The sequence below is a fragment of the Pan troglodytes genome, chromosome 14 (assembly GCF_028858775.2).
Source record: "Pan troglodytes isolate AG18354 chromosome 14, NHGRI_mPanTro3-v2.0_pri, whole genome shotgun sequence".
In the NCBI taxonomy this organism is placed as follows: Eukaryota; Metazoa; Chordata; class Mammalia; order Primates; family Hominidae; genus Pan; species Pan troglodytes.
Window position 1 is genome coordinate 78314929 of NC_072412.2, and position 576716 is coordinate 78891644.

Here is a 576716-nt window from a genome sequence, read left to right on the forward strand (position 1 = left end):
CGGCCAAATTCAAGATCTTTTTTAAATGAAAAATCATCTATAAACATTCTGATCTAAACTAAGTATTTTCATATTTTAAATTTCCTTTCCATACTTAATTTGTGTCATTATGACCATTGTGAACATAAAGCTTGCTTTCTACTTTTTTCTACTTATTATACCATAAACATATTTCTGTGTTCATAATTGTCACTTTAAATGCTGTCATCTGCAAGGCTTTAAGCTAGAAACTAGGGTTTATTCTGAATACTCAGCTGAACAATTGAAAGCTTTTTTTTTTCTTTTTTTAAATCTCTGAATCCCAGTAAAGAGATCTGTTGTTTTTGCCTGCTCAGCATTCATTTGCCCTTCTGCAAGGACCATGTTACAAGAACAATCTCCTTTTGGAACACCAACCTACTCCTACCTAAGCCCATTTGGTTGAGGTAGGGTTGACCCCAGCCCAGGAGTTGGGTAGTGACTGGATTGGACGAACTGACTGCATGGGGAAAAAAAGCATGTGACCCTAGTCAGTCCAGTGAGAAATAATCTTTTGCAAGAAAAGTTCTCTATCTGCTGGATTTGAAGCTAGTGGAGTGTAGGCCTGAATTTACTAAGGGTTGCCACAGGCAAGTTTTTGTCTGGAATTCCAGTTAACATAGAAGAGTAGATTTGGACAAGGGATATGGAAAAGGAGAAGAAAAAAAGGCCAAGCTCTATCTGACCTTTTTTGAGTCACTGAATGTAGCTGTGCCTGATTTTTCAAATATTTGAGCCAATAAATTCCCTTTAAGGTTTAAGCTAATTTGAGTTAGACTTCTATAACTTGGAACCAAAATAGTCTTGAATGATACTATATCTAAGAAACCAGACATGAAAACAATAATGAAGAGGCTATCTAAGCTTAGAGCCTTTGATGTAGGGAATATATAACAACTTTCTCTGTTCACGTATTTATTTCACCTTTCACCAAGGACTATAGTTTGGATATTCGTCCCCTCCAAAACTCATGTTGAAATTTGATCCCCAATGTTGGAGATAGGGCCTAATGGGAGGTGTTTGGGTAATGGGGGCAGATCTCTTGTTAATAGATGAATGCCCTCCCTGAGGTGGGAGAGAGTGAGTGAGTTCTCTGTTAGTTACCATGAGAACTGGTTGTTGAAAAGAGCCTGGCACCACCTCCTTCTCTCTCTTGCTTCCCTTGTGATCCCTGCACATGCTGGCTCCCATTCACCTTCCACCATGAGTAGAGGCAGCCTGAGGCCCTCACCAAAGGCAAATGCTGATGCCATACTTCTTCTACAGTCTGCAGAACTGTGAGCCAAGTAAACTTTTCTTTATAAACTGCGCAGCCTCAGGTATTCTTTTATAGCAACACTAAATGGAATAAGACACCCGGATATAAATTAAATATGATAAATGTGGTCTAAAACTTGAAATTTATCAAATGCAGAGTTGTGTTATTATGAGGTTCATCAAGTGACTGAGTGAGCCTGCAGAGCTAGCTGCGTTGTTCCAGGGTTTGGCTGTAGAATCCAAATCCAACCTTTTTCTAGCTGCTGCTTGCTGCTCCCTGATAATCAGAGTTGTCCACTCTGCCTTACATAATGGGGGGACAGGATAAGTGGCAGTGATTTGAGGGTTCTGCTGCTTAGTTGGAAACTTTTGTTGATCTGATCCAAGATGAATGGGTTAGAAGAATACTGGGGACTCAGGGACCTGCCTAAGGACTTTCTTCCCTGACCCAGGCCTCTCCTCCCCTCCCTCACTTTCTCCTTTACTAGAAAAGAATTTTAGTTGTGAACAGGACTGGACAGAGGAATATACCCAATTAGCTCTATCTCAGGGTTTTTCTGCTGTTGAGTTCGTTATCTCTTATCCTGTTGCAGACATGTTAAAAATATATATAGTATGTGTGTACATATATATGTATGTATGCATGTATATGTGTGTCTGTGTATATGATTTAATTTAGTCCTAAGTTGATATAAGGCAAGTCCTATTCATTTGGCCATTTTATAGATGAGAAAATTATTGAATATCAATAGAAATGACCCCGGATGCTCCACTTTGAGCCCCTCATTTTACACATGAGGAATGGGAGCCATGAGTGGTCACAGCTGGTCCAAAAATATCCAGCAAGGTGGTAACAAGCTCAGGGATTGAGCTCAGTCCCGGGACTCAGTTCTTCTTTCCTTCCCTTATGCTCACTGTGTTCTTTGTTTTTCTGGCTCATAGCACTTAAGAACAGATACAGAAATTGGGGGAAATTAATATTTGACAATGAAAAATAGAGATAGAATGCCAACCTTCAAAAACAGTGACGAGGGAATAAGAAATTGGGGGAACAGGCCATTTTGGAGTTCGGTAAAAACAGGAGAGAGAAGATCCAGACAGAGCCTCCCTTAGAAAAGAGAAGAAACAGAGCTCATGTTCTTACTTTTAACTGCCATATTTATGATCTCCCCTTCCAGGTTCAAAAAGAACCTTGATGGAGAAAATAAACATGAAAAAAAACCTCAAAAATGGTTAAGAAATGAAATTTTTACCATTGAAAGGAATGAGAATACATGTCAAAAGAGATAGTATTTTCCTAATTATTAAATAACTTCTAGCAAGACAGTCGGGAATAGGTAAGTGCAAGCAGTGGACTTACGATTGGGTAGAAATCAGGGATTGTGAGATGAAGTTGATTTCGAAAATCAAAATAACAGAGATAGTGGGTAATTTGCTCACCTAATTAAGGCTCAAGCTAAGCTCAAGTCAGTGAAGCTAGTACTTGAATGATGCCTATGGTGAGTGACTGGGGTCAATCTGTGTGCTCTCCTACTCCATCCCATCGTAAGGAAACACATTAACAGAAAGAAATGGCCAGTTTCTCATCTTTCTTAATGCATCACACGGATCAGATCCAAGCACAAATCTCTCTTAAAGAGCTTGGATAAGCACCACAGGGTGCCGAGTAAAACAGACACAAAGAACCCCAAGGTGGCTTATTTAACTCACTAATTGTTAACTGGTGGGAGGTGGGTGATGGCAGAGAGCAGGAATGGGCCCGCCTTCTGCATGAATGAATTCAGCACATGGAATTCATGTTCATATTTACATTTATAGCTTACAGAATTTCTATGTCATTGACCCCAAGCTGATAAACATAATTACAAAGTTCATTTTAATTTCACAGACTTGGCCAATCTCATCAGTCTCCCCATTAGGTTTTCATATTAAAAGAAAGAGGAGAAAAATGAGAAAGCATATGTTTATAGCCAAGAATAAATATAACACTAATAAAGGAAATAAAAAAGGAAAACGAATCTTGGCACAGTTACTTAAATTTTTCCACCTTTCTCATATGGATGGTTTCCAAGTTCTACCATTTCAAAGAAAACACCTCATCGAAGAACATGTAATTGCATGTTGTTTCCATTCTTTAAATGGGGGAAATGAAGGCTTTTCACATACACATCATCAGCTGTGCCCCAGGAAACCTTCCATTCTTTCCGAATTAGTTTTTGTATCATTAAACCAATCAGCATTAGGTGCTTAGGATTAGTTTCTGGAATAAACCCTGAATCATTACTTGTATCATGTATGTAATAAAATCAAATAATGACATCATTATTAGCACATGAGCACTGACCCTAAGTGACCAGGACCAAAAGAAATCAGGGCAGTCCTAATACGAATCAGGCAGGATGCCTAATGAAAATCAAACAGCAAGCCTAATAAGAAACAATGTATTTTGCCTCTCTTTCAAATTCACTTTTGATTTGCTTTTCATGAGAATCCCTGTTTGAAGTGGAGCTCCCGCAGGCTAGAATTCTCAGGGCTAACTTTGAGATGAGTAACTCCCAGGTGGTTCTCTGGGCCATTTGATCTAGGACAAGAACCACTCACTCATGCAGCAAGTATTTCTTGGGCATTTACCATAACCATAGGTTTCATCGTGGCTGTTTTTCATCCAACAAACTTTTATTGAGTGCCTAGTACAAGCAGGGGAGGGTGGTAGGCTCAGAAGCAGGAAGAATAAGAGATGTCATAGACGTTACTTACAGCGTATTCATTGTATGCCAGGCACAAATACATATTCATTACTGATTAATAATTTAATAATCCCAGCAGCTCCATGAGGAAGTGTATGCTTTATCCCATTTTACAAGTATAGAAAATAAGGTTCATACGGATTAACAGGCTTACCTGAGGTCATACTGCTAGGGAGGGGAGAGTGTGGTGGGAAAAATTCAATCTGTCACCATCTCAAGCAGTACCTTAGATTCAGTTTGAATCATTTGTGATTGCGGATATTCCACCTTTTTTTGACCTACAGATGACAATTATATTCCCTCTCACCCAGAACAACTCAGGGTATGGTAAGGAAGATAGAAACATAAACAAAGCACCACAATAAAGGATGGCTTGCAGTCTGATGATCATCCATATCACCATATGCATGCACCCAGCCCCCTCCACTATCCTGCGGCCTTATCTGCAAGCCCAAATCTCTTCACTTTCTGTCCCCACCTAAAATCCAGCCATGATAAGAGAGCACATAATGTGCTCATCTGTGCCTGTCTTTATCTTATTCTAAGACTTCAACCACCCTCGTCATAACTCTCATAGGCTAGGTACAGGAAAGGTGCAGGTTTGCCCTGCCCAGGAAGGAGATGCAAATATCCCAGACAGAAAGGACATGGTGTGTGTCAAAGGAGACCAAGGCTAAGCACATGGAGGATACCAAATAGAATTTTTGCAATATTATTTTATACAGAATGTTAAAAGTTTGATCATATGATCAACCTCGAGGTTCATGCCATTAAAAGTAATGGCAAAAACCGCAATTACTTTTGCACCAACCTAACTAAAAACGCATGAACCCTGAGGGAAAATCAGAAACTTATTTCTCTCTGAGGATGATTCCCTATATACGTTGCATATGTAAAAATCGATAGGATTGGTTGATTAACATAATTATTGCAGGGACTTCATTTTTTGCTTCCAAGACTATCAGCCCCTTGAAAGCAAGGGCCACACCTTTTAATTCTGAATTTTTCACACATTAATTGCACATACTGAAAGTTGTTTGCTTGGTTTATTTGAGTCTCTAATAGTATTTGTAACTACTGGAGAGGTAAACCAGGTAAGAAATTGTGTCTGTAGCCTTGATGTTTACAATCACAGAAGGGCTGAGTTGCAGGAAACAATGTTTTATCAGTCAACCATTAAAAATATTCCACACGGTATTAGACCTATGCAGAGGCACAACTGACCAACATGAAATACTTCATCTCTTTGGACAACATATCCCGTAAATTATGAAAAGGAAATGGTATTTTATGAGAGCCAGGCAACCTCATTTTCTAGGCAGCACATTTCATTCGTATTACAGTTATTAATAGGTCACTTACAGGATTCATAACTGGTGCCACTGAGTGAAGGTACCCACACATGAACAATCACCGTGGCAAAGAGTAGTATATCTCAGTTCTTTCCAGAGCAGTAACTTTATCAAAACTATCACAGATGTCCTTTGAACTCCACTCTGACATTTGCTAATTGGATTTTAGGTTGTGCTCACCAGAGTTCCTATAAGACTTTTTTTAACTTTAAAACTTTCAAAATCTCCTTTTCAACTAATGAATTTCGCCTACCGACATTAGCATTTCCTCCATGGACTATTGCATGTAAAAGTGCCTGGTGGTGCTTTTGTAACTCTCACATCAGCTAGTCTCTTGCATGAGCAAACATATTCAATATTTTTAAAATTAGAAGTTGAAGAATACACAGGATGAGATGTCACTATAAAGTGAGCTAGGACAGATAATTAAGGATTAAAATCTAAACCATTACCTCTCATGCAAGGTAGAGCAAGAAGCATGGATGTCTCATCTCCTTAGAGAAATGCAGATACAATGTATCAGATAAGGTATTCTGTAGTTTTCATTACAAAGTTAATATTTATTTTACAGCATTGAGTTTATCTTACCAACATATCTCATTCAGAAATAGAAGAATTTCTTGATTTACCACATTAAAGTAAATATTGCTGTGAGATACGTGTTAAATTTTTAATAAAAACCACCCTATCTTTGTTGGATCAAAGAAAGCTCCTTCAGCTGAGATACAAACAAAACCAAATAAAAATACATAATTTCAAATACTGAGCATCACTACGCATGTTGACCAGCCTGCCCATGACAATTGCAGTTTTATGTGGCTGAGCATTTTAGAGCTTCAACTAAGTTTATTATAAGTCATAATCTCAGAGCTAAAATTTCCAATTACCTGTACCTGTAATGCTGACCCACGGGACAGCATTTCAGAACTGCATGTTCCTCGTGCCTGAACCATGCTCCCAAAAAGGTACAAAAGTGAAATTCAATGTAATTAGATTTACAAACATCATCCTTTGCCTGTGTGGGTATATTTGTAATATAGAAGATTTATTAGCATGGTGTGTTTTCTCTCTACAGGATAGAGTTAGATGTAAAAACTTAGTTTGTTTTCACTGATTCCATATTGCTTAAGTTAGCAATAAAAATTCTATTACTGAAAAGCAAAAATAACTGATACAGTGATCCTGATTCTTCTCCTTGTATTAAGAAGAATGAGAAGTCAGCAAACCCAGGAAAGACAGTTCTCCCCCTCTCCACCCCTTCATGAAGTGGTTCCCCACCAGCCTGTAGTTAAGTCTCATGGAATCTCTTTCTCATCCTGAAATATGGATAGGGGGTACAGCACATGAAAAAAATGATCACAGAAAAGAAGATTGCTTCAAATCTTCAGGTTTAGAAGAATAAAGTCAAATCTTAAAAATTATAACATATAAATCAAATAAGTACATTTGGGACAATATAACACCTTGGCGTGGCCTCCTCTGTACTGTTCCCTGCAATAGAAAAGCACCATGACCTAAAACTACACACTTTGCCTCCAGACTTCCATGCATTTGCACCTCAGCTCTGTCATTTATTAGCTGTGTGACCTTGAGGAAGTTTTATAACCTCTCTGTGCCAGGGTTTGCTCATCTATAAAATGGAGATAATAATCATCTCTATCTCCAAGGGTTGATATAATAATTAAGTTAATATTTGGTAAGCTCCTAGAAAGAGTCTGGCACATAATAAATGACACTGTATAAGTTTTATTAAATACAGTAAAATATTGGTTCTGCTGGCTCTCTTTATTTATATGGTCAGAGAAATTCAAATATTGCCTCTTCCTCTAACTCCATGATTTTTCTCTCCCCCTTTGACCAACTCATTTGCCTTTTAATCACAAGCAGAGATATTTTTTCTCTTAAAGAAAAGCTAACATTTTGTAAACATTCTGTATGTGCCAGGCAATTATCTGTTATCTCATTCAGTCCTCATAAAATCCAGTGAAGTGAATGCTGTTATTATCCCCATTTGATAAATGAAGAAATGAAGGCATTGAAAAATTAGATAAATTGTATATGATAACATACTTATGGAGCAGAACCAGGATTTGAACCCAGGAAGTGTTGGAATTTATTTCATAGAAAGAATATATGCCACAGTACAAAAATATTCCCTAATGAATTTATGTTTTAAAGAATTATCAAAAATGTTTTAAAAATATCCCTTCTGGCCGGGCACGGTGGCTCACGCCTGTAATCCCAGCACTTTGGGCGGTTGAGGTGGGCAGATTATGAGGTCAGGAGATCGAGACCATCCTGGCTAACACGGTGAAACCCTGTCTCTACTAAAAATACAAAAAGTTAGCGGGGCGTAGTGGCGGGCGCCTGTAGTCCCAGCTACTCAGGAGGCTGAGGTAGGAGAATGGCGTGAACCCAGGAGGTGGAGCTTGCAGTGAGCCGAGATTGTGCCACTGACTCCAGCCTGGGCGACAGAGCGAGACTCCGTCTCAAAAAAAAAAAAAAAAAACAAAAAAAAAAAAAAAAAAAAAAAAAATTCCCTTCTACACCAGTCAAGCTCACTGTATATCAGCTAACACCCAGACAACCTGCAAATCCATGAGAATAAATGATTGTTGTGTTAAAACCACTGAATTTGGGGATGGCTTCTTTTACAGTATGCTTATAGCAACAGTTCACAAATACAGGATATATATATTTTTTGAGTCGGAGTCTCGCTCTGTTGCCCAGGCTGGAGTGCAGTGGCGTGATCTCGGCTCACTGCAAGTTCCGCCTCCCAGGTTCAAGTAATTCTCCTGCCTCAGCCTCCTAAGTAGCTGGGATTACAGGCGCACGCCGCCACGCCTGGCTAATTTCTTGTATTTTAGTAGAGACGGGGTTTCACAGTGTTGCCCAAACTGGTCTCAAACTCCTGAGCTCAAGTAATCCACCCTCCTCGGCCTCCCGAAGTGCTAGGATTACAGGCATGTAATACTTTTGTACACTTCTGATAAATGAAACCAAAACCAAATTTGAAAATGTCTTTAAACAAAGAAACAAAGAAATATTGAATGCCTACATAATTTTGTTAGTAAGAGAGAGAGATTTTAGGCTGACTGAATGCAACATAAAGATTTTCCTTTAAAAAAAAAATCCTTTCCTCTTTAAAGTCAAGTTCCATATTTCAGTTAACACACTTTTGTAATCAACAACAAAGTAAAACTGCATATCTTACATAAGATCCAGGATTCCATGAAGTCAAAGAAAGTGCTTTGATAAAACTGTTCATACTGTATGCAAAGACAGTAACCAAAACAAAGTTAAACAAGTCAACAATTGGAGAGGAGAAACATCAATAAGTATGATGACACAAGTGTTCCCAAAGAGATGCATTCAAATGTCAAAGGCTTAAGGGATACTCTTGCAAAAACTAATAAAACTCTTGAGTAATTTTACAAAGATTACTTTTATGATTGCACTATGCAAATAAACCAAGATAGCAACTCCTCCTCCAGGGGGCAGAGCGGAGCTAGCAAAGCACAAGCTGAATTCTGTGCAAAACAGGGAAAAAATTTGATTCATCTTTCGATATTTAGTTGAAAATAAAATTTAAATTTGGCTAAATGTAAGAACAATTGTGTATATTTTTATAATTCTTAATTTTCTTTTTTAAGATAAAGCCTCACTCAAGCCATTTTTTCCTAATCTGACTTTTGCCAGGATGTTTTTTTTTTTCAGGCTGGAGTGTGATGGTGTGATCTCAGCTCACTGTAGCCTCAAAATCCTGGTCTCAAGTGATCCTCCCACCTCAGCCTTTCTAGTAGCTAGGACTTTAGGTGCACGCCATGACACTTGGCTATTTTTTTTTTTTTTTTTGGTAGAGATGGGGGTCTTGCTATGTTGCCCAGGCTGGTCTCGAACTCCTGGGCTCAAGCAATCTGCCCACCTCGGCCTTCCAAAGTGTTGCCCTTAGAGATGTGAGCCACTGTGCTTGGCTAACCAGCATTTTTAAGTGGATTAACTTTCAGAAGACTTTTTCTCTCCGGTATCAATCATCCTCAGATAATGAGGTAAGGAGAACTTCCTCTCCTATATTTCTTTGAGAGCTTTCAATAAGTAAGCCCATCTAAGTCATAAAAAGATTATAACCAGAGTAATTCTGCTATCTGGTGGCAAAACAGATAAACAACAAGACCAACAAGGGATTGGGTACCAAAGAAGGGGTCTAAATCTTTATTACATTTCTTTCAAATGACACGGTTTCTGATCTCAGCTAAAAAGAACTTAAATTTTGTCAAAGAATTATTAACACGAGGGATAAAGGAAAGAAACTGAAAGGGTAGAATATTATTAAATACTGTGTGCTATGCACTCTGGAAACCTTGCATTCCATTTAAGAATAAATTTGAACCATTAAGACCTTCCTTCACCAATCAAGAACTCTCCAAACCAATTCAATTGCCACAAAGATAAACTGGTCAATTTTCCATTGTTATGTAAATATTTCCTCTGACTTAGAATCATACAAAATGAATTTAAGAGCAGGAAGAGATCCTAAACATCATCTAGCCTGACATTCTCATTTTACAGATGACAAGACAGAATCCAGAGTTAAGTGACTTGTCTAAGACCATACAACTTGTCAGAGTCAATGTAGGGTCTAGAATCTACATCTCTCAACCAAAGGCCAACAGTATTCTTCCCTTTCTCTATGCTGAAAAATAGTACTATCGTTACCAAAGAGAATTTCAACCAAAGCCCATTTCACCTCACCTGTTCTCCTCAATGAGCCTATTTCTTCCATTTGAAAAGGAGTGGAACAGATATGTCAATGGTAAGTTTCATATTGTTTTCCATACTTAAACAGATGAGTGCCTTAAACCCACAAAGCAGGGCTGCAGGGAAAGCAGCCTGTGGATTTCATCCTCCTCTCGCTGCCACAGCCAGCACTCTGGTGCTGAACACAGCCTACACAATGGTTCTCAAAGTGTGATCCCTGGACCAGCATCATTAACATCACTGAGAATGTGTTAGAAATGTACATTCTTGGGTCCTATCTCTAAACTGCTGGATGAGAAACTCTGAGAGTGGGACCCCTAACAATGTGTGTTTTAACAAGCCCTTTGGGTAATTCTGATGCATTAAAACTTGAGAAGTACTAGTGTATACAACCAATATAGTGGCTACCTAAATAGAGTCTGATGGTGGTCCACCTGAGAGGTGGTGGCTGTGATACAGAAGTGCCAGCTTGCTTGGCAAGTGTGTTTTGTTATCTAAATTTTGAAGCACTCGCACAAAACTTTCCTGACAGCAGTTGTTTTGATTTGCTAGTGGGAGCCCATTCCTGCCTTTATTCAAGATTTGGGGGATTTTTTGTTTTGTTTTGCTTTATTCTCCACAGATAATATGTCTTCCTATCAATGCAGAAATAGATGATCAGAAGAGAGGAGAAATGTCCTAGGAGCGCAGAGACCAGTACAAAAGACATCTCTATTGCCTTCTCTTTCTCTCCTTTCTCTACGTCCTCCACCTGTAGTTCCACCTCCGCCTGCTGAGCCACGACCATCTCTTCAACCACAATTGACTCTTTTGTCTCCACTAAATGCTGCTTATGTGGCCCCTGTCCCTTCAGCTCCCATGACTGCCACCTCTGCCCCTTTTCACTTCACTTTTTCACTGCCGTAACATACACATTTTGGCTGCCAATTTGACTACACGGTCACTTAGCTTCAGAAGATGGAGTAATCTCATTACCTACAAGAGACTTAAGCCTAGTCAGGTGCATCTATTACAGATTAGAAGACACCCAGGTTTGGGAAAGTTAAACAAATTATTTAGTATTATTCAGCTCTTCCAATTAGATATATAGGATTGTACTTTTTTCTCTTATGTAGATGTTTTACTTGAATCCAGCACTTTAGCCCATCAGTAGCATGTTAAAGCTTGGTTTTGTCCTTATATAGGTATTCTTCCTAGCTTAGATTCATCGGAAAATTTTTCTAAGCCTGCCTTTTATATTTTCAACCAGGATTTGTTAAGAGTAATCAGAAGCCTAAAGTACTTAATCCACCTGAGACCTTTTTTGAGGCCGAGGTGGGCGGATCACCTGAGGCCAGGAGTTTGAGAACAACCTGACCAACATGGTGAAATCCGGTCTCTACTAAAAACACAAAAATTAGCTGGGCGTGGTGGCAAGCACCTGTAATCCCAGCTACTCGGGGGACTGAAGCAGGAGAATCGCTTGAACCCGGGACATGGAGGTTGCAGTGAGCCCAGATCTCTCCTCTGTCTGCACTCCAGCCTGGGTAACAGAGTGAGACTCGGTCTCAAAAAAAAAAAAAAAGAAGGAAGGAAGGAAAAAAATAAAACGTCAGATACCAGTAAGCACTAAGGAGAAAATGAAGCAGGGAAGGAGAATACAGAGTGCTAGGGAAGATTACAGTTTTAAATAGGCTGGTCAAGAAAGGTCATTAAGAGGGGTCATTAAGATATTTTAATATCTTTGGAGGCTCTCATGTGTTTTGCTAAAACGTCAAGCATTTGTTTGACAGCACTAACCTCTTAGGTAGTTTTTGTTGAGGATTACTAAAAACCATTTGTTTAACCATACATTCTGGAATTTTCTAGAATTTAATATCAAACTTATCGGCTTGTACTTTCCTGAATTTACCCTTTATTTTCTCAGCATCATTGGTAATATCAGAGATTCCAGTAAGAAAACACAACTACTGGCATATAAAAATAGATAGAAAATATAGTGTCACTTCAGAACTATTTGTTCCCTAATGCAGAAAAATACCATGAAGTTACCATTTGGAAAACATGTTTTGCCCTTCTATGCCCTTATCTACTGAAAGAAAAAATATCAGTGTTTATTATTATTATTATAGCCAGCTTCACAATCTACTAAAAACTCAGCAATAAACTGAAATGGCCACATGGATAGGAGAGAAAAATTGTGGGAGGAAAACAGGCTGAACCTTTATAACATCCTTTACAGAGAGCTGTATTCACCTTTTTGTCCCAGCCTCAACTAGTAAAGGCATAATTTATTTATCTGGAGCACCTCAAGTCAGATATAGTGTCTGCATTGTCCGGGAGATATCTTTTTATGCCGTTTTATGGCTTGGTTCACACAGGAACAATGAGTTCAAGTAATCTGGCCAAGGTCATATGCTGAGAGTTTCTGGTTTTGTCTACTTTAAAACAGGAGAACTTAATGGTTTCTTCTTTTTATTGTACTCACCAGAATCCATCGTCTTTCTCTTTACTTCTCTGCCCAATTTTACAGAAAAAAAAAAAAAAAGTCTTGAAATCTTTAACTGCTTTAACTGTTTTGGTCATTTTAGTTCTTCCAAATTTGTCAGTAACACAAATTGCTTGACATCTAATATCATTTAGTCACTATAAAATGTTTACAAAAATGAAGCATCATTGTTTCCAAAAAAATAAGGGGGGTGGGAAATGCTGTGGGGATGCTTGGTAAAACCAAAAAAAATTAAAAAAAAATGTCCTGCACAATAAACAGTATCTTTGAGTCAGATTTCCCAGGGATTTAAGCAAAATTTGATGACGTAGCTTTTTTTGAAGAAGATTTCTAGTGATGAGCCAAAAAACTTCAAACTGTACTGGCTTCTGTGCAATAGAAAATCTTATTTTTTGCTTTCTTTCTATTTAACAGTTTTTCAAAATGATTGCTTCTGACTCCTAATTGTCTCATTGTCTTACTACACCAAATTAGAACCTGACTTCTAGAGTTCTTTCTCCAGTCCAAAATTCTGTCCTTTATTTTTTCCTGGTTTTTTAGAACTAGTCCTGGATTCAAACCCTGTCTTCTTTAGTTATGTGCTGGGTGCTGTGTGTTATTTGAGCCAGTTATTTACCTCTCTGAAACTTACTTTCTGCTAAAATAGCCACAAACAGTACAAAAACTCTTTGGATGGTTATTTTGAGAATCAGATAATAAATATGATATTACTGACAGTAATTGTTAAATCAATGTTAGTTTCTTTCTCACCAAAAATTTGCCTCGTTTGCTTAAAACAATGTTTCTTGTTACAAAAGTATTATAATTGTCAGAAATCTAGAAAATAAAAATAAGTAAAATGAATAAAATTTAAATTATTCATATTCCTAATAACCAAAGATAATCAGGTTAACAGATTGGGTATATCTTTCCAATCTTTTCTTCTACAGGTACATATAGTACTTACTTTTTTATTATCACTACCTTAAGTCATTATTAAAGTAATACATACGAAAAGTGAATAAAGCAATGACTTTTCACAGTGAACACACCCAATATCACTAGTTTTTGATGTGCTTTTGGACTTAACGCATGGGGACCATGACGGTGTAGTAGAGGGTTGGAGCCAGGCTCTGAAGCCATACTGCCTGAGGTTGAATACCGCCCAGCAATTTCCTAGTGATGTGACCTAGGACACATTATTTAACTGTTTTAGGTCTCTGTTACCTCATCTGTTGAATAATCATCGTTTAGCCCATTATGAAGATTAAATGAGTTAATGTAAATAATTTCCTTAAAATAATGTGAGACATATAGCACACATCCAATAAGGAGAGTAATTATTAATATTGTGCAATATCTGGAGAACTTTTTCTCACAATAATTAAACTTTCCCTCATGTGCGTGAGAGTCATTTTTTTCTTGAGGAATTTGGTTAGCTCCCTAAATATCTTCTCTGCTTTCCTCATCTGCAATTAGCTAAATGGAAAGCAATCGTGATCTCAGGATAAGGCTCATGTTTACATTTGAGTTCAGACGCCCTCACCCGGTACCAAGACTGCAAAGCAGCCCCAAATACACCCTAACCCATCTTTCCAAGCATAAATCCTTTTGCTCCCTTCTATAAGCACTCCTAAATCAAGCTGCTCACTTACCTTTAAATACGTCTTGCTCTTTTCCATCTCTGGCTTTTGGGACTTCTATCTCCCTGCTTCCCGGAAATGCCTTTTCCTATCATGCTTTCCAAACTCCCCGCATCCCTTTAGGTAGAGCTTCCTCTCGCCTCTGAATTTAGTATTGCCCCCAGTTGGCAATCACCATGCACTGCCGTATTAATATCGTAGCAGTTCACATGTGTATTTGGCACTTATAAAACACCTTCACATACAGTGTCTCTTTTGATCTGCCCAACAATCTGATGGGATAAATAAAGCTGTGATTATTATCCTCATTTAGCATCAAGGAAATTGACTCTTGGTCATGAAAACACCTCCAGTCCCCACCTAGAATGAAAGTTCCTCCAGACTGAAGACATTATGTTTCTCTTCGTTTTCTTGACCACAAGACATATTTACTCAGGAATTGATGATCTACTACTCAAGTAATTGTTATCAATACAAATAGCAAATTTTTCGTGCCTCCTACGTATCTCTGGGCTAAACAGAGATGGTTATCATTTATTTATTTAACAAGATGTTAAATGTCTACTATGTGCCAAGCACTGCATTCCATCTGTGTGTGCTAGCGGCTTGTTTGTGTGCCTATCTTCAGGTTATGTGAAAGAGTACTGGATTACATGCTAAAAGAACCAAATTCAACTACTGCCTCTCTGACATACATGCAGACTTCCCTTGTTCATTTCTGGACCTCAATTTCCTCATCTACAATATGAAGATGATAATCTCTGATCTGACTACATTGCAAGATTATTATGAAGATTAAATAAGGTATGCAAGTGCTTTATACACTTTATAAAATATAATAGTATCAATGTTATGCATTTGTTGTGACATGGTTCTTCCTCTGTGACCCAAAAATCCAGTTGAGATGACAAGACATGTACCTAAGAAGACAAGTTACAACATAAAATGGCCTGTGCAAATGTTTAATAACTTAGAGTGGTGGAAGGTGTAAATATATAACAACTTAGAAAATAAGGTAACACTGTGCCTTTAAATTCGGAAGATTAAAACATTTTTCCAAATCTTAGTTTGTCCTCCATTTTATTAATGTTTAAATCATGAAAATATTAATTCTTCTTGTGGGAATTAACTGTCAACCAGAAATAAGATTATCTATTTGGATTTTTTAAATGTTTCTAATACCCTGTATTACTGTGGCAGTACTTCACCCAGGCTCATTTCATTCTTCTACACCTATTCCAATGGAATTGCAAGAGTTATTGCCCCCCTGGACTTCCGAAGTGGAAAGAATAGGAGAAAATGTAAGGAAGCTGCTCTTTGATCTCCGTGTACATCAATTACAGGTAATAAATCCCCCAGCAGTTGAAGCTAAGACAGAATCTCAAAAGCATATGGACTTTTCCTATTAGAAAATATAAACCAAATAGTGACTATTTGTTGTTTAGATTTATTTTGTGAGTAATGTAACTGAAAAAACAACCCAGCATTGAAGGATGTATCATTTTTAATCTCAGCACTTTTAGCTACTGCCAACACCAGATAGAGTATCTTATTGCAATAATTCAAGGATTTCTCTATGAGTTTCTCCAAGCCCTTAAAGCAAATGAAGCTCTTATGATATAAAACACCTTCTTTCTCTATTTTTTTTTCTCAGCTCTCAAGCCTAAATGCATTTCAGGGTAGAATATTAAATGAACTAGATAAATGAAATTCTATCTAACTGTATTAATTTTTGACACTCTTTTTATGATTCTTTTAAAAAGAACATAGAAACGAATTGCAGCTCGGGCTGCTGTACAGTCATGATGAATAGCATGCTACAAATAATATTTTTTTCAAACTTTTGAAAGAACAACTTAGATTTTTAATCTCTTAGGTGGGTTTACAAGCACCCTATGTCGATAACCAACCAAGGAGCTATGAATGAGGTTTCTTAAACAAAGAAAAGCATTCGTCTATTAAAGGAAGCATTTTCATACTTTTTCTCCCTATTGTTTAACCTTTTGTTCCCATCACAAATATCTACACGTAGTTTTATCTCTGACCTTGAGGGACTGTGTAGTTTTATCGAGGCTTCCTTTTAGATCATAGATGACCTTCAGCTGGTATCATTGAGCTCTGACCTGCCTCAGTGATCTGCTCACACAAAATACATATGCTGAGCAGTGCTGGTGTGTGCAGTAGGGGTAAGTGAATTATTTACAAAAATTTGAGTTGACACCTTTTATCAAATGTGGAAAGATGAAGACAAAACAGCTGCTATTGCTGTCGTAAGCAATCTGCTGGTGATTGAATAAAAGTGTCAAGAAAATGGCTGCTTGATGGCCTTTTGTTCTCCCTCATCCAGCTTGATGTTAGTTTGAGCTGTCAGTTAGGAATCACGGCAGTGTGATTTATCAATAGACTGAGTGACCTTCTATTTTAGCTTGTGATAGAACTAGAAGACAGCACCCTCTACTGCGAATACACAGCACTTCCTCTTAGTGTGCCATTAGTCCGAGTGATTGGTTTGCATTTGCTAGAAGCAACTTATCCTTACGATAATTATGGCTTTTAAATTTTTGTCCTGTTTCAATTGCCTCCACACATTTATTAAAAATTAGTAAAATCCAAAAAAACTTCAAGCATATTTCTATACCTTCCAGCAAACTAATTTAGAAAATCAGTATTTGAGATAAAATGCTTCCTCCTTGCTAATTAAACTGCAGAATAAGGAAACATTATCTTTGATAGCAAACTGAATCTTTAAACAGTGTTTGGATTATATTGATATTAATAACCCATTTGCATTAACTCAAATTGTTTTATAGTCTCTATATAAAGAAAGATTTAGACTTATTTTTCTGCCATAATATTGTGGACTCCTCAGGGAAGGATATTATTACCAATCAGAGCTTTGTGGATCCTTGAGTGATATGAAATCATAGTGGACCAAAACCTTGCAAATGGACATTTCTTCTGCCATCACGTAGAATATCATTATGCATTTTTAAAGTAGGCTTTTTTGTTTAATAGATATTTATTTGATCCCAACCTCAATTAAGGTGAAAGTAAATTATGAGAAAAAGAATATTATAGCAGCTATTGAAAAGGAAGTATTGAACATATTTAAATGAATTAAAATAGCCTTGTCTGATTTCCAATAGCACATAATCTTTTAACTTTCAGATCTAATTTGCTACAGTGTGTAGCAAATTTTAGTTCTTTTAAAAACTGTTTATATATTTATATATATGCTATCTCAAATGCAGTTTTTTTAGCATTTCATGGTAACTTTTTATTTTAACTTCTCATCTTATATTTTTAAATTAAATGTGAAAATCGCTGTTAGTATTATTTTGTTGGCTGTATAACACACTTAACTACTTAAAGATACAATATGGGACCATGTCTTTCTCCAGTCTGTCTGAGATGTAGTTTACATTGCACTACAGATTAAAGCACACCAGGTTAGGTGTATATAAAAATACATACTTAACTAGTTCACAAAATTTTCACTTTGTATTCATTGCCTTTCCTTCCCCTGATTCAATTCAGACCATTAGGTATTTACCTGATTCTCACTTAAATCCACAGAAGCACCACAAACAGATCCAAACTTAGGGTTCAGACCTCAATTCCTTGCCTGAGCTTTGACTTTTTCTTTTCCACCCTGATATACATACACACCGTGACTTGTTCATAAAAGCTCTGCAGCAAAGTTGAATAATATGTAAATTTTATGTTGTAATGAATTAGGTCCTAAGATCTTTAAAGGTCAGACACCTGGTATAATATATCACATTCTTTAATATCAACTACAAAATAACTGTAATAAATTTTTCCAACACCACATCCTCACACACTGTTACCCACAAGGAAGCACCAAAGGAAATGTGTCATTTGTCAAAACATGCAGAAAAACTGGCATGTGTACAAGTCACTTTAAAAGTAATGCTCAGGTTAGAAATAGCTTTCCAAATGACTGTTTTGTGGTTAAACAAAGAAAAACACATTAATACTTAACTAAAATTATCTCCTGATATGCGAAAAGAAAAATAAATAAATAACAATCTGAGATAGTTGATAAAATGGTTTTAATTACTTACAGAATAACGTATAATTCAGAGGCAAAGAGCCTTATTTGATTATCCTTAAGGAAAAATTTAACAGGCATGGAAATTTAAGCATGGATGGGTGAGTGAGCTATTATAAAAATGATATAGCTATCTGAGTTATAGAAATTTGATAGTTGCTATTAAAATAAAAATATTTATTTCTTTTATAACGCTATTTGCAAGCTTTAATTACAAGTCTCTATTATAAGAACGTGTCTATTATCAAGAGAAGGAAAAAAGATTTACCTGCAAATAAAGCAGACTTTGGGGATTAAAACAATACAAACTCATGTCACTTCATGTACTCATTCCCATCCACACCGTGTCTGTATTCTCCAGTAGTGTATTTTGTTAACAAGATACAAGTGAAATGGGTGTGTATGCAGAAATGTCCCACTAGGCTTTCTAGAGTGGATCCAGAGAGGTCTCTGATATGTTATTTTTAATGTTATTGAAGGTATGTCCTTAAAATATACATTGGAAGTGGTTATTTTACATATACCCTCTGGTTTGGCAATAAGTTTTTAGATAGGGATTAAAACTGTATTCGAGAGACCACTGAATATATTTATCAATTTAAATAATATGTGTGCTTTAAACTTAAATACGCTTAGGGAAAGACCGTGACCACTTTAACAACCAGTTTCATTTTTTCCATTATATTCGATAATGGTTTTGTTAGCATGTACACATGGTATCAGTCAATAGTCACAAAATGAAGTGGAAATGTTGTCAAGATCATTAACAAGCACCCCATAAGTAAAAAAAAAAAAAAAAATTGAAACCAGCATAGTTTTAGTATTTGAAAGTTCTGGAAAATTGCCAAAATCCCACCCTTTTTAGTGCATATACATAAAGTTAGCCAAAATATTCATAATCTTTATTGCCAAATCTAAAATGGACTTTCTGAGCTGGGGCAAATGTGTTGGCATGAACTCCCCCAACAGACAGCTGAACACCTGTTTTCTTGCTCCAAACAAACCCAGCGTAAAGCTCATTAGACAAACTGAAGGAAGTAAAGAGATCAAGAGTGAACCTTTCAGTGTTTTAATTAATTTGTTCAAAATGGGCAAAGAACAAAGGAGCAATTTAAGGAAAAGAAATATATAGTAATCACAGGAAGGCAATTTAAAGTACGTTGACCCCCCCAAAAATGTTTTAGACCATAACACATAATGCTCATGAAGCTGTAGTAAGAGGGACATGCTCATACTCTGCTGGTAGAAGTGTACATTTCTTTGCCTTTCTGGAAAATGATTTAGTAGTAGCTATCTGCTAGGCAATTTGTCAGTAAGACCCATTCATTCTTTCATTCAACAAAGGATTATTGAGTGCTTGATTTGTGCCTGACAGTGAAGAAAACAGGCAAAAACTCCTGCCCTCGTAGAGCTGATATTCTGATGAGGAGACGCAGACAATTAACAAGCAAATAATTGAATAGCCAGCATGCCAGATGTTGGTAAGAGGTATGGAGAAATTATTTGTATTTGCAGGGGAGGTGGCATAGGTGTCTGGCTACTTCAAATAGAATGATTAAGGGTAGAGTCAACCGAAAAGGTGTAATCTGAGCAAAGACTAGAAAGAAGTGAAGGTTATTGAGGGGAGGAGCCCCAGCTATGGTTGATCTCAGAACCCTACCTAGACCATACTCCACGCGATCAGCTGGACTTATTGCTAGTCAGTATTGTCACGGGGACCCCCTAGCAGCATGCTTTCTGCTCTGATGACCATATGGCAGATCTGCTACCTTAAATGTCCCTCTACTAGGGAACCCAATCCCACCTCAGTGGGGCAGGCATCCTGCCCCCGGGATGTCCAACCCTTGATGAGCAATCCTCAGTGCTGACAGGTAGCCAGGCCACAGTGCTGGGGCAGACAGCAAGACATGGCTAGCCATTTGTAAGCCTCTGGGCAGAGGGAGCCCTGCCCACAATGACATCCCCATGAGACTGCAACCTGTCCTCCCTCTTCCTATCATGGCTGCAAGTGCTCTCAGAGAAAACTCACATTAGTGCTCTTCATCTATCCTAGGGAATTAAGCAGGAATCAAAACCAAATATGTTTGAAGTTATTAATCAGTTATTTATACTGTAATGGAAATATTCAGTGAAAAGGCAGGATTGTAATTTGTATTTACAATTTTTACATATATGGATGTGCATGGAAAAAAGATACAAGAGAATGACACTAATGTGTGAGCAATAGTTATGAAGCGAGGGTCAGCAAACTATGGCCCAAGGCACCAAATCTGACCCAATGTCTGTTTTTGTGCATAAAGTTTTATTGAAAGACAGCCCATTCATGTAACTGCTTTCACACAACCACAGAGCCGAATCGTTGCAGCCGAGACCATATGGCCTACCAAGTCTAAAATACTATCTGGCCTCAAAAAACTTGGAGGTCCCTGGTCTGTAGATTTGGATTACAGACATTTTGATTTCCTCCCTATGTCTCTGTCTTTTCTGTCTTCTCTGCAGATAAAAATATATGATGGTTATAGTCAGAAACAAAAGGTATATAAATAATTTTGTTCATTTCCATTGTTCTGGGAATATGCTATTAAAGAATGAATGGTTACTATCAAATCCAGTCTGGTCATCAGCCATAGTTAAATAGCTCATAATGGGAGCTATAAAATTACCATTTACGTCACAAACATTTGTTGTTAGCGTTACTACCTTTCAGGCACTGCTCTAAGTGCCTTACAACTGTAAACTCATCCAATCCTCATAACAATTCTGTGAGATAGAAATTATTATTATCCTCGCTCACAGATGAGGAAACTGAAAAACAGGGGAGTTCAATAATTCACCCCTGGACACAGAACACACACTCATTCATTAGAGCCAGTGTTCAAATCCAAGCCATCTGGAGCCAAGTCTACACTATTCCTTGTGACTGTTTAATTCTTGCATCACTTTCTTACAAGGAAGATGTTTTTTGTTTAGGGTAAAAATTAGTTTTCTCGAGTTAATAGCTAAAGTACAAAAACTTTTGCCGAGGCTGAAAGGGGGAAGAGGTAGGTGGGACAGAGAACAGAAGAAAGAATGTAGGGGATTAAATTTTCATAGTTCAGACATTTTTTTTTTTTTTTTTTTTGAGATGGAGTTTTGCTCTTGTTGCCCAGGCTGGAGTGCAACGGCATGATCTCGGCTCACAGTAACCTCCACCTCCCGGATTCAGGAGTTTTGCTCTTGTTGCCCAGGCTGGAGTGCAATGGCATGATCTCGGCTCACAGTAACCTCCACCTCCCGGATTCAAGAGATTCTCCTGCCTCAGTCTCCCAAGTAGCTGGGATTACAGGCATGCGCCACCACACCTGGCTAATTTTGTATTTTAGTAGAGATGGGGTTTCTCCATGTTGGTCAGGCTGGTCTCAAACTCCCGACCTCAGCTGATCCACCTGCCTCAGCCTCCCAAAGTGCTGGGATTACAGGCGTGAGCCACCACACCTGGCCAGTTCAGACTATTTTTAAAAGGCCACGAAAAGGAGTCTGCTATATTAGTAAGGGTTCTCTAAAGAAAAAGAACCAATAGGATATGTGTGGAGAGACAGAGAAAGAGAGAGATACAGAGAGAGAGAGAAAAATGAAGGAATTAACTCATACGATTATGGAGACTGTCAGGTCTGAATTCTACAGGGTAGGCCAGCAGACCGGAAACCCGGGGAAAAGCTGATGCAGCCTGAATCCAAAGGCAATCTGGAGGCAGAATTGCTTCTTTCTCCAGTGACCTCAGGCTTTTTTTCTTAGGGCCTTCAACTGATTGGACAAGGCCCACCACATGATGCAGGGTAGTCTGCTTTAGTAAAGTCTATTGATTTATGTGTTAATTTCATGTAAAAAAAAATACCTTCACAGTAACACCTAGACTGATGTTCGATCAAATATCTGCCTGCCATGACCTAGCTAAGCTTATACAAAAGTAACCATCACATCTGGGTAAAGAAACCAGAAGAAGGGAAAGAAAAGAAAGAGGACAAAGGCAGACAGCTGCAGTGCAATGTGGGATTCAGAAAAGAAACGCATACTCCTCTTCCCTCAAGGAGTCTACAGTCTTTTAGGAGGAACAGACAAGCTGGCAGAAAACGTACAGCTGTAGGTGGGGTCATGCGGTGACTCTGAACTGGGATGTGGACACATCTGAGTATAGGTAGTCAGTGGGTGGACAGGCAGCCTGGGGAATTGGCTTGAGGGTTTAGCTTAGAGGTGAGGGGAGATGGTGGGTGGGGGAGAAGTTGGGAAGAGCAACAAGGAGGCCATAATCTAATCCCTGATCTTGTGCTGCAGGCAAAAGCAGAAAGCCCCGTCTCCAGAAGGCATTCCATGACCCGCCACAGCACCAGCCACGCCGCTTTGGTGAACAGAGGTCCATGTCATGCAGAAGGGGAACCTGGGGGGGCCTTGCTTCAGCTCCCATGGTGAAGGTTCCAAAGACCTAAACCACTTTTAGGTCTTAAGGGCTTACAGCTTAGGGAGGTTTAGGAAACAATACTCACTGCATTCTCACAATAGTACCAGTGGGGCCTCAAATGAGTGTCAAATAGGGGTTTGAGCAACAGACATGGCTGAGATCAGATGGGAGGTTACTGAACATGAGCATATGTCAGACTTACCTGGAAAATCTCCACAACTGTTGAGCCTGTATGGAGGTTATTAGGGATTTGGGGTTGGTTTAATGCTCCTATCACCCCATTAGTACACATAGGCTTAGAAAACTTTGGTGATAGAGCACTCTATGATACCTGTTTTTGTTTTGTCTTATTTTGTTTTGTCATGGGGGTTTCGTTTGTTTGGTTGGTTTCGGTTTTCTTGAGTCAAGGTCTTGCTCTGTCACCCAGGCTAGATTGCAGTGGCATAATCATGGCTCACTGCAGCCTCGACCTCTTGGGCTCAAGTAATCTTCCCACTTCAGCCTCCTGAGTAGCCAGGACTACAGATGTGTGCCACCACTCTCAGCTAATTATTTTATTTTTTGCAGAGACAGGGTCTTGCTGTATTGTCCAGGCTGGTCTCAAACTCTTGGCCACAAGTAGTCCTCCAATCTCAGCTTCCCAAAGCCTTGCAATTACAGGCATGAGCTACCACACTTGACCTGTGATGCCTGTTTTGATGGACTCATGCACAGTGTGGAGCAAAGGCAAGGTGTCCTGAGAGGCCTTTGGAGTTTGGACAACTGCATGTAATTCTGGGGAACTTGAGCAGGGAACATGCAGGGGAGTGAAGGTTGAGTGACAATCATTGCTTTTCTGGGTTTGTAGACCTTTTCAGATTGAGTTTTTGTATTAGTCCATTTTCATGCTGCTGATAAAAACATACCTGAGACTGGACAATTTACAAAAGAAAGAGGTTTACTGGACTTACATTTCCATGTGGCTGGGGAAGCCTCACAATCATGGCAGAAGGCAAGGAGAAGCAAGTCATGTCTTACGTGGATGACAGCAGGCAAAGAGAGAGAGAGCTTGTGCAGGGGAACTCCTCTTTTTAAAATCAACAGATGTCATGAGACTTACTCACTATCACGAGTACGGCATGGGAAAGACTTGCTGCCATAATTCAATTACCTCCCACCAGGCCCCTCCCACAACACATAGGAATTCAAGATGAGATCTAGGTGAGGACACAGCCAAACCATATCCATCTTTTTCAGATTGAATCAATGAACTACATTGATTCTTCCTTCCCTCTCCTTCCACCCACCACTCTCCCTATCCCTTCACTGCAAATTTGTATTCCTTAATTTCATCCTCCTCCCAGAGAAAATTTCTGTATTCATTTGCAGACCAGTAATTACCAAATGTGTTTGATTGGAAACAAAAGTAGAATGTAAGCACCATGTTGGTCAGGTTGGTCTCGAACTCCCGACCTCAGGTGATCTGCCCACCTTGGCCTCCCAAAGTGCTGGGATTAAAGGTGTGGGCATCAGGGCAGGGATTTTGTTTTCTGCTGCTCACTATTTTACCCCTGGTTCTTGACAGAGAGTAGGCAGACAAGAAATATTGCGAAGACAAAAGAAAATAAAAGTGAGCTCAGTCTCCTTTTATGTTGGATATCAATAACTACTTATCACACATAGGGAAGCCCAGAAGATGTAAAATTGCTTAACAGAGTGCCTGGCACATGGTAAGGTATCAGCAAATGCCAGCTGTTTTTACTTATGTAAAGAAAAATAGAATCTGGAAAACAAAATATTAAGTTGCTAGGAATATAGTAGGGGCCAGATTATGAGGGGTCTCTGTATAAGATGTTTAAATTTTATCCAAAGGCAAGGTGTAACTTTCAGAGAACTTTAAGCGAAGGAATACATGGTATGAATTACATTTTAAGGCGACTTTTCTTGTAGCAATATGAAGACCAAACCGAAGTGGAATTTTGAAAAGTCAGAACAATAGAAGACAGCAGATTGGAGAGGTATTGAGGAGGTAAAATCAGCAGGAGTTGTTAAGCATTTCAAAGAAAAGATGAAAAAAGGCTCAGTGAGAGAAAATGCAGCATGAGTACTTCAGGCTTAAAAGAGAATTTCCGGGAGGCTGAGACAGGAGAATCGCTTGAATCCAGGAGGTGGAGGTTGCAGTGAATCGAGATTGCACCACTGCACTCCAGTCTGGACGACAGAGTGAGACTCCATCTCCAGAACAAAAAGAGAAAGAGAATTTCCTACAAATATATAAATGGTTTACCAAGAAAGCTCATGCAATCTTCTTTCCTGAAGTTCTTTGAAAATAAGATGAAGCCATCTTTCTTTGGTACCTGAAGGCTTGAACTTGATCCAAAATTGATCCACTCTTTTGATGCTATGATTTCAACAAAAAAATCAAAAAGCAGTTATAACAGTGTATAAAAATAATGTGTAGTATTTGTAAAGTTTTAATGATACACACATTTTGTCTTTACATCTCCATATATTGTTTGTATTTACTTACAGAACTTTTCCCATTCACCTTTAAACATGCTATCATTCTCTGCCTGTGATTTCTTTCCAATCATGTTCTCATTATATCTCATCACTTTATGACAATGACATTGCTACACAGTGACTTCATTACTGTAAAGAAACAATATGAGTTTACAGCTCAAAAAATATATAATTAAAAGCATAAATTATGGCTGCTGTCAAGACAACAGACATTAACACTGAAACTTAGAACATAATGCAGAAATAGGTTAGGTTCATGCTACCTGAAATCATTGTGAACCTTGAATGTTTTGTCTACAAATAACTCACCCAAAAGTTATTTCATCTTTTTAAACAATGAAACTGGGTGAATCACCCTATATTGCCTCTTTTTCAGGTCTTTTCTCCTCCTAATACATGCCACACTGATATTAAAAGATGTTATGAGAATTATTGAAGGCCACTGAAAGAGATTTTAGTACAAACTAGATTGCATAAAAAACCAAAGCAATTATAAATATATACACTAATAGAAATCTTTAACCTTGTAAAAAGACCAAGAAAACTTATCCAACATCTAAGAAATATGATGTTTTAACTGCCATCTGCTAGGTAAAATTATAACTGTATCAACTTTTTAATTGGGTACAATTTTAGTCCTGAGAATCTCTAACAGACATGTTTTTGCCTGGAATGATGGGCCTCAGAGACGGAGATCCAGGAGAGAGTTGTGTACAAATAGAGGGTGCTTGGCCATTTTACTGGGGATATTGGAGTGGAAATCTATAATTAATTCAAGGGGCTAGAATAGATGAGCTCAAAGATTACCTACCACTAGAGGTTTCCAAATCTATAGAAAACACACACACATACACACCCTGAAAACATCGACACTCCAAAATAACTTTCCTTCCCAAAACTTCAATGTTTTCTTGTGTGTGTATGTGTGTGTTTGTATCTATATCTACATATCTATATTTAGGTAGATACATGTATGGACATATATATTTATATGACTTCTAGATTTTTGAGTACTTTATACATCTATATGTATAAACAGATACCTAGATATATAAAATAAAATTATGCACACTGACTCATCAATGTTTCAGAGCTTTTATCTACATACAATCCTATAGAAAAATAAAATTATACAAAGAAAATGTATCTAAGAGCATGCATTCCTAAATATATTAGCAAGACCAAGTCTCCTCTGCTCTCTGAGAACTGCAATAGGACAATCACTCTGGTGTGGTTCCAGTATAAGAAAACACTAGGCTATATATTATATATTTTCAGAAACATTTTCCAGTGTTTTCTTTTTATTTGTATATAGTAATATACTACATATTTCCTAATTATTGACGATTTTTGCAGACAGAAAACTAAGAGGATCATGCCTATCAGATATGAAGAAATATTTTCCTAATGTCAGATAGCAGACTATTATTCCTATATTTCATTATTTCACTGCTAAAGGATCTGCATATGTGATAAACAAGCAGACTCTTTGAAGAGTGATTTGTCATGTTTACCAAAACGTGAGGTCTAATTTCTGTTAAAATATTTTTCAATATTTTTAATGAATTTTAATAAAGGTTTATCAGGCGCTTGTTATGGTGCAGAACTTTTATTAAATTCTGTGATCCATAAAACGTTTTTTTGAATGACACATAGTTTAGTTTTTCATTTAGAGGCTATAAAAGTGTTCACAAAAGTTATGTTGAAAAAAAGTGATTGAAAGTGCTAAAACACTGTACAGAATATAAAATCCTTTCATAGACTTTTTATGACACATGAAACACGAGTCTTAAAGGTTTAATGTTACTGACTTTTATACAAGGCTTTTTAATTCTTGATTCCAGTTATGGTTCTGCAAATGAACTGTGACATTAAAAGGAATCAGGCTGGAACTGCCTGGGCTCGCTTTCTAGATGAGCTCTGACTGGCCATGAGGGGTTTGCTCTAGGACCCACCGCCCCCAACTGATTAACACCCACCTGCTTTTGTAGAACAGAGGAGTGAGCCTGCTTAACAGATTCCCTCCTACCTAAATTTAGTATTAATTTTGGGGAGGGCACGTAGATTACTATTAGCAAATACGAAGTGTGAAGGATGACCATGCCTTGATCCTTGTTTCTTTAATTCTGTACACTATTTACTGCTATCATCGTAATGTTGTCTTGATGAAATACAGAACCAATATTGCTGTCTGTCCCATTAGAATAATGAATAGAAATTCAGTTTGGCTCTACCTTTGGGAGTTTCAAGTCAAGGTACTGACTGGTCCAGTACAGAAGACAAATTTACCATGTTCTGTTCATTTAAAGCATTGTATTTAACCAAATGAAGTTGCCATTTTCCAGTTAAAACAATTAAAACCTTCAATTTCTTATGACTCACCTTAATTTTCCAAGACTGATTGAAAAATTACTGTTTCAAAAGCCACAGTGGTGGTTTGTGTTAAGAGAAGAATAGAACAATATGGATGAATCAAATCACTATAAGAAGTTGATTTTGATCATTTAGATTAGACTTCAGAGTAATATGCTTGGCTTAAATTATCTGGAGTAGGACTCAACATAACCCATCATTTTGTACATATAGACACCATCCTTGTTGGTTAATTTCCTAAAGGAATCACAGAAACCCCCAGGTTCTATCTGTTGATATTGTACTGTAAAGGTCACTTAGGCAAGAGCTTGAATATATAGAAAAGAATGAAAAAAGTATGGTGTTGAATAAGTCCGTACCATAGAAACTCTAGACAGCAATAGTAGTTCCACAGTTCACCAAAACAAGATTGCAATGATAGAAGTAAACAGTGTCGAACACGAAAGAAACAAGGATCAAGGCATGGTAATCCTTCACACTTCATATTTGCTAATAGTAATCTATGTGTCCTCCCCAACATCAGTCATCAATGGTCTACACTAAAAGACTGACATAAAATATCTGTGCCATATCCGCTATTCATAATTCATCTGTTTGTTTTGATTTTAAAATCCCTTTCTTATTTCAGAATTATTTTAATATGAAAAGGACTAGACATTGGATTTCTCAAAATGAATCATAATTTAATATCCTGAATGTAACCAAAAGAATGACCAAATATAATAAAAATGTCTACTTCTTTGTAATCTGTGATGTTTCTAATATGAAGCATGTGATTCTAATTTAGCAAAATTTATAAAATAATTTCTTTCTCTCTATATCTTAGCAATAGATATTTAAAACCAAAGGCTCACAAATTTTACAATACTTTTAGTGTACTTCAAAAATTATTGAAAGACATATTTTTGATACATTACTATATAGTGCATTAAAGACCTATTTTTTCATTAACTTACATGATTTTATGTATTATCCATTTGTAGCCTAGTTTATTATATGTACTGTGTCTGTAAGATATTAAAACTGCATTTCAGCTAGAATATTCTGCATTAAGACTATACATTAAGACAGATTTGCTGTTCTTTCATTTATTCTAAATTAATAAACGTTTACTAAATTGCCAGATGATTTCTATACTGTACGATCTCTGAATATTCCTTTCTGTCTATTGCCCTAGAGATGCACAATATAAAATTCAAAATACTTAGTCCACTAAAGCCAAGAGCTAACAAGCAAAAATCCTTCCTGACACTCAAGAAACCATGAGAAAGCTGTCCAGAGGGAGAGAACCTTCTGAGGTACGTGGATAGAACTTTAAGCAAGTCAAAGGGGGCAGGGGGGAGACATTACAAGTTTCAGACATATTAAAGACATTTTTAGAGCCATCAAACATTGCTAATTTAGAAATGAAAAAGAATAAGCTAAATAAATTAAAAAGCTAACTTTTTGAAAAACAATTTCCAAACAGATGATATTTTCTCAAAATCATATCTTAATGATTCAGTAGCTACTATATATATATTTCTTCTTTTAGGATATTTTTATATGGCTACTGCTTGCTGCCACTGGATTTTAAAATTATGAGTAGGGTGGCTCCAAGAGACCTGTGTTAATTTCAGCTGGAGGCAGCAGGAGCAGATATGTGATCCTATGTGGCCATTCCCCATCAGCAGTTGTTTAGAAGCCACAGTTGATATGGTAGAGTCAACCAATGGAAGAACTCTGGTTCCTTGGGGAAGAGCTGCTCAGAAGAGTAACCTGACCTGCTTTGCAATTTGCATGAGGAAGAAATAAACCCTGTTATATTAAATCACTAGTAGTTCAGGATTTGTTTCTGCTACAAAGCCTAGTTTATCTTGACAATACTCTCTTACAAGCTAGATAACACCATCTTCAATTTCTCCCTCTTATTCACTCACTACATCACATCAGTCCACACATTTATTTAGCTTCTCTAACTACTGAGCTAAGTTCAACTATTGCTATTATAAACCTGGATAACATAGCAAGACCCCATTGCTACAAATAATTAAAAATTAGCCAGGCATGGAGGTACGTGCCTGTAGTCCTAGTTACTTGGGAGGCTGAGGTGGGAGGATCACTTGAGCTAAGGAGTTTAAGCCTGCAGTGAGCTATGATCTTGCCACTGACCTCCAAGAGAAAGACCCTGTCTCAAAAAATATGCTTTATTTTTAATTTTTAAGAGATTTTCTTTATTTCTAAGTTGCTATTATAATACTAAGATCTGTTATAATAGCCTCCTAATTGGTTTCTCTGCTTGCAGACATTTCTTGCCCTCCATTACCCTCCATATCAATCCCTTTAAGTGTCACCTAGGTTACCCTTCTAAAGTTCAAAACTAATTGAGCCATTCACCTGCTTAAAAACATTCCAGAGTTTACCTTTCTACCTCATTTCCTACAATATTGCCATTTGTGCTTACCATGGAAAACTCCTCATCTTCCATGAACACCCCAAACTTTTCACACTTCTTTGCTTAGTGTCTACTCCCTCTAACCTGATGGCCCACCTCGCTCTCCCTTTCTCAGCTTGGCAGCCTCCCATGATAAAGCACTTGCTGGCACAAATCGGTGGAATGAATCACACCTTCTGCGTGTACTCTGCAAATCGCTCTGCTATAACAATAGTAATAACTAATATTTATTGAAGACTTACTTTTTATCAGGCACTTAAACACTTTCTACATAGATTGTTCCGTTTAATTCTCACAAAAAGTCTATGAGGTGGCTATTACTATTATGCCCATTTTACAAATGAGGAAACTAAGGATTGGGTTGAGTAGCCAACCCATGTTTTTACACAGCTGGTAGGTGATAGAACCGGCATAAGAACTTATCTCAGTTGGACACATGAATATCAGATTTATGCACGTAACCACTATGCTTCTTGGTCTCCATTCAAGACCTAAATGTCTTGGCCCAGTACACTGCCTCTAATCTCTTTTCCTACCTTTCCTCCCGTATACTCAGCAACTTAGCTGTATTAGGCAGACATGTGCTTAGCATGTTATTTCCTCATCCCCTTTTCTTAATTCCCCATGTTGAATGAATGCCTCCCTCACTGCTTCCTACACACATCTGTTGTAGCCTGGACTACCCTGTGCCCTAACCACTGGTGCAATTTTCTCTTTTGCTCTGAAACCAAAGAGCTATTTGAGGGCTGACATTATGCTTAGTCTCTAACCCCAGCACCTGCCTGTCTGGCTTGCACCAAGCTCTCAATAAGTGTGTCTGAGTGAGTGAATGAGTGAATGAATGAATGATGTAGATTTTAATATTCACATTTTATCATTATTAAAAACTTGGTCTTCCAAGTTGTTAACTTTTTATTTTTGAATAAAGGACTTTTTTTGTCCCTTTTAAACAACTTCCTGATGAAAGATTCCATTTGTGAGTTATATTACAATTCCATTTTATATTGTATTTCTTGATTCATTATTTATTTCACTCATATATGAATGAGCAGATATATATTACAGATAATTAAAGCCCTATAGTGAGAATTAAACTGAAATTTTCTCCTAAACTTTTTATTAGAAAAACTTAAATTTCAAAACTTAATCTTAAAATGTAACATTTTCAATTTTATCATTTCTCTTGTAGTTTCCCGAAGGATCTAATAGTCACCTGAGAAAACAATAATAATCATGGTCTAAAAGTATTGAGCTTATTTTATGTGACAATCTCCGTTTTCATGTTTTACATTAAGTAGTTCATATATTCCCCATAGCAACTCTACAAGATTGATATTATTATTATCTCCATTTTACAGATGAAGAAACTGAGAAACTTTGAGATTAAGTAACTAATTTAATGTCACACAGCTAGTGAAAACAGAATGTGAAGGCTATTTTCAAACTCAAAGTCATCTTATATGAGTATTTCAAGGGAAGATGAAGTTTTTCATGTTAATACCTATACTTCCAAACTAGTAAGAATGATAAAATGTAAGTAGCCCATATTTAAGCTATGAGAAAATTATAGGGGAGATAGATAAAAGATTCTCACATATTGCATTTGATCCTGATTGCATATCCTATGATGTCTTGGTGTAGTATACTCCATGAACTCCCCTCTCCTACAGTACACATATGAGAAGATAGACTTGTAAAGAGATTTCTTTCTTGTTCCGGCCTCAATATTCACATTACTGAAGCTTTTGACTATTTGGCTGAGTTGATAGAGCTCGTATATAGAGGTTCAGGAGGACTAAAACCTTACGATTAATTTTATTATTTTGTGGATCACTTAAAATTATGGTGACTTGCTGATCGTGCATTGTATACAAATACTGCCTCTGATCCTGTCTTCGAAGATCTTATGATCTAGCATGAAAAATAAATAACTGGAATGCAAGACACTAAAAGGTATTATGGTACAAATAGAATTTGAGTTAGCACTTCAAGTAGAAGAAAAATTTCAACAAGTGATCATAAGGAATATAAATCTGGCCAAGGGCAATAAGGTGGAAGCTAGACACTTCAGGCACAGCCAGAGAACAGATGGGCTGATAAATGGAGTATGTGAAGGGAAAGATTGGAAAGCAAGAAGGGAAGATCTTTGAAACCCATTATACAGGGCCTTGAATAAGAAGCTAAGAAGTTAATGGAACTCTTTAGGAATTGGAAAGTTGACGGAGGTTTCAGAAAGATATTTTCTGGCAAAACTATCTAATAGAAGAGAAAAGAGAGAAGCCAGAGACTAGAAATTATGAGGCTATTGCAATACATCAAATTGTTCGATAATAAGGACTTAAAGGAGATGGGGAGAATAATCAAATTTACAAGATGGTGTAAAAATAGAAGCTATAGGCCTTGTAACAAATCGTGTGTGAGAGAGAACACTCAAAGTTTCAAGTCTTGTTGATCATGGGACTATTGAGGGCTTTATTCAGAATAGAAAACACAACAGCAGAAAAAAGCTCCAAGTGAAGGATGACTTTCATATCCGGACATGTTATATTCTGTGGGACTGTCCAGTGGAGATGCCTAAGTGGCAGGACCAGACTTCAGAAGAGAGTCTGTGCTGAAAATATATGTTTCTAGGAAGTGACTTGAACCCACAAGATTCTAACAGATGCCCAATAAGGAAAAGGCGGCTGATAGAATGTAAACGTTAAGGAAGTGACGAAGAAGCCTCCAGAAAAAGAGCAGGCAGCAGGGAGAAGACTAAAATGAAAGGAACAGAGTCACAGAAAACAAGGAAGTAGAAAGTTTACATAAGAGCAACCAGGGCACCGTGGCTAACACCTGTAATCCTAGCACTTTGGGAGGCTGAGGTGGGCAGAGCACTTGAGTCCAGGAGTTTGAGAAAGTTTACATAAGAGAGTTAAATTTTGCAAAAACACCTGGGGAGAATTATAAGGAAGATGACAGTGAAATGAAGTGCTGATCAGATGGAACATGAGGACAACACATAATCTGGGCCTGCCCTGGGCAAACCAAGACAGAGAGAGGGTCAGCCTTATTATAATTGAACAAGTAATTGGTGAATTTCAAGAAATTTTCAACTTGACAAAATCAACCTAAGTGCAATGTCTCATGGCAGCGCTGCGCATCCAGACTCTCTTGCAGAGCTCTCCCATTTCATGTCCCTCAAAGAAGATGAAGATCTGGAAACCGAAAAATAAGATAAAGACTAAGAAATTGATATGAAGTACTTTTTAAAAGAAAAAGAAAATAAGAAATATATCCCTTCAACAGGAATTTATTGAGTGGTTGTCCTACATAAGATGGTAGATGATACAAATTAGAATAAAAAGTGGTCTCTGCCCTTGGAGAACTCATTACCTATTTAGGGAAAGAATGTGCTTATAGTTAGAAATATAAGAGTCCTTTAAATAAGATTCAGAAAACTAAAATCAATATAGAAAATGAATTAAAGAAAAAAGAGAGTTTTTAGTTTTTTTTTTTTTTTTTTGAGGCAGAGTTTCGCTCTTGTTGCCCAGGCTAGAGTGCAATGGCATGATCTCAGCTCACCACAACCTCCGCCTCCCGGGTTCAAGCAATTCTCCTGCCTCAGCCTCTGGAGTAGCTGGGATTACAGGCATGCGCCACCATGCCTGGCTAATTTTGTATTTTTAGTAGAGACAGGGTTTCTCTATGTTGGTCAGGCTGGTCTCGAACTCCCAACCTCAGGTGATCTGTCCACCTGGGCCTCCCAAAGTGCTGGGATTACAGGTGTGAGCCACCGCACACGGCTTAAAAATTTTTTAAGAATTTCAAAATCATCCAAGCAGAATTAAAGAACATATTTCAGAGAAAAATGAGCAGGCCCCCCAGGGCATGGTGGCTCACGCCTGTAATTCCAGCACTTTGGGAGGCCGAGGCAGGCAGATCAGGAGGTTGGGAGATCAAGACCATCCTGGCTAACACAGTGAAACCCCATCTCTACTAAAAATACAAAAACTTAGCCAGGCATGGAGGCACGCACCTGTAGTCCCAGCTACTCAGGAGGGTGAGGCAGGAGAATGGCTTGAACCTGGGAGGCAGAAGTTGCAGTGAGCCGAGATCACACCACCGCACTCCAGCCTGGGCGACAAAGCGAGACTCCGTCTCAAAAAAAAAAAAAAAAAAAAAAAGTAACTTGAGCCGGATAGATAACATGCATAAAGGAATTTTAAAAGATAGATATGCAATATTATCTTGAGTTACCATGTTATCATATTGTCTTCATTAACAGCAAAAACAATAGCATGAGCACCTACCACTACTGTCACAAGGGCACTTGGTATGTGACATAATTAACTAACTGAACATTAAATGGCATAAAACCTAAAATATGATTTTGGAATGTTAGGCTCTTTATATTTAAAGTACAATCCTCTGCAAATGATTTAGTCTATAAGCTAGTTGTGACTGCTCATATTACACAATTGACTAGGTTTTAGACTGTGTCAATGAAGCTCGCATATCCACTGGAGGTAAAAAGTAATAATTCCTCAATTACTAGGGATCCCTAATGAAAAAAAAATTGGTGGTATTAAAATAAATCAAGTCAGAAAAATGCTTCCAACTTTCTAGACTTATTTTGGCAAAGGGTGAACAAATAAATTAAGTGGTTAGTTAATACATCTGGGATGCAAAGCAGTAATGCAAATAACAATCCATTTTTTATAATTAAAGCTTAGCTAAACTATCATTTGGTCACAATGATAATTTTTTATAGAACTGTAAATACCAACAGGGAATTTGTAGAGAAAAATTGCCTTGCAGCATTTTTGAAAAAAATTAATGCATATTCAATATTGATCTTGAATTGTGCATGTTAAACTGTGCCTCTCAAGTAAAATATTCTTGAAGAAGTCAATAATATGCCATAATTTTCTATGACACTAATAAAATAACAAAAATGACAATTCATTTTTGTTTACTTGTCTATGACTTAATGGATGGATAAATTTTGTTAAAAGAGGAAGCACAAACTTGGTGCATAGTAGGCATATTTATAAAACAATTGTGATTGATTTTTTGGGTCACTTTCCTAAGACAGAACGTGAAATAATCAATCTCTTGGAACTCCTTCCTGAAAAGTGTTTTTATAGCCGTTGATATATGCGATGAATTTCAGAGGACCAAAGCCACATATATTAAGTAGTTTGTTTGTTCCCTAAGATATAATAGAGTAATGGTGTTGCAAATAAAGTCCAAGGAAGCTAAAAATATGCAAAACAGTGCCATTATAATAACTTTATATGTAACACTACTAATTCTATTAACTCAAAATTGCTGAAATTAGTAACACTAAAGCTGTTTTCTTGTACTCAAGGGACGCTTGTAAGGAAAAAAATAACTGAGCAGTCAGATAGCCAAGTGAAGTCTTAGATTAAAAAAAAATACAGAGCAAATAAGAACTATTTTCCATCTAATCCAATTTTGCTGTTCATCCATTATGAGAATGCAATGAATCAAGGACTTAGGTTTACTCAATACGCCAACGAGATTTGCAGTAACTAGTTTGCACAAGAAAATACAAACAACGTATCTTAAGAAAATAATTCTGAACCTGATTCTCCCTGGTGCCTGTTATTTTCTAGTCATCATTCAAATTCTTAGAAAGGCATGTTAACCCTTTCAAGACACAGATAATCCACTTAGGCTATAGTAGAAACATTAAAGTAACAGTTAAGTTGCCTCTTAAACCCACAAACTTGCAGCCCAGGAGTTCCTTAGATGATGAGAATTCCTCTGAGGCACACATTTTCTGGAGAAAATACTGTTTGTCCACAGGGTGAGATTAACTATGATGTATAGAGAGCTGGAATGTTAAGCAGAATAGTAACTTAGGTAAAAAAACTAATTGTAAAAAATTAGAGTTGGCTCATCTATGGAACAATAGGACTTAAAAGAAAAAGGAAGATCTAGCCCCTTCTTGATTTATTGGAGTCTTCCAAAAAAAGGGAAAATCCAAGTTAGTAAATCTTTTCCATCACCATGTTAAAAAAAAATTTTAACTCAAAATGGAGCATAGAACTAAAATGTAAAAACTAAAACTATAAAATATCCAAAAGAAAATTTAGGGGGAAAAATCTCTGTCACCCTAGCTTAAGGAAAGATTTTTTAGATATGACACAAAAAGCAGGATCTGTAAAAGAAAAATAAAAATGATAAATCAGACTTTATTAATATGAAAATCTTCTGCTCTTTGAAAGATGCTGTAAAGAGAAGGAAAAGACAGATCAACATTGATCTGGAGAAAATATTTGCAAAACATAATTTGATAAAGAAGAACTCATTTCTAGATATATAAAAACTCTTAAAAATGGAAAACAATGTAATTTTTAAATGGGCAAAAGATTTGGACAGACATCCGCCAGAGAAGATACACTTACTGCAAATAAGCACATAAAAAGATGGTAATTATTATTAGTCTCTAGAGAACTCCAAACTAAAACCACAATGAGATACCACTAGATACCTATTAGGATGTCTAAAATTTTAAATACTGACCATACCAAGTGTCAACAAAAATGTGGAGTAACTGGAACTTTCATACACTGCCAACAGGAGTGGAAAATGGTACAACCACTTCAGATACAGTTTGGCAGTCTGTTAAGATGTTAAATAGACACCTGCCATATGATCCAGCCATTGTATCCTTCTATTTACCAAAGAGAAATTAAAACTTATGTCTATACAAAAACTTGTACATGAGTGTTCATAGTTTCATTTGTAATTGCAAATATGTCATTATTATCATTTCTATTTTACCATAGAGGAAACTTGAATTCATATGGATTAAGTAAAGTGCTCAGAATTCAAAACAACCCAAATGTCCCCCAACAGGGTAATATATTCATACAATACAAACGTGCCACAAAGGGATATACTGCTGATGCACAGAATGACATGGATAAATCTCAAAATGATTAAGTTGTGTCAAAGAACCCAGATTAAAAAAAGAGCACATGCTGTGTGATTCCATTTATATAAAACTCTAGAAAATGCAAGCTAATCTACAGTGACAGAAGGTAGATCAGCAGTTTCTGGGACAGGGCTAAAGACGGTAGGAGAGATTGGGAGAAAAGGTATGAGGAGGAAGTACAAAAGGGGATAAGGAAATATTTGGGTGTGATTGACATGATCATCATCTTGATTGTGATGATGACTCCACAGGTCAAAACTTTTCCAGCAGTAAACTTTAAATATATGTAGTGTATTGTATACTAATTATATCTCAATAAAGCCTTTTTTTTTTTTTTTTTTTTTTTTTGACAGTCTTGCTCTGTCGCCCAGGCTGGACGTAGTGGTGCAGTCTCGGCTCACTGCAAGCTGCGCCTCCCGGGTTCACGCCCTTCTCTTGCCTCAGCCTCCCGAGTAGCTGGGACTACAGGCACGAGCCACCATGCCTGGCTAATTTTATTTTATTTTATTTTTATATTTTTAGTAGAGACAAGATTTCACCATGTTAGCCAGGATGGTCTCGATCTCCTGATCTCGTGATCCACCTGCCTCAGCCTTCCAAAGTGCTGGGATTACAGGCGTAAGCCACTGCACCTGGCCAATAAAGCCATTTTTTAATGAAGCTCTAATTCCTTTTTTGCTTTACTGGAATCTTTCAGACCAAGGAAAATACAAATAAGTAGAAAATATTTTCATCATAAACTACTGAGTTTAGTCTGTTTAATGGAGTCCGAATTCACAGCATCTTACTTTCAAACTTCTTGGTGCATGTGGCACTCCCATTACTGATCTCACATTCTCAAGTGAATTTTACAGTTCTTGTTTGTGCACCTAGGAATCTTAACTGGCTTTTAAAAGCTAATCTTTAAAGCTAATTTAAATGTTTGATATGCACTATTTCATTTAAGTCTCATGATAATGCCATGAGGTAGACATCATCATTATTATTTCTATTTTACAATACAGGAAATTGGGGCTCATAAGTTAATTGCTTAAGGTCACATAGCCAGTAATTCCTAGAGCCAGGATTTGAATTCAAGCCATCAGAAACTAGGGGGCATGTGCCTAAACACAATGCTATGTTGCTTCTATGTAGTACAAGACTGTGTGGTCATGTGATCATTGATTTGCCACTAGGAAGAAATAGAGAAAAGGAATATTAATTTCCTAGATCTGCCATAATAAAATGAGAAAAACTAGTTACCTTAAAACAATAGAAATTTATTTTCTCACAGTTCTGGAGGCTAGAAGTCTGAAACGAAGGTGTTAGCCCAGCACGCTCTGTTTCTGATGGGTCTAGGGAAGACCTTTCCTTGCCTCCTCTACTTTCTGGAGTTTGCTGGCAATCCTTAACATTCTTTGGCATGTAAACTCATTATTCCAGTCACATAGGCATCTTCTCCTTGTGCCTCTTCACATCGTCTTCTCTCTAGGCAATATCTCTTTCCGAGTCCAAATTTCCCCCTTTTTAAGGACCTTAGTCGTAGAGGATTAGGACCCACCCTAATAACCTCATTTTGATTACCTCTGCAAAGACCCTGTTTCTGAATAAGGTCATATTCTGAGCTACTGAGTATTAGGACTTCAACATTTCTATCTGGGAGAACATACTTCAACCTATAACAAGAGGTAACAGGAAATAGAGCTAAAGGATGTGAGAAAACTGTAAGATTTGCTTTATAATGATGAACCAATTCCTGATCTTAAACATTGGTAGAACCTATTGTGGATCCATAAAACTGTAAGAATGAGTTTGCGATCAATCAGCTACCTGGAAATTTGTAGGAAAAGAATGCATCATAGGCGGCTTTCTTACTTAAAGCCCTAGTTTTCTGTACAATGTTCTGATTTTTACAAATTATAATATCACTAGTTGGGCATATAATGGCTTCACTCTTTTATTAATTCTGTAAATAGTAATTGAGCCCTCTATTATATGCCAGGAATAGTGCTGGCTACTGGGGATAGAGTTGAAACATCAGAGTCTAGCAGAAAGGCAGATAAGTTTATCAAGTGCAATAGTGTGAAAAAGGCCTTCATAGAGGTTTACATAGTATGCTATTGGGTCCAAAAGAAAACAAATTACTCTACTTGAAAAGGAGGTAATTAATGATCAAGGAAAACCTGTGACAATTTTTAAAAGACTCGGAGCAGCCTGGCAGGCAGCAAAAGTTGGAAGGGGCATTTCAGAATGCATAAAGTTAACATGGCCCAAACAACCCCTGTTGTTCCCCCAAACCCTCCCCACATCAGTCAACAGCAACTCCATCTTTCCAATTGCTCAGAACAGAAGACTTGGACTCCTTTTTGCCTCCTCTCCTTTTCTCATACCTTTATCCAAACTGTCCAGAAAGACGGTTGTTTCTGCCTTCAAAATTTATCCACAATCTGACGACTTTTCACCACCACTGCTGTTCAAAGCTACCATCATCTTGCATGTGGAATTGAAGCCTTCCTAGCCTTGCTGCTTCTAGTTTTGCCACCCTCTATAGTCCTTTCTCAACATAGCATCCAGCATTATCACTTCAAAATGTAAGTCAGATCATGGTGGTCCTCTGCAATGACTCTCCATTTCACTGAAACTAAAAGCCAAAGCCCTTACAATGGTCTAGAAGACTTTCAAGATTAAGCCCTTCAACTTCCCTGTCTCCCTTCCCTGCCACCATTATCTCTTAGACTCCTTCATCCTACTCATTGCTATCCAGTCACACTGGTCTCCTTGCTATTCCTAAGACAGGACAAGCATATTCCCATACAAGGGTGTGTGCACTGGCTGTTTCTCTGCTGGAATATTTTTCTTCCAGATACCCACGTGGCTAATTCCCTCTCCTTCAAGTCTTACTCAAATGTCACCTACCCCAAATACCCTATATGAAATTGCATCTCACCTTTACCACCAAACTACCACCTCACATTCTCAATTCCTGCTTTAACCTCATCATAGTGCTTATTATCTTTTTTTTTTTCTTAAGACTGAGTCTCACTCTGTCACCCAGGCTGGAGTGTAGTGGCGTGATCTCAGCTCACTGTAACTTCCTATCCTCAAGTTCAAGCGATTCTCCCACCTCAGCCTCCTAAGTAGCTGGGATTACAGGCACATGCCACCACTCCCAGCTAATTTTTGTATGCCACCACTAATTTTGTATGCCACCACTCCCAGCTAATTTAGCAGAGACGGGGTTTCTCCATGTTGGCCAGGCTGCTCTCAAACTCCTGACTTCAGATGACCTGCCCACCTCGGCCTCCCAAAGTGCTGAGATTACAGGCATGAGCCACCGCACCCAGCCTCCTTCTAACATGCTGTAATTTACTTATCAATGATGCTCATTTCTAGTCAATCTTCCTTCAGCAGAATATAAGCCCCATAAGGGTAGAGGTCTTTGTTCTCTTCATAGATCTCTTCTAGATACAGAGGCTGTTACATAATATTCACCTTTTTTAAAATAAATGAAAAGCTCATTGAAGTGAGAAAAAAAGGAATTCCATTGACTGCAAATAATTGTTGTCGCCAGAGCATTAGGAGCATGCAGGATAAGTGCAGAAGGGAAAATTGGATTTGCAGAGGATCCTTCCATGCTCTGTTAACAAGAACCATTGATTAGATTTATACAGAGAATGAACATGCTCATATTTGCATATTATATCACTCTGACAATCATGTAAATTAACCATCCCCCACTTTCAATGTTCACCAAAATCAAATTTCTAAAATGGTTTTTATGGTATCATAAACCTGACCCTTTCTGAGTGCAATAGAAGCATAATTCTTCAGAGTACACACCCTGGAACAGACCGCCTGAGTTTAAATCCATTTCCACCAATAGCTATAGGACCTGCAGCAAATTACTCAGCTTCTTTTTGCCTCATCTGTAAATAAAATGGGCTGTTTTAAGGCTTAAAGAGTCTAAATAAGTAAAACACTTAGAACAGTAACCTGGACAGAGTAAGAACTGTATAATTATTTTTTAACATAGTATTACTGTTCAGTGGCTATAAGCAAGATTTTTGTTCTCTCAATAGTCTCTACAAGAAGTAATATTTAAGTTAATCAGGCCAGCAATCCTCTCATAGATAATATTTTTTAATACTAAAACCAAAACAGCGTGGTACTGGTACCAAAATGGAGATATAGACCAATGGAACAGAACAGAGCCCTCAGAAATAATGCCGCATGTCTACAACTATCTGATCTTTGACAAACCTGACAAAAACAAGAAATGGGGAAAGGATTCCCTATTTAATAAATGGTGCCGGGAAAACTGACTAGCCATATGTGGAAAGCTAAACTGGATCCCTTCCTTACACCTTATACAAAAATTAATTCAAGATGGATTAAAGACTTAAACGTTAGACCTAAAACCATAAAAACCCTAGAAGAAAACCTAGGCAATACCATTCAGGACATAGGTATGGGCAAGGACTTCATGTCTAAAACACCAAAAGCAATGGCAACAAAAGCCAAAATTGACAAATGGGATCTAATTAAACTAAACAGCTTCTGCACAGCAAAGGAAACTACCATACAGTGAACAGGCAACCTACAGAATGGGAGAAAATTTTTGCAATCTACTCATCTGACAAAGGGCTAATATCCAGAATCTACAATGAACCCAAACAAATTTACAAGAAAAAAACAAACAACCCCATCAAAAAGTGGGCAAAGGACATGAACAGACACTTCTCAAAAGAAGCCATTCATGCAGCCAAAAAACACATGAAAAAATGCTCATCATCACTGGCCATCAGAGAAATGCAAATCAAAACCACAATGAGATAACATCTCACACCAGTTAGAATGGCAGCCATTAAAAAGTCAGGAAACAACAGGTGCTGGAGAGGATGTGGAGAAATGGGAACACTTTTACACTGTTGGTGGGACTGTAAACTAGTTCAACCATTGTGGAAGTCAGTGTGGCGATTCCTCAAGGATCTAGAACTAGAAATCCCATTTGACCCAGTCATCATTACTGGGTATATACCCAAAGGATTATAAATCATGCTGCTATAAAGACACATGCACACGTATGTTTATTGCAGCACTATTCACAATAGCAAAGACTTGGAACCAACCCAAATGTCCAACAACGATAGACTGGATTAAGAAAATGTGGCACATATACACCATGGAATACTATGCAGCCATAAAAAATGATGAGTTGATGTCCTTTGTAGGGACATGGATGAAACTGGAAACCATCATTCTCAGCAAACGATCGCAAGGACAAAAAAACCAAACACAGCATGTTCTCACTCATAGGTGGGAATTGAACAATGAGAACACATGGACACAGGAAGGGGAACAACACACACCAGGGACTGTTGTGGGGTGGGGGGAGGGATAGCATTAGGAGATATACCTAATGCTAAATGATGAGTTAATGGGTGCAGCACACCAACATGACACATGTATACATATGTAACAAACCTGCATGTTGTGCACATGTACCCTAAAACTTAAAGTATAATAATAATAAAATTTAAAAATAATAATAATAAAAAAAGAAAAAAATGTTGGCAGAGTTAAAGTTTAAAAAAAGAAAAAAAATTCATAGATCTTTTTTAAAAGATTTTTTTATAAAAATATAATTGCATCTTTCCTCCAATAGTTTTGAATTTTCTAAATTGAGTCAGCATTTTATGCTGAAGTATTTGTGGTATTTTCATATCTTTTAAATTAGCAAAACTTAAAGACACTATTATTGAAACTAACACTTCAAAGAATAAGTATTCTGTTGTGTTTTGACTTTACTTTTGTCTCAGATTTCCACAAATTCCAATCTCGATTAGCAATATTCATTAAAGTACCCACTGCTTGTTTTATTATTTATAATTTAGTGTCTTTCCGTTCAAACAAAGAGGCAGATTGTCCTCTAGCTGAGACACCTGGAAGGTGGATGAAGTACAAAGGCCATGATTCAAAAGTCTGCAGTGCAGTCAACAGGCAATTACTTTTGCATGTGATAGGAGACTGTCAGCTTCAAACACAGGACATTCTTTGGGAAGATTAGTCCAAATTACATTTTATTACCTTGGCCCACTTGAATGGCCTAAACTTCATCTATTTCTTATTCTAATGGAATTCCAACTGGGGCATTAATATATTGTTTATGACATGTTTGGAGTTCTTGTGTTATCAGCATGCATTCATGAGAGAAGCTTCAAACAGTATCAGATAACAGTGAGCTGGATGTTGGATGTTGTACAGCACAGAGGATTTTATCATCTTGTTGAACCAGTGGCAGTGATTAAATTAAACTGTCTGAACAAAGCTTTTGCATGTCAGACTGTTGAATGGCAAAATGAAAGAGTGACACACTTCAAAGATCAGAAGAAGGAAGAGAGGGCTAGAAAAACACAGTTATGCAACCCCTTATTGAGGAACATTCAGAAACAACATCAACAATTAAGAAGTTTCCATTTTACTTCATCTTTAAATTTTTCAGTGTCATTTCATTCATCTTCCAAGTACTTTTCCCCACCTTCTTTCTCACATTGCATATTTAATTTAATTTGGAACATTGGCTGAATAATGAGATAGTTTCAGGGTTTTCACTTGTTCTGTTTCTTTGTGAAAGGAGGGTTTTTAATTTGTTTTAGTTTCTAATTTTTCTCTAAATATTTCCAAATGAGATATTATCAGAAGAAAATATCAAGGAGATTATGATGTTTCCATAATTTACAAGCACAATTTTTATTTGGAGCTAAAAGTACACAGGTGATTTTTTCCCCCACTGCAAAAACAAAATTAATATTTTGAAATAAATTAATGGATGGAACTAAGATTATTTTTATAAACTGAAATATTGTGATGTATAAACTCTCTGAAGAAGTTCATGAACAGAAAAGTTTTCATGTATCTGGGGTACAAAGTAACCTTATAAAAATCCACATGTTTCCCATCCACGAGATTTTTAAATCAACAAACAGTTCTGACATTTATTTATTATTGTCTTTGTTAGTTAAAAAAAATGGTTTCTTAGTATTAAGAAAAATGTCATTTCCTCTCAAACAAAATAAAACTGGGAAAAAATCCAGGAAAAGCAAATTAAGTTTCAGTGCTGTTTCCATTACAAAGTCTACATAGCTTCATTTCTGAATTACTGGCTAGATTAGTGGTTTCCTCTTTATTTAAGTCTCTAAGTCAACCACTCAGAAATATTTAACTAACTTCAGTGTGCCATAGTACTTATAAAAGATAGGTTTTCAGATGCTATTACCCCTTGTAAATGTATCCACTTCTACTTTTACTTCAGTTGTGATTTATACAATTCTCAGAACTGTAAAACAATGTCCATTTTGAAATAAACGCTGGTTCTTAGTAATGTATCTTCACAATTTAGTTTATTCATTTATTTATTTATTTATTTATGACAGAGTCTCCCTCTGTCGCCCAGGCTGGAGTGCAGTGGCACGATCTCAGCTCACTGCAACCTCCGCCTCCCAGGTTCAAGCGATTCTCCTACCTCAGCCTTGAGTAGCTCGGACTTCAGTAGTTGCGCCACCATGCCCAGCTAATTTATTTGTATTTTTAGTAGAGACGGGGTTTCACCATGTTAGCCAGGCTGGTCTTGAACTCCTGACATCAAATGATCCATCTGCCTCGGCCTCCTAAACTGCTGGGATTACAGGTGTGAGCCACCGCACCCAGCCAAAAACGCATAAGTACAATATTATTCAGCATAAAAAGGAATGAAGTTCTGACACATGCTACAATACAGGTGAACCTGGAAAAGCTTATGCTAAGTAAAATAAGCCAGACACAAAAAGATACACATTGTATGATTCCACTTATATGAAATATCTATTCCACTTATATGAAATATTCATAGAGCAAAAAAATAGATTAGAAGTTATCAAGGACTACACAGGAGGGGAGAATAGTTATCAGAGACTATTGATTGGAATAGGCAATAATGGGGAGTTATTGTTTAATGGCTACAGAATTTCTGTTTGGAAAGATGGAAACATCTGGAAATAATTAGTGATAATGACTGCACAAAGTTGTGAATGTAATTAATGCCAGGGAATTGTACACTTAAAAGTGATTCAAGTGGAATATTTTGTTGTATCTATTTTACCACAATAAAAATTTAAAGTCGAGGCGCAGTGGCTCACGCCTGTAATCCCAGCACTTTAGGAGGTCGAGGCGGGCAGATCACCTGAAGTCAGGAGTTCGAGACCAACCTGACCAACATGGAGAAACCTCATCTCTACTAAAAATACAAAATTAGCCAGATGTGGTGGCGCGCACCTGTAATCCCAGCTACTTGGGAGGCTGAGGCAAGAGAGTCGCTTGAACCTGGGAGGCAGAGGTTGTGGTGAGCCAAGGTCACGCCATTACATGCCAGCCTGAGAAAAAAAAATTAAAAACAAGTGCAGTCCACAATTACTTATCCACAATTCTAAAATCTAAAAAGTTCTGAAATCACAGACTTGTTTTTTGGAACTTTTTTGATGGCAGAATTGGACTTGGTCTGAATTCATTTGGCTGAAAAACATGACCTACGTTGAAGTGAGTCTATTTAGTGTCATTTTATTGTACTTGGTGCTAATATCCATTTGTTTTGCTCCATAAATATTAACACATTTGATCACAGGATGCTATCCTGGATCCCACTGGGATGTTTTATAATATATGGCATATATTCCTTTTTACCTTTCTACAATTTAAAATGTTCAGAATTCCAAAGCACAAAAGATTTTGAACCTGTAGAAGTTTTGTGCTCTCCACTGGTTAAAATCACCATTTATCATGGCAAAAATATTTTTCCCCCAAACTGTAATACCATCCTGGAGGGATCATTTTCCCTAAAGGTTTTAAAAATTCAACTTGGCAAGGAAATGACAGTTACTAAATATTTCACTGACTGTCTCAGGAAAGTTATTAGAGATGATGGAGGAGAAGGTGCGTATGTTTCTACAGGGGTAGCAAGAGGAAGGTCCTTGTGGTGATGGAAGAGTTCTTTACCTTCCTTTTGGTGGTGGTTACAAGAACCTACACATGTGATAAAATGGCTATAAAACTATCTATAGATGAAATAGAACTACACACACACATAGTACCAATGTCAGTTTCCTGGTTTTGATATTGAACTATAGATATGTAAGATGTAAACATTGGGGGAAACTGGATGAAGGATGCATAGGAACACTCTTGTCTTAGTCCATTTGGGCTTCTATAACAAAATATCATAAACTGGGAGGCTTATAAACAAAAGTTATTTATTTCTCACCATTCTGGAGGCTGGCAAATCCAAAATCAAGGCACAGTAGATGTGGCATCTAGTGAGGGTCTACTTTCTGGTCTGTAGATGGTACGTTTTACTGTGTTCTCATGTGGCAGAAGGGGTGAACAAGCTTTCTGGGGACTCTTTTTTTTTTTTTTTTTTGAGACGGAGTCTCGCTCTGTCGCCTAGGCTGGAGTGCAATGGTGCAATCTCGGCTCACGGCAACGTCCACCTCCCGGGTTCAAGCAATTCTCCTGCCTCAGCTTCCTGAGTAGCTGGGATTACAGGCACCCGCCACCACACCCAGCTAATTTTTGTGTTTTTAGTAGAGACGGGGATTCACCATGTTGGTCAGGGTGGTCCCGAACCCCTGACCTCATGATCCACCTGCCTCAGCCTCCCAAAGTGCTGGGATTACAGGTGTGAGCCACTGCGCCCAGCCTCTGGGGACTCTTTTAAAAGGGCATTAATCCTATTCATGAAGGCTCTGCCCCCATGACCTAATCACCTCCCAAAGGCCCCACCCCCTAATGCCATCATCTTGGGGGTTAAGATTTCAACATATGAATTCGGAGAACACAAACTTTCAGACTATAGCAACTCTGTACTATCTTTGCAACTTCTTGTGAATCTGTAATTTTTTCACAATGAAAGGTAAGAAAAAAAATTCCACAAGTCAAGGAAATGACAGCTCACTTTTTAATGAGTCTAAATGCTTTGCTTACTGTCTCAAAATGCTTTGCTTACTGTCTTCATTTTCTCAGCTCCTCCAGGCATCCTGAGGGGAAGATGTAAAGAATCAGAGCCAGAGGATAAATGGTGACTCTGTGGGTCCCGGAAACCCTTCAAGATCTTTGAAAATAAGGCCTGCTATATCATTCACTATGTGTATCCCCATTCCTATGCTACAGGTAACCTATAGGCTAGCCCTTTGGACAATTTCAGTATTAAGGTCTTAAAGGTCTCAACTGTGCAGTACAGGGACTTCCTGTAACAAAATTAATTATGCTGAGACAACTTGTTGTCTGTGATTTACCCTTGGCTCTACCCTCCATATTTCACTTAAGTCTAAACCATGTGAAGACTTCCATCCAAGAAATTAGGTATTTTTAATACTTGCATAGCTACCAAACTCGTCTTTTTTCCTCTGAAATACCACTTTCCTATGAAAAGGTATGCTTTATTTTTTTAATCACATTAGTTATACCAAAATCTTCTGTACCATCTACTTAGTAATATTTACTTTCTTTATTAAATTTCTCTAATTACTCTTCTTTCAAAAAGCTAATAATCCCTTAAAAATTCTAAATTATATAATTGTATGAGAACTTTTAAGATAATTTAATATTAAAAATAAGAAGGAAAATCTAACACAGCATAAAGAATGAGGAAGGAGTGGCACAATGAAAAAGAATGAAACTCTCAAAGAACTCTAAGAGGATTTTGCAATATAAAAGATTAGCAAATTCATCTAAAGACTTCCTAGTCTCCACATGAGAGTGCCTATAAGATACTACAGCCAAAAGAATCACCCCAAACACAACTAGAAAACTAATTCACAGATAGTAGTATCATTGGCAGTGAATTAAATAAGTAATACAGTGCAGTTCATTTTTTAATTCTTTAAACTCTAAATTTTTTTGTTTATATTTTCTTTGGGAAAAAAAATCAGTGAAGGACTAATTATCAGTTTCCATAAGAAAAAGAACAAAGTCCAATGATGTGCAAACTAGAACCAAAAATTGCAAACCATATTATTACCACAATATTTAATGCACCATTATTTGCAATGTAGAAAAATTATAATCAACCTAAATGTCCATCAAAGTGGATAGAATATTGTTTAGCAGTTTAGAAATAAAAAGTTCCACATACACTTATTAACATGGAGAGATGTCCATGGCTTGTTACAGGACTAAACACAATTTGTTCAATAATATGTATCATATAATCTTATTCTTGCAAGAAAAATTAGGATTTTATGATATGTGTGTATTTGTATACATATACATATAATTATGGCATATGAGTAGAAAAAAGGGCAGAATGACAAGCACCCTGTTGTTAACATTGATTACCTCTGTGCATTGAAATTGGAGAGTACATTAGTTATTGATTGCTGTAAAAAAATTATCCCAAAACACTGTAGCTAAAAACAACAAACATTTATTATCTCACAGTTTCTGTGGATCAGAAACCAGGGAGCAGCTTAGCTGGGTAGTTCTAGACAGAGTTGCTCACAGAATGCATACAAGGTGTTGCCTGGGTCACTTCAAAGCTCCCCCTCCCAGGGGAGACCCCACTGTTGGTCAGCTTCAGAAGATCTGCTTCCAAGCTCATTCCCCAGGGCTACCTCAGTTCTCCACGTGGCCCCTCATCTCCCAGGATCTCTCTTCTCCATGTGGACTCTTCAGAGCATAGTGAGAGTCAGGTGTGGTGGCTCACATCTGTAATCCCAACACTTTGGGATGCCAAGGCGGGCAGGTAACTTGAGGCCAGGAGTTCGAGACCAGCCTGGGAAACATGACAAAACCCCGTCTCTACTGAAAACACAAAAATTAGCCCTACACGTGTAGTCCCAGCTACTCAGGAGGCTGAGGCAGGAGAATCCACTTTAACATCCCCCACCAAAGTGATACATTTGATATAACTGATGAACCTATATTGACACAACGTCATCACCCCAAATCCATAGTTTATATTATACTTCACCCTTGGGGCTGTACATTTTATGGATTTGGACAAATGTACCACATGTATCCAGCAGTACAGTATCATACAGAATAGTTTCAGTGTCCTAAAAATCCCCTTCCCTTCTTCCTAATTTCTTTGTTTTTTTGTTTTGTTTTGAGGCAGATTCTCACTCTGTCACCCAGGATGGAGTGCAGTGGCATGATCGCAGCTCACTGCAACCTCTGCCTCTCAAGTTCAAGCGATTCTCCTGCCTCAGCCTCCCTAATAGCTGGAACCACAGGTGCACACCACCACGCCCGGCTAATTTTTGTATTTTTAGTAGACACGGGTTTTCACCATGTTTGGCAGGCTGGTCTCAAACTCGTGACCTCTGGTGATCTGCCTGCCTCAGCCTCCCAAAGTGCTGGGATTACAGGCGTGAGCCACTGCATCCAGCCCCTTCTTCCTAATTTCCGACAGTCACTGATCTTTTCTACTGGCTCCATAGTTTTGCCTTTTCCAGAATGCCGTATAGTTGGAATCCTAAGTATGTAGACTTTTCAGATCAGAGCCAGACTTTTACTTTTACTTAGTAATAGGCATTTAAGTTTCCTCCATCTTTCATGGCTTGATAGCTCATTCCTTTTCAGCACTGAACTACATTCCACTATTTGTCCATTCACCTCCTGAAGGTCATCTCAGTTGTTTCCAAGTTTTGGGAATTATGAATAAAGCTGCTATAAACATCTGTGTGTAGTTTTTTTGTGTATACATACATTTTCAATGTTGTAGGGTAAATAAAAAGGAGGAAGATTGCTGGATTGTATATATGGTATACATATGTTTAGTTTTGTAAGAAACTTCCTTCCAAAGTGTCTGTAACACTTTGCATTTATATGGCCAACTAGCCTTATATATTTATACAGGGTTTTTAAAAAATTCAACACCAGTCGAAAGGAATCTGATGCAAATATTTTGTGTAATTCGCAAATAGTTCAATTGATAATATTTTTAGTTAGCAGTTTTCATTACTCCAGGGCAAATTGAGATGAATGAACATCTACTAAGTAATGAGTGATGTATATGCATAAATCAATTCAGGAGAGACTTTTTAATCATTTTAACTATTGCAAGAAATTTATGTCATTATTAGTGATCATTATTAGGGATATAACAACACACAAACAGAAGTTTTCATCTTTCTGGGAACTTAGAAACATTTAATATCCAATCCTCCCTGTGTCTACTAGAGTTTACTCTTTATACTTGGTGTTTTCATCAATATAATATTTTGTCACAGTACTATTCTTTAGTCAGCAATGGCTTTCCTGGAGGGGCAGTTCAAAGTGGTGCTTAAAAGCATAGACTCTGGAGCCAGATTGCTTGAGTTTAAATCCCAGCCTGGTCATTTCCCTTAGGCAAGTTACTTAACCTGCCTATGTCAGTTTTCTCATTCATAAACATGGGGGAATTATAGTAATAATATATACTCTCGTAAGATTTTTTAAAGGACTAAATGATTTAATATACCCAAAACTCTTACAATAATACCTTGCATATAGTTGTAACTCAATAGTTGTCAGACATTATAATTATAATTATTACTTATATCTAACTTACAAGAAGGGTTAACATAAGCAGATTTAACATGAAAACACTTTGTTACAAATTAGAAGCATGTCCCCTGGTATGGTTTACTATGTGTCCTCACCCAAATCTCATCTCGAATTGTAATCTCCACATGTCAAGGGAGGGTCCTGGTGGGAGGTGATTGGATCATGGGGGTGGTTGCATGATAGTGAGGGAGTTCTCACGAGATCTGATGGTTTAAAAGTGGCAGTTTCCCCTACGCTCTCTCTCTCTCCTGCTGCTGTGTACGAAGTGCCTTGCTTCCTCTTCGCTTTCTGCCATGATTCTAAGTTTCCTGAGGCCTTTCCAGTCATGCAAAACTGTGAGTCAATTAAACCTCTTTTGACAACAGATGTCTTGAAACAGTGTTATGAATCGAAGTAAAAGGAGGGAGAGTCCAACCAGCTTTTAGGTTTGGCACTCCGCCTCTTTTGATTACAAGTTGATGTGCCCTGGACATTGTACCTATTGTCTTCTCCATTTTTCTCCAACATTTTGAGGAAGGACGTTTCACAGACCAAAAGGAAATACAATGCAGTTTAGAGATGAAAAGGCATATGGGCCTTTACACATGTTGTTTCCTCTGTTTGGACTCTTTTCTTTTTTTAACCAAACCTCTATGTATATGGCAAACTTGATTTTCAGGTCTTATTTAAAATTCACTGACTCCAGAAAACAACTTTCCAGATCCCTCCAAAATAGATATGTGTTCCCTTCCCTTAGGCAGTTACACACTGTCTTAGTCCATTTTATGTTGCTATAAAGAATGCCTGAGGTGGGGTAATTTATTTAAAAAAAAAAAAAAGAGGCTTATTTGACTCATGGTTCTGCAGACTATGCAAGAAGCATGGTGCTAGCATGTGCTTCTGATGAGGGCTTCAGCTGCTTTCACTCACAGAAGACGGTGAAGGGGAGCCAGCATGTACAGAGATCACATTACGAGAAAGGAAGTGAGAGAGATGAGGAGATGCCAAGCTCTTTTTAACAACCAGTTCTCACAGGAACTAATAGAGTGAGAACTTAACTCATTGCTATGAGGATGGCACAAAGACATTCATGAAAGATCTGCCTCCATGTCACCATCACCTCCCAACAGGCCCCACCTCCAATATTGGAGATCGAATTTCAACATGAGGTTTCGGGGGACAGACATCCAAACTATAGCACACACTGAATTGGGATAGCTTATTTTTAGTCTTTACTAGTTTGTGAGTTCCTCCAGAATAAAAGTTTCTACTCCTCTTTGTATCTGCACTGACATCTTTCGTGCCTTGTACACTGGAGGTACTCAATAAATACTGGTCAAATGAATGAATGAACAAAAGCAAGGACTTCAAGGAGGCAAAAAGATGATTCTTCAGTCCTTTCTTGTTCTCTTTGTTTTGCTTTGACTTGGAACTGAGCACACCCTGATCCTTTGTCCCTTAGAAATAGAGCTAATGTTAAGTCCAGAGAAAAAGATGGTACGAAGCAGGCTGCAAAGAGCCCTTCTGGTCCAGGCAACCTGGAAGAGAGTTCTCAGCAGAACCCAACCATGCTGGCACCCTGATCTCAGATTTCCAGCCTCTAGAGCTGTGAGAAATACATTTCTGTTGTGTATAAGTCACCAAGTCTATGGTATTCTGTTGTAGCATCCCAAACAGACTAAGACAGCAGGCGAACAGATATAGATCAAATAGAGGAATGAAAACCCCAAACATGCACACTCAAAGTTCACTTTTACAGAGAGAAGATCTGTCCTCTACAGCCACAGTGGATAAGGGCAAATTAGGAATAAGAAAGAAGCAATCTTAAGAGCAGAAAGAAAGTTGGGCTGTCCACTGGGTAAGTTCTCTTCCTGCCTGCCAAGCAGGCCATCTGTGAGACCAGTCTGAAAATACACAAGCGAAATGGTAGAGAAGCTGTCCATCCCTTGTTATCATTGTTATTGCTGTTAAAAATAGCTTTCAGTCATTCAGCATATTTATGGAAGGAGTTGGTTTCCGAATTAGAGATAAGCAAATACCACTATATTCCATTTATGGAAATCAGAGCTGAGTAGTTAAATGCACTGAAAGAGAGCATTTTCTAGCTCAATAGATCTAAGGAATTCTTAGCTTTTAAACTCGGTTTTATCAGATGGAAGGAAGTAATATTGGAGAATAGAGGAGATTAAATGTCAGGACTAAGGCCATATCTACATACAGCAATCAAGTTAGCCGAAGTGGAGTGAACTCAACATGCTTTGTTGTTTCCACGATGAAGCTGTGCAGTCATCAACCATGTCAACTGTTCATTGATCCAACTTAGTCTCTTAGAAACAATCCAGTCAGCTCTGTAGTAATCCAGTGACTTTGGTTATAATCCTAAATTTGTTGTCTTTGGTCTTCCTTTAAAACTTCATAAGGAAACACAATTCAGTTAAAATGACCAAATCTCTTGAAGACTGAAAACTAACTTCAAATACAGGATTTCTGCAAACTACAGATGCTTTCCAGAAATGACTGCTTACTTAAACATACTCATTAAGGTTCACATTTTTGTTTTAATTACTGAACTTTTCTTATGCATTTTTCTTTGAGTATATAGTTTCATCATGTTTGTCAAATTGCCTAATAAGCAAAATGGGTTGTGGCAACATTTGCCTACCTTTTTATATAGCGTGATGAACATACAGTTCTCACACATAGCACAACAGTAGAAACAAATGTCCAACAACTAATAACATGTCCATAGTTATGAATTGACCACATAAATAAACAGACTGTCCATTTTCCTGTTCCCATTTTATGAATGTATAATTCAATTTTACTTCCTTTGATGTCAACCCTTAATTTCTCCTCTAGTCTTCTCTAGTCCACATCATCTTGCTTTTCCCATTTTCTCACTTGCCTACATGCATGCAAAAGAAATTCATAATAAGAGCCAGCATTTATGCACTTTATGCTACAGGAACTGTTACTTTCTTTATAGACCATATCTTTTTTCCCAGTAGCCCTAAAGAGAGCTACTATTATTATCATATCTATATAAGACTTGAGGACACGAGGGCTGACTAAGATTTAGCTATTTATTCAAGTTCACACAGGCAGGGTGTTTAGATTATTGTTCAGCAAATACTCTCTTCCCTTCCCACTGTTGCAGAGTAGACATCTCTGCATTATTGATGTTGTACTTGACCATAGGATTTGCTTGGGTCCATCCAATATTAGCAGACATGATGTGAGCAGAGGCCTTAAATATGCGTCATGAATTTGGCTTGTCTCTTTCATTCTGGTGATCTGTCATGAGAGGAGCATGTTTCATGTGAATGCTCCTTCTTCACTGTAAGCCACATAATGAACTATAGACAGCAGAACTCCTTCCCTAGGAAGTCAATGGTCCCAGGAGTATCAAGACTCATGGTATAAACCTGAGTTGAACCTGTAGCCTAGAAACCAGAGCCTAGCTGAGCCAGTTGCCACTGACTTGCAGTCCCATGAGCAAGGGAATCAGTGTCAGTTGTTTGATGTCACTAAAATTAGGGTCATTTTGTTGCTAGGAACTGAATGTTTGTCTACCCATGAAATTCATATGTTCATATGTGAAAGTCTTAATCTCCAATGTGATGGTATTTGGAAGTGGGGGCTTTTGGAGATGACTCGGTGATGAGGGGGGAGCCCTCATGAATGGGATTTGTGCATTTATAACAACACAAGTAAAGCGATCTCTCTCTCTCCACCATGTGAGGTATATAGCAAGAAGGCCGCTATCTGCAAACCAGGAAGAGAGCCCTCACCAGGAACCACATTGGTCCACACCTTGATCTTGGACTTCCCAGCCTTCAGGACCATGAGAAATAAATCTCTGTTGCTTAAGCTGCAGTCTATGGTATTTTGTTATAACAGCCCAAACTGACTAAAACACTAGTGGTGCAGCATTATTGAGGAGATATTAGATAGTAAGTTGTAGAGCAGGGATGTAAACCTATATCTATCAGATGCCAAAATGGAAGCACTCACATCTTACTTGATACTGCCTATGTGTGAATTGATAGAATAAGGGATTGAACACAAGATGTATAGCTTCAAAGTCTGAGGATTATAGGTTAAGTGATTTTTAATAGTAAAAAGGAACGTAACCCAAGACAATGAATAGGGAAGATCAGGGCCTTAAAAGAATCTGGGGAAAGGAGATAATATCTATGACAAAGGGCCTCCCATGTTCAGACTTCACACCCACACCTCTTCTTCCACACTTCTGACCCATCCTGCACCTGTGGATACCACAGAGAGGACAGAACCAATATATATTGGTTCTGGCCCAAGGAAAGCACACTACTCTAGAAAAATCCTGGAGTTACTATTTTGCATATTTTTTTCATCTTTCACTATAAAGGATTAAAGAATACTTCTTCACATATTTCCACTGGTTGCAAGGATCCAGAAAACCACTTATGAGTCAGTATTTTACAAATGTTCAAATGTAAGTGGATTCTTTTTGATAGCAGCATCACTTTCTGATGGGATAGGAACCCAGAAATTCACAATAGTGGTTTCCATTAAAGAGCATTCTTGGCACTTTTTATGGCAAAAATTATTAGCACTTGTCTTTTGGCAAAATTCCAAGCTAAGAAATGATATCATACCTGTTTATGCTCCTCCCATGATTTCAATGTCATTCTTCTTGCTTTCTTCCTTGAAACAATGTGACATTACTATGAATGCCTAATTCACTTCCAAAGTCAGTGAGCCATGATTTCTCTTTTCTTAATACCAAGGCTTTTAGAGTTTTAATTAACTAATCATTATAAAGCAATCGTATGAAAGGAAATATAGTATTTATAACATTGATATCAACTGATTTTATAATACTTAAAGTCAGTAAGATCAGTAAAAGAGGCAAATTAGGAAACCTCCTAGTACTACTGCAATTCCATCACTTATGATATTTTAAATAGTTTTTGCCAGCATTGAGGCTTCTCTAAACAAGACTTACTGCTTAATCTAGATTTCAGGTTCACTTGATTAAAGATAGAAACACTTTAGAGCAAGAATGAGTGATCCTAGATTTTATTTTACTTTGGGTTGCTAAATTTATTAATATCACGCATGAACCTGGGATTTATTATAATGCCTGAAATCATGCCTTCCCAGAGGTTGAAAGTGCTCCCTAACTCATATTAGTCATTGTGTGTGTGTGTGTATGTGTGTGTGTGTCTGCCTGCATGTGTAGACAGTGAGACAGAGACAGAGATAGAGAAGCAGAGAGAGAGAAGGACAGAGATTTTAAGAAATTAGCTCAAGAAATTGTGGAGGCTGGGAAGCCAGAAGTCCTCAAATCAGGCTGGCTGGCTGCAGATTCTAGTAGGAGTTGAAGTCTTCAGTCTGAAAGCAGTCTAGAGGTTATGGAGGCTGAGAAGTTCTATGATCTGCCATCTGCAAGCTGGAGACCCAGGAAAGCCAGTGGTATAATTCAGTCTGAGTCCCAAGGCTTGAGAACCAGGGTAGTTGATGGTAGAAATCCCAGTCTGAGAGCAGGAGAAGTTGAAATGAGATGTCCTATCTCAAGTGTTTAGGCAGAAAAAAGGGGCAGATTTGTTGATCTTCCATCTTTTGTTTTTTTCAGGCCCTCAATAGAGTGGATGATGACACCCGCATTGAGGAGGACAATCTACCTTACCCAGTCCGCCAATTCAAATGTCAACCTTATTTGGAAACACTTTCATGGAAACACTTTCATAGGAACACCCAGAAATAATATTCAATCTGGGCACCCCATGGCCCAGTTAAGTTGGTACATAAAATTAACTATCACACATGGCAAAATGAATTTTGGAGATATGATTGAGTTAAATTTTTTGAAATGGGGAGATTTTCCTGCATTATTTGGATAAGCCCAATGTAATCACAATTCATTGTAAAAAGGGTGCAGGAGGATACAGAATCAGGAAAGAACGGTGACAGTGGAAGTGGAAATTGGAGTGATATCCTTTAAAGACAGAAGAAGAAGCCACAAGCCAAGAAATACAGGTGGTCTCTAGAAGCTGTAAAAGGCAGGGAAACACAGTCTCTCCTAGACCTTCTAGAAAAGCTGCAGCTCTGTTAGCACCTTGATTTTAGCCCAGTTTGATCCATGTTTGCAAAAGCAGTGTATTAATAATAGAAAAGGTAGATATTTCTAGCAAAATTTTAGTACAACCTCTACATCATTTTTTATTGGGATTTAAAAACACATACCATTATTTTAAATAAGCACTACACATCTGCAATTACCAGCTAGTATCTTTGTGAGTGATTTCAGTTATGACAGCCATTAAACATGTATCAAAAAAACTTCAGGCTCTTGCCCTCTCATCATGTGATGCCCTCTGACACGTTATGATGCAACATGAAGGTCCTCACCAGATGCTGGTGCCATGGTATTGGACTTCCAGAATTGTGAGCTAAATTATGAGCTCTTTTCTTTAAAAAACAAAAATCAAAAACTTTAGAATCATTTCTTCAAATTATTTAATTACAAATGCGTAGGTCAAATTTCAAAAATAATATTACATGTCCGTTTGCATTGAGAGCCTATCTTAGTCTATTTGTGCTGCTATAAAGAAATACCTGAGGCTGCATAATTTATAAAGAAAAGAGGTTTATTTGGCTCACTGTTCTGCAGGCTATACAAGAAGCACAGCAATGGCATCTGCTCAGCCTCTGGTGAGGGCTTCAGGCTGCATCCACTCACAGCAGAAGGGAGCCAGTGTTTGCAGAGATCATGTAGAGAGAGAGAGGTGGGAGGTAACAGGCTCTTATTAACAACCAGTTCTTGAGTGAACTAATAGAGTAAGAACTCAATTTTTACCATGAGGACTGCACCAGCCATTTATGAGAAATCTGCCCCCATGATTGAAACACCTCCCAATAGGTCCCCACCTCCAACATTGGGATCAAATTTCAACATGAGGTTTGGCAGGGTCAAACAAACCAAACTGTAGCAGAGCCTAACTCTATTAGTCCATTCTCACTCTTCTGTGAAGAAATAACTGAGACTGGGTAATTTTAAGGGAAAGAGGTTTAGTTGACTTACAGTTCCTCATGCCTGGGGAGTCCTCAGGAAACTTATAATTATGGCAGAGGCACCTCTTCACAGGGCAGCAGTAGAGAGAATGGGTGCTGAGTGAAGGGGGAAGCCCTTTATAAAAACATCAGATCTTGTGAGAACTCACTCACTATAATGAGAACAGTATGGGGAAAACCAGCCCTATGATTCAATTATCTCCACCTGGTCTTGCCCTTGACATGTGGGAATTATTACAATTCAAGGTAAAATTTGGGTGGGGACACAGAGCCAAACCGTATAACTAACACACCACAAAACCATTGCTAAGAATACTGGTTGATATAGTTTGTATATTTGTCCCTGCCCAAATCTCATGTTGAATTGTAATCCCCAGTATTGTAGGTGGGGTCTTCTGGGAGTGATTGAACCATGGCTGTGGATTTCTCATGAATGGTTTAGTACCATCTCCTTGGTGCTGTCCTCATGATAGTGAGTGAGTTCTTGAGAGATCTTGTTGTTTAAAAGTGTGTGGCACTTCCTTCCACCTCTCTTGCTCCTGCTTTGGCCATGTGATGTGCCTGCCTCCCTTTTACCTTCTTCTATAATTGTAAGCTTCCTGAGGCCTCTGCAGAAGCTGAGGAACTTGTTGGGAACTAGAACAAAGGTCACCCTTGTTATGCCTTAGCAAAGAACCTGGCTGTGTTGTGTTCATGCCCCAGGGATCTGTGGAAGTTTGAACTAAAGAGTGATGATTTATAGCATCTGGCAGAAGAAATTCCCAAGCAGCAAAATATTTAACATGAGGCCCGGCTCCTTCTAATAACCTACACTCATATGTGGGAGCAAAGAAATGACTTAAAGTTGGAATTTATAGTTAAACAGAAAGCAGAGCATAAAAGCTTAGAAAATTTGCAGCCTGGTCACATGGCAGAGAAAGAAAAAGCTTTTTGGGGAGAGGAATTCAAGCTGGCTGTGAAGCAAGCACTTGCTAGAGAAATCTGCATAACTAAAAGAGAGCCAACTACTAATAGCCAAGAGAATGGGGAAAATGTCTGGAAGGCATTTTGGAGATTTACATGGAAGCCCCTCCCATCACTGGCCCTGAGGTCTAGGAGGAAAGAAAGGTTTTGTAGGCCAGACCCAGGGCCTCACTGCCCTGCGCAGCCTTGGGAAATTGCTCCCTGCATCCTGACCCCTTGGCTCGATTTGTGGCTCAAAGTTCCCAGATACAGCTCAGGCTGCTGCTTCAGAGGGTGTGAGCTCTTCACCTTGATGGCTTCCATGTGATGTTAAGTCTGTAGGCATATGGTGCAAGACTGAATGAGGCTTGGCAGCCTCCATGTACATTTCAGAAGATGTATGAAAAAGGCTAGGTTCCCAGGCAGAAGCCTGCTGCATGGGCACAGCCCTCATGGAGAACCTCCACTAGGGCACTGTGGAGGGGAAATGGAGACCCCACACAGAATGTTATCTTGTTTTATATTATTCTTGTTCGCGTCCTGTCTTAGACCTTAGATGATACCTTTCTTTTTTTTCCTTTTCTTTTTATTTTCCTTTTTTTTTTTTGGAAACAGTGTCTTCCTCTGTCACCCAGGCTGGAGTGCTGTGGGGTTATCTCAGCTCACTGCAACCTCCACCTCCTGGGTTCAAGCAATTCTCATGCCTCAGCCTCCCAAGTAGCTGGGGTTACAGGCACGTGCCACCACAGTTGGCTAATTTTTGTATTTTTAGTAAAGACAGGGTTTCACCATGTTGGCCAGGCTGGTCTCGAATTCCTGGCCTCAAGTGATCTGCCTGCCTCAGCCTCCCAAAGTGCTAAGATTACAGGCGTGAGCCACTGTGTCTGGCCTAAATTTCTTGATGGTAATAATGTTCTTATTTACAGATGTAGTGAACGTATTAATGAACACCTACTGTGAGCCATTATTATTTTTATTCATATTAACATCACACAACAAAATCACACAACTAGTCATCCTGGTGGAGCCAGGGCTATTATCTAGGCAGTTTGACTCCAGAAACCTGGCTCCAAACCACTACCTTATGCTGCCCTCTCACGTGTGGGCGCTCAACAAGTACTTGTTGAATAAGTGAAATTTAACCCAGGCAAGCTGCGTTAGTATTTCTGAGCTAAACACAGTTTCTCAGAAGACCACACAAGTGTTTAAGAGGTCACGAGAAATGACTGGCTAACCATAAAAAAAACAAAAACAAAAACAAAAACAAAAAAACACGACAGAACCCCAAACTGAGACTCCAAGTTAGAAGGCTTGTCTAGCGCACCAGTTTTCATGCACCTGGTTGGCTAAGAGGGAAATCTTAGATGATGAATGGAGGGGAACACACAAAAAAAGTGGGATCCAAAGCAATGGGCAGTTTTCCACATCATTATAGCAGTATTTTGTAACAATTTCTTTGGCAACTGACAGCAGGCATTTAAATCAGCTATTTCCTCCTCAGAATTCCTCTCCAAAGAATAATAATGGCCTCTGCAGCTCTGAAGGAAATGTAGCCCCTACTCGGATACAATCTTATCTGGGAAATTGCCATGGTATTCGTCACAGCTGTCACTGCTCTGAGCCCATTAAAGATGTGCTGAGTGTAGATCCACAGGGTCCTGTGCTTGGAGGAGCCCTGCTACACATTCTTCCCAGGTTTCAGCAGAAAGACAAAAACCACTCAGTGTGCTGGGGGCAGAGTCTCCTCAGAGCTGGGTCAGCACGAGAGAGCCATTCGTACAGTCCTAAAGAAGTTACTCTATGGCTCGGGTTATAGATATAGAAAGACACTTGCAGTGACACCATTGAGATGGGCAGAACACAAGAAAGAATTTATGCAAAAAGCCCAGATTTTTATTTCTTTATTTGGAGAGCAAAAGGAGAGCTGAAGACCTAAAACATTGGGGTGAGGGCGTCGGCCTTGAGACTTTGCACCAGAGTTCTTCTCAGTTTGTTTTAGTTGAATAGTGACCTGCTGCAACCTCTATTCTTTACAGTAAAAAGCTGAAAGTCTAATCCTTGATGATATGTCATTTAAGAAACTGGAGCACAGACTGACTGGGGTCCCACATTTAGCATCCAGTAGGACCTGAGGTGCCAGAAGTAAGACCAATAGGACTTTCTAAAATTTGGTTCTGCAAGGACATAGTGCTTCTGCAAATCCAATGTAATGTTTCTTCATACAAAGTACCCCAGATCAGATTCTCTTTCATTCTAACATTTATATTTGTTTTTAACCCACAGTGGCCTTTACAAAGAAACAGGCATGAAAAATAGCCTTCCACTCAATATGCCAAGGAAGATAATTTACTCAGAAATTACATTGTCCTGGAAACTAATTTACTGTGCAGCTTAAATGTGAGCAGCTTATTCCCAGAAAGTTATTGACTCACCTTGACTCAAAATAAGATCAAGTATCTTTGCCATCCACAGCACAGAGTTTTCTAAGCCAGAGACCCCAGGACTGTGTATAACTTACTCTCGAAGATAGCAAGCCACTTGGAAGTCACCACGGATGTGCTTTACATCCACCCTTCTCAGAACACAAGACCCTCCCTAGATCCCTGAGGATTGTGGGCATTCCTAGCACACTCCAGAGTTTTACTTTTTTGTTTTGTTGGTGAGGAGGCAGTTAGGCAAAGGTGGGAGAGAAGTGAGCTCAGGTAACACCACCACCATGATAACTGTCATGAAATGTCATCAATTCTTTCGCTGCTTTCTGTTTGCTCACCCCTCCCCGACTCTCTCTGTTGTACTTTCATTGTAAGAGAAGAAGCCATGTCTCTGTTCCCACCACCATTCCTGACCTGGAGCGAACATTCAACAAACGTTTGTGGACTGAATGAATGATGGGACTTTACTCCATTTCATCACTTCCCATTTTCCATTCTCTATTTTTCCTCCTTTTTTGCTGATGGTTCACTCTTTATTTTTTTTGAAAGCCAGTTCTAAGATAAACAGTAGCAAAAGCAATAGCTGAAATAAAGACAAAAGACTTAGTTTCTTTGAACTGTTTTTATTTTACAATTTGATATTACATTATTAAATTATGTTACTGTTTCCTAACACATCTTCCTTTGTGTAACTCACTTATCACCATTTTGCTCCTTGTAGGTACATAAAATAATTTTCTCTTTGATTGTAATGAACTAGAGTAAGGGTACGACTGTCTATGCAGCTCTACTCAAGTGCCTAGTAAAGTAGTGTAATCACAAATGTCTCTGAAGAATGACTGTAGATAAATGACAATGGCACACAAATACAATGGAAAAAAGCACATTAGAATTACTGGCATGCTAAGAGAAGCTATATACTGTATTTTACTTTTGTGCTATATTTACCTAGTCCTCACAGCTTTTATCTTTTTTTTTTAAGAGAACATTTTGAGTTTACAGCCGTGATTTTATCACTTTTTAAACTTACATTATTATCCCTACCTGCACTATATCATAATTAAGTATACTTCATTTGTACCCCCAATTAAATCCATGTGTAACATAAAAAAAATTCTGTATTAATTTTAAGTATATTGAATACTGCCTTTTATGTAAAGGTCTGCATTAAAAGAGAGTATAGTAGTATTCTAAAGCCAATGAAACTCCATCATTTATATCTTAATTGAGATGTTTGGACATAGATGTACTTATATAAACACAAACTAATTTAAAGTTTTCTTTTTAATTTTAAGCTTAATATGATTAAATTAGTTATGGAATAATCAGTTGTACTATAATCATATTGTACTGTTCAAACTGAAATGAAATATACCTCCCTTTATTTAAAAAAGTCTGCAGAATTGATTAAATAGATGACAATGTAATTTCCATTACAAGTGCTTTTTCTGCCATCTAGTGGAAAAATGAAATCTATGAGGATTCATAATTTATATGTTTTAATTCTATTGTCTTTTAAACTATTTAGGAAAGGCTTATTGGAAATCTCAAGAAAAGAAAACAAAACGTTGCATTCCCTCCCTATTTCTGATTTGGTCTGCAGGTAGACCAGCTGTGGATCACCTTGAGCATTCCTCATGTTGCCAAAGAAACTAAATGCAGAAAAAGGTAGAGGGAACTCTCTTTTAATTAATTAGTTGGGGGGAGGTGAGTTGTTTATTTTTAAAGACTATCCATTTGCCCAAGCTTTTTCAAGGGCTGCCTTACTCTCTGTTTTTTGCCTGTGGAAGTATTTTTTTTAACCATTTAAATACCAGCTCAAAGGCAATTCCCTTGCAAAAAACTTGCTTGGTTCCTGGTGGAATGAACTCCCATGGCTTGCTAACTATAACTCCAGTTCCTGTTCAATGATTACACCATCCTGCCAAGTTCTATGTTGTAATTCGGTGAGTCTGTCTCACTTGGTTGTGAACATCTTGAGGACAGGGAACATGTGCTGTTCATCTGTCTAGTCTGTGGTACTATTCCAGACAATGAATATATGAACACACTTGCTGCATATATCATTTTAAATATGTAGAACTGGAGCCTACTAAAAGCCATTTCTAATATAGGGCAGCCAGGTCTTACATGGGCTATTCTGGGGTATATACATAGATTTCAGAGCTGGGATTCGACTAAACTTCCTAGCTCGGATTATTGATTCATTTTATCAACCCTTTTTTTTCCCCAGTATGTACTAGGTAAAATATGCTGCTGACAATTCCGAGAAGTGGAAAAGGTAGCTGCCATCCTTATGTATGAAGGCCCTGTTGGGTGCCTTTCTCTCTGTGTTCCTGGAATGATCTGTACTTTCTTCTATCATAGTGCTTATTCCTGTACTGCATGTATTGTCTCCATGAACTCCTTGAGGATGAGAAGACTGTCTTATCCATTTGTATTTTCAGCAACTAATATACTGTCTGCATATAGCAGAGGCTGAGTAAATATTTGTTGAATAAAGAATCATGAAAGATACAAAGAATTGCAAAGGATAAAAAAGAAGTATTAGTGTGTTGTCTTAAAGGAGCTTAGGCATCATTTAGGGAAATAATTACTTATATATTCTGACCAGAATGTTCTATAGTTAATAGATATTAAATATATTTTTGTTAAATTAATGAAATGAGAGTCAACTTCTATTTCCAGGAAAAATGCTAAACACTTATGCTCTATCCTCTGGAAGAGCATAATCAAGTGTGAAGCAATAAAAATGTTCACCACTACTTACATTATTAAGCACATTGTGTTTCCTGCCAAAGTATTAGACATCCCACCATAAACTGGTGTAGTTAGAAATGGCTTCCCAAAGGAGGAAGATCTTTGTCAAGAACAAAGATCTGAAAAGTGTGGAAAAGTCTGAGATTTTACCCGAGTTGTAAGCTGAAAGGTTAGATTGCCACATTTTCATAGATGCTGGCAAAGAAGGAGAGATTCCTGGGTCAGAAACAAAAGACTTTATTACTCACAGCACAGCAAGCACCATGAGCTTCATGTTTGCATTTTTTTCTCCTTGTCCTCCAAGTCCCACAGGGGTGATAAAAAGCAGCCTCTAAGATGTTGCACACGCTGTGAGCTTGTATCAGAGCAGAGGAACCCCAAGCCAAGGAAACCCCAATTCTCTAAAGGGGGCTTTTAGCAAACCTGTCCAATCTTTGTCCTGGAGGGAGCCATTATACTCATTATCCTGGTCAGAAAACAAATCTGCCCGATGCCCTGGTGAAAGACACTATCTCTGTGTTTCAAGGTTGTTTGCTACACAAACATCCTTGAAAAGACAGCCCAGGACAAAAGCTATCAACATCTTCTCAGAAGATGGATAGAAATACAAGAGCTCCATGGAGAACTTTCTCTTGACAGCTTTAATTTGGTTCTCGAAGGCTGAGTTTGATTTGGTCAAGTAATAGGAAAAGAACAGATGTTCCAAGAGGAAGATTTTTTTTTTTTTTTTTTTTTGAGAAGGAGTTTCACTCTGTTGCCTAGTTTGGAGTCTAGTGGCGCGCTCTCAGCTCACTGCAACCTCTGTCTCCTGGGTTCAAGCTATTCTTCTGCCTCAGCCTACAGGCATGCACCACCACACCCAGGTAATTTTTTTGTATTTTTAGTATAGACGGAGTTTCACCATGTTGGCCAGGCTGGTCTCGAACTTTTGACCTCAAATGATCCATCTGCCTCAGCCTCCCAAAGTGCTAGGATTACAGGTGTGAGCCACTGCACCCAGCTGGAAGAATTTTATGTGCGCATATTTATTTCATGACAGATCTCTTTGGACCTCAATTTCTTCATCTGTAAAACTAGAATATTAATACCTACTTTATAAGGTTGCTATGAAAACTATATGAGGTAATGTGTGTAACGTCCATATGGCATCCAGCCCCATGTCTGGCATGTAGCAGGTTTAGTTCTTTTCCATTTTTCCCTGAACATATGGAATGTGACTCTGCAGACTTCCCTGATATTAATAAAAAGGGGGAAATGAGAGACATTTAACTAGACCTTTCACAAATGTTTTAACTGAGCATCTACTATGTGCCAAGCACCAGGCTAGACACCATGACTGTCCTCTTGAAGCTTATAGTATGCTTCATGGGAGAAATAGAGGAGAGTAGATTTGTCTTGCTTCTATCACATAAACTTGTAGAGGGCACGCCTCCAAAGTTTTATGGCAATCCACGTGATAGAAAGCTAGGGAATTATGAAGACATAGGCAGAGCATTAACCTAAAATAATAACAGTCAACAATATGCTCTCCCAGATCACACTGAGAAAAAGGATACTAGTAATTGCAGCAGGAAATGTTCATGTGAGCATTATTGCTACCAATATATGATTTTTTAGCCATCCATTTGATAAATATTTATTATTACGACATGTTGTACTTTGTTGTAGTGAATACTCAATATGTCTTTTTTAAGGATGTTGTGCATAGTGATAGGTGCTGGAATTCCCTTGAGGGTGAGCTGGTTCCAGGGAAAAGGACTTGATTTTGCAAAAGTTGGTGTCAATGTTCATCTTTATATGGATGAAGAGAGGTGTGAGAATCTGGGAGATACTGTGAATAAGATGTGTGATTTCAAGATGATTAGAATATTGATTTATGGGATGATCCTAAATTAGACCGTGAATAAGGAAAGTTGTTACAATTTTTTATTTGTGAAGAAGGTACACAATTATTTGTTTTATTATAGACTATGTTTACGCTTCAAATATTTTATGGAAATAAAATAGCAATTTGTTTTGTTTTGGAGACAGGTTCTTGCTCTGTTGCCCAGGCTGGAGTGCAGTGGCATGATCATAGCTCACTGCACCCTCCAACTCCTAGGCTCAAGCAATCCTTATGCTTCAGTCTCTCAAGTAGCTGGGACTACAGACACACACCACTGTGCCCAGCTAATTTTTTTGTACTTTTTGTAGAGATGGATTCTTACTTTGTTGTGCAGGCTGGTTTGAACTGGCTTCAAGCAATCCTCCCATCTTGGCCTCCCAAGTGTTGGGATTACAGGCGTGAGCCACCCCATTCAGCCTGTAATTTTTCTGAGAGAAAATAGTTATAAAGATTATACCTGCTTTGAGGGTGAGACTTGATCACATGACTGCTGTGTTAAATTAGATGCATTAGAATAGTATATGAAAAGTCAATTCTAGTTGGGTTTTCTGGAAGAACTATGGTAATAGCACCCTTTTCCTACCTTGTTTCCAGCATAGTGCAGACTGAATTCATTATTTGTCTGGAATCTACCTGGGCTAGATTGTGAAAAATGCACAGGCTGCCTGACAGCTGAGTGATGGAGGCTAACCAGGAGGGGAAGTGAATAACCTTTGAAATGGGAAGCTGAAGACAAGCTGCAAGCAAAACCAAAGACAGGAGTGCTTCCTCTATAGTTCCTATTATTCAGGGATCATGAGATGGGCTTTAGTCAATGCTAAGATCTGGCATCTTGTTCGGTGGCTTAGAGGAGTGATAGGACCAGCAAACAATTCAAAGGACCTCACCCCCCACCCCGCACCCCCACCCCACTACCATTGCTCTCACTGCCTCCCCTACCGCCCTGTGCTGTCTAGTGGGCTGCATTCCTTCAAGTTAAATGATACCTCTGGGACTTGCACCTCTCCAGAGTGATGGGGGCTAACCAGAAGGGGAAGTAACGTCTCAGTATGTCTGATCTGCATTTATGAGAAACAAAGCTTGGCACATAGTGCTGAAAGTGGGAGAAGACCTGAGAAATCCCAAGTGAGAAAGCATCTTCTGGCTGAGCATGGTGGCTCATGCCTGTAATCCCAGCACTTGGGAGGCCAAGGCAGGCGGATCACCTGTGGTCAGGAGTTCAAGACCACACTGGCCAACATGCTAAAACTCCATCTCTACTAAAAATACAAAAATTAGCCAGGTGTGGTGGCTCACACCTGTAATCCCAGCTACTTGGGAGGCTAAGCCAGGAGAATCACTTGAACCCAGGAGGCAGAGTTTGCAGTGAGCCAAGATCGTGCCATTGCACTCCAGCCTGGGCGACAGAGTGAGACACTGTCTCAAAAAAAAAAAAAAAAAAGAAAAAACATCGCTTGAACCTGGGAGGCAGAGGTTGCAGTGAGCCAAGATTGCGCCACTGCACTCTAGCCTGGGCGACAGAGCAAGACTCCTCTCAAAAAAAAAAAAAAAAGCTTTTTCTCTCTCCCATGTTAGTTCCCCTAGGGGTTCCCTAGTTAACCACATTTACTGCTAAATCTTAACATAGATTCTCAAACCTTTCCAAAACTGATGAAAGTGACAATGCAGGGATCATCATAATTTATCACAATTATTTGTATCTAAGTCATGCTAATGTCTGGTACATTGAAAGGTCAGGTTAATACCAGTTTTTCCTAAAATCCTAGGGCTCCCAGTGTCTTGCATTTTAACATGAGTGGTATTTTTGTGAAATTAAAACACTTTTGTCTTTGTTCCATGCAAAACGCCTCCCTCCCTCCCTCTCGCTCATTGTCTCTGAACTTGGCCTTGATTGACAAAATCCATTTCTATTAGGTAAAGCTGGTGAAAGCAGGAATGGTGTTTATCCAGGGCTTAAATTAAATCTTACAGAGCTTTTTCTCTGACTGCCCCTAGCTCCCTACAGTTTTCCATCAGTAGACTTCCAAGGAAGCTTTCATTTAGCCAGCTGTTTGCTCCTATTTTACATGATGGTTCTCGGTGTTCAGCAGGAACAAAGATCACAGATATTCCCATTTGGGTTTATCAGAAGCAACTGAGAACAACGAGCTCTTTTTATGTTGAAAATAGAGATTTAAAATTTATTCATAATCTTTACTTCTTCTCCCAACACATTCTCATCCCCATGGGCTCCTTTCTCTAATTAGCTATGCAAGTCTTGACACTAAAATTTAGCTACATGTTAATCTTTCATTTTTATTAGTATGGTGTCTTTATCTTCCTTCCTATATAAGCACAGTATATGCTTATATTTAAATACATTATATGTGTCCAAAAATGAGTACATTAAAATGACAACTTATAAAAACATTCAGTCTAATTCTATTGGTGAGAAAAAAAAATACATCTTAAATATGTCACTTCACAACCACTGAGCCACTCCTGAAATGAAGTTACTAGGTAGGTCTAATTTATACAAAAGAAAATGGAGTTGAACATTTATGAAGCTCCTACTATGTGCCAAGTGTAATGCTATGGATTTTATATCCATCATCTCCATTTAATCCTCATAGTGCTGTGAGCTGTTGTGTTGTTATTGTCAGACTTGGAGAGGGCACAACGAGTCCAAGCCTCCTGTCTGACACCAAAGCCTGAGCTGCCTACTAAATTATATTAGAGCCAACAGGAATCTTGGGGATTATCTAAGATAGCGGTTTTCCAAAGTATGGGATGAAATGAGGTGGTACACAGGGACATTGCATTTAAAATGCATTAAATACCACAGTGAAGAAGTTGATTTCAATACTCTTCTAATCCTTCTGGCGACATCTAGAGGAAATGCAGTTCCGTGTTCTGACACTTGCTCATCTGCTTTACTTTTTTATTTTTATTTTTATTTTTTTTGAGACGGAGTCTTGCTCTGTCACCCAGGCTGGAGTGCAGCGGTATGATCTCAGATCACTGCAACCTCCACTTCCCAGGTTCAAGTGATTCTCCTGCCTCAGCCTCCCGAGTAGCTAGGATTACAGCTGCGCACCACGATGCCTGGCTAATTTTTGTATTTTTAGTAGATGGGGTTTCACCATGTTGGTCAGGCTGGTCTCGAACTCCTGACCTCAGGTGATCCGCCCGCCTCAGCCTCCCAAAGTGATGGGATTACAGGCATGAACCACCGCGCCCGGTGCTCATCTGCTTTTCTACAGAAGGAAAAGTAGGTGTTAGAATCATAGTTTTAAAAGACAATACCTAGCAAAGATATTCCAGATTTAATTTAATTATTTTTATAGCTATGGGAAAATAATGCTGGTTTTTCCACTTAAGAAGTCATGGATATTTTAATTCTCAAAGTACATGCAAAATAAAGGTATTGCTGTTACAATAAAAAGGCGATTTGCTGGTAGGAGAGTAGGTAGATTCACCTCTAAAAAAACAGGTGAAATAGTTTTCCCACATATGTGAAAGTAAAATTATCTGAACGACCTCTTTAAAGGCTTTTGATATAATTCTCCAAGTGTACATCTGGCGATTTACTGCTTTAGGTAATCAGAGGTCATAGTGTGGACCGCTTCTGATATAACATGCATGCATGTTCACTCAGCTTCTGGGGAGCCATAAGATACCTCAATATTCTGGCCTTTTGGCCGGAACCGCCATCTTCCAATAATTCGCCAAAATGACAAACACAAAGGGAAAGAAGAGAGGCACCTGATATATGTTCTCCAGGCCTTTTAGGAAACATGGAGTTGTCCCTTTGGCCACGTATATGCGAAATCTACAAGAAAGGTGATATTGTAGACATCAAGGGAATGGTTACTCTTCAGGTGTTACCATGGCAAAACTGGAAGAGTCTACAACGTTATCCAGCAGGCTGCTGGCAGTGTTGTCAACAAACAAGTTAAGGGCAAGATTCTTGCCAAGAGAACTAAGAACACATTAAGTACTCTAAGAGTTGAGGCAGCTTCTTGAAACATGTGAAGGAAAATTATCAGAAAAAGAAGCCAAAGAGAAAGGTACCTGGGGTGCAACTGAAGTGCCAGCCTGCTCCACCCAGAGAAGCACACTTTGTGAGAACCAATGGGAAGGAGTCTGAGCTGCTGGAGCCTATTCCCTATAAGTTCATGGCACAATAGGTGTTAAAATAAAAGACCTCTGGACTGCTAAAAAAAAAAAAAAAATTCTGCCCTATTCTAATGGACAGTGTCACTTGTTAATAGATTTCCTGAGACTGATATTTAGGGCTGTCACATGCACCATCTTTTTTTTTTTTTTTTTAATTAAAGTTCTAGGGTACATGTGCACAACATGCAGGTTTGTTACATATGTATACATGTGCCATGTTGGTGTGCTGCACCCATTAACTCGTCATTTACGTTAGGTATATCTCCTAATGCTTTTCCCGACCCCCTCCCCCCACCCCAGGACAGGCCCCAGTGTGTGATGTTCCCCTTCCAGTGTCCAAGTGTTCTCATTGTTCAGTTCCCACCTATGAGTGAGAACATGCGGTGTTTGGTTTTCTGTCCTTGAGATAGTTTGCTGAGAATGATGGTTTCCAGCTTCATCCATGTCCCTACAAAGGACATGAACTCATCATTTTTAATGGCTGCATAATATTCCATGGTGTGTATGTGCCACATTTTCTTAATCCAGTCTATCATTGATGGACATTTGGGTTGGTTCCAAGTCTTTGCTATTGTGAATAGTGCCACAATAAACATATGTGTGCATGCATCTTTATAGCAGCATGATTTAAAATCCTTTGGGTATATACCCAGTAATGATGACTGGGTCAAACGGGATTTCTAGTTCTAGATCCTTGAGGAATCGCCACACTGTCTTCCACAATGGTTGAACTAGTTTACAGTCCCACCAACAGTGTAAAAGTGTTCCCATTTCTCCACATCCTCTCCAGCACCTGTTGTTTCCTGACTTTTTAATGATCGCCATTCTAACTGGTGTGAGATGGTATCTCATTGTGGTTTTGATTCGCATTTCTTTGATGGCCAGTGATGATGAGCATTTTTTCATGTGGCTGTTGGCTGCATAAATGTCTTCTTTTGAGAAGTGTCTGTTCATATCCTTTGCCCACTTTTTGATGGGGTTGTTTTTTCTTGTAAATTTGTTTGAGTTTTTTGTAGATTCTGGATATTAGCCCTTTGTCAGATGAGTAGATTGCAAAAATTTTCTCTCATTCTGTAGGTTGCCTGTTCACTGTATGGTAGTTTCTTTTACTGTGCAGAAGTTCTTTAGTTTAATTAGATCCCATTTGTCAATTTTGGCTTTTGCTGCCATTGCTTTTGGTGTTTTAGACATGAAGTCCTTGCCCATGCCTATGTCCTGAATGGTATTGCCTAGGTTTTCTTCTAGGGTTTTTATGGTTTTAGGTCTAACATTTAAGTCTTTAATCCATCTTGAATTAATTTTTGTATAAGGTGTAAGGAAGGGATCCAGTTTAGCTTTCTACATATGGCTAGCCAGTTTTCCCAGCACCATTTATTAAACAGGGAATCCTTTCCCCATTTCTTGTTTTTGTCAGGTTTGTCAAAGATCAGATGGTTGTAGACGCGTGGTATTATTTCTGAGGGCTCTGTTCTGTTCCATTGGTCTATATCTCTGTTTTGGTACCAGTACCATGCTGTTTTGGTTACTGTAGCCTTGTAGTGTAGTTTGAAGTCAGGTAGCGTGATGCCTCCAGCTTTTTTCCTTTGGCTGAGGATTGTCTTGGCAATGTGTGCTCTTTTTTGGTTCCATATGAACTTTAAGGTAGTTTTTTCCAATTCTGTGAAGAAAGTCATTGGTAGCTTGATGGGGATGGCATTGAATCTATAAATTACCTTGGGCAGTATGGCCATTTTCATGATATTGATTCTTCCTATCCATGAGCACGGAATGTCTTTCCATTTGTTTGTGTCCTCTTTTATTTCGTTGAGCAGTGGTTTGTAGTTCTCCTTGAAGAGGTCCTTCACATCCCTTCTAAGTTGGATTCCTAGGTATTTTATTCTCTTTGAAGCAATTAAAAATATGGAACACTTCACCAATTTGCGTGTCATCCTTGTGCAGGGGCCATGCTAATCTTCGCTGTATCGTTCCAATTTTAGTGTATGTGCTGCCAAAGTGAGTACCACATGCACCATCTTTTTTACAACATTTACAATACTCCAGTCTGGTATATATGAGCCCAACAGTGAACTTCATAAAAGAGAGATCTTTTTGTTGTTAGAACTGGGTTTCTCAAGTATAGCACCTCTGGAAAGGGAATGACTTTAACCTGTTATTTATTTACATTGTTGTAATTAAAAAGCAGTAATATAGATCTGCTGAGATGCTACAAAACTTCACCAGCCTACCATCATCAATGGTATATTCCCTAAGAATGGGACAATCCTGGGAAAGAGAAGCATCTGTCACTAGTCTTCTATTAAATTCTCAGCATCTACATCCAGAGCTTCGACTACCACTTTGGCCATCTGATTTTCAATCTCCTTCATCTTCCTCTCCAGTTGTGCCTCTTCATCCCATGAGATGATGTATAGTAACAGGCACTAAGGTGTGTGGGCTCCAGACTCAATTTACCAGGGTTCAAATCCTGGCTCTACCACTTCTGAGATTTAAGTTGTATACCACTTTGTGCCTCAGCTTCCTGACCTATAATAGGATGATGCTATCTATCTCTCGTGGTTGCTGTAAGCCTAAAGGTTAAACAATTTGATCTATTAAAAGCACCAAAACCAGTGCCTTGCATGCAGCAAGTTCTTAATGTTAGTTATTTTCAACCGCGTGGTACATGTTGTTTCCTGGATGCCCAGTCTATCCATTCATTCAGCCAACATGTATTTATTGAGCATTTATTATGTGCTATGCACTGTTCAAGATACTTAAGATACACCAGTGGCAACACAGAAATATCCCCGCCCCTGTGGGACTTTCAGGTAGAGGTATATTTGTTTATATTAATAGATAAAACTAAGTAAATTGTATACTATGTCAGAGTGGTAATGCTATAGGACAAAAAAAAAATGGAGATGGGCAATGGTCTTTGGAAGATTGGCAAGGTTTAAGATTTAATATATATGTTAAACACAATATTCTTTAAATAAAAATCATTTTTTTTTCCGGGAAAATTATATTCCCTTCTTGATTTCCATTTGCTGATAATATCTTTGTTACCCAGGCTTAGAAACTCAGTCACCTTATTTTCTTTTCTATTTTCCCCATAACCTGCCATTAAATCCTATGTTTATTTTTTGTAATGTCTCTTGAACCTACCCAGATGTGAGCATTGAGGCCTGGGTTACTCAGTAGTGTTCTAACTAGTCTCTGCTTCTAACCTCTCCCTGCTCAAATCAAGCCTACATGTCACTAGCAAAGCAACTCCCCCAAAAAGCTTGACCATGTCCCCTTCTTTCTCTAATGCCTATGGAATTAAAGTCAAACTTTTAAAAAAATATTTAAAAGCTGGCAATTCCACTGCTGGGTATACACTCCAAAGAACTGACAAGGACCTGAACAGTTATTTGTATACCAATGCCCATAACATTGTGGCTATTGTGAATAGCCTTTTCAGAATAGACAAAAGGTAGAAACAACCCAAATGTCCACCATATATATAAAAGAATACCTGTCTCCCACATATATGAGACATATTCATCCTTAAAGAGGAAATCTGGATACATGTTATAACACGGATAGATCTTGGAGACGTGCTGTGTAAAATAAGACGAACACAAAAGGACAAATATGATTCCACTTATATGAGGTATCCAGAATAGTCAAATTCATTGACAAAAAAGTAGGAAACTGTTTACCAGGGGCTGGGAGGAGGAAGCAATGGGGAGTTACTGCTAAACAGGTACAGAGTTTCAGTTTGGGATAAGAAAGTTCAAGAGATGGACAATAGTGATAGTTACAATACAGTAAGAATATTCTGAATGTCACTGAACTATGAAACTTAAAAATGGTTAAAAAGGGCAGGGCATTGTAGCTCATGCCTATAATCCCAGCACTTTGGGAGGTTGAGGCAGGCAGATCACCTGAGGTCAGGAGTTTGAGACCAGCCTGGCCAACATGGTGAAGCCCCGCCTCTACTAAAAATACAAAAAATTAGCCAGGTATGGTGGCAGGTGCCTGTAATCCCAGCTACTCGGGAGGCTGAGGCAGGAGAATCATTTGAACCCAGGAGGCAGAGGCTGCATTGAGCCAAGATCATGCCAATGCACTCCAGCCTGGGTGACAGAGTGAGACTCCATCTCAAAAAAAAAAAAAAAAAAAGGTTAAAATGGTAAATTTTATGTTCTGTATCTTTTGCCCTATAGAAACACAAGTTGAATTAACAAAAGCATATATTAAAACAGAAGTACAGGCCAATACCACCAAAATGGTTTTATTTTTGTCATTGACAACAAGCACAACACTGCAATTGTATCATTATTTTGTTTAGTTTCTTAAATATTACTTAAGTATGCATTAAAAATATGTTTACATTTTAAAAATGTGACACTTTAAAGAAGTCCTCTGTAAACACAATCCCTTCTCAATATATTTTCCTGCTTTGTTTCATACATAAATAACTTAATCTACAAAGTCATAAATAATACTATCAACTCTCATGGCCTGGAAGTATATACAAATTTTGGAGTTTGACAAAAGTGTTCTTTATGATTTTATAAATAACACATAGTATTTGTAGTGTTGATTATCAATCAAATGACTTTTTACAAATTCCTACTGTCTCCTCAACCTGTTCTACCAGTAACAGATCTTCCAGTTTACTTGGTTGGTAAAGATGCCAGGCATTTAAAAAGTCAAAATGGTCAAAATTCTATATTAAAAAAAAAAAAAAGGCAGAGAAGGTTGCTATTTAAATATTACTAAATCTTAATAAAACCACTTCAGCTTGTCTGAAAAACAAAAAATGCTACTAAAGAGTGAATGCTTGTACAATCATATAAATGGTACCCAATAAAATCTAAAATTTAAGAAATAATAAAATCAGATGAAATCCATATTAGTTTTGCAAAAAAACTCCACTGAGATTCTATTACAGGAACAGCATCAATACTATTCTACATTTTCTAAAATTTATTTCTAATCTTCACTTTGATGAGTTAAAATTTTAAAGGCAAAAATAATGACAAACAAAACAATTCTGAAAAGCCATACTTATAATCCTTGACATCAAGATGTTAAGAAGGTTTTTTAAAAAAAGCGATACTTAAGATTCCTAATATAGAACATTTGATTGTTTAGTTTTGTTTAATGACTGGAAATCCTTATTTCTTCAAAAAATAGCAAGTATCTTTTGAAACACATCACCCATCTAATAAGATTGTTTAGTTTTGTTTAATGACTGGAAATCCTTATTTCTTCAAAAAATAGCAAGTATCTTTTGAAACGCATCACCCATCTAATAATTTATTAAATAACCATTCAAGATTTATTAGGTAAGCACTAAAATTACTTTTATGTAATAAAAGTAAATAGGAATTTTGCATGTTTGCTGTTTCATTTTACAAATTTTTTTATTCCTTTATAGGATATAAAACTTTAAGAAAACATTCTCAACTAACATTCTCATTAGATGTAAATGATTCAAATTACAAATAATACTAACCTAAGCATTGTCATTACTTTTAAAATCCAAGTTTCTCAAAGTTTGATTTTTTACTCAATACAAAAATGACCTGGTTCACACTATTAGCTGCCCAACAAACTGTTTAAAAAACTAAATATTCTTTGTTCAAGAGTAGATTACAAGAAATGTTTTCCATGCTCTTATTTCAAAAAACAAGATTCTGATATACATAATGAATCTAAATAAAAATTCACAAATGGTGGCTGAAATCCTGTCAACTTTCAGCCCAATACAATATAAATCCAGTTATAATGCATAAACAATTCAAAATTAAAGTTTATAATGGAAATGTCAACAAGTCATAACTACTACACATTACTACTGATGGGTTCCACTATACTTCAACCTGGCACAGCAGATGTGCACATCTGATAGACAGACTGCTTAGAAAATTAAAGCTATCAGAGCTATAAATAAGGAATACATAAATATGAACATAGCAATGCCAAAGCATTAGAGCTGTTAAAAAAAGTGAATAAGATGTGATGTAAACACATCTGATAGTTCTCTCTGTAAGCCACTTTCCACTGATTTATAAAGCTATGGTTTTATAATTCTTTTAAAAAGTAAAATTTTTCTACACTGCTGCATGCAGTAATTTCATTGTACATTCTCAACTACAATGCAATCTTCAAACCCTCTTGCAGAGCTTGACATATCTCATCAGAATTTCTCCAGAAAGTCAGCTTGTCATATTTTCAGCAGCCTAGAACAAGAAAGTAAGATTCATTACAATAAAACCATGGAAAAAGAGGCATCATGAAGATAAATTTGTCAATACTGCACTGTCATTAACAAACAACTATTCCCCATAAAACAGAACCACTTTTATCACAGTAATGCAGTGCTTTTCATGTTTTGCTATACATCAGGACTACCTTTTGAATGTACAGTTAACAGTCCACAGGCTAACAGTGGAAAATAGTTATATCACCTAAAATAATAGTTAAGAGCACAAAAAACATACTGCTACTTGAAACATTAACCTATGGCAGACCTGTTCCCACAGATTTCATTAGTTTGTCTGTTTCTGTGTGTTTTATTCTAGTAATAGGGATTAAAAATGAAAAAGACCTTTCATGCTACAAGGCAGAGAGAACAAGAGCAAAAGATGAATAATGAACATCTTATCTAATCCTGTCTCATCTACATCCCTAACTACTACTCTTTCCCAGGTGATTCTGAAGAAATTCCAAGATACCATATCATCAATAAATACTTTGATACATTATTTCTAGAGACTTAAACAAATCACCATACTATTATCCTACCTAAAAAATTTCTTAACATCAACATAAAAAGATACAATTTTAAATAAGTTTAATTTTAGAAATATGTATTAGTATTTTAATTCATTTACCTTTCTAACTCCTTTTTATAAGACCTACCTACACAGGGACACATCGCAGATTTACACTAAAGTATTAGTAACAGTACAGGACATCTGTAAGAGAAAGGGCAAGCCTTAGTCCACAGGACTCCACCATAATGGTATAACTTAAGACACTGGGGTACTAAAATAGAAGATACAGGAAAGTAGGTTTTGCTCAGAACTTCTCAAATTACAATATGTAGATGACTGCTTACACATAAATCCTAGAAATAAGGAGATAATATAAAAATTCAATGTCAATAAAGAATCACTAATCAAATGCACTTAATTAACAATCCTATTTATGCTGTGGGAGATATGTATAAAGTGGCCTATTTATGGCTGTTGAGTAACTTATGTAATTAGGGAGATATATAGCTAGCTACTTTTACTATAAATGACTTAGACCACATCAATATACAAATCTGTGAAAGTAAAAAGCAAAAAAATTCACAAAAAATAGTTACTGTTTTCTAAATAGTCAACCAAAGAGCAAAAGAAAAAAGTAATGTCTCAGACCAACAGTTTTTTGCAACATTTCAAGATACCCTTGATTTGTTATCCTACATATTCCAAAAAAAGAGACAATAAATACCATACAGTTAAATTCTAAATACCAGGAATTCTAGATAAAGATAGAACACAGCAGGAACAATTTCTCTTTACCTTAATTTTAAAACTGAAAGAAATTAACAAAAAAAAAAAAAAAAAAAGAGAAAAAAATTCATGAGCAGCAACCACACAAGGCAAGGAGAAGAACCTTATGCTTGTAAAGCCAATAAAAGGGTGGTCAAGGAAAGGCAGGTGTGGCTCAGTGTATCTCTAAACCCACCAGCTCCCCAACTCTGTCCCAAATGGCAATAAGAGAGAACAAGACTTTAATCCAGGGAGAAGCAAACCGATGAGTTATTCTTTTTCAATTCACTGAAATCAAGTATAACACTTTTATTTTTAAAATAGCATGATACTATCTGGAATGATGTTCACCAAACATTATTGCAGGCAATCTCTTTGGTAATCTTGAGTGATTTTTTAAAAAATTTTTTGTATTTTCTGAATTAAATATCTTAAAAGTATAAGGATGCATTACTTTCATAAAAATTATAGAGGGTATGTCAATTACTTCAAAAAAACAAGTTGTAATAAATACTTGTTTGCTAGAAACTCCCTACTTGTTGCTGTTGTTGTTTTCACTCTGTTGCCCAGGCTGGAGTGCAGTGGCACAATCACAGCTTACTGCAGCCTCAAATGCCTGAGCTCAGGCCATCCTCCTGAATAACCAGAACTACAGGTGTGTACCACCATACCCAGCTAATTAAAATAAATATTTTGTAGAGATGGGGTCTCACTATGTTGCCCAAGGCAGTCTTAAACTCCTGGCCTGAAGTGATCCTTCTGCTTTGGCCTCCCAAAGTGCTGGTATTACAGGCGTGAGCCAGCACGCCTAGCTGAAACACCCTAGTTTTAATGTGATGCTAGTATACTGTTTCTAGATCATAGGAGAAATGCATTTTAAGAGGCTTTGTGTATGTGAGAGACAGATTTTCCATTCAAATAGTCAACACTTTCTGATTCAGTGTATCTTAATTACTGATTTTACCTCCCACATCTCACTATGGCCCACTGGATGCAGAATAACTAGTATGCTAAAAGCTGAAAAAGCTATGTTAAATTGGCATTTCTGAACTGCCTATCCTAATATCGTAGCTTATATTTTGCCTAAGAAAATGCTATGCCAAAGCACTTGTCAGTCACCTGCCTCAGCTAGGTTTATTTGACTCTGGTTCTCTTACATGCACTCAAACTGTAGTACAAAACAAAAATATCTTCCTATTATGTTAATTCCCTTTCAAATTCAAGCACAGTAAAACAAAAACTCTTGCAGTTGTGGCAGATGTGTACTAAATAAATCTTTCCCTCAAAAATTTCAGAAATACACTGATAAAATACTATAATACTCATTTTTATTTTTATTAAAAGAGTTATTAGATAATATTAAGTCAGGGAATGTGCCCATGCTAAAGCCCAAGGACTCTTGTTTCTAATAACGACTTCATCTTTTCCTAAACTGCTGGCTCAGGAATTCTTGAGATTTTACTGGAGGAGAAAACTTAGTAGTTAAGTAAACAACTCTGAAGTCAGAGAGCCCAAGTTCAAATCTCAGGTCAATCACTAACTGTAAAGTTCTTAAGGTAAGTAAATTAGTCACCATAAGCTTCAGTTTCCTTAGCAGTAAACTACTAATAGTAGCATAGGATAAGTATCCCTTGTCGGAAATGCTTGGGACCAGAACTGTTTCTGATTTCAGATGTCCTAAAATTTTGGAAAATTTGCATTGAAGTTGTCCCTTGGTATCCATGGTGAATTGTTAGTTCCAGGACTCCCCATCTTCCCCACCTCACAGATATGAAGGTCTACAGATGCTCAAATGCCTTATATAAAAGGGTATAGTATTTGCATATAACCTACATGTATCCTCCCACATACTTTACATCATCTCTGGATTCATTGTGATACCTAACACGATGTAAACGCTATGTAAATAGTTGTTATCGTGTATTGTTTAGGGAATCATGAGAAGAAAAAAAGTCTGTACATTCTTAGTACAGACACAACCATCCTTCCCCCTGTTCCCCAAATATTTTTGATCCACAGCTGGTTGAATCCATGGATGCAGAACCCACAAATACAGAGGACTGACTGTACTTGCTGACTGAGCATCCCTAATTAGAAAATCTGAAATGTTCCAGTGAGGATTTCCTTTGAGTGTCATGTTGGTACTCAAAGTATTTCAGATTTTGGAGCATGTTGGATTTTCAGATTTGGAATGCTCAAACTGTAGTAGTTATCACTGTTATAATGATAGAGGAAATAATGCCAGTAAAGCCTGTAGAACATACGGTCTGGCATGAGAAAAGTATTCATATAAATATTAGCTATTCTTGTTATTCAGTTATTTTTCTTTCTGCCATATGAAAGCCAAAGGTTTGAGGTAAAAAAGAAACTTCCATATCTAAATAGGAGACAAGTGCTGATAGCCAAGATAATGGGTAAAAGGCCTAGACAGCATTTCAGAGATCTAAGACACGGCCCTTCCCATGACAGGCTCCGAGGCCCAGGATCAGGACCTGGAGCAAAGGTCATGCATGTTATGCTTTAGCAAAAAACTTGGCTGCATTGTGCCCATGTCCTAGGGATCTGTGGAAGTTTGGACTTGAGAGTGATTTAGGGTATCTGGTGGAAGAAATTTCTAAGCAGCAAAGTGTTCAACATGTTGCATGGCTCCTTCTAACAGCATATGCTCAGATGCATGAGCAAAGAAATAACCTAAGGCTGGAACTTATACTTAAAGGGGAGGCAGAGCATAAAAGTTTAGAAAATGTGCAACCTGTCCATGTGGTAGAAAAGAAAAGCCCATTTTCAGGAGAATTCAAGGGGGCTGCAAAGCAACCACTTGCTAGAGAAATTTCCAAATCTAAATAGAAGGCAAGTGCTGATAGCCAAGATAATGGGTAAAAGGCCTAGACAACATTTCAGAGATCTAAGAGGCAGCCCTTCCCATTACAGGCCCTGAGGACTAGGATAGAATGGTTTTATGGGCCAGGCTCAGGGCCCCGCAGCCCTCCACAGCCTTGGGACATTGCTCCTTGCATCCCAGCCACTCTGGCTCCAGCCATGACTCAAAGTGGCCCAGGTATAGCTTGGGACACTGCTTCAGAGGATCCAAGACATAAGCCTTGGTGACTTTCATGTGGTGTCAGGCCTGTGGGTGCACAGAGTACAATGGCTGAGGCTTGGCAGCCTCCATCTAGATTTCAGAGGATATATGGAAAAGCCTGGGTATCTAGGCAGAAGCCTGCTTCAGGGGTGGAGCCCTCATGGAGAATCTCTACTAGAGTAGTGCAGAGGGGAAATATGGGGTTGGAGCCCCTACACAAAGTCCTCACTGGGGAACTGCCGAATGGAGCTGTGAGAAGAGGGCCACCGTTCTCCAACCCCAGAATGGTAGATCCACTGACAGCTTGTACCCTGAGCCTTGAAAAGCTGCAGACACTCAACAATGCCAGCCCACGAAAGCAGCCATGGGGGCTTAAGCCTGTAAAGCCACAGGGGCAGAGTTGCTCAAGGCCTTGGGAGCATACCCCTCCCACCAGTGTGTCCTGCATGTGGGACACAGAGTCAAAGGAGATTTTTTTGGAGCTTTAAGATTTAATGACTACCCTGCTGGGTTTGGAACTTGTATGGGGCCTGTAGCCTCTTTCATTTGGCTGATTTACCCATTTTGGGATGGGAATGTTTACCCAATGTCTATAATCCCATTGTGTCTTGGAAGTAAATAACTTGTTTTAGATTTTACAGGCTCATAGGTGGAAGGGACTTGCCTTGTCTCAGAACTTTGGACTTTTGAGTTATTGCTGGAATGAGTTAAGACTTTCGGGGACTGTTGGGAAGGCATGATTGTATGTTGCAATGTGAGAAGAACACATGAGATCTGGGAAGGGCCAGTGAGGGAATGATAGTTTGGATGTGCATCCCCACCCAAATTTCACCTTGAAATGTAATTTCCAATGTTATAATCTCCATTGTAATCTCCAATGTTGGAGGTGGGGCCTGGTGGGAGTTGACTGAATTCATCCCTCATGAATGGTTTAGCACCATCCTCTTGGTGCTGTACTCGCTAAAGTGAGTGAATTCTTAAGAGTTATGGTTACATAAAACTGTGGCACCTCACTCTCTCCCTCTCCTGCTCCTGTTTTTGCCATGTGACATGCCTTCTCCCCCTTTGTTTCCATAATGATTGTAACCTTCCTAAGGCCTCTCCAGAAGCAGATGCCACTATGCTTTCTATACAGCCTGCAGAACTATGAGCCAATTAAACCTCTTTTCTTTACAAATTATCTGGTCTCTGGTTTTTTTGTTTTTGTTTTTTTTTTAAGAGGAAGTCTTCCTCTGTTGCCCAGGCTAGAGTACAGTGGTGTGAATCTTGGCTCACTGCCACCTCCGCCTCTTCGGTTCAAGTGATTCTCTTGCCTCAGCCTCCAGAGCAGCTGGGATTACAGTGCCTGCCATAATGCCTGGCTAATTTTTTTATTTTTAGTAGAGATGGGTTTCACTATGTTGGCCAGGCTGGTCTTGAACTCCTGACTTCAAGTGCTCTGCCCACCTCAGCCTCCCAAAGTACTGGGATTACTGGCTTAAGCTACCATGCCCGGCAGGTATTTCTTTATATCAATTCAAGAATGGACTAATACAGAGTCTACCATAAAAGTGAGGATAGTAGTTACTGGAGAGGAGAGCAAGAGAGAGGGGTTAGTGACTGGGGAGGGGGCAGAAGGGGGATTATCTCGTGCTGGCAGTGATGGTTGCATGGATATTCTCTTTATGATACATTTTAGCTCTACAAATGTGGTTTACCCTTTTTAGTTAGATTTAATAATCAAGAGATTTTAAAAAGCACAAAAACAAACCTAAAGAATAAGAACTCATTGGAAAATAATCTGAAAGATATGTAAATTGCATGTTTTAAATAGTTGTTTTCTTAAAGGTAAGAAAAAAGAGAAGTCACTTTGTATCAGGTATCAGAAGGTTTTATTTGTTTGTTTGTTTTTCCCCCCATTGACCGTCTCTATGAGCCCATGTTTTGGACAAGTTTTAAGATGAACTAACTTAAAGTTTCAGTATTCAAAGTGAGTTAGTGCTATATAAAAAGGGAAATAAAATCACAAGCTTTTAAATCAGAAAGTCTGTGGAAGAGAGAATAGGACATGTTTTTAGTTGCCAATCTGAGCAATTAAAACGTGGTTAATTTGAATTTGAAAAAAGGTGGCCCTCTGGGAACCTGGTGGCAGCAGCAGTCCCCTGGTCTCTGAGGCGCTCTTGGAGTCACTTTTTCCTTTTCTTGAAGGATAACACATGGGCCCTCAGCTGAGCAGCTCTATCAGCCAGTTTCCTGTCTAAACAATCCCACTAATCTGACAGCCTTCTTTCACTTCATCCTGTCCAAGCTGGCAGTGTTTGTGTTGAGATGGTTGACTGGCTCTATCACATACCTAATGTCTTCACAAAAGTGTAGCCACACTCTTAGCCCTGTCTCCAGAACATGTTATTCAGACAGGCTGAGAATTTTCTAAATTCTCAGATGCTAGTTCCTTTTCTCTTAGCAGGTCCTTACTCGATTGCTCATTTGTGTCACATTATTAAGCAGCAAAAAGAAATCAGGCTACACCTTCCACAATTTGCTTGGAAATTTCCTCAATGAAATATCCAAGTTCATTGCTTACATATTCTATTTTCCTTCCAACAATACAACATAATTCAGCCACAATCTGTCACTTTCTTTCTTTCTTTTTTTTTTTAGATGGAGTTTCGCTCCTGTTGCCCAGGCTGGAGTGCAATATCGCAATCTTGGCTCACTGCAACCTCTGCCTCCTGGGTTCAAGCGATTCTCCTGCCTCAGCCACCCAAGTAGCTGGGATTACAGGCATGTGCCACCACGCCTGGCTAATTTTGTATTTTTAGTAGAGATGGAGTTTCATTATGTTGGTCAGGCTGGTTTTGAACTCCTGACATCAGGTGATCCACCCACCTTGGCGTCCCATAGTGTTGGGATTACAGGCATTAAGCCACTGTGCCTGGCCCATTCTGTCACTTTCTAACAAAGACCACCTTTCTTTTAGTGTCCAATAAATGTTCCCATTTCCATCTGGGTCTTCACTAAAAGTGCTTTTAACATTTACATTTCTAGCAACATTCTGATCCTAATGTTAGTCTCGAAAAAACTCTGAAGCTTTCTCTACAGTTCTTTTCTCTTCTTTCTGAGCCCTCACCAGAATTGCCTCAACATTCACAGTTCTACTAACAGTTCCTCTTCAAGGAAATCTAGTCTTTTTCTATCAAGCACCTTAAAACTTTCCAGTCTCTATCCAATACCCAATTCCAAAGCCACATCCTCACTTTTAAGTACTTGTTACAGCAACACCCCACTTCCCAGTACCAAAATCTGTATCAGATTTCTGGGACTGCCATAATAAAGTAACCACATATTAGGTGGGTTAAAACAACAAAAATCTATTTACAGTTTGAAGGCCAGAAATCCATACCTATTATACATATTTAACCAAGGCGTTAGCTGGGTCATGCTCTCTGACAGCTCTAGGGGAATATCCTTCCTTGCCTCTTTCTAGCTTCTTGTGGCCACAGAAAACCCTTAACTTTCCTTGGCTATTTGTGTCCAAATTTCTCTTCTAAGGCCACCAATTATTGGGTTAGGATCTACCCTAATCCAGGATGACCTCATCTTAATTTGATTATATCTGCAAAGGCATTATTTCTAAATAAGGTCATATTCATTGGGACCAGGGGTTAGGACCTCAACATGCCTCTTCTGGAGCAGGCACAATTTTACTCACCAAATAGCACAATTCTAAAAACAGACTTCTGGGAAAACATAACATGGTCCATGGTAGTAGTAATTTTTCTTTTTTTTTTTTGAGACGGAGTCTCACTCTGTCACCCAGTCTGGAGTGCAGTGTCGCCAACTTGGCTCACTGCAAGCTCCGCGCCTCCTGGGTTCACGCCATTCTCCTGCCTCAGCCTCCCAAGTAGCTGGGACTACAGGTGCCCACCACCACGCCTGGCTAATTTTTTTGTATTTTTAGTAGAGAATGGGGCTTTACTGTGTTAGCCAGGATGGTTTCGATCTCCTGACCTCATGATCCGCCCAACTCAGCCTCCCAAAGTGCTGGGATTACAGGTGTGAGCCACTGCGCCCGGCCTGGTAGTAGTAATTTTTATGATATGAACATACACTATTGAGCTCCTGGTCTTCTAGTGGTGTTGCATGTTAGTTTAACCTTGTTTAACCAGGATGTTTCCCATAACTTCATCATTAATCATTTTTCTAAATAAAAGCATCTTTATTTAGAATGAACTAATAGGAATCTCCAACCTTCAGTGCTTCAGTAGCCTTGCGAAGCTCCTTAATAACCGATGATAAAGCTTCTGGGTTAATTCCTTGTTCACAAAGCCGTACACAAATAGACAGAGTTTCCATATCTAAGCCAGTATTCAAAATTCTTGAAATCTCAAGCAGAACTGAAAAAAGACACACACAAAAAAAACACTTAAGGCTTACAGCATTTAAAAATATGCATATAGTACTTTCATTAATTTATATATCACTGCACAATACCAAGGAATTAGCATAGCATCCCGGGTTTTGGAAATCTGCATGTAATACTTTCTTGCCTTTACTTAGTTTTAGAAACTTAAATATAAATATAAACTTACACCTTCCCTTCACATAACTGCCTTTTACATCTTGCTATATATTCTAGCACTTGTTTAATATCTAACATGTATCCACCATACTTAGGATAATTCTGAACGCTTGCTTATTTTTTAGTATTCTTTTAAAATGCAGTTTAACTAGTCGCATATTATTCCATTTTATGGAAACACTATACTTAACTACTCTGTTACTTTAAAAGTTAGGCTGCTCTCATGTTTCTCTCATTAAAATAATATTGGTAAGAATCTGTACATACTAAATTTTATTTCATTAGGATAAATTTCTAGAAGTAGAACTGCTCAGTCAGTAATATACATATTTAATTTGCTGAATTGACATACAATAGTCAAAAAAAGGTAATGTACATATTTAAGGCTTTAAAAGTGTTTAGAAACTTTTATAACAATTTGACAGCGTAATCATGTCTGTTGAATCTAATAATAAAAATGAAACCTTATATTTTTTAAACTTCATTTGTATAGTACTGCATTTTATTGTAGTTGATAGAACTCTTTGTCTTTAACATGAGAAGCACAAACAGAGAAACTTGGTCCAAAGTGATTTTCAGAATCCCTTCCATTACAGGTTGTAAGTACACCGGTTCCACTGAATTTTGTTTTATGATTGCTTCCCAGAGAGTATTTAGAATATTTTAAGTCAACTGTCAACATATTATCTATTGTTTCCTATATCATTTCCCCTTGGCATTATGCTTAGAAAGTTATTCCCCATGAAAAGATTATATCCACCAGTATTCTCTTCCAGCACTTTGAAGTTTATTTCCCAAAACCCCCCATAAGTATTTATCTCCCTAGAGTTTGGGTGGAAAATAGGATCTAACTTTTCCTCCCAGAAATGAGCCAGTTGCCCCAGTAAAATTTATTGAATGACCTAAGTTTTCCCCACCCAGTTGAGATGCCACCTTTATTCATAGTAAATTCCCATATACTTACAAATTTGTTACATGTCTATCTTTTGTAAGGGCAACCATTTAATTTCTAACTTTATATTGCATGTAGTAGGGTAAACATTCCGTTGTCATCTTTCATTTATATAAGCCCTTTTATTCTTTGGATGAACTGAACATTTTTCATCAATTCTAAAAACAAATTCCAACTGGATTCTGATTAACTGTATAAAAACTACATTATTATTTTGGGAAGAATGGACAAGTTATCAATATTTAGTCACCCATTAATTTAAGTCTAAGTCTTTCTGAAAATTCTTATAGTATTTATCATGTTCATGAGATAGGTCCCTCCCATTTTTTCCATATCAGATATTCACTTTCATCCCTAGAAGTTCAATTTGAGCCGGGCGCAGTGGCTCACGCCTGTAATCCCAACACTTTGGGAGAGCAAGGTGGACAGATCACCTGAGGTCGGGAGTTCGAGATCAGCCTGACCAACATGGAGAAACCCCGTCTCTACTAAAAATACAAAATTAGCCGGGCAAGGTGGCGCATGCCTGTAATCCCAGCTACTTGGAAGACTGAGGCAGGAGAATCGCTTGAACCCGGGAAGTAAAGGTTGCGGTGAGCCGAGATTGCGCCATTGCACTCCAGCCTGGGCAACAAGAGCAAAACTCTGTCTCAAAACAAAAAACAAACAAACAAAAATAGCAGTTCAATTTGAGTCTTAAAAAAAAAAAATGTCTTCCATGCCTCTACTAAACTTTTTGGAGATATGGAGTATAGTTCTGATGCCCTTGTCTGCTAATTCTAACATCTGTGTGATCGGGGGGGGGGGTGTTCGTTACAATTGACTGAATTTTTCACATCATGGGTCATACTGTTCTGCCTTGCATACCTGGTAATCTTTGATTGGATGCCATGTACTTAGAATTTTACTTAGGTACCGGATAGTTTTGTATTTCTAATTCTTGAGCTTTATAATGAGATACCGTTATCTGGAAATGGTTTGATCCTTTCGGATATTACTTCTTAGATCTGTTAGGCAGGACCAGAGCCCTGTTTAGGATAGGGCTAATTATTCCCCTTATGATTGAGGTAAGAATTCTGAGTACTGTATCCAATGTCTCATGAATTACAAAGATTTCCATTCTGGCTGGTAGTTACAGGCACTATCCTCAGCCCTGTGTAAGCACGGTGCACGGTTCACTCTAATCCTTCTAGATGGTTCCCTCCCAGCTTTCTGAGTACTTTCCTCACACATCTGCTAATCAATGCTCTGAATACTTAAGGGGGACACTTCTACAGATCTCCAGCATTCTTTCTGTGCAGTTCTCCCCTCTCAGGTACTGTTATTCAAACTCTACCTGCCTTGGTCTCCCAGGTCTTCTAAACTCCTCCTACTCACTTCAGTGTGTCCACTGGGTTCCACCTGGGTTCTCCCTGAGGCCTGGAACTCTCTGAAGGCAGTGAGCTGGGGCAACCCAAGAAATCACTTTGCTTGTTTCCTGTCTCTAAGGGATCACTGTACTCTGATGCCTGATGTCCAGTGTCTTGAAAACCATTGTTCTGTATGCTTTACCTGAGTTTTCTTGGTTGTTTCAAGTAGAAGCATAAATCTAATCTCTGTTACTCCATCTTGGCTGGAAGATGACAGCTCTTCCCATTTTCATTTCTTCAGTTTTGATATTCCAATTTACTGATACTTTGCTCTTCAGCTGTATCCAGCCTGTTATTCATATTATCTGCTGAATTTATTTCAAATTTATTTCAGTAGCTTTCAAGATTTCTAATTTCTAATTTCTCACCATAAACACTTGTTTTATAACTAAATGCTTATTTATAGTGACAAATTTCACAGCTGTTGTTCCTGCCTTCATCTATTTAAGGCTATATTCTTAAACTGTATTTGAGATTGCTCTATTATCTCTATTTCTTGGAGTATAAGCAAGCAGCAAAAGACAGTGGTTAGGAGTGTGATCTCTAGAGCCAGACTACCTGTGTTCAAATTCTAGCTGTAGTATTTAGTAGGCAAGTTACTCTCTCTGTGCCTTATTTCACCATTCTCGAAAGTGAGGATAATAAGAGTACCTATTTTAAAGGATTAGTGTGAGAATTAAAGGATACACTTAGAATGGTATCCATTTGTTTTGCTGACACTGCCTTGCAGTCCTTTGGAATGGTGCTTGGCATACGGTAGGGCTCAATAAAAAAGAGTTCCCTGTTACTACCACTTTCCCTCTTTTTCCTTTTCCATGTTAGTTGCTCATGTTTTTCATCTACCTTAGGTGCTTTGTCATTCTTGGTGGAAAACTCATCTTCCATAGATTTATTTTAGGTGTCCTGGACTGGTGGCCCATTCTAAGATAGGAAGCCGTACCCTAGCTTTAGGCCTCTAGATCAGGCCTTGTAGTATTTTTGGTCCAGATCCAAAAAACACATGGATGGTGCTTCTCAATCTCTGGCTGTGACAAATGGCACATTTCTGACTCCCAACTTCAGTGAGGCAGGGTAGCATGCTTTGTCAGGTTCTATTCCCGACAATCCCCTGCTGTGGTTCCCATCTGCTCCTTTCTTTTGGGGGGAAACCTCTCTCTTCCTAATGAATGGAGACTTCCCTTCTTGCTTTTGAACAGGTCTATCCTGATAATTATATTTTCTTACTATTTCCTATTTTTTTATATGCTTAGAGTTTCAGCAAGTGCTCAATCTACCATATTGAATCTTCACTTTATTTTTGACTGTCTTCACAAATGGATTCTACTTAGCCCTTGTACATTCTAAGTGGTTACCATCAGTATACTGGAACACTACATATTAAACTTTTTAATCACCAGTCACCTTGATGAATTCTATGATGCTTCTAACAGTTTTTCAGTTGATTCTCTCCCTTCTCTCTCCAGTTTCCAGTTTGTTCTCTTCATGGTAGACCCCCCACGTATAAAGGCTATGCTTATTCCTGACTTCATGCCTTTGTTCTTGCTTTTCTCCTCTGCCTTTTATCCTCCCTTCATATAACTCAATGCTGTTTTCTTAGTCCATCTCATTTGTGGTTTCTTCTTTAAGCCTTCTTTTCAAATGGACACCTATTTTTACTTTCTATTTTCACAAATCACCTGTAATCAAAAACTATTTCTTTAGTGCCTACCATATGATCAGTACAGGTTGAACACTCCTAATTCCAAAATCTGAAATGTGAAATGCCCCAAAATCCAAAACTTATTAAGTACTGACATAACACCATAGTGGAAAATTCCACACCTCATATAATGGATCAAAGTTAAAATGCAGGTGCACAATACACAGTTCATTCAGCATCCCTGAGGGAAAAAAACAAAATTACCTTCAGGCTATGTGTATAAGGTATATATAAAACATACAAGAATTCTGTGTTTGGACTTGGGTCCCATCCCCAAGATATCTCATCATGTATGTGAAAATATTACAAAAAAAAAAAAAAAATCTGAAATCCAAAACATGGTCCCAAGGTTTTTGGATGAGAGATAATCAACCTGTAACTATATGTATTTTGTGCCTATTATGCTACTGCTGCAAATACAGTTATGAACAAGGTATATATGGTCCCACTCCTCACAGATATTAGTCCAGGAGGAGAGATAGATATTAAAGTAATAACTGATTCTAGATATAAGTAAAATAAATAAAGAGTGGAATACTTCTGAAACAAATTACAAGGGCATCTTACCAAGTTTGGAAGGACACAGTGTTTAGCAAAGACTTGTCTGAAGAAGTGACAATTACACTTAGACATCAAAAGTGAGTAGAAATCAACCAGACTAATACAGAGGCAGGAGGAAGGGTGATGGGTGAGAGCAAAGAAAACAGCTTGTGTGATGGTCCCTACACTAGAGGGAATTTGGTAAATTCAGACCTGAACTGCTATTGTGAAGGCAATGTAATTAACGGGGTGAATGGGTATAAAATATGAGGTAAGTCCTAGTGAAGATCTTAGAACTGTGGAAAGCTACTGGATGATATAAAATAGGAACATAAAAAAATCAAATTTGCATTTTAAGGACTTTTTGGCTGAGTATCAAATGAATCTTTAAAAAGTCCAGTTATATCACAATTTTGATAAAAGACTGGTGGGTAGTATGAACAGAAGATATTTAGCCAACCTGAAATGAGTCAAGAATTGAAAGGGCTTAGTGAAGAACAGGAGGCAGAGGAGGTGAGAAAGCAAGACTGACTTCTAGATTTCTTTCTCAAATGTGCAACTGGATTGATGGTGGTAGCATGGACTGTTTCGCTGGTACTGCCTTGCAGTGCTAGTCAAATGGAATCTATATACCATAGATTCTCTTAATTCCTTTCTCTATAACATGTTCCTTTTTTTTTTTTTTTTGAGATGGAGTCTAGCTCTGTCACCCAGTCTGCAGTGCAGTGGCGCAATCTCAGCTCAAGACAACCTTCGCCTCCCAGGTTCAAGTGATTCTCCTGCCTCAGCCTCCCAAGTAGCTGGGGATTACAGGCACCCGTACTTACTACTAAATATATATATATATATATATGTAAAGTGGTGCTACAGGCCGGGCACAGTGGCTCACGCCTATAATCCCAGCACTTTGGGAGGCTGAGGCGGGTGGATCACCTGAGGTCAGGAGTTCCAGACCAGACTGGCCAACATGGTGAAACCCTGTCTCTACTAAAAATACAAAAATTAGCTGGGCGTGGTGGCGGGCGCCTATAATCCTAGTTACTCCAGAGGCCGAGGCAGGAGAATTGGTTCCCATCCCCAGCTTCAACCTGGGAGGCGGAGGTTGCAGTGAGCCAAGGTCGCGCCACTGCACTCCAGCCAGACTCAGTCTCAAAAAAAAAAAAAAAAAATAGTGCTATGATAAAGCCTCTCATAAGGAATAATTATCAAAATTAAAATTCAGATGCACAGGACGATTTTAGAGGAAAATAAAAATTAAGGTATAAAAAGCAATCAATAGAGAGTACCTAACATACCAAAACGTTAAAAAGCAAAAGAGGCAACCATACACAGTGGGTTGGGGGGTGGTGTTGTTGAAAAGGCACGACTATTTTAAGCGTGTAGAATTTTAGGGATATAAGGATGAAAGCAGAGATCTCATGCAGACCTTATTCTAAATAGGCAGAGATAGTTCTTTTCAGAGTGAGGTGCACAGATAATTTATTAATAGAAAGTCAGCCTGCTTCCTCCCATGTCTTTAACAAAATCCTTTCATTTCATGATCAAAATGAAAATGTAGCCAAGAGTTCTGCAATTCACATGACTTAAAGGGAGGTTCACAAATGCTGCCATTGAGGGGAGAAATGGTATTCAAAAAGTTTTGAAAACTTTATTTTTGATCTCACGGGTTGATTTAAATACTGTGTAACACCACATCCCCTCTCCTTCATTTTTTGTTTTACTTCACTTTTTTGTGTTCTTACTCTCTCTATAATCTTCATTTCACACCAAGTTTTCTCAGAAGAGATCTTGATGATGCAGCCAACACAAACCATCAGTTCTCAATTGTACATCAGTGATTCCACCAGAGAAAATGTGAGTTTTCTGTTCAAATGGGATCCTGTGGCCATATACATAAGGAACCTAAGTACAGCTAACCTAAGAAAATAGGCTAGAAGTGAGGTCTTATACTCTACCTTTTTCCAAGGAAATATACAAGACAGTAAATTTATATATATATATACACACACATATATATATTCATACATAAATCCACTTACAAAATAAAACTATTAAGTGTTGATACATCGAAAAGGATAGAAAAATAAGCTGAATATTAAGAGTAACATTCTCAGAAAAACAGCAAGGTAGATACTGAACAAGTGAAAAATTAGATGCAAAGGCTCTAAAAGTGTAATTCTTTGAAAAGAAAACCAGAACCAGTGCAGAAAAAACCAGCAGCCCCTCTGCAAGTGCTACATAAGAAAATGAGGCCGGGCATGGTGGCTCACGCCTATAATCCTAGCATTTTGGGAGGCCGAGGCATGTGGATCACCTGAAGTCAGGAGTTCGAGACCAACCTGGCCAACATGGGGAAACTCCGTCTCTACTAAAAATACAAAAAATTAGCCGGGTGTGGTGGCGGGCACCTGTAATCCCAGCTACTCCAGAGGCTGAGGCAGGAGAATCACCTGAACCCGGGAGGCGGAGGTTGCAGTGAGCCGAGGTTGCGCCATTGCATTCCACCCTGGGCAACCACAGCAAGACTGTGTCTCAAAAAAGAAAAAAAGAGCCTACGGTGAAGGAGAGAGAGATACAGCAGTGAGAATTTCATAGGGTTATCTTTTAACAGAGACGGAAGCTGACGTAAGTAGACCCTGGAAAACGTCTAGGCCCACTGCAAATAACAACATCGATCAAACACTCATAATACAGGTGGATGTGAGTAAAAAGGAGACAAAGAAAGAAGACTACAAGAGAGAGGCCATCTGAAATACTATAAAAATAATTGATCATCTTTGATATGTTTTTACATGGTTGTCTTATTTAAATATTCACAACTCCTGGAGGTAGGGTTTTATTTTACAGAAAAAAAAAAAAAAAAAAAAAAAACTAAACAGGCTCAATGATGTTTAAGTATCTAGTCCAAGCTCACCACAGGGGCATAAAGTGGCAAAACCGACATTAGAGGGTAGACAGAGGGTAACCGCAAGACACAAATTTCGTGTTCTGCAACGCTTGTGTAGGCTTCACACACACGTGCCTCCGGGGTCGAAAACAGGCGACACCATAGCACTTGGGCACTGGTGTCACCCGCTTCAAGAGGAAACTAGGATAATTATGACCAAAGGGGAACTTGTTCATTCGCCGGATATTAAAGGTGCCTACTTAAGTGCGAAGAACAGGAGGCATAGCGGTGACCAAACACCTAGCCCCTGTCCCCGCCGGGATCCCAACCTTGGGGACCCCCGAAGCGCCCCGGGCGGGAATCGGGTGGGACGCGGCACGCAGGAGGGAACGGGTGTGCTGGGTGGGGTGGGCGTGGCGCTGTCACCGCAGGAGATCGGGCGGGTAGGGCGGACCTGGGATGCGGGATAGAGGGGGCGCGGCATTCGCGCCAGAGGGACGCGGTGCGCAACCGGCTGACTAGGGGCCGCAACGCCTAGCGCGCGCGACAAACTACGCAGCGGCGGAGACAACTCTCAAGGGATAGGGCCATCAGCCCTGCGGCCCTGGCAGGTCCCTACCAAAGATCTTGGAAGATGCCGTTTGGGGCACTAAGGGGACCTGAAGTCCTCCCCAGGCTCATTCCCGCCTGGGGGCCTTGGCTCTGGGAAGGCAGGCAAGGTAAAGGGAGCGCAACGGACACTCACCGTCCATGGTCTCCCGCACCGCATTCAGATTCGCCGCCGCGGCCGCCGCCGCCGCCCCAGCACCGCTGCTACTCGCCATGGCTAAGGCCGAGGGAGGCGGGAGAAGGGCCTGACCCGGAACTGGAGCGCCTTCCTCTCTCCGAGGCAATCACACAGCGCGTCTCGGCTCACGCCGGGCAGGCTCCGCCCCTCGCGCTCGCCGCCGGCGTGAGGCTGCGTTGATTTGAATTTGGAGCCACGTTCCTCTGCGCGGAACGGGGAGCGAGGAGTTGCCATTCGAATTTCCTACGCGGCCTCCGTGCGATTGGCTGGTTCGCGGATGGCGGGACGACACGATTGGCTAGTCGCTCACAAGCCCCGTGCCCTGGTTGGCCCAAGACAGCGCGGAAGCGGGGAGTTAAAGAGTCTATGCCTGTCGTGGAAGCTGGCCTGGCCCCCGGAGCTCCCTGGAGTCGGTACTGGGGGCTTCGTTTTGTACGCACCGGTAGGTACGCTCTTTGTGGTCCCTGGCCTTTCCTCCTGTCTGAATGGAGAGGTTTCTTTTCCCAGCTCCTGACTTGCCTGCCCGCTCGCCCCTGGTGAATGGGAGCAGTCAGGGAGTAGGTGTGGAAGAGAGGGGCACCAGAAAGAGTGGCCACGTAGGGTTGGGGGCGACGCCTCCTTCGCACTCCATCCAGGGAAGCCGGCTGCATCTCAACCTTCCAGAAGTAGACTCTTCTCCACCCCACCCCGCCAAGGTGTAGCCTCTGTAGCCTCCTTTGATTGCAAGTAATGCAGTCTCCCTTTCTATCCCGGGAGGGGTGGAGGAGAGGTCTTGGCGAAAGGAGGATTTTTGGAGGAAAGGGGACCCCAGGCAGTTAATTTCCTAGCCCCTGTCAATCATACTTCTCTGGCTAGGACTCATGTGCAAGAAAGGCACAAGCTTCCTCATCTCTTACCTGCTTGCTACAAAGAATTGTTTAATAGCAACTGTAGTTGGATAGGGTATCCGAAGAATGTTCATAGTGTTGAGACATGAGATGATGAATTTAAAAAAAATTGTAGCTATAAGTCCTTTAGTTGAGAAGAGATCTGGGCCTGTTGTAACCTTTAGTTTCCTCAGAGGCAGATCTGAATTCATTCATATTTGATTGCTGCGTATAAGCCACTTCACTTCTCTGAGCTTAATACTTTCGCAAAATAATATCACTAATAAGTTACTGCTATAGCTTTCAAGGTTGTTTCGAGGATCAGTTGAGAACATTTATATGTGATACTTTTTTTGTAAGCTGTATCATAGCCCCAAGAGTGTGAGGTTTTGAGTTGTTTTTTGTGACACATTTGTCGAGTACATTTTAATAGTTAAAATTAATATCTATGGGACTTTGTAATTTTAACATGCATACTCTTGATTTCTTTTTAGTTTTCTCTCTGTGCTATGGGAGATGTCAAGGAATCAAAGATGCAAATAACACCAGAAACTCCAGGAAGGATCCCTGTTTTAAATCCTTTTGAAAGTCCTAGTGATTATTCTAATCTCCATGAACAAACTCTCGCCAGTCCTTCTGTTTTTAAATCAACAAAATTACCAGTAAGTTATTCCTGACTAGTGTTTACAACTAATTTTAAATGTAAGTAATTACAAATAATTTTAAGTGTAAACATCTGTCTTTACAAGGTAAGGAGGAAATACATTATGGAGCATATATAGCTGCAATATACTTTTTAAAATTGTAGTGTTCATTATAATCTAGTGGTTAGGTTAATAAGTTAGCTAGAAGATTTTTTTTTTTTAAGTTCAAGAACATATGTTAGCTTCCTGCAGTTGTGGGTGTAGCTACATTCTGTGGTTGACGATATAGCTACTAATGCATTAAAGAAGAAGCTGCATCATCTAATATTCTGTTCTCACTTATTTGGCAAACATTATTTGAGTGTTGCTATGTGTCAGATACAGTGCTAAGCAGGGATTACACTGTGAACAAGTTAGGATCATTAGGCACAAATCCTTAAGGAGGTTATACTCCGATGTAGGGGTCACAAACTTTCTGTTAGGGGCCAGACAGTAAATATTTAAGCTTTACAGGTCATTTGGTCTCTGTCACAACTACTCACTTCTGTCTTGTATCACAAAAGCAGCCATAGCCAATGTGTAAAGAGATAAATGTTACTCTGTTCCAATACAGCTTTATTTATGGACACATTTGAATTTCATATAATTTTCACATGTCACAAGATTTTTTTTGTTTGTTTTCCCAACCATTTGAAACCGTCAAAATAATTCTTAGCTTGCAATCTATTATAAAAAGAAACTAACCCCTATTTTAATGTGTTAAACAGAACTAGATGAGTAATATCAAGGCAGTGTGATAGGTGATATGATTAGTGCTTAGGACAATAGTAATATGAAGGAAAAGTGTTCTTCAGGATATTAGAAAAGGCTTCATCACTTTATCTTTTTTTTTTTTTTTGGTAGAGATGGGATTTCACCATGTTGGCCAGGCCGATCTCGAATTCCTGACCTCATGTGATGCACCCACTTCAGCCTCCCAAAGTGCTGGGATTACAGGCATGAGCCACCGTGCCCGGGCCACTTTATCTTATTTTACTGTTATTTGCTACACTGGATAAGTTCTTTTGACCTTGGATCTTTCAACCTACCAAGTTACTTAGAAAAACTGCAAATAGGGTGGCTGTTTCTGCTACACTTTCATACAGGTTTTACAATGAGCAAGTATGTACTAGTGGAAGGTCGAGCAGTTTATATTGAGTCATTTCATCAATCTGACCTCATGATTTTTAATTGAATCATTAAAATTTATCTCTTGGTCTTACTAAAAATAAATAATAGATTGACGGCAGCTTAATCCTCAAAGTTGGAATGTATGGCATCTTGTGTTTTTAGGACTGAATTTGCCTAGAATATATTTCTAATTACAGATTAGGATTTGGATAAACCTTTAATTCAGTTGCATGGTTGAGTACAGAAAGGCAGCACTGGTTGCCATTCGTAATTATTTTAAGGATCAACTATGTTATGAGCTTTTGCAGCCATCTCCAAAGTGACTAAGGACTTTAATTTCAGTTCCTTCTTAGTGAAAGTAAAGACGTTTGTTAACTGTGAGAGATTTTTACTTTTACATGGGCTTAGTTTATCACACTGATGAGTGTTAATTGTGAAAGTTTTATATCTTTATTACTCTGTTGTGATTTTTCTCGTATTACGTAATTCCAACCCAGGTGAAAGATTCTGATATTTTAAAAGAGATACAGGCTGGGCGCTGTGGCTCATGCCTGTAATCCCAGCACTGCCAAGGTGGGCTGATGACTTGAAGTCAGGAGTTTGAGACCAGCCTGGCCAACATGGTGAAACCCTGTCTCTACTAAAAAAAAAAAAAAAAAAAAAAAAAATACAAAAATTAGCTGGGTGTGGTGGCGGGTGCCTGTAATCCCAGCTACTCAGGAGGCTGAGGCAGGAGAATCGCTTGAACCGGGGAGGTGGAGGTTGCAGTGAGCTGAGATTACACCATTGCACTCCAGCCTCGGTGACAGAACGAGACTCTGTCTTAAACAAAGAGAGAGAGAGATACAATTAGGTCAGTTGATCGAATGTGATATGATTACCCTTTGCCATTTAATTTCATGGTAAAGTCAAATTTTAAAATATAAGCTTTAAAATATTTTCATATTATAACCATTCATATTATTTCTCACATAGGTTAGCATTTTGATGAACTATTTTAGTTTGCCTTTACTCATAAGCTCACTTTCTTTTGTTAAGACTCCAGGGAAATTTAGATGGTCTATTGATCAACTAGCTGTAATAAATCCTGTAGAAATAGACCCAGAAGATATTCATCGTCAAGCTTTATACTTAAGTCATTCTCGGTAAGTTTTCCTTTCTTGCTAAGTCTAATAACACTCTCAAGTGAAGAGAGGTAGGAAATTCTAAATGTTGAGTATTTTTCTATGTAAAGGTATCAGGGAGAAAAAATTTTGATGCAGATTTTTCCTATCTAAATGAATGAGTTCAAAGAACTACATTCAGAAAGATTTTCTTGCCAACAGTTCCAGACCTGAGTAGATACCTTTTTCTTTTACAAGTAACCTTTTCCCTCTGCTACTGAGGTGACAGCTCTGTACCCCTAGCACTCAGTTAAGAGAAGAACATTTTGAAATTGGCACTTTTCTACATGGTTGTGGCTTCTGCCATTAACTTGTTTCAGTTTGTCTTTTTGATGGTTTGGGGTAAAGCAAAATGCTGTTTCATTGTTATCTATGTTTGGGGAAACCTAAAACCCCCTTAAAGAGTTACGTAGGCATTGAATGGAAGGGTATCCATTAAGCAACAGAGCGGTTTTTTAGACATCATCCAACTGTAACAATTCACTTGGAATCTGAATTACATTTTCTAGAATTCTACATATCACCCAGTGCAGTCTTATTTGTTGATGTGTTGTTTAGGTTTCAAGGCACTAATGTACTGCAGATTTAGTTTTTTAATACAAAGTGTAAGGTCATATTATTCGTTTGTAGTTTTAGGGACTCTTGTTTATATGTTTTATAGTCTGATTTTTTAATATTTGAAAAAAATCAAATACATGGTATGACCAGATTTTAATTTGCTGTCCTAAGGTAGACATGTTGTTAGTCCAAAACAAAGGATAATCCTTTTCCCTTTGACTTAAGAATTCAGTCACACAACGTTGCACACATATTGAGATATTCTGGTAAATACTTACTGGCTTTTCTCCTCCATCTTCTCTTTGCTTGGTAACATGATGACCATTCACTCATAAAATTAATGTCCACCCAGACAGAGTGTTAATAGGAAGGGAATAGAAGGAGGATAAAGCATGAAAGGATTTTAACTTAAATTTAAATAATACCTTTGAGGCCAGGTGTGGTGGCTCACACCTGTAATCCCAGCATTTTGGGAGGCTGAGGCGGGCAGATCACTTGAGGTCATGAGTTCAAGACCAGCCTGGCCAACATAGTGAAACCCCATCTCTACTAAATATACAAAAACATTAGCCGGGCATGGTGGTGCACACCTGTAATCCCAGCTACTCGGGAGGCCGAGACAGGAGAATCGCTTGAACCCAGGAGGCAAAGGTTGCAGTGAGCTGAGATCATGCCATTGCACTCTAGCCTGGGGGACAGAGCGAGACTCCATCTCAAAAAAATAAAATAAATAAGTAAATAAATAATACCTTTGAAAGAGAAGGTGAGATGAATGTCTAAAAGCAAATGAGTCACAGTGACTAATTTTTTGTTTCACACGAACTTAATTATGCTTAATTATTTTGTCTCATTTCTTCAATATATTGAATGATGGACAATTATTATATTGATCAGTCAAGAAATACTTATTGAGTACTGTGAGGGACTGTAAGAAACACTGAAGAAGTACAAGATACTAAGAGTCAAGAGTCAAAAATATAATTAGACCAAAGTTGTAACAGAGTGCTTCTGTTCTTACTACTAAATGATATATTGTCTGCAAAGGTTTATAAAGATAATCTTGGTGTCTCTTAGTACATAGATTTATCATATAGAAGAATGGAAAAGAGTGGGAAAATATTATAATTTAATTTAATAATATAATTCAATGAATGGTTATGGCTTCTACCAAGGATAGTCAATATATTCTTCACAGAGCATCTCGTTTCATCCTTAGAAACAAGCAGTGTCTTTCAGTATCTCTTCTTACATATTAGCCTTCTACTTCAATTCTTCCCATCCTTTTCATGCCACCATCCACACAGAAAATTGTAACTGTAAAGCATACCAGTGTAAGCAGGTGAGTCTTGGCCATGTAGGTGACCAGTCCTGAGGTCCCCTCTCCTTTGCCACCCTGCAAAGGCTCAACATTCAGGCCACACCTATACCTATATGCATCATACTGGTGTTCAGTGGTATGCTGGTCAGGATGCTCTCCCCTGTATGACTTCTTAGAATCTTGTTTGATCTGACTCTAGAGTATTTGGCCACAGTGATTTTTACTGTTTCCAGCAATCACCTGAGTATTTCATGTTCTTGAAGTCCCTCTGATGAAGTAGCAAAAGGTTTCTGAATGCAGTAATCCTAGTTCAGAGCTTACTTGCTATTTGCTAAGCTTGTTATGTGCTGCCATTTTGACCATGATAAGATGAAGAGAACCATTGATAAGATGAAGGCCATTTTGTTATCCTCAAAATGGCTACTGTTCAAGCTGGGATATGTGGGTTGACACTGTAGTTTATTTTCTCATACTTCTCCCACTTGAAAAATCTACTTAATTTCTGAAATGTATACATTCTCATATAAGCTTTATTAAGCCATGAGCAAGTCTATATGTGAAAAAAAATTCACACCATGGAATACTATGCAGCCACAAAAAGCATGAGATTGCATCCTTTGCATGGACATGGATGCAGCTGGAGGCCATTATTCTTAGCAAACTAATACAGGAACAGAAAACCAAACCCCTCATGTTCTCACTTATAAGTGGGAGCTAAATGATGAGAGCATGTGGACATATAGAGGGGAACAGCACACACTGGGGCCTGGTGGAGGGTGAGAGGAGGGAGATCAGGAAAAATAACTGATGGATTCTAGGCTTAATACCTGGATGATTAAATAATCTGTACAACAAACCCCAATGACACAAGTTACCTGTGTAACCTGCATTTGTACCCCTGAACTTAAAATAAAAGTTAAAGAAAAAATTCTGAGACAAAATAATTTTAAATTGTAAAAAAAAAATATGTCTTACCAATTTACTGATGGAAGGCAAGGATTCTTTCCTGTAATGGAATAAAGAAGTGGTCCTAGAAAGCTAACTGCTGAGTCCTTGGCAAGTATATGCTTTGTGCTTGGACCCAAAATTTTATATTAAATCTTGTAGCTGAGAAGTTTATATTGCAGTAATTGCAGATTGTATCAAAGTGAAAAAAAAATTCATTTGGAAAAAATGTTATATTGTCAGTGTTTTATTTCAGATTTAATATTTTTGACTGTTTAGAACTGTGAACTATCCTCATCTATTTTACAGTAAAAGTTGATTCTAAAATTACTGCCACGATAAACGTGTTATAATTGAAGAGAAAAACTTTGGACAATTTTTAGATGTATGTTGAATTAAATACTTCTTAATTTGTATTAAGGGACAAAGTTTATCAAATTTATATTGTTAAAAGCAATTTAATATCAATGTAAGTCTTTTGAAATAAAGTATCATTGCATTCAAACTTTGAATGGAAAAGAGGGAGGTAAGCCTAATAGCTAACTGCTGAATTTCAGAATACTGCCATTTACTAAATGTTACAAGATACCACTAGTATTAATTATAAAGTGAGCTTAACATTTGCCAGTTTTCAATGAAGGGAGATTATTTATTTGAAAGGTTATTTTTTAAAATGTTCAATAAGCTTAAGTAATAGCATGGTTATTTTTCTTCTTTATCTTTGTATAGAATAGATAAAGATGTGGAAGACAAAAGACAAAAAGCCATTGAAGAGGTAACTTAAACTGTTACTGATCATTAAATCAGTTAAGGATCAATTCTGCATGTACATCACTTCTTTTAAAGACTTTCTTCAAATCCTTCACTGTCCTATCTCCCCTCCAAGCCCTTCGCAGTCCCATCTATATAAAGCACCCTTCTGTACTGTCCTAAGACCAATAATTTCCAGCTATCCCAGTACCTTGCATAGCACTTGTATACTATTGTAATGATCAGTTTAGTGTTTCTGTCCCCTAGACGCAATCTTTTTTGGCCAATACTGTACTTCATCCTTTCATTCTCAGGACCTAGCACAATTTGTCTTCCTTGTGCCTTCAAAATGTTGATTAGCACAAACTTTGTTTCAAGTTGGAGTTTATGTAGAGGAAGTCGAATATTCTCAGGCCTTCAGAATCTAGATTGGCATTGGGAATGGCTTTGTCTTTTTTTGTTAATACTTTGGATTTTTAAGATATTCATGAAATAAAATCTCTTACTGTTAAACAGCAAAGGTATATCATAATGTAGGCTTTTTAAAAAATAAAAATAATTAAGTTTTTTGCTTTTTTATGTCTGTTGAATTGCCTTTCTTAGCATCTAAATAAGGTTATTATTATTATTATTTTTTGTTTTTTGAGACGGCGTTTCGTTCTTGTTGCCCAGGCTGGAGTGCAATGGCGTGATCTCAGCCCACTGCAGTCTCCGCCTCCCAGGTTCAAGTGATTCTCCTGCCTCAGTCTCCCGAGTAGCTGGGATTACAGGCATGCGCCACCACACGCAGCTAATTTTGTATTTTTAGTAGAGACGGGATTTCTCCATCTTGGTCAAGCTGGTCTCGAACTCCCGACCTCAGATGATCCGCCTACCTTGGCCTCCCAAAGTGCTGGGATTACAGGCGTGAGCCACTGCGCCTGGCCCAGCATCTAAGTAAGGGTTACTTACCTTGTTCTTTCCTCAGAAAGTCTTTATGTGATGGCAGCATTTCTGATTTTTACTTTTCTGCCCCTCTAGCCCCCTCAACCCTCCTCTGTTCCTTAGCCGTACTTGGCTCTTCCGTACCACAAAAGACTGTGTTTACTCCTGCTAAACATTACCTACTTCTTCTTCTGTCTAGTAACTGCACAGTTTTCATTCTGACTCAATCACTTGGTTCTTCCCCACCTGAATATTCTCAGACTCTCAAAATTTCCAACATTTTGAAAAAATACTTTCTTTAAGAATCCTTAATTTTAAAGAGAAACCCAGCAGGTAAACTTAAGAAAATTTGTTTCTTTTCAATATATATTTTTGAAAATAGAAGAAACATATACATATAGTAAAAACAAAAAGAAAAAATATAAAGTAAAAAGCCTCCTGTTTCCCCATCCCACTTCATGAAGGTTATGACTATAACATTTCTTATGTGTACTTTCAGATTAATTTTACTTATTTAATAGCATATGTCCTTAAAATATTTTCGACAGATAGGATTATCATTCTCATACTATTATCGTTCTCATACTGCATCCTCCTTTTTTTGCTTCATGATTTTTCTTAGAAATTTTTGATAACCAGCATATACAGATTTTTACATTCTCTTAGCAACAGCATAGTTACCTAGCCCCTGTTGACAGATGTTTAAATTGTGTTTATTATTTTTCTGTCACAAATAATGCTGCAGTGATTTGTATATATATCTTTATATTCTTGAAATGGACTTAGTAAGTCAGAGGCTTTGTGAATTTTCAGTTTTGGTAGATTTTACCATATTGCCCTCCTAAAAGGTTATACCAGTTTATACTCCTGATTACAGTGTGACACTGCTTGATTTTCCATATCTCCAATATTGATTATTATCAGAATTCTTAATTTGTTCTACTCCTATTACTTTAAAAATGACCTTTTTTTTGTATTTCTTTACTTTTGAGTGAACTTATACATCACTTTGTAAGTTTATAGGTCCTTTAATTTTTTTTCTGGTAATTGTCTATATCTGCCCCAGTCCACCTTTAAAAAAAAAAAAAGAATCTTTTCCTCATAGATTCATGGGTAATTTAGTTAAGAAAATTAGCTCTTTGTCATATGTATAGCAAAATATGAAGAAAATATGTTTGGTTACTTGCAAAACCTAGGGAAGGGAAAATACTGTGTTAGAAATGAAAGAGGAAAGAAAAGTATCCAAATGCTCTATCTCATTTGAATATACTGGCCAGTAGTGTGCTGGTGAATGTTTAACAACTTGCTCTCTGGTCGTGGAAGGAGCACGATTTATAGCGATTCCTGCTATCCATAGTGTAAGTACTCCAACCATGGCCAATTTCAAGCTACTGATGTGACATCACTGAATGGGAAAGGAAGAATAGTGGCACACCATTATATGTAGGAATTCCACCATACAGATACAAAATACATTATTAACCTCAAGAGCATAGACATTGATAAATATATAAAATAATTAGCAAGTGGTGAGTTTTGAATATTTGTTACCTTTATTTTTAATATATTTAATTGTAAGTTTACATAATTTTATTTTTAATATTGGTTTTAACAACTGGTGCACAGAATTCTTGAAAATTTAATAATCAGATCTTGAGAGCCAGAACAAACAAGCCAGCTTCAGTGCCATCATTCATACTGGCCTACTTGCATGTCTCTGTCTTAATATATTCCTTCCCTTTTCATCCTTTTTTTTGTAACCCCATCAAAAAAACCTGGGAAAGAAATTTAAAATACTTTGTCTATGATTAATCCTCTTAGTTTAGTTTGCAAGTTTCAAATTTAACTGGTTGATTTGAAGTATTAAGATTCCTCTTTATATATACTTTAAATTTCTTCCATTTTTCCTTTGGTCATTTGTATTAAAATTTTTGCCTACAGTTATAAAGTTAGTATATGACATGTTTAATAATTACTTGGAAAAACACAGGTACCGTCTCACATTTTGGGTGGAATTTATGCCTAATTGTATGACTTTAATTTTCCTAGTTTTTCACTAAAGATGTCATCGTACCCTCTCCTTGGACTGATCATGAAGGGAAACAGCTTTCACAATATCATTCCAGTAAATGTGAGTGTACTAAAAATGATATGAATAGAAATCAAAAAAGTCGGTGAATATAAAGCAACATATCATGAAGTGCCAGTATATCTGCTTTGTAAGGAGCTTGCTTTAAAATTCTGGATAACATAGAATTTAACTCCTTTTAGGGTTAGAATTAAAAATTTGACTAAAATTTATTGAATTTTTTTTAGCTGTTATACTCTGAATTTAACTTTTTCTTCATGACTATTGTGAATGTCAGTTATAATGATGGTTATAGAGGATCCATAGATGAAGAAATAGTTGGCATTGAATATAGAGATGAGTTGTTAATGACTTTAGCAGTATTTTGAAGGTTAATATTTTAGATAAAACTGTAAATTGTGTTGCCTTTTGCTAATTTGCTGATTTCTTATAAAGGTAAAGAAAGGATGAAGACTTAATATGACCTCTGGGACAGTGTATTATTGCTGAGTATCTGCAAAATTAATAAGGAAATTAAAGGGCAAGCCAGTAAGCTAACAATTATCTTTCTACCTCCAGGCAATGGTTGTCATATATTTGTTCTCACTGCTCTTTGGGTTGTGAGGCAGTATTCAGGAATCACTTGTATATATGCATCCCTCATCACAGTGGAATTACACTGTCTATTGTAGTATACCTTAATTATGCTGTCAGTATAAGAGGGAATGTTTGTTCCTTTCTTTATCAAAAAACACAACATAATAATACAACAATAATAGGTAAGCTGGGTTAGTACTTTCTCTATGCCAGGACAGTGCTAAGTGCTTTCAGTAATTTCTTATAACTCATATGAAGTAGGTGTAATTATTGGCCCCATTTTATAGGTAAGAAAACCTAGTTTTAGAAAGATGAGAGCATTTGTCCAGGGTTACAGAGATGATAAAAGTGGGAAAACCTGAATTCAAAATTCTCAAATCAGATGCTGTATTCTTAGCCATTATGAATTAGTGGTAGCACGCAATAGTAGATGGAAATCTGGATTGTAAAACCTCCTACTTTTATAAACCAGAGAGGTGACCTTGATCAAATTATTCTATCTCTTTGTACCTCAGTCTTTTATTTGTGAAATAAAAGGATTGAACTAGAGTTGTCCATTTACATCCCCCCTAGCTCTAAAATTGTGTGTCCAAGGTGGCATTCTCATAGATACTAGTTTTTCACCCCCAGATTCTTTACTGTTGGATTTTTTCAACAGATGAATCAACCTTCTTAAGTGATTTTTTAAATAACATTTTTGTATTCCAAGTATCCTGTTTTAGTTCAAGTGATGCAGGATCAAGAAGATGCTTAAAAACACTTTAGACTCTTTGAAACCTAATCAAGCCCACGATAACAGTGCAGTGGTTAATAGGATAGACTCCAGAGCTGTGCTGTTTACTGTGTTGTTGGGAGACAATTCTCCATAGGCCTCACATTTCTGCACACCTTTCATGAAGTGGCATGGACAAGTTCTGTTCCAAACTATCTTTTCTAGGGTGTTTGTCTTGGAAGGTAGAGATAGTGTGTCCCACCAGAGCAGAGGGTAAGTTTGTTTTGCTGTCCAGTATAGTAAAGATGATGTCTCCCTCTGGAGCAGATTTGTTTGCAGTCTCTCTTAAAAGAATGGGATTTCCTAAGCTTGGGGTTCCTTAGCTATGGTGAAAACCCATTGTGTGTCCACCAGCCACCTGGGTATTTTAATTTAGAATCTTTTAAGATAGAGAGCACTCCTCCCATGATTAGGAGAGACACAAGATGGAAATAAAAATTTTATTACTTACAAGTCCTAGGGGTACACAGCATACCTGAACACCACACAGGGAGGTCAGGAAGAGAGAGAAAGGAACCCATGGGCCAACGCCTTTATTGGGTCCAGGGCATTATCCAAACAGAGTTTTAGTTGGTGGGTTTAAAGCAAGCAGGCATGCATTGAGGAGGTCACACAGTGACTGAGAGATAGTCACTGTGGCATGTCTGTGTAGTCCATGTGCGGTATGAGGGTTGGGGGGTCAGTCAGGTAGGCCATATGTAGATGGCCCATAGGGAGGTGGTTACCAGGAGGAATTTATATAAGGCAGATATCTGGATCAACCACATTGAGGTATAGAACTGGAAACTGTCGGGTGAATGAGCCCTGCTTTTTGTATGAGAAAGTCCAACTTGTATGCAGAATTATAAGAATTCACTGCACTGGACTGTTTCATGTCATCTTCTTGGCACTTGGGAGCAAAGGGAATTAATAGGAATGTTAAGTTCATGCTGCCTGCTGTGCTGAAAATAATAAAGTCCTTTATCTTTGCCCCCAGAAGCCTCATGTCTTTAGCCAGCACCAATGGAACTTTGACATGTTCACCTGTTAGTTGCCAAGTTGGGTAGAATCTTAGACCCTTTATAGTTCTTGACAGTTGTGGCCACGTGTGACTATTTAAATTTAAAGTTAAATTTAAAAATGGAGTTCCCCATTCACAATATTCACATTTCAGGTGCTCAATAGCCATGTGGATATCGAGTAGTATAGATAGAGAACATTTCCATCATCACAGAAAATGTTCTATTGGATGCTACTTTAGGGCCAAGGTTGGCAGCCCTTAAGTGTAAAGGATTCAATAATAAATACTTAAGCCTTTACTGACCACACAACCTCTGTTGGAACCACTCCACTCTACTGCCGTACCACAAAAGCAGCCGCTGACAATATGTAAATGAATGTGAGTGTGTACCAGTAAAACTGTATTTAAAAAAATAGGTGAAAGGCCAGATTTGCACCATGAACAATAGTTCGCTGACCCTTACTCTAGTGTAATATTATCTAGGTTTGAATTGTACCCAGTAAAGCTCACTAGCTGTGTGACTTTAGATGAGTTACTTAGCTTTTCTGTGCCTCAGTTTCCTTATCTATAAAATGATGGTTATTGTGGTACCTCTAAGATAATGTACCTAGCACATGGTGTTTGGTTATCTACCTAAAGATTAACAAATAAAATGGTGAATGAGGGGAAAAGTGGTTTTGTTTATACATGTTAGCTTGTGCTGGTAGCATTTACTATTATTAATATTTATGCAGCAAGGTGCTTCAGTGCATATCCTCATGTGTTTTTATTTATGGACTTGAGTGAGAATTTCCCTGGGATACATACGCAGGTAGAGGATTTCTGAGTTATAGAGTATATCTTTACCTAATCTGACTACACAGTATTAGAGTGCTCTCTAGAATATCTGCACAGTCTGCACAGCCCCAGCAGTCCCTAGGGTTCCTGTGTCCCAGCATCCCTGCCTGACCTTGGCATTATCCAGCTTTTACATCTTTGCCTTTCCTATAGGTTATTTGACATTCTAAATGATTGTTTCAGTTTTCTTTTTGTCTTCATAGACTAATGACCTTTTACATTTCATAGAAAATGTCTATTTGTAATTCATTGATATGTTTCAATTGGAGTTGCTAACCTTTTTTTTTCCTGTTAATTTCTAAGATACCTTACATATTGTGGTTATATTGGTCTTAAACATTTCAAATGTTATCTCCCATTCTGTCATATGTATGCTACTCTTTGTTCTTGATATCCTGGGTTGCATAGAAATTTTTATTTTGGTGCAGTCAAATCCATCGATTTTTTTTTTTTTCCTCATTTGATTGTGGTCTTAAACTTGTCTAAGCCCTTCTAGGGGAAGCAACCAAAACACTTGGAATAGAGTTGAAAAGTGATGTGATAATGTTGCTGTAGGTGTCTTTCTGGTCTGAGGAAGGCAAGAAAGGCATGCTGGCAGAAGATAAAATTTAAGCTGAGATTTGAGTTAGACTCTTGGAATGCAGGGGAGAAAAGGCAGGGAGGAGAGAGCATAAGATAATACCTAGAGATGAGAGAGATACCTGTTTCTTGTTTGTTTGTTTTAGGTACTCAAATAATATTTAATTAGATGGCAACCATGCTAGAGAAAGAGACATGGTTTTGAAAGGCTTTGTAAGCCATTGAGGTGTTTGGATTTTATCCTAAAGACTATTGCAGGGTTTTAGGCAGAGAGAGTATTGATTACATCTGCCTTATAGAAGGTCACTCTGCATGCAGTGACAAAGTCATCTGCATCCAAAATTTTCTTTATTTACCCGTTTTGATAGTATTTCACAGGGAAATTTAATTTATTCAGCAACCCACTTACCCATTTTAAAATTTAGAATTGTTAGGTTACTACACTCTATTTTGTCATTTTATTTTAGAATTCCTGAGTTGTTTCTGGTTTTGGGGGGAGGGGGGGTTTGTTTGGTCCCCTTGCTTTTTCTTCCTTTTATCTTACTTATATTAGTCTTTTTGAAATGGTTTTGGTTTTTGAGTTTTTTTAATCTGGTGATTTTTCAATTTATAAAACTTTAGAGTTAAAATAATTTGCACCCATATTTTTAACTCTTCTTGTGAAAGAAACTATATGGTTTTATTGATCAAATTTCAGGTTTTGTCAAAATAATCTGGCATTTTAATCTGTTGAGGACATTGAGGGTAGCTAAAAGGTATCCCTAACCTTTTAAGGTTGACGTCATGAAGAGTAATCATCATTTCCTTAAAAAAAAAACATTACTTTGGGATTCATCAGTCCTACTACTGGGTATATATCCAAAGGAACCAAAATTACTATTTCAAAGAGATACCTGCACTCTCATATTTATTGCTGCATCGTTAATCACAACAGCCAAGATATGGAGTCAACCTAAGTGTCCATCAACAGATGAATGGACTTTTTAAAATGTGATATATACACACACACACACACACACAATGGAATACTATTCAGGCTTAAAAAAGAGGAAATTTTGCCATTTGTGACAACATGTATGAATCTAGAGGACATCATGCTAAGTGAAAAAAGCCAGCCACAGAAAGACAAATACTGAATGATTTCACTTATATGTAGAATCTAAAAAAGTCAGACTCTTAGAAGTAGAGAATAGAGTGGTGGTTACCAGACGGTAGGGAGGAGGGGTGGTGGGGGAGATGTTGGTCAAAGGGTACAAAGTTTCAGTTAGACAGGAGGAATAAGTTCTGGTGATCTGTTGCACAGCCAGGTAACTATAGCTGATAATGAGGTATCATATAGTTCAAAATTGCTGAAAGTGGATTTTAAATGTTCCCACCACAAAGAAAAGTATTTGAGGCAATGGATATGTTAATTAGCTTGATTTGCTCTTGTCATAGTGTATACATGTATTGAAACATCACATTGTACCCCATAAATGTATACAATTATTTAAAGAAAAATGTAAAAAAAAATATTGCTTGGTGACTCCTTATTTGCTGTGGTAATCCTTTAGTTTTATCCTTGTATTCCCTCAAAGGTAAAAAAATAATAGAAACATACCAAAATATATACTTATATATGCAGATTTTTTTTAATGTTGCAAAATAAGTTTCCACTTTCTTAATTTTTTACTTTGGAAAAAGTAATGCTAAAGCAAATGAAGAGTATACAACATAGGATTTTTCACTTAAAATGTCTTACAGGCACTAACATAAATAGTGACTCTCCAGTTGGAAAAAAGCTGACCATACATTCTGAGAAAAGCGATGGTGAGTATGAACACAATTTGAAAAGAAGTATGTTCCATATTAAGCTACATTGGATTCTAAACCCAGTTCAGGTAGTAACACTTTACTCTGGAATTGAAATTGTTTCCTTTTTTTTTTTTTTAATTTATTTTTATTTTTTTGAGACAGGGTCACACTCTGTCACCCAGGCTGGAGTGCAGTGGCACAATCAAGAGCTCATTGCAACCTTGACTTCCCGTTGACTTCCCGAGCTCCAGTGATCCTCCCACCGCAGCCTCCTCAGTAGCTAGGACTACAGGCACCCGCCACCACACCTGGCTAATTTTTGTATTTTTTTGTAGAGACAGCATTTCGCCATGTTGCCCAGGCTGGTCTCGAACTCCTGGGCTCAAGCGATCCGCCCACTTTGGCCCCCCAAAGTGCTAGGATTACAGGCATGAGCCACCAAGCCTGGCCTGTTTGGATTTTTTCAATGAGCTACATAATAACCATATGAGAGCTGACCTTTAAAAACAAGTATAGTAGAACAGATGCATCCAGCCATGTTTTAGAAATAGCACTAGTGTTTTGTTTTCTTGTTCAAAGCATGTGAATTGATTTCTGGTCTTGGAAAGCATTCTTTTGGAAATTGGTTAATGTGAGAAATCTCCCCCCAGATATAGGCTGGCTTCCTTTTCAAGTGCCAGTACCAGAGCCAGGAGTTAACTTTTACTATTAACACGTTTACACCAGTTGCGGAGAGTGTGGGAAACCACTTCTAGAAAGGTGGCAGGGTATGTAATAGAATGCAGAAATGAATAATTCCATTTGGCTGGAACATCACGGGGAGATGATTGACTGGGCAGCACATGCTGAATTGTATAGTGTATACTTTCATTGATTTATCCCATGTTTGAATTTGTTTATTTATTTGCTTGTTTCCAGCTGCTTGTCAGACATTGCTGTCTCTTCCTGTGGATTTTAATTTAGAAAATATATTAGGTAAATACTGTATTTGTTTAAACTTTTAAAAACTTGAACCAAAGGTTTTGTTTGGCTGGCTTTTTGTAAATGGTAACATGGGAAATATGTGGCAGTGCCTCTTTCTAAAGAAGTGGGGAAACTGCCCTGAAATTTCTCTTTTTCTTGAACATGGTTTGAACTAGCCTTATTATCATAGTGAACTTTATTACTATAGACAGAAACTATAAACATTTTATTGATATTATACTAACAATGTAGCACTTAAAAACTAAGGAATAATTTAAGATGTAAAACATCACATATGCAATTAAACTTTGCCCTCTTTTTGGGAAAAAATTCAAACATAGTGCATGCTGGCTTCTTAAAAGTTGAGTAACAGAAGTATAATTGCCCTTTAAAATGACTAGCTTTGCCTTTTCTCCTATTATTAAATATAGGTGACTATTTTAGAGCTGATGAATTTGCAGATCAATCTCCTGGAAACCTCAGTTCTTCATCCCTCAGAAGAAAGCTGTTTTTAGATGGGAACGGAAGCATCTCCGACTCCTTACCTTCGGCTTCTCCCGGAAGTCCTCACAGTGGTGTTCAAACATCACTAGAGATGTTTTATTCAATAGATTTGTCTCCTGTAAAGTGTAGGAGCCCCTTGCAGACACCAAGTTCGGTGAGAAGTATACTAAAAAGCAGTTGGCTAATATGCTGTCAAGCTTGAACCCACATTTTGTTGTTGTTCTATCTTAGGCTTTCAGTAGCCTGAAGCCATGGTTTTTGGTTTCTGTCTCTAGTAAATAAGTGGAAAAGAGGGATGAGGAAGGGCCTTTACTGGCCTAACCAGAAACAGAAACTAAGAACTCATGACTGTATTCTCTCCTTTGGACACCCCTGTGAGCTGCCCAGATTGCTTTCAGAAGGAGGGATGGTTGTCTTTTGAGTATTATGCTTCACAGAAACTAACTCTAGTTCATATGTTATCATTAGTCATAGGGATGTTTTAGGTCAGACTCTTCAATTTTGTATTTAGATATGTACAGGATGACCAGATTTATCATGAGTCTCAAGGAAATTCAGCATAGGTTATTTACTAAAGTGTGTGAGATTTACAGTATAATACAACTGGCTTGGCATTAATAAATTATTTAAAAATTTTTCACAGATGGTTGCTTAGTGTGAAACTTAATGGTTTGTTCAAATACAATGTGTTTATATTTTGACTAACATATTTGATACTATTTCAGAATTTTTGTAGCAATCTTCTTAGTTGTCTTTGTTGCAAGGTGTCTTTTGGTGGTTCTTGTGAACTATTACTAGTTTATAAGTGTGTTTTGAAGACCATGATAAATAGCATGCAGCATAAGAGTTAAGGAAGAGAACCATATACATTTATTTACTATTTAATTTTATTACAGGGGCAGTTTTCTTCTAGCCCTATTCAGGCTAGTGCAAAAAAATACAGCTTGGGAAGCATAGCTAGTCCTTCGCCTATTTCTTCACCCACTTTCTCACCAATTGAATTTCAGATAGGAGAGACTCCACTCTCAGGTATGTCTCATAATAAAATACCTAGTTAAAAGTTTTATACTATCAATATTTGCTATTAGAGATGTTCTTTTAATTTGTCTTAATGATAGAGCTCAAAATGATCACTAACCTTCTAACATTTAGGAACTTTGATTTTTAAATAAAAGAACAGTTTACCTTCAAAGGCTGGAATTCTCACCAGTTTGTACTGTAGTGTTAAATATAGTTACTTTAATTAGCAATATTTACATCAAACACTATCAAAGGAAATTTAGCAATTTCCATTTGTGCTATTGTTTTTGACATCACAATTTCACTTTGGTAAACAACACAACTGTTACAGAAATGCAGTTTTTCCTGGCATGAAACATGATTACCATTTAGTAGTGACTTTTCCATTTTCATGTTTTTATGATGTGATTTTTTTTCCCTTCCCACCTTTCAGAACAAAGGAAGTTTACTGTTCATTCTCCTGATGCTTCATCTGGAACAAATTCTAATGGGATAACTAATCCGTGTATCAGAAGTCCTTATATAGATGGCTGCTCGCCAATTAAAAATTGGTCTCCTATGAGACTTCAGATGTATAGTGGTGGTACTCAGTATCGGACCTCAGTGATTCAGATACCTTTTACTCTTGAGACTCAAGGTGAAGATGAGGAAGATAAAGAGAATATTCCTTCCACAGATGTCTCATCACCAGCCATGGATGCTGCTGGAATACACCTGCGGCAGTTTAGTAATGAGGCTTCTACCCGTGGTACACATTTGGTTGTGACTGCCATGTCTGTTACACAAAATCAGTCAAGTGCTTCTGAGAAAGAATTAGCACTGTTGCAGGATGTTGAAAGGGAGAAAGACAATAACACTGTGGATATGGTTGATCCTATAGAGATAGCAGATGAGACCACTTGGATTAAGGAGCCGGTTGATAATGGCAGTTTACCCATGACTGATTTTGTAAGTGGCATTGCCTTCAGTATTGAAAACTCTCATATGTGCATGTCACCTCTTGCTGAAAGCAGTGTCATTCCTTGTGAAAGCAGTAACATTCAGGTAAGGTATTTAATATTCTATAGCCCCTTCCTCACTGCCTTGGTGTTCTTTATCCTTTCTAAGATTATAGTATAAGAAAGATAATGGATTAAACATGAGGACTATAGTATTATATAATATTTTTTAAAAATATTAATACCAAGTGATATGAGAAGAGTAAATTTATTTTAATTATGACAGATAAGGCATATTTTATATTCACATTAACTGATATTTGTGTGGAGTAGGAAAAGGTAAGAGCAGAAAAGAAATTAGCCTGCTCTAGAGAAATCAATCCTGCTAGAGTCAGGCAGGATTCATCACTGTTTCATGTGGATCCAGTCCCCCAAAACATGCAAGGTCTGGTATAGTATTTGCATTCTAAAAATAAAATCATTTTTGTTTTTCCTTTATGTGATTTAGGGGGGATAAACAGAGTTTAGAGCACTTGTTTTTTTTTTTGAGATGGGGTCTCACTCTCACCCAGGCTGGAGTGCAGTGGTGTGATCTTGGCTCAGTGCAACCTCCACCTTCTGGGTTCAGGCAATTCTCCTGCCTCAGCCTCCTGAGTAGCTGGGACTACAGGCGTGCGTCACCACACCTGGCTAATTTTTGTATTTTTGTAGAGATAGGATTTAGCTATGTTGGCCAGGCTGGTCTCGAACTCATGACCTCAGTTGATCCGCCCACCTCAGCCTCCCAAAGTGCTGGGATTACAGGCATGAGCCACCGCGCCTGGCCTTAGAGTTCTTTTATGTATGCATTTTTGTGCTTTTCTTTTAGAAACATGATTTATAGCAACATTTTTCATGAAATTATACATTTCCAATTTTGCAATGTCTCTGACAACAGGAAAACCTGATTCATTTAACAGATACGTATACTTCATAATTAGCACTTTGGAAAGGCATTTGTTCCATTCATTGTTGTGTTCTTTGAGCTGAGAATTTTGAAGGAACTTCTAAAGTCAGAAGGGGATAGCAATAACATCTAACACTAACGTAGCATTACTATGTGCCAAGTCCTATTCTGAGACCTTTACATGTTTTACTTTGTTGAATCTTTACAGCAATCCTGTGAGGTATGTGTACTATTATCCCTGTTTTACAGATGAGGAAACTGAGGGTCAGAGAGGTTAAGTAAATTACCTAAAGTTTCTATACAACTAGTAAGTGGAAGAGCTGAGATTTGATCCCAGCAGTCTGGCTTTAGAGTCCATGTTCTTTAATCCAAAAGTTAATACTGACTTATAATAATAGCTAATATGCACATAGTGTTTTGATATACCAGGCACTCTTCTAACCACTTTATTAATTCATTTAATTCTCACACCAACTCTATAAGGCTTTAGTGTTGTCAGTTTTGGCATGCTGAAGTTAAAACTCAGGGAAGGATTCTAAATGACCCAAAATTAAATATAGTATTTTGCTCATATTTTTATGCTTCTGTTGCCTATCCTGACTTACAGCTTCATTGCTCAAAAAAAATTATACTAGAATCACTTTTACATATTTTAGCTTCTCTAAAGTTGGTTTCATAAATAGAAAAAAGCACATATAGGCTTAAAAGTATATGCCTTAAAGGCATTGTTTGCTGCTTTTACTCTCTGCCTTTTTTCACTTTCTCTCTCTCTCTCTTTTTTTATATAGAGGAATTACAAAATACTTTTGTTGAAATACACCTTAATCATCATCTAATCCAACTAACCTTTGGAAGCCGTGGGTAGCATATTCTCCCATAATTGTAGTCACTACTAACTTGTCAAACTATCTATGCTTAATTACACTTGCAGGGCTATTCCATTCATTTTTTAACTTCTCTTACTATTACAACCTCTTCCTTCTATTGGGTAAAAATATGTTATGTGATACCCCCCAAGCAGTCTGTTTTACTCTCTGGGCCATAACATCATAATGTCTACTAAACATGTTTCATACATTACATTTCTGCCACATGGTTAGCTTTCTGCTAGCTTTCTGAGGAAGAGTACATTTCTAAAGACATTGCATGTCTGATCATGTGTCCGTCTCTCACATTTGAGAGTTCAGAAATGTCCTTCAGAGTTTGAAGGCATTGCTTCCATTTCAGTGAGAGATCTGAAGCTATTTCAGTGCTTAATCTTTTGTTTATGATCTCTTTTTATCCCCAACTCCCTGGACATGGATAGGCATTTTTCTTTGTCTACAGGGTTCTGAAATTTCAGTGATGTCCTTTAGCGCGGGTTTCTTTCCATCCATTATACTCTTCACTCAGAATGCCCTTACAGTCTGTAAACGTATTCCCCTCACTTCTTGGATCTTTTCTTGAATAATATCTTAGATTTCTCCTCTGCTGCTTCTAGTGTTCTCTCTGGAGCAACTTTTGATTCTCCAATTTCTAAAAATCTTTTTTTTTTTTAAATCTCCTTTTTGTTTGAATTTTTGGGCAATTTCCTCCAGTTTATATAATAACCTTTCTATTGAGTTTTTTATTTTCTACACTTTTGAAATGCGTTCGGTACTAATTTTAAAAGTCTGCAATGTGGCTGGCAAGGCTGGTCTTTCTACTCTCCAGCTTGTTTCCTTCATTCTCTGTTTAGGTCCCACTAGCTTTCCAAAGTTTTAAAAAGCCACGTTTTCTCTTGTTACAGGGCCTTTTTGCACATGCTATGTAGCATTTCTATCCCATTTTACTTAGTTAACTCCTATTTATTTTTTTCATTGACAACTTATTGATTACATCCTCAAGCCTTCCCAGATCACATTAGCCAGGCCAGACCTCATTATATGCTTTCATGATTCCATGCACATTTTGCATTCTTTCCAATCAGACCACTAATGCAGCAGTCATGCATGTTTTTATCCCCAGTGCTTATTAAAAAGAACCCGTCACGTAATAGCCGCTCATTAAATATTTGTGTAACAAAAACAGAACGAATGCGTAGGTTAAGTTCAACCAGAGGGATGGTATTTACTGAGAGTAACAGGGAGCCAGGATTTGGAACTCTGAGGAAGAATTGAGAGGGATCAGGTAAAGGAAGTACAGCCCCTGAAGGAGACTGAAAAGAACCAGCCAAAGAGGAGAAAGGGACACTTAGAAAGCACAGTGTTATGAAGCATTTTAAGCAGGAAAGAATGGTTAGCATTGCCAAAATTGGAGCAAGCAACACTGGGCTTGAAAAGGGGCTAATGGACTAATAAGAAAAGTAATTAATAACTGAACAGCCTCAAGGTGAATGGAAGGAAGGTTAAAGAAGAAGTAATGAAATAACGTGTGTAGATAACTCTGGAGTTTAGTTGTGAAGGGAAAGAAAATGATACCTAGAGAAGAGCATCAAAGTCAGATCTTTTTGTAGTTTGCTTTTTTACTTTGTTTTTACTTAACCCATTTATGCCTAAGGTTGCAATTTTTTGAAGTTTCGCAATCAGACCTTGGCGATGACCTTGAACAACAGGATATAAGTAACTCCCACATGCTTAGTGTTCCAGTAATGGAACACAGAAGAAACAGCATACAGCATTTAAATGAAGACAAGAGGGAGAAGATTTTTAAAAACTAGGAGTTGGGCAGCATAATTATTAATATAATTATTAATAGGTATCAGTCACATGTCCTTTTCAAGTACCAGAGACCATGCCAAGCATTTTACAGTCAGAAGCTAATCCCTGTAATACCTTACAGATATAATAGATATCGTCATCTGTCAAATGGTGATCTGTTTTATAAATGAGGGAACTGAGGCATGCAAGAGGGGGTAGAATCTAGAACCCTGATAGGAGTAGCCGCAGTAACTCCTCCATGTTTAAAGGAGGGCAGGGTGCCAGGATGGGTGTGGGTGCAAATGCATTTAGTTGAGGCGCGAGCATGGCATTAAAGAACATGGGCTTGGGAAACCGTAATGGCAGATTGGCAGATTTCAGTTTATAGCCCAGCTCTGTTAGCTTTATAAATCCCAGAAAGTGACAGTTTCTTTCAGCTTGTTTCCTCTTCTTTAAATGGGGATAATAATAGGATTACAGGATATTAGCATGATCATTGTGATTAATATAAGTAAACAGTGCCTGAACACTGTTGGTGGGAATATGAATTAGTACAGCTATTATGGAAGTTCCTCAAAAAACTAAAAATAGAACTACCATGTGATCCAGCAATCCCACTAGTAGGTATATATCCAAAGGAAAGGAAATCAGTATGTCAAAGAGATACCTGTACTCCAGTGTTTATTGCTGCACTATTCATAATAGCCAGAATATGGAATCACCCTAAGTGTCCACTAATAGATGAATGGATAAAGAAAATGTGGTATATATACACAATGGAATACTATTCAGCCATAAAAAATAATGAAGTCCTTACATTTGCAGCAACATGGATGAACTGGAGGACATTAAGTGAAATAAGCCAGGCACAGAAAGATAAATACCACATGTACTCCCTCATGTGGAAGCTAAAAAGGTTGATTTCATAGAAGAGTATAGAATAGTGGTAGGTAGTAGAGGATGGGAAGGGTAGGGGGAGCAGGGATAGGGAGAGGTTGGTTAATGGATACAAAAGTACAGCTTGATAGGAGGAGTAATTCTAGTGTTCTATAGCTCTATATGGTGAGTGTAATTAACAATTTATCGTATATTTTCAAATAGCTTGAAGAGCAGATTTTGAAAGTTCCCAACGCAATGATAAATGTTTGAGTTAATGGATATGCTAATTACCCCAATTTGATCATTACATATTGTAAACATATCAAAATGTCATGTACATCATAAATATGTGTAATTGTGTGTCAGTTTAAAATAATAATAAAAGCGAAAACATAAGTAGTAATGGAAGGCAAGGTCCTTTGAATGGTAACAAACAAGGGGGACTGAGAATGATGAGGGAAGGGCTAAAGTGCTGGGCCCAGATGTCAAGGAATGTTATCACAGGGCACAACTGTTGCCAATTGAAAGTTTTAAAAGACAATGACATCTGATTTATGCAGTAGAAAAATAAATTTAGTAACAAAGTGCATGTTAAATGACTGACATAGAGACACCATTTAAAGGCAGCATGACCCAACTGGAATATAAAGTTTGCAATTAGAACCAAGTTTGAATTAGAGTTCTTTTATTTCCAGGCTGTGGGATCTTAAGGCAAGATTTACATAGCAGTGAATAGAACATGACTTTTTAATTTTTGTCCCCTCATCCTTCTTAGCTATAAAGTGAGATTGATGCCTGCCTTGATGCCTGTGGGGGATAACAAGGTATCTGTTGCCTGGTTGGTACATATTAGGCATTGACATTAGCAGAAGTCTAGATGAGAGACAGTGAAGTCAGCCACCATCTCAACTTGGCTCTCATCGATCCTGCTCTTCCCATAGTGTGGGACAAACTCCCCGCATGCCTTACTTCCTGCTGTACTAATGAGTAACTCTTCCCTCCATATATATCCAGTTACATATTAGTATTGCATTATAAGCCAGCTATTTGGCAGTGATGAATATTAGAAGGAAGAGCTATTGGCAGAATCTCTGGGAGCAATCTGACATTTATATTTTTGATCAAGTAGCTATTGAATGATAGCAGAACAAGGCTTTTCCCCAAAAATGTTACACATCACAAGGCTTTTGTTCTAATGGAACATGACCTCTAGTAGTAAGCAGATATGTATCCAGCCCTGAAAACTGGGAACATTTTTTCAGGATTATTAAGTGATAGAGTGCCGTTTCTAGGCTAGTCTGTACCTTTGTGAGGGAAACAAAATGACAGTCAGCTTTTTCCTTCCCTCTGATCCTAACTTGCAGGGAGGGCTTAAATGCAAAATGATTCCCTTGTGGATTGCTTTCTTTGGTGCTCAGCATTATACAGGTAAATGGAGCGTTGTGCAGTGAACAGAACCTGGACTTAGGTCTCACATCTTCATCACCTCATCACTGGATGACATTGTGAAAGTTAAGCTTTTTAAGCCTTAATTTCCTTCTCTAGTAAAGTATTAGGGTTGTTGAAAGGAGAAAAAAATATTAAATATATAGAGATAGTGCCTGGCCTTTTTAGACACTCAATAAATGTTTCCAAGCTGGAAGTTTGCTAGAATCTTTCTTTTTTGCTCTTTTGCACTGAAACAGTGTATCTTAGGATGCTACAATTTTTATTAACATGAAAAGCTGAACTAACATCTAGAGCCATTATATATGTGGCATTATTGTGAACAACTAGGTGTAAATATAATATAATCCACTTTTTTAAAGGCAGCATGCCTCAAGCCATTTAGAGACAAGCCTGGAAAATGCATTGGAAGGTGAAGTTAGTTGTAATACTCATTTTTGTCTACTAGGTACGATCACAAAATAACAGGAAAGCATTTTGTCACTAGGCTGTTCACTGATTCTTAAGGAAGTTACAAGATATATTTCATTGGAAGGAATTGTAAAATGACTACAATAATCAGTACTATGCAGAACTACCTTTTATATTTGTGCATTACTTTTGAATTTTGTTCAACATGATCAATATTACATGTTAGGATCATTCAGATGTAGTGAATGAGAGTTTATAGTGGTTTACTTATTTAAATATTTGACTTTTAAGTTCCTCACAATATATTTTTTTCTTTTTTCTCCTGTCAGATGGATAGTGGCTATAATACGCAGAATTGTGGAAGCAATATTATGGATACAGTTGGGGCAGAAAGTTACTGCAAAGAAAGTGATGCACAAACATGTGAAGTTGAGAGTAAATCTCAAGCATTTAATATGAAGGTACAGAGAAAATATAGTGAAAGCTTAATATTGTTTAGATTAGAAATATAAAATAATTTTGATTATTAGACAATAGTACTATTGAGAAACTATATGAAATTTAAAACACTAAAAGGTAAGCCTGTTTTCTTAACATCCAATAACCTTTAAATATTTTGGTTACTCTGAATACACGAGTATCTTACATACTACAAAGTGTGCAAAGGTAGCGTATATTTGATGAGGGCATTTACTGAACCTTCCAGGTGGTGGTTATATATTCATACTTGAAGAAACTCATCATAATTTCAGGCACTAGTCAGGACAGTCTTTAATTTTATATGCCAATTTTTTTTGCATTTTATTTTTTTGTAGAGACAGGGCCTGCTGTGTTGCCCAGGCTGGTCTCAAACTCCTGGTGTCAAGCAGTCTTTCTGCCTCAGCCTCGCAAAGTGCTGCGATTACAGGCATGAGCCAACATGCCCAGCCTTGTATGCCGTTTCTGCCCTTTCTTTTTTTCCTTTTTTTTTTTTTTTTTTGAGACAGGGTCTTACTCTGTCACCCGGGCTGGAGTGCAGTCGTAGAATCATAGATCACTACAGCCTTGAACTGCTGGGCTCAAGCAATCCTCCTGCCTCACCCTCCTGAGTAGCTAGAACTACAGGTGTGAACCACCTTGCCCTGCTGTTATATGCCAGTTTCTTATAAAATACTATAAATATCAGCAAATGTGCAACAAACGTTTAATAGGGAGGCCACCTTAGTTTTCCTTTCTGTTGTATGTAGTAGGAGCAAACTGCCTTTCTGTTGTATGTAGTATCAGAGCAGGTCTCTTCTAATATTAACCTGAACAAAATCCATCCTATTTCAGGATGCAGTTGTCTATCTAAACATAAGTAGAGATAAATGAAGGATTTTTTTAAATTTTATTATTTTATTTTTTTTGAGACAAGGTCTCATTCTGTCACCCAGGCTAGAGTGTAGTGGCACGACCACAGCTCACTGTAGCCTTCACCTCCCAGACTCAAGCAGTCTTACCACCTCAGCCTCCTGAGTAGCTAGGGCTACAGGCATGTGCCACCACTGCCAGCTTTTTAAAATTTTTTGTAGAGACAGGGTCTCACTATGTTGCCAGGGCTAGTCCCAAACTCCTGGGCTCATGCGATCCTCCCACCTTGGCCTCTCAAAGTGTTGGGATACTTTTTGATGCAGAATATTGATTTATAAAATACTGTATCTTTACTGTCCCTTCAGAGTTCAGCTAAAGAAACGTGCTTTTAGGTTTTAAAAACAGTCCCGATAATTGCATCCTCCAGTGGTCCTACTTAAACTGAAAACAAGGTATTGTCTTCTTTTTCACAGCAAGACCACACAACACAGAGGTGTTGGATGAAAACAGCAAGCCCTTTTCAATGCAGCAGTCCATAGAATACCTCTGTCAGAATCAAAGACTAAGCTTAAGAGTTCCTCGCATATATCGTTGTGCACAGGATCAACATGATGGTGACTGGGAAAAAATTACTTCAAGTAACATGCTTAGCTTTCCCTCCTTAATGTGAAAAATCAAGGGCTTACTGACATAGGAACAACAGAAATGCTCCTGGAACTTCAAGTTGCTGAATTATAAGTTTATTTTTTATCAATAAATATTTTTATACTTACATTGAGTGATGTGTTTAACAACAAATTGTGACAGAGCTGAGTGCTCCTATCTTACAGGGTCAATGAACTACTTATTAAGCCTTACTGATAGCACTGAATTTAGCAGTTCTGAGAACATGTGAAACTATGTTAAAACTGAAGGCACTATATATTTTTACATAAAAGCTTGAACATACAGATGAATTATAACCTATGTGAAGAAATCTTAGATATAAAACTAACTTATCAAAGATATAAAAGAAATTAACCAGGTTTCCTGAAATTTTAGTTCTTGAACTGTCTGTTCACCTCTGTGGGGAAAATTCTTAGTTCCAGTGATAACTGTTCTAGTTACTACTTTTAAGTATGTAAATACTAGAAAGGTAGTACTAGTGACATCATCACGTGTATTGTTATCTATGGGGCAAATGTGTGGTGCCCAGAATAAAATATACCTCATGCCTAGGGTAGGGACATCCTTTCCAGCTCAAACGTGGGTAGGGATGTGGGAGAATAAGAATGTGGGAGAACCAAGAGAAAAAGTGGGGCTGGGAGAGTGGAGTTCCCGTAGGGCGTAGGCCTGTGAAGTAACACTGGGGCAGATATGTATGTTATATACAACTATTTTTTTAAAAAACTTATATCCATGTTGGGAGTAGATGGGTATATAACAGTTTGGAAATACTATCTTTGGAGAATGTATTTTTGTATTTATAAATCAACTTTTAAAAACTGTCTCATTCAAAAGGGAATAATTCATATGTACCCTTAGGAAATAAAGACCTGTGTTATCAATGTGTCATTTTCTTCTTTCCTCCATAACTGTACCTTGAAACCTTACTGCTGACCTGCAGAAAATGTGCCGCGTTATGTACCTGGCTCATCTTCTTCAACACACTAACTATGAACACTAATAGCCATTAGGGGCCATGGCTACAGATACTACATTGGAAAGTTGTCTTTAATCACACAGGTGTTAAACTCAATATAAATTTACCTAAAAACAATTGCTATACATAAAAGGAGTTCTGGGTACTAAGGGTAGAAGCCTCACTGGCTACAGTTTTTTAATAGTACAAGTCAAGAAATAACAAAATAGTGACTATAACCTGTATTCAAATCCCTACTCTGTCACTACTTGATCTGGGCTGATATGGTATGGCTCTGTGTCCTCACCCAAATCTAACCTTGAATTGTAGCAATCCCCACGTGTCAAGGGTGGGACCAGGTGGAGGTAACTGGATCATGGGGGCGGTTTCCTCCATGCTGTTCCCGTGATAGTGAGCCGGTCTCATGAGATCTGAAGGTTTTATAAGCGTCTGGCATTTCCACTGCTGGCAGTCATTTTCATCCTGCCGCCCTGTGAAAAAGGTGCCTGCTTCTCCTTTGCCTTCTGCCATGATTGTGTAAGTGTCCTGAGGCCTCACCAGCAATGCGGAACTGAGTCCATTAAACCTCTTTCCTTTATAATAATTACCCAGTTTGGGGTATTTCTTCGTAGCAGTGGGAGAACAGACCATAAACACCTCCATTTTCTCATCTGTTAAATGGAGATAACAGTCCTGGCTTAACAGGGCTTTTTGAGTTAAGTGATATATTCCACGTAACCTGCTTAGCATAAGAACTGGCACTAGAAACAGAACATTTTAGATTATGGAATAGAACTTAGGGGAAAATAGCAAAGTCTCTGATCATCTTGAACTACTCAATTGGGACTTATCCCTGAATTAAACCTTTCTAGTAGCTGAAGCACAAGAAAATAAACTTGGAGAGAAAAAACCTAAGGCCAGTCATGCACTGCCCTACTTCCCTTTCTTCTCTATTGCAGGTTAACTATGGCCTGTAGGCAGTTTTTCTTCTTTTTTTTTTTTTTTTTTTTGAGACAGTCTTGTTCTGTCACCCAGGCTGGAGTGCAGTGGCGCGATCTTGGCTCACTGCAACCTCTGCCTCGTAGGTTCAAGCGATTCTCCTGCCTCAGCCTCCTGAGGTGGGATTAAAGGCACTTGCCACCACACCTGGCTAATTTTCTTTCTTTTTTTTTTTTTTTTTTTTTTTTTTTGCGATGGAGTCTCACTCTCATCACCCAGGCTGAACTGCAGTGGTGCAATCTCGGCTCACTGCAACTTCCGCCTCCCAGGTTCAAGCAATTCTCCTGCCTCAGCCTCCCAAGTAGCTGGGATTACAGGCGTCCGCCGTTACACCCAGCTAAGTTTTTGTATTTTTAGTAGAGATGGCGTTTTACCATGTTGGCCAGGCTGGTCTCAAACTCCTGACATCGAGTGATCCACCCACCTCGTCCTCCCAAAATGCTAGGATTACAGGCATGAGCCACCGCACCTAGCCGGCAAACTTTTTTAAATGGTTGGCGGGGGTGGGGGAAATCAAATGAGTAATGTTTTGTGACACATCAAAATTATAATGACGTGCTGCATAACTTTTGGTCAACAATGGCCAAATATATGATAATGATCCCGTAAGATTACAATGGAGCTGAAAAATTCCTATTGCCTGGGGACACAGCCATGGTAACATCATAGTGAAATTACTTTATGTAGCCTAAGTGTATAGTGTTTATAAAAGTCTACAGTAGTGCACAGTAATATCATGGCCTTCACATTCACTAACCATTTACTGACTCACCCAGAGCCAGCTTCCAGTCCTGCCAACTTGTTCATGGTAAATGTCCTAAATAGGTGTACCATTTTATATCTTATATATATCTATATATATATTTTTACTGTACCTTTTCTATGTTTAGATATGTTTAGATACACAAATACTTAGCACTGTGTTACAACTGCCTACAGTAATCAGTACAGTAATATGCCATACAGGTTTGTAGGTTAGGAGCAATAGGCTATCCCATATAGGATACCATAGGGTATACCATCTAGGTTTGTGTAACTACATCATGATTTTCACACAATGATGAAATTGCCAAGTGACATGTCTCAGAACATATCCCTGTCATTAAGTGACACATGACTATATATGAAACTTAACAAATCAGGCCTTGTTGAAACACAGTCGTGTTGATTTGTTTACATATTGTATATGGCTCCTTACACACTATCAACAGCAGAGTTGTGTACTATAGTTGCAATACAGACCATAGCCAACAAAGTCTAAAATGTTCTAGCACTTCACAGAAAAGGTTTTTTGACTGCTACTCTACTGTTTCAGTGTCACTGACCCATTTTACCTGGACCAAAGACTACTCAAGTCTATTTTCCTCCAACTGACACAAGTTTCTGCCTCAATGTATGGAGGTTTTCCTCAGTAATAGGAAACTGGAAAAATTAGTCAACATTTATTGAGTGCCTAAATGACTACCTATTTAGTATACCTGCTGATTTACTTGGCAGGCTTTTCTCACTATACTGCAAGCTCCTTGAAGGCAGAGATAGTTTACTTGAGTGGAACCTGGCACAACGTAAGTGCTTTAGAAATTGAATAAGCCAAGTAAAATGTTTTAAGGCAACCCTATCCCAAAATATTCCTGAAGATATTAATTTAATCATTACTAATCTCTGTGATTAGCAAGGGAAGTAGTCAGTCTGGCACACCAAATTTTATTAATAATACTTATTTTAATCTGTTCCCTTTAGTATGTCTTTATACAGTTCCCCTCGTGTATATACACTGATATAACTACAATTTAAAAGCCACTAATTATCTGTTTTTTATTTTGTAAGTAACAAGATATAGACATTTGAATGCCAATGTCTTATTCTGGAGAGACACTGGAGCTGAAGTTCAACAATGATCACACTTATTACCTGGCAATAAAAACACAACCATCTTTCCAGTCAGGTCAAAATATCCTACTTTTTGCCTTTCTACCAATTCCCAAACATTCACAGTTTTTCAAGGACCACTAATAAAATACAGGAAGCTTTTAAAGATAGTAAGAGAACACCTAGTGTAAGTTAGGTGAATTAAAGATGGCAAAGGAGATTACATCCTCAACACTGACAGCTTCCAAGACTTAGAAAAGAGATTGTTTCTTGCTTCTAAAATTGTTCTATTTTCCTCTGTAGGAAAATGAAAGTTTTTTCTTACAAATATTAAATAATCAAAGTACTTACGCAAAATTAATCTGCTCCTCAATGAGATGAGCACTCCATTTAAATGATCTTTACAGATCCCTGAAGTTGCTGTCCTGTCACTGTATTTAAGTGATGGATATTCAATTGAATTATTCTGCATAAATAATTCTGTTCAACCCAGAAGTATAGTAGTATGATGGGTCAGATACAGTCAACTGTTCAATAAAAATGCAAATGTCTGAAATTATTAAAATGTACTTAAAAGTAACAAACTGTATCACACACTTAGGCTTAGAAGTGTTCTTTCAAGTTTTTTCTTTTAAAAAAGAAACCAGTCTTTGAAGATTTTTGTTGAATATAGCTATTTTCCAAGCTTCATCTTCTTTTTCTTTGGTCCATTAAGGTCCATGTTTGAAGTGTCAGTAGGAATGCTTATTCCTGGTATCTAAAGTAATGCAAATGGGGGGAAATAAGGTGATTTAAAGGATAGAATACATCTCACCCTCATCCTCCCCTTCCCCACTGCCAGCTTCAAATTTAAAAGGATGTAGTGGTAGGGAGGGGAAAGGGGGCTAATTAAAGGTTTTATACACAGAAGGTATTTTACAAAGTAGCAGTGGTTCAAAAATGTAAAAGCTAGACATGGTCTCAACAGGTGAGAAGCATGTCATTTAGGAAGTGTTCTTTTTAACTATAAAACAGCCTTCCCAATGGGGAGCCACTGTGAATGACAGAATCAGAGTCGATTTCAAGTGTGTTGGGGAAGGACAAAAGTTAAGAACCAGTATCTTAGGTGAAACACCTACACTTCATCTTCAAAATGCAGAGTTCAAAACTTCTAGATAGAAAAGACTAGGCAGGAGAATGGAAGACCTTTTTATTTTAGCACCAAAGACCTGAACAGAATCTCAGATGTCTAGAATCCCGTGGCCTAAAGAAACCAGTGAGAAAACAGGATTTGCTATGCAAATATTTAGTTTCTACACTACTTACAGGGTTCCCTCTAACATTAAACAGAAATAACTACGTCCCTTCTTTGACAAAATATGTACTGTTTGTTCCATCACAACAAGGAAATTTTAAGTTTGGCCTTACCTGTGGTTCTACCAGGGACATTCGGATTTTCTGATGTTGAAGATTAGATGAGTCTAACATGATTTTCACTTTAACTTTATCAAATACATGGAACACTGTATCTTCTATTTTAAGTGAGGGTATCTAAACAAAACACATTTTATCATTCTTAATTGCTTCCTTACATTTGAGGCTTTGTTCTAATCCTTTACAATTTATCTTACATAGAAGTTTAAATATAAAAATTAGTAAGCATCTACGTGTTCAACATAACAAAGGCCACAAACCTAGTAGTCTCACATAAATATGACCTACTTATGTGCTTACTTTCTCCTTCATTAAGGTAGTTCTAATATATATGTTCATTAAATTCTTGGTGATTAATTAATCACCCCACTAATAAATAGGAAATTTTTAGTCTAGTAGAGGAACACAAAGGTACTTTGGCCAGTTTATTGTTCAAATATTCTCTCAGGGCTGTGGTTCTCCTAAGGAGAATAGGGAGTATGTGTGTCAAATAAGAAACACTAGAAGTAAGTTTAAAAAAAAAGTTCCTTCCCCGAGTTATAGTCATTTATTGTTCCATGTAGGGCAAAACTTTACATGGTATAAAAGAAAGAAATCAAAGACAACAATTTCATATGAGAAGACATATAGTGGTGAGAAATTGTGAGTAAAACCATGGTTTAGTTGGCAAAATTAAATGTAGATTTTCTGGCATGTATTTGGAGATCAGGATAAATTCTTCAGGGTACAAAAAATAATTTTATGCTTTATAGGTACCATTTATGAACTCTCAAAGAAAAAGTGCCCCCCAGAAAAGAAAACAAACGAGAAATACCGTACCTCATCATCATAAATAAGCTGTGGGTTTGGTTTGTCCTTTTCTTCAAAAAAGACTGTCCCTTCTAAGCCATACTTTGGAATTAATACCACAATGGCATTCTTTCTTACAAATAAAATATAGGCTTCTTCACTTACTATTCCTTTGCTTTTGAAAAATAACTGTAAAATAACATACAACTTATTTAAATTGTCTTAAAAATTTTTAAATAAAAAATTGAAATTAAATTAAAAATGAACAAAACTTCATTTTTTCTAGCAGTATCGACAAAAGGCAAATACCTGGGTATGAAAAGCCACTGATGCACGTTGGGCATATTGAGCCATTTTGTGCCGGAAATTTAGATTTTTACATATATCTGCAAGCTTGTGTTTGTCTGTCAACTCTGGATAAGTACAATCAGCCCCAATAGCCACAGCCAAAAGCCGATGAACAATGACATCTGCGTATCTAGATAGATGGAAAAATAAGAACCATGGTATGTCAGTACTAATATGTGCTTTTAAAATTCAAAATTAACCATTTTCTATCTCCTTTAATTTCATAAGGAAAAAATACCTTCTAATGGGTGAAGTAAAATGTGTGTATATTGGAGACGCTAAGCCATAGTGATGAAAATCATTATCCATTCCAGAACAGAAGTACACAGCTTGCATCATACAGCGAGTGGCTAATATTCTCAACAGAGTGTTTAGATATGGAAAAGTAGGAGATTCGGCCCGATCCAAAGACTCAGCCAAAGACTTGGCTGTATCAGTCTTAATTTCCAAATTCTGTAAACAAAAAGGAGGGAAGAGCACCATATTAAACATTTCTAAGTCAGTACCATTATGTCTTCAAAATATAACTGATCTGACTGAACAAACATCATGTTTTTGTTATTTTCCTTCCCTTCAAAGTAGAAGTGATAGCCAGAAACAAAACTGTACTGGTCACTACAGTTCTGTCAGAACAATGTTCGGATTCATCAAATTTAGCTGCTTTGTTCTACCCTAGGGAGATGAGTCAAATATAGATCTCTTCTCTTAGGTCTTTGGAAGAAATAAGATAATGAAGGAAAAAATCCCTATTTACAGATTAAGGCTTGGAGCAGAGGAGTGAGAAGCTGATTCAATTCCTATGAATCTGGAGAAGCTGGGCATGCATGCCGTAAAGGTCTGATCCAAAATCAGAAACCAATGCCATCGTGATCGAATAATGCCCTGCAGTCCAACATTACTGCTCCCAGCTCTCTTCTAGATGGGAAGGATAGGGCCTAACCAGGTAATCCAAGGAAAAGCAATGTAGGCCATAGTCACCCAACGGGTAAGCACCCCTAAATGAAAATCTACTAACAAGAAGTAGTGGGTATACAGGGCTGAAAAAATGTGCCCTTTCTATAGTTTCCTCTTTTCCATGTATGCAATAAATATGCTTTTCTTACGAACAAGAAATGGAAAGGATTTAACTGAGTTGAATAAAAAAAAAAAAAAAAAAAACATTATTTATAAAGTCAGGCAGTTGACAGGAGCCATGAAGCAACACAGACATATGAAACATGCATAAAGACAAGGAAACATGGAAGAGTTTTATATGACCAGGATGCTGCACAGATCTTAGTCTAAACATCCGGCTTTAGCATAGGGTGCTCTTTAAAAACATTAGGCTGGGTGCGGTGGCTCACACCTGTAATCCCAGCACAGCACTTTGGGAGGCCGAGATGAGATAATTACTTGAGTCCAGGAGTTTGAGACCAGCCTGGGCAACATAGTGAAAATCTACCTCTACCAAAAAAATACAAAAAATTAGCCACTCATGGTGGTGTGCGCCTGCAGTCCCAGCTCCTCAGGAGGCTGAGGCGGGAGGATGGCTTGAGACTGGGTGGGAGGTGGAGGGTGCAGTGAGCCGAGATCGTGCCACTGCACTCCAGTCTGGGTGACAGTGAGACCCTGTCTCAAAAAAAAAAACCAAAAGAAAAAAGAACTATTGGCATATTCTTGTTATTAACAAACAATAAAACCTTTATGGAAATATGAATATAAATTATTTAGAACAACAGGTAGATCAAAACACAAATAGATGATTTTTCAAACTATAGGACCTTACCCTTGACCTGGCTGCCTTAACAAGAATTTCATAATTTGATGGAGGTGGAGCAGGATGTTTTCGAAGCAGAGCATGTTCAGAAAATTCCTCATGAATTTTTTTTGCAACAGAAATATTGGCAAGTAACATAAATTCTTCAACCATGGAATTTGTTTCCCTGCCAATGGAAAAAGCATTAAACAAACAAAAAAGAGAATCTGAGACTTCTATATATCATATTTTTTCACAGGTTACCTTTGTTACCAAGAAGATAATAAGAGCATTTCCTATGTAAACATTCATATGTGTGTGTACATTTGTATTTTAAATAACTTATGATTCTTTCATCTCTCAGTTACTCCGCTAACAATCTCTTATTATGCAACTACTGCATGAGTAAATCTTACATGCTAGAGGAGACTTTACAAATTGCACTTAGCCAGTTGCAGTGGCTCACACCTGTAATCCCAGCACTTTGGGAGGCCGAGGCAGGCAAATCATTTGAGCCCAGGAGTTCGAGGACCAGTCTGGCCAACATGACGAAACCCCGACTCTACTAAAAATATTAAAAAAATTAGCCAGGTCTGGTGGCACACTCCTGTAGTCCCAGCTACTTGAGAGGCTGAGGCATGAGAATCACTTGAACCCGGGAGGTGGAGGTTGCAGTGAGCCGAGATCGCATCACTGCACTCCAGGCTGGGTGACAGAGCAAGACTCTGTGTCAAAAAACAACAACAAAATTGCACTCAAAAACAGAAGCTTTACTACTCTATTTATAAATGAAATGAAAACAAGCATTTTTACTTGATTTTACTAGGTCCAAAAATATTTTTATTTAATTGTAAATCAATAAAGTTTACAAGAACTAAAAGCTATTTAGATCATACAAATTTTGGCTTAAAAACCAAAATTTTTAACAATAAATTACTCAAATGAAGAGACCATATTTATAATAGCTAATTTGGATACTTACAATGGGTCAGTCATTGTGCTATAAATACATCCTGCCCTCAACACACACACCCACAAACTCTGTTTTACAGATGAGAAAATTGAGGATATATTTATTATTCTTTTGCTCAAGGTGAGAGTTACTAGCAGTACGAGAATTTGAGTCCACACAATCTGACTTCAAAACTCTTAACCAATCTGATACTGCTGTGATTCTCTATATAGTTATTCACATACATTTTTCGGTTAGTTTAGTAAATGATCTACCTTCTGTTGATACAGTGCTTTCTGTCTTGCAAGTCAATGAACACATATTATTAACCTTCCATTCAAGTTTCATCTTGTAACTTCTTGACAATATTTCTAAAGTATATTCATTTTAAAAATATTAGAAAGACCTCCAATCACATGGGGACATCTCAGAAATGTGTTCTTTCTTCTTCTTGGTAAGAAGAAATGGCTGATGTTTTACTTTGGCAAAGCTAGTGTCAACCTGTTGCTCATAAAAGCTCTTAGTACTGGGCTCATTATTAGCATTAATATTAAACATACTTACACAGAAGTTCTACTATAAGGGATTGTTAGATATTATAATAGCACACAAGCACATATTTATTCTAAGTAAAAAATTTGAGTATATTCCCATTTTTAACCCTTGGTCATCTATTAGAAAAGTGCATATGCATGTTGAATTCCAAAATTACCTTAATGTAAATAAGAGGCAGGGAAAGAGGCCTAAACCCTGATTTAACAAAAAAATTCTTGTTTCCTACATCTTAACTAAATCAATAACAATAGCTAATAACACCCTCACAGCACCCTATGAGGTAGGTGCCATTATCAATCATAGGCAATTTACAGACAAATAAATTGAGGCATGGAGAAGTCAAATAACTACTTTAGTGGGAAATATAATAGTAATAACAGCAGAGGGATCCAAACCTAGGGAGTCTGGCTTCATAACCCATGATCTTCACCATTATTCTACCCTACTATCTATCCTACTATCTATTATTCTATCCTACCCCCATCTTTCTGGCACCAGGGACGGGTTTCATGGAAAACAACTCTTCTATGCGACGAGGGGAGGGAGGGATGGTTTCATCAGGCATTAGATTCTCATAAGAAGTGCGCAACTTAGATCCCTCCTACACACAGTTCACAATAGGACTGGCGCTCCAATGGGAATCTAATGCTGCCACCGATCTGACAGAAGGCAGAGCTCAGGTAGTAAAGCTCACAGCCCAGGGGCTGGGAACCCCTGCACTACAGTATATTCTACTTTAGAAATTAATTGGGGTAATTTTTTTTTATCTTACTCTAACTATTACTAGTCAAGTTCTAATACATCACACATCAAAGCAAACAAATTCAAATGAAAGTTCTTCTATTATGCGACTAAACGCAGTTTTATAGAAGAAAAACTGAGCTTAAATTTACTTTTCTGTCCTTTGCAAGCCAAATAAAGTAGAAATCATGACCCTAATCATTATTTTGTATATAAATGTTTTCATTATTTGTACTTATAGTAGGCGTGACAATTAAAATAAAAAAATCTTATCTAATGCCCATCAAAAAAATTACAAACCTAAGTTCCTTGGTCTGCAGATCTATAGGATCGTGAGTTTCACTGTCCATGTGGAATCGAACTTCAGGAGAGGATAGAGTCAAAGCCCTACATAAAAATTAAAGAGAAAAATTATAGTCAAGCAAGACAATAAAAGACAAAATTATAGAAATTATTCTTTTAAAAAAGACAATGACTACAGCAAGTGTGTAATAGTTGCTCTTCTGAAGGCTTTATGACCATCTGCTGTTTCATGTTCTATTTTCATAAACAGCTCAGTAGAGCTTTCATGAACAGCTCAGTAGATTTAAAATGCATTTAACAAGAGAGGACGATAGCAACACAAGGAAATCTGAATCCCTGTGCTTCTGAGGGTTCTATCTTCTGTACCCAAACGATGAGTTTTTATTGAGCTACACAGGTTTTTCATCACTTTTACAAATAAAGAAGGGAATTGACTGTATTTAATTTACTACAGAAAACAGTTATTGGGGCAGGGGACAATAAAGAGGGGCAAAAGGGGAAGCTACTGTGGGTAGCTTAGTAACACCAGAAGATCCACAGTTCAGAAGTATCTTCCACAAAGACTGAACCAACAGAGAAGCAACTGATAACCTAGTATCACTAATAGGTTACAAGTAGTGATGGCTATTAATATTTGATTGCTAAGTGTCAGATAAACAATCCATGCTCAGGACTTTACACACATGGTTCATTTAATGAGCTGGCAAGTTCTCCTTTGGAAAGTAAATTCCCACAAGGCAAGGCAAGTCTAATGTTTCTTACACCTTGACATAACTTTCATGAGGTCAGCTCCAAATCAACCTAAAACTAAAAATTTTAATGAGACTGGGCAACCTTGAACAATCATGGAGAAGGAAAAGAAGGGGAAGAGAAAAATTAAAATAAGATGGAGCAAGTTAAAAGAAACATTAAGTCTAAGTCCTTGTCTTCTTCAATTCCTCACCTTTATTAAAAGAACTATAGTAGGAACACATACTAAAAAGAGAATCTCAAAAATATTCCTTTCTTGCCTTGCAGTGTGCACTTAAAACAAGGCTCTACTTCAGGTCTGATATGTATTTATTAATGGATTTTGACATAAAAAGCAAGGTATACTTATCACATTTTGATCATTTTTCCTCACAGAACACCTAAAATGTTATGTCTACCCATGAGTATTAATACTTTAGAAGGCAAAAGACGGTTTTTTTTTTTTCTGATTGCTTTTTCAATTCTCCCTAAGACTAAAATGATTCAATGATGTTTTCCCAGTAGGCAACCATCTACTTACCAAATTAAAAATACAGACTGCTGAAATTAAAAAATATCCTCAGTTTTAAAAAGCTATGTTACAAATGCGAATTCTTACTTTAAAATGATTAAAATAAATACAGCTTCAATTTGCATTTTATTTACATTGCTTAAAAAAAAAAACTTTGTGGTGTTTTGTGTCACACAAAAAAATTCAATTATCTTCTTCTTATATCCAAGTGACAAGCTTGAGCGAAAGTTTTGCTCAAGTTTAATAGCGTCCACTGGGTTTTAGCATGCCCAAATGATCCTTTCTTTTTCAAGTTTCATATTTAAGATCACATAAAAAATTCCCTGAAAACTGAGGTGTTAGTAGACATAGGTACATAACTACCTCAAACACTGTCCTACGGAACGTTCTGCAGTGATGGAAATGTTCTATGTGTGCCCTGTCCAATGTGATAGTCATTAGTCACATGTGGCTATTGAGCACTTGAAATATGGCTAGTAAGGCTAAGGAACTAAGTTGTTAATTTTATTAATTTTAATGAATTTAAATAGGCGCATCTTATGAAATGACACAAATGTACAATCCGCACTCACCACACCTTTAGTAACTGCTTGTGACCCTATCCTAGAGGGGCTTAGGAACTCTGAGACCAACATCTGGAAGGTTCATGTACTTGGTTTCCTCTGATAGTCAACAACGTCTTTTAAGAGTCGAATTTCTCTTAACTGGTTTCCTTCAACATGCCTGAGTTAATACTCTATACCTTACGCCTTTTGTAGTTAGGCAAAAGCCATGACATAACAGCTAAAAGACTCAGATCTGTTACTAGTCAGATCTTTGGGAAGACTCCTTTTATGCAACTTTTAATTGCCTAAAAAATGAGGAGGTTGAATTAAATAATCTCCAAAATTTAAAGTGCAAGGAGGACCTAATCTACGTTTATTTAAACCTCTGAAACCTAATGTCCAATCTGGAAACTCATTTCTAATTAAAATTAGAAACAATTTCTAGAAATCTTAGGGTGTTCTTGCCTTCCTGGAATTTCTTCACGATCTTTAACTCAAACACAATTTTTTAACACAACAAATTACAAGGATGGAACTCCTGAACAAACATCAGTCCAGAATCAAGTTGCTAACATTTAAAAGGAAGCTAGAGGCTGGGCATGGTGGCTCACACCTGTAATCCCAACACTTTGGGAGGCCGAGGCGGCTGGATCACCTGAGGTCAGGAGTTCAAGACCAGCCTGGCCAACAAGGTGAAACTCCATATCTACTAAAAATACAAAAATTAGCTGGGCGTGGTGGTGGGCACCTGTAATCCCAGCTACTTGAACGACAGGAGAATTGTTCGAATTCGGGAGGCAGAGGTTACAGTCACCCGAGATTGTGCCATTGCACTCCAGCGTGGGTGACAGAGTAAAACTCCGTTTCAAATACATACATACATACATAAATGGAAGCTAGAAGAAACAGGAGTCTCTATTCACCCTTTTAAATAATTCATCATTGCCTATGATCAAACAATGTAAAGAGTATAAAAATTATCTTAATACTATGAAAAACAAAATATACCCTTTTTCAATCCTTCTTTTCTTCAGAATTTTGGCTAGTTTATTCAGTCCACGGAGACTAGTGGTAATATCATCATTCATGTTTGCTGAATCAATTCTCAACTGAGCTTCAGCATATGTCAGAGATGCCTAAAAAAGAAAATGTATGTTATATAATTCTTATAAATGATAGAAAAATGGTTTTCAATATGTCCTCCTACTTTCACTACATAAAATCCATGATTTCAGAAAACCTAAAATCAGTAACAAAATAGAAATTCTTAGCTATGATATTATACTTCACATCTATGATTTCTGGTTCATTAATTCTTATCTGAGGCATTATACAACATAAACAAACATATTTTAAAAGGTAAAATGGCAATGTTGTTAGCAAATAAACTTTAAACTTTACTTGTATATTCCAATTACTATATAAATACCCAGATAATGCTAAAATAAAACACAAAGGTAGGTTAGATCGATTCCTTCTCTGATAACAAATATGAAATCCTTTCCAGATGATCATTATTCCCCTGCAAATAATTAAGACTGCAGGAGTCGAGACACCATGTTTTGCAGGAAATCCAATAAATACCCAAAATTAAGCATGTAAAAACCAGACAAATGATAGTAGAAAAGAGTTAAAAGTAATCCCCAATGAAAAATAACCAAAATATACAAATAACTACTTCTGTTCCTATTTCTCTCAGAGAAATCCACCATTTTTTTTCCTTTTTTTTTTTTTTTTTTTTTTGTTTGTCTAAGGAGTAGCTTCACAAGTGAAAATAAGAAAGAGCATAACAGAGTTAGATAACGCAGGTCAGCTCGGATTCCTGGGAGAGCCAACTCATCTACTAAAGGCTAAGAGTTTCCCCTCTGAAAAAGGTTTTATGTTATATGTTCACTAGGTTTGTTTTCATATAATTTTGTTATACTGACCAAGTCTTAAAGAATTAAAAGTCATTCTTATTTTAAAGTACAAACTGTGATGGCTTAAATAATTCACACATCATTATTTACCAGTCTAACACAGTTTTCTTTGCAACCACTGATTAGCAGAACAGCAAGAAGGATGCCAAAGGGCCAGAAAAAACAGGTTAAGCTTGGAAAACAGATCATTAGAAGATAAGGGGTTTGGCAAATCTTGAAGAAAGATGTACGGCAAAATAAGAGAGAACATAAGGGATTTTTGGGAGAAGTACAAAGAAACAGGAAAAGGACAAGAAAGATAACCTGGCTCCATTATGAATAAACATGATCTCAGGCTAGTTCTACTAAAATCCAATGGTGACTTAAACATCATTTCTGTGAGAAAATGTGAAGAAAGAAGTGCTGTACCTGCTGACTTTTAAAACACTAACCATTTATAAGTAGGAACAGCTTCAATTACTAGGGTTCTTGAGTTAGGGCATAAAACCACTAGTTGGTCTTTTCAAGTATATATTCTTTGTAAGTTTCTGAATACAGGACAACTGCAACATGAACTAATTTCTGAATCACATCAAAAATTATCTGCTTATAACTGGAAAAAAAAAACCCTCAAAATTTTGCTGTAACACAGACCTAGCCCTTGTTTTTCTGCCTAGAAAGACTCTTCCCCTCCCACCCAAACTGAAATACATTTGTCTGTATCCACTTTACATGTTCAAAAGAGCATCTAGCTTGATTGAAAAATTCTCAAGAAGTGGGCAGGAATCTCAAATTTAGGTGATGGCAGTAGGGCTGGGGCTGGTTACTTTGGCTTGGTACTAGCTGGGTCCAGAAAGCTGGCAATAAGACTCTGGTGGCCTGTTCTGCATTCTTCTCTGAGAGTAGGTAGCAAAAGGGCCAAATGAGTTTTCGTGTAAATTTAAGTGCATCTGTACATGTGTAAGCATGTGCCCGCAGCTGGGGACTTTTTTAGACTATGTTTATATCTCAGGTACTTATATGTATATGTTTTTTCTATTTTAGGTTAAGTAAATATACATATAAATAATTATACATAACATCTCTTTTCAAATATATAAATATTTTTATATATGTGTATATATACGTATACGTGAATCTTTAAAAAATTTATTTAGCTTTTTTCAAAAAAGTACCAGAAAGTTTAAAAATTAGAGATTAATAGCCATGAAACGAACCTTTGAATTAATAACACTTTTGGTAAACTTCGTTTTTAAGATTTCAGCATTGTGATTCATTTCCCAAATACATGAAAATGCCAGCCTGTGAAGGAAAATACAGAGTATCTGTTAATGGGAATCAGGTTAAAGTAGTAAATACAATGTCTTCAAGGAAAAAAAAACCATGCAGAAATACCTGTCCACGTCACATTTTAAGGAACACAAGTTAGAGCTAAGCAACTCTGGAACCATGTCAATCCTCTGCAAAAGATAAAAATAGAACCACAGATTACTTAGCCATAACCATACATTTATTTGAGGTTCTGTTCTCAAATAACATTAATTAAACAAGGAAAGAAAAGAGTGTTCTGCTTTTTGTAAATAGGAGAATTGAGAAAAGGTCAAATAAAAGGTTTGTTTCTATAAAAGCACTTATACAAAATTGTTAAAGAAGGAAAGCTATGAAGGAAAACTGGACTTCATGCCAATTAATCTAAGTTTAAGCCCTCTACACTAACGACCTAGCTGTCCTCTGAAAGTTTTAAATCTCTGGTCTGTATAAGTTTATACTTGATACCTGACACACTCTATGACTGGACCTTTCTCCAATGCTTAATATAAACTACAAGGTGTTTTTAAAATACTAAAAAAAGAAAAGAGAAACTAAATTTTTATGGAAAAAAGTATACAGAAGAACTCTGACAATAAATCACTAATAGACTAAGTTTAATCTTCCCCTTGACTTTCACAATACTTTACTTGTTATTTGAACCACTCGATAACAAAAATTTGCAATATATTTAGTAATTTAAAGCCACGTTATTCCATGTATTTTTCTTAGCTAATTCATGGCCGTTTAAGAATCCTTAAATGTCCACGACTGTTAAATTTTTAAATTCAATACATTTACCTTTTCACAAAGATACACAGTTGTTCCTCTTCTGGCTGATTCTTGATCCAAGGCATTTCCTGGCCTAATAAAATGGCTCACATCAGCAATATGAACACCAACCTTAAAAAGATAAAAATAAAAGGATGTCAATATGCTTGACTGGGTAAATGTACCTAATGGAGTTTTAATAAGATAAAGTTTAGCTAAATTTAAAAAAGACTCAGTCACCTCTACCATTTCAACTTCTGACATATGGCCAATAGCGTGCAGCTACAATTATACTTCACAAGAGTAATTAACAAGCAAATTCTATTCTAGTTCAAAAGAAAATGAACTCAGAACAGAACTATATTTAGGTAAGAACACTATTACACATGAATACCTCCAAATTTCCATTTTCGAGTTCTCGACAATGTAGAGCATCGTCTATATCAGTACATCCTGGTGGGTCTACACTACAAATACACAGATGCCTCAGGTCTTCTCGGTTTTTCATGTCCTAGAAGACATGAAATGATAAACAAATTATTTCCAAAGCACAACTACAACATATTAATAGCTCTTGTGAAATCAGTAATATGTATACAAAAACAATTTAGCTGTATTTTCTTGATGACAACCACATTTCTTTTTCCTGCACTGGAGCAGAGAGACACCACGTATGATTTGTAACTAATGGTTTCCTTCCCTTTGAAACATTTAACATATGAAAGTGTCTGCCACATAGAAAAACTTACCCTTCAATGAAGAAGCAAATGACTTCTTCTGTAATTCCTAAGAATGCTATACCCAACAAAATGCAGGAAAAGAGGGCCCGTGGTGTCTACATATTTAAAAACACATATAGAAATTAAACAAAACTAGGCAGGATATAATAATTTATAAAGTCACTACAAATTACTTTCAACTTACCTTTTCAGTAATGCTCCAGGGCATCTTTGGCAGAAAACTAAGAACAGCCTGTGAAAAAGGCTGATGGGGAACATCGTGTTCAAGTAACAAAACTTCTGTTTCAGTCTCTTTCTCTCCAACATCACCTAAATTTCTCACAAAGTGTCCCTGAAACCAAGAGGCATTATTAGAAACGCCTATTTTATAGCAAATTTACATCTTATCATATTAAATTCTTCAGCATTTACATATCTTCTCAGTATTCCTAAATATTCCCATAACGATTTCTGAAAAATGACCCTTTAGTAAATTAGACAAGACTTCTCAACTGATTTATGATGGAAACTTTGTAAGGGTCCAGCTCTTACATTCTAAAGCATCTATTTCTTATTAATGTTCAAGTTTAAAATGTGCTTCCAATATAATCTTTTCAAAATTTGTTGATTAGAATCTATATAGAACTCACTTTTCATAGTCATGATCAATAAAACTTTTGGTTTAAAAACTTACATAAAAGAGGCCAGGCACAGTGGCTCATGCCTGTAATCTCAGCATTTTGGGAGGCTGAGGTGGGTGGATCACTTGAGGCCAGTTCAAGACCAGCCTGGCCAACACAGCGAAACCCTATCTCTACTAAAAATTAGCTGGGCGCGGTAGTGCACGCCTGTAGTCCCAGCTAATCGGGAGGCTGAGACACAAGAATCGCTTGAACCTGGGAGGCTGAGGGTGCAGTGGGCCGAAATCACAAAACTGCACTCTAGCCGGGGCAACAGGGTGAGACTCTCTCTCAAAAAGAAGAAATTTACATAAAAGTAACCAAATGATTTACACTGGAATTTCATAAAATTAATTTTCAAAGTAGACATGCTACTTACCAGGTCACTTTGTGAAATATCTCTAAATTTCAGTACAAATTCTACATAAAAGTAGATTGTTTTTATTAAAAGCAGAAATACTATTCACAAAATTTTAATTAAACATCCCCACATAAAATTAATACTTTAAGCTTACATTTGGATATCTGGAATTTCTGGGCCAACCATCAATAGCAACAATAATTCTCCGTCCTTCTAATGTGGAAGCCTGTCTGGTTTCTATGCGAATTCGAGGGATTCTCTTATCAGCAGGTGTAAAGAGATGTCTTCTTGACTAGCAAAAATTAGGAATAAAGATTTTACACAAAAAAAATCTGAGGATGGAGGCAAAAGAAAGGCTATAAGTTCTATTAAATGTTTATCATTTTTTTATTACATAGTAAATGCTCTTTACTCACCTCCTTAATGTCAGACTTGGAAAGCATGCCACAATATGGTCTCCAATTCCTTTTTATTATTCCTACAACTCTACCTGTAGGCTTCAACATTTTCTCGCTTACAGCAGTCTTAAGCTGAGATATAAAAATTAAAATGTTCAGTTATATTCCTCTAAGTATTATCAGGCAATTTCCTTTCAAAATCAAAATGCATACATGGATACTAATCCATTCAGGCAGTAAATTATGACATAAGACTACAGAATGTTGATGTTTCAAAATTCTAGACAAGAACATGCATGCCAAACCAAACCACAGACATTCTCTCTTGATAATAAAGTACTACAAAACAATCAAAAAGCAAAAACAAATAAATAAATATAACTGAATACGTATGTTAGAACTCAACACTTTTCAGGATTAACATGAGGATTTACTGACTAAAATACACACACAGGTCTGGGAATTAGATTAGGGTTTTAGTACTAGTTTGTACAAATTAGCTATGTGGTATGGTGACTAGTTCCCTTTGGACCTTTATTTATTAATTCTAAAGGTTCTTCCTTATAAAAAATAAAAACCCAAATAAAGAGGGTCTGCTATTAGAAATAACAAAAGTTCCTATGGTATTTCACCTCTTAACACTATCCAAAGGCCTGGACTCTCCATGGATAATTTTATAGTGAGACTCCAGAGCAATGAATATAAATGATGGAAAAAGAAGAATAAAAAACTGTTACATGCATTCCAACTATTTATAATATTGTAATTATAAAATACAGAAATAGGCCATATCAAGTAGACTTAGCTCATATCATAAGAAATAACTGAAAGTATTCTCTTCATAATAAATATGGTATCAGATAAGTTGCCCAAATATAATGGCCCAGAAGTACGTCTATTATGTTAAGGGAATTTTACCTAAAGCATTTTCTAAAACATTTCCTAAAACATTACTTAAAGCATTTCAGAAAATGTTAAATACGTATTTACTTAAATCTCACTAAGTCTAATAATATACTTGACTGCCACAGATTTTCAGTTTCATAGTTGTATTAACTCATACTAACAGTCTGTTTGCATTTAAACCCATTTATCTGAGCAAATTAAGACAATAAAAGAAAACTACATAGAAGAGAAAAAAACCATGTGTATGACATGCGTTAAATATACAGAACTATGATTTTATGCAATAAATCTGAAAGCAATGAAACTTGCTTTCCAAAGCTGACATATTAATAATACAAAGCTACACAGACAAAAAAAATCCTGCTTAGATTCATACCATTCGTTCTCTCTCTTCTTCTTTCTCCACATCTTCTTCATTTTGACCTTCATCATGTAAAACCACAGAAGACGGTGCTACCCACTGACTCTTGGGGAGAAGCTCCACAGCCACAATATCTTCGTGAATAGCTCTGTTTAAATGTTTAAGTCCCTGTAAGATTATCTGTTTAAAACAACAGAGGGCACGTGCCCAAATTATTTTTAATGGCAATATAATAAAGGGAAGATCATCTAACAGATATTTACATACACTCTGAATATCTCTATGGAATCTCTATTTCTTCTTTATAGATTTTCTTTCTCTATTGTGTCCCTAATTCCACAACCTTAATTTCTCAATACCAGGTAGAAAAAATGTAAGTCAGAAAATACAGGCTGTGTTCATGGCTCCATCATAACTTACACTGGTAACAAGAGACTTTGGAAAAATTATTTATGCTCTCTAAATCTCAAGTCCTGATTGGTCAAATAAGAGTACACTACCTAGTTTTTATAGGTTGGGTTGAATATTAAATGAAATGCCATGCGCAAAGATTTAAAAAACTACCTGACAAATTGTGAGCACCGCAAAAAAAAAAAAGAAAAAAGTTACTATTTGCTTTAAAGTATGTGAAGCCTCATATGTTACGCAAATAGTATTTACCATTAAGTGTTCATAATATATAAAATATCATCTTATTTTAGAGTATAAGGAATTTATTTATATACTTGCCTCTTTATTTTCTTCATTGTCGCCATGAATCCATACTGTAGCTTCCAAGTAATTTTCCCTGCTAGCTCTAAATGTTCCTTGAAGGTATGTACCAGATTTTATGCCTTGCTGTAGCTTACTTAAGGGAAGATGCTCTGAAAATATTATTTTTCCACTTTCTATTTCATTCTATGAAAGAAGCAAACCAAAAGATGCTGCTAATAAGTCTTCTGTTCACTCAATACACAACTATTATTAATATCAGAGAATTTTTGAAATCTACATGATGATATACACAACTCTGAATAGGAGAGAAGATAGCAGTGTTTCTTATAGGCCAGTGCTAACAAAAACAGCTTTCTATGATGAAGGAAGTATTCATTTTGTGATCTCTAATATGGTAGCCACTAGACACAAGTTTCTCTTGGGCACTTGAAAGACAGATAGTACCACCAAGAAACTGAATTTTTAATACATATTAAATTTAAATAGTCATATATAACTAAGTGGCTACATATTAGGGCAATACTAAATCTGTATTTCAAAAATCAAACCCAACTTTTATCTTCTCATTTCCTTTTGGTTTGATAAAGTATCATAAAGGTAAGAAGGGATGACAGAAGTGTAAAGACTGGATTTATGTATAATGTCCTATCACTTAAAACCTATTTCTATAACAAGGGCTACCATTTATATTTACCATACCTATGTGCCAGGCACTAGGATGAAAATTGTATTAATGCTACAGTTATCATCTTATTTGATCCTTATAACAACACTATGAAGTTATTATTGCTAAACATTATATATTTATATATAAGAAAATGAATGCTCAGAATTTAATTATTCCCTTAGCACTCCTTCTCACATCAGCTATTGTAATGACTCCTTTACTCACCTCTCTGCCTCTAATCTTTCCTGGATAAAATGCTTAATGTTACACACTGACATGAGAGTGGTCTTACAAACAAATACCATTTCCAATCATTCTCTCCTGCTCCACCAATCCACATTCATATACCATTACTTTTTCTTAGCCTGACATATAAGGAAGGGATCTCAGAATCCTTTCCTCTTCATAGCAGCCCTTCAGGGAGATCTTTATAAATCAATTGAAAAATTACTAACCTACAGAATAAGTTCTAGGTCTTTACTATCTGGACACTCCCCTCCCTCTTCTTTCCTCTGTCTGCAGTGCCTGCCACTTCATTTGTCAGCAGCTACTCTTTATTCACAAATCAGCCATGGACTCCGTTCATTTTTTCCTCAACCAAAGAGTGCTACCAGGTACCAGGCCCTACTCAGGTTAATGGGAATATATCTATTTTAGAAAGTTAACTCCTTTAGGAATGGCATTTCAATAAGCCTATGACATCCACTCCTGTTTATAACACAACTATTCCAAATCCAGCTTACCCACCGACATTCCAATTTTTAAATTTGGTAACTATATGCCTAATATTCCAAAGTGGCTATTTTAATATTTTTACTTTTCAAAAACAAAACAAAAACATACCCCTTCTTCAGACAAACAAGCAAGATGATCTATGAGTTCGGGGTTAGCAGTTAGGCTCTTTACATATTCTTCACCTGAAAAAATAAGTTTATGTTGTTTTTGATAAGTGTTTTTTCCTTAGATATGAAAAAAATGGATAGTCTTGTTTGCGACAGTATACACGTCATTCTTTCATTCATTGAGACACACTGAGAGTCTCACTCTGTCTCTCAGGCTGGAGTGCAGCGGCGCAATTACACTTCACTACAGCCTAGAATCCCTGGGCTCAAGCTACCTTCCTGCCTTAGCCTCCCGAGTAGCTGGGACTATAGTTACATACTACCATGCACGACTTTTTTTTTTTTTCCTGTAGAGCTATAGTCTCCCTATGTTGCCCAGGCTGGTCCTGAACTCCTGGTCTCAAGCAAGCCTCTTGCCCTGACCTCCCAAAGTGCTGGGATTACAGCACCTGGCCTCAATTTATTTAAAAAACAAAACCCAAAAATCTGTTGATGTGATCATACCTAAGCAGAAGCAGGGGTTCCAGTATATTTATGAGATTTCATTGCTAAACCAGTTGCAAATAGTGAGGGGAAAATTAACAGCCACTGGGCACAACATATTTAGGTTAAAAACTATGTGAAATTTAAAAATACAAAAATATCACATGAAGTTATATAGGACTACGAAAATACTAAATAGTAAAGTGAACATCTGACTATAGGCCTGATGATTATTTTTACACGCATTTGCAAACATGCACTAAGTACTTCTACATTTAGACTTACAAGTGAAAGCTGGTATTCCTTCTTCTATGGCTTTCTCTTTGTTTCTCCTGTCATTTGTTATGAAGATAACTTGCAGCTGGTTGTCTGCTGACATTTTTTTCAAATGTTCATTGTACCATTTTGCTGCTACTCGAATCGCTCTATCATTCCTGTCATTAGCATTTTCTCCCTGTTCTTGTTCTACATAGGTTTCTCTAAATGGAAAGGAAAAACGAAATAAAAGGAAATCAGTAGAAACAAGGATATGTGAAAACTCTTAGCACATAAATGCTTAACCACTAAACTAGAAAAAGTCAATGGTATATCTTTTCTCTTGAATGTATTCAGATGTACACCTCAGAGAAGAAATCAAGATTCTTATAATTAAGTTTTTAAGAAACAATTTGCTTGGAAAAGAAGAAAATTATGTTATTAAGGGGACAAGAAAAAGGCTAATACAATTTTATTTCCTAAAAAGAAAAATTCAAGATCAGAATTTATACTTTAGGTTGAGACACTAAATAATAGTTTGTTGACAAATTATAATACAATTTCACAGGTATGATAATCAGATTTCATTCAAACTGTAGGTTAATAGCAATTCCTAAAAGCTACAAATAGTATAATTAGATCATTTATAATCAGAATTCTATAGTCATTAATAAATAATGCATATAAATTATCCATGGTAAACACTAATAGCTGAAGCTATGTAGAGACTGAAAAGTCAGGTATATTAATAGATATTATGTATTTCTTCTATCTAAACTCCCAAGTATGTCAACACATTCATCTATTTCTTTAAATCTGTTCATCAAAGCCAGGTTTAAGTACAACAGCAAAGTTCACTACAATAGCTTCCAGTACTTAATGGTAATAGATTCAATTTAATAATTTGATTTATATTAATAGTTTTAGAATTATTTTATTCCTCATCGTTGAATGCACTTGCTAATGCTTTTTTTTTTTTTTTTTTGAAACAGTCTTGCTCTGTAGCTCAGGCTGGAATGCAGTGGCATGATCTCAGCTTACTGCAACCTCTACCTCCGGGTTCAAGTGATCCTCCCAACTCAGCCTCACAAGTAGCTGGGACTAGAGGCATGTACCACCATAACCAGCTAATTTTTGTATTTTTAAGAGACAGGGATTTTCCAGGTTGGCTAAGCTGGTCTGGAACTCCTGGCCTCAAGTGATCTGCCCACCTCAACCTCCCAAAGTGCCAGGATTACAGACATAAGCCACCACGCCCAGCTGCTAATGTTTTAAGCTCATCAGTGAAAGACACAGTCATAAATTTTTGAATTGGTTTTAAACTTGGGTCTTTCTGCACTGAAAAACAAGTGATGTTGCTATTTCTGGATTTCAAGGAGGTACTAACAATAAGAAGCCTACAAGGGCTTTACTGGTATTCTTTACAAGAACATTGAAGTTTGAGATATAAGAATCAAGAAAGTTGAGAAATTAAGGTTTTTAAAAATGTGCATAATCTGATGGAATTTCATTACCAGAAGTCTACACTCTAATCCAGTGGTTCTCAATTGAGTGAATTCGCCCCTCAGGGCATTTTGCATCATTACAACTGAGTGGTGGTGGTGGTGGTGGTGGTGGGGGTAAGGGGTGGTGATCCTGCCAAAGAGGCTAGGAACACTGTTAAACATACTACAATGTATAAAACAGCCTTTCCACCACAAAAAAATTATTCAGTTCAAAATATCTATAATGCCAAGATTGAGAAGCCCTGATCTAATCCAATAAAAGTACCATACTCATCATAGATTATTTATGTAATATAACGTAATAGGCAATATCATATTTTTGAGACCACACACTGAGTTCAAAGGTCTTGAATCTAAAAGCACAACAAAGAATTATATTCCTGGCCAGGCGCGGTAGCTCATGCCTGTAATCCCAGCACTTTGAGAGGCTGAGGCAGGTGGATCACGAGGTCAGGAATTCAAGACCAGCCTGACCAACATGGTGAAACCCTGTCTCTACTAAAAATACAAAAATTAGCCGGGCATAGTGGTGCGTGACTGTAATCCCAGCTACTCAGGAGGCTGAGGCAGTAGAATCGCTTGAACTTGGGAGGTGGAGGTTGCAGTGAGCCGAGATCACACCACTGCACTCCAGCCTGGGTGACAGAGTGAGACTCCATCTCAAAAAAAAAAAAAAAAAAAAAAAAGAATTCTATTCCTTAACCTAATCTTGATCAATGTAATCAGCTGCAAAGTATTAAACTTTTAAAAAGACCATTAAGAATAAATCTACTTTCTATTTTTAAACAAAATAGAAACTTCACAAACTCATATATTTTATTACCCTCTGTTAGTTGTTCACATAATATGGTATTCCAGGAACTTAAGCAAATCTCATCTTCCAAGATTCTATGGTCCAACTCATGCTAAAACCAATTCAAAATGAAAACATTTTGGAAATAAAAGTACCTATTGTAGTCTAGGAGTCAGCAGACCTTGGTTTTAGGCTTGAGCCCATCAATGCCTGTGTGACCTTAGAGAGATCCACTTAGCATTATCTTCTGCACAGCCATGTAAGAATTAAACAAGGTATGAAATCTATCACTTATCTTCTGACAATGTCATAAATTACTCACAGGAACCCTCTCCCGAATTTTGCTAATCCTGTGGTTTTCTGATATTTAACGTAATATTCCTCCTACCTATGGTGCTCATTAGTGAAAGTATAGAAATGCTTCTCTTGGTTATTAGTCACATCTCGGATGCGTTTATATACGGGGGCACTGCGATTTCTCACTTCTTGAAGAACTGTTTGTAGCACAATTACATTCCTGATGGCAGGGTCCTCAAGAACATCAATCTTAAAGAAAGATAAAGTTAATTTTTCCTATATTCATTTGTAAATAGCTCTGTCAAACATAAAATCCTGTTTTATGTTGGGCATAAATACTTTATGTTTTAAAAACACTGAATAAGTTAAGCCAAGAAGCTATTTGGCTATAGAAAACGAGACAATAGTCACTAAACCCTTCAGATCTATTAAAAAAGCACACTTAAACAGACCAATCACAAGACTTCGTAGAATTAAGGGTATTAATAAAGAAATACGTTGGCCCACATAGTTTTTTGTTCCTAGGCACTTACAAGCTGCCTGGGAGTCGCAGGCTGGAGGCCACAGAAGCCCAGGTCCCCGGCCTCCAGGCACTTACAATCTAAGGCAGAAGAGACACCAGGAGTTAGAAAAATAACGTGTCTAAACTACGACTCCAAAAACTAAATTTTTTAAAGCACAAAGAAAAGAACCTCGGCCTGGGGAACAGGAAGCTTCGGTCCCGAGGGGGTTTCCCTTTCGCTAGGTATGTGACACTGCCAAAGACCCGCCTCCCTGGGCCTCAGTTTCCCTGTCATACCCCCTTGTCCCCGTGGGGCCGCGCTGTCCGCGGTTCGCCCGCCCACGCACCTGGTGCAGTAACACATTAGTGTCGGGCAGCAAGTAGTGCGGTTGCGGGCAGAGGCTGCTCGCCGGGTCCTGGGGCTGCGGCTCCAGGCCCGGCCCCTCGTGCGCCCCTCCACACGCTGCGCACCCGGGCGCACCGCAGCCGATGTCGTCTCGCAGGTAGTGCTCGCGCACGATCTTCATCACGCCGCCCGCCCGGGTCTTTTTTAAGAACGTCTTGGACTTGAGCATCTTGCCTCGCCGCGCAGAATCCTAACCCCAGCAGTGCTCTTCCAGCAAAAGGCGTCAATCTAGAATACAACTATGCCTCACCCCGGAGGTTCTTCCCCTTCCATTCCCGGATATTAGTAACACTTCTCGCGGGAAAATGCCGAGACAAACATTGGTTGGCTCTCTGACGGCCGCGGGGATTGGGCGAGAGTGAGGAGGGGCGGCAAAGCAAGGCGAGGAGCCATTTCCGCCCGTGGCCTAGGCGGGGCTTGCTTCTGGACGCCACCTCACAGCGTGTGTTGCTTTCCGCTCCTCGGAACATCCGGGAGAGTTGACTTCCGGCGGCTTGTGGGAGTGCTGATTCTGTCCTCCTTGCGGGTGCGGAGATGGTTGTCTTGGTTACGGGTCCTAACGGTCCCCTGCCTTGAAATCCCTTGTTGAGGGCCTGCAACCTTGTGCTTCCGACTGGAGACGCCTTTGGTCCCTCGGTGTCTGCACTGGCTGCTGGCCAAGCCTTCAGTGTGGAGTAATTGACACTTTCGAGGTAACTTGCGACTATCATCGCTTTCTTTCCCGCGTGGGGCAAGGAATCCCCCGAGCTGCCAAGTTTGGGGCTTAATTTTCACGCCGAGTGTATAGGCAGTCCCCGTCTCGGGCCCTTTGTAATCGAGGAGAGAATTTGTCTTTGAATTCACTTTTTCTTACCTATTTCCCTTCAAAAAGAAGGAGGGAGGCCGATCTTAGTATAGTTCTCGCTGTTTCCCCTCCACACACCTTTCCTTATCATTCAGTTTAGAAAAACTGAAATATTTAATAGCATAATTTGTTAAATCATGAGGTATTAAAACAAGGTAGTTGCTAACATTCTTATGAGAGAATTAGAAGTAAGTTCTATTTAGAATTTCTTGAATTTTTCTTATACCCTGTTATTTTCATTCTGCTATCTATAAAAAATGTTTTTGTCCCCGTTTTCCCTATGTAAAACATCTTCAACGATGCCTCATTGCCTGTAGAATAAAATCCAACCCTATTTTGACATTTAAGGCCCTCCAGTCTTGATCGTTAAGGGCGTGTGTGTGTGTGTGTGTGTGTTTGTGTTTGTGTTGGGAGGGGGGGGCGGTGAAAGGAGTAACTATTCCAAGACTTGGCTTTGTTTTTTTACTTCCACTTACGTATCATTAATAACTGCATGATTTCTCCTTTTTACCATGCCTGTCCAAATCTTTCAAGATTCTAAGTGCTACCTCTGTGTAACGTTTCCCTGACCAACTCAGACGTGATTTCTGTTATCTTTGAGCATGTGTTGGTTTTAGTGGTGCCATTCTTGATTATAATGGGCTTTTTTCTTCATCTTGTACATTTCTTTGTTTCCTCCAAGTAAGATTCCTCCCCGCAGGAACTGTTTTTTTAAGTTCCTCGAAGGCTGACTTCATAGTAGGAATTAATGTGTTTGATTTGAGCATTAACTTAACTGCAATAATCTGTTCTAGATTTGGGATGCACTAAATTGCCTAATATTTATTTAAGGAATCCTTAGTCTCTCTTTAATACAGTCCATGATTTGTGTAGTTAATTTTATAGTACATTTGAATTCATGTTTTTTAACCTACAGAATATTAAAATCGAATTAGAGAAGAAAACTGATCCATAATAATAAAAATGTCTCGAAAAATTTCAAAGGAGTCAAAAAAAGTGAACATCTCTAGTTCTCTGGAATCTGAAGATATTAGTTTAGAAACAACAGTTCCTACGGATGATATTTCCTCATCAGAAGAGCGAGAGGGTAAAGTCAAAATCACCAGGCAGCTAATTGAACGAAAAGAACTACTTCATAATATTCAGTTACTAAAAATTGAGCTATCCCAGAAAACTATGATGATCGACAATTTGAAAGTGGATTATCTTACAAAGGTAAGATCAGGTTTAAGTTTTGTGTTCTATATGCTTTATTGTCTTCAAATGGCAGGTAAATAAGAATTAAATACACACATTATCTGAACTTGAAATGATACATTTATATTTCTTGACAAGTACAGCCTTTAAATAATTTTGGTGTTCATAGAAGTAGAGAATAGAATGGTGGTTACCAAGGGCTGGCGTGGTTAGGGGTGAAGGAGGGTTGGGGAGATGTTGGTCAAAGGATACATAATTACAGTTGAATAGGAGGAATACATTCAAGAGATCTGTTGGACAGCATGGTGACTATAGTTAATGACATTGTAATCTTGGAAAACATTGTGTTTTCGAAAAACACAGCAGATGTTAAGTGTTCTCATTACTAAAATAACTATGTGAGGTAAAACATTTGTTAATTAGCTAGAGTTAACCATTTCACAATGTACGTATACTTCAAAACATTATGTTGTACATGACATATACACACAGTTTTATCTGTCAGTTGGGATCACCTGAGGTCAGGAGTTTGAGACCAACCTGGCCAACATTGTGAAACCCCAGCTCTACTTAAAAAAAAAAAAAAAAAAAAATTAGCCAGCCATGTTGGTGGGTGCCTGTAATCCCAGCTGCTCGGGAGGCTGAGGCAGGAGAATTGCTTGAACCCAGGAGGCAGAGTTTGCAGTGAGCCACAATCGTGCCACTGCACTCCAGCCTGGGCAACACAGCAAGACTCTCAAAAACTAATAATAATAATAATAATAATAGGAGGCCAAGTGCGGTGGCTCACACCTGTAATTCCAGCACTTTGGATGCTGAGGCCAGTGGATTGCTCCAAGCTCAGGAGTTCGAGACTACCCTGGGCAACATGGTGAGACCACCCTTGCTACTAAAAAAATAAAATAGCCCTGCGTAGTGTTGCTGCGCCTGCAGGCCCAGCTACTTCCGAGGCTGAGGCGGGAGAATCACTTGAATCCGGGGGCAGACATTGCAGTGAGCTGAGATCGTGCCACTGCACTCCAGCCTGGGTAACAGAGTGAGACCCTATCTCAAAAAAATAATAATAATAATTTAAGTATTGAAATATGGAGTGATTTAAACGTAGATATGGATAAATTACTTTTGTAGGCTCAATTTAAAAAATCTAACATATGAGGTATTTTGTTGTTTTTTTTTTGTTGTTGTTGGAGACAGTCTTGCTCTGTCACCCAGGCTGGAGTTCAGTGGCACAATCTTGGCTCACTGCAACCTCCACCTCTTGGATTCAAGCAATTCTCCTGCCTCAGTCTCCCACGTAGCTGGGATTACAAGTGCTCCCCACCATGCCCAGCTAGCTCTCTGGGATCACTTTTATAAGGGCACCAATCCCAACAGTGAGGGTTCTACCCTTATAACCTAATCACCCCAAAGGCCCCAACTTCCTGCTACTCACATTGGTGATTAGGTTTCAGTATACAAATTTTGAGGGGAGAAAAAAAAATAAGCACACAAGAAGTATTAGCCGTTGTTGTTATCAACTAACATAGCATCCTTATCTGTTTCATCCCTTTCATTTTCTGTGCCTTTTATGGCCATCGGACTGAATTTGTTTGTTATTTGTCTGTGAATAGACTATGAGGTCCATGAGGACGGGGATGTTTTTGTATTCATGGTTGTATTTCCAGCACTTAGAACGGTGCCTGACACAAATTAAGTGCCCAGCTATTTCTTAAATGAATGACTGAACCCCATTTTGCTCTGATTAAACAAAGCCACTAGGTGGTTAATAGCATACCCAAGGCCATTCAGATGAAAGTGATAGAGCCAGATAGGATTCAAACCTAGGAAGTCTAAAGCCTATACTCTACACAAGTGAAGCTCCAAACACTTTCTTTTAGGTACCCTATACAGTCACCTACCTAGTCTAGGTCACTTGGTAGTTTATCCATGCATCCAGTGGTTTCCCATCCCTATTCCCTTACTCTTTTTGCATTTCACATGAACTCCATCTACCTTCACCTCTCCAGACCTTAGTGCAACTCATTGAAGAAACCTGAGGTTATCTCCCATTCATTAATTCACCCACTCAGTCAACAAGTATTTTTTTAAGTGCCGCCTGTATACCATATCCAGACTTACATTTTGTTCAGCCACCTCTTGTATTATTTGTTTTCAACTTGCATTGTGCTTGGTTGTCAATGGCTTTGCTTCTTTTTAGGTGTGAGCTTTATATTATAGAAATGTTGGTTGATTCATGACAGGCTCTCTAGTGTAACAAATCCAAATTACAGTTCTAGATGCACACAGTTTGGGTTTTGAATTCCAGCCTTACTAAATTCCTTAATGTTTTTATTCCGTGATTTCCTATAAAATGATAATAGTATTTATTCCGTGGAATTATTGGGAGGATTAATCAATGTATGTAAGCTCATAGATGCTTGGTGTATACTAATAATAAACTTATTATTTACATATTATTTTATTTGTAGCTATACTTACTCAGCACAACATTATTATTTTTCTACTTCCATGGTGCTTAGTGTAGTTTTTGTTGTGGTTTTCTAGTTTGACTGAAAATGTAGAAGATTGCAATAGTCGTGTTCCTGAGTTTGACACATAATCATCATTGATCCCTGAAAGGCTGCTGTTTTTCTAATGTATTTACTCTTTTCATTCCTATAGCTCATTCCGTTTCTTAATGCAAACATTTTAATGTTTTGTTTACATGTATTCTTGAGAATGTGTATCTTTTAACTTTACAGAAATGTAAATTATATGCTTTGTTTTAGTTCTCATCTCTTTTTTCCTACTCAGCACTGTTTTTGAAGTTATCTATTACTTTGTGTACATCTAGTCCTTTGCTTCCAACTCTTATATAATTCTTTGTGTGCGTCTACCAGTCTTTCTACTCCTACATTGCTAGGCATCCAGATTGCCTCCAGCTCCTTGCAACACATGCAGCATTAGACATTTCTCTTCTGGACCTCTGTGAGCATGTCTTTGACATATATAAATGTCTCCTTCATTTAACTAAGTGTACTGCCAGGTTATCTCCAAAATAGCTGCCCTGCTGTATATTAGTAGAGTTTTTTCTCTATCATACGAGCACTCAGGATTTTCTGCTTGAAGACTCTTTAGGAATAAGATGTTTGCTCTCAAATATATGAAGAAATACCTATTGTAGAGTTAGCCTTCCATAATTTATTGAACCTAAAGCACCTCTGTTGTAAGATGCATCATTACATACATTGCTAAGGTTAAAAACTTCCAGTTGAATTGTTAAGTGCCTTAGATTGTAAAATGCATTCCGATTTTAGAGATGTTAAAATGTGAGAAAGTGTGAGTCTGGAGTTGATGAAAGAATATTTAAAAAATATTTTTATTAAAGAATATGTATATGTATGTTAATGTGTGTATGTGTGTATATATATGTTTACTTCTTACATGCCCTGGGAATAACACCTTAGACAGGCAAACAGCACTACACACATGATATATATTTTTTCACTAATTTGTTTATATATAAATTGGTATGTGACATATTTCTTTATATGTTTTAAAATAACACCTTTATTTGTATGTGTTATTATATGTTTAGTTATGTCTTTATTTTTGTCTTTATGTGTGAAGCACTCCAGATGAACAAAGTGCTACACTGTTTCTTGTGAGCAGTGATTCTAAAGCTAGTACACCCCACTGAATTTTGTCCCTCTGGTCGATTGTGAGGACTCAGAAGTATATTGGACTCCTGGTATTAGAGCTGTTTGTTTTCTTGGTGTTTCAATGAGGTCCAGCTCTAGAAGAAAGCAAAGAAGGTTCATGGGGTATTTTGAAATGAACAGGGTCCCAAAAACCTGATGGATCTGGTAACACCATGCGGTATTTGATTCAAATCTATCTGGTAGCATCCTCTCTGAATTTTTAAGTGAAGAAGAAAGGGGCTCAATTTGGTAGTGCTGCCATATACTTTTTTTTCTGTTAATTTTTTTGAGACAGAGTCTCACTCTGTTGCCCAGGCTGGAGTGCAGTGGCATGATCTCAGCTCACTACAACCTTCACTTCCTGTGTTCAAGCGATTCTTGTGCCTCAGCCTCCCGAGTAGCTGGGACTGTAGGCCCGTGCCACAACGCCCAGCTAAGTTTTGTATTTTTGGTAGAGATGGGGGTTTCACTATGTTGGCCAGGCTGGTCTCGAACTCCTGGCCTCGAACTCCTGGCCTCAAGCAATCCACCCATTTCAGCCTCCCAAAGTGCAGGTGTGAAGCCACTGCACCCAGCCATGCCATACACTTTTTAGCCTGGGCAGGAAACCTAAAGCCTAGGTCTTGAAAGAAAGGTATTTTTAATTGGTCATTCATTCTCCAAAGCTTATTGAGCATCGTATGCTAACGTTATGAAAAATAAATTTTCCTCACTAGACTATAGCTCCATGATAATGGTTGGAAGTCACAGGAAAGGTAGATTTCTGCTCAATGTAAGCCTGTTATTGCTATTAACATTGAAATGGCCTGATCTTAAGTTTCTGAGCTTCCTGTCATTGGAAGCATTTAAGTAGTCCTGAATAGTCAACTGTTAATAAATATTATAGGTATTTCTATTTTGGAAAGAGATTGAACCAACTGCCCAGGGTTTCAAGGATTAAGTTCAGCAGTTAATACCAGAGACTTGAAAAATGATGGTTGCTGGTAACAGAGACCTGGAAACCATGGCTTAAGCAAGAGAAGGATTTTGTTTCTTTGGTATAACAAAAATCCAAAAATAGGTATTTTAGTAGACCTCAAATGATTACTCCTTGATCGCATTAGGAACCCAGGCTCCTTTTAACCTTAGCTATTTTCAACATATGCTTTTCACCTGAAATCATAAGAGAGCTTATCTGCCTCCAGTATTGTGTACATGTAAAAGGTGGTAATAAGGAGAAGGATAGTGGAAAAGGGGGCATGTGCCAAATGAGTCAGTCCTCTTTAAAGAGTTCTTCCAGAAGTTCAAGCCAGTGGCCTCAATTGACTAACATTGTATAGCATGACCACCCCTACCTACAAGGGATGGGAAGCTAACTGGACATGTTGTTACTAATAAAAACCAGAGTATGTCAGAAAGAAGGGAAGGTTTGATGTTGGGAGGCAAGGAAGTTTTTTCTTCTACCCATCAAAATCTTTTTTTAGTTAGAAAAATATTTGAATTTGAACATGTCCCACTCCATTGTGGCACCAATACAAATGGTTATGGATACATGGCTTTATTATAGTTTGTTACTAGGAATAGTCTTGGCCGTATTGATTTGAATTTTCCATGTCTAAAAACAGGAACAAGCAGGTCCAAGAACACTTTAAAAGCACTTCCCACTCAGCTGCTTGTTAACTGAAAGAATGTAGAAAAGCTACTCAGAAGAGTAGCTATTCAGGCCAAACTTCCTGATAGTAGAGCATTGTTAGCTTTACACTTTTATTTCCATCTATTGTTGCCTAGATTCCCTTCCTTCCTGTACTTCTTTATTCCTTTCCTCTTCTCTGTTCTTGCCTTTCAAATTTTTAGACAGGGTCTCACTCTCTTGCCCAGGCTGGAGTGCAGTGGCTTGATCACAGCTCTCTGCAGCCTCAAATTCCTGGGCTCAAGCAATCCTCTCATCTCAGCCTCTTTTTTTTTTTTTTTTTTTTTGAGACGGAGTCTCGCTCTGTCGCCCAGGCTGGAGTGCAATGGCGCGATCTCGGCTCACTGCAAGCTCCGCCTCCTGGGTTCACGCCATTCTCCTGCCTCAGCCTCCTGAGTAGCTGGGACTACAGGCGCCCGCCACCACGCCCGGCTAATTTTTTGTATTTTTAGTAGAGACGGGGTTTCACCGTGTTAGCCAGGATGGTCTCGATCTCCTGACCTCGTGATCCGCCCGCCTCGGCCTCCCAAAGTGCTGGGATTACAGGCGTGAGCCACCGCGCCCGGCCTCAGCCTCTTGAGCAGCTGAGACTACAGGCGTGTACCACCACACCCAGCTAATTTTTTAAATTTTTTTGTAGAAACAGGGTCTCACTATGTTGTCCAGGCTAGTCTCAAACTCCTGGCTTCAAGCAATCCTCCCACCTTGGCCCCCCAAAGTGCTGGGTTTACAGCTTGAGCCACAGAATTGAACTCTTTAAAATTTTTAAATGCCCCAAACTCTTTTTATTTATCTCTCATTAGAGATCTGTGGGTTCCTTATTACCTGAGAAATGAATACATTTCCCAGCTTGTCCCTGAGTTAAGGGACTCAATTTAGAAGTTAATTGAAATTATAAACATTGAAACCCTGAAAAAAATGTGTTTTTTTTTTCCTCGTGATACAGGTTGTTTCTTATCTAAAATGCTTGGGACCAGAAATATTTCAGATTTTTGATTTTTTTTTTAATTTGGGAATATTTGTGTTAGACCAGTTGAGCATCCCAGATCTGAAAGTCTGAAATCCAAAAGGGCCAACTGAGCATTTCCTTTGAGTGTCATAGTGACTCTCAAAAAGTTTCAGACTTTGGAGCATTTTGAATTTCAGATTTTAGGGTTTGGGATGCTCAACATATAACAGTATTCTTGATTTGGGAAACAGTAATTGTAAGGAATGTGTTTATTTTACATTTTATATTGATTTAAGTTATTTATTGAGATGTTGCTGGATATATGCCAATGAATATGACAGAGGTCCCCCTTCTTATGGCCAAGACAGAAAATATTTTATGCCTTGTAGGCCACCTATGCTCTATCAGATTTTTCTTATGGGCTGGATTTAGCCCATCACCATTTTTTAATTCTTGCTTTAGACTATGTAGTCAGAAAAGCTATTGGCAAAGTTTAGCAGTTAAGAGTTACATGTCTTGATTTCTGTATTCAAAATGGCACTAAAATAATAGACTAAGGGCAGACAAGACAGAAGCAGAAGAGTTACATTCCTAAGTTTTTGGCTTATTTAACTGGGGCCATTTATAAGAATGGAAGGCTGGGAGAAAACTGATCTGGGAGGTAAAATATATTAATAAGTTCAGTTTTGAAGATGTAACTTATAGATTCCTAAATGTAATTGTCAGAGTTTAGGAGGAGTCCATCACACACACACACACACACACACACTCTTATAGATAGATCACACACACACTTATAGATAGATCACACACACAGATAGATAGATAGATAGATAGATAGATAGATAGATAAATCAGCATATAGGTGGCACCTAAAGCCATGGGATTGTATGGTATTTCCTAGGGAGAACAGAGGGCTATAAAGTAAGTCAAAGGGGTAGTCCAGCTGAGGAGCCTAGAAAGCTTAAGAGTATTTAGTGAGTTAAGAAAACTAGAGAAGAGTATCATGGAAGCTAAAAGAGAATGAAGTGGTTAGCTGTATTAAGTCATGCTGTCAAATAAGATAAATAGGCAGAAAAAAACAATGCACAGGACATTGTGGACTTTAACAAGAATAGTTTCACTGGAATAGTATGGGGCAAAAACTATATTGAAGTTTTGCTCTGAAGACCAGCAGAGAAATGGTGCTATAGCAAAGAGAATGATGTGATCAAGGGACCATTTGCTTGATGATAGAATGATTCAGTAGAGAAGAGGGACTTGACGATGCAAGAGGAGGGATTTACTTGCATATGTTATGGATTGGCTGTGAAATTCATGTATTTTTGTTTGTTTGTTTGTTTGTTTGTTTTAGATGGAGTCTCACTCTGTCGCCCAGGCTGGAGTGCAGTGGCATGATCTCAGCTCACTGCAACCTCCGCCTCCCGGGTTCACGCAATTCTCCTGCCTCAGCCTCCCGAGTAGCTGGGACTACAGGCACATGCCACCACACCCGGCTAATTTTTTGTATTTTTAGTAGAGACAGAGTTTTACTATGTTAGCCAGTATGGTCTCCATCTCCTGACCTTGTGATACACCCGCCTCGTCCTCCCAAAGTGCTGGGATTACAGGTGTGAATCACCACGCCCTGCCTGAAATTCATGTATTTTAAGGGGCAAACAGGAATCGTCTTGGTTAAAGCAAAGGGAATAAAGAATTTTCTAAATAGACTAAGAGCAAAATCCAAGTGCTTGAGAAAGCACAGCATACTTGGGGGATGGCAAGCACTTAATATTGGCTGAATTGGAGTTTCCTTTTAAGCTAATGACAAAAGTAGTTGGCTAGATCAAGAAATACCACTGTATTATGCCACAGTGTTTAGAATTTATTCTGAGGACAGTGAGGATCCTCTGAAGAATGTAAAACTAGGAAAATAATTTTTTTTTTTTTTGAGACAGAGTCTCGCTCTGTCTCCCAGGCTGGAGTACAGTGGTGCAATCTTGGCTTACTGCAGCCTCCGCCTTCCAGGTTCAAGTGATTCTCCTGCCTCAGCCTCCTGAGTAGCTGTGACTACAGGCGCCCGCCACCATGCCTGGCTAATTTTTGTATTTTTTAGTAAAGATGGAGTTTCACCATGCTGGCCAGGCTTATCTTGAACTCCCGACCTCAAGTTGTCTGCCCGCCTCGGCCTCCCAAAGTGCTGGGATTACAGGCATGCGCCACCGCACCCAGCTGAAAATAAATTTTTGATAGCATTTTTTAAAGGTAAGATAGAGGAATATAAATTTGGAGGTTGGCAAAACTGGAGGCAAGAGGTTAGGCGCGGTGGCTCATGCCTGTAATCCCAGCATTTTGGGAGGGCAAGGTGGACTGATCACTTGAGGTCAGGAGTTCAAGAACACCCTGACCAACATGGTGAAACCCTGTCTCTACTAAAAATACAAAAATTAACCGGGTGTGGTGGCACTTGGCTGTAATCCCAGCTATTCAGGAGGCTGGGGCAGTAGAATCACTTGAACCTGGCAGGAGGAGGTGGCAGTGAGCCAAGTTTGCGCCACTGCACTCTAGCCTGGGCAACAGCACTTGGCCTTCCAAAGTGCTGGAATTATAGGCGTGAGCCCCTGTGCCTGGTCCCTCTATTCATTTTTAGCCTGTTTCTTTCAAGTGTTTTTAAAATATGTTTATTATGAAACTGAAAGTTTTTCTTTATGACAAATCATATAATTTATCTTTTTCTCTTTACGAAGATTGAAGAATTGGAGGAGAAACTTAATGATGCACTTCACCAGAAGCAGCTACTAACATTGAGATTAGACAACCAATTGGCTTTTCAACAGAAAGATGCCAGGTAAGAAAAGTTTTTTTTAAAAAAAAACAACATCTATTTAGCAATTAAAAGTAATTTTATTGCCTGTTCATGTTTGTGATTGTAAGCTAAAATAGAGAAATTTTAAGTCAGAGATAGCAATAATTTTTACACCTAGACCACAAAAAAAGTAGGATACTTGATATGGTACATAAAATACAGAAAGTCAAAATTCAACATTCATTCAACAAACATTGGTCAGTATAAACCATATATGATAAAGGAAGCTCTCTAAACTGACCACCGTTAACCTTTCTTCTTTTACGCAACATATTGATTGATTCTCATTACTCATTGGACTTGCCTGGCCTGAAGTACTTTCTATTATTCCTGCGTACTTTCTCTAGCTCAGTTGTGGGCTTATCATGCTTAAATATGCCTATGGCAATTATACTTATGTAACTTAATTAAAAATAATACAAACAATGAAATAAATTCTTTGGAACGATTCAATAAAAGGAACTAAAAAAATTATGAAATTAAATATAAGCAACACAAGTTTAAAGATTGAGGGCAAACATGAAATCCATGTAAGATACCTTCATTGGTTTCTTCCTAAATGTCTTTTAGGATCTCATGCCATTGTAAAGAAATTGAACTTGGAAATCATACATGATGATTTACACAAAATCAAATCATACCTCTGTATTCAAAATATCTGGATCCTATATAAAAATGTGAATGTTTAGTTCTATGTTTTAATTACAGGTAAAAGTGTAAAACAGGTATATTTTCCCTTTTTAAGATTTTACTACTTAACTGATATTGTAAAAAATTATCGGACCTTTTTATCAGCCACTATCACACTAGATTAGTCGACCTCAAACTTTAGCATGTATCAGGAACAGTTGAAGGGCTTGTTAAAGAAGCCTACTGGATCCCACCCTCAGAGTTTCTGACTTGTGGGGGTGGGGTCCTGAAAATGTGCATTTTTACTGGGTTCCCAGGTGATGCAGATGCTGCTGGTCCAGAAACAATACTTTGAGAACCACTGCATTTGATAATAGGTCTTCTATGCTAATTCTGTAAGGCATATATCAGATTGAATGATGCTGCTGAGAGGGCAGTCACGAGTCTATTGTAATAAAACTCTTGATAGCTGATGGTCATAAAAAATGGTTGGATTCTGAATATTTTTTGGAGGGCTGATGGATTCAATGTGGGGCTTAAGAGAAAAAGGGGAGTCAAGGATTACATCAAAAGTTTTGGCCTGAACAAATGAAAAAATGGAATTTCTGTCAGCTAAGAAGAAAGAAATCATGGTAGCAAAGGTTTTGTGAGTAAAAAGCCCGAGTTCAATTTGGGACATGTTAAGTTAGAGTTTTCTAGTTAGAAATCCATGTGGAGGTATACGAAAAGTCTCGTGTAGAGGTACAAATCTGGGGATCATTAGGCTATAGACGGTATTCAAGTCATGAGACTAGATGAATTCCCCAAGGAGTGCGTACAGACAGAAGAGGACCAAGTACTCCAACATTAAGACAAAGCAGAAAAGGAGACTGAGAAGGAACCACAGTAAAATAGAAGAAAAATGAACAGTATGATGTCTTGGAAGCCAGGTGATGAAAATGTATCAAGGAAAGAAAGTGACTTGTGTCAAGCTCTATCATTAGATCATGGAGGAAAAGAACTAAGAATTGATCATTTGCAATTTAGATGTCATTGAGATTTCATTGGAGACAGTAAAAATATGATCGCCATGGGTTTAAGAGGAAAGGATTTGGAGACAATAATTATAGACAACTTTTGAGCAAGTTTGCTCCAAGGGGTGGCTAACAAAGGGGGAAGTGCAGTGAGGTACAGAGTTGTGGTTTTGTTTGTTCATTTGTTGTAAGATTGAAATAACAGCATGTGTGTCTGTTAATGGGATTGATATAGTAGGGAAGGGGAAAATCAGTAATATGATTTGGCTGTGTCCCCACCCTAATCTCATCTTGAATTATAGCTCCCATAATTCCTACATGTTATGGGAGGGACCTGATGGGAGGTAATTGAATCATGGAGGTGGTCTTTCCCATGCTGTTCTCATGATAGTGAATAAGTCTCACAAGATCTGATGGTTTTATAAATGGGAGTTCCCCTGCACAAGCACTCTTGTCTGCCACCATGTAAGACATGCCTTTGCTTCTCTTTTGCCTTCCGCCATGATTGTGAGGCCTCCCCTGCCATGTGGAAGTCTGAGTCCAGTAAACCTCTTTCCTTTATAAATTACCCAGTCTTGGGTATGTCTTTATTAGTAGCATGAGAACAGACTAATAACATCAGATTGTCCCTTCCTGATCAGAATCTTTCAGTAGGCAACTAACAATAATGTCTGCTACATGTATTGTTTGAGAATGATGAGTATGTGCAGATTACTGTTTTCATTACCTCATTGGTTGAGTGAATACCTTACGGTGGTTCAGTGTTACCATCTTAAAGAGATATCCTTGAAGTATCAGCATAAAAAGGAAATGAAAATTACTTTAATAAGTAGAGTCCTTGATGTTTAACATTAAACCTTAAGCAGAAGAAATATATAATTTTATAATTTGAATTTCTAAAATTATTCTTTAAGAATATCAATTCTCTGTTTAATAATTTATATGGTTACACATTTAATAATTAGTATGGAATTGTCATTTCATATTTAACTGATTAATATGAGTAAATAAGTATTTAGCTGGAGTAAGTAAATAATACTGTCAGGCTTCTCATTTCCTAACTTTATGTTGATATAAACAGGAAACTGTGAGAAAATTAGATCTCAAATACTTTTTTAAAGCCTGCCATAAATTCTCTTCTAATGTAGCAAATATCAAGAATTAATGAAACAGGAAATGGAAACCATTTTGTTGAGACAGAAACAACTAGAAGAGACAAATCTTCAGCTAAGAGAAAAAGCTGGAGATGTTCGTCGAAACCTGCGTGACTTTGAGTTGACAGAAGAGCAATATATTAAATTAAAAGCTTTTCCTGAAGATCAGCTTTCTATTCCTGAATATGTATCTGTAAGTATCTTATATCCATTTTTAACTATGACATATATTTTCAGACTAAAATTTACCATTTATATAGTAGCAATTACTTTTGAAGTACCCAAATGATACATTATTTTATGGCTATGGATGGTGAATGGTGTTGAGATCCAAATTTTAAAGGATCATGACCATTGATCTCCAAAGTCAAGCAATAAATAGGTTTCTGAAGTTAATGACTGCATAGTCCATAGAAATGAATTATTGTAAACTGGTGGTTTCTTACATTCTCAAAATGAAAAATTATAAACAACAGAGTAGTTGTTGCCAGGGGTTGGTTGGGGATAGTGGGAGAGAGGAGTCAGCGTGGTTATAAAGGGATAGGATGAGAAATAACTTTGTGGTGAGAGATTGGCGCAAGATCTTGATTGCAGTGCTGGTTACACAAATCTAGAACACCTAGGATTAATCTATGGCAGTGGTCTCAAATATTTTGGTGTCAGCATTCATTTACATTCTAAAAGTTATTGAGGACCCCAATGAGTGTTTGTTTATATGGGCTGTATCTATTAATATTTACCATACTAGAATTTTAAACTAAGAACTTTTTTAAACACAAGAATAAGCACACAATTCCATTGGCCTTAAGAGTGATAATGTCATATGTCATGTAGCCACTGGCAAACTCCACTGAACAGTCATGAGAGAATGAGAATGAAACGGGGAAAAAAAATCTTAATAATTACTAGGAAAGTCGTTTTGATCTTGTGAATTCCCTGAAAGGATCTCAGAGTGGCGAGTGGGGCAGAGTCCAGGAGTCCCAAAACCATATGTTGAGAACTGCTGCTTTTTAATATGTAGATGTCATTTTACCCTGAGAGGCTTGAATTTTTTAATCCGTAAAAAGTGTTAATAGTAACGGTGCGTTTCTATTGGGGATAATTGTAAAGACTATAACTATGTATGTAAAATGCTTGTGAGCATAGTGCTTAGAAGATAGTAAACACATAAAAATGTTGTCTATTGTTTTTGCTGGAGTGGTGGTTGCTATTCTTGGTTCTCATTGGGAAAAGATTTGCAGATTAGTGATGTCTGATAAAATGAAGTTACTTTTTTGTTCAGCTGTTTTTTTTTTTTTTTAAAAAAAAAGGCTCAAATACAGCTTTTCTGTCCAAAGTATACTGTCCAAAACAAATTAAATATCTCAAATTCTGTTTTTGAGGCTTCATTTACAGTAGATATAAAGTATCACACTGGTGGCAGTTACACATATTTTTGCTGTTTGTTTTCTTAATATTCCTTCTTACATCTTTTGTTTTCACAGACAATATTATCCTTAACTAATTAATTATATGCAGATTCTTTTTGTTGAGGGCTAGTATTAAGATTTGCCTCTTACCAAATAATGGTATTCTTGTAATACCGTCATATGTTAAGGAGTTTCAGATTGCATGCCTATATGATAGCCCCTAATTACTCTCTCCTAATTTGCTGTGATGATTTCTTAGTTTTATGGGACCTTGTCAGATGGAACACTTTACTGAGCTAGGGTAGGAAAATTTCTCTGAGACAAGTATGAGTGGAAAGAGAGACCTGAACTAAATGGAAGTAATGACGTGAAAGATACCTCTTGATTCATTCTGATGAGACTTCCACTGTAGGGACAGCAGTAAATAAAGCTTTGCCAAGAGCCTGGGATGAAAATAAAGAATACACTTTACCTCTTCATCAAGTATTTATTGAGTGCTTATCATATATTTAGGCATTGGAAATACAGCAGTGTATAAACCAGACAAAAATCCCTGCCCTCAGGTTGTGAAAGTGGAGCAACACAGGCAATAACTTAAAAATTAAATATGTAGAATATCTGTTTGTCAAAGGTGCTACAGAGAAAAGAGCAGGGGTGAAAAATAGGGAGTGCTACTTAAAATTAGGTAAAGAAATCAGGGAGGGCTTTACTAACAAGGTAATATTTGGTCAGAGACCTATAGGGAGACAAGGCATGAGCCATGCATTTATATGGGGGAAGAACTTCTCTAGCAGAAGAAACAGCAAGAGCAAGACTCCTGAACATTTGTGATATGTTCCAGAAGTTTACAAGCAGCTAGTGTGGAGTGAGCAGTAGTAGATGAGTAGTAATGGAGTGTCAGTAGAAGGGAGGAAATACTGTCAAAGGTAAGAAGTTATAAATCATCTGGCCCTTGAGGGAAGTTAATTGAACATTAAGGCTTGATGGAAAGTATTAGTGGCTAGGGTCCATTAATGAGTGTCTTGTTGTAGTTTTGTAAATATTTATCTTTATTACTGATAAGTGAGAGCACTACAAATTACAAATTTTAATTGTAATTTGGATTTAAGACTGCTTATTAATTTAATTTTTTTCAAGGTTCGCTTCTATGAGCTAGTGAATCCATTAAGAAAGGAAATCTGTGAACTACAAGTGAAAAAGAATATCCTAGCAGAAGAATTAAGTACAAACAAAAACCAACTGAAGCAGCTGACAGAGGTTTGTATGGTTTTGGTTGCTGGTGGGAAGAAGCTTCAGCTTTTTCTATAGAGTCCCTCAGGATTTGTGATAAGGCATATAAAAGTCAGTGATTGAAAAATGGGACTATGGGATGGTGACTGCTACAGTTCAATAATGGGAAGGAGGTTAAATTGGAAGTAGTCATCTTAAACATTGACAAGACAAGTCTGTGATATTGACGTATCCTATAGTTGAGCTTTTATTGTTGCAAGTCAATTTTATAATCAACTGCTTTTGAAATCCTAATATGGGCTATATCTGAAAATTGCTGTGTATCCTTAGATGACGCATATGCATGTATTTATTTAGTCATTTGTCTCTATTTTTAACATCACTTTGTCAGGAAATTTAGGCAAGAAACAAGAAATGTAGGCCAAGCTATGCAGGGGATCTCTTGCAGGTGCCATAAGAAAGAAGAAAAGGAGAATATTTTTACTTTGAACTAAGTTGACTCGTAGGTTCTGGTTTGCCTAAGACTGTTGCCATTATTCCTGTGAATAAATATTAATAGCACCCCTTTATTTTCAAAATTATCTCAGCCTAGACGATGAATATAGTAATCATAAATCAACATTTATATAGAAGGGTGGACTAATCATTAACTTGGTTGTATTATTGACCAGATATCCTAGAATACTATCTTGTAGTTATAGTCTACTAACAAAAAAATAATGGTAGATTGATTCATTCTACCATGTAACAGTTGTAAATGGGTGGCTGTTTTTCTTCAAATATTTCATTATTCTAAAAGGAAAACACTTCTAGTTTACAAATGGGGGCTGCTGCAGTTCTTCATTACAAGTTAGCCTTGTTCGTGATATGAGATGGAGCTACTGTCCATTTATTACTTACGTGGCTTCTTTGTGAAGTGCAGTTAACTCTCATAATATTTATTCTGAGCATGTGTACTGATACTAGCATTAACCCCAGTGGTGTGCATGGTGCTGTGCTAGGTGCTGGCAGTGAACCCAAGAGAGGCAATGCCTGCCCTTCTAGAGTTTACTTTCTAGCAGGTTAGGATTAGAACATTAGGTGATATTTTGACACTCTCATTTACTGTGTGACCATGACCAGGTCATTTAATGTTTCCTGTTCTATCAAATGGAGAAAATAATACTGTTTGTTCATTTATTTAATTGCATTGCCTATATTTCTGTTTCAGAGTAATAACATGATTTTAGCAAAGTTGCATACAAACATTTATGTCCTATTTTAAGGGCAGTTTTTGTCAATGATATTATCCAGAAATAAATAATTATAATTTAATTTGTATTTTTAATGCTCTACTTTGCTGTACTATTAGTCTTAGAGATAATTTACTTAAGTCTTGCCATAGAACCAATATTTCAGACAAAATAAGAAGGCTTAGCTTCCTCTCCTCTGAGGAGCAGTGACATCAGCAGGAGCAATTAGAGGGGCAGATGTGCCCCCACTCCAAACTTCAGTTGTTTTCTTTTCTTCTCCTAGCATGTCATATTGTGCAGGTAAACTGTTTTGCACATTTAGAAAGATAGTTCAATTAAAAAAAAAATTCAACTGTAGTCAAAATAGTAGAGAACAGAGAAGGCCACTGTTTGGCCACTTTCTAATTTTGCAGCCTTGAGCAAATCATTTATACTCTATTGTTTCTGTAAAATGCCCAGGATGGTTTTGGTGATACAGGGGTTATTGGGGAAGAGGCAGTTAGACAAGGTCTTAGCGTTGGTTCTATACACCTTATGGTACCTCAGCATCCCTCAAGGACTTCTTACTGTGTAGTAGGAGGGCTGGAGGAGCTCCCTATCCTTGTTTTTATCAAGCCACCCTTTTTAAAATAACCTTAATATTTGGGACTTCTCAGCATGATTTCTCTTGAACACAGATTCCTCAGGCCATTCTTAGAGTTTGTGGTTTTTCTGCCCTGTCAAGGACCTGGTACAGGTCAACTTGCCAAACACTAGGAAAAAAGTAAATATTTTTAAATAAAAAGCAAAACCAATATCATTAAACAGCTTTATTTATTTATTTAAACAGAGTCTTGCTCTGTCGCCCCAGCTGGAGTGCAGTGGTGCCATGTCTGCTCATTGCAACCTCCACCTCATGCGTTCAAGTGATTCTCGTGCTTTAGCCTCCCCAGTAGCTGGGCTTACAGGCATGCGCTACCACACCTGGCTAATTTATGTATTTTTAGTAGAGATAGAATTTCGCCATTTTGGCCAGACTTGTCTGGAACTCCTGGCCTCAAGAGATCCACCTGCCTTGGCCTCCCAAAGTGCTGGGATTACAGGCGTGAGCCACTGCACCTGGCCAAACAGGATGTAGTAAACAATAAATAGTACTACTCAATATTCAAATAAATGTCGCATATTCTGGAGTTTATTTTTTGAAATGGTTCATTAAATTATTTACTGCTATTTATTTGAGGAATTAAAAGACATAGTTTCTCATCTCTGCGACTTGATAACAATGTGATGATCTTGGATAAAAAACAGTCTGTCTCCTATCTTAACAGCTTCTCCGTCCGTAAAATAGGGACGATAACATGTAACACGTACCACACGTGGTCACTATTATAAAGAATGAAATTCATTCAATAAATGTGTATCCTGCATTTACTATATACGGCATGCATTATTCTTGGTACTTGGGATACCTTGTTAAACAAAACAGTAATCCCTGCCATCATGGAGTTTATATTTTTAAAGGATATCTGTGAGATGTATATTGTATTTTAAAAGAGAAAACAATAGCAAATCATGTAGTGTGACAAAAGTTGATAATTGTAATAGAAAAAAGAAAAAAATAGTTCAAGATAAGGTGAATTGAGTGCTATATGGAGAGCAGGGAAGAGAGCATTGTCAGAATTCTGTAAGGTTGGCCAGTAGGTCTCATTAAACAGCTTAGAAGTTTACAAAGCCTTGAGGAAGTGAGAGAGAGAACAAGGCTGTCTTCCTTGAGACAGCTCAGGGAAGAGCTTCTAGGTAGCAAGAACAGCCAATGCAAAGGCAGGGGGGTACTTTGGTATTTGTGGAACAGTGAGGAGGGCAATATGACTGGTATGCTTGAAGGGTGGAGGAGGATAGTTGTAGTTAAGATCAGAGAGGTAATGAGTCTGTTGAGGTCATCATACAGACTTTGATTTTAACCTTAAGTGAAATGAAAAGTTGCAGGATTTTGGAAAGAGGTCTGACATGATCTGACATGTACAGTTGACTGTTGAACAACATGGGTTTGAACTGTGTAGGTTTATTTACACATAGATTTTTTTTTTCGGTAGATATACTGGAAAATTTTTTGGAGGTTTGTGACACTCGCAGATGAACTATGTAGCCTAGAAATATAGAAAAAATCAAGAAAAAGTTATGTAATGAATGCATAAAATATATGTAGGTACTATATTTTATCATTTACTACAATAAAATGTACACAAATCTATTATCAAAAGTTAAAATTTATCAAAGCATGCATACACAGACCTTACATGGTGCTATTTTCAGTAGAGAGAAATGTAAACAAACATAAAGATGCAGTATTAAATCATAACTGCATAAAATTAGCTGTAGTACATACTTTACTACTGTAATAATTTCTTAGCATCCTCCTGGCTATTCTGGTAAACTCAAGTGTTTGGGATATCTGCTTAAAACGCTGTATGATGCTAATCATCCCCACATGAGCAGTTCTCCAGTAAAATGTGAATCACAATAAAAAGTGATTTCTCGCAGTTCTGGCATATTATTTTTCATCATGTTTAGTGCAGAACTGTAAGCCTTGAATAACACCATGGGAACCATATGAAGTGTCACCAGTGATGCTGGAAGAGCTCTCAAGCAGCAGAGAAAATTTATGACATTGTAAGAAAAAGTTAATGGGTTGCCTACCATTTTGGACAGACCATTAATTTTGTAAACAAATTATGTAAAACTTAGAGCATCCATAATACAGTACAGTTATGTAAATGTATTTTCTTAGGATTTTTAAAAAATGTTCTTTTCTCTAGCTTTTATTGTAAGAATACAGTATATAATACATATAACATACAAAATATGTACTAATAGACTATGTTATACTAAGGCTTCCAGTCAACAGTAGGCTATCTGTAGTTAAGTTTTCAGTGAGTCAAAAGTTACACATGGATTTTTTTTTTTACTGTATGGGAGTTGGTACCCCAACCCCTGTATCGTCCAAGGGTCAAGTCTATTTAAGGTATCATTCTGGCTGGTACATAGTAGACCGTCAACAAATGTTTTCTTTATTGAATTTCTTTTTAATGAGTATTTTAAAACCTTCCTGTTGTCCTGGATAATGTTTTTTAAAGAAAGTTCTCTCCTGAGAATAGACTGTAGAGCCATAAGGATGGAAACAAAGAGACTTGTTAAGAGGCTGTTGTAATCTAGGGGAGAGATTATTGTGTTTCAGATCTAGATGGTAGCAGGGGAAGTGGTAGATTCTGGATTTATTTTAAAGTAGAGCCAATAGAAAAAAGGTAGAGTCATGAATTGGATGGAGGATGTTAAAGAAAGATAGGAGTCAAATTAACTCTAAAAAATGTTAGTTTGAATAACTGGAAGGATAGATTTCTGTTCAGCTGAGATAGGTAGGTTGTGAATGAGGCCGACTTGAGTGCAAAAGAGTGTGGATCTTAGACATGTTGAGTTTGAGAGATCTGTTAGATGTACAGTCAAAGATATGTGGATATACAGGTGTGAACTTTAGAAGATAAGCATTCAAGAGTCATCAGCATAAAGACGATATTTAAAGCCAGGATGAGATTACCAAAGGAGAGTGAGTGTAGAGAAGAGGAGGAGGACCACAGCTTGAGCTCCAGGGCACTTCAACATTGAAATGTGGGAGAGAGAAGGAGGAGTTACCAGTGAAATAGGGAAATTAAGAGAATTTTATGTCCAGGAAATCAAAGGGCAAAAGTTTGTCAAGGAAAAGAGAGTGATCAGCTGTTTCAAATGCTGTTGATAGGTACAGTTAGATGAAGACTAAGAATTGACATTGTATTTAACAAGGTCATTGAAAACCTTGTCAAGAGTAGTTCTGGAGGAGGGATAGGGTCAGCAGTTTGATTACAGTGTTTGAGAGTGAATGGAGGAAATAAACTGGACATAGAGTATAGACAACTCTTTCTGAGTAATACTACTGTATAGAGGAACAAAGAGAGTTGGCAATTACAGGAAACATGGAGCCAGAGAAGGCTTGTTTTGTTTTGTTTTTTTGTTTTGTTTTTGTTTTTTGTTTTCCCTTAAGAGAGATGACAGCTGTTGTATTTAAAATCACATTGTAACCATAAAAATTTTCTCATTGTTGACAACGGTAGAAGGACATTCATGTAATTGTTAACCAACAGTGTAGGTAGTACTGTTGGATACCCAGTTATAGTTATGTTTAAGGCTCCCCACTTTAGTGCTATCCGTGTAATAAAAAGAGTCATGTATATTTGGGGTATTGTCAATAATATGTGTTTCTGTGATTATGATATTTGGGGAAACTACTAGAACAGAGGGGTGTTTGTTGATTGAATTACTCCTGATTAGTTCTGTGGGACTTTCTTAATATCTAAATAGTGGTTTAAAGAATAATAATTTAGTAAAGTGAGATAATTTCTCTCTTAATAGCTAGAGTTTTAATTATGTCACAAAAAGTTGAGTTTCGATTTAAAAAACAACTGAAGAATATATTTATAAGTGAGTAAGGAAGATAGAGAATGTTATGACCACTAGAGGAGGGTTTACAAAAAGATCTGGGTTATTTAAATGGGGCTGGGGGAGGTTGAAGAGGTGATTGGACACTGTCAGGTTACTGAGGTTCAGTTGTCATCAGTGAGAACCATTGTCTCTAGACTTTTAAAACTAATCACAAACCCCTAATTTATGAAAGTGCTAAATGAAATTGTCAGTTTTTCATTTGAAGTTTTCTGTTTTTTCTTCTGTTACTTGGAATGTTCTTATCTGAGTGTTTTTTGCCCAGTGGTATTTCATGTTTCTTTCCGCTTCAGTCTGTGGGCTGCATATATATACTTATTGTTGGCCTGAAGCAGACAATAAAAACAGAGAAATGCCCATCATATCCAAAGGAAGTAGCAAGAAAATTTCGACTTTTCCAATGGTGTCATTAATTTTAAGTTTCTTGACCCAAAAGAGTAAATTTTCCTCTTAACTATAGTGGGAGAAAAAGTAATATATTTTCCTCACCCATTGCAAGGTTTATGGCTGAGACTCCAATAATAAAAGAGTAATAAGAGAAAAGCATAACAAATTTATGTATAATTTATACGTATAATTTAATATAAATTTTATGTGACATGGGAACCTTCAGAAATGAAGACTAAAAGACCCAGGGAAAATGTATTTTTGTGGATAGTCATGCATAAGTATGATTGGAAGACAAAAGTGTATGATCTGATGGTAATCAACTGGGAGAATTTAGCAAGGCTTGTTTGTTCACATTCTTCTTGGGCTGTCTGTGACATTCCTTCCCATTAGGTATAGGGCAGGACGCCTGTCACCTTAGGGGAGAGGGGAGGGAGAAAGAGAGTGGCCTTCCTAGGTTTGATGACCTGCTTCAAGGGAGAAAGAGGCAAGGGGAATTTTCATTTATGTGGCCCACTTCAAGAGAGATGGGTTGGGAGAAGGTCAGGGAGACCCCCCTGTTTCTGCAGTTTTCTTAATTTCCTTCAGGTTAAAATACTCAGTATGCCAGGGTGCCATGTTTCGAGGTGTCTGTTCTAAGTCCTAACAGAGGAATTAATATTTTATTTTGTAGTGAACAAATTGAAAATATATCCAGTAAAAGTGTGTACACTGATTCTGTTTTCCTAAATTTGACAAATAAAAGGAAGTGTTACTTTGTTCAATAAGTGTTCAATAAGTAAGATACACTGCCATAGTAAGTTTCAGGACAAGGTCCATGATATATAGCTGCAACCACTATAAAGTTACTAAATTTTTTCTTTTTTGAGCCAGAGTCACACTCTTGTCACCTAGGCTGCAGTGCAGTGGTACAGTCTCGGCTCACTGGAACCTTTGCCTCCCGGGTTCAAGCGATTCTCCTGCCTCAGCCTCCCAAGTAGCTGGGATTACAGGCACCCGCCACCACACTCAGCTAATTTTTGTTTGTTTGTTTTTTGAGATGGAGTCTCGCTTTGTCGCCCAGGCTGTCATGCAGTGGCACGATCTCGGCTCACTGCAAGCTCTGCCTCCTGGGTTTACGCCATTCTCCTGCCTCAACCTCCCGAGTAGCTGGGACTACAGGCACACGCCACGACGCCTGGCTAATTTTTTGTATTTTTAGTAGAGATGGGGTTTCACCGTGTTAGCCAGGATGGTCTCGATCTCCTGACCTCGTCATCCGCCCGCCTTGGCCTCCCAAAGTGTTGGGATTACAGGTATGAGCCACCACACCTGGCCTGAAGTTACTAACTTTTAATAAGACATGATCCAAATTTTTCATATGACATTATTCGAAAGATCTTCGTAAAGTGATTCAACAAATATTTTATTCTTCAACTCATACTTATTTAAGGTTGGATATTTTAAGATAAACAACATTAGTCTTATTAATGACTTTATGTAATTTTAAAGTTGGATACAATATAAGCTTTGGGGAAAAAAACATGACTAGATGGTATTCATCCAAGAATTTTAAGGGACTTAAAGGATGAACCTGAAACTGCAGCACATGTATAATATTGCTATCAAACAGAGCACTTGAAGTAGGTGTAATTGCTTGAAAGCTGGTAAATTGCCTGCCTGAGTCTAGAAACTAAAGACCTCCACACTTACAAACTGATAAAGCACTCTTTTATGCTTACTGAGCTTGTGTAATGCATGAAGATTAGGATCAGTGAATACTTAGGCAAGTTAAATACTTCCCCTTATGGGGGAAGGTCAACAGAGTGGTACAAATGGACAAATTATATTTCACATATATATAAAGAGAAAATAGAGAACAAATTATATAGACTTTCAAAAAGCCATTGACAGGTTTTAAATTCTAGTTTTTAAAAATTGGCAGGCTTTTAAAAAATTACAGTGAATAACATAACATTAAATTTAAGACTTTATTTTCATGTATACAATCCAGTAAAGTATACTCACATTGTGCAACAGATCTCTAGTACTTTTGTATGTTGCAACACTGAAAACTACCCACTAGACACTTAATTCTCCCTCTCCCCTCCCCCAGTCATTGGTAACCATTTTTTAACTTTGTTTCTATGATTTTGATTAGTTTAGATTTGTCATATGAGTAGAGTCCTACAGTATATGCCCCTTTGTGATTGGTTTCAATTAGCATAATGCCCTCAGGGTTTATCCATGTTGTAGCATGTGACAGAATTTTCTTTTTTTTGTTTTATTGTACTTTAAGTTCTGGGGTACATAGGCACAACGTGCAGGTAGTGTTACATAGGTATACTCCTGCCATGGTGGTTTGCTGCACCCATCAACCCGTATCTACATTAGGTATTTCACCTAATGCTATCCCTCCCCTAGTCCCCCACCCCCTGATAGGCCCCAGTGTGTGATGTTCCCCTCCCTGGTCCAAGTGTTCTCATTGTTCACCTCCCACTTATGAGTGAAAACATGTGGTGTTTGGTTTTCTGTCCTTGTGATGGTTTGTGGAGAATGATGGTTTCCAGTTTCATCCATGTCCCTGCAAAGGACATTAACTCTTCCTTTTTTATGGCTGCATAGTATTCCATGGTGTATATGTGCCACAGTATCTAGTCTATCATTGATGGGCATTTGGGTTGGTTCCAAGTCTTTGCTATTGTGAACAGTGCCACAATAAACATGTGTGCATGTTTTTATAGTAGCATGATATATAATCCTTTGGGTATATACCCAGTAATGGAATTGCTGGGTCAGATGGTATTTCTAGTTCTAGATCCTTGAGGAATCACCACACTGTCTTCCACAATTGTCTTTCACAGTCAGGTTGAACTAATTTACGCTCTTTTTTTTTCTATTTTAAGGTTACATAATATTCCATTGTGTGTATATACCACATTTGCTTTATCCATTCATCTATAAATAGATACCTGAATTGCTTCTACCTCTTGGGAGAAATGGGCAGACTTTGTAAGAAGTGTTATCATGAATTCTCAGGAAATTGTTTTCTCTTTAGTAGGTGAAGGATAAGAGCCAAAAAAAAAAAAAAAGGAATAAAAAGAACTAAATGAAAAACAAAAATAGAAGTATTCTTCAGATACAACTGTTAAATCCAATCTTATTCATTATTTAACATTTTAATACATTTATTGGGCTGGGCACAGTGGCTCTCGCCTGTAATCTCAGCACTTCGAGAGGTCGAGGTGGGCAGATCACCTGATGTCAAGAGTTTGAGACCAGCCTGGTTAATATGGCAAAACTCCGTCTCTATTAAAAATACATAAATTAGTCAGGTGTGGTGGCAAACACATGTAGTCCCAGCTACTCAGGAGGCTGAGGCAGGAGAATCGCTTGAACCCGAGAGGTGGAGGTTGTAGTGAGCCAAGATTGTGCCACTGCACTCCAACCTGGGCAACAGAGCAAGAGTTTGTCTCAAAAAAAAAAAAATTTAATATATTTATTGATGAGGAAGCACAAAGTATAATCTCAAGTTTGTAGACAGTAAAGTTTTTCTGAGCAGTGGAACACCAAACTAGTAGGGCAGATTGGAGGAAGGTCTCAAAAGGTAAGTGGACTGATTATAAATGAATGTGTTTTCTTTTTAATAACTATCGATCAGCTTATATTCCCAAAATTAGCATGTTCAAAATTGATCGCCTGCCCCAGAGTGTAATTTTTTGCCATTTTATTATAGAAATTTTCAAACGTAACTTGAATTTCACAATGACACCAGTACATTTATCACTAAATTTCTGCCATTAACATTTTTATTGTATTTGTCTTATCAAATACCTCTCCATCTATCCATCTGCCAGTCACATTTAATTTTATGGGAAAATGCTGAACTTTTTTTTCCATTTGTCAGTAATTTCTTCCTTTTCATTACTGAGTGGTATTACATTGAATGGCTCTAGTTATTTACCATTTAATGGGCATTTGAGTTATTTCCGATTCAGAGACTTTACAAATAAAGCTCTGAGAACATTTGAGTATGGTTTTTTGTGTGGACATGTTTTTGTTTCTCTTGAGTAAGTACTTAAGTGTGGAATTTTTTACTTCTAGAATTTCAATTTGGTTATTTATTATAGCTTTTATTTCTCTATTTGTTTACTTATTATGAACATATTTTCCTTTACACCACTGAGAATTGTTAAAATAGGAGCTTTAAAATTCTTGTCTGCTAATTCCAAACACTGGGTCACCTTGGAGTTGATCTCTGTTGATTGTCTTTTCTTTTAGAAATGAGTCACATGTTCCTCTTTCTTCAGATGTCAAGTAACTTAAAATTGTTTAGACCATCGAGTAAGTGTAGATGAGAACATTGTGAGTATTATGTTGTTGAGACTCTGCATTTTATGTACCTCTAAACGCTGGTGATGTTCTTGTTTTAGCAGGAAATTACTTGGTTGTACTCAAACAGCATACTCTGTCTATTGGGCAGGTGTTCAAATTTCAGTTCAATTTTTTTGGTATTAGTGGGGCTGCTCAGAGTCTGTCCTACACATATGTTGTTTAGAGGGTAGCCAGATACTTAAGCAGAAATTACCCAGAGAATTCAGTTTCCCCTCTCTGGCTATCTCTGAAATTTCCTCCTCATTTAGAGCAGCTGCAGTTCCCATAAATACCAAAGATTTTCTGATGCACCTTGATCCATCCAACCTGGCACAGAATGGGACTGGCCTCAGGCTAAGGGCTACTAAACAAAAACAAAAAATACCGGGAAGCTCACCTAAATGCTGAAAATGATAGCAATAATGACAACTCCATAGTGGTTTACTAAGAGAAACTAAGGTATTTGTTAGGCATATCTCTGAGTTTTGAGACCAGTAATTAAGAAAACAAATTTTCCATTTTACTTAAAAAGTTTATTCTCTACAGAGAGTTCATGAATCTGGAGAAAATAAAATTACTCTCAGTCTTTCCGTTTTACTTTATGGATCTTTCTTATCCAAAATGGTCTTAATTTTTTTCACCACTTGGGGGCAGTATATGTCCTTTTTTTTTTTTTTTTTTTTTTTTTTTTTTAATCCTGTTGGAGGCTATTTGGAAAGTGTGATTATTTTTGAGCTAGAGACCCAAAGCTTTACATTTAGTTACCTTATTTTCATTTATATTCATTATTTCATATAAAATGCCTGCAATCAATCAGATAGTATCTTTTTCTAGTAAAATTTAATATATTTTAGAACTTGGAGAATGGAGTATCAAAACAAAAATTTGTGTTCCATAATATGTATTCAGAGATGTCTCAGTTATTGCACTAATTTCATAATTATGCCTACCAGAAATATTGAGAATTTTTAATTCTGTTAAAACCAAAAACATTCAGGATTTTAAATTCTGTTAAAGCCACATTAAATCATTAAAGCCACACAATTACACAGTTAATTTGACTCTGCTTTTGTTTGTATGAGATTAAAACTGTTTAAGAAATTTAATAGAAGGTTTTTTTTTTTTTTTTTTTTTTTGGTTTTTTTTGGAGATGGAGTTTTGCTCTTGCCCAGGCTGGAGTGCAATGGCATGATTTTGGCTCACTGCAACCTCTGCCTCCCGGGTTCAAGCAATTCTCCTGCCTCAGCCTCCCGAGTAGCCGGGAGTACAGGCATGCGCCACCATGCCTGGCTTATTTTTGTATTTTTAGTAGAGAGGGGTTTCACCATGTTGATCAGGCTGGTCTCGAACTCCTGACCTCAAGCGATCTGCCTGCCCTGGCCTCTCTAAGTGCTGGAATTACAGGCATGAGCCACTGCGCTTGGCCAGAATGTGATTCTTGACCTTTAAAAGGAAATTACTCTTTCTGAAGTGGCAGTTTTAGTGGATTTCTGGGATTTCCTTTTGTAATTTTTTCCAGTTCTTTAGTTATTTGCAAATAACATCTAGATACTATTATAACACTGGAAAATAGGGCTCATCTTTTACTTCAAGTCCGGAGTTTATTTAAAAGTGTCAGTAATGTAGTCTAATTCTGGCTTATTTTGAGTTATATTATGTATATGATCTTGTGTATGGTACTTTATGTTTATAAAAGTGCTTATAGATAACTTTATTTCCTATTTATGAATTTTCTCTATTAGCAGGTCAAAATTTTGGTTGATCACATGCAACTCAGCTATATGTTGCTGTTTTGCCATTATAGAGTTAGTTCAGCATGCTTTTTCATATCAAAAGGATGTGATGTTAGAGATACAGTGTAAGGCATTAGTGAATCTGCACTTAATAAAACTATTAAATTTCATGAGGAAATGGTGAAATATTTTTCTCTTATGAGAACTTTGGTAACTAGGAAGCAAGAAGAATTTTGTCAAGAGTACTTCCTTGTTTAGAAACATAGTTACATTCTTTAAAAAATTCTGCAAGATTATCTTGAGGTTCATCTTAAGTATTCATATGTAAGTAATTCAGTTAATTTTATTTGTATGAAAATGAGTTATTTCATTGATGAAACATATTTGTTTATTAAAGTTTTTATATTTTAGGGAGTGTTAACTGTTTTCTGAGATTTCTTTTTATCTTATCCAAGTGATGAGCTTAAAGTTTCTTTGTAAGGTATATATTTATGATGATACCCATCAGTTATAATTATCCTAGAATGCTTAACAAATTAGTAAACAGTGATAGATTTGCCTCTTTATATTAAATTTAAAGTGTATAAGCATTGCTTAAAATTTAGATTCATAGCCACCTGCATGGGTTCTATTTTGGTCTGAGGTGGAACTAAGAATCTCATTTTTTTTTTTTTTTTTTTTTTTTTGAGACGGAGTCTCGTTCTGTTGCCCAGGCTGGAGTGCCTTGGCACGATATAGGCTTACTGCAAGCTCCGCCCCCCAGGTTCACACCATTCTCCTGCCTCAGCCTCCCGAGTAGCTGGGACTACAGGTGCACGCCGCCACTCCCGGCTAATTTTTTGTATCTTTTTAGTAGAGACGGGGTTTCACTGTGTTAGCCAGGATGGTCTTGATCTCCTGACCTCGTGATCTGCCCACCTTGGCTTCCCAAAGTGCTAGGATTATAGGCGTGAGCCACCGCACCCAGCCAGAACCTCAATTTTTAATAAACAACCCAAGATTCTAATGTGGCGGGTTCATGGACACTGACCACAAATCATTTTTTAAGCTATTTTTGTTAACTTATTAATTGAGATTTAAAAATAACTTTGAATTTTTAATTACATTTCCTGATTTGAAATTTATATATTGGCTGGGCACCATGACTCACTCCTATAATACCAGCACTCTGGGAGCCCAATGTGGATGGATCACCTGAGGTCAGGAGTTCAAGACCTGAACATCGGGAAACCCCATCTCTACTAAAAATACAAAAATCAGCTGGGTGTGGTGGTAGGCACCTGTAATCCCAGCTACTTGGGAGGCTGAGGCAGGAGAATCACTTGAACCCAGGAGGTGGAGGTTGCAGTGAGCCGAGATCGCGCCGTTGCTCTCTAGCCTGGGTGACAGAACAAAACTCCGTCTCAAAAAAAAAAAAAAAAAAGAGAGAGAGAGAAATGTATATATTAATGCCATTTCTTGCCGCCAATATAAAGTTAATGTATTTTAATGTATTTAACATATTCAAGAATATAATTGAAGTCATACACTATTATGTTACAACTTGGACTTACTAAAATCCCTCTCTTGCTTATACCTCTAAAACCTCTAAAAAATTGCTCCTTCACAAACCTGTTAAGTTTTTACAAATAATACAAATGGCTTACGGATAAAAGTGCATGAGGGAAAAAAAATTCATGGGAAAGCTAAAATGAATGCAATTTTAAGTATGACATAATTGGGAAGAAGTTTCATTTAGCTGATTGTTTTATACATGCTGTATGAAGAGACATAATCTTTTAAAGAGTCATAAGACTTTTTTTTCCCTTTGCTACTGTGTGTATAATCTTTAGTAAATCTAGGAACTTGTAAATTTTAGGGGCAAGTTTTGAGGGGCTTATTGGGTTTTGAGATGAAATTTTGAACCCAGTGGCCAAAAGGATGTATCACTACATGATGGCACGGGAAAACTCAGGAGGGACCTTACCAAATACCTTGGTTTAAATCCAGAGATACCATGATAACCTCGTTCTCTTGATCTGCATAGTGTTTCTAAGCCAGATTCCACAGATATGTTTTGGAGTATCTAAGAGTTCTTTTTGATAATTTTTAACTTTATGATTTAATTTTTTTAATGACCTCAGAAATTAATAGATGCATATGATGGTTCATCTGAATGAATAATTTATAATAGAGTACTATCACTATGATGTCATTGCCCATGTTTGCATTTAATTTTGTCATGGCATTAGCACCACAGATGACAGTTTAAAAAAACAGTAGTCAACTGTCCAGGCACAGTGGCTCATGGCTGTAATCCCAGCACTTTGGGAGGCCAAGGCAGGAGGATTGCTTGAGCTTAGGAGTTTGAGACCACCCTGGCCAACCTGGTGAAACCCTGTCTCTACCAAAAATACAAAAACTCCAGCCTGGCCAACATGGTGAAACCCTATCTCTACCAAAAAATACAAAAATTAGCTGGGTGTGGTGGTGCAGGCCTGTAGTCCCAGCTACTCGGGAGGCTGAGATGAGAGAATTGCTTGAACCTGGGAGGCAGAGGTTGCAGTGAGCCAAGATTGTGTCCAGCCTGGAAGACAGAATGAGACCCTGTCTCAAAAAACTACCAAAAAAAAACCCCAAAACAAAAACTTAGCCAGGTGTCGTGGCACACATCTGTGGTCCCAGGTAGGAGGATTGCTTGAGCCTGGGGTAGGGGTAGGGGAGCCGAGTTTGCAGTGAGCCAAGATCGCACCACTGTATTCCAGCCTGTGTGACAGAGTGAGACTCCGCCTCAAAAAAAAGAAAGAAAAAAGAAAAGAAAGAAATAGCCATCAACTTAATTTGTAAGATAGGTATTTCAGCCAAATAAAAGCCAGGTGCTATCATGCATCACTGTATGAATAAAAGTTTCACAGTTCAAATAGAGAAAAATGATGACAATATAGAGTCGTCACACTACTGAGCATAGTCATGCCAAACTCAAAGCTAAATGAACTCCTACTTATTTTACTATTTTAAGGTTAAATTATATAGTCAACATTAACTACTGAATAGAATAAGCATTGCTGTTTAGGCTTAGTTGAAAGGAGGAAGTAAAGGGATTCTAGGAGATGAAAATGTGAATGCATGTCATTTTTCCTTTCTTTTCCAATTCAAAGTATCCCTCTCTCAGCTGTCTTCTGGCAGGCAGCTGGATCTGAGTGGAAGTCTTGGGCTTTGGGAAAGCTAGTGTTCCAGTTACGTATTGCTGCATAACAAATCACCCTAAAACTTGCTGTCTCACAATAATTTATTATTTGTCACAGCTCTGAAGGTTGATAGGTTCAGCTGAGTTTTTCTTACCTCACTGAGGCTGGGGTCATCTGAAGTCTTCTTTAGTCACCAGTTTGGAGCCAGGATGATATGACCAAAACATTACTCCCTTTTGCACTTGGCCTCTTCATTTGATTAGTTTAGGCATCCTTCAACATGGCAGTCTCACAGCATGGCAGCTGGCCACCTCCAAAGCAAACATTCAAGAAACTCAGGCAAAACTTAAAGACTTCTTAGGATGTAACTTCAAAATCCCAGAAAATTGCTTCTCCCACATGCTTTTGGTTAAGCAGATCATTAAGAGGAATGGACCCACTTCTTAATCAGAAAATAGCTTCCCGCATACAAGGGAAGAAATTGATAGAGACCATCTTGGAGATAAGCTACCAAAATTTGAGATTTCTCTCCCCTGACTTGAGTGAAAGCCTAGAAATAGTGTGAGAGAACCCTGAGCAAGAGCAGAACAGATTGTCGGCAGAGCTCGGCCTATAAAAATCTATGGATTACTCCCTTCACTCCTCACCCCAAATAAGGTGGATAAAGTCTCCTTTGCCTCCACTAGGTGAGGGAATGGATGTACAGTGTTCTGTTAAAAGAAAGACTCTCATCATGACCTTCAAACCAAGCCCAGCTCTATTTGTTTATAGGAAATATGCTTAATGAAAATTGATAAAGATTGAAAAATGGGCTGGGTGCAGTGGCTCACGCCTGTAATCCCAGCGCTCTAGGAGGCTGAGGCGGGTGGATCACCTGAGGTCAGAAGTTCAAGACCAGCATGGCCAACATGGTGAACCTGTCTCTACTAAAAATACAAAAATTAGCCGGGCGTAGTGGCAGGCATCTGTAATCCCAGCTACTCAGGAGGCTGAGGCAGTAGAATTGCTTGAACCCAGGAGGCGGAGGTTGCAGTGAGCCGAGATTGTGCCATTGCACTCCAGCCTAGGTGACAAAGCAAGACTTCATCTCAAAAAAAAAAAAAAAAAGATTGAAAAATAATTACTTAAATAATTTTTAAGTAAAAAATTATATAATAAATTTTAAGTACAGATTATATAGTTTCTATTTTTTATCATAATTTAGTGAAACCAGAGATTAAAGATGAGGAGGAATAAACTTACTTGGCAATTAGAAACGTATGTTTTGGATTAAAGAGCAAAGAAAAACTGAAATAAAACAATGAAAATGAGAACATTTTTATATCAAAATTCTTAGACACATTTAAAGCTATGCCAATGGAAAATCTGTAGCCGGAAATGCCTTTATTATTTTAAAAAAAAGCTGAAAAATAAATACATGTAGTACTCATCTTGAGAAAGCTGGAAAAAGATGAGTAGAAATAAGGTGTTTGGAATTAACTGACATGAAGTAAGGGAAAATACATACAGTTCTATGGCAGTAAGCTTGAAAACAAAAAGGAAAGTGAACTGTGCCAACAAAATATAGATTACTAAAATTGACAGAAGTGAGAACTTGATTTAGAACAGTTACCATAGAGGTATTACAAAAATAAGTAAAAGTGTACAACTGATAAAATTACCAACAGGTTCACAGATAGATTACCGCAAATGGGTTCACAGTTGATTTAGAAAAAGACAGCTAGTTCCACTTACTTATACTATACCAACTATTGAAAAAGAAAGTTCTGAGAAAGACACTACAAAAGCAAAATAAAACATTTAGGCCAATTTTGCTTATTACTAAAGATGTAAAAATTTGAAATAAAATGTTAAATGAATTTTACCATTGTATCAAAAGGATAATACTTTATGATTAAACAGAGTATATTCCAGCACAGAAAGAATAATCCATTGCATCAGCAAATTCATGGAGAATAGCTTCATGAACACATGAATGTATCAGATGCAACAGCAATTAGTGTTGAACACTTAAGATTTTATCGCTTTCTTCATATGAGTTTGTTACCTTGTGAATGAAATATTTTCCCCCACCGTTCATCTCTAGCAAGAAAAGAAATTGATTCATTTGAAGAAAACTATAAAATCTTGGAACATGGAAGCATCATACCTTAAGTAAGACAAGCTCATTAAAATAGCAATTTTTATGATTAACATATTAATCAAATGTAGTTCAGTTATAGTCTCCTTTTTTTCCTGATAATTTGCAGGGGTTGTTGGAGGGAGGAAGTGTGGTACAGGACTTTATCCTTTCCATCACCTGTGTTAATACTTTTTAATTGTTATTGATCTATATTTCCAGACAAGGTCTCAGTCTGTCATTCAGGCTGGAGTGCAGTGGCATGGTCACACCTCACTGCAGCCCTGAAGTCCTGGGCTTAAGCCATTCTCCCACATCAGCCGCTTGAGTAGCTGGGAGTACAGGCATGCACCATCACACTGTTAATACTGTTAAGGCTTATCTCAATTATTCAAAAGGCATGAGAATCCATACTTTTCTTGCATTGATAAATTTGGGGGTTAATATGTGATACTTTTAAGATAATTTAGCAACTTGGTCTCTTTAACATTAAGATTCAAATTTGTTTGGTTCAATCATATTTGGGTCAATGCCTGTTGAGAAGCCAGTATTTCAAATTTGTTACAGTAGTTTGCTGAATAAAATGTTGGGTATAAAAATTGCCTCCTAATACATCAGTGTAGCATTTTGCAATGGTGGGGTCTGCTAGACCCATTAGCTAGTGGGTGATGTCTTAATACTAGTAATAGAGTGTTATACTACAATAATAACCACATAAAAATAAATGAGCCAATGAATCAGTTAGTATACACACTCTGCAGAAGCATCAGGTAAGTCCAGAAAAGTTGACTTGCTAGAGCAAAAAGTAGGAGAGACAGAATCTGAACCCATGTTTGTTATTCCAATCTAGGGTCCACCACATGTGATGAAAGTTACCTTTCCTCATTCTTGAGTTTTGCTGGGCATAGTGGCTCACGCCTGTAATCCCACTTTGGGAGGCTATAATCGCAGCACTTTCGGGGCTGAGGCGGGTGGATTGCTTGAGTCCAGGAGTTCAAGACTGCTCTGGACACCATGGCAAAACCCTTTCTCTACTAAAATACAAAAAACTAACTGAGCATGGTGGCATGCCTGTAGACCCAGCTACTTGGGAGGCTGAGGTGGGAGGATCATCTGAGGTCGGGAGGTTGAGGCTGCAGTGAGCCAAGATTGCACCACTGCACTCCAGCCTCGGCAACAGAGTGAGACCCTGTCTCAAAAAAAAAAAAAAATTACTGAGTTATTTTTTTCTTTAAAAAAAAAAAGCGTTAAGTTTTTATTTGAATTCACGTGTATTCAAATAGATATAATTGAAAATTTAGCATGTAATAGAAATTATTAAGATTTTTGTTTTAATGCATAGCAGACTTTACCACTTCAGATTTTGTCTGTCTTTAGAATCAATTTTTTTAAAAAAAATTTCTTGAAGATCTTAACAATGACAAGAGTTGTCTCTGGCAGCAAAACAGACTTCATTGTGGCTTATAAAGGGACAGCCTATAGCAGTCAAAGCTTAATTAGGTTTCTTGTTCTTTTCAGTATTTAGTTGCTTGGATTAGATTATTGATAATGTGAAACTTGTGGGAATTCTGACAAGTGAATTCTTAGTTTTCCAGAATAGCTAACCAACTATTTCTTACCATTCACTGAACTGCTGTCCAATGTAAACTGCTTCAGATTTGAACCTTAAGGTAAATGTCATTATATTCTATTTCCAATTTCCTTAGTTGTCCTCCACACAGACAGGAGTTGTTCATTTATTAAAGATTTATTTTGAAACATAGGTTGCTGCTTTTTTCTCAGTTTACATCATGGGAGAGACAAAAGACTTAAATGGAGTTTAGAAATTCATTACATCCATAGTAATTGCCTTTTATTGAGAACAGAAATTGAGGCTTGGCTATTATTATCCCATTTACTGTGATGTAGAAATTTTCTGTTAGTAAGGGCTGATGACTGGAAATTTTATGTGTCCATTTCTTTATGTTTGAAAAGTTTACTTTTTTTGCTTCTTTTGTTTTAGTCTATTTAATGTCCTCTTTTGTTCCTCCTCTTCCACAGACATTAATTGCAAACCTTCTATATAATAGGCAGAGTATTAGTTACTAGGATTACAGAAAACTTCCTTAGAGTTTTCCTTATGATGTGGGAGACAAGTAATGGCTGCCCACAGCACATGTGATACATTTTCTGACAGGTAAGAATCAGGTGTTGTGAAAAAATAGGATAAACTCTAGGTTATTGCTGGAGCTTAGTCTTCCCACAAAGGTTGATGCTAAGCTCAAGACATGGAAGGATGCAGAGGAGAATACAAAATAGTCTTTTCTACTCTCTATAGCTTTAACAATGGTTCTACATAGTCATGGAGTTTATTTTGAGGGAAGATGCTATTTTTCCTGTTTCCAATGCTATGGCTTACTCTATTTTAATTGCTAACAATAAATGCAGGAGATTTTTAAATTCAAAATACGAAAGTAATAATTTTGTTTAAGGGGAAATTGTCCAATTGAAAAATTGTAAATAAAGTGCTGGTCGAATATGTGCATTCTTATACTGCACTTAGACTTGCTTCTGTTTATACTTGCATATGGTGTTTATATTTAAAGGAAATTTATAAATATATACATATATATATACACTATGTATATAACATTAATAATATACTCTGTATATTTATTCTTCCATGGAACTACTCTCTGAATATCCTAAAATACTCTGCATATTTCAGGGTCAGATGATCTTTACCTTTTTAGATCTTTGCAGTTGCACTCACAGAAAACACTGCTTCTTTGGAACTCATCATCTGGATACCCCAACTTACAGTATTCCTCATTTGCAGACCACTGGGACATTCCTCTTTGTTTAATGAAAGCCTTGCTCTAGATTTAGTCTTCCTTTCCACTTCAGCTGCTACCTAGGTTACTTATGTGATTAACTCATCTATAGCCTTGGCCTTGAATTTTATTGATCTCATCTCTAGTGATTGCCTTTTCTCCACTTTAACACTCAGTCTTATAGCCCACATTTGGTTCCTTGCCATCCAGAACTGATTTACTTCTGAAGTTACCAATTCACTTTCATCCACTAAACATCTTATTTCCTATATTTTTTATGTTTTACCGTTGTCTGCTTTCAACTTGTCTTTAACAGAATTTCCAATCCATATAATTTGTTTCTTTATCAATCCTTTCCTAAATTTATTTTCTTCCCTTGCCACCATGTTATCAGTCTTAAACTTTTTTTTTTTTTTTTTTGCCAGTATCATCTAATTCCTCTCCCAGCTTTCTTTTTATCAAACCAGACTGAAAAACTCTCAACTCTTTATTTTTCTAGCTGAGCACTACTGGCAAAAATCACACAAGCAGTAACAAGCACTGTCAGTTTATTGTTATCAGCCTCAAATGGACCCACACAATTGGTCGTAATTCTATTATTTCTAGTTCTCTCATTTTTCGCAGAGATTACTTAAGGCAACCAGCCACTCTTCTTACATCTCCAGTTTTCCACGTTTCTTGTCACATTCAGCAGATGACTTGGTATTTCATTTCACAGAGAAAATGGAAATCTTCAGATGAGAACTCCCACAGTGTCCTTCCAACAAATCTACTCACATCTGCACTCATTCTGGTTTGTTTGTTCTTAGTGTTTATAATGCAAAGAGTCTCGCCCTCAAGGGATGGGAAAATCATATGCCTCTAGAAACCAGGTGGATAATATAAATTTGTGAAGCCTTAGGGTAAGATTAGGCTGTGGCATGTAGCAAATTGATAAGAGCTATCTAAATTATTCAAGTTGTTAATACTCTGTATCAGCTGGAAAAAAGCCTGCCTTGATGAACATGGCCTCTGATCTAAGACTAATCTGCACATCTAAGCTGTGGATCCCATCTCCTAAAGCCCTTTTCAGGAGTATGCTTCATTCCCCTGAGTATGCCCCCTTTTCTCCAACAGTAATTCATCTTTTGCTGTTGTTTCTCACCAATATTTGAATATTGTCAAGCTTGTTTCATTTTTTAAAACCTTCGTTGGCCCTGTTTTCTTCTCTAGCTACTATACTTTCTCCACTTTTACTATTAAACTGTAGAAAGAGTTGCCGACTGATTTGGATTTGACAAACTTAGATTGGAGTCCTCACTCTACTACTTACAAGCTCTGAGACTTTCCAAGCCTCAGTTTTTTTCATCTGTGAAACTGGGGATAGTTTTTAGATCCCATCATAAGTATTAAGTCGACAATGTATATAAAATAGCCAAAAAAGAGGACATACTGAGTATTTAGATATATTTGTTTTAGTCCCTAACACTCTACCTTCTGCCCCTACCCCTGAATACTTTAAAGGCTTTTTGTTGGTTCTCGGTAATATTTCTTAGTACCAATCAGTAGTGTTTCTCAATATTATTGACTGCTTCAAAGCACTGTCTTCCACTGTTTTTCCTGACACACACCCCTGGTTTACCCATTGTTTCTGCGAATACTCCTTTGGGTTTTTTGAGATCCCTGTTTTTTGCCCATCCTTTAATGTTTATATTCCTTGTATTTATGTTCCTCCAAATTCTGTCATGGCGTTTGCACAGTTATTAAGCTGTTAATTTGGCTATGATCTCTTTGGAAGCCAAAGCAAAGAGGAAGCATTATAACAATATTAATTTATAGTTAATCAGCATTTACTACGTTAGGCATTTTTATAAGCACTTTACACGTATTACTTGATATGTGCTTCACAAGAACTCTGAGGTAGGACACCAGAATAGAGAGGTAAACTAACGTGCACAGAGTCTTACTGCAGGAATTCAGTTTTAGACAGTTGAATTCTGGAGCTTGCCTTCCTAGCCATAACACTATACTCTCTTCCAAAACAGTGACATGATTAATGATGTTTAGAAGGATAAAGCGTTCTTCAGAAGAACTAAAGATTCTTGTAGGACTTAGATCCGAAATGGTATATGTGATGATCTTTCGGGAGGTGATAGCGTATCCTCAGCTGTAATCCCATAATAAGTACCATAGTAACATTCCATTCTCATGGAAAACTTCAGCGTAGAACAAGAACATAATACCATACCAAAGCAAAACACACTGAATATAGTTTTTCCATAATTACTTCTCTCAAATAGCCCTTTGATAGAAATTTGGGGACTAAAATAATCAAAGTTACATTTAGTAGTTTAAAAAGAACAAAATCGTCTTACTCATCTTTGTATCTGTAGTGCCTAATCCGAGACCAGTCACACAGAAATGATCCAGTCAGTATGTGTGGAGTGAATATGACCTCATTTAGCTGGCCAGCTACTTAAGCAGTAATGACTTAACACAGGATGCATTTAACATGCCAGCTTCTGAAGGTGGAGTTGATGATTGGTTGCAAGGTTTGATGAGTTCAAAGAAGGAAAATAAGTAGGAATTTAGTCCCGTCTCCTTCCCCTCCCAGCTTCCCATATTTAATCATTTCTTTTTTAGCTTTTATTTAATTCTTATTATATACCTGGCAGTGTTTAAAGTGGTGGAGGTCCAGCGGTGAGCAAGACAAAGTCCCCACCCTTAAGATGTTTACACTCTGGTGAGATAAAGAGAAAACTAATGTGATGGTAATGATACAGTGAGATCAGTGCTCTGAAGGAGACAAGCATTTAGATTATATGCAGGTATTCAGGCAGTGGGAACAGGTTAGAAGCAGCATTAGTGGGTTCAGACAATTTCAGATCTCCATTAGGGTTGGAGGGTGAAGTGTGAATATTAGGAATGGTGAGAAATGGGGCTTGTAGGAAGCAGCACCAGATTGTAAAGAACCTTGTGACCAACTTTAAGGTTTTTACTTCCATTGCTCTTCCCATATCAGCAATGCCTTTCTTACATGCTACTGACATGGGGAGAGTAGAGGGAAGAACAATGTAAAGATGTGTTTCGAGGGTCACACGATTCCTTTTTTGCTGAGTAACAGAATTGGAACTGCATGGTTGATCTCTTCATTAATTATTTTTCATTGTAGATACTGATATCCATATGACTTTTCATCTCTAAACTGTAAAATCCTCAAGAACAGGAAGTGTGTTTTATTCACTTCTGTATCTTTAGCATCTGATAGTAACTCAGTAAATGTTTTTAAAAAGTCATTTAACATTTGTAGTCATTTTATGTTTTAGCCTACTAACTAAAACATAGTTGTTGTGTTATTTATTTGAAAAACAGTTTAAGTTTTAAACAACTGAGTTTACAGACCACTCTGTGAACTTAAGATTACTTGCCTTTGAATAGGGAAAAATTACTAAATTTAAAAATTGAGGAATTTTTTTTACTGTTTAATTACAAGGACAATCACAGCTTAACAGAAGACTTCAATACAGAATTTGGGCAACTATGTTAAGTGTTTAGTCTGAAATGTGTTATTATTCCTTTGGTTTATAGACATATGAGGAAGATCGAAAAAACTACTCTGAAGTTCAAATTAGATGTCAACGTTTGGCCTTAGAATTAGCAGACACAAAACAGTTAATTCAGCAAGGTGACTACCGTCAAGAGAACTATGATAAAGTCAAGAGGTAAGTAGTTAAAATGGCTGCAGTAGTAGTTCTCTATTTTTAGGGTGCATCAAAGTCACCTGAGTTTTTACCAACAATCAATTGTTAATTTTACTTTTACCTTATTCTTCTTTGCACAAATGCATGCAGTTTTGGCAGTTCGTTGGGTTTATATCGTATTTTTTTATTGGTGGTTTTTGTTTTATTTAGATGTCACTGCTGTCTTAAAATGTAAACAGAGATAGAAACCCAGTAAAATCACACGTGTGTAAATATTTTTTCAGTGTTATTTGATGATTATTTTTATGTAGTGAAATCAATTTAAATACTTAACAGTTTTCCCTGAAGTTTTTTTCAGCTGTTTCTTCCTGACAAAAGACACACACTCTTTCAAAAAAAAATGACACTTTCTGAAAATATGTTTCCTAATATTTGCTACTTATAGCAAATACCTTTTTTTAACTGGAATATTCTTTTCTGTTGTTTGTTCAGTAATTTAATGAGCTACTACTTAGCTGTATGTCCCTCAGTACATCTCTTTTCATTCTGAGCCTAAGTTTCATCATTTATGAGATGTTGCTAATACAGATAACTGCACTATATAAACTAAGATCAAATAAATATGAAAGCCTTTAAATATATATGTACTGCATATGTAATATAAATGGAATGACCTTATCTTAATTGTTCACTCCACTTGAAATAATTCTTAAAATGTAGTAGTCAGTGAATATTTGTTAAATGAATGAATGAATTATTTAAATTGTGTAATTTAAATTATAAATTACATAATACCGTATGTGAATTTGCAAAGATTTGTGGATAGAAGATTGTCATTTCTACTCCCATTATGACTGGCACATGGTATTTCTTATATATATGGCATTACGCCAAAATATGATAATTATTGGAGCTTTAAATCCATGAGAGCTGTGCTCAGTGGGCTCTGGAATAAAGCTGGAGTTCAAAAGAAGCATTTAAAAATGAAGTAGAGGGCATAGTGGCACATGCCTTTAGTCCCAACTACTTGGGAGGTTGAGGTGGGAGGACTGCTTAAGCCCAGGAATTCCAGGCTGCAGTGAGCTATGATCATGCCACTGCACTCCAGCCTGGTGGCAAGTGAAACTCCATCTCTTAAAAATATAAAATAAAAAAGAATAAAAATGAAATAGATTATGATGCTAAGATGATACCAGTTGGTATTTTCATGTCCCCTCTGCCACTATCAGTCTATAGCAATGACAGATACAATATAAAAAGAGAAAACTAAAAAGCACAGTCATCAGAATAATCCATCGGGGCCACGGATGATCATTGAAACAAGATGAGTCATGAGTTGATAATTACTGAATTTGGGTGATGGGAGCATGGGTGTTCATTATGTCACCTCTATTTTTACATATGTTTTCATTTACTATAATAAAAACCTAGGAAAGAAAAATATAACCTTGATCAAAAAGCATGATAAGCATCTTTATGGTAGAAATGGAATAGTAAAACAAGAAAGGACTCAAACTATGACCCTTTTTAGTTCACTCAGCAGAATGAATGAGTTTAAAAACATCGGTCATAAAATATAAGATAAACTGGGGAAGAAAAAAAAGCCCTTTTATACCCCGGGTAAATTCTCACAAATGTACAAAAGGAAACAGGTGTATGGATGTTAATTGTGTCATTATTAAAAGAAATTCAAATGCTTTTCAGTAGCAGAATGGAAAATAAATTGAGATTTACTCTGCAATATAATTTTGTGTAGCAGTTAAAATCATTAAATTAGATCTGAATGTATCACTTTTTTTTACTAAAAGTTCCTTATTTTCTGGCATAACATAATGTTCCTAGTTTTGGTTTTCGTTTGTTGGTTTTGTAATTTCATTGCCTCAGCTCTTTCTCTAAGAAGTCTTGATCTCTTAGTGGGGAATGCTATTTAGAAATTTAAGATTTGGGTGCTGTGGTCATGGCTACATTGGTCATTATTTCTAGGCCCTTTGAGTAGGCAGAGAAAGTGGAGGGAGAATGAGGAGGAGGCTTAACACACTATGGATGAGATCATACTGATACTTCTTTTTTTTGAGACAGAGTCTCACTTTGTCACCCAGGCTGGAGTGCAATGGCACGATCTCGGCTCACTGCAACCTCTGCCTCCCAGGTTCAAGCAATTCTCCTGCCTCAGCCTCCCAAGTAGCTGGGACTACAGGTGTGCGCCACCATGCCCAGCTAATTTTTTTTTTTTTTTTTTTTTAAGTAGAGACATGGTTCCGTGGTTGACCAGACTGGCCTTGAACTCCTGACCTCAGGTGATCTGCCCACCTTGGCCTCCCAAAGTGCTGAGATGACAGGTGTGAGCCTCTGCGCCCAGCCCACGTTGATACTTCTAATTCCAATTCAACACTGCAACAGCCACTTGGATGAGGTGCCAACTGGCTAAATATAGCAAACTTGAATATCACAATAAATATTGGCAATAATGAATTACAGTCCATTGAATAGAATAAGAGTTTATAAGTGCAGGCTAATAATAAATACAGAAAGAGGATCTTAAAATTTTTTTAATACATCATCTTTACCATTTTTAAGTGTACAGTTCAGTGGTAATAAATATATTTATATCCTTTTTGGGAAAGAGGATCTTTACGGTTGAAATCCAAGCAATAAATGTATCTGCATGTAAGAATGACCATTTTGTAGCCGCATAATAATATTGATTCAGAATCATCATTGGAATATAAAACCATCATGTATAAGTATGTTAGGGAATAGGATATTTACACAAAGCATCTCTTCACAATTACTTGTTAATTTTAAAGGGCAAAAGGATACCTTTATAGTTAAACTCTGGCAGATGCTACCTTAACCTAGTGATCAAAGTTACTATCACCAATAATGGGATAAACTGACGTCACATACCTCAGTACATCTTCACATAACATACTGAGAATGTGTTTCTGTATCAGAGAATCATTTCTGAGAATCATTTCTGTAGTATTCCTGCCCAAGTGCCTAACCTGAATCTAATAATGAAGAAACTTCAGACAAGTGAAAATTGAGGAGCATTCTATGATGCAGCTAGCCTCTGCTCTATAAAAAGTCATAAAACACAAGGAAAACTAAGAAATCTTCAAGGTTAAAGGAGACTAAAACCCCATGACATCTAGATGCATGGTAATAGATTATAATATGATGATAATAGATCCTTGGATTACCATTATGGTAATAGAGCCTTGGCTCAGGGAAAAAAAAATTCACAAAGGGTGTTTTGGGAGACAGTTGACAAAATTTGAAAATGGATTGTATGTTAGATAATATTATATTAGGGCTAAGTCTCCTGAATATGATAATTATACTGTGATTATATAAGAGACTATCTTTAATCTTAGTAAATTCACACTAATTATTTAGGGATAAAGGGACCTAATGTCTCAGTTGAGGAAACAAATGCACATGTATGAGTATGTGTGTGTAGGTGTGTATACACATATAGATACATGACCTTTGACCAACATGGGGTCCACTTATATTCAGGTTTTTATCAACCTAACACCAATCGAAAATACAATTTTCACGGGATGTGAAACCTGAGTATACAGAGGACTGACTGGTGGGATCTGCAACAACTGCAGGACTTCAGCATGTACAGATTTGCGTATTCAGGTTGTGGGGGTGGGTCTGGAACCCATTCTCCACATATACCGTTAAGACACCTGCATATATTCACATATATTAACAAGAGAGAGGGTTTGAATAAATATGACAAAGTAATATTTATTTAATATTACAAAACAAATACAACAGTGTTAATGATTGGTAAGTAAAAGCATTAAAAAGAACCAAGCTGGTTACAGCGTGTCATGTCTGTAATCCTAGTGCTTTCAGAAGCGCAGGCAGGAGGATCACTTGAGCCCAGGACTTTAAGACTAGCCAGGCCAATATAGCAAGACCGTCTTTACAAAAAAAATTAAATTAGGCACATGGTGGCATGCACCTGTAGTCCTAACTCTCTGGCAGGCTGAGGCTGGAGGATCACTTGAGTGCAGTAGTTCAAGTCCAGTCTGGGTGACATAGCAAGACCCCCATCTCATAAAAAAAAAAAATTTTTAAAAAAAGATTTTTTAAAAAATTGCATGTAAAAGCACAAAATAAAATTTAAAATTTTTTTAAATTAAAAATAATCTAAACATTCTAAAAATAAAAAAGCACAAAATACGTATAGTAATATGTATCAGAATAGTAATACTGATAGTCATCTTATTGGGTTTGTAGGTGATTGTTATTTTGTGCTTTGCTCAGTTTTTCTTCAATAAACATAATATTTTGTTAACTAGAAGAAAAAAGGCTTTCTAAACGTTTTTGAAAAGCTGATGCAAAGGAAAACAATTCCTAACAGCCCTCTCTTTGGAAATACCAGGTGGGTCAGTGAAATAAAGTGCAAAGGCACTGCTTCTGACTGCAGGGAAGTAGTTAAGAGTTAGTAAATCTGTTTCTCTGCTCATTTTAAAAAATGTCTGTTGTAGGTTTTAGTCCAATTCTTGGTATAACTTTTTTGGGGAACTTGTCTTAAAATGGAAATTAAAATCTGGGTAATCATAAACAATTTGTGAATGAAATAGTCACAAGAATGCCTGCCTACGTATCTACTATGCAATCTAAATGATAAGTTGTATTTTTTTTTACCTTAACTGAACTGAAAGCCTAGAGCCATGTATACATTCTTTAAAAGTTTTAACCTCAAGATAAGATTGAAGATGACTAATGAAAAAATACCAAATGTATGTTAGTAAGTTTTATTATTTACTGTACTGGCTTATGTAGTTTATATATTCCTTAAAGGTAATAAATTGATATGTATGTATTTGAACAAGGTCTGAAACAGAGTCCCTTCTAAATCTGAAAAGTAGGTACTTTATAGTTCATGGAATTACACTGAAGCCCCATTGCTAGTGTCTCTATTCAGCGTCCTAATACATAGTCAACCCTTTTAAAGTGTACGCTGTACAAGGGGATGTAAAATTTACATGTCTCTTTGAATTTTATTTTAACAGTGAACGTGATGCACTTGAACAGGAAGTAATTGAGCTTAGGAGAAAACATGAAATACTTGAAGCCTCTCACATAATTCAAACAAAAGAACGAAGTGAATTATCAAAAGAGGTAAGCTTATAATTAGAGTCACTTATATTATATAGTATAGTATTAGTGAAAAAAATAGCCCAGAGTAGATTTGAAGGAGAGACATTTTTTTTGTTATGTAGTTCCTCCCAAAAAGATAATTTTTTTTTTTTTTTTTTTTTTGAGATAGGAGTCTTTCCCTGTTGACCAGGCTGTGGTGCAGTGGTGCGATCTTGGCCCACTGCAACTTCCGCCTCCCAGGTTCAAACGATTCTCCTGCCTCAGCCTCCTGAATAGCTGGGATTACAGGCGTGTGCCACCATGCCCTACTAATTTTTACATTTTTAGTAGAAACAGGGTTTCACCATGTTGGCCAGGCTGGTCTCAAACTCCTGACCTCAAATGATCCACCTGCCTTGGCCTCCCAAAGTGCTGGGATTACAGGTGTGAGCAACCATGCCCAGCCCCAAAAAGAGACTTTTAGTAGCTATTTTTAGATTTTAAAAAAGTTGCATGCTAAGAGTTAGCCCTTTTTAAAAGGAAAATTTTCATGTGGTGAATGAAAACATGAAGGAAAGAAATTAATACAGTCAAGCTTGAAAAGTAAGATGGCATCACTGTGGATACTTTTTGTTTCTACATGTATGTAGGTAGTCACCTTAGAGCAAACTGTTACTTTACTGCAAAAGGATAAAGAATATCTTAATCGCCAAAACATGGAGCTTAGTGTTCGCTGTGCTCATGAAGAGGATCGCCTTGAAAGACTTCAAGCTCAACTGGAAGAAAGCAAAAAGGCTAGAGAAGAGATGTATGAAAAATATGTAGCATCCAGGCAAGATTTGCATTATTTCCCACGTAAATAGATATCAATTAACAGATTTTCTTTGAGGGAACTCTTGGCTTTGGGGAAGATTTAGTGATTTTTTTAAGGTCTATTCTATATGATAATACTAAGATAATACCTTATTTTATTTTATTTTATTTTTTGATTTTGACATTTCTGCTTTCTGTTTGCATACATTTAAGTGGTGTAATTTTCCCATGTGCCTTTATTTTAAAACTTTGTCATTTGGTTTTAGGTACGTTTCTTGAATACAGTTATGAGCTGATGTATCCATTAGGATAATTTGGGTTGCAAATAATGCAGAAGGGTTTAAAAAATGAAGTGAGATATGTTTGCTTTTTTTTTTTTTTAATAAATTATACTTTACGTTCTGGGGTACATGTGCAGAATGTGCAGTTTTGTTACATAGGTATACACATGCCATGGTGGTTTGCTGCACCCATCAACCCGTCACCTACATTAGATATTTCTCCTAATGTTATCCCTCCCCTAGCCCCCCACTCCCCGACAGGCACCGGTGTGTGATGTTCCCCTCCCTGTGTCCATGTGTTCTCATTGTTCAACTCCCGCTTATGAGTGAGAACATACCGTGTTTGGTTTTCTGTTCTTGTGATAGTTTGCTGAGAATGATGGTTTCCAGCTTCATCCATGTCCCTGCAAAGGACATGAACTCATCCTTTTTAATGGCTGCATAGTATATGTATTCCATGGTATATATGTGCCACATTTTCTCTATCCAGTCTGTTATTGAAGGACATTTGGGTCGGTTCCAAGTCTTTGCTATTGTGAACAGTGCTGCAATAAACATACGTGTGCATGTGTCTTTTATGTTAGAATGATTTATAATCCTTTGGATATATACCCAGTAATGGGATTGCTGGGTCAAATGGTATTTCTAGTTCTAGATCCTTGAGGAATTGCCACACTGTCTTCCACAATGGTTGAACTAATTTACACTCCCACCAACACTGTAAAAGCATCCCTATTTCTCCACATCCTCTCCAGCTTGTTGTTTCCTGACTTTTTAATGATTGCCATTCTAACTGGCGTGAGATGGTATCTCGTTGTGGTTTTGATTTGCATTTCTCTAATGACCAGTGATGATGAGCATTTGTTCATATATCTGTTGGCTGCATAAATGTCTTCTTTTGAGAAGTGTCTATATCCTTTGCCCACTTTTTGATGGGGTTGTTTGGTTTTTTCTTGTAAATTTGTTTAAGTTCTTTGTAGATTCTGGATATTAGCCCTTTGTCAGATGGATAGATTGCAAAAATTTTCTCCTGTTCTGGAGTTTGCCTATCCACCCTAATGATAGTTTCTTTTGCTGTGCAGAAGCTCTTTAATTTAATTAGATTCCATTTGTCAATTTTGGCTTTTGCTGCCATTGCTTTTGGTGTTTTAGACATGAAGTCTTTGCCCATGCCTACATCCTGAATGATATTGCCCAGGTTTTCTTGTAGGATTTTTATGATCCTAGGTCTTACATTTAAGTCTTTGATTCATCTTGAGTTGATTTTTGTATAAGGTATAAGGAAGGGGTCCAGTTTCAGTTTTCTGCATATGGCTACCTAGTTTTCCAAACAACATTTATTAAATAGGGAATCTTTTCCCCATTGCTTGTTTGTGTCAGGTTTGTCAAAGATCAGATGGTTGTAGATGTGTGGTGTTATTTCTGAGGCCTCTGTTCTGTTCCATTGGTCTATGTATCTGTTTTGGTACCAGTACCATGCTGTTTTTATTACTGTAGCCTTGTAGTATAGTTTGAAGTCAGGTAGCGTGATGCCTTCAGCTTTCTTCTTCTTGCCCAGAATTGTCTTGGCTATGTGGGCTCTTTTTTGGTTCCATATGAAGTTTAAAGTAGTTTTTTCCAATTCTGTGAAGAAGATCAGTGGTAGCTTGATGGGGATAGCATTGAATGTATAAATTACTTTGGGCACTATGGCCATTTTCACGATATTGAATCTTCCCATCCGTGAGCATGGAATGTTTTTCCATTTGTTTATGTCCTCGCTTATTTCTTTGAGCAGTGGTTTGTAGTTCTCCTTGAAGAGGTCCTTCACATCCCTTGTAAGTTATATTCCTAGATATTTTATTCTCTTAGTAGCAGTTGTGAATGGGAGTTCACTCATGATTTGGCTCTTTGTCTGTTATTGGTGTGTAGGAATGCTTGTGATTTTTGCACATCAATTTTGTATCCTGAGACTTTGCTGAAGTTGCTTATCAGCTTAAGGAGATTTTGGGCTGAGACAGTGGGGTTTTCTAAATATACAATCATGTCATCAACGAACTGAGACAATTTGACTTTCTCTCTTCCTAGTTGAATACTCTTTATTTCTTTCTCTTTCCTGATTGCCCTGGCCAGAACTTCCAATACCATGTTGAATAGGAGGAGTGAGAGAGGGCATCCTTGTCTTGTGCCAGTTTTCAAAGAGAATGCTTCCAGTTTTTGCCTGTTTAGTATGATATTGGCTGTGGGTTTGTCATAACTAGCTCTTATTATTTTGAGATATGTTCCATCGATACCCAGTTTATTGAGAGTTTTTAGCATGAAGGGGTGTTGAATTTTGTCGAAGGCCTTTTCTTCATATATTGAGATAATCGTGGTTTTTGTGATTGGTTCTGTTTATGTGATGGATTACGTTTATTGATTTGTATGTGTTGAACCAGCCTTGCCTCCCTGGTATGAAGCCAACTTGATCATGGTGGATAAGCTTTTTCATGTGCTGCTGGATTTGGTTTGCCAGTATTTTATTGAGGATTTTTACATTGATGTTCATCAGGGATATTGGCCTGAAATTTTGTTTTTTTGTTGTGTGTCTGCCAGGTTTTGGTATTAGGATGATGCTGGCCTCATAAAATGAGTTAGGGAGGACCTCTTTTTCTGTTGTTTGGAATAGTTTCAGAAGGAATGGTACCAGCTCCTCTTTGTACCTCTGGTAGAATTCAGCTGGGAATCCATCTCATCCTGGATTTTTTTTTGGTTGGTAGGCTATTACTGCCTCAATTTCAGAACTTGTTATTGGTTTATTCAGGGATTCGACTTCTTCCTGGTTTAGACTTGGGAGGGTGTATGTCCAGGAATTTATCCATTTCTTTTAGATTTTCTAGCTTATTTGCATAGAGGTGTTTATAGTATTCTCTGATGGTAGTTTTTATTTCTGTGGGATCATTGGTGATCTCCCCTTTATCATTTTTTATTGTGTCTGTTTGGTTCTTCCTCTCTTCTTTATTAGTCTGGCTAGCGGTCTATTTTGTTGATCTTTACAAAAAAAAAAACAGCTCCTGGATTTTTTGAAGGGTTTTTTGTGTTTCTATCTCCTTCAGTTCTGCTCTGATCTTAATTATTTCTTGTCTTCTGCTAGATTTTGAATTTGTTTGCTGTTGCTTCTCTAGTTCTTTTAATTTTGATGTTAGGGTGTCAGTTTTAGATCTTTCCTGACTTCTCTTGTGGGCATTTAGTGCTATAAATTTCCCTCTACACACTGCTTTAAATGTGGCCCAGAGATTCTGGTATGTTGTGTCTTCATTCTCATTGGTTTCAAAGAACATCTTTATTTCTGCCTTCATTTCGTTGTTTACCCAGTAGTCATTCAGGAGCAGGTTGTTCAGTTTCCATGTAGTTGTATGCTTCTGAGTGAGTTTATTAATCTTGAGTTCTAGTTTGATTGCACTGTGTTCTGAGAGACAGTTTGTTATGATTTCTGTTCTTTTGCATTTGCTGAGGAGTGTTTTACTTCCTATTATGTGGTCAATTTTAGAGTGAGTGTGATGAGGTGCTGTTGATTTGGGTGGAGAGTTCTGTGATGTCTATTAGGTCTGCTTGGTCCAGATCTGAGTTCAAGTCCTGAATATCCTTGTTAATTTTCTGTCTCATTGATCTATCTAATATTGACAGCGGGGTGTTAAAGTTTCCCACCATTATTGTATGAGAGTCTAAGTCTGTTTGTAGGTCTCTAAGAACTTCCTTTATGAATCTGGGTGCTCCTTTAATGGGTGCATATATATTTAGGATAGTTAGCTCTTCCTGCCGCATTGATCCCTTTACTATTATGTAATGCCCTTTATTCGCCTTTGATCTTTGTTGGTTTAAAGTCTGTTTTATCAGAGATTAGAATTGCAATTCCGGCTTTTTTTTTTGCTTTCCGTTTGGTTGGTAAATATTCCTCCATCCCTTTATTTTGAGCCTATATGTGTCTTTGCAAATGAGATGTGTCTCCTGAATACAGCACACTCATGGGTCTTGACTCTTCATCCGATTTGCCAGTCTGTCTTTTAATTGGGGCATTTAGCCTGTTTACATTTAAGGTTAATATTGTTATGTGTGAATTTGATCCTGTCATTATGATGCTAGCTGGTTGTATTGCCCGTTAGTTGATGCAGTTTCTTCATAGTGTCGATGGTCTTTACAATTTGGTTATGTTTTTGCAGTGGCTGGTACCAGTTGTTCCTTCCCATGTTTAGTGCTTCCTTCAGGAGCTCTTTTAGGGCAGGCCTGTTGGTGACAAAATCTCTCAGGATTTGCTTGTCTGTAAAGGATTTTATTTCTCCTTCGCTTACCAAGCTTAGTTTGGCTGGATATGAAATTCTGGGTTGAAAATTCTTTTCTTTAAGAATGTTGAATATTGGCCCCCACTCTTTCTGCCTTGTAGGGTTTCTGCAGAGAGATCCGCTGTTAGTCTGATGGGCTTCCTTCCCTTTGTGCGTAACCTGACGTTTTTCTCTGGCTGCCCTTAACATTTTTTCCTTCATTTCAACCTTGGCGAATCTGACGATTATGTGTGTTAGTGTTGCTCTTCTCAACAAGTATCTTTGTCGTGTTCTCTGTATTTCCTAGATTTGAATGTTGGCCTGTCTTGCTAGGTTGGGGAAGTTCTCCTGGATAATATCCTGAAGTGTTTTCCAACTTGGTTCCATTCTCCCCATCACTTTCAGGTACACCAATCAAACGTAGTTTTTGTCTTTTCACGTAGTCCCATATTTCCTGGAGGCTTTATTCATTCCTTTTTATTCTTTTGTCTCTAATCTTGTCTTCTCTCCTTATTTCATTAAGTTGATCTTCAGTCACTGTTATCCTTTCTTCCACTTGATCGATTTGGCTTTTGAAACTTGTGTATGCTTCTTGAAGTTCTCATGCTGTGTTTTTCAGCTCCATCAGGTTATTTATATTCTTCTCTACACTGGTTATTCTAGTTAGCAATTTGTCTAACCTTTTTTCAAGGTTCTTAGCTTCCTTGCATTGGGTTAGAACATGCTCCTTTAGCTTGGAGGAGTTTGTTATTACCCACCTTCTGAAGCCTACTTCTGTCAATTCATGAAACTCATTCACCGTCCAGTTTTGTTCTCTCGTTGGCGAGGAGTTGTGATCCTTTGGAGGAAAAGAGGCGTTCTGAGTTTTGGAACTTTCAGCCTTTTTGCACTGGTGTCTCCTCATCTTTGTGGATTTATCTACCTTTGGTCTTTGATGTTGGTGACCTTCGGATGGGGTCTTTGAGTGGACGTGCTATTCCTTTGTGTTTGTTAATTTTCCATCTGACAGGCCCCTTTGCTGCTGGCCTGCTGGAGTTTTCTGGAGGTCCCCTCCCGACCCTGTTTGCCTGGATATCACCAGCGGAGGCTGCAGAACAGCAAAGATTGCTGCCTGATCTTTGCTCTGGAAGCTTCTTCCCAGAGGGGCACCTGCCAGATGGCAGCCAGAGCTCTCCTGTATGAGGTGTCTGTCGGTCCCTACTGGGAGGTGTCTCCCAGTCAGGATACACGGGGGTCAGGGACCCACTTGAGGAGGCAGTCTGACCCTTAGCAGAGTTCAAACGCTGTGCTGGGAGACCCACTGCTCTCTTCAGAGCTGTTAGGCAGGGACGTTTAAGTCTGCTGAAGCTGCACCCACAGGCACCCCTTTCCCCAGGTGCTCTGTCCCAGGGAGATAGGAGTTTTATCTATCAATTTTATTTTCTTATACAGTATTACTTTCTAGTTGGTTTTTAAAAAGACACTGTGGTTTTTTTCAGCAATATCAAAAGCCTATTTCTTTTAGATAGATAGATATATGCTATGACTGTTTTTTCATTTGTGACATAATTTTTTAAATTCCTATGACTAATATCTCTATAGAAGTATTTTTTTAAAGAAAGTATGAAAGTATCTCTATAGAAGTATATTTTGGAAGAAAATCTCAGTATGCTAACGATTTCCTGTGTGAAATGTAAAAGAATTATGAGGAGATGGTATTGCATAGTGTTTTAACTTATATGCCCTTCAATCAGACTCCCTATGTTTTGGTCCTGCCTTCTTTCTTCTACTGGATGTGTAGAAGTTACTAAAGTACCTTAATATCAATCGCTTTTATAACCCTTGAATTATATCGACATACCAGAACAAACATGCTGGGTGCAGTGGCTCACACCTGTAATCCCAGCATTTTGGGAGGCCAAGGCAGGAGGATTGCTTGAGGCCAGAAGTTTGAGACCAGCCTGGGCAACATCGAAAACCCTGTCTCTATAAAAAAAAGTTTTTAAATTAGCAAGGCACAATGTCAAGCACATGTAGTCCTGCCTACTCAGGAGGCTGGGGCAGGAAGATGGCTTGAGCCCAGGAGTTCGGGGTTACATGATTGTGCCACTGTACTTCATCCTGGGTGAGAGAGCAAGGCATTATCTCTTTAAGAAAAAAAGAAAAAAATACTAAAACAAAACAAATTTTACCTTAAAGGTAAAGGTAAAGGTAAATTTTACTCTTAAATAGTCCACACATTCAGAATTTTTCCTAGCCTGTAGTGGTTTTTCATACCCTATATAATACTTCGACTTGGCTAAAAGATCACGGTGTGGCTGTGGTTGTCATGCTTGGAAGCAAAGGATTCATAGACTCAGAGTCATTTCATTTTTATATTTTTGTTTATATTATTCATCTCTCAACATCATCCTACCACATTATTATTTTTAAATGAAGGACATTCTCAATTTTGAAGCCTCAACCATATGCATTAAAACTACTAGAAAAGTGTTTTGGAAGATGAATAATTATCCCACATGAATTACTAAGATTTTATATAGTAATTAAGTCTTTTGGAAAATAATGTTTAACAGGTTGAAATCTTAGATCGTACTAGTTAGGAACAGTATTTTTAGGAATTATAAAACTTTATACTATTAATAGTTAAGTTTTTCAGGTAACACAGTTTATAGAGCATACTCGATAAAAGGTATTAAAATCTTACGTAGAGTGCAAAAGCCTATTTGTTTCAAAAGAAAATTCATGGTTGTTCCTTTTCACTCCTTGCAGAGACCATTATAAAACAGAATATGAAAATAAACTACATGATGAACTAGAACAAATCAGATTGAAAACCAACCAAGAAATTGATCAACTTCGAAATGCCTCTAGGGAAATGTATGAACGAGAAAACAGGTAAAAAAAAAAAAAAAAAAAAAATGCCTGTATGGTATTTTATTTATCTTTGGAGGTTTTAGAAGCTTTATTGAAATTAAATGCTATTTATTATATAATGTCTTTTTTAATACATTAGAGAAAACTTGTCATAAATCGAAATCTAAGTATAATGAGAACATGAAAGTTCTAAAGTCTTAGAACAAGATTTACTAGACTTTAACCTTTTTGCTCTGTTATTCCTGTTATGTCTTTTTTTTTACCCTAGTGACTTCTCTTTTTGCATTTGCTTCAGTTCAGATTGAGGACAGATAAAAAGTAAAGAGTGCTGAGATATCAGTTCTTCCTGTATTATAGCAACGATTTCTCCTGGAAACTTGTTAAAACTAGAATAGTAATTTCAAATATACATATGCCTCATTTAGCTGCTGGCTCCAAAAGATGTCGTATTAGGTAATCCTGAAGAAATATCATTTTTGGCTGGGCGCGGTGGCTCACGCCTGTAATCCCAGCACTTTGGGAGGCCGAGGTGGGCAGATCACAAGGTCAGGAGATCGAGACTATCCCGGCTAACATGGTGAAACCCCATCTCTACTAAAAATACAAAAAATTAGCCAGGCGTGGTGGCGGGCGCCTGTAATCCCAGCTACTCGGGAGGCTGAGGCAGGAGAATGGCATGAACCGGGGACACAGAGCTTGCAGTGAGCCGAGATCGCACCACTACACTCCAGCCTTGGCGAAAGTGCGAGACACCATCTCAAAAAAAAAAAGAAAAAAGAAATATCATTTTTATTCATGCAGTTACTTTTAGATCAGTAAATATTAGGCTCACCTAGTTAGTGATTGGCAGAATTCAGGGAAAATAAATACTATTTATTTCAATGGCAGATATTTTTATACCGTTATTATAGTCAGTGTGGTTTTTGAAAGTTTATATTTTAATGAGAAAATTATTTTGAAATTGACTTGTGATACTAGTTTATCAGCACTGATTTGCTTATATGATATTTTGATTGTTGTCAGCAAGGCTTTAAATCAGACTTAATCTATAATAGCATTGTACCATGTCATTTCTACTAGGAATATAGTAGCAGAAAATTTGGTATGTCCACCCCTCAATTCCAGGAAAAAAAAGCTGCTGTATTATAGTTGCTTATTTATAAGTTGCTGTATTTATAAGTTGGCCACTACTATAAAAACTATATATGTAGAATTATCCTTTGGTAGTAAATTAACAAAGATATTTTTAAATTACTGTTAAATTGTTATTTAATATAGCAGGTTGGTAGAGATTTTTATGCTAATGCCTCTGAGGGGTATGATTTTATTCTCAGGTTTCTTTGTTCTTGGGTAAAAATATTTGTGGTAATAAGAGAGTAGATATACAATTTATGATAGAACTTTTTTAGGATTTTTGCTAAATATGACTTAGTAGAAAGTCATAAAATGACTCTCATGAAAATCAGATTATTATTTTCCTCATAAATTTGGATTGCATAGATCTTTATCTACCTGTTTGATCTTTTTTGAAAGTCTGCATTAGAAGTATACGCCAAAGGAAATTAATATGAACTTCAAACACTGAACACAAAAGAAATCATTCATTTGTGTATTCAACAGATACTTTGTGATTATACTCTTCTGCCTATTTTTTCTTGTTCTTCTCTTATTTGAGCTTTAAAATAATTATGCCATATTTATAATTTAGGATTATATTTTCAATGAAAATGGCAAAGAATTTCAAAATGTAAAAATTCTAAGTGATCATTCAGTACTATCTTAGCAGTAGACAAACTAAAAATATGCTTTGGGCACCAGCAAATACGTGTGCATGCCAGAAGAAATTATACGTATTCTTAAAAAATGTTTTGACATATTAATTTTTAAAATATTTTTTATCTTGGGAAAAATAAAAACACCTCTGCATTTGTTTACACTTAGTTTATATTTTAATATTTGATTATCGAATTACTAGTAGGAGCACCATAATCTTTTATGTGAATAAGGCTTTTGAAGTCCTAAGCTAGCCTTCATATGTTGAATCCTGAGAAAATTCTGTTCCAAGTAGCTCAAATATTGGACCACTCTTTAAATAGCATTATTTTTTATTTTAATTACTATGTTATGATTGTTCTCTTTTTTGACCATATATGTTTGCATGTATGTGTATAAAATAACAGATGTTAAGAGAAAATTTCCTAGTTTTCATTAAATAAATAATTATAAAGAAGTAGAATAATGCAGCACTACAGAAATGTCCTTGAGACTCTTTCTGCTTAACTCCTTTCTTCCATAACTGCTATTCTGTTATGCTAATAACTTCCTTGCTTCTCCTTAGACTTTTATTATCTATGTTTCCAGTAAATAAACATCTCTGCACAATATAGTTTAGTTTTTCATATTATATTAGTATCATATAAATGGAATTATGCTGTATACACATATATTTTTGTGGCTTCTTCACATAACCTTATGATTTTAAGATTCATTTGCTTTTGCACTTAGTTGTCCCTTCATGTTCATTACAAAAGTATAACAGTTTTATGAATGTACATGCTTAGGGCAGCAGAGTTATTAAGAGATTGGAGAGAGAATTCCAAAGACATTCTCTATCTTTGGCAAAATTTTACTTCGTCCCAGCCCTACATTAGAAAGGAGGATCCTGTACCTTGTGATTACTTGCTCTGAAAGTTCAAAATGCAGACTAAAAGAAGAGGTATACACCTATTAAATGCTAAGCTTTATGTTGGAAAGTTTTACATTTGCACCCTCATGTAATTTTCAGAGCAATAAATTAATGTATTTAGCAAATATTTATTGAAATGTACCATATGCCAGCTAAATGCTAGACATCATAGGTAGTGGTGACCTTTGTCTTCACAAAGCTGGTAGTCTAATGGAGGGTAAAGACAAATAGAGAAACAATTATCATAAGTATGATGATGATGGACAAAATGATAGGATAAAAGATGAGACCATCTGTGTATCTAACCTAGCCTTGGGAGGAATTGGGGAAGACTTCATAAATGAAGAACTGCCCCTTTTGACTAAAACTACTATTAAAAGTAAAACTTCAGACACATTAAATTTAAAGTTTAATTGAGCAATGAACGATTCGCAAATCAGGCAGCTTCCAGAATCACAGCAGATTCAGAGAGACTCCAGGGGTCCCTCATGGTCAGAACAAATTTATAGACAAAAAAAGTAAAGTGGCATACAGAAATCAGAAGTGAGATACAGAAACAGCTGGATTTGTTATAGGTTGGTGTTTAACTTATTTGAACACTCAGCAGTGTATGAATGGTTGAAGTATGGCTGCTGGGGTTGGCCCAGACTCAGCTGTCGTTACAGGCACATACCCCCAAGTTAGGTTTTCTGTCTTGTCTGCCTATTAAGTTAGGTTGCAGTTTGTCAATATGGACTCAAATATAGAAGTATGGAGTCCTTCTTAAGGCCATATTTAGTTTGCATTAACACTATGAACTAAGGAAGGAAAGGAAATTGGGGGAATGAACATATAGCATATATAAAAGCCTGAAAGTAGGACAAAAAGGACAAAATGAAGCTTTTTGAACAAACTAATTCGGTATGGCTGAAGGATAGACTGAGAGGCAGGGAGTTAAAAGAGATGAAACAGAAGCAGGAAATGGGCCCAAAGAATGCATTTGGACCATTATGTAAGACCTGTGGGGAACAATTGAAAGATTTTAAGAAGAGGCATGAATTGATCTGATTTTATATCAAAAGATCACTGTAATGTAGAGAATAGATTGGAATGGCATAAGCCTGTTAGACAGAGAGGGTCTACTTTTAGAGGTTATTTCCGTTATCCAGATGAGAGGTGATAATGGAACTGGATTAGTATCAGTAAAGATGAGAGAAATGGGCCAGGTTGGAAAAGTATTCAGGAGACAGAGCCGACAGGACTCAGTGACTAGATTGGATTGGTTGGATGAGAACTCATTAAGGATGTCAGCAAGGTTTCTGAATTAAACAGCTGCATAGATAGTGATATAGTTTTTAAAACATTAGAAAATACAAAGCTTTAATAGGAAAACATGATAAATTTAGTTGTTTCACTTGAAGTGTCTGTGGGATATACAAATAAAAGAGTTGACTGTAGAAGAATCTGAACCTCAAGAGAAAGATCTGGGAATTAGAGAGGCCTGTGGTATAGATAGTATTATTACTATTTTACAAATAAGTACTGTTGGTTCTGTGGTTCAATTCTGTTGTGGATTTAATAGGCTTTTGTTGACTGATATAATAACTTTAAAATATATGGGAACTTCCTATGGTTATTCCTACGCAATCCACATAGCCATATAAACTTTGGTATGTAATCATCTTGAAAATTTCCTCATTTTTTAGGTTTTTGCTGTTTTTAAAAAAAAAAAAATCTTTAAAGTTTATCCCATTGTAACATAAATGTGGTTGGTAGGGGTAGGTTGGTAAGGCTGTGTGGGGAAACAACCAACAGAGCCGTTTCTGGAAGTAGGAAAACTGAAAGCAGATGTCCTTGTCTCCTTGTCTCCAGTGTTCTTCTGACCCCCTATCCACATCAAAATGGACACTACCTAACCAGGGGATTCCTGGGATTGGGGCTGCCCTGTGGATGCCCCAGCCAGCCACAGGGCTCAGAATTGATTGGATGTATACTGAGGCTAGAGTGGACAGTTGCCACCAGGTGGTGCCAAATTGCAGCCTGAGCCCAGATGAATTTGAATTTCACAGGACACCTAACTAGCTAGGTGTACAGGCTTGCCTTTATCATTTTAATCTCACAGTAATCCAACTCTATGTTTTATGTAATCTTTGGGGATCATAGTTTCTTCATTATGGCAGATTTAACTGTAGTTAGAGCTTGTATCATACTAATCTTCCACACAGTAAAAAGTAAATTATAAATTACTTCTTTTGAAATCTTAGAACTTAAAATGGCTAAAGAAAGAATTTTAATATTTCCTGTTATAAAACATGAAATTCATAATAAGTTTACACATTTAAGGTTGTGTGTGTGTGTTTAGGTAAATTAATCTTTTGCTTTGGCCTGAGATGTGTAATTATGTTAATTACTAGTATTTTATCAAAGTGTGCTGTTACAATAAGTTGAAATGGATGAAGTACTTACACTTGCATATTTATATTTGGTCTCCTTATCTCTCCCCCAATAAACTTTTTTTTTTTTTTTTTTTTTTTTGACGGAGTCTTGCTCTGTCACCCAGACTGGAGTGCAGTGGCGTGATCTCAGCTCATTGCAACCTCCACCTCCCAGGTCCAAGCGATTCTCCTGTCTCAGCCTTCTGAGTAGCTGGGATTACAGGTTCGCGCCACCACGCCCGGCTAATTTTCGTATTTTTAATACGGATGGGGTTTCACCATCTGTTGGCCAGGCTGTTCTCAAACTCCTGACCTCAGGTAGTCTGCCTGCCTCGGCCTCCCAAAGTGCTGGGATTACAGGCGTGAGCCACCATGCCCGGCCCCAATAAACCTTTTCTAAAGAAACTGAAATGATGATTAATGAAATACATTTTGCCTTTAATTTGTTGTCTATACATTGGAGGATATTAAAAGGATACTTTTTCTTTTCTCTTCTTTAATATGGAAAAGGCACATGGAACTTACTCTGTCCAATCTTGGTATCTGACCTGCAGTCATTCCACTAGTTCTTGAAGTTAAAGTATTGAGAGAAAAGGAAGAGAGTAGAAGATATAAAGACTTAAGAAAAGGGCAATTATAAACGAAGAGAGAACTTGGATATTTAGATACATCAAACATACTGTAGTTGAAATTATAATATGTATGTATGCTTTGGTCCAGTTTGTGAATTAAGCTTTTTTGTCTTTTCTGTATTTTCTAGTTACTTAAAATTCCACTTTGGAGCTGTAGGAAATGAGTGAAAGGTACCACAGTGCTGAGATGTATTATATAAATAACTTCTTGCTTAGTAGGTATTATGTGACAGAAATGTTATGGACCCTCTTATGCATTTGGAAATAAGACATTCTGTGAGTGGGAGTATATTATGAAAGAGATTTGGATCAAAAGACTGAACTTGATCCTGGTTCTACCACTTACTAGCTCAGCAGATAAGTCACTTAATATCTCTGAAGTTTAATTTCTTCTTTTATAAAATGGGCTAATAGGCTAGGTGTGGTGGCTAACACCTGTAATACCAACACTTTGGGAGACTGAGGCAGATGGATTGCTTAAGTCTAGGAATTCGAGACCAGCCTGGGCAACATGGCAGAACCCCGTCTCTAGTGAAAATACAAAAAAAATTAGCCAGGCTGGTGGCACAGACCTGTAGTCCTATTAAGGAGGCTGAGGTGGGAGGATCACGTGAGCCTGGGAGGTCAAGGCTACACTGAGCCAAGATCATGCCATTTGCACTCCACCCTGGGCAAATGGAGTGAGACCCTGTCTCAAAAAATAATAATAACTAACTAATAATACTTTTTAGGGTGGCCCGTGAGGTCTAAATGAGATAATATATGCAAAAAGTACATTATAAATTATAGATGTAGATGAGTTATTTTGGTACCTTGTGCCTATGTAGAATACTTGAAGAAAATATTTTCATCTGTTATGTTGACAGTTGAAGGAAAATCACCATTATATAAAAGTCATCTGATAATATGGGATTATTTATCATTAGAAGATACTAATACAAAATATATATTCTTAAGTGTTTATCTCCGTAGCATTTAACCAGTTTTCTTAAATGATGTAATACAGACGTAGAGGGTCTACATGCCATTCTTTTCTGTCTAAATTTCTGCATAAGATGGCTAGCTTATGTTTCCTAATTAGGTTATGAGATAATAAGGTAAAGGGAGATAAATTCAGCTGATTAAGTTTTTCCATAAAGTAAAACTACCTTTATTTAAGGTGGTCTTGTTACTGTAAACACAGAAAGAGCTATTCTGAGTGGTGCTCTACAAAAGATAATAGAGGCATTCATGATGCTCTTGATGCAGTACAGAATCTGGAAATTGAAATAGCTTTACAATTGTTTGAAAGGGGGTAGGCAGTAGAGAAAAAGAGATTGAAAAGATGCTTTTAAGTGCAACAATTAGTATTGCTTTAGTGATTTTATTTTCCTGCCGAATCAATAAAAACCATCTTGACCACAATTTATCTTCCAAAAGTACTCAAGAAGAAACTTTAATGATATAAACTTGAAATTTGTGTAGAATCTTAGAGTGATATTAAACAACTTTGAATCTTGAATCTATTTACAAAGGTTAGTTGAGTATATGTATTGTATTACAATGGTGAATTTAACTAGTGTACAGAGGTTCCAGTCATCATTTTAAAAGTGTATGTCCTCATTAGTGCTTAAGCAAACAAACAAACTTCTTTTGTTCATATCTTACCAGGTATCTGTATAATGTTTTAAGTTCTTCTATGGAAAAATTTAATAGTAATTACTTTGTCTTTTCAGTTAGATAATTCTTGAAGTATATGGCTCTGCAGATAACTCTCTCAGCATCTTCTCAAATATTTTAAATTAATTTTTATTATCAGTTATCTTTTATTGTTAACTATATTCTTTACTCCTTAGATGTTTACAACGTGTGTTCACTGCTTCATTAATAATACTTAAAAATTTCAAGCTCTGTAGGGTGTTCAGATATGAAGCAAGGTAAGTTCAGGTTGCATAGGAATTTAGATTTACCTTTGTGGTGTAATTCGTTGTGTGTTAGGAGAGGCTGGTAAAGTAAGATTGGGCCAGATTTTAAAGGTTCTGTTGTCAGTGGGGAATTTCCAGAGGTCTTATAGTAGGAAAGAAACATGACTTACTCATTTTTTATAACTACGGTTGCAATGCGGGGTGGATTATAGTTGAAGAAAGCCTAGAAGCAGGGAGATCACGTAGGAGGCTGTTGCACAGCTTAGGTGATGAAAATGAGAAGTAGAAAGAGAAAATGATGGATGAATTTAAAGAATACGTAGGAGAATTGGCAAGATCTGGTGATTGACAGGAAGTGAACCTCAGGAACGACCCCAACTTTTCTACCTCAGTAGTGTCAGAGTGATTGGTGATAAGGCATGGCCATTAGCTCCAGAATGCAGACTTTTTGAGACAGAGTTTTGCTCTTGTCGTCCAGGCTGGAGTGCAGTGGCACAGTCTTGGCTCACTGCAACCTCTGCCTCCCGGGTTCAAGTGATTCTCCTGCCTCAGCCTCCCAGGTAGCTGGGATTATAGGCATGTGCCACTATGCCCAGCTAATTTTTGTACTTTTAGTAGAGACGGGGTTTCGCCATGTTGGTCAGGCTGGTCTGGAACTCCTGACCTCAGGTGATCTACCCACCTCGGCCTCCCAAAGTGCTGGGATTACAGGCATGAGCCACCGCGCCTGGCCTAATTTCTGATCTTTTACAGATGTGGCAGCCCTGACCAAGCTCAAAAGTGCTTATCTGAGATCACACAGCTTTTTACTAGAGATGTTTCTCTGCTGTGCCCCAGATTTCACTCCACTTAGCCCTCAGATTAGTAGAAGGAGCCCTAAGCTGCTAAAGCCCCTCCAACAGTCTTCTCTGTTTTCCCTAGGATGCCATTAAAAATAGTATCACTTTCATTTTATACAATAAAAACTTTGAAGAAACATTGCTGTAATTATCAACCTTTAAATTAACATCACGTTTTAATTTACATTTTCATATTTAGGTAGCATAGTAACCATAGTTACTATTTATTGAGTACCTATTATGCGTCAAGCATTGTACTCAACACTTTACATACGTTGTAGAAAAAGAAACACATTTTATGAAGTTTAGGTATTAATAACCCTATTTTACAAGTAAGGAAATTGAGACATCAACTGTGACTTGCCTGTGATTATTATAAACATTTGTTGGTAAAAACTAGATACATCTGACTCTGCAATGCAGTGCACACTCCCATTTAACTGGTCAGTGCTATGTAAACTGATCAAAGATTTCCTATCAAAACTACAATTTTGAAGTTAATTTACTTAAAATAGAAATTCTGTCTTTTTTTATTATTATACTTTAGGTTCTGGGATACATGTGCAGAACGTGTAGGTTTGTTACATAGGTATACACATGCCATGGTGGTTTGCTGCACCCATCAACCCGTCATCTACATTAGGTATTTCTCCTAATGCTCTCCGTCCCCTAGCCCTTCACCCCAACAGGCCCCAGTGTATGATGTTTCCCTCCCTGTTTCCATGTGTTCTCATTGTTCAACTCCCACTTATGAGTGAGAACATTCAGTGTTTCGGTTTTCTGTTCCTGTGTTAGTTTGCTGAGAATGATGGAGAAACTCTGTCTTTTAAGAGAATTTGCAAACGACATTCCATGCTTGAGGGCTGAGTATGGATCATTAGAGCTTTATAAAAGCATCTGTAATTTTATTTATACACACATACACACACACACACACACACACACACACACACACACACACACACACACACACACGGATGAAGTCTTACTGTTTTGCCCAGGCTGGGTCTTGAACTCCTGAGCTCAAGTGATCCTCCCCCCCAACCTCAGCCTCCCAAAGTGCTAGGATTACAGGTGTGAGCCACCATTCCCAGACAAGCATTTATAATTTTTGAAGTTAGCAAAGAGGACTTTTTCTTTTCTTTTTTATTTTATTTTATTTTAAGTTCTGTGATACAAATGCAGAACATGTAGGTTTGTTGCATAGGTATACATGTGCCATGGTGGTTTGCTGCACCTATCAACGGGTCATCTAGGTTTTAAGCCCCACATGCATTAGCTGTTTGTCCTAATGCTCTCCCTCCCCTTGCCCCCCACCCCCCAGTTGGCCCCAGTGTGTGTTGTTCCCCTCCCTGTTTCCGTGTGTTCTCATTGTTCAGCTCCCACTTATGAGTGAGAATATGTGGTGTTTGGTTTTCTGTTCCTGTGTTAGTTTGCTGAGGATGATGGTTTCTAGCTTCGTATCCATGTCCCTGCAAAGGACATGATCTCATTCCTTTTTATGGCTGTGTAGTATTCCATGGTGTATATGTACCACATTTTCTTTATCCAGTCTATCATTGATGGGCATTTGTGTTGGTTCCATGCCTTTGCTACTATAAATAGTGCTGCAATAAATATATGTGTCCATGTGTCTTTTTATAGTAGAGTGATTTATATTCCTTTTATAGTAGAGTGATTTATAGTCCTTTTGGTATATACCTAGTAATGGGATTGCTGGGTCTAATGTTATTTCTTCTTGTAGCTCCTTGAGGAATCGCTACACTGTCTTCCACAACGGTTGAAGTAATTTACACTCCCACTAACAGTGTAGAAGCATTCCTGCTTCTCACCAGCATCTGTTGTTTCTTGGCTTTTAATAATTGCCATTTTGACTGGCATGAGATGGTATCATTGTGGTTTTGATTTGCATTTCTCTATCAGTGATGATGAGCTTTTTTTCATGTTTCTTGGCCACATAAATGTCTTCTTTTGAGAAGTGTGTGTTCATATCCACTATCAAGCCTTTGGCACCCCCATACTACTCCAACAAAGATGTTTTTACCAAAGCCCCTAAGACCTTCATGTTGCCCAAATCCAGTAGTCATATTCTCAGTTCTTACCATGCTTGACCTTACTAGCAGTATGTAACACAGTTGATCACTCCCTACTCCTGGGAACACATTCTTTAGCTTCCATAGTGTCACACATTATTAAATTTTTCTCTTCCTCATTAGCTGCACCTACTCATTCTCTTTGTTGGTTCCTCCTCATCTTCTTGACAACTTTTGCAGCTGCCTCCATGGCATTTCCACTTGGTTATCTATTAATAATATTTATCCTAATGTGTTCAGAAGCAAATTTCTGTTCCATTCTACCTCCGAATTCTGCTCCACCTTCAGTCTTACCCAGTTCGATTAAAGACAACTCTATTCTTCCACTTGCCCAGACCAAAAACCTGAAGTCATCTTTTTTCACATTCCATATTCTATTCATTAGCAAATCCTTTTGGATTTATGATCTCTATCTCACGTATATTACCTTGCTTCAAGTCACCATTATCTCTTGCCTAAAAATTACTGCAGTAGCCTCTTAAGTGGTCCCCAGCTTTCTTCCTCGCCCTCTCCAGTCTCTTAGCACAGTTCTTGTTAAATGATAAGTTGGATCACTCCTCTACTCAAATAAAAAGGCTCCCCATCATTAAACCTAGTAAAACTTTAAATGATTACAGTGGCCTGTGATCCTACCTGATCAGTATTCAGTTATCCTATCCTCATTTAGGATTTTCTTCTGGTCACTCGCATAGTCATGCTGGCCTCCTGTTCTTTTACCTGTAGGTGTGCTCCTACCTCAGGTCCTTTGTATTCAGTTTCCACTGCGTAACCATCTACTCCTGATGATACACCTGTTCTTGTGGTCTTTTCTGACTTTGTTCTATGTTGTCTTTGTTTTTAATCTATCAGCATACTACATATTTATTTACTTTGGGTTTTTTTCCTACTAGAATGTGATCTCCATGAAAGTAGGAGTTTTCATGTATCGTTCAGTCCTGGACTCCCAGGTACCAGTGCCTGGTACGCAGTAAACACTCAATATACATAATATTTATTGAATGAAAGAATGAATTGGTACTACTTTTTAGAAATTAGGTGGCTGTTGGTTTAGATGAAAACCTACTCAAAGGTTTATAATGGATTTGATCAGGACTGAGTGTAGTTTCAAGATATATAGTAGTTACTCAGTTAACCATCTACCAGATTCATTCTGTTTCATTTTGATATGTTACCTTTTATCCTGTCAGCTACTTTGTAAATCTTAACACATTAATGGATTTAAGCAAATATTTTGCATTTTGGTACTTCAATTTTTTATAATTTTTCAACCATAATTTGGGTTCAATGTTTATCTGCTTTGTGCTTAAGTTTTCATGTCTAGAAACAAACAAAAATCTGCTTGAGCACCAATTGTCTTCAGTCCATTTTATGCTGCTATAACAGGATACCTGAGACTGTATAATTATAATGAACAGAAGTTTATTGGCTCACAGGTCTGGAGGCTGGGAAGTCCAATATCTACGTACTGGCATCTGGCAAGAGCCTTCTCACTACATTATCATATGGCATAAGGCAAGAAGGTGGGAGACAGAGCAAGGGGGAGCCAAACTCACCCTTTTATAATGGCACCATTCCCACTCTCATGGCCTAATCACCATTATCAGGTCCCACTTCTTAATACTGTTAGAATGGCAGTTAAATTTCAACATGAGTTTTGGAGGACAAAAACTTTTAAACCAAGGCACCAACTATAATAAAAGGTTAGGAAAGTGTAGCATTTTCAGTCAACAATGATCTCAAAAAGTTTCTACTCTTAAAATGTATAGCTTCTCCCAAGAAATTTATTAAAGAAGATTTCCACTTTGCTTATTTCGTTTTTATGTCCTACTCATTAACTTTTCAGTCATCTATGATAAAGGTAAAACTACAGTCATTGAATAGAAACAAGATAATCTACATGCAACCCTTCTATTTTATGCCATCTTAAAAACAAAGGCATCAGATACGGAAATGAGCAGTTTTATGTTGTGTCCAGGAAGACGCTGGAGGTAGAGATGATAAATTCAAACACTTTTCCTATAAATAAGCCTGTCATATAAAACAGCCTATTTTAATCCTTTGTTGTTCTAACTAGAAAAATATATTTACTTTTATTAGCCAAAAATATTTTTACATGAAGACAGAGGGAAGAGTTTGGATTGCTTAGTTGCGCCTGCTGAGCTCTTCTGATAGCCATGGTTCTTTTTGTTTGTTCTTGTTTTTGTTTTTTCACTATTTATGCTTGGTAAATTTTAAGTTCTGAGGCATTAGGGATGGTTATTCAGGCTAAGACGTATTCCTTGCATTGCCAAACTCTGATTTGATACTGTTTGAATTTCGAAGGGTCCTAAAGTTTTTCTCATTCTTCTGACATTTTTCTTACCACTTTTCAGATATAAATATAGATTCAGCCTATTGGTACTGTGAAATTTATCATCTAGTAGTAGGCAAATACATTCTACCCTGTACGTTAGTCTATTGTTACGAATGTTTTATAATGAGGTTTTCAAGTTTCAGTTGTGAGCTACTGTTGAATAAACTTCTGTGTATTAAATTATCTGCTGCACAAATGGCACTATATTGCATATGAACTATGTCTATTTTGTTATAATATTAAAACCCTTTTATTTAAGTAAATGATTAAGAACTTAACTCTTGTCTGGGCGCGGTGGCTCACGCCTGTAGTCCCAGCACTTTGGGAGGCCGAGGCGGGCGGATCACGAGGTCAGGAGATCGAGACCACAGTGAAACCCCGTCTCTACTAAAAATACAAAAAATTAGCCGGCATGGTGGCGGGTGCCTGTAGTCCCAGCTACTCAGGAGGCTGAGGCAGGAGAATGGCGTGAACCTGGGAAGCGGAGCTTGCAGTGAGCTGAGATCGCGCCACTGCACTCCAGCTTGGGTGACAGAGTGAGACTCCGTCTCAAAAAAAAAAAAAAAGAACTTAACTCTTCAAGTTTCTCATTTGAATGTTATAATTTAAGTAACCATACCTCTTGGTTTGTCTAAGAAAGTAGTGGTTTGTGTGTGTTTCTTTGGCATAATTTTTAATAGCACCCTCTTTTATTCTAAAAAGTGCACCAGGTTGAAAAATACATTATTTGAACACTCTAGTTATAAAAGTAGGATACTCACTTACCCTTTGCATTTCACATAGTATTTATTTAAGATTTATTTTCTTCAATCTTTCCTCTCAATATGTCTCCATCCCACAACATAGGGTGAATGGGAAAAATACATATGTGTATATGGGAGATACATAGAATTGCTAGGAAACAACATGAAAGAATCATGAAAAACACAGTGTTGGAATCTAACGTTAACTTTATACAAGTATTTTAAGGGTGATATATTCAGATTTTTGTATTTTAAAACACTTATCTTTCTTTGTTATAATTACATTTGATTATACGCTTGGTTTGGACTTCTAAAACTTGAGCTTCATTAGCTTGTACCTGCTACAGATAGCTTCTATCAATTTTTGAAGTTTCTCTTTTGAAGAACATTTGAATTCCTGTAATTTGTTTTGTAATTGTATTTCTGTTATATTTTCTAATGCATTTAACATTTGAAATGGATTACTTATTATATGAAAGTTATTGTCTTATCTGTGGAAGGAATACATCTAGCGTTTTATCAAACAGTTTATTTTTGAAAGAGCATGTTATATACTGTGGGCCATAAAAGCTAATGTATAGTATATTCACAATTCTTTCAAGGCTTATTTTGATTTCACATCTATTGGTGCCTTGAGGTGGTCATGTAATATAAATCTCATAATGTCAGAATTTCTCAAGGAGAAAACATCTGTGAAGCAAAGGAAATTTTAAGAGGCAGCATAGTATGATTCACAGCACAGACTCTGGAGCCAAATTGTTTGGGTGCACATTTGGACTCTGTAGCATACTTCCTGTGTGACTTTAAGCTAATACTTAACCTCTTTGTGTTTTAGTCTTATCATTTGTAAAATGGAGGTAATGATACAACTGCTTTGTGGGATTGTTGTGACAATTAAATGAGTTGTGATATGTAAAGTGCTTAGAATGGCTTCTGGCACATGGTAAACAGTATGCTATTGCTATTTATTGTCAGTGGAAGAATACATTGAGTTTTTCTCTCTCAGACTTCATATGAAACCTGTGAATTGGTAATATTAAATAAAGTATCTATTTCTTATAAGGAATTATGCTGCGTTTTGCTAAAGAATGCAGGTTGTGGACTGGATATGGAAGGTGTGGTACTTGATAAGGAGATTGGGTTTACACAGAAATGTTACCCACAAACACCTGTGAGAGGACCTCTTGGTAGAAGCCTTAGCTTCTTCTGGCCCATTCCCCAGTTCATTTCTGTTTTCTCTTTCTGAATTGCTTTACCTATTTGTCCTTCAAGACCCAACTTACATGTCACTTTTAAAAAATGTTTCACTTTATTCACCTACCTCTCTTACTCTAGTAAAGAATAATCAACTCCTTCTCTTTGTGGCCATAGAATTTTGTTTATGCCTTAACATAGTACTTAACATAGTACCCTCTAATCATACCTCCTTTCACAAGCCCTGATGTTAGCTTGTTCTAGGTTTTATTTCATTCCCTTTGTCTTGTTTTCATTTCTCATGTCCATTGTTGCAAGAAAGGAAATGTTATTAGGGACTGAAGCTTCTCCATCTACCAATTGAGCATTCGTGATTCATTAGTCCTGTAAATGTGCTCTACTTGTAATTGTGCTGCCGAAATAACATATAGAATAATGAAGCTGTATTTGAGAAATGAACATTGAAACCAATTTGTGGTGATTTACTGACTAAAATATTTACATCATTTCGAAATGAAAAATATATAAATGTTTAATATAGTTTGAGAACTTTATTCTATCTGTAACATTAATTTTTTATGTTTCAGTTTGTTTGAGAATAGAATATTTTTGAAGGTTGTTGCAATCAGGATGACATCTGAAAATAATAATATGCCATTTTTGATAGCTACTTTAGAATGCACTTCCACTTAGTAACCCATAAAAGTAGTTTCTTTTCTTTTCAATAAGAGTTACCTATACTCCAACATTTCTGAAGAAACTATTTTATTTCTGGCTTATCAACTATTTTACTGACAAATCTCTAATGGTTGACATTTTTAAAATTTTAAATTTGTTGTTAATATTGATGGCAGCAGCGGCCCATCTGGAGCAGCTGCTGTAAAGATGCCAGCTGCAGTGGGGGAGGCGCGTCCAGGGCTGCATGCTCCACTGAGCCAGCAGGAGCCGGAAACAGGCAGAAACCCAGACCCCTTCCGAGTTGGAGGGGCAGGAGCCCTCCCAGGCGCAGCTGCAGCGGCCTAGTCGCAGCTGCGGACCCAGGCATTCCCTCACTATCTTCGGCCTAGGGAGCCCCCTTCCCCCACGGGTTCAGAAATGCCTGTTCCCGCTGCCTGACCTCTCCCTACTCCCAGCACCCACTCTGATTTCAGAGCAAAGTTGAGGCCAAGCCTGGGCACTGTTGCAGGTGTGCCCGCTCTTGGGGCATTGCTGACACCCCAGCCCCCTGCCACCTCGGCCTCCTCTGGACTTTGGACACTGACAAGCACGGAAGGGAGGCTGGCCAAAGTGGGGGATGAGGGTGTCTTGGTGCAGGCCTGCAGGTGCCCTTTGGCACTCCAGGCTGGGCGCCAGGTTACAGCTGGTTGATGGCGGCAGGAGGCAGGCTGGCTTCTGGGCGGAAAGGGGTGGGTCCCTGGTGAAGCCCCACCTCAAGCCAGGGATGGCCTGGAGCATGGGAGCTGCGCCACCAGTTTCACAGAACGGAGTGAGAACGTACAGTACTTTTTTCCTCCGGCCCACCCATTGCCACCTATGGACCAATCAGCATATACTTCCTCCCCACTGAAGCCCACAAAAACCCCAGACTCCGGCAGACGTCTGGACGATCTGCCTGCAGAGAGGAGCTACCAACTGTGGGTCTCCTCTCAGCTGAGAGCTGAGCAGATGTAGAGACAACCTGCCTGCAGAGAGAATCTACCCACTGTGGGTCTCCTCTCAGCCAAGAGCTGAGCAGACAGTGGGATGGCCTGCCTGCAGTTAGGAGCTACCCACTCCAGATCTCTTGAGAGCTGTACTGCCGCTCAGGAAAGCACCTCTTTGCCTTATTCATGCCCCAGTTGTCTGTGTACTTCATTCTTCCTGGACACAGGATGAGAACTTGGGACCTGCTTAATGGTGGGACTGAAAGAGCTGTAACACAAAAAGAGCTGAAACATGCCCCTCACTCGCCACATTGCAACAAGGAGAGAATTGCTGCAGCCCTTTGGGGAGCCCAGACCTAGGAGCTCCCTGAGCAAGGGCTCTGACACCTGTTTGGGGCTCTGCAGTTCCTGGCATCTCCAAGCTTCCGGACACCACTGCATTCCCCGGTGCCAGCAGTGGAAGCTGCTTTCAGTATGCCTGTCCAGTCGCAGCCTCACAGGAAGCCTGGAGCCGCCTACCCCACGGCAGCCGGTGTGCCCTGCTGTGCGCAGTGGTTGAACCCTGTACTCGCTGACTTGCTCACGCACCCCTTGGTCACACACCCCTTGCTGCTCTGCACTTGGCTTGCCCTCAGCAGGTGTGAGATCCCGGCCAGTATAGCTTGAGCCGAGTACAGCCTGTGAGGCCGAGTGGGTGGAACAAGCCCAGTGGGCCTGAGCATAACTTGGGCAAAGGCGCCACTGGCCACAAAGGTTTCCAGCTGACAAAGTGACGCCCCAAGGATCCTGTGACAGCACCACCATGCAAAAGACTAGATTGAGTACTGGTACAGCAAGTATGACTACTAAGCATTTCTATCCAATATTCAATAGATAGGTTTATTCAAACTTTATGGCTTTCATGACTCCCTACTCACATTCTGTATGAATAATAAAAAATAATAATTTCCAATCCAGTTTTTCATGAGAGATAGTGTGGCATGATGTAAAAAGCCCTGGCTTTGGAGTAAGAAATAACTGGATTCAACTTATGGTCCTCTTAGGCTGTGTGACTTGAGGCTAGGTATATGAGCTCTCTAAACTTCAGTTTACTCAGCTAAAAAGTAGGTTATAACATAAAGGGCTTTGTAGGGATTAAGTGAGCAAAATCATTTATATTACATTCTTTTTATTTATGTTGTAACTGCTAGAGAAGGAGATTTAAAAAAAAATAGGTGACTATCTGACTGTTGGTATTTTTTTTTGATTCAAAGTTTCATCTTGATTAAAAGGCAAAAGTTTTGATCTTTGGAAGCTCATGGCTAGCTGTGTAATCTCCCAATTAGTCATTGTTGTTATCTTCCAGCTCCCCTTAACTGACACTAAATGTATTCTTTCTATCAATTTCAGTTCCTTCCTACTGTCCTCACAACTGTTAAGTAGATGACTTTTCCAGTACCCTAACTTCATACTTCTTTGAGCCCTACATGAATATTGACCTTCATCTCAGATCTACTTAATTTAGTCATACTAATTTTCATACCCTATCTTGTTAGCCACCAAAATTCTGCCACTGAAAAGTGCTGTTCTACCTCCAAATCACCATTCTCCAGTCTTCCATCTTGCTTGTACAACTATTACACTTTGACTTAATCTGTCATATCTTATCAGGACCTCTAATTCTTTGTCCTTTCTACTTTCTCCTGTCTGTCAACCTGTGTTTCCTTCCCATTCCTTCCTATATAACTGAGACTTCAAGGTTCTTCATTTCAATGATTCTCTTGCTCATATCCCAAACCACACTTTTATTTTGATTCTCCACAATATATCTTTCACTTAAAATATTTTATGGGACATTTATTAACCTCCCCAAACCTCAGTTTTCTAGTGGATAATATATGAATAATTACACCTATCTCATTGGATTCTTGTAAGGAATACATAAATTACTATATGTACAAACTGGTTAGCCTACCCTTTGACCCATGCGGAGAAGGGTGGTGTGACGTAGAGATAGACCATATTTGCACCTACACTGGTGTATCCTGCTCTTAGATACTCAACCAAGCCAAGTAGGTTTATATAGTGTACACTTTGGGTCCCCAGCTTCTCAGATGGGTCCTTAAGTTTGTCAGATAGTCCATCTTTAAGAAAGAACATAGATAAATCACGCATTTGAAATAACTGAAATCCATGTTTAAAATTTAGAAATCTCCGAGAAGCAAGGGATAATGCTGTGGCTGAAAAGGAACGAGCAGTGATGGCTGAAAAGGATGCTTTAGAAAAACACGATCAGCTCTTAGACAGGTAAGCATCATAAAAATAGAAATGTTAAAACTCTTCCATTATTTTTTTTTTACACACACATATATGTATATTTATAAATGATTGGCAAAATATACCATATATTTGGTATTTTTGAGAATGCCACCGAATGGCTACACCACAGTTTATGAATCACCAGTTTAAGTATATTTGCATTGCTTCCAGTTTTTGGAGATTATAACTAAAGTTGCTATAAACATGCATGTATAGAGTTTTGTGTAAATAAAAGACTTCATTTTTACAAGTTGGACTGTTGAGTCATGTGGTAAGTATATATTTAATTTTATAAGAACCTGCAAAACTATTTCTAAAAAAACTACCATTTTGCATCCCCACTAGATGTATACGAGAGTTCTAGTTAATCTAATTCTTCACCAGCACTTGATATTGTCAACATTTTTTAAGCTATCCTAATATATGAGTAGTGGTATTTTATAGTAGTTTTAATTTGTATTTTCTTAATAATTGAAAATGTTGAGCATCCTTACTTCTGCTTATTTGCCATCCAAGTATCTTTGGTAAAATACAAATTCAAATCTTCTGACTATTTTTAAATTGTTTGTTTTCCTACAGTTGAGCTTAAGAGTTCTTTTCTTTTTTTTTTTTTTAACTTTTTTTTTTTAATTGATCATTCTTGGGTGTTTCTCGCAGAGGGGGATTTGGCAGGGTCACAGGACAATAGTGGAGGGAAGGTCAGCAGATAAACAAGTGAACAAAGGTCTCTGGTTTTCCTAGGCAGAGGACCCTGCGGCCTTCCGCAGTGTTTGTGTCCCTGGGTACTTGAGATTAGGGAGTGGTGATGACTCTTAACGAGCATGCTGCCTTCAAGCATCTGTTTAACAAAGCACATCTTGCACCACCCTTAATCCATTCAACCCTGAGTGGACACAGCACATATTTCAGAGAGCACAGGGTTGGGGGTAAGGTCACAGATCAACAGGATCCCAAGGCAGAAGAATTTTTCTTAGTACAGAACAAAATGAAAAGTCTCCCATGTCTACCTCTTTCCACACAGACACGGCAACCATCCGATTTCTCAATCTTTTCCCCACCTTTCCCCCCTTTCTATTCCACAAAACCGCCATTGTCATCATGGCCCGTTCTCAATGAGATGTTGAGTACAACTTCCAGACGGGGTGGTGGCCGGGCAGAGGGGCTCCTCACTTCCCAGTAGGGGCGGCCGGGCAGAGGTGCCCCTCACCTCCCGGATGGGGCGGCTGGCTGGGCGGGGGGCTGACCCCCCCACCTCCCTCCCGGACAGGGCGGCTGGCCAGGCAGAGGGGCTCCTCACTTCCCAGTAGGGGTGGCCAGGCAGAGGCGCTCCTCACCTCCCGGACGGGGCGGCTGGCCGGGTGGGGGGCTGACCCCCCCACCTCCCTCCCGGACGGGGCGGCTGGCTGGGCAGAGGGGCTCCTCACTTCCCAGGAGGGGCGGCCGGGCAGAGGCACCCCTCACCTCCCGGATGGGGCGGCTGGCCGGGCGGGGGGCTAACCCCCCCACCTCCCGGACGGGGCGGCTGGCCGGGCGGGGGGCTGATCCCCACCTCCCTCCTGGACGGGGTGGCTGCCAGGCGGAGGCGCTCCTCACTTCCCAGATGGGGTGGCTGCCGGGCGGAGGGGCTCCTCACTTCTCAGACGGGGCGGTTGCCGGGCGGAGGGTCTCCTCACTTCTCAGACGGGGCGGCCGGGCAGAGACGCTCCTCACATCCCAGACGGGGCGGCAGGGCAGAGGCGCTCCCCACATCTCAGACGATGGGCGGCCTGGCAGAGACGCTCCTCACTTCCTAGATGGGATGGCGGCCGGGCAGAGACGCTCCTCACTTTCCAGACTGGGCAGCCAGGCAGAGAGGCTCCTCACATCCCAGACGATGGGCGGCCAGGCAGAGACGCTCCTCACTTCCCAGACGGGGTGGCGGCCGGGCAGAGGCTGCAATCTCAGCACTTTGGGGGGCCAAGGCAGGCAGCTGGGAGGTGGAGGTTGTAGCGAGCCAAGATCACGCCACTGCACTGCAGCCTGGGCACCATTGAGCACTGAGTGAACGCGACTCCGTCTGCCATCCCGGCACCTCGGGAGGCCGAGGCTGGCGGATCACTCGCGGTTAGGAGCTGGAGACCAGCCCGGCCAACACAGCGAAACCCCGTCTCCACCAAAAAAATACGAAAACCAGTCAGGCGTGGCGGCGCACGCCTGCAATCGCAGGCACTCGGCAGGCTGAGGCAGGAGAATCAGGCAGGGAGGTTGCAGTGAGCCGAGATGGCAGCAGTACCGTCCAGCTTCGGCTCGGCATCAGAGGGAGACCGTGGAAAGAGAGGGAGAGGGAGACCGTGGGAGAGGGAGATGGAGACGGAGAGGGAGAGGGAGAGGGAGAGGGACCCATTATTGTTTCTGTTACATATTCTTTTAGAAAATGTATTTTAAGGAGAGAATAATTTTCATTTCAATTGAGGAGAGACTAATTTTCATTTCAATAATTTTCATTTCAATTTTCATTTCAATTTCATTTCACTAATTTTCATTTCAATTGCTTTATTTTTACAATATACAATTATTGTGGATATTGAAAATGTGGTATAGAACAGTTCAGTTACTCCAGAGAGTTTCCTTATGGCCCTTCAGTCCTTCTTAACCGCTACTACTCAAGAGGCACCACTTTCTGATTTCTGTCACAATAGATTAGTTTTGCTTCTCTTAGACTAAAAATACTCTTGTGTCCAGGTTCTTTCATTCCACTTTGTTGTTGTATCAGTAGTTCATTCCTTATTGTTGCTGAGTATGAATATATTTTATTCACCTGTCAATGGTCATTTTGGTGGTTTCCAGTTTGTTACTATCATGAATAAAGCTGCCATATAATTTTTTGAAAGTGTGTGTTTTTATTTATCTTGGCTAAATACCTAGGAGTGGCATTGTTCATCATCGGGTAGATAAATGTTTTACTTTTAAAAAACCTGCCAATGGTAACACCAAAGTGATTCTACCATTGTATACTCCCTAGTTTTTTTTTTTTCAAAATCTATATGTTCTAAAGTATGTGTTTTGGAAGGAGGATATCAGAGAGAATGATATATCTTTAATTTACCAATAGAAAATGATATTTATTTTAATAGCCTTGTTAAAAGGAAAATAACTGATGGGCATTATGGTAAATATCATTACTTCATTAAACATTCTACACTTTCAATTGTTTGATTGCATAGAGAGTAAACAGTGGCTACCTTATTTTTTTAACTTTTCATTTTGAAATTATTTAAGAAAAGTTGCTAAAATGGTAAAATTTCTGCATACCGTTCACATACTAATAAACTTTTGAAATTAAGTTCAATGGGTCTTTTAATTGTTAAATGAAGACCAGATTAATTTGAGGTATAAGCAATACATAAAACTAAAATTTGAGGCAAGTCTTCATATAATTAACCTATTGTAAAAATCTTTTAGAATGGCTCAAATTGTCATACTTCTGAATTCACATCAACTTTATAAACTTGGCCTATGGAAGAATTTTAATAAATGTTATATTGAAGAAGTCATTCCTATAATGTGGAAGTATGTCTTATTCTAAATATCATGCTATCGGGCTAGGCACTGGAAGGCTGAGGCGGGTGGATAACTTGAGGCTAGGAGTTTGAGACCAGGTTGGGCAACATGGTAAAACCCCGTCTGTACTAAAAATGCAAAAATTAGTAGTGTGTGGTGATGCATGCCTGTGATCCCAGCTACTCAGAAGGCTGAGGCACTAGAGTCACTTGAACCCAGGAGGCAGAGATTGCAGTGAGCAGAGATCATGCCACAGCACTCCAGCCTGGGCGACAGAGTGAGACTCTGTCTCAAAAAAATTTTTTTTAGTTTATCTAAAAAAAATAAAGATCATGGTGTAAAAGATCATGGTATGTAAATCAGCTCCTTTCATTAGAGTTCCTATAAAGCGTTTGTTTTATATTTTATTACGCGTAATGCTTCCACTTACAAAACTATATGATGTCCCCTAAAGATTCATTTGACTTTGTGTTGATGTCAGTTTTTAATGTGTAGTTTTAGGGATGTATATTTTTAGGGATGGCTCTAGAATAAGATTTATGGGCAAACTAATAAGGTTTAAAAGAAACCGTAAGATATTACCTAGTAAATCAGAACTTACATTCATCACTTGATAGCTACTGTGTGGTTTTGTAAAGTTGGAGAGAATAATATATCTGATCATAAAATTGACCAATTTATATTTATCGTAAGCTACACTCTTAACCTAAATCCTTCTTATCCTACTTGTACGTACATTTGCAACTGATGTTCATCTGAAGGCCATGCGATACTCTAATACCTAAAAGTATCTATTAAACAATAGAGGATTCAATTATTTAATGTTTGTATAGCACTTAGAACAGTGCCTTCCTATGATAACTACTATTATCATAGAATAATTTGTCCAATTTAGTGTTGTTGTGAAACTTTACTAACTGAATTTTGTTCTTCACAAGTTGGTATCTTTCCAACGAATTTTTCACTAAAATTTTAGATAAACTGGAAGACCTCATTTTCAAACTGCCAGATAGGAGGAGGCTTATTTTTAATAATTCTTTGAAGTCATAGTAAAGCCTTGCTTATTCAGAGCCCAATTTTCAGCCAACCTTAAATATTTGTGATAGTTTTAAAATCAAGACAATGAAAAAAAGGTGTTTCTAGACACCACTAAAAATAACCCTTGAGCAGCAAATACAGCTAATGCTCAGGACTGTAAAGGACATTACAGAACCAGAGACTTATGAATAAATGAGTGAATGAATGAGAATAATATCTGGGAATGTAAAACTCAAAATAAGCTTAGGCTTTAACAAAATGCTTAAAATAGCTAAAGTTACTTATCTGTTTTTTAAGATATAATATCAATAAATGAAGGGAAAAGTATCCCTGGTTAGGATTGTAATGTTGATAAATGACATTTTTAAGAGTAGAATTCTAGGTGTACCATCAGTTTAATTCTTTCTTAATTAATATATAAATTAAGTGCAGTTCATGTCAAAATTTTCAAATGACTTTGAAACTTGACAAACCAACACTAAAAATTCTTTTTCACAATTATTATGCCCAGTCTTGTACATTCACTCTTCCATATAAATTTTTATAGTTATAGTTTTTACATTATGCCTTCATGTGAAGTTTAATTTTGGGGTAGTGTACATAGAGAACTAATTTTATTTTTCATGAAAATGTCAGTTTCCTTAAGTTAAACTATGCATTTAATGTAAGCCAAATAGAATACCAAAAATATTTTTTTGAAACCAGACAAATAAGTTCTGTGGCTTATATGGAAAAATTAAGTAAGTGCATTTCTAAATAAGAACAATGAATTGTGACAGGTCACTAGGGTAGCCAGCTAAGGGGAAAAGAAAATTGAGATCCATACCTCATAACTTACACCAAGATAAATTTCATATGGATCAGAGATTTAAATGTAAAACCATTAAAAACCTAAGAAGCCATAGGAGAATGTTTTTATAATCTTGAATTACAAAAGGCCTTTGCAACTTAGGAGTTATAGAAGTAATAAATTGATAAACTTGATTCCCTACAAATGAAAAATGTTGGTGTGGCATTACTGCCATAAGGAAAGTCAAAAAACAAATGCAAATGTAATCTTGGAAAAAATACTTGCAACGTCTGTCACAGTCATGTGACTGATTTTCCCTTCTCCAAATCAATAAGTCAACATTAAATTCATATTAAAATTATACCTATTTTCAGCTGGGCATGGTGGCTCATGCCTGTAATCCCAACACTTTGGGAGGCCGAGGTGGTTGGATCACCTGAGGTCAGGAGTTCAAAACCAGCCTGGCCAATATGGCAAAACCCTGTCTCTACTAAAAATGCAAAATATTAGCCTGGCATAGTGGCACGTGCCTGTAATCCCAGCTACTTGGGAGGCGGAGGCAGGAGAATCGCTTGAACCTGGGAGGCAGAGGTTGCAGTGAGCCGAGATTGCACCATTGCACTCCAGCCTGGGCTACAAGAGTGAAACTCCGTCTCAAAACAAAAACAAAAACAAAAACAAACTATGCCTGTTTTCCACTAAAAACCAAAAAGTTGATAATACATTGTGTTTGCGTGGGTATGGAAAAACAGACAATCTTAACGTTAGTGGGATTTTAAATTGGTACAACTAATATGAAGAGTAATTCAATAATACCTATCAGAAGTACAAATGTACATTGCTTTTTGTGTGTGTGTGTGTGTATGTATGTATTATGTGAGATGGAGTCTCACTCTGTTGCCCAGTCTGGAGTGCAGTGGCACAATCTCTGCTCGCTGCAGCCTCTGCCTCCCGGGTTCAAGTGATTCTCGTGCTTCAGCCCCCTGAGTAGCTGGGATTACAGGCACGTGCCACCACACCCGGCTAATTTATGTATTTTTAGTAAAGATGGGGTTTTGCCATGTTGCCCAGTCTGGTCTCGAATTCATGACCTCAAGTAATCTGCCCGCCTCAGCCTCCCAAAGTGCTGGGATTACAGGCGTGAGCCACTACGCCCAGCCATACATTGCTCTTGATCAAGGAATTTTATTTCTAGTACGTTATCCTGCAGGTATACTTGCTAGGTTCAAAATGCTATATATACCACCTTATTTACTGTAGCATAGTTGACATTTAAGCAGTAGTTAAAAGAATTGTAATTCATGAATACACTTACAGAATACAACAATGTAGTTGTACAAAAGGAAGTAAGTGGCTCTTTATATCAGGACCAGGAAAAATCTATTAACATTTATTGCTTCTGGAGAAGGATATTAGGTGTTGCATGGTTGGTGGACAGATAGAGATTTTGTACCTCATAAATATGTACCCTCTTTTGTACCTCATACATATTGAAACTTACAATGTGTTTTTTTCTTTTTTGTGTGTTTTTAATTAAATTTAAACAAAGAATGATTATTAAGAATACTTATATACAAGTTTCAAATCATAGTTACTGAGAAACTTCAGAAATTATGTTTTTAATACTCCTGGTGAACAATGGGAGTGAATAAAGGGAGTCAACAAATACCATCTTGTTTTCATAAAAGGGAAGAAGGTAGTAGATTCTTGCAACTATTAAGGAACATATTAGTAGGTTACATTACATAACATATTTTGATAAATTATACTCTAATAATTTGATGCAATCTTACATAAACTTTAAGCAAATTACTTGACTTTTTTTAACTATAATGGATGTAAATACTTTGATAAACCTTTGCTTTTTTCATTGTCAGACGTGATGATTCTAACCATTTAGGATTGCTTTGAGCCTTAGATATAATATATTTTAAGTGTATGGCAGAGATTATGCTCAGTAAGCAGCCATGCTTGCAATGGTTTTTAAGATTGCTACTGAAAGAAGCAAGTATCACCAAGAGTTAGGATGGGTTCTCTAAAAATAAAGAAGACTACATTTCAATTTTTAAGAGATATATTGCAGGGGTAAAGCATGGAAATGAGTTAGATAGGGAACAAGGGATTTGATAAGACTTTCCATGACATCCTTTTAAACAATATGGGGAAAATATGGGAGCAATTCAAGGCCAGGTAAATGGATTAGTAACTACTGAAGGGCTTTATCCAAATGTTGTTAGAGAATTATTAATTAAAAAGTGGATATATGGTACTCATCTATAATATCCTGCAGTACTATATTTCTGCATTTTTGTCAGTGATTTCAGGAAAAATTAAAACCATATTTAACAAATTTGATATAAAACAATAACAACAAATTAATTGAATAATGAAGTAAGGATCTAATAGATCTTTTCAGGCAGAAGTAATTAACTGAATGAATTTTCATAGGAATAAATGTAAGATCATGCAGTTGGGTCCAGAAAACCTATGGTTTATAGGTTTATAGGCTTAGATGTGAAATGTGAAAATGACCTGCATGGTTTCAATATGGAGATATTATCCTACAGTAATAGAAGTTATATGTAGAATGTGATCTGTAATTACCTTACCTATAGAATTATGCTGATAACTGGGCACCCAAGCTTTAAACTAAAAGGTCTTCAGAGGAATATGGCCATAACTGCAAAAAGATTCAAAAGTGCCCTATTAGTGCTAGGCTATAACTACCTACAAGTATTTTAAGCGTTCACATATGAAAAAGCTGGATTTCTTACTTGGCAAGACATAAAGTAGTAGAATTGGGACCACTGGGTAATCACTACAAGAAAGCGTAAAGATAGTAGGACTTTTCACAATGCCTTAGCATCTGATACATTCTCTATCAGTAGAAGTATTCAGGCATAAGCCAAATTCAGTAGAAATGTGCTTGTAAAGGTTGAAGCATCAAGTGGGTAGCTTGATGAATTTAAAGCCCCCTTTCATCCTGATGTGACAACCGTGTAATAGAGTTGACGCACTCATTAAATTACCATGCAAAAGAAATGGTGAACACAAGCTAATTTTGAGGATATTATTTAAAAGATTTCTGTAGTTCGCTTTCCCTGTGTTTTTTTAGGGGTGTGTGTGTGTGTGTGTGTGTGTGTGTGTGTGTGTGTGTGTGTGACAGTAGAGAGACAGAGAATCTACTGAAGTTATTTTGAGTATAGAGTGCCTATGTTGCCTATGTGTTTAAACTCATATATTTTGGGAATATCGTATATATTTTGTATATAGTGAAGCTTAAGGAAAAATATTTTATTCTTCAGAGGTTAAATTTTTAATATTCAAATATGTGATTCTGGCTTCCTTTGTCACTTCCTATGTTTTAATCTTTATGTGGAATGTGATTTCCCTGAATCATGCTTAAGTAAAGCCTCTGGCATGCCTATACATAATTTTCTAGTCAGGTATAATTAGTCTCATCTTTTTCATTTATGTTAGAAGTTTTTATTTATCAAATGCCACATTTTTATGATTAAACAACCTGTGTTATAAAGAGAAATGTATGGAAACGGTGGCCATTTTTCAAATGAGTGAAAATGGCTTTTTACTCAAAGACTTTTCTTTTCTACAAAGGAAAGGACTTTTCTCAGGCAAATAAAAGACTCATGTATGTCCCAATTCAAGCTCAACAATTTGATAAGTAACAAATGCCCAGTTTTCATGAACATGAACAGTTATTATGTCGTATTCTGTTGCTTTGAATCCCTGCATGTACTCCTAAGATTCTTTCTTCCAAAAAGTGGAAATTTTAAAATTCAGTGTTTGTAGTAGAATAAATTGAATACACTGTTACATTTGTGGGCTACTACATAGAATACTATATTGGGATCTAAAATGTAAGGTTGCAATTCAAAATTAATTTTAGTAGTGAACTTTTTTCAGTTATGGTTTGTTTTATTTAAAAAAATATATTCTATGCAAGGTACAGTGGCTCACACTTGTAATCCAGGCACTTTGGGAGGCCAAGGTGAGAGGATTACTTGAGCCCAGGAGTTTCAGACCAGCCTGGGCAACATAGTGAAACCTCATCTCTACAAAAAATGTAATAATTATTACATATAAGAATATATATTATGTACATATATTATGTATTTTAAAAGAATTTTCATTGCAAGTATTTTTAAATTAATATTGTTTGAAATTATGTTTTCAATCCCAACTTCTCTGGTAATGGTAGGATTTTTGTCCTCATTTTGTATTAGTACAAGGCCAAAATAAGAAGGCATGGGAAATCAGATAAGCAGAGTAAGTGATTTTTATGTCATATTGGGCTAGTTTAAAGCTTGATAAAGAAATCAGCTGTCCTAAATTTCCTTTCAGTGCTTTTTTTCATATTTCTGTATACTTTTATCTTTATATTTTAATCTGCTACTAGGCCAGAGTGCAGTGGCATGATCTCGGCTCACTGCAGCCTCCACCTCCCAGAGGTCAAGCAGTTCTCATGGTTCAGCCTACTGAGTCGCTGGGACTACAGGTGTGTGCCACCACACCCGGCTAATTTTTGTATTTTTAGTAGGTATGGGGTTTCGCCATGTTGGCCAGGCTGGCCTCAAACTCCTGACCTCAAGTGATCAGAAAAAAAACAGCAATCTTTGAAGCCAAAAATATGGCAACAGAATAAGATGGTAGAAGCTAATGAGAGAAACTATATATGAAAATGATAGTATAGAAATAAAAAGGAATGGAAGAGAAATAGTATTTAGGGTCAGGGGAGTTCCGGAAAACCATGTTGGTAATTTGAGGCTGGAGGTTTCTAGAGCAGAAAAAAGAATAAAGTGATTAAAACAGTTAGAGAAAAAGTAATTGACAGGGAGGAAAGACAGTATATATTCACCTTCAGTGTGCCAAGGAAAGAAAACAAAATGGACCCGGAAAAAAAACATTTAGAGATACAATAGAAGAAAACATTTTCTGAAATAAGGAATCTGCAATTTAGAAGAACTCATCACATTCTGGGTAGTGGGAAGAGGATGGGAAACAGCAATGTCGTAAATCTAAGTGAAGTTACAGAACATGAATGTTAAAGGAATAGAATTAGAAGTATCTGCGCAAAATAAGTAAGTCATTTACTAAGGAAAAAATAAATCTAAGCTGCATGCAGTGGCATGCCTATAGACCCAGGTACTTGGGAGGCTGAGGCAAGAGAATCGCTAAAGTCCAGGAGTTGAGGACCAGCCTAGGCGACATAGTGGGATACCCATCTCAAATAAATAAATTAATTAATTTGGTTGAGCTCAAGGTTTTCTTCCATAATAATACTTTATTTATTTAGCAATATTTATTAACCACCAAGCACCATTTTCAGGCACTGTGATTAAGGGTTTGACAAGATGAAAGGCCCTCTGTCTTAATGGAACTTGTATTTCTGTGATGTAAATCAGAAAATATACAAATAACACAATAATTTTTAGAGAGTAGCAGTTATTTGAAATATATGAAATCGAGTATGATTCAGGGAGGTTTGCAGTCTGAAAGATGAGAAGGAATCAGTCATGTGAGGTCCCATGAAACATATTACCTATAAGGCCTTCCTGAAAAACCTACTGGAAATTGTAACTTCACCAAAGAAGGAAAGAATCAAAGAACTCGTGGACTGAGATGTCAGGGTAAAGAAGAACTGGAAGTGAACATTTAGTGTAAAATGTAATCTTAATGACCTTTGTCATTTTGGTTACAAAAGATTGTAATCATAATTGTTAACAAGAAATTATAACATAAAAATAATACAAGTAGAGGCGAAATAGCAGAAACTTGCAACTAAAATTAGGGAATTGATGGTAAGAGAAATAGTGTTTGTACATATATATAATGTTCTCAGATTTCATGAAAGAATCAATAGTTTTATGAAGAAATACATGTTTTAATATATAACTTAAAACTATAAATGGAACAGACTATATATTTTGCATACTACCAGAGGAGGGAAAAAGATCAATCACAGGCTATATAACAAAGGACAGACAGCAAAGCAAACACCAAAGAAGTAAAAAAACAGAGACCATAAATTAAGATGGAAGAAGGCTACACACATCTTTTCTAATAGCAATTGTAAATGTGACAAACACACCATGTATATAGGAAAAGAAATACAGTTTGGATTAAAAAATAAAATTTTTTCCACATTAATAAGTGACTCAGGGCCGGGGCGCGGTGGCTCACGCCTGTAATCCCAGCACTTTGGGAGGCCAAGGTGGGCGGATCACGAGGTCAGGAGATCGAGACCATCCTGGCTAACACGGTGAAACCCCATCTCTACTAAAAATGGAAAAAAAAAAAAAATTATCCAGGCGTGGTGGTGGGCACCTGTAGTCCCAGCTACTGAGGAGGCTGAGGCAGGAGAATGGCGTGAACCCAGGAAGCGGAGCTTGCAATGAGCAGAGATCTTGCCAATGCACTCCAGCCTGGGCGACAGAGTGAGACTCCGTCTCAAAAAAAAAAAAAAAAAAAAAAAAAGGGACTGAGGATTTTTAAAGATGGAAAAAAGACAAAATAATACAGAATTAAAACTATTCTGCAACAATTTATTACGGATTGTCTTAAAATAATTCAGAACCTTGAGAATCCCTCTGTAATGACACCATGTACACAATAAAGATATACTCAAAAATCTTTACGTGTGAGATTTCCAAGAGGGAAAGTGCTTATTTTCCCATTCTGGGTTCCATGCCCAGCCTAGGCAGCTCATCTGTTGCCAGAGGCAATGATCACATTTTAAAAACATGGTTTTGGGGTATGTATACTGTCTAGATAAAGTTCTAAATAAAAAGCATGCTGAACAGATAATTCAGTTAATTGCTTATTATGGTTCCTGCTTCAAAACACATTTGATGAAGCAAGGAAACTAAACTCAGAAAATATAAACAAGTTGGAATCATGTTGTTAATTCATAAGCACTTATTAACTAAATCCTGCTTAAGGCCACATTAAAGTTACAATTACGGATATATATTTAAGTGTGTGACTCATAAATTAGCTTAAAAATCAGGTTCATTCATCTTACAGACCTTGTTTGAGAGTGAGGAGGATGGGGTGTTCCATGGTCTTTTCTAAGTCTAGCCAGCTGCCTCCCAAATGTGTAATTCGGGGTTACACGTTGAGAGAGTAGACTGAATCAATACAAATATGTAAGTGTTACTAGAAAAAGAACTCAAGTACATGTTCTTCCGATTATTCATCAATAGCATCAAAAGGAAATGATGTGGATGAAGGAAACATGTGTGCACATTTTTTAGGATGTTTCTTAGAAATCTAGCGTCATAGTTGGTCATTATGCTTGTGAACTGAAAACCAGAGAAAGTAAGAGTGAGTTGTGTGTGTGCGCATGTGCGTGCATGTGTGTGTGTTCATACAGCTTTCTTTATAGGCTGCTGCTCTGTTGCCATAGGGGGAAATTTTTATAGATTTACATTTGGTAAATATACCCACATCCAAAAAAAGATGTATGAAAAATTGGGATGCCAGCTAACTAAATCAACTCATAAAAACTAAAGTTAAGGGTAAGATTATTTTCCACGATTATTTTAAAATATGATGTTTACTGGAAGGAAAGTCCAGAGAATTACCACAGATGAAGTGTGAGTGTATTTCTCCCACTTGTAAATGAGCTCTTATTTCCTACAGTGTATATTCTGGTCCACAATGAGTCATTTTCAACATGTTTCAGTTTAACTTCTAATACATTTTTAAACTTGGCAGGCAAATTTAGATGAACATTACTTCCAGTTTTAGAGACTGCTTCTAAATTATACTTCAGTGTTGTAGTCATCATGAAAAGTTCTTTCAGTAAAAGGAAACAGGATTGATTGGAAATGTATGTTTTGGAGGAGCAAAAAAATGGTTACCATTTTTAAATTTTGTTACTACATAAACCCTGTTAACATTATCTTAAAAAGTTGTAGATGTGAGGTCCTTTTATGGATAGAAGATACTTTAGAGAAGAGAATATATGATGTATCCTAGATAATAATAAAGTTAATATTTATTAAACTTTTACTATGCCTAGCACTGTTTAACTGTTCTATACGTATTAGCTATTTTAATGCCTGCATAATAGGCAGTAGTATGTTTTCTGTAAGCCATTCAGGCCGTGTTTCTATTAGAAAACATGAAGCCTGGTACAGTTCTGGCCGTATGACTAAAACTTCATGTTTGTAAAAACAAGCAATTTATATAGAGAATTTTACATAGTTGCCAGCTCTGAATAAGTATTTAATAATTACCTTGTATAAATTTATGCAATCCTGTGAATCTTCTGGCAAATTTCAGTGGCCAATCTATCTACTGTTATCTTTTAAATATGCTTGATTTTTGTTACTATAATTTTTACACTGTGTCTTATTATTTTTAACACTTTAAAAGTTCATAAAAATTTAGTTTGAAAAATGCTTCAAGATGATTGCAAGCATTGCATTCATTTTGCAAATGAGGAAACAAGTCTAAAGAGGTAATATGGCTTGTCCTCAGTTACACTGTTACTAGAAACGGAGCCATAATTACACATCTGTTCTCTTTGTTCCCATCCCAGTTGTTCTTTCTGCCACACCAGTATGTTATACTTAGTAAACAGTATATGAAGCATAATATGTGTGAAGTTGAACATCAGTAGGTATATTTTTGTTCTCAAATATACACATCAAAAACAACACAATTTAAAACTATACTGTATTAATTTCATAGGGTTGCAATGATAAATTGCCAAAACTTGGTGGCAAAACAACAGAAATTTATTCTCCATTCTAGAGGCCAGAACTCTGAAACTAAGATGTTGACATGGCTTTACTGTAGTCTCCTAAGGCTCTAGGGGTAATCCTTTGCTTGCTTCTTCCAGCTTCTGGGGGCCTCCAGGCATTCCTTGACTTCCTTGGCTTGTAACCGTATCACTCTAGTCTCTGCCTCTGTCTTCATGTGGCTTTCTCCTTTGTGTGCCTCTTATATGGATATATCTGATTGCATGTACGGCACACTCAGATAATTCAGGACGGGTCTCTCATCTCAAGATGCTTAACTTAATCACATCTACAAAGACTCTTTTTCCAAATAAGGTAATAGTCACAGCTTTTGGGAGTTAGGACATGGACTTCTCTTTTTTGGCAGGGTTGGGGGCACCATTCAACCTACCACATATACCTTTTAATTCATGTGAATTATATTTACTTGAGTTCTTCAATAAAGGTAACATTTTATTTTGAAATGATTTAACTAGAATTTTCTAATTTTAGGAGTTACTGAAATTCTATGATATTTCTATGGACTATCTTTTCAACCTACTAATGTGCCATTTGGCAAACTGTTAGCTGTTGAACAAAATCATACCTTAGAGATTCTAGAATCTGCCATTTGATCTATGACATACATTTATTATGACTTAAAAGTCTTCCTGTGTGACTTTTAATAACATTCTTTAAGAACATCATGACAGTGACATTAAGATTAAAGAAACAGTAGTTATACATTTTTAACAGATACAGTATAAAAACCTAGCATTTAGACACAAGCTATGTTAGCTTCATTTAGGCCATTTAATTGCTAGCAATTAAATTTTGCTCTACTGTGTTTGAGATCCTTTAGATTTGGGATGCTCTTATAATGACTATTTCATGTTTTATTTTCGTTCCTTATTTTTTTCATTCAAGTCATTCCTGATTTTAATAAATGTTTATGCATAATGTGTATCTTCGTATTATATATCCCAGATGTATGATCACTTAGTTTCTGCTTCTGTAGAAATTATTGCTAGATGTGAAGATATGCTGAATTCATTTTAGCCATTGAAAGTATATTACTGTAAATGAAAGGAAAAACAACCAATATATAAGTCTGTGCTTCATACAGTTATTGATATGGTTTGGGTCTGTGTCCCCACCCAAATCTCACCTTGTAGCTCCCATAATTCTTAAGTGTTGTGGGAGGGACCAGGTGGAAGATAATTGAATCACGGGGGCGGATCTTTCCCATGCTGTTCTTGTGATAGTAAATAAGTCTAACAAGATCTGGTGGTTTTAAAAATGGGAGCTTCCCTGCACAAGCTCTCTCTGTCTGCCACCATCCACAAAAGATGTGACTTGCTCCTCCTTGCCTTCACAAGGAGGCCTCCTCAGCCATGTGGAACTGTAAGTCCATTAAACCTCTTTTTTTGTAAATTATCCAGTCTCGGGTATGTCTTTATCAGCCACATGAAAATGGACTAATACAGTTATTAATAGAATTAAATGAAATTCTTTATTTAAAGTACTCAAATATTAACTATTATTATTACCATCATCTAGTTAGTTGATTTTTAAAGTAAGATGTGTCTATGTTCTCTTTTCAGCACCATAAAGGTAGAGCAGTCTCTGACTAGATCTGGTAAAAAAATATTTTATGCAGATGAGTAAACTTCACTATTACAATGAGCTCTCTAAAGAAAGAGTCCCCTTTCCTCAACTTACTGTATATTCTAATTGTTAGCAACTCATTCAATTGGGATTTTTCTTGCATCTTTTTGTAAATTATAAAGAAGATCCATGTGTTTTAAAATTGATGTGCTTTTTAAAACTCCAAGGTAGTGTGTTTTCATTTTACAAATGGAAAGTGTCGGTATTTTTTGTAAAAAGTAGAAAATTAGTTTATGCATCTTCAAATAGCAAAGCTTAATTAGACAGTCGCATATCTCTCATTAAAATTCAAATGTTTTAATTCACTTGGACCCCAAATGTGAATTTCTCTTGGCTAGATTATTCATAGATTATCTGCATGTAATGATGCCTATGGTTTCTAAAATTCTTTTTGTCTAAAATCATGAAGATGGCAGATGCACAAAATAATACATCTCCGGGCTGTGTGTGGTGGTTCACACCTGTAATCCCAACACTTTAGGAGGCTGAGGCAGGAGGATTACTGGAGGCCAGGAGTTCAGGAACAGCCTGGGCAACAAAGTGAGACCCCATCTCTGCACACATACAAAAAAATTAACCACGCAGAGTGGGCATGTGCCTATAATCTCAGCTCCTCAGGAGGCTGAGGTTGAAGGATCCCTTGAGCCTTGGACTTTAAGGCTGCACTGAGCTAAGATGGTGCCACTATGCTCCTGCCTGAGCAACAGAATAAAACCCTCTTTATTTAAAAAAAAAAAAAAAAAAAAAAAAAAAAAGACTATTTCTCCTTGCCTTCAGGCAAGAATGCACCCAGATCATCCTAGTCTGATAGGCTATCCATATGCAAACCTGTAAAGGAACTCACATACCTGTAAAGGTACTCACATACCTGTAAATGACAATGAAATGTTAGCTTCAAAATAGTTTATATAAGTAGTTTACAGGAAAGTCAAGGTATGATAAATAACCTGTCATTTATAAGAATGGAATGTTCTGTATGTTGGTGTAACAAAACATGTCTATTCTTTTGTGTCATGTTTTGCCATTGGTTAAGCCATACATTTGATTAAGAAGTAAGTCAGCAGATACTTCAACTTGGTATCCAGTATAACCAATATCACCTCTTCATTATAGAAACAACTTCTTCCATGGCTGGGTGCAGTGATTCATTCCTGTAATCCCTACACTTTGGGAGGCCATGGTGGGAGGATCACTAGAGGCTACGAGTTTGAAACCAGGCTGGGCAACATAGTGAGACCCCAGCTCTCCCAAAAAGTAAAAAAAAAAAAAAAAAAAAGATGAAACTACTTCTTCCCCATTATTGTCTGTACCCTAACTAAATATTAAGCATTCCACTTGAGATACCATCTCACACCAGTTAGAATGGCAATCATTAAAAAGTCAGGAAACAACAGGTGCTGGAGAGGATGTGGAGAAATAGGAACACTTTTACACTGTTGGTGGGACTGTAAACTAGTTCAACCATTGTGGAAGTCAGTGTGGCGATTCCTCAGGGATCTAGAACTAGAAATACCATTTGACCCAGCCATCCCATTACTGGGTATATACCCAAAGGACTATAATTCATGCTGCTATAAAGACACATGCACACGTATGTTTATTGCGGCATTATTCACAATAGCAAAGACTTGGAACCAACCCAAATGTCCAACAATGGTAGACTGGATTGAGAAAGTGTGGCACGTGTACACCATGGGATACTATGCAGCCATAAAAAATGATGAGTTCATGTCCTTTGTAGGGACATGGATGAAATTGGAAATCATCATTCTCAGTAAACTATTGCAAGGACAAAAAACCAAGCACTGCATATTCTCACTCATAGATGGGAATTGAACAATGAGAGCACATGGACACAGGAAGGGGAACATCACACTCTGGGGACTGTTGTGGGGTGGGGGGAGGGGGGAGGGATAGCATTAGGAGATATACGTAATGCTAAATGACGAGTTAATGGGTGCAGCACACCAGCATGGCACATGTATACATATGTAACTAACCTGCACATTGTGCACATGTACCCTAAAACTTAAAGTATAATCATAATAAAAAAAATAAAAAATAAAAAAATAAAAAATAAAGCATTCCACTTATAAGAAAGTTATTAGCTCTGATCGCCTCTCTTTATTCTTATGTATGAGTTTTCATTCCACAAGTTTTAGACACTGTTTATAAAGTATAAGGTATACCAAGGCATAGCTAAAGGTTGTGGCTACTTAACCACACACACACACACACACACACACACACACACACACACACACACACATATCTTTAATGATAGAGACCACTAGAGCAGTATTGACTTAAATGGCTCAAATATTTCATGAGTTTTCAATAAAAAAGACTAGCAATAGTAATTCTTTTGAGTTTATTTAGGTAGAATTATGAAAAAGTTATCTTTTTTCTTATTAATTTTGTTTGTAAAAATTATAATTTAATTGTATAAGCACTTTTATGAATTTTTAATTGCAGATAACATCTGATAAATGTTATAAATTTGTTCCCACATAATTGTACATGACATACAATTCCATATAGCTAAACTCATTTTCCATTACCATTTTATAATAGAACCTAATGGAAATTAATTACCATGACTGCCTTTTTCCTGTGAGAATTGAGTCTCCATAGCCCATTCTATGAACTGTTCTCTGCCTTCCTTAATTCTTTAATGTATAGATGAACCTAACATTCCCTTCCTGTCGATTTCAAATGTTTAATGTTGCTTGCCTTGTTTCCTTTTATTTTAAATGAGAGCCGACATTATGAACTCAGCACTTTACTGAGTACATCAAAAGGCAAAAGAGAAATGTATCTCTCCCCATGGTTTCAGATGAGAATCTGGAGAAAAATATGTACGTGTGCTCAGATTTCTCTTTGTTGGAGTATGGACTATGGAAAGAGAAATAAAATGCCAAAGTATCTCTCTAAACTTTCCTATGGTGGGCTAGAAATTGTTCAAGTCAATATTTATTGAACCTTTGTGCATGACACACTGTAGAGAATTTTAAAAATTAAAACAATTTCAGTTTTGAAAGAGCTGAAATACATATATACATATTTATATTTTAAAGCAAAATTTTATATATGTTAAGAAGTCTGTTGTAGGCTGTGAATGTCCCTATCTGTTTTGGAAATGGCCTTTTAGAAGAGGTGGTACATGAAACAAGCATTTGAAGTGTGAAATTTGACATGCAGATATAAGAGAAGACTATTCCAAAAATTTTGTAAACCTAAATATAGAAGAAACAAAAGAATTTTCAAAAAAAAAAACAACAGATAATTCATTCACCTGATTCAGATTGTACAAGTAGATAGGAGATAAGGATAGACAGTTTCATTTTTTGGTAGAATGTCAGAATAAAGAGCTTTTATTTACTTCAGTATGCAGTGAGGGCTGACATGATGAGATTTACATTTTAGAGAATTAGCTTGGCAGTAATATATGTATATATATTTATGGTAATTCAAGATGCCCTGAATAGACTCCTATTCAGGAGTCCAGATGATTGGTAACTATGGCCTGAATTGGATGGTGGCATAGATAATAAAGATGGGAAAATTCGTTTTAGAAATACAACTTGGACGTGATGGGTGGTAGAGATTTTTCCACCTGTTCTCTACTGCCATCCTCCATCCCTCACAAAGAAAAGAAATTTTTTAATGCATTTAGATCATATTCCAAAATATAGTTTGGGCCATGTTTCTAGTCAAGTGGTGTCTGTCTGTCTGTCTCTCTGTCTCTCTTTCTCTCTCTCTCTCTCTTTTGAGATGGAGTCTTGCTCTGTCGCCCAGGCTGGAGTGCAATGGCGCAATCTTGGCTCACTGCAACCTCCACCTCCTGGGTTCAAGCAATTCTCCTGCCTCAGCCTCCTGAGTAGCTGGGATTACAGGTGCCCACCACCTCACTTGGCTAATTTTTGTATTTTTAGTAGAGATAGGGTTTCCCCATGTTGGCCAGGCTGGTCTCGAACTCCTGACCTTGTGATCCACCTGCCTCGGCCTCCTAAAGTGCTGGGATTACAGACGTGAGCCTCTGCGACCAGCCTCAAGTGATCTTTCTCTAAAAGATTGCAGTCATGATTAGAGCTTCCCCTTCCACATCATCTTTTCCTAGCTCTGGAAAAATAGGTTGGAGCTCACTTGCACGACTTGTCAGTCTTCTGCCATATATACATGCTAATATCCTCTCTTAAACCTTATCAGAGTTCTACGCAAGAACTCTTAGTTGGAGTTTTTACTACAAGCCCAGCTAATAACATAGTCATAATTTTATTTCCTGTTAGCTACTAGCCCCTTTTTCAGAAGCCTCATGGTAAGGGAATGCTTATTTTAATAAAGCATTTAGACATTTTTTGAATTCACCCTAATATCATTTAATAGCACCCAGTCCCTGTATCACCACTAACAGATGGATCCTCTTACAATAGAGGCAATATAAGTTACGTTTAAGAGTACAGTTTCTGGAGGGTAAATAGCCTAGGAGGTTATGATACTGGCTCTGTTGTTCCTGGGTGCATGACTTCAGGGAAGTTACTTAACCTCTATGTCTCAGTTTCCTCATGTATAAAATATAATAATAGTAACTTATAGAATTGTGAGGATTAAATGAGTGTTAGAGATAGTGTTTGTTACATAATGTGTTAAATATTAGCTATTGTGATTATTACAGGATTCAGTAACTGACAATAATTGAAAGTATCTTGGAGAGTTATCAATGATTCCTGCAGAATTTTCTGGGTAGTTTGAGATGATAGTGATTTCATTATCAGAAATAGGACTTTGAGAAAACAGAAGTGATTCATGTGTTAATGAAGGCTCTAATTTTGATTTAGGAATTGTACTTGAAATGCTAAAGCACCATTTAGGTATAGAAATAGAGTTGACATATAAGAATAAGGATCTCGAACCTGGGAGAAAGAACAAGCCTATACATAAAGATTTGGGATATATCAAGAATGCTGAAACCTGTAGTAAGTGCCCTGAAATTGGGGAAGAGATTTAATAATTGCTGTGGAGTAATATTGTGCTAAATGTTTTAGGAGTTTTGTTTAATTAATTTTATTCTCAGTTTTTATTTCTCATAATTGCTTTGTATGAGGAAATTAAGGCTCAAGGAGGTTTTCTGAAAATGCCATGGCTAGAATTTACAAATAAATTACAAAAACTTTAAGTAACTTTAGCAAGATTACAGGATACAAGTTACTATGAAAAAATTTAATTGTATTTCTGTATGTTAGCGCTATCTATACATTTAAAACTTGGAAATTTTCTAAAATAAACCTTTACAACAGCAGAAAAATATCAAATACTTAGGGATAAAATTAACAAAATATGAAGCAAGTACAGGACCTGTACACTGAAAACTAGTAAATATTGCTGAGGAAAAACAAAAACCTAAATAAGTGGAGTAAGATATCATGTTCATAGATTTGAACACTTAATTTTGCTGTAGTGTCAAATTTTCCCAAACCAACTTACAGAGTCAGTGCAATTCTGATCAAAAACTTAGCAGACTTTTTTTGTAGTCTAATCAGCTAACCTAAAATTTACATGGAAATCGAAAGGACCAGAACATCCAAAACAATTTTGAAAAATGGAGATGAAGGTGCCTAGATAGTTCAGTGAGGAAATGATAATCTTTTCAACAAATCTTGCTAAACCATTTAGATACCATATACAAAAAAGTGCACCTCCACCCCTACTTCATACATACAAAAATTAATTTGTAATTCATACATCTAAATGTAAGATCAAAAACTAGAAAAAAAGGGAAAACCTTAGAAACCTTGAGTTATCAAAGGTTGCATAAATAGGACATAAAGAACGTGAACCATTAAGAAAAACTTGTTTTCTTTTTTTTTTTGAGCTGGAGTTTTGCTCTTGTTGCCCAGGCTGGAGTGCTGCAGTGGGCACGATCTTTGCTCACTGCAACCTCCACCTCCCCAGTTCAAGTGATTCTCCTGCCTCAGCCTCCCAAGTAGCTGGGATTTCAGGCATGCATCGCCACGCCTGGCTAATTTTGTATTTTTAGTAGAGGCGAGGTTTCACCATGTTGGTCAGGCTGGTCTGACCTCAGGCACTCCACCCGCCTTAGCCTCCCAAAGTGCTGGGATTACAGCCATGAGCCACCACACCTGGCCTAAGAAAAACTTGATATTCCAACTTGGCTGGTAGTTGGGGGACAAAAAGAAAAACTCGTTAGATTGGACTTTACTCAAAATAAAAAAAAAAAAATTGCTCTTCTGTTAATAAAGGAGAAAGACAAGCCATAGTCCTGAGGAAAATATTTGAAAACCACATATCTAATAAAGGGCTTACATCCAGAACTCTTGCAACTTAAGAAGACAAGCTACTCAATTTAACATTTTTTAAAATGGCCAAAGGATTTGAAGAGCCACTTCATGAAAGTAGAAATACAGATGACCAATAAGCACAAGAAAAGATGCTAAACATTATTAATCATCAGGAAAATGGAAATTATACCAAAATTCATTACCACTACAACCACTAGAATGGCTAGATTTTAAAACACGGATATTACCAAGTGTTGGTAAGGTTGTCAGTTAACTCAAATGTCCACACAGTGCTTATGTGAATGCAGAATCACAGTCACTTTGTGTGACTGTGTCAAACAGTTTGACAGTTTTTAAGAAGGTTAAACATAAACTTAGTATAAGACCCAGCATTCCTATTTCTAGTTATTTACTCAAGAGAAATGAAAAACCTATATACATATAAAGACTTCTGTGTAAATGTTTATAGCTGCTATATTTCTAATGTCCCCAAGCTAAAACAACTAGCGCATCAAACTAAATTTGAGTTTATACATGCCATGGAATACTACATAGCAATAAAAAAGGAGGAAACTACTTATACGTGGAAAATATTTTTATTATAAAAGTTCTATGTTGAAAGAAGACAAACACAAAAGACTACATAGTGTTTGATTCCATTTATGTGACATAATAGAAAAGGCAAAACTAATGACACAAATCCAATCAACAGTTGCCAAGAGCCAGGGGTGGAATGAGAGAACTGACTGAAAAACAGCAGCACAGAGAGTTTTTGGGGGTGATGGGAATGATGTTATGATCGTAGTCACAGTTGCATGGCCAAAACAGTTGTTGAAACTTATGAACTTGCACACTTAAAATTAGTCAATTTTGTATGTAAATTATGCTCCAATAAAACTGGTTTTTTAAATGGCTTAAGTGGCTGTTTATTTTTTAGAGCAGTTTTGGGTTCACTGCAAAATTGAAAGGAGGTACAGATTGCTCATATAACCCCTACCCCTACACATGTATAGCCTACCCCATTATGAACATCCCCACCAGAGTGCTACATTTGTTACAATTGATGAATCTACACTGACAAATCATTATCACCCAAACTCTATAGTTTTCATTAGGGTTCACTCTTGGTCCAGCTACTTTTTAATACTTTCATTTCTGGTCCAAGTTCACTCTTAGGGTTGTACATTCTGTATGTTTGGACAAATCTGTAATGTATATATCTATCAATGTAGTATCATTCAGAATAGTTTCATTACTATATTATTTTACTGTCTCCATGGTTTTATCTTTTTCAAAATGTCATAATCATACAGTTTGTAGTCTTTTCATACTGTCTTTTTTTACTTAGTAGTGTGCATTTAAGGTTTCTCCCTGTCTTTTCATGACTTCATAGCTCATATCTTTCAGTGCTGAATAATATTCTATTGCTGAGGTGTATCACAGTTCATCTGTTCACCTACTGAAGGACATCTTGTTTGCTTCCAGGTTATGGCAGTTATGAATAAATCTGCTATAAACATCCTTGTGCAGTTGTTTGGGTAGATAAGTGTTTAATTCCTTTGGGCAAATATGCAAAGAGTGTGATTGTTAGATCTTATGGTAAGAGTGCTTAGTTTTGTAAGAAACCACGAAATGTGTCAATGTAGTGTGGGGAAAAAAAAAAAAAGAAGAAACCACCAAACTGTTTTCCAAAGTGGCTATATCGGTATGCATCTCCACCAGTAGTGAATGAGAATTCCTGTTACTCCATATCTTTGCCAGCATTTGGCATTGCCAGTGTTCTGGATTTGGGCCGTTCTAATACATGTATAGTGGTATCTCATTGTTGTTTTAACTTACATTTTCCTGATGACATATGATGCAGAGCATCTTTTCACGTGTTTATTGGCCATCACTGTATCTTCTTTGGTGATGTGGCTATTAAGGTCTTTAGCCCATTTTTTAATAGGGTTGTTTGTTATCTTGTTGAGTTTTAAAAGTTCTTTGTATATTTTGGATAACAACCCTTCCTGAGATAGGTATTTTGCAAGTATCTTCTCCCAGTCTGGGGTTTTTATTTTCCTTCTCTTGATGGTGTCTTTCACAGTGCAGAAACTTTTAACTTTAATGAAGTCCAGTTTATTCTTTTTTTCATGGATTATGTGTTTGTTGTTTTGTCTAAAAAGTCATGGCCCAGACCAAGGTTATCTAGATTGTCTTATGTGTTATCCTTAGGAGTTTTATAATTTTGCATTTTACATTTAGGTATATGATTTATTTTGAGTTAATTTTTGCAAAGGTGTAAGTCTGTGTTCAGATTCTTTTTTTTTTTTTTTTTTTTTTTTTTGCATGTGAATGTCCTATTGCTCTAGCAACATATGTTGAAAAGACTATCTTTCCACCAGTATTCCCTTTGTCTTTTTGTCAAACATCAGTTGACTGTGCGGGTCTATTTCAGGGCTCTCTATTCTGTTCCATTGATCTATTTGTCCCTTCTTTTGCCAATACCACACTGTCCTGTTCCTGTAACTTTATAGTAAGTCTCAAAGTTGGATAGTGTCAGTCTGCTAGTTTTATTCTTCTCTCTCCATATAATATTGGCTATTCTGGGTCTTTTGCCTTTCTATATTAACTTTAGAATCCATTTGTCTATATCCACAAAATAGATTGTTGGGATTTTGATTGGGATTACATTGAATCTATAAATCAATCTTGCAAGAACTGACATCTTCACAATATTGAGTCTTCTTACCCATATATGTAGAGTATTTTTACATTATTCTTTGATTGTTTCATCAGAGTTTTTAGTTTTCCTCATATAGATCTTGTACATATTATTTTAGACTTATACCTAAATATTTCATTTTAAGGGGTGTTAATATAAATGTTACTGTGTTTTTAACTGGAAATTCCACTTGTTCCATGCAGATATACAGGAAAGTGATTGGCCTTTGTATATTGCCCTTGTATCCTGCAACATTGCTATAATCACTTACTAGTTCCAGTAGTTTTCAGCCAATTCTTTCAGATTTTCTACATAAACAGTCATATCATCTGCATACACAGTTTTATTTCTTCCTTCCCAATCTATATACTTTTTCTTTTCTTTTCTTATTGCAATTAGCATCAACTTCGAATATGATGTTGAAAAGTTCCTGATCTTAGTAGGACAACTTCAGGTTTCTTACCATTAAGATGTTACTTGTAGGATTTTTGTGTTATTTTTTATCAAGTTGAGGAACTTCCCACTATTCCTAGTTTACTAAGAGTTTGTATCATCAGTAGATGTTAGATTTTGTGAAATGCTTTCTCTACATCTATTGACAGGATCATGTGGTTTTTTTCTTCCTCAGCTTGTTGATGTGATGGATCACATTAATTGATTTTCAAATTTTGAACCAGCCTTGCATAACTGGGATAAATCCCACTTGGTTGTGGTGTATAGTTCTTTTTATGCATGAATGGTTTCGATTTGTTAATAATTTGTTGAGGGTTTTTGCATCTATATTAATGAGAGATGTTGGTCTCTTGGTTTCTTTTCTTGTAATGTCGTTGTCTGGTTTTGGTATTTGAGTGACGCTGGCCTCATATAATAAATTAGAAAGTATTCCTTCTGCTTCTAGCCTCTGGTGGATACTGTAGAGAACTGGTATACTTTCTTCCTTAAGTAATTGGTAGAATTTACCAGTGAACCCATCTGGGCCTGTCCTTCTGCTTTGGAAGGTTTAAATTATTGATTAAATATTTTAAAACACATGTAGGCTTCTTGAGATTCTCTGTTTCTTCTTGTGTCAGTTTTAGCAGATTGTGTCTTTCAAGGAATTGGTCCATTTTGTCTAATTTATGAAGTTTGAGAGCACAGAGTTGTTCATAGTATTCTTTTGTTTAGTGTCCATGGGATCTGTAATAATGACCACCGTTTCATTTCTTTTTTTTTTCTTTTCTTTTCTTTTTTTTTTTGAGACAGAGTTTTGCTCTTGTTGTGCAGGCTGGAGTACAGTGGCACAATCTCAGCTCACCTCAACCTCCGCCTCTCTGGTTCAAGCAATTCTCCTGCCTCAGCCTCCCGAGTAGCTGGGATTACAGGCATGCACCACCACGCCTGGTTAATTTTGTATTTTTAGTAGAGATGGGGTTTCTCCATGTTGGTCAGGCTGGTCTTGAACTCCCAACCTCAGGTGATCCGCCCACCTCGGCCTCCCAAAGTGCTGGGATTACAGGTGTGAGTCACCATGACTGGCCTTCATTTCTGCTATTAGTAATTTAGGTCGTCTCTTTTTCTTAGTGTAGCTAAAGTTTTACTGGTTTTATTGATTTTTTTTTTCAAAGAACCACTTTAGATTTCATTGGTTTTTATCTTGATTTTTGCGGTAATTATTTTCTTAGTGCTTACTTTGGATTTAATTTATTCTTTTTTTTCTAGTTTCCTAAGATAGAAGTTTAGATGATTGATTTTAGATCTTTCTTCTTTTCTAATATACGTATTTAATGCTGTGAATTTTCCAAGCACTTCTGCGTTCCACAAGTTGTATTTTTATTTAGTTTAAAATATTTTCTAATTTCTCTTGCATTTTCTTCTTTGATGTATGTGTCATTTAGAAGTGTATTGTTTAATATCCACATATTTTAGAATCTTCCAGTTATCTTTTTATTGTTGATTTCTAGTTTAATTACATTATGGTTTGAGAGTAGAGAGCATATGATTTTTATTCTTTTAACTTTGTTCATGTGTGTTTATAGCCTGGGATGCAGTCTATCTTCTGCATATCTGTATTTCGTGTGAGCTTTAAAAGAATATGTATTCTGCTATTGTTGATAAATTGTGATTATAACCTGTTGATTGGTGGTGTTGAATTCTACTATGTCTTTAATGATTTTCTGCCTACTGGATATGTCCATTTCTAATACTAGCATGTTGAAGTCTTCAACTATAGTAGTAGATTCATATATTTCTTCTTGCAGTTCTATCATGTATTTTGACATCTGTTCTTGGACATATAAATGTTAAGGATTATTATATCTCCTTGGAAAATGGACCCCTTTATCATGTAGTGCCCCTCTTTATCCTTGATAACTTTTCTTGCTCCAAAGTCTGTTCTGTCTGAAATTAATGCAAGCTACTCCCAGTTTCTTTTGAGTAGTGTTATAATGGTATATTTTTCTCTATCTACTTTTAATCTGTATGTATCTTTATATTTAAAGTGCATTTCTTGTAGGCAGTATATAGTTGGGTGTGTTTTTAATCTATTAATTGGTGAATTTAGAGCATTTACATACAATGTGATTATTGATATACTGTAGGTAGATTTGCAGCTACCATATTTATTACTGTTTTCTATTTTTTCCCTCATTCTTTGTTTCTATTTTTCATTCTTTTTCTTTTTTGGTTTTAATTGGCATTATTTTGTTGGGCACATAAATGTTAGGAATTATATATTTTCTGGGAGGAAGAACTTCAAAAAGGAAAGTTTGCAAATCTAAGCTAAATGTGAGATTTCAGGAGGTTAAAGTGTTTTTTTGTATCAGGAAGTCAAGGAGATCTACAATCCTCCCAACCAGAGAAGGAATGTTCTGAGTTAGGAGTGTAGGGAAAGAAAGAAAATTAGAATATAAGCAATTTTAAGGTAGAGAGGAGGGAATTGAAATAAACCCTTGTTGGATAGATCTTGACGTTAGTAAAAGGAAGTCATCAAATGACAATGGAGAGGGCTCCAAATGACCTGAGAGTCTTAATAAAAGAAGGCAGTTTTTAGAATGACAACTATAGAGAATACAATAATGTAATACCTTGGGAATAAAAGAATTCCAAGCAGCAATAAGAGCTAGGTCATGGACTTGGTCAGTATGGCATCCCTAATTTTCCACAGCTTCTCTTAATTCAAGTCAGAGGTCGACAAACTATGGCTGATAGGCCAAATCCAGCCTACCATCTGTTTTTGGACAGCCTGCAAGCTAAGATTGGTTTGTGTGGTTTTTTTTAATTATGAGGGGGAAATAAAAATAAAAATAAATATTTAATGACACATGAAAATTATATGAAATGTAGATGTTAGTTTATATAAAGTTTTATTGGAACACAAACTCGTTTGTTTACATATTGTCTATGGCTGCTTTTATGCTACAACCGCACATTTGAGTTGTTGCAACAGAAACTTTTTGGCCCACAAAGCCTAAAATACTTACTCTTTGGTCCTTTACAAAACATGTCTGCATGCCAGCTTTCAGCAGCATCAGTTAAGCAGCAGTGATAATTGTCTGTCTGTTTCTTGGAGATCATTCACAAGCCTGAATAGATGGGTCACCATTGATCAATGCTTTCAAGATATCAGCATGCATATCTTTCCCATGCATCTCTTTAGCAGGGTAGGAAAATTATGACTTTGAACGGGTAACTCTGTTTCTTGGTAAGGATAAGATGTTACATTCCACTGAATGGAAGAAAAATCAAATTCTGTACTTCCAAAATTCCAATATTTTAAAGTATTAGAACATCTCATGGTTTATAGAAAAACATGGAACATGACAAGACATCTTGGCCAGACTAAAAATTGGAACTCTGTAGCCAGGAAACATACAAAGTCACCTGTTATTTTTCTTATGACAAGCTTTAAAACAAAGTGCTTTGGCAAACTTGAATGTTTAATTTAACACATAGTGCTTACTGTACCAATACAGTTTTAAGCATTTTACCAATATTAACTCATTTAATTATCCTAATTACCTAATGAGATTATCACTGTTATGCTCATTTTATAATTATGAAAGCTGAGACACAGGTAGTAAAGAGTGGTGTGGAGTTTGAACTGATGCAGTCTGGCTTCAGAACCCTTGCTTAATATAGTTATTTGTGAATATTTAACCCTCTGAATCTAAAATAAAATTTGAAACTATAAAAATAAATAAATACTTAAAGTCACATTACATTGAAAAATACTTCAATCTCAGGAAGCTTCAAGATTATTTGAGACCTTTTTTGTTCTAGATCCCTTATTATATATGTATGTATTCAACTTTTAGGTTCAGGGGATATATGTGCAGATTTGTTACTTAGCCCAGAAATTTGAGGCAGACTTGAATGCAGATTTCAGCTTTGCTACTTACTTGGGCAAGTTGTTAACTTCTCTGAGTCTCAGAATCTTTATCTCTAAAAAGAGAATAACTGCTTGCCCACTTTCATCACCACTGTTATTCAACATTGTACTAGAATTCCCAGCTAAAGCAACTAGACAAGGAAAAGAAATAAAGGGCAGTCAAATTGTTAAGGGAGTAGTCAAATTATCCTTGTTATTAGATGATAGGATTTTTTTTTTAAAAACAAAATGCTTCATGATTTTGCATGTCATCCGTGTGCAGGAACCATGCTAATTTTCTCTGTATCATTCCAATTTGAATATATGTGCTGCTGAAATGAGCACAATGATAGGATCTTCTATTTGGAAAACCTAAAGACTCCACCAAAAAACTATTAGAATTGATGGGCAAATTCAGTAAAGTTGCAGGATACAAAATCAGTGTACCAAAATCAGTAGCACTTCTATATGCCAACAATGAACAATCCGAAAAATAAATTAAGAAAGTATTCCCATTTACAATAGCTACAAATAAAATTAAATACCTAGGAATTAAACAAAGAAGTGGCCGGGTGCAGTGGCTCATGCCTGTAATCCCAGCACTTTGGGAGGCCAAGGCGGGTGGATCACGAGGTCAGGAGTTTGAGACCAGCCTGGCCAACATGGTGAAACCCCGTTTCTACTAAAAATACAAAAATTAGCCAGGCGTGGTGGTGTGCACCTGTAATCCTAGCTACTCGGGAGGCTGAGGCAGGAGAGTCACTTGAACCCATGAGGTGGAGGTTGCAGTGAGCCGAGCTAATGCCATTTCACTCCAGCGTCAGTGACAGAGCAAGACTCCATCTTGAAAAAAAAAAAAAAAAGTAAAAGATCTCTACAATGAAAACTATAAAACACTGATGCAAGAAATTGAGGAGAACATACAAAAGATGGAAAGATATATTCCATGTTCATGGATTGGAAGAATCAATGCTGTTAAAATGTCCATACTTACCCAGAGCAGTCTACAGATTCAATGCAATCCCTCTCAGTATACCAATGACATTCTTCACAGGAGTAGGAAAAAAATCCTAAAATGTATATGGAACCACAATAGACCCAGAATAGCCAAAGCTATCCTACGCAAAAAGAGCAAAACTGAGGAATCACATTGCCTGACTTCAAAATATACTACAGTGCTATAGTAACCAAAACAGCATGGTACCAGCGTAAAAACAGACACACAGACCAATGGAAAAAAAAAATAGAGAAATCAGAAACAAATCCATACATCTCCAGCAAACTTATTTTTGAGAAAGCTGCCAAGAACATACATTGGGGAAAGGACAGTCTCTTCTATAGATTATACTAGGAAACTGCATGTCCATATGCAGAAGAATAAAATTAGACCCCTATCTCTTGCCATATACAAGGGTAAAATCAACATGGGTTAAAGACTTAAATCTAAGACCTCAAACTATAAAACTACTAAAACATTGGAGAAACGCTCTAGGACATTGTTCTGAGCAAAGATTTCTTGAGTGATACCGCACAAGCACAAGCAGCCAAAGCAAAAATGGACAAATGGGATATCATCAAGTAAAAAACCTCCTGCATAGCAAAGGAAACAGTCAACAAAGTGAAGAGACAACCCACAAAATGGGAGAAAAGATTTGCGAACAATCCATCTGACAAGGAATTAATAACAAGAATATATAAGGAGCTCAAACAACTCAGTAGGAAAAAAATCTAATAATCCAATTTTTAAATGGGCAAAAGATCTGAATAGACATTTCTCAGAAGAAGGCATACGTATGGTAAACAGGGTTATGAAAAGGTGCTCAATATCACTGATCATCAGAGAAATGCAAATCAAAACTACAATGAGACATCGTCTCACCCCAGTTAAAAGGGCATTTATCCAAAAGACAAGCAATAACAAATGCTGATGAGGATGTGGAGTAAAGAGAACCCTCCTACACTGTTGGTGGGAATGTAACTTAGTACAACCACTATGGAGAACAGTTTGGAGGTTCCTCAAAAAACTAAAAGTAGATTTATGCTGGATCATATGGTAGCTTTATGGTTGATCAATGATTGCTGGATCATATGGTAGCTCTATTTTTAGTTTTTGTGTATATCCCAAAAGAAAGGAAATCAGTATATTAAAGAAATATCTGCACTTCCATACTTATTGCAGCACTGTTTACAGTAGCCAAGACTTGGGAGCAACCCAAGTGTCCATCAATAGATACCGGATAAAGAAAATGTGGTACATATACATAATGGAGTATTCTTCAGCCATAAAAAAGAATGAAATTCTGTCATTTGCAACAACATGAATGGAACTGGAGGTCATTATATTAAGTAAAATAAGCCAGGCACAATAAGACAAACTTTGCATGTTCTCACTTGTTTGTGGGAGCTAAAAATTAAAACAGCTGAACTCATAGAGATAGAAAGTAGAATGATGGTAACCAGAGACTGGGAAGGGTAGTTGGGAGAATGGGGCATGGGTAATGGGTACAAAAATAATAGGGAGGTTGAATAAGATTTATTTGGAAGCACAACATGGTGACTATAGTCAGTAAGAATTTAATTGTACATTTTTTTTAGACAGAGTCTCTCTCTGGCTTTATACTGGATCAGTGATTGCTGGATCAGATGGTAGCTCTAGCCCTGGCTGGAGTGTAGTGACATGGTCTCTGCCCACTGCAAACCTCCGCTTCCCAGGTTCAAGTGATTGTCCTGCCTCAGCCTCCTGAGTAGCTGGGATTACAGGCATGCGCCACCACACCAGCTAATTTTTTCTATTCTTAGTAGAGAGGGGCTTTCAGCATTTTGGCCAGGCTGGCCTCAAACTCCTGACCTCAAATAATCCGCCCACCTCAGCCTCCCAAACTTCTGGAATTACAAGCGTGAGCCACCACGCCTGGCCTAATTGTACATTTTAAAATAACTAGACCAGGTGTGGTGGATCACATCTGTAATCCCAGCACTTTGGGAGGCCGGGGTGGGAGGATCACTTGAGGTCAGCCTGGCCAACATTGCAAAACCCCGTCTCTATTAAATATACAGATATATACATACATACATACATACATACATACATACATACATACATACATGCATAAAATAACTAAAAGAGTATAATTGGATTGTTTGTAACACAAAGGATAAATCCTTGAAGTAATGGATACCTCATTTACCCTGATGGAATTATTACACATTGTATGCCTGTATCAAAATATCCCATATATGTACTACGTACCTATAAAAATTAAAGATTTTTTAAAAAGAATAATCCTAAATTTTGTATTAGCAGTTTGGAGATGATTAAATGAAAAAACTGTTTATACCTGTATATGACAGTAAATAAAAGCACTCAAATGTTAGACTCCTTTCCTTCGTATTGGTCTCTACACACCCTGATAGGCATCATGCCAATTCAAGTTTCCTCTTAGTATAATAAATGCCTTTAAAGTTCATCACTGGCTTTTTATTAATATCGCAAGCCTCTCACAACCCACTTAGTCATGGTTACAATAGAAAGTGAGATAAAAGGAATAAGTGACAGAGCAATAATAAAAGCACCAAATTTCAGCCAACCTAGAGAGGAAAAGCAACACTTTCTGCAAGGGGAGGACATAAGAAAAGTGTAGGGAGAAAAGCAAGGCCCAGGAAAATGTTTGAGAGAAGACATTTCTTCAAAATAATAATGTAAGATGTTAAAAATTAGAGTTTGTTTAATTAAATTAATACTGAGTTGCTTTGATTATATTAGGCTCTTTATTATTTCATTTTTATCCTGAAGTGTTGGAGATGGTTAAATAAATACCAAGGTATGTAGACATTTTCTGGAACTTTTAAACTTTCTCATTTTATAAACAGCTGCAGAAAATAAAAATATAATTATAACATAATATGTGTTTACTGAGTGCCTAACATAAGATTATATTTACTATCTATTTGTTTGAACATCCCAAGATAGAATTTAACAGAAATACTAACAAGTAATTATTTGGTCCATTAAGTCTAATGAGAGAAATAAGAGGTGGGGAAATAGTGATTTAGTTCTTATTATGTGATTTAGTTCTTATTATGTCTTCTATTTATGTCTTCTTTACTTCTGTTTTGTATGCCCTCATGATAAACTTTATTACATTCTTGTAGGTAGGCTAGTGAGTCACGCATAGATTCCTAAAATTGTGTATAAAATTTGTAATAATTTTAACTTGTTACAGAACTCAGATAGAGCCTGTCATATCACACTACTTTTGCTCCCTTTTTTGCATTTCTTTTTTGTAAGTATTTTTAGAATGTTGTCATGTCTCCTTCTACCACCTTAGCCATTATCCACACTGTATATTTTTTGAAAGTTTAATCTTTTTTGTAGTTTGGACATACCTAACCTATAATCATTTTGGCTTCTCTTTTCATCTTTTACGGACACCTAAACCTGGAAACAATAATCTTAATTCACTGGTTTTTTCATACTTCAGAAGAGACTGCCCCTCATCAAATTAGTATTTAATATTTTAATGTTTTCTATCCTGGCTTGAACCTATTTAGCATTCTAATTTTATAACACCTAAAAACCTCATGGTTACTATGACTCCATTCATTCACTCAGTAAACATTAAGAGTTAGTAATATTCTGGATATACCATTATCTCATTAAGAGCTTATAATATGCCAGAATATTTACTAGATCCTAGGAATCCAAAGATGGATTAGACAAGATTCCTGCACTGAAGTAACTTGTATTTTAATTGTACAGTGTGTTGTTGTGAGCATTTTACTTTTGTTAGCTCACATTATCATCCAGAACTCAACATGCCCAAGTTTTCCCCCAAGAATTTTGATTCAGAAAGTCTCAGGCAGAACCGTGGCATCTAGAGTTCTTAGAAGTTCCACAAGTGATTCTGATGGTCCTCCCTGGTTAGGCTAGGTAAAGTCAACCTCAGGAGTCATCCGCATCCTTAGAAAAGAAAAAAGTGTTGCTAATGATCCAGCTTTACTACCAGACCATCTAGGCTTAAAGACCCATGACTCTGGTTGCTGTATTCAGGAGTTTTTTGGAGTATTCCTTAGCCCATTTCAGAACACTAATTTGGATAAATTAACATTTATAGGGCTTCCCTATTGTTAGGAAGTAGATCTAAATAAATGACTTTTACATCCCTTTTTGCCTTTTACAATATGTATGTTAACCATAGTAAATTCATTTCTTTTCTTGAGCTATATATTACTGAAAAATAGGACAAAAGCATGATTAGCCTCCATCGTGCTACTATTAATACTTTACACTATTCTTCATAAAAGCATCCCCCTAAAAGTGCTTTTTCTAATGACTTTTTAAGATTCAGTTTATATGTTCTGAATTTTTTTCTTTAGTGTAGATCAACACTGAGATATACATTAAAAGCTGCATGAAATAGAGTTTTGAGTGCTATGAAGCACTAATATAATAAATACTCTTGGTTCGGAGGATAATTCAAGCTGAATTTTAAGGGTTTGTTGTCATGTTGACACAAAAGGGAAAACACCCAATCAGACCTAGTGTTATAAAGTTTTTATAACACTGTTATAAAAATTTTATAACAGTGTTATAAAATGTTTCACTCTAATTTTATCTCATACATGCTTTTATTTTATGGCAACATTCCTTTCCTTACATTTGTTTCAGTTAAGTACTCTTCACATACCTGTAGTACCTATTTTTTTGACTTTATAAGATGGCCAGATATTACTACATGTTGTTTATTTTATTAATGGCATTACATATTTTATTTGATCATGATATGATAGATGCATTGAATTACTCCAAATACATGCTTGAAATTCTTATAAATCCATGGTACAGTTGTCAAACATACTCAGCATTTTTAACTCAGCAAAAAAGACCTCTCACATTCATTTAAGAATTAGCTTGTAAGCCAAAAATGACAGATGTAGTATTGCAGCTGAGAAGTGAACTGGTTGAAGAAATCATCTAAATGGCAGAAACGTTTGGAGAAATACCCAAACTTCTTTTAAATTCCTTTCTCACGTTCTTTAGTCATCATTGTTGCGACATTAATGTTGGCTTTAAAAGTTTTCCCTAGTTTGTTTCTTTTCAATTTGGAAAATTTCACATTGAAAACACCTGAGTTAATAGAGCTGTGTTACTCTATAGTTTTTCTTTTTTTTTTTTTTCCAACTCACTGGAAATCTATGGGCTCTATAATTTTATATGTACATTTTTGAACTATTGTAATTGCTCCTCTAATTTTCATCAAAAATAATTTTGATTCAGTATCCAGGTATATATTTAAAATTTTTAAATATACAGATAACTAAAAAGCAAAAGAAAACAGTTGGTAGAACAATAGGTAGCAGTAATGCACAAAAGTAAAATCTCTAAGATAACATTTTGTATTTTAATAACATGAAAGGAAAGTAATTTCAGATATGTTCTCTGTAAGTTATGATATGGATATATATGTGTGTGAATATAGTTTACATAAAACTTGTATACTTTTTGTTTTCTTAAAGTAAAATATTAGAAGTTATAGATTGGGTATAATAGGGTAAGTGTGCTTATTTTTGTATTCTGAGATCTTTCAAATATTTTCAGGGTATAAAAAATAACTAACCAAAGACCTATACCATATACTAGCCACTGATGTAGTAATACTTCGTCTCTGTTTAGCTAATAACACTTTGTTGTGAGAAGTAAAGGATATATCTAAGCCAAAATTATTTAAATGGAAAGTACTTAATTTTTTATTTTTAAATTTCTCATATAAAAATTTTTTGAGTTGCCTTCAGTAAAATTAATTTTTAAGTTGAACCATGTAATGTAAAAATGTAATTTTCTCCTCTCACCTCTCTTTTCCCAGATATCTTTACCAGTATGGGATATTATTTCTTATTTCTTCAGAATGTACACTTCCTTTCTTTTTATATAACTCAGTGTCCTTGTGTGATTTTAGATATATCCATGATTCACGTCTAAATATGTATATAATGAGTCAAGTTTTTATTTTTAAAAGAAACACATCAGAATATATGGACACAAATAAGAATACCCTCCACCAAGGTCAATACAGTAGAAGCCCGTATGCTTTTTCCGACCGTGTTGGTATTGCTCAATTCAATTATTTTACAGCACAGTTCTTGGAATAACTTTTCATTTTAACAGTCTTCTTCCTTCAAAGAGAAGTTTTTGTTTTTGGAAATTCAACCATTCAGAGTAAAGCCCATTGAATTTGGTGGGTGAATAAACTAGGTATACTGTTTGTTGTGAACAATGGGTGAGAAATTGGGGAGAGGTTAACTATTTAACAATGAAAGAATTGTTGAGAATGGAAAATTATGAGGCCAATTGAAAATCTTATTTTTGAAGGAGGTTTAATAACGTAAGAAGATTTTTAAGATAATATTGGGGGAAGGAGAGCAAATTCTATATGAAAGCATAATTCATATGTAATATGCATAGCAAACAGTTATAAAGAATAATATCAAATATTGGTGAGGAGATGGAGAAACCATATTTCATACACTTAGAGTTGCATTTTAAATTGATGTAGCCATTTGAGAGGAAAAATGGCAGTATCAAAATTTAAAATCTTTTGACCCAACAATTTCACTTCATGGTATCTTTCTTAAATGTTTGCTTGTGCATGGGAGGCAATTCTTAGGATGATCTTTGAAGCACTGTGTATAATGCTTTGAAGCATTTTGAAACAATCTAAATGTTAATCCGTTTAGAATTAAATAAATTGGAATTAATTAAATGATTATGTCCACATTGTGGTCTATTATATAGCAAATGAAAAGAATGAGGTATAGACATGGAAAAAACGGATCCCAAGACAGTCTACATGAAAAAAGTAAGTTACAGAGAAGAATATGTGTGATATGCCATTTGTTTAAAAAAAAAGAACTGATATATCAATTCATATGTGATATACATACATGTTTAAAAAAAAAACAAACCAACCTCTTAGATACACAGAAAACTAGTCACAGTGATTATCTCTCAAAGGAGAAATGGAATTGAGAGTAGTGATAGAGGTCTGGGCTGGGTGACCCACACCTGTAATCCCAGCACTTTGGAAGGCTGAGATAGGAGGATGGCTTGAGCCCAGGATTTCGAGACCAGCCTGGGCGACATAGTGAGACCCTGTCTCTACAAAAAACACAAAAAAAAAAAGAAAAGAAGAAGTCTGTAATATTTATTTGTAATGTTTGGAGTTTTTAGCCTCACAGTGGATTTGATAAATTATTTATAGAATTGAAAATAAATTTGAAAATATTTACTTGTGCAGAGAAGAAAATTTATGAAAATATAAACAGCTTATCCTTATAAGCAAGATTGAATTCTCAGTTGACTAGACACATCAGCTTCTGTCCTTGTCAACTCCAATTTCTTATAGCTGAATCTGCCAAAGACTGAATGTATCTGGAGATTTAGGCCCATCTTTGTTTCACAGTTCTTTCAAGTGTAGAAAGTTTGTCAACCTCTGCCCCACTTGCTTGTGGAGTTTAAAACTAAACTTTCCTGCCCACACAAAAGACTTAGCAGTCTATCTCTGACTACCTACTTCTGTGTGTTCTTCTAAGCTCCAGTATTCTTTCTTTATTGACCCATCTCCCCATATTTCAACATAAAGTTGAAAGTATCTTTCAGTGCTTTGTTATTAGTTAATTTGCCTAATAACTGAATACTAAAAATCCTTCCCTGAACCCTTACTGGTACTGGAGATCTTGTGACTTTGCTTAACTTCTCTTGCCAGTCTACCTTGGGGCAGGGTCTTACTTCCCATACTCTTTATCTGTACACAGTTGTCCTGCCACATACAGATAAATGCTTTGCCTCAACTGCTGCACTATCTTACTCTCAACCTGGATCAGTTGTTAAATTTCTTAATGCAAGTACCATATTCTGGCCCTGGTCATTACATGAACCTCACCACTGAGTTTTAATACTTTTTAGGTATTCTGCCTTAGAAAACCTGTTTACCAAATGAGATTTGATAACTGGGTTCAAAATTTTTAATGTAATACAAGCCATGAACATTTTGTGTACAGAATTCAAAAATCAGTTCTCATTGAAATAAAAAAGATTAAATAAACAGTTAAAATGGGTTAAATATGGGTCTTTCACTGTATTACCCAATGATGACCTTGTTAATAAGAGTTGGGAATAAACCATATACATGCGTGGCTTAATACATCAGAGTCTAACAAGTAAAACTTCCCCTGTAGAGTCTACATGTAAAGACTGCCAATGTAAATTTTGTTATGAAAACCTGTTATTTGATGTTTTATCCAGTACTTTTATTACCAAATATGTTTTCCTGTTTCTGAGACTCCACTGTCACATTGATGTCTCTCCTGTGGTTATTTCTCAGCATCCCAGAACATGTCCTGCTACTGGGAGTTTAATTCATCCTAGCCTGAGAGCACTTCTTATGGATTACTTTCTTTGTAGCTCCCTGTGTAATAGCTGATTTTCACCCTTTAACATTTTTTCTCCCTGTACTTCCAAACCCAGAAGTGCTGTTGCAGTGAATATTCCTTCAGAGCAAACCATTAGTTCTAGTCCTTTCTGTTAGTTTTAAAGTAGTATTTGGTATATGGTTGGGTCTTATGAAAACTAAAAACCCGGTTACAAATGTAGCATAAGGACAAATGGAGCCAAATTTTAGGCCTGGGGATGAGATGGTTGTGAGAATAGGTGGAGATTCTCTGTGGAAAATTTGACCTCTTAAGGTTACTATGCTAATAAATTAGAATATCAAACGTGAAGTTGTTAATGTATGAATAATACTGACTTACCTCAAATAAGATGTTCAGATTGAGAGTATGAGATGAGAAGTCTGAGTCAACAAAGTAAAATGTGATGGGTTATATTAGCAAAACAAGTTAAGTGGGAGTTACCTGAAACTAGCTCCTGGGCATCATCAGTTCCTCACTGTTGGAGCTACTTTTGTAGCTATGTTTGTTCAACATTTTCAGAGTTCAGTTTAACAAAATACTTACACAGGCTTAATAATTTGAGGCAAATCCTTTCACTTACATAAACAACATGGAAATAGACTAGTCCTTTAGAATTACCATTTCATTCAGTTTATGAAACTTAGACTATATTCAAATTTTTAGGAGATAATTCTTGTTACCGCCTAGATGGTTTATTGTTTAACTTCTGTTAAATTTTCTATATTATAAATGTCTAAATATTGTTTACTGTTTAACTTTTCAATATAAGGAAATAATATTAGTGCCAAAAGTAACTTTCAGGTGCCATGTAATGAATAAAAACAGGTGATGCTAAAAGCTAAGTCTTTAATTACCTATTTGGAGTTGGCATTGATATCCGAAGCAACATCCCGAATCCATAAAAAGGCAAAATTTGCAGTTTAATCTTTTAGGATAAATTATCTTAAAGATCAATATCACATTCTAAATTACTTATCCAGAATTTATTTCATAATATGGTCTATGTATGTCCTAGTCTCACATACAAAGAAAGTATTGATTTCACACATTTAATTCATTTATATTTATAAAACAACTTGCCTCAAAGAGTACAGGGACATTTGTATGTCATAAAATGTTGAATTAATACTTTTTTTAGTAAAAGGTGTTTTTTTTACCACTTCACGCACACTAGAATGCATAATCAAAAGGCAGACAATGATAAGTGTTGTTAAGAATGTGGAGAAATTGGCACCCTCGTTATTGCTGATGGGAATGTAAAATGGTGCAACCCTGTTGGAAAAAAGTTGGGCAGTTTCTCAAAAAGTTAAAAATAGAGTGACATATGACATAGCAATTGTGTTCCTAGGTATATAACCAAGAGAAATGAATTCATGTTTACACAAAAACTTGTACATAAATGTTCATGGTAGCATTATTCATCATAGCCGAAAATCAGAAACAACCCAAATGTCCATCAACTGATGATGGATAAGCAAAATGTGATGTAGTTATACATTTGAATGTTATTCGGTTATAAAAAGTAATGAAATGTTGATTCATTCTCCAACGTGAATGAACCTTGAAAACATCAGAAGATCACATATTATATGATTCCATTAATATGAAATGTTCAGAGTAAGCAAACTTTTAGAGACAAAAAGTAGATCAGTGGTTGCCAGGCCTGGATGAAGAGAAGAATAGGGAGTGACTAATGAACATGGGGACTTTGTAGGGTAATTAAAATGTTTTTAATTAGATAATGATGTGCAAATTTGTAAATAAGCTAAAAACCACAGAACTGTGTATGTTAAAAGAGTGAATTTTATGGTATATGAATTATGTCTCAGTAAAAAATTTATCAGTGTTTGTTTTTCTATATAAAAAGGTATTTTTTAATAAAATTGTAAAAAGTTTTATATAATTAATGCCAGGATTTTCCAAAAAAGTTAGTCACAAAAACTGACATTCACTTTAAAACTTTGCTGTATATTAATGTGTAATGTGCATTGTATGGAACTTCCACCGATCTGAGACTTGAAGTAGCCCATGGTGTATATCTAATGCCTATCTTCTCTGATTATATTTTGAATGGTATTTTCACTCACTGACAGGAGTGAAATAGCCTTTAAAAAGCATTTTAAAGTTTATCTTACCTCAGAAATGTCAGTTATGAATATTATGTAATAGCAGAAAGACTATCGCTGTGAAGTCTAATATAAAATTGGGCTTCATCCTGAAATTTACTAGCAGTGTGTTCCTATTAAAGAAATTATTTGACATCTCTGAGCCTCAGGTTCTTCATCTGCAAAATACCTAGTAGATCCATTGTAAGAATTAAATGAGATACCATAGATAAAACAGACTATGCTCTCTGCTTCACTGCCCTGCATATAACTCACATTTCTTCTCCCTAGAATACTTCCCACCCCTTACCTCCTCCTGCCTTACACACACACACACACACACACACACGCACACACCCCCCTCTATACAAACCAAGTTAGGTCTCCTTCATATATGTTCCCACTGAACCTAGGGATTACCCTATTGAAGCACTTACCATTGAATTTTCGTGTTTATTTGCCTGTTTTCCTCAGAAAACTATAAGTTCTTTTAAAAAACAATATTTTATCTACCAATGTATACACCTTACCTAGCATACTGACTAGCTTAATAAATATTTGAATAAATGAATTTTAATATCATACCCAGCATTATACTTGGTTCATAATAACTCCCTGAAAAGATACAGTGTATGTGTATTTTGCTTTTCTGTTAGAACACAATCAACCTTAAGTATTTTCAAATTTATAGTATGTGGTGATTTATATGTTAAGTGGAAATGTTTTTATTACCGGTTATACCTATGGAATGAAGAGAATGTTCCTTATCTGAGTTGTAATAGCCTACTTGTAGGTCTTATCTTCACAGTTTGTACATTTTTTTCTTGTAATATCAAAATATATGTATATGTACTAAGTTTATTTTGCAAGTGTTTCAAGAATTTGTAGTTTAATATGCATATTTCATTGCTTTCTTCTCCATCTGACATTATTTAGACTTAGGATGAAATAGCAAGCTGGGAAACAATGCCATAGATTTAAAAAGGCTTATGAGAAGTATAGAAATTAAATCATTCTAAGCAATGTAACTGAAATTTGCTCTTGCCATTTACAAAATGATAGGAAATAATTATTTTGGCTAGAAAGAATGAAAATAAGGGTAGAATGGTGAAAGTTAATTGATATGTTCACTGTAATTACTTATTTTCATACATATACCTACCTAAATTATTTATAAAAGCTTTGCTGAATAAATATAAATTATTAACTCCACAAATATGGGGGAGTAGAAAACATAGAAGTAAGGTTTATGATTACTTAAATCATTGAGACTGCTTTCTTTAGAGTGTCATAACCATTCTGCTTCTTTCAGGTACAGAGAACTACAACTTAGTACAGAAAGCAAAGTAACAGAATTTCTCCATCAAAGTAAATTAAAATCTTTTGAAAGTGAGCGTGTTCAACTTCTACAAGAGGAAACAGCAAGAAATCTCACACAGTGTCAATTGGAATGTGAAAAGTATCAGAAAAAATTGGAGGTACATGTACAAGCTTTTCTTTCAACATTAGCATGGCATGTAAACTCCCTAAGTACAAGATTTATATTGAGCTTTATTTCTCCTATAGGATGTAGCACTATCCTGCACAAAAAAAAAAAAAAACAAGGAAATACGTATTTCAGAAAGATGTATACTGAAAAGGACTAGAATTGTTGAGAAACAAAAAAAGCAAGAAAAGATGTCATTCACAATAGCAACCAAAAATATATAATGACTTGGAATATTTTAAATAAGAACAGTGCAGAATGTATACGAAGAAAACTATAGAACTTCACTGACATGTGAAATGAAACACCATGTTTCTGGGAGGGAATGAAGTATACATTTTTTCAGTTTTCATCAAATAATATGATATGTTTCTATCTAATCAAATGCCAGCATATTTTTTAACTGAAAATAATTCTATAGAACAACTGGAAGGAAAAACGTACAGAATAGTCAATATTTTTAAAAGTACTTTTTAAAAAGAAATAATGGAAATATATATCACATTTTAAAGTGTGTTCTGAGGCAAGAATAATTAAACTGCACACAAAATTAGTTCACAAATGGTATAAAATGTAAAGCCCCAAAACATATTTACATAAATTTAAGAATTTATACATGGTAAAGGTCATATTTCAAATCAGTAGGGAAAGTATGGATTGGACAATAAATGATGCTGTGATAATCATTTGAATATTTAGAGAAAATAGTTGACTCAATACCTCATACCATATAGCAAAATTAAACTCAGATGGATTACTAGGCTGCATATATGTACAATATATAATATATATATTATATATATATATATAGTGTGTGTGTGTGTGTGTGTGTAGCTATAAAGGTATTAGAAGTAAATACAGATGATCCAGGGGCAGTGAGTGACTCACGCCTGTAATCCCAGCACTTTTGGAGGCTGAGGTAGGTGGATCACCTGAGGTCAGGAGTTCTAGACCAGCCTGGCCAACATGGTGAAACCTCGTCTACTACTAAAAAAATGTAAAAGTTAGGTGTGGTGGCATGCACCTGTAGTCCCAGCTACTTGGGGGTTGAGACAGGGAGGATTGCTTAAGCCCAGGAGGTCGAGGCTACAGTGAGCTGAGATCACGTCACTGCACTCTGGCCTGGGCAACAGAGCAAGACTACATCAAAAAAATTTTTTAAAGTAAATACAGATGAAATTATATCTTATGTTTACTTTGGGAATTAATCTGTTAATCTGATGAAAGCCAGGAAAGAAATTATATAGGAAAAATAAAACCTGAATTTGTTTTTAAAATTCATAAATTTTAAAATTCATAAATTCATAAAATTCATAAATTTTTAAATTTATATTTAAACTTAAATAATATATATAATATTAAAGGCAAAATAGAAACTGAAAAACAGTATTTGTGTTATATATGACAAAGGGCTTATGTCCTTAAGTTTAAAAGATATTTTATCAAGAGGACATGCCTTCGCCTTCTACATAAATAAGTGGGAAAAAAAAGGAATGGACCATTTCCAAGAAATGAAATGCAAATTGCTAATAAATAAATAAATGAAAATATGAATTCTCACTGATAAGTACCAAAATATAAATTTATAAATTTAAACTTTTTTTTTTTTTACCTTTAGATAGGTCTGTGTGTTGTTTTTAAAATGCTGGCAAGAGTACCCTTAAGTGGGAAATCTCATGAGTTAGAAAATGAAACAGCCCTTCTGGACATTATGGTAATCTGTGTTAAAAGCCTTAGAAGGTTGATCCAGATTGTGAATTTTAGATCCAGATTGTGAATTTTAGCTCCAGATTGACTGCAAGAACAAACCAGCAATCCTGAGAGGACCCACAGACCCTCTGAAGGAAGCGGACTGCTCCTGCAGGACCCGGAAGACACCCCAAATACTCTGGGAGGTGGAAAGCCTTGGGCAAGTTTTCAAGCCCAACTCACTCTGGGCCTGGAAACAGACTCTTGGGCTGTTGTGTTGGGGGGAGCCAGTGGGAGCGAGACCAGCCCTTCAGTTTTCGTGGGAACTGGGTGAGGCCTGTGACTGTTGGCTTTCCCCCATTTCCCTGACAACCTGCATGACTCAGCAGAGGCAGCCATAATCCTCCTAGGCCACCTCCACCAGAATAGGTGCTGGTATCCATGATGGAGAGACCCATAGACAGTTCACATCACAAGACTGTGCAGAAAACCCCAGTACCAGCCTGGAGCTGGGTAGACTCACTGGGTAGCTATACCCAGAAGAGCGACAACAATCACTGTAGTTTGGCTCACGGGAAGCCACATCCACAGGAAAAGGGGTAGGGTACTACGTCAAGGGAACACTTCGTGAGGAACAAAAGAACCTGAACAACAGCCTTCAGCCCTTGACTTGCCCTCTGAGAGAGCCTACCCAAATGAGAAGGAACCAGAAAACCAACCCTGGTAATATAACAAAACAAGGCTCTTCATGACCCTCCAAAAATCACACTAGTTCACCAGCAGTGGATCCAAACCAAGAAATCCCTAATTTACCTGAAAAAGAATTTAGGAGGTTAGTTATCGAGCTAATAAGGGAGGAACCAGAGAAAGGTGAAGCCCAGTGCAAGGAAATCCAAAAAATGGTACAAGAAGTGAAGGGAGAAATATTCAAGGAAATAGCTAAAAGAAAAAAAATCAAAAATTCAGTGAACTTTGGAGATGCTTTTAAAAATGTGAAATGTTCTGGAAAGTCTCAGCAATAGAATTGAACAAGTAGAAGAAAGAAACTCAGAGCTTGAAGACAAGGTCTTCGAATTAACCCAATCCAAAAAAGACAAAGAAAAAATAATATGAAAATATGACTAAAGCCTCCAAGAAATTTGGGATTATGTTAAACAACCAAACCTAAGAGTAATCAGTGTTCCTGAGGAAGAAGACAATTCTAAAAGCTTGGAAAACATATTTGGGGGAATAATTGAGGAAAACTTCCCCGGCCTTGCTAGAGACCTAGACATCCAAATACGAGAAGCACCAAGAACACCTGGGGAATTCATTGCAAAAAGATTTTCGCCTAGGCACATTGTCGTCACGTTATCCAAAGTTAAGACGAAGGAAAGAATCTTAAGAGCTGTGAGACAGAAGCACCAGGTTTTCCTATAGAGGAAAACCTATAAGATTAACAGCAGATTCCTCAGCAGAAAGCCCGCAAGCTGCAAGCTAGAAAGGATTGGGGATCCCATCTTCAGCATCCTCAAACAAAACAATTATAAGCCAATAACTTTGTATCTAGTGAAACTAAGCATCATAAATAAAGGAAAGATACAGTCATTTTCAGATAAATACATGCTGAGAGAATTCACCATTACCAAGCCACCACTACAAGAACAGCTCAAAGGAGCTCTAAATCTTGAAACAAATCCCAGAAACATCAAAACAAAATCTCTTCAAAGCATAAATCACACAGGACCTATAAAACAAAAATACAAGTTAAAAATCAAAAACAACAACAAAAAAAGTACACATGCAACAGAAAGCATGATGAATGCAATGGTACCTCACATTTCAGTACTAACATTAGATGTAAATGGCCTAAATGCTCCACTTAAAAAAGGTGCAGAACTACAGAATGGATGAGAACTTGCAAACTAACCATCTGCTGCCTTCAGGAGACACACCTAACACATAAGGACTCACATAAACTTAAAGGGGTGGAAAAAGGCATTTCATGCAATGAACACCAAAAGCGAGCAGGGGTAGCTATTCTTATATCAGACAAAAAAAAACTTTAAAGCAACAGTGGTTAAAAGAGACAAAGAGGGACATTATATAATGGTAAAAGGCCTTGTCCAACAGGAAAATATCACAATGGACCTAACACTGGAGCTCCCAAATTTATAAAACAATTACTAATAGACCTAAGAAATGAGATAATCAGCAACACAGTAATAGTGGGGGACTTCAGTACTCCACTGACAGCACTAGAGAGGTCTTTAAGACAGAAAGTCAACAAAGAAACAATGGATTTAACTGGATTTAAACTGTACCTTGGAACCAATGGACTTAACAGATGTAAACAGAACATTTCATCGAACAACTGCAGAATACACATCCTATTCAACAGCACATGGAACTTTCTCCAAGATAGACCATCTGATAGGCCATAAAATGAGCCTGAATAAATTTAAGAACATTGAAATTATATCAAGCCCTCTGTCAGACTGCAGTGGAATAAAACTGGAAATCAACTCCAAAAGGAACCTTCAGAACCACACAAATACATGGAAATTAAATAACCTGCTCCTGAATGAGAATCAGGTCAAAAATGAAATCAAGATGGAAATTAAAAAATTGTTTGAACTGAATGACAGTAATGACACAACCTACCCAAACCTCTGGAATACAGCTAAGGCAGTGCCAAGAGGAAAGTTCATGGCCCTAAACACCTACATCAAAAAGTCTGAAAGAGCACAAACAGACAATCTAAGGTCACACCTCAAGGAACTAGAGAAACAAGAATAAACCAAACCCAGCAGAAGAAAGGAAATAACCGAGATCAGAGCAGAACTAAATGAAATTTGAACAAAAAGAAATACACAAGGTAAATGAAACAAAAAGCTGGTTCTTTGAAAAAATAAATAAAATTGATAGATCAGGCCAGGCACGGTGGCTCACGCCTGTAATCCCAGCACTTTGGGAGGCTGAGGTGGGCAGATCACCTGAGGTTGGGAGTTTGAGTCCAGCCTGACCAACATGGAGAAACCCTGTCTATACTAAAAATGCAACAACAAAAAAAATAAAGCCGGGCATGTGGCTCATGCCTGTAATCCCAGCTACTCAGGAGGCTGAGGTAGGAGAATTGTTGGAGCTTGGGAGGCAGAGGTTGCAGTAAGCAGAGATCGTACCATTGCATTCCAGCCTGAGCAACAAGAGCGAAACTCCATCTCAGAAAAAAAAAAAAAAAAAAATTGATAGACCATTAACAAGATTAACCAAGAAAAGAAGAAAATCCAAATAACCTCACTGAGAAATGAAACAGGAGATATTACAACTGACACCACTGAAATACAAAAGATTATTCAAGTCTACTGTGAATATCATTACACACATAAACTAGAAAACCTAAAAGAGATGGATAAATTCCTTGAAAAAATGCAACCCTCCTAGCTTAAATCAAGAAGAATTAGATACCCTAAAAAGACCAATAACAAGCAGCGAGATTGAAACGGTAATTTAAAAATTACCAAAAATAAAATCCAGGACCAGATGGATTCACAGCAGAATTCCACCAGACATTCAAAGAAGAATTCGTACCAATCCTTTTGACACTATTTCACAAGATAGAGAAAGAAGGAACCCTCCCTAATTCATTCTATAAAGCCAGCATCACCCTAATACCAAACCAGGAAAGGATACAACCAAAAAAGAAAACTACAGACTGATACCTTTGATGAACATAAATGCTAAAATCCTTAACAAAATACTAGCTAACCAAATCCAACAACATATCAAAAACATAATCCATCACGACCAAGTAGGTTTCATACCAGGGATGCTGGATGGTTTAACATATGCAAGTCAATAAATGTGACAACCACATAAACAGAATTAAAAACAAAAATTATACCTCAATAGATGCAGAAACAGCGTTAGACAAAATCCAGCATCGCTTTATGATTGAAACCCTCAGCAAAATCGGCATACCTTAACATCATAAAAGCCATCTATAACAAACCTACAGCCAACATAATACTGAATGGGGAAAAATTGAAAGCATTCCTCCTGAGAACTGAAACAAGACAAGGATGCCCATTCTCACCACTCCTCTTCAATATAGTACTGGAAGTCCTAGCCAAAGCAATCAAACAAGAGAAAGAAATAAAGGGCATCCAAATCAGTAAAGAGGAAGTCAAACTGTCCCTGTTTGCTGACCATATGATCGTTTACCTTGAAAACCCTAAGTACTACTCCAGAAAGCTCCTAGAACTGATTAAACAATTCAGCAAAGTTTCCGGATACAAGATTGATGTACACAAATCAGTAGCACTTCTATACACCAACAGCGACCAGGCAGAGAGTCAAATCAAGAACTCAACCCCTTTTACTATAGCTGCAAAAAATAAAATACTTAAGAATATTCCTAACAAAGGAGTTGAAAGACCTTTACAAGGAAAACTACAAAACACTGCTGAAAGAAATCATAGATGACACAAACAAATGGAAACACATCCCATGCTCACGGATGTGTAGAATCAATATTATGAAAATGACCATACTGCCAAAAGAATCTACAAATTTAATGCAACCCCCATCAAAATACCACCATCATTCTTCCCAGAGTTAGAAAAAACATTCTAAAATTCATGTGGAATCAAAAAAGAGCCTGCATAGCCAAAGCAAGACTAAGCAAAAAGAACAAGTCTGGAGGTATCACACTACTTGATGTCAAACTATACTATAAGGCCATAGTCACCAAAACAGTGTGGTACTGGTGTAAAAATAGGCACATAGACCAATGGAACAGAATAGAGAACCAGAAATAAACCCAAATACTTGCAGCCAACTGACCTTTGACAAAGCAAACAAAAACAAAGTGGGGAAAGGACACCCTTTTCAATAAATGGTGCTGGGATAATTAGCTAGCCACATGTAGGAGAATGAAACTGGATCCTCATCTCTCACCTTATACAAAAGTCAACTCAAGGACTTAAACCTAAGACCCAAAACTATAAAAATTCTGGAACCTAACATCAGAAAACCCTTCTAGGCATTGGCTTAGGCAAGGATTCCATGACCAGAAACCCAAAAGCAATTGCAATAAAAACAAAGCTGGCCAGGTGCAGTGGCTCATGCCTGTAATTCCAGCACTTTGGGAGGCCAAGGCAGGCAGATTACATGAGGTTGGGAGTTCAAGACCAGCCTGACCAACATGGTGAAACACCGTCTCTACTAAAAAGACAAAATTAGCCAGGTGTGGTGGTGCATGCCTGTAATCCCAGCTACTGGGGAGGCTGAGGCAGGAGAATCTCTTGAACCCGGGAGGCGTACGTTGCAGTGAGCCGAGATTGCGCCATTCCGCTGCACCCTGGGCAACCAGAGCAAAACTCCGTCTCAAAACAAAAAGCAAAAAACAAACAAACAAAAAAAACAAAGCTAAATAGCTGGGACCTGATTAAAGAGCTTTCGCACCGCAAAAGGAACAGTCAACAGAGTAAACAGACAACCCATAAAGTGGGAGAAAAATCTTCACAATCTATATATCTGACAAAGGATGAATATCCGGAATCTACAGTGAACTCAAATCAGTAAGAAAAAACAATCCCATCAAAAAGTGGGCTTAGGACATGAATAGACAATTCTCAAAAGAAGATATACAAATGGCCAGTAAACATGAAAAAATGCTCAACATTGCTAATGATTGGGGAAATGCAAAACAAAACCACGATACAGTACCCCCTTACTCCTGCAAGAATGGCCACAATCAAAGAATCAAAAAGCAGTAGGCTGGGCACGGTGGCTCACACCTGTAATCCCAACACTTTGGGAGACCGAGGCAGGCGGATCACCTGAGGACAGGAGTTCGAGATCAGCCTGGCCAACATGTGAAACCCTGTCTACTAAAAATAAAAAATTAGCCAGGCATGGTGGCAGGTGCCTGTAATCTAAGCTACTCGAGAGACTGAGGCAGGAGAATCACTGGAACCCGGGAAGAAGAGGTTGCGGTGAGCAAAGATCGTGCCACTACACTCCAGCCTGGGTGACAAGAGCGAGACTCCTTCTCAAGAAAAAAAAAACCAACCAGTAGATGTTGGCATGGATGCGGCGATCAGGGAACACTTCTACGTTTCTGGTGGGAAAGTAATCTAGTACAGCTGCTATGGAAAACAGTGTGGAAATTCCTTAAAGAACTAAAAGTAGAACTACCATTTGATCCAGCAATCCCATTACTGGGCATCTACCCAAAGGAAAATAAGTCATTATTTGAAAAAGATACTTGCACACACATGTTTATAGCAGCACAATTCACAATTGCAAAATCGTGGAACCAACCCAAATGCCTATCAATCGAATGGATAAAGAAACTGTAGTGTGTATGTATATGTGTGTGTGTGTGTGTGTGTGTATACACACACATGATGGAATACTGCTCAGCCATAAAAAGGAATGAATTAACAGCATTTGCAGTGACGTAAATGAGATTGGAGACTATTATTCGAAGGGAAGTAACTCAGGAATGGAAAACCAAATGTCACATGTTCTACTGATATGTGGGAGCTATGCTATGAGGACTCAAAGGCATGAGAATGATACAATGGACTTTGGGTACTTAGGGGGAAGAGTGGAACGGGGAAAGGGTAAAAGACTACAAATATAGTGCAGTGTATACTGCCCCGGTGATGGGTGCACCAGGATCTCACAAATTACCGCTAAAGAACTTAACTTGTGTAACCAAATACCACCTGTACCCCAATAACTTATGGAAAAATAATAAATAAGGGCCATGTGGCTTTAAAAAAAAAAATTGATTATTGGCATCTGAGCCTATAGTCTCTGCATCAGTAGGCAATATACCAAGTGGGTGGTATTAATCTTTCCTCAGCTTTTAAATATTAAGTAAACCCCAAAATAAAATGGAAAGAAAAAAAGCTGATCCAGTAATTTTACTTAAAGGAATTTTATCTAAGGAAATAGAGATACGTATAAAGGTTTATATAAATGATGCATGTCGCAGCATTATTTATTATGTAAAAATTAGAAGTAACTTAAGTGTCCAACAGTAGATAAAGTTTTCAATTAGCATATTATAAATTGTGTATTTTGCTGTGTCCATGCACTGCATGTTCTTGGGTATTTTAGATTTGGGGAAAAGGCTAATTAAAAACATGGAATGAAGGATGCAGTTAGGAAATTAGTATGGTCTTGACTATGGTTTACATGTTCAGTAAAAATCATCAATATACATAGAAAAACATTTGAAGGAAATAAATCTTTTTTTTTTTTTTTTTGAGACAGTCTCACTCTGTCTCCCAGGCTGGAATGCAGTGTCACAATCTCGGCTCACTGCGACCTCTGCTTCCCCAGTTTAAGCCATCCTCCCACCTCAGCCTCCCGAGTAGCTAAGATTACAGGCGTGCACCACCACGCCCGGCTAATGTTTTTATGTTTTTCGTAGAGACGAGGTTTCACCATGTTGGCCAGGCTCATCTCAAGCTCCTGACCTCAAGTGATTCCCCCTGCCTCAGCCTCCCAAAGTGCTAGGATTACAGGCATGAGCCACCGCGCCCAGCCAAATATATCCAGATATTAAAGTTTATCTATAAATGGTATAATTATGGGTGATTTTTATTTCTTCATTCTCCCCCCCTAGACTAAGACCTTTTTAAAAATATGCTTCCAGGTCTCAGCCAGAACCTGGCACATAGTTAATTGAATTGATAGTATGCAGTACTTTGTAACTGAGTGTTTATTAGGCAGTAAGCACTGTGCTGGGCCCAGTTACACACACAAATTTTAAGAAATGATTCCTATCTTCAGGAAACTAAGAATTTGGAACAGAGCTTTGAATAGAGCTTTCTGTAATGATGGAAATATTCTATATCTGCAATATCCAGTTCAGTAGCCACTTGCCACGTGTGGTCATTTAGCACTTGAAATATGGCTACTGCACTGAGGAACCAAGCTTCTTTAGTTAATCTTAATTAAATTAAATCTAAAATTAGCTACATGTATTTAATGACTCTGGTATTAGACTGCATGCTCTAGACAATTAACCAGAGCATACACATCCTTACTATTAGGCAGTGGTAGGATTTGAAAACTTTTCTCCTTAGTTTGATCATAAAAGAAAAATGGAAGGTATTTTCTGCCCAAATAGAATTTCTTCTGGCAGTATTGGGTAGGGATTGGCCTGTGGGCTTTAGGCTCAACAGACCTAAGATTTGAACCCAGTTACTCACCACTCTGGATAAATTACTCATTTTCTTTGGGAATAATAATAGCAACTGCTTCATAATGTTGTTATATCTGTTTGGCTCATATAAAACAACCATTTATGCTCAGTACCAATTCATAGAAATCCTCAAAATATTGTTTTGATGCTATAGAATTTTGTTTTAGTTAAGTTGGGAAATGCCAGGAAAATGGAAGTATCCTTTCCCAAAAGATAATTATTTGTTGGGTAAAAGATTTTTTTTTTTCACTTTTCAGATCCCATAATAGTGTACCCACTAATAAACTCAAGCATTTTAATCTTCCAATTTTCCTTTCTGCATATGAAGGTTTATTTTACAGTTACAAAAATATGAAATTATAGGTCATTAAACAGAAACTACAATGCAAAGAAACTGAAAGTTATTCAATTAGAAGCCTTTCTCAATTGAAAATCAGATATTAAAGTAGTTTCCCCCAAATTATAATGCAATTCAGTTACAGGATAAATATCATAAAATAGAACTGGTTTGTCTTTATTTTGGAAATACATGTTTTGCATACATTTGTCATTTATCCAAAATATCAAAATATTTCTTTTTTTTTTTTTTTTTTTTTTTTTTTTTTTGAGGAGGAGTCCTGCTCTGTCACCCTGGCTGGAGTGCAGTGGCACTGTCTCGGCTCACTACAACCTCCACCTCCCAGGTTCAAGCGATTCTTGTGCCTCAGCCTTTCAAGTAACTGAGACTACAGGCGCACGCTACCACACCCAGCTAATTTTTGTATTTTTAGTAGAGACAGGGTTTTGCCGTGTTGGCCATGCTGATCTCAAACTCCTGACCTCAGGTGATCCACTTGCCTTGTCCTCCCAAAGTGCTGGGATTACAAGCGTGAGCCACCATGCCTGGCAAAATATTTCTTTTTTAATGGCATTCATTTGATATTTTAAGACCACATAATATAGAAAATACACTTATAATACTAGGTGACAATATTCCTTTACACAGCTGTATGCACTAGATTTTTTTTTAATGTATAAGGTGAGAATAAAAGATTTTGAAGAAATACACCATAAAGGGGGGTTGTTAACTAACAAATCAGCCTTGACTCATTTTAATGTTTTATTTCTACTTTTTTGTTCTAGAGAAGTTATATTATTTAATATCGCACAACTAGTAAGTGACTGAACTGTGATTAGACCTTAACACCTGACCAACCTCACTTTAAATCCCATACTTTTTTTTTTTTGAGACAGAGTCTCACTCTATCTGTCACCCAAGCTGTAGTGTGATGGCATGATCTCAGCTCACCGCAACCTCTGTCTCCCAGGTTGAAGCGATTCTCCTGCCTCAGTCTCCTGAGTAGCTGGGATTACATGCACACACCACAACGCCCGGCTAATTTTTGTATTTTTAGTGGAGACAGGGTTTCACCATGTTGGCCAGGCTGGTCTTGAACTCCTGACCTCGTGATCCGCCCATCTCAGCCTCCCAAAGTGCTGGGATTACCGGCGTGAGCCACCACACCCAGCGTAAATCCCATACTTTTAACCACCACAATATTTAATATTTATTACAGTAATCTCTCCAAGATTACACTTCTGGAAATTACTCTGATTAGTGAAACTAATTAAAGGGCCTCAGAAAATAAAGCCTTAGTGAAAAACATAAAAATATATTAAATATATATGTATGTTTAAAAAGACAAGCAAAATTTGTAGATGGTGTCTACTTATAAAGCAAATCAACGTTCAGTATTTAAAACTTTTTTCCTATACTTTCTTCAGGAAAATGCTGTAGAGTCATAATCTGTTGCAGGTGATTCTCCCACACATCCTTTTTTTATTGCCTTTAGCTGGTTACAAACAAAATTGATTTTATAACCTCCAAAAAATTGCAACTTGCAGTTTGCAAAGGACTCTCATAGACTTGTCAACTTGGTCTCTGGATGCAGGTGACTAGTAATTATTATGCTTTGTTTAAAGGTCATATATGGAAAAACACCTTTCTAAAAAACGTTGTGGTTCTAAAGATTCTGGTTGATAAAACTGAGGCTTGAGGGCATTTCTTAACATTGTGTACCCCTATTAAACTGAAGCCTTGAGAAGGCAGAGAGATTATTCATTTATCATTGTGTCAGCAGTGCTTAACACAGTGCCTCTCTCATAATGAATCCTCAATAAATACTTGATGAATGAATGGTTTGATTAACAATAATGTAGTATCATAGTTTGAATCTTTTGGTGGGGGGGATTCTACAAAGTATTTTTAAGACAATTCTTATTTATAATTAATTTATAGAGAAATAATTTCATCATGGTAAAGATAATGGACTTTTCTGGGCTTTTACCCAGTATTCTCATTGATTGTTAATTTGGAGATTATTTATTTTTGCTTAATTATTAATTGGCAAAGGCTCCCAGAAGCGTTGGCTTTATATATTTGTCTCTGTTTAAGGCAAAATTATAATTTTGTATTATCATTATTTAATCTTTGTATTATTCAGTTAATACATGTATTATTCAAAGGAAGGAAAATTTTACTGTGAGAACTTTATATTTAATGGATTCGTAAAATTAATGGGCTTATTTTATGTATCCATATTTAAACTGAAATGTTCATGTATTGATTTTTATTAAAACAAATCCTTAATATTATAGCCTACCATGGGTCCAACAGTCAAGTTCTCTTTGGCATTTCAGAAGCAGTAATAGGTTTACTTATAACAACCACTCAGACAAATCCACAGAAACAGAAAATTCTCTAATATGGGGTACTAGAGGTATTGGGAGATACCCCACATCAGTAGTTTTTCGGGACCTCTCTTTCACATTATGAAGATATTTTTTAAATTACATCTCTCGTAATGGTTTTTAAATCTCTCCTTAAAATAATATCTTATAAAATATCCCATCTTTAACATTTTGATTCCTTGTCTCTAATCATTTCTCCTGTTTTTCTTCATGTGGTGGTTTTGCAGGGGGAGGTGGGGTACAAATGAAAAAGTATCAGCTCTGCTGTGGGAATAGTCATTTAACACTGCCTTTACTGATTCTCTCTTTTGACAGTGGAATTAGTTTCATCAGCCACCAGATTCTTAATGAATTACATCCCAATGTAATGAACTCCATGTAAGCCCCAGATAATGTCACTGAGCAATGATTTTTTTATAATGAATTAAGAAGTTTCTAGAAAACACATTCCCAACAAGCAAGAATAAAGAAGAAATAATGCTAAAACACACATTTTGTTTCTTCTGACCCAACCAGAGCCACTGGAAATCACCATAAAAATGCTGTTCCCATTTTATTCCTTCTCCACTCTCCAAAGGAATGTATATGGAGAGTGAGGGATAACGTTTTGTTTACTTTGGGGGAAAGTTTTGCTGAAAATTGAAGGAAATGATCTGAAGTAAGTTAAGGAAAATTATAATTTCTGCTCATTGAGAACTGTAAATAGGTCTTCCTTCTCCCTTTTTCCACATCACAGAAAACATATAATCATACACATTTTGTTTTGTGAACTTTATGTCATTAGAGAAAATAGTTGTCTTTAAAAGTGTTTAATTGTAGAGAATTCAAGGTAATTAAATTAGTGGAACTCTATTTGCATGAACTATTTCATGCAGAATTGTCATATAGTTATATTTCTTACAGTAGCAATAGTACTTTTCAACACTATGTTCTAGGTACTCTGCTAAGCACTGTAAATTTATCATCTCATTTAATTTCTTTCAACAGTGTTTTAAGGTAGGCCTATAAAGAATAAGTAATTGCCTAAGATCACAGCTAGTAAGTGTCAAAGCCATATTGAAATCCAAATTTTTCTGGCTCCAAACCATATTCTTCACTGTAGTAGTCTGTTGCCTCTCAGGAAACAGTATATTATGTTGTATTAGAAAGCAGGTGTAATACCACTCCATAATTTAGTCTGTAATAATAAGTAAGCATTCTAGATAATTGGAATTTAAGCATTAAAACATTTCCGTATCACTAGAGGCATCTCTTTTTTTAGTTAATTTATTGTTGTCATCATGGTGTTTCCTTCAATGAATTACCATTGGAGTGTAGGATTTTTTGCTTGTATACAAAATGACTCCAATTTCCATGCCCTTTGCATCTCATTTTTAATGTGTTTTCGTTGTTCACAAAGGCATTTTCTGATACTGCTTCAAGCAGCACTTCACATTTACCTTTTGATTTCCTGCTTTGAATTTATGACTGTTCAGAAAACCAAAAATGTTATTAAGATCATAGTAAGGGTAATTCAATAAGCTCTGATGGAAAATTGAAGGATTTATTGTCAGTATATCGTTTTTACAAACAGCTTTGTAAGCCTCTGTCAAATAGCTTTGATTGCCAGATAAATGACCTCTATGTAAATATGACATTGTATTTTTTAAAATTCTAACAAGCAAATGCTAATATTACTCCTATAATTATTCCTAATTTTAAATTCATTTTTTATTCAGCTTATAAAATAAGGATAAGGTACTTCATAATTTTCAGTTAAAAACAACTGAATTATTTACCTTAGAAATAAATATATTTAATTTCCTCATTAGTCATCTTAATTGAGCTACTTTCTCTTAATATTTAAATAATTAAAAAAGCCCTATGAATGTCTTTGCATCATGTTTTTGTCTTAACTGTGCACCTGTTTAATTCTGCCTTTGTAATTCTTCTCCTTCACTATTAGGTTTTAACCAAAGAATTTTATAGTCTCCAAGCCTCTTCTGAAAAACGCATTACTGAACTTCAAGCACAGAACTCAGAGCATCAAGCAAGGCTAGACATTTATGAGAAACTGGAAAAAGAGCTTGATGAAATAATAATGCAAACTGCAGAAAGTAAGTCTTCCCCCACACACACATGCACAACTTTTTTTTTTCTGGCAACAAAAGACGCCTGACATTATTTCTAAAACTACTTTGGGATCAGGCACGGTGGCTCATGCCTGTAATCTTAGCACTTTGGGCGGCCAAGGTGGGCAAATCACTTGAGGTCAGGAGTTCAAGACCAGCCTGGCCAACGTGACAAAACCCCATCTCTACTAAAAATACAAAAAAAAATTACCCAGGAGTGATACTGGGGAATCCCAGCTACTCCAGAGGCTGAGGCAGGAGAATTGCTTGAACCCGGAAGGCAGAGGTCGCGTTGAGCCGAAATCATGCCACTGTACTCCAGCTCAGGCAACAGAGTAAGACTGTCTCAAAAAAAGAAGAAAAGAAAAAAATAAAACTACTTTGGTATATTTTCTTAAAATATAATTGGTGACTATTTCTAAATAAAATTATGTATTTCAAATATTCGTTCATCTTCATCTTAGAAATTGCAGTCAAAAAAGAAACAGGTTAAATATGATAGCTTTTATCTTTTCAATTTTTTATCAAATTCACTTCCTCCAGAATTGTTAAGTATTTACATCTGTCAGGAACTGGGGATTAGGAGTTCATGGAAATAATTCCCGTCTCAAGGGGTTTCTAATCTACTGAGAGAGGTGAACATAATAACAAATAATTAGAGTAGCAAGATAAATGCTATAAGCAAAAAATATGCAGTTCTCAGTGGAAATACCAAAGAGATCATTAATTAATCCCACCTTTAAAGGAGGTGAGGCATATCTAAGAGGGGAGATGACACTGCAATTAGTCTTTTCTTTTTTCTTTTTTTTTTTTTTGAGACGGAGTTTCACTCTTGTTGCCCAGGCTGGATTGCAACGGTGTGATCTCAGCTCACCTCAACCTCTGCCTCCCGGTTTCAAGCGATTCTCCTGCCTCAGCCTCCGGGTAGCTGGGATTACAGGCATGCGCCACCACACCCAGCTCATTTTGTATTTTTAGTAGAGACAGGGTTTCTCCATGTTGGTTAGGCGGTCTCAAACTCCTGACCTCAGGTGATCTGCCCGCCTCGACCTCCCAAAATGCTGGGATTACAGACGTGAGCCACTGTGCCCAGCCTTGGAATGAGTCTTGAAGTACAAATAAAAATTCATTTGAGGGTACTGTGTTATAATCTTTGATCTTTAATTTCTGTTTTCCTTTTTTCTTGTTTTCCCCTCTTGTTATCTTCCTGTCTTATCCCTAACGTTAATAAATATTTTAAATTAACATTTCACCATTGGCTGTGATGTTTGCTACAGTACATTATTTGTGTTCAAAAGTCAGATAACCATGGCATTCTTATAAAAATGGGTTTAAACTTCAGTTGAAGTTGAATTTGAATCTAGGTAGGGTTCTAATTATTTTAGGCACATTTTTGCATAAGGACTGTATTTACTTTTAGGCCAAATGTAAGAAAAACTTATTTCTTTCCTATCATTGTCCTATTTCCCATTTCCAAGGTCAATGTCTGATAACTGCAATAGATTTTAAATTTATCTTCAATTTCTTCACTGGAGTCAAAGTAATCTTTGTAACATTCAAATTTTCATATCATATGCCTGCTTTAATGACTTTTATTGTCTTCATTAAGACAATAAAGTCAAATTTCTTTACATGACTTCATGATTAGACTCATGTTTATCTTTCTGCTTTCATATCTTGCCATTCCCCTCCATATCATATTATTGTTTTGAAAGTTTCATACTCTTTCTTATCTCCTTAACTTTGCATATGTCCCTTTGTCTAAACAAATTAGGAATAGAAGGGAACTTCCTCGATCTGAAAAAGGGCATTTATAAAAACCAACAGCTAAAATTGTACTTAATGGTGAAATATTGAATACTTTCCCCATTGAGGGGGAGAGTAAAACAGGGTTTCCTATTTTCATGATTTATATGACATATTAAGTGCTGTATTTGAATTCCTAACCTGTGAGATAAGGATAAGAGAAGATATATATAAAAATCAGAAAGGAATAGTAAGAATCTATTTTCAGATTACCAAACAACTACTAAACCTGATAAGTGAATATAGCAGAATATATAGTCATTACCCAAAAATATACTAGAAGTAAACAATTGGAGAAGTAAGTAGCAACAAAAAACACAAAATACTTAGGAATAAATTTAAGCCAAAAAACCCTACAGATCATTGCTAAGAGAAATTAAAGAACCACTCCCCCCCAAATCACGAAATATATTGTGAATTCTATCAATTCAGTGTTCTTCTAGTCACAGTGGCAGGAGGCTTTTTTGTATTTCATTCATATGGAGTGCAGAGGACTGGAATATCCAAAGCAATCTTGAAAAAAGTTGAAGCCCTGTGTGGTGGTGCACTCCTGTAGTCCCAGCTACCTAGGAGGCTGAGGCAGGAGGATTGCTTGAGCTTAGAGGTTAAAGCCTGTAGGGTGCGATGATCGTGCCTGTGAATACCCACTGCACTCCAGCCTGGGCAACATAGCGTGACCTCCTCTCCTCCACAAAAAAAAGAACAAATTGGAAGAATTGCACTACCTGTTTTCAAGATTTACTATAAAGCTTCAATATCAGGATAATACAGTACTGGCTTAAGGAAAGACAAATACAGCAATGAAACAGACTAGAAAACCCAGAAACAGATCCATACTTAAATAATAATTTCATTTTTAACAAAGGCAGCAAAGCAAACAAATGGTGAAAGGAAAGTTTGTTCAATAAATGGTGCTAAAAAAAAAATTGAACATCTTTATGGAATAAACTTCCATACACCAATATTAATCTGAGACGATACCTAAATGGAATAGCTAAAACTATAAATATGTAACAGAAAACATAGGTGAGTATCTTTACAACGTGGAGTACATTAAGACTTTTTTTGACATGGCCCTTGAATGTAATTATCATAAAAGAAAAACTGATAAAGTAGATGTCATCAAAATTTAAAACTTCTGTTCTTCAAAAGACACCATTAAGAAATGAATAGCCAAGCCACAGACTCAAAGAAAATAACCACAATTTTATATCTGACAAAAGAATGATACCCAAAATAAGAAAATATTGAGGAGAAAATATTCACAAAACATAGATTAGACAAAAGAAAATGATATCCAAATGTGGTGGGCTGAAAAACATCCTTCTAGAGATGTCCATGTCCTGTTGGGCATAGTGACTCATGCCTGTAATTCCAACACTTTGGGAGGCTGAGGCAGGTGGATCACTTGAGCTCAGGAGTTCAAGATTAGCCTGACATGGTGAGACCCCATCTCTAGAAAAAAAGAGAAAGAGAGAAGGAAAGAAAGGAAGGGAAGAAGGAAGGAAGGAAAGAAAGAAAGAGAAAGGAAAAGGAAGGAAGGAAAGAAAAGAGAAAAGAAAAGAAAGATGTCCATGTCCTCATCTTTGGAACCTCTGAAAAAGCTGGAAAAGGCAAGGAAACAGATTTCACCATAGAGCCTTCACACAGAACCAGCCCTACAAAGCATTGACTTCAGGTCAGTGAGGCTGATTTTTGGACTTACAACCTGTAGAGCTATAAAATAATAAATTTGTATTGTTTAAACCATAAAGTCTGGCAATCTGTTAACGTTAGCAGTAGGAAATTAATGTACCAGAATATATATTTAAAAATTCATGTAACTCAGTGATTAAAAAAAAAATAGTCCTGTTTAAAACATGGGCAAAAGGTTTAAACACTTCACAAAGGAAGACATGTGAATGACAAGTAAGCATAATAAAAGTATTCAACGTTACTAGTCATGAGGGAAAAGCAGATTAAAAGCCCAGTGAGATACCACTGTATACCCACAAGAATGGCTGAAATTAGAAAGACTGACTATACCAAATGTTGGTGAGAAGTGGAGCAACTGGCAGTTTCTTACAAAATAATTAAACAACCTAATCAGTGATCCAGCATTTCCGTTACTTACCCAAGAGAGAAGAAAGCATATGCACCTTAAAAGATTTCCTCTAGAATGTTCATAGGAAATGTATTCATAATAGTCAAAAACTGACAACAGCCCAGGTGTGTATCTCAAAGGAAAATGGTTAATCAAACCATTATACATTCATGTAGTAGAATACTTCTCCTCACTGGAAGGAAACAATTGGCTTACTTAACAACATGGATGAATCTGAAAAACATAAAGTGTACTTTATATAATATAGTATGATTATACTGTATGATTATAGTATGTGGTATGATTATACTATATGATTATAGTATATGGTATGATTATACTATATGATTATAGTATATAGTATGATTATACTGTATGATTATAGTATATAGTATGATTATACTATATGATTATATAAAGTTCTAGAAGAGACAAGTAATCTATGATGAAAAAAATCAAGGGGTGGGGGTAAAAATTTTTTTTTTATTTTTAAAAAGACAAAAATCAGAACTGTAGTTGTCTCTAAAGATGATTGTCACCAAAAATTAACTGAGAAAAGTGACATGGAACTTTCCAGGGTATTCAGATGTTCTATATATCTTGACAGGGTTTGTGTTAAACACATGTGTATACATTTCAAAACTTTTACATTTCAAAACTCGTTGAATGGTAGACTTAAAAAATAAAAATAAAATTTATACATGGTGAAAGTTACAAATCTTATTTTTTAGAAAATAACTGTAAATACATATTGAATTATAATTGATGATTTGCATGTTAAACTGTTGAGGAGTGAAGTGTGCAAATGTCCACAACTTTCTTTGAAATGCATCAAAAAAAACATTCATGGAAACAGGGGTGGATATATGTATAATAAACACATAGTATGTTTGATTTAGAATCCAGATGTTGGAGCCAGGCACAGTGGCTCATGCCTTTAACCCCAGCATTTTGGGAGACCAAGGCAGGACGATTGCTTGAGCCCAGAAGTTCAAGGCCAGCCGGGGCAACCTGGCAAGACCATCTCTACAAAAAAATAAAAAATGAACCAGGCATGGTGGTGCCAGCTACATGGGAGGGTGAGGTGGGATGATCGCCTGAGCCCTGAACGTCAAGGCTGCAGTGACTGTGTTCACGCCACTGCACTCCAGTCTGGGCGACAGAATGAGACTCTGTCTCAAAAAAAAAAAAAATTGCAGATGTTGAGTATATGGATGTATACTGTACATTTTTTCAGTGTGTCCACATGTATAAATATTTTCTTAAAAGCTGCAGAAAAATAGAAATTAACTTTTGTTATGATACTATCTAAACCAACTTCAAATAAAATAGATTTACCTGTACTAGAAGATCAGTAACTAGGTTCTCTATCAGTTCACATTGGAAATTAAAATATACCTTGTCCTTATTTAATGAATACTTATCGATTAACTAAAATTTCAAAGAAGTGAGCACAGACTTTTTTTAGTACTACATTGTGTACAATTTTCAAAGGCTTGCCATTTAATTCAGGTAATTTCGGCTGACTTTTTTCACAGACTATTTTTAATACTACATCGTGTACAATTTTCAAAGGCTTGCCATTTAATTCGGGTAATTTTAGCTGACATGAAGGTGATTAGCCTTCATTTATTAAGGTGTAACCATAGCAAATTAAAGTATCTTATTTATACTTGCATTGCTTTCTGTAATCAAATAAGTATTATTTGGATATTTGAGTTTAGTTTTCAAAGATTTCATCAAGTTGTTAAAAGTACAAGTATTGTCTAAAAGCTAAATAAACTCATATTAGAAAAAAAAAAAGCAACCTAGATTTCTAGTTGTTAAATTCAGTTACCTGCCACACATCCTCATCATACTTATAACCTTCACTAGGCATTTGTCAAATTTCTCAGAACTCCCTTCTCTTTGCTTCTTGAATCACCTGCCTTTGTTTATTTTCCATCATTTAACTTCTGGATAATCTTATCCCTTTCCGCAACTTCAGTTACTATCAATAGGCTAGTAATTTCTATAGTTAGACACAGGGTCTCACTGTGTTGCCCAGGCTGGAGTGCAGTGGTACAATCATAGCTCACTGCAGTCTCAAACTCCTGGGCTCAAGTGATTCCCCCTGCCTCATCCTCCCAAGTAGCTGAGACTACAGACACATGCCATCATGCCCAACTAATTATTTTTTGTAGAGACACGGTCTCACTATGTTGCCCAGAGTGATCTCAAACTCCTGGCCTCAAGGGATCCCCCTGCCTGGGCCTCCCAAAACGCTGGGATTATAGGCATGAGCCACCATGCACAGCTGAAAATTTAACATTATTTGCATTTCCTCTTTCTTCCCTGAAACTTCCTAATTTTTCTGTACAGTTGCTCTCTCTATTAGCAGATACTGCATCTCAGATTTAATCACCTGTGGATTGAAAATATTGGGGAAAAGACAATAATAAAAAATAATACATTTTTAAAAATACAATATAACAACTATTATATATAGCATGTACATTGTGTTAGGTATTGTAAGTGATGCAGACATGGTTTAAAGTGTATGTGAAGGTGTAGATATGTTATATGCAGATATATATATACCATTTTATATAAGGGACTTAAATCATCTGTGGATTAAAACTTCACATACCTTACAAGTCTATGCTTCTGCACATGGACTTCTCTCCTATTCCTTCACTGAATCTCAGTCTCCCCATATCTACCCTATACCTTGTAGCATGGGAAATAGTGGCACTCAGATGCAGTTGCCCTGCGTTCTGCTTCTAAGACACATTGTTCAGATCTCTTTAATAGCATTGTTCAGATCCCTTTAGTAGCATTGACCAAGTTGTATAATACATTGTTTCTGTAATTAATCCCTGCTAGAATAGTTATCCCATGATTTATTAATCCATTAAGTATTAAACTCACATTTAGCATGTCCATTAATACCTAACTTATGGGTTTTTGAGATGTGAACTAAATTTACCCCTCTCTCCTCTGAATTTAGAACTATTAAGGAGAAACAAGAGTCAGTTACATATCTAAATGTTAGCTCTAGTTCCAGTAGAGCTTATTTGGAGAACTCATCTTGGATCTGGACTTACCTGCTAGCTGATCATAGTATTGGTAATGGCATGTATCATCTCTTCCATGTGTCTCTCTCAACTAATAATTCTTCCTCAGAAAGCTAATCCTGATCCACCATGAAAGATAGGGACAAAATTAAAAGAAAACAGTTAATAAATGTTTCTAAAATCTTTACTACAGAAGGGCCAATCAACAAATGTATCCCTATTACATTGATAGGCATGCAGAAGATGAAACATGATTATGGTTGTAAAATATGTGGCTTTGTTTTAATTCTGAAATATTCCTGAAAGTGAATATCTTTTTAACATTAAAATAATGGCTGGTGATAAATAATATTATGAAAGTTTTTATATGTCAATGACTGCTTTTACTTGAGCTATTAAAACTATAGCCTTTGATGAAATAATTTTTTTGGTGTTTTGGGGGTTTTTTTTGATGATGAACTATTTTTTGGCCAGGTGCGGTGGCTCACACGTGTAATCCCAGCACTTTGGGAGGCTGAGGCGGGCAGATCACCTGAGGTTGGGAGTTTGAGACCAGCCTGGCCAACATGGCGAAACCCTGTCTCTACTAAAAATACAAAAAAAATTAGCCGGGCTTGGTGGTGGGCACCTGCAATCCCAGCTACTGGGGAGGCTAAGGCAGGAGAATCGCTTGAACCTGGGAGGCAGAGGTCGCTGTGAGCAGAGATCACGCCATTACACTCCAGCCTGGGCAACAAGAGTGAAACTCCATCTCAAAAAATATATATATATATATATATTTTTAATCCCAACTTGCAGTAAAATGTCATTGCATTTCAAGTTTTTTACCCAGAAGATGTTAACCTGTTAGTTAAAATTCCTTTCGGGAAGTAGTGTGACAATAGCAGAATTTAAAAGTAAATTATTTTCACATAATTTTTTTACATTTAAAAAAAGTAAGGCCATCAATACATGCTTAGAGCTGCACAGTTTTTAATAGAGTAACCTACATAAGTACATAATTTTATTGTTGCAAATTAAAATAAAGTTGTTCTGATAAAATAATATTTGTTCTAATTTAAAAATCATTTATCAAGAACAGAATTGATGACTTTGATATGTTATCATTATTTGTTATATTACATAGCATATTTCATGCAAAAAGCCTTTGAGTCCTTCAGAATAATACATGTATTATTATACTTTTTAACAAGAAAACCTAACATGATATGATGCAGTCCCTTATACATTTCAAAAATAAATGGAGCAAATTCAAGCAAGGATATACTTTAAGAAATATGTTTCTACTTACAAATGGGCTGTTTAAGATTACATATTAGCCCTTTCTAATGTTTTTATCCTCCCTAATTTGTTATAACCTCCTTTATTTTCACTTCTGCCATCTTTTTTAAAGGAAAAATAAAGTTATTTCACATTATACACTTTAATATTTTCCAGTTGAAAATGAAGATGAGGCTGAAAGGGTTCTTTTTTCCTACGGCTATGGTGCTAATGTTCCCACAACAGCCAAAAGACGACTAAAGCAAAGGTAAAATCAATATATATTTATTTTATTTATCTACTCAAGATGAATGTAATTACATTTGTGCTTTCTGATAATGTGCTGAGTTCAGTGACAAAGTCCTTTATTCTTACTCTGCATAAATATTAAATTTCTCACAAAATAAAACACTAATAATCATGTATTTCATATATATTTAAATAAATTTAGTGGTTTGTAGAAGTGTACATAAGAATTTCTGTAGAATTAGATTCGATGATAAGGACCTTGTTTTTATTTTCACATTAATTTCAGGTGAGCTACAAATGCTTTGTATCAAGAATATTCAGATTAAAATTCATTGTGCTTTTTTTTTTTCTTTCTCTCATTTTTATTCAATTGCCTACATTCCTTCACATACACGTTAGGGAGAGTGATTTGGAATTAATGCATATATTGTAATTGAAACTATGAAAGGCTTTACAAAACCAAGAGAATATTTAGAAGATCCACTAGTTATCTTGTGAGATAATGTTTAAAAGTACAGTCAGCCCTCTATATCCATGGGTTTCACATGTGTGAATTCAACCAACCGCTTATCAAAAATATTCGCGAAAAGAATGGATGATTGCATCTATGCTGAGTATGTGCCGACTTTTTTTCTTGTCATTATTCCTTAATACAGTTATTCACATAGCATTTACATTTTGTTAGGTATTATAAGTAATCTAGAGATGATTTAAAGTATATGGGAGGATATGCGTAGGTTGTATGCAAATATTATACCAATGTATGTAAGGGACTTGAGCACTCATGGATTTTGGTGTCCACAGGAGGTGGAGAGTGTACACTGGAACCATGCATCCCGTGGATACCGACAGACAACTGTACGCTAACAGAAAATTGTACCTACATTAATCAGGTTTCCAGTTGACCTGCCTGATTTTTATTCCTAACTCCTCTCTTGCACGAAAATTTATCCTGCTTTGCAAAAACATCTCACGGCCCCATTCACTACCACATCAAATCCATCAAATCTTAATGTTTCTTTCAGACTTCCAAGCGCCTCTATAATGTAGCTCTATCTCTCCAGCCTTATTTGCCTCCCTACCCAAAATGCAGTGGATATACCTATTTCTCTGCCTATAAAGCAACTGTTTTGTCTGTACCACACAGCAGAGCATTTCTCTTATCTCATTAGCTATCATTTCCTGTGTAATTTACCCATCTAGATGGAAAGTTCTTCGAGGTCAGCAACTACCTATTTTTTTTTTTTTTTTTTTTTTTTTTGAGATGGAGTCTCATTCTGTCACCCAGGCCTGGAGTGCAATGGCACAGTCTCAGCTCACTGCAACCTCCACCTTCCAGGTTCAAGCAGTTCTCCTGCCTCAGTCTCCCAAGTAGCTGGGACTACAGGCGTGCACCACCACACCCTGCTAATTTTTGTATTTTTAGTAGAGATGGGGTTTCACCATGTTGGTCAGGCTGGTCTTGAACTCCTGGCCTTGGCCTCAAGTGATCCACCTGCCTCGGCCTTCCAAAGTGCTGGAAACACAGGAGTGATCCACCATGCCCAGTCTAGCAACTACATCTTTTTTTTTTTTTTGAGACAGAGACTCACTGTGTCACCCAGGCTAGAGGCAGTGGCACGATCTCAGCTCACTGCAACCTCGACCTCCCAGGTTCAAGCAATTCTCCTGTCTCAGCCTCCCGAGTAGCTGGGATTACAGGCATGTGCCGCCATGCCTGGCTAATTTTTGTATTTTTAATAGAGACAGGGTTTCACTGTATTGGCCAGGCTGGTCTCAAACTCCTGACCTCAAGTGATCCACCCACCTCGGCCTCCCAAAGTGCTGGGATTACAGGCATGAGCTACCACGCCGTGCCAACTACATCTTATTCTTGTTTATTTTTCACTTTCTCTATCTAACTCAGTGCAGGATACCTAGTAAAATTGTTTCTTCATCAGAGCGTTTGAGAATTCAGAGTTGCTTTTTTTTATGTGAACTGATTTAGACATTTAGAGACATTATACACTAAGAAAATGACTCAGAAAATAGAACATCTATATGGCTATCTTAAATGATGTATCCTCATTAATATAGTGGTGAATAAAAAAAATAAAGTGATGTAGAATATAGAGCACTTTATAGAAAGCAAGAAAAGGATGCTTAGAACTTATGGCTCTTACCAGTTAAACTAAATATATGCCAAATTTTGATCAAGGCGAGCTGAATAGAAAGTATCAATTTGTAGCTGGAATGTTTAATTCTGTCTGGTGAGGATTCAGATATTTCAGAATTATGTATTTTTAAAAAATCAGTCCCATTCCCATTTCCTCTAAAAGTCACAATGGGTAACCTAGGATATTTTGTAATTTTCAGCATATCTGTTTCTTAGTCCAATGTTGCCTAAGGAAGAATAGAACATAGTTTTGTGGGTAAGAGACTTATCAGTAGTAAATGATAGGTAAAATACTAAAACTTGAAATTTAAAGGGAAAGGTCATATTCTTTTCTCTATTTTGGCCTCTGAATCCTTCAAAAGAATCTTTGTTACAAGAAAAAATAGGGCTGGGTGCAGTGACTCACACATGTATTCCCAACACTTTGAGAGGCCAATGCAGGCAGATTGCTTGAGTCCAGGAGTTTGAGAACAGCCTGGGCAACATGGCAAAACCCCATCTCTACAAAAAATACAAAAACTTAGCTGGGCATGGGGACATCTGCCTGTAGTCCCAGCTACCCTGCTCAGGAGGCTGAGGTGGGAGGATTACCTGAGCTCAAGTGGTCGAGGCAGCAGTGAACCGTGATTGTCCACCTACACTTCAGCCTGGGTGACAGAGTAAGACTCTGTCTCCAAAAAAAAAAAAGAAAAAAAGAAAAGAAAGAATTCTGCTGTTAGAACTTTGCTTTTCTTAGCCCCAAATGCTGAGTTCTTCAGAATCACAAACGATTATTGCTGTTGCACTTTACTATTTTTTTAAGAATTTTTAAAAATAGAGGTTGGTTTTTAATATTTAAAGTGAGGATTTAAGGAACCACAACTGATTCATACTCGAAATAATGTTAACTGTCCAAATATTCTAAAGATTCTATCACTGAGCTATCTATGTGCCTTGAACATGTGCCTAATGGGCATGCTATTAATATCTCCTGCCAGCTGGTGCCAGGCATTCTTCTCATGGTGAGCCAGAGGGTTATTTTGAGGAAGTGCTTCTCAGGTCATCTAAGCTGAATGACGGGAAAGTAAGGCTAGATATCCAAAGAGAACATTTATGCATTCCTTCATGCATTCAACAACTTTTATTGAGTGCTTACTGTATGCACAAAATTGATCAATGGCACTAAAGATCCCAGGTTAGGGTCTGACACATTTCTGAAGTTTGCAAAGTCCACATTTGAGTTCATAATGGATATTTATAAAGAAAGCAGTGGCTTTGTGCTCTTTTTATGTTTATTTAAGATAAAAGCAGTATAACCTTTGAGAGAATTATATGTAATCCTTCACATTTGAAATTAAAGGATTGGAGCCAGACGCACTGGCATGTACCTGTAATCCCAGCTTCTGGGGAGCCTGAGGCAGAAGGATCACTTGAGACCAGCAGTTTGAAGCTGTAGTACACTATATAATTGCACCTGTGACTAGTCACTGCACTCCAGTCTGGGCAACATAGAGAGACTCCCATCTCTCAAAAAAAGAAAAGAAAAAAAAAATCAGTGGAAACTTAAGGCGAATGATAAAACAACTCAGTCAGAACAGTAAATGAACTATATGCAAAATAAAGTTTTCATTGTACATCAGCCTATACCAAAATATATTAAAGTTTCAAAGGAATCCATTTTCCAACTACTACACAATAGATTCCATTCATATTAAATTTGATTTAAAATCTTATATGTTCAACAACCAGAATTAGATATTTTAGGGTAACATTTAATTGGAAGGAGATTTCTGATTTGTTATAACAGTAATGTTTATTTTATTTTATTTTTATTTTTATTTTTTGGAGTTGGAGTCTCGCTCACTCTGTCACCCAGGCTGGAGTGCAGTGGCATGATCTCGGCTCACTATAACCTCTGCCTCTCAGGTTCAAGCAATTCTCCTGCCTCAGCCTCCCAAGTAGCTGGGACTACAGGTGCATACCACCACGCCTGGCTAATTGTTTGTATTTTAGTAGAGACAGGGTTTCACCGTATTGTCCAGGCTGGTCTCGAGTGATCTCAAACTCCTAAGCTCAGGCAATCTGCCCACCACGGTCTCCCAAACTACAAGGATTACAGGCATGAGCCACCACACCAAGCCATGTTTATTTCATAAAATTGGAAAATTACTGGTAATCCTACCGTCCAAAATAACCACTCGGAAATGTATACAGATATATATATATACTTTCTTATTTAAGATATTATTGCTTGTAATTTAATAGTTTATTGTCATAGAATTCCATTGTAAACATTTTCTTATGTCATTGGATATTCTTCAGAAAGGTCATTTTTAATGGTTATCCAAAACGTTAATTTTTAGTACTTCCATTTTTGAGTGCTATATTTTCATTAGTTAATTGTATAGTTACTGAAAAATATCATTAATTGCCTATTGCAACCCAGGCAATACCACAAAATTAAAATGAGAAAATGGATGTGAAGTTCCTGACATAGAGTAGATCTTTAGTAAGTGCTAGGTCGTTACACCTTGATGTGTTCTTAAAGTAAATTACATAGTTAATTTTAGAGGAAAAGCCAGGGTTCTGAAATCTTTTACTAGGCACAATTTGAGTTTTCATTTAAGACGATATTGTTTTAAAATTATACAGAAGCTCTTGAAATAATTAGCAGGGATACCCCCCAAACATGAAACTTTCTTTAGTATCAGTCCATTTTTAAGAGTCTCACTCTGTTACTCAGGTCGGAATGCAGTGGCATCATCATAGTTCACTCTCATCTCAAACTCCTGGGCTGAAGCAATCCTCCTTTCTATCTTCCTGAGTAGCTAGGCATGCACCCTGTACCTGGCTAATTTTTTTATTTTTATTTTTTTTGTAGAGACAGGGTCTTGCTGTGTTGCCCAGGCTGGTCTGGAGCTCCTGGCCTCAAGCAATCATCCCACCTCAGCCTCCCAAAGTCCTGGAATTATAGGCATGAGTCACCACACCCAGCCTATTTTTTAAAACTCTTTCTGGGACACAATTATAGAAAGTTACAAGGGCTTATACAATTAAAGTAGATTAAAATAAAATGGGCTCTCCTTGACTAAACTTGAAAATCTGAAGTAATGTTTTCCTTTCAGTTGTGATTGTTTTGAAAATAGCAAACATGATTTTCTAGTTACATGTTTTGGTTATGCCCTTTAACCTGCCACACTAAATGGTCACACCCAGGCACTAACATGGTCTTTGTATATGCCTCTGTGTTTGTTTTGGCTAATCTGAATGTGGAGACTGTTTTGACGTTCTTAAACCTTTCAAATTGTAAGATTACTGCGTACTATAGTTTCTCTCGTTTATAAAAAGCTTTAAGTTAAAACTTTCACAGTTTACTGAGCTTCATAATAAAAAAAAATAAAGCAGAGGAAACTACCAAAATTTTGTGTATGACAAACATATTTTCCTTTCCTTTATTCTCATATATATGAGTTCTCATTTTTGTCCTTGGGGAAACTTGTACTCATTTCATTTGGGATGGCTTTAGTAATAGTTCTTTAAAAAGTTGCTGCTTTTCTATTCATGATAAATTTGGAAGTGTAAGCCTATAGAAGAAACTAGCGACAGTCTCATGTAACTACACATAATCAGCATGAGATCACTGTTTAGTCCTTAGTCATTTCCAGCTGAGTAGATAGTATAAGGACCAGCCTTAAGCTTTTTGAAAGTGGGATCCTTCTGGCACATGTCCCCTTCTTTGCAACCATCTTTCATGCCATGCTAGTAGAGACAGAACTCTGATCTACTGAAAACTGAGAAAGATCAAATAACTAATATAACTAATAAGCATGCCTCACATATTCTTGCTCATTTCGAGTTTTGGTAATAGTAAGACACCATACCAATACTGAAGAACCCAGAACAGAGCGTCAATCCTCCATTGTGCTTTGATATCTCAGATATAAACAAAACTCTGTCATGTCCACATTTGCTAGGCTAAAAATGTTAGGAAATTGTATGTAGTAATCAGAAATACAGACTGCCATGGACAGAGCCAAAACCAATAACCTGTATTTGGCATCAAGAAGTGCTAAGAGAGCTAAAAGATAACCCCTGGAGGAATACTAATTTGACCAAGTAACAGGTGAAATTTTGGGTTAATATTTAGGTGTACAACCAGTATACTGGTGGTGGTAGTTTCTAGCTGATATCAAACTTAATCTTGGTATAAGTGAAAATCATTTAAGCAATTAATGTATTAATTACAAAGAAGTGTTGTACCTATTTAAGTGTCCCACTAGATAGCTTATAAAAAGCATTGCTTTCTTGAGAAATTCTGTACATTCTACACTAAAAATAACCTTTAGCAAGAGTCATTTTTCCTGACCATGTTTATAGTTATTCTTCTTAAAGATCTTAGCGGGGCCAGGCACGGTGGCTCACGCCTATAATCCCAGCACTTTGGGATGCTGAGGCAGGTGAATCACCTGAGGTCAGGAGTTCGAGACTAGCCTGGCCAACATGGCAAAACCCCACCTCTACTAAAAAGACAAAAATTAGTTGGCATAGTGGTGGGCGCCTGTAATCCCAGCTGTTCCAGAGACTGAAGCAGGAGAATCACTTGAACCTGGGAGGCAGAGGTTGCAGTCAGCCCAGGTCACGCCATTGCACTCCAGCTTGGGCGACAAGAGCGAAACTCTAACTCAAAAAAAAATTTTTTTTAATAAAGATCTTAGGACTTGTTTTCATTGTATGTTTATTGTGTTAAGGAGGCATAAACTCAGCTGTAGTTGAGCAGTTCTTCATCTGTCTTGTTTTGAATTTCATTTAAACACTCTTCTTTCTTCCCACTTGTAAGATCCCAGACTTCTAAAGAGGATCCACCTATAGCACCAAATCACTCACCAAAGCAATATGCCCACTTAAAGTTTTAGGAGGTTGAATATAGAAGTGGTGAATTGGTATCTAAGACATTTGCCTTCTTCTTTGTGCACTTTTTAATTGCTAGTTCAATGCTTAATACTGAGCATTAGTTGTACTTTATTTTTTTTCTTTAATTGCCCATTATTGGCAATAGGTGTACCTTAATGTTGAGGTGCTGCAACTTCGGAGTATGGTTTCTAACAGTGTGTTCGTTTGAACAAAATGCACTTACAACAAGATCAGTCCAGAGGTACTTATCGCTATGCACATGTCTCACGCCTATAATCCCAGCACTGTAGGAGGCTGAGGTGGGAGGATCACCTGAGCCCAGGAGTTTGAGACTAGCCTGGGTAACAATGTGAAACACAGCCTCTACAAAAATTTTAAAAATGAGCCAATCATCCTAATGCACCTGTGGTCCCAGCTATGTGGGAGGATGAGCTGGGTCACTTGAGCGCAGGAGGTCAAGACTGCAGTAGCCATGTTTGCACCATTGCACTTCCTGGCCTGGGCAATAGAGTGAGACCCTGCCAGAAAAAAAAAAAGAAGATTTATTAAGTACCTACTCTGATAAGCTCTACAGTTAGATACCACAGGGGATAAGACTCCTGTCATTTTATGAGTTGCATCTGTTTAGGGAGAAATGATTAACATACATGAAAGAATATATAAACTTTAGTACTATATCATATGTTGGGTTAGGCTATGTCAGTCAGAGGAATAGAGATCCGTGAAGGCTGGCACAGTCAAAAATGGAGGAAGTGGAACTCGACGGGAGCCTTTAAAGAAAATCTTCAGACTGGAGGACCAAGAAAAGGCAGTGGAAGGAATACAGAAAACATATTTGTGAGACGTTAAGTAGAGTAGACATGAATGGCAAATAAGGTTAGTTCCAGTGAGATTATAGAGGGTCTTGATATTTTTAAATAATTTAGAGATAGAGTAAAACTAACCATGAAGGTCAGATTTGAAAGTGAGTGGGAACAGGATATAGACATCAGTTCACTATGTAAGAAATACAGATGTCTGACAAACATGAAACAATGCTTAACCTCACAAATAAATTTAATTTAAAACAGGATTTTATGTTTATCTATAAGGTTAGCAAAACTTCCAAAGATTGACAATGCTCAGTATTGGTTGGGTTATGAAGAAACAGGAGATATGAATGAACAGGAATTCATTCATTCAATAGATAATTTCTAAGTACCTCCTTTGTACCAGGTATTTATTGTTGAACTGTAACAGGTTTTTATATTTTCTGGATTCAAGTCTCTTAACTGATATGTGATAAGAAATTTTTTCTTCCATTCTGCAGATTGTCTTTTCACTGTTTTTTTCCTTTTTTCTTTCTCTCTCTTTTTTTTTTTTTTTTTTGAGACGGAGTCTCTGTTGCCCAGGCTGGAGTGCAGTGGTGCAATCTCAGCTCACTGCAAGCTCCGCCTCCCGGGTTCAAGTGATTCTCCTGCCTCAGCCTCCTAAGTAGCTGGGATTACAGGTGCCTGCCACCACACCCAGCTAATTTTTGTATTTTTAGTAGAGACGGGGTTTCACCATGTTGGCCAGGCTGGTCTCGAACTCCTGACCTCAAGTGATCTGCCCACCTCAGCCTCCCAAAGTGCTGGGATTATAGGCGTGAGCCACCACACCCGGCCCTGTTTTTCTTTTTCATGACAAAACTGAAATGGTTAAAATCTTTTTACTTTCTTAATGGTGCATTTTGAAGCCCAGAATTTTTAAATTTTGATGCAGTCCAGTTTATCCAATTTTTTTTGTTACTTATGCTTTTGCTGCCCTGAGAATCTTTTGCTAAATCTAATTTTGTGAGGATTTACTCATATGTTTTCTTCTAAAAGTTTATAGTTTTAGCTTCTGTATTTAGGTCTTTGATCCATTCTAATTAATTTTTTGGTATCATATGAGGTAAGGGCTTTGTACTGTTTATTAATGTGGCTACTAGAAAATTTTAGATTGCATATGTGGCTTGCATTATATTTCCATTGGACAAAGCTGACCTAGACCAGTGGTCTCCAAACTTTTTGATACGAATTTTTATTGGGAAAAAATTTGAGTACACACTCAGCAATATATGCATATGTATTCATATTTATTTATAGATTATGTACGCATGTGCTATCATATGAATAGTATGCACATAATGATATAAAACCTACACAGCAAATGAAAACTTAAGATAATTTAACATTAAAATAAATGTAAGTAAAGGTTCCCACAGTTCAACAAATAATTTTGCACATAACTACTTTTAAAGACCACTGGTCTAGATTATGATCATAACCTTCTAAATGACTGTAGTCTTCTTCCTTCTGCAGGCCATCCTGCACACTACTGATAGAGTACTCTTTCTAAAGTGCGGGCCAGATCATGTTATGTCTAACCAACTTCAGGATAAAATCCAAACATACAAGGCTTTTCATAAAATATCTCTGCCTATATCTCTCTAGCTTCAACCCTCACCATGCACCATATATTATTGATCTATACTCTACTACTTAGAATTTTCCCTAGCACTTCATCCTCTACATAGGCATTTCCCTCTACCTAAAATGCTGTTTCTCTGCTTCTTCACCAGATTAGTTAGTATAGTTTTTATTCCTTAGTGGTATGCCTTTTCTTAGCATTTAGCATACTACAGTAATTTTAAAATTTGCCTGTCTTCCTCAGTAGACTATTAGATCTTCCCAGTAGATATTATGTATTCTCAGTGTCTATGCAGATTATAGGTTTTTAATACATGTTTCTTCAAAGGAAGTGTTCATGAATATTTTTCGAATGAATTAATGAGTGTGTTTCTTCTAATTCACCCTGCTTTTCTGCAGTCATTGATATTCATCACCAAGAAAAAATAGTAATTTCCTTTTTTTTTTTTTTTTTTTTGAAACAGAGTCTCACTCAGTTGCCTAGGCTGTAGTGCAGTGGCACGATCTTGGCTCACTGCTTACTGCAACCTCTGCCTCCCGGGTTCAATAGATTGTTGTGCCTCAGCATTCCAAGTAGCTGGGATTAAAGATGTGTGCCACTGGCCGGGCGTGGTGGCTCACGCCTGTAATCCCAGCACTATGGGAGGCCGAGGTGGGCGGATCACGAGGTCAGGAGATCGAGACCATCTGGCTAACATGGTGAAACCCCGTCTCTACTAAAAGTACAAAAAATTAGCCGGGCCTGGTGGCGGGCACCTGTGGTCCCAGCTACTCAGGAGGCTGAGACAGGAGAATGGCGCGAACCCGGGAGGCAGAACTTGCAGTGAGCCGAGATCGCGTCACTGCACTCCAGCCTGGTGACAGAGCAAGACTCCAACTCAAAAATAAAAATTAAAATAAAAAAAAGATGTGTGCCACCACACCCAGATAATTTTCGTGTTTTTAGTAGAGGTGGGGTTTTGCCATGTTGGCCAGGCTGGTCTCAAACTCCTGGCCTCAAGTGATCTGCCTGCCTTGGCCTAATTTTTCTTTACTGTTTTTGTTTTACTGTAAGTATTATAATGATGAAAAACAGTTATATTTCTTGTTTCTGCTGTGTTCTTTTGCTTAAATATATCTTTATATTTCTTTTCATTAAATCTTAATATAATCTCTTATATCCTTAATAATACAATCTTAGTAAATCTGAGTATAATCTTTTAATGAAAGATTTTATATTATCTTTTGTTCTTTTCTGTGTGTGTGTGTTTGTACTACATTAGTGGGCTAAATGGGTCTTTTAGGGCAACTGAGAACTTTAATACCATTTCTAATATATGTATATATATATGTGTATATATATATATATATATATATATATATATATATATATATATGAGGAAATGTGTTTTACTGTTCTTACAACTGACTTAGAGGTGAGTTTTTAAAATGTGAACCCCATATATACTGGAGACCAATTGTACCATGTTGTCTTCTACATTATTATCATTATGCATCATAAATGACATCAACAGTCATATTAACTCACGGTCCTTCCCGTCACCATCAATTCTCAGAAAGTTTTTCTCAGTAAAATTGTACTATAAACTAGTAATCAGAGCACTGTAGAGTATATTTGTAAGCAATTTGAAGATACCATAGATACTTTCCTTCTATTTAGAGTTGATTTTCCTTACTTGGAATCTCCCAGTCAAAATCAGGGAAATTCCTTTTTGAAGAAAGTAGTCCTGGTGTTAAGGCTTAAGCACTAGCATACCAAGAATTTCTTTTTTTTGAGATGAAGTCTTGCTCTTGTCCCCCAGGCTGGAGTGTGATGGCACCATCTCAGCTCATTGCAACCTCCGCCTCCCAGGTTCAAGCGATTCTCCTGCCTCAGCCTCCTCAGTTGCTGGGATTACAGGCGCCTGCCACCACGCCCAGCTAATTTTTGTATTTTTAGTAGAGACAGGGTTTCACCATGTTGGCCAGGCTGGTCTTGAACTCCTGACCTCAGGTGATCTGCCCGCCTCAGTCTCCCAAAGTGCTGGGATTATAGGCGTGAGCCACCTCACCCAGCAAGAATTTCTTGAGTCAGTGTTTTATGACTTATGATATTTTTATTGGTAAGCGGTATCACCCTATCTGTATAAGAACATTATAGAATTCCCAAACAAAATAAAAGCACTCAAACCAAATGAACAATTTAATATTATTAAACTTGATGTCTTCAAGTCATTATCTTGTTCAGATTGTTGGTAATATGTGACCTCTGCATCTCATTTTCTTGCATGTCTTTGTCTTCCATTTCATTCATTTGTAACTCTAGTTCTGTGTAATTGCATTTGATTGTGTTTATTGTTCTATACTGAGTATACACATACTTGTTCTACACCTTCAACATATTTATTGAAAAATTACCATGTTTAAGTGACCCTAGTGTGAAGTTCTGTGGGACACAAAAAGATAAAAAAAAAGTTAACACCTAACATGTATGAAGAGTAAGAAAGCAAGAATAAAAATGTGAATAAAGATAGCTCCAAGATTTTTAAATTAACCTAATAAAAATAGAGCTAATGATAAACTGATGCTTGCAAACATATAATGGAATCAACGGATTTTAAATACAAAATTCACATTAAGGCTTATTTTATTTGTAGAAATCTTGTTATTTTAGGGTCAAATTAGAGAGAACTTAGTATATTTTTATTGGGAAATGAAGAACAATATAGTCATAAACTGTAAACTCCTTAAAAATTTATAAAGAGAGAAAGATTAGTGGTTCCCTAAGGTTGAATTTGAGGAGCAAAGGAGGAAGTTGGAATGTGGGGAGGATGGAGAGTGACTGGTAATGGACACAGAAATTCTTCTTGAGATAATGAAAATACTCTAAAATTAGATTATAGTGATAGTGGCACAACTCTAAATATACTAAAAATCATTGAATTGTACACTTTAAATTGGTGGACTTTATGATATTTAAGTTGCATATCAGTAAAATTGTGTGTCAGTAAAGTTTAAAAAAAAAGTGGTTGTCAAAAAATGAGGACTGTATGCTTTTTCCATCTCTAATGCCAGTTGAAAGGAAAGAATTTTAGATCTAAACAAGCAACTCAAATCACTTTATAAACTTTTGCCAGAACTCATCTTTTTTATTTGGTATGAGTTCTTAGAAATAGATGTATAGAATGATATTTAACACTATTTATTATTATTATTATTTTTAGAGACAGGGTCTCACTGTGTCACCCCAGGCTGGATTGCAGTGGCACAATCCTAGCTCACTGTAACCTCGAACTCCTGGGCTCAAGTGATCCCCCCATCTCAGCCTCCCAAGTAGCTGGAACCACAGGCATGCACGATCATGCCCAGCTAATTTTTGTATTTTTTGCAGAGGCAGGGTCTCACCCTGTTGCCCATACTGGTCTTGAATTCCTGGCCTCAAGTGATCCTCCTGCCTCAGCCTCCCAGAGTGCTGGGGTTACAGGCATGAGCCACCGCGCCTGGCCTTAACATTATTTTTTAGAATGTTGTCTGCATTTCTTTATCTGATATTGGGAAATATTAAAATACAATAGAATTTTTTCTGCCCTATGATTTTATTTAAAGCACAGTTATCTTACTTTTTGTCATTATAAAACATTCCATCTAGGATTCCATGGATTCTGCAATTCACAGATTAATAGGTTAACTAGTATAAAATATGAAAATATGATAAATATGAAAATGTTAAGTTACTGGAAATGCAGAGAGGGTCTTTGGAGCAATATGTCTTCTCAAAATTATTAGCAGTTCTTTAAAGAAATATACCACTTCCTCCCACCATAGTTAGAAGGAATAGATTTTATTCTTAAAATTGTTTCTTAAAAGTAGAATTGAGATGTTTCATATGTAATTTTAAATACTAAAGGTCAGTGCAATAAGTTATGGTAATGCAGAGCATCAGAGGGAGTGATTTTTTTTTTAGTACAGAAGCTTAGCCTTTACTATAGACATTCTCTAAGTTTTATATATCTTTTTCATCTCCACTTTCAATTAAAAACCTCATTTTTGTTTTATATTATAACATGCATTATGTTGTTTAAAGTAAACTCTGATACTTCTCAAAGTGATAAGCTAATTATTGTTTGTAATATTTCAACTAATTTTCTGATTTGTAATTGGAAAATATTTATAAAAGTGGAGACAAGCTGTAAATTGCTGTATTGTGGTCTTTTCAAGCAAGTGTTATAATGTTAACCTCTCCACTTTTATAGCAAGGGCTAAAAACCGTTACTGCAGTAATCAGTATATCACGGTTATGTTTTAATGTTGTTACTCTCGTAATTCTGAGTTGTGGGGTATTGGTCTTCCACTACTGGTGCCTGAAAATATTATTTGACTCTATATTTTTTCTGTTAATATTTAAGTATAATTAGGAAATGATGTCTATTTTCAAGTACACAAACACATTTTGAATATTTTGGGCAGTATTTCACTTTTAAGCATTAATTTTCTTATTTCATTTGCCTAGTGTTCACTTGGCAAGAAGAGTGCTTCAATTAGAAAAACAAAACTCGCTGATTTTAAAAGATCTGGAACATCGAAAGGACCAAGTAACACAGCTTTCACAAGAGGTAAATAACTTAAACAAAAGAAACCCATATGAAGAATCACAGTATTCATTTTAATTGTTTGTAACTCTTTTATTTTTCTAAGCAGTTTTAAAATAAGCTGTTTGCTAGTACAAAATGATTTCACAATTTATGAAACTAACTGAATGTTAAGGCCATAAAAAACAACTTACAGTGTATGGCAAAACTGAGAACAAAAGGGAGATTAAATGCCCAGACTAAGTATAAATGCAGACTAGACAGACAAAGCTTTGATTTCTGAGAATATCAACTGGTAAAACAGGTTTGGCAAACTTTGGTGACATTTTAAGTTTTTTACTAATAAATCATTTTTAAGATAGATTTGGTTTTTACCTCTGTGTTTAATGAGAAATCACTCCTCTGTTAAATTTAACTTTGTTTACACTTAGAAAATCAGGCTCATATTGCTTCTTTTTCTTAGCCTTATGTCATTTAAACTATGTATATATATATATATGTATGCATTTTACATAGCATTTTTAATCATCTTCTGATGTCAAGATCTAATTTTATTTTTCTGTACTTTTGAAATGCGAGTCATAAAACAATTTAAACCGGAGGTACTACTTTGCTAATGTTCCTTTTATTTATTTATTTAATATTCCTGAGTGTCAACATAAGAAGTTTTTCCGTTTTTTTCTTTCTTTCTTTCTTTCTTTTTTTTTTTTCTGAGACAGGGTCTGGCTTTATCGCCCAGACTGGAGTGCAGAGGCATGATCACAGTTCATTGCAACCTCTGCCTCCCAGGGTCAAGGACTCCTCCCTCCTCAGCCTCCCGAGTAGCTGGAACTGTAGCTACGCACTACTGTGCCTGGCTAAGTTTTGTATTTTTTTGGTAGAGACAGGGTTTCACCATGTTGCCCAGGCTAGTCTAGAACTTCTGGGCTCAAGCGATCCACCTGCCTAGGGCCTCTGAAAGTACTGGGATTAGAGATGTGCCACTGCACCCAGCCAAGAAGTTAATATTTTAAAAGTTTTAAAAACTATTTCTCTTATAACAAAGGGTTTTTTCAAGTCATACATTAAATAACATTAATATATGTTGTTTATTATTTGTTTTCTTAAGGATCTGTTTATATTCTTTACAGTGTCTTTTCATACTATAACATTAGGAGGATCTTTATCCTCAAATTTCGAAAGACCAGAAATACTTCATTTTATTGCAGTGCCTGACACATAGTTAATGCTTGGGGTTGACACAGTGGTGTGTTGGTAAATGTTAACAGCCAGCTTTCCAAGAGGGATATGAGGGAGAGCTTGATTTGTAACATTGGCTTGTATCTCTTTTATAAATATTCCCACCATGGCTGACTTCAAACTACCAACCTAAGGTTACTGAAGATGGAGTAAAGATTGTCAGCAGCATACCAGTACTTAATGTTTGCACCATACAGATACAACAGACATAGGTAAACTCAAGAGCACAGATAATAGTAAAATAATTTTAAATTGACAAATTTGATTGTTTTTACCTTTGTTTTTAATAAAATGTATTTTACTATAAATTTAAATAATTTAGTTTAGTTTTTAATGCTAGTTGTGTTTGATAGCTAGCCCACAAAATTCCTAAAAATTTTCAGGATTCATTTGTACTTCATTCTTTTCATTGCTGAGTAATTTCTTTGTGTGGATGTACCAGTTTGTTTATCCATTTACTTGTTGATGGACATTAGAGTCATTTCCAGTTTTTGGAATAAAGCTCATATGAACATTCATGTACAAGTCTTTGTATGAAATAATAGAGAACTCCTACAAGCTGCTGCAAGCCAAGTCCAGCACACTACTAGGTGGAAGCAGAAAAGATAAATAAATAAATAAACAAACAAACCTCTGTTTGCTAATATATTGTAGATCCCTCATGTTGCCTTTAATTTCACAGTAATTTTCAAAAATATTTTTTAAAAGTAAAATATTAAAATACATGCCTTCGTGAGCATTTCAGTTAATTGAAATAAGAATTTCTAAATGTGGGCTGGATGCAGTGGCTCATGCCTATTATCCCAGCACTTTCGGAGGCCAAGGCAGGAGAGTCACATGAGCTGAGGAGTTTGAGCCTTGGCTACAAAGCAAGATCCACCATCTCTAAAAATAAAGAAGCCGGGTGCACTGGCTCATGCCTGTAATCCCAGCACTTTGGGAAGCCAAGGCAGGCGGATCACTTGAGGTCAAGAGTTCAAGACCAGCCTGGCCAACATGGTGGAACCCTGTCTCTACTAAAAATACAAAAATTAGCTGGGCATGATGGCACATGCCTGTAATCCCAGCTACCTGGGAAGCTGAGGCACGAGAATCACTTGAGCCTAGGAGGCGGAGGTTGCAGTGAGCTGAGATCGTGCCGTCGTACTCCAGCCTGGGCAACAGAGGGAAACTCTAGTCTCAAAAATAAAAAGAAAGAATTTCTAAATGTGAACACACGTCTATAAATTGTTGGGAGAAAATGTAAGAAATTAAGTGTTAAATGCTCCTATAATTAAGTATAATTAACTTTGTATGAAACCATTTTTAAATAAGCTATGGCTTATATTGAGAAAAAGACTTAAATGCTGAAATATTTATGATGTGAAATGGTATGGTGCCTGGAATTTGCTTTAAAATATTTCATGAGGAAAGGAGGAAGGGCTTAACAAATAAAACAAGAATCACAAAATGTTAATAATGTTTGAAGTTGGATGACGTTTACATATAGGTTTAGTAGTGAGTTCTGGACTTTTGTGTATGTTTGAAAAAATTTCATAAGACATTTGGAGAAAGAATCAGTAACCCTATATTAAAGGATCTATGCCAACTTCAGTATATAACTTTTCCCTTAAGATTGAAAATAAAATATTTAAAGTATTCCATGGACTTTACTTTTTTCTGCTTTACAAAATTATATTGCTTACACTGAAAATAATTATATAAACTAGATGAATGATTAGTATTAGATTGCTGTTATAACAATAGACTATTCATAATAGATGGTGAAATAATACAGATGGAAATTATCTCAGGATCTTTATTCTTTATTTTATTTTATTATTTATTTATTTTTGAGACAGAGTCTCGCTCTCTCGCCCAGGCTAGAGTGCAGTGGTGCATTCTTGGCTCACTGCAACTCTGCCTCCCAGTTTCAAGTGATTCTCCTGCATCAGCCTCCTGAGTAGCTGGTATTACAGGTGCACGCCACCACGCTGGGCTAATTTTTTGTATTTTTAGTAGAGATAAGGTTTCACCATGTTGGCTAGGCTGGTTCAGGATCTCTATTCTTTGGATCAGGTTAAATATTTAAATCAGTTTGGCCTTTTTGATAATACACAGATGAAATACTGATAACTAATGTTAGAATTACCATTGAGTTAAACACTATTCAGATTATGTCTGAGATTGTACATAAGTGAACTGACAAAATGACAATGCTAAGTAATACCCAAAATAAAAACAAATACTCCCCTTTTTAGCAGCTTTATTGAAGTATAATTGATATACAGTAAATTGCACATATTTAAGGTATAGTGCAGTTTGACATTTCGCACATGAATATACCTATGAAACTATCACCAAAATGAAGGTAATAAACACATATATCTCCCCAAAAGTTTCCATATGCCCCTTTGGAATTCTTGCCCCCCAACCTTCACCATCTCAGTCCCTAAGCAATTACTGATTTACTTTCAGTTACTGTAGGTTAGTTAGTTAGTTAGTCTGTCTGTTTGTTTGTTTGTTTATTGAGACAGAGCCTCACTCTGTTGCCCAGGCTGGAATGCAGTTGTGCAATCTTGGCTCACCACAACCTCTGCCTCCTGGGTTCAAGCAATTCTCCTGCCTCAGCCTCCCAAGTAGCTGGGACTACAGGCATGTGCCACCATTCCCGGCTAATTTTTGTATTTTTAGTAGAGGCGGGGTTTCACTATGTTGGCCAGGCTGGTCTCGAACTCCTGACCTCGTGATCCACCTGTCTCAGCCTCTCAAAGTGCTGGGATTACAGGCGTGAGCAAGCCTAGCTTGTATTTCCTAGACTTTTATATAAGAGGAATCATATAGTATGTATATGCTTTTTTTAATGTCTCCTTTCACTCTGCGTAATTATTTCAAGATTTATTTGTAGTTCATTTTTTTCATTACTGAGTAACATTTCGTTGTGTGGAAGTACCACAGTTTGTTTATCCATTCACTTGTTGATGGACATTGGAGTCATTTCCAGTTTTCTGAATAAAGCTCAGATGAACATTCACATACAAGTCTTTGTATGGACGTATGCTTTCATTTCTCTTGGGTAAATATCTAGGAGTAGACTGGCCGGATCATATCGTAGGTGTCTATTTGACATCTTAAGAAACTGCTAAACTGTTTCCCAGATGTTTGTACCATTTTACATTTCCACCAATAATGTATGAAAGTTCCAATTTTTCTACATCCTTGCCTTGATATGGTTAGTTTTTTTATCCACTATAATGGGTGTGTAGTGGCATATTAGTGTGGTTTTAATTTGCATTTCTCTAATGACGAATGATTTTGAGGATCTTCTCATTTGAGTTTCTTTGCCCTCTGTTTATCTTCTTGGGAGAAGTGTCTCCTCACATTTTTTGTCTGTTTTATCAGGTTGTTTGTCCTCTTATTCTTGAGTTTTGAGTATTATTTATATATCCTAAATACAAGTCATTTATCAGATATATGATTTACAAATATTTTTTCCCACCCTGTGGCTTATCTTTTCACCTCTTAATGATGTCTTTTTATTTATTTATTTATTTATTATTTATTTTTAGAGACAGAGTCTCACTCTGTTGCCCAGGTTGGAGTGCAGTGGTGTAATCATAGCTCATTGCAGCCTCGAACTCTTGGACTCAAGAGCCTCAAACTATTGGGAGCCTTAGCCTCCCAAATACTAGGACTGCAGTTACCTGCAACCACACCTGGCTAATTTTTTTTATTTTTTTGTAGAGATGAGGTCTCACTATGTTGCTCAGGTTGTCTCGAACTCCTGGGCTCAAGTGATCTTCCCACCTTGGCTTCCCAAAGTGCTGGGATTACAGGTGTGAGCCATCCCACCCAGCCAACAATGTCTTTTGAAGAGATGCTTTTATCAAGTACAGTTCATCACTTTGTTCTTTTATGGATTGTGCTTTGGTATTGTATTTTAAATATCTTTGCCTAACCTAGGGTCATAAGGGGTTTTGTCTATTTTTAATTCTAGATGTTTCATAGTTTTAGGTCTGTGATTCATTTTTAGTTTAATTTTTATACTGAGTGGAAGATATAGATTGAAATTGATATGTTTGCATAATTGAAACACAACTGTTGTAGCATCATTTGTTGAGAAACAATCATTTATGTGTGAGGCTGTTCTCCACTCTCTGTTCCAGTTATCTGTCTTTATGTCAATACCACACTATCTCGATTGCTGTAGCTTTATAATATCTGGAAATCAGATAGTATTGGTCCTCCAATGCTGTTCATTTTCAAAGTTGTTTAGCTGGGTGTTTTTTTGCATTTCTATATGAATTCTATCATCAGTTTGTTAATTTTTTTTTCAAAAACTAGCTGTAATTTTGGTTGACATTACGTAAGTTGAATATATAGATGAAGCAGAGAAAATTGACATCTTAATATTGAATATTCTGACCCATGAACATACTGTATCTTTACCCTTATTTAGGTCTTCTTTAATTTATCTTAATACTATTATTTTTTAGTTTTCACTGTATAACTAAAAACTGTCAACTGTTTGATATCTTTTATTGTCAAACTTTTACAGTGAAAACTACTAAAACATTAGCATTAGCAAAGTGTATGTTTTTCCAGCCTTCTTCTTTTAACCCATCTGACAAAATATGATTTTCAATTGGAGATTTTTTTAGAACACTTAACATCTAGTATATTTATTGATATGGTTATGTTCAAGATTTTCATCTTGCTAATGTTTTCTGTTTGGCCCATCTACTTTTTATTCACTTTTTTTTCTTGTCTTCTTTTGGATTAATTGAATTCTTTTTCATTTCATTTTATCTTATTGTTGCTTATTGGCTATAACTTTGTTATTTCAGTGGTTGATTTAGATTATAGTGTATATGTATCTTTAACTTATCACCATGTAGCTCCAAGTGATATTTAGTAAAACATATGGTATAAGAACCTTACAATAGTATTCTTCTATTTGTTCCCCCAGCCTTTGTGTTCTTGTTGTCGTACATTTTATTTATACACATATAAACTCCCATACTACATTACTGCTATTATTACTTAAACAGTGATAATCAGGCTGGGCACAGTGGCTCATGCCTGTAATCCTAGCACTTTGAGAGGCTGAGACAGGTGGATCACCTGAGGTCAGTAGTTTGAAACCAGCCTGGCCAACATGGCAAAACCCTGTCTCTACTAAAAATACAAAATTTAGTGTGGTAGCAGGCACCTGTAATCCCAGCTACTCGGGAGGCTGAGGCAGGAGAATAGCTTGAACCTAGGGGTTCGAGGTTGCAGTGAGCCGAGATCGCGCCACTTCACTCCAGCCTGGGCGAAAGAGTGAAACTCCATCTCAAAAAAAAATAAATGAAATGAAATAAACAGTGATAATCTTATAAAGAGATATAATAATATGAGGGAAATATGTTAAATTTAAATAGTTACCATACCTTGTGCTCTTTATTCCTTTTTGTAGGCCTAAATTTCAAACTGTTATCTATTCCTTCTGGTTGATGCACTTCCTTTAACAATTTTTATAGAGCAGGTCTATGGTGATGAATTCTGTTTCTGTATATAGCAAAAAGTTGCTATTTTGCCTATTTTTAGTTTTTTTGTTTTTACATTTCTGACTTTTTGACAAAAGTCTAGGTTAAAATGCAATTCTCACAGATATGGAATAAGGCCAAATTAACTGAAAGTAGCCATTTAAGGGTTTACTTTTTTTGTTGTGGTAAAATTCAGATAACAAAATTTACCATTTTAACCATTTTAAAGTATACGATTTAGTAGCTCATGGTATGTGTACGGTGTTTCATAGACAGCACCACTATCTAGTAAAAGAGCATTTCCATCACCTGGGAAGGAAACCCTGTACCCATTAAGCAGTGACTCCCCATTCCCGCCTCCACCTCAGTCCCCCACAAGCAATAATGTGCTCTCTCTCTCTCTATGGATTTGCCTGTTCTGGATATGTTATATAAATGAAATCATGCAATATTTGGCCTTTTGTGTCTGGCTCCTTTCACTTAGCATAATGTTTTCAGGGTTCATATTTTGCCATCTATCAGTGCTCAGTTCCTTTTTATGACTGAATAATATTCCATTTTGCAGATTAACTACATTTTGTTTATCCATCAGTTAATGGATTTTTGTCTGTTTTGAATAGTGCTGCTGTGAACATTTCATGTTCAAATTTTTTGTTTGAACACCTGTTTTCAATTCTCGTTAAGTGGAATTCAAGATGAAATGGTAATTCTATGATTCACTTTTCAAGAAACTGCAAAACTGTTTTTCATAGTGACTATGCCATTTTACATTCCCACCAGCCATTTCAGGGGTTCCAATTTTTCCACATCCTCACCAATGCTTATTTTTCATTTTTTTAACTCTAGCCATCCTGGCGATTACAAAGTAGTATCTTCTAATGATTTTGCTTTGCATTTCTCTAATTAGGTTAATAATGTTAACTATCATTTTGGGTTCTTATTGGCCATTTATATATCTTCTTTAGAAAGATGTCTATTCAAGTCATTTGCCCACTTTTGAATTGGGTTGTCTTTCTGTTGTTGAGTTGTAAGAGTTCTTTATATATTCTGGACACTAGACCTTTATCCAAAATATGATTTGTGAATATTTTCTCCCATTCTGTGTGGGTTGTCTTTCCTCCACTTGTTAGTGTCCTTCAAGGCACAAAAGTCTTTAATTTTGATAAAATCCACTTTATCTTAGGTGTCTTGTGCTTCACCTTTGGTTTTGTGGGTTTTTTATTGAGGTGAAATTCACATGACATAAGATTAACCATTTTAAAGTAAACCGTTTAATATTCATTCACAGTGTTGTACAATCACTATCTCTTATCTAGTCCTAAAACATGTTCATCACCCCAGAATAAAACCTTGTACCCATTAAGCACTTAATACCCACTCCTCTTTGCCCCCACCCTCTGACAACTGCCAAATCACTTTATTTCTGTGGATTTACTTCATCTGGATATGTTTCATATAAATGGAATCATACAATATGTGACCTTTTGTGTCTGGTTTCTTTCACTGAGCATACTGTTTTTGATGTTCATCCATATTGTAGCATGTATCCAGTACTTTATCCCTTTTTATGGCTGAATAATATTCTGTTGTGTATATTTACCTTAATTTGTTTATTCATTTATCCTTTGATGAACATTTAGGTTATTTCCACCTTCTGACTATTGTAAAAAGTGCTGCTATGAACACGCAAATACAAGCAAATGTATGAGTACCTGTTTTCATTTCTTTTAAGTGTATACCTGGGAATGGATTTGCTGGGTTCATCTTTGTTTTTTAGAAAGATATTTTCCCTGGGTAAGGAATTTGAGGTTGACTTTTCTCTCCCTCTCTCTCTTTTTCAGTAGTTGAAAGATACTGCTTCACTCCCTTCTAGTTTGCATCGTTTCTGCCAAGATATTGCTGTCATCCTTATCTTTGTTCCTCTCTAGGTAATGTGTATTTCTTTAGCTGCTTTTAAGAGATTTTTAGTCACTGGCTGTAAGCAATTTGATTATCATTTGGCTTTCTGGAGTTTTCTTCATGTTTCCTATGCTTGGGTTTTGTTGAACATCTTACATACATGAGTTTATCAAATTTATAAATTTCTTAAATTTTTAAATACTTCAATCCTCTCACCTTCCTTTGAGGACTTCAATGAGATATATATTAGGTTGCTTAAAGTTATTCTACAACAGAACAAATGATGTTCTCTTCAGTTTTTTTCAGTCTTTTTTCTGCTTTTCTTTTGAATAGCTTCTTTTACTATGTCTTCCAGTTCACTAATCTTTTTTTCACCACTGTATAATCTGCTTTCAGTTCAATCCAGTTTTTATCTCAGATATTGTAGTTTTCATTTCTAGAAGTTCAAATTGGATCTTCTTTGTGTCTTTTAGGTCTCTCCTTAACATTCTCAAACTTTATTTTCTGGAATATGTGAAATATTATTTCAATAACTTTTTTATATTCTTGCCTACTAATTCTATTATTTTGTCATTTCATGGTTGCCTTCAATAAATTTGAATTTTCTCATTATATATTACATTGTTCAGCTTCTTTGCATACATAGTAATTATTTACTGGATGCCAGACCTTGTAAATTTTACCTTGATGCTATATATTTTGTATTCCTATATGTTTTTGTTAGCTTTGTTCTGGGACATAGTTAGGTTTCTTGGAAACAGTTTGATTCTTCCAAATCTTGCTTTTAAGCTTTTTTAGGCCGAGAAGGGTTTATCGTAAGGCCAATTTCTCCCCCATTGCTACAACAAAACTCTTTCAGTATTCCATGTCCTGTAAATTGTAAGGTTTTCTACTTTGGCTGATGGAAATAAGCACTATGCCTTGCCCATGTTCACTTCAGAGATTGCTCCTACCAATCTTGTCTGTAGTTCTGTCTCCTGTCTTTATACATATGCACTATTCTGTGCCAGGTAAATACTTAAGGGGCACTATCTGTAAATAGTCAGAGTTCTGTCTCTTTGCAGCTCCCTTTTCTTCAGTAGTCTCCCATATGAACTGTAACCACCTTGGTTATTACTTCTATCAACAGCTCCTTAACTCAGGGAATTTGACAGGCTCTGCCTTAATTCTCCTTCCCAGCACCACAGCTTGAAAGCTGTCTCTAGTCAATAAACTAAGGCAGTCATAGAGTTTACCTTGTTTGTTTCCTGTGTGACAGGGATCTCCTTCATTGCATGATGTCCAATGTCTTTCGACCGTTGTTTTATTAGTTGGTCCAGTATAACAGAGAAAACAAGTTATTCTTTTTTGTGTATTTGTGTATACCCACTAATTCTCAAGAAACTGCCAAGTTTAGTTAAGAGTCAAGTGTCAGTGTGGAGTTTGTTAAACAGTAGAAAATCCAGAATCATAAAGTGTGCCACATTACTGCCAACAGTAAGGCAGCTAAGAATTGGTCTTTCTTAGCTGCCTTAAACCTTGATATATGCTCTCCTTCTAGTTATTCAGTAAATATTTATCAATTTCCCACTATATTCAACAACTGATGACAAAATAGACATGGTTTTTCACTTCTAACATAACCAACCTTATTCACAAAGGCCTTATTTTCTACTGTAAGCACGCAGAGATTTATCTTTTACAACTAACTTAATTTCAGGAAGCTTGTCTAGAAAGTGGGACATGCACAGTCATCAGTAACCACATGGCAAGGTTTAGCTACCTGGAATTTTGTACCTAGAAGGCATTGCTAGATTTGAAAGAGGCGTCAAGGTGCATAGGTAAAATAAAGTAGACCTATATGTATTAACTTTGAAAGAAATTTATACTGTATTGATGATTTTTCAAAAAACAAATTGCAGAATAATTTCTGTTTCTCTGTTTGGGTTTTAATATATTTGTGTGTGTGCATGTACCCAGCATATACAGAGAGGATGGGATTGTGTTTCTGTTTAAACATACAGAAAATGAAAAAAAGTCTGAAAATATGTCATGCAAAGGGGACACAAATACCACTAGTCATGGATTAGCAATATGAAATGAGCTTTATTGGTATAAAGTAAGTACTTGAAGTAATAAAACATTTATCTCTGCCCTTTGAGTTGCCTGACCCATTCTTCTGCCTCTAACAACTGCTAGGAGTGTTCTTCCAGCATCCCCAGTGAGCTCAGTCTCTTGGAAAGAGTCTGTGGCACATACAACTCACAGGACCCCACCTCAACATTATAAAGGAGGAGACTCACATACCTACCATGTGGCCCTAAACAGTCTAGATCTGATTAAATTTCAAGGTCAACCATATTTCTAAGACTTCAATGATGTAAAAAAAAAAAAAAAAAACCCCACTATTTTGTGTACCACTGTGAGGAAGAGTGGAGGATGCTGCTGATTAAACTGTGATACAATGCTTTGTTATTACTTTAATTTTTCTCATTTTAGACATACTTTCTTTTAGACTTTAGGCAGTGATTTTTATCCTATATTGCACAACTCTGTTTCTGTGTTTTTCTTCTGTTTCAATGCCGAATCCCTTGTGATCTTTTTAGATACTTAAATGACAATTGTACTCAGCCTATGAAGGACTAGCCATACTCAAAACTCAATTGAAGTAATAATATGAACAGCCAAGACCAATTTTTTCATGCATGGGCTTTATCAACAGCAATTATAAGATGTATGCTATTTTCATAGAAGAGATTAAAAACAGTATGATTTATAGGGTTCCTTTGCCTTTCAAAATGTTTGTCTGTTTGTTGATATTAAAAATCCTTTAGTAGGCTGGGCACAGTGGGTCACACCTGTAATCCCAGCACTTTGGGAGGTCAAGGCGGGCAGATAACTTGAGGCCAGGAGTTCGAGACCTGCCTGACCAACATGATGAAACCCTGTCTCTACTAAAAATACAAAAATCATCCGGGTGTGGTGGTGCGCACATATAGTCCCAGCTACTTGGGAGGCTGAGGCAAGAGAATTGCTTGAGCCTGGGAGGCAGAGGTTGCAGTGAGCCAAGATTGTGTCACTGCACTCCAGCCCAGGTGACAGAGCAAGACTCTGTCTCAAAAAAAGAAAAATATCGTTTAGTAAAGAACAGTGGCATTTATTTCATTACTAGAAATACAAGGCTTAAAAAATAACACTTAGATGAGATACTACATTGCCTGAATTTTTTTTAATTTAGAAAGTGAACTTTAATTCATCAGCCTATCAAAAGTCTTTACCTTACTAGAATAATAGTAGAATAATAGTCACCAGAACCTGGGAAGGTGAAGATGGGGAATGAAGAGAGGGTGGTTAATGGATGCAAACATAAAGTTAGATAGAAGGAATAAGTTGTAGTGTTTAATTGCACAATAGGATGACTGTAGTTTACAATAATTTATTGTATATTTCAAAATAGCTAGAAGATTTGAAATGTTCCTAATACAAAGAAATGACAAATGTTTAAGGTTATTGATGTCCTAAATACCCCTATTTGATTTTCACATATTATATGCATGTATCAAAATATCACATATACCCTATGCATATAATTATGTATCAATTTAAAAATTAATAATTTTTTAAAAGTCTCCTATCCAAAACTGTCCTCTGTGCTGTCAATCATGACTTATTTTTAAAGGCCCATGGCCTACAAGACAATGTCCAGATTCTTTAGCATGGCGTAGATGGCCAATTTGATTCTAATCTACTTCTCATCCTCAACTTCTGTCATCTCCCCTCTTCCCAAATCTTCACTTGCTGTCTCCTCCCACCACTTTGTTACCTTCGTACTCCTCAGTCTCCTTTGTTGACTTCTTTTTCTCTGATTATGTCTTAAGCGTTGACATGCCCCAGGGTTCTATCTTGTTTGTTTAGGGGAAAAGGGGAAAAAGCCAAGAACTTTCAAGTTAGGCAGACTGGTTATATGACTTTAGGCAAGTTATCTTTTTATAAGCCTCAGTTTTCCAAAGTGTAAGTGGAAATAATAATACTATATTGCATGTTTGCTCCAAAATGAGAGAGGGTTCAATCTAAGATAAGCACTTAGCACACTAACTGGCATATGTTAATCACTCGGTAAATGTAGGATCTTATTTCTGTTCTAGAGTTTCATTTATTTTTCTCTTGCTGGCCATAGTATTAATAAAATAAGTATTTTTCTTGTAAATCTGGCAATTTTTAAAGGAAATAGTAGTTCCAGAATTCGAGTAAATAATGATTTTGCCTATATAGGAGTATTCAGAATAAGCCGGGTGTGGTGGCTAATGCCTGTAATCCCAGCACTTTGGGAGGGTGAGGCGGGGGGATCACCTGAGGTCAGGAGTTGAAGACCAGCCTGGCCAACATGGTGAAACCCTGTCTCTACTGAAAATACAAAAATTAGCTGGGCGTGGTTGTGGGCACCTGTAATCCCAGCTACTTGGGAGACTGAGGCATGAGAATCGGTTGAACCCAGGAGGCAGAGGTTGTAGTGAGCTGAGAATGCACCACTGCAGGACTCTAGCCTAGGTGACAGAGCAAGACTGTCTAAAAAAAAAAAAAAAAGAAGAAAAAGAAGTATTCAGAATAAACAATAAAATCAATTTTAACACAATAGCAAAATGTTTAATAATAATTTAAATAATTTCTGCTCTTATCAAATGCAGAAGTGTATTTAATTGCATACAAACTAAGCATTTTAGGAGAAAAGTGAAAAGCTGCATTTTTGTTTTATTTTTTTTAATTAAGACAAGTATTCATTGATGAATAGTGTTTATATGATCAAAACATAAACAGTGAATGTTCTTGTTTTTTAATTTCAACTTTTATTTTAGATTCAGGGGTACATGGGGAGGTTTATTATCTGGGTTTTTTGTTGGTTGGTTTTTTTGAGATGGAGTCTTACTCTTTTGCCCAGGCTGGAGTGCAGTGGCACAATCTCGGCTCACTGCAACCTCTGCCTCCCTGGTTCAAGCGATTCTCCTGCCTCAGCCTCCTGAGTAGCTGGAATTACAGGCTCCTGCTACAGTGCCCGGCTGATTTTTGTATTTCTCTGGGTATATTATGTGATGGTAAGGTTTGGAGTTTAATTGCTACTGTCACCCAGGTAGTGAGCATCATACCCAATAGTTAGTTTTTCAACCCTTGGCCCCCTCTCCCTTTCCCCATTGCTAGTTCCCAGAGTCTGTTGTTCCCATCTTTATGTCCATATGTATGCAATGTTTAGTTCCCACTTATAAGTAAAAATATGGAGTATTTGGCTTTCTGTTTCTGCATTAAATCACTTAGGGTAGTGGCCTCCAGCTGCATCTGTGTTGCTGCAAAGGACACAATTTCATTCTTTTTTATTGCTGCATAGTATCCCATGGTGTATATGTATGATAATTTCTTTATCCAATCCATTGTTATGGGCACGTAGGTTGATTCCATGTCTTCATTATTGTAAATGGTGCTGTGATGGGCATGTGAGTGCATGTGTTTGGTAGAATGATTTATGTTCCTTTGGGTTTATACCCAGTAATGGGATTGCTAGGTTGAATGATAGCTGTGTTTCAAGTTCTTTGAGAAATCTCCAAACTGCTTTCCACAATGGCTGAACTAACTTACATTCCTACCAACAATATACAAGCATTCCCTTTTCTCCTCAGCCTCACCAGTTTTGACTTTTTAATAAAAGCTATTCTGACTGGTATGAGATGGTAACTTATTGTGGTTTTGATATGCATTTTTCTGATGATTAGTGATGATCATTTTTTGAAAAACTTTTTTAAAACAAAGAAAAGCTTCAAGTTAACCAGAATTGTTATATTCAAATTAGAGAATATGAATTACTGACAAAACAAATTTGTTGAATCAAAAAGCCAAAGTTAAGCAATAATAATAAGACAAAAATGAATATAAACATTTAAGAGTAATGATATCATAGTCTATTATCAATTTTCAGTAAATATAACAAAAATGATTATACGAATATATATGTATAAATAAGAATAGCTAGTAATTTTGAGAGCCTACTTAATGCCAGTCATAGCACTTTATGAAACCACATAAGTTCTGCTTGGGTTAACTGGACTTTCCAGAACATGAAACCCCTGAGTTGGCCAGTGTGTCCAGACTTCTTGAGGCCTGAAAGAAGCTCTCCAACTGAGTGAGCTTCCATTAGGTTGGCAAGTGTATTAGTCCGTTCTCACACTGCTAATGAAGACATACCTGAGACTGTAATCAATGAAGGAAAGAGGTTTCATTGACTCACAGTTCTGCAGGGCTGAGGAGGCCTCAGGAAACTTACAGTCATGGTGAAAGGGGAAGCAAACACGTCCTTCTTCACATGGTGGCAGCAAGAACTGCCAAGCAAAGGGGGAAAAGCCCCTTACAAAAACCATCAGACCTTGTGAGAACTCACTCACTATCATGAGAACAGCATGAGGGTAACTGCCTGCATGATTAATTACTTCCCACTGGGTCCCTCCCACAACACATGGGGATTTTAGGAACTACAATTCAGGGTGAGATCTGGATGGGGACACAAAACCTAACCATATCATTCTGCACCTGGACCCTCCCAAATCTCATGTCCTCATATTTCAAAACACAATCATGCCTTTCCAACAGTTCCCCAAAGTCTTAACTCTTTCCAACATTAACCCAAAAGTCCAAGGCCAAAGTCTTATCTGAGACAAGGCAAGTCCCTTCCGCCTATGAGCCTGCAAAATTAAAAGCAAGTTAGTTACTTCCTAGATACAGTGGGGGTACAGGCATTGGGTAAATACACCCATTTCAAGTGGGAGAAACTGGCCAAAATGGAGGGGCTACAGGCCCCATGTTAAGTCCAAAATCCAACAGGACAGTCAAATCTTAAAGCTCCGAAATGACCTCCTTTGACTCCACGTCTCACATCCAGGTCACATTGATGCAAGAGGTGGGCTCCCACGGTCTTGGGCAGCTCTGCCCTTGTGGCTCTTCATGGTTCAGCCCTGCTCCCAGCTGCTTTCATGGGCTGGCAGTGTCTACAACTTTTTCAGGCAGGCAGTGCAAGGTGTTAGTAGATCTACAATTCTGGGGTCTGGAAGACGGTGGCCCTCTTCTCACGGCTCCACTAGGCAGTGTCCTAGTATGGACTTTTTGTGGGTACTCCAACCCCACATTTCCCTTCCGCACTGCCCTAGCAGAGGTTCTCCATGAGGGCTCTGCCCCTGCAGCAAACTTCTGCCTGAACATCCAGGAGTTTTCATACATCCTCTGAAATCTAGTCAGTGGTTTCCAAACCTCAGTTCTTAACTTCTGTACCCCTACCTGCAGGCCCAACACCACGTGGAAGCTGCCAAAGCTTAGGACTTGCACCATCTGAAGCAATGGCCTGAGCTGTACATTGGCCCGAGCTGTGTACATTGGCCCCTTCTAGTCATGGCTGGAGCTGAAGCAGCTGGGATGCAGGGCACCATGTCCCGAAGCTGCATAGAGCAGGGGGGCCCTGGGCCTGGCCCCAGGAAACCATTTTTCTCTCCTAGGGCTCCAGGCCTGTGATTGGAGGGGCTGCTGTGAAGGTGTCTGACATACCCTGGAGACATTTTCACCATTGTCTTGGCAATTATTTTGCTCCTTGTTACATAGGCAAATTTCTGCAAGAGGCTCAAATTTCTCCCCAGAAAATGAGGTTTTCTTTTCTATCATATTGTCAGGCTGCAAATTTTCCAAATTTTATGCTCTACTTCCTCTTGAATGCTTTGCCTCTTAGAAATTTTTCCCCCAGAGTGTAAATTAGTTCAACCATTGTGGAAGATAGTGTGGCGATTCCTCAAGGATCTAGAACCAGAAATACCATTTGACCCAGCAATCCCATCATTGGGTATATACCCAAAGGATTATAAATCATTCTAATATAAAAACACGTGTACGCATATATTTATTGCAGCACTATTCACAATAGCAAAGACTTGGAACCAACCCAAATGCTCATCAATGATAAGCTGGATAAAGAAAATGAGGCACATACACCATGGAATACTATGTAGCCATAAAAAAGTTCATGTCCTTTGTAGGAACATGGATGAAGCTGGAAACCATCATTCTCAGCAAACTAACACAGGAACAGAAAACCAAACACCACGTGTTCTCACTCATAAGTGGGAGTTAAACAATGAGAACAGATGGACACAGGGAGGGGAACATCACACACCGGGGCCTGTCTCGGGGTGGGGAGCTAGGGGAGGTATAGCACTAGGAGAAGTACCTAGTGTAGACGAGTTGATGGGTGCAGCAAACCACCGTGGCACATGTATACCTGTGTAACAAACCTGCACATTCTGCACATGTATCCCAAAACTGAAAGTATAATTTAAAAAAAAGAAAAAGAAATTTCTTCCCCCAGATACCCTAAATCATCTCTCTCAAGTTCAAAGTTCCACAGATCTCTAAGGCAGCAGCAAAATGCCACCAGTGTCTTTGCATAGCAAGAGTGACCTTTACTCCAGTTCCCAAGAAGTTCCTCATCTCCATCTGAAACTACTTCAGTCAGCCTGGACCTTTTCGTCCATATCACCATCGGCATTTTGGTCAAAGCTCTAGGAAGTTCAACCAGTCTCTAGGAGGCTCCAAATTTTCACACATTTTCCTATCTTCTTCTGAGCCCTCCAAATTGTTCTAATCTCTGCCTGTTACTCAGTTCCAAAGTCACTTCCACATTTTCAAGTATCTTCACATCAGTGCCCCACTACCCAGTACTGATTTACTGTATTAAGCCATTCTCATGCTGCTAATAAAGACATACCTGAGACTGCTAATCTATAAAAGAAAGAGGTTTAATTGATTCACAGATCCACAGGGCTGGGGAGGCCTCAGGAAACTTACAATCATGGTGGAAGGGTAAGCAAACAACATGTCTTTCTTCACATGGCGGCAGCAAGGAGAAGTGCAGAGCAAAGGGGAAAAAGCCCCTTATAAAACCATCAGATTTTGTGAGAACTCACTATCACGAGAACAGCATGAGCGTAACCACGCCCATGATTAATACCTCCCACCAGGTTCTTCTGATGACATGTGGGGATTACGGGAACTACTGTTGAGGATGAACTTTGGATGGGAACACAAAGCCTAACCATATCAACAAGTATATCAAAGAAGAATCAAAGAATTCACAAAAATGATTCAAATACAATCAGTCTACTCTTAGGTTCCTGATGGATGTGTTATTAGCTATATTTAACATATTGAAGAAGAAAAACAGAGAACATACTGAATACTGTAATATATGCCATGACCATTCTTGAAATCACATTTTCACTAAGTGATTAAGCTTTTGGAAAACTGGCCACAAAGTTGACCTGAGACTGATTTGGAAGATTGGGGCTGATTTGTATGTAAATATAATCCTTTATAATTAAAAATGTAACTACTACCTAGACAAATAGCTGTTTTTTTTTTGTTTGTTTGTTTGGTTTTTTTTTTTTTGAGACGCTCTGTCAGCCAGGCTAGAGTGCATTGGCACAATCTCGGCTCACTGCAACCTCTGCCTCCTGGGCTCAAGCAATTCTCCTGCCTCATCCTCCCCAGTAGCTGGGATTACAGGTGTGTGCCACCACACCCGGCTAATTTTTTGTATTTTTAGTAGAGACAGGGTTTCACCCTGTTGGCCAGGCTGGTCTTGAACTCCTGACCTCAGGTGATCTGCCCGCCTCGGCCTCCCAAAGTGCTGGGATTACAGGCGTGAGCCACGGCACCCAGCCGACAAATAGCTTTCATACTTTTTTGACCATGACCTGTAGTATGAAGTGTACCTTACATAGCAACCCAGTGCCCAAATATATGTTGTGTATTTGTGTGTGTGTATCTGAAACAATATCCTTACTATGTACAGTACATTCTATTAGTTGCTATTCTGTTCTGTTTCTTTTTTTATTATTTTTTTTTAACACTGTTTGCAACCTATGTGTGAAAACACTCATTTGGATAAATGTGTAATATTTTCATCTTATGGAAGCCTTCATGAAAAATCAGTTTTAGAATTGAAAAAGAAAGGTGAAAAAGTAAGAATGATTATAAAGGATACTAGAGAAATATGGAGTCATCGGGTGTAACTGTTGTATAAATATCCAGAATGCTTCCTAGACGTGTTTGTCTACTATGTGTAGGAGCAAGCTAATCCAACCTCTATATCATTTTGAATTAATACTGTGTACTGCTGAAATAATTGTTATGTATCCCCGTATTTTTGTCCTGTCCCTTTTCTGCCCCTTTGAGCAATCTTGAACAAATTGGCTGTGGTTTTCTTAGTTGGTTGGAATTAGTATCATTTACAAATTTGAATAATTCTAGTCTGTACTCTATTCCTCCGAATTATTTATAATACAGCTATATGGCTAAGACTCAGAGAACCCCAATACTTTCATTCTTTATCTAGAGAGGTGTTTAGACCACATCTTCAAAAAAAGGTACCCCTCCAATTCAATAGTGATTTCCTTTGAAAAATCTTATTTTGAACTTTGTTGACTTTTTCGAAGGCCTCCTATTTATGTGTTAACATTTTAATCACTCAGTTACATAGTTCTTGAGGAACTGCAATAAATAGCAAGAATTCCCCTGCAGAAACCGTGTTTCTTTTTCTCAAATAAATTTGTTTATTTATGGCTTTTTATACACAGAGCACTTGCCTTAGAATAACTTATAAAAGTAGTGTTACCGTAAACTGTTCTAGCCCATCATGCCATTTAGCTCATCATAAGAAATAAAGTATGTTTAGTAATAATGTTTGTTAAGTGTTAAGCAGTACTAATATCAAATTCATTCTTTCAAAAAATATTTATTGAGTACCTATTATGGGCCAGGCATTTGTTCTAGGTTCTGGGGATGATTAGTGAATAAGACACAAAAATTCCTGCCCTTTGGTGCTCATACTGGAGTTGGGGAGAAACAGAGATTTTTTGTCAAGTGAAATATATACTCATTTAGAACCTAACGGGTTATATGAAGAAAAACAAGCAATGAAGAAGATTGCGGACAGTTCATCCTGCCTGTAGTTCCCAGCCCAGTGGGCATGTAGGAGGCTCAAAGTGAGTGCCGTGGTTTTTAAGTTTCTTCTGAAAGTGGCCAATCAGCAAGGAAAAAGGCATCAGACCTATAGATGCTGCATGAATGTAGGTATTCAGGCAAAAAGCAATCAGATATCTCTAGTATGGAAGAATGGTTGTGAAGCATATTTCTTTGTGGATAATTAGTCACATTTATTTATCATTTGTGTGTGTGCCTGTGTGCACACACATCAGTGCACACATGCATGTGCCTTTAATACACCTTATTTATCTTTGGGTCGTAGGGGAGAGGGATTCTTTTGTGTTCACATTCTGGGTTATTTTTAATAATTGCTTTATTTTTTGTTATTGGGAAGCAGTAACAAGTATTGCCTGAACATGATTCTGGAACCAGACTCACTGGATTCAAATCTCAGCTTTGGCAATTACTAGCTATGTAAATTTGGAAAAGTTTTTTAACTTCTTTGGTTTCAGTGTCCTAATTTGTAAAATGTTAAGTTCCAAATAAAGCAACTTTCATTGAAATATTTCCTCAGAAAATGCAGGGGTTTATTTTTTTAAAAACAGATTGTGTCTTATAATATCTAAGGGGTGGAAAAACAGGACAGAAGAGAAAAGGTAACGTTTAAAAATAGGCAAAGACAATCTGAAAGGGCTACGTACTGTATGATTCCAACTATATAACATGCTGGAAAAGACAAAACTATGGAGTCAGTAAAACAGCAGTTGCCAAAAGTTAGGAAGACTCCACCATGCCTGGCTGGTGTCGTGCATTCTATGGGGTTTAGACAGATGCATAATGACATGTGTCTGTCATTATATTATCACACAGAGTAGTTTCACTGCCCTAAAAATCCCGTGTTCTGCCTCCCAGGCTCAAGCAATTCTCATGCATCAGCCTTCCAAGTAGCTGGGACTACAGGCGTGCACCACCAAACCTGGCTAATTTTAGTATTTTTAGTAGAGACGGGGTTTCACCATATTGGCCAGGCTGGTCTTGTTGGCCATGTTGGCCAGGCCTCAAGTCAGCCGCTTGCCTCGGCCTCCCCAGGTGCATGAGCCACTGCATCCAGCTTTAATTTCTTTTAACTTCTTTCTTTCTTTTCTTTTCTCTCTTTTTTTTTTTTGAGATGGAGTCTTGCTCTGTTGCCTAGTCTGGAGTGCGGTGGCACAATCGCGGCTCACTGCAACCTCTGTCTCCTCAGTTCAAGCTGTTCTGCCAGGTTCAAGCGATTATCCCACCTCAGTCTCCCAAATGGCTGGGATTACAGGCACACACCACCATGCCCAGCTAATTTTTGTATTTTTAGTAGAGACAGGGTTTTGCCATGTTGGCCAACCTGGTCTCAAGCTCCTGACCTCAGGTGATCCACCTGCCTTGGCCTCCCAAAGTGCTGAGATTACAGGCGTGAACCACCATGCCCGGCCCAGCTTTAATTTCTTTATGTTGGTTTTCACCTTTCTCTCATATCTCCTTGAGTAACTTATTAGTCAGCCTTTTAAATTATTTATCTAGTATTTCGAATTATTTATCTAGTATTATCTTGGTTTGGATCCACTGCTGGAGAGCTGTTGTGATCTTTTGGGGGTGTTATATAATCCCGTTTTTTTCATATTGCGAGAATTATTTTTCTGGTTTCTTCTTATTGGGGTAGACTATTTTGTCTACCCCAGTGAGAAGGAACTTATTTATTTCTAATTCAACTGAGTTTTTTTTTTTTTAGTTTTTTTTTACTCGTTGGGGATGTGACTTTATGGTTTCTTAGCTACCTTTGACTCAGCGTTTTCAGTGTGAAGACTCTGTTTGAGTTCCTTATTGTAGAGAATCTTTGTGTGATGGCTTTCTCAGATGCTGATGATAGTAGTGATGTGCTGGATTTGTGAGCAGGTTCACTGTCTCCTGTGGGGCTGGAATGGCAGAGGTCTCATGAAGCTTCTCTCATTCCCTAGTGATGTGCCCTTAAGAAAAAAAAAAAAAAAATCCCCAGTATTTTATTCACATGGTTGAACAGTGCAAGCTTGAGGCCAGTAGGAGGTGCCCATAGGTAAAAACCAGCTTCCACTAAAGCAGGTGGATAAATGCCATACTTAATAGTGAGCAGAGCTCCCAGCCTTGACAGAAGCAGCTGGGGAAGGTCTATGAAATGCACTGAGGTCTTTTCAGGGAGAAGGGAGGGAGCCACCACAGCTCTCCTTCCAGGCCAACAGGAAAGTAATACACCTCCCAGGCACACTCCTGACCTGCTGTTCCAGCTGTTCAAATCAGAAAGGCATCTCTTTTCATCTGCAGGAATACTGATGTTCCATGTAGACTTTCCCCCTATGAGCCTAGCACTGCACCTGTGCCTCTGATGAAAAACAACTTCCCACAAGTGGAAAGTTCAGGGACTCAAGGCCTGCAGACTGGTTTCTTTTGTCCCACACGGTGCCTCCGTAATGTGCGACTCCCCCTTTACCTGGAGGGCCAGACTACTGTGAATCCTGCTACTCCTCTGGGTCTAGCTGCTCAGTGGGACTCCCACACTCCAGGATGGTACTGGAGAATATCTGCCAAGGATCCAGTGATGTGACCTGTCCTCTACTCTCCCAGCAGCGGGTACCAGCACCAGTTCTGATGGGGGTAGGAGAGGAGTGACGTAGACTCTGAGATTTCCTTAGTTACAAATAACCTTAGTGTTGGCTTTCTCAGATGCCAGCAGTAGCAGTAATGTACTGGGCACATGGACAGACTCAAGACCTCCTGGTTAGCTGAGGCAATGCAGGCAATGGCAACAGCTGAGGGCATGCAGAAGTTTTCTCCTTCCTGAGTGCTGTGTTATTCTGCCTTCAGGTGTCATAATGGGCTGTGCCTGGCTACCAGCCAGGAGGTGGTGCTTGCAAAAGAGTACCAGGTGCGGTGGTAGTAGTGGAGTTTGTGCTTGCCTTATGTTACCCAGGGCAGGCACTCTGGGGTCTCAGGCAATGGGCAGGGCTATGGAGCCTCCAAATATCCCTGTCCATTGTGTTATGCTACCAGGGCTCATAAAGTGGCAAAGCCCGGTGAGGACTGGACCAGGCAAGTCCTCACTCAGGCTCTCCAGGTACAAGCACAAGCAGTGTCCCCAGTGGGGATCAGAGAACAGCTTTCTGGCCACTGGGGTAATGTTCCAGAGAGGAGCAGAGCTGCCTCTGGTGCACAGAAGAATCCACACAGGGAGTGGGAGCAGGAGGGAGTAGTAGAAGGCAGTAAGGCCCACTCAGCTCCCATGCACTTGGCACAGCAAGTCCCATACCCTCAGTATTCTGCTAACAGCAACTAGCTGTGTTCCAGGCAGTCTACACTTAGAACACAAAACTGCCCCAAGCAGTAAGCCTTCCTGCCAGCGATAGAAACCAGGCTTTCAGGCCATGCCCCTCCCTATCCACCTGCGAAGCAGGGGCGCCCAACTTCTGCACTATAGCACACTTCATGCCAGCCCCCTGGTTCTGGCCGACAGGGTTAGTCTCCACTTAAAATCATATTGCAAATCTCAGGAGCTCTTTTCAACCTGTTACTACAGCCTGAGTTACTGAGCAGACTTCTGTGAGGTAGGATCAGGAATGGCTTTCCTCCATCCCCGCTGGAATCTGGTAGTGCGTGCAAAGCACATCCTGATGCCACTCCTTCTCATGTATTCTCCACGCTCACTAAATTGGCTCCCATACTGAGTAGGGTTAAGGCCTTCCCCTGTGGCCTGGGCTGCCCAGCTTTGCTGTGGGAGTGTGTGTTCTGGTGGCTGAGTCTCCCCATCTTATTCTCTGGAGATTCAGAGTTTTCCATCTGGTTCACAGTGTAGGCTGCTGCCACCACTTCTTTTAAAGGATCTGTGGTTTTTTTCAGTTCTTCTGTTAAATTCTTGTGTTGCTTCTTGTGAAAAAAAGTTCACAGTGTGAATCTCTACACATACTTTGTTTTTCCAAGTAGGAGAGGTATGCTAACACTGTCTCCAGTCCACCATCATGTCTTGGTATCCTCCCTATAGTACTCCCAGTATCTGCAGGTCACAGAGCCACAGAGGCTGTGGCAGAGCCACCTGGATCCTCTAGGATTGGAGGAAACAGAGCAATGGAGATAGGACCCGGAGTTGGGAGGGCAGATGCTCAGAAATTATTATTAATTGTTATCACTCTGTTACTTATTTTTGAGGTTGTTCTGATATGGAATTACATATAAAGTAATATTTTAATTATGTTGGACATAACATTTATCTTCCATATGAATGGCTGATTCATTACATGGACAAAACATTTCACTTTCATTGTAGTAGTAGCTCTGTGTCTAACCTTGCCAAGTGCTTAATCCGGGAAGTCTTGGTTATGGTTCATTCTGGGAAAAAATTCAGTTAATATGGATCCAGACAGTATGCTAGTATTTGTTATTTAAATCATGCTTGTATAGGTGCAAACACCAGGTCATAGAAATGTGTGTGTTTGTGTGTGTGTGTGTGTGTGTGTGTGTGTGTATGTGCACATTACCAAATGCCAACCACCACTGAAGTGGGAAAAACAATGACGTATTTATAAATTATATTCTGTTTATACGTCAAACAAATAAGGTAATTGTTTAAATTTTTTACCTGCCGGTTGTTCCTTGAAAACTCATGAGTGACTATAATTTTTTTCGTTTCAGAGCTATTTGAAAATCACAATGCAAATTCTTTATACACACACATACATACACACACACACACATCCCAATCAGCAATGTTATACAGTTGAACCACATTAAAATTAATTTCTCAAAGGTAGCTTTGAAGGAGAAAGAAGTTGCAAACACTTGAACTCAAATTCTGTTCTCTAACCCTAATCTCCTTTCCTTCCAGCTCTCCTAGTTCTTCTTTCATTCCCACTAAATTTGTACTTTATTTGGACTCATTACAAGTCCCTGTCTCATAAAGCCCTTCCATATTTTTCCAATCTGTCAAGCCCCTCCTCGTTTTACTTTTCTTCCTGCCTATCCTTGGACTTTGTCAGCCATCTGAGTACTAGAATTCACCATCTCTCTAGATTGCTTTGTGGCCAAATTTATACAGCAGGCTTTTCTTGACAATTTCTACCTTTAGCATATTATCTTACAATCTGGTAATTAGCCTATAAATATTTAATGGAAGAAAGGCAAGAGAGAGAAAATTCTTAGGTTTTGCAGTAACAATACTGAAAAATTCTTGTGGAAATCTGTGTGACTCGTCCTGCTTGGAAGCATTATGAATTCATGTTATTGAATATCAACTAGGCCCTTAACTACTGTTGCCCAGTGTTTTTATTTTTCTGTCTCCATCCTATTTCCCATTATGTCCATTGCAATCACTTCTAATCCCAAAGCTATCAATTCTATTATCTGTCTCCTTTTTTCAGTATCTCTCCTTACCCTTTTTCTCCTCTTTAGTACCCCCTTCAAATTATGTGTGTGTATGTGTGTGTGTGACCAAATGCCAACCACCACTGACACACATACATACATGGGGGAAGTGGTATTGGCATAGGCAACTTTCAAAAGTTAATACCCTATCTTTGTGCTTAATTTATTCTTCTCTCCTCCCATGTCAGCTACACTCTCCTCAGTGGTCATTAATGACCTCTGAATGGCCAGCATTTTCTTCTCAGAGCCTATACAATTTGATCTATCTATGGCATGGCATTATGGATATTCTAGAAATTCTGCCCTGTTTTGGCATTACAACACAATTCTCCCTGGCTCTTGTCCTGTAACTCTGATGGCTCTTTAGTCTATTTAGCTGATGTCTTCATCTTCTAGCCCTTAAATGTAGGTGTCCCTCGAGTGCCTGCCCTTTTCTCTGTTCTTACACCTCAGGAGAGATTCTAAAACATTAGACAAAGTCTAGAATCAAGCCCAGTGAGTATAAGAATCATCAAAAATTCTAGCTGGAAAAAAAAAAAACCCATCAAAAAGTGGGCTAAGGACATGAATAGACAGTTCTCAAAAGAAGATATACAAATGGCAAACAAACATGTAAAAAATGCTCAACATCACTAATTATCAGGGAGATGCAAATCAAAACCGCAATGTGATACCACCTCACTCCTGCAAGAATGGCGTAATGAAAAAAATTTTTTAAAAATAGATATTGGCATGGATGTGGTGAAAAGGGAAAACTTTTTCACTGCTGGTGAGAATGTAAACTAGTACAACCAATATGGAAAACTTTGTAGCTTCCTTAAAGAACTAAAAGTAGATCTACCATTTGATCCAGCAATCCCACTACTGGGTATCTGCCCAGAGAAAAAGAAGATATTATACGAAAAAGATACTTGCACACTCATATTCATAGCAGCACAATTCACAATTGCAAAAATATGGAAACAGCTCAAACGCCCATCAGTCAATGAGTGGATAAAGAAAATGTGGTATGTATATATACCATGGAATATTACTCAGCCATAAAAAGGAATGAAATAACGGCATTCACACAACCTGGATGGAGTTGGAGACCATTATTCTAAGTGAAGTAACTCAGGAATGGAAAACCAAACATCATACGCTCTCACTTACAAGTCACAGCTAAGCTATGAGAATGCAAAGGCATAAGAATGATACAGTGGACTTTGGGGACTCATGGGGAAGGGTGGGAGCAGGGTGGAGGATACAAGGGTACACATTGGGTACAGTGTACACTGCTCAGGTGATGGGTGCACCGAAATCTCAGAAATCACCACTAAAGATCTTAATCATGTAACCAAATACCACCTGTTCTCCAAAAACTCTTAAAATAAAAAAATAATAATAAAATTCTAAGCCCAGCTACTTGGGAGGCCAGGATGGATCACTGGAGGCCAGTAGTTCAAGAGCAGCCTGGGCAATATAGCAAGACCCTATCTCTAAAAAAAGAAGAAAAAACTGCAAAACTTAGCTGAATGCAGTGGCGCACACCTATAGTCCCAACTACTTGGGAGGCTGAAGTGGGAGGAGGATTGCTTGAACCTGGGAGGCAGAGGTTGCAGTGAGCCGTGATTGCGCCACTGCACTCCAGCCTGAGCAACAGAGTGAGATCCTATCTCGGGCGGGGGGGAAAGAAAGAAAGCAAAAAACAATTAGCCAGTTGTTGTGGCATGCACTATAGTTTTAGCTACCTGAGAGACTGAAGTGGGAAAATCTCTTGAGCCGAGGAGTTTGAGGCTGAAATGCCACCACACTTCAGCCTGGGCAACAGAGTAAGACCTTGCCTCTTAAAAAAAAAAGAATCACGTAAGATTCTTGTTTAAAATGTAAAACAGGTTTCTAGATCCTGCCCTCAGAGATTGTGATTAAGTAAGTCTAGAATGAAGTCCAGAAATCTGGATTTTTAACAAGCTCTGCAGTGAACTATGATTCCGCCACTGCACTCCAACCTGGATGACAAAGCAAGACCCTATCTCAAAAAAAAAAAAAAAAAAAAGGAATGCAGGGCCACAATTTGAAGTAGTAATGTTCTATAGTTCTATCTACTTCAATGACTTCAGTCATCACTTCCATGCTGGTTACTCTCAAGTATTTTAACATCCCATTCATGAATTTTCCTTACTTGGACCATACTTTGTGGATCTTAAGACCAAAAGTGGAGCTGATAATCAACTACCATGTCCTTGCTTTAATTATTGACATAATAAAATACTAGCAGAAACACTGGTAAATAGCTCTACACTAAGATCCCACTGTCAGTTCCACCACAGTCTCATCTGTCCTGTGGCCCCTCTCCTGAGACCTGCCTGTAATCCAGCGACAAAGAGGTCATACCTGACACACAGAGTTTCACCAATATTTTAATTGGTTGAAATGTATCAGTTAAATATTACCGCTGTTAAAGATGATAATGTAATCACGTGGGAACATGAGAGAAGGAACTGGTATTAGTAGGGAGGATTACAAGTTCAAGACGTAAAATGATTTACGTACTAATTTGGATGGAGTGGCCTACATCAAGTCCAAGATCACTAGGACTGTATTCTTCAAATCTGGCTGATTATCAGAATCTGAGACCCAACCCTGAGAAATTTTGATTCAGTAGGACTGGGGCCCACCAGAATCACTAGTAGGACCCAAAAATCACTTATTTTTTGGTTTGTTTTTCTGGGTTTTTTGAGACAGAGTCTTCCTCTGTCACCTGGGCTGGAGTGCAGTGGCGTGATCTCGGCTCACTGCAACCATCTCCTGGATTCAAGCAGTTCTTGTGCCTCAGCCTCCCAAGAAGCTGGGATTACAGGCATGCGCCACCACACCAGGCTAATTTTTGTATTTTTAGTAGAGACGGGGTTTTGCCATGTTGGCCAGGCTGGTCTCAAATTCCTGACCTCAAGCAATCCACCCACCTTGGCTTCCCAAAGTGCTGGGATTACAGGCATGAGCCACCACGCCCAGCCAGAAATCACTATTTTTTTTTACATTTTCCCCAGCAATTGAGAACATAGAGAAGTTGTACCAAAGTGTTGCCCCCCTATTGGACCTCAAGCAGGCCTTTTTCATTCCTAGCACGATTAAAAAGATTAAGCAAGGATATGTGACTGATTCTGTACAAACTACCACCACTGCTAGAAAGTATCACTTGCATATATTTTATAGACAGAAAGCAACTCAATGTTAAATTCCACTCAGCAGTATTCACTTTATTCCTGGCAATAAAGAACTTCATTTCTAGTTTCTGTGAAAGTAAACTCCCCAAGGAAAAAAACTCCACATGTAGGAAAAACATGCAGCAAAATGTAGTCACCTTTATATTAGTTTTTTTGAATTTTAAGAGAAAAATTGTAATTTTAGATTCTCATCTAAGTTAAATTAGTACTTGAATCAAAAGATATAATGATGTTTTAATCAGGGGTTACTTTTCTCTGAATCATATGTACAGGTTATTGAAACAAAGGAAGAATAACACTTCTGTAAAATGTTGTGTCATGGGTTTTATCTAGAGTCACTTATTACTTATATGATTCCTGAGTCACTAATTACTAAGGCTTTCCTATAAGGAAAAGATTACTAACAATAGGCAATGTGAGCAATTGCAAAACTTTTTGAATAGTAATTATTATAGGTACAGAAAGATTTTTGAAAACTCTATTGAAGGAATTAAATTCTAATAAATTACGTTTATTTCAAACATGGAATTAGCATCACTTTTTATTCAGAGATATGTACTTTTTTCCTGACAAATGAAAATCAACTTTGGGGATTTAGAAGCCTACAAACAGGTTTATAAAGAAATGTATCTGTAACACTAACAGCATTATTATAGTATTTATTATCCAGAGTAAGGCGGTTATAGGTTTTATGTTAAAGATACCTTTTGAAAGTAAGGCTTCTGGCCCTTAACTTTGTTTATAATACTGAAACCTTTAGCCGGGCATGGTGGTGCATGCCTGTGGTCCTGGCGACTCAAGAGGCTGAAGTAGGAGGATCACTTGAGCCTGGGAGGTCGAGGCTGCAGTGAGCTGTGGCTCTGCACTCTAGCCTAGGCAACAGAGTGAGACCCTGTCTCAAAAAATAGATGTATATATTAAAACCTAATATATGTAACTACTTTCATGAAAAAATTGAACTAAAATAATTGAGACTGCTGCTGTATGTTTTGTGCAACTAAAATAATTGAGACTGCTGCTGTTATGTTTTGTGCAATTGAAATTAGATTTGGTATGTTTTAAACAGCTCATTCTAGACAGAAGTTAACTGAAATTCATAAATGTTCTTAGTTATTCCCTGCCACCCTTTCCCCACACACACACTTGAACTGTTCTGCACTTTGAAACACAAAGCAACTTGTCAGTTCAGTTTATTCAGTCAGGGTCAGTTCTGTGAAAACAAAGCCAAGGCAATTGTTTGATTTAATTGACTAGACAAACTGGTTATACAGGTTAGTAGAACTTAGTTTTATTTTTGTCCAGCTGCATATTTGAATGTTCATAAAGTAACTTAGTAAAATAATAAGATTCCAGTGACATTGTAATAGATTTTAAAGAATAATTACCAAAGCAAAGAAAAAAAGCATTCTAAAACCCAAACTATAGAAGCTATTCATGGTATTTTTTTCTTTATGGCTCCACTTTCACTATAATGAAATGTGTTCCCCCAAAAAAGTAGCCTTCTTTTCTTTCACTATTCATTTCCTTCTTTTTTTTTTTTTAATTTTTTTTTTTGAGGATTTTTTTTCCTGGGCTGTAGTTAATATAACTATCAGAAAATTTCCTGTACGATTTAGATGAATAAATGCTTTTACAGAATAGTTCTCTATGTGCAAGCAGACATCCTCTAACAGTTGGTCAGTCCCCTTTTGGCTTCAGTGTCCTCCTTACCCAGCCAACCTCATGGCTGATCATTTTAACAATGTTCTCATTACTATCCTTGATTCTTTCTGCCTCCCACCATACTTTCCACTATATCCATCCCACTGTTCCCTGCTTCTTCAGCTCCTGGGCTTCTAATCACTCATTATTTTATTAAAATGAGTGGAAAACCAAAAAATTGATATGCTAAAGTATACTCTTAAAGGTCTTAATACTTTAAAAGTATATAGATCTCATGAACATAATTCATTTGAGGAAAAAAATACAAATCATTTCTTGTCCCAGGAAAACAGTAAATCTTTAATGGAACTTTTTAGCAATTATGACAAAAAGAATGGAAAAATGTTTAAACATATATAAAAGGCTAGACGTTTATCGCCAAAGAGTATCTAAAGGTCATAGAATAGTTAGGAATTCTGTCATTTTGTTTTGTGTAATAAATACCCCCTTCCTTACCCTTTCACCCTAATAATAGATATCCACCATTTTGTTGTGATTATCCAACTATAGAGTACCTTTTTCAAGAACTCATTATATACCAAAGTAGGAGCTTGCTGACACTGATAATGCTTTATTTAGTTTTGTAGTGACATACAATTACCATTTGCTTAGGAAAAAAAATAAAGAACAAAAACAAGTAAATTTTTTAAAACTATGGTTGAGTATATATAAGTTGATAAAAATCCTTTGGGAGAAAACTTTTGTCTTGTGTGTTAAGAGCATTAAATAGTCATAACCCTTAGCCTAGTGTGTCTTCTATCCTGAAAAAAAATTAACAAAGCAAATACTAACTTAAGAAAAAAAACTACAGCACTGAAAAGATTTGTTGTAATATTGTTTATGCTAACATAAATTATGTAAATTTTTATATATTGTTTATACTGACTTATAATTTATTACTATACATAGTGTAAATTATGATACATTGGCTTTGGTAGGCAGTTTTGTAACCGCTAATAATATAAATACCATACTATTAACAATCTAGAAAAATGATTCTGGTATAGGTTATGTGAAAAGGCACAACATAAAATTGTATATAGTACACTAGCAATGAACAGTCTGACAAAGGAAATTAAGAAAACAATTCCATGTACAATAGCATCAAAAAGAAAAAAATACAGCCAGGCATGATGGCTCTGGACTTTGAAAGGCCAAGGCCAGAAGAATTGCTTGAGCTCAGGAGTTCAAGCCCATCCTGGGCAGCATAGTGAGACTCTGTCTCTATAAAAAATAAAATAAAATTAGCTGGGCGTGGTGGCTCATGCTTGTAGTCCCAGCTACTCAGGAGGCTGAGGTGGGAGGATTACTTGAGCCCAGGAGGTAGGCTGCAGTGAGCCATGATGTTGCCACTGCACTCCAGACTAGGTGACAGAGTGAGTCCCTGTCTCAAAAAAAAAAAAAAAAAAAAAAAAAAAAGGAAGAAGAAAACATTTAGGAATAAATTAACCAAATGGACACAAGACATCCCATATTCATGGATTAGAAGATTTAATGTTGTTAGGATGATAATACTACCCAAAACATTCTACAAATTAGATTCAGTCCCTATCAAAATCCCAATGGCATTTTTTACAGAAATGGAAAAACTGATCCTAAAATTCATATGGAATTTCAAGGAACCCTAAATGGCCAAAACAATCTTTAAAAGGAAAAACAAAGTTGTAGGGCTCAGATTTCCAGATTTCTGAACTAAGGAACCCTAAATGGCCAAAACAATCTTTAAAAGGAAAAACAAAGTTGTAGGGCTCAGATTTCCAGATTTCTGAACTTACTGTAAAGCTACAGTCAGCAAAACAGTGTGCAACTAGAATAAGGATGGACATAAAAACCCACGGAATATTAATAGAATAGAGCCCAGAAGTAAACACTTGCCTATATGGCCAGTCATTTTCAACAAGAGTGCTAGGACCATTTCATGGAGAAAAGCCAGTCTTTTCAACAAATGGGGCTGGTAAAACTGAGTATCTACATGCAAAAGAATGAAGTTGGACCCTTACCTTACACCATATTCAAAAACTAACTCAGACTGGATCAGAGACCTAAATTTAAGCATTAAAGGTATAAAATGCATAGAAGAAAACATAGGAGAAAATCATAACCTTGGATTTGGCAATTTCTGCAAAAGGACAAGCACAAAAACATGAAATAGATAAATTGAATTTCCTAATTATAAAAAATTGTGAGTTAAAGGAGATTATCAGCCGGACCCAATGGCTCATGCCTGTAATCCCAGCACTTTGGGAGGCCAAGGCAGGCAGATCACTTGAAGTCAGGAATCCGAGACCAGCCTGGCCAACATGGTGAAACCCCGTATCTACTAAAAATATGAAAATTAGCCAGGCATGGTGGCGCACGCCTGTAATCCCAGCTACTCAGAAGGCTGAGGCAAGAGGATTTCTTGAATCCAGGAGGCGGAGGTTGCAGTGAGCCGAGATCGCACCACTGCACTCCAGCCTGGGTGACAGAGCAAGACTCCATCTCAAAATAAGTAAGTAAGTAAATAAATAAGATTATCAAGAAAGTGAAAAGACAACCCACAAAATGGAAGAAAATATTTGCAAATTACATATCTAATAAGACTATATTATTAAGAATATATAAACTCCTACAACTCAGCAACAACAACAAGAAAAATCACAATTAAAATATAAGCAAAAGACTTGGGAAGACTTCTCTCCAAAGAAGATATACAAATGCCCAGTTTGCACATGAAATAACATGCTTTGGCCAGGATGTGGAGAAATTGTAATCAAATTTCTTGCTGGTAGGAATGTAAAATGGTATCACCACTGTGGAACCGTTGCAGTTCCTCAAAAAGTTAAATATAGAATTACCATATGACCTAACAGTTCTACTCCACTTCTAGGTAGCTACCCAACAGAAGTGAAACAAGAACTCAAGATATACAGTATTTGTCCACCAATGTTCATAGCAGCATTATTCACAATAGCCAAACAGTGGAAACCCAAGTATTCATCAAGAGATCAATGGATAAACAAAATGTACTATAAACATACAGTGGACTATTATTTACCATTAAAAGGAATGAAGTTCTGATACATGATACAACATAGATGAACTTTGAAAACGTCACACTAAGTGAAATAAGCAGACAGCAAAGGACAAATATTGTGTTATTCCACTTATGTGAGGTATCTGGAATAGGCAAATTCACAGAGACAGAAAGTAAGATACAGGTTTCTAGGGCCAGGAGGGAGGAGAAAATGGGGAGTTTTTGTTTAATGGGTACAGAGTTTCCATATGGGCTGATGGAAGTGTTCTGGAAATAGAAGTGGTAGCTATTCAACATTATGAATGTACTTAATGCCACTGAATTGTACACTTTTCACATGATTAAAATGGTAAATTTTACATTATATTTTAAACCACATTTGTCAAATATTTATACATAATGATTTGGATATATAAATTATGTATTTTTAAAACAAGGGAATATGAAGAAATGAAAAAATTATTGAATTATGGTGTGAATATTTTTAGTAGAAGTAAAGCTGAAATAAAAGAGTTTAACTTTTAGCTAAGTGTTTCCATTTTAAAAAGATATATCTTATGTCATATAGCTTTTCAGACCAAGACAAATACTAAGAAAATTTAAGTTTATGCATTCTCAAAATTGCTATTAATATTTTATTTAAAATTTTTTCAGCCAGGCGAGGTGGCTCACACCCGTAATCCCCGCACTTTGGGAGGCTGAGGTGGGCGATCACCTGAGGTCAGGAGTTCAAGACCAGCCTGGCCAACATGGTGAAACCCCATCTCTACTAAAATTACAAAAATTAGTGGGGCATGGTGGCAGGCACCTGTAATCCCAGCTACTCGGAAAGCTGAGGCAGGAGAATCACTTGAACCTGGAAGGCGGAGGTTGCAGTGAGCCGAGATCGCGCCACTGCACTCTAGCCTGGGCGACAGAGCGAGACTGTCTCAAAAAAAAGAAAACAAAAAAAATTATTGTTTATAGTTGCTATTAAGAATAGCTATATTGATTCACTCTTAAAACCTTCAAATTTACACAGGAAAAGCTTTTCAGAATAATTCATGTCAAAGGAATTTCTGTACTATATTTGTGCTAGAGCATTTTGAATGATTTTATTTTGTTGTCACATTTTCTAGATTTTAATGAAACCTGTGTTTCTTTAGCTTGACAGAGCCAATTCGCTATTAAACCAGACTCAACAGCCTTACAGGTATCTCATTGAATCAGTGCGTCAGAGAGATTCTAAGATTGATTCACTGACGGAATCTATTGCACAACTTGAGAAAGATGTCAGGTAAACCATCTACAAATCTTTTATTTGAATAATAAAGACATTGTTACCATATTGCTGCTGTAGGTGAATTTGGGTTGTAAATCATGAACAGAAAATTTAAATAATGAAGGCGTCTTAAATGTAATGAATATTAAACTTTTCTTAGAAAAACTAAGGTCACATCACATCAGGTGTTCACATTCCACCTGTGATCAGATGTCTTAGCATGGAAATAACAATGTTACACTTATGAGCATAACATTCCATCTATCCTAGAGGACACAACCGCTATTGGTCCTTGTTTCCCTAGAACTCTTTAGTGTGGTGTAGATTGACCAAAGGGAGAGGAGGAATAAAACCAGATGCCATTTGTGTCGTTAAAATGGCTTTTTAAACAACAACAACAAAAAATTTACATTTACTTAGATTTATGTTGATTTTTCCAAGGAATTTTTAGGCTTTTCTTCTGACCTTTTACATGAAAGTAACTTTTAAGTGTAAATAAATAAATTTATTTCACTTCCTTAATTTGTAATTGTTTCTGTATGAGATCTTATCCAAAAAAAATTTGCTATGACCAGTTTGGTTTTTTAAACTGAAATTAAAGAATGAAGATATGTGTAAATGAAACAGTTTTACTTGTGGATAGGTGGTTAGTTTGCTTAGTTACTAGATTTCCAAGATTATAAGAATAATTTAGATTTTTATGGGTAAATTATTAACTGATTATAAATGTAAAAGCAGAGAATTAAGTGGGAATAGAAATGGTTAAATCAAGGAATTGGAAAACAATAAGGAGAAGATGGTTGTTAAATCCAGGTTTCTTAAAGTATGCAAACAAAAATATAAACCTATTGGTAACTAATTCCAAAGTATAAATGTTATTTTTAATGAATCACAGTAATTACCTTCTTTCATTTCTACCCCACCAAAATAATTGGTCTAGAACTTTATTCCTGTTCTTAATTTTTTATGATTTGTTTAAATAATTTAGGAGCACATTTATACCTTAAATGTGTCAAAATAAATAAGTTTGTTTCTAGATTAATTTTAAAGTTAAAAATTCTGTATACAACCTACAATAATAAATTAATTGTTCTATAAATAGTTCTTGGGGACAATAGAAATTATGTCTTTCACAATTCACTGGGCACCTGATTATCTTAGGGAAATTGAAGAAAGAACCCCAAATAGAATTTTTTCCTCCTACGTTACATATTTCTGTTAAATTTGAATATTTTTTGGCCAGGCGCAGTGGCTCACACCTGTAATCCCAGCACTTTGGGAGGCTGAGGCAGGCAGATCACCTGAGGTCAGGAGTTCTAGACCAGCCTGGCCAACATAGTGAAACCCTGTCTCGACTACAAATACAAAAGTTAGCTGAGCATGGTGATGCATGCCTGTAGTCCCAGCCACTCTGGAGGCTGAGACAGGAGAATCGCTTGAACCAGGGAGACGGAGGTTGCAGTGAGCTGAGATCATTTCACTGCACTCCAGCTTGGGCAACAGAGTGAGACTCTGTCTCAAAAAAATTAAAATTCAAATTAAATTTTGAATCTTTTTTTTTTTTTTTGAAACGGAGTCTCACTGTCACCCAGGCTGGAGTGCAATGATGTGATCTCTGCTCACTATAACCTCTGCCTCCCGGGTTCAAGTGATTCTCCTGCCTCAGCCTCCTGAGTAGCTAGGATTACAGGCACACGCTGCCACGCCCAGCTAATTTTTGTATTTTTAGTGGAGACAGGGTTTCACCTGTTGGTCAGGCTGGTCTTGAACTCCTGACCTCATGATCTGCCCTCTTCGGCCTCCCGAAGTGCTAGGATTAAAGGCGTGAGACACCATGCCCGGCCTTAAAATTTGAATCTTTTATATGTCTTATTTTACCATTATTTCTTGTGATGGGGAGGTATATAAAAATCCTGAGGAAAAAAATTACTTCTTTCACAGTTATCTCCAAACAAATTTATTTGATTATTTATTTTACTAAGAATTAAGGTAGCCTAAAATGTTTAATATAGAGAAAATAATAGCTAGCTGTAGGAGAAAATTATAAAGATGAACAAATTCAGCCGTAGAGAAATTAAGCAACTTGTCCTCTAAGAACATGCAACATTGTGATAGAGTAAGAATTCAGTTTTATATCTGTCTGCTTGCTAATTCTATTCTCCTAACCATTAGGTTATACTGCCCCTCTATGTTCTATTCTGAATAAGGGATAATATTTCTTTAGCTAAAATAATTAAGGAAGAGAACAAAAAAGTAGTGTATCATAGTGATTAAAAGTAGCACTTTAATGAGTTGATCGTTGTTGAAGCGGGGTGATAGATATATCAGGGTTTGCTATTACATATTTTCTCTTCTGAAATATTCTATAATAAAATTTTTAAAAAAACAGATTTTAAAAGGAAGTTTTCAAATTCAACTCAGTACTTAGTTTTGAGTTAGGGCAAGTAATTTAAACTCTCTAATACCTCTGTTGTCCAATAGAACTTTCTATAATGATAAAAATATTCCATATCTGGCTGGGCACGGTAGCTCAAGTCTGTAATCCCAGCACTTTGGGAGGCCGAGGCGGGCGGATCACGAGGTCAGGAGATCGAGACCATCCTGGCTAACACGGTGAAACCCTGTCTCTACTAAAAATACAAAAATTAGCCGGGCGTAGTGGCAGGCGCCTGTAGTCCCAGCTACTCGGGAGGCTGAGGCAGGAGAATGGCGTGAACCTGGGAGGCAGAGCTTGCAGTGAGCCGAGATTGCGCCACTGCACTCCAACCTGGGCGACAGAGCCAGACTCCGTCTCCAAAAAAAGAAAAATTCTATATCAGTGCTGTCCAGTATGGTAGCCACTAGCTAGCCACATATAGATGTTGAGCGTTTGTTTTGGGGTTTTGTTGTTGTTGTTGTTGTTCTTTTTTTTCTTTTCTTTTCTTTGAGACGGAATTTCACTCTTGTCACCCAGACTGGAGTGCAATGGTGCGATCTCGGCTCACTGAAACCTCCACCTCCCAGGTTCAAGCGATTCTCCTGTCTCAGCCTCCCGAGTAGCTGGGATAACAAACACCCACCACCACAGCCGGCTAATTTTTGTATTTTTAGTAAAGATGAGGTTTCACCCTGTTGGCCAGGGTGTTCTTGAACTCCTGACCTCAAATGATCCGCTGGCCTTGGCCTCCCAAAGTGCTGGGATTACAGGCATGAGCCACCACACCCAACCTGAGCATTTGAAATGTGGCTACTGTTACTGAGGAACTAAATTTTTAATTCTATTAAAATTAAATTGTTTAAATTATCTTTAATTTTATTTTTAATTTTATTAAAGTTAAAGATAATTTTAATTGCCCTAGTGGCCAATGGCTGTGGTATTGCACAGTACAGCCAGTTTCCTCATATGTGAAATGAGAGTGGTGCCGAGGCAGACAGATTGCCTGAGCCCAGGAGTTCGAGACCAGCCTGGACAACATGGCAAAACCATGTTTGGTTTTGTCTCTACAAAAAATACAGAAAAATTAGCCAGTGTGATGGCACGCTTCTGTAGTCCTGGCTACTCAGGAGGCTGAGGTGGGAGGATGAGTTGAGCCTGGGAGGTGGAGGTTGCAATGAGCAACTGCACTCCAGCCTGGGTGACAAAGCAAAACTCTGTCTCAAAAAAAAAATAAAAATAAAAATAGAGTGGTCCTAACAGCACCCGATTGATAGGGTTGTTCTGAGGAATAAATGATATAATCTTCATAATATACACAGATATAATAGTGCCTAAACATTATATTCAACAGTGTTCAATAAATGTTTGCCATTCTTAGTACTTACCATACATGTAACAAATTTTTGGTTGAAAATTATATTAAAAATGAGAAATAACATTTCTCAAAATATGTTGAATTTCAACAAAAATTAAGACTCCCTTAATAACAGCAACGGTTTTCATAAAGGCCATGTCATTTATGGAATTGATTACCAAGAAAAATTTTGTACTAAACATGAGTCCTTTAATGTTGTCTTGTGTTTCATAAATTCATTGTGTGATATTTTAGTACATTCTGAACTGATAATTCACAGGATATGAAATCTTATTCTTAATTGAAGCAACTACCTTCTAAAATGAAAAGTTATTAATACTTTCAGTAGTTTAATTACGACACTTGAGATGTTGCTATAGGTGTACCCTGGTTACATGAATGAAATGCTGTGATGTAACAATGCCATTAAAAAGTCAGCTCAGCCAGTAATTCAGATATGGTAGGATAGATCACAGTTCTGTATATCCACATTCCTTCATCCCTACTCGAAGCAAATGGCATTTCAAATCCTAGAGTGGAATTATCCTGGGCTTTAAATACACATCAGGCTGGTTTCTCTCCTTATGGTAAATGTGTCTGTAAAATTAGATATTAATATGAACCTGAAGGGGTAGTTGTGAAAATTAAATTTAGGGACATATATAAAGCTTTGGCATGTAGGAGAATCTCAGTAAATGTTACTTCCCTCCCCTTGTCTTTTATTTGAAATTTAAACATTAATGATGGCCCATCCAAAAGCGTTATCAAGTTATTATGTTCCTTAGAAAACATAAACAGGAAAATTCCTATTCCTCATTGCTAGGTGTTGATGTTAGTTGTAAAAATATTTACATCAATTGATGATTTTTAAATGTTTTTCTAATTCAATAAAAACTCTTTGAAGACTGAATAATTGTATGCTTTTCTTAGAAAATTAAACAATACCACTATACCATACTTACCCCTTGAAAATCAACTATTTATACAATATATTCAGTTTCTAGAAAGGCTAGAGTAAATATTCACTAAAATGAAATCATCATAAACACATTAAAAGCTAACATTTGAGATGTCACTATTAACTGCTTTAAATTCTCCTATCATTAAAGTAATACTTTATTATAAAAATAGTACTGTTAACTTTCTTCCACCAAGCCACAAGAGACACTCTGCGTAATACAGTTTGATCTCTACTTCAGAAAGGAAGGAAGCTTGGAAAGAGAATAATTAGCATAATTTTCTTTGCCTGTTGTCAGTTCTCAGTTTATTCTTAACTGGTAGTTAAAGATAAGACTACATTGCCAACTTCCCTTACAAAGCTACCCCAGAGTGTATTGATCCAGGAAGTTAAGGAACAATATATCAGGAATGTTTTCGTATTGCAGGTGAAACAGAGCCATAAACATGAATTTCTAAGTAATAATTAACAGTGAATTTAACAATTATGGGTGTAATATACCATTCAAGATAGATGTGCTTACAAGGAAATTTGTTTTGTAGTTGTTTTATGAGTCACTCATAGAAGCTTTGTATTTTCAAAGGTAAGTTTCCACTGTTATGAAATATGTCTTATGAAGACTAAAATTCCATTGAGTAAATACCTATTAGAAGAAGAGTGAATATAATCATCATCATATTCAGTTTTAGAGACCCACATGTTAAAGGTTGTCTCCCTGTGGTTCGAGTATATTATAAAGAAGACAAAATATATGCCCAGATATTGTAATCACAGCAATATTGTCTGGGAAGTCCACATTGTTTGTAATAAACTCATGTCTTACAGGTACAACATAATTGTTCTGTAAGCCAGTTTATCCCCCCACCATTTATTCCATGTATATACGGTTGTTTTGCTATTTAATTATAGAATACTTTATTTTTGAAAAGTTAAACACGACAATATAAAAGCATTTGTAAAGAATTATCCAGTCAAAATCCTTTAATTACCTCAACATTCCATTCCGATCACACTACATATTCTTTAGAAGAGCCAGTTGGTATTTGAGACAGAGAGTGAGTGTGTGTGTGTGTGTGTGTGTGTGTGTGTGTGTGTGTGTATGCACTGAATGTGAGTATATGCTTATATACCGTGGTTATAAGTGTATACATGTATATGAACATAGACACATACATGTTCCTTAAAAGTTCCTAGTCCTATTTACTGGATATTTAAATTTGAAAAATATTTTGCCTTCAAAGTGATTCCAGCTAAAGAGGTGGTTAGAATTCTAGAGTTAGAGAAACATGTGACCCTTACCATGCTTTGGAGACTCTAGCAGAACATGGGACTCAGTTTCCTTTATACTGTTTTGTTCTTTTCAACTCCTCAGCTCTTGTGGGATCTCTGGCGCCTAACTCTAAAAGTCAGTTTGTTTTTCAGCTGAGCTGCTTACCTTTATTGGCATTTAATTACTGTTTTACTCTGATGCCTATTTTTTTATCTAAATTAGTAACACTGTATAACATTTATATAGTTTTATGAGTTCAACACTTTATATAATCATTCACATAGTCCTTTGACATACATGAGTATTATGTTCTACTTTTACAGATATAAAAACTGAGGTTCAGTGGGGTGGTATGTGTTATGCTTTACAGCACACATTTGAGTCTGAGTCAGTGGCACAGTTGGGAACAGAAGTCAAAATTGCATCTAGTCCGTCTCCTCAGAGGACAAACTATGATGCTTCCTTCTCGATTACTTGGAAGGAGAAGAATGTGGGCTTTCCCTCTTAAGTCCTTTGAATTAGCAGTTGCTGCAGATTGCCTACTACTGTTTCTTGAATTAAAAAAAGAAAAGTCTGCCAAATATTATTCTAAAGATTAGTGGCTTTCATTTATTTATTTATTTATTTATTTATTTATTTATTTATTTATTTATTTATTTATTTTTTGAGAGAGCCTCACTCTGTCTCCCAGGCTGGAATACAGTGGAGCATCATAGCTCACTGCAGCCTCAAACTCTTGGGCTCGAGCGATCCTCCTACCTCATGCTTTGATGTAGCTGGAACTAAAGGTGCATGTCTCCGCACCTGGCTAACATTTTTTTTTTAAGAGATGGGGGTCTCTCTATGTTGCCCAGACTAGGCTCGAACTCCTGGGCTCATGCAGTTCTCCAACCTCGATCTCCCAAAGTGCTAGGATTACAGGCATGAGCCAGTGTGCCCTGCCTCCATTTTCTTAAAGTAGAACTTAAGTAGAACTTTAAAAATGTTTTTACCGGCCAGGTGCGGTGGCTCACGCCTATAATCCCAGCACTTCGGGAGGCCGAGGTGGGCAGATCACGTGAGGTCAGGAATTCGAGACCAGCCTGGCCAGCATGGTGAAACCCCATCTCTACTAAAAATACAAAAATTAGCCGGGCATGGTGGCACACACCTGTAGTCCCAGCCACTCAGACAGCTGAGGCAGGAAAATCAGTTGAACCCAGGAGGCAGAGGTTGCAGTGAGCCGAGATCGCGCCACTGCACTCCAGCCTGGGTGACAGAGCGAGACTCCATCTCCAAAAAAAAAAAAATGTTTTTACCTATTTAAAACAATTCTTGTTAGTTTTACCCTCACAAATTTTGTCTTTTTTTTTTATTGTAATCATTCATTAGATAATTGCCACCATGCCAGGCCAGAAATTGAAAATCAAACTAATAATTTGGAGACAAACGTTCTTTTTTCAAGTTTATCACAGACTAAATACCTGATTCACTTACTTAACTCAATTATATACCTGATAATTTAGTTTGTAAAATATTACTTTCAGTTTTAAGGATGTTTTAATTTGTCTTCTAGTATCTTGTGTTGTAATAGTTTGCTGACATATAGTACTTCTTACCTTTTATGTGAGTTTCACTTTATCTTTTTACATTTTAGTAGTAAATAGTCATCTTTAAAACATTAATTTTATGCCTATACTAGGCAGGAAATTATTCTCAGACAGCATCTCAGTTACGTTGTCAAATGGATTCTTAAGAGAAGAAAAGCTGGGTGCAGTGATGTATGCCTGTAGTCCCAGATACTTAGGAGGCTGAAGCAGGAAGATTGCTTGAGCCCAGGAGTTTGAGGCTGTAGTTCATTGTTACCATGTCTGTGAGTAGCCACTGCACTCCAGCCTGGGCAACACAGCAAGACTCCATCTCTTTAAAAAAAAGAGAAAGAGAAAGAAAAGAGGAGAGGGAAGAAAGAAAAGAAAAAAGAAAGGAAAAGAAAAGAAAAAGAATCTTCTGACAAAATAGGCCATTCATTAGGCCAAACATTTTAGTGGCTGGTCTGGAATATTTATGGACTATAAATTTATCTTTAGTTCAAACCATCAGATTCATGTTTATTCTTTTAATATTTACCATTTATTAACTATATTTATACTAACATAATGACTTTTTAAAACTGGGTTTTTTTTTTTCAGCAACTTAAATAAAGAAAAGTCAGCTTTACTACAGACGAAGAATCAAATGGCATTAGATTTAGAACAACTTCTAAATCATCGTGAGGTATTTTTCCTATTTTGTCATAATTGTAATCATTTTAGGCTTTTTTAAAAACTGCTATCAGGTTAAAATTATTGGATCCCAGTTGTGCATGTTCATTAATGACTTCTCTTATTTATGTCTCACTGTAATTTTGTCCTTTTTTATTCAACTTTTGATATACTTCTTAGAGTTAATTCTTATTCCTAGAATAACCCCTTCTTGTTGTGTTGATATCTGTCACTGAATTTCCCCATATTATTTAATAATAATCTGTTTTATCTTATTCTGCAACTAGACAGTTAATTTCCTTAGTGTGCCTCTCGTCTTCTTTATCAATGTATGCCCAGTGCCTGTAGTGTAGATAATTTGTGTTGAGCTTTAAAGTTCCTAAAATTATTTTCTTTTCTTCATTTGTTCCCTACCAAAATTCTTTTAGAGTAAATATAATTCCTATTTTATAGATGGAGAAATGAGTTTTAAGTGGCTTGCCCATGGCAGTTAGTAACTAAGAGATAAGTTCTGTTTTGTTTTGTTTTTTCCTTTAAGGTTTATTGAGGTATAATCTACAAAGAATAAAATTAACCTTTTTTAGCAGACATGTCTGTGATTTTTGACAAATGCACACAGTTGTGTCAGCACCACCACAATCAATATATAGAATAGTTCTATTACTCCACAAAATTCCCTCATTACCCCTTTTTAGCTGACCCTTTTCCTCAACCCCCAGCCCTATCAACCACGGGTGTATTTTCTGTAACTATTGTTTACCTTTTACAAAATGCTATAAAAGTGAAATTATCAGTATATAGCCTTTTGAGTCTGGCTTTTCTCAGTTACAATAATACATTTGCAATTCATATATATTGTTGCAATACAGATGTATAATATATTGACCTCAAGTGATCCGCCTGCCTCAGCCTCCCAAAGTGCTGGGATTACAGGTGTGAGCCTGTACATACATCTACATTAGTCATATGTTTCCTTTTTATTGCTGAGTAATAAGCCATTATATGGATGTAACCCAGTTTGTTAATTCATTCACAGTTTATGGGCATTTGAGTTGTTTCCATTTGAGGACATCTCCGAATAAAATATCTGTAAACAATTATGTACACATTTTTATATAAACAAAAGTTTCCATTTCTCTTGGGTAAATACCCAGGTACATGATTACTGCATTGTATGGCAGGTGTATGTTTAAGTTTATAAGAAACTGTCAAAATTTTCCAAAGTTACTATACTTTTGCATTCCCCCTCTACGATGAATGAGAGTTCCAGTTTCTCTGCATCCTCACCAACCATTGGTATTTTTAACACAAAGCCTTTTTTCTACTGAACTATCACTGCCTCATCTTAGCCATCTTTTTACCATTTTGTTATTCTAATAGAAAAAGAAACTTTTTTTTTTTTTTTTTTTTTGGAGACAGGATCTTGCTCTGTCACCCAGGCTGGAGTGCAGTGGCATGATCTCGGCTCACGGCAACCTCTGCCTTCCGAGTTCAAGCGAATCTCTTGGCTTAACCTCCTGAGTACCCGGGATTACAGGTGCATGCCACCATGCCATCTAACTTTTGTGTTTTTAATAGAGACTGGGTTTCGGCATGGTTGGCCAGGCTGATCTTAAACTCCTGACCTCAAGTGATCTGCCCGCCTCAGCCTCCCAAAGTGCTGGGATTACAGGTGTGAGCCACCGCGCCCGACCAGAAAACAAAACATTTAAAACATATCATTGGTTTATGAGTATCCTCATACTAGTCTGGGAGAGGTATACCAGATGTTGGGAAGAAATTATTGGGAGAATATTGTTGAGAGAGGGGAACTGGAAACTATTACTGGAAGCAGTTCAAAGGTACGTATCCTAGAGATGGTGTCAGAAGAATTGGAGGATTGTCTGTATCTGAGAAATGGCATTGGAGTGAGTTCTCTTAAAGGTGTCTTCTATGTGATGGGTGAAAAGGATGAGAAAGTGTCCCAGGACTAGATTGTAATGATAACATTTAGGAAGATAAGTCAATCTAACAACAGGTTACAGAGCTAGGAAAAGCTTCTCTGAAGATATTTATTCTTTCTTCTGAGTTCGGACATTCTAGACCTTATCCATCACTGCTGCTATCACTTATGTCCTAGGATTCTGCTTTCAAGTAATTGTTTCTTCACTGTGGAAACCTGATTCATTCACTATGTGGAATTTTCGCAAGTGTTTTTGAAATTAAATATTTAAGAGTAGTAACTACAGATGACCATTCAGCCATATCAACTACATTTTTTTAAAGCTAGATATTAATTTTTTTTTCAGAATGGCAATTCTCATTTGATTTTAAGGGGATGTGCTACACTGAAAAATATATGAGCGGTTCCAACACTTGGAATCACATTACTCATGAGTCCAAATAAAAACCAAAAAACTGCGTGGTGGATTGAGAAGAAAATACGTTTAAGCATGCAAATTAAATTCTAGCAGAGCTGGGCACAGTGTCACACACCTGTAGTCCCAGGTACTCTGGAGGCTAAGGCAGGAGGATCACTTGAGCACAGGAGTTTGAGACCATAGTGCACTCTGATCTCACCTGTGAATAGCCACTGCACTCCAGCCTGAGCAATGTAGTGCAACCCTATCTTTTAAAAAAGAAAGAAAGAGAAAGAGGGAGGGAGGGTTAGAGGGAAGGAGAGGAAGAAGAAGAAGGAAGAAAGGAAGCGAAGGAGGGAGGGAAGGAGGGAGAAATTTAAACACTAGCAAGATGAAACTACTCATTAATTGCCTACTACTACATGTTATTACTGGTATTTGTATGGATGCATATTTAGATAATTGTCAGTTTTTATGTATTTGACAGTATATCTTTATTTTGGCAAGTATGTTTTAATAATTTAACATTGTATAGCTTTTGATGATACCAAACATTTAAAGAAAAGCAACTTTTTTTGTTTTAAAACAAAGTAAAAATTAAAGCTTAGTAAAACAAATCTAATGTTATTAATCATTTTCTAAGAAACCATTTACTACCAACTTACATCATATATACACATGCAAAGGCCTCCGCAAATTGCATATATGGAAAGAAAACAGCTGGTGTGACCCCTTAGAAATGCTTGGCCATTCGCTTGAACATTTACCTGATGAAACAGGATTGATTTATTCACTTGATTGTTCAGAGGATCATGTCCTCATAATAGTCAATAGATAACGTTGGTTAAGAATAATTCTGATTTTTTTTTGAAAATGAAAATCAGGGCTGGGACTAGGGTGAGGCAAGCAAGGCATCTAGGACACGTGATGTAAGGAGGTGCCTACTCTCAGAGTGGGCAAAGAACATGGACGGCCCCTGGGAGCCACTGCTTCTTTACCTAAGGCCGCTAGCTTGTCTCACCCTGGTCAATACCCTGGGAAAATTATCCTGATACCAGTCTGGTTTTAATCAGTTAAATTTGGACAGTGTAAATGAGTGATTCAAAAAGAGACCAAATGAACTTTTTAAGGTTTCTTATTTTCTTTTTTGCATTGGACAGCTCTTGCTTTAATGTTGTGTTGTTTTGTTTTGTTTTGTCTTGTTTTGTTTTGAGATGGAGTCTTGCTCTGTCACCCAGGCTGGAGTGCAGTGGCGCTATCTCGGCTCAGCGCAACCTCCACCTCCCTGGTTCAAGCAATTCCCCTGCCTCAGCCCCACAAGTAGCTGGGATTAACAGGCGCACGCCACCACACCTGGCTAATTTTTTTGTATTTTTAGTAGAGATGGGGTTTCACCACGTTGGCTAGACTGGTCTCGAACTCCTGACCTCAGGCAATCCACCTGCCTCAGCCTCCGAAAGTGCTGGGATTACAGGCATGAGCCACTGCACCCAGCCTAGCTCTAACTTTTTTTAGCAGTGTCACTTAGTTCTGATTAGGCTGTATGTGTTCATGTAATGTGAAGTAAGATCACCAGTTCATTTACATAATTCCAAAATATGTGTTAAACAGAAAAAGCAAGTAGGACAATTCTAGGTTGACAATTCAGAAACATTTGGGGCATGACCACAGAGAGTTTTTATTTTCTATATTAGTGTTAGCTCAAAAATATTAGCTTAAAAGTATCTTCTCTCATGTTAAGAGTTAGGGTGTGGTGTGACAATTTCCAGGAATGTGTATTGATCTCTTACAATTGAGTATTTCTTGAACTATGAGTGGTATATTAGGTGATTTTTAGTCCTAACTTTTTTTTGCGAGAAAATATATTTGACAACTAATTGCAGAATGATATAATGTGAAGAGCAGGTGGCTGTAGAGAGAAATAGGATATTTTAGGTTGACTTTTCAGACTACAAAGCTCAACTGGGTTGGGTAAATATATTAGGTTAAAGGATTTACACAACAAATACTAACTTAAAAATGTGCATAAATTGAATTGAGAGCTTATACCTGCCCACACTTCTCCATTCTAAATTCTCCAGGTTTTGTCCCTATATTCAGTAAAATGTTCATAAAGCAAAGGGGGAAAGGGCAAAATATCTCTCCTCACAGAATTTATTTTATTAAAGAACAATTTAATGTCATGCCTTCTGCTTTTGTAGAAGATCAAAACAAAGTGTGATCTCTCTTGGTTTTGTAAAACTAAGGCAGTCTACTAAGTACATCCACATAAATGACATAATCTAATCTTTACTACAGTCCACTGATGAATATCATTGTCCTCATTGTTAGAGACGAAACTGATGCTGATAAGAGTTAAATAACTCAACTGTGATTACGTAGTCAAAACTAAAAGTAATTCATTTTTTCCCTGAAACAAAACTAAGGTTCTTTTTCCTTAGTCTCATTTAGACAGAAAAAAACTCATGATGAATTATTGCATATATTCCAGGAAAATTTTTGCCTCTGGGCGTGAAGTTATATTCCTCTTTCTTTTTTTCATAAAATGAAAACTTTGTAATTTAATGTGTTTCCTTTTTGTCTTCATTGCCAGAAAACTCAGAGCTGAATATCTTATCCAGGTGTTATAATCTTTTTTTTCCTCTTTCACTTTTGATACCTCAGAATAACTTTATCTGTTTCCTTCGGGTGGGTTGTAATCTATCTTAATCTAAAATGTCTTCACTTGTGCTCGGATTAAGACCTCTTAGGTGTAAATAAAATATAAACCTAAATAATTAGATATTGAAAAGAGGTAAAAGGAAAAGATAAACTGATAGGATCTCACTTTTAGATAACAGTAGCAGGACTTCAAATAAAACATTCATTTTGAAAAGATTTGAGTATAAGAAATGTGATTTCAGGCCCGATGCAGTGGTTCACACTTGTAATCCCAGCACTCAAAAAGGCCAAGGTGGGAGGAACGCTTGAGGCTAGGTGTTCAACACCAGCCTGGACAACCTAGGAAGACCTCATCTTCACAAAAAAATCAAAATTTAGCTGGGCATTGGTGGTGCACATCTGTGTTCCCAGCTACTGGGGAAGTCGAAGCAGAAAGATAGCTTGAGCCCAGGAGGTTAAGGCTGCAGTGAATCATAATCACACCACTGCCCTCCAGCTTGGGTGACAGCAACACTGTCTTTTAAAAAAAGAGAAATGTGACTCCTTAAAATGGCTTCTTTCTTGAGCTTATCACTCAGTAATCGTCATTAATTGCATTTAGTTTTCATCTGTTTTTATCCACTCATCTTTGCCTTAACGAAACAAGATTTACTGATCACCTTTGGAAATTCTAATTCTGCTTTTCTTTGTATATATTTTATCCACGTGTCCTTAGAATATAAGCTTTTGAGAGTAGGAAAAGTATCTTTCATCAGCCAAATGCCTAATAGAATACTGAGCTCAGTCGTTAGAAGCTGATGTAGAAGCCCTTTTCTCATGGCTCTTGGAGCTGTAGAAGGGCAGTGGGAAGAACACCTCTTAGGAAGCTATTCCAGTATTTCAGTGAGTGAAGGTGGTGTCTTGAACTAGATTGGTGATGATGAGGTGAAACAAAAATGGACCGATTTGAAAGCTATTTAAGAAGCATAATTGGCCGGGCGTGGTGGCTCAAGCCTGTAATCCCAGCACTTTCGGAGGCCGAGGCAGGCAGATCACAAGATCAGGAGATCGAGACCATCCTGGCTAACACGGTGAAACCTGTCTCTACTAAAAATACAAAAATTTAGCCAGGCATGGTGGTGGGCGCCTGTAGTTCCAGCTACTCGGGAGGCTGAGGCAGGAGAATGGCACGAACCCGGGAGGCGAAAGTTGCAGTGAGCTGAGATTGTGCCACTGCACTGCAGCCTTGGCAACGACAGAGCAAGACTCTGTCTCAAAAAAAGAAAAAAGAAAATTAAGAAGCATAATCACGGTCCTTGGTGATTGAGTACATTAGGGACTGATGAAGAGAGGAGGGATGAGAATTGATGCCTAGGTTTTTGGCTTGTGTCTTTAGTGGTGCTACAAAGAACCTAGAAGAAAGAGGTTTGGGGAAGAAAAGTTCAAGAAAATATCTAAGTGGATATATACACTAGAGAGTTGGAAATGTAGGTTCTTGTGCCCAAGAAAGATAATTCATCTGTTAATAGAAATTTGAAAGTCACAACATAAAGATGTTACTTTACATGGAAATAGAGTAAATGAACTAGTGAGACTATATAGAGTAAGAACAGAAAAAGGCCTGTGACAGAATCTTAATGAGTACCAGCATTTAAGGGAAGGGCATAGGAAAAAGTGCCTACACAAAGAAGAGTGAAGAGTGACCAGCATCAGTGACGAGCATCAGGAAGAGAGTAGAGTCCCTAAAGCCCAGGGAGAACCATTCATAACAGAGTCAGTTGTACGCAGTGACATGCTCTCAAGAGGTCAGGCCAAAGAAAGATTTTTAAAAAAGAGTCATTTGGATTTAATAAGATGCTAAAGGGCCGGCACGGTGGCTCATGCCTGTAATCCCAGCACTTGAGGAGGCTGAGGCAGACAGATCACTTGAGCTCAGGAGTTCAAGACCAGCCTGGCCAACATGGCGAAACCCCATCTCTACAAAAGATACATAAATTAGCCAGGCCTGGGGGCATGCACCTGTAGTCCCAGCTACTTGGGAGGCTGAGGTGGGAGGATCTGGGAGAATTGCTTGAGCCCAGGAGGTGGAGGTTGCAGTGAGCCAAGATAGTACCACTGCACTCCACCCTGGGTGACAGAGTCAGAGCCCTATCTCCAAAAGAAAAAAAAAAAAGAAAAAGAAAAAGATGCCAAAGCAGTTTCAATGGAGCTGGAGCTAAAAAGCAGATACCAGTGAAAAATAGGCAAGCCTTAGAATATTTGAAGAAGAAAAGATAGGACAATTGAGGAAGGGGCATGAGATCAAGAGCTTTTGCTGAGCCAGGCACGGTGGCTCACGCTTGTAATTCCAACACTTTGGGAGGCGGAGGTGGGTGGATCCCTTGAGGCCAGGAGTTCAAGACCATCCTGGCCAACATGGTGAAACCCCGTCTCTACTAAAAACACAAAAATTCGCCGGGCGTGGTGGCAGACACCTGTAGTCCCAGCTACTCGGGAGCCTGCGGCAGGAGAATCACTTGAACCCAGGAGGTGGAGGTTGGAGGTTGCAGTGAACTGAGATCATGCCACTGCACTCCAGCCTGGGTGACAGAGCAAGACTCTGTCTCAAAAAAATAAATAAATAAATAAATATAAAAAAAAAAAGCTTTTGCCTCTCAAAGCTAGAGATTACACAATTTAAATGGTGACAGGAAGAAGCAAAATAGACATTAAAAGTACACAAAAGAAAGAGATAATCAATTGAGCAAAAGTGATAGGAAAGGAGATCCATAGCAGAGTCAGGGGAATCAGCTTTAGACCACCAGTGTTACCTTTTCCATTTCGAAGAATAGAAAAAAGAATTATGTGAAAATAGAAGTAAGTTTATAGGTTTAGTGGTAAGTATTTAGAGAGTTCCCATCTAATGGATGTTTTCTAATAGAAGGAGATGTGGTACAGTCAGTGTTTTGAGAAAAATGAATTTTGAAGTAGCTGTGTAATAAATGAATGATGTACATAAAAGAATTGCCAAGTTGAAATGTTATGTACTTATAGTAGTACCATTCTGTGTAATTTTTCTTTAGCAGCACTTAGCACCCCAGGTGTAAACATAGAAGATGGAAACTAGACTGATCCAGAATTACATTCTACTTTCTACTATATGTACATATAAATATGTTCAACTCTCTCATTAAATTGTAAGACTGGCATTACCTTTATATTCCTTACATCTTCTACATTTTGAAATACTATGGAAAAAGCCAGCAGTCAGACAGACAAGACTTGTATTCATATCCCAGCTCTGCTACTTAATAGCAGTGCATTTTTGAGACAATAATTTCACCCCTCTAAACTCAGTTATCTCATCTGTAAATAAAGGTAATATCTACTTTGCAAGGTTCTGTGAGAATTAATATAGCAGTGTTCCTGGAATATAACAGAACTCAATGAATGTAGTTCCCTTTCCTCACTTCCTTCTGTGTCAAGGGTCTTTTTAAATATTATCTATCATTTGAGACTGGGCACGGTGGCTCCTACCTGTACCCAGCACTTAGGAAGGCCAAGGCAGGCAGATCGCTTGAGCTCAAGAGTTCAAGATCAGCCTGGGCAACATGGTGAAACTGTCTCTACAAAAAATATGAAAATTATCCAGGGATGGTGGCACATGTCTGTAGTCCCAGCTTCTCAGGAAGCTGAGGTGAGAGGATTGCTTGGGCCTGAGAGGTTGAGACTGCAGTGAGCAGTGATCGTGCCACTACAGTCCAGCCTGGGTAACAGAGCTAGACCCTATCTAAAAAAACACAAAAAATAAAAATAAAAAAATATTATCTATCCTTTGAAGCCCTCCCTAACTCAACAAAGAAAAACATACCCTTTTCTACCTCATTCCTATAACTTTTTAAATATTTCCGTTAATGTTCATATCACTATGTAATTAAGCATCTGTCTTACCCATTAGATTGACAAATTCCTTTTTGTACTTTAGCCTTTAGCACAATATTTAGCAGATAATAAGTACTCATTCAGATGTTTCTTAAACTAATGGTTCTTTTCAATCTTCAATAATATAAAGCTGTCAAATAGAAAGCTTTAGAAACTGTCATCAAAAAATAAGTGTCACTCTGATACTGAAATATTTTAGCTGAAGAAAGCACAGAAGCTCTCCTGTATCCAAGGACAATTTTAGATACTACTACTGAAATTTTACTTACATACTACTTTTACATACAATTTTAGATACATACTACTGAAAGTAGGCCATAGGAAGTCATATCCCAAAGGTTTGTCTACAGGAGAGCTACTTCCTAAAACCTTGGAGATGGTAGTTGTAGGCACAGCAACCTCTATGGTTATCACACTTATACAGAATCATATATATTTGTGGAATATAAAACATCTGTTTTGGCTGGGCAGGGTAGCTCAGGCCTCTGATCCCATCACTTTGGGAGGCCAAGGTGGGAGGATTACTTGAGTCTAGGAAATTGAGACCAGCCTGGGCAACACAGCAAGACCCCTAGCATGGTGGCACAAACCTGTAGTACCAGCTACTCGGTTGGCTGTTGTGGGAGGATCCTTTAAGCCCAGGAGGTCAAGGCTGCAGTGAGTCATGATTGCACCACTGCACTCCAGCCTGGGCAACAGAGCGAGACTGTATCAAAGAAAAAAGAAAAATTTGTTTCTGAGACCTGGGATATCTTCTATCCTCTCATTGCAGTGTTTTTGCCAATAACACCTCTCAGGGCCCACAGTCATTTCAGTTAGTATTTAACCAGAATTAATCAACCACTCCTTACTAAGTACTTAGAATGTACAAGGCCCCACACTTACCTGAACATTGGACTAATTCTTATTATCCTGGATAACTTTCTTCTTACAGCAGTGTATGTCAGATAATGAAAAGAAAACAAACCCTGCAGTTAGCCAGGTTTCTTGAAAGTGAAATCACAGTATAATTATCATTCTTTTATGGTATGTTTATGTTCCCAGATTCTAACTCATATGTTCTTTGCGATTTCTCGGAAGATTTCAGGGACATTTCAGCATCCCAAGTGCCCCTTAGGCAATCCACTTCATAAGAAGTTCCAACAAATTGCATTTTTCTTTATGTGTGTCACTCTTTCGGTTCATACTTAACTGTTTTGAAATTTTCTTAAGAGTATCTTTTTACATGTTTTTCTTATGCACCTATGTAGTTAAATTTTACAGTCAGCATGCTAAAAAAAAAAAAACTACTGAGCGGGTAAATTAATTTTTCTTTAAATGAAAATATACTTGTTTCTCAGATTCACACATACATTTCTCATCATAGTGGTGCTCTTCAAGTTAAACTGTTTTCGATTTGTTGGATATAAATGAGTATTTTTAAAGAGAAAGATAATTATTATAGTGAAAACCAAAAACACATGTATGATACAAGTCATATTTTCCCTATAAAGTTTTAGAAAGATTTTTTTTTCCATGTAAGGGTGTGTGACTTCAGGTCTGAAGAAATTTAGGGACTAAAATGTTGCAAAAAATACTGCAAATGTTGAATTTACACACATACTTTATGAGAAAGCTAAAGCTATTGTATTAACAGTGAGAATATATCTTGAATTTTTATAATCTTTTTCTATCAAGCTCTAAAATGCTTTCAGATGAATTATGTTATACTACCCTACTTAGGAACCAGTTACAAATTACTTTCAAGTAAGTGTATCTGGGAATGAGGAATCAGAGAAAGGAAAAGTTTTAAATTAGTCTTCTCTGCTGAGAATTGGCCTTTTGCTTATGTTTTCTAGCATTCAAGAGGGAATTAGGCTTTTTACCCAAAATACATACTTTTCAGTAAATAATAAGTGTGTTTAATATTGATATATTATCTTGTAGTTTTTTATATTCATTTATTTTATTTAAGCCTCACAACAGCTCATTCTTACACCCATTTCACAGAGGCAGCAACTGAATCACAGTTGTTCATTCTGTAAAATGTTAATTCTCCTCAGTTTTGAGTTGTGTAAAAGACATTTGAATTTCCTTTAGATTGTACTCTCTGGACCACTATGTTTATATAGGCTTGTATAGAACCTAATAGAACTATGTCAAAATTGTTTTGGTTTTTGTAAGTATTTTGATTTCTTCTTTAATCTTTTCATTATCTTCTTTTAAATTATAAATATCTTTGTTGTATCCTACAAGTCAGTTCAGTCTTGTGTGACCCAATATATTAATATCTCATCATAAAAATATTTTGTCTGTGCATATATACCCTTTTAACTTTTTATATCACATTTTCACATCTATTATGTAACATATAGACCTAGCAATTTTTAGGTTTCTTTTTTTAAGAATGAAATGTGTATTTTCCCACTGCATTTTAGAAGCTTGTGATATGTTTTCGGTTAAATTAAAAGTACATTTCTCTGACCTTTTTTTATCAGTAAGGAGCAAGTAAATGACTTCTCTTGCTATCATTTCTAACCCTGTGCTTATATGACTATCTTAGAATAGTAGCAGCTTATAACAAACCAAACAATTCTGAGACATAAGGAGACACACACACACAAAAAAACTACAAAACTGTAAAATCTCTGAAACTGTATAATCTCTGAAAATATTTGGTGGCCAGGCCGGGCGCAGTGGCTCACGCCTGTAATCCCAACACTTCGGGAGGCCGAAGCAGGGGGATCACGAGGTCAGGAGATCAAGACCATCCTGGCTAACACGGTGAAACCCTGTCTCTACTAAAAATACAAAAAAAAAAAAAAAAGCCAGGGCGGTGGCGGGTGCCTTGTAGTCCCAGCTACTTGGGAGGCTGAGGCAGGAGAATGGCTGAACCCGGGAGGCAGAGCTTGCAGTGCAGTGAGCCAAGATCACACTACTGCACTCCAGCTTGGGCAACAGGGTGAGACTCCGTCTCAAAAAACAGAAAAAGAAAAAGAAAATATTTGGTGGCCAGGAGACAATATTAACAATTATATGAGATAATTATAGTCATAATTCTGTTAGACACCATATTGGCAATATCTTGTTGTAAACTTAAGTCACTGACCCCGTATCAAGGAGCTGACACTAAGAGAAGGCTGGAATACAACATGGAGAAGGTACAGGCACTGGAGTGAGTCATACTCTGAAAACCAGTGCTCTAAGTGGAGGATAGGGTTTAAAGTCTGAAGTTGATGCTGAAAATCAACAAGAATGTGCAACAAAACCCATCAAATACTACTGAAATAGTAAAGGCCAGGGTCCAGCACAGTGGGTCACACCTATAATCCCAGGACTTTGGGAGGCTGAGGCAGAAGGATTGCTTGGAGCCCAGGAGTTGTATACTAGCCTGGTCAACATAATGAGACTCCATCTCTAGAAAAAAAATTTTTTTAAATAAATAATTAGCTAGATGTGGTGGCTCATGCCTATAGTCCCAGCTTCATGGGAGGCTGAGGTGGGAGGACCACTTGACCCCAGGACTTCAAGGCTGTAGTGAGCTGTGCTTGCACCACTGCACTCCAGCCTGGGCAAGAGTGAGACCCTATCTCAAAAACAAAACAAAACAAAAAAGAAGGAAAAAAAAATTTTAATGAAAAAGTTAAGACCAGAAACTAGACAGCAGCCAGATGACTACTGTTAATAGAAGGGAAAGCAATTGCACTTGGTCACAAAGCCAGGCATCAAGAAAACATGAATGTCAGAAAGCAGAGTGGGGAAAGTAGTGAGAAGTCCAGGGTAATCAGTAATGAGATGCACAAAAGGGTCTGAGCAAACCAATCAGAATAGAATTAAGGTTCCCACACTCCTGTTTTAAGTCAACAATAGCAGTAGATTTTAATTCAGGAACCTACTTCAGTGTGTTAATAATAGCTTCTATCTGGATCACTGTTGAGAATTACCCTAAGATCATATCCATGATTGTGAAAGAATGTTTCAGGTGATTAGTTATGTCCCGGAGGCTGTAACAGCCCAATTGTCTCTCATTTGCTATCATTCGTATAAAAGCATGAGCTCTCACTAAGCCTTCAGTCATAGATAGGGTATAGCTCCAAAAATGTTTCTGTCATCTTAAATGTATTAGAATAAGAAGTAGATAAACCTGCTCTGCTCTAGTCAGTACTTCTTTCTTTATTCTGTTCTAGGCCCAAAAATTTTCAATGTAAGGAAAACAGGATGATGAAAGAATTCTTTTCAGTCATAAGAGAGATGAATGAAACTGGGGATGTTTAGAGAAGATAAGACTTAGTGAAAGATAAGAAATTCAAAGTAGGCACGTAAAACAGGCAGTAAGAGATTTGTTACACATGTCTCCAAAGTCTAGAATTAAACCAAAGGCTAGATGCTATGAAGAGACACATCCTGTTTTGTTGTTCTACTTTTTTTTTTTTTTTTTTTTTGAAACGGGAGTGTTTTGGTTTTATAGTTGAGTAAGGAAAACCTAGATTAATACCTAATGTGTCTTCATTTTTAAAGCCTGGGCTAGGTGGCCATATAGTCAGAGGGGATTTCTTAATTGTATAGAGAGACTGGGTTAAATAACTTGAAGATCTCTTCCAAACCTGAAATTGTGTGTATCACAGACATTGATGGAAGGCATCTGCATTATTGTATAATGATAGCTTTGACCCCAGAAAGGCCTTACTTAATTTGAATGCTGTTTCACTTCTTAGTAGCTAAATGAACATGGTTAATTTTCTTGAGCCTTCTTTTTATTTATTTATTTTTATTTAGAATTTCTTTATTTTCCTTTGTTTTTTTTTTTTTTGAGAAGGGGTCTTGCTATGTTGCCCAGGCTGGTCTCAAACTCCTGGACTCAAGCAATCCACCTGCCTTGGCCTCCCAAAGTGCTGGGATTATAAGCATGAGCCACCATGCCTGGCCTTCTTGAGTTTTTTTATTTTTTGTATTTTATTTATTTATTTATTTATTTTTTTATTTTTTTATTTTTTTGAGGCAGAGTCTCGCTCTGTCGCCAGACTGGAGTGCAGTGGTGTGATCTCGGCTCACTGCAACCTCCGCCTCCCGGGTTTATGTGATTCTCCTGCCTCAGCCTCCCAAGTAACTGGGACTACAGGCGCATGCCACCAGGCCCGGCTAATTTTTGTATTTTTAGTAGAGACGGGGTTTCACCATGCTGGCCAGGATGGTCTCAATCTCTTGACCTCGTGATCCACCCGCCTCTGCCTCCTAAAATGCTGAGATTACAGGCATGAGCCACCGCACCTGGCCCTTCTTGAGTCTTTGAAGCCTCAGTTTCTTCTCTTCAAAATTAAAGTAATATCTACTTCTTGGTATTTGAGTGTGAATTAAATTATTATGTAAGATACTCAGCACAAAGCCTGGTACATTGTAGATACTCAGTGAACATTCACTTCTGTCCCCTCTCTTCCTCCCTCCAGACCTAAAATTTGTATATACTTCTTTTGAGGCAAAGAGACAATCCCAGGGTGATGTTACCCTGCAAGTGGAAGCAAGTATCTAGATAGGGAGATCGAGGGGCTGTAGATAACAGCAGTTTGCAGTTGCAGATATTAATACTATTCTACAATTTGCAGTACAAAATCTGTTTTGTCCTTTATTTAGAGTATAGTGGTATTGCATTCAAAGTAACTTTTTAAAAATAATACATTATATTTGCTTTAATAGTAGTTTAAAATTCTTGTTGAGCATTTAGAGTGTAGAATGGATGACTTTGAATTAAAGTTATATTTTCTTTTAAACTATTTTTAATCATGTTAAATAGGATAATGATATTTTGCTATTTTAAAAAATTTTTATCTGTTAAAAATTCCCACTGAAGTATTTACAAGTGAAATTATCTGAGGCTGGGCACAGTGGTTCACACCCATAATCCCAGCACTTTGGGAGGCTGAGGCGGGCAGATTGCTTGAAGTCAGGAGTTCAAGACCAACCTGGCCAACATGGTGAAACCCTGTCTCTACTAAAAATACAAAAAATTAGCCAGAAGTGGTGGCACACCCTTGTAATCCCAGGTACTCAGGAGGCTGAGGCAGGAGAATCACTTGAACCCAGGAGGGGAAGGTTGCACTGAGCGGAAATCATGCCACTGCACTCCAGCCTGGGTGACAGAGTGAGTCTCCATCTCAAAAAAAAGAAAAAGAAATTATCTGAGATCTGGAATATGTGTTAATATATATCAGGGGGAACATCTGGTAAGGAAATAGATAAAACAGTGTTGACAAAACAATCCTGGTAGTTCCTCAAACAATTAAACATAGAGTTACATACAACCCAGCAGCTCTATGCCCAGGTATATACACAAAAGAAATTGAAACATATCCACACAAAAATTTACACACAAAACTTTTCACTGTTTCAAAATGTGTCAGTGTTTATGAGTGCAACATTATTCATAGTAACCAAAAAGTGGAAATAACCCAGATGTCCTTCAGCTGATGAGTAAACAAAATTTGGTATATCCATGCAGTGGAATATGATTTTGCCATGAAAGGAAGGAAGTACTGATAGATGGTACAACATGGATGAACTTTAAAAACATTATACTAAGTGAAAGAAGCCAGTCACAAAAAAAGCAGACGGTATATGATTCCACTGATGTGAACTGTCTAGAACTGGGAATTCTACAAGGACAAAAAGTAGATTGATTAGTGACAGCTTAGAACTAGAGTGATGGGGGCATGGCAGGATAGGAGGGTATAGTTAAAGCAATCAGAGTTTCTTAGGTTTTGGTTTGTTTTTGTTTTTTGTTTCTTTTGAGATGATGGAAATATTTTAAAATTGGTAATTGTTGCATGTGTCTGTGAATATACTAAAAACCATTGAATTATACACTTCAAATGGATGAACTGTGTGGTATGTGAATTATATCTCAGGAACGCTATTTGAGAAAGAAAATATTGACAAAATGTTGATAATTGAAGTTGGGCAGTGGAAAGTGGGGACTCAGTATTCTATCCCCTCCATTTTTGTGTCATTGAAAATTTCCGTCATAAAATGCTTTATTAAAAAATGCCCGACCAGGCACTGAGGCTCATGCCTGTAATCTCAGCACTTTGGGAGGCTGACATAGGTGGATCACTTGAGGTCAGGAGTTCGAGATCAGACTGGCCAACATGGTGAAACTCCGTGTACACTAAAAATATAAAAATTAGGTGGGCGTGGTGGTGCACACCTGTAGTCTCAGCTACTCTGGAGGCTGAGGCAGGAGAATCATTTGAACCCAGGAGACAGAGGTTGCAGTGAGCTGAGATTGCACCACTGCATTCCAGCCTGGGCAACAAAGCAAGACTCTGTCTCAAAAAAAAAAAAAAATGCCAGGTACAGTGGCTCACGCCTGTAATCCCAGCACTTTGGGAGGCCGAGGCAGGTGGATCACCTGAGACCAGGAGTTCGAGACCAGCCTGGCCAACATGGTGAAACCCCGTCTCTACTAAAAATACAAAAATTAGCCAGGCATGGTGGTGTGCACCTGTAGTCCTAGCTACTCAGGAGGCTGAGGCAGGAGAATTGCTTGAACTTGGGAGGCAGAGGTTGCAGTGAGCCAAGATCGTGCCACTATACTCCAGCCTGTGTGACAGAGCAAGACTCCATCTCTCCATCTCAAAAAAAAAAAAAAACCTTTTAAATGAAGTTTAAAGCTGGGCATGGTGGCTCACACCTGTAATACCAGCACTTTGGAAGGCCAAGGTGGGTGGATCACCCAAGGTCAGGAGTTTGAGACCAGCCTGGCCAACATGGTGAAACCCTATCTCTACTGAAAACACAAAAATTAGCCAGGTGTGGTGGCACATGCCTGTAATCCCAGCTACTCAGGAGACTGAGGTAGGAGAATCGTTTGAACCCGGGAGGTGGAGGTTGCAGTGAGCCAAGATCATGCCACTGCACTCCAGCCTGAGCGACAGAGCGAGACTCCATCTCAAATAAATTAATTAATTAATTTTAAATATCCAAAATATATATGTATTTGGTTTAAAACAAGACTGGTTTTTACCTTGTGTTACTTCAAGAGAGATGCACAGAGTTATATGACTTACTAGTCACGATGCGTTGTTATTCCTATATGAAAGCACTTCCATTTAACCTCCAGTGGAGCACATAGTTTGCATTATGCTTGTCAAAGCTATTTTCATCAAGAAATGCTATCTATGTGTCTCCTTGCCAACATCTTTGCAGAGTTTACAACTTTCAGCAATTTATTGGCATCAACTATGCAATACTGTTAAGCAGCTGCTGTACAGCTGAGCTGTTTTAATATGCCACCACTTATGCAAATAGTTAATATTAAATGGCCAAGATACATGCTTTTGGATTCAAAAGAACAGTTTATCTCTCTCATAGAGATTGTTTATGCAGTCATCATCATCATCATCATCTGGAAATTTCACAAGAACATCCTTACCCTTAACTCTTCAATTTTGAAAAGTAATTATTATACTGCAACATAGTTTTTGTTATTTAGTTTTTAGTTTTATTCCAAGTTTCAGTTGTATAATCAGATGCAATTCTTCATTTGTTAATGTTAATGAATGGTTCGTTCATTCATATAGTAATGATAATTTTATTATGTATTTGATATACTAGAATTACAACATGTACTGTTAACTTTCTGCAAGTTAGTATAAAAGCATATCAGATTTTATCAGACTACGTTATAGAATAGTATTGAAACGTTTCAGCTGGCCAGATTTGGTGGCTCACACCTGTAATCGCAGCACTTTGGGAGGCTGAGGCAGGTGGATCACTTGAGCCTAGGAATTCAAGACCAGCCTGGGCAACACACCCCCATCTCAATTTTTTTTTTTTTTTTTTTAGATGGAGTCTCGCTCTGTCACCCAGGCTGGAGTGCAGTGGCACCATCTCGGCTCACTGCAACCTCCACCTCCCGGATTCATGCCATTCTCCTGCCTCAGCCTCCCGAGTAGTTGGGACTACAGGCGCCCGCCACCTCGCCTGGCTAATTTTTTGTGTTTTTAGTAGAGATGGGGTTTCACCATGTTAGCCAGGATGGTCTTGATCTCCTGACCTCGTGATCCACCCACCTCGGCCTCCCAAAGTGCTGGGATTACAGGCGTCAGCCACCGCGCCCAGCCCCCATCTCAATTTTTTTAAAACTGTCTCAGCTGGGCACAGTGGCTCACACTTTAAATCCCAGAGCTTTGGTAAGCCAAGATGGGAAGATAGCTTAAGCTGGGGAGTTTGAGGCTGCAGTGAGCTACAGTCGCACCACTGCAGTCCAGCCTGGACATAAGAGTGAGACCCTGTCTCAGTCAATCGATCAATCAATGTCTTAAACAAGTGGTAAAAGGAAAAGAGGATTGAGGGAAGGCACTTTTACAGTTTTTGAATTTTACAATGAACAAATAATATTTCTATAAATTTAAAACAGAATTTAAAAAATATTTTGAAAATAACTTTCTAAATTAATGAAGCATCTGCCAGGCCTAGGCTAGAACTGCCAGAATGAAACGAAGCTCTAGATTAGAATACTCTACATTTTGTCGTTTTGAGAAGGGAGCTTCCTTTCTGCCTGAGAACCTTAGGGTAAATCCTGCTACACAAATTATCGCATCCACGTACACAGAGATTGTACTCAATGGTGTCATTAAGATGAATAGCCCCACTTTGGGATGCCGAGGCAGGCAGATCACTTGAACTCACAAGTTTGAGACCAGCCTGCGCAACATGGCGAAACCCCATCTCCACAAAAATGAAAGATAAAAAAATAATTAGCCAGGTATGGTGGTACATGCCTGGAGTTCCAGCTGCCAAGGAGGCTGAGGTGGGACCATTGCTTGAGCCTGGGAGGCAGAGGTGAGCCAAAATCGCACCATTGCACTCCAGCCTGGGTGATAGAGCCAGACCTTGTCTCAGAAAAAAAAAAAAAAAAGGCCATACGGCAGAAAGAAAACATGTGAGCTGGTCCTTTATTCATAAATGGTATCACACAACCAAAAACTATCAGAAACTGGAAGAAAAAGCATAGAAGGAAAAAAATAGCAATAAACAGATAAACTGGGGGAAAAACAAATTCTGGAGCAGAAAAGAACTTCCACATTGTTATAATTAATTTCTTCAGAAAGATTTGGAAAAGTAATATTTCCCTAATATAAAAATCAGTAGGCCAGATGCAGTAGCTCACACCTGTAATCCCCACATTTTGAGAGGCCAAGGCAAGTGGATTGCTTGAGTCCAGCCTGGGCAACATGGCGAAACCCCATTTATACAAAAAAATACAAAAATAATTAGCCGGGCATGGTTGGTGCATGCCTGTAGACCCAGCTACTCAGGAGGCTAAGGTGGGAGGATCGCTTGAGCCCAGGAGGCGGAGGTTGTAGTAAGCCAAGATTGTGCCACTGCACTCCAGCCTGGGCGACAGAGCAAGACCTGTCTCCAGAAAATAAAAATAAAAATAAACATAAATTGTGATATTTTGAAGAATTGCGAAAATCAAAATCATGAAGTAAATAAAGTATAAGTAAAAATGCCAATAGAGGGATATAGGAAAAGTTAAACCCTCCAAAAACTTAGAAAAAGGTAAAAAGATGGAAAGCCAAAGGACATAGAAGATTCTCGCAAGAAAGAAAATACCTACAAGGAAATAAAGAATCAGGATGGCATCCTGGCTAACACGGTGAAACCCCGACTCTACTAAAAATACAAAAAATTAGGTGGGCATGGTGACGGGCGCCTGTAGTCCCAGCTACTCGGGAGGCTGAGGCAGGGGAATGGCGTGAACCTAGGAGGCGGAGCTTGCAGTGAGCCAAGATCACGGCATTGCACTCTAGCCTGGGCGACAGAGCGAGACTCCATTTCAAAAAAAAAAAAAAAAAGGATCAGGATGGCATCAGAGTTTTCAGAAATTTGATTTTAGAAGACAGAGCAGTAATACCATGAAAGCATGTTTCTTTTACAGCACCAGCACCCTCTCAGAACATTAATAAATTGTATGCCATCAAATAACAAACAGAATGAGGGAGGAAGGAGTTCAAGACTAGCCTGGGTAACAAAGTCTCTACAAAAAGTTAAAAAGTTAACTGGGGACAGTGGTAGGTGCATGTGGTGCCAGCGGCTCAGGAGGCTAAAGCAGTAGGATCCCTTGAGCCCCAGAGTGAAGGCACTGCAGTGAGCCATATTTGCACCACCGCACTACAGCCTGAGCAACAGAGCAAGAACCTGTCTCCAAAAAAAAGAAAAAAAAGGGAGAAAGGGAGGTAGAGGCCGGAGGTGGGGAAGGGAGAGAAAGAGAGGGAAGTGGAAGAAATAGTGGAACTTGCCAAAGTGTACAATAAAAAGAAATTTCAGTCTTAAAAGCAGTCAGTACAGAATTAATCTCAGCAAACAACACGATTAAGAAGCTAGATAATATTAGGTAATAAGGAAAAAGGCGTACATTGTTTCTATCAATGAGAAAACAAAAGGGCAGAAACTCTGAAAAGAGGGGGAAAAAATATTTGTTGGAAAGTTGAAGTACAAATAGGAACCTAAATCAATGGCATGATTTTTGAGCAGTAGATACAGTATAAGAAAAAGAATCCAGTCAAACTTAGTACTTAAAACATTCTTCTTTGAGCATCACAGTTTCCTTTTCTGTAGTCACATTCTCTGCAATAAACAATATTTACAAATAATGAGGCGATGCTGCAAATAAACCCACTGACCAATCAGAAAAATGATAGTTATAGAAGAGGAAAGTAGAATCAAAAGGCAGGGAAATGAGATGCCAAACTCAAATGCAAACAATGAGAGCGGAATCTGAAATACGAGATGAAGCCAATACCCAGAAGCCAGACACAGGATAAGAACCGAACCAGGTTAGAAGCAAAGCAGAGGGCTTCAAAATGATTTCATCTTACCAAAGGATTTCTCTTCATAGTGACAAAAATGTTTTCTAATTATTGCCTGTTATGTTGGATTGTTTCCTGTTTGCTTTGTCAGTTTGTGAATTGGGATCTCATGAATCATGATCATTTCATTGTAATAGTAACATCAACTAGGATAGGACAATTTATGTCAAAAAGGTCGGTGTAAGACATATTCAAATACTTTCATGGCTGTGAACACTTAATATAATAAAGAGGTTCTTGCGGACAGGTGCGGTGGCTCACACCTGTAATCCCAGCATTTTGGGAGGCTGAGGTGGGTGAATCATGAGGTCAGGAGTTCAAGACCAGCCTGGCCAAGATGGTGAAACCCCGTCTCTACTAAAAATAACAAAAAATTAGCCGGGCATGGTAGTGGGCACCTGTAATCCCAGCTACTAGGGAGACTGAAGCAGAGAATTGCTTGAACCTGGGAGGCAGAGGTTGCAGTGAGCCGAGATCACACCACTGCACTCCAACCTGGGCGACAGAATGAGACTCCGTCTCAAAAAAAAAAAAAAGTTCTTTCTAATTTTGTTTTCCATTCAGCATGATCCCACGCCTATCTCCAAGAATACAGCCAGAAAAATACATCATTCATTAAAGAGTAAAACATTAAAACAGTGCGACATGGGTGCATAAATAGACAGACTGTAGAAACAGAGTTTTAAAGTCCATAAATAAATAATATACTTACAGCAGTTTAGTACATTATAAAGATGGCATCAGTGGGGGAAAAAATGGTCTCTTCAGTACATGATGTTGTTATAGGAGAGCCATCTTGAGGGGACAGATGTTGTATTCATATGTTTTACCATAAGCCAGGATAAACTTTAAACCAATTAAAGATCTATATGTTTGAAAAAGAAAAGAGGCCGGGCACAGTGGCTCACGCCTGTAATCCCAGCACTTTGGGAGGCCGAGGCGAGTGGATCACGAGGTCAGGACTTCAAGACCAGCCTGGCCAAGATGGTGAAACCCCGTCTCTATTAAAAATACAAAAATTAGCTGAGCGTGATTGTGGGTGCTTGTAATCCTAGCTACTCTGGAGGCTGAGGCAGAGAATTGCTTGAACCTGGGAGGCGGAGATTGCAGTGAGCCGAGATCTTGCCACTGCACTCCAGCCTGGACAACAGAGCGAGACTCTATCTCAAAAAAAAAAAAAAGAAAAGAAAAACCACAAAAGTAACTTAAGAAAATATAGGAAAAAAACATGGAGAAGACCACAGAAGAAAAGATTGACATATTCTGCTACATCACAATCAAATGTTCTTCATAACAAAAAAAAAAAAGCGAGGGGGGGTCATAAACAAAGTCAAGTAAGAGGTAAACTGGAAAAATTGACACTCATATTAAAGACAAAGGGCTAATTTCCCTAACATATAAAGAGCTCCTTGAAATGTATAAGAAAATGACCACTCAGTAGAAAAATGGGCCAAGGCAATCAACTGAAAAAAAACCTTCAATATATTAAAAAAAAAAACAACTGCTCAACTTCACTGTAAAAGGAATGCAAAATAAACATACACAAACCCTTATCAGACTGGCAAAAATCCTAAAAGGTAATAGAAGCTTACATTTTATCAGTTATAAAACTAAAGCTCATTGAACTAGATTAGGCAGCCTAAGTTTAAACAATAATAATGTCAAGAATAGATGTGTCGTTTGCTAATAGCTTTATACTAAAATAGTACCACTACATGTGCTTAGCCAGGTGCAGTGGCTCATGCCTATAATCCCAGCACTTTGGGAGGCCAAGGCTGGAGAATCACTTAAGGCCAGGAGTGAGAGACCAGCCTGAGCAACATAGTAAGACCTCATCTCTACCAAAAATTTAAAAATTAGCTGGGTGTGGGGGAATGCGCCTGTAGTCCTAGCTACTCAGGAGGCTGAGGCGGTAGGATGGTTTGAATGAACTGTGATCACACCATAGCACGCTAGCATGGACAACAGAGCAAGACCCTGTCTCTAAAAAAAAAAAATTGAAGTGGAATTTTCTTTGTTCAAATTTACCATCGATATAAGTTGGATCATTATATAAGCCAAACATAATAAAATTGAAAATGTGTTCTAAATGTTATTTTGGTACCCACTGTAGCTGTATTATCCTAATAAGAATTTTACAGAATTTTGCTGCTCTTAAAGTGTTCTTTGCCTGGATTTCAGAAACTGCTAATATTTTTTGTACAGTCACATTAATGAAAGTGGTACTGTGACAACACCCCAAACTGGGGTGATCTTAGGATAAAGCAAAGATGTGAATTTCCCTTCTAATCTCCTGACCACTAAACCCCCCTTTACCTTATTTATCTGTAGAATAGTGCTAGATTGTTTTGGAGGGGATTTTTGCTCTTATTTTATCTTCATGCCAAAGATAGAAAAGTTGTGGCTAATAAAGAGATGTTCTTTCAGATAGAAAGTTTTTCTTTTCATAGGCTTTCCCTTCTACTTATCTTGGTAAGTAGAACAGGAGCTGAAATCTACCATAACACCATACCCATTTGACATCAAATCAATAATTATATACTTCACCATAGTGGAGCATATAAATGAAACAACATAATCTTGAAAGCAAAAAGAGTCCCCAAATGGCCCAGATAATCATATATCAGATTGGCAATGTCTGCAAGTATATGCATTCTCATGTACATTGGCCAAGCCAGGCCCACTACTGCAGAAAGGAGAAAGGATTCTGACACCGTTTCTTCTGACACGTCTCGCGGCCCTAAAATCTATTAAGGTTATGTGGCTTAAACTCAGCAACACTGCTTTAAAATACTCACTCAAGTTAGATGGTTCTAAATAGAACCAATGACAGCCAGAAGAGAAAGGCCTGTAGGAACTTGCTGTGACACAGCGCTGGTGTCTATAAACAGATTAGTAGAAGAGAGCAGAACATTGTTCTATCACCATAACTTTTGTGTTTTGGCATGAAGATAACAATAAGATAATAGGAAAAAATTACCTGTTACATAGCCTACCACTGTTCTGTTCTGATAAATAAAGATTAAGAAGAGTTTAGCCTGTCATCTCTCCATATATTTGTATATGATGTATCAATTTAGTAATTAATCATAAATACCCACTAACTAGTGTTATGTACTAAAGATTTGTCTATGGATATGAAAGACAAATACACTTGGGAGAAAGAACGGGTGAAATTTTTGATCTCTTCAAAAAGTTCATCAAAATTAATTCTTAGTTCAAAGGGCAACTGAAGCCAACCCCACTTATCATTTGTAAAAGGATAAGGGATAATACAGCTAAAGAAATCCTGAATCTGTATTAAACTTACTGTTTAACTGCTGTCTAGTAGCCAAGATTGGATTCTTTTTCTCTACCATCTTTATATAAGACTTCAAAGGAAATGAGACAGTTTAAAAGAAGAGAAAAAGTTAAATGCTTAAATAATCTACTCAGCGAATATATGTAGAGCATCTACAGTGGAAGGTAGCTATGCCAGTGGTTCCCAAATTTGTCTGTCTATTAGAATCACTTGAGATCTTCAAAAATTCCAAAATACAAAAAAATTAGCTGGGCGTGGTGGCATGCGCCTGTAGTCCCAGCTACTCAGGCAATGAGGCAGGAGGATGGCTTGAGCCCAGGAGGTAGAGGCTGCAGTGAGCCGAGACCACACCACTGCACTCCAGCCTAGGTGACAGTGAGATCCTATCTAAAAAAAAAAAAAAAAAAAAAAAAAAATTCCAAAGCCCAGGCCACACCACAGCAATTATCTCACAGTCTCTGGGGTTGGGACACAGTCATCACTGGCAATATTTGAAGCTCCACAGGTGATTTCAGTGTGCAGAAAAACGTGGAAACCACTAGACTATAGAATGTTGTAATTGTCAGTTATATTAAATGAGTATTAATGATCAAAAGATTCATGTGCATGATTCTAATTTTTATTTTCACAACTTATGTGTGTAGTATAATTGTTTCTTCTACTTAAAAATATTTTAATATTAATCATTATTAGTCTGCTTGCTAAAATCACACTTGCTACTTTCTTCTATTTTCATATATCAACAGGAATTGGCAGCAATGAAACAGATTCTCGTTAAGATGCATAGTAAACATTCTGAGAACAGCTTACTTCTCACTAAAACAGAACCAAAAAATGTGACAGAAAATCAGAAATCAAAGACTTTGAATGTGCCTAAAGAGCATGAAGACAATATATTTACACCTAAACCAACACTCTTTGTAAGTACAATTTTTAAAACTCATAATTTTAATATTCCTGATTCTTACTAAATGTATTTTAGTTAATTTTTTCCTTTTACATTTATGAAATGAGTAGATTCCACAAATATGTTTCATGAAAAGACCTTGAAGGATTTGCATTAATCCATTTTCTAAATGTGTATATTACCTATCTTATAGATGATAGTATATTTTACTGTAATTCCTCATAAAGTGTGAAATCAATTAACATAAATTGAAATGCATTGTTAGCTAAAAATATATGTGCACAGAAATTAAAGAAAAAGAAATAAGAAAAATTTGGATTAAAAGCAGGTAAAATACCAAAAATATGTACAGTTATTATGTGCCAATTTTTAAAAATAGAGAAAATAAATTAGGAAATATTGAAAACTATATATTTTAACAAATAATAAGAATCAAGATTAAAAGGCAAGAGAATTAAAATAGGAGTAACATTATTAAATATTCCATTTTACTTCAAATGGTTTCTCAATCATGCTTTCATTTCTCAGGAGAAACATGATTTTTATCTGCTAAACATAGAGACTCAAAACCAGAAAGATTTTCTCTGATATTCTGATTCAGCGAGTAGTCCCCAGAATCTTAATTTTTTTAACTCCCAAGATGAATATAATAATCAGTCAAATATGAGAACTTCTGATCTCAGTCATTTTATTATACATGCAGATAATGCTACTGAAGATTAATAGGATGAAAGAGATTTTTTAGTGATTATATAATTCAACCTCCCTTTTTAAAAAAATGAAAGTTGCAGTTTAGATCAAATAAGGGACAATTGGGCAGACATGGTGGCTCACACCTCTAATCCCAGCACTTTGGGAGGCCAAAGTGGGAGGATCACCTGAGGTCAGGAGTTCAAGACCAGGCTGGCCAACATGGTGAAACCCTATCTCTACTAAAAATACAAAAATTACCCGGGTGTGGTGGCACACGCCTGTAGTCCCAGCTACTTGGGAGACAGGCAGGAGAATTGTCGGTGCGATGGCACCACTGCACTCCCCGCCTGGGCGAGAGAGTGAAACTCTGCCTCAAAAAATAAAATAAAATAAGGGACAATTATTTTAAGGATACGTGTGGCAGTAATGTAGACTAAGCTGACAGGCGGGAGAAAACAGGATGGCTCAGTTGACTAGCCTGGACACAAGGCGGCTGAGTCCATGCATCTTTTCCTCTGTAGTACATCAGCTTCTCTTTGTTTCTCCTCTAGTTTCTGCTTACTCATGTTTTCCACTTCCTCATTAACTTGCTCACAGCCCTTTGTCTTGAAACAGGTTTCTGTACATCCTTTCTGCATCTACTCTCTTATAATGTAGTTCTCCCTGTATTTTCCAAGACTAACAATCTAATTGGCATAGCTAATTCTTGTTGGGTGATACCCCTTTTTGGCAAGACTTCCTAAGCTTATTACCCAGCCTACAGAATGGCTGCCCTTAATGGTGAGCAGGAGTCACACAGTTCCAAATACAGCTGCCGAGGACTGTTTATTAAGGGCTATGGCTAGGCAAGTTTTGCTCAGAGAGTGGGCAGAGATTGTGGCAGACACTATGCTGTGTCTATTATAATCTATAGGAAGAAAGCAGATTGAATACATACACATTAATGGGAAATAGGGTCAGATGAAAACCACAAGATACAGCTGAATACTTAAAGCCTGTCAGCACTCTCTGATCTGCCGTTCTGATCCTACTGTGCTCCAGGCAGTGGCACTATTCCTTCTGACCCTGACCTTCTGCATTTCTGGCTTTAGCTTGGTAACCTGATTGTGATTTTCTGGAATACCGGCTATAATCAATCAGTACATGAGTAACAATAAGATTTCTCCAGTACCTCCAGATAAGGTTATGCAGTGATGATAAAATTAAGAAGATTCAATATTAGTTGGGTAGTTCTTCCTTCCTTATTTTTGCTTATCTGGATTTTCTATTTTATTCTACAATAAAGTTCTTTTTAAATAATAATAAGGGAAATTTTTTTCAAAAGAGGTACAAGCTCAGCTATGTCCTAATGAAAACTAAGAGGTAATACTACAAACAAGTCAAATCAAAGACTGTAAGCTAATGCAGAATTAGTAATGTGAACCGACTAGATAACCTGGGGCAAATCATTAAATGTTCTCAATGTGTTCTTATCTATAAAATTAAGTGGGAGGTTATAATGAAATGAATTCTGGACTCCTTTTATTCTAGCATGCTATGATTCTCTTCAGGCATCATAATTTTTAGTTATTCTTTTGAATATTTTCAATTTTCCATAAGAATGCTTTTTTATATTTTCTCTGAACTTGTTGATAAGGAATTTACCATGCTAATATTTGAAGTAAGAGCTAATCATTTTATAATCTCATGGTTTTATACCTAAAATGAAAACATTTCTAAATCCAGATCCTTTGGCTGAAAGTATTTGCTATAGGTATTTTCCCCTGATAGTAAATTCAGTGATGGATGGGTGGATGGATGAGCGTTTCCATATGCATTGACAATATGAGGCGAGCCACACAAAACTACTGTTAACTGGGTAATGGAGTGGGAGCAGTGCTATGATGCAGAGGAGGAGAAATAAGAGCTTGACTTTTTTTTTTTGACACTTAGGTCTTCTTCTGAAGACTTTTTTTTTTTTGGAGATGGAGTCTCTCACTCTGTCGCCCAGGCTGGAGTGCAGTGGCGTGATCTCAGCTTACTGCAACCTCTGCCTCCCAGGTTCAAGCGATTCTCCTGCCTCATCCTCCTGAGTAGCTGGGATTACAGGCATGTGCCACCACGCCCAGCTGATTTTTGTTATTTTCAGTAGAGGCAAGGTTTCACCATGTTGGTCAGGCTGGTCTCAAACTCCTGACCTCGTGATCTGCCCACCTCGGCTTCCCAAAGTGTTGGGATTACAGGCGTGAGCCACAGCACCTGACAAGACTTTTTTTAATGTGCTTTTTTATATGTATACAAATGTTTTACAGTGTACAAGTGATATTTACATCTGAAGGCAACCTCAAAATTCCCTTTTTTAGAAAAGCTCTGGCCTTTGAAATGACATATGTGACAGAGTCGTTGTTCAGGCACTTAGTGTACCAACAAAAACTAATTGAACCACAGAATGTAAGTGCCTTAAGGGCAGAAACTGTATTCCTTTTGTTTTGCATAGCATCTGAACAAAGCAGATACTCAATAAATATTTGCTGAAGAGAAAAAAAGGAGTTATTTGTCTCCCCAGTTTAGTTATGTTCTTAGCTGTTAAAACTCTAAACTGGGTGGGGAACTTTAATGTTAAAGTAAACTACAGGGAGAATGAAAGCTTCACCTCCCATGACTCTAGTTAGTGCTACTTCTGCAACAGGCAACTTAAGTCTTCTTTATTCAGAAACACCCAGTTCATTCCCACTAATCACCTACTTTCACTCTTAAGGTAGCTTTTTGCTGTGCTATCCCTTTTTTCCCAGCCTCACTTATCTCTTTCTTAGAAAAACCTAGAGCTATTCTAATCTGATTTAGAACAACTTTCCTCTTTCCTTCCTGAGCAGTATGGGACTCTTTTGCTGCTTTTCTGCTGCCATCCTATTCGAAAATAGAATTTATACTCAGGATTCACATCATTGTCATTATTTTCTCAATACCTTATTAAAAATGCAGATACTAGCAACTCTACTTTTAGTCTTTTCACCAAGTAGATTGTAAGCATTAAAACAAAAAAGAGCTTGGGCGCAGTGGCTCACACCTGTAATCCCAGCACTTTGAGAGGCGGAGGCAGACGGATCACCTGAGGTCAGGAATTCGAGACCAGCCTGGCCAACATACTGAAATCCCGTCTCTACTAAAAATACCAAAATTATTCAGGTGTGGTGGTGCATGCCTGTAGTCCCAGCTACCTGGGAGGCTGAGGCAGGACAATCACTTGGACCTGGGAGGTGGAGGTTGCATGAGCCAAGATCATGCCTCCACACTCCAGCCTGGACGACACAGCAAGACTCTGGTCTCACAAAAAAAAAAAAAAAAAGCCTTAGGCTCTAAGTATGGTAGCAAACAATACGATTGTGCACCTCCAGTATATAGTGTGTGAAGTGTCTGATTTTTGGTGAGTTTACGATGTAGTTCAGGCCTTGACTTACATTTGTTATCTCATTGGCTAGCATATGTTGGATAGATAGATTAAGTTTATATAATTGATACATAAGTGGTTATATGAACGACATGATTCCCTAGAAGAGCTTTGGAAAGCTATATGTCATCTGGAAAGAAAAAAATTTTTTTTTTTTTTTTTGAGACAGAGTCTCACGCTGTCACCCAAGCTAGAGGGCAGTGGCATAGTCTTGGCTCGCTGCAACCTCCGCCTCCTGGGTTCAAGCAGTTCTCTTGCCTCAGCCTCCTGAGCAGTTGGGATTACAGGCACATGCCACCATGCCCCGCTAATTTTTTGTATTTTTTTGTAGAGACGGGGTTTCACCATGTTGGCCAGGCTGGTCTCCAAACTCCTGACCTCAGATGATTCACCCACCTTGGCCTCCCAAAGTGCTGGGATTACAGGTGTGAGCCACCGCACCTGGCCTGGAAGGAAAATTAGTGTAGTCAATTCAAGAAGTGTTTACTGACTATATGCAAGAGCCTGTGATGATCATTAAGATAGCATCAGCATTAAAACTGCTGCTCCTATAGGATCAAGCTTAGTAAACAATAATATAAGGCAAAATCAGTTAGCCTACTTTTTTTTGTTTTATTTTTGAGACACGGTCTTGCTCTGTCACCTAGGCTGGAGTGCAGTGGCATGAACACGGCTCACTGCAGCCTCAATCTCCCAGGCTCAAGTGATCCTCCCAACTCAGCCTCCCAAATAGCTGATACCACATGTGCACACCACCACACCCAGCTATTTTTCTTTATTTTTTGTAGAGACAGGGTCTCACTGCATTGCTCAGGCTGGTCTTGAACTCCTGGGCTCAAGCAATCCTCCCACCATGGCTATAATCTCAAAGTGCTGGGATTATAGTCATCAGCCACTGCACCTGGCCTGGGTATCCTACTTTAAAGGAAATACAAATTGCTATGAAAATTCAGAGAAAGAATAGACACTGTGGTTTTGGAGGACTCTAGGTTGCCTTGTCAGAAAGGAAGTATTTGAGCTTGGCTTTAAAGAATGCATGGATTTTGACAAGTGAAGATGAGCATTATTTAGAAATTCCAAGAGCAAAGAAAATATATTGGCCAGGCGCGGTGGCTCACGCCTGTACTCCCAACACTTTGGGAGGCCGAGGTGGGCGGCTCACCTGAGATCAGGAGTTTGAGACCATCCTGGCCAACATGGTGAAACCCCATCTCTACTAAAAATACAAAAATTAGCCAGGTGTGGTGGCAGGCACCCGTAATCCCAGCTACTCAGGAGGCTGAGACAAGTGAATCGCTTGAACCCAGGAGGCGGAGGTTGCATTGAGCCGAGATTGTGCCACTGCACTGCAGCCTGTGTGAAGAGCGAGATTCTGTCTCAAAAAAAAAAAGAAAAGAAAAGAAAAGAAAAGAAAATGTGATATTCACAAAATATTTTCTAACTTGTGCTCCTTTTTAATTGTTGAATAATAGGATGTCTAATATGTATTTTCTATATCTAGACTTTATTCCTTTCTTACTATATTCTTACGTCTGACTTTGGCCAATTCACTATCTATTAATCCTTTCCCATAGTACAAAAGGGAAATAAAAGTAGATAGGTTATACCTAGTCACATTAATAGAGACAGAAAGTAGAATGGTGGTTGCCAGGGGCTAGGGGGTATGGGGATTTATTGTTTAACAAGTAGAGAGTTTCAGTCAAGCAAGATGAAAAGAGTTCTATGGATGGACAGTAGTGATAGTTGCATCGTAATGTGAATGTAAGTAATACCACTGATATGTACATTTAAAAATGGTTGGCCGGGCACTGTGGCTCACACCTGTAATCCCAGCACTTTGGGAGGCCAAGATGTGGGGATCACCTGAGATCAGGAGTTGGAGACCAGCCTGACCAACATGGAGAAATCCCGTCTCTACTAAAAATACAAAAATTAGCCAAGCGTGGTGGTGCATGCCTGTAATCCCGAGGCTGAGGCAGGAGAATCGCTTGAACCTGGGAGGGGGAGGTTGTGATGAGCCGAGATCACGTCATTGCACTCTAGCCTGAGCAACAAGAGTGAAACTCCATCTCAAATAAAAATAAAAATAAAAATAGTTAATGGGATAAATCTTATGTTATATGTATTTTACCACAATCTTCTTTTTAAAAACTTTTTAAAGCCTGGGCAAAAACTTTTGTGAGATCCTGCCTTTACCAAAAAAAAAAAAAAATTTTTTTTTTAAATTAGCCAGGCATGGTGGTATGTGCCTATGATGCTAAGCTACTTGGGAGTCTGAGGTGGGAGGATCACATGAGCCCAGGAGGTTGGGGCTGCAGTGAGCCATGTTCACGCCACTGCCCTCAACCCTAGGTGACAGAACAAGACCCTGTCTCAAAATAATATATATAAAATGATGAAATATAAAATAAAAAATAAATTTAAAATTTTAATTTAATTTAAAAATTGTAAGTAGGTTACAAAAATAATTTTTCTCATTTATTCATGAGGGAAAGTTTATAATTTTATCAAAAATGGAATGTAGCAGTTATTTATAATATAGTAATATAATGAGTACAATTGGTTGTGTTTAGACAAGTGACAAGGATGCCACACTAGGGTAGCGTCATCACAGAGTCATGTCCTAACACTGTGCCTCCCAACATTTTTTATAACACACATGGAAAATTATAATATTTCTATGGCACAACAGGATAACTGAACTTGCTGGTAGATTGAAGGGACTCCAGCCACCCCAGGCACTGGGGACTGAGGAGAACAAAAGCTCCACATACCTGTAACACTTCTGTGTCATATTTGTGTATAGAAGTTCTGGTTTCACTTTTTTTTTTTTTTTTTTGAAATGGAGTCTTGCTCTGTCGCCCAGGCTGGAGTGCAGTGGTGCAAACTCGGTTCACTGCAACCTCCGCCTCCTGGGTTCAAGCAATTCTCCCACCTCAGCCTCCTGAGTAGCTGGGATTACAGGGACGCACCACCATGCCCAGATAATTTTTGTATTTTTAGTAAAGACGGGGTTTCACCATATTGGCCATGCTGGTCTCGAACTCTTGACCTCAAGTGATCTGCCCACCTCGGCCTTCCAAAGTGCTGGGATTACAGGCATAAGCCACCACGCCTGGCCCGGTCTCACTTTTTTATGTTGAATGTAGACTCATCTCACCAAAGTATGACCGGACCTCAAAATATCTAGCTGTTTACATATGCATTTTTAAATATTCATTTTTTAATTTCTAGTGTCAGGAACACTAATTGTAACCTCTTCCTGATGTTATTTAATTTAGCTGGTGAGCTAAACTAGAAATCAGGAATTTTTTGGTGAGCATGGAATGAAGCTGACTGATCTCAGACAGCTTCACATTTTGTTAGTGGTAAAGCCAGATCAACTCTCTTAAACTCACTTAAGTTGGGCCCTGCCTATGAGGACTTCTCAATATTTACTTATTTGATTTCCAGTTTATATCTTATTTGGAAAACAAAGTAATGATATCTACCAGACATAGACTTTTTTTCCTTAGAGAAGTGGTACTGGTTAAACACTAATAGATTCTTAATTTCTAGCTCTTTTTTTAGATTACAGGAGTAATCTGCCAGGCTTACTATGTCTGCATTTATCAGTCATCATTCTTTCTAATTTTAACTAACCCTCTCAATGGGTTGTAATCCCCATGTTATATATTAACGTTTTAGCTGGCTAATTCTAGATGACACAGAAGTATCTATCTTATCAGTTATTTGTTTCCAAAATCACCTTGTAACATAGTAAATTACTTCTGGTAAGTTTCCAGTTAGTCTTGTCATTTGTTTCTGCAATGGCTTTGTGCTCTCTTTCCTAAATCTGGAATATAGTATACTTTAGGGCCTGTTAATACTCCACTAACAATTTAAGGTTTTTATTAATTTGTATACATATATATATATATAATGTGTATGTAAAATACATATGCATATATAGTTTATATATATCTGTAAAGCACTTCATATTATGAAGCCTATAAGCCTTATATTTAAAATAAGGACCCTACTCAGTTAAATGGTTAATCCCATTAATACCTGAAGCAGAATGTCAAATTTTGTCATATAAAGCACCATCTTATGGATATAAAGGGAAGTAACTTTAATAAAATAGAAAAAAGAAACACTGCTGATCAAAGAGCTAAAAGAATGGAATTATCAAAATAAAAAGCAGTTAATTTTTGTTTTGTTTTTTTTTTTTTGAGATGGAGTCTCACTCTGTCACCCAGGCTGGAGTGCAGTGGCGCAATCTTGGCTGACTGCAGCCTCCACCTCCTGGGTTCAAGCAGTTCTCCAAAAATCAGTTAATTATACATCTGAATTATTTTGCTGTGCCCATTTTAACAATCAGTTACCAAGAGCCAGCAAACTCTATTGTATATTCTTTGTTCGTTTGTTTTTTACCTTTTTAAAAAGATGTCAAAACTAGGCCAGGCGCAGTGGCTCACGCCTGTAATCCCAGCACTTTGGGAGGCCAAGGCGGGCAGATCACCTCAGGTCGAGAGTTCAAGACCAGCCTGACCAACATGGAGAAACCCCATCTCTACTAAAAATACAAAATTAGCCGGGCGTGGTGGCGCATGCCTGTAATCCTAGCTACTCGGGAGGCTGAGGCAGGAGAATCGCTTGAACCCAAGAGGCAGAGGTTGCAGTGAGACAAGATCGCACAGTTGCACTCCAGCCTGGGCAACAAGAGCCAAACTCCATCTCAAAAAAAATATATATATATATGTCAAAACCATTCTTAGCATGCACCCCATACAAGAACAGACCATGGACCATAGTTTACTGATCCATGATCTATCTCAGGAGTTGATAAAAGCTTAGAAACTTCCAGTGTTTGGAACAGGGCTATCACTAATGGCTAGCACATTACTGACTAAAATATCTGGAAATGAAGAATATACATTTTATGAAAATCAGAAATAAACTTTTCAGAAGCAGTATTATCTACTTGGAATCTGTTCAAATTTTGGTAGTGATGAGACTTACATACTAACGTAGGTGAGAAATCACTCTGACATACTCTATGCTAATGTAATTAACAGAGAACCTGAATTTCAGAGAATAATATAACCGAAGGAAAAAGTTCACCAATCGAAGGATTGAAAATATCTTTGAATGATATAAGTAAATTTGAGTTCATACAGCAAAATATGCTGTTTCCATGCCTTACTGGTTATTTACCATTTCCACTCAAAAATCAGGCTGTTGCTTAGAATCACAAGTACTACCCCTGATGCTTGTAAAGGGTGATGTTGCCTGATTAGTTAAAAGCATATTATTGCATTACTGTAGTAGAATTCTCTTTTGTCTTGCATAGTAGAAAGGCTTGAATAGACTCACATGAAACTTTATGTCCAGACTTAAATAGAACTGAAAGGCTTCTGTCACAGCAGACCCAAACATTCATTCATTCATTGAAAAATGTTTATTGAGCACTTACTTTGTGCCAAGTACTATTCCAAGCAGTAGAGATATAAATAATTCCTGCCTCTGTGGATCTTACATTCATGGATAGACATAGACTATAAACCGACAAACAAAAAAATAAATTGAATAAGATGTGAAAACATGACAAATGCTATGGAGAAAATGTATGAGGTAACTGAGAAGTCCTCGATTTGCCCACTTTGCAAAATTAATAAATGGCTAGAACCTGTGCTTTAACCACTGTACTATACGGTGCTCAAACCACAAAAATCAAAGAAGGCATGACATCGAACACCTACTTCTGGCGAGACACTTCCCTGCATGCTGAAGATACAACATGAGATAAGATAAATGGTATAAACTAAGAGTATAAGAGTCAGCATCTTTAGGAATTGTGTCCCACTGCTAGTTCAGCAGCTTTAGCAAATTGTTCAGTCTCTCACATACAGGCCTGGAGATAACTATTTCAGGACAAGTATGTGGCCCTATGAAGTCATCAGGAACCTAGATTCCCTCTTCCTTTCTCTTCAACCATCCTTAGAGTGTGGCATCTGTTCTTAGAATCACAATATGGTTGCTCTGGCCTCAGCCATCATGTCTGCATTTTAAGCGGGAAGCGAGAAAAAGGGAGGAAAATAGTCTCCCTTTCCAAAGGAGTTTTTCCCTAAGTCCTACCCAACATCTTCAGCTTATATCCCATTGGCCAGAACTTAGTCGTGTGGCCACACCTAGCAGCAAGGAAGGCTGATAAATGTTTTATACAGGGTGAATCTATTGCTTTACTGATAAAATCAGAGTTCTGTTATTAAGAAGGGGGAAATAGATATAGGCTAGACAGCCAGCAACCTCTGCACTTGATCTCAGCCAAAAGGTCGAGGCGTGATCCCAGCAGCCTCTGTAACAGGGTTTGATTCATTTTTATATCCCCAGAACCTAACACAAGGACTGGCACAGAGTAGTTAGTCAAATAAATGCTATTAAACTAATCCCAAGTACAAATAATTGAGTTCATCTTGGAGAATGTCAAGAAATAGGATTAGATATGTAAGTATGGGCCAGATCCTAAAGGGGCCAGTCTTCTAAGTGAAATGTGGTTAGAACATGACAGTGATGGTGAAGTTCACCCAAAATAACCTGGGAATAAGGAACATATCTTAGTCCTATGGGAACAGACTTTGAAATTAAAATGGTTGTGATAAGACATCTGAAAAGTCACCCTATGAAGTAGCAAGGCAGTTAATCCCCAAGACACAAGGTACACTTGACTGTGGCAAATCTGTCTCATTAACAGAAGGAGAAAACATATTAGGGGTGGGAGTAATGGTCTGCAGTGTAACAGACACAGATAAAAGGAGAGTCAGAAAGAACTGTCTGCCATTGAAATTCTTATACCGTCCTTTTTGAGTATTAAGATTCCTTTTTAATGCCAAAGTTTTTATTTACCTTCTCCCTGTAAACACATAGTAGTAGTAAAAAGTTTAGTATCAGTTCATTGAGGAAATGCAAATGTACAAACCAATTCTGCATCCTTTGGTATAATCCCGAGGATCTGTAGCTTAGTTTATAGCAGTTGCTTTCACCTTTTTGGCCAGGAGTCACAGTTGAGAAAACAATTTACGTTATGACCTAGTAATGATCACACAGTTTCTCAAAACAGAACTTACCCCAACTATGGCCAATACTCTAATATTTTCTATGCTAGTTTTTTTTTTTTTTTTTTTTCTAAATTCTGTTCTTTTACCTACTAGAGTTCATTACCCGTGGGTTGGGACCTGTAATTTAAAGAACAATGGTGGCCGGGTGCTGTGGCTCACACCTGTAATCCTAGCACTTTGGGAGGCCGAGGCAGGCGAATCACCTGAGGTCAGGAGTTCCAGACCAGCCTGGCCAACATGGTGAAACCCCATCTCTATTAAAAATACAAAAATTAGCCAGGGGTGGTGGTGCATGCCTGTACTCCCAGCTACTTGGGAGGCTGAGGCAGGAGAATTGCTTGAACCTGGGAGGCGGAGGTTGCAGTGGGCCGAGATTGCATGACTGCACTCCAGCCTGGGCAACAGAATGAGACTTCATCTGAAAATAAATAAATAAATAAAATAAAGAACAATGGCATACATGTTCTTCTATGACCAAGAATAGTGACAGCCCTAGACTTTTAGCTGGCTCACCTTTCCCAGTCACCCAAATCTATCTGATTGTATAAGAATCATGCAATTCCCTAGTTTTACTCTGACTTTTCCTTATCTTAACAACAAATAAAAAGCTGAGCTGGAAAATCGTTAACTTTTCTTTTTTTTTTTTTTTTTGAGACAGAGTTTTTCACTCTTTGTTGTCCAGGGTGGAGTGCAATGGCGTGATCTCAGATCACTGCAACCTCCACCTCCCAGGTTCAAGCGATTCTCCTGCCTCAGCCTCCCAAGTAGATGGGATTACAGGTGCCTGCCACCACGCCCGGCTAATTTTTGTATTTTTAGTAGAGACAGGGTTTCACCATGTTGGCCAGGCTGGTCTCGAACTCCTGACCTCAGGTGATCCCCCCCACCTTGGCCTCCCAAAGTGCTGGGATTACAGGCGTGAGCCACCACACCCAGCCAACTTTTCTTAAATACATAAGAGAAGTGAGGTCACAAAGCAAACTGCTGCCCCCAAAATTGGACAGATAGGCCAATACAGAGAATGATGATGTATCAGAGCAAAAACTCCCATGGATGGGAACCAGTGCTGGGGTAGGAAAACCTGAATGTAACTGCTAGAAGTTAGGTATGGACAAGTCTGAAAGTTAAAAACTCCAGTCATAGAAGGAACCCCCACACTCTTGAGAATTTTAACTTTAGAAGCTTGACCTAGTTCTTACAGTAAATATTGGGAGAAAAATCCCCTTCCGTTTCCAGCAGTGGGAGGGAAAAGAGAACATTTTGAAATATGTTAGAGAACTCAGTTCTCAACAAGGTCTCCCTTCAGGAGAAACTATTTTAACTAGAAGCTGCCCTGCTGGGGCTTTATCAAAGCCTAACTGACCTGGGAAAAACTCAATACCCAATCCAGCCCACCTAGCCATCATGGCCCACCTAAGAAGGGAAAAAAAACTGAGAAACGTGTGTAAAGTTCATAGTCCAGAGGCACACTCTAACTGAAAGACTGAGACCTAATCATAGGACCATAGGATGACTTCCCTACCCCCACACCTTACCACCACATTACCAAAGGCCCATTTACGGCAGTTTCTTTTTCCCAGTACAGTATGTCCAGTTATCAGGAAAAACTTAACCGGGTAGACTAAAAACCAAAAAACACAGTTTGAAGAGACAGTGCAAGCATCAGAACCAGAGTCAATTGTGCCATAAATGTTGGAATTAACAGACAGAGAACCTAAAACAACTATGATTAGTATGCCAAGGGCTGCAACAGATAAAGTAGACAACATGCAAGAACAGATGGGCACTGTGAGCAGAAAGATGAAAATCCTAAGAAAGAACCCCCCAAAAAGGAGAAATACTAGAGATCAAAACTGCTATAACAGAAACGACAAATGCTGGCCGGGTGCGGTGGCTCACACCTGTAATCCCAATGCTTTGGGAGGCCGAGGCGAGCAGATCACCTGAGATCAGGAGGTCGAGACCAGCCTGACCAACATGGTGAAACCCCATCTCTACTAAAAGTACAAAAATTAGCTGGGTGTGGTGGCAGGCACCTGTAATCCCAGCTACTTGGGAGGCTGAGGCAGGAGAGTTGCTTGAACCTGGGAGGCCAGGGTTGCAGTGAGCCGAGATTGTGCCACTGCACTGCAGCCTGGACAACAAAGTGAGACTGTCTCAGAAAAAAAAATAAATGACAAATGCATTTGATAACCTGATTAGTACAGTGGACATAGCTGAAGAAAGAATCTCTAACCTTGAGAATATTTCAGGCCAGGCACAGTGGTTCATGCCTATAATCCCAGCACTTTGGGAGTGTGAGAGGATCACTTGAACCCAGGAGTTCGAGTTCCAGACCAACCTTGGCAACATAAGAGACCCTGTCTACACACACACACACACCAAAAAACAAAAAAACAAAAAAAAAAACACTTAGCCAGGCACTGTGGTGCACACCTGTGGTCCCAGCAACTCGAAGAGCTGAAGTGGGAGGATCGCTTGAGCCCAGAAGGTCAAGGCTGCAGTGAGCCATGATCATGCCACTGCACTGTAGTCTGGGCAACAGAGCAAGACCCTGTCTCCACCAATAATAATAATAATAATAATAATAATAATAATAATGGTATTGTAACAGAAACCTCTAAAAAAGAGAATATCCAAGGACTAAAGGATGACTACAAAAGCTATAGCATATATTTAATGAGAATATTAGAAAGAGAAGTAAGAAAGGAAGAGAAGAAATATTTGAAACAATAATGACAGAATTTCCCCCAAACTAATGTCAGACACCAAATATCCAAGGACTAAAGGATGACTACAAAAGCTATAGCATATATTTAATGAAAATATTAGAAGGAGATGGAAGAAAGGAAGAGAAGAAATATTTGAAACAGTGACAGAATTTCCCCCAAACTAATGTTAGACACCAAACCACAGACCCAGAGAAAGATAAATGCAAAAAGAAAAAAACAAAAAACAAAACACTATACTTAGGCATATCATTTGCATATCATTTTCAAACTACAGAAAATTGAGATAAAGACAAAATCCTAGCCTGGGCAACATGGCAAAACCCCATCTCTATAAAAAATATAAAAATTAGCTGAGAGTGATGGCATGCACCCATATTCCCAGGTACTCGGAAGGCTGAGGCAGGACTATCACTTGAGCCCGGGAGGTTGAGGCTACAGTTAGCCATGATCATACCACTCCAGCCTGGGTAACAGAGCAAGAGCCTATCTCAAAAAAAAAAAAAATCCTGAAAGAAGCCCGAGGAAAATAACACCTTACCTATAGAGAAGCAAAGGTAAGGATTACATCTGACTTCTCAGAAACAATGCAAGCAAGGAAAGAGTGGAGTGAAACATTTAACGTTATGAAAGAACAAAACCACCAACCTAAAATTCTGTACCCTGCAAAATTATTCTTTTCAGAAGTGAAAAAACAAAAATTGAAGGAATTTATTCCGTAACTTTTCAAAACAGAAAGCACTAGGCCCAGATGGGTTCACTGTTGAATCCCTTCCCTTCCCTTCCCTTCCCTCCCCTCCACTCCCCTCTCCTCCCCTCCCCCTTTTTCCTCCCTAGTAGCTGGGACTACAGGCGCATGCCACCATGCCCAGCTAATTTGTGTATTGTTTGTAGAGATGGAGTTTTGCCATGTTGCACAGACTGGTCTTGAACTCCTGAACTCAAGTGATCTGCCTGCCTTGGCCTCCCAGTGTGAGCCACAGCACCCAGCTAAAATTGTACCTATTCTCTACAATCTCTTTCATTAGATAGAAGCAGAGAGAATACTTCCCAGCTCATTTTGCAAGGCCAGCATTGCCCTAATTCCAAAATCAAAGATATTAGAGGAAAACAAAACTACAGACCAATATCTCTCATGAATGTAGATGCAAAAATCTATGAGGATTTCTAGGGCAGTGAAAATATTATGTGATACTATATATTATTATGATACTATAATGGTGGATGCCTGTCTATAGACATTTGTCCAAACCCATAAAATGCATAGTACCAAGAGTGAACCCAAATGTAAACTCTGGACCTTGGGTGATAATATGTCCATGTAGGTTCATCAGTGGTAACAAATGTACCATTGTGCTAAGGGATATTAATAATGGAAGAGTCTGTGCATGTGTGGAGCCGGAGAGTATATGGGATATCTCTGTACCTTCCTCTCAATTGTTTTTTAAGACAGTCTTGCTCTGTTGTCCAGGCTTGAGTGTAGTGGCATGATCACAGCTCACTTCAGCCTTGACCTCCTGGGCCCAAGTGATTTTTTTTTACATGATGTCTTGCTCTGTCACTCAGACTGGAGTGCAATACCACGATCTCAGCTCACTGCAACCTCCACCTCCCAGGTTCAATTCTCCTGTCTCAGCCTCCCGAGTAGCTTGGATTACAGGTGTGCACTACCATGCCTGGCTAATTTTTTGTATTTTTAGTAGAAACAGGGTTTCACCATGTTGGCCAGGCTGATCTCAAACTCCTGACCTCAAGTGATCCACTGTCCTTGGCCTCCCAAAGTACTGGTATTACAGGCATGGGCCACCGCGCCCATCGTCAAGTGATCTTCTCACCTCCATCTCCCGTGTTAACTGAGACTACAGGTGCATGCCACCATGCCTGGCTAACTTGTTTTTTCTTTTTGTGGAGATGGGGTCTCACTATGTTGCCCAGGCTAGTCTCGAACTCCTGGGCTCAAGCAATCCTCCCACCTCAACCTCCCAAAGTCCTGGGATTACAGGCATGAGCCACCGCGCCCAGCCAAAATAGGAACTTTGACTGGAATCAGTGAAGTTCTGAATGTTTTATTCTGTAATTCACCTCCCCTGCCTTTTTCTTTCTATTCTGTATAGCCTGTCTCCTTTTAGGCTGAAATGATTGAGTAATAAACCCAAGAAGTACTCTGGTAAATACTTGGAAATTCATAAGATCTAAAACACAATAATTTGGATACAGTAATTATTTAATAAATATCTATTGAGTGAATGAATATCTATTATCTATATAGATGAGACAACTGAAAAGAAGTCATGTCCTTGATTTTTTTATAATTCTCTTTGAAAATAAAATCAATTCGTAAAATAATTGCATCCCCAGAAAATCTTAAGTATAGGCTTTGAGCAAGAAAACACAGTTTTTTCTATCATATACCTACCAGGTGGGAGATTATTTATGGCAAAAGACAAAGTCTTCGCCCTTAAGTATCCTTTCTGAATTAAGAAAAGCAATTTTTTAGTATAGCTTACATAAAAAAACCTCAATGTATATAGTTCTCTGAGTTGTCTCTCTTGTCCTCCTTGTAAGCATTTTATTGGATTTTCTTTTTCTTTTTTTAAACAGACTAAAAAAGAAGCACCTGAGTGGTCTAAGAAACAAAAGCTGAAGAGCTAGTGTTTTGGATGGGAAGCACCTGTAGACCATTATATACTCCTGAAGTTCTTTTTCTGATGGAAAACAAAATTCAGCTTAATCGTGTACTCAGCATTTTTTAAATAACAATGTTTATTTGAACTAATATTAAATTAACAAATTCAGTGTAATCAAAATGTGTAAAGAACAAACAATATACTTTATTTTTTTTTCTATTTTATAAAATAAATATATATGCTATGGTTTAAATTTTGGAGCTTTCATAAATGTTCAATGCATTTTAAGTGTGTGGCTTATAAATATTTTGGTGAGTAGTTTTCTATACTACATAAATTCTGAGTTTAAATGTCATACACAAATACTAAGACACTTTGCATTTTTAAAAATTAAGAATCATTTGTGAAGTCCACTACGAGGTACTTCAAAAGCCCAGTAATGGTGGTCAGATACCATGTCGATGGATACAGATTGTTGACTCTTTTTTGAAGTTGTTTTTTTCTTATATTTTATATTACCACTAACCAATAAAATCTGGCAGAAAGTCTGCTATTCCATTGGTAAAGTGAAAATTTGGTGGAAAGTCTGTTGCTACATCAGTCATAACATTGTTGGACCAGATGTAATATGGATCAGATTTCTAGTCAGAAAAAAAATCAATAGGATTTTCTTTTGTCATAAAATATGCTCCATTTCTCATTGAAGTTGTATACTTTAAAAGAACGGAAGGAGGCAAGAGAGAGGAAAAAAGGAAAGAAATATATATATATACACACACATATATATGTATGTCCAGGTTTTTCAACCACTATTGACATTTTGTTTGTTTGTTTTTTTGAGACGGAGTCTCGCTTTGTTGCCCAGGCTGGAGTGCAGTGGCGTAATCTCTGCTCACTGCAGCCTCCGCCTTCCAGGTTCAGACAGTTCTCCTGTCTCAGCCTCCCGAGTAGCTGGGATTACAGGCACCCGCCACCACGCCCGGCTGATTTTTGTATTTTTAGTAGAGACAGGGTTTCACCATCTTGGCCAGGCTGGTCTCGAACTCCTGACCTCAGGTGATCCACCTGCCTTGGCCTCCCAAAGTGCTGGAATTACAGGCATGAGCCATCACACCCTGCCCACTATTGACATTTTTGGCTGGATAATTCTTTCTTAAGGGTGGACATAGGGTAAATCCTATGCATGTCATAATATATACCAGCATCCCTGGCCTTCAGCACTAGCTACCAGTTACACCCCCACCGCAACCCTAGTTTTTTGGTTTTTGGGTTTTTTTTCTTTTAGAGACAGAGTCTCTCTATGTTGCCCAAGCTGGTCTTGAACTCCTGGGCTCAAGCAGTCCTCCCTCCTCAGCTTCTCAAAAGTGCTGGGATGACAGGCATGAGCCACCTCACCTGGTCCCACCCCCAGTTTTAACAAGCCAAAAATGTCCTGGATGAAGACTAGGGTTCCTTCTACCTCTTGGCCATTGTGAATTGTCTTACTTTTTAACCCTTACCTCATCTTCTCCTGGTCATGGATTTTCTATTTATCTATCTGTTTATCTATCTATCTATCTATCTATCTATCTATCTATCTATCTAGAAACAGGGTCTTGCACTGTCACCCAGGCTGGAGTGCAGTGGCATGGTCATAGCTCAATGCAGCCTCAAACTCCTGGGCAAAAGGGATCCTCCCACCTTAGCCTCCCAAATAGCTGGAACTACAGGTGCATACCACTACACCTGGCTAGTTTCTTTTAAACTTTTTTAGAGACAGGGGTCTCAGTATGTTGCTCAGGCTGGGCTCAAGTGATTTTCCCACCTCAGCCTCCCCAGTAGCTGAGATTACAGGTGTGAGTCACCACACCTGGCTCTTACTTAAAAATAATAAAAACAAAAATTAATCATAACATTATTTTTTCTTGATAAATGTTTTATGAAATGTTGCCCAAATGCAAGTGTAATAGCCACCATTATCAAGCTCATTCTATCAGCCAGTTGCTGTGTTACATGCTTTCTACTCTTTATTTAATCTTCACAGTAACTCTGCTAAGTAAGCATTATCTTCATTTTTAAAATGAAAAAAACCAAGACTCAGTAAGGGTAACTAAATGGCCCAAGATCACACACATGATAAATAGAAGTGGATTTGAACCAAGTTGCTACGCTCTTTCCAGTACACGACACTGCTTCTCATTGCTTGCTTCCTATCCCTGGCTCCCAAGTTCACTTCAATAGCAAGAAATGCAGGGGAATTTTTAAATTTTTTTTAGATATGGTCTCACTTTGTTGCCCAGTCTAGTATCAAACTACTGGCCTTGAGCAATCCTCCCACTTCAGCCTCCAGAGTGAGTAGCTGGGATTGGAGGTGCAAGCCACCCTCCCAGCGAAAATTTTGTTCTATCACCTTTTCTTTGTGGGTAGGGGGGCTATGGGACTTAGCATAGTTGCATTGTTTTTGCTCAAGATAAGTTCATGGTTCTGAAACTTTGTTATTTATTTTATTATTATTATTATTTTTTTTTTTTTTTTTTTTTTTTTTTGCAGAAGCTTAACATTCCCATACTCGTAGTTGTACCCAGGCCACCTGGGTGAAAAACCAGGAATCCTAAGACCATGTGGGAGATGACTCTACTCCTAAAGAATTCCATGACTCTTATAATAGTTCTTACCAGGTTAACAGGATATACTCAGCTTTCAGAACCAACTAAATGGCTTGTATTCACTTTATTGATTCATACATTCTCTCATTGAACAAACAAGAAAAATCTAAAATGTGTAAGGCATTCAAACTATGTATTGTTTGTCTTCTTCTCAAAGGGCCCTGAAAAAGAATTCTATGATACCTCAAGCACCAAAGGAAGTTTACTTTCATCATCCTCAGTATAGAAATTTCCAAAAAGAAGTATCAGCTAGTGACCCAAGTACTCCAAATGCACTATATATATAAAGAAGATGCCACTTTTGCTGATTTCAGTAAGTCATACTTGGATAATCATACATCAGGAATGTTAAGGAAGATTCCCACACTTTAGGGAGGTTGAAGTTGTTAATGAGCCAGATTCGCTTTTATGCTAAGATCCTGAGACAGAAAGGCTACTCTATCTCAGTCTCTCTCTCTCTCTCTCTCTCTTTCTCTTTCTCTCTCTCTCTCTCTCTCTATATATATATGTTTTGTTTTTTTTCTTTGAGTTGGAGTCTCGCTCTGTCACCCAGGCTGGAGTGCAGTGGCGCGATCTCGGCTCACTGCAACCTCTGCCTCCTGGGTTCAAGCGATTCTCCTGCCTCAGCCTCCTGAGTTGCTGGGACTACAGGCACGCGCCACCATGTCTCACTAATTTTTTTGTATTTTTAGTAGAGATGGAGTTTCACATTGGCCAGGCCGGTCTCGAACTCCTGACCTCAAGTGATCCACCCACCTCAGCCTCCCAAAGTGCTTGGATTACAGATGTGAGCCACCGTGCCCAGCCAGAAAGGCTACTATATTATATAGCTTTGTGGTAGACTCCTGTGGGCCTCTTAGATTTAACAAAGGTAAGAATTCCCACTTAATTATTTGAAAAAACATTTCACTTTTATTAAAAATACTGCTGTTTGAAAAAGGTGCTTCTCCAGTGGCATTCAGTATTGGTGGCCTGGCATGGTGGGTACTACCCAATGAAGACTGTACTATATATTTATAGGCCATACTTATGAACACGTGTATATATATTTATATAAGATCTACCTATCTAGGATGGAAACTCGGGTGAAAATAAAATAGGGGGAAGGTAAAAAGTACATAGCACTTCCAGTTGTGAGCGAAGATTGTAACTAGAGAGCAGCCAGGAGCTTCCTGTCAGTAACCATGTTTTCAATAAATACTCTTTCATGTACAATAAATAAATAAAAAGCTGCTGCTCATATCTGAAATGTTCTCAAGTGAAACTGATGTCAGGAATTTATTTTCCCTTGCCTAATCTTACAGGATTAAAATTTGGGTTATTGGCCGGGCGTGGTGGCTCATGCCTGTAATCCCAGCACTTTGGGAGGCTGAGGCGGGTGGATCACGAGGTCAGGAGATCCAGACCATCCTGGCTAACACAGTGAAACCCCGTCTCTACTAAAAGTACAAAAAATTAGCCAGGCATGGTGGCGGGTGCCTGAAGTCCCAGCTACTTGGGAGGCTGAGGCAAGAGAATGGAGTGAACCCAGGAGGCGGATCTTGCAGTGAACCGAGATTGTGCCACTGCACTCCAGCCTGGGCGACAGAGCGAGACTCTGTCTCCAAAAAAAAAAAAAAAAAATGGGGTTATTGCAACTTTCCCGCTGATACTGGATAGGCTAGCAGTGGATATTAGCCTATCCAATATCAGTGAGAAATATATTTTATTTTCATATAACTCATTTTAAAAATTAATAAATACTATAAATGCTCTAAAGAAAGACTTCCTAAGGCTTAGAGGTCACCAACAAAGCTAGCCAACTAGTACCAAGAGTATCCCATGGTATCATTTACTTTGGTTGATTTACAGAGCTCACAGTCCAGTCCTCAGCTTTACAGGCTCAGAAATTTAATTTTATTAGTGCACTAAAGATGACACGTCTTTCAGGAGTGTGCCCATATTTACTGGTGCATAGATCATAATGTTTATGTATTACTTCTGAGAGAAAAGTAAAACTGATATTCAGAATATGACTTATTGGAATCAGCACACCTGGCATCTTCTATCCCTATTTCCTCCTAGCTTCTGCCACACTATACACTCATATTTTTCTCCTTCATCCTCTTCTACCTGATCATAAAACACTGAATTTTTCAGAGCTTTTTTCCCTCTAAGCCTATTCATTCCATTCTGTACTTACTCTCAGATAATTTCTACACCCTGGCTTCAGCTACTAAATGCCACTATTTGCAAACGTATGTCCCCAGTTCAGACGGTTCCTTTTAACCACCTGCCTACTTGACATTTCTACTTGGATGTCCCATTGTGACCTCAAACTTAACATGTATTAAACTGAACTCACCAACTTTCTCCTCCAGTGTTTTCAATTTCAATAAATGGTACTACCGTTTATTTACTCAGTGACTTATACCACAAAACCAAGAGTCATCCAAGACCCTTCTCTTGTTAACTACCAGCATTCAATTACCAAGCCCTGTTGATCTGCCTCATATTTTTTTTTACTTTTGATTGTGAAAATTTCCGGCCGGGCATGGTGGCTCACGCCTGTAATCCCAGCACTTTGGGAGGCCTAGGCAGGAGGATCACCTGAGGTCAGGAATTCGAGACCAGCCTGGCCAACATGGTGAAACCCCGTCTCTACTGAAAATACAAAAATTAGCTGGGTGTGGTGGCGCATGCCTGTAATCCCAGCTACTCGGGAGGTTGAGGCAGGAGAATTGCTTGAAACCGGGAGGCAGAGGCTGCTGTGAGCCCAGGTCGTGCCACTACACTCCAGCCTGGGCGACAGAGTGAGACTCTGTCTCAAAAAAAAAAAAAAAAAAAAGAAAAGAAAAAAAATTTTCAAATACACAAAACGGCAAAGGAAACGTCAAGACAGGATATATTCATTGTCTTGATTGTGGCAATGGTTTAACAGATATATACCTATGTCAACATTTATCAAATTGTACATTTTAAAATGTACAGTTTTGTTTTGTTTTTTTGAGGTGGAGTCTCACTCTGTCACCCAGGCTGGAGTGCAATGGCGTGATCTCGGCTCACTGCAAGCTCTGCCTCCTGGGTTCAAGCAATTCTCCTGCCTCAGCCTCCTGAGTAGCTGGGATTACAGGCACCCGCAACCACGCCTGGCTAATTTTTGTATTTTGGTAGAGACGGGGTTTCACCATGTTGGCCAGGCTGGTCTCGAACTCATGGCCTTAAGTGATCTATCCTCTTCAGCCTCCCAAAGTGCTAGGATTACAGGTGTGAGCCACCTCACCTGGCCAAAATGTGCAGTTTATTATATGTCAGTTGCACCTCAGTAAAGATGTTTTTTGAAAGGAGGAAAGAGGGAGAGAAGGAGGAAGGTGGGCAGGTGGGCAGGCAGTCAGGCAGGCACCATCTAGAAAGCCCTGATGAAGCCAATGACTTAACAAACATCAATGAATGCTAAAACAATTAGATAAAAGGATAATAGGGAATATTATATCAGGCCATAACCACCTATAATCACTAGTCAACCTTAGTATCATTAAAATGAGACAACCAGACATTATGTGCTTCCTGATGTGATGTGATGTGAAGTATAAAGCAATACATGTATAGTATTTTTGTCAAAAATTTTAAGATTTTAGCTGAATCAAATTGAGTCTTCAGATCCAACTTCCAATCTACAGGCAAAACAAGAAAGAGAAAATCAAGCTAAAAGACGCCAGGAGGAAGCAATTGACTAAATCCAGAACACAGAACATTCTGGGCACTGGGAAGGACAATTGCTTTTAGGCCTTCCTTATTTTGAGGCATTTTTAATAAAGCTGTAAAATAATACATTTTTAAAGAGAGGGAAAAACTCATGAGTTCCCACTGATATATCCAATTCTAATTTGAAATTTAAAGATTTCAATTCTCTGATTTTACATGTGTGTTTCATTTCCTGTGTGTGAATTGTTAACACCACCTTAGCTCAAGCCATCATGTCCTCCTCCCTAGGATTCTTCGGTAGTCTCCTAACTGGTCTTCCTAAATTTACTCATGCCATTCTCCGCAGCAAAGAATGGATTTTTTTTACACTGTGATTTTTTATTTTGAATTTAACCTACAGTTTATACAAGAGATTTATAAGACATGAACTTGGAAAACAGAACAAAATGCAATTGAGGTATAAGAGCACAGTATGTGCTTTAAATTTATCTTTAAATTTAAAGATAAAGGAGGTAAAGAAAAACTGTATTCCTTAATGCAATCACCACAATGTTTATCGTAACATTGTACGTCACCAACAAATTTTTAAAGTATTAACTATTTTGATCATAATGAGTGTTTGCAATAGTTGCAGAAAGATATTTCACTTACTGCCTTCACAGACTATTAAGTTCAGAAATAACTTAAAAGCTACCGTATTGGCATAACATCAAGATAAACAAATATTTCCTAAATAGATGCATAAAAACATATATTTTATTGTCCTCAGCCCGTAGCTCCTAAAGGTATCTTAAATTTAGCCAATCCTTTTAGCTCTTGCATTTTAAATATGCTATGCTTCCTTTATTTTTATTTATTTATTTATTTATTTTTTGAGCTGGAGTCTCACTCTGTCACCCAGGCAGGAGTTCAGTGGCACAATCTCCACTCACTGCAACCTCCGCCTCCCAGGTTCAAGTGATTCTCCTGCCTCAGCCTCCTGAGTAGCTGGGATTACAGGCGCCCACCAGCACGCCCAGCTAATTTTTAGTAGAGACAGGGTTTCACCATGTTGGCCAGGCTGGTCTCGAACTCCTGACCTCAGGTGATCCACCCCACCCGCCTCAGCCTCCCAAAGTGCTGGGATTATAGGCATAAGTCACCATGTCCGGCACTTCCTTTATATTTAAGGAGGGCATCTATAGTTAAGAAAAAGTTTCCTAGATTTTTTTTTTGTCACAAATAGAATGAAATGCAATGAATAGAACAGAATAAAAATGACTGTCTTCTTAACCCAGAAGCAATACAAAATATCCATGCACTTTTCTTCTAATAATGGAAATGCATACGTATCCCTTGATAAGAAAAGAAAAAAAGTCTTAAGCTCTAAACATTTAAATTATTCAGTTCCACAGCTTATAATACAGCAGTTACGTTCCTTGTTGATAGCTTCATAAAAACTACTAAGTAGTTTCAAATGTATAGTAAAAGCACAATTTTATCTTAATTTTCTAAAATGTCCAGTCATGTAAAATAAAGAGATCAAAAACAGAGAAAAAAAAATTTAATTACAATTTTTTCCTTCAAAAAAATCAAAACTTAATTCCAATAAATGAGAAGGAATGTTAGCTGACAAAAATGAAAAAAAAAAAAAAAAATGGCTGGGAGCAGTGGCTCATGCCTGTAATCCCAGCACTTTGGGAGTCCGAGTGGGAAGATTGCTTGAGATCAGGAGTTTGAGACCAGCCTGGCCAACATGGCAAAACCCCATCTCTACTGAAAATATAAATAGTTCCAGCTACTTGGGAGGCTGAGGCAGGAGAATCACTTGAACCCAGAAGGCGGAGGCTGCAGTAAGCCAAGATGGTGCCACTGCACTCTAGCCTAGGTGATATAGGGAGAAAAAAAAGAAAAGAAAAGAAAAGAAAAGAAAAAGGGACATAAGATTAACTTTGGGGTGGTGTTTAGTTTGTGGGAATAGTTTCTGTCTCCTGAACCCTGGAGGGAAATGCAACAAATCTAAAAAGTAGTAGAATAACCCCAAAGGTGTGTTCATGAATGTTTAACCATCAGCTCCCAGGAAAAAAGACCCTGATTTTCATAGTGGGGCCTAGATTTTCATGGCAGGATGGAATGAATGAATACTCCCACTATGGCCAGCGTAGAGCTACCAAAATGGGGCTAGGAAGAGGTGCTCACACTCAGCTCACTGGGCTACACCATTCCAGCAAACACTGCCCAGGCCACAGGGTACAGCCCCTGCCTGATCCAAACCCAAACTTCTTTTGAGCTCCTCCATGGTATTCAGTGGCCTTTTTTGAATTCCTTAAACTCTTCCAGCTGTTTCTTTTCTCAGGCTCTTCACCACATTCTGCCTTCTCTACTTAGAATACTGCCTACCTAGAATACTAACCTCCCCTAAGTCCTCCTCATCCTCTAGATCTCAGGTTTCTGATATACACACACACAAAGCGAGAAAGCAGATCGCAATATAAGATGTTAGGGGTTTTTGGGGGTGTTTTGTTTTTGAGACAGGGTCTCACTCTGTTGCCCAGGCTGCAGTGCAGTGGTACAATTATGGCGCACTGCAACCTTAACCTCTGGGTCTCAAGCAATCCTCCCACTTCAGCCTTTCAAGTAGCTGGGATCACAGGTGCATGCCACCATGCCCAGCTAAGTTTTTGTTTGTTTGTTTTTGTAGAAACACGGCCTCATTATGATACCCAGGCTGGTCTCGAATTCCTAGACTCAAGTGATCCTCCCACCTCAGCCTCCCAAAGTGTTGAGCTAACAGGTGTGAGCCACCAAGCCCCATCTAAAATGTATTTCTTAACCAGATGCAGTGGCACACTTGTAGTCCCAGCTACTTGGGAGGCTGAGGCAGGAGAATTCCTTGAGCCCAGGAGTTCCAGCCTGCACAACATAGCAAGACCTCATCTCTATAAAAATAATTAAATAAAATAAAAGCATTTATTATAGTTCATGGCCAAAAACAAGCTTTTAAAGACCACTGCCCTAGACACTGCCAAGATATGCATTCTCCTCCAGACTTTGATTTTATGGATTTCAGATTGGCAATCCCCATCCACCTCTGTCATTACCACATTGTCTCACATGTGCTAATTTATTCTAGACCTGGAAGCCAGTGAACCTGCTTTCCTGATGACTACATACCTCTGCTCTAAACCAGGAAATGATGACTTCATAGTTTCACTCACAGAGGATTGTTTTTCCCCAGTTCTTACATGTTACACGCAATACCTTCAAGCCTCATACCAGCAACACAAATTATATTTCATTTATTTCCAGTGTTGCTATTGTAATGTGATCTGGAGTAATCATTCAGTAATCATTCAGACTTCGAATACTTTAACATCCCTCTGAAAAAAGAATGTACTTAGGACATGAATCCATTGGTCAGAAAAAAAAAAAAAAGAAAAAAATGAAAGAAATTTTTAAAAAGAATGTACCTCATATCTCAACCAAGTCATTGAAATACAATTGAAATTCCATTTTAAAGCGTCATTAAAGTCATTCTAATCACCTTACAAACATTGTCTTTAAATAACAGGGTTTATTTATATCGTTGGTATTTATTTCCATTGACATCATTTTCAAGAAAGCACTATGAAATTCTCCAAGGCCATGTACTTTTCAGATACCTATTTCTCTTTCTCTCTTGCTCTTATCTCTCCTCTCTCCCTCTCTCTTTCTATTTTTGAAAAAGCTTTTTAAAATTTCTTTAATTAACAAATTGGTACCTGAATCAGAATAATGGATCTGTTTTTGTTTCCTCTTTAACTTTGTTACTTTATGTCATGTAATTATTGAATACTGAATATCTTTTCTATATCTAATCATGCTTTATCTTCTCTTTAACAACTATAGAACAATTAGAGGATCTAAAATTAAATTTTTATCCCCTAAACTTTCAAAGTTCACAGCATATGCAATTTTCTGAGTGCCATCTGTTAGGGCTTTATTAAGCAAGTTGTTAATGTTATGTAGCAAACATGTAGCAGAAATGTCACTAACATTTTAAATTGTGCTCTAAAATATGTGTAGGCATTATAAACTAGTGATGTCTTCTCTCTCATTACTGTCCTCACTTATTTCTAATACTGCAATCAGAGTCGTAATGTGTCTCTTTTACTTTCAGTTCCTGCCATTTATTTCTGGTATGATCATCTTGATTTACTATTATTAGTATGATTGGGTCATTATCATTACCTGTTACTAGCACAGTTCCAGGAATGTACTATCCACTCTACAAAACGTTAATTTCTTTCTTTTGGCATTTTCTAAAAATATATATATAGTCTATTTACATAGATATTCAAATGCTTATACATAAAGATATATTCAAAAGGCTCAGCCGGTCGCAGTGGCTCACACCTGTAATCCCAGCACTTTGGGAGGCCAAGGCGGGCGGATCACCTGAGGTCAGGAGTTCAAGACCAACCTGGCCAACACAGTGAAACCCCATCTCTACTAAAAATACAAAAATTACCTGGGCTTGGTGGCATGCGCCTATGGTCCCAGCTACTCAGGAGGCTGAGGCAGGAGAACTGCTTGAACCCAGGATGCAGAGGTTGCAGTGAGCCAAAATCACACCACTGCACTCCAGCCTCGGAGACGGAGCGAGACTCCATCACAAAAAAAAAAAAAAAGGTTGGGGGGGCGACGCTTTCATTAATACCAGAAGCTAGAGCAAAGAACAAAGCTTTGATGCTAGGGACCTCGAATAAATAATGAAAACATTTATCTAATTCCTATTACCTTTGGTGACTAAAAGAAAGATAAAATGCTGTGTCCATTAGATCAAACTCTAGGAGAGCAAAGAACACGTCTGTGATATTGACTGCTGGTATCCTCAGAGCTTAGAACAACAAATATACACTACAAGATGGCCGAATCAATGAATCAGTGGGCAAGCAGGAACTGCAGCCAGGTCTTTACTTGTGCGGCACTGATGTCCACAGCTACGAATTTTTGTTAATCATAGAATTAATTGGTGTGTCCATCCAGTTAACCAAAATTAATTATATGGCCAAATACACCAGAAAATGTTTGTCCTTGTAGGATCTTTTCTTTATTTTTATGTTTTTAAATAGAGACAGGGTCTCACTCCATCACCCAGGCTGGAGTGCAGTAGTGCAGTCATGGCTCACTGCAGCCTTGAACTCCTGGGCTCAAGCAACCCTCCTGCCTTAGCCTCCCAAGTAGCTAGGACTACAGGCCCATGCCACCACTCCCAGCTGATTTTTTTATTTTTTGTACAGACGGGTCTCACTATGTTGCCCAGGCTGGTCTCAAATTCCTGCCTTCATGGAATCCTCCTGCCTTGGCCTCCCAAAGGGCTGGGATTATAGGCATGAGCCACTCCACCCAGTCCATGTGGAATCTTTTATCTTTTTTACTTTTTTCATTTTCATTTTTTTTAAATAGAAACAGAGTCTCCCTATGTTGCCCAGGCTGGTCTTGAACTCCTGGGCTCAAGGGATCCTCCTGCCTTGGCCTCCTAAAGTGCCGGGATTACAGAAGTGAGCCGCCACACCTGGCTCCATGTGGGGTCTTTAGACACAGATTCTTTATGGGCCTGTTCTTTCAAAAAAAGTGTAATAAAATTTAGCATGTGAGTGTTCTAGCAAACAGTCATACAGATAGGTGAATTGAGCTTAAAATGTTTTTTGATTTTTTTTTTTTTTTTTTTTTTGAGATGGAGTCTCACTCTGTTACCAGGCTGGAGTGCAGTGTCGTGATCTCAGCTCACTGCAACCTCCGACTCCGTGGTTCAAGTAATCCTCCTGTCTCAGCCTCCCGAGTAGCTGGGACTACAGGCACGTGCCACCACGCCCAGCTAATTTTTGTATTTTTAGTAGAGACGGAGTTTCACCATGTTGCCCAGGCTGGTCTCGAACTCCTGACCTCGTAATCCGCCTGCCTCAGCCTCCCAAAGTGCTGGGATGACAGGTGTGAGCCACAGCACCCAGCCAAAAAAATTGATTCTTATTTGTTTTGGTTCCATACGATCAGGGGTAAATGGCCTTAGGCAGAAATATACAGAATTATAGAATGTTGGTATTATTTTTTTGTCATCTAAATAATCTTAAATTTGTTGGGGTTTTTGTTGTTGTTGTTGTTGTTTGTTTGTTTGTTTTTTGAGATGGAGTCTCGCTCTGTCACCCAGGCTGGAGTGCAGTGGCATGATCTTGGCTCACTGCAACCTCTGCCTCCCAGGTTCAAGCGATTCTCCTGCCTCAGCCTCCTGAGTAGCTGGAATTACAGGTGCATGCCACCAGGCCTGGCCAATTTTTGTATTTTTAGTAGAGATGGGGTTTCACCATGTTGGCCAGTCTCATGTCAAGCTCCTGACCTCAAGTGATCTGCCTGCCTCGGCCTCCCAAAGTGCTGAGATTACAGGCGTCAGCCATCATGTCCGGCCCTAGATTTGTTTTTTAAATACCTCGATTGTATAATGTGTTCAATATGTAGATATATAATTTCTTAAATTAATATTCTGAGGCTTAGTGTTCAGCCTGTCTCCCTATACCTCCACATCACTCTATAGTCCATTTCTCTTTATTTTCTTTAGAGCAGTATCTGTAATTTTCTTCTTTCTTTTTTATTTGCTTATTGCCTATCCTATCTAAATAGAATATAATACATTCCATGAAAGCCAACAGTCTTATCTGTGTCGCTGCTGTATCCCCAGCACACAGAACAATTGACTCCCCTGTCAAATTTTGTTCAATGGTAGGAAGAAAGAAAGAAAAGAAGGGAAGTGACATTTACTTTTAATTTTTTTGTATTGAATTTTTGTTGGAAACAAATTTTAAAAACTAATTAGATCATCCTTTCTCCTCCCACATTACCCAGAAAAGCAAGGAAGGTCATTGTCTATCTCGTTATTGCTAGGCACTGAAACAGCTCAGTATCTTAACATATTTTTTCTCTGATCTCAGAAAACAACAAGTTTCTTCCTTCCAAGATTAGCCCCTTTGTGCTTGTTGCACTCTTTATATTGAGATGCACGGGCAGCAATGAGATGATCCCTGAAGAATGTGGACTGAGAAATGCAGGAGACCCAAGACAAAATCCCAACAGATACCAACAGCTGAGGAAAGGACAAAAGAGAAAACACAGAAAGGAGACCCTCCTTCACTCTCATTTACCCATTACAACCTGGTTCCTTCCTCAATTACTGAAGTAAAACTATCTCCCAAAGCGCGGGCTCCACCTGCTACTACTGAGTCCCTAAGCCTTTGTCTCTCTCTTCTTCCAGTGTAAATGCTCTTTTCCCTCAGCCCTTCCCATAAAGTCATTCTTCAGTGTTCAGCTGAGTCCCATGTTTTGTCTTGTTTTTCTCTACTCTTCTTTGAGATAGAAAGTATTAGAGGGAAAGCCAGGCACAGTGGCTCATGCCCGTAATCCCAGTGCTTTGGGAGGCCTAGGTCAGAGGATCTCTTGAGGCCAGGAGTTTGAGGCCAGCCTGGGCAATGTAGCAAGACCCCATCTCTACAAAAAAATTTAAAAATTAGCCAGATTTGGTGGTGTGTGCATGTAGTCTCAGATACTTGGGAGGCTGAGGGGAGAGGATTGCTTGAGCCAGGTGGTAGAGGATGCAGTGAGCTATGATCCTATGACTGCACTCCAGCCTGGGCAACAGAGGGAAACCTTGTCTCTAAAAAGGAAAAGAAAAGAGAAAAGAAGAGGAGAAGGGAAGGGAAGGGGAAGGAGAAGTGGGAAAGAGAAAAGAAAGAAAGGAAAAGGTGCAGCAAGCCAGTATGGCACGTGTATACGTATGCAACAAACCTGCACGTTCTGCACATGGATCCCAGAACTTCAGTAAAGTTTTTATTTTACTTAAAGTAAAATTAAAAAAAAAAAAAATAGAAAGAAAGGAAAAAAATATTAGAGGGAAATAAATGTGTCCTCTCTCCCCTGCCCCCAAACTCTACCTGTTTTCCATAAGGGTGGATTTTTCCACATATTCCTGCCTCTTTCTGTCTCCTGACTGTCTGATTGCTACATTTCCTTTGAGGGACTGACTTGTGTAGTTCTTTTTCCTGTCCGTTTTTTCTCTACAAAAGAACCAGCCACCAGCCTAGTCTATTCCTGGGACAGTTCTTTGTTCCCCGTGTTGCAGGTCTTCATCGTCCCATGTGACTGGTGGGTAAGTCGAAGACACAGTGGGGGTGGGAGTGGGGATGCTTCAAGCCCATTTGGCCTTCGCAATAAACTATGACTTCCAACATTTTAAATTTAAAAGTAATATTTTAAATCTCTCTTTTGTCTTCCACTGCCTGAAAAGAGAGGTGCTATTTATTGAACTCTTGACATCTCTACAACAGTAAACATAATTTGAAAAAAATGAAATCTCTATACTGGGTCTCTGTCCCCCAGGCTGGAGTACAGTGGTGTGATCATGGCTCACTGTGGCCTCCAGCTCCTCAGCTCAAGCCATTCTCCTGCTTCAGCCTCCCGAGTAGCTGGGACTACAGGCATAAGCCACCATGCCTGGCTAATTTGTTTTTTTTTTGTTTGTTTGTTTGTTTGTTTTGCGGGGCTGGGGTCTCACTGTGTTGCCTAGGCTGGTCTTGAACTCCTGGGCTTAAGCAATCTTCCTGCCTCAGCCTCCCAAAGTGCTAGGATTATAAACATGAGCCACCTCGCCTGTCCTCATATCTTGATTTATTGTCATATGTTCTTTTCACCCTTCCTTTTCTCAAGATACCTGTCTAGTCTCTGTTCAAACATACTGTTCCTCCCAAGAGTCAGTAAAGACTAATTTATGTAACCAAAAAGTCTCCATCAGTTTGGAAAAACAGGTATCAATAAATTCTAATTGTTGTACAACTGTATTTTTTAATTTTCTTTTTTCTTTTCCTTTTTTTTTTTTTTTTTTTTTTTGAGACAGAGTCTCACTCTGTTTCCCAGGCTGGAGTGCACTGGCATGATCTCGGCTCACTGCAGCCTCAACTTCCTGGGTTCAAGTGATCCTCCTGCCTCAGCCTCCAAGGAGCTGAGACCACAAGCACGAACCACCACACCCAGCTATTTTTTTGGTATCTTTTAGTAGAGACAGCATCTCACCATGTTGCCCAAGCTTAACTGTATTTTTTTTTTAAGATTTAAGTGATGAAAGTATTTTTCTGAATGAATGAGAGATTAATCCATCAATTACTGTCATGCGTTTTCTTTTCTTTTTTCTTTTGAGACGCAGTTTTGCTCTTGTTGCCCAGGTTGGAGTGCAATGGCACAATCTTGGCTCACCACAACCTCCGCCTCCCGGGTTCAAGTGATTTTCCTGCCTCAGCCTCTGGAGTAGCTGGGATTACAGCTGCCCGCCACCACACCCAGCTAATTTTTTGTATTTTTAGTAGAGATGGGGTTTCACCATATTGGCCAGGCTGGTCTTGAACTCCTGACCTCAGGTGATTCACCCACCTCGGCCTTCCAAAGTGCTGGGATTACAGGCGTGAGCCACCGTGCCCGGCTGTCATGCATTTTCATGAATGATTTGCAAATCTTCCTCTGTAGCCTTTACAATCCCTGAAGTCTCTCCTACCTCAGTTCCTGTGTTACTCATTGTTTACAGAATATTTCCTCTTAACTTTTTTCATTGCTCTACTGCCCTACATATTTTTTAAATGTTTTTTTAAACATTTTTTATTGTTATTTTTATTGTTATTTTTATTTTTTTGAGACCGAGTCTCACTCTGTCACCCAGGCTGGAGTGCGGTGGCACGATCTTGGCTCACTGCAACCTCTGCCTCCTGGCTTGAAGCTATTCTCCTGCCTCAGCCTCCCGAGTAGCTGGGATTACAGGCACCCACCACCACACTTAGCTGATTTTTGTATTTTTAGTAGAAACAGGGTTTCACCATGTTGGCCAGGCTTGTCTTGAACTCCCGACCTCAGGTGATCTGCCCACTTCGGCCTCCCAAAGTGCTGAGATTACAGGTGTGAGCCAGCTAACTTTTTTTTTAAAAGAGTGATGGGAGTCTCACTATTCTTCCCAGGGTGGACTTGAACTCCTGGGATCAAGAGATCCTCCTGCCTCAGCCTCCGAGTATCTGGGACTGTAGGTGGGGCCCCCTAAAAACTTTTTTTTATTTTGAGACAGGGTCTTACTCTGTTGCCGAGGCTGGAGTACAGTGGCGTGATCATGGCTCACTGCAGCCTCAACTTCCTGGGCTCAAGTGATCCTCTCGCCTCAGACTCCCAACAAGCTGGGACTATAGGCATGTGCCACCACATCTGGCTAATTTTTTTTTTTTAGTAAAAACAGGGTCTCACCATGTTGCCCAGCCTGGTCTAAGTCCTGGGCTCAAACAGTCCTCCCACCTCAGTCTCCCGAGTAGCTGGAACCACAAGTACATGCCACCATGCCAGCTAATTTTTTAAGTTTTTTGTAGAGACGAGGTCTTACTACGTTGTCCAGGCTGGTAATAAACTCCTCGGCTCAAGCGATCCTCCTACCTTGGCCTCCCAAAGTGTTGGGATTACCGGCATGAGCCACAGAGCCCAGCCTAGAAACTTCTAATTTTGACTTAATATCAGAGTTACAAAAAAGTTGCAAGAATCATGCAAATAATTACCATTTGCTCTTTACTGAGATTCTCCAAATATTTGCATTGTATCACTTTATCCTTTTCCTTGTCTCTTTTGTTTATTCCCCTGAGCCTTTTAAGAGTACTTTGCAGATACGAGTTTGCTTTACTGATAATGTTTCATGAGCATTTCCTAAGAATAAGAACATTCTTTTACATAAGCATAGTACAATGATCAAAATCAGGAAATTAACATTGATACAATACTATTATCTAATCTAAAGATGTTATTGAGATTTCCCCAGTTGCCCTAATATGCCCTCTGTTGAGAAGTCAATCTCAGATTACTCATTGCATTCAGCGGTCATATCTCTTATACCTTCTTTAATCTAGAATAGTTCTTCAATCTGTCTTTTATAACACTGATATTTTTGGAGTACATGTCAGTTATTTTGTGGACTGTCCATCGGCTAAGTATTCCTTTGATCCTATATCCATTGGCATTAATGTGTCTCTAGAAGCTATGGTGATTAAAAGTAATCCCTTTTCTGTGTCTTCATATTTCCAGTTTTACATTCCAGCACCACCTCTTACTACATGTGTGACCACTTAACCTCTCTAAGCCATAGTTACTCATCTTTAAAATTCAAAGAATTAGGCTGGACTTTGTGGGTCACGACTGTAATTCCAACACCTTGCAGGGCTGAGACAGGAGGATCCCTTGAGCCCAGGATTTGAAGACCAGCCTGAGCAAACATAGTAAGACCCTGTCTCTATTAAAAAATTAAAATTAGCCAGGTGTGGTGGTGTACTCCTATAATCCCAGCTACACGGAAAGCTGAGGTCAGAGGATGGCTTGAGCCTAGGAGTTGGAGGCTGTAGTGAGCTGTGATTGGGTCACTGCACTACAGGAAAGGGTGCCAGAACCCATTCTGTCTTGGGGGGAGGGGAGGAAAATTGTAATAATTGTACCTGCCTAATAGGTTATAGAGAGCATTAAAGGCAGAGACATATGAAAGAAGTTATCCAGCCGGGCTTGGTGGCTCACACCTGTAATCCCAGTACTTTGGGAGGCCAAGCCGGGTGGATCACGAGGTCAGGAGATCAAGACCATCCTGGCTAAACCTGTCTCTACTAAAAAATACAAAAAATTAGCCGGGCATGTTGGCACATGCCTGTAGTCCCAGCTACTTGGGAGGCTGAGGCAGGAGAGTCACTTGAGCTGGGAGGTGGATGTTGCAGTGAGCCAAGATCTCGCCATTGCACTCCAGCCTGGGCGACAGAGAAGACTCTGTCTCAAAATAAATAAATAAATAAAAATTAAGAAAAAACAAGGCCAGGCACGTGGTGGCTCACACCTGTAATCCCAGCACTGTGAGAGGCCTAGGCGGGCAGATCACGTGAGGGCGGGACTTTGAGACCAGCCTGACCAACATGGAGAAACCCCCGTCTCTAAGAAAAATACAAAATTAGCCGGGTGTGGTGGCACATGCCTGTAATCCCAGCTACCCAGGAGGCTAAGGCAGGAGAAGTACTTGAACCCGGGAGGCAGAGGTTGCGGTGAGCCGAGATCGCGCCACTGCACTCTCCAGCCTGGGCAACAAGATTGAAACTCCGTCACAAAAATAAATAAATAGGAATTTATCCAATGCATGGCACAAAATCATTTGCTTTTTGTGTGCTTTGGCTTCTCAACTCCTCACTACTTGGCCACCCTTACATAGATGCGTTCTAGTTTGCCCCATGTATCTCTAAAAATGGGGTTCTATCGCCGCACGTGGTGGCATGCACCTGTAGTCCCAGCTACTTGGGAGGCTGAGATGGAACGTAGAGGCTGCAGTGAGCCGAGATCGTGCCACTGCACTCCAGCTTGGGCAAAAAGAGTGAAACTCCATCTCAAAAAAAAAAAAAAAATTGTCAAGAGAGAACCCAATAGGAAGCCTTGTGACAAATGTGAAACATTTCTTTATAAGTTGAAATCAATCACTCTCTGGGTCAGTTATTTCAAATAGCTATAAATAAATTGTTAGGAACATTCAGCTAGATTTTAAAAAGTGATTCTCGGAGCCCTCGCGCCCACCACGCCACCATAAAAAAATAAATAAATAAACAACAACAAAAAAGAAAAAGAAATAAATTGTACAGACTTGTGAGCTAATTCACCTTTCACCGTTTTACTCCACAGAATAACTAAAGATGAAACCCCCTTCCCTTTGCAATCTCCATTCCTCCCCCATCCCTGGAGGGTGTGGGAGGAGAAAAAGAATAACCAAAGATTTTTTTCTTATGCCTCTGGCATCCCCCCAGGCTACCAATTTAATAGCACTGTTTCTTTTTAAGTGCTTGTCTTAGTTTAGCCCAACTCATTTGTATTGAAATAACATTGGTCTCAAGTGGTTATTACTTTTCTTCTTACAAATCACTTGTTTAATAATCTATTCTAGTATCTTAATAGAGGTAGATTCAAGCAATAGTGAGAAGCTTCCAAAATCCTGGTCTCTTTCTAACAATGTCACTGAGTTGCTATGTGACCTAGGGAAGGTCACTCTTTTAACCTAGACGTTTCCTTTAAAACAATGAGAAAATTTGATCTACCACTTATTAAGCTCACTGTGCCAACTACCTTTATTTGATTTTTGCCACGATCTATGCAGTAAATATTCTCCCTGTTTTACAGATGAGAATACTGAGGCTTAGATACATTTAAAACCTTACCTAAAGTCACTCATTATAAGTGGTGGAGCTGCTAGATATATAGACTCACAGTGGCAAATTTTTACAAACTCCTTATGCTGCGATTGACTTTAGGACACTATATGGCCATTAACTGTAATCTTATACCAAATGATACAGCCTAAAAAAATAGACTTGCTTTTTTAGAATTAAAAAAAAAATAGATTTGCTTGAGGATCTAAGTGCTCGCTACTCAACTAAAAGACAGCAATTCCCAAAGTGTTTTTGAAGGAACACTAGTTCCGCCAATAGCCTCAGGATAAAACAGCTGTACTGTCAAATGTTTGACATACATTTCATACTACTGTGATTCTTTTGGAGATTTAAAGGGCTCTGCAAAGCACTTTAGAAAAGAAACTTGTATAATATTCTTGAGTCACAGAGCTTGAGTTTCCTGAAGCACGTTTAACATAAGCTGTTACAAGGTGGTAAAGTTTTTTGTTTTGTTTTTTTTTTCTTTTTACTCATTAGGACTTCAAGAATGTTTATCCAGAGAAACAATGAGATTTAAAAATGTGTATTCTTAGCTGGGCTCATTGGCTCATGCCTGTAATCCCAGCACTTTGGGAGACTGAGGTGGGCGGATCGCTCGAGCCCAGGAGTTCGAGACCATCCTAGGCAACATGGCAAAACCCCATCTCTACCAAAAATAAAAAAATCAGGCAGGCATGGTGGCACACACCTGTAGTTCCAGCTACTCGGGAGGCTGAGGTGGAAGGATCACCTGAGCCCGGGAGATCAAGGCTGTGATGAGCCATGATGGTGCCATTGCACTCCAGCCTAGGTGACAGAGTGAGAACCTGTCTCAAAACACACACACACACACGAGTTCCTGGGAAAGCAAAATGGAGGGGTGTGTGTCTAACCTAATGGTCTGCAATCTGGCCTACAGCAGGAAGCTGGAAGAGTTCAAAGAGGGTATTCTGGCCGATAAATCCCTAGCTACTAGAACTGACCAGGACAGCAGAACAGCATTGCACTAGGCATGCTCAGCTGGACATAAAGGAATTGATGAATTTTTGTTGCAACTTGGAGTGCCAGTGAATGATAAAGACGATGCAAGTTGGTCTCCTCTCAAATTGCGGCTTCTGCTGGCCGGGATGAGATTGTAAAAGCCCTTCTGGGAAAAGGTGCTCAAGTGAATGCTGTCCATCAAAATGACTGTACTCCCTTACATTATGCAGCTTCCAAAAATAGGCATGAGATTGCTGTCATGTTACTAGAAGGCAGGGCTAATCCTCATGCTAAGGACCATTATGAGGCTACAGCATTGCACTAGGCAGCAGCCAAGGGGTTTTGTGAGCATCTAGGTTGGTGACACATCCACATGCCAGAAGAGTGGTGCACCCCAACTTCATGGGAACAGAAGCTCCTATGCTCGGGACCCCTCTGGACCTCACCCTATGTACCTCTTCAGCTGCCCATTCATCTATACCTGTATAATGTCCTTTATAATAAACTGGTAAACGAGAAAAAAAACACACACAAACCCAAAAACAAAAAAATTAGCTGGTCATAGTGGCACATGCCTGTAGTCCCAGCTACTCAGGAGGCTGAGGCAGGAGAATCACTTGAGCCCAGGAGGTCAAGGCTGCAGTGAGCCATGATCGCACCAGACCCCTGCGCTCCAGCCTACGGGATGGAGTAAGACCCTGTCTCAAAAACAGCAACAACGACAACCAACCAACCAACATCAACAAAAAACCAACCAACAACAATAAAACAAAAACAAAAATAAAAAAACCCATATATTCTTATTTAAATCTCCAAACTGCCTATTTGGATAATGCTTTAATTTTTAAAATGGGCCTACTCCTGTCCTGGTGTGTCCATTATGTGACCTTCACAAACAGCCTAGTTAGGGATGTGCTATTATCCCGATTTTACATTTTCAGGGAAAGGTCTTGAGTTGTTAAGGAATGTACTCAATGCCTTACAGCTAGAGAAAGGTGAAACTCAAATTCAAATTTTCGCAATCCAAATTCAGTACTCTTTCACTTAACCACCTGTAATGTGTATTTTTCTGCCGTTTATCATTTTAAAAGCTTGCTGACATTTTTTAAAACAAGCAATTTTGAGAAAAAGGAAAGGTTATATTAAAAATATAAGATGACCAGCCGGGCGCGGTGGCTCACGCCTGTAATCCCAGCACTTTGGGAGGCCAAGGTGGGTGGATCTCACCTGAGGTCAGGAGTTTGAGACAGCCCGACCAACACAGTGAAACCCCATCTCTAGTAAAAATACAAAATTAGCCAGGCGTGGTGGCACATGCCTGTAATCCCACCTACTTGGGAGGCTGAGGCAGGAGAATCGCTTGAACCTGGGAGGCAGAGGTTACAGTGAGTGAAGATCATGCCATTGCACTCCAGCCTGGGCAACAAGAGCGAAATTCCGTCTCAAAAAAATAAATAAATAAAAATAAAGAAATAAATATATGATATATATGATGACCTTACAGTTTTAATAGTAAAAACCATATTTGGGACTTTTCCCTTTTAACATTACTCCTTAGCATCAGCAGTTTAGGGTTTGGAATGGAAAACAGGCTATACCTTACTATGTTTGAGTCTTGTGGGAAAACAGTCTAATGCTGGAAACAGCAAATTAGCCCACAGCTATACCTGTTTACCTAGTCAATGTGTGTTTGTTCTGTTTGAAGATACTTCAAAAGTAACAACTGTAAAAGAGATTACTGCTTTGATCAGAGAATCTGAATCCCCTTTGTTGACCATGAATGATTGGTCTTTGTGATGTTAATGTTTCTTTTAAGGAATATCAGATCTGTAAATGCACCTTAATTACAGGCAAGCAGTTTTGGAGGGAATTTGTGACAGCATTTTATGGAAAGTCTTTCCTAGTTCCCCTTCAAATCTAATTATAGTAGAAAGATTGTTTTAGGCCAAGCAGCAAAAAGCTATAATTATTAGTGCTTTCATTAATGTTCATGTAGGTCAAAAAAGTTATCTTATGAAGAATAAGATTTAAATCTCAAAAATGCTTAATTTTCCCTATAAAGCACAGAACAACATGCAGAGCCTTAACTGAGATGTCCTTCCTAACCTGTTCACCATAATTATGCTGGCAGCTCAGGAGGCCGTTTTACGAAGACTTTACATTTAGAAACAGCACGTGGGAATCCACAACTCAAACAATTTCTGATTCCCAAATTTTATTTTTAAATTTGCAACCAACAGTCCAATTAGAGTACATGAGTACCATATGGAGAGAGAAATTTTTTTTCAGTTCTGCTATGTTCATTTTGTGGTATTAGGCTGAGTTTTTTGTTGTAAGAAGAGAGATATATATATCTCTCTTCTTACGTGTATATATATATATGTTTTTTGTTTGTTTGTTTTTGTTTGTTTTTTGTTTTTTTGTTTTGTTCTGTTTTGAGAAGGAGTCTTGCTCTGTCACCAGACTGGAGTACAGTGGTGCGACCTCGGCTCACTGCAACCTCCGGCTCCCAGGTTCAGGTGATTCTCCTGCCTCAGCCTCCTGAGTAGTTGGGACAACAGGCATATGCCACCACACCCAGCTAATTTTTGTATTTTTAGTACAGACGGGGTTTCACCATGTTGGCCAGGATGGTCTCGATCTCTTGACCTTGTGATCCACCTGCCTCAGCCCCCCAAAGTGCTGGGATTACAGGTGTGAGCCACCTTACCCAGCTGAAGACATATGTTAATACAGAATGTTAGATGTTGCTGAAGATGTGAGGAAACAGAATTGCTAAACTGCAGATAGGGTGATTTACTTAGACATGAGGAAGAATTTCTCAACAGCAGAGTGAAATCTTATGTGGAGGTGGTTTGAAAGTTGCATACTTTATGAAATAGTATGTGGCAAAGACTGGGCACACAGCAAGGCCTGTTCTAAGAGGAACATTTCAATTGATTGCATTTGTTACTGTACATGGTATTAAGTCCCAGAATGGGATTTTTCTACTCACCTGGTTGCAATGCTAGTAATGACCACCATTCAGCATTGTATACACCAAGTACTTACCAACTGCTACCTTCCAAGGATTTTTTTCAATATTATGTTAACATTTAAACTTATCATTTAAAAAGCTATGAATAGAGCCAGCCTTGCCTGTGTATGAGGAAAAATGATATCTCTGAGGTTTAAAGCATACTGAATTAACACATTCCAAGTCATTTCTTCTTCTTGTTTTTTTTTTCCTAATTATGGCAGCAATTAGCTTTGCAGCATTGCATTCATTCCAAACAGCAGGGATGGAAAACAATAATCCTGTTTACCTGAAGCTGGAGAGAGTGTACCTAGCTTTGTTCCCTCCCCAGCCTAATCTAAATGCTTTGCTAGGTGCCATCCCACACAATAGACTGTGACTGAGTCACTAGCAAACCCTCTCCCTCACCTGGTTAATTCACTTGTCACTGTAAACCTCTGCAAGGTCAAGAAATAACAGATAACAGGTCATTTCCAACTTAATAAGGTGGCACATTTTACTTACATTCATTTAAAAGATAGAGCCCTCAGATATATGAATACTTGTTTTAAAAAAATCGTTCGATCTGTTAAAATTATCGCAGGGAAAATAACAGAACTCTCTTGGATTGTTCTTGACAATTAACGGAATAGAAAGGTGGCAATTGTAAATGCTTTTTTTTTTTTTTTGTCTTTGCAGTAATGGAGAAGAGTAAATTATTAAATGGACACATTATTTACGTTTGAAAAAAAGCTGCATCTCATGCTAGGAAAATAGGTTACAGGCAATTTTGCATTACAATGTGAACATGTCATTAGTTTTAATTTTCCACACCAAAGATTGTAGGGTAATTTGCTTTCATTAGAATGGAGTAGTTTCTCCTCTACATACATTATCTTTCAAACCTCTATTGCCTCCATGAGAGATTTTAGTTCTTCTTTTCTTAATTTGTAAGAAAAATAGTCTTGATTTTTCTATGTATCTAAATATTATGGCAAAAGTTTTATTGCATATAACAAGAGCTGAAACACAGGGTGAACGCACTGAAAATGTGTCATAACCATTGCACAATGCCAAATATCATAATATATGAAGGTATACCACCACCATTTGACATGTTTTAGTGTTGTAGGGCACTAAGTGTACACAGTGTATTTCTCTGCTGTAAAATGTAGGCTACTATAGAGGAAGAACAGTAATCAGTTACACATTAACCATAAAAGGTCATTTCTTGCGGCAAATGATATGTTGATCAAGCAATATTTGTCAGTAGACCTGAGTCTTACTACTGAATGACGCTCATGAAGAAAACCATTGTCTAGTGGGACATCATCATATATGCAAATCATCCATTTGTTTGGATGGTTTAAATATCATCAAGTCTTTATCTTCGCTTCTATAATGTAACTCACTGACTTTTCAGCTAATCAATCCCTGATGCTACATTTTTCTGTTAACTTACTATGCTGCACAGTCAAACAATGATTAATCTCCTAATGTTAACTATGCGATAAGAAAAATATTAAAAGAAAATGAATGACGTATTCACTTGTGTTACAAAATTGTCTATAAACTAGTTTCCCAGCATGAGCTGTGGTTTATTTTCAAACTTAAATAACTTGTCTATGTAACCTTATCTTCCAGGTACTTCCTGCAAACTTCATACATTATGCAATCAAGCCCATAAATATAGGTAGAACTTAACTTGAATGGCTGAAACAGAGTTAACCACACACATGTAGTTAGAGCGTTATCATTTCTGCCATAAACCTCTCCCTTTTAAGAGATTTACCAAGCTATCATAAAAAATGTGTTATTGCCTGTATCTTTGCAAAACATGAGTTCCTATGAAGTGACTTGCCAGCCTGGGCAACAAAGAGAGACCTTGTCTCTACAAAAAAATTTAAAAATTAGCCAGACGCGGTGGTATGCGCCTGTAGTCCTTGCTACACTCAGGAGGCTGAGGCAAGAGGATTGCTTGAGCCCAGGAGTTCCAGGCTGCAGTGAGCTATGATTGCGCCACTGCACGCCAGTTTAGATACCAAAGAAAGATCCCATCTTAAAAAAAATGTGACTTGGCTTCTTTTTTTTTTTTTTTTTTTTTTTTGACGGAGTCTTGCTCTGTCACCCAAGCTGGAGTACAGTGGCACAATCTTGGCTCACTGCAATCTCCGCCTCCCAGGTTCAAGCACTTCTCCTGCCTCAGCCTCCCGAGTAGCTGAGACCACAAGAGTCCAACACCACGTCCGGCTAATTTTTGTATTTTTAGTAGAGACAGGGTTTTACCATATTGGCCAGGCTGGTCTCGAACTCATGACCTTGTGATCTACCTGCCTCAGCCTCCCAAAGTGCTGGGATTACAGGTGTGAGCCACCGCACCCAGCCGACTTGGCTTCTTAAACATTAAACATACTGGATTGTTGCTACATGTCACAATGGCCAGTGTGTTTGTATACTGATATCACTGAATTGAGGTGGCACTGGTATTAAGTATCCTCTCTTTAGTTTTTCTAAATTTCTGAAAAATTAACATATTATAACTCCAATGATGACATATTACCAGGATCATTCAAACAAATGCATTCAACCACCTAACCAAACAAACAAGGCGAAGTGTAAACCAGGATGCTTTATGGAGGAAAAAAATGAATAGACTTAATCAAATATTCATGGTGAGAGGGATAGAGATTTTCCAGAGACATATCAACCGAAAATAATTGGGCAGGAAAATTGAAAGGATCAGACTTTCTTTCATAAGTTGACTTTGTAAAATGCTACATAGCAAGCATCACATTGATCATTCTGCTGGTTCCTTTTCAGGAGCTGCTGCCAGCGCTTTGTATCTTATAGCATATGTGGAGTAGATTAAGAAACTAAACTCAGTTATTGTGAGGTTCTAACTTTTTTAAACAGGTAAACACAAGGCCTCTCTTTCTCTTTGTATCTTTATTTTATTTTATTTGTATTATTGTTTTAAAATTTATTATTCTTTTTTTTTTTTTTTTTTTGAGATGGAGTCTCGCTCTGTTGCCCAGGCTGGAGTGCAGTGGCGCAGTCTCTGCTCACTGCAAGCTCCGCCTCCCGGGTTCAGGCCATTCTCCTGCCTCAGCCTCCCGAGTAGCTGGGACTACAGGCGCCTGCCACCATGCCTGGCTAATTTTTTGTATTTTCAGTAGAGACAGAGTTTCACCATGTTAGCCAGGATGGTCTCGATCTCCTGATCTCGTGATCCACCCACCTCGGCCTCCCAAAGTGCTGGGATTACAGGCGTGAGCCACCGTGCCTGGCCTTATTATTCATTTTTTAAAATAGAGACAAGGTCTTGCTATGTTGGCCTGGCTGGTCTCAAACTCGTGGCCTCAAGCAATCCTCTTGCCTCAGCCACCGAAACTGCTGGGATTACAGGTGTGAGTCACTATGTCTGGCCCATTTATTGATTTATTTTTTATAGACAGGATCTTGCTTTCTTACCCAGCCCAAGTGCAGTGGTGAGATCATAGTTTACTGCAGCCTCAACCTCCTCAGTTCGAGTTCCTCCCACCTCAGCCTCATAAGTAGCTGTGACTACATGGATTTTTCATTATTACAAACACCGTCTGGCTAATGTAAAAACTTTTTTTTTTTTTAGATGGAGTCTTGCTCTTGTCACCCAGGCTGGAGTGCAATGGCACAATCTCAGTTCACTGCAACCTGCACCTCCCGGGCTCAAGCTATTCTCCTGCCTCAGCCTCCCAAGTAGCTGGGATTACAGGGACCTGCCACCACGCCCAGCTAATTTTTGTAGTTTTAGTAGAGACAGGGTTTTGCCATGTAGGCCAGGCTGGTCTTGAACTCTTGACCTCATAATCTGCTTGCCTTGGCCTCCCAAAGTGCTGGGATTACAGGCATGAGCCACTGTGCCCGGTCTTATTTTCTATGTTTCTGTCATGGAAGCCTGAGGGTCATGGAGTGGAAGGTTACAGGAGTGAGTCAAAAAATATGAGTTCAAATTCTTCAGTGCCTTTCTCAGAAACTATATCTTCTGGATTTTCATAGTATCTGTTTGGTTGTCTTTTTCTAGGATTTTCATAGTATGCCTAACCTTTGACCTTTTTTTTTTTTTTTTAAGAGACCGGGTATCACTACATTGCCAGACTGGAATGCAGTGGCTATTCACAGGAGAAATTATTGTCCACTGCAGCCACATGCTCCTGGGCTCAAGCAATACTCCTGCCCAGCCTCCTGAATAGCTGGAACTACAGGTGTGGGCCACGTTCCTGGCTCCTATGCTTAACCTTTTAACACTTTTGGTCCCATAGCACTCGTTGGCACAGCTCATGTCCCTTAGCAGACCCTTGGTAAATTTTATTGAATAATGGGATTCCGTTTCTTCAAAAATTGAAAGGGTCTATTAGAATACAAGAATCCTTTGGTTCTTTTCAGACCAATAAATTCTATGAATGCCAGCTTATCTCCCTAGTAGGAATTTGTGAAGTGAAGCTACTTTGTGCATGGAATTGCCCGTGCTTAAGAATAAGAATACTGATATCTGAAGGATTCTCTTAGGACTAGGTAGCAACCGCCCTCCCTGTCTGCTAGATAAGCCCCACAACAGGGAGGGAGCCTCCCAAGTAGCTGGGACTACAGGCACACGCCACCACACCCAGCTAATTTTTGTACTTCTAGTAGAGACGGGGTTTCACCATCTTGGCCAGGCTGGTCTTGAACTCCTGACCTCATGATCCACCCACGTGGGCCTCCCAAAGTGCTGAGAATACAGGCGTGAGCCACCATGCCCAGCCTAGAGATCTTCTTGTGTCAGTACAGATATAGACACTTTATTCTGTTAAAATTACTGAATAGGCCAGGTGCGGTGGCTCACGCCTGTAATCCCAACACTTTGGGAGGCTGAGGCAGGCAGATCATGAGGTCAGGAGTTCAAGACCAACCTGGCCAACATGGTGAAACTCCATCTCTACTAAAAATACAAAAATTAGCTGGGCGTGGTGGTGCGTGCCCGTAATCCCAGCTACTTGGGAGGCAGAGGCAGGAGAATCGCTTGAACCTGGGAGGCGGAGGTTGCAGTGAGCCAAGAGTGTACCACTGCACTCCAGCCTGGTGGAGGTTGCAGTGAGCCGAGACCGCGCCACTGCACTCCAGCCTGGTGACAGAGCCAGACTCCATCTCCAACAAAAAAAAATTGCTGAATAGTAGTACATGGTGTGGATGTACTAGAGTTTACTTAATCATTTACTTGATCATTACATACTTACTGTTGGATATTTAGATGGCTGCTGATTTTTCATTATTACAAACAGTGCTGCAATAAACATTCTGCTATGCCTATCTTTGTGCACATTTGAATAATTTTGAGGAACAAATTCTTAAAAATGGAATGTCAAAGTGTATGACACTTTTATGTGTGTGTGTGTGTATGTATATATATATTTTTTTATTTTTTATTTTTGTAAAGATGGGGTTTTGCCCATGTTGCTCAGGCTGGTCTCAAACTCCTGAGCTCAAGCAATTCACCCACCTCAGCCTCCCAAAGTGCTAGGATTAAAGGTGTGAGTCACCACACCCAGCCGAAATTTTATATTTAATAGATCCATGAAATTGCCCTCTGTACAGATATATATTTTACAAAGTCCACAAGAAGTTATATTTTTACTGACATTATGAGACTTTCAGTTTCCTCTACATCCTCCTGGAATCTTTCTCATTTTTGTACATCAGTTGAACAAAATGCTATTCCATTACTGTTTTAATTTGCATTTTCCTCATACTCAGGGGGTTGGAAATCTTTTCATATGTTTATTGGCCATTTGTATGTCTTTTTTGTGAATTGCCTATTTACTCCTGTTGCCTAATTTTTTGTTTGTCACATTATCTTTTTTTTTTTTTTTTTTGAGATGGAGTTTTGCTCTTGTTGCCCAGGCTGGAGTGCAATGGCACGATCTTGGCTGACCACAGCCTCCGCCTCCTGGGTTCAAGCAATTCTCCTGCCTCAGCCTCCCAAGTAGCTGGGATTACAGGCACCCACCACCACACCTGGCTAATTTTTTTTTTATTCCTGAGATGGAGTCTCGTTCTGTCACCAGGCTGGAGTGCAGTGGCGTGATCTCAGCTCACTGCAACCTCCACCTCCTGGGTTTAGGTGATTCTCTTGCCTCAGTCTCCCTAGTAGCTGGGATTACAGGCATGTGCCACCACACCCAGCTAATTTTTTTGTATTTTTAGTAGAGACGGTGTTTCACCATGTTGGCCAGGATGGTTTCAATCTCTTGACCTTGTGATCTGCCCGCCTCAGTCTCCCAAAGTGTTGGGATTACAGGCGTGAGCCACTGTGCCCGGCTAATTTTTGTATTTTTAGTAGAGACAGGGTTTCTCCATGTTGGTCAGGCTGGTCTCGAACTCCTGACCTCAGGCGATCCACCTGCCTCAGCCTCCCAAAGTGCTGGGATTACATGCGTGAGCCACTATACCTGGCCAGTTTATCTTTTTCTTTAAATAGCTTTTTAAAGAATGTCTTTTGTGATTGTGAATATTAATCTTTTGCTGCAAATAATTTCTCCTAGTCACTTACTATTTTGGGAACTTGAGGGTAGAGGGGTCACTTATCATTTAACTTTTTTTTTTTTTGGCAGGGGATAGAGTCTCACTCTGTCACCCAGGCTGGAGAGAATGGTGAGATCACAGCTCACTGTAGCCTCAACCTGATAGGCTCAAGCAATCCTCCTGCCTCAGCCTCCCAAGTAGCCAGGACTACAAGCATGAGCCACTGCACCTGGCTATGTCTTTTAACTTTATGATCACACTGATTCACAAGACTTTCCATTATGTTAGAAATTCTCCTGGACTTTATTACATAAATTATTTACACATCATGGAGAAATCTGATTTGATCCATTTATGGGCTAATTGTTCTCATCAATTTATGTAATCTGTGTTGAACCCTAAGCACCAAGCTAGTTCTTGCCCGGAATTCCCTCCGCTTTCCTCCTATCTACCGTTTTGCAGTTTGCAGAGACTTGCGCTTTCTTTAAGGGTTAATCCAAGTATCAAAGTCCACAGTGATCTCTCTCTTCCTGGTTCACCATGCATTTGGGACATGATAAAGTTTTGTATTTTGCATGTGTATATATTGTAACTTAAACTAGATGGGATTCTATTCAACTGAAGCAGCTTCGCTTTTGTCTGGACTCTCAGTGTTTTTACTCATAAGAGTCCAGTACGTATCTGTTGGTTGTTTTAAAAATACTTTATCATAGGAAAATCTTCAATGACTCCTTTCTCCCTCATACATACACGCTGTGGGCAATTTGCATCGGCATCTCTTCAATCATCCTTTGTGTGTGCTCTGTCTTCTGTTGCCACTGCCATTAGGCCACCCTGCTCATTATGTCTGGGATTCCAAACCTCAACAATAATGTTGTGAACAGTGTTAAGGATCTCATTTCTGCCGGGCGCGGTGGCTCACACCTGTAATCCCAGCACTTTGGGAGGCCGAGGGGGGCGGATCACAAGGTCAGGAGTTCGAGACCATCCTGCCGAACATGGTGAAACCCCATCTCTACTAAAAATACAAAAATAAAAAATTAGCCGGGGGTGGTGGCAGACGCCTGTAGTCCCAGCTACTCGGGAGGCTGAGGCAGGAGAATGGCGTGAACCCAGGAGGTGGAGCTTGCAGTGAGTCGAGATCGCGCCACTGCACTGCAGCCTGGGCGACAGAGCCAGACTCTGTCTCAAAAAAAAAAAAAAAAAAAAAAAAAAAGGATCCCATTTCCTCAAAACGTTCTGGTGGCATAAAAAGAATAATCTAGTATTTTTCACATTTGAAAGATGTATCTTTAAAGTCCAACTGGTGCCTGGCATGGGTCTTTATTTCATGCTACCTCAGATCTGCCTTCTCAAACACATTGCAGAGTGCGATGTCGGGATGGCCCCACTAAGATCAAACCCCATGGTCCTTGACAGCAGGTTTTTTGGCTTTTCAAAATTAAACCCAAGTTGGGCACGGTGGCTCACGCCTGTAATTCCAGCACTTTGGGAGGCCAAGGCGGGCGGATCACGACGTCAGGAGTTCAAGACCAGCTTGGCCAACATAGTGAAACCTCGTCTCTACTAAAAATACAAAAATTACCCAGTCATGGTGGCACATGCCTGTAGTCCCAGCTACTTGGGAGGCTGAGGCAGGAGAATTGCTTGAACCCGGGAGGTGGAGGTTGCAGTGAGCCGAGATCGCACCGTTGCACTCCAGCTTGGGCAACAGAGTGAGACTGCATCTCAAACAAAAACAAAAACAAAAAACACCTAATCAAAACTACATTAAAATAAAATTGATATTTTATTGTTTGAATTGTGCATATTATTACCACTGCCTCTACTATGTTTACCTTTTTTTTTTTTTTTTTTTTTGAGACAGAGTCTTGCTCTGTCGCCCAGGCTGGAGTGCAGTGGCGCCATCTCGGCTCACTGCAAGCTCCGCCTCCCGGGTTCAAGCAATTCTCCTGCCTCAGCCTCCCAAGTAGCTGGGACTACAGGCGCCCGCCACCACACCTGGCTAATTTTTTGTATTTTTAGTACAGACACAGTTTCACTGTGTTAGCCAGGATGGTCTCGATCTCATGACCTCGTGATCTGCCCGCCTTGGCCTCCTAAAGTGCTGGGATTACAGGCGTGACCCACCGCGCCCGGCCTTTTTTTTTTTCTTGTGACGGAGTATCACTCTTGTTGCCCAGGCTGGAGTGCAATGGCATGACTTTGGCTCACTGCAACCTCCGCCTCCCGGGTTCAAGAGATTCCCCTGCCTCAGCTTCCTTAGTAGCTGGGATTACAAGTGCCCACTACCACTCCCAGCTAATTTTTTTGTATTTTTAGTGGAGATGGGGTTTCACCATGTTGGCCAGGCTGGTCTCAAACTCCTGACCTCAAGTGAGCCACCTGCCTTGGCCTCCCAAAGTGCTGGGATTATAGGCATGAGCCACCGCCCCCGGCCTATCCTAATATTTTTTGAAGACATAACGGCAGTAATGTTCTTTCTGACATTTTCATTTAAAGCTCTGGAGCCTCGTGTGTGTGTGTGTGTGTGTGTGTGTTGTCTTCATTCTCATACATTCAAAGCATTTAGTGTGCTACACGGCAGAAACTGCACCATGGGTGTAGAATAAAAACAAGTTTGATAACTGTGGTAACTGTGGTGGCACCTAAGACATCGAGGCCATCATGACAGAGAAATGACTAGTCCATGAAGACAGAGGAAAGGGATGTGTTTGAACTGAGATGGAATTGCTTGTGTGGATTAGTGCTGGGTTTTCTTCAAGTTAACTTTCAACCTTCTATAAATACAAATCCTCGAAGACCAGTCCTAGACAGCAGAATTTCATCTGTTAAAATAAAGTCTTCAAACGTTATTCCTTTTATTGTTTTTAGTTTTATTTCACAATGATTTCAAACCTACAGAAAAAGTTGCAAGAATAATACAAAGAATTCCCATTCTTTTTTTTTTTTTTTTTTTGAGACGGAGTCTTGCTCTGTCGCCCACACTGGAGTGCAGTGGCACGATCTTGGGTCACTGCAACCTCTGCCTCCCAGGTTCAAGCGATTCTCCGGCCTCAGCCTCCCGAGTAGCTGGGATTACAGGCACACACTACCATGTCTGGCTAAACTTTTTTTTTTTTTAAGAATTCCCATATACTTTCATCCTGATTTGCTAATCATTAATATTTTGCCACATCTGCCTCTCTCTCTGTATATCTGTTTCTATGTCTGTTTATATCTCTCAGTATGCATATAATACACTCTCACAGACACACATACACACAGACTTTTTTCTCCTGATTTACAGTTAATTGCTCACATCATGGCCTTTACCTCCTTTGAATAATCAGGGTGTGTATCCTTAAAAAAAGGATATTCTCTTATATAACTAGTTATTTTTATTTTGTTCGTTTGTTTGGTGGTTTTTTGTTTTTTTTTTTTTTTTTTTGAGACAGAGTCTCACTGTCACCCAGGCTGGAGCGCAGTGGCATGATTTCTGCTCACTGCAAGCTCTGCCTCCCAACTTCAAGCAATTCTCCTGTTTCAGCCTCTGGAGTAGCTGGGATTACAGGCACCTACCCCTACTCCTGGCTAATTTTTGTATTTTTTAGTAGAGGCGGGGTTTCACCATGTTGGCCAGGCTGTTCTTGAACTCCTGACCTCAAGTGATCCACTCACCTCAGACTCCCAAAGTGCCTAGATTACAGGCATGAGCCACCGCGCCCAGCCCTCTTACACACTAGTTATATTGTCAAGTTCAGTCATGTAGCATTGGTTTATTGTCTAATATACAGTTCATACTCAAATTTTGCTAATAACCCCAAAATATTTATTGTGCCCTTCATCTAAACCAAACCCAGGATTACCCATTTCTTTAAAAAGGAACAGTGCCTGACCAGGCATGGTGGCTTGTACCTGTAATCCTAGCACTTTGGGGGCAGGTGGATCACTTGAGGTTAGGAGTTCAAGACCAGCCTGACTAACATGGTGAAACTCTGTCTTTACTAAAAATACAAAAGTTAGCCAGGTGTGGTGGTGCATGCCTGTAATCCCAACTACTTGGGAGGCTGAGGCAGGAGAATCACTTGAACCTAGGAGGCAGAGGTTGCAGTGAGCTGAGATCACTCCACTGCACTCCAGCTTGGGTGACAGAGGGAGACTCTGTCTCACAAAAACAAACAAACAAAACAAAACAGTCCCTGAACTTTTCTTTTTCTCTTACGACATCTGCATTTTTTCAAAGAGTGGAAGCCACTCGTTTATAGAATGTTCCTCAATTGGGGTTTGTCTTATCTCTCTTCATGATTAGATTCACGTTACGAATTTTTTGTAGAAATTTATGTACATAAATTCCTCATTATTTCTCAGTTCACATCAGGATATTGATTTTGCATCCTTCTCAGTTCACACTGGGAAACTCATAATGTGGCAAACTCATAATGTGACAATGACAAACTCATTTTGTCCTTTTTTTAAAAAAAAAAACTTTCATTAGAGAGATAGTATTTCACTCTGTTGCCTAGGCTAGAGCACAGTGGTGTGATCTAAGCTCACTGCAGCCTTGAACTTCTGGGCTTAAGTGAACCTCCTGCCTTAGCCTCTCAAGTAGCTCGGACTACAGGTGCACACGACCATGCCTGGCAATTTTTTTTTTTTTTTTTTGGTTTATTTTTTGTAGAGATGAGATCTCAGCATGTTGCCCAGGCTGGTCTTGAACTCCTAGGCTCAAGTAATCCTCCTGCCTCAGCCTCTCAAAGCATTAAGATTACAGGCGTGAGCTACTGCACCCAGCCAGTTTGTCCTATTGGTGGTGATGTTGATTTTGATCACTTGTTTAAGGTAGTGTAGGCCAGGCTCTTCCATTGTTACCATTGGTTTCCATTGAAATTAATACCTCATCTGTGGGGGGAATACCTTAAGACTATGTAAATGTAGCCTGTTCCTCTTCTGAATTTCATCCAGTCATTTTAGTATCCATTGATTCTTGCCTGAATTAATTAATTAATTAATACTACGATGGCTACAAAATGGTGATTTTTCTTTTTCTTTTCTTTTCTTTTTCTTTTTCTTTTTTCTTTTCTCTTTTTTTTTTTTTTTTTTTTTTTTTTTTTGAGATGGGGTCTTGCTCTGTTGCCAGGCTGGAGTGCAATGGCGCAATCTCGGCTCACTGCAACCTCCGACTCCCTGGTTCAAGTAATTCTCCTGCCTCAGCCTCCTGATTAGCTGGGATTACAGGCACATGCCACCACGACCAGCTAGTTTTTGTATTTTTAGTAGAGACAGGGTTTCACCATGTTGGCCAGGATGGTCTCGATCTCCTGACCTCGTGATCCGCCTGCCTTGGCCTCCCAAAGTGCTGGGATTACAGGCGTGAGCCATTTTTCTAACTCTACTATTTCTTCTTCTATTGTTAGTTGACATTCTATCACATTTTTATTTTTTAATTTATTTACTTTGAAACAGGGTCTTGTTCTGTCACCCAGGCTGGAGTGCCGTGGTGCGATCATCATAGCTCACTGAAGTGTTGACCTCCCAAACTCAAGCGATCCTCCCAACCTTCGCCTCCTGAGTAGCTGGGACTATAGGCAAATGCCACCAGCCCAACTAATTTATTTATTTATTTTTATTTTGGAGAGATGGGGTCTCACTATATTGCCCAGGCTGGTCTTGAACTTTTGAGCTCAAGCCACCCTCCCGCCTGGGCCTCCCAAAATGCTGGGATCACAGGCATGAGCCATTGTGCATAACCTCAAACTTTTATTTTTAATTTTACCTCTTATGTCTATTACGAATAAGATGGGGTTCACCAAGTATTGCTTGTCTATTTTGTGTGGGACCCTAGGAAGCATCAGGAGGAACACAAAGATAAGATCATTTGTTCCCTACAGGGCCACTCGATTTGTTGGGGGCAACAGGCATAAGGCAGATGGTGAGAAGTGCTTTACTGGGGATACAAAGGGAAAGAGAAGAAACCAACAGAGAGGGTAGTTCTTTCTGGGGGAGCTGGTGTGACCCTGGGAGAAAGGTAGGCTTACAGCCGTGCCTTGTGGTATATATATGGTCTCACTCTGTCTCCCAGGTCGGAGTGCAGTGGCGCGACTTCGGTTCACTGCAGCCTCTGCCTCCCAGGCTCAAGCAATTCTCCTGCTTCAGCCTCCCGAGTAGCTGGGACCAAAGGTGCGTGCCACCGCACCCAGCTAATTTTTGTATTTTTAGTAGAGACGGGGTTTTGCCAAGTTTGCCAGGCTGGTCTTAAACTCCTGACCTCAAGTGATCCACCCACCTCGGCCTCCCAAAGTGCTGGGATTACGGGCGAGAGTCACCAGGCCCAGGCTGAGACTGGGTAATTGATAAAGGAAAAAGGTTTAATGGACTCAGAATTCCACATGGCTGGGAAGGCCTCACAGTCATGGCAGAAGATGAAGGAGGAGCAAAGAGACTTCTTACACGGTGGCGGGCAAGAGAGAGCTGGTGCAGGGGGAACTCCCCTTTATAAAACCATCAGATCTCATGAGACTTATTCACTATTACAAAAAACAGCACGGGAAAGACCCGTTCCCATGATTCAATTACCTCCCACCGGGTTTCTCCCACGACACGTGGGAATTATGGGAGCTACAATTCAAGATGAGGTTTAGGTGGGGACACAGCCAAATAATATCAATGTTGTATGTATTCAAAGAGAGGCATTAGAGTTGGAGGGAACCGAAGGGGCTTTTGGGAAATTACAAATAATCCAAACGGTTAGAGCCTAAGGTTCATGGGAGAAGAGCAGGGGAGGGATAGTGAGATACGAAGTTGGGAAGATAGGCTGGGGTCAGCACAAGGTCCCAGGCTGAGGAGTTTGAACTTCCTTCCTCACTGAGGAAAATAATGAAACATATCTGAGAAGCAAGGTTACCTATCATCTGAGAAGCAAGGTTACCTATCAGGTGATGCTTACAGTGCTTAGGGCAGGGACTATATCTTATTCATCCTTGTATTTCTTTTTTTTTTTTTTTTTCTGAGATGGAGTCTCGCTCTGTCACCCAGGCTGGAGTGCAGTGGCGTGATCTCAGCTCACTGCAAGCTCCGCCTCCCGGGTTCACGCCATTCTCCCGCCTTAGCCTCCCGAGTAGCTGGGACTACAGGCGCCCATCACCACGTCGGGCTAATTTTTTGTATTTTTAGTAGAGACGGGGTTTCACGGTGTTAGCCAGGATGGTTTCGATCTCCGGACCTTGTGATCCACCCACCTCGGCCTCCCAAAGTGCTGGGATTACAGGCGTGAGCCACCGTGCCCGGCTCATCTTTTTATTTCTAAGACCTGCAACAGTGCTCTGCATAGAGCACTGTTGAACAGAGTGTTCAAAAAATGTTTGCAGGCACCAATGCTCCGAATAATTTATAATAAAGACTGGTGTATATGTATATTTTATGTGTGAGTTGTGGTCACGACAGTGGGGAGCTGGGGGGTGGGAACGGGTCCTTAGAAATTCAGCCGTCTACTGAATATTTAATAGAAAATGTTTTATTTTTGAGACAGGGTCTTGCTCTGTTGCCCAGGCTGGAATGCAGTGGCACAATTATGGCTCACTGTAACCTCAAACTCCTGAGTTCAAGCAATCTTCTTGCCTCAGCTTCCCAAGTAGCTGGGACTATAGGCGTGTGCCACCACACCTGGCTAGTTTCTTCTTTTTACTCGTTGCAGAGACTGGGGTCTTGCTATGTTGCATAGGCTGGTCTTGAACTCCTGGCTTTAAGCAATCCTCCCACTTCAGCCTTTCAAAGCATTGGGATAATAGGTGTGAGCCATCTTGCTGCGCCTCTAGAATATGTTTTAAATATCAAGTTTGTAGACTTACCATCCCCACCCTCCTTCCACTTTAATTTCTGAAATCTCAGTAACCAAATTTGGGAATACCTTTGGAACAACTTTATGTTCTGGAAAAGAGAACAAGGCTCTCAGAGAAACAATAGTATGAGCTGGGCATGGTGGCTCAAGCCTGTAATCTCAGAACTTTGAGAGGCTGAGGCAGGAGGATTGCTTGAGCTCAGGAGTTCGAGACCATCCTGGGCCACACAGAGAAACCCCGTTTCCACAAAAAATAAAAAAATTTAGCTTGACGTGGTGGGGCCTGTGGTCCCACCTACTGGAGAAACTGAGGTGGGAGGATCACTTGAACCCAGGAGGTTGGAGCTGCAGTGAGCCATGTTTCTGTCACCGCACTGCAGCCTGAGCAACACAGCAAGACCCTGTCTCAAAAAAAAAAAAAAGCGAGAGAGAAAGATAACATCCCATTTGAAACTATTTGATGCCAAATCTTCTATGTGAGTATTTTAGAATTTAAAAACCCAAACACAAACACCTATTTAAAGATGCATATAAACTTTACCTGGTTTTAAGAGTCTGTGCATTTTGTCAAATCAGTGTAAGCAGCCTATTTTATTTAATATGAGAAAACAGAGCAACAAAGTAAAATGATATACCCAAAATAACAGAGTAAAAATAAGTGTAGAGGAAGTCTTGCTGATCACTTAGGAAATGAATTAAAGCATATTTATATTTCAGACATTCCCTATATTATCCCTTTTGAACTTCAAACTCCCCTTTGTAATCTCTCTTCAGCTTCTTCATTCTGCAGTGAAATTCCTGAAAATCTAGCAGCTTGGTTAAGAAAGTTTACATGTTTTCCCAGTACAGAGTATTGGCAAGTTGTAGGTACACTTTACTGGCTTCAAATGGAAAATCATTTGATCATCAACTGCTACAGTTCCAATTAACCCTTAGCTGTAGAAAGGTAATATTTATTTATGTTTTCATTTAAAATATTTATTCTGATTACAAATGGAATACATAGCAATTGTAGAAAATCTAGAAAATACTGAAAAGTATCCAGAAGTGAATAATGACCCATAATTTTTTTTTTTTTTTTTGAGATGGAGTCTTGCTCTGTCACCCAGGATGGAATGCAGTGGTGCAATCTCAGCTCACCGCAACCTCTGCCTCCCGGGCTCAAGTGATTCTCCTGTCTCAGGCTCCTGAGTAGCTGGGATTACAGGCGCACGTCACCATGCCCGGCTAATTTTTTTACTTTTAGTAGGGACAGGGTTTCCCCATGTTGGCCAGGCTGGTCTCGAACTCTTGACCTCAGGTGATCTACCCGTGTTGGCCTCCCAAAGTGTTGGGATTACAGGCGTGAGCCACCGCGCCCAGCAGTAACTTATAATATAACCATCTAACGAGGGCCACCAAAATACATCCATGTTTGGTATTTTCTTTTCATCTTTGTGGGTACATATTTATAAAACCCCTTTCTTTGACTATACATAGCATGAATGTTTTCCCATGTCACTAAATATTCCTTAATAATAAGAATTTTTCCCCTTTTTTTCCAACTACTCAACTTTTTGGTGGCATAACAGTAGCCATGGTATGGATGTATTGCTTAACTACTCCCCTATTGTTGGACACCTAACCTAGGTTATTTCCAATTTTATTTTAATTTAAATTAATTATTATTATTTGAGACAGGGTCTTGCTCTGTCACCCAGGCTGGAGTGCAGTGGTGTGATCATAGCTCACAGTAACCTTGAACTCCTGGGCTCAAGTAATCCTCCTGCCTCAGCCTTCCAAGTAGCTGGGACTACCGGCATACATCACCATGCCTGGTTAATTTTAAACATTTTTGTAAAGATAGGGTCTCACTATGTTGCTCAAGCTGGTCTCCAGCTCCTGGCCTCAAGCAATCCTCCCATCTTAGCCTCCCAAAGGGCTAGGATTATAGGTATGAGCCACCATGCCTGGCCCAATTTTATATATAAAGATATGTGTGTGTGTGTGTATATATATATATGTGTATATATATGTGTGTGTGTGTATATATATACACATACACCTTTCCTAGAAGAGGAATTATCTATCATTTTCAAAGTTATTTACATTTTAGCCTTTTTCATACTTATTGTCAAATTGTCCTTCCCCAAAGTTTTAAAGTTTACACAACCATCAACAGTGTATGGAAGTTAAGGCATGAAGAACTCACATTGCTTTTAGCACTACTTTTACACACTTCATGTATAAATCAACATCTAAAAGAGTATTTCCGTGTGACCCATGCACAGTTCATTTGAGCATTCACAGGGTGTTCCTCACAGCCTGGTACCATTACAGCTTTTGTCATAACATGAACAGCAATTGGCTCAAAACACCGCCCATTGTGATGCTGATGATGAGACCTCCCTAATGTTCTAAAAGATTGTTTGGTGTAACCACTTTAGCTCAGACCTTTCTTTTAACCTTGCCTATCATGTTTCGAGTCAGAATTTAAATACTGTGCAGTTTAAGCTACAATACGCTTGGCCTATAACTTGGTTCCAGGCATTTATATTTATGTCACTTTTGTCTACTTATTATACAAACAAGGTGGAAAAAGCAATCCCAGTCTCTTCAAAAGGTAAAACTCTCCTGTTTTTTTGGATATTATTAGAGTTTTAAAATTAGGCTAGATAAATTATAGTACCCTTAGGAATAAGTGCATAAAGGGAGTTTTATGAAATATTTTAAGAAGAACACATTTAAAAATCCAAACTGAAATATAAAATGTAATTTCTTAAGAACTGGAGGCAAGAGACATTACAAAAATAAAATGTTAAATTGTTGTCTTAAGACATAATTTTAATTAATATAAATAGAAGTATTTAGTCTTATTTAAACTGCATATTTTTTCATCACAAAAGCAATGAACAGAACATCTTCTCTCTTGTCTCGTAATCTTTTGAGTCAAAATGCTTTAAATTCCAACTAATCTCAGTTGAAGCTTCTATTTATCAGGCTATTTCCTTAATGACTTTTTTTCTGATGTGTGGCTTTAGGTGGTTGCCATTAATGAAAAAATACAGAGACTACAGATGTGAAATGTTGGAGAGGACAATAATTACAATAGTTTTAAGTTTTCACTGATACAGATTCTAACAGGGGTGTGCAATCAATGACTACCAAAAAGTCACTTTAATTAAATAGTCTTACCCTAGAGAAGAGTGTGCTCCCGTATAAAACTTTATTTTTCATTTTTATTCTTGTTCTTTTTTCTGTGGCCCAAGATCACTTGGCAATTTGATACTGATTTGGCAGAAATAAATATTCTATGAATATTTTTCTACTCAAAGTGAATACAGTTTTATTGGCTGTGATACTCTATACCTCTTAATTTCAAGCTCTGACGTTTTTGCCAAACAACTGAATTTAGATTTGCCAAACAACTGAATTTAGATATTCCTTTTGCCGTGTCGTTGTGTGTGAACGCTGCCCTAGTGATAGCTTCATATTTCCCTCATCTCATCATTCAGAAGCTATTTATCTATTTTTTTCCACTGCCTCCTTCAAACCCCCTCCCCCAACATTGAATGCCTGTTCAGCCCCCGCATATTCATCCGTATTTATTCCCGTAAAGATAGTGACACTTATGGTTTATTCTAAGACTAAATCTGTGTTGCCCAGTGACTAAGGACTTAAGCATGCACACTGCTTCTATGCTTACCCTCCTACCTAACTTGGCTACTCAACATTTTTATTTCATTCCCTCAGAATCCCCTGTTTTGGCACAGTTCAGTTAACACACCACTGCCAGGCCACTAATTGATTTCTGAAACCTGACATTTGTTTTTTGTTTTCTCCTATCTTCCCTAATGGTACAGCACTACTAAGCGGGAAGGAATGCGAAGAACTAGAAAGTTCAAAGTAATTGAGGATCTGTCCATTCACACTGTCTGGCTTCATGCCAATGTAGAACCTGGAACATTTGAAAAATATTTATCAAGTTTTAACCCTTTTTACTAAGTCGGTGAAACAGGTTTGCAGCTGTAGCATTTATGTTAAAAGCAACAGCAAGGAAGCTTGGTCGAACATGTTCTTTATATGTTCAGAATCACATGGCAAATGTCTCCGAAAAGGATTACTTTCCAATTTCCGTACTATTGTACAGTGCTAAGCTAGTTATTTTCTGTGAGACTGCAGAGCAGGGCATTTCAGAGAAACTATTACTTAAAAGTGGCAGCCCTATTTCATGAATCTTTATGCCCGAAATGGAATTTTAAAACCTGCTACTGTATTGGAGCAAAAAGGAATATATTCAGTTACTATAAGAACCCCAACGCTAGCTTCATATCTATATTCATTATGAAAAGTGGAAATATGAAAAATTAACAAGACTAAAAATATGAAAAACTTAGTTGTATGGGGTTTTTTTTTGCAATGAAAAAGCTTTTGTAAATGAAAGCATGTTAAAAAGTGGTGTGAAATTATAGAAGCATTTCCATTAAAATATATGGATTTTATTGCAGTGAAAACTTAGGTTGAAAGACCGGGCCACTGAAGCTCTCGTAAAAAGACAAAAGGAAAGGTCTAGATAGGTTCAAAAGCACATTAAGATACAGCTACCGAATGTATTAAATCTAAGTTAGATTTAGCTTAAAGTTACAAGAGCACAAAAGTTCTATTAAGAATTATCTACATCACATTTAGGTTTGATGTTATCAGAATTAAGTAACCAAAAATCTTTCAAAGCTCAATTTTTTAAAAGAGTTACATTAAATCCCATCCTAATTCTATAATCTGCTTCTAAGCTAATTAATTACATGATAGGTTTTATATTAGAGAAAAGCAGGACAGCTTTTTAAAGATGAAGATGGACAGCATGGGGCTGCTTGGTTAGAGAAAAACTCGCAAAAGCACTTATTAAATAATACTTTGATAACATGAAAGTAGTCATCAGCCATTCTCTGAAGGCAGTGATCACAGCTATAAAAATGAATCATGTGTCAACAGGAAGAGAAGGAAAAGGAGAAAACCCCAGTTTACAGCATAATTTTATATTTTCTAATAATAAATACATTTCTTTATGTGCATATTAATGTTCTACCCATTGAAAATGAGATCCATACGTTTGATAGATACACTCTTTGAAGTGAACGTTTTTATCCAAGACTTTTTTTTTAAAGCTGTTTTACTCTGAAGTGATGAATAGGCTGTGGTATATGTAAAACTGTCTAATGGTATATTGTGTGTCAACATATGTACATTGGTAGTAATATCACAGGCATTTTTATTGCAGCTTATTGTTCCGTCCTCCCAATAAGCCAGATAAAATCATGTACAAGAACATTAAGGATTAAGGGAAGTGGTTTCCTTAGGTGATTGCTGGCAAAAATTCACCCTCCCATTATAACAACATAGTAAATGGATGGTAATATATTTGGCTATTACTTTCCAACAAATTTGGATTCCCAGTTTTCAGAGCGGCTCTGTGTCTATGTTTGCGGCTTTTTGGTTGTCTCTTCGTAGGAAAAGGTGCCACAATGTGAGGTAAATGTGCTAGGTTTCTGCTTTGTAAATATTAAAGTCCATTTTTTGAACATACAGTGCTAGCAAAAATAAGTCAAAGATGTAATGTCTATTTAAATACACGTTTGAGCTAGTCGTGCTTAAATTAGATTCCATGCTTCGGCTAGAATCAACACGGCTTAAATATTAGAAACTTCCAAATTCATATGGCCCAAGCCCTCCTCCCCACACACGGATGGGAAGTAGAAATGTGTGGGAAAACGTCTAGCAATTAAAATCCTGAAGGAGTGGGAAAAACCCAGGCTTTTATGCAAGGATTTGAAAAAACGCTTGCCATCAAATCTTTTATTCAGGCATTCTGAATTTGCCTTGTTAAACGGATACACTCACTGCTAAAGATACACAGGGACAAGAGCTGTTTTAAATTTGTTTATCACACCGCCCCTAGTTTTCTGCTAAAGAGAAGTACATTTTGGATATTTAAAAGTACACACTCATTAGATAAATCTCTAAAAGCCTCAGCGCCCCTACCTAGCTGCCTTCTGGGTTTCAGCTTTTGAGTTTCAGGTCCTTGCACAACACCTAAGACGTGCAATACTCTTTTTCTTCCTAATCCCGGCAGAGAACAGTGCGAAGAGATCTCCCTCCGCGTCTCCACCCTAATTCCCCCTCTTCCCAGATTCCACCCGCTCCGCTACTTCCCTCCGCCCCCGGCTCCGCCAGCCCAATCTGTCAGAGAAGTTGTGTACAAACTGCGCGGCCGCCCTGCGCGCGAAGCTCGTGGCCCGAGAGGGGTGCGGTCGGGCCGACGGAGGCGGGGCCCTGGCTGCCTCTCTCCCTGCTCATAGGCTGGCCGCTCAGGCCTGGCCGGCCTCGGGGCCTCGGGATTCGCGGCGGCGCTGCCAATCAGGCGAGCGGGCCCCGCCCCCCCGGAGTTGGGTGAAATAGAGGCGAGCGTCAAGTGTCAGTAGTCGCGGGGCAGGTACGTGCGCTCGCAGTTCTCTCGCGGAGGTCGGCGGTGGCGGGAGCGGGCTCCGGAGAGCCTGAGAGCACGGTGGGGCGGGGCGGGAGAAAGTGGCCGCCCGGAGGACGTTGGCGTTTACGTGTGGAAGAGCGGAAGAGTTTTGCTTTTCGTGCGCGCCTTCGAAAACTGCCTGCCGCTGTCTGAGGAGTCCACCCGAAACCTCCCCTCCTCCGCCGGCAGCCCCGCGCTGAGCTCGCCGGCCCAAGCCAGCGTGGGCGAGGTGGGAAGTGCGCCCGACCCGCGCCTGGAGCTGCGCCCCCGAGTGCCCATGGCTACGAGGGTGCTGAGCATGAGCGCCCGCCTGGGACCCGTGCCCCAGCCGCCGGCGCCGCAGGACGAGCCCGTGTTCGCGCAGCTCAAGCCGGTGCTGGGCGCCGCGAATCCGGCCCGCGACGCGGCGCTCTTCCCCGGCGAGGAGCTGAAGCACGCGCACCACCGCCCGCAGGCGCAGCCCGCGTCCGCGCAGGCCCCGCAGCCGGCCCAGCCGCCCGCCACCGGCCCGCGGCTGCCTCCAGAGGAGCTGGTCCAGGTAGGAAGAGCCGCTCCCCTCCCACCGCAGCACTCCCGGGCTCGGGCGTGTCCCGTTGCTGCGACTCGCGGGCGACAGGGGCCGCTCCAGGCTGGGGCGTGCGTCGGGGCGCACCGGAGCCGGTGCTGGGTGGGCAGCCCCGCCCTGCACGCCTGGCCGGGGCCCCGCGTTTCGCTGAGAGTAAATGGGGGGGGGCTGGGGGTGGGAAGGATGGAGGGGAATCTGCCCCGGCGGGTCGGCCTGGGAGAGGTAAGAGGGAGGGAACTGGGTGCTCACGCGCACCTTAGTTGTTTTTCTTACACTCGAGGGACGAAACCTTGTAGCTTACGCTCAGTTTTACTTAAATTACGCCTTCGCCTGTACCGCTCTCCAATGCCAAGGCATTGGAGCCCTCCCCCCCATCCCCATCGTCTCGGGTTAAGTAGAAACGCAAATTGGGGTGCTGGGGAGAGGTTCCCCAAGGTTTCATACCCGGTGGCTCAACCTGCTTTAGAAGCGATCGCGGGCCGCGTTTGGAAAATGAGAGTTAGGAAAGCTAAGGTTGTGTCGGAGCGCTTATTTTTCCTTAAAAAAAAAAAAAAAAAAAAAAAAAAAGACCGGGGGTGTTGTTTTCTTCGTGTGCACGTAAATTTCCTCCCGGAGCCGCGTTGAAAGCTGGCAGTTGGCTTTTACACTTGCCCAGCAGCCGAATTAGAGCAACCGCCTGTTTCTTTCGCCTACGCAGGGAGTCATATAGCCCAGAAAAAACTTCCCGGGACTTTTAGCCTGTCCCAAGGAAAAAAAAATTGGAAACATACCCACATGCAAACAGCTGGAAGAGCTAAAATCAGAAACCACTAACCGCCGCGGGAGCGCAGTGCACGAAAGGGTTTAGTTCAGTTTATTTCAAGACACTTCATTTAGTAGCTCTTTGGCGTATCGTATATTTGCTACCCAGCGCCTACTCCGTGGGGTCTGCCAGGGTCTTGCTGTGAGAGGGCAGTGTCGTTTGTCAGAGATGTGACTCACATGATGAGAGCGTTAATTTTTATTTTTAAATCATGTCTATCCGGGAAACCCCGTCCGCATCCACACCAAGGTCCGAGATGAAACGCATTTGAAATGAAGTAGTAGCAGAAAATGACTTATTTACCTGTTAAGGTGCCACAGCTAATATATGCGCCATTCCATCTAGTTGGTTTTCTTATCTTTCGAAATTTCCTTTTCAGTGTTAAAAAATGTAGGCTTAAGTTATACTAGGAGAGAAGATAGCTGGAAAAGGCTTGAGGCGACTTGTTACAAGCTGGTTTGTAGCCTAGAAAAGAGATCACCGTTTGAAAAGTATTCGGTTATTTCAGTTTGTCAATTTTCTGCTCTGGAGGCACTAAGAAGATAAGGGATGACTGAGCTTTTTACAGAGTAGGGGGGAATGTAGCATTGGCCCACTGAGAAGGACATGATAAATGTTTTGCTGATGACTGTGCTAGGGATACAGCAGCCTCCCCACCCACGGGCTCCTTAGCAGCACTCTACCAAGGGAGTGATTTTCCCCTAGGTAATTAAAGATCTGTTTTAGATAGGGATATGAATAGGAACATTTCATTATCATATTAACCAATTACAGGATCTGCTGATTAAAATCAACATTTAGATCAAATATTGAATGTGAAATTGTTTTGTTTCAGTGGATACAAGGTTTTGCTTAGAACGTTGTGTTTAACTTCTCATTGAACTGTAAACGAGAAAAGACACTGAAATTTCCAAATAATATTTTTATATTACTTTTGAAGTATCTAGTCAAGAAAAGAAACCTTTGCAATATTTTAAAGGTTTGCATCGTTTTTTCTATTAAAAAAACCACGCTTTTTAATGTTTGTGACTTAAACAGAATTGAGGTAGTTCGGCAACATTTCAATACTGTACTCTAATTGCAAACTTAACTGTGTAATGGGGCAGGGAATCCTGCTTGTACAGGGGTGATGATAGCTTGTTATTGCATCAGAATGGAATGTTTTGAGTTTGCTTTCTTTTTTATTCTTGATTTGCGTCTTTCACTTTTGGGGGTGATTGGGGGAGCAGTTTTACCAGTTACACAGAGTTTCATAAGGTTTTGGTCAACCAGTTATTACACAATCGACAAAATAAGCCTGATATGTTTATAAGCAACATTGAGGAGTTTGCCCTAGTACCTTACACAGGGATTGGGGGAATTTTTAGTAGGCGCCGATTGTTCGTTCTTCCCGAGATGGTGAATCAGGTGGATTATGCATGTTTATATCTCTTCTTTTTTAGACAAGATGTGAAATGGAGAAGTATCTGACACCTCAGCTTCCTCCAGTTCCTATAATTCCAGAGCATAAAAAGTATAGACGAGACAGTGCCTCAGTCGTAGACCAGTTCTTCACTGACACTGAAGGGTTACCTTACAGTATCAACATGAACGTCTTCCTCCCTGACATCACTCACCTGAGAACTGGCCTCTACAAATCCCAGAGACCGTGCGTAACACACATCAAGACAGAACCTGTTGCCATTTTCAGCCACCAGAGTGAAACGACTGCCCCTCCTCCGGCCCCGACCCAGGCCCTCCCTGAGTTCACCAGTATATTCAGCTCACACCAGACCGCAGCTCCAGAGGTGAACAATATTTTCATCAAACAAGAACTTCCTACACCAGATCTTCATCTTTCTGTCCCTCCCCAGCAGGGCCACCTGTACCAGCTACTGAATACACCGGATCTAGATATGCCCAGTTCTACAAATCAGACAGCAGCAATGGACACTCTTAATGTTTCTATGTCAGCTGCCATGGCAGGCCTTAACACACACACCTCTGCTGTTCCGCAGACTGCAGTGAAACAATTCCAGGGCATGCCCCCTTGCACATACACAATGCCAAGTCAGTTTCTTCCACAACAGGCCACTTACTTTCCCCCGTCACCACCAAGCTCAGAGCCTGGAAGTCCAGATAGACAAGCAGAGATGCTCCAGAATTTAACCCCACCTCCATCCTATGCTGCTACAATTGCTTCTAAACTGGCAATTCACAATCCAAATTTACCCACCACCCTGCCAGTTAACTCACAAAACATCCAACCTGTCAGATACAATAGAAGGAGTAACCCCGATTTGGAGAAACGACGCATCCACTACTGCGATTACCCTGGTATGTGCTCTTACCTGGTTGAAGCATCAATAGATGTAGTGTGTGTGTGTGTGTGTGTGTGTGTGTGTCTGTCTGTGTCTGTCTGTGTCTGTCTGTGTGCGCGCGCGTGTGCGTGTGTGCACGCGCGTGCCCTTTTCAACCTCATGGCTTTAAATAGGAAAGTTGTACTTGACAGTAAAAAAAAAAATTACCTTTTTTTTTTCTCTATCCTATCTCTGTGCTTTAACTTTGGTATGTAAACCAGTTAGTTGTCTGTTGCTTATGTTATGCATCAAAAACTTGGCTAGAATATTCTGGAAAAAGTTCCCTTGGATTTTTTTTCTCTTTAGTATTAAAACAGATTTGAATTTCTAATACATATTATTTCGAGTTAGGCCAGAGTTACTTTAAAATGGCAATTGGATAAATTGCAGTTTTTAATTCTAAATTAAGTGCCCCAGAAAGAGATTAAAGTAGGGTGGGGGAAAATAAGGTTTGGTGGTGAAGTGGAGGTTGCAGGCAGCTAGCTTGATGTTAGGTACAAGACTGTCTACAAGACAGATTTAAGAATGGTTTTGATGGCATGTGAGCATATGCTCAGTTTTGAATGAGATACATGGCCCAAAGTATAAGTTGAAGACAATACGTGGAATATATTTACAAGTTACTGGGAAAGCTAGTTTATGATTAATACATGGCAAAATTTATTGACTCTGATACATGATATGGCATGACGTGCTAAATGAAAAAAGAAGAAATGTGGGAGTACAGAAAATTACAGTCATCTTGGATAATGGCTTAGTACTGTCAGCTCTAGAGCCATTAAAATTTTTTTAAAAAACATATAGCAGCTCTTAATACGGAAGTACAGCACCTACTGGAATATAAACACAAATTTTCCTTTTGTAGTTTGGCTTGATTATCTGTATTCTTTCCTGTTAAAGTGATACATAAAACAAATCACTTCATGCCTTTCATAAGGTAATGGGGGAGGGCTCTTTAAAACTTTTAAAACTGAAGCTTCAAATAATCTCATCTAGCATGAGAGATTTCTTCTTTAAAGCCAGATTTTAAACACTGAATCATCAAATGTAAAGATTTCAAAAGGATCTCCAAAATGACATGCTGTTCTCCTTTATTTTAGGTTGCACAAAAGTTTATACCAAGTCTTCTCATTTAAAAGCTCACCTGAGGACTCACACTGGTATGTAATTTTCTTGTTAATTCTGTGAGTTGTGTAAATAGTGTAAGTGGTATTCATCCTTTTAAAAGCTAACACATGTTTGATCTCTTCTTCTGTCAACTTTTTTTTTTTTTTTAAATAGCCTACCTTTTCAGCACAGGCTTGGTTCAGAATTCAGTTCCATGAGAAATCTGGTTCCAGGAAGGCCGGTGATGTTCCCTCACTAAGGCCTTCTTGCCCTGTCACCGCTCAGAGTTGATTACCCAAAAATGCAAACAGTGATGTTTACTAATGGATTTTAAAACTTACAATGGCAGTGTTTTGAAGAAAAAAAAACAAAACAAAACTTATTTTCTTCCATAGCAAATAATTTTGCTCTGAGAAAGCCATTTTAAACTCTTAAAAACTTTCCCATTTGGCGTGTACTGCATAATTGGTGAAAACAGTTTCACCTCTAGGTTAAAATATCTGTGTTTAGTATGTTTTCTGTGCTTGATGAAAGGTAGGGCTGAAATTGCAGTGTTAAAATCACGTGGTCAGAAATGGGTTACAAGCCCCAGCCTAAACTTGGTAGTGTGAGAGACTTCATCTTTATTCTAGCTTACATTCATTCTTGTTTACATGTGCTTTTAAGTTTAGCTCCTCTACTTTTGTATTTGCTTTGTTTAATCTATAGCAGTCACTTTTTTTTGAGATGGAGTCTTGCTCTGTTGCCAGGCTGTAGTGCAGTGGTGTGATCTCAGTTCACTGCAACCTCTGCCTCCCAGGTTCAAGCGATTCTCCTGCTTCAGCCTCCCGAGTAGCTGGGATTACAGGCCCCCACCACCACGCGCAGTTGATTTTTGTATTTCTAGTAGAGACGGGGTTTCACCATGTTGGCCAGGCTGGTCTCCAACTCCTGACATCTTTATCCACCTGCCTCGGCCTCCCAAAGTGCTGGGATTACAGGCATGAGCCACCGCGCCCGACCAGCACTTTTAAGAGCTTTTAAACTTTAAAATTATATCAGAAGCCATTTTAAGATGAAACCAGGTGGCATACTTTAAAGGCCCCCCAAATACTCCAAATATTGTCAAATATATAGATGGTTACTATTTGCGATTTTCTTAAAAGAGCAGCCCTAAAGAAAAGAACTTATATAAAGTGATTGTGTTTTTTTCCCTCAATAAATACAGCCTTACCTAAAGTTCAGAGAATAAGTTTGGTAATAAAAGCAATGACCTAGCAAAATGTATTATTCCATCATTGCTATGGAAACCAAAGTATTCAACAGTTCCTTTGAATGGGTTGTTGGATTAGTGTGAGGACTTGAATCTCCCCAGGCTAGATGTTACTATGGAAATTGAGTTTTGATAAATGAAGTAGTTATCTCTAACTGCTGCATTAAAAAGTAAAAGCCTTTGAACAAAGGTCAGTGCTGAGATAGAGCCCTAAGAGGAATATGGTTGCAGACATTTTGTATGCATGTTAGGAAGCATTGCTTGATATCCCAGTGATAAACACTACTTATTAACTTCTGATGACAATGTTGTAGATTCCAGGGCTTTTTGAGAAACTGCTTTTAAGGAAAAGGCATCTTATGTATTTATCTATGAAATGAGCGGGCTGTTTTGGCCTGAGGTTTTTGCATGGAGACAAACTGATTACCTAAGAGGAAGGATCCTTCATAGGCAGCCCAAGGTAGAAATTTTTATGGTTAAACACAAATGAATTAAGCATGTTATAAAAACTCCAACTTAAAGTTTTCAAAATACAAATGACAAGTGCCAGGCAAATATTCCATGTAGAATTACCAAAATGTCCTTTTACAGAATATAAATGGAAATATAAAGACATTTGAACTGTTGTTTTTTTCTCTTTTGGAAGTCCTTGATATGAGAGATAGGAGGGAACACATTTTCATGGGTTTAAAGTCTCATAATAAAAGAGCACAATTGCATATAACGATGTAATCAACTACTTATTGCAGGGATGTAGTCAAACCCATATCTGAATAGCCTTTCACCCCGTCAGGGTTTAGTGCCCTGAATGCTTATACCTGCGATTCAGGAACTTGACCTGCTGGCAAATACATTTAATCGTGGGTTGTCTTAACAATGCTTGTACTAATAAAAACAGACTGAAAAGAAGACCGAGACCTGGTTTGGGTCCCTTGCATCAGCTTTTTCACCTGACCATAAACATTGTGGCCTTCAACATCTAATGAATGAGAACATGTAATCCAGTTTAATAAAGTTTTGTTTGATAGTCTTTCAAATGCCTTGGGGGAGGGTTTGTAGCAGACTTGTTCATCTGGCTAAACCTGTTCTTGGGTAATCATAGAGCATTGAGGTTGTTTTCTCCTCATTTCTCATTTCTAGACAATGCCTTTTACAATTACCTGTTCTCTCATTGCATCCTCCCCACCCTGCCCGCCTGTTGTTTTTAAATGAATGTATCTGAAGCCAGCAAAGGTGTTTTTTTTTTTTTTTCCTTCCCTTTAAGGCCCAGGTAGAACAGTTAGAACAGTTTTTCTAAATTACTTCTCTTATGTAATAGCTTTTTTTGGTTTTCTTTCTGTCCTCCTCCTCCCTCTCGGACCGTTTATCAGAGGACTTTAAAAACCACACAACAGTTGATGACATAAAATACTCTTTAAATGATTGCCGTTTTACAGGCAGAATGTGAAGCACCCTAGCATTTCTTTGGAAAATAATTGTAATTGCTTTAAAATGTCAAGTTACCTTATGTTTTAAAAATAATTTAGGCAATGAAAACAGCCTACATCTGAGTTTAATTACTTCTTCTGGATTTTTAGATTGGAAGTGCTTCTTTAACTTGGGTTGCAAATTGAACCTAAGCAAATAATAGTCTTAACAAAACAGAACTTTTTAAGTAATCTGAGATGACAGAGTAGATGATATATCAGTTTCTTAAACCAGAAGTGTAGCATTCAAGTCTTCTAAGTTCATATACTTTGATTTCTTTATCAGGAAATCGCATATAAATAATACAAAGTTCTATCTTCTTTGTGTGATTAGACAATACTGGAAACATTTGCTTCTATTCTAGGGAATAATTATATTTTATTTATATCTGTACATACATAATATAGCATAAGGCCTGTAGAAGCACCCCTTATAGATGTGGATGTTCTCATGTATTATTTGTAATATGTGTGTGTATACATTTATCATGCCTTTGGTGAGAAATAATTATGGCTGCTTCTAGGCAACAATGTCAATGAGTGGTGTATTTCCAATTCAAAATATTTGTACTTTTAACAGCATTTAAATGAACATTCTACTGAAATTTATATGCCTCATGATGTCTACAAGGGGCGGAACACATTGCCATTACTCTAAAGTTGCTCCCAAGTATACTGTTTTGTCTTTATAAATCAACATGACTGATAAACTGTCTATTGCAACCAGTATTATATGCTCACATACCTTACTTTTTTCTTTAATATAATGAATATTTAAAATAATGTCTAAGTTTGCAAAGGTTTGAGGCTGAAATAAGTTGAAATCAATAGGAAAATATATTGGCTATATCTTCAAACAAAAATTTGTAGAAATTTAAAAAGTTCTTTCCAGAGAAAAAGTTCTGAAAAAGTAAACCATGAACTCAACACAGATGTTTGAAGTCCTAGCGGTTCCTTTCATGTGCGTGGATATGCACTTAACCTTAGAGAATATGGAAAAGCTGTTGGGAAATCAGGGTACGGTAACGTTTCTAGATTTTTTTTTTTTTCTTTTTTTCCCCCCCGTTTCAGCTATCTGGAACAGGGCAAGAAATTAGCATTTGTACAAAGAAAGTCTTTGAACAACACACACTTGGCTCAAGTATTCCTCAGACCCACACTCCATGCATTGGAGTCTGTGTGTACTAAGTGATCCCAGAGTGGCTTACTGGAGATTGACAGTGGAAAAGGACAATTTGAAACACGCCTGTAGGAGAAAATGGAAACATTGTACAAATAACATAGGAACACAAAATTCACTTTTCTTTCTTTTTTTTTTTTTTTTTTGAGATGAAGTCTCGCTTTCGTCCCCAGGCTGGAGTGCAGTGGTGCGATCTCGGCTCACTGCAACTTCCACCTCCCAGGTTCAAGCGATTCTCCTGCCTCAGCCTCTCAAGTAGCTGGGATTACAGGCGCCTGCCACCATGCCCGGCTAATTTTTGTATTTTTAGTAGAGACGGGGTTTCACCATGTTGGCCAGGCTGGTCTCGAACTCCTGACCTCAGATGATCCACCCGCCTCAGCCTCCCAAAGTGCTGGGATTACAGGCGTGAGCCACCACGCCAGGCTCACAAAATGGACTCTTAAAGCACTGTGTTCAAGATTCCCTGTTTAGGAAAGATTTCCACATTAAGTCCTGGAAAGATTTTTAGTGGAAGCCTAGTTTGTAAAGGGGTTACATTCCCATTTTCTGCCTTACTGTCTTTTGCAGAAGACTTTATTGCCTACTGACATGTGTAGTAAGATGTTATTAGTTATACTTCGTATAATCTGTACTTGAGATTTGCTGCTGAATATATTGACTTTCAGTTTGGGTACTAAAAGATCCTTAGATATGAATTTCTTTTCTAGGGCCTGGCACAGTGGCCCACACCTGTAATTCTGGCACTTGGGAGGCCAAAGCAGGTGGATCACCTGAGTTTAGGGGTTCGAGACCAGCCTGGCCAACGTGGCGAAACCTCATCTCCACTAAAAATACAAAAATTAGTCAGGCGTGGTGGCACATGCCTGTAGTCCCAGTTACTCAGGAGGCTGAGGCAAGAGACTCATTTGAACCCACGAGGCGGAGGTTGCAGTGAGCTGAGATCGTGCCACTGCACTCCAGCCTGGGCGACAGAGTGAGACTCCATCTCAAAAAAAAAAAAAAAAAAAATTCCTTTGTAGGTCTTTGCTCCAAAGTCATTTTTCATGGAATATATTAAACATAGCTTTTGATTTTAAAATCTCGATAATATTTGGCTGGGCGCGGTGGCGGCTCACGCCTGTAATGCCAGCTCTTTGGGAGGCGGAGGCAGGTGGATCACCTGAGTTCAGGGGTTCGAGACCAGCCTGGCCAACATAGTGAAACCCTGTCTCTACTAAAAATACAAAAATTAGCTGGGCATGGTGGCACATGCCTATAGTCCCAGCTACTTGGGAGCCTGATGCAGGAGAATCGCTTGAACCTGGGAGGCAGAGGTTGTGAGCCAAGATCGTGCCACCGCACTGCAGCCCGGACAACAGAGCAAGACTCCATATGAAAAAAATAATAATAATAAAAAATAAAAAATCGGTAATATTGACAATAAAGATATTTTCATTGCAGGTACTTACTAAAAGCAACATTCAGTGTTCTGAACATAAGTTACTCTTCTTTTTGTGGAACTGTGGGAAAAGGGTAAAAGGCTTTTTAGGAAAACTGTATACAAAGGTTTTCACTCTGGGCCTTAATGGATGGAGATCTTACAATGTGAATCGAGAAATAATAGTGGTTAAATGTGTAACCTGTTTTATTGGTAGAGGTAACACAGGCAAAATCTTTTTTGCAGGAAGAGATTTAGGACTCAGTGGTTTTTTGAGTCTCTATTTGAAAACTATTGCAGAGGAAGTATCACATTTATTAGCCTTTAGTATTAGATTAGATTTTATTAAACATTCTTATCATTCTTTTCCATTTTTTTTTATTTGCAGCTTTGAAATTTATTTTGTGTATTGATAATTTCAAACAATTTTTTTTTAAAGTAGTAGCTTAAGAGACTTGCTGGTTCAGACCCCAGGAAAGGTATTTATGAGCATGAAAGCTTAGAAGCAATTTCTTTTTAATGACTCACTGGGAAGATTAAACTTTGCTTCTAGGACTTGTTCTTTCATCTGAAAAACATTTACATAGGAAATTGATTAAACATTGTTTAGAGATGATAAAGCTTATCAAAAGTTAAGAAGTATAATTTGATTCAGCAAATATTTTTTACTGGTTTTGTGGAGAATCCAAAGACGAATAATCTCTTCTTGCCCTTTTGTTCATAAATAGACTAAATAGAATTGCTGGAGTGGAGATAGAAATAATTAGTCTTGAAAGTAGAGAGTAATGTTTTTAAAAAATAATAATACAGTCACCCAAGAATTTGGCAGATATTTTTGGTTCTATAGAATGTAGTAGCTGTTTACTTGATGACCTACATCGTTTCTAGTGAAAGATTAGAAATAATGTCCTACTTTAGTAAAAGTATCTCCGTAGCAGCATTCCTACTCTGTTAGCCAGTATTATTTATATTCAAGGATCTCAAACAACAACTCTTATTAAGGATAAGTTACAGTTTTAGAAGTGCACAGTAGGTAAGTTTTACCTAAAAATATCTATATAGAAGAATAAATTTATTTTTGGCTACTTTATGAAAAGGTAAACCTTTACGAGTTGGGAGGAGACCTACTGGTCAGGGTCACCATGTGAAGTGCAAATTAAAGGGAAGGTTATCTAGTACTCATTCCATACTGGGAAAAAAAATGAAAATAGAGGATTTTTCTGTTTTGCTTACCAAAAGAAAAGGTGAAATTCCTCATTGACACTTTAACGTCAGTGCGAACTCCCATTATAAGAAAGTGAATCCGAGTGTTGTCTCGTTATCAGGAGACTGAAGAATTGGTATTTGATTTCATTAACTCTATTAATGACGGGATAGTCTTCATAATGTTTACTGGGAACCCAGAGGAGAAGTAGCAGTAGTTTAGGAGCCCAGAGATTCCAAATCTCTGCTAGGATGTAGACTGTAAGTGTAACCCCTGACATCGTGATCCCACCCATTCCCTCTTTGGGTTTGGCAGATCAGTGCTTTCTGGCCCTGGGAGAAGTCCCCTCGCTGCCTTTGACCAGTGCTAGGGGCTCTAGTATGTCTTGGCTTTCCTGAAGTCCAGTCCAGTTCTACCTAAGACAATTTGTTTAAACAGAGTTTATCCCTGTATAACTTCAGAATGGACAATAACTCATTCTGATTATTTTCTCTGGAAGTGGCTCAAAACATGGTTCTCACCTAAATGCGTATTATCAGATTACTGTCAGTGGTCCTGGGCAGGGCAAAGCCAGGCAAAAGCCCTGCTGCAGGAGGGTCCACAGAAGAATAAAAAACTGACAGCCTCACAAGAACCTTTTATGCCTTCCCTCCTTTTCATTAATCAGAATAACTGAGTTGTTTTCAAGATGCATTAGGGAAAGTGTGGCATTACAGCAGGAATAGAAGATAGTCTCTGCCCTTGAGGAACTTTAAAAGCTAGTTAAGGAGGCAAAATACAACTATTTGAAGCCTTCCTAAAGCAGTATATGTGCAAGTGCAAATTGATAGCTCAACAGAAATTTCAGTGATGGGGATACAGAGAAGTGAAATGATCTCTCCTGGTCTGTTCAGAGGCTTTCTAGAAGGAGTGAGGTATCGGATTTTAAAGAAAGTGATCAATATAAATTGAGGAGAGAAAGGAATTTCTCTTTTGTTGCTTTTGTTTTTGTTTTTGGCAATCAGCTTCCTTAGGTTGAATGGGCACAATATTGATGGTGTTATCTGGTAAATAATTAGATGCATTTACAAATGCTAATAATACTAATCTTTGATATGGACCTTCTGTTCCAAGTATAGGAAATGTGTGACAATGAGTTTTAATAGAAAGGTTTTTGGATGGAAAATTACTGGCATAGACATAAAAATATGAATTAGTGAGCTAAAATCATCCTCCTACTTTATCTCTTTTCTTAGATATCTAAATCATTTTCCTATGAATTTCTTTAATAAGTGTCTCCTATTTTTCTCCCTTTTGATTTTTAGAAGCAAATCTAATATGAGCCTATTTCAGAGACTAAATTTCGTAAGTCTCAAATGATGGGAAAAATCTAATTATTATTGAATTGCATGAAAATATTTTCCTCTTGAAATAAGAGCCCATTTTGAGCTTCAAGGACTCTTAAGTTCTAAGAGTTTAGATTAGGTTGAAATAATTTATTCTACTTTAAAAGTTTGGATTGTTTAGGTTCGCAGAACAAGATACAGATTTTAAGTTCTTTGAGGCCAGAAACCCAGTCTTATTTGAGTTTTGCAAGGCATTTAGTACAGGTTACACCTTCACTAATAAACAGTGACTTTAATTCTCATGATATTTTAGCTTTATCAGGTATTGATTGAGTTGTCTTTTAGTCACCAGGAAGGAAACCGATGTGCAAATTTGCTGCAATAAACTTTTAAAACATTATCTAAAATAACTATTTTAAGATAAATATTTTATCAGTGATTTTTATTCTTTTGTTAGAAGAATCTATGTAGAACATTTTAGGAAAAGGCCTTGGTATGTCTATTGAATGTGTTCAGCAGAGCAGAGAAACTTCCCATTCCATTGTGATAGGTTCAGAAGTCATTCAGAGGGGGGAAAAAAAAGGACAATTTTCAGTTTGTTGCTGAGGATTTTTAAAATGGCTTACAAACATGTTCCACTAACCCACTGAAATTCACTTACCCTGGGGGAAAGGAGCTATCGTTAGGTGATACCTGGGAATTGCCAATACCTAAACTGTGCTCAGGACCCCACAGGCCCCAGAGAGGCTGGCACTGCCAGGTTGTGCCCTCTGTTTCAGATCGTCTGGGGTTCAAGGCTTGCTGTGAGTCCATTAAGCCATTCCTTAGCTGACCTTCACAAGTGGCTTTAGAATCTGGAAATGAATTTGAACAATATGTATGTGTTCCTTAAATCGTTCAAAGAGAGCGTATTAGTGTTTGCTAATGGAAGATTTAAGTGAGACATTAAGGAAAAGTGGCAGACCAGGATTCTTAATGTGGAGCTCATCGTTTTGCTTCTAACTCTACGGGGTTATTGTGAGGAAGCAAGAGAATGAGAAGTACCTCGCTCTGGAGTATGTGCTCCATGGCTGCTGGTGCCTGCTCCCTTTTCCTTTTACCGGTAATGTTTCTGCTTAACATTTTTGTAAAGTATGTTAATGACTTTATCAGCGTGGATAGTATGTATGTTTAACTTGAACATAGTTTTCAAAGGTTAGAGATTCTAGCAAAATACTCCTGTAATTTAAAAACAGAATGAGAAAACACATACTTTGAGATAAAGTGGGAGCTTGTTTTCTGTGCTGTACAAACTTGTCACTTTTTTCTTTTTGCCTTTGGAAAGTTTCACGTTAACAGCATGAGAACTTAAAAATACAGTTGATGTTGAAAGAGCTTAACTAAATATTTTAAATTGGTGGTATTGGAAAGAGATTCTGTAAAAATCCAATTAAACTTTTGAAAGCTCTATCCTGTTGAAATATAACTTAAAGGAAGTCAGTTTGGTTTCCCAGAAGTACTGTGCATAGTGTTTCTGGCTGAGGAAGAAAGGCCCAAGTCTGCTGTTTGGCCAGAAATTGGGTACCAGCTTCCTCTACGATGTTTTACTTGAACGGTGTTGACACTTGAACAAATCCCATAGAAACTGCCCCAAGTGGGGGGATAGTTGTCCTTACTTTTATGGTAAGACTTGGCCCCAGTAACTAACATTCCAGACACTGGTAGTATTCTTGGCTGAATACTCTATAGATGTGCATAAATTGAGAGCAAAACCCCAAATGTTTTAGAAACTTTAATGGCTACCGTATTTCAAGCAATCAGTAAAGTAAACTTTAAAAAATACTGGTGCAGTTTATTGCTTCATAGCCAATAAAAATAGTGAACAAAAAGAGTCTAGTGTCCCTTGTTTCTTACATAAACTCTGAAAATTCAGTTCTGCTATTTAATTATTAAATTCAAAAGACTAGAATGATTTCTTTTAAAATTGGGAGCACTATAGGAATTTTTTTCCTTGTCTCAGACATCAGAAATAACTTTTTCTTTCCATTAAATGACAGTAAAGTATTTAACCAATATGTTTGTTTCTGCGGTTTATTTTCCACAGGGAACAAAAACTAATAGTACTGGGCAAAATTTTTTTTTGTGATCAATTTACATCTACAAATGTGATAGCTATATTTACTACTGGTGTTAAAATATTTCTATATATCAGACATTTTATGTGATTGTAAGTGACAGAACGTGATTTATACTTTGTTTTATAAACGGCTTGAGTGTCTTAGGTTAAATTTCTGGTTAGAATTTACTATGAGGGGAGAAAAAACTTCTAGAATTGAGATGTGCATTTTTAAAGTGGATTGATAGGAACCAGAAAGGGAATTAAAACAAAAACTGTCTGGGGCAGAGGCAGAGGAGAGAAGAGAGGAAGTATGGCACAGCAATCCATACCATGGGAAATGTAGGTGAACTCTCAAGGGAAAAAAAATTGGGACCACTTTCATGTCTGTTTTGGCACTTTCTTCTTTGTCCCTATGGGATTTTGTCTGAGAGTCAGAGTGGTTATCATGACAACAAAAATATATTAACCACAAATTGTAGAAATCTCAGTTGATGAGGACAGGGTCTTTTAAAGTTTAGACTGACTTGGTTAATCCTACAACTTCCTGAACATGATACTGCTAAATTAGGCAGAAAGGTTGTGCAGTTTCTGTTTCGTCAGAACTAAACAAGTGTTCAAAGCAACTCTGAGGTTCCTCCCTTTAAGAAGGAAACATTTTTTTAAGGGAATTTAAGAGGTGAAAAAGTATCTATATAAAACTCAGCAGTAAGCCAGTAATACTTTAATATACGAATTTATCTCACGAATTCTTATAAAAAATTCATAGAAAATTATAAAATCATAAATGTAGGAACTGCTAGTTAATGCTCACTGAAAGAACGTTTTGGCATTTATTCCTACTGGAATATATGATCTCCAGTAGGATTCATTCACAAGCAGTGAATTAAGACTACATTATGAATATTTAGTAGTTTTGAGAGTTAAACAGCTGGCAAGCTTTGGGGAGCATTAGGAATAATATACATTACAGGATGGGAGGGAGGAACATACCAACTCACTACTCAAGGGAAGAGAACTGTGAAAGAATGGAATGGGTAGGTTGAACAATTTCAGACTTTTAGATGTATATTACACATGTAAGCTCCATGAGGCCAGCTGTTTTTATTTTGTTAGCCATTGTATCACAAGTATTTGGGACAGTTCCTGGCCTATAATAGATGCTTGGCGAATTGTTTATGGAATGAATTTTGGGTGTAACACATGACAAAGAAAAACTAAATACAAGTCAACAAATGTCAGTTTTTACAGCTGTTTCATGGTCTGACTTTTTTTTTTTTACCAATGTGAAGTTATCAGTACCAGACTATTTTGCTTCAATCTGCAAAAGGAAGGTGTGAAGGTGTGTGTGAATCTCAAAGAGTGAATGCCCTAATAGTCCATTTTGGAGGCCATGTTTTCAAGTGAACTGATTTATGAGCTGCAAGCTTCTGTCTGGCTAATTTAGAAACATCTAGGACCAGTTTCTGGTTAAGCAATTGTGGTACATGAAATTCATTGTATAGGTGATTCGTGCAACAGCTTCTGAATTTTTTCCTCCCTCACCCACCTTAACAGCCATTAGTCCTATGATAATTTAATTTGGGTTTGTTGGTATAGAAACTGTATTTGCACAATAATGATAAAGCCACTCGGGCTCATCTAGTCATTTCCTGGATTTATGTGTGTAGGAGTACATAAAAATAAGGGCACTGATTCGTTTTGTATTTGCCTAAAATTGTTATTCTTCAGTTGTTCAAAGGTACACAAAATGCTTTTTTCTTTATAAGGTAAAAATACTTGGAGGTTATAAGAAATAACTCTTAACTAGCTTACTTTGAGTGGCTTTGATATGTATTTACTCATAATGGAATTCATGAGCTTTCCTTCTTTCGCTTGGCCAAGATTTTTTTTTTCTTTGAAATTCCTTCTCCGGTGTTATCTAGGATGTTTGCATTACAAGCAGGCCGCTTTACCTCCTTTGTTCGTTGTCACAGGTGAAAAGCCATACAAGTGTACCTGGGAAGGCTGCGACTGGAGGTTCGCGCGATCGGATGAGCTGACCCGCCACTACCGGAAGCACACAGGCGCCAAGCCCTTCCAGTGCGGGGTGTGCAACCGCAGCTTCTCGCGCTCTGACCACCTGGCCCTGCATATGAAGAGGCACCAGAACTGAGCACTGCCCATGTGTCCCGTTCCAGGTCCCCTGGGCTCCCTCAAATGACAGACCTAACTATTCCTGTGTAAAAACAACAAAAACAAAAAAAAAACAAGAAAACCACAACTAAAACTGGAAATGTATATTTTGTATATTTGAGAAAACAGGGAATACATTGTATTAATACCAAAGTGTTTGGTCATTTTAAGAATCTGGAATGCTTGCTGTAATGTATATGGCTTTACTCAAGCAGATCTCATCTCATGACAGGCAGCCACATCTCAACATGGGTAAGGGGTGGGGGTGGAGGGGAGTGTGTGCAGCGTTTTTACCTAGGCACCATCATTTAATGTGACAGTGTTCAGTAAACAAATCAGTTGGCAGGCACCAGAAGAAGAATGGATTGTTATGTCAAGATTTTACTTGGCATTGAGTAGTTTTTTTCAATAGTAGGTAATTCCTTAGAGATACAGTGTACCTGGCAATTCACAAATAGCCATTGAACAAATGTGTGGGTTTTTAAAAATTATATACATATATGAGTTGCCTATATTTGCTATTCAAAATTTTGTAAATATGCAAATCAGCTTTATAGGTTTATTACAAGTTTTTTAGGATTCTTTTGGGGAAGAGTCATAATTCTTTTGAAAATAACCATGAATACACTTACAGTTAGGATTTGTGGTAAGGTACCTCTCAACATTACCAAAATCATTTCTTTAGAGGGAAGGAATAATCATTCAAATGAACTTTAAAAAAGCAAATTTCATGCACTGATTAAAATAGGATTATTTTAAATACAAAAGGCATTTTATATGAATTATAAACTGAAGAGCTTAAAGATAGTTACAAAATACAAAAGTTCAACCTCTTACAATAAGCTAAACGCAATGTCATTTTTAAAAAGAAGGACTTAGGATGTCGTTTTCACATATGACAATGTTGCATTTATGATGCAGTTTCAAGTACCGAAACGTTGAATTGATGATGCAGTTTTCATATATCGAGATGTTCGCTCATGCAGTACTGTTGGTTAAATGACAATTTATGTGGATTTTGCATGTAATACACAGTGAGACACAGTAATTTTATCTAAATTACAGTGCAGTTTAGTTAATCTATTAATACTGACTCAGTGTCTGCCTTTAAATATAAATGATATGTTGAAAACTTAAGGAAGCAAATGCTACATATATGCAATATAAAATAGTAATGTGATGCTGATGCTGTTAACCAAAGGGCAGAATAAATAAGCAAAATGCCAAAAGGGGTCTTAATTGAAATGAAAATTTAATTTTGTTTTTAAAATATTGTTTATCTTTATTTATTTTGTGGTAATATAGTAAGTTTTTTTAGAAGACAATTTTCATAACTTGATAAATTATAGTTTTGTTTGTTAGAAAAGTTGCTCTTAAAAGATGTAAATAGATGACAAACGATGTAAATAATTTTGTAAGAGGCTTCAAAATGTTTATACGTGGAAACACACCTACATGAAAAGCATAAATCGGTTGCTGTTTTGCTTCTTTTTCCCTCTTATTTTTGTATTGTGGTCATTTCCTATGCAAATAATGGAGCAAACAGCTGTATAGTTGTAGAATTTTTTGAGAGAATGAGATGTTTATATATTAACGACAATTTTTTTTTTGGAAAATAAAAAGTGCCTAAAAGATGTATGTGGTGCTTTTCTTCTTTACCTGCAATAAAGAGTCTGATCAGGGCGGTTAGTGAGAAATCAATTCCACACATTTGTAGAAGAGCCACATTGAACCCGTACCTACATAAGACGGGGATTTATTTTTTGAGACGGAGTCTCGCTCTGTCACCCAGGCTGGAGTGCAGTGGCGCAATATCGGCTCACTGCAACCTCCGCCTCCCAGGTTCAAGTGATTATCCTGTCTCAGCATCCCGAGTGGTTGAGATTACGGGCGCACGTCACCACGCCTGGCTAATTTTTGTATTTTTAGTAGAGGTGGGGTTTCACCATATTGGCCAGGCTGGTCTTGTGAACTGACCTCGTGATCCACCCACCTCAGCCTCCCAAAGTGCTAGGATTACAGGCGTGAGCCACTGCGCCCAGCTGGGGGATTTATTTTTTAAATTAGCATAAAGGGAGTCATAATTCACGAATGCTTATCTGGCCACGTAATGCATGAGACCTTAAGCATCCTTAGTTGAAAACACCATAGAGTTAACTTGCATGTGCTAGTCTGGAGGTTGTGTCATCAGAGGCAAACAAGAAGAATTGGTGTAACACTTAAAAAAATCATTAGGATTTGGTTTTATTCCGCAGCAACAAGTACACCTAGACCTACATCTTGTGTGTGTGTGGTTTTTTTTTTTTGACATTATCACACAGACGAGTGCAGTGGCGTAATCGTGGCTCACAGCAACCTCTGCCTCGGGTTCAAGGGATTGTCCTGCTTCAGCCTTCTGAGTAGCTGGGATTACAGGCACGCGCCACCGTGCCCGGCTAATTTTTGTATTTTTTGTAGTGATGGGATTTCACCATGTTGGCCAGGCTGGTCTCAAACTCCTGGCTTCAAGTGATCCACCTGCCTTGGTCTCCCAAAGCACTGGGATTACAGGCGTGAGCCACTGCGCCAGGCCTAGGTTTTGTTTTTATTTGTTTATTATTATTTTTAATTATGCTTTAAGTTCTGGGGTACAAGTGCAGAATGTGCAGGTTTGTTACATAGGTATACACGTGCTATGGTGGTTTGCTGCACCCATCAACCCGTCATCTACATTAGGTATTTCTCCTAATGCTACCCGTCCTCTAGCCCCCAACCCCATGACAGGCCCCAGTGTGTGATGTTCCCCTCCCTATCTCCATGTGTTCTCATTGTTCAACTCCCACTTACGAGTGAGAACATGCGGTGTTTGGTTTTCTGTTCTTGTGTTAGTTTGCTGAGAATGACAGTTTCCTAGATCTTGGTTTCTAATATCATTGTCCAATTTTTAAAAAATGAGCTCCTTAGAGAAACAGCTGATTCTAAGACTGGAGTGGGAAACATGCAAGTCCGGAGCATCCTGTAGTGTGAGAAAGTGGTATATCAGAAGGAATATAGGAAGCGATGAAAAAACCCGGCTGGGCGCGGTGGCTCATGCCTGTAATCCCAGCACTTTGGGAGGCTGAGGCGGGCAGATCACCTGAGGTCAGGAGTTCAAGACTAGCCTGGCCAACATGGTGAAACCCCGTCTCTACTAAAAATACAAAAAGTAGCCGGGCGTGGTGGCAGGTGTCTGTAATCCCAGCTACTCGGGAGGCTGAGGCAGGAGAATCGCTTGAACCCAGGAGGCAGAGGTTGCAGTGAGCCAAGATTGTGCCATTGCACTCCAGACTGGGGGACAAGAGTGAGACTTCCTGTCCAAAAAAAAAAAAAGAACCCTACAATAATCGGGGTATGTCAGCAACAAAGTAAAGCAGGATTGCATTATAATACAGTATAAACTATCCCTTTGTCTGTACTGATATAAATGGTTGCATAAACAGAAGAGAGAGGTCTGTGCCGAATGATTCCAAGTAAGTTTTTTAGATACCTCACCCTCAAAGAGTGGAAGAAAACTGTCTACTCTTCAGTGTGGGCTACATATAGTGACTTCCTTCCAAAGATTACCTTGTGGAAAGGAGGAGAGGAGGAAGAGTAGCTTTACAGTGGGTAAGTCTGCCCTCACCACCTCAACCAGTTGATCAAGGTCCACCTCAGCAGTGATAAGTCACGCTGATAGCGTGTACCCTTGATATGATGTGATGAAAATGGAACTTTGCTTCTCCTTCTGAAAACATGTACCCCAGCGTGATCATGAGAAACACATCAGACAAACTGCAATTGAGGGATATTCTACAAAATACCTGATAAGTATTCCTCAAACTATCAGGCCATCAAACACAAAGTCTGACAGATTGTCAAAGTCAAGAGACATGACGATACAATGTCATGTGGCATGTGGATGGGATTCTAGAACAGAAAGAGGGCACTGGGGGAGAATGGAGGAAATTTGAATAAAGTATAGAATTTCACTAACGTATCTTTTTTTTTTTTTTTTTTTTTTTTGAGATGGAGTCTCGCTCTGTAGCCCAGGCTGGAATGCAGTGGCGTGATCTTGGCTCACTGTAACCTCTGCCTCCTGGGTTCAAGTGATACTTTCACCTCAGCACCTCCTTGCCTGCCCGTCGAAGTAGCTGGGATTACAAGTGTGTGCCACCCGGCTAATTTTTGTATTTATTTATTTTTTTTTTGAGATGGAGTCTCGCTCTGTCACCCAGGCTGGAGTGCAGTGGCGCGATCTTGGCTCACTGCAAGCTCCGCCTCCTGGGTTCACGCCATTCTCCTACCTCAGCCTCCCGAGTAGCTGGAACTACAGGTGCCCGCCACCACAGCTGGCTAATTTTTGTATTTTTAGTAGAGACGGGGTTTCACCGTGTTAGCCAGGATGGTCTCGATCTCATGACCTCATGATCTGCCCGCCTCAGCCTCCCAAAGTACTGGGATTACAGGAGTGAGCTACTGCGCCCGGCAAGTTTTGTATTTTTTGTAGAGACAGGGTTTTATACCATGTTGGCCAGGCTGGTCTCAAACTCCTGACCTCAAGTGATCTGCCCACCTTCCCCTCCTAAAATCCTGGGATTATAGGTGTGAGCCACCATGCCCTTTTCGGCTGTAATGTGTCCATATTAATTCATTGATTGTGACAAATGTATCATACTAATGTAAGCTGTTAATATCATACTAATGTAAGCTGTTTCCCCCTGGGAAACTGGGAATGGGGTTAGAGGAATTCTATTATCTGCAGTACTTCAGTAAATCTACAACTACTAAAAGAAAAGCGTTAGTTAAAAAAAAGTGAAGAAAGGCCAGGCATGGTGGCTCACGCCTGTATTCCCAGCACTTTGGGAGGCTGAGGCAAGTGGATTACCTGAGGTCAGAGTTCGAGACCAGCCTGGCCAACATGACAAAACCCTATCTCTACTAAAAATACAAAAATTAGCTGGGCATGGTGGCATGCACCTGTAATCCCAGCTACTTGGGAGGCTGAGGCAGGAGAATCACTTGAACCTGGGAGGTGGAGGTTGCAGTGAGCCGAGATCGCACCACTGCACTCCAAAAAAGTGAAGAAAAATCGGTATCACTATTACATATTCCCACAATAAATGGTATGGGGGAGGGATCCCCAATGTTCTCAGATCTGAAGTAAAAAACTGCAGTTATGTATTTTGGCAACATGTTTATTTAGCCTCATTATTTGACTCCTCACTCTTCCTAATCATTGGAGTAATATCTAGCTCAAGAATATTACACACTTCATTCCTTTGCCACAGCTTTTTCCCTCCCTCCCTCCCTCCCTTCCTCGCTTCCTTCCTTCCTTCCTTCCCTCTTTCCTCCCTTTCTCTTTTCTTTCTTTTCTTCTCTTTTATTTCTTTTTCTTTTTGAGACAGGGTCTTGCTCTGTCACCCAGGCTGGAGTGCATGGCACGACCATGGCTCACTCCAGCCTTGACCTCCCAGGTTCAAGCAATCCTGCCATCTAAGTCTCCCAAGTACCTGGGACTACAGGTGTGAGTCATCATGCCTGGCTAATTTTGTGTGTGTCTGGAGACGGGAGCCTCCCTGTGTTGCCCAGGCTGGTCTTGAACTCCTGGGATCAAGGGATCCCTCCACCTTGACTTCCCAACTTGTGATTACAGGCGTGAGCTACTGTGTCCACCCCTGCCCTGAAACTTCTTAGATTCTTTTTGTGATTCAGCTCTAATTGATTGATAAGGAGATGTCAAAAAAATTACCTCCTATTTCTGTGTGAATTGACTTAAGCCACTGCAGCAATTGAATACATCTAATGTTTGCCAAATTTCCTCTTCATGTTGCACTGTTGATACAGTGTTGGTGTTGGATTTTCGATAAGGTATGTGAACATGAAACTGTGATTATAATGCAAGCAAACATGTAATACCTTGTGTATTTTTAAACAGTATTAGTGAGTTTTCAAGGGAAAATGATTTTCAAAAGGCAACTATGCCCAACCAACTTTTCAAAGTTGCAAATAATTTAATTGCTTATCATTGTTATGCTCATTTAATGACTATCTGGGTTCAAACATATTCTGACTGTTTATCTGTAAATGAGCTACAGCAATTAGACAAAAATTGAGCAATATGCCAGGTTCCAAGTGCAATTATGTGACTTGATTTCAAATAAGTAATGTTTTGGGGTTAACTATCTTCAGTTAATTTTTATTCTCCCCACTACTAAGTTATCTTGTTCTGCTTCATGTTGTCATTTCATTCTTATATTGCAGCTCACATTAAGCATGTCACTTCATGGCATCCAATTAGAGAATCCTTAGATAAACATGACCTGGCCTGCCTACATAAAAATATTTTTAAAAATCTAGCTAAATTCCTTTTCCTATCTGTAATTAAGCCCACCAGACCTTTTTGGATTAACTCGTGGGCTGTAATGTAACAAAGAAGGGCTTTATTCTCTATTACTAAATCTGGTCCCTACTTTGAAGTTAACCAAATTCCATCTTTGGTTAGATTCTTGACTACAGTGTGAAACTAATCAATGGGAGACTTTTTTTAAAATTACTCATACTGAAGTTATAGGTGACAAAACCTGGAAATTTGTAACTGTTTTAACAGTGACTATTAAGACAAAAAATATGGTGGCTCATGCCTGTAATCCCAGCACTTTGGGAAGTCAAGGCAGGAGGACTGCTTGGGCCCAGGACACCCTGTCTCTATAAAAACTAAAAAAATTAGGCTGGTGCGTGCCTCGTGCTTGTTGACTCAGCTACCTGGAGACTGAGTGGGAGGATCGTTTGAGCCCAGGAGGCTGAGATTGCAGTGAGCTGTATTCACACCACTGCACTCCAGCCTGAGCAACAGAATGAGACCTCGTCTCAAAAAAATAAAAAGAAGAAAAGCACAATAAATCCCATAAAAGCTATATATGATTGGAAGAGTTTGTTACATGAAAACTCAGAAGTTTCATTTTTGTTTGTAAATCAGCAATCTTTATTCCATCTGACCCTCTCAGTGCATGTCACCCCATGAAGGCATTTGGTGTCATATAAATGGTAATATTCTTAAATATGAAGGTTAAAGCTTAATGCTATTTGGTACCCAAAGACATTTGAATGACTATATATACATATATATATGTATATATGTATATGTATATATCCACTCACATAATCTTGCCAATTGGAACTTGGCGTACTGCCCAATTTTTGTCTAATCGCTATAGTTTGTTTACAAAGAAACAGTAGGAGTAGATAGATATTGAATAGAAACTCGTATAGACTTCCAGGTAAAGATCTAGCCTTCAGAACTATTCAACAGCTTCTTTGATGAAGGAAACAACCCCCAAATCACTTCGTTTCAACCAGCAAGATCTTGCCCAGGACAAAATTGGATGAATAAAGATGACAGTGTCCAAACTCCTGAGTACTGTCCCAGGAACCTCCAAAGACATGCCATGGAGTCAAGTGGTGGCACCTCTTCCTATCTAAAGTTTCAAGAGATCTTCACCTATTTTAAGCATCTAATGCAGTATTTCTCTCAGATGAATTCCTCGGACACACTTGGAGGAAAAGGGCCCTATGGTTAAACAAGGGCCTGCCAAATCTAGAAGATTCACAACACATGCTGGAATAATAAAGTCTCTGAGGTGTTCTGCAATAAATAAATTTAAACAAAAAAAAAAAACCCAAAAGACTGTTAACAGTTTGTCTAAGTTGTTCATTCCTTAGTTCCCCACTTCTCTTCGAACCCCAACAAAAACACACTTTGAATAGGGAATAATCAGTCCCCACCCAGTGGAAAAGTGAGGATTTATAGGCTTATTTTCTGGAGAGGGGAAAGATACAGTATCTCTAAACAGAGTAAACAAGCCCCAGTTTCTAGTACGGTGGCTCATGCCTGTAATTCCAGCATTTGGGAGGCCAAGTCAGGAGGATCACATGAGGCCAGGTGTTCAAGACCAGCCTGGCCAACATGATGAAACCCCGTCTCTACTAAAAATACAAAAATTAACCAGGCGTGGTGGCAGGCGCCTGCAGTCCCAGCTATTCAGGAGGCTGAGGCAGGAGAAATCGCTTGAACCTGGGAGGTGTGGAGGTTGCAGCGAGCCGAGATTACGCCACTGCACTCCAGCCTAGGCAACAGAGTGAGACTCCGCCTCCAAAAAAAAAAAAAAAAAAACAAGCCCCAGTTGAGGGCAGGAATGCCAAACAGAAAATTAGGAGGATTAAATGAATGTATGCATATTGGAGGCTAAGCTTTTTTATGCAAAAGAATGTTTTATGTACTCATTAACATAGTAATGAATGTAAATTACATTCTGATAATGTAAAATACAGTGTATTTGTTAGGCCTCAAAAAAGAAACTATAGCATTAGTGCAATTTAAGATAACTGGTAAGGCTCTTTAAATTGTTTAGGAGGCTGAGATTTTTTCTCTTCTTCCCTTGGTTCCCAGAGTGCTGGAGACCAAGTCTTTATCAAGGCAGGAGGCTGAAAGAGTCTTTGGAATGGACCAGTCCAAGAGAAATAACTAAATATATGGAAAATCCCAAGTTCTCCAATAAAATGGCCCAGCCAGATCATTCACAGAGAAACCCACAGATGACTAGACCCACACATGTGTCCAGCGCTTCCAATCAACTCTTTGGTCCTTCACTATTAAATATTAACAGATGGCAGGCCACAGTGGCTCACACCTGTAATCCCAGAACTTTGGGAGGCTGAGGTGGGTGGATCACCTGAGGTCAGGAGTTCGAGACCAGCCTGGCCAACATGGTGAAACCTTGTCTCTACTAAAAATACAAAAATTAGCTGGGCATGGTGGTGGGTGCATGTAATCCCAGGTACTCCGGAGGCTGAGGCAGGAGAATCGCTTGAACCTGGGAGGCAGAGGTTGCAGTGAGCCGAGATCGTGCCATTGCACTCCAGCTTGGGCAACAAGAGTGAAACTCCATCTCACAAATAAATAAATAAATAAAAATAAAAATAAATAAATATTAACAGACAACTAAGAAATAACAGATATCTGAACAAACCATTTAACATGAAAGATAGAGATAAAACAGAGGGCTGGGTGCGGTGGCTCACGCCTATAATCCCAGCACTTTGGGAGGCCGAGGCGGGCAGATCACAAGGTCAGGAGTTTGAGACCAGCCTGACCAACATGGTGAAACCTTGTCTCTAGTAAAAATACAAAAATTAGCCAGATGTGGTGGCGGGCGCCTGTAATCCCAGCTACTCGGGGGTCTGAGGCAGAAGAATCGCTTCAACTCAGGAGGTGGAGGTGGGCCAAGATCTCACCACTGCCCTCCAGCCTGGGTGACAGAGTGAGACTCTGTCTCAAAAAAAAAAAAAAAAAAAAAAAAGATTAAAAAAAAAAAAGAAAAGAAAAAAGAAATAAAAGCACGGGAAAGAATCATTTGTCTCTGTGTTTCTGTATTTTCCACACTGGACTTGGCACACAGTAAATGTTCAGTAAGTACATGTTGACTAAATAAAGGGATCTGTAAAAATAGCTCATAATCTTAGGTACCTTAGACTAAGCAAATTAGGGTCATCTAAGTCTGAGTGAAAAAATGTAAACACTGTTCATGAATTCTCACCAGAAGCTATTGAAAATCTATTGTTCTGTGTTGCAGTTGGAAATGCCTTAAAATCAATATGAGAGCATTTTAAAGTTTGGATATAAATAAATTGAAAAATGTTTTTGACAATACTGCTTTGCTGAATAATGGTTACACTAGGATCTATATAATAGGATTCAAGGCCACCTCTGAAATCTTCTGGACTTAAATGAACACACCTTGCTAAGTACATCAGTTTCTTATGTGCGTGAAAGGAATGAAGACTTAAAAAAGAAATAAAGTGATTTTTTTCCTCTTTGACCCTAAAATGAGCAAAGTTAATCATATACTTTGTGTGTTTACATAGAATATTTTATCTAAGAAGTCATAACTCTGAAACAAAATGCAATGATTAATTGGCCCTCATATCATTGTGTATTAGATTAGTATCTTATCCCTGTGTCTACCTGAGGAGACATCTACGTGAAAGCACTAAATGAAAAAAGATGGTAAGTACAGCAAATTTTCTTTTCTTTTTCTTTTCTTTTTTTTTTTTTGAGACAGAGTCTCACTCTGTTACCAAACTGGAGTGCAGTGGCATGATCTCGGCTCACTGCAACCTCTGACTCCCGGGTTCCAGTGATTCTCCTGCCTCAGCCTCCCAAGTAGCTGGGACTACAGGTGCCCACCACCACACCCAGTTAATTTTTTGTATTTTTAGTAGAGATGGGGCTTCACCATGTTAGCCAGGATGGTCTCCATCTCTTGACCTCATAATCAGCCTGCCTCGGCCTCCCAAAGTGTTGGGATTACAGGTGTGAGCCACCATGCCTGGCCAGTTTCTGTGTGGATATAGAAACTGTGTGGTCAAGGATATAGAGCTTTACTTTTTTTTTTTTTTTTTTTTTGAGACAGAGTCTCACTCTTGCCATCCAGGCTGGAGTGCAATAGCGTGATCTTGGTTTACTGCAACCTTCACCTCCAGGGTTCAAGTGATTCTCCTGCCTTAGGCTTCCGAGTAGCTGGGCTTACAGGTGCATGCCACCATGCCTGGCTAATTTTTGTATTTTTAGTAGAGACGGAGTTTCACCGTGTTGGCCAGGCTGGTCTCAAACTCCCAGTCTCAGGTGATCCGCCTGCCTCGGCCTCCCAAAGTGCTAGGATTACAGGCATGAGCCACCCCATCTGGACAGAATTTCTTTATTTCTCCAGAGAAAAGGGTTTACCTTCCCCCTCTCTTAAAAATGACACAAAACCAGAAACAAAAAAACTAAAACAAGCTCAATAATTTCCCCCCAAACACAAAAGGCTTTGGGAGTGTACATTTTGTTGAAAATGTCACTGATTCCTCTTTGACTATTACTTTTTCTTGGGTTCCGGATTCACCTGGACTTACATGACTTCAAGTGAATTGTGGAGCTTTTGTTCACCTGTGGGTAAAAACCCAGGTGATAGAGCCAGAGTGAGTGATGGGGCTCCTTTTTCTGCCTCACCTTATGCAGGGCTTGTAAGAGGTGGTGGAGAGGCAAAGCTTTTATAGAACTGTGGTACCAAATTACACTTGTCATCACTGTAATAGGAGCTTGCGAAGATAGTTATCTTCCCAGCCTGTTTCTCCAGAACATTTCATACATTTTACACGAACATAAATAAGAATTTCAATTGAGTACTTTTATAATTGTAGCATTCTATACTCCAGATGTCTTGAATGCTGTCTTGTTTGTCATAAAAATGTCCACCAAATGAGTAGATTGTTATAAAAATGGGAAGGGCCAACAGACCATCAAAGACTCTCCCCGTAAGGCTTACCTATCAGAATGTGAGGTATTTCTTTGTTGAAAGATGTGTTTAGTTTCCTGCCTTGAAAACGTGATTGTTATGACATTACTGACAATGCAAATGTTTTGACCAAAAGCGAAACAAATGAAGAGATTTTATGTTTTGTTTTGTTTTTCTTTTTTCAACTACGTATAATCCTGGAATGGCATCAGATAAACAAGGTCTAAAAGACTGAAAATTAAAAATAATAAAAGCAGAGCCAGTTACTTGGGGGTAATAAGAAGGAACTAAATATTGTGATAGATAGATACAAAGTACTTAGATCTTCCAGGCATTTTACTAAGAATATTTTCCTTTAAGAAAATTAGAGATATTTTATGAATGTTACTTTTTTGAGCTAATTTATTTAAACTTTTTATGAGTGTTTAAAGAAAAAATGATAACATTGTCTGTGGGGGTTCTAATAGATGTAATACATTTGACAACCATAGCAAAAAAGCAGAGAGATGGTGAATGGACTTGTATGTTTCGAAGGTTTCCAGATTTTACATGAAGTAGTTCGGTATTAACTCTACATTGTGAAAAGTTAAATAAAAGGTAAACTTTCTGTAAAGTTATAGGCTGGATGCAGTGGCTCACACCTGTAATCCCAGCACTTTGGGAGGTCAAGGCAGGAGGGTTGCTTGAGTCCAGGAGTCCGAGACCAGCCTGGGCAACATAGACCTCATTTCTACAAAAAATAAGAAAATTAGCTGGGCATGGTGGCATGAGCCTGTAGTCCCAGCTACTCAGGATGCTGGGGTGGCAGGATCCATTGAGCCCAGAGGTGGAGGCTGCAGTGAGACGTGACCACACCACTACACTCCAGCTTGGGTGACAGAGTGACTTTGTCTTAAAAAAATATATATTTAAAAAAATATATATATACACACATATATATATACATATATACACACACATATATATACATATATACACATATATATATACATATATATATTTTTATAGTAATCTCCAAGAAAAAAGTAAAAAAATACAATGAGACGTAACTAAAAAGCAGATAGATAAAATAGAATTTTAAAGAAATATTCAAATACTTAGAAAGCACGGAAGTAAGAAGAGAGATACAAAACATCAGTGGGAAAAAAGAGAAAAAAATAGTAAAATGGTTAACCTAAATCCTACCATATCAATTGTTACATTAAACGTGAATGGACTAAAAAAAGTAGACTTTTGGCTGGGTGTGGTGGCTCACACCTGCAATCCTGGCACTTAGGGAGGCCACAGCAGGAGGATCCCTTGAGCTCAAGGGTTCAAGACCAGCCTAGGCAACATAGGGAGACCCTGTCTCTACAAAAAAGTAAAAAAATTAGCCCAATATTGTAGGACACGCCTGTAGTCCCAGCTACTGGGGGTGCTGAGGTGGGAGGATTGCTTGAGCCCTGGAGGTTGAGCCTTCAGTGAGCCGTGATGGTACCACTGTATGCCAGCCTGGGTCACAGAGCAAGACCATGTCTCAAAAAAAAGGTAGACTTTTTTTTCTGTTAAGCGTTAAAGGCCTAAGTTCATTTTTGGAGGTGCCTGTTTGTTATTTTTAGGGGAAAAAACCTTCCCTGGATGGCACATTTAATTACACAGATGTAAAGCAAGGATCTACACATTTTTCTGGAGGTAAGTTTCGTATGTAGCCATTACTGATAATCTGACTCTGGCCCAGTGGAAACTGGACCTTGGCAAGTGGCTTATTCCCTGAGTAGATGTGTGTGGCCCAGTAACTGGGAAGAGCTGAAGCAACAAAGAGCTGGAACACTCGGGGGCCTGCATCCTTGTCTCAGGTCTTCCTGGATTGAGTGTTAGCTAAGAGGAAAGTGATACTGTCTTTCTTTTTGAAAAAATCAACAATTTGTTTTCCATAACTATATGTCATTTTTATTTTTTTCTTTTTCTCTTTTTTAATAATAGAGATGAGGGTCTCACTAGCCCAGGCTGGTCTCAAACTCCTTGGCTCAAGCAATCCTCCCACCTTGCCCTTCCAAAGTGCTGAGATTACAAGGCATGAGCCGTGGTGCCTGGCCACTGTACCTCTATAATTACTTTGAGAGGTGTAGCCATCATAGCATGGCTATAGACACCATTAATCAAAGATGACACAATAATGACACAATAAACAGTGACCAAGAGAAGAACTGTCATAACAAACAGCAAGGGGCTGTTTTGGGGGAAAGTGGTAGTCAAATGAATTTGGGGTCACTAGTCAGGTGACTAGATGTAATCTTGTAAGGTTGGTGGTCACAGGGTGCTGAAACGCAGGCAGTTTTTCCTGACATAACTAACATACGATTTGCCAGGGTACTGTGTCAGGCCCTTGAGCCCTTTAACACACATGACTTCCCTTACTATAATCCTATAATTCACTTCTTACTGTAGCAAATTTATAGATGAGAACAATAACGCCCAGGAAGGTTAAGGAACTCATTTTCCTCATGGAAACACAGCCAGTAAGAGACAGAGCAGGCTGTTCTGATTTGAACTCATTGACTCTTTTTTTGTTTTTTGAGTCGGAGTCTCATTCTGTCACCCAGGCTGGAGTGCAGTGGCACGATCTCAGCTCACTGCAGCCTCTGCCCCCCTGGTTCAAGCGATTCTCCTACCTCAGCCTCCCGAGTAGCTGGGACTACAGGTGTGCGCCACCATGCCCAGCTAACTTTTGTATTTTTAGTAGAGATGGGGTTTCACCATGTTGGCCAGGCTGGTCTTGAACTCCCGACTTCAGGTGATCTGCCCACCTCAGCCTCCCAAAGTGTTGGGATAACAGGCGTGAGCCACCAAGCCCGGCCCTCATTGACTCTTTCCACAGTAGCATACCTGTTTCAAGAGGCATGCTCTATATAGGGAAGCCCATCAGAATCCGGGAATTAAGGAAACAAGACATGAAGGGAACTCTCAGCTCATCTAGAGGGCTCCCCAGGCTCCCTTTAGGGCGGGAGTCTGTTCCAAGGTGCAGCCAGCCTGAGCCTGCCAAGAGTAGCAGGTGAGCCCTGATAAGACCATGGTAAGTGGATTCACCTGCCCAGAGAGAGATGCGCCGATCTTGACTGTCTCTTGAGGGATAGTGGAGGATCAGAGCTGCCAAGATAAAACCCTGGAGCTTGGGAGGATCTCAAGCAAGTGCTTTGTCCACTCAAAAAAGCCTTCATCCAAGCCAAATAAGACAAGCGACTGTGAGAAGGTAATAAGTACATTTCTGGTGATTATACCTACAGACAGGCAGGAATAAAGGGAGAGAACAATGCTTCCAGGCCTTTGATCTTTACCTGCCACAGGCCTCTCCTCCCCTTCTAGCCGACTTCCTGAGGCAGGAAATGGTGACATCACCCTGCGTTTGTCAGCACTCTCCTGTTCTGAGTCATCAGGATTGCTAGCATAGTGATCCATAAGATTTCCAAGTAGATTATTTACTCCCCTTTTAGGGGCTTGGTATTGCACCTTCCGTCAGTGTACTGTCAGACCTCTCTTCAGTTAGAGATTTCCTCCTTGGGATGTCATTCGGTGTCCTCATAGGTAGTATCTTCTAACTTTTATTAGCATTATCCTTTATTAACCAACTCTAAGTTGGGGGTGGGAGGTCATAAAAATACCCAGTTGAATGAATTACAGTTAATTTTAACCATTCCTCCATTGTTGGACATGAATCTAGTTTCCAGTTATTTGCTGTTACAGACAATGTCAAAGGAAACATCTTTTTCCACAATGTGTGCATGTTTTTTTTTTTTTTTTTGAAATGGGCTTTCGTTCTGTCCCTCAGGCTGGAGTGCAGTGGTGTGATCATGGTTCAGTGCAGCCTCAAAATCCTAGACTCAAGTGATCCTCCTACCTCAGCCTCCTGAGTAGCTAGGACTACAGGTGCACACCACAGTGCCTGACTAATTTTTGCATTTTTGTACAGACAGGGTTTTGCCATGTTGCCCAGGCTGGTCTTGAACTCCTGGGCTCAAGTGATCCACCCACCTCAGCCTCCCAAAGTGCTGGGATTATAGGTGTGAGCCACTGCAGCCTGGCCTGTGTTTGAGTATTTCTGTAGGATAGATCGCTAAATGAGGAACCAGGGATCAAGGTATTTAAACATTTATGTTTTTAAATTTATCATATTTAAAACCTTTTTTATGGGTTGAGCGTGGTGACTCACACCTGTAATCCCAGCACTTTGAGAGGCCAAGGCAGATCCCTTCAGCCCAGGAGTTGGAGACCACCCTGGGCCACATGGCAAAACCCTGTCTCTACAAAAATACAGAAAGTAGCCAGGTGTGGTGACTTGGTGCCTGTAAATCCCAGCTACTGGGGAGGCTAAGATGGGAGGATCACTTGAGCCCAGGAGGCAGAGGTTGCAGTGAGTTGAGATCACGACACTACACTCCAGCCTGGGTGACAGAATGAGACTCTGTCTCAAAAAACAAAACAACAACAAAAACCAAACCTCTTTATTATGGAAGTTTGCAACAAATATAAAAATAGAAAAGTATAATGGATATTCACTTACCCTCTTTACCCAGCTTTTACAATGATCAACTCTCAGCCAACTTTAATCTACCTGTACTCTCAACTCTTCCCTGTCTTCCCTCCCCTAGATTATTTGAAAGCAAACCTCAGACACCATATAATTTCATTTGTAAATATTTTAGTATGTAGGCCAGGTGCGGTGGCTCACGCCTATAATCCCAGCACTTTGGGAGGCCAAGGAGGGCGGGTCATTTGAGGTCAGGAGTTCAAAACCAGCTTGGCCAACATGGTGAAACCCCATCTCTACTAAAAATACAAAAATAAGCCAGGGGTGGTGGTGGGTGCCTGTAATCCCAGCTTCTCAGGAGCTGAGGCAGGAGAATTGCTTGAACCCGGGAGGTGGAGGTTGCAGTGAGCAGATATCGTACCATTGCATTCCAACCAGGGTGACAGAGTGAGACTCCATCTCAAAAAAAAAAAAAAAAAGAAAAGAATATATACATTTTAGTATGTACCACTTAAAGATGACTGCAGCCTCAAACTCCTGGGCACAAGGGATCCTCCTGCCTTAGCCTCCTGAGTAGCTAGAATTACAGCCATGTGCCACCATGCCCAGCTAATAGTTTTTAAATCTCATCCAAATATGGATGATATATTTTAGCCAGGCACGGTGGCTCATGCCTGTAATCCCAGCACATCGGGAGCTGAGGCGGGTGGATCACTTGAGGTCAGGAGTTTGAGACCAGCCTGGCCAACATGGTGAGACCCTGTCTCTACTAAAAACACAAAAAAATTAGCCAGGCATGGTGGTGTGTGCCTGTAATCCCAGCTACTTGGGAGGGTGAGGCTGGAGAATTGCTTGAACCTGGAAGGCGGAGTTTGCGGTGAGCCGAGATCTCGCCATTGCACTCCAGCCTGGGCAACAAGAGCGAAACCCCGTCTCTAAAATAAATAAATAAATAAATAAATAATAAAAAAAGGTCATTTTAAATCTGAATAGGTTCTCAAAATTGTTCTTAAAAAAAAATACTAACTTATCCTTCCACCCACAGTGCTGCTCTTGGGAGCAGAATTCTGAAGAGAAAGGCAAAATTCAAGGGAAAGAGTTTGCCTTCAAGTTTTAACATAAACTATGTTAACATAGGCTATGTTAAAACTTAAAGAAGGAAGACCAATAAATAGCACTGTAGCAAGAGGAGAAACTAAACCTACCAATGGTCTGTGAGCTCTCATACATTTAACCCTCCTAAAGCACAGTCTTGAATAACAGACAACATCAAAGGGCAGCTGTGCTTTTCTCAGAATAAAACAGCTGAGCTAAACAACCAAAACCAAACAGCTGTACTGCCTTTGGATTTAGTGTTGCATTAAAATTAGATGTTTTCTTTCCCCAGCCTTTTTTTTTTTTCTTGGTGGAAGAAGCAATTGAAGAGTTTTATTTCAGACATAAATGTTATGTTCAAATCATTTGCACACAGCCCACAGTAAAATGTTAGTTATTACGGAAATCTGACTGATGGCATTGTCACTTATAAGGAGAGACCCTCTCAATTGTTTTCATTATTCAATACTACTTAATTATTTAGAATTTGCCTGTGTACAGTGAACGTCATTGATGTTGTAGATGTGAAAGTTGATTAAAACACCTTAAACTTGATTTTTTTTTTATTTATTTTATTTTATTATTATTTTTTAGATGAGTTTTACTCTTGTTGCCCAGGCTAGAGTGTAATGGTGCAATCTCTGCTCACTGCAACCTCTGCCTCCCGGGTTCAAGCGACTCTCCTGCCTCAGCCTCCTGAGTAGCTAAGATTACAGGCGCACACCACCGCGCCTGGCTAATTTTTGTAGTTTTAGTAGAGACGGGGTTTCTCCATGTTGGTCAGGCTGGTCTCGAACTCCCAACATCAAGTGATTCGTCCGCCTCGGCCTCCCAAAGTGCTGGGATTACAGGCATGAGCCACTGCATCTGGCCACAAGTTTAATTTTTTCAGTTTTTTTTACTTGTTTCATTTTGTTCTGTACTGGGTAGCAAGGGAACGTTTTTGAACAAGGACAATTAATGTTGGATTACTATGTTAGGTTTACAGGAAGGGCCAGAGTCAGGGAAACCAGGAGCCTATTGAAAAACGTGAGAGAGCTGGGTGTGGTGAGAGGCCCAGGCTGGTTGGCTGATCCCTTGGCATTTTGGGAGGCCCAAGCTGGTGGATCCCTTGAGATCGACTGGAGCAACAAGAGGAAACCATCTCCACCAAAAGGAAAAAAAATAAAAGGGGGAAAGGTGATAAAGACATGAATTGGGCCGGGTGACGTGGCTCACGTCTGTAATCCCAGCACTTTGGGAGGCTGAGGTGGGTGGATCCTGAGGTCAGGAGTTCGAGACCTGCCTGACCAACATGGTGAAACCCCGTCTCTGCTAAAAATACAAAAAAAAAAAAAAAAAAAATGCTGGGCGTGGTGGTGGGCACCTGTAATCCCAGCTACCTAGGAGGCTGAGGCAGGAGAATAGTTTGAACCCGGGAGGTGGAGGTTGCAGTGAGCTGAGATCGCACCACTGTACTCCAGCCTGGGCAACAGAGCGAGACTCCATCTCAAAAAAGAAAAAAAGACATGAATTGACGCATCGTGAAAAAAACATTTCCCTTTACCTCTTTGACCAAGAGAAACTAAGTGAACTTTTCTTTTCTTTTTGAAACAGGGTCTCCTTCCGTCACCCAGGCTGGAGTGCAGTGGTGTACTCGGTTCACTACAGCCTTGACTTCCTGGGCTCAAGGGATCCTCCCAGGTCAGCCTCCTGAGCAGCTAGGACTATCAGCATGGCCATGATGTCCAGCTAAAATTTTTATTATTTATTTATTTATTTAAAGGACAAGACAGTGGATAACATTTTTAAATTTAAAATTAACTTTTTTTTTTTTTTTTTTTGTTCAAACAGATTTTCACTAAGTTGCCCAGGCTGGTGTTGAACTCCTGGGCTCAAGTGATCCTCCCACCTGGGCCTTCCAAAGGGCTGAGATTACAAGTGTGAGCCATTGCACCCAGTCTGAACTTTTCATTTAGCTTACCTTTTCTTTTTTTTTTTTTTTTTTTTTGAGACAGAGTCTCGCTATCACCCAGGCTGGAGTGCAGTGGCACGATCTTGGCTCACTGCAGGCTCTGCCCCCCGGGGTTCACGCCATTCTCCTGCCTCAGCCTCCCGCGTAGCTGGGACTACAGGGGCCCGCCACCTCGCCCGGCTAATTTTTTGTATTTTTAATAGAGACAGGGTTTCACCGTGTTAGCCAGGGTGGTCTCCATCTCCTGACCTCATGATCCGCCTGCCTTGGCCTCCCAAAGTGCTGGGATTACAGGCGTGAGCCACCGTGCCCGGCCAAAGCAACTACTTCATCTCCCCGTCGGGGGATCAGAATCCTGGAGCTTAAATGAGAAATTCCTAGATGCTCCATTCCTGATGTTCTTCTGTAAAATGAAGTTGGCCTTAAGTGCTTTAATTGCTTTTGGCTGATATCAGAGGTTTTCACTGGGTTATGCTTCTTTAAGGCAAGGACCATGCGTGGAGGGCCTTGAGCCCTGAGCACCTAAGCTTAGCACCTTAGAATGTGGCAGATGGGTGCTTATTAGATTTTTGTTGAAAAAATGCCTTCCAATTTTTTCATGTTTGATTTCATGGCTGTGCTGTAATTGCTCCCATGTTCTTAAACCCCTCTCATCCTCTTCATTCAGACAAACACAACCTGCTTTTCTGATGCTTATGCTTGGATGGGGTCCTTTCTCCAGCCTGTGGAGGCCTCTTTGTGTCACCAAATCATATTGTTTTTTTTTTTTTATTTTTTTTAATTTTTATATATTTTTTGAGACAGAGTTTCACTCATCACCCAGGTTGGAGTACAGTGGCATGATCTCAGCTCACTGGAACCTCTGCCTCCAGGTTCAAGTGATTCTCCTGCCTTAGCCTCCCATGTAGCTGGGATTACAGGCATGCACCACCACACTTGGCTAATTTTTTGTTGTTGTTGTTGTTTTTCTTTTTGAGATGGAGTCTCACTCAGTCGCCCAGGCTGGAGTGCAGTGGTGTGATCTCAGCTCACTGCAACCTCTGCCTCCCGGGTTCAACAATTCTCCTGTCTCAGCCTCCCTAGTAGCTGGGACTACAGAAGCCTGCCACCACTCCCAGCTAACTTTCGTATTTTTAGTAGAGACAGGGTTTCACCATACTGGTCAGGCTGGTCTCAAACTCCTGACCTTAGGTGATCCATCCACCTCAGCCTCCCAAAGTGCTGGGATTACAGGCGTGAGCCACCACACCTGGCCATATTGTATATTCTTTAAAACAACAACAAAAAAGCTCATTAGATTTTTCCCAGCTGAGTTCAACTCTTTGCCTTCTCCTATTTGTTTCTGACCACTCTACCAAAACCCACTTTAATCTAATAGCCAAGTGTTAAAGCTCCTCAGTTACTCAAAATCTACTTACTGGCAGATTGCAGGAGCCTTGGAGGAGGTAAGGTCTTGGCATTTTTTTAGTGAGTCTTGCCCTAGGTCCCTGGTTTCTAAATCTGGCCAGGTGTCATCATTGGAGGAACTAGTTAAACATCTGCATTCCTGGCACCATTCCAGCCTCGGTGACTCAGAATTTGGGGTGTGCTGCCCCCAGCCTCCAAAGAGTACAGCAGGAGCCTCAGGAATTTGAATTTTAACAAGTGTTCCAGGCAATTCTGATACCTGGGCAGATAGTCCAAACATTTAGTGTAAATTCCTTCCAGGGTAAGCAAAGGGACAAGGGAGAAGGATGAGTTCAAATTTTGGCAGAGATTGGGAGTGAGTCTGACTATCCGTCCATGTTGTCTATGTATTTTTACTCTTCTCTTTAGAGCCTACATTTTCCTCCATGCCTTCCATGGTTGACTTGTAGACTGACTCTAAAGGACAAGGACTTGCTACTTCATTGGTATCAGAAGCAGGAATTTCTATGAAAATGAATAGACCTGAATTCTTTTATCTTACAATCCTGGAATTGTTAGGAATCTTAAAGGTCACTTAGTGACCTTATTTAGTGGGACACCTTAGATATCCAAAGGACAAGCAATGACATCAAGATTAGCAACTCACATAATTGTGGTGAGCCACCCAGGGCAGGCCTTCCCTGAGGCTTCCAGCCTGAAGTCTCCAGCACTGCAAGCGGAGAGATCAGAAAGTCAGGAGTAGGCCTACGCTGGGAGAGAAGCAGGGGGCTGCGCACAGGAAAATGAAGGGAGATCAGATGGTATATGGAGAGCAAAGAGGGAGTGGAAGAGGAATGTGGGTGAGAACAATCTTTCAGTGCGCTCAAACACAAAGGAATTCACTTACTTACTCCCCAAACACCTGCGAATTATCTCCTTAGAACCTGATCTGATGCTAACCACAGGTCTTGCCCTCAAGGAGCTCTCAATCTAGTGGGATAGACAAATACCCATGACAATAGAGAGTGATAAGTCTAACAAAAGAGGCAGACTCCAGGAGTAAGGTAAGAATATGTGCAAACACACCAGCCCCAAGGGTTTGTGGAGCCCTTAGAATTTATTTACAGTATTGGATATAACGGCAACATTAAAATATGCAAGCTAGCCAGGCACAGGTGGCTCATGCCTGTAATCCCAGCACTTTGGGGTGCTGAGCCAGAAGGATCCTTTGAGCCCAAGAGTTTGAGATCAGCCTAAGTAACATAATGAGACCCTGTCTCTACAAAAACTAAAAAAATTAGCGTGGCATGGTGGCAAATCCACCTCAGGAGGTTTGAGGTGGGCCCAGAAATTTGAGGCTGCAATGAGTTATGATCTATGATCAGGCCACTGCACTCCAGCCTGTGCAACAGAGTGAGACCCTGTCTCTAAAAAACAAAATAAATACAAAATAAAATACATGAGCTAAACAGAAAGACTATATCCAGTTGTTTTTAGAATCGTTTTAAACTTTTTTGTTTGTTTGTTTCAGCCAGAGTCTCTCTCTGTTGCTCAGGCTGGAGTATGGTGGCTCGATTCGACTCACCACAACCTCCGCCTCCCAGGTTCAAGTGATTCTCCTGCCTCAGCCACCCCAGTAGCTGGGATTACAAGTGCATGCCACCATGCCCGGCTAATTTTTGTATTTTTAGTAGAGATGGGGTTTCATCATGTTGGCCAGGCTGGTCTCCAACTCCTGACCTCAAGTGATCCTCCAGCCTTGGCCTCCCAAATGGTGAGATTACAGGTGTGAGCCACTGTGCCTGGCCTATTTTAAACTTGTTAAGTGTTAAATAGAGCATTGCTAGTAAAACAAACAAACAAACAAATAAACAACAGCAACAACAACAAAAAACAGAAAATAATCAACTTTCTGGTAATATCTGAACTTGAACCAGATGTTATGAAGAAATGGCTATCGGCTGGGTGCGGTAGCTCATGCCTGTAATCCCAACACTTTGGGAGGCTGAGGCGGGTGGATCACTTGAGGTCAGGAGTTTGAGACCAGCCTGGCCAACATGGTGAAACCCTGTCTCTACTAAAAATACAAAAATTAGCTGGGCATGGTGGTGTGTGCCTGTAATCCCAGGACCACCTCCCACCTCAGCCTCCCAATCCCACTCCCATGTCACTGAGGCTGCAGTGAGCCTTGATCACACCACTTTACCCCAGCCTGGGTGACAGAGTGAGACCCTGTCTCAAAACAAACAAAAAAGAAATGGCTATCATGGATATAATGAAGAAATAGAAATTTTATAATGTATTAAAAGAAATTTCATGTAAGAATTGTTCACATGAGACAAATGTCCTGTAGAAAGAAAAATTACCTTGAGCTAAAATGAGAACTTGCCAAATTCCTCTTTCTTATTCTCTTTTTGGAAATAATCAGCTTTCTTTAAAAATGTAAATAGGCTGGGCGTGGTAGCTCAAGCTTGTAATCCCAGCACTTTGGAAGGCTGAGGCGGGCGGATCATGAGGCCAGGAGATCGAGACCATCCTGGCTAACACGGTGAAACCCCGTCTCTACTAAAAATACAAAAAATTAGCCGGGCGTTGTGGCGGGCGCCTGAAGTCCCAGCTAGCCGGGAGGCTGAGGCAGGAGAATGGCGTGAACCCGGGAGGCGGAGCTTGCAGTGAGCCGAGATTGCGTCACTGCACTCCAGCCTGGGCTACAGAGTGAGACTCCGCCTCAAAAAAAAAAAAAAAAAAAAAAGTAAATATTTCTTTTTGGGATAATGTGACAAATGAATACACTTTGCTTTCCTCTCCCTCCCACACCCTCACTTGTAATCACAAAGCTATTGTTGAATGCTAGGTACCAAAGGTATTTTACTGCTGTGATATAAAATGGCAATTGTGTGAATGTAGATTTTAAGATTTCTCAGGGATGGAGCCGGGTGTGTGGCTCATACCTGAATCCCAGCACTTTGGGAGGTCAAGATGAGTGGATCACTTGAGGTCAGGAGTTCAAGACCAGCCTGGCTAACATGGTGAAACCCCATCTCTACTAAGAACACAAAAATTAGCTGGGCGTGGTGGTGCACACCTGTAATCCCAGCTACTTGGGAGGCTGAGGTTGGAGAATCGCTTGAATCTGGGAGGTGGACTTTGCAGTGAGCTGAGATCATGCCATTGCACTCCAGCCTGGGTGACACAGTAAGACTCCATCTCCAAAACAAAACAAAACAAAAAACTTCTCGGGGTAGACTGGATAGGAGAAGAAAAAAACCAAAAACTGAAGGTGCCCCAGACTATTAGTATCAGGGCAGGGATAGTGCAGAGAAAGGAAGTAGGAATTATTTGGAGTCTGAGAAAGGAAAAAAAGAAAATATTCTAAACATGGAAATGGTTGTAATTCGGAAATACCAGACATTATAGTTTAGACCTATACAGAGGAAAGTAAACATTCGAAGTGTATTATCTTATTGATTAGCAAGGAAAAAATATATCTTCATCTTTTAATAAAGAACTCCTAGGCTGGGCGTGGTGGCTCACGCCCATAATCCCAGCACTTTGGGAGGCCGAGCAGGGCAGATCACCCGAGGTTGAGAGTTCGAGACCAGCCTGACCAACATGGAGAAACCCCGTTTCTACTAAAAATACAAAATTAGCTAGGCGTGGTGGTGTGTACCTGTAATCCCAGCTACTTGGGAGGCTGAGGCTGGAGAATCAGTTGTACCTGGGAGGTGGAGTTTGCGGTGAGCTGAGATCGTGCCATTGCACTCCAGCCTGGGCAACAAGAGCGAAACTCTGTCTCAAAAAAGCAAACGAACAGCAAAAAGAACTTCTGAATCAGGAGTGCTGTAGGAAGTTTCAAGGGTAGGAATATTATACTTTTATAATCTACTCTTGTAATTGTTAGATTAATTGAAAATTAATAGTCAATCTGGCCTAGTCAATAATAAAGTTAGTTGGAATAAAATCCAATGCTTAAAATTATTATAATTCAGTTAGTAAATGCCAACTGTATGCTTAGCTTTAAATAAAATTTAAAAGATGGCCCTGTTTTCCTCTAAGATTATATAAGGTTCTTACTGCAATGGAATCCTAAGTCGTTTTATACAGCTTTTCATTTCTTTTTTTCTTTTTTCTTTTTCTTTTTATTTTTTTATTAGCACAAACGCATTTATTTATTAACCAAAGGGATGATCCTAATTAATCCAACACACTTTGAAATAGCTGCATGTAAAATGTTTGTAATAAAGATAATTGAACACAGTAATGAAAAAAAAAAAAAAAAACAGTATGGAGATTTGCTCATTGAACTGAGCTTGGTCATTCTCTTAGTTAACTCCTGTCCAAAGTGATGATGGAATTTTTATTCTACTTTTTCATAGATCCGAGTACAGGCGACATGGTTCATGACACACACCACCACTAATTTCCCATCTTTCAATTTTCTTGTTATTGTGCTTTCCTTCCCATCCCACTCCTGATGCTGAACCAATGCACCATCTGTAAAGCTGCAGACAGTCTGAGTTTTTCTGCCATCAGCTGTGGTTTCTTCAAACTTCTCTCCCAGGGGACAAGAAAACTGTGTTGTTTTCAAAGTGCTCTCAGTTTTTATGGTGAGGTTTTTGCCATCTCAAGTGACGATACAATCTGGCTTGGCCATTGCGCCCATTTTTCGCAAAGCTATTCCCACTCCTAGCTCCTTCATGTATTCATCAAAGCCTTTGCTGTCCACCAGGTGCCATCTTCCTTCCAGCTGCTGAACTGTGACCATGGTGGGTGCGGGCGGGCTGGCGTGCAGAGAGTGGTCTGCGTCGGCGTGGCAGCATGCTGTCACAGCTTTTCATTTCTAACAACTAGGTTGAATCTGTGCTACAGAGATTTGGTTATTAATAGATATAATTCAGCCTTCTTCACTGAAATCGGTGCTTCCTTTTATTTCTTTCTGCTCCTGATGCAAGCTAGGCACACACTAGGCATTCAAAAATATTTGTTGACTGATGAAAAGTCACTGAATATGCACAATCAGAGTTTACCATTTTGAACTGCTACAGAAAACAGTTTAAAACTGTGGATTCAATAGTCCACGGTCATTTCAACTCATATCTTTTTCCCAAGTATCGGGAAAATATTTTCTGGACAGATTTTTCTCCAGTAAAACTGAAACCTAAATTTGATCTATTTATTCAGAGTTCAGGCCCAACACTTAAATTATAGGAAGGTATGTCTATAATTCCAAATTCACTCCAAATGGACTTTCAGCCCAGGGGAGCTAACTAATGGCCTCAATTCTTCCACTCCTTTCCCTGCTGCAGGAATCAGTCCCCTGGACTCTGATGTGTGGCTGGGTTGGCTGGGTTGCCCTGGGCAGACTTATTAGCTTGGACTCTTTCGCATGCAAAAGATAGCACCTGTGTGACTGTACATATTGAAAATGCAATTGCAGGTGTATTTGCAAATTGGATTTTGAGGGGGAAATTTAAGCAAATCCTTTTGAAAGCAAATCCCTCCAACGAGTGAGTAATAAAGAAACAAGAAGAAAGGTGACAATCAAAAACCTATTAAAATCTAGTTTCCAGAGAAGAAGCTGACTGTCTAATGACATTTATGCTTTCATAGCTAGGCATTTAACAGTCATTTTGTGTCAGTTGCTTCCTTTATACATGTCACGTGGCACATTTTTCAGTTTTCTGTATTTCTGAGACCTTAATCCCAATCACTCTTAAATGCTTGAAATGAGCCCATGTTCCTAAAAGGAGGGGGTTTTTGTCCACCTGAATTTCTCTGCAGGAATCTACAATGATGCCTCAAGCATCAGTATATGAAGTCAAGCATTGTCATTCATCCAATTCATTCATTCCATTCATTCTTTTAGTTAGCCCTAAAACTCCATGGTAAATTATTATGGCCAAGAGAAGGCTAAACCAACCAGCTGTTTAAAAACATTAGAATTTGGGATCGCAACGAAGTTATGTGTCTAAACTAAAGGCAGAAATTATTATTATTATTTTATTTATTTATTTGTTTATTTATTTATTTATTTTTTTGAGACGGAGTCTCGCTCTGTCGCCCAGGCTGGAGTGCAGTGGCGCGATCTCGGCTTACTGCAATCTCCGCCTCCTGGGTTCACGCCATTCTCCTGCCTCAGCCTCCCAAGTAGCTTGGACTACAGGCGCCTGCCACCATGCCCGGCTAATTTTTTGTATTTTTAGTAGAGACGGGGTTTCACCGTGTTAGCCAGGATGGTCTCGATCTCCTGACCTCGTGATCCGCCCACCTCTGCCTCCCAAAGTGCTGGGATTACAGGCGTGAGCCACCGTGCCCGGCCGAAATTATTCTTATTTGATTAATCACTGATACCTTTAGTTCCAATTTGTTTGTTTCCTTTATTTTTTGCTTTTGTTAATTCCACTGCCTAACCCCCAAACGTTTACCCTCACTGCTCTATTTTGCATCTGAACGTTATTTGCTACTGCTGCTGTATTTCTCTGGGTTTAAAACGGGACAGTAGTAGATATGAGGAATCAAGAGCAGTAGAAACCTAGATCTTACATTTTGGTCAGATTGTAAACGTGTGATGACAATAAGATATGATCAACTTTTTGACCTTACCCTTCAGCTCTCCAACTGACATTGGTTGTTTGGAGGGGGACAAATCCTGACTCAGGATCCAAGTATCTTTCTTCCCCTCCATGGTAAAGAATGTAATTCTAATTGGGAAAAGAAGACAGAATTATCAAGTTTTAACACATCAACTGGTTTCTAAAGTACTTCTGGAATAGTCTAGTATGAATGTCTTTAAAAAGTGGGGCTGGGATTTTATTTGATCTTCGTTGGTTTCTATCAATTGCGGTACTGGAGCCTGTTAAAAATAAATGCTATATAGAGACACGTTTTCCGAAAGCAAAACCTGATGTCTGCAAAACTTACAGGCTCATGGGTTTCTAATTGGGAGTGTGCACACAGACCCCTCCAAGGTAAATACATACATTCTAAATTTACCCGAGCGCTTTAAGCAGCTCTTAACATCCTATGACAAGGAGAACATTTGTTAATCAGAAAAATTACAACCTATTCATACTTATTGTTTGATTATTTCTCTGCTGACCTCTGAGGTCCCATTGTTGATTGAATTAGTTATAGTAACTCATATTTATTTTAGCAACTAGCTAATATAAATGCAAACTCTTCTTATCACCAGATGATTGATAGGCACATTAAGAAGTTGTTCAACAGGTTGCTTGGTTTGAAGAAATGTTTAAATCCTGATGGGTTACCTTTTTATCAGCAAAGAGTGGGAATTAGCACAGATAAGCCCATGGTAACAAAAATTTTATTTTCGAAGTGGAATGTTGTCAGTTCTTTGTATTTGATTTTGCTTGAAGCAGTAGATTCTATCAGTTCCCTTTTATAGATTTAAATGTATTTTGGAGGTATTGCTTTTCTATTGTTGACTGGAGAAGGTATCCTATAAAGAATATTATCCAGCAGCTGAAGGTGATGAAGTATCTGTTGGCACTAATCTGACTTTCCTTCTTCTTTCTGTTTTGTTTTTGCATAAAACGTCCATTTTGTAAAGGCTTTCAGGCACTTGAACTAAGTTAGCCCCACAAATGCCTAACATTTTTTTCACTGGTAAAAGTACTGTTTTGATTCTTTTTTTTTTTTTTTTTTTTTTTTTGTGACAGTGTCTCTCTGTGTTGACAGGCTGGAGTGCAGTGGCACGATCTCGGCTCACTGCAACCTCCACCTCCTGGGTTCAAGCGATTCTCCTGCCTTAGCCTCCCAATTAGCTGGGATTACAGGCACGTGCCACCACACCCAGCTAATTTTTGTATTTTCAGTAGAGATGGGATTTCACCACGTTGGCCAGGATGGATGGTCACGATCTTTTGACCTTGTGATCCACCTGCCTCGGCCTACCAAAGTACTGAGATTACAGGAGTGAGCCACCAAGCCCGGCTAATTTTGGTATTTTTAGTAGAGACGGGGTTTCACCGTGTTGGCCAGACTGGTTTTGAACTCCTGACCTCAGGTAATCTGCCAGCCTCAGCCTCCCAAAGTGCTGGCTTGAGCCACTGCGCTTGGCTTCTTCTTCTTCTCCTCCTCCTCCTTCTTTTTTTTTTTTAAATGGAAACTTGAGCACAATAGGGTAAGGTAAATTGCCGATGGCTATCCAATAGGTGAGTGACAGGATTAAAGTTCATAGGTCCTCATCCTTAATCTGGTCATTGGTGTACAGGCCCAGCAGGGCTTCTTAACAACTGGCTGTGATTTTCATTATAATATCTCTTCCTGAGGACATAGGTACTTTAGTGATAAGCACTAGAGAAAGGTCTAAATATGGACATGATGGGTTAGTCAAAAGAAATGACTGAAAATTTCTTCTTGATTGGAAACTGAATAATGTTCCTAGAAAATTCTGTTGAAGCCGGGTGCAGTGGCTCACGCCTGTAATCCCAGCACTTTCGGAGGCTGAGGCCCCGGGGGGGATCACCTTAGGTCAGGAGTTCAAGACCAGCCTGACCAATATGGTGAAACCCGAGTCTCTACTAAAAATACAGAATTAGCCGGGCATGGTGGTCCATGCCTGTAATCCCAACTAGTTGGGAGGCTGAGGCAGGAGAATCGCTTGAACCCGGGAGGCAGAGGTTGCAGTGAGTGGAGATTGTGCTATTGCACTCCAGCCTGGGCAACAAGAGTGAAACTCCATCTCAAAAAAAAAAAGAAAAGAAAAGAAAAGAAAATTCTGTTGAATAATGCCTCGACTTCCAAAAGGTGTCTGATGATATGTCAGGACTTTTCACAGCACCTCAATTTATTATTATCATTACTATTATTATTATTATTTTTTTAGAGACAGGATCTTGCTCTGTTGCCTAGGCTGGAGTGCAGTGGTTCGATTGTAGCTCACTATAACCTCAAATTCCTGGGCTCAAGTGATCCTTTCACGTCAGCCTTTTGAGCAGCTGGGAATATAGTAAAGGCATGTGCCACCATGACTGACTAATTTTTAATTTTTTTTTTTTGTAGCGATAAGGCCTTTTTTTTTTTTTTGAGATAGATTCTCACTCTGTTGCCCAGGCTGGAGTGCAGTGGTGCGATCCTGGCTCATTGCAATCTCTGCCTCCCAGGTTCAAGTGATTCTCCTGCCTCAGCCTCCTAAATAGCTGGGATTACAGGCACGCACCACCATGCCCGGCTAATTTTTTTTTTTTTTTTTAAGACAGAGTTTCACTCTTGTTGCCCAGACTGGAGTGCAATGGCATGATCTCAGTTCACCGCAACCTCTGCCTTGCGGGTTCAGGTGATTCTCCTGTCTCAGCCTCCCGAGTGGCTGGGATTATAGGCATGCGCCACCACACCGAGCTAATTTTTGTATTTTTAGTAGAGATGGGGTTTCTCCATGTTGTTCAGGCTTGTCTTGAACTCCTGACCTCAGGTGATCTGCTGTCTTTGGCCTCCCAAAGTGTTGGGATTACAGGCACAAGCCACTGCACCTGGCCACTTTTTGTACTTTTTTAGTAGAGGTGGGGTTTCACCATGTTGGCCAGGCTGGTCTTGAACTTCTGACATCAGGTCATCCACCCACTTTGGCCTTCCAAAGTGCTGGGATTACAGGGGTGAGCCATCACGTCCAGCCTAGATAGGGTCTTGCTAAGTTGCCCAGGCTGGTCTCGAACTCCTGGGCTCAAGGGATCCTCTTGTTTCTGCTCCCCAAAGCACTGGGATTACAGTGTGAGCCACTGCACCCTGCAGGACCTTAATTTCCCTTTTCATTTTTTTTTTTTGAGAAGGAGTTTCACTCTTGTCGCCCAGGCTGGAGTGCAGTGGTGCGATCTCAGCTCACTGCAGCCTCTGCCTGCCAGGTTCAAGCGATTCTCTTGCTTCGGCCTCCCGAGTAGCTGGGATTACAGGTGCCCGCTACCATGCCCGGCTAATTTTTATATTTTTATAGAGATGGGTTCACCATGTTGGCCAGGCTGGTTTCAAACTCCTGACATCAGGTGATCCACCCATCTTGGACTCCCAAAGGGTTAGGTTTACAGGCTTGAGCCATCGTGCCCAGCCCCTGTTTTAATTTAATCAATTCCCATACCCTTTTGGTAATTTTTTAATTTCAGAATTGCCCTGCATAGAATTCTATTTCTTGGTATTTGCTTCATAGAATTTTTACAAGATGATACAGTAATCCAAGCAATTCTATATAAAAAGTCACTACAAATTCTCTATAAAAAGTCTCTACTAAGAATACAAAAATTAGCCAGGTGTAGTGGCAGGCGCCTGTAATCCCATCTACCTGGGTGGTTGAGGCAGGAGAATCGCTTGAACTCGGGAGGCGTATGTTGCGGGGAGCCAAGATCTGGCCACTGCACTTCGGCCTGGTTAACAGAGTTAGACTCTCTCAAAAAATAAAAAAAAAAAAAACAACTCGCCTAGAGTCACCTGCTAGAGGTTTCCGGCTATTTGGAGATTCGCTGGCTCTGCCGTGGACATGATGGCATATTCGTGGATGATATGGAGAGTGACAAAATGGCTGAGTGTCTAATTATTAATCAAATCACAGATTCATATCTCTCTCCCCCTCCTCCACTAGTTTCCTTGGAGACACAGTTTCTTGTCAATTTTTTGAATTGCATTAATATTAACTATGACTTTGAATCAGGAAGAATGCAAAATATCTGAAGAGTAGTATTTATATCTTCCACGTGACATTTGCATCACATGGATAAACGTTAAAAATGTTCTTGAGAACACGGGAAAATAAGGAAATAGAGTTCAAAAATAAAGTATAGAACTTGTTAGACTAGTTTCTGTTTAAAACTCGGTGGATTTTACCTCTTTGTTTTAAACCATTAGAACAGCAATGATTAAATATCAGATTCCTTAAAGAGTCACCAGTTCCTTTTGGAAAGTTTTGATTAAAGCATTGTATTTATTAAACTGTTCTACCCACACATCTTGCCTTCAAGATGTTGTTTTTCCCACGTCTACTGTTTTATTACATGACAGTTATTGAAAGGTTAGATGTGGTTTAATTTCTCAAGGTTTATTTTTATATGTCATAAATCAAGCTTTGTTTTTTTTTAATACTTTACAAGAAGCAGTGTGGTCTGTTCAAATGGGGTGTCGGGAGACCTGGGTTCTATTTCTGACTATGACGTGTGACTGGGTAAGTCGATGAATTCATCAGTGTCTCAGTCTCCCTAGCCATGTAATGGGGATAATAATATCTCCCTTTTACCTACTTCACAGTTTTTTTTTTAAAGGATTAATTAGTTGATGTTTGCAAGTCACTCTGAGCTCCTTTGATAAAATACAAAGCACCATTATTTATGACAATAATAATAGTGTCTCGACCAGTACGTTTCCTTTCATCCAAGGATGGCAAAGTACTTTACCACTGGGATTGCAGCTTTACAGCAGATTACTGTGTGGTGGCTGGCTCTCCCTGAAGAAACAGATGGTAATGAGCAGTCTGGTTTTCACTAGAGAGTAATTAAGTCTCCCACCAACTCATTGAATCATTTGCATAAACTTCCCAAGACAGAAGTGCAGCTCCTGAAAGAGCTGGGAGAAGCTGAATTGGGCTCTCATCCCTCATTACTATTTATAAACAAGTCACAGGGGATGTGGATCTTGGAATATCAATATTTTCAACCCCTAAATCGATTTGCTGAAAGGTTGCTAAAGCATGGGAATATTTAGACAACAGGTAAATTAGGTTCAACAAAAACATACATGTAAGAAGCATGGGTTACCTGAGGGTCTTTCAGGTTGTGTAGACCAATTACGTACAAGTCCTGTGATCTCTCCTTGGCAGTCTGGTTAGACTAACTTTCTGTTAATTGACAAAGACGAATTAAGTGCCTGACTCGTGTGCCTGTCTCGGGTTATTAAGAAGAAAAGTGTGCGATGTGGTCCCTGCCCTCAAGTTGTTTACGTATTTGAGAAGATGAAACTAAGATACAGGAAACAATTAGTGGAGTATGGAAGACAGCATATAATTAAGGGCTAAATTGTGTGGAACAGACCACAGGACGTTGAAAGAAGGAAGTGGTCTATATGGACCAGTGTAGTTCAGGAACGCTTCACCAAACACTTGAATTAAAGAAGCACATTTTCCATGTACTCCATAAATATATAGACCCACTATATACCCACAAACATTCAAATTTTTGTTTGAATGAATATATCTATATAGAATATCTATATAGAATATCTATATAGAATATCTATATAGAATATCTATATAGAATATCTATAGAATATCTATATAGAATATCTATAGAATATCTATATAGAATATATAGAATCTATATAGAATATCTATATAGAATATCTATATAGAATATATAGAATCTATATAGAATATCTATATAGAATATATAGAATCTATATAGAATATCTATATAGAATATATAGAATCTATATAGAATATCTATATAGAATATATATATTGAATATATGGAATCTATATAGAATATATATATAGAATATATAGAATCTATATAGAATATATATATTGAATATATAGAATCTATATAGAATATATATACAGAATATATACAGAATATATATAGAATATATATACAGAATATATATACAGAATATAGAATATATATACATAAATAAATAAATTATATATATATATATATATATATATATATATATATATATATATATATATTTTGAGACAGGGTCCAGCCCAGGCTGGAGCGCAGTGGCATGATCTCACCGCAACCTCAACCTCCTGGGCTCAACCCATCCTCCCACTTCAGCCTCCCGCATAGCTGGGACTACAGGCACGTGCCACCACGCCTGTCTAATTTTTGCATTATTTGTAGAGACAGGGTTTCACCATGTTGCCCAGCCTGGTCTGGAACTCCTGAGCTCAAGAGATCTGTCCTTCTTGGCTTCCCAAATTGCTGGGATTAAAGGCGTGATCCACTGTGCCCAGCCCAGAATAAAAAAATTTAAAAAAAATTAAGGAAAAAAAAAGCATGTTTTCCACAGGACCGGTATATGAAGGGACAGTGTGCTTGTGTTGGAAGATAAGGCAGAGAGGGAGACTTGACTCTGGTAATGCGGGGCTTTGGTAGCCAGGCAGGGAGGAAGAAGAACAGAGAACTCAGAGAACTTTCATAGTCAGGCAGAGGAGTCTGGACCTAATTTAATTTACTTTCTTTTATTTTCTTTCATTTATTTATTTTTTTTAAAGAGACAGGGCCTTACTTTGTCACCCAGGCTGGAGTGCAGTGGTGTAATCATGGCTCACTGTAACCTCAAACTCCAGGCTCAAGCGATCCTTCTACCTCAGTCTCCCAGTAGCGGGGATTGCAGGCATATGTCATCATGCCTGGTGAATTTTTAAATTTTTTTGTAGAGATGGCACTTTGCTATGTTGCCCAGGCTGATCTCAAACTTCTGTGCTCAAGCAATCTTGCCACCTTGACCTCCTAAAGTGCTAGGATTACAGGCATGGAGCCACTGCACCTGGCCCACTTATTTTTAAAGACTTCAGAACATAGGGACTCAGCCGGGTGCAGTGACTCATGCCTGTAATCCCAGCATTTTGGGAGGCTGAGGTGGGAGGATCATCTGAGGTCAGCAATTCGAGACCAGCCTGACCAACATGGCGAAACCCCGTGTCTACTAAAAATACAAAAATTAGCCGGACATAGTGGCGGGTGCCTGTCATCCTAGCTACTCGGGAGGCAGAAACGAGTAGCTGGACCTCGGAATCAAGAATTGCTTGAACCCAGGAGGCAGAGGTTGCAGTGAGTGGAGATCATGCCTCTGTACTCCAGCCTGCGTGACAGAGCGAGACCCATCTCAAAAAAACAAAACAAAACAAAGCAAAAACAAAACAAAACAACAAAAAAGAAAAGAACACAGGACCTGAGAAAAGCAGTATTTTGTAATGATTCTTTGGCAACAGTATGCAGGAATCGCTGGAGCAGAAAAGACACCCGAAGCAGGGAGGCTGGCTGGAATTGGATACAGTAATCTAGAGAGGGTAGAACTTTATCTAGAAGGATTGTGGTGGACATGGAGAGAAATAAGTAAAAATAGAGCTTTAAATGAGAGCTTACTACATGCTGGAAAGGCATCTTATTCTCATAACAACCCAAGGTGATACTGATATAAATTCATGTTAGCATTGATTTTCTGATATGGAAACTGTGGTTGAGGAGGTGAACTTGTGACTTGGACCCAGAGGTGATATGTCTTAGAGCCAAGGTTTGAGCCCCGTATGAATCCTAAATCACTATTTAGATGGAAGAGATTAATGTGGGAGAAGCAGACATTTTGGCCAAAGAATAGCCATTCAGTCTAGCTAGGAAAACCCTGGGTTAGACAAACTTAAAAACAGGTCATTTTCTCTCCCTTAATTTCTAGACCTCTATGGTGTCCTCTAGGGTGTCCTAGACCTTTATGGGGCTATTGCACATAGTGAATCTGCAAGAGAATTTAGTCTGAGGAGCATGTCTACACTGGCGTCGTGCAGAAGGCATTTGGAAAATGCTGGCATGAAATCTTCCTTCCTAGCCATGCTAAGCTCCAAAATCAGGAATACCAGGGGGCCATCAGGACTGGAAGTGAGGGTATTCCAGGGACTGCTAGAGAGCCAGAGGTTAGGACTGGGGTTAAGCAAAAGCAGAAAATAAGAGAAGCAGACACAGGAGGCAGCTATCAGCCTGACAAACTAGATTCAGGGACTTGCGCATTCAAAGTGGGAAGGTTTAGGTCACAGGCAAATTAGTTCCAGAGAGAACCTAGTGCCTGGAAGTCCAGTTTCTGCTGCCTGCTGCTGGGTCCTTCCTTGCCTCACCTGACTGGACTCTGCCAGGTCAGCCTGTCTCTACTTCGGCATCTCAAAGCGTTAAGGCCGAGCAGCTGATGCTCTTGATGCGGGGCTTAACAGAGGTTAGTACTTTTTCCTGGTTAGAAAAAGTGTAAGAGAATTAGGTTGTAGCGGGAGTGGTTTGATTTGGTTGATACCCTGGAGGCCCAGAGTTGTGAAATTTTACTTTGACTCAAGATGAAATTGGGAGTAATTCTAATGAGAAAAGAAAGTGCTTGAGGAAGAGGATTCTTGCTGAAATCTGAGGCTTTGGAAAGAGAAAAGGTTAAAACAAAACTACAGCTGAGTTTAAAACCCAATACCCCTTAAACACTGGCTGGCTTTAAAACTCTACTACAAATGATTAGAGCATTAGCCATGATTTCTAAAGCTTGCAATTTCACTTATGAATCTACACACTGATTACATTTTGGATACATTTGGCAGCCAAAGTAGACCAGGAAATCATTATTGGATAAAAAGGGCCACACAGGAGGAAGTTTTTATTGGCAAATACCAACTTATATATTCACAGAATCCTATCGTCTTAGTCCTAGAAGGAATCTATCCCCCCTGCCTTACGAAGGCCTTCTCTAAAATGTGTCCAAAGAGACAACAATCTCTTCTCATTTAATAACCTGCCCCCCTTCCAACTCTCTGAAATGTATTCCAACCTCTGATACTCCTAACACATTAATTTAAATCCTTTTTTTTTTTTTTTTTGGTTATCTCCTCTGTGAACATGGAAAACAGTTATCATCTTTTCTTTCAAAACCCTTCATATTCTAGAAGGCTATAATTACATTTCCCTCAATTTTCTCAGCTTTTGATGGAATAATATACACGTGTATTTCTGACATTTGTTGACTTCTGGGGATGTGTAGGGCACTGAGCATGTCACATAAAGTATCTCATTTAGTTCTGACAAAAGCCTGCATAATATTTATATTGCATAAATTTTATATAAATATAATAATTACACATGATTATAGATCCCCCCCCCACTTTCTATCTAAAGTAGAGGCTCCTTGTAAGCTGGAATTCTTAGCCCCATTTGAGAGATAAAGAAATTGACACTTGAGGTTCAGAGGTTAATAATACCTTTCAAACAGTTGGTAAATAGAAGAGCCAGGATTGAAAAACTGCCGATGTTCATGTGAACACAGGGATTAAATTTCCCAAACCTTTGAGTCGACTTCCCTACGACTATTTTTTTTTTTTAGACGGAGTTTTACTCTTGTTGCCCAGGCTGGAGTGCAGTGGCTTAATCTCGGCTCACTGCAATCTCTGCTTCCCAGGTTCAAGTGATTCTCCTGTGTCAGCCTCCCGAGTAGCTGAGATTACAGGCACCTGCCACGATGCCCGGGTAATTTTTGTATTTTCAGTAGAGATGGGGTTTCATCATGTTAGCCAGGCTGGTCTCAAACTCCCGACCTCAGGTGATCCACCCACCTCTGCCTCCCAAAGTGCTGGGATTACAGGCGCGATCCACTGCACCTGGCCCACTATGATCTTTCTATTCTTCTTTGACTCCTTTGCTTTTCTTCTCCTATCCTTTCCTTCATGCTGCTTTCTTTGACTATTTGACTATCTTTACTGTTCTTCTTAGCATTCATTTTTATACATTACACATATATTATTTACATATTATAATATTTACACAAGATATAGTTTTCTCTTCACTTTCTCTCTATCTAAAGTAGAAGCTCCTTATAAGTTGGAACCATGACTTATGCATAATTTATTGACTTTTTAGACAAAACATTATGCTCTGAGTGATGATTGTTTTATTATGGTGTAGAAAAAAAGGGGTCCTATTAAGAGGAAGACAGAGACTTTTATGAGGTCAAACCATTTCTCCTTCCTGCAAGCTCCGAAAGCATCTTTACTTTTTGTTGTCTTTTTATGGAATGCTTCATGAATTTGCGTGTCATCCTTGCCCAGGGGTCATGCTAATCTCTGTATTGTTCCAATTTGAGTAGATGTGCTGCTGAAGCGAGCACCTGAATGCATTTTGTGCAAATGCAGTCAAGTATAGCAAAAAAAGAGGAGGTGGGTGGGTGGTGCTGGGGTCAGAAGACATGGGTTGAAATTGTAACTCTAAAATTTACTGTTCGTTTGACCTGGGAAAGTTACTATTACATTCTGAGCACCTGTTTTCTCCATGGTAAAATGGGGATGATAATACGGATCTTATAGTGTTATGAGGATTACAAAATGCAATAGAGTGGGCATTTTATATAGAGCTGGGCACGTGGTAACTGTTACAATGACAGGTTTCATCATTAGAATATATTCGATTCTTGTACCTCTCTCACAGAAATCACTTTCTTACTAGACAGTAAATTCTTCAAGGGCAGAGGCTGGCCTTCATTTTATTACCACTCCACTCCCCTCCCCTCCAGCTTAATGCTGGTCACATGGTAGCATGCAACAATTTCTTGGAAATGGTGTATGGGAAGGAACCCTAGTGAGGAATCCAGGCTGGAGAACTCTGTTAAAGATTCTTTGAAACTGAATGCAGGGTCTAGGTGTGGTGGCTTATGCCTGTAATCCCAGCACTTTGGGAGGCTGAGGCGGGAGGTTTGCTTGAGCTCAGGAGTTCAAGACCAGAAGTTTGAGACAAAGTGAGACTTCATCTCAACTGAAGAAAAAAAAAATTAGCTGAATATGACACTAAGGTGGCTCATGCCTGTAGTCCCAGCTGCATGGGAGGCTGAGATGGGAGGATTGCCTGAGCCCAACAGGTTGAAGCTGCAGTGAGCCATGATCGTGCCACTGAACTCCAGCCTGGGTGACAGGGTGAGAACCTGTCTCAAAAAAAAAAAAAAAAAAAAAAAAAAAAAAAAAAATCTGAATGTACATGGAGTCTAAAAGCTATACTTTGTACCAGGCCCGAGAATAATGTTCTACCTATAGAAAAGTTTGAAAATCCAAGTGACTATATTTTCCTTTCTTTTTTCTTTTCTTTTCTTTTTTTTTTTTTTTATTGAGTCAGAGTCTCACTCTGTCGCCTGGACTGGAGCAATCTTGGTTCACTGCAACCTCTGCCTCCTGAGTTCAAGTGATTCTCCTGTCTCAGCTTCCCAAGCAGCTGGGATTACAGGCATGCGCCACCACACTCGGCTAATTTTTGTATTTTTAGTAGAGACAGGGTTTCTCCACATTGGCCAGGCTGGTCTCAAACTCCTGACTTCATGATCCACCCACCTCGGCCTTGAAAAGTGTTGGGATTACAGGTGTGAGCCACTGCGCCCAGCCTCAATATTTTCATCTCTACTATTTCATTTAGCCCATTTAAAAATATGGAGATAATTTAAAAAATAATGTCCTGTTCTTGCCTTGTAGATTCTATTCTTTCTCAAGCTCTATACACATTTTAAACAAAGTTATTAATATTATCATTTAAAGTGATTTGTCCAGGATGACGTAATGCTCTTTTCACTGCACGCCTTTGTATTCTTTTTAAAATTGAGACAGGGTCTTGCTATGTTGTCCAGGCTGAATTTGCACTTCTGGGCTCTAGCAATCCTCCTGCCTCAGCCTCCCAGTAGTTGGGACTACAGCTTCTTGCTACCTCTCCCAGCTCCAAACTTATTTTAAACTCCCTTTCAGATTGTTCTGTTACTCCTAGTTCCTGTACTGTAAATTCTTCCTTTCTGTGTATTTAATGCATCCCTCTCAGGAGGGATGTTGGTTACCTCTTGTGTTAAGATTTTTAATGGTGAGCTCATTGTCAAAGGGGATTGTTTGAAAGGGTCCAACTGCTCTGGACTGTGGCAATATCAAGTGGGATGTTTCTCATTGGCCTCTGCTGTGATCCTCCAGGGCTAAACACACTAAGAGTAGTTCCTGCTGTTAACAGTAAGGCCTAGACACTGTAGCATTTTCACATAGTATAGTACTCTGGATGTAAAAGCTCAAAAATTGTGATTCCTTGAACATTCACTACATCTTCAAGCAAAAACACATTTTTACATTATTTTTACGTTGATTATTTTAGTGAAAGACCATATGAAGAAGCATTTTTAATATTAACTTGTTACGTACTTTGATCCACTTTACATCATTTTTATGTTGTTGAGGTAGGGAAATTAGGGTTCAGTTCATCACTGGACATTCAGGAGGCAAGTCAATCTTTTTTATTTCCTTATAAAATTAACTCTTCAAAAACTGTTAAACAGAGAGTTATCTTAATTTTTATTGCAGTAGGAGGAAATATATTTAAAATATTTGTAGATTTATAGCAAATAGAGACTCGTTATTTAAAGGTTAAATAACAGTTTGTTCTTTTGTTGTTTTTGCCAGTTTAGGGCAGTAGCTGCTTTTGTCATAAATATCTTCCTACCACATCAAAAATGCTGCTTTTAAAATTTTTGTTTATAAATTGAGAAGGAATTTTCTCTCTATAAGTTTCTGTCGTTGAACACATCACCATCAAAAAGAATATTAGAATCCAGCATGAAGATAATGGCTAATAAAAATGAGGTACATACTTTATAAAACCATTAATCAGATTTGAATGAGGAATGCTTTCCACATCCTTGAAAGAAAAACTGTGGCTTACGTTTTGAAGTATTCTGAGAATGAAATGTATTTTTTTTTTAATTTATTTTTTTTTGAGACGGAGTCTCGCTCTGTCGCCCAGGCTGGAGTGCGGTGGCACTATCTCGGCTCACTGCAAGCTCCGCCTCCCGGGTTCACGCCATTCTCCTGCCTCAGCCTCCCGAGTAGCTGGGACTACAGGCGCCCACCACTGCGCCCAGCTAATTTTTTGTATTTTTAGTAGAGACGGGGTTTCACCGCGTTAGCCAGGATGGTCTCGATCTCCTGACCTCGTGATCCCCCCGCCCCGGCCTCCCAAAGTGCTGGGATTACAGGCATGAGTCACCGCGCCCAGCCTAGAATGAAATATTAAGATCCAATTTGTATAAGCAAGATCAGACTTATTAAGTATGCTGCAAGTAAGAGCTAATTCATTCATTCTATGTGTGCCACTAAATAAAGAGATTGAGCAAGTGAAAAAAACAAAACAAACAAACAAAAAACACAATAAGGTCTAGAGCATAGGCCATAGAGAAAGTCCTATAGATCACTTCTTCCAGGCCTTCCTTGTGTAGTCAGACAACCAGCATGTGGTTACAAGCATGTCCCATACTTTCTAAGATGCTGACAAGGGCTTTGTTAAATTCCCCTTCTTATTCTGCCAAAACTGTCCCTCTGATGTGGGGAACTAGATGATCCAAACAGGTTAGTTATTAGGAACCATGCTGCTTATTATTCAGGACCAAGCTTTCTTAAAAGTGTTTCCTGAATTGATTGGGTGGTGATTTTTCCCCCAAGAATGAAAGTGAAGCTCATGGGTACATATATTTCTAGGGTGTTATTTCTAGCTTAAAGAAACTTTCAGGCTGGGCACGGTGGCTCATGCCTGTAATCCCAGCACTTTGGGAGGCCAAGGCAGGTGGATCACTTGAGGTCAGGAGTTCAAGACCAGACTGGCCAATATGGTGAAACCCTGTCTCTACTAAAAGTACAAAAATTAGCCGGGCATGGTGGCGTGTGTCTATAGTCGCAGCTACTTGGGAGGCTGAGGCAGGAGAATCGCTTGAACCCAGGAGGCAGAGGTTGCAGTGAGCTGAGATCGCGCCATATCACTCCAGCCTGGGCGACAAGCGCAAAACTCTGTCTCCAAAAAAAAAAAAACTTTCATGGTTTTTATTACACAAAAGTAATAAATATATTTAGTGTTGCATTCTTACACGGAGTATACTATGCTAATTTTCCCCAATACGTAGGCAGCTCCTCAGGCTTTGTGGAATTCCTGGAAGATGATAGCGAGTCCTTTGATGGCACTAGCTGATTCTCATCAGACTTTGATCCAAGAGATTGGAGATATTGGCGATTCAAGGAAGGATAGGACACATTTTTTTTTTCACCAAGGAGTTCGTAATCCAGTACAGATACACACACCCAAGGTAATGACAAGGGTACAGTAGAACAAAGTGCTGTCTTGAAGGTAAGCTGAAAGATCTATGGGAATAAACATGCAAGAGTAATTAATTCTGCCAAGTGGAAGAGAAAAAAGGAAAACTAGAGAAAGAAGACAACTTTCTGGGTGTTCTTGGAATGAAGATTTTACCAGGAAGATGAGGGGCTGGAGGGCACTTGTGGCAGAAGAAATAGTTTGAACAATGACAAGTGTGACAACCACAATGCTTGGATGCAAGAAAAACATACATCTGTGTTGTTTTTTCCTAAACTAAATGAAAAATGGCCAGGGTCCCTACTCATCTCTTGTTAGGAAATGCAGTGTGTCATTTTTTGGGGTGGGGACAAAAGGGGCTAATGTAGGCAGTCTAAAAAGTTTGAGAATGGGCCTCTTGTCTTTGGGGCATCATAGTTGCCCTGAGATGTTCACTGTTTCTTGGGCTCCATAGGAAGGGTGTTTACAGCGCTTACTGTTCTTGGGTGCTCCTCTTTGAAGGGAGTAGAGGTTTTCATAGAGGTTTGCAGATATCCTTGGAGCTGGGCTGGGATCATGTGGTTCTTTTTTTTTGATACCGAGTCTTGCTCTGTCGTACAGGCTGGAGTGCAATGGCGTGATCTTGGCTCACTGCAACCTCCGCCTCCTGGATTCAAATGATTCCCCCGCCTCAGCCTCCTGAGTCACTGGGATTACGTGCCACCACGTCTGGCTAATTTTTGTATTTTTAGTAAAGATGGGGTTTCACCATGTTGGCCAGGCTGGTCTTGAACTCCTGGCCTCAGGAGATCCTCCCACCTCGGCCTCCCAAAGTGCTGGGATTACAGGCATGAGCCACTGGACCAGGCCTGGTATCATGTGGTTCTGTACACAGAGTTTTTCTTAATGCCTCTACTTTGCTTTCAGCACCTGAGCTCTGCCCTACACAGGGCCTACTGCCCAACGATTAGGCATCTCAAGCTTGATTCAGTGGCTCCAGAGAATAAACCTCCTACCTCTTGTGAAGGTGGGGAGGGGTAGACCCTTGACTGCAGAGGGGAGAGTTGGGGTCTGGAGTCCAAATGCTCTTTGTATAGACTTTCAGTGAAGCCCTCTCTTTTCAGCAACACCCTCTCTGTCACCATCTTCAGTATCTGATGCTTCTAGTTCTTGAGCCTGAGGGCCAACATACTAGCTTCTAGTCTAGGCTCTTAGGTTTCACTTCATGCTCTGGGCCATGCTAGTTACTGCTTCTCCACGAGTGTTGGGTCTTTGCATTTTACTGTTTCGGGCTACAGATGTCTATCAGTTTCACTGGTGAGGAAGTTTTTATTGCTTCTTGCTCTTCTTGTTGGCTTTGGATGACATCTGAGGAAAGGATTAGTCTACCAGCTTTGAAACATGCATTCTTCAAGTTAAAATGGTCTTTCCCTTATTTGCTCACTTTCAGACACTTCCCAGTTTATGGTAATTTTTTTCTCCTCTTAGGCCATTAGACTTTTATTTACTTTTCCTTGTATAAAAGATGAAAATCCACCTTAATTTAAAACATTTTATTTTTATTAGAGTTATTAATGCTTATAGTTTAAAGAGTTAAATAATCCTACAAGAAGTATGAAAACCAGTTCTCACCTGCCTGCCTCTCTTCTCCATTTTTAGGCTCTTTAGAAGCGTCCTCTGTCAAACTTTTAGTTGTTACTTTTGAGAATTATAGCCACGTCACTGAGCAACTGCTTATTACTTATAGTGCTATATCAAGATTTTTCAGTTAAGGTATTGTCTACTTACTTCCTGATATGGAAGATGAGAATTCAGCTCTTTAGTAATATTCTCTTTTTCTCTTTTTATGTTTTTTTTTTGTACAGATGGGGTCTCACTATATTGCCCAGGCCAGTCTTGAGCTCCTGGGCTCAAGTGATCCTCCTGCCTTGTCCTCCCAAAGGGCTGGGAGTACAGATGTGAGCCACCATGCCCAGCCCTTGATTAGTCTCAAATACACACACACACACACACACACACACACACACACACACACACACACACATCATCCCCCATCCCTCCTACATAGAGTATCATAATTTGGTTTAGATTAATCTTCAGCACTTACCAGATTATGACTTTATGACTATGTGAATATTATTTACACCTGAGCTATGTGGTATACTATGATTATTTTTGCTTTCTTGAACCATTTAAAAAATTCATCGAAGTACATAATTGTCCTATTCTTCATTCTTTAATTAGCCTTTTTTTCTGTTTTATTTTTTCTTTAACCATCCTTAAACTTCCTTCTTAATATTTTATATTCAAGCTCATCAGGTGGTTCTATCAGTTTCATCTTCTTGGACGCATCTCTCTTGAAGCTTTCTTCGTGGACTTCTTACTTTATTAGCATTTGTCCTTTTTACTTTCATTTTTATCTTTTTTTTTTTTTTGAGACACAGTCTCACTCTGTCGCCCAGGCTGCAGTGCAGCCTCATCTCACAATTTCAGCTCACTGCAGCCTCTGCCTCCTGGGTTCAAGAGATTCTCCTGCCTCAGCCTCCTGAATAGCTGGGATTATAGGCACGCGCCACCATGCCAGGCTAATTTTTGTATTTTTAGTAGAGATGGGGTTTCACCATGTTGGCCAGGCTGGTCTCAAACTCCTGATCTCAGGTGATCCACCCGCCTCGGCCTCCCAAAGTGCTGGGATTATAGGCATGAGCCACCTTGACTGACTAGTCCTTTTTACTGTCCAAGCTCTATTTTTAAATGGAAAAAAAAAGGTTTTGATATTTTCTCTTCTCCTTTTCTCTTTGTCCTTGGGAATGGTGCTCTTCACAAAAGTCTCTTTACTATAATTTCAGGGAGTTTCTAGAGAGAGGGAAATAAATGCATATGTTTGGTCTACCATCTTTAACTGCAAATTCTCCCTAATTTGTTCTTTCTTTATTTTTATTTATTTATTTATTTTGAGATGGAGTTTCACTCTGTTGCCCAGGCAGGAGTACAGTGGCACAATCTCAGCTCATTGCAAGCTCCACCTACTGGGTTCAAGCGAGTCTCCTGCCTCAGCCTCTTGAGTAGCTGGGATTATAGGCATGCACCACCATGCCCGGTTAATTTTGTATTTTTAGCAGAGACAGGGTTTCGCTGTGTTGGTCAGTCTGGTCTTGAACTCTCGTGACCTCAAGTGATCCACCTGCCTCAGCCTCCCAAAGTGTTGGGATTACAGGCGTGAGCCACCGTGCCCAGCCCCTAATTTGTTCTTTAATTTCTGCTTCTGACTGTTGTCCCTAGTGTCCTTGAAAATATGTTTAATAATACACAATTTGTGGGACTGTGTTTCCCAGTCGAGATTAACTTGCTTGCCTCTCCAACGTTGAGTAATTTTGATGTATGGTCCTCTAGTCTCTGTATGCAAAAGAGAAAAACATCACTATTTTATTGACCATATTCCAATACTTCCTCTGGTGTGGGGCTCATAAGCACCATTATTCTTTCTCCATGTATGGGGAGTAACTCTAAAGGCGTAATTCCATTACTATGAGGTAACTCCTTGTCTTAGAACTGATTTATTTGCAGCTGAAGGAGAGAACTAATTTTATATTACTTTATGAGATGCTGACTTAGTTATTCTCTCCCCTACCTTCTTCCAGATAAGTGTACAGGTACCAGGAATATCACAAAAAGATATTCTGTGATAACCTAGACTTATTTTTGCACTTTTCTTTTTCTCACTAAACTTACTAACAGAAAGCTGAGACTAGATATTTAATAGAATTAATGTCTGGAATATTGGGGTAATTAAAATATAGTAGGGATGATCACTCCAAGATTCCTTGGTTCTGTGAATAACCTGCATGTCTGAGAGCGCATCTCTGAGTGTGTTTTTCCCTTGCGGAACCTGATTTATGAGAAAGTATAGTGGCTAAGAACACAGCCACATAAATTTGAGTTCAGTCCACTTACTAATGGGATTGACTTGCATAAGGTACTTAATCTTTATAAGCTCCTGTTTTCTCACCTGTAGAGGGGGGAAAGTAATACCTGCCCTACAGGTAACTGTAAAGATTAAATGTGATAACATACATAAAGCAGTTAGGACGGTGACTGGGCCTGACATACACTTACCATTTGTGGTTGTTTTGGGATATATATATATATATATATATTTTTTTTAGATATATATATATTTTAGATATATATATAGTTTAGATATATATATATTTTAGATATATATATAGTTTATATATATATATAGTTTAGATATATATATATTTTAGATATATATATAGTTTAGATATATGTATTTTAGATATATATATAGTTTAGATATATATAGTTTAGATATATATAGTTTAGATATATATATTTTAGATATATATAGTTTAGATATATATATTTATATATATATTTTAGATATACATTAAAAATATATATAAATATATATATAATATATATATTAAAAATATAACATATATATTTTTTTTCCAAGATGGAGTCTTGCTCTGTCGCCCAGGCTGGAGTGCAGTGGCATGATCTCGGCTCACTGCAGCCTCCACCTCCCAAGCAGCTGGAATTATAGGCACCCACCACTACACCTGGCTAATTTTTTATTTTTAGCAGAGACAGGATTTCACCATGTTGGCCAGGCTGGTCTCGAACTCCTGACCTCAAGTGATCCACCCACCTCAGTCTCCCAAAGTGCTGGGATTACAGGCATGAGCCACTGCACTCACCCTGTTTTGGGATATTAACCATACCTCTCTTCCTCTCTTTCAAAATAGAGATTCTAACGTCATCTGCAATTCCAAAAGTTCAATTATTTCCTAGTTATTTGTGTTAGACAACAGAAGATCTTTGAGTCACACCTGTAGTGATATATTTGGCAGCCCATAAGAGGTTAATTTATGAGCTAGACGTTAAGAAGTCTCCTAAAAGATGCAATTTTCCCCAGAATCTCCCGATCCTTAAAAAAATCAAATTGTTGGCTGGGCGCTGTGGCTCACGCCTGTAATCTCAGCACTTTGGGAGGCCAAGGGGGGCAGATCATGAGGTCAGGAGATCGAGACCATCCCGGCAAACACGGTGAAACCCCGTCTCTACTAAAAATACAAAAAAATTAGCCGGGCTTGGTGGCGGGCGCCTGTAGTCTCAGCTACTTGGGAGGCTGAAGCAGGAGAATGGCATGAACCCGGGGTTGGGGGGCGGGGGGAGGGCGGAGCTTGCAGTGAGCCGAGATCACGCCACTGCACTCCAGCCTGGGTGACAGAGCGAGACTCCGTCTCAAAAAAAAAAAAAAAAAAAAAAATTGTTAAAAAAATTCTAGTTATTCTTTATGAAACTCATTAAGACTAGACGTAGGGGTTTTTTAAAATAAAAAAATGTTAGTGCAGTGTGCCAAACCTATATATATATATATATATTTTTTTTTTTTTTTTTTTTTTTTTTTTTAAGACAGGGTCTCATTCTGTAACCCAGGCTGGAGTACAGCAGTACCATCTAACTGCAGCCTCGACCTGCCAGGCTCAATTGATCCTCTCACTTCAGTCTCCTGAGTAGCTACGATTACAATCATGTGCCACCATGCCCGGTGGCAAAAAATACAAAAAAGTATTTGTAGAGATGGGGTTTCGTGATGTTCCCCAGGGTGGTCTTGAACTCCTGTGCTCAAGCGATCCACCGGCCTTGGCCCCCCAAAGTGCTGGGATTATAGGCATGAGCCACCAGGCCCAGCTGCCAAACCAATTTTGAAGGGCGCTGGGTTATGCTGTAGCTCTTCAGATCTCCTTTGGTATTCAAATGGTCTTCTGATGTATTTACTTTTATTGAAACACCGCATGATAAAACATTAAACAGGTGCTGGAATAGATATAAATATACAAGCTGACTTTTTTACTTCTTCAACAGAGAAAAGTGATTGATGTAATTAGATTACTTTGTTTCTACTTTCAATCTCTCTTTTTTCTTTTCCTTCTTTTTATTTTATTTTATTTTTATTTATGTATTTATTTATTTTGAGACTTAGTTTCACTCCTGTTTCCAGGCTGGAGTGCAATGACCTGATCTCAGCTCACTGCAGTTCAAGCAATTCACCTGCCTCCTGAGTTCAAGCGATTTGCCTGCCTCAGCCTCCCAAGTAGCTGGGATTACAGGCATATACCACTACGCCCAGCTAATTCTGTATTTTTAGTAGAGACAGGGTTTCACTGTGTTGGTCAGGCTAGTCTCGAACTCCTGACCTCAGGTGATCTGCCCGCCTCGGCCTCCCAAAGTGCTAGGATTACAGGTGTGAGCCATCGCACCCAGCCTCTTTTTTCTTTTATATTCTCTCTCTCTCCCCACTGCCCCGCCCCCTGAGGTGGTGACAAGGTGGAAGACCTTAAATGGCCAAATTAGACAAGATTGAAATACCGTCCTAGCTTAGTTCGCTGTAACTTCCCTATATGACTCCACTGTGCAGCCAGGACCTAGAAATACCTGTCCTGTTACTAACCTATCATTTAAATGGTTTAGTGTGATTTAATCATTCATTCTCTCCCAACAGCTTAACATGCAGTCACTATCATGGTTTCTTATCAATATGGGACACCAATGAATGCTTTTGAATTCCCAGTGTTTTGGGAAACTCTTGGCATTGCGTCCAGCTGCCTGAGGATTGACTCTATGGTCTGCATTCTTTTTTTTTTTTTTTTTTGAGACAGAGTCTCACTCTGTCGCCCAGGCTGGAGTGCAGTGGCGCGATCTTGGCTCACCGCAAGCTCCACCTCCCGAGTTCATGCCATTCTCCTGCCTCAGCCTCCTGCATAGCTGGGACTACAGGCGCCTGCCACCAGGCCCGGCTAATTTTTTGTATTTTCAGTAGAGACAGGGGTTTCACCATGTTGGCCAGGATGGTCTTGATCTCCTGACGTCGTGATCCGCCCACCTCGGCCTTCCAAAGTGCTGGGATTACAGGCTTGAGCCACTGTGCCCGGCCTTTGGTCTGCATTCTTTTCACACACCTCCTACGGGCAGGAGTTGGAGTTGGTCTAGCCTAAATCCAACTTGCAAGGGACATTTTTCACTGTAAGTTTTGGTTCTGTGAACCTTGAGCTGTAGTGAATCTAATCATCCAGGCAGGGAATGAGATGCAGGGAAGACAATATAGTCTTTAGAGCAGCCCTTGGATCTCCCTGGAAGGCACAATTCAAGAGTAAAAATCCCCTCTGCCCTGTCAAAGTCTTCCTGGGAAAGACTAGACAAGCCAAGAGGAACCATGGTTGTGGGAAAGATGACAGCCTGAGATTTGGTGATTTTGTCATGAGCCTGCCATGTCGAATTTGCTCCATTACACTCGTTTTTGGATCAACCTGGGACAAATTGTATAATTTCCTGAAAGCTTAAAATTAGAAGCAAAAGGCCAAGAATATAAATTTCTACTTTTTATCTTGATTGACAGAGGAGCAAACACTGGTGTTTATTATTATATATGTTTACAGCTAAAAATAAAACTGCTCCAGATGTACCAAAAATTTTGTTTAGAAAAAGCCACTTTTCACTTTTTTCCAAAGTTGGATCATTACAGTGTTCTCTCTGCCTAATTCTATTGTTTTTCTGGAATGTTGTCTATGTAGAAGTGGCTTCTTACATTTTTTATCACAATTCACATGATTCAACATATTACCCATATCTCAAGATCTCTCTGATCCTTTAAACCCTTTCTACTGATTATCAATGAAAGTCCTCAAGGGTTTGAGGTCCTAGCTGTCTTCCTTTCAAGTACATTCAGGATCAGCAGGTTCTTGAATTTCAGAATATAATTTTAGGGCTGCAAGAGCAATTCAGCACCCAAGTTTTGAAATGTGATGCCAACTTCTAGTCATTGTCCGTCCTTTCTCCTTTTCTTCCTTGCCCCTGTATCCCTGCTGTCTGAACTTTCCCATGACATCAAAAGGAGCCCTGCTTTGAGGGGACAAAAACTGTACTCACGGGACATTCCATTTTAGCATTTCAAATTTAAATTTATTAGGACCATATTTCATTTTCTATTTTTCCTAGAGCCCAGCCCATTATTGAATTATAACAAATGGAAAAAAATGCTGACAATAAACCAGTTAAATGTTATACTAAGAAATGCACAGAGAAGGTTGAAAAATTGTTATGATTGTGGCTTCTGCTTTGTCTAAAGTTATTTTATTGTTATAACAAAGTATTGCTTAGTTTTACTCTTTTTTTAAAACACAGAATTTATGTTATATGGAGTACAATCAATCAAAAAACCCCAAATAATTGACTACATTTAGGAATTAATGTTACTTTTTACTTTTATGTAAAAAAAGCATTTCTTAGGTTCATACTTTAAAAAGACAAACAGATTTAGATAAATATATTCTGGCTAAACATATGGATAAATATTAGAAATAGAATAAATAAAAAATGTTCACTTTATGTCTTTTTTTTTTTTTTTGAGACAGGGTCTTGCTCTGTCACTCAGGCTGGAGTGCAGTGGCATGATATGACTCACTGCAGCCTCGACCTCCAGGCTCAAGCAATCCTCCCACCTCAGCCTCCCTATTGGGTGGGACCACAGGCCTGTGCCGCCGTACCTGACTAATTTGTCTTTTTTTCTTTTCATTTTATTTTTTATGTTTATTTTTTTTTGAGACAGAGTTTCAGTCTTGTTACCCAGGTTGGAGTGCAATGGTGCAATCTCAGCTCACTGCAACCTCTGGCTCACTGCAACTTCCACCTCCTGGGTTCAAGTGATTCTCCTGCCTCAGCCTCCCAAGTAGCTGGAATTACAGGCGCCTGCCACCATGCCTAGCTAATTTTTATATTTTTAGTAGAGACGGGGCTTCACCATGTTGGCCACGCTGGTCTCAGACTCCTGACCTCAAGTGATCCGCCCAACTCAGCCTCCCAAACTGCTGGGATTACAGGCGTGAGCCACCACAACTGGCTTCTCGGAGGGTGTGTGCGAGTGACAATTGAGCCCATCTCTATTTTTTAACGTCCCTTCCCTGCGTGTTATTGTGGCAGGTGCTGGGAATATGGAGAATTGCGTTCTTGTCCCAGTCATGTATCCAACAATTTATGTGACTCTGTGGTCAGGAGACTACTTTGTAGTCCGCGTATTTTTCATCTCTTAAATAGGGGTAAATTCCTTGTCCATCTGTCTCTTCCAGGGTCACTTCTTCATGCTAATCTTTGGAAGTATTACAAAGAAAGTATCTTAAGCATGAATTTCAGCCCATGTTTTTGTGTTCCTGTTCTTGGACCATTGGTTGGTTTCTTTGGAGACAGCTTCTGACTGTTATGCCAATTGTTACAAAGTCATGGATATCAAGTTACAACCTATAGTTAATATTCAGCATTATTAGAATATTTTAAAGCAAAATGCACCAAATACAGAGCTTGTGGAGAGAATATGTGACATTGTCTTTCTTCCTGTAGTTCTTCAACAAAATCTGGTTTTATGGGGGTAAGATTTAATTTATAGCCAATGATGGTTTTCTGTACTGCAGTTAACAGCTATCAGAAGAAAAATTCTCTAGTTTTAAAGAACTTAAATTTGAATGATGATGATAAGTGAATAAATATAAGAAATATACTTCTAAAGTAATAAAGAAATGTATATAAATACCATCCAGTTTGTAATAGCAGCAGTGGAAAAAAATCACAGAACCATTTTATTAAGAATTTGGATAGACTGAATGGTATTATTATGTGAATTTTATTTTATTATTATTATTATTATTATTATTATTATTATTTTTGAGACTCGCTCTGTCACCCAGGCTAGAATGCAATGACACGATCTCAGCTTACTGCAACCTCCATCTCCTGGGTTCAAGAGATTCTTCCTGCCTCAGCCTCCTAAGTAGCTGAGATTACAGGCACCCGCCACCAAACCAGGCTAATTTTGTATATTTAGTAGAGATGGGGTTTCGCCAGGCTGGTCTCAAACGCCTGACCTCGGGTGATCTGCCTGCCTTGGCTTCCCAAAATGCTGGGATTACAGATGTAAGCCACCATGCCTGGCCTATTATGTGAATTTTATATTTAAAAAAATTGAGTTTGCTTCTGTTTGATCTTATGGAACATGTCAATTTTATATTTTCCTTTAAATATGATGCTGTAGCTGGGTGTGGTGGTGCATGCCTGTAATTCAACCACTCCAGAGGCTGAAGTGAGAGGATCACCTGAGCCCAGGAGTTTGAGGCTGCAGTGAGCTATAATAGTGTCACTGCACTTCAGTCTGAGTGACAGTGAGACCCCGTCTCTAAAAAAACACAAACAACAAGACAAAACCAAAAAATGATGCTGGAGTGACATTAGACAGCAATTTAAAAAATATCTTACTGAACCCTGTGTATGTAGGTGTAAAGAATTTACTGGGGGTAATCCCAGAACTTTGGGAGGCCGAGGTGGGCAGATCACTTGAGCTCAGGAGTCTGAGACCAGCTTGGGCAACATGGCGAAACTCTGTCTCTACAAAAAATACAAAAACTAGCCAGGCATGGTGGCATGTGCCTGTAGTCTCTGCTACTCAGGAGGCTGAGGTGGGAGAATCGCTGGAGCCCAGGAGTCGGAGGTTGCAGTGAGCCGAGATCATGCCACTGCACTCCAGCCTGGGTAACAAAGCAAGGCTCTGTCTTTAAAAAAAAAAAAAAAAAAATATATATATATATATATATATATATATATATGGAGAAATGTTTAAAATGATTAAAAAAACTTTTCAATTTAGTTTCTAATAGGAAAACCTAAAATTCAACTTGTTTATTTCTTTGTAGAAGTAACTCTAAAAATTGAAAATAAAAGCTATCTGGTATTGAGACAGGAGACTTGATTTTTCTTAGATAATATTTGTCAATTTCTAAAATTTAGAAGCTCCTAGAGGATAGAGGTCTTATTGATTCTGTTTACTTTATATGACCAGCTCTGTTTGTGGTATATACTCAATATATATTTGACTATTATTATTATTTTATAAATAATATAATAGTAGTATTTATTATTATTATCACAATATTCATGACTCATGGGAGGAGGTAAAAACATCAACATTAACAGAAGTTCAGAAGAAGTCAATCCTGATCCTCCTGAATGACTTTGGAGATTAAAGTTTTCAGTGGAGGGAACTGCAGATGTGATAGAAATAGCAAAAGAACTGGAATTAGAAGTGGAGCCTGAAAATCTGACTGAATTGCTGAAATCTCATGATAAAACTTGAATGGATAAGGAATTTCTTCTTATGCATGAGCAAAGAAAGTGGTTTCTTGAGATGAAATCTGCTCCTGGTGAATATGCTGTGAACATTCTTGAAATGACAACAAACGATTTAGAATATTACATAACCTTAGTCGATAAAGCAGCCAGAAGGGTTTGAGAGGATAGACTGCAACTTGGAAAGAAGTTGTTCTGTGGTTAATGCTATGAAACAGGATTGCATGCTACAGAGAAATCTTTCATGAAAGGAACAGTCAATTGGTGCAGCAAACTTCCTATGTGTCTTATTTTAATAAATTGCCACAGCCACCCCAACCTTAAGCAACCAGCACCCTGATCATTACATTAAGGCAAGACCCTCCACCAGGAAAAATATTGTAACTTGTGAAGATTAGATAATCATCAGCATTTCTTAGCAATAAAGTATTTTAAAATTAAGGTATGTATGTTGTTTTTTATAGACGTAATGCTATTGCACACTTAATAGACTACGGTATAATGGAAACAACTTTTATATGCACTGGGAAACCAAAAAGTTTCTGTGACTTGCTTTATTGCAATATTTGTTTTATTGCAGTGATCTGGAACTAAACCTACAATATCTCTGAAGTATGCCTGCATATGCTTTTTAAAGATATGTTAGATTTAAAATAATCACTATATGTTCATTGCATATAAATAGAAGGTTTCTTGACAATATATTTATAAAGTAGCTGTATGTTTATACAAAAGGTGCACAAATGCTTATCTGAGCATCGGGTCCTCAGTGTCTTACTTCTTAGGTGTTTGATGGTTTTGATGGTTTTTGTTGATTGAAACCACCTATTTGAGCCCTTTTTAAAAATTATTTATTTATTTATTTATTTGTTGATACAGCATCTCCTTACTCTGTGACCCAGGCTGGAGTGCAGTGGTGTGATCATAGCTCACTGTAACCTTGAACTCTTGGGCTCAAACGATCTTCCTACCTCAGTCTCCTGAGTAGCTGGGACTACCAGCATTTTCCACCATGCCTGGCTTATTTTTAATTTTTAATTTTTTTTTTTTTTTGAGGTGGAGTTTCACGCTTGTTACCAAGGCTGGAGTGCAATGGCATGATCTTGACTCACTGCAACCTCCACCTCCCGGGTTCAAGCGATTCTCCTGCTTCAGCCTCCCAAGTAGCTGGGATTACAGGCATGTGCCACCATGCCTGGCTAATTTTGTATTTTTAGTAGAGACAGGGTTTTACCATGTTGACCAGGCTGGTCTGGAACTCCTGACCTCAGGTGATCCACCCACCTCAGCCTCCCAAAGTGATGGGATTACAGGCATGAGTCACTATACCTAGCCAATTTTTAAAATTTTTTTTAGAGATGGGGCCTCTCTTTGTCGCCCAGGCTGGTCTTGAATGCCTGGCCTCAAGCAGTCCTCCTACCTCAGCCTCCCAAAGTGTTGGGATTACAGGCATTAGCCACAATGCGCAGCCTATTTGGACAATGTTTGATTCAGAAATCACAGATCCAGATACAGTGGAGCACCTGTAATCCCAGCTACTTGGGAAGCAGAGATGGGAGGACTGCTTGAGCCTAGTAGTTCCAGACCAGCCTGGGTAACACAGTGAGACCCTGTTCCCCCCGCTCCACCACCCCCCACCAAAAAAAAAAAACAAAAACAAAAACCCACAGAAAGTCCTACTCATATTTTGACTTACTCTTACTTCCTGCGTGAATGACCAAGTTATAGGAGAATGCAGCTGAATCATTTGACCCACTGATGAGATAGATTCATTTCAGGACCAGGTTGAGGCTCTTGGTCCCCCAGCCAGCCTCACATTATATATTTCACAAATGCCAAAGTGCTCAGATAAGACTCTTCTTTTTCTTTGAGATGGAGTCTTGCTCTGTCACCCAGGCTGGAGTGCAATGGCATGATCTCGGCTCACTGCGACCTCCGCCTCCTGGGTTCAAGCGATTCTCCTGCCTCAGCCTCCCAAGTAACTGGGATTACAGGCATGAGCCACCGTGCCTGGCTAATTTTTGTATTTTTAGTAGAGACAAGGTTTCACCATGTTGGCCAGGCTGGTCTCGAACTCCTGACTTCGTGACCAGCCTGCCTCGGCTTCCCAAAGTGGTGGGATTACAGGGTGAGCCACCGCGCCCCGCCTTGAATAAGACTTTATGAAACAGCAACCAGTTTCATTTGAGCGGCCTTACCATTTGAAAATAAATGATGCCATATTTAACAAGATGGTGAGTATGGAATTACTTTATATAAACTCAACTTGATGCCAATAGTTTTACATATATCGAACAAGTAATTAATTTTAAAATGTTCTGAAAAATAGCATACAAAACTGTACCTTTTTGGCATTAGTAACGTAAAATAAAGACATTAAAAATGATCAGTTTTGTAGTCTTTACTTTTTTACTGTTAAAGAAGAATGTGGCTGGGCATGGTGGTTCATACCTGTAATCCCAGCACTTTGGGAGGCTGAGGCGGGCAGATCACTTGAGGGGAGGAGTTCGAGACCAGCCTGGCTAACCTGATGAAACCCCATCTCTACCAAAATTATAAAATACTAGCCGGGTGTGGTGGCATGTGCCTGTAATCCCAGCTACTTGGGAGGCTAAGGCAGGAGAATCACTTGAACTCTGGAAAAAAAAAAGAAACTCCCAAATTGCTTGAACCTGTGGGGGCGGATGATCGAGTGAGCGGAGATCATGCCACTGCACTCCAGCCTGGGCAACAGAGCAAGACTCAGCCTCAAAAAAAAAACAAAAAAAAACAAAAGGAATGTGATCCTGGTTGGTACAACTTTAGTTTCTGCTTTCCAACTGCTTCAGTTTTCTTCATGCAATTATTTTTCGTTTTTCATGTAAAAAATAACTAAAAATACTCTTTTTGTAAAAATTTAACTTACAAAAAATATATAACACCTATGGAATTGCCTCCTAAAATTCACTCTCTGCCCTGTACCTCAAATACTACTTTCCTCACCAGAAGTAACCACTGATAATACTTTGTTCTACATTCTTGATCTATTTTCTATTTTCTCTCTGTGTAAGTACAAACAATTCTATCTTTTGAATTTCATATATAGGATTATATCACACATATTTTTCTATAACTTAATGCTTTCACTTGTTTTTTTCCATAACAGTGTACAGAAATCCAGCTAATTCTTTTTTTTTTTTTTTTTCTGAGACAGGGTCTCTCACTATTTGTTGCCCAGACTGGAGTGCAGTGGCATGACCTTGGCTCACTGCAGCCTCAACCTCCCAAGCTCGGGCAAACCTCCTGCCTTAGCCTCGCAAGTAGCTGGGACTACAGGCATGCACCACTACACTCATGTATTTTTTGTAGACATGGGGTCTTTCTTTGTTGCCCAGGCTGCAGCTCATTCATTTTAAATGCTGCAAATTAAGTAATCAATAAAATACTATCTACTGCACTTTTTTTTGGTTTTATCATATCTCTATTAATAAATCATTTAGAAACTCCTCCAAGATTTCAGCTACAAAATATGTTATCATGAGCTTTCTTATACATGCTTCTTCAAGTGCTTTCTTTTCTTCTAGTGAATTGCCTTAGGAGACTCGTTCTTCGTATTTGGGGTCTTGGGTATTGACTGCAAAGATTGAAATATGAAATGTGGAGGTGCTACTTTTGACTTTTCTAAAGTTTTCCAGCTGAATCTAGGGTGAGAAGTAAGCTTTTCTCTTCTCTGAGATTCCCCATGAACTTGAGGGGAAGGAGAGAACATGGTAATGGCAAGAAACTTGGAGATCCACGTGTTGACTAGCTCTCATTTCCCAAATAAACAAACAAAAATCTTGCTTGACATGATATTCTTTTATAGCTATGGTTTCTTCCTTTTCTTCACATTGCAGTCAAGCTTTGCTAAAGAGAAATTGCTAAGTGCTCACTTCCCATTCAGTTCTCCACCCGCTGCTATGTGGGCCCTACCCCACCACAGCCTCCACTTCTGAAACTGCTCCTTCAAGGCCTTCTGCTTACTACATTCTTTGGATGCATTTCAGGCCCTTCATCACCTGGCCTCTAGGCACCACTCAACACTCTTGATCACTTCCTGCAGGAGCTCTCACCTCCATTGGTTTCAGTGACACTACTGTATCAGTTAGCTCTGGTTTGGACGAAAGTAACACAAAACTCGACCCAAATTGGTTTAAGCAATAAGGAACTTCATAGATTCATGTAAATAGAAATCTAGAGGTAGAGCAAGCATCAGGCTTGGCTCCAGCTCCAGATGTCTGGGATTCTCCAGTTTTGGCTTTCTTCCTTCTTATGGCTTTCTTCTCTGATTGGCAGGGAGAGAGAGCTGCAGCAAGTCTAGGCTTCGTATTTATCTAGGATGACATCTGAAGAAGGAAAAGTATAATTGCCAAGAGTTCTTCCAACAGAGTAATGAAGAATTTGTCTGAATCCCCGTCAAACTTTTCTTGAATCTCATGAGGTCACCAGCTCCTTGCAGTCACCAGCAAAGGGGGTGGGATTATTTTTAGACAAATCAGGTCACCTCTTGGAACTAGAGACATTCAACTTCCTTAGAGGCCCATGGACTTCATGTGGGTAGGAATTATGTGAAAGAGTGCAGGGAATTGACACTTGTTAGGAAACCAACAGTGTCCACCACAGCATTCTTCTGATTTTTTTTTTTTTCCATCTCTGGTTGCTCTTCTTGGTCCCCTACTAGCTTCCTCTTCCTCTGCTTAGCCCTTCCGTGTGGATGGGCCCCCGAGTACCACTCTTGCTTTCTTCTCTTCCCGTTGTTCATGTTATTCCTGGGACAGTTTATTCACTCTCAAGGCTGTGTATGCCGATGACTCCCAAATATATAACCCCAGTCCATAGGGTTTTTCTAAACAGTAGACTCTTTTATCCAATCACATATTGAACATCTCCACTGGATTATCCCATATGCATCTCAAACTCATCATGTCCCAAACTAAATTCATCAATATGGCCTGAAGACCAGCAGCACATCCTTCTATATTCCCAATCTCAGTGGATGGCATCATCAAACACGATTCCCTAGGTCATTGTAGACCTCTTTTCTTCCCTGACATGGAAGCAGTCACAAAGCCATGTGGATCTAGCCACTAAAATTTAGCTTAAGGCTACAGTCCATGAGAAATGTTTTCTGTATTATGCTCTCCCCCCAATTCAGGATGTGTTATGTGATGTTATGATACTTCGTATATATCTCTATAAGAGCACTTCTTTTTTATGTTTTTTTATTTGTTTTGTAGAGATGGGGTTTTGCCATGTTTCTCAGGCTGTTCTCAAACTTCTGGGCTGAAAGAGATCTGCTCGCCTTTGCCTCCCAAAGTGCTGGGATTACAGGCGTGAGCCACCACACCGGGCCTATAAGAGCACTACTATTGTTCACTATTTTCTTGATTGTAGGAATTTCATCTTACTATTTTTTTTTAATTCCTTTTCTGGCTGGGCGCGGTGGCTCACGCCTGTAATCCCAGCACTTTGGGAGGCTGAGGCGGGCAGATCACTTGAGGTCAGGAGTTTGAGATCAGTCTGGTCAACATGGTGAAACCTCGTCTCTACTAAAAATACAAAAATTAGCCAGGTGTGGTGGTGGGCACCTGTAATCCCAGCTACACAGGAGGCTGAGGCAGGAGAATTGCTTGAACTCTGGAGGCAGAGGTTGCAGTGAGCCGAGATTGTGCCACTGCACTCCAGCCTAGGCGACAGTATGAGACTCTGTCTCAAAAAAAAAAAAAAAAAAAAAAATTCCCCTTCCCAGCAGAGTACCTTGGACATGGTAGGTGTTCCAGAAATGTTAGATGATTATTTAATGATTTTAGTTATTATTATTATTATTATTTTTAGAGACAGGGTCTCACTGTTGCTCAGGCTGGAGTGCAGTGGTGGGATCATAGCTCACTACAACTTCAAACTTCTGGACTCAAGCAGTCCTCCCGCCTCAGCCTCTCAAGTAGCTAGGACTATAGGTGCTTGTCACCACACCCAGACAATTTTTATTTTTTATAGAGACAGGGTCTTACTATGTTGCTTGGGCTGCTCTCAAACTCCTGGGCTCAAGCAATCCTCACACCTTGGCCTCCCAAAATGTTGGAATTACAGGTGTGAGCCACCACACTCAGCTGACCTTAGTCTTTAAATACTTATTAAGCCACTATTATTTCCAGACATTCTTTCAATCTCTGACTGTCTGATGCTCTTCCTTGACAGATTTGGTTCTGCGGTTGGGATGGGTGGAGTCAGTGGGAAAATGCCAGAAACTGTGTCCTAAGGCAGTGAGTGCCAGGTCAGGGCCAATGTAAACAATATAAAAGCAGGTCAGAGATCCAAATAAGATTGGATGAATCTAGGAAGCTAAGGCATGAAGCCAACTGGGTTGGTGTCTGTGTTTTTGAAGAGGCTGGTGGGAAGGAAATCTTAGACTTAATCTCAGGTCCATGAGAGACATCTGTGGCAGTTTTTTATTCACTTTAAGATGCTCACAGTGTCATAGTCCCTGGGATACAAAGATGAATAGGAGCTCATGGTTTTGTGGGAAAACAGATAGGTTAAAAAAAAAAAACTTACACTTCGATGTAAGAAGAGATATAATAAAGCAAACGTATACAACATTTGCTTGGAAGAAATTGTGATGACTTTGGAAAAATTCTGGTTATGGAAGTTTTTGTTTGTTTTTTAAAAGAGAACACCTCGAATTTGGCATTTTAGCTCCTCAGATGTCCTCAGGACAAATAACACCCTTTGATACATAGAAAAAAGTTGGATGGTTCTATTATTCCAAAAGGATCTACATCACAACTTTTTTCCAGGGCTCATAGGGCCTGCTACTCTGCTACTCTGTGGAAATCTTTTCAGTATCTTTATACTAAAGCTTTAAATATGAAAGTTTGTTTTTGAGGGTGGTTTTTATGCAGAGAAAAGATTATTCAGAGTTTACTTCAGATATATGAAAATTAATATCTAATATATTAAAATTAAATTTATAAACTATACATTTAAATTATTAATTATAAGTACCTGTTTTTTCCTTAAGCTTAGTTTAACTTCTGTAATCGTTTCATTAAATAAGCATTCTGTCCCTATCTTTGTCTCATTTCCTCCTGTAAGTCCCATAATGTAAATACTTGCTCACTCGATGGTGTCCTGTAAGTTCCATAGGCTGACTTCACTGTTTGTCATTCTTTTTTCTTTTTTTTTCCCTCTCCTACTGGGTAATTTCAAATGATGTATCTTCAAGTTCAGAGATTTTTTCTTCTGCTTGATCTAGTCTGCTGTTGAAGTTTTCCTATATTTGTTCATTGAATTCTTTAGCTCCAAGATTTCTGTTCGGTTCTTTTTATAATAATATCTATCTCTTTGTTAAATTCCTCATTCAGATTATGAGTTGTTTTCCTGGTTTTGTTGAATTATCTGTTTGTATTCTCTTGTATCTTGCTGAATTTCCTTAAGATCATTATTTTGAATTTCTTTTCAAGCACTTCATAAATTTCTTTTACTTTGGGGTCAATTACTGTAGAGTTTTTATGTTCCTTTGGTGGTATCATATTTCCTTGCTTTTTCACATTTCTTGTGTCCTGTTTTGATGTCCATGCATTCCTGGAAGGATCACATCTTCCAAATGTTACAGAGTGGCTTTCATAGAGAAAGACTTTCATCTGCAGATGGGTCACAGTGCACTGGTTAGGAAGGGTGCAGTGGCTCTGGTTTCAAGTAGATGCAGTGGTGTAGATGAGGTGGTGAAGGTCGGATGTTTCCTTCCACTCTTTTTTTTTTTTTTTTTTTTTTGAGATGGAGTCTCACTCTGTTGCCCAGGCTGGAGTGCAGTGGTGCAATCTTGGCTCACTGCAACCTCTGCCTCCCGGGTTCAAGCGATTCTCCTGTCTCAGCCTCCTGAGTAGCTGGGACTGCAGCAGTGTGCCACTACGCCTGGCTAATTTTTGTATTTTTAGTAGAGACAGGGTTTCACTATGTTGGCCAGGCTGGTCTCAAACTCCTGACCTCAGGTGATCTGCCCGCCTTGACCTCGCAAAGTGTTGGGATTACAGGCATAAGCCACGGCGCCCGGCCTTTCCTTCCATTCTTTATGTGGCTATCCTGAGTTTCTGTGCTCTACAGGGTTTCTGCCACTCCTTTGATATACTCTGGTACTCTCCTTTAGTTATTTTCATCAAAATATAGTTACTTATTTGTTGTTTTGTTTTGGCTTTGCTATGGGAATAAGCACTAATGGCTTCTGGTTGGCCACCTTGCTAATGTAAATTTCTAAATCTTATTCTACTAAAAGACTAGCAAATTTTATATCACTTTATTTTATTATTATTTTTTGAGACAGAGTTTCACTCTTGTCGCCCAGGCTGGAGTGCAGTGGCACAATCTCTGGTCACTGCAACCTCTGCCTCCCAGGTTCAAGTGATTCTCCGGCCTCAGCCTCCTGAGTAGCTGGGATTACAGGTGCCCGCCACTATGCCCAGCTAATTTTTGTATTTTTGGTAGAGATGGGGTTTCATCATGTTGGCCAGGCTGGTCTTGATCTCCTGACCTCAGGTGATCCGCCCGCCTTGGCTTCCCAAAGTGCTGGGATTACAGGCGTGAGCCACCGTGCCTGGCCTTATATAACTTTTATAGAAATTTAAATGAAGCTTGTTAAATGAAGACTTTTAAACATTTAAAACTGCATTTATAATTTAATATTTGGGCTGGGCATGGTGGCTTACGCCTGTAATCCTAGCAATTTGGGAGGCTGAGGTGGGCAGATCACTTGAGGTCAGGAGTTCATGACCAGCCTGGCCAACATGAAGAAACCCCATCTCTACTAAAATACAAAAATTAGTCAGGCATGATGGCGGGTGCCTGTAATCCCAGCTACTCTGGAGGCTGGGATTGGAGAATCGCTTGAACCCAGGAGACGGTGGTTGCAGTGAGCCGAGGTCGTGCCACTGCACTCTAGCCTGTGTGGCTGATCGAGACTCCATCTCAAAAAACAAAACAACAACTACAAAAACAAAAACAAAAATAATTTAATATTTGTGATTTTCCTATTAAATGCTACAGTTGCATGATTTATTTATTTATTTATTTAGAGACAGGATCTCATTCTGTGCCCAGGCTGGAGGGCAGTGGCACGAACATGGCTCACTGCAGCCTCAGCCTCTCCAGGCTCAGGTGATCCCACCTCAGCCTCCCAAGTAGCTGGGACTACAGGCACACAGGAACATGTCTGGTAATTTTTGTATTTTTAGTAGAGATGGGTTTTGCCATGTTGCCCAGGCTGGTCTTGAACTTCTGGGCTCAAGCGATCGGCCCACCTCAGCCTCCCAAATTGCTGCGATTACAGGAATGAGCCACTGTGCTTGGTCATTTCTCTACATAATTGGAGACTTTTTTAGGGCTGGATGGTGCTTATGCTCTGTGGACAAGATTATATCTCAAAATATTTTTTCCTCTACAGTCATAGCTGCGTGTGTGGCTAAATGCACTCTTGAAGACTCTGAGACTCTGTGATCCTATTTGTAGTAGGAGTGGTTTCAGATTCCTAAACTCTGATTTCAAGAGCTGTTTCCTAATTCTTCCATCTACTCCACCTGCTTTCAGCACTTGATTGAATTTTGCATGTTGTTGACTCTTAAGACACTTAAATGTCGTGCACTCTATTGGAGCTAAAGACAATTGTACTCGAGAGGTATTTGCATTCTTTTTATATTCTTGCTTTCTGTTAGGACCACAACCCTCCCAATAATCTAAGGTCATCTCATCAAACTCTGGCTACCCTTCAAGACTTTGTCTTAATAAAGTCACAATTTCAAAGGTCATTCTAACGATTTAAACTAGATAAGTTCTTCTGTGTTTCCTGGTCGTCTCTCTAAGCCTGGCTGGCTCTTTCTTATTTTTTAGGTCTCAGCTTGAATGTCTTATCCTCACAGAGCTCTTCTCTGATTGTCCTTTGATAAGGATGGGATCTTTTATTATTTCATATCATGGCACTTGTTAAACAATGTTCTTCACACTACATAAAGTAATTTGGGGATTATTTTGTCTACTTGTTAGTTATCTGTTTCTCCCACTAGAATGCAAGCTCCGTGAGAGCAAAGACTAGTCTTTTTAAAAATTAATAGTTTATTTTGAAATAACTTCAGGGTCATAAGAAATTGAAATGATAGGCTGGGCGCGGTGGCTCACGCCTGTAATCCCAGCACTTTGGGAGACTGAGGCAGGTGGATGAAGTGAGGTCAGGAGTTCAAGACCAGCCTAGCCGACATGGTGAAACCCCATCTATACTAAAAATACAAAAAATTAGCCAGGCATGGTGGCCGGTACCTGTAATCCCAGCTACTCGGGAGGCTGAGGCAGAAGAATTGCTTGAACCCAGGAGGCAGAGGTTGCAGTGACCTGAGATTGTGCCATTGCACTTTGTCGCACATTGCCATGGGTGACAAAAGCAAAACTCTATCTCAAAAAAAAAAAAAAAAAGAAATTAAAATGATAATATAAATACCTCTATGTACCCTTTATCTAGTTTCTCAAAAGAATTACATTTTTATATAACTATTGTACATTATCAAAATTCAGAAACTGACATTGATATAATACCATTGTTTAGACTTATAGGACCTTTCTGATGTTTCACCAGTTTACATACACTTGTGTGTATGTGTGAGTGTGTGTGTGCACATATGTGTAGTTCTACGAACTTGTACCCCTTGTACAGGTTCATGTATCCACCGCAATTGGGACATAGAACTGTTCCATCTCTGCAAAGACACTCCTCTTGCTGCCTCTTCATAAGCACTAGTTTGTCTTGTTCACTTTTGTCCCCTCAGTGCCTTGCTTAGTGCCAGGTACATGATCGGCACCAAATAAATATTTGTTGAACGTACCAGTATGTAGCCAAATATTCCGGAATTTGCTTAATTTGTTTGGATAAAGGAGTATTAATCTGTTATTGAACTTTGGTTACTAAGAGGCTGTTTGAGGAGAAAAATGTCATCAAACCCCATCTCGTTATGACTAATTTGCAAAGAATACAAAAAATCCTCAGCTACCAAATCTCAGAGTTGTTGCAGCACTAATGAATCCAAATCTTATAATCCAGCCTTTGCCAATGTGGAAAGGCTAAAAGTCTTGAAAGGAGAGCAAAATAGATACTATATATATGTGTGTGTGTATGTGCGTGTGTGTGTATGTGTGTATGTAAATATATATATATATATATATGTTTTTTTCTCCAAATATTGAATGTGAAATATCATTTCAACATACTCTGGAATCCGAACTAGCAAACGAAGGCAGCCTGACCAAGAATGCTGTGCTCCTGTGCCGCCAGGCCTCCTTCCTCCTGGTTCCGATTACTAATACTGTCCCAAAGTAAACAGAAACTTGACCCTCCATTAACTTGCTGTAGACTGCCTACAATAACATTTCCCCTAATGGTACTAGGGGGAAATCGACGACTCCCAAAAGATATTTGCACATTGCTGGAGTTTCTTGACCTTAAGATATCTTTTTGGAAGCATTTAAAGAACTAAGGAAAGAAACTGCCCTTTAAGTAGACCTTGTGACAGAAGTAGGTGGGAAAATAATGACACTGCATACCAAACCTTACCTTTGCACAGGATAACTCCCTGACAAATGCTATGGCAAACATGCTGTAAGAATACCATCATATTCATTCACCTCTTTTGTGATAAGAAAGGCTATGGATTTGATATCTTGAAAACCTTTGTTTTGCAGGGTTTGCTTTAGCAGCTCGCCTCTTACTCACCGTGTATAGAGACTGAATTACTTTGGAATCCGTTTTCATTTAGTGACTTGAGGTAGAGCATTCAGTGTATTTTGTGTTAGAAACCACAGGTAGGACCTGTTTCTGTAAATGATTTATTTCCAGGGATCCGTTCCTTTAATTGATTTCATATTTACTTAAGAAAGTTCTTTCTTTGCTTGCCTTGTCGTCCCCCACTGAGAGCTTTTGTAAAGTACGTGGCTGTCATAAATAGGCTGCTTCCTTCCCAGCCCAGTCATTTCTCTGAGGTTTACCTGTCTTTCTTTTATTCTTTTTTTTTTTTTTTTGAGACGGAATCTCGTTCTGTCGTCCAGGCTGGAGTGCAGTGGTGCGATCTCGGCTCATTGCAACCTCTGCCTCTTGGGTTCAAGTAATTCTCCTACCTCAGCCTCTTGAGTAGTTGGGATTACAGATGTGCACCACCAAGCCTGGCTAATTTTTGTATTTTTAGTGGAGACGGGCTTCACCATGTTGCCCAGGCTGGTCTCAGACTCCTGATCTTGAGTGATCCACCTGCCTTGGCCTCCCAAAGTGCTAGGATTTACAGGCGTGAGCCACAGCACCTGGCCTACACGTCTTTAAATGGAATCTGGGCACCATTTCATAAGGATTTTTCTTTATGTTCTATTTTTGGGTAATAACCTGTGGCTTGGGAAGGCTTTAACCCGTACTCAGTCAGCTCTGTAACCCCCCTCCCCATAGTAGTCATAACAATAACAACAATCATCATAATTACTGATATGGACTATTGGTATATTCTTGATCTTTTTTTCTTTTTCTTTCTTTCTTTCTTTTTTTTTTTTTTAAATGAGACTGTGTCTCACTATGATGCCCAGGCTGGTCTTGAACTCCTGGGCTCAATCGATCCTCCTGCCTTGGCCTCCCAAAGTGCTGGGATTATAGGCATGAGCCACTGTATGTGGCCTTTTTTTTTTTTGGAGATGGAGTTTTGCTCTTGTTGCTCAGGTTGGAATGCAATGGCTCAATCTTGGCTCACTGCAACCTCTGCCTCCCAGGTTCAAGCTATTCTCCTGTCTCAGCCTCTCGAGTAGCTGGGATTACAGGCACATGCCACTACACCACGCTAATTTTTGTATTTTTAGTAAAGACCGAGTTTCATCATATTGGTCACGCTGGTTTTGAACTCCTGACCTCAGGTGATCTGCCCGCTTTGGCCTCCCAATGTGCTGGGATTACAGGCATGAGCCACTGTGCTTGGCCTTTTTTTCTTTTTTAAAATAGAGATGGGGTCTTACTATGTTTGACAGGCTGGTCTTGAACTCCTGGCCTCAAGCAATCCTCCTGCCTTGGCCTCCCAAAATATTGGGAATACAGGCATGAGCCACTGTGCCCGGCAGTATTCTCTTATATGAATTTTAAGTAAAGGCATCTTTAGGGATTTTTGCAAGTTTTGTTGATTGTAAAATCCAATCTAAATAAAAACAGTGTGATTGCTGTGAAAACTCAGCTTTGGGACAAGCCATGTGCCTGACCTCCCAACCATATTGCCTGCTTTAAACCATTCTGAAATGGCTGCTGGATATAAAATCTGTGGCAGAAAGTCTTTTAGCTGGGAGGTCATAAACCCAGAGTGCCTCAGTCTCTCCCATCTTTAAGTAACAGGGATTCCAAGATCTTAAAGTGATTCGTGTGTGTTTAGTCTCAGTTCACACTCTGGCAGTAAGGCAGGGACAGAGCATTCTCTCTGAGTTGGAATTTTCAGCTCCATGGAGGAGTCCAGTCCCAGGGACAAGAGTCTGGAGGGGGGGAAGTCCCCATCCTGCACCTTGCCTCCCTTCCTCAACAGCAGCTGGAAGCTGTTCAGTCCTTTCACAACGCCTTTTCTCCTCCTATAAATAGAAAAATGCTTCTTTTCTGTGAAACAATATTTAAGAAGCACCTGGGTTGTCTTAAGCTTATTTAAAAGGAAGAGTGGGTTTTGTATGGAGAGGAAAACCAAAGCCCAAGGTCACCAGGCCAAAAGACAGCTAAGGAAGAAAACTGCCTCCCAAAGCTTCTAGCCATTTCTAGCCACTGACCTCCATTTGTATCCAGAGCTCACGACACAAACACCTCCAGCTCAGAACCTCTGGCTGTAGTCTGTGTTGACCCAGAGAACTGAAGGGAATCATTGATTTTCAGATTTGTTTAGGAAAAGCCACCATGCAGGGGAAACCCTGCTCAGCCTTCCAGGGAACTTCGAGAGCCAGGGACTGGGGTTGCATGACTTAGTCAATTAGATATGCTTTCCCAGGCTGCTGTTGTTTCATTTTGTTCTTATCGACATGAATATTTGTCCAAATGTTGCTTTCTGCTTTACCCTTGCCTCCGAGGAGGGAAGTATTGTTAATGGAGAGGGCAGACCAAGGGCAGAGAATTGCTCATTTTTCTGCATCATGGAAAATATAGGATGTGCAGGAAACAACTCCTTTCAACTGGCTTAATCCTTTCAGTGAGGCTCATTTCAATGAGCTCCATTGTATTCATTCCTTATTCAAGCATGATAAAAATAGAACACTTAGAGGACTATGTCTATAGAACCAGAGTGAAATGGAGAGTTGAGGCAATTGTCCGGATAATCCAAGCAAAAACAAATTGAAACAAAATGAAACTAACCACTGTAGAGAAAAAAGCAGCTTTAGGAGCTTGAATGATCCAGTCTAGTTCTCCACATTGTTCAAATTCACCTGCTCTGCATCTATATTTACTTTTTCTACATAGCCTGGGCTTAAGTTGTTGAAGAGTTTTTCCCCTAATATTATCTCAAGTATTACCTCAAAAAAAAAATGCCTTTGCTTTAAAGTATTCCTCTCTGCCCTATTTCTCAGCCAGAAAGTAAATCTCATCATAGAGTTATACATGTTTTTCTATCAGACAGCATTAGGAGTTTGGGGAGTTTTCTTTTTCATCTGGCTCTGTGAATTCCCTTTAGCAGGGAGTTAAGGGCTGGAGATGGTTTATCTACACACTCACATGTTTTAAACCTGTTGCTTTCTGCTTGGCTAAGTGCCTGTCATGTGTGTTGGTTGCCAACACAACAGCTTGGCTCATTTAGAAAAGCAAGGAGCCCAATTTCCTCCGAGATAGCAGCTGGTAATATTCCACTGGATGCTAGTGAGACACTATGCGACTCCGAGACGGTGTCTTGGCCAGGGTTCTCCTTAGCCTGGCTTCCCACATCGAGGGGCATGACTTGCCTCTCAGGTTAGACTCCTGACCTTGTTGTTTTAATGGCACTTCTCTCTCTGTCCCTTTTACTCGGACTCAAATCTTTTCATTCATTCACTCATCTGATTTTTCCCTCTGCCTCTTTCCCAATATAACCAGTCACCGAGTGCTGTGGATTCCTCTTTCCCAAAGTTTTCCTCATTTTAAGCTTTATTCATTTTTCCCCATTCCCTGAGTTTGAGGTCTTCTTTTCTTTTCTTTCTTTTTTTTTTTTTTTTGAGATGGAGTTTTGCTCTTGTTGCCCAGGCTGTAGTGCAATGGTGCGATCTCTGCTCACTGCAACCTCCGCCTCCTGGGTTCAAGCAATTCTCCTGCCTCAGTCTCCTGAGTAGCTGGGATTACAGGCACGCGCCACTATGCCTGGCTAATTTTGTGTTTTTAGTAGAGACAGGGTTTCTCCATGTTGGTCAGGCTGGTCTTGAACTCCCGACCTCAGGTGATCTACTCGCCTCGGCCTCCCAAAGTGCTGGGATTACAGGTGTGAGCCACCACACCCGGCCAGTCTTGTCTTCTTATCCCTCCTAATAATCCCCTGCTATTTTTCAGTCTCACTTATTGCTAGTCCCTCCCATGTACATGCCAGAACAATCTTCCTTGAAACTCTGCATAATTGAATTATATTAACATTTTCTTCCACAAATGTCTTCAATAACTCCTTGTCACCTAAAAGATTTTGCTGAGATTTCTCATCCAGGCATTGAAAGTTTTGTCGGCTGGGCATGGTGGCTCACGCCTGTAATCCCACCACTTTGGGAGGCCAAAGCAGGAGGATCACTTGAGGTCAGGAGTTTGAGACTAGCCTGGCCAACATGGTGAAACCCCATCTCTACTAAAAATACAAAAATTAGCTGGGCATGGTGGCGCATGCCTGTAATTCCAGCTGCTTGGAAGGCTGACGCAGGAGAATCGCTTGAACCTGGGAGGTGGAGGTTGCAGTGAGCCGAGATCATACTACTGCACTCCAGCTTGGGCGACAGAGTGACACTCCATCACAAACAAACAAACAAACAAACAAAAAAACAGAAAAAAGAAAACAAAAGAAAGCTTTTGTCAGTGTGGTTCTGATGAATTTCCAGCCTCTTGTGAACAGTCAGCTCTGGTAAGACAGGCCTATTTTCCTCTTACATAAAATGCCCTTCCTCCTCTTGCTCACCCATCAAAATCCTCATCATTTTCCAAGGCTAGATTGGACATCACCCTTCTTCTTCTTCTTTTTTTTTTTTTGAGACGGAGTCTTGCTCTGTCGCCCAGGCTGGAGAGCAGTGGCGTGATCTTGGCTCACTGCAACCTCTGCCTCCTGGGTTCAAGTGATTCTCGTGCCTCAGTTTCTCGAGTAGCTGGGATTACAGGCACGTGCCACCATGCCTAGCTAATTTTTGTATTTTTACTAGAGATGGGGTTTCACTATGTTGGCCAGGCTGGTCTTGAACTCCTGACCTCAAGTGATCAGCCTGCTTTGGCCTTTCAAAGTGCTGGGATTACAGACGTGAGCCACCAGGCCCAGCCAACCCTTCTTCAAGACTTTTTTGACCATGTTGGAAGAAAGGGACCATTTTAAACTGGAATCACAGAATCTTGCGGTTAGAAGGCATCTTGCAGGATCCCAAGCCCAACTTTTCACCCTGCCGCTTACCCTTCAACCTCTGCTTTGACCTCTCCTTTTTTTTTTTTTTAAGGTGCCCCTTATGAGTATATTTATGAGTTACACACACACATACACACTCAACGCTGGATGGTAGAAACGTTGAGATGGGTAAGGACGGGAGGCACCCAGGCGCTGGCACAGGACAGGAGGTGGACCTGGACCTGGAAGAACAGGAAGTGCTTATTCTCTTAGAGGACAGTTTCAAAGTGCAGAAATTTCTTTTACAAAAAGCCTCTTCCTCCACGCTGTACCCCCTGATGAAGCCCAGCCCCCTTGCACAGGCTGTCCATGAGATTGGGGCAGGACAAGGTTATGCGGAAGGGTGTAAGGCCAAAGTGCTGAAGGGCCCAGACCACAAGGGCCTGGTCATAGTGGCTGCCGGGCGCCAGGGGGTTGTCTCCTCAGTGGCCCAGTGGTTTCCAAGTTGGAAAACACACATGGTAACTCACTGCATTTTTAGACAGCTATTATTGACAAGAATTTCTTTCCTTCTCTGGCCCCAACCCATTCCTTCGTTTTCTCTCTCTCTCAGATAATTTCTGCCCCTTTGTTTTTGGTCTGTCCTCAGGAACAATACAAAAGAAATATCATCTTTCTATACCAAAGCTCCTCAAATATTTTATGTATACTATCATAGCTATCTTGACTAACCCGCATACAACCCAGATTCTTAAATTACTTCTTATATTAACATGGTAAATTATTCTCTAACTTGACCATGTTAACTGGAAATACTCCAGAGTGTTAATAATTTTAAAATGTAGATTCCAGAAAAGGAATGACTTTCCTGATCTATAGTATTAATTCTAGAGAACTTGAGATATTTGTACCATTTATTAGGCTCACACACTGTAGAATTTATATAATTTTTTTTTTAATCAAGGAGGAAGGAGGGAGAGTTTCCACAATTTCCTGTGTTTCTGTGGTTTTGCATGTAAACTAAATGATTAGTTCCTGATAAGCAGGGACTCTGAGCTGCAAATCTCTATGTCCTTCAAAGAAGGCTCTGGACCTAGTAGGCCTGCCATCATTTGATTTTGAAAAATCAATCTCAGATAATGAACATTGCTGACTCTAGTGTTCACTTTTCTGCTCTTACATTATTTGATTTCTTGGCAATGTTGACACTGTTGACCACTTTCTTCTTCTGGAAATGCTTCATTTGGTTTTCCTGAGAATCTACTCTACTTCTTAGTCTTTTTTTGTGATTTTTCTTTAGTGTTGGTTTTCTTTGTGATTCATTCTAATGCTGTTGTTTTTTGTTTTTTTTTACTCAACTCACTCCCTCAACATCCATTTCTATGCCTTCAATAAAATCTAGTTACAAATGATATCTTTCTCTTGAGACCTAGACCAGTGTAGGCCTTCTCCACTCGAATGACCAAAGGCATTAAAATACACAATATATTCAAAAGCTTGAATTCATTACATTCATTTTGTTTTTTTTTCAGGATCATATTTTCTTCTGTATTCCTCACTACCCACTGAGGAATTCAAGCTGGAAATCTGGGCATCATCCTCACCCTCTGTCTCTACTTCCCACCATCCCTTTCAAGTAATAATTATGGTCAATCAATTCTGCTTCCTAAACGTTCTATGGGTCTATTCACTTCTCTTCATCCTCATTGCTACTTCCCTATTCTGGATACCATCTTGGGTGTGGATTACTGTAATACTCCTACAATCAGATTTTAGAAGTCTGGGGATACTTAATAGCTAAATTCCTTTCATGGGGAAAAATACAGTAGGAAGAAGTCAAGTGAAGAGATTTGAGAAATATTTAGGAGGTAGAATTGAATGAACTTAGTGCCACATTGGACTTTGTGATGAGAATAGAGTGAGGAAGAGTGACAGTAATGGACAATGCTGACATTTCTGGCTCAAGGTGGTAGGTGTGTGTGTGTGTGTGGAACTTGGGAAAAAGAGTTTTGGGACATCGCATTGTCTACTATGGTTTACCATCTGAGCAATTCCTACACTCTATTGTCATCACCTACTTACCTATGTGTTCCCTACAGCAGACCTGCACTGCAAGTTCTGGGAGGACAGGGACTAACCATCCATCTATCATGTTCATGGTTGTATTCCCTTTCCTTGCACACGGCTTGGTGTATGATAAGTGCTGACTATATGATGATCGACTGGATGAATGCATTCTTGTAGTTTAACATCACAGATGGTGATGTATTTAAAGAAAGGTATCTTTTTGGAAAAAGGTTTGGTGGGGGCAGTTTAAGATTGGTCAAGAAAGAACCTGCTATCATATCTGGCTGCATGTAACTGCAGTTACAAAACAGAAGAAAGCAAAACAAAACAACGACAACAACAAAGGAACTTTAAAGTGCACTGTGGCATTCACTGAACATCAGGAAAATAACACAATGCATATAGGCCCAATCAGTGATGTCATACTTACTGAGCATCTATTATGGGCAAGGCTCTGTGGTAGGGCCTACAGTTAGTGATCATATGTCCTTATTTGCTCAGAAAAGGCCTGGTTTATGCCTCTTGTCCCAGCATATTCTGATCTGGACAATATGTTAAGTATCACACTACCCCTAGGGGATTAAAAAAAAATCTCAATTCAACTCAAGAAAGAAGGTTGGTCTTGATATTGGTTTAAATGGGATTCAGAGCCAGCAGGCATACATCGGGGGGACTTGGGGCTGTCTCAAGGAAATTCATCCAAGGAAATTGCTGGGAGAAACAAACAAACAAACCCCAAACCACAAAGACATTCAATAAATCTCTAAAAGGAAGGCCTGCTGGCTGACAGGAGTCTCACTGGTGGCTGAATTCCTGGTGGAAGATCTACTGTCTGTCAGGAGTCTAAGATGACATCATCTTCAATGTCACAATCTCTTTTTCACTTGGTTTGAAATATCTACCGTAAAAGTCATCACTTGGGTATCTACACAAAAGAAGTCACGAAGGGGAAAGCCTTGCCTTTAGAATGCCACTATTAAAAAAGCAGTGTGGCCAGAGAAGGACTAGACCTATCTCCATCCCCATTCTTGAAAATGTTTTCTTATTGGCTCATGAGCACCAATGCCAATGGGGTTTGGAGGCTGCTTGGTTTTCACCTTGGTCAGGATGAAAAAGATAAAAGGGAGAACATAAGAAGGCGTAGATCCTGGGGGAGTTTGTTAAAAACTGACAATATCGGCCGGGCGCGGTGGCTCACGCCTGTATTTCCAGCACTTTGGGAGGCCGAGGCGGGCGGATCACGAGGTCAGGAAATCAAGACCATCCTGGCTAACACAGTGAAACCCCATCTCTACTGAAAATATAAAAAATTAGCCGAGCGTGGTGGCGGGCGCCTGTAGTCCCAGCTACTCGGGAGGCTGAGGCAGGAGAATGGCGTGAACCCGGGAGGTGGAGCTTGCAGTGAGCCGAGATCGTGCCACTGCACTCCAGCCTGCGAGACAGCGAGACTCCGTCTAAAAAAAAAAAAAAAAAAAAAGACAATATCGTCTAGGTGCAGTGGCTCACGCCTGTAATCCCAGCATTTTGGGAAGCCGAGGCGGGTGGATCACCTGAGTTCAGGAGTTTGAGACCAGACTGACCAACATGGTGAAACCCCGTCTCTACAAAAAAACTCAAAAATTAGCCAGGCACGATGGCGTGCACCTGTAATCCCAGCTACTCGGGTGGCTGAGGCGGGAGAATCACTTGAACCCGGGAGGCGGAGGTTTCAGTGAGCAAGATCGTGCCACTGCACTCCAGCCTGGGTGACACAGTCAGACGCCATCTCAAAAAAAAAAAAAAAAAAGAAGAAGAAGAAGAATAAAGACTGTGGATGTGATTAATAAAATACAGGCTACCAAAGCAGTACTGAAGTCACAAGTTCTTCTCAATATGTTTTCACATCAATATATAATTCATGTGTGAGGCCTATAATCTCAGCCCTTTGGGAGTCTGAGGTAGGAGGATCCCTTGAGGGCTAGGAGTTCAATACTGTCTCTACAAAAAATAAAAATAGCAAGAGTCTGTCTCTACAGATAAAAAAAAAAATAAATAAATTAGCCCACCATGGTGGCGTGTGCCTGTAGTCCCAGCTACTCAGGGGGCTGAGGCAGGAGGTTTCTTTAAGTCCAGAACTTCAAAGCTGCAGTGAGCTGTGCTGTGATAGCACTGCTGCACTCCAGCCTGGGCAACAGAGCAAAACCTAGTCTCAAAAAAAAAAAAAAAAAAAAAAAAAAAAAAAAAAAAAAAGATAATTAGCGTTAGCGTGTGAGTGTGAGGAGGAGTCCTTAAATGTTTCAGAAGGGCAAGGATGGTGAACACAGATCTAGGTGGCATCCTTAATTCTTTATTAACCTTTCTATGTCTTTATTGCTTCACACGTCAATGTATAGTGTTGAACTTCCTGTAGAAATGGTATATACGCTCCCATTTTACCAGCTTTTGCAGGTACAATTGACAAGTAAAAATTGTATCTATGCAATCATAAAAAGAACAAAATTACGTCCTTTGCAGCAATGTGATGCAGCTGGAGGCCATTATTCTAAGCAAATTAACGCAGGAACAGAAAACCAAATACCGCATGTTCTCATTTGTAAGTGGGAACTAAACATTGGCCATTCATGGACATAAAGATGGCAACAATAGACACTGGGGACTGCTAGAGGGGGAGGGGAAGGAGGTGGAGAAGGGTTGAAAAACTCACTTGGGTACTATGCCCACTCCCTGGGTGATAGGATCATTCATTCCCCAAACCTCAGCATCACACAATATACCCAGGTACCAAACCTGAACATGTACCCCTTGAATTGAAAACAAAAGGTGAAGTTACTAAAAAAAAAAAAAAAAACTTATATATTTTATGTTTTTGATGTTATTATAATTTTTAAATTTATTTCATTGCTTACTGCTCATAAATACAATTAAAATTGATATTTGACTTATTGTCCTGTAACCTTTTTAAACTCTGTTATTAAATATAAGAGATTTGGTGTGTTTTTCTTAGCATTTCTAAATAATAATTTTGCAATCTTCAAATAGAGACACTTTTGATTTAAAAAATGGTATAGTTAAGGTGTGCAACTTGATGTTTTGATGTAACAATTTTCTTTTAAAAATAACCCCTGAATTCAGGTTGGGTGTGGTGGCTCGTGCCTATAATCTCAGCACTTTGGGAGGCTGAGGCAGAAGGATCGCTTGAGCACAGGAGGTCCAGGATGCAGTGGGCTGTGATGGCACCACTGCATCCCAGCCTGGGTGACACAGCAAGACTCTGTCTCAAAAAAACCCTACAAAAAAACCCTGAATTCTGGAGATCTAATGTGCAGCATGGTGACTATAGTTAATAATAATGTATTATAAACTTGAAATTTGCTGAGAGTAGATCTTAAGTGTCCTCACCACATGTACACATAAATTTAAAACTAAAAGAAACCCAAAAAACAAAAACAACCTGAAGGCTATTTCTGAGACAGGAATTTGATGTCTTCCATGCATTCCCTGTTGGAAGATGAGGGAAAAAGAAGCCGACACAGGCTTAGGGCATGTCTTCTTTGACTATGACAACATTAAAAATATATTAATAGATGGGCAAGCTGGGCGTGGTGACTCCCGCCTGTAATCCCAGCCACTCAGGAGGCTGAGGCAGGAGGGGAGGATTGCTTGAGGCCAGGAGTTCAAGACCAGCCTGGCCAACATAGTTAGACTCTGTCTCTTAAAAAAAAAAAAAAAGAAAAAAGAAAAAAAAATAGGCAAAAGAAGACTTACTTCCCGTTAAACAGCCCCTGTGTTTTTTTCTGGTGTGATTAACAGTGTTCTTATGTTTTTCCTTGTAGCTTTCTTCTTTTCCTCTCTTCTCTAGTTCAACCAGGCTGGACAGTTTCTGGTACTGTCACAATAGTTTCTGTTCACTGTTAGCATTTAAGGATTGTAGTGTGTGTGTGTATGCGTGTGTATGTGTGTTTGTATTAATATTCTGGCTTCTTTCTCTTAGCATAGTGTTAATTTTCCCAATTAATTCAAATTTTTATTTAGAATTATTCTTTTTGTATTACATTCATATTCTATAATTCATTTTACTCTTTTGTGAGGAATTTCAAAGTTTTCACTATTAGAAATAATAATAGTGTTATTTATATAATAATTTGCATTATTACTCTTTAGTGCATAATTCATTTTACACAAAAGAGTAAATGAATTATAGAACTAATTAGTACTATTCCTAGTAGTGAAAACTTAGGAATTACTCACAGAAAAAAGCAATTACTTAGAGAACACTGTAGACAGTGTTGAGGAGCATGTTATTTCACCTCCACTCAAGCATTATTCTTCTAGTAGTAGTCGCCTGATTCTTTCCTGGCCATCACATTCTCCCATTCTCATCTTGTGTGCTCAGAACATGATTCAGGTGCTGTTCCACACAGGCCTCATCAGAAAATTTCCCTGGCTACAATGACTGGCTCAGTGATGGGCTTGTGTTCCAAACATAGCCATCTTGATGCAGTAATTCTCTGGCTGAGACTTCTGAGAAACTCACACTGTTTCCTCAAAGGATTTACAAATAAAGGGGCATTGGCCGGGTGTGGTGGCTCACGTCTGTAATCCTAGCACTTTGGGAGGCCAAGGCAGGTGGATCACCTAAGGTTGGGAGTTTGAGACCAGCCGGGCCAACAGTGAAACCCCGTCTCTACTAAGAACACAAAAATTAGCCGGATGTGGTGGCATGCACCTGTAGTCTCAGCTACTTGGGAGGCTGAGGCAGGAGAATTGCTTGAACCTGGGAGGCGGAAGTTGCAGTGAGCCAAGATCGTGCCATTGCACTCCAGCCTGGGCGATAGAGTCAGAGTCCATCTCAAAAGACAAACAAACAAACAAACAAACAACAAAAACAAATAAGGGAGCATAAAAACAATACTACTAAGACTGGCTTGCTGCTATGGGGAGCCTCCTGGGGGACCACCCATGAGCAAAGCAGAGTGGAACCAAAAGACAGAAACAAGAGAAAACAACAAAGACAAACACAAACCAACAAAACCCGAGTATTGACGAGGTCATTTGAGCACTATTTCAGCCTGTTCTGCACCTTAACTTTCTATTTGTTGAACCATTCAATCCTAACCTGGTCCTCCAAGTACACACACACACACGCACACACACACAGATGCACGCATACATATACATCTCTTATTTTTAGGTCTGTTTACATTGAGAATTTGGTCTGTTAGTGAGACATTCCCATTGTGAACTCTTTGTTCATAGGCGATTGACTCCACAGTGCATATTTCCTTTGGATATTAAGAGCTAACATGTATTCGGTGCTCGCCTATGTCAGACATCATGATAAAGACTTGACATTTATTATCACAGTCAGTCCTTTCAATAATCATTTCAAGTATCTACTCTTTTGTTTTTGTTTTGAGACAGGGTCTCACTCTGTTGCCCAGGCTGGAGCATATGGTGTGATCAAGGCTCACTGCAGTTTTGACCTCTCAGGGCTCAAGCCATCCTCCCACCCCAGCCTCCTGAGTAGCTAAGACTACAGGTGTGTGCCACCATGCCTGGCTAGTTTTTGTATATACTTTTTGTAGAGATGGGGTTTTGCTATATTGTCCAGACTGGTCTTAAACTTCTGAGCTCAAACTATCCTCCCCACTCAGCCTCCCAAAGTGTTGGGATTACAGGTGTGAGCCACCAGACCCAGCCTCGAAGTAACTACTCTTAAAACCCTCGTTTTACACATGAGGAAATTGAGGCTTAGGAAAATGACAAGAACACAATGTTAGTGCAGAGTCACGTGGCTGGTTAAGTGGCAGAGCCAGGACTCAATCCTAGGTCTGTCTGTTTCCAGAGCCCGCTACATAACAACTTGCCTTTCAATAACTGTTAATTTCTTTTATTTATTCCTTAAGTACAAAATACATTTTGTGTGAAGTCATGATAAGCCTCTTTAAAGAGCAAGGTAGTTAAAGGTTTTGATCTCAGAGTAGGATACAAAGAAACAAAAAGCCGGGTCTTAAAGGCTTAAGAAGAAGGATCTGAGAAAAGTAGCAAAGGTGGGACTGAGACTGGTGTGTGTGTGAATGCACAGGGAAAATTTAGGAATTCTTTCCAGTCACAGAGTCCAGGATTCTAAGAAGTCTAGTCCATCCAGGAGCTCATGTGGGAAAGTGAGTGATGAGGTTGGATCAGATTTTGAACCCCTATTTATTTATTTATTTTTGAGATGGGATCTCACTCTGTCACCCAGGCTGGAATGCAGTGGGATGATCTCAGCTCACTGCAACCACTGCCTCTCGGGTTCAAGCGATTCACCTGCTTCAGCCTCCTGAGTAGCTGGGATTACAGGCATGCACTACCACGTCTGGCTAATTTTTGTATTTTTTGTAGAGATGGGGTTTCACCATGTTGGACAGGCTGGTCTCAAACTCCCAACCTCAAGTGATCCTCCCGCCTTGGTCTCCCAAAGTGCTGGGATTACAGGCATGAGCCACTGCACCCAGCCTGAGGCCCTTTTTAAAAAAGACTGGATGTGCTATTAATGGGCAGAGGAGAGCTCTTAATTCCTTTGGAAGGTGAGCTAAGAGTTGTCTTGGTGGCCCCCAGTGAACCATGCTTCCTGATATTCATGCCCTTATGTACTTCCCTCTCACTCTGATTGCAGCCTGGCCATTTAACTAGCTTGGACAATAGTACATTAGCAGAAAATGTGAGAGGAAGCACAGTAAGCACTTGCACTTTTGGATTTATTCCCTTAGAAGACTTTTATTTATTTATTTTGAGACAGGGTCTCACTGTGTCACCCAGGCTGGGGTGCAGTGGTGTGATCCTAGCTCACTGCAGCCTCGACTTCCTGGGCTCAAGTGATTCTCCTTCCTCAGCCTCCCGAATAGCTGGGACTACAGGCATGTGCCACTACGCCTTGCTAATTTTTAGAAATTTTTTGTGGAGACAAGGGATCTTGCTATGTTGTCCTGGCTGGGAGACTCTTTCTTAGAACTGTGCTGCCAGATGTGGAGATGCCCAAGCTGCCACATAGAAAGGCCCATGGGGGAGAACTGTAGTCTCCCAGCTGACAGGCCCATTGGGCCCCCAGCTGGCATCTGTACCCTTTGCCAGGCAGATGAACGAGGCCATTTTGGATGTCCCAGCTATCCTAGTGCCCTGGTGATCACAACATGAAGCAGAACCCCTCCTCTAGTCCTTAGAATCATGAGAAATAATACATTGTTGTTCCAGTCCACTCATTTTGGGGATTGCTTGTGATATAGTCATAGATAATTGAAGCAATCGAAAGTGGTCTTCCTACTTCCCTTCCTCCCTCCTTCTCTTTCAACGAATATTCTGAGATAGTGGGCCCTGTGTACAATGTAAAGATAGAGAGAAGACACCCTCATGGCCCCTGTCCTAGGGGAGCGAGATAACTCCTGCATTGTTCTGAGCTTCAGACTTTCATTTCCAGTTGGATATTAATTTTCCCAAAGCAGAATTCATTTTCTTTCATTTCAAAACTCTCCTCTTCCTCCTTCCTCCATTTTTGTTATTGGCATTGCCCCATACCCAGTTGCTCAAGTTAGAAATCTCAGATTTGTTTTGACTCTCCTTTCACTCTCACTCCTTGTGTTGAAACTCTCATACTGTTCATTTACCAGCCTGATTGCACTGGAGTGGGTTGAGCCTGGATGTCAGGAGATCCAAGACAACCATAATAGGGGCTGTAGCCACGGGAGTGTGGCACCTTCAAGGTCAGCCTGTGCTAAAAAAGAGGGAGTAGCCAGGCCTCTAGTCAAGGTGGAAAAATCTCTTCTGTCAGTTGTGCCTCCAGAGCAAATGGGTATAGGTTTCTCTCCTTTTGTCCCACCTTTGGTCTTAGTTAGATCAAGGATCAGTTGCAATCAGGCAGGGTAGGTGCAGAGGAGGCTGCACCCACTTACAATTTTTAAAGACTTATTCTGACATCTTTTTTTTCTGTAAAATTGAGACCAATTGCACACACTTTCCAGAAAGTGTTTAAAAACTTCCCAGACAGATTTAGTTATATACAGTTGATTCAATTGTACTACATTTAGAGTATGTTATATCGTAACATGAATGAAGTATCCTGGGCCAGGCGCGGTGGCTCACGCCTGTAATCCCAGCACTTTGGGAGGCTGAGGCGGGTGGATCATGAGGTCAGGAGTTTGAGACCAGCCTGATCAACATGGTGAAACCCCGTCTCTACTAAAAATACAAAAATTAGCCGGGCGTGGTGGCAGGCGCCTGTAATTCCAGCTACTCAGGAGGCTGAGGCAGGAGAATCACTTGAACCCGGGAGTTGGAGGTTGTAGTGAGCTGATATTACGCCACTGCACTCCAGCCTGGGTGACAGAGCAAGACTCCATCTCAAAACAAAAAACAAACAAACAAGAAAAACCCAAAAACAAAGTATCCTTCAAGTTTTAAAGCCAGGCAATTTAGTAGCCTAACTTGGCAGGCAAGTTAGAAGCTACCTACCATTCTTAGTTTTCCTTTTTCCATATTCTGAAGACAACTTATTTTCTTATTTAGCACTAGAAAAAGAGACAAGAGCCTTGGGCTCAGAGCTGCTGCTAGTCTTTACCGAGCCTTAGTGCATATTAGAAGGTACCTTCTCTCTTGGTGGCAGCCCTGTGGGCAGACAGATGGATATATCCCAGATGGGTGGATTCTTATTCCAGAGAATATAGCTTGACCAAGAGCATGTGGTTTGGATTTTAGGCATAGCTGGCCTCCTTAGCTAGGCATCTTTGTACAGTGTGGAAAGCGTACATCTGTTGTTGTGTCTCTCCTGGGGCTCTTGTATACCTCTGCCATCAGCAACTTGTGTGACTTCATGTCTCCAGCCCTGGGTTTCCTCAATGTGGAGAAAAGAGAACTGTCTCTGGGGCCAGGATGCCTGGGTTGGAGTCTTCTAAGTCACAGTGTGACTTTCAGCTAATCTGTATCTCTGCAGGCCTTAATTTTCTGGTTTGGAAAATGGAGGTAAGTAAATGAGAGACTCTCCAAGAATCTCCCAGCTTCAAAAAGCTTAGATGCTAATATGTTGCAGAAATCCTGGCATGGATTCAGAATCTTCAAGTTTCATTATAGGACTCGCTTTTTAATAGTCTTCCTGCATCTTCTTCCCCTTATTGCAACTCAGTCAATTAGTCAATTTCTCTGCATTTTAGTTTTGTTCTATTTGTCAAATGGAGATAATAAGAGATGCCTTAGAGGGACTCAGGGAGGATAAACTAATTAATGGTCATAAAGTCCTAGTGGCCTTGAGCCTGCTAAGTGGTCATGATTCTAAACAGATCTTTATAGCTTCTTGGCCGCTCACTGCTTTAGCATTAGACAGAACCATTTATTTTTTCTTATTTTTTTATTTTAATTATTGTTTCCTATAAAGGACAGCACCTTACAACATGATTTTTTTTTTTTTTAATCAACATGACACATGGAAGCAATGGGAAGAAGCATATCAGAAGCAAAGGCCAGGCTGGGCACGGTGGCTCAGGCCTGTAATCCCAGCACTTTGGGAGGCTGAGGCAGGTGGATCACCTGAGGTCGGGAATTTGAGACCAGCCTGGCCAACATGGTGAAACCCCATCTCTACTAAAAATACAAAAATTAGCTGGGCGTGGTGGTGCACATCTGTAATCCCAGCTACTTGGGAGGGTGAGGCATGAGAATCGCTTGAAGCTGGGAGGTGGAGGTTGCAGTGAGCCGAGATCATGCCACTGCATTCCAGCCTGGGTGACAGAGTGAGACTCCATCGAAAAAAAAAAAAAGCAAAAGCCAGAATACTGGCTAGGAAGGGTATGAAGGAGGTGATAGGAGGTGTGAGTTGAGGGAGGAAGAAATCTGGGAATGAAAGAAATGACTGTTGAGTCGAGGTCTTTGGGACCTGAGCTTCTGGGAGGCCTTTCATGCTGGTAGGATTAGGGAAGGGCTTTGGGTTCAACATTCTCTTCCCTTGCTTACCTTTGTCATATGTGATGGGTAGGCAACAAAGCCCTTTCTTAAGAGTTAAATCTTGTTATGCCACTGAGATCCTGGCGAGCTCATTCAAAATACCAATTTAGTTTCTTTACTTGTTGATCTAAGTTATGTTCTGGGCAATTTGGGACTTTTGAGAAGCAGGAAAACATATTTCAGAATACAACATAAACATGAACCATTGACTACATCCATCCAGGCTTTATTTTTTTAAGTTAATTAATTTTTTTTTTCAAGATGGGGGTCTTGTTATGTCACCCAGCCTGGCCTCAAACTCCTGGGCTCAAGTAATCCTCCTGTCTGAGCCTCCTGAGTAGCTGGGACTACCAGCCTATGCCATCTCACCCTAGGTTCTAGTTCTTCTTTGAAGCCTTTTAAAATGTTTTCAGTGGAAATTAATTCCTTCCTCCTGATATTTCCATATTGCTTTCTGAATTGTCATATATTAGAGCTATTTATATAATTATCCTGATAATAAAGTTTAATTTCCTCGATGTTAGAGAACCTATGTTATTCATCTATCTGCAAGCTCCCTGAAGTGTCTAGAAACAACTTTCAATATAGAAAGTCTTCAACAACTACTTATAGAGCTAAATCATGTTATTTTATATAAAGAAAGAATATGGAAGAATTGAGTGACAGGATTTTACGATTTTGAGATTTTTGATTTTCTTGCATTTATCACTCAGATATATTTTACACCTTTTTTTTTTTTTTTTTCCTTGGTTTAACATTATCTTTGGGGCCAGAATTCTCCTTTTGATGTAATGGCATGGGATTAGTTTATGTGGTAATCTAGTTATATCAACTTGGAAGCAGAGAACAGTGACCTAGAAGGGAAAATGAGATGAAATTAATTTTGTTTGGGGCAAGGGATGGCTAGGTAGATTTAGAATGGAAGATGACAGGTACTATGGCAGAGGTGGCAGAGGAAAAATTTGCTCTATGAGGTGACCCTGGGGCAGCTTCGATTAACCCCTGACTCAGATAGGTCCTCTCTGTGAGTCTCTTGATATGGAGCAGATGAGATCCCTGGCTGCCCTATGTCACAAAGAAGTTTCAAGAAATAAACACTGATTCTGTCTGTCTTATGATTTGGTCTAAGTTCGGATAATGATGTACACTGTCAGCAGATCCTTCTGCTGCAATTTTACCATGTAATTTGCTAAGGAATATTTACCTTTGCACACAATGCATCCAGAAAGTAGAGATAGAAGGTTGTATTTTCATGCTCTTCGTAGGGTAAAGGAAAGTTTACTGACCTCAAAGCCATGTGTTTTTATCTTAGAGTGGGAAAATACACAGAATCAAAGAACTGAAGTGTTCTAGATCTGCCTCTGCCTCAAGAAGTTTCCTGGTTCCCCGTCTCATTTCACAAATGAGGATACGGAGGCCTAGAGGCTTAAACAATATGCCCAAGACAGCAAGACAGGGATCAGAGCCCAGGTTTCTGGCTCTGAGTCCTGGATATTACTTGCTATTTTTTCCCCACGTGGATATTACTTGCTATTTTTATGTGGTATTGTGTAGCTAAAATTCATAGAGGTGAGTATATTTGTTTGAACTTATATTTCCCTTCATTCATTGTACCATATACAATTTGATACAATTGAGCTTTTTCCTGTTTTTTTTTTCTTTTTTTTTTTTGACAGGGTTTTGCTCTGTCACCCAGGCTGAAATGCAGTGGCAAGATCTTGGCTCACTGCAACCTCTAACTCCTGGGTTCAGGTGATTCTCCTGCCTCAGCATCCCGAGTAGCTTGGACTACAGGCACACACCACCATGCTCAGCTAATTTTTGTATTTTTTGGTGGAGACAGGGTTTTACCATGTTGCCCAGGCTGGTCTTGAACTCCTGACCTCAAGTGTTCTGCCCACCTCAGCTTCCCAGAGTACTGGGATTACAGGCGTGAGCCACTGCATGCCCGGCCCCCTGCTAATTTTTGTGTTTTTAGTAGAGACAAGGTTTTACCATGTTGACTAGGCTGGTCTCAAACTTCTGGCCTCAAATGATCCGCCTGCGTCGGCATCCCAAAGTGCTGGGATTACAGGTGTGAGCCACAGTCCCTGGCCTGATACAATTGAACTTTATTGAGATTGCACTGGAGTCACTGTAGTAAGGGTATTAGGCTCCTTTTAGCCCAGAACCCATATGGCCACCCCTAGAAGTTTTAACTTAGTACATTTAGAAGCTAGCAAAGGATTTCTTAGAAAGACTTGTTAATATATAATACAAACCATTTATTTTTTACTCTCATATCAGTAAGGAATGTTTATGTTGCAAGTATGTGAACCTGACTGGTTTAAGCATAAACATGTTTAATTATCTCACTTACAAATAGGTGAGCAGGGTTGGGCATGGTGGCTCATGTCTGTAATGCCAGCACTTTGGGAGGCTGAGGTGGGTGGATCACTTGAGGTCAGGAGTTTGAGACCAGCCTGGCCAATATGGTGAAACCCCATCTCTACTAAAAATACAAAAAGTAGCCGGGTGTGGTAGTGTATGCCTGTAGTTCCAGCTACTCGGGAGGCTGAGGCAGGAGAATCACTTGAACCTGGAAGGTTGAGGTTACAGTGAGCTGAGATTGCACCATTGCACTCCAGCTTGGGCGACAAAGTGAGACTCTGTCTGTATAAAACAAAACAAACAAAAGAACAAATAGGTCAGCAAAAGTGCAACAATGTCTTCGAAGTCCAAGATTGTTTCATTTCGTTTTTTGGGTTTGGTTTTTTGAGACAGGATATCACTCTGTCACCAAGACTGGAGTGCAGTGGCATGATGACACTGTGCCTGGCTAATTAAAAAAAATTTTTCTTTTGGTAGAGATGAGGTCTCTCTTTGCTGGTGAGGCTCAAGTGATCCTCCTGCCTCAGCCCCTCAAAGTGTTGGAATTACAGGCATGAGCTACCATGCCTGGCCAAAATCCAAGATTCTTTGTAAATTTCTGATCCAACATCCTCAGTATATTGGCATGCTGACTCATTGTCTCAAGATGGTTGCCACAACTAACATTATACTGAATGGGCAAAAGCTGGAAGCATTTCCCTTGAAAACTGGAACAAGAGAAGAATGCCCCATCTCACCACTCCTATTCTACATAGCACTGGAAGTCCTAGCTGGAGCAATCAGGCAAGAGAAAGAAATAAAAGGCATCTAAATAGGAAGACAGGAAGTCAAACTCTCCCTGTTTGTAGATGATATGACTCTGTACCTAGAAAACCCCACAGTCTCTGCGCAAAAGCTCCTTGATCTGATAAACAACTTCAGCAAAGCTTCAGGATACAAAATCAATGTACAAAAATCCATAGCAGTTCTATACACTAACAACATCCATGCTGAGAGCCAAATCAAGAACACAACCCCATTCACGGTAGCCACAAGAAAAATAAAATAGCTAGAAATACAGCTAAAGGAGGAGGTAAAAGATCTCTGCAATGAGAATTACAAAATACTGCTCAAAGAAATCAGAGACAACACAAACAAACGGAAAAGCATTCTATGTTCATGGATAGGAAGACTCAATATTGTTAAAATGGCCATACTGCCCAAAGCAATTTACAGATTCAATGCTATTTCTATCGAATTACCAATGATATTTTTCACAGAACTAGAAAAAACTATTTTAAGATTCATTTGGAACCAGAAAAGACCCCAAGTTAATCCTAACTGAAAAGAACAAAGCTGGAGACATCACGTTACCCAACTTCAAACTATACTATAGGGGGCTACGGTAACCAAAACAGCATGGTACCGAGTACAAAAACAGACACATAGACCATTGGAAAGAATAGAGAGCCCAGAAATAAGGCTGCACACCTACAACTATGATCTTTGACAATGCTGACAAAAACAAGCAATGGGGAATGGACTTCCTATTCAATAAGTGGTGCCAGGCGAATGGCTAGTCATATGCAGAAGATTGAAACTGGACCCCTTCCTTATAAGTAAAAATCAACCCAAAAAGTATTAAAGACTTGAATATAAAACCTAAAACTATAAAACCCTGGAGAATAACCTAGGAAATACCATTCTGGACATTGGATCTGGCAAATATTTCATGCTGAGGATGCCAAAAGCAATTGCAACAAAAACAAAAATTGATGAATGGGCCCTAATTAAATTAAAGAGCTTCTGCACAGCAAAAGAAACTATAAATATAGTAAATCGACAACCTATGGAATGGGGGAAAATATCTGCAAACTATGCATCTGACAGTGGTCTAGTATCCGAACCTATAAGGAACATAAACAAATTTGCTAGTAAAACCCAAAGAACCCCAATAAAAAGTGGGCAAAGGACATGAACAGACACTTTTCAAAAGAAGACATACATGTGGCCAATAAGCATATGAAAAAATTCTAAACCTCACTAATCATTAGAGAAATGCAAATCAAAACCACAATGAGATACCATCTCACACAGGTCAGAATGGCTATTATTAAAACGTCAAAAAATAACAATGCTGGCGAGGTTGTGAAGAAAAGGGAATGCTTATACACTGCTGATAGGAATGTAAATTAGTTCAGCCATTGTGGAGAGAAGTTTGGCTATTTCTCAAAGAACTTAAAATAGAATTACCATTCAACCCGGCAATCCCATTACTGGGTATATACCCAAAGGAATATAAATCATCCTACTACAAAGATACATGCATGCATATGTTCATTGCAGCATTATTCATAATAACAAAGACATGGGATCAACCTAAATGCCCATTAGTGGTAGACTGGATAAAAAAAATGTGGTACATATACACCATGGAATACTATGCAGCCACAAAAAAGAATAAGATCATGTCCTTTGCAGCAACATGGATAGAACTGGAGGCCATTAACCTACACAAACTAATATAGGGACAGAAAACCAAATACTGCATGTTCTGACTTATAAGTGGGAGCTAAACTTTCAGTACATATGGACATAAAGAAAGGAAGAACATCTCTGGGCCTACTTGAGGGCAGAGGGAGAGGATCAAAACAACTACCTATCAAGTACTATGCTAATATTATCAGTGTACCAGGGGTAATAATCATAGTAATGCAGATTATGGTAATACAGATTATTTTGCAACACACAATTTACCTATATAACAAACCTACACATGTACCCCTGAACCTAGAAAAAAGAAAAGAAAAGATAGTTGCTTTGTTCCTGGGTATCACATCTGTATTCAAGGCAACAAGGGCAATGGGTCAGAACTAGTGACCCTGTTTCCCAAGCTTTTTTTTTTCTTTTTTTTTTTTGAGATGGAGTCTCCCTCTGTTGCTCAGGCTAGAGTGCAGTGGCACGATCTTGGTTCACTGCAACCTCTGCCTCCCAGGTTCAAATGATTCTCCTGCCTCAGCCTCCTGAGCAGCTGGGATTACAGGTGCAGGCCACCATGCCCAGCTAATTTTGAATTTTTTTAGAGACGGGGTTTCACCATGTTGGCCAGGTTGGTGTTAAACTCCTGACCTCAAGACCTCAAGTAATCTGCCCACTTTGGCCTCCCAAAGTGCTGGGATTACAGGAGTGAGCCACCGTGCCTCGCCCTGACCTTGTTTCCTTTTTATGAAGATAATAGATGTTTTTTTAGAAGCTTGTTCACTCCTTTTAGACTTCCACTTGCTTCTTATTGGTTAGATGTGTTCCATATGGGTATTCTTGTCTTAAAGGGGGCTGGAAAGAGTTACATAGCTTTTTTACGTCTATATTAGATGTCAGAAAACGAAGTATGCTGGCCATAAGTATTGAGTTAGCTATGCTCCAATATAAGGTTTCCCAGGAATAAGCATATACAACAACTATGTAATTCTGTTTCATTGCCTGGTCCGTCTTCCCTGATGGAGAAGTCAGAGGTAGGCTTCTCTCTCTGGTTAGACCCAAGAAATTTACTGGCCTGTGGCAAATGTGTCCAAACTGAGGGACATGTCAATAGGCAGGGTGGGACCAAGACGTGGGTGAAAACGGGTCATCTAAAAGGGAGAAAGGGCTGGGTACAGTAGCTCACGCCTATAATCCCAGCACTTTAGGAGGCGGAGGCAGGCGGATCACTTAAGGTCAGGAGTTCGAGACTAGCCTGGCCAATATGGTGAAACCCCGTCTCTACAAAAAATACAAAAAAATGAGCTAGGCGTGGTGGCTGACGCCTGTAATCCCAGCTACTCAGAAGCCTGAGGCAAGAGAATCGCTTGAACCCGGGAGGCAGAGGTTGCAGTGAGCCAAGATGGTGCCACTGCACTCCAGCCTGGGTGACAGAACAAGACTCCATCTCAAAAAAAAAAAAAAAAAAAAAGCCGGGCGTGGTGGCTCATGTACAAAACATACAAAAATTAGCCAGGCGGTAGTGGCGCATGCCTGTAATCCCAGCTGCTCCTGAGGCTGAGGCACGAGAATCACTTGAATCCAGGAGACGGAGGATGTGGTGAGGGGGATGGTGCCACTGCACTCCAGCCTGGCAACAAAGCGAGACTCCATCTCAAAAAAAAAAAAAAAAGCCAGGTACAGTGGCTTACACCTGTAATCCAAGCACTTTGGGAGGCCAAGGCAGGCGGATCGCGAGGTCAGGAGTTTAAGACTAGCCTGGCCGACATGGCGAAGCCCTGCCCCTACTAAAAATACAAAAATTAGCCAAGTGTAGTGGTGGGCGCCTGTAATCCCAGCTACTCCAGAGGCTGAGGCAGGATAATTGCTTGAACCCGGGAGACGGAGGTTGCATTGAACCAAGATTGTGCCATTGCACAATCTTGTTGCCTGGGCAACAAGAGGAAGACTCCGTCTCAAAAAACAAACAAACAAACAACAGCAACAAAAACGAAAAAACCTATAAATTAAAAAAAAAAAAAAAAGAGAAAGGAAACTAAAGCAGTTAAGGTTATGGGCTGTGGACCAGATTGTTCTAAGCTTAAGTTCTAGCTCTGTCACTTCCTGACTAAGTGACTTCATCAAGTTATATAACCTTTCTAAGCCCCAGTTTCTTCATGAGTTAAGTGAGAATAATAATACCTTATTCATTAGGTTGCTGTGAGGAGTTATATTTATGAGTCACTGAGCATAGTCTCTGGGTCATAGTAAGTCTTCAATATTATCACCATCACCACCATCATCCTCACCATCACCATCATCATCATCGTCATCCTCATCATTGTTATGGTCATCATCAAAACAGGAGGTGTTTGAAGTATAGGCATTAGAATTGATGTACAGCACAAATAAATACCAGAGCCTGAGGTATGAGAGTAGGTTATGTGGAAAAGCAAGACAATGAACAAGGAAATATATATTCTCCACAGTGATGGTGAGCTGCCTTTACTGAAAGGACTTCCTACTACCAGAGTATGAGTGACTCACATGCAGGGGGTGTATTTTAAGCCTTACTTTAAGGCTTAAACTTACCTCCTAGAAGGTGGCATACAGTATAGGACACCACAGTATGGCTATGGATGATGGAGGAGAGAAATGCTGGTAATGGGGCTCCAAGGAGTGGGGTGGGATTCTTTTGGTCATGTATCTTCTGCTAGGAGTCCAACAGGTCTATGAGAACCATTGCTCACAGAAGCCATAGAGCATTAGCTTCTCCCTTTGAACTTCTGTGACCTGCTTTGATTGTGTTTGTGTGTTCTATGAGTCACTGGGGATGCCCATTTGCAGTGCCCATTTATATAGCAGTAGCTTTAGATAGGGTGGGTATTTGGACTGACTGGCATGTAGCATAGTTCACAGGCCTGTGTGAATTTACGTTCATCAGTGGCTGGAATTTAAGTTCTTGTAAAGATGCAAAATTTAAGTAGTTTTGACCCTCCTCTAGGGCTGGACAACATCTGACTACCAAAAAGATGGTATTTATCTGTATCAACAATTGTGAGTAGTTAGTTATATGGCTTCTGTCCCTCCCAGAAAAGACCTGATATGAATGGTAAATCAAACACATATGCTAGACACTGTTACTTATGTTAACTAACTTAATTTGCAAAACAAGCCTTGTGAGGTAGGTGGAATGATTCTCCCTATTTTTACAGATGAGGTAACTGAGATCAAGAAACTTACAAGTTCATAAAGATGTCTGTTGTGTTGGAAAGGAGATGTGGCTAGGTCTAAACTTGTGCCTCTTGACTTATGCTAAGGCCTGTGAGTTCAGATAGGCTAGAAAAATTGGTCTGTGGTTGTTCTTAGCTTGTTTCAGTCTAACTTTTGCATCAAGAAGTGGAGTTTAATGCAGCATGGAACCAGACTCTTCCTTCTATGATAGAGACAGGAAAAGAAGACGAACCCCTGTCTGGGCTTTTCCTGACACACATTAGCCAATGACTTGTGCAAGGCTCCTCTTTGCCCTAAAAACACACACACGACAAAGTAACTGGCAGATGGGTGGATCTCCCCTCCAGTTTGTAGGGTGTCAATTTTTAGAAATTCAACCTTGACGGAAAGATTTGAAGCGAGGGGATATTGTTGAGGAAAAAGTTAGGAAGATTGAACCAGATCTTGTGAAGGATAATTGGAGAATGGTGGAGGAGGAAATCCCCAGCATTGGCAAAGATATGGAAGCAGAAAAGAAACTTACAGGGCATCAACAATGAGCAATTCAATTTGACTGGAATATAAGGCGTTCGAAGTGAAAGTTGTGGAAGTAAGAGGGGTGGGTATATAGAATATGGAAGACTTTAAATACCAGGCCCAGGAGTATGAATTCTACTCAGTAGGCAATGAGGAGCCTATTAAATAAAATCTAAGCAAAAATTGGAGCCCTGAAGGAGAGGACAACTTTTATTTTATTTTATTTTATTTTTTGAGATAGAGTCCCACTCTGTCACCCAGGCTGGAGTGCATTGGCACAATCATGGCTCACTGTAGACTCGATCTCCTGGGCTCAAGCTATCCTCCCACCTCAGCTTCCCAAGTACCTGGGATCACAGGGTGCACCACTATGCCTGGCTAATTTTTATTTTTTATTTTTGTAAAGATGAGGTATCCCTGTGTTGCCCAGGTTAGTTTTGAACTCCTGGGCTTAAGTGATCCTCTCTCCTTGGCCTCCCAAAGTGCTGGGATTATAGGTGTGAGCTACTGTGACTGGCTGAGGACAACTTTTATTTCACTTACACACACCTCCATATAAACTCAACTGGAGCTATTTATAACTGCATGACTTGTGATTGCCACTGAAGATTGTGGCAGAGTATTTTATCCCCATTATTTTCTTCCTGACCACCGCTATGTATCTGAAAGTAAGACCAAGGCAAAGAACTGTTAGATACAACATAAATGAGTGGAGTTTATGTTTTCCAACTCTGAGGTCAGTTGGTTCATTTAACAAACATTTTTGAGCACCTTTTTAGGTACAGTAGATATAGCCATTAATGAATACAGTTTTAGGGGAAACGTTGATTCTTGACTTTTATCTACTGTATATCTTTTTTCTTATTTTTTTTTTGAGACAGAGTCTCACTCTTGTCACCCAGGCTGGAATGCAGTGGTGCGATCTTGGCTTACTGCAGCCTTCGCCTCCGGGGTTCAAGCGATTCTCCTGCCTCAGCCTCCTGAGTAGTTGGGACTACAGGCGTGTACCACCACGCCTGGCTAATTTTTGTATTTTTAGTAGAGATGGGGTTTCGCCATGTTAGCCAGGCTGGTCTCGACCTCAAGTGATCTACCTGCCTTGGCCTCCCAAAGCGCTGGGATTACAGGCGTGAGCCACCTCTCCTAGCCTTATTTTTAGATACAGGGTCTCAGTCTGTTGCCCAGGCTGGAGTGCAGTGGCGTGCTTATAGCTCACTACAGCTTCAAATTCCTGGGTTCCAGTGAGTCTCCTTTCTCAGTCTCCCAAGTAGCTTGGACTATAAGTGTGTGCCACTGCACTCAACTTCTATTGCATCGCTTATTGCCTCAATGTGTAACTTTTTGGATTTGATGCCTTTATAGTGCTCCTTATAAAGCCCCTGGTCTGAGCCGTCATTATCTCTTGCCTAACTCTTTTCATAACCTCTTAACTGGGCTTGTGGCTTTTATTCTTGAGACTATCCACACACAGAAGCCAGAACAATGTCATGAGAGCAGAAATCTGATCTCATCCCTCATCTTCATAAAACCCTTCCATGGCTTCCATTACACTTAGATTAAAATCCAAATGTCTCTGCACCCCCACAATGTCCTGTGTGTTCCCAGCCCCGTCAAGACCTCTGATCTTACTTCCTACCTCTCTCCTCGATTCACAAGGCTCCATCCTCACTGGCTCCTGGATATTCCTTGAACACTCAGTGGATTCCTGCCTCTGGACCTTTACTCTTGCTGTTTCCTCTACTTGGAATGTTCTCCTACCAGATTCCAGCATGGCTGTGCCCTCCCCCACCCAATGCCACTCAGATCTCTGCTCAAATGTCAGCTCTTCCAGAGCCACCCTCCAACTAGCTGTCTTCACGGCACTCTACTACCTGAAATTAAACTTTTAATGATTTATTTGCTTTTTGTTTTCTTCTTGAGACAGAGTCTTGCTCTATTGCCCAGGCTGGAGTGCAGTGGTGTGATCGTGGCTCACTGTAGCCTCAACCTCCTGGGTTCCGGTGATCCTCCCACCTCAGCGTCCTGAGTAGCTGGAACTACAGGCACATGCCGCCATGTCTAACTAGTGGTTTTTTTTTTTGGTAGAGAAGGGATTTTGCTGTGTTGCATAGGCTGGTGTCTTGTTTATTTTGTGTATTGCTTATTAAAATGTAAGTTCTGTAAAGGGTATTTTGCCTACTTGTTCATTGTGCTATCTCCAGCACCTAGAACACACCTGGACAATAGCACGCAATAGGTATCCCTGAATGAATGATGACTATTACTGGGACTTCCTTTACAACTTGGAAAGAAAGTGGTTTCATTATTCAAAAAAACGTAGTATCTACCTATACTTGTGTTCCTCATTTATCGCATCTCCACATTTGCCCCTTATGACTTTTGCAATTCCCAAATAAATGACATCCATTGTAGGCATATTAATGGCAGTCTGCAAGTAGCAAAGTTCATTTCTGATTTGAATTCTTTTGGCTGCTGTGAATAGTTTTTCTCTGGTTGTTAGTAATTAAAACAAACAAGCAGAAAGACTTATATTATTCTATCTCATTGCCAAATTGGATATTGCTCAACTCAAAATTGAATGTACACACACCCATAAAACTAGCCAAACGGGCTATTACAATTACATAAAGTTCCTTGTGTTCATTAGCAGTGTTGCCTTTCATGGGTTTATCCTGTTTGGCATATACATCAAAGTAACAGTCATAAAGACTTCTACAAAAATTTGGAGCATGTAGATGTGGAAAAATTTTTAAGATTTTTTTTGTTTTTTTTTCCAGCTACATTGCAACAAAAGCATACCTTGTTATCGTGATAAAAAGCTTAAGGCACGACAGAGAAAAAATTCAGTATTTTGTCAAAGCTTGGTAATCTAAGCCCACGGCCAGAGTCACCTAAAAATGGCAGATATGATTCAGTTTTGTATTCTGCATTTTGGGAATTAGTGTCAGAATACCAGCCCTGATCTCTTTAGTGAATGATTCATTTACTAACGTGATTAACAATTCTGAGAGCCAGCCACGTTGGCCACTAATATCAGATTTTTAGAAGCTGCCTAGGTTTAATGGAATTGTGGGTATGTTGAACTGGGGTGGGAGGTCCTAAATCTGCTGTTCTGATTTGTAGTGGTTTTATCTGAACCCGGAGAATGAGCTTCTTATGATTTCCAAAGCAGCATATTTTCTCATGGGTGGTTCCTATTCATGAGAAAAATAAAATAATAACAGATAGTTTAGGGGAATTAAGAATAAAAATGAGTGATGAAGCTTCACTCATAGATTCAGTTCATAGAGGTTTGGGGAGTGTGTTGAGTAAAAAAAAAAAAAAAAAAAAAAAATTAGCTTCAGTTCATTCATCCAAAGGCATAGCTCTGTACCTTTTTGTATATAAGGAATTCAGAAAAATGGGGGCAGAAGGTCAGATTGAGTTTGTTATATTATTATTTGTTTACATGTCTGTGTCTTTCTTTTGTGTGTGTGGCAGGTGGGGGAGGGTTTCCAGTAAATATTGGAAAACCTGCTAGACAAATTTTAAAACACCTGTAACACGTATGTGTTTGTTTCTTTAAAAAAACTTTTTTTTTTTTTTTTTTTTTTTTTCCTGTAGAGACAGGGTCTCACTGTGTTTCCCAGGCTGGTCTTGAACTCCTGGCCTCAAGCAATCCACCTGTCTAAGCCTCCCAAAGTGCTGGGATTAGAGCATGTGTGTGTCTAAGAGTAGACTATGAGCTTCTTGGTGGCAGAACCTTATTCATGTTTCTTTCCCATTGTCTGGCATGGCACTGTGTGTAGCTTAGTAACAATGATGGTTGTGATGATGCTGATAATGGCCTCTATTACTCAGCTTCCTGTATGCCAGGCACTATGCTAACTGCTTTGCATACATTACCTTATTTAATTCTCATAACAATCCAGGTGGAAAGTAACAAACAGTATATTATGTCCATACGTTGTGAGGAAACTGAGGCTTAAAGATATTCATGGACATGACCATGGTCACACAGCTAGTGAAGTGTTGAACCTGGAATCTAAAACCATTTCTGTTCTTTGTCCCAAGCCCATGTTGTTTATTACTATGCTCTGTATTTGTTGCCTGAATTAATGACAGAGTGGTTAACCAAGGTCCCCTGTCCTACCCAGGCCCTGTGACTCAGTAAAGAGTTAAAATGTGACAAACAGAACTGGACAATGGTGATGTCCTAGAATGAGCCAGTTTTATTCACCAGTAGAAGAGAAACTTTCAGTGTGGGTAATAAGAGATTGAGGGACGACCTGTGTCAATGGATAGCTCCAAATGAGAGGAGTGCAGTGGGTTTAAGAGAAAGAGGGGAGAAAAGAAAGTACCATAAAAGGGAAGCTTAAACAAAGAGCAAAGTAGAAAAAAAAATTCTTTTGAGAGGAGGTCATTTTTCATTCCCAGAAACTTCCAAAGTGATGCTTTTAACCCCACATCTGGTTCAGATTCCTGCTCGAATGCTCAGAGGTAGAACAACAAAGCAAGTGGAAAGGTTTGGGCACGCCTCTGTCCGTGGAGCTGCCCTCCCTGCGCCCTTCCCCCTGAGGAATATCTGCTTTGGAAGCAAATGATGGAAAGTTTTGTCCAGGTTGCCTTCCCTCGCTTTTGCGCGTGGGTGTGAGTTTGTGTACCCGATTCTACTGTGAGGAGTTCAGGTTGCTTTACCTGCTGTTGCGTCTTAACAGGGTGAGACATGTGCCTGTGGTTGCAGGCCTGTCCCAGGAGAACTTGTCCTACTGGATATGGAAATCATTCAAGCAAAGTGGGAGGCTAGGTTGTCTTATTTTCATGCCGATACTTGGGTTGCTTTGCCGAACTGAAGCATGAGAGAGAGATGGGATGAGAAGCAAACCATTTGCAGGTATCATTCCTCCTGCCGTTCTGGAGCTGTTAGCCAAAAGTGCCATTTTCACAGACAAAAGGCAGGAAAAAGAAATGTCCCCCATCAAAAAAAATCACAGGTTTTCCCAGTTTTTACTGTCTTCCTAGCTCTGGGTCTCACAAATCTAATGGCTCTCAAGCTTTTCAAAGTGATTCTTTTCAGATTTTCTTCTTTCATCCTTGAGTCTCTATTAGAACTGTCCTCTGACTCCATTTGACTGATAACTTTTGATAAACTGACTTGAGCCTCCGTATTGGCTTGCTACAGATTTGCTATAAGAAAAGGTAACTCGCTTTCATAAGGCCAATATCAGCATCCACTAATGCAAGGCGTTTTTCCTCTAATGTGATTACGTAAGAATTAATGATGGGTAAACACCAATGTGAAGAGATTTAATTTGGATAAACATTATGAAGCTTGTCTGCTTAATCAGGGTTCATCTCATCTTTTCTGTTTTTTTTTTCTTTCTTTTCTTTGTGCTGCAAATTTTCCAAGAACAGGGACCAGTGTACTATTCTGCCTACTTCCTTGAACAGGGCAGACAGGAACATTGTGAGACCCAGCATTCTCGTGATACTTTAATAACTTCCACTTCAGGGGAAACAAAAGAGGATACAGATGCATGCAAATGCAAAACCGAGCAAGATACCAGCTGAGCTGACTTAACACCCTCCCTCCCACCTCCTAGCCACGAAGGTGCTAGTGGGGAGAAGCAGTTCTTTGGAGGAGTTGAGGTATCTCTCCTCTCAATCTTGGGTTGCTCTTGACTAGCATGTAGCAGAGGACCTGTGACAGCTTTTTGCTTTGAGAGCTTTTACCCAGAGGATAGCCTTATTTACCACCCCTTCCCCTCAACTCACAGGCTTTTCTTTCTTTTTTTTTTTAGACAGAGTCTCGCTCTGTCGCCCAGGCTGGAGTGTAGTGGCGTGATCCCGGTTCACTGCAACCTTCACCTCCCAGGTTCAAGTGATTCTCCTGCCTCAGCCTCCTGAGTAGCTGGGACTATAGGTGCGCGCCACCACGCCTGGCAAATTTTTGTATTTTTAGTAGAGACGGGGTTTTACCATGTTGGCCAGGCTGGTCTCAAACTCCTGACCTCAGGTCATCCACCCACCTTGGCCTCCCAAAGTGCTGGGATTACAGGTGAGAGCCACCGCACTGGGCCTCACAGGCCTTTCTGAATCCAGTTTTTATTTCCTGAAATGCATACGGGTCAAAAATAATCCATATCAAATGCATATTAATTTATAGGTATATTTTTCAAGGAGGATGATTAGCAAGGAAATAATCATCGTTTCCACTCTCCCAATATGATTATTTGTTTCTATGACAGAATCTAATTTCTCACATCTCTCCTTGTTTACTGATTGACAATCTATAGTCCTAGACTTCATTTCTGCATTTTACGTTTCTGCACCTGTGAAAAGGGCTTGAAGGCCAAAGATGAGCATCTTTAGAGACAATGGGCTTGGGGGAAAGAAAATGGCTTGGTACAGGTTGTTATTTTTTGTTCGCTAACTGGAGTGAATGCTTTTTAAACAGTATCTTCCCCATTGGGACAATTGGAAGAACAGTGACATTCATTTTATAGTTTTTGCTTGTTGGGTACTTATTCCTTTCGAAAAGAAAGGAAATTCCATCCTCCAGGAGTCCATCTGTTGTTACATTTCATGAGAACTAAATGCACTGGAAAATATAGCTAAACACACTTGGTTCACATTTTCTCCACCTTTGAACTGATACCAGTCATAAAACTCCATCTTGTATAGACAATCTGTTAAAATAAGTTACTAAGAAACCCAAACAGGTATAAAGGTCGCTCTCAGTGTGAATGGTTTTTTTTTTTTTTTTTTTGCAGTGGTTATGACCAACCCAAAACTCACTCTGAGTTGGCTTTTATAGTCGATATTTTAAACTGTAAACCATGTTATATGACTGTAGAGCCGCACCCAGTAAAGTCAATTTTCCTGTTTTGGAACTCTCGTGCGATGCAGCACATAATCCCTGTTCATTCGTCATGTTCTCACCTTGTTCAGGGCCTCAGAGTTTATGAGCAGGTTACTCCACTGCATTTTAAACATGTCATCTCTCCCAAGGTGTCTTTTAAGAAATACTTATGCAATCAAAAGGAAGCCAAATATGTCCTTAGTATAAGAGACAGAGGATGTTGTTAACGAACTGGAAGGAATTCTACTTCTGGAAAGTCTGAGGAAAAGTTATCAAATTATAGGAATGGCGTCTAGATTTGAGGGCAAAAACAGGTACATTAAAGGGCAGAGACTGCTCTTTTCTCTCTCTACCATTTTCTAAGCATCTATTATTTACCAGGCATTTTGTGAAGCATTTCACTTACATGTTCTCGTTGAATACTTGGTGAGTTTCTGTGAAATATCAAGAAAATGGCTTAAGAAAGGTGAATGGCTTGCTCAAATTCACACAGCGAGGAATTTGTTGACAGAATTCCAGAGTGTGGTTTAGCCCCAACACGGCCTTCATCCCGGGCCACCTACTGGATGGAGACCTCCTTGCCATGGCTTCCTACATCCCTGCTCCCATGACTTTACTGTTGCAAGGGTGGAAGAACAGATGTATCTTTTTGGATTTGGCCTGACTTTTCAAAGATAAGATAAAGAAGAGCTGGTAATAAGGCTGAGAATTGACACGTTCTTGGTTGGCTCAGCTGAACTGAAGAGCTTCTGTTCTCATCTGGATAGACAGGAAATAATGTGTGACATACAGACAGCTTGTTTTTCTCTAAATTTGAGCAATGGTGAGTCATTACTTTTATTAAAGTTAGAGATGATCCTTTCTTTTTCTATGCAGGAAAATCTATTGTTTTTCACACAACCCACTCCTACTTTTAAATAAATCAGTTAAATTGCCTATATTTTAAATAAAACTTTTTCAAACTCCTTTACCTACCAGCCTAGAGGCAGAAATATTTCTTTTCTCTTTCAGCCTTGCCTAAGGAAAAATGCTTCTTCTTCTTTTTTTTTTTTTTTTTTTTTGAGACAGAGTTTCACTCTGTATCCCAGGCTGGAGTGCAGTGGAACGATCTTGGCTCACTGCAACCTCTGCCTCCCGGGTTCAAGCGGTTCTCCTGCCTTAGACTTCGGAGTAGCTAAGATTACAAGTGTGCACCACAGGTTTCACCATGTTGGCCAGGCTGGTCTTGAACTCCTGACCCCAAGTGATCCACCCGCCTCAGCCTCCCGAAGTGCTGGGATTACAGGCATGAGCCACCGCACCTGGCCTTCTGCAGTTTTCTAGGCCTGGTTAGAGAGGACAAAATAAATCCTGGGAAGACCTCTAGCTGGCCACTAGCAAGAGATGGGAGGAGGATACACTTCCTTCATTTTTTTCCTACTTTCCACATCTTAATGCCAGGCATGAGCCTTTCTTAGCACTGCTGTTGCTAAGAGAATAAGTAGCTGAATAAAGTGGCACATGTTATAAGGACAAAATAGCTAAAATGAAGACCCTAAAGAGCAGCCTCAGTCTCAATACTATTGACATTTGGGCTGGATATTTTTTGTTGTGGGGGATAGGAACTGTTCTGTGCATTGTAGGATGTTTAGCAGCACCCTGACTGAGTACCCACTAGATGACAGTAGCAACACCACCCCCACATCCTACCAGAACCCCGAGTTGGGAAAACCAAAAACGTCTCCAGACATTGATTGCCCAGTGCCCCGTGGGGGGCAAAATCATCTCCAGTTGAGACCTACCACTTTATAGTAGATAGCATGACCTAGTAACATGCATGGTTTCTTTATGCCTGGAAACTTGCTGGGCCAGGGCGAAGATTTATGACCTGAGAAAAGGCAACCACAGCAGGTGTGGAGCTTGAAAAAGGATGGTGTCGCTGCCCTGAAAGGACCTCAGGGTCAGAAATATGTCTGTTCATCTTTGAATCCTCTCCCCAGGGCCTAGCACAGTTCCTCAAATGTAGGAAATGGTTGATAAATGTTTGTTGAATAAATGGGATGTTTGCTTAGAGCCCCCTGAGTCTGTCTCCTGTGCTCAGAGAAAAAAATCTTACGGACAACAGCTATTTATTTGTAGCTGTACCCACTTATTGGCTTATTGTGTTCTATTTGAGGGCCTCTTGAATATTGCAGAAGTAACCAAGGATACCAGGATGATCACATGCAGCAAACATATGGGGAAAAGAATAGAACAACAAATGTCACAAGGCCTGTTTTTCAGGTTTATTGCCAGAGAGTGAAGGGTTTTGAAGAGAGAGTGCATAGAAGGAATAGGACAGGAGCCGTCCTCATACTGAAGATAATTTATAGTCCTCATCTGTGAAAATTATTCACTGGACAACCTCTCTTGCCCTTGAACTTTGCATCTTGTCTTAACCAGGGGTTTATGTATCTTCCTTCCCGGGGAGCAGGTCAGCATTGCTGAGTCCTGAATTGTGGAACTTCTGCTTCCTTAGAAAGACTTGTGAGGAGTAAGGGGAGTGAGGAGCAAGGGGAGACAGTGGTGAGTCCAGGATGGGAGGTGAGCTTGGTATGGTAAAGACATAAGCATCCAATCTCTGTCTGACCAAGTGATGACAAAGTAAAGGATGAAAGCAGCCAGCTCAGTTTTCCTCCCCTCAGGACTCTTTTATTTCCCTTTTCCTTCATATCTTTTGTTTTTGAGTAACACAGTATTTTGTATTCAACATAGTCTTCGTGACTAACCACTAGTCTTAAAACTTCCAGGGTGAGGATTTGAGGGAACTTCTCTTTGGAAGACCTTTATACCAAAGGCCTCTGATTGAGTATCCTCCACTGTAGGCAGCTTTTACTGATTCCTCCAGAGTGGGCCAGGGCAGGCACACCTTTTCATCTCTTCCATGATACTCCGTCAAATCAGTATCTCCTGTATTCCAGACTCATGTACTCAAGTGCCTAGTTGATATTTCTACTTGGGTATCTTGGAGACATCTCAAACATAACATATCCCAAGATGAATGACTTCCTGCTTCTTCTCAAAACCTGCCTGTTTAAAGGCAATTCTATCCTTCCAGTGGCTCAGATCAAAACCCTGGAGTCATTCTTGACTCCTCCTTTTGTCTCACACCCCATTATCTCTCCCCAACAAATCTTGTTGGCTTTACTTTCAAAGCATATCTAGGATCTTAGCATTTCTCATCATCTGCATTGTTGCCATTCTGGTCTGAGCTACCAGAAATTCAACACAGTAGCCAGGGTGACATTTTGAAATTGTAGGTCAGATCTTGTTACTCTTTTGCCTCCAATGTCTCCTTATCTCATAGTAAAAAACAAATTCTTCACATGGTTTTACAACAACCCCCTGACTCCATTAACTTTCATACTTATCTCCTGCCACTCTCTTCATCAGTTCCTCAGCAGCTCACCTCCTTCTTGCTGTATCTTAAGCACATGCCTATTCCTGTGCCTAAACTTCTTCCCCCAGATATCCATGTTGTGACATTTGGCTCTTTCAAATCTTTGCTGAAATATCACCTGGCAATGAGATCTCCCCTGATTATGCTACTTAAAACTACAATCTGTTTTCCATATCTCCCTCTTATCCTTTAGTACTTTTAAAAAATTGCACTTATTAACCTCTAATACTATATCATTAATTTATTCACTACATTAAAAGAAATCTCTCTTGCTAGAATGGAAACTTCACAAGGGCAGGGATCTTTGTTTATCCCAAGCACCTAAAATAATGTCTTGTACGTAGTGTGTGTGCATAAATATTTGAGGATGAACCAATATATCTTTCCAAGCACGTATTAGCTATTTACTCAGTCTGTCTTCCTGCCTAGACTGTAAGCCCCGTGGGAAAAATGGTACACAGAATGCATTGCATTGCAGTGGTTAATGCTATTCTTTTCCTTGAAGTGTATTCCTCAAATTGTATGAGTTTCATGCTCCACAAAACCTGCCCTGCCCCTGATTTACTATGAGAATTAGTATGAAAATGAAAAAGATAATACATTTTAAAACTTAGAAAAGCATCTGGCACTTTAAGGATAAAGACTGTGTTCTATCTGACATGCCTCCCCTCTCCCGTTGTATTTAGCTCAGTGGCTGGAACAGAGTAGAAGGCAAAAAAAAATCTTTGCTAATAAACACATCAACTGAATGAATGAATGAATGAATGAATGAATATATTTCCGTGTGCTAATTCGACAATCTGTTTAAGTTTTGACTTACTTTTTTTTTTTTTTTGAGACAGATTTTCCCTCTTGTCACCCAGGCTGGAGGGCAGTGTCACGATCTCGGCTCACTGCAACCTCCACCTCCTGGGTTCAAGCAATTCTCCTGCCTCAGCCTCCCGAGTAGCAGGGATTACAGGCATGTGCCACAACACCTGGCTAATTTTTTGTATTTTTAGTAGAGATGGGGTTTCACCGTGTTACCCAGGATGGTCTCGATCTCCTGACCTTGTGATCTGCCCACCTCAGCCTCCCAAAGTGCTGGGATTATAGACATGAGCCACCGCGCCTGGCCAAGTTTTGACTTCTAAGTGCCACGTTTCTCCCTTTTTAAAATTAGGTATCTATGGGCTGGGTGTGGTGGCTCACGCCTATAATACCAGCACTTTGGGAGGCCGAGGCAGGTGGATCACTTGAGGTCAGGAGTTCGAGACCAGCCGGTTAACATGGTAAAACTCCATTTTTGCTAAAAATACAAAAATTAGCTGAGCATGGTGGTATGTGCCTGTAGTCCCAGAACCTTGGGAGGCTAAGGCAGAAGAATTGCTTGAACCGGGGAGGCCACGGAGGCTGCAGTGAGCCGAGATTGTGCCACTGTGTTCCAGCCTGGGTGACAGAGCAAGACTCCATCTCAAAAATAAAACAAAATAAAATAAAATAAAATAAAATAAGGTATCTATGTTTAGGGGTTTGTCAAAAGATTCATATAAAAAAATCCACGTATGGATTTGCTTGCATTTTATTATGTACCTATCAAGATTGTATCAGAAAGACAGCCGGGTACGTGGGGCATGCCTGTAGTCCCAGCTACTTGGAAGGCTGAAGCAGGAGGATTGCTTGAGCCCAGGAGTTAGAATCTGTACCATGTAGTGATTGTGTCTGTGAATAGCCACTGCACTCCAGCCTGGGTAACAGAGTGAGATTCTGCCTCAAAAAATAAAAAATAATAAAAAAAATTGTATCAGAAATCAGACTGACATGGTATTCATTACATTTTTAATCTGTGAATAAGACTGAAGTTCAGAATCGTCTGTTATTGTCTCAGCGGTCCTTAACATTATGTGGCGCTAAAATACATGCTGAACATAAACACATGATAAATGGCGATGAGGTTGAAATGAGCCTTTTTAAAAATGGCCCCTTTCTTTGTTATGTGCCTATATTAACGTTATTTGCATTTTTCTAATGTTCCTGCCTTCAGCCTTATCTTTTCCATTGTAATGATTTTTTGTACCTATGATGTTTATATTTAACACACTAGCTAGATATATATATTTTAAATGTCTACCTGTGATGGTTGTTTTTTTACAGAGGAAAGCAAACTCTCTGAAGTAAATTTCATAGAAAGAAGTAGTTGTTGCCTAGGCTGGTCTTGAACTCCTGGGCTCAAGTGATTCTCTGGCCTTGACCTTCCAAAGTGCTGGATTTACAGGCATGAACCACTCCACCCGTCCTGGCAAGCTTCTTCTGTAAAATGAAACATGTCATGGCTTGATTGAATTTTAGATCAGCATGTGAAAACTCAGTGACCTGACAGACAACTGGGGAATGCTTCAAAAAAACAGCTCTTGTTAATAATGTTCACAGTGATGTCCTTTAAAGGAAATATGTCACTTGTATTATACACTGAAAGTGCTTTCAAATGAAAGTCAGTTTTGCATGTAACCTTAAGGAGAACACAACTTAATTCATGACAAATAGCTCAGTCAGTAGGAGGATGGAGCAGGTGAGGTCACATACGGGCCAGTCAACTTTATTCTATGGCCTGGCATGACAGCCCTGATCCAGGCCAACCAGGAAAATGAATATGATCAGTGGAAATCCATCACTCTACTAGAAAAACAAATCAAATACAAGCTTTAGTGAAGTTTAGTAAAGTTTTTTCTTTTTTCTTTTTTTTTGAGATGGAGTCTTGCTCTGTTGCCAGGCTGGAGTGCAGTGGCATGATCTCGGCTCACTGCAACCTCCGCCTCCCGGTTCAAGCGATTCTCCTGCCTCAGCCTCCTGAGCAGCTGGGATTACAGGTGTCCACCACCATGCCTGGCTAATTTTTGTATTTTTAGTAGAGAAGGTGTTACACCAAGTTGGCCAGGATGGTCTCGAACTTTTGACCTTGTGATCAGCCCTCCTCAGCCTCCCAAAGTGTTTGGATTACAGGTGTGAGCCACCACGCTCGGCCTTGGCTTAGTTTTATCAAGGTCAGATAAGTAGATTTAATGGATTGTAACTACAAGCGTGATAAATTTCAACAAAATGTCATGGGCATGATTCTTAAACTTCAGGTACTATACCATTTCAGGGTACAAGGCTAGTAGTATTGACAAACTAAGGTTAGAATTGTTCTAAAATCAGCCCCTCCCTTGTTCTAGGCCTAACTGGTCAGTCTTTAGGGTGGAGGCCAAAGTGTGTGTGTGTGTGTGTGTGTGTGTGTGTTTGTGCATGCACATATGTATGTGTGTAGTTCCTGAAGTCTCCTATTAATGGTATCAGGAAATAGCAAATATGAGAATTGCATCCAATAAAGAATTTCATGGTTGTGCTAATGTAGTATTGTTGTGGGTTGAATTTGTGTCCCTCAAAAAGTTACGTTTATTGGCAATTTCCAGACAGGGGGAATAAAGTATGTTTAATTTTTAACTTCTAGTACCTGTGACTGTGACCTTACTTGGAAATAAGGCTGAGAAGATGTAATCAAGTTAAAATGAGATCATATTGGAGGCCAGGCTCAGTGGCTCACCCCTGTAATCCTAGCACTTTGTGAGGCTGAGGTGGGAGGATTGCTTAAGCTCAGGAGTCCAAGACTAGTCTGGACAACATAGTGAGAACCTGTCTCTAAAAAATATGAAAAAAACAAAAACAAAAACCCAGAGATCATACTGGAGTACAGTCAGCCCTAAATCCAATATGACTGTTGTCCTTTTGAGGAAAAGAGACCTTAGACACACATAGAGAGAATATCATGTGATGAGGTGTATGCATCCACCTCTGCCACACACACACACAGGAGGCGGCCACTTGATAACTGATAATGCTACAACTGTAAGCCAAGAAATACCATGGTTTGCTGGTAACCACCAGAAATTAGGAAGAGGCCAAAGAAGATTCTCCCCTGGAGCCTTCGTAGAAAGCATGACCCTGCAGACACCACACATGTGGCTGTCTAGCCTCCAGAACTGTGAAAGAATACATGTCTGTTGTTTAAAGTGACCTAGTTTGTGCTGCTTATAATTATTATTTTTTTGAAACAGGGTCTTACTCTGTCACCCAGACTGGAGTGCAGTGGTGCAATTATGGCTCAACGCACTGTTGACCTCCCAGGCTTGATCCTCCTGCTTCAGCCTCCTGAGTAGCTGGGACTACCAGTACATGCCACTATGTCTGGCTAATTTTTTATTTTTAGTTTTTGTAGAGATGGGGTCTCACTACGTTACCCAGACTGGTCTTGAACTCCTGGGCTCAAGCCATCAGCCCACCTTGGCCTCCCAATGTGCTGGGATTACAGGCATGAGCCATAGCTCCAGGTGTCTGTGCTCCTTTGCTATGGCAGCCCTAGGAAATGAATGCAAGTATCATGTCCCAGTGAGGCGCTTTGAGTCAGAATAGGAAAATGGGAAATTGTCAGCGTGAATCCTGAAATGAAAACTAATGAGAATTTTATTTTTATTTTTATTTTTTTTAAATTTTCTCTGAGTTTGCAGGATGGATCTGCCTAACACACTTGTAAAAACCTTCTGAATGGGGAGGAAGATCACTGATCCCTGTTCTGGCTCGTCACTCTCCCAGGGGACCATTTCTGCATATGATGTTATTAGGTAGAGCATGGGCGTACTTGCAGAGGGTGGGGGTGGGGAATTGTCGCAGAAGTCTTGGCCACATAGGTGTAGTTGGGAGTGATAACAATGCATTGTGCAGTGGATTGATTGACTAAAGAAAGAAGGCTTACTGGCTATTGATCTCTGTAATCTGAAGAGATCGTCTCACTTTTGGCAGGGATGAGTGGTGTATATATCAGAAAGAGAGCCAAATGGTCTCTTCCGCTAAGATGCATGTTTTTTTTTTTTTTTTTTTTTTTCTGGGACTTTAGAACCAGTTGCCATGCTTATCATGCCACCTTTTGATGAAGTGCTGTTGCAGCTCAGGGTTTCTGGAAACAGCCACTGAGATGTGCAAGATGTTTATCGGGAATTCACACTTGAGAAAGAATAGTGGAAAAAACCAGAAATGGGCAGAGGAAGAGGTCAAACTACAGTTATGCCCTGCATAATGACATTTTGGTTAACATTGGACTGCATATGCAATGGTGGTCCCGTAAGGTTATAATGAAGCTAAAAGAGTCCTATTACCTAGTGACGCTGTAGTCATTCCAATGTCGTAGAGTAACGCATTACTCATGTGTTTGTGCTGATGCTGATATAAACAAACCTACTGCTCTGCCAGCACGTAAAAGTATAACACACAAAATTATGTACAGTACATAATACTTGATAATCATAGATAAATGACTATGTTACTGGTTTATATATTTACTATATTATGTTTTTTATTATTATTTTAGAGTGTACTCCTTCTACTTATTTAAAAAAAAAAAGTTAACTATAAAACAGCCTCTGACTGGTCTTTCAGGTGGTATTCCAGAAGAAGGCTTTGCCATTATAGGAGATGACAGCTCCACTGGTGTTATTGTCCTGAAGATCTTCCAGTGGGACAAGATATGGAGGTGGAAGACAGTGATATTGACGATCCTGGCCCTATGTAGGCCTAGGCTAATGTGTGTGTTTGTGTCTTATTTTTTAATTTTTGAGACAGAGTCTTACTCTATTGCCCAGGCTGAAGTGCAGTGGTGCGATCTCAGCTCACTGCAACCTCTGCCTCCAGGGTTCAAGCGATTCTCGTGCCTTAGCCTCCCAAGTAGCTAGGATTACAGGCGTGCACCACCATGCCCAACTAATTTTTTGTATTTTTAGTAGAGATGGGGTTTCCCTATGTTGGCCAGGCTGGTCTTGAACTCCTGGCCTCAAGTGATCTACCTGCCTCAGCCTCCCAAAGTGCTGGGATTATAGGCATGAGCCACCACGCATGACCAGTGTCTTAGTTTTTAACAAAAAATTTAAAAAGTAAAAAGAAAAAGTTTTAAATAGAAAAAAGGTTATAGAATAAAGCTATAAAGAAAAAAATATTTTTTATAGCTATGCAATATGTTTGTGTTTTAAGCTAAGTGTTATTACAAAAGAGTCAGAAAGTTAAAAAGTTTATAAAGTGAAAAAGTTATGGTAAGCTAAGGTTAATTTATTATTGAAGAAAGAAAATATTTTTAAATAAATTTAGTGTAGGCTGGGCATGGTGGCTGATGCCTGTAATCCCAGCACTTTGGGAGGCCAAGGGAGGGGGGTGGATCATGAGGTCAGGAGTTCGAGACCAGCCTGGCCAAGATGGTGAAACCCCATCTCTACTAAAAATACAAAAAATTAGCCAGGCGTGGTGGTGGGCATTTGTAATCCCAGCTACTTGGGAGGCTGAGGCAGAGAATTGCTTGAACCCAGGAGGTGGAGGTTGCAGTGAGCCGAGATCACGCCACTGCACTCCAGCCTGGGTGACAGGGAGAGACTCCGTCTCAAAAAAAAAAAAAAAGAAAAAAAATTAGTGTAGCCTGAGTGTCCAGTGTTTATAAAATCTACAGTAGTGTACAGTAAAGTCCTAGACCTTCACATTCACTCACCACTCACTGATTCAACCAGAGCAACTTCTAGTCCTGCAAGTTCCATTCATGGTAAGTGCCCTATACAGGTGTACTATTTTTTATCTTTTTTATACTATATTTTTCTGTACCTTTTCTTTTCTTTTCTTTTTAAAGTAGAGACAGGGTCTCACTATGTTTCTCAGGCTGGTCTCAGACTCCTGTGCTCAAGCAATCCTTCTGTCTCAGCTTCCCAAAGTGTTGGGATTACAGGTGTGAGCCTCTGTACACAGTCTGTACCTCTTTTATGTTTAGATACACACATACTTACTATTGTCTTATAACTGCCTACAGTATTCAGTACAGTAACATGCTGTACAGGTTTGTAGCCTAGGAGCAATAGGCTATACCATCTAGGTTTGTGTAAGTACACTCTATGACAGTGGAACCCAACCTTTTTGGCACCAGGGACCTGTTTTGTAGGAGACAATTTTTCCACAGATGGTGGGGAAGATGGTACTGGGATGAAACTGTTCCACCTTAGATCATCAGGCATTAGTTAGATTCTCATAAGGAACATGCAACCTAGATCCCTCGCATGTGCAGTTCACAATAGGGTTCCTGCTCCTATGAGAGTCTAATGCCACTGCTGGTCTGACAGGAGGTGGAGCTCAGGCGGTAATGCTCACCTGTCTGCCGCTCACCACCTGCCGTGTGGCCTGGTTCCTAACAGGCCACGAACTGGTACTGATCCATGGCCCCTGAGGTTGGGGACTCCTGCTCTGTGATGTTTGCATAACAATGAAATAGCCTGATGACTTGATGTATTTCTCAGGATGTATCCCCGTCTTTAAGCGATGCATGACTGTGAGATATAGACCCCATTAAGCCTTGGCCAACCCAGCAGGAAGCTCTGGAGTGAGCACTGCCTACCAGAGTTGTCCCATGTTTGGCCCAAATGACTGAGTCTTTACATCCCTGCCTTTCTTAGTCAGCACATGTGGGCTGCCATGGGAAGGGCCTGACCTCAGTCAAAAGGGTTCTCTCCTGGAGGAGCTGATACCTGTAGTCATTCTGCTGATAACACCCCTATAGCTGGGAAGCAAATCCTTTCTTGAAAGGAGATTCGGTGGTGCCTCTGTGTCTATTACAAGTGGTGGTCCACTTGAATGACTTGGGTCCCTAAGGTCCTGGAAGAATATTGAATTGTTGGTGGTGTTGGGGGTTGTGGGGAAATCATAAGGGAGTATTCTGAGTAAAGAATATACTCATTTGATAGGCAGACTGGTCATGTTGTCTGTAGGAGATGTAAATACAGAGAGATTTTTGTTTGTTTGTTTGTTTGTTTTTACAGAGTCTTGCTCTGTTGTCCAGGCTAGAGTGCAGTGGCACGTTCTTGGCTCACTGCAACCTCTGCCTCCTGGGTTCAAGCATTCTTCTGCCTCAGCCTCCTGAGTAGCTGAGATTAGAGGCATGCACCACCATGCCCGGCTAATTTTTGTATTTTTCAGTAGAGGTGGGGTTTCGCCATGTTGGCTAGGCTGGTCTTGAACTCCTGACCTCAAGTGATCCACCTGCCTCGGCCTCCCAAAGTGCTAGGATTACAGGTGTGAGCAACCCCACCTGGTCAATACAGAATTTTTCTTCTAGAACTTTTTGATGTGCTCCACCTGGTTACCTTGGATCATAAACAGTGGGCAGATGAAGGAAACACTAACAGCCCCTTCAGCAGCAGCATATACATTGGGAGAGCAGATTAGTAATCAGGTGACTAAATGTGTAGAGGTAGAAGATTTCTTTGTAAAACAAGGTAAAAGAGATGGACGTGGATTGGTAAAATAATATAAAGGCAGAAACGTCTATCAGAGAATGGTGTTATGGTCAGAAGAGAAGAGGAAGTCTTCATTAATTTATTCAAAAGATGAGCCTTGCAGAGTGAAGATTAGCCAGGTAAAGAAGAAGGAGAAGATAATTCTAAGCCAAGGGCTCCAAGGCATGGGACCCTGTGCCTTTGTCATGGTGCTCTTGCTGCCACTCATATCCAGGTCTCCCTTTGTCTTCCCATTTACTGAAGAGAACAGACATGAGGGCGGTGGTTGAGTACAGTGTCTATGGCCTGATGGAGCAACTGTGAGAACTTGGAGCACTGAGCATGAAGGCACATGAGGGGTCAGGTGAGGTGGGGGTCAGGGGTAGGGTCCAGATGTGGAGAATTTTTTTTTTTTTTTTTTTTTTTTTTGGAGACAGAGTCTTGCTCTGTAACCCTCACTGGAGTGCAGTGGCGTGATCTTGACTCACCGCAACCTCTGTCTCCAGGGTTCAAATGATTCTCCTGTCTCAGCCTCTGGAGTAGCTGGGATTACAGGCATGTGCTACCACGCCCAGCTAATTTTTTGTATTTTTAGTAGAGACAGGGTTTCTCCATGTTGGCCAGGCTGGTCTTGAACTCCTGACTTCAGGTGATCCTGCTGCCTCAGCCTCCCAAAATGCTGGGATTACAGGCGTGAGCCACTGCACCCGGCAGATGTGGAGAGCTTTACGTACCGTTTCAAGTGGTGTAGACTCCTTCTATGGGCAAAAGGACATCTTTGCAGGGCTTAAGCAGCAAAGTAATATGAACAAATTTGTGTTTTAGAAGGGTCGTTCTGATAACAGAGTGAAGAATGAATGGGAAGGAGGCATGACTTGAGATGGGAAGACAAATTAGTATTTAGCAGGGCAGAGTGAAGTGGGTAGCACTGAGCTGGAATCAGCAATTGGTGATAGATGGGATTGGGAGGTCAAGGATGGAAGTGATTTCGGGTAGAGGAGCCTGGGTAAAATAAGTTCCTTGAGCATTTTTGAACTTTACACTTGCTTTCATCCTCTTCATCCATGGCCATATGCTTCCTAAAGGGATGATAATAATAACGATTATTAGAAAAAAGTCTTTTTAATTCTTCCTTCTGAACTGAAGCAAATGTAGAGGTGTGGAGTTCAAAGTTAGAAGATCTCGATGACATGGGCAATTCAATTGCCTTGGAGCCTCAGCTTCCTCTTTGGTAAAAACGGAGATAATGCTGCCTACATCACTGGACTGTCATGACAGTTAATTGAAATAATGTATTAATGTATATAAAAGCTTTTATCAGTACCTGATATAAAGCGGGCATTTAGACCTCCATTCACTCAATGTATTGTACAAGAGAGAAGTTAATTTGGACAACGTAGTCTTTTAAAATATATGTATTTTGGTGTAGTGGCTCAATGCCTGTAATCCCAGTACTTCGGGAGGCTGAGGCTGGAGGATCACTTGAGGCCAGGAGTTTGAGACCAGCCTGGCCAACATGGCGAAACACCGTCTCTACCAAAAATACAAAAATTAGCTGGTATAGAGGCACACACCTGTAATGTGAGCTACTCACGAGGCTGAGGCATGAGAATCGCTTAAACCCAGGAGATAGGGGTTGCAGTGAGCCGAGATTGTGCCACCACACTCCAGCCTGGGCAAGAGTGAGACTCTGTCTCAAAAAAAAAAGTGTGTATATATATATATATATATATATATATACACACACACACACACACACACACACACGTATATATATATACACACACACGTATTTATATGTATTTACATATATATTTATATGTATTTTTAATATTAACATTGTATTACAAACCAGAATTTATTGAAGACTTACAATCTGCAAGGCACCATGAAGGATATATAAATGGAAGACATTGTTTCGGTTCTTAAGGTTTTTTGCAATCTGAGAGAGAGAGGATTTGTATGCGTGAAAAGTTTAAAATCAGTAAAATATTTAACCTTGTTTTATTTTTTATTTTAATTTTATTTTATTTTTATTTTGAGAGGAGTCTCGTTCTGTCACCCGGGCTGGAGTGCAGTGGCGCCATCCTAGCTCACTGCAACCTTTGCCTTCTAGGTTCAAGCAATTCTCCTGCCTCAGCCTCCTGAGTAGCTGGGATTACAGGCGACCACCACCATGCCTAGCTAATTTTTTTTTTTGGTATTTTTAGCAGAGACAGGGTTTCACCATATTGGCCAGGCTGGTCTCAAACTCCTGATCTCAAGCAATCCGCCTGCCTTGGCCTCCCAAAGTGCTGGGATTATGGGCGTGAGCCGCTGTGCGCCCCGACCTAACCTTGTTTTAGAGGTCAGGGGACAATAGAGAATATGAAACAGGTAATAATGAGAGTTATCAGATGTGTTTACTTAGAGGCAGAAGATGTCACTTTACCCTAGAGTACTTACAGAAGGCTCTAGGGAGGAGGTTGAATTTGACCTAGATTTTAAAGATGATTTAGGGTTTATAATGTAGGTGTTGGCAATCTACTGCCCAGTACATTATCTGTTTTAATATGGCCTGTGAGCTAAGAATGGCCTTTAAATCATGGAGAAATTGTTTTAAGAGAATAATATTTTGTGACACATAAAAATTATATGAAATTCAACTTTAGTGCCAATAAATAAAGTTTTATTGAAACACAGTCGCACCCATCCTTTTAGTATTGTCTGGGGTCAGATACATTTGAGATAAAATAGAGGAGAGCACTTGTAGCAGAGACCCTATGACCTGCAAAGGCTAAAGTGCTTACCATTTGGTCCTTTACAGAAAGCTTGCTGAACCCTGGAGAAGAGGATGCAGAGACATTCCAGGTGTGTAGAAAGCCAAGATTAAGAATGGCTCCATTGAAGGAAACAGAAAATGGTCACAAACAGAGAAGGAGTGTGCAGGACTTTCCTGGCAGCCATGGAGGGAAGAGAGAGTGTCTCAAGGGGTAAAGGGTGTCCGTAGTGTCCAGTGGTACCGAGAGAGCACAGAAGTGCAACTGAGGAGAGAATCTGAGCTTTCACCTTCAGCCATCACTCCTGAGTTTTGAAGCCTGTGGCAGAAGGAGAGTGAGAAATGGGGAAGCAGAGGCAGCGTTTAAGAAATTGGGTGCAATCAGAAAGGTTTTAGTAGGGAAACACCCATGTTGTTTAAGTACAGTATGAAATGGAATAGACCTATGTATATTCATATGCAGAGGGTGAGTAAAGCAATTAGGGAGGTTTTGGAGAGGTTATATAGAGGGTCGGGCACGGTGGCTCACGCCTGTGAACCTAGCACTTTGGGAAGCTTAGATGGGAGGATCATTTGAGCTCAGGAGTTCAAGACCAGCCTGGACAACATAGAGGGACTCCTTCTCTACCAAAAATAATAATAAAAAAAATTATTAGCCGGGTGTTGTGGTACATGCCTGTGGTCTCAGCTGCTTGCGGGGCTGAGATGGGAGGATAGCCTGAACCCAGGAGGTTGAGGCTTCAGTGAGCTGTGATCACACCACTGCACTCCAGCCTGTGTGACAAAGTGAGACCCTGTCTCCAAAAAAAAAATATATATATGTGTATATATATGTGTGTGTATATATATGTGTATATATGTGTGTATATATATATGTGTATATATACATGTATATATACATGAGTATATATATGCACGTGTATATATGTGTATATGTGTATATATATGTGTGTGTATATATATGTGTATATATGTGTGTGTATATATATGTGTGTGTGTATATATATATGTAGGCTATGTAGATATGTAGAGAAATGCTATTTAAAACAGTGAGGTTGGAGAAACATTGAAACAGCATTATTTTAGCAAGACTTCTCTCAACTGATTAGTTCTTGGCCTTGGAAAAGTTGCTTAACATCTTGGCTTGCTTTGCTTATCTATGAAGAGTGGATAATAATACACTCATCAGAGGATCTTTGTGAGAAATAGTGAGATGATTCTGTCTGGGCAATGTTAAGAACATGAGATCTGCACTTAGTACATTGTCAACAAAGAAATAACTCTTTTTTTTTCTTTTTGAGACAGAGTTTTTGCTCTTGTAGCCCAGGCTGGAGTGCAATGGCACGATCTCGGCTCACTGTAACCTCCACCTCCTGGGTTCAAGTGGTTCTCCTACTTCAGCCTCCCGAGTAGCTGAGATTACAGGTGCCCAACACTATGCCAGGCTAATTTTTGTATTTTTAGTAGAGACGGGGTTTTGCCATGTTGGCCAGGCTGGTCTCGAACTCCTGACCTCAGGTGATCTGCCCACCTTGGCCTCCCAAAGTGCTAGGATTATGGGCATGAGCCACTGTGCCCGGCCAAGAAATAACTCTTAATGCTGTGATGTTTAAGTTTTTATGTCAACATGGGTAGGCCATGGTACCCAGATGTGTATCAAACAGGAGTCTGGATGTTGCTGTGAAGATTTTTTTAAAGATGTGATTAACATTTAAATGAGTGGACTTTGAGTAAGGCAGATTTCTCTCCGTGAGGTTGGGGGCCCTCATCCAATCAGTTGAAGACCTTAAGAGAAAAGACTGAGGTTCCCCTGGGGGAGAAGGGATTCTGCCTCCGGACTGCCTTTGGACTTAAACTACGACATCAGCTTTTCTCTGGGTCTCCAGCCTGCTGGGCTCCCCTCTAAATTTTCAGACTTGCCAGCCCTCAGAATTGTGTGAGCTAATTCCTTAAAATAAATCTCTCTCTCTCTCTCTCCTTCCATCCTATATATTGGTTTTTTTTTTTTTTTTTTTTTTGGAGAACAGTGACTAATTCAAATAACTTCTGAGTTAGACAGTAATCACTAACAATGAAAGTGTTACTATATTAAGGGACAATTGCTTTATACCCCAGAGACGGCACATACAATGCATTGATGTCACCGTGCTCACCATGTCCCATTTCTGAGCCAGTGGCAGACATTGTCAATTGATCACAGTATTCTGTATTGCTAAAACTAGATGTGACCTCAGAATTTTTTAAATACAGGGTTCTAGAAATGACTAACAAGTGATTAGAGTTGGCACTTAACTTGAAATAGATTTAATTCCGACCTAATCCATATTTAGGTATCTACAGCACTTTGCATAAAATTCTTCCTGGAACTTTGCAGTTGTGATTAATAGATCTGAACTTGCAGTTTAGAAGTTAAAATTTCAATTTCTTATGTACAAGTCTACAAGCCAGTAAAGTCCTTCATCTTATGTAGTAAGGACCATGTCATATTTGCCTTTTAGATAAGTTTTAAAAAATATATATCTTTTAAAGGTATCAGTGACTTTGAAATTCCAAAATAAAGTTAGAATAAAAAAACCCTGAAATTATACTTTTTTATTTCCTCCAAAACTAAGGGAATGTTCATATATAGTTTATAAAGACTGCATTTTAATCCTTGGTTAAAGTGTTTGATCAAATATTCTTCTCACTTGAATATGTGTAACATTTATTGAAATCAAATAAGTGCACATAGCAGACGGTTAAATTTTACATTCTCTTTTTTTTGTTTTATTTTTTACTTTAACTTTTTTAGCATTTCAAATGTTTTTATTATGAAAAATTTAAATATATATAAAATATGAGAAATTATATAATTCATCCCCAGATATGCATCACCCAGCTTCCATAATTACAAATTCTGTCCAATTATTTTATCTATACTACCATGCTGTTTCTCTTCCTTTCTCCTGGATTAGTTTGGAGAAAACACCAGACATTATATCACTTATAAGTATTTTGAATATATCTCTAAAAGATAACTTATTTAAAAATATAATCCCAATTATGACACACAGAGTACTAACAAAAATTCCGTAATTTTTTTTTATTATACTTTAAGTTTTAGGGTACATGTGCACAATGAATTTTACATTCTCTAAAGCTCTTGATAAGAGATTTACTCACAAAGCAAGTAGGAATTCCTTGGCTTTTCAAATTTTGGGGGGTCTGTTACGGAAAATTTTTGTACTGTGTATGAAGAAAATATATGCTACCTTGGAGTGTGGTGGTAATATCACGTTTCTATGCTATCATTTTTTCCAAGTATTTAAGTATTTTAAGATGTTATCTCTTTAGTTTTCATAGCATGCTAGGAAGGAGGAAGGACATGTTGTTCTCACCTAGCAGTAAAATTAGGTAAGCAGTTACTCAGTCTCTTGCATAAGCCACTGATCGAGCTGGGGATGTGATACCAAACAGTCTTCTCCTCAGTCGTCCATTGTGACCCTGCAGCATCTCCCATCAACCCATTCATCCCATTTTCTTTTTCTTAGTTAATAACTACACAGTTGATTCTTGCTTATCTGCTCTGAGGGAAAGGGGAAGAACAGGGCATAATCTCAAATGGTAGATGATACAAAAATAATTTGGATTTGGCATGGGATATGTTTTTGTACTTGCACTGGAACCTGGGTGTGTCTGGTGTTCCAGAAATTTATAGCATTCCAAATTAACTGAAGAAACTGTGCAAGGAGAACCCATGGTGGGGGTCTTCGCAAATGCACCTCGTTTGTCTCCCTTGTTTCCTAGCCCATCTCCTGCCTTCCTCAAGCTCTTCCCTGCTGAGATCAGGCAGCGCGATCTCTCATGTCAATGTGTCGAAACAGCCTAAGGAAAGCTGTTTTTTCTTTCTCTCTAAATCCTGTTATGAGGCATTCATCTTATCCTTCTCCTGGGAATGAGAGAAACTGGTATCTTGCATTAGAAATTGTTAATCATTTCTTAAAGTTTGTTTTTTTAAATGCAAAGGTACTGATACGATAATGTACTAAGAAAAGTTAAAACAAGATTTTTTTTGAATATGTAATAATAGGAACAATGTAAGAAAGACACTGCAAGTCTTTGATATTGTGTGGGTATCAGATAATGACAAGTGAATGAGAAACTTCTTAAGAAAGTGAAAGTATCTCTTTACTTTACATTTTGTGGTGAATGGGAAGAAGTTCTAGAGTTCTTTTGCAGCATTTGCTTGTTTATCCAAAGAAACAAACACTAGTATTACCAAGGTTCTGATTTTGTGTATCCTCACTTTCATCCTGAATTGTTAAGACTCTGGGTTGTGGTGATAGAAGCCCACCTTAGCTTGAACAACAAAAGGAAATGTACTGACAAATGGAACCAGATTAAAATGTCTCACTGGCTTTAGTGACAACTGGAACTGAGAACCTGAATGATGTCTGGCCTCTCTATTTGTCTGTCTCATCTCTGCCTCCTTCTGAAGCCAGCTCCATTCTCTTCCATGGCAGCCTGACTCTCTCCCTCGTGGAGGAGGTGAGGGAGAGGATGACATGTCTGGCAGGCAGCCCTTGATTTAGTGACTCGAGAAATAAGAGATTCTTCTTCTTTTGGCAGCCCGGCAGAGACATTTTGGGAAGATTCCCAGTAGTTCTTTTTGGTTCATGCGTCCATCCCTGAACCAATTGCTGTGTCCAGGAAGAGATGAGACTCCAAGATGAGTCCCATAAAACCCTGTTGTGAAGTTGGTGGTGCCTGTCCACAGAAGGAAAAGCGGAGAAAGAGTGGCAGATGGGCAAATCTAATAGCTATTATGCCTCCATTCATGGTGATTTTCAAATATAGGATTCATCTTACAATAAGCTTATTACTTTTTTCAGAAAAAAACAAAAATCTGCAACACCAAAAAATATCTAGTATTCACGACACAGCGAGACTCCATCTCAAAAAAAAAAATCTAGTATTCACAGGATAATCTTAACGTTCTTGTTCAGAATTCTTGGAGGCCATCTCATTGCTATCCCTGGTAAGATTTTGGAATCTTTAAAGGGCTAATTTACTGGGTTCACCAGGTCACAAAGTACCCAGGCATCAGTTACATAACTTGTATGACAGGGAACAGTCTTGACTCGGGTATTTCCAAATAAGCCAAGTTTTACACACAAAGCGAAGTATATTTAGTGGATTGATGATTGAATAGGGAAGTACTATTGAGAAACCATCACCTAGGGGAAACTCATCTTTTCAATGTGTGGGATAAAGATTCCCAGAGGGTATAGGATTGATATTGTTGATGAAAGGATGAGAGAGAGGAAGTCTGTGAGTTACAACAAAATTCCAGGGAAGTTAGAACAACTTTAAAAAGACTTAAAAATAGAAGAAATGAGCTTCATGCAGTGACAGTATTGTAGCCAATGAGGTTTATCCAGGAGTGATTATTGCTAATTGAAAACTTTTCCCAATACCTGGCCGTGACAACTTGCAATATGGTTGGCATTGGCAATTTTTGACAGTCTCTATGGAGACTGAATATTTCAGTATTAAAAAAAACAGAAGAAATGAAAGTGCCCTCTATTGGCAGGTTTAACTGCTTTATACTCTCTTCCACTATTCTGTTGGATGAGGACCCATGAAGATTAAAGAAAATAAAGAAGCTACATTTTATTTGCACATGTGAGTAGCTTAAGTTGCAATGTTGCTGATATCAGATTGACATTATTTAGAAATATAATTCTGGCTATGGTTTTGAAAATGGGTTGGGGAACAGATAAGGCAGGGAGATTTTTTTCCCTTTTATTGATATATAATAATGTACATATCTATGGGATACATATGAGTGTTTGTTACGTGCATAGAATATGTAATGATTAAGTAAGGGTATTTGGAGTGTCTGTCACCTGAGTGTTTTCAGGGTATTTGGGGCATCTATCACCTGAGTGTTTATCATTTTTGTGTTGGTATCATTTTGAGTCCTCTCTTCTGGTTACTTTGACATATACATAATGTTGTTGCTAAGTATAGTTATCCTAGGTTGCTATTAAACATTAGAACTTATTTTTCTATCTAACCCTATGTTTGTACCCATAACCAACCTTTCTTCATCCCTGCCCCCTTCTCACTCTCCGGTGTCTATCATTTTATTCTCTATGTTCATGGGATCAAGTTTTTAGCTCTTATATATAAGTGACAGCATGTAGTATTTGTCCTTCCACCCTGGCTTATGTTACTTAACATAATGGCCTCTAGTTCCATCCATGTTGCTGTAGATGACATGGTGTCATTCTTTTTTATGGTCAAATAGTATTCCATAGTGTATGTGTACCATATTTTCTTTATCCACTCATCCATTGATGGACATGTAGGTTGATTCCATATCTTTGCTATCATGAATAGTGCTGTGATAAACATGTAACATGTGTGTTTAGGTATCCCTTTGATAAACTGATTTCCTTTCCTTTGAGTAGATACCCAGTAGTGGAAACGTTGGATTTTATGGTAGTTATATTTTTAGTTTTTTGAGAAATTCCCATACTGTTTTCCACAGTGATTGTATTAACTTACATTCTGATCAACAGTGTATAAGAGTTCTCTTTTCTCAGTATCCTCACCATCATCTGTTTTTTTTTGTTGTTGTTGTCTTTTTAATAATAGTGAAGGCAGGGAGATGTCTTAGGAGTCCTGTGATAATTCATATAAGAACTGACAGTGGCCTTGATGAGGGAAATAGCAAAAAGTTGGAAAGAAGTGGGTGGACTTGAGAAATAATAGAGAAATATTATAACCTGGTGATATATTAGAGATGGGGCTGTGTGAAGGGAAGAGTGACGAGGCAACATCCTCCATTTTAGTTTCTGGTTTGGGCAACTGGAAGAATAAAGATACCATTTACTGAGATAGAGAACCGAGAGGAAGAATAGGTTTGGATGAATGGAGATTCTGAGCTCAGTTTTGGACATATTGATTGGAGTTTATAGTTACGTTTATGAATACATCTAAGAGCTGTCTCAAATTAGTCAATACACAGATCCAATTGATTCTTTCCTTGTTTTTTTATTTTTTAGTATCTTTTATTTTTTTAGAGACAGGGTCTTGCTCTGTTGCCCAGGCTAGGGTACAGTGGTGCCATCACAGTTCACTGCAGCCTTGAACTCCTGGGCTCAAGTGATCCTCTTGCCTCAGACTCCTGAGTAGCTAGGACTATAGGCACATGCCACCATGCCTTGCTAATTTTTAATTTTTTTTTTATTTTTTGTAGAGACGGGATCTCACTGTGTTGCCCAGGCTGGTCTCAAACTCCTGGCTTCAAGAAATCCTCCCGTCTTGTCCTTCTGAAGAATTGGAATTATAGGCAGGAGCCACCATGCCTGGCTTCTTTTCTTGTTTTTTCTTTTTTTCCATTTTTTCTTTTCTATTTTTTTCTACTACCACCAACCATAATTGTGTTAAAAGATACATTTAGTCATATTAAAATTTTGATGAATTTAAGCATTCAGCAATTCATGAATTGAGCATCATCAGACCTCAAGTGGTTCAGCACTCCATGAGGTGTGGGAAGTGTGTGAGAGAGGAAACATCAAGTATTCTTGGAAGCAAGACAGAGAAAACATTTGATTAGCCAATGTGAAAAGTCCCTAGTTAGAGGTCAGTTGGTGGTTTCTGATTGGTCAGATTTCTAGCTAAAGGTTATTTGGTGGTTTCTAATTGGTAAAGCTTAGATTTTGTTTTATTGTTTACATCGAATTGGGATTTGGTTTGCTTATGTCGGAACCCAAGGCACTGGAGCCATCTTAGCCCAATGGCCTCCTAGTTAAGTATTTTTAATGATTTAAATTCCCATCACCTCACATCTGGAAAGTCAAATACCCTTCTATCCTACACTTCTATAATATTCCTCTGTACAGAGTTGCAGTAGGAATGTGCCCAAAAGTTGGTTTTGCTGGGTCATCTTCCATCTCACAACATTTGAATGGTTTTCTATTGCCTGCATAATACTTCTAAGACTGCCGGCAAAGTTGCTTCTAACTACTCCAACCTTATCCCACTCTCCCTAATGGTGAGTTTATCTCAGTTTGGCCAAACTAGAACTTCAAATACAATCTACCCTTTCCTGTCTCTGCATCTGTGCTCATGTCACTGCCTGGGCTTGCTTATCCTCTCTACCCATCTGACCCTTTAAACTCATCCCCCAAGGCCGAGATCTTCTCTGGAGGCCATCATTTCCCTCCACTGTAGCTCAACCTGAGCCCTTCCTTATCTGAGTCTGTGAGTTCCTGTCTGTGCCCCTCCCATGCCATGAACATTTATTCTCATATTGCACTGTTTTGCAATGCCCCACTGATTTGATCTCTCTATACAAGGATGAGGACAAAGGTCAGGTATCATGCTACTTTCATATTCTCCAGAGCACCTAGCATAGTTCTGTGTACAAGATAGGCACTCAATAACTATTTGTCGACTTGAAATAATAAGGTACGTTTTTCTCTTTCCCGCTGGTCTTATCTCTGCTTGAGTAAATGAGGTTGATATGTGAAGGCAGTTGAGATTAAACATGTAAAGTGGAAGAATAAACAAGAGACAGAGGAGATTTTAATAAAATTTTATGATATAAAAATCATAATTACCTGCTAAATCTATTTTTTAAAGCTTTTAAAGTATTCAGATTGCTCCTCTCAACCTGGTGGCGTTTTGGTGTGTTTGACTAAAAAGCACACAGGTGCTAAAAAGCAGAATTATTATTTTAAAAATATTTGGCAACAAAAATAAACTTGTTTTAATTCAAAAGTTCTTGTGATTTTTGTTTCCTCAAATGACTTCATAGCAAAACTCCTCATGAAATTTTAGTGTATATCATCTATTTTGACTCCAAATTGACTTTGGTTAGAAAAACCTCATTTCTTTTAAAAAATCAATGATAAATAAATAAAATATGTAGATCAAGTTTGTTGGCATAATAACAGATTTAGTTATAAATTGAAGACTTCAATAAAATAAGCTTGGAGTTAGAAATTACCAAGACATGCTCTAAGAAAAAAATAATAAAAAGAACAAAAGCACTCAAACTGTGATTCACTATGAACATTTTCCCTGTAACCAGCTCTGCTACTTTCATTACAGAATTAGAGAAGTAAACTTAAAGCATAGTTAAGTCAACAGAAACTGTTCTAGGTAAATGAATTCAACCTTCATGGTCACTGACACACAATATAATCTTGTTTCTTTCAGAATTTTATTCTTTAAGTAACTAAGTGACTCACAAGCTCAGAAAGTATTTTCTGGTACAAGTAAGTCTGAGCTTAGCATAAAATATTCTGAATATTTCTTCTTTTCAGATGAGTATTTAAAAAATAATAGTTCCTTTCTGGAAGGTGTAATTGGCTTTTGGTTTGCATGCCTACAAATGATTGTTCTTTTGTAGAATACATTTTAGGATAAGCTAGAATACAGCTTTTCCTTTCTCCATCAAAATCCTACCAATAATTTAGGGTTTAGCTCAAATATTACCTCTTTTATACAACTTTGCTTTATTTTTAGGCAGAATTAATCAAATTAGAATCAAATTAATCACCCACTACACCTTTTTGTAGGGGAAGAGATGTATCTTTTTTTTTTTTTTTGAGATGGAGTCTTGCTTTTGTTGCCTAGGCTGGAGTGCAATGGCATGAGCTTGGCTCACTTGCAACCTCTGACTCCCTGGTTCAAGCAATTCTCCTGCCTCAGCCTCCGGAGTAGCTGGGTCTACAGGTGCCCACACCACACCTGGCTAATTTTTGTATTTTTAGTAGAGACAGGGTTTCACCATGTTGGCCAGGCTGGTCTCGAACTCCTGACCTCGTGATCCACCTGCCTTGTCCTCCCAAAGTGCTGGGAATTACAGGCGTGAGCCACCATGCTCAGCCTGGAGATATCATTTTTAACATTTATTTCAGTTTACCAAGTTCCATAGTTGATGTGTATATTTTGATTACACCCCTAAGTTTGGGTTATAAGCTCCTCATCTTGTTTTATTTTTTTCTAATTTTTACTTTTGTTTCTTTATTTATTTTTGAAGCAGGGTCTCACTCGGTTGCCCAGGCTGGGGTGCAATGGTGTGATCTTGGCTCACTGCAGCCTTGACCTCCTGGGCTCAAGTGATCCTCCTGCCTCAACGTCCCTTGTATCTGTGGTGGCATGTGTCACCACACTCGGCTAATTTTTTGATATTTTTGGAGAGATAGAGGGTCTCACCTTGTTGCCTAGTGTGGTCTCAAACTCCTGAGCCCAAGTGATCCTCTGCATCGGCTACCCAAAGTGCTGGGATTGTAGGTGTGAATCACCATGCCTGGCCTGACTTCCTATTATTGGAAATGCCTGTTACGAGATGTGAGGATTTAAAAAACTTACATCTTTATCTACTTTTATCCCATATGTAATTTGCTTTTATTTCTGAAACATTGCAGCCAGTTCATGGAATAAAGGGAATATTCTTAGATACTTTCTAGGAGCCGTCTGTCCTTTGGCTGCAATCTGGTTGGTCCTCCCCACCCCACTCCAAGGCAGTTCCCCAGCTGGCATTTGGGACTTCTCTCTTTTGTTCTGCTAGGTTGAATTGACTGTTTTCTAAATCTTGTATCTTCTTCTTTTCTTGCTTTTTTTTTCATCCACATTTTGTGTAGTAAATCCTTAAGAAACCTTCTAACAAACATTGCCTTAGAGGAAAATGTTTTTAGTCCTCCTTGATTTATATTTGGTTTATAGTTCTGTTGGATAAAGAATTCTATGTCAAAAATCATTTTCCCTCAAAGCAATGAAAACCATGTCCCAGTGTCTTCAGGCGTCCAGTGCCAGTGAGCCATCCTACATGAGCGTGATTCTCATTCTTTTGTAGATGAGAATCTTTGTAAGATTTTCTTTTTTTTTTGAGACGCGGTCTCACTCTGTCACTCAGGCTGGAGTACAGTGGCATGATCTCGGCTCACTACAAAATCTGTCTCCCGGGTTCATGCGATTCTCCTGTCTCAGCCTGCCGAGTAACGGAGATTACAGGTGCCTGCCACCATGCCCGGGTAATTTTTGTACTTTTAGTAGAGACGGGGTTTCACCATGTTGGCCAGGTTGGTCTCCAACTCCTGACATAGGTGATCTGCCCACCGCAGCCTCCCAAAGTGCTGGGATTACAGGCATGAGCCACCGTACCCAGCCTCTGTAAGATTTTCAAGTCTTCTTTTTATCCTTAGGGTTTGGAAATTTTCCAATGAGATGGTTTAGGAGAGGACATTTTAAATTTATTTACTGGGTACTTGGTGGGCCCTTTTAATCTGGAAGCATTGGTTCTTCAACTTTGGTTCTCAGTCTTCAGTGAGATGTAATTCACATATCATACAATCTACCCATTTAAAATTTACAATTCTATGGATTCTTTACATACGCTCTGTCTTTATGTGATAGCAATGCAGTACTTCATAAAAATTTGAATGTGGCAAATTGACCTCATATAGAAACTACTATTACAGCCATATGCATAGCCTTAATATTTACAAGCTTACAACTATGATTTAGACTTTTCCTCTGCATCTGAAAGAGTGGGATGAAAATCTTATGGGTATTTTTTATTTGCATGGAGTTTTCTGTTAATTGATACTATGCCCAAAGACAAGTCACTTCTCTCTTTCTCTTCATCTGCCAAGTAGAATTTACAATCTCTTCGGAGTGTAATACTGTAAACTCATTTGCTCCTCAGGATTAAAGAAAATAAGTTTCTGATGTTCAAACAAGTCGTCTAAAATAACATAAGGCTGGGTGCAGGCCAGGTGCGGTGGCTCACGCCTGTAATCAAAGCACTTTGGGAGGCCAAGACAGGCAGATCACAAGGTCAGGAGTTCGAGACCAGCCTGGCCAGCATGGTAAAACCCCGTCTCTACTAAAAATACAAAAATTAACTGGGTGTTTGGTGCACGCCTGTAGTCCCAGCTACTCGGGAGTATGAGGCAGGAGAATCGCTTGAACTCAGGAGGTGGAGGTTGCAGTGAGCAGAGATCGTGCCACTGCATTCCAGCCTGGTAACAGAGCAAGACTCTGTCAAAAAAAAAAAAAAAAAGGCTGGGTGCTGTGGTTCATGCCTATAATCCCAACACTTTGGGAGGCTGAGTTGAGAGGATCACTTGAGCCCAGGAGTTCAAGGCCAGCCTGGGCAAGATAGTGAGACCCCATCTCTACAAAAAAATAAAAATAAATCAGGTGTGGTGGTACATGCCTGTAGTCCCAGCTACTTGGGAGGCTGAGGCTGGAGGATCACTTGAGCTCAGGAGTTTGAGGTTACAGTGAGCTGTGATGATACCACTGTATTCCAGCCCGGGCAAAAGAGCAAGACTCTGTCTGAAAAGAGAAAAAAAATTAACATCCGATTGGTCTCCATTTTCATATGGAGAAGGCTGCCAGTCTGTCCCCTGTTCATGATCACTACTTTGTCCTGTCCTGGGAGACTGTGTAAGTCTAAGGAAATGATTGACTATCAAGTGGTAATTCATACTATTTGCTGTGAAAGGAAGAAATTGCATTGCTCTCAGGTTTGCCCACTGTTTCTTTTACAAGGTGTTTCACAGCTGCAGCTACCAATCAGAAGCATTGGTGCTCTGCCTCTTAGCCCCCAGGATGGTTTTCTTCTGAGTAGTCTGGGCCAGGTTACATAGTGGCTGGATGCCCAACGCTTGCTGAATACACAACTTGTTGGGGTTGTGCTTAATAGGCATTTTGTAGTGAATGGACAAATGAGTCTGACAAATGTTGGATGATTTCTTTTTTCCAAGGTTGAGCTCAGTTTCTGCAGGGATGTTACATGTTTCTATGTGTGGTCTTGAAAAAGCCTTCATTATTCATCACGATTTCCTCATTGGCAAATAGGGAGGCCTATAATGGCTTAATCAAATAGCTACTGTGGCCTGATCAAACAAGGAACTTCAGAAAACGAATGCTCCAAATGGCTTCATTTGTCAACACCACTATATTCATGGGTGGGACAAACACATACGTACATATGCACACATACACATGCACACACACAGTTGCTAGTGTGAGGCCTCATTCCTTTGCCAGCCTTAACATCTATCATTGCATTCCAGACCCTATGTTATTTAATTGATAATGAGTTACAGGCTTAAAATGATATGCCATAGAATGAGTCATTATACGCATAGGCATATTTCTATCATCCAAGAGGGCTTCTTTTAATTAGACGTCTGAGAAACTTTAAGAATGTGGATTTGTTAGTCTAAATTGTGGGAGAATAATTCTTCCCTCAGCGAGTTCTGAGTTGAGCTGCACATGGTGTTGGTTGTGGTTGTCTCCAGTGAATTGCATGTCCACTTATTTAGTTTTTAGTCGGTGTTGGTTTGATGTTGATGGTGTTTAAAACTTAAATAATTCTGGATTTTATGATACATTGATTTTCCAAGAGGACTCATCTGAGCCAGGATTCCTACAGATGCAATTCCATCCAGAAATTTTGGAGAGAAATAAAACTTAATCTCAAGCCTCCAGTGTGTCCTAGAGACTAAATTTCTTGGCAATCCTTCTTTTCTGACTTTTTTCTTATTTCACCCAACGTCCTTTTAATAATCTCCTTCTCTTTCTTCTTCTTCGAACCAACACTATGGTGCCTTTAAAATGTATTTAAACCTCAAAAAATAAAGGCACTTTGTAGTTCTTAGAAGTAATGTCCTGTCTGTGAATTGAGACCAGGTCATTTCTACTTTCAAACCTGTATTTTTTTTTTTTTTTTTTTTTTTTTTTTTTTTTTACGGTATAGATAGTCTGTGTTGAAAAAATGGTCCCACTGTAGGATGGGTTCTTAGCCCACTGCAGGATGTCTAATAACTACTGCATTTTAGAAATCTGGGGATTGTGAAAAATGAAATTATTGATGCTATGAATGGTTAGGAAAAAAGATATCAAGAGTCTTAAACTATGTATTTATTTGTTTATGAAAAGGTTTAAGGGTTGCCAGGTGCAGTGGCTCATGCCTGTAATCCCAGCACTTTGGGTGGCTGAGGCAGTTGAATCACCTGAGGTCGGGAGTTTGAGACCAGCCTGACCAACATGGAGAAACCCTGTCTCTACTAGAAGTACAAAACTAGCCGGGCGTGGTGGCACATGCCTGTAATCCCAGCTACTCGGGAGGCTGAGGCAGGAGAATTGCTTGAACCTGGGAGGTGGAGGTTGCGGTGAGCCAACATTGCGCCATTGCACTCCAGCCTAGGCAATGAGCAAAACTCCATCCCCCACCCCGAAAAAAAAAAAGGTTTAAGGGTTCTGGAATAAATTCAGCCCTTAATTCGGCTTGTGAGCCCTCACTGAAGCAAACGGCTACCGTGGTATCTCGATTGAAGTCTTTGGAAAACATACAGAATGTGTTGATAGCTCATATTATATCACACTGTAACTTGGGTGTTTGGCAGGGAAACATACTTCTCTCTTTTGAAAAAAATTAATATTTACTTGATTTCCTGATAAAAGGAATACTACAAAAGAGTATTGCAAAACCTTGAAGGTTTGGCACAGTTTCCCATGTGGGTGGAAAAATGTTGCTCTGAAGCCAGACTGGAATTGTTCATGAAATATAACATTAAAAATACGTTTTTAAAAGAAGAAGCTTGATCCTGGAAAGAAAATACATATATAATATATAAAACAACAAAGTTATGGACTTTACCAGCATGTATTATAGAAACACAATGACATAATCATGATGCCATGAAAATGGCAATCTCTGATATTAGATAATTAGGCTTTCTTTATTATGCTGATTTTAATCATTATCAGAGTCCCACTGTGTTTGGATCTATGTCTATGTCATGTGATTGTCTATATCTTGCTCCTACTGACATTCTCGACCTTTGCTATATAGCCCAGCACAAACAGCCATGATCGCTTCTTGCTTCTCAAAAAAGAAAGCTGCTTAAAACTGGAAGATGTATTCAGGTCTTTATTCTTATTGGGCTTATAAACATTTACGCATTGGGATGTCCCAAATCCAGAGCCAATATGTCTCCTCCTCCTCCAGCTTCTCTCTTTGAACTCTTGCTGTTAGCTGATTTCCATATGTCCCTCTTTTACTCAAGCAGAACCACTTATATAAAAGCTTCAGCATAGTAATGTTTCCCCCTTATGCCACACAATAAATATATGGGACAAGGGAGGGTGAAGAGGTTTGTGAAAGGAAGTTGGTAGGACAAATGATTGTTTTCAATTAATGATTTATTTATTTATTTTTGTTCTTTAGTTGAGGGGGCATATATTAAAGTGTTATTTCCTAAGCTTAGTTTCATAGATCTGTATTAGTCTTTCCATTTGTAACTATCTGTTCTTTCTACAGAACACAACAAATACAAGGGATGCAGTTTCAGAAATCCCCTATGAAGGAAAGATGGCTACTGCAAATCACCATTCTTACCCCATCTCCTAGATTCTGGGACTTGGTGTATTAGTGGTGTTTCTTTCTCAGTGGCATGTAGTTAGTCCATTTCCCTAATAAATTAGAGAAATGATTTCTTACTAAACAAGGGAGTGAAAAGAGCGAGTTGGGAATTGCACCAAACAAAGGGTAAACTATAGCTTAGCAGGAGAAGTGGGTGAAATAGATGATTAACTTTCCTGAGTAGTAGTTAATGAGTCATCAATGAAGCATTTATTAAGTCCTTCCTGTATTCCCAAGAGTAAAATAGGCAGTGTGAGAATCAATGACATATCTGACATGGTATTTTGCCTTAAAAGAAATTTATGATCTGGTTAGGCAATACATATAATGTGTATCAAATTAAAACACTACATGCTATTTTTTATCTTTAACTTTTATTTTAAGTTCAGTGGTACATGTGCAAGTTTGTTATATGGGTAAACTTGTATCATGGGGGTTTGCTGTACAGATTATTTTTTCACCCAAATATTAAGCCTAGTATCCCTTAGTTACTTTTCCTGATCCACTCCCTTCTCCCCCTCTCCACCCTCTGATAGTCCCCAGTGTGTGTTGTTCCACTCTATGTGTCCATGTGTTCTCATTATTTAGCTCTCACTTATAAGTGAGAACATGCTGTATTTGGTTTTCTGTTCCTATATTAGTTTGCTTAGGATAATGGCCTACAGCTCCGTCCATGACCCTGCAAAGGACACCATCTTGTTCTTTCTAATGGCTGCATAGTATTCCACGGTGTATATGTGCCACATTTTCTTTATGCAGCCTGCCATTGATAGGCATTTAGGTTGATTCCGTGCCTTTGCTTTTGTGAGTAGTGCTGCAATGACCATACACATATCTTTATGATAGAAAGATTTATATTCCTTTGGGTGTATTCCCAGTAATGAGATTGTTGGGTCAAATGGTATTTCTGTTTTTAGGTCTTTGAGGAATCACCGCACTGTCTTCCACAATGGCTGAACTGACTTACACGTCCACCAACAGTGTATAAGCATTCCCTTTTCTCTGCAATCTCGCCAGCATGTTTTTTTATTTTTTATATATTTTTTGAGACAGGGCCTTGCTCTGTAGCCCAGGCTGGAGTGCATTGGCATGGTATCAGCTCACTACAGCCTCCACCTCCTGGGTTCAAGTGATTCTCATGCCTCAGACTCCTGAGTAGCTAGGACTATAGGCGTGCACCACCATGTCCGGCTAATTTTGGTATTTTTAGTAGAGAAGGGGTTCGTCACATTGCCCAGGCTGGTCTTGAACTCCTTGCCACAAGTGATCCGCCTGCCTTGGCCTCCCAAAGTGCTGGGATTACAGGTGTGAACCATTGTGCCTGGCCCTGTTATGTTTTGACTTTTTAATAATCACCATTCTGACTCGTGTGAGACGGTATCTCATTGAGGTTTTGATTTGCATTCTCTAATGATCAGTGACGTCGAGCTTTTTTTTCCTATGGTTGCAGGCTGCATGTATGTCTTCTTTTGAATGCAGAAAGAGTTCAGAAAAGAGAGATGCATAGAGAAAAAAGAACAAGCTGAAGGAGGCTTGGGATGGACGTTGGAGAATTTTAGGTGGACATTGAGACTCTTGGCCAGAGAGATAAGGCCAGGTGGGCACTTGTGAAGTTTGTTGAGGAGGTGAGTGTTGATGTGTAGGGGTATTTCTGACTCTGTCAGTCGAGGATAGAATAAAATGAAATAGGAAGCTATTGGAGGTTCGTGCACTTGCTGGAAGCTTATTAAAAAAAATAGTTTATTGAAGTGAAATTTATGTAACATAAAATGAACCATTTTATTTATTTATTAAATATATTTTTTTAATAAGATGAGGTTTCACTGTGTTTCTTAGGCTGGTCTCGAGCTCCTGAGTTCAAGCGATCTGCCCGCCTCAGCTTCCCAAAGTGTTGGGATTACAGGCGTGAGCCACCATGCCTGGCCATAATGAACCATTTTAAAGTGAACAATTCAGTGGTATTTAGTACGTTCACAAACTCCTTACCTATTAAAAGCAGTTGCTCCCTGTTCTCTCCCTCCAGCTCTGGAAATCACCAATCTGTGTTCTGTCTCTATGGATTCATGGATTCTGGATGTTTCATACAAATAGACTCGTACAGCTTGTGACCTTTTGTGTCTGACTTCCTTCATTTGGCATAATGTTCTCAAGATTCATTCACTGTGTAGCATATATCAGTACTTAATTCTTTTTAATGACTGAATAATATTCTGGAAGTCTGTTTTTGACTAATGTGGAGGCATGTGCTGAAGTGGCTAATCTAAAATATGTTTTGATGCATTGAGTGACCATTAAACTCACTAGTTCCGTTTTGTCTACACACACACACAAAAGGAATCTAAAATGTTTATTCTAGGAGAATGGAAATCTTATCTCACTGATAGAATAGATAAAGGGAGATTAATTATAGAGAATACAACCTGAAGTTTAGGGTAATAATAAAAATAGCCAGTAGAGATATTTCACAGAGATCTGAAAATTCAAGGAAGAATTGAGAATTGAGGTCTAGAGTAAAAAAAAAAAAAAAAAAAAAAATGAAGTCATCTCTTAAACAGGAATTGAATACTCCACAGAATGTCATGGATAAATTTTTTTTTTGGCAAAGTGTTTTACACTGCCTGTAGTAAGAGAAAGTTGAAAGCTGGAGACAGAGGATTTATGGAGACGAGGAGACAGGCTGCAGAAATGTCACCCAGGCTGATTCCAGCAAGTGTGGCACTGGAAATAAACAAGGATGAGAGGCTCACAGTGTAGTGTTTCAATCCTGGTAGATGTCAGACCCCCTGAGATCAGAAAGTTGGGTGGAGTGGTGGAAAGACCATAAAATTTTGAGTCAGATAGACCACGGTTCAAATTTGGGTTCCTCCACTTGTTCTGAATATACTTAAATATGTTAACTTTTCTGAGCCTGGGGAGGATGAAATAAGATGACATTTGTGAAGATGAATTATAGATAGTACTTAGGCAGGAAGTTACATATATATTTGTCATGAGGGGGGTGAATATGTATTTTCGCGGGGAGGGTGGGGGCAGGGAGAGACGGATGCTGAAAACTCTATGTGGCGCTCATGCCTTGGGAAAGGAAAATGGCTGAACCTTGGGGAAAGAAAAGTGAACATAGTGTCAATTATTTATCTATTTATTTGTTCTTGTTCACTTATACATTTTACTTTGTCTTGTTCCTAAAAGGATTTGTAAAGATAGTTCACAAAGATTGTTTTATGATAGTCTGCCTACCATAAAAACATGGTTTACAAGGACAGTTTATGAAGGCACACACATCATAAGATCAAAAATAAGTAAAAATTAGGGTTGAGAAAAACGTGAGCAAAGGGAAAATGACAGTAAGAAGATAAGAAGCCTCGGAAAGCAAGTGACATGAATTTTACGCCCTTGTAGACACAGACTATAAATTTGGCTTGAAATTGAAGATATTGTTGTTTCATTGGATATAGTTATCTAAGAGGAGTTATCCAGCCGGTCAAAGGCTGAGGAAGGAAGCAGGTGAGGAGGCTGATGTGGCAGTTAGTTATAGATGTGAAATGGTTTTCTTCTGATGGGCATTCTGCTTTATTGCTGCAAGCACATCTTGCTGTCACATCTGTTAACAGCTCATATAAGAGTTGGCTTAATTTGTTTTTCAGGGGCGTGCTCAAGTAGGTAAAGATTTATGAACTTTTATGCTGTTCTTCTCTTTGCATCTCATCAAGTGGTTTTCTGATACCCACATACTGAAGCCATCTGAAGGAGCCTTGGAGAAAGGGTGGGTGTCCTTGGCTTGGGGAATGAAGGTGGGCATTGGCTTGTTCTTTCCCAGGATGAAATTGTTCATAGAAAGGAGCTGAGTGGGATCAGAAGGAAGAGAATGGGCCTCTTAGCACCTTCTGGGTGTGTCTTCAGTTTGGCATCCATATTTTCTGAATTAAATCGCTAGAATTTATAAATATCTTTGGGAGGCATAAGCAGGAGATTGTTTAAGGTCAGGAGTTTGAGACCGGCCTAGGAAACATAGGGAGACCCTGCTTCTACAAAAAAATTAAAAAATTAGTTGGGCATAGTGTTGTGGTCTTAGCTATTCTAAAAAAATAATATATGAGGCTGGGCTTGGAGACTCACGCCTGTAATCCCAGCAATTTGTGAAGCTGAGACAGGTGGATCACCTGAGGTCAGGAGTTCGAGACCAGCCTGGCCAACATGGTGAAACCCCATCTCTACAAAAAATACCAAAATTAGCCATGTTTGGTGGTGCGTGCTTGTAGTCCCAGCTACTTGGGAGGCTGAGACAGGAGAATTGCTTGAATCTGGGAGGCAGAGGTTGCAGTGAGCCGAGATGGGGTCATTGCACTCCAGCCTGGGTGACAGAGCAAGACTCAGTCTCAAAACAAACAAACAAACAAACAAACACACACACACACACAAAGAATATATGTATATAAATATTTTGTTTGAACTAAATTGCCAGGATTTGTATATAAATATGGATGTATCTATATAAATATAGATACTGCATACACTCCTATTTATTTTTTTTCTTTCTTCCCCTACTTGTGGCTTTATTGAGGTATACTTAACAAATAAAACTTGTATTTGTTTATTTATTTAGTGACAGGGTGTTACTGTCACCCAGGTTGGAGTGTAGTGGCATGATCATCGCTCACTGTTGCCTCGAACTCCTGGGCTCAAGAGATCCTCCTGTCTCAGCCTCCCGAGTAGCTGGGACTATAGGCATGAGACACCACGTGCAGCCAATTGTATATATTTAAAGCATTAAACATAATGTTTTGATAGATGTATACATTGTTAAATAATTAGCACAATCAAGCTGATTAACTTGCCCATCACCTCACATAGTTTATTTTACACTTAAGATCAACTCTCTTAGCAAATTTCAAGTACATGATACAGTATTATTGACTATAGTCACCAGGCTATACATTACATCTCCAGAACTTATTCATCCTGCATAACTGAACCTGTATTTAAATATAAATGTTCTCAAAATGTATATTTCTAAGCCAAACATACATAATGCTTTGATTATCTAGTTGTGTTTTTCAACCACATCCTAGTTCTACTCCTATTAGCAGTAAATGATAGAGTCAGAATTAACTCAAAAAATTCAGCCTTATGTTTGTACAGCTTTAAATATTTCAAAGTGTTTCAGGGCACCCATATACTACATTTGTGATTCTTACAAAATGATCTGGATAAAGTAGAAGTCATATTAATATTATTTTTATTTCATGAATGAAGATACATTTCAGAGCTTTTTATTTAATTTTAAATTTATATTTCTGGGAAGTTGCAAAGGTAGGCTGAGAATTTTGCACTCTGCTTTTCCCATGAAAAGTAGAGAAACCTATCCTGGACTGGATCCTGGCACAGGAAAAACCCAACATTTGTGAAAAAAATTGGTGAAAACTGAGTTTATTTAATAGTAGTGTACCAATGTTGGTTTTGGTTTTAACAAATGTATCATGGTCATGAAGCTAGAAACAAAGGCGGCAATCTGAATACTCACTATTTCATGATAATACAGGATCTACAGGAGGCATAATTAAGAATTTTAGAAAAGAATGTTGAATAAGTGGTCAGAGAATTACAGCAAAAAGAGGAAGATCACCTAAAAGCGTAAGGTTAGAAAGGACTGAAGAGAAGCAGCAGTATCAGAGGCAATATCCCAATGCCTGTGAGTCCACACCTAATTCATCCCTTTCTCCTCAAACGTGCTGTTCCTTTGGGGCTCCCTGGTTCTA

General features: G+C 38.6%; 5 protein-coding genes, 5 non-coding genes and 2 pseudogenes across 23 annotated transcripts; 5 read left to right on the forward strand and 7 right to left on the reverse strand.

Annotated features, from left to right (window-relative positions):
* Positions 1-71672: 71672 nt before the first annotated feature.
* LOC112205317 (U6 spliceosomal RNA) lies at positions 71673-71779 on the reverse strand. Its single transcript, XR_002939212.1, has one exon. It is a non-coding gene; the product is annotated as a U6 spliceosomal RNA (small nuclear RNA).
* A 2242-nt stretch (positions 71780-74021) lies between these two features.
* MZT1 (mitotic spindle organizing protein 1) lies at positions 74022-93292 on the reverse strand. The gene is made up of 3 exons (XM_001136549.7): positions 93172-93292; positions 84609-84754; positions 74022-75994 (listed from the first exon to the last, which is right to left on the reverse strand). The coding sequence occupies exons 1-3, from the start codon at positions 93248-93250 to the stop codon at positions 75971-75973; spliced, it is 249 nt and encodes an 82-aa protein (XP_001136549.1). The 5' UTR covers positions 93251-93292; the 3' UTR covers positions 74022-75970.
* Positions 93173-121838, forward strand: BORA (BORA aurora kinase A activator). 6 transcript variants are annotated; one of them, XM_522681.8, is made up of 12 exons: positions 93173-93655; positions 94574-94741; positions 96932-97038; positions 100607-100652; positions 103601-103682; positions 109148-109213; positions 110117-110173; positions 110593-110819; positions 111562-111694; positions 112119-112729; positions 119292-119423; positions 120765-121838. In XM_522681.8, the coding sequence occupies exons 1-12, from the start codon at positions 93491-93493 to the stop codon at positions 120828-120830; spliced, it is 1860 nt and encodes a 619-aa protein (XP_522681.2). In that variant the 5' UTR covers positions 93173-93490; the 3' UTR covers positions 120831-121838. The 6 variants fall into 6 exon arrangements, with proteins under 6 accessions (XP_522681.2, XP_063648266.1, XP_063648265.1 ...); XM_063792196.1 differs by lacking the exon at positions 96932-97038 and having other exon boundaries at positions 93403-93655; XM_009427039.4 differs by lacking the exon at positions 110117-110173 and having other exon boundaries at positions 93464-93655.
* A 2775-nt stretch (positions 121839-124613) lies between these two features.
* Positions 124614-147751, reverse strand: DIS3 (DIS3 homolog, exosome endoribonuclease and 3'-5' exoribonuclease). Of its 4 annotated transcripts, XM_063792191.1 has the most exons (22): positions 147230-147536; positions 146914-146981; positions 146472-146629; positions 143816-144009; positions 143049-143122; positions 141554-141721; positions 140840-141004; positions 139576-139689; positions 139314-139451; positions 138324-138470; positions 137794-137910; positions 137430-137531; positions 136716-136780; positions 136538-136622; positions 134431-134558; positions 131614-131700; positions 129096-129252; positions 127569-127783; positions 127292-127460; positions 127013-127171; positions 126188-126310; positions 124614-125537 (listed from the first exon to the last, which is right to left on the reverse strand). In XM_063792191.1, exons 4-22 carry the CDS (start codon positions 143907-143909, stop codon positions 125454-125456), a joined length of 2391 nt encoding a protein of 796 aa, XP_063648261.1. In that variant the 5' UTR covers positions 143910-144009; positions 146472-146629; positions 146914-146981; positions 147230-147536; the 3' UTR covers positions 124614-125453. The 4 variants fall into 4 exon arrangements, with proteins under 4 accessions (XP_063648261.1, XP_509678.3, XP_009425321.3 ...); XM_509678.9 differs by lacking the exon at positions 146914-146981 and having other exon boundaries at positions 147230-147751; XM_009427046.5 differs by lacking the exon at positions 146472-146629 and having other exon boundaries at positions 147230-147580.
* On the forward strand, positions 147261-446013 carry PIBF1 (progesterone immunomodulatory binding factor 1). 4 transcript variants are annotated; one of them, XM_024348282.3, is made up of 22 exons: positions 147690-147980; positions 149049-149347; positions 158354-158454; positions 161264-161462; positions 163816-163935; positions 187786-187919; positions 192938-193046; positions 193655-193836; positions 201127-201252; positions 213233-213319; positions 219920-220018; positions 262047-262212; positions 276791-276941; positions 285339-285429; positions 299377-299479; positions 333567-333697; positions 341849-341933; positions 366717-366890; positions 427462-427821; positions 430664-431537; positions 432661-432720; positions 444586-446013. In XM_024348282.3, exons 2-19 carry the CDS (start codon positions 149096-149098, stop codon positions 427780-427782), a joined length of 2631 nt encoding a protein of 876 aa, XP_024204050.1. In that variant the 5' UTR covers positions 147690-147980; positions 149049-149095; the 3' UTR covers positions 427783-427821; positions 430664-431537; positions 432661-432720; positions 444586-446013. The 4 variants fall into 4 exon arrangements, with proteins under 4 accessions (XP_001136372.1, XP_063648262.1, XP_054521339.1 ...); XM_001136372.5 differs by lacking the exons at positions 213233-213319; positions 427462-427821; positions 430664-431537; positions 432661-432720; positions 444586-446013 and adding an exon at positions 383428-383706 and having other exon boundaries at positions 147261-147980; XM_063792192.1 differs by lacking the exons at positions 213233-213319; positions 341849-341933; positions 427462-427821; ... (1 more) ...; positions 432661-432720; positions 444586-446013 and adding an exon at positions 383428-383706 and having other exon boundaries at positions 147634-147980.
* LOC112205322 (U6 spliceosomal RNA) lies at positions 249400-249506 on the reverse strand. Its single transcript, XR_002939217.2, has one exon. It is a non-coding gene; the product is annotated as a U6 spliceosomal RNA (small nuclear RNA).
* LOC100616522 (26S proteasome non-ATPase regulatory subunit 10-like) lies at positions 403808-404368 on the forward strand (annotated as a pseudogene).
* On the forward strand, positions 423720-446418 carry KLF5 (KLF transcription factor 5). Of its 3 annotated transcripts, none has more exons than XM_063792197.1 (4): positions 423720-423954; positions 430664-431537; positions 432661-432720; positions 444586-446418. In XM_063792197.1, the coding sequence occupies exons 2-4, from the start codon at positions 430676-430678 to the stop codon at positions 444762-444764; spliced, it is 1101 nt and encodes a 366-aa protein (XP_063648267.1). In that variant the 5' UTR covers positions 423720-423954; positions 430664-430675; the 3' UTR covers positions 444765-446418. The 3 variants fall into 3 exon arrangements, with proteins under 3 accessions (XP_063648267.1, XP_001136935.1, XP_054521342.1); XM_001136935.6 differs by lacking the exon at positions 423720-423954 and adding an exon at positions 427760-428392; XM_054665367.2 differs by lacking the exon at positions 423720-423954 and adding an exon at positions 428465-428641.
* Positions 446419-469241: 22823 nt separating this feature from the next.
* On the reverse strand, positions 469242-469856 carry LOC100608386 (fatty acid-binding protein 5-like; annotated as a pseudogene).
* Positions 469857-481791: 11935 nt separating this feature from the next.
* LOC112205330 (U6 spliceosomal RNA) lies at positions 481792-481895 on the reverse strand. Its single transcript, XR_002939225.1, has one exon. It is a non-coding gene; the product is annotated as a U6 spliceosomal RNA (small nuclear RNA).
* Positions 481896-537683: 55788 nt separating this feature from the next.
* On the reverse strand, positions 537684-537745 carry LOC112205271 (U7 small nuclear RNA). Its single transcript, XR_002939172.1, has one exon. It is a non-coding gene; the product is annotated as a U7 small nuclear RNA (small nuclear RNA).
* A 23152-nt stretch (positions 537746-560897) lies between these two features.
* LOC112205311 (U4 spliceosomal RNA) lies at positions 560898-561037 on the forward strand. The gene has a single exon (XR_002939206.1). It is a non-coding gene; the product is annotated as a U4 spliceosomal RNA (small nuclear RNA).
* Positions 561038-576716: the final 15679 nt, after the last annotated feature.

Coding starts and splice junctions, on each gene's coding strand:
- DIS3 (XM_509678.9), bottom strand. CDS start 147,457: ATGCTCAAGTCCAAGACGTTCTTAAAAAAGACCCGGGCGGGCGGCGTG. Junction 141,722..143,048: donor CTTGTTTGTCTGAAGAAGGG/GTATGTTTTTGT, acceptor CTTCTTTCATAG/AATGAAATAGAAAGTGGAAA. Junction 126,311..127,012: donor AGCTTATTTATGATGATGAG/GTACGGTATTTC, acceptor TGTTTTGTTTAG/ATACCCTCACTTAAAATAGA.
- KLF5 (XM_001136935.6), top strand. CDS start 428,132: ATGGCTACGAGGGTGCTGAGCATGAGCGCCCGCCTGGGACCCGTGCCC. Junction 428,393..430,663: donor CTCCAGAGGAGCTGGTCCAG/GTAGGAAGAGCC, acceptor CTTCTTTTTTAG/ACAAGATGTGAAATGGAGAA. Junction 431,538..432,660: donor CCACTACTGCGATTACCCTG/GTATGTGCTCTT, acceptor CCTTTATTTTAG/GTTGCACAAAAGTTTATACC.
- MZT1 (XM_001136549.7), bottom strand. CDS start 93,250: ATGGCGAGTAGCAGCGGTGCTGGGGCGGCGGCGGCGGCCGCGGCGGCG. Junction 84,755..93,171: donor GGTGCGGGAGACCATGGACG/GTGAGTGTCCGT, acceptor GTCTTTTTTCAG/TTCTGCTTGAGATTTCAAGA. Junction 75,995..84,608: donor AGGCTACTGAAGCACTGAAG/GTTGGAGATTCC, acceptor TTCTTGTTCTAG/GCTGCTGAAAATATGACAAG.
- PIBF1 (XM_024348282.3), top strand. CDS start 149,096: ATGTCTCGAAAAATTTCAAAGGAGTCAAAAAAAGTGAACATCTCTAGT. Junction 193,837..201,126: donor GAAAAATATGTAGCATCCAG/GCAAGATTTGCA, acceptor CACTCCTTGCAG/AGACCATTATAAAACAGAAT. Junction 220,019..262,046: donor CACGATCAGCTCTTAGACAG/GTAAGCATCATA, acceptor TGCTTCTTTCAG/GTACAGAGAACTACAACTTA.
- BORA (XM_522681.8), top strand. CDS start 93,491: ATGGCGGGACGACACGATTGGCTAGTCGCTCACAAGCCCCGTGCCCTG. Junction 97,039..100,606: donor TTATACTTAAGTCATTCTCG/GTAAGTTTTCCT, acceptor ATCTTTGTATAG/AATAGATAAAGATGTGGAAG. Junction 109,214..110,116: donor ACATTCTGAGAAAAGCGATG/GTGAGTATGAAC, acceptor GCTTGTTTCCAG/CTGCTTGTCAGACATTGCTG.